General features: G+C 44.4%; 2 protein-coding genes across 3 annotated transcripts in view; one reads left to right on the forward strand and one right to left on the reverse strand.

Moving 5' to 3' along the window:
- The first annotated feature begins 7,814 nt into the window (after positions 1-7,814).
- On the forward strand, positions 7,815-385,693 carry CCDC81 (coiled-coil domain containing 81). Of its 2 annotated transcripts, XM_029602264.1 has the most exons (15): positions 7,815-8,188; positions 26,269-26,330; positions 35,820-35,973; positions 55,049-55,305; positions 99,202-99,284; positions 101,165-101,313; positions 176,132-176,249; positions 195,045-195,168; positions 231,327-231,473; positions 245,472-245,579; positions 274,568-274,737; positions 304,059-304,137; positions 321,169-321,395; positions 357,889-358,014; positions 383,448-385,693. In XM_029602264.1, exons 1-15 carry the CDS (start codon positions 8,110-8,112, stop codon positions 383,584-383,586), a joined length of 2,022 nt encoding a protein of 673 aa, XP_029458124.1. In that variant the 5' UTR covers positions 7,815-8,109; the 3' UTR covers positions 383,587-385,693. The 2 variants fall into 2 exon arrangements, with proteins under 2 accessions (XP_029458124.1, XP_029458125.1); XM_029602265.1 differs by lacking the exons at positions 7,815-8,188; positions 26,269-26,330 and adding an exon at positions 32,592-32,723.
- Positions 385,694-401,564: 15,871 nt separating this feature from the next.
- The window catches only part of ME3 (malic enzyme 3), a 289,196-nt gene continuing 114,044 nt past the window's right edge, over positions 401,565-576,716 (reverse strand). The window contains exons 5-15 of the mRNA XM_029602267.1: positions 540,819-540,894; positions 523,187-523,348; positions 516,938-517,041; positions 477,621-477,730; positions 436,199-436,296; positions 431,147-431,260; positions 426,586-426,691; positions 414,765-414,907; positions 413,144-413,317; positions 410,117-410,215; positions 401,565-403,260 (exon numbers count right to left, since the gene is read on the reverse strand). Of these exons, the coding sequence (XP_029458127.1) occupies positions 403,099-403,260; positions 410,117-410,215; positions 413,144-413,317; positions 414,765-414,907; positions 426,586-426,691; positions 431,147-431,260; positions 436,199-436,296; positions 477,621-477,730; positions 516,938-517,041; positions 523,187-523,348; positions 540,819-540,894 (1,348 nt within the window). The 3' untranslated portion in view covers positions 401,565-403,098. The remainder of the gene's footprint in view (positions 403,261-410,116; positions 410,216-413,143; positions 413,318-414,764; positions 414,908-426,585; positions 426,692-431,146; positions 431,261-436,198; positions 436,297-477,620; positions 477,731-516,937; positions 517,042-523,186; positions 523,349-540,818; positions 540,895-576,716) is intronic.

A 576,716-nucleotide genomic window follows, 5' to 3' on the forward strand; every position in this document is an offset into this window, starting at 1 on the left:
GGTCTTCTTTTCAGAGATCTCAATCAAGCCATCATCCGGAACCACGCCACCCTTCTCAGGATTTCTCTCTGGGAGCACTGCCCCCACCTGCAGAACCACGTCCTACGCCTTCACATCATACATTAGCATCAAAGGCGATGTCACAAATTTCTCTTGCTTTGACTTCCTTCTTCCATGATCTCGAAGAGATACACCCACGGATTCCAGGTCCATCGTCTCCAACCTCTCCTCCACGTCTCCCATTGGTCCCGTCACCAAAGCAGAAAGAGAAATTACTTCCAGTTCCGGATAAACCAGATTCACCACATTCACCATGGTCTTCATCGTCCCCTTCGTCATCTACAGGTTTTCCATCAGATATCCCTGAGGGCCTTCCCGAACTGTATTCTCCCGGAGGATTTATCCTACGCTAAATTAATAGAAAAAGTAGGATCTCTCCTAAACATTGAAACAGGAAAGCTTCCCGACCCTCGGGCTGAGGTTCTAGGAATTCTGAAGATATTTGAAATGCCGCCAGAGCCAACTGCTTTACCACCACATCTAGAACGGATAAATGTTAATCGGTTATTTACTCTTTCGGATAATAGAAGGACTAGGGGGCATGCAATGAAGTTAGTTTGTGGTACATTTTAAAACTAATCATAGGGGGGAAGTGATGTCATCTGACTAAGATGGCTGCTTAAATCTTCTCTCCGTCACTCACCTCAGCAATATTAGCTAAATAATCTGGTTCCAAGGAAGCAAACTCTTTGAACTTTCTCAAAGACAAAAAACTGCTAGCGAGCATGTCTACCAGAAAAAAAGCAATGGATTTACAGCAATTTTCATTCGATGCCTGTGGCTCCCATTTCACGGTCTTGAGAGAAAGCATGGGGGGGGAGAAGGCCCAGATGATGCAGGAAATAAACAGCGGCCAGAGACCCCGGACTTGGAAGGCTGTGAGGAACCCATCCTTAAGCGGGACTTACAACATTGGTTTCGGGACTTGAAAAAAGACATTAAAACAGCGGATGAATTCCAAAAAGCCATCTCTTTCCTCCGCACTGACATAAAAGAACTGGGACATCGGGTAGACGATAGTGAGGTTCAGATTGAGGAACAAGACACGTGGATAAAAACTTTACAGAAAGAAATTGAAACTATCCAACAATTACATGCAGACACGGCACTTAAGCTGGAAAATATCGAGAATCGCACACGCTGAAATAACTTGCACATTCGGGGCTTACCGGAAGTACTGGCATTTGCCAATATAATCGAGGTTGTTCAACTTATATGCAGAGCAATACTGCACGCAACGTCGGCAACGGCAGATGGAGAGGCCAAAGAGGTATCCACCGAGATTGTTGTAGAAAGGGCACACAGGGCACTAGGAGCAGCACCCAGAAATGCTCCACAGGATATTGTGATCTGTCTGCACAACTTCCCAGTCAAAGAGGCTATTGTAAAAGCAGCGAGGAAATTCAAAATGTTTGAAACATACTTTGTAATTTGAATATCCAATGCAATAGTCTTTTATTCCTGTCACCACCTCTTCTATTTGTCCTGAGTTTTTCAACAAAGATACATAGTAACTTATGCCTGCATTTTAAATGAGTTTCTTGTAGGAATACCACCGACACCTGAAGCTGGGACAATTCATTGCATACCTGTTTTTGTTTCATTGGGGAATTCAATCCTTTCACATTAAAGGATAGAAATCTAATTGGAGCCAGACTGCATTATCCTCCTTTCACTGCCAGCACTCTAGATTGTTCCTGGTACCAAGTTTATAAATTATTAACCCAACTTTATACCAAATCAGATATCCCCTTCCCCCTCCCATGTCCCTTCATATGTCTAAAGTCACCCTACTGAGGGTAGACCCCTAATAGAGGAAAGTACATCCAATTCCCCCACCCCCTCTTATCCAAGCATTCAGTCACAGTCTCTCCGGTTCCACGATGAGATTATCAATGGTAAAAACAAACCGCTTAACCTATTAAAGCTAAGCTTGATCCATATGATATTTTATGACAGTACCTTACATTTTCCAGTTCTGCTGAATGTTCCTGTAGTAGAAATAATCAGCACATAGTCCCAACAACCCTTCAGGTGATGGTGAAGATCCTTCTTGCTGGCAGATGCTGCTGATTGCCACAGAGCTCCCGATCCTGATGTTCTCTTCAGGCTTCTGCCCCCTTGCCCAGCTCTTTGCCATTTTGCAGGCTTCACGATCGGCAGCTCATAGTCCTTTCCTGGAGCAGTATATGCAATTTCCATACCCGCCGCTCGTAGAATGTCCAATTCAGATTTGGAATGGTTTCCTTATTTTAAATTTTTCAAAATTCTTTTGACATCAACAGTTTTTGAATATTCAAAGATTTATTATATAATTTTTTCAACATCATAAAAAACCTTTACACATTTATAAAAATTGGTGTATAATCAATCATGGTCATAGACTAAAGTGCAAGTATGTTGCCTCTTTAAGTCTATTATGGTCGCTGAAATATATTTTGTTCGCATCTTTGGGCATATCGAGAATAGGCAGAATGTAAAGTAACACACTGATTTAATTTGGTTAATATCGACAAACCATTGTTTCTATGTAGTTCAGATTATTTAAATCTTGGAGATCTCATTGGTCAAACTGATATATAAATACAAAGCTCATGCGCCAGCGTTCTTTGCTGTTGAAATTGCAGTAGTGGAGCACCGCTGAAGAAAAAGATGAGGATGTTGCAGCCAATCAGTGAGGTAATAAGGAGTTTTTTTACGTTATAAAACTGTACAATAAAATATAACTAATCAGTTCGTTGTTTAATATGCAGTTTGAGCCTTGAGACAGCCACATTGGCGAAACATTAGCTGAGGTCGGCTCCTATTTGGAGGAAGTGATTTCCTGGCTCCAACATGTACAAGCCTATTTGAGACTCTTGATTTGGTTAAAATAACCACTGACAAGAAGAATTGTGAGACACAGACGGTTACATTTGTGCGCAGTTGGTTACATATGTGAAGAAGAGGTTCATAAAATATACCCAGATTCAGATAAGCGACTTAAAAAACAAAACAAAACACAATATTCAAAAGTTATGAAGTTCAAAATTATTCTGGACATAACACGCAAAATCTCTTTATGCGTGGTTCTGTGTATCCCTTGAACGTGGTTAATTAACTAAAAATTTTTTTTATAAAAACAGAAAAAAGAACAAAAATTTTTTTGGATAAAAAGTGTGAGGTGGTTGGTGGTTTTTAAAGACCGATGATTGGAATAACCTTAAAATACCATAAGGGTAGATTTTAAAAAGTGGGCGTGGCCTACATGTGCGCGCGCTACCAGGTGCACGCACATGTACACCCGATTTTATAACTTGTGCGGGCCTCTGCTGTGCCTGGAGTCTCTAACCCCACCCCCACCCCGCCCATGCACCCTTCCTGCCCCTTTAGTAAAGCCCCGGGGCTTTTGAAAATAGGCCCGGCGTGCATAACGCTTTTATACTCCGGCCCATATTGTTCCAGTTAAAACAAGTATTGAGGTTCTGAGTTCTTTTCTACTCCTCATATCGACATCTTTTGTATTTACATCTATAAGATTTGAATAATGATATACATGTGAAGTCTTGCATGCGTGAATATGAGAGGCTTTAACCAAAAAAGAAGCAATATTGATGCCTTGAGCCTCCAGACCTGGTTACGGAGCAGAAATCCGCATTCCAGCTTCCATAACTCTGTCTCCTTCCACAGCTCCCCACTGCAAGTTGATGGAAGCAAGAGTTTGTTCCTCAGGGACTAAGGTTAATCTCTCCGTCGACAGCATAGAGTAAAGCAGTTGAACCACATCCGGGATTGAAGCTCTTCTCATTGCAGGGTTCAAGGAGGGAATCCGAACGCCGTGTGAAAGTGGACGAGTCAGGAGAGAGGGCAAGTGACTCTTTCTCACTCCCCTCCCAGTGACTCAGACTGCGGTGGTTTTGACCCTTGGAGTACGTGTGCGTCCATCGGTCCAGGTAAGTTGGGGGGGGAATGATTCCATTGTCCTCTCCCTGACCCGTTTCTTCTGAGAAGAATACAGCATAACAAGAGGAGAAAAAAACAGCCAAACAATAGTGGAGTGCACAAGCCAAGCGTTAGTCTGCCATCTTGACTTGACTCCTCCCCCCAGCTATATCCTTTTTGAGATACGGTGACCAGAATTGCACACAGTATTCAAGGTGCAATCTCACCATGGAGTGAGACAGAGGCATTATGACATCCTCTGTTTTATTTGCCATTCCCTTCCTAATAATTCCTAACATTGTTTGCTTTTTGATTGCCATAGCACACTGGGCCAACGATTTCAATGTATTATCTACTATGACACCTAGATCTCTTTCCTGGGTGGTAACTCTTAAGATAGAACCTAAAATTGTGTAACTACAGCAAGTGTTATTTTTCCCTATATGCATTACTTTGCAATTGCGCACATTAAATTTCATCTGCCATTTGGAAGTCCAATCTCCAGTCTTGCAAGGTCCTCCTGCAATTCGTCCCAATCCGCTTGAGATTTAACTTCTCTGCATAATTTAGTGTCATCCACAAATTTAATCACCTCACTCGTCGTACCTCTTTCCAGATCATTTATAAACCTATTAAAAAGCATTGGTCCACGTACAGATCCCTGAGGCACTCCACTGTTTACATTTTTCCAGTGTGAAAATTGACCATTTAATCATACGCTCTGTTTCCTGTCTTTTTAACCAACCTGCAAGCCACAAAAGGACATCACCTCCTATCCCATGACTTTTTAGTTTTCTTAGAAGCCTCTCATGAGAGACTTTGTCAAACACTTTCTGAAAATCCAAATATACCATATCTACTGGTTCACCTTTGTCCACATGTCTATTCACCCCCTTCAAAAAAATGTAGGAGATTTGTGAGGCAAGACTTCCCTTGGGTAAATCCATTTTGGCTGTGTTAGACACTATGGCGGAGGGATGGAATTTTTACAGTTATGCCCGCTGATCTTAAATCTTGCCTTCAACGCATTTCGAGGCTCTCTGTTAATATATGCTCCACAGAGAGACACAGTTCAAGTTCCTGTGGCGGGCCTATCTTTCCCCCCCCAACTTCTAGCGAAAATCTCTTCTGCCACCATAGGAGCGTGTCTACGATGTGGTGAGCCCTTGGGTACCCTGTCACATATGTTTTGGGCACGCCATTCTATAAGGAGGTTTTGGGCCCGCATATCCCAATATCTAGCGGCTCTTCTGGGAGTTTCCTTGGCCCTTTCTCCGAAACTGTTCTCTTTTGTTGCATCTCTCTGTCTACATTTAGGGGTTCTGATGCTTGATTGTTTCAGAAAGCTTGTTTAGTAGGTAAACGCATGATTTTCCTTGTCTGGAGAGATACCACGGCACCGACTTTTTGGATGTGGCGTAATGGCTTACATCACCTATTACAGATGCAAAATTTGGCATCGAAGAAATCACCTCAGCACCGGCGGGCATTTCTGCGTATTTGGGATTGTTGTGTGCAAGCCCTACCTCATCATTCCCGGAGCCTCATCCTCAACGATTGACAGCCTTGGATTTCCTTCTCATTCCATGGATTCTTGGTGCCAGTGACTTATCGTCTATGGGTGTGGCACAGAACTCATAGACAATGACCCCTGGGAGGATTAGGGGGGGGGGGGGGGTTTGGGGGGTGCTTCCATGTGAACGGTTAAAACTTTGATGTATAAATTAAGCTGTATTGCCGGCCGGAGTGCATAAGTGTTCCTGCACCTGGACCTGGCTGATTGTTTCATTTTGATGTTTGAAATACAAATTGTTGAAACTAAAAATTGTCATGAGCAAGTCTTGCATAAGAGAAGATTAAGGGGGGAATGGCAGAGGGGGGAAGGGGGGAGTCAAGGGGTGTATGAGAGAGTAAGCACCTAGCAATAGGAGGGGGTGGAGAATTTATGATTAGCAAGTCTTGCACAGAAGAAGGGGGGAGGAAGGGGAATTGGGAGAGAGCACTGAGAGCAAAAGGGAGGTAGGAGAAGGGGTTGGAGAAATTGTCATTAGCAAGTCGTGCATAAGAGAAGAGGAAAGGGGGGAGTCAAGAGATGGATGGGAGAGTGAGCACCAAGAGAAAAGGGAGTAGTAGGAAGGGGGTGAGGTTACTATGGCTCTTCCACCAGGCCTTCCCAGACTAGTCTACCCCCTCTCCCACTCCTTGCCCCCCCCAGTTGTAATCATGTAATTATGTTCATGCCCACAATCAATGTTTGTAAATATGACTTTTGTTTGTAAATATGACTTTTTCAGGCTCTCCCTAGAGCCCTTATTCTCTTACTCATTTTCTCCCGGTTATCCCCTCCCCTGTTCCATGTAATTTCAACCTTTCGTTACAATGTAAACCGATATGATGTGTACTTTAATGTCGGTATAAAAAAGATGTTAAATAAATAAATATTTCTCACATACAGCAGTGATGAGTGAAACAGACCAGGCACTTAAGTGTGAGAGAAGCATTCACACTGGCAAGAGGTGCACTAGCTCATTGTCCATATCTGCGTACAACAGTGACAAATGAAGGTAGGCCAGACAAAAGCAGAGGCAGGAAGGGAGATCTGTCTGAGAAGAGACGAGGCTTGCAGGCATGAGATCTGTCAGCACCAGAAGGAAGCGCAGAAGATATTTGCCCCTCTTCACCTACAGAAAAAGGGTGGAAGAGATAAGAGTACAGAGTGGAAGAGGGGGGAGATGGGAGAGGGAGTAGTGGCCAGGGAGGTAGGGATCCACAGCAGGCTGGTCCCATAATGTGGAGGAGAAAAGGCGGCAGAGGGAGGCATGCTTTTCAGATAAAGAAAAGGATCTGCTTTTTAGGAAGGTATGTGATATCATTACCTACCATGCATTCTTTGGACAAAAGACACCCACAGGTTAAAGTGAAGAATGTGGGAGAGTATAGCCAAAGATGTAAGCAGCTGGGTTTCCCTCTCCTCCTCTGCCTTTCCCATAGCTGTGCTACGCTTGTTACTTTGTGCTGTTGTCCTGGAAGTCGCAGAGGAAGAAGAGAGTTGAACTGAGTCCCAAAGACAGGCAGGCAGAATCTGCCTAGTAAAAAATCAATGCCAGCACCCGAGTGGTCAGCTACGGGGCCAGAAGAGCGCCTATCTCAGCGCCTGAACGTTCGGATTGGTGATTAACTAGGCACCTTTCTGGGCACCCGCTCATCCACATTCGTGGCCAGCTGAGGGCCTATTTTGGTGTCTGAGCAACCAGATTTGTGGCCAGAAGAGCACCAATCTCTGCACCTGAGCATCCAGATTCGTGCCCAGCTAAGCACCTATCACGCTGCCATGTGGTGTGAATTATCACCCATGAAAATATTTGCATATTCCAGGCGTGTACTTTCACAGAATAGGAAGACCCGTTCTTTTATTTGCTTGCTTTTCTGCTCAGATTATAGGCGCGGCTTTTCAGCACGGATGCCGCCGCTTATTACATAGGGCCTTACCACACTTAGATATGAGCATTTCTTCATGTGTGTGTGGATTTCTGCGCTCAAATCATTTGCATAATTTATTTTGTTTACATCCTGTGGAAGTGCCATCTTTAAACCCGCTCTCATAACTAGCACCTGTTTTGCCGCGGGGCTTATTAGATCGGCCCCAGAATAAGGGGTTGTGGATGGGAGTCCAAAACCCGCGTCCAACCTCGTGTTAAATAGTGTGCTCGGCTGCGCGCACTGTATTACATGGGTTCTATTGCTTTTGGCCGGGTTCGGACCTGGCAGGGAAGGGGATAAGCACAGTTCTTAATACTCTCGAACACGAACGATAGAGGGACAGAAAAACCGCGGCAAACAAGTGAGCGCTTACTCATCAGAAACAACGCGGGCTCCCGATTGCCGTCTGTAGCTTGGCCGTGACGTCTCCCATGGCAACAGCCTGAAGTTCTTGGCGCGTCTTGGATACGGGGTGAGCGCCGGTCAGTCAACGCATTCACTTTCAGAGAGCGGCGAGCTCGGTGCGGCCGGAGAGCGGAGCGCAGTGAGTGCCTGTAGCCCCGGGTGCTGAGCAGAGACTTTGGAATCGCCTGTGGCCCGCTTCACGCTCAGAGCTTTGGCGCTTCTGCTCGGCGGGAGAATCGGACGATGCTGGAATCGCTCCCTTCGAGCGCCCTGGGAAGCAGCGGCAAGAGGTTCCCCACGTTGCCCAAGCTTACGGAGGACGGTAAGGTCACTGCCGCCCTTTAGGGCCCAACAAGAGCCACTCGTTCAACTCATGAAAAGGCAGAAGAAGAAGCAGCTCGCGCCGTACAGTGCGCGTTCTCTGCTGTTATTTATTGAATCTTTAGTGGAGTCTGAAAACGTCACGTCGCATCTGAAGAAGTAATATTTGTGGTCTCCAGCGCTTTGTTGGTTTCCTAAAAAAAGCAGTCTTTAAATTTCTAAATCAAATTTGGTTACATCAAATACATGGTCTTTAAAGAGAGCTGTGATGAGGGAGGTTCTGAGAGGGTGTGCAGCTGTGTTTTGCTACCTTTTCCAAATATAACTGAACCCCATAGGCGATTCAGGGTCTTCACTTGGGCTCCAAGCCCCCTTTTGTTTTGTTTTAGGCGGATAAGACGCTTGACCAAGGTTACCCCCACCATCTCCCATCGTTTGGCCGCTGTCTCTCATAAACGCAGTATGATTCATACACATACACTCCCAGACACATAACCTTCTCACATCCCCAAACACAGGGCATGCACAGCCAGCTGGATTCCAACATTTTCTCTCTCTCATACAGTCTTTCTTCCTTGGTTCTTGTCTTTTTTTCTTTCGTCTTTTTCCCCTTCTTCCCCTGGGACCTATTTCTCTGTCTTTTCCTGGCTGCTGCCTTCTGTGCTCCCATTCACTTTCCTTACTCCTGTGACTCCCGTCTTTTATCCTTCCTCCACTGTCACCCTCACTCCTCTATGCCTGCCTCCCCTCCCTCCTCCTCCCCCCCCCCCCCCCCAACTTCTTCTTCTTGTGCCTGCCTCTGTCCCTTTCACTTACCTGCCTGTGGCTCACATCAGCAGATCTTTCGGATCCAGAGGGAATTGGAGCATTGGGGGAACTGTTGCCATATGCCACAATTTTTTATAGCCCAACCATTCACAAACTCTACCCCAAAAGTAGCCCAAATTTTATAGCTCCTAGTACAGGATATAACCGCTATACAGAAACTAAAAAAAGCATAGGGCCAGCATTTCCTTCTGGCCCTATGAGTTTCTAGTTCCATCAGAAAAAACTTCTGTTACACTACAGTGCTAAAAACTTTAATTTCCAACTAGCCAAGGTTTTTCACCCTGTTTTATATCCCTTAGCTCAGTAATTTCAGAGATAGTCCTCAGCTGGAGGCCATGTACCAGAGCTCCTTCTAGAAACCTGTAAATCATAGACCCAGGGATGATAACTTTCAAACCCGTGCGCAGGCACACTTTGGCAAATGTGCATTGCCACACACCCAGGGACGCAGTGATTTTACATTTAATTTTAAGTGGACACATGCACGTGTAAGTCCCATTTCTACCGCATAAGTCAGGGTAATTTAAAATGAGTGGGCAGCCACCCCATAACCAGTTTCACCAGTTTGCCCCGTCAATGAAAGGCTAGTCAATGAAAGGCTAGTTAACAGGCCGATACAGCTCCATCGGAGCGCATTGTTAGCCTGCAATTGGACGCGCGTTTTCCCTTATTCAGTAAGGGGAGGAAAACGCGTGTCTAACCCGCAGCACCTAATAGCACCCTCAACATGCAAATGCATGTTGATGGCCCTATTAGGTATGCGCGCGCAATTCACTAAGTAAAATGGGCAGCCAAGCCGCACATTTTACTTTCAGAAATTAGCGCCGACCCAAAGGTCGGCGCTAATTTCTTCCGGCACCAGGAAAGTGCACAGAAAAGCAGTGAAAACTGCTTTTCTGTGCACCCTCCGACTTAATATCATAGCGATATTAAGTCAGAGGTCCCGAAGTGTAAAAAAAAAAAAAAAATTTGAATTTGGCCGGCGGCTGTCGGGCTGAAAACCGGATGCTCAATTTTGCCAGCGTCCGGTTTCTGAGCCCGTGACTGGCAGCGGGCTCGAGAACCGACGCCGGCAAAATTGAGCGTCAGCTGTCAAACCCACTGACAGTCGCCGCTCCTGTCCAAAAAGAGGCACTAGGGACGCGCTAGTGTCCCAAGCACCTTTTTTTACCGCCGGCCCTAATTTAAATACATTAACTTACTGTATCGCGTGCAGGAGAGTGTCCTGTGCGCTCGCCCGCTCTCCCGCATTTTTTACAGTATCGGCCCGTAAGTTAGCCAGATACTCCTATCTGGCATGCACTACACTTTCCTATTGCAATTATGATTGCAGTAATCTTTCATGCAAACATGAGCATAATGTGCTTCACAATGATAATACCTCAGAAAACATATCCATTGAGCAACAATTGATAGGACACCCTCCAAAGGCAGAGAAGGGAGAAGAATAATATTGTTTTCCCTTTATCATTATTACCTAATTACAATGTGGAGAAGTAAGGCATCAGGTACTAAAGTGACTTGCCCAGGTTTACAGGGAAGGGATCCATTTTCAAATGGAGTATCCCATTTTGTGTCTATGAGAAAATAATTATTTTTAGGCTCCAAAGTCTCCCAGTATATGTGCTTATGCTATCCGATCCTGAGTCTTATAGAAGAGAACAGGCAGGCAATTCAAACTAATTAATTTTGAAGATAGATAGATCTGTAGCCTTTATTTTGTCTAATAGATTTAATCTTGATGTCTTATTTTCTGGAAATAAGGTTGACATAGTTGATCAAATGGTACATATTTTAAGCAGAGAGTCATACAAGCTTTTCTGCTTAGGGCACATTTTTCTAATTGAAAACAGCCCTCTAAAAAATGGGCAATGGAAATAATGCACACATTGATGGATAGGGGGCTTTTGAAAGGCATTTCCATGTAGTGTGAATTCTATGGCAGCTTTAGATTATTGCTCTCTCCCTGGGCTGTGAATTTCAGAGTCAGGCATAAACCCACCCTTCCCCACAAAAACAAAGCAAAGAAAACAATGTACAGGTATTCAACTATGCAGGACAGTATCAGATATGGAAGATATCCTCAACCTGCTCAAGTACATACATCTTTTTTGCAGCATTAAAAAAACGGTGGGCTGAATTTTTCCAGATATGCTCAGGCATTTCTTCATAATTGAGGTCTTATTCACTAAAGTCACAAATACAATATAAGAAAAAAAGCTTCAAAACTGCCTGAAAGTGAAAAAAAAAAGCCACTATGTATTTTGCCAGTCCCAAGGGCAGTGACTGAATGATATATTGCCCAAAAACCAGCACACGCCCTTAAAAGTAGCCCAAAAAATGCAACCTACAAAAGCCACAAAATTCCCATAGCCGATCTCCAAAACTAGTCCAACTGAGCATGAAATCCGCCCAACTGGCAACACTGGATCTGTTGCCTAGAGCTGGACTGCAGTCTCACCTCCTCCCCCCACCCCGTCCACAAGCTTCCAATCCCAGGACAGGAGAGGAGGTGGGGCAGGGTCTGAGACAGAAACACCTCAACACTTTGACACTGATAAGGTGCTGTTTCTGCACTCCCCAGGCCTGGATTTAGGCGTAGTGCCTAGGGAGCCAGATTTTGAAGGCATAAAGCTTCAGTACTGGAGAACAGTCTTAATGATATATAGAAACAGAACATACAGTAACAGCAGATAAGGACTGTAGGACTTAACTAGTATGCCCAGTTTCCTTTCTATTTCAGTACTGTAGACCAGTGTTTCCCAACCCTATTCTGGAGGCATACCTAGCCAGCTGGGTTTTCAGAATTGCTGCAGTGAATATGCATGAGAGAGGCTGTCTCATATTTGCCTGCCAAAAAAAGAAAAATAGTTGCTTTGTGACTTTATAATTTTGAATTGTCTTTTATAACTCACTATTTCTGCCTAGTGATTGAACTGGGGCCTTTTCCTGCCTGTAGTTCAGTTCTTCTTTATTATTGCTGGCTAGCAAGTCTATTTCTATTCCCACAATGGATCTAAAAAAAGAATAGGTGTAATACAGTAGTTTCAGGTAGGATAAGGGCTGTGTCAGAGACCCATCCCCAAACAATATTGCTATATAAATTCTTTACAGCCATCGACAATCATTTGAAGTCCCACAGAGGCATCCAATGCAGATATAGAATTGAAGATGGAGGTCCACTCTAAAAAAGAACTAATATATAGTGTCACAAAACTTCTAGTGGTGGATACTATCATCAGATGAATATATTTGGGACAGGTTTGGAAGAGGTTAAATGTTTGTTAGGATCCTCTGCTAGCCAGAAGACAAAGCATACTCTTAGAACTGATGGAGTAAAAAGAAAGGAAAGTGAGTGTGATGTCATAGTCCACTAGGGGAAAATGATATGGCTAGGAAATAAAATAATGTAGTACAAAAGGAGTTCAAGAAATTAGAGGAGGCATTTTCTGAGGGATTATTAACTCTATTGCAAGATGAAAGATGGGCTTTGTTGCACTAGAAACTTCAATGCATGGCTGAAGAGCTGGTGTAAAGTAGAGGATTTGAGATTTCTGAGAATTAAGACTCTGTTTGAAGGAATATTTTATAGTAGTGATGCCATCCAGGAATTGATTGATCTGGAATGGGATGCCCCAGAGGCAAGTTTTAAAGGGGGTTGGACATTGGAAGGTCTGTACACCCTAGATACGGTTGTGAAGGACGGTCGCTAGTTAACAAGAAACTGGAGGGGAGTAGTTGAAACTCCGTTTATAGAAGAGAATATATGGGAAGAGCTAGGAAAACTGAAAGTGGGCAAAGCCATGGGGCCTGATGAGGTTCATACCAGGATACTAAGGGAGCTCAGAGATGTGCTGGCGGGCCCACTGCATGACCTGTGCAATAGATCCCTAAAAACAGGAGTGGTGCCGAGTGATTGGAGAAGTGCGGCCTGGAAACTACAGGCCAGTTAACCTCACCTCGGTGGTGGGAAAAGTAATGGAGTCGTTGCTAAAAGAAAGAATAGTGAACTATCTACAGTCAAAAGAATTGCTGGGCCAGAGGCAGCATGGATTCACCAGGGGAAGGTACTGTCAGACAAATTTGATTGACTTTTTTGGTTGGATGACTAGGGAATTGAATAGAGGAAGATTGCTCAATGTCATCTACTTGGATTTCAGCAAAGCTTTTGATACGGTCCCGCACAGGAGGCTTGTGAATAAAATGAGAAGCTTAGGAGTGAGTGCCAAGGTGGTGGCCTGGATTGCAAACTGGTTGATGGACAGAAGACAATGTGTGATGGTAAATGGAACTTACTCTGAAGAGAGAACGGTGTTAAGCAGAGTGCCGCAAGGATCGGTGTTGGGACCGGTCCTGTTCAATATCTTTGTGAGAGACATTGCGGATGGGATAAAAGGTAAGGTTTGTCTTTTTGCGGATGATACTAAGATCTGCAACAGAATGGACACGCCAGAAGGAGTGGAAAGAATTAGACTGGATTTAAGGAAGCTGGAAGAGTGGTTGAAGTTATGGCAGCTGAGAATCAATGCCAAGAAGTGCAGTCATGCATATGGGGTGTGGAAATCCGAAAGAACTGTATTTGATGGGAGGTGAAGGGCTGATGTGCACGGAGCAGGAGAGAGACCTTGGGGTGATAGTGTAAAACGATCTGAAGTCGGTGAAACAGTGTGACAAAGCAATAACTAAAGCCAGAAGAATGCTGGGCTGCATAGAGAGAGGAATATCTAGTAAGAGAAAGGAAGTGATGATCCCCTTGTACAGGGCCTTGGTGAGGCCTCACCTGGAGTATTGTGTTCAGTTCTGGAGACCGTATCTCCAAAGGGACAGAGACAGGATGGAGGTAGTCCAGAGAAGGGTGACCAAAAAGGTGGATGGTCTTCATAAAATGATTTATGAGGATAGATTGAAGAACCTAAATATGTATACCCTGGAGGAGAGGATAAGCAGGGGTGATATGATATAGACTTTCAGATACTTGAAAACTTTTAATGATCCATGGTCAACAACAAACCTTTTCTATTGGAAAAAAAATCAGTAGAACTAGGGGTCACGATTTGAAACTCCAGGGAGGAAGACTTAGAACCAATGTCAGGAAGTATTTCTTCACGGAGAGGGTGGTGGATGCCTGGAATGCCTTCCGGAGGAAGTGGTGAAGACTAAACCTGTGAAGGATTTCAAAGGGACATGGGATAAACACTGTGAATCCATAAAGGCTAGAGGATGGGTATGAAGAGAAGTGTCATGGGGGTGGCTTGTTGGAATGGTGGCTACTACCTGGTGATTACTACCCTTACTCAATAAGCCTTCACACAGTTAATGCAATTCCAACATTGCTCTCTGCTTCAATGGCAAGGGGAAATGTGGAAAAGAGGATTTGCATTCAGACAACAACCAACAAGGACTGAACTACACAGTCTGGGTAAACAAATAAGCATGGGGATAGCTTGCTTATTGCGGCGGTTACTACCTTAAACCAGTAAAGCCACTTCACTTTGAATGCATATACAGCGTTGCTCTCTGCTTCAACGGCAAGGGGAAATGTGGAAAAGAGGATTTGCATTCAGACAACATCCAACAAGGCATTGATCTGTGCAGTCTGGGTAAACAAGCATCGGGGTCACTTGCTTGAAGCGGCGGTTACTACCCTTAACCATTAAACCTTATGATTCACCTTTGAAGCAACTCCAACAATACTCTCTGCATCAACAGCAGGGGGTGGCAGGAAATTAGAATCAAACAGTTACCAACAAGGGTCCTGAACTTGATGGTCGGTGAAACAGATATGGGAAAATAAGTGTGGGAGCTTGCTGGGCAGACTGGATGGGCCGTTTGGTCTTTTTCTGCCGTCATTTCTATGTTTCTATGTGAGAGAGCATTTTCATTTTCCCAAAGTGGACACTCTGATACTTGCCGTGTCTAAGTGGATGACTATCCCCTTAGAGGGAGGAGCGGCCTTGCAGGATATACATGATAGAAGGATTGAGGGTATTCTTAAGCAAATCTTTGAGGCAGTGGTAATGAATTTACAGATTGCCTCCTGTTGCACCTAGTGGTGAGATCTTGTCTGCTTCTCTCTCAGGAGGTTGATGAGTCTGGAGGGAATTCCGGAGCAGGTATGGAGCCTGCTGCCACCTTTTTAGCAGATGCAGACTGTGATTTGGTCCGGACCTCGGCCAGAGGAGTGGCTTTGGTGATAGTGGCCAGGCATCAACTCTGGCTGTGAAATTGGTCAGCTGACACAGCTTCCAAAGCCAATCTTACCAAGATGCCCTTCAAAGGCTCGCTCTTGTTTGAGAGCAAGTTGGAGAAACTGGCCAGTAAGTGGGGTGAGTTTTCAGTGCCTCAGTTGTCAGAGGATAAGAAATAATTACAGTACCCCTTTGGTATGAGGGATCGTTTCCAGGATTCCAGGTGTTTTCGTCCCTACAGAGGGACGACCCTTCAGCAGACTTGGCCTTTCAGAAGGTCTCAATCCTTTTGTCCCCAGAAGCCCAAGAGAGTAGTGAGCTCGGGTGGTGGACCTTCTCGAACTTCCCAATGAAGGCTTGCCAATTCACCTTCTGGAATAGGAAATAGCGGTACGTCTCTATTTCTTTTATCAGAGGTAGCTTGAGATCACGTCGTACCAATGGGTCCTGGAGGTGATACACGAAGGGTATGCACTGGAATTTCGCAGTATTCCTCAGGACGTGTTCATGGTGTCCCCTTTCCACTCCCTGCAGAAGAAGCAGGCAGTGGAGTTCACGCTTCAAAGGCTTCTTAGACTGAGGGCTGTGGTTCCGGTGCCTGTGTTTCAAGAAAGTATGGAGCAATATTCCATTTATTTTGTTGTGCCCAAGAAGGAGGGCTCCTTTCATCCCATCTTGGATCTCAAGATGGTCAACTGTCATTTGAAGGTGACACATTTTTGAATGGAAACCTTACGCTCTGTGATAATGGCGGTGCAGTCGGGGGAATTTATGACCTCCTTGGATCTGTCAGAGCCTTACCTTCATATTCTCATCCGATTGGAACACCAACACTTTCTACACTTTGCGGTGTTGGGGCGCCATTATCAATTTCAGGTGCTGCCTTTTGTCTAGCCACCACTTCTAGAACATTTTCCAAGATTCTGGTGATGGTGGTGGCAGCCTTGCCAAAGAAGGAATCTTGGTGCACCCATATTTGGATGATTGGCTGTTCGAGACAAGTCTCAGGAAGAGGGCCGGCTGGTGACACACAAGGTGATCTCCTTATTGCAAGAACTCGGGTGGTGAACCTGACCAAGAGCAATCTTCAACCATCCCAGTCATTGGAGTATCTGGGGGACCAGTTCGACATGGAATAGAACAGAGTTTTCCTACCGGAAGTTCAGATTCTGAGATTGATGTCTCAAGTGCATCAGCTGAGGAACACCATATGCCCAACAGTGTGGTCCTTCCTTCAGGTACTTGACTTGATGGCAGCTACCCTAGAAGTTGTGTCATGGGCAAGGGCGCACATGCGTGCTCTTCAGTATTCTCTGCTATCTCGTTGGAACCCTTAGTCTCAGGGTTATGCGGTTCGGCTCCACTTGCCGATGGAAATCTGCTCCTGCCCCAGTGATAGTTGCTGGAGGATCATCTGAGAAAGGGTGTTCCCTTGTCCTCTCCGGTCTGGTTGGTACTCATGGCAGATATGAGTCTTCATGTTTGGGGGGATCACTAGCTGGAATTAACAGCCCAGGGGTGCTGGAATGTTGAAGAGTCCCACTGGAACATCAAGCGCCTGGAGGCCCAGGCAGTACAGCTAGAATGCTTGCAGTTCAGCCACAGTTCAGCAGTTCACGTGATGTCAGACAACGTGATGACGGTGGCCTATATCAGTCACCAGGGAGGAACCAAGAGCTAGCAAGTGTCGTAGAAAATAGACCAGCTGATGGAATGGGCAGAATGTCATCTGCAGATGATTGGCCTCTCACATTGCAGGAAAAGACAACGTAAGAGCGGACCTTCTCAGCAGGGAGAGTATGGACCCAGGAGAGAGGGTGTTGTTAGCCAAGGCATTTCAGCTGATTGTGGATCGCTGGGGCCTTCCATTCCTAGACCTTCTGGCGACTTCTCTAAATGTGAAAATTCCTCGATTCTACAATCGCAGGAGAGATCCATGGTCCTTGGAAATAGACACTTTCATACAGGTCTGGCCGGAAGACAGATTGCTTTATGCCTTTCCTCCATGGCCCATGCTGGGCAGGATAATTCACAAGTTTGAAGGCCACAGGGGGCTAGTACTCCTGGTGGCAGTGGACTGGCCAGGCATCCATGATATGCGGATTTGCGATGACTCCTGGTTGAAGCCCCCAATCGTCTTCCTCCGCACATGGATCTGCTGCAGTAGGGACCGGTTCTTCACGAGGATCTGACTCGATTCTGTCTTATGGCTGGCCCTTGAGAGGGCTCGCCTGTTAAACCATGGTTATTCCTCTGCATGATTGCCACTTTACTCCATGCTTGCACGTTTTCTACTTCCTTGACATATGTGTGGGTTTGGAGAGTTTTTGAGGCCTGGTGTGAGGAGCCTCATTCAGTTAAGATCCCTCTCATTCTGGATTTTTTGCCAGATGGATTGAATAAAGGCTTGGTCCTTAATTCCTTGAAGGTGCAGGCTTTTGCCTGTTTCAGAGACCTGGTAAATGATGTTTCTTTGTGCCTCATCCTGATGTGACCGGTTCCATTGTGGAGTCTTAATTTGGTGCTGGATGTTTTGGCGGACCCTATGTTCCGACCACTGCATAACCTTTACTTATGGTTGTTGACCTTTAAGACTGTGTTCCTGGTGGCTATATGTTCTGCATGTCAGATTTCTGAGCTGCAGGCCTTGTCTTGCTGGGAGCCATTCCTTCGGGTGACTCCGGGGGCAATACAGCTGCGTACGTTTCCATCCTTCTTGCCCAAGGTAGTCTCGGAATGTCATTTGAATCAGCCAATCTCCTTGCTATCCCTGGACAAGGTCAGGGGTGCGGAGGAGTTTCACCTTTTGCATTCCTTGGATGTTAAGCATCTTGTTGTATGGTATCTAGATGTCTCTGAGTCTTTTTGAAGGACAGATCACCTGTTCTCCATGGTGGGACTAAGCAGGGCATTCTGGCTTTGCGGGCTACCGTAGCTTGTTGGATTAAGGAGGTGGTCACAGCCGCATATGTGGATGCTGGAAAGCTGTTGCCTTGCTCAGGTTAGGGCTTATTCCACTAGGGCCCAGGCTGTGTCATGGGCGGAGGTTAGTCTGTTGCTTCCCATTGATATTTGCTGAGCTATGACATGGTCCTCCTTGCACACTTTTTCCAGGTTTTATCGTCTGGATGTGCAGGCCCGGGAGGATGCAGCCTTTGCATGTGCGGTGTTGACTGGACTGCGGGTAGCCTGCCACCCTGTTGTGGAGTAGCTTTGGTATATCCCACTGGTCCCAAGTCCATCTGTCTACATGCTAGGAAATGAAGAAATTACTTAACTGATAATTTAGTTTTCCTTAGTGTAGACAGATGGACTCAGCTTCTCACCCTTGGCTGCCGCATGAGTGTGTCAGTAGTTCTCCTATGGGGCTCTGGGTACCAAGGGATTATTGGTAAGTGTTTAGCCAGTCTCTAACTTGGGGTACCTAGAATCTTACGTGAGTTCAGTGTTTATGGTTGGTCGAGTACAGTTCTGGTAATCTGTTTTTAATCATGTTTTTTTAATCCAGTTTTTTGCTAGTCTGTCCACAGTTGCTTTTGAAGAGAATACTGGCAGGCTTGGGTCACTGCAGGGCTATATATATACTGTGACATCACTTGCTCCATCTCCATCTGCTGGCAGGGGAGCATAAATCCACTGGTCCTGAGTCCATCTGTCTACACTAAGGAAAACAAAATTATCAGGTAAGTTATTTCCAATAAACAACAGAGCGGATAAGGGGGAAAGTATGAAAATATATAAAAGGAAGATAAAGAAAGGAGAAATAATTGGAAGACTAGAAGCACAAATACTCAGTCTAGTATAAAATCCCAGCTAGACTTGCAAATCCTAATGGCAGAAGCGGATTTCAATACTTTTGCTGTCACAAAGAAATGATATAATGAGACATAGACTGGAATATATTTTATTTATTTATTTATTTAACAGTTTTTTATACCGACCTTCATAGTAAATAACCATATCGGATCGGTTTACATTTAACAAGGGTATAACTGGAGTAACAATTCAAGTAAGCGAAAGATAACAATAGGTAGGAATAGGTCAAAAGTTACAATCAACAGGGAAAGAGAACTTGGAGGCTTGCGACAAGCTGGAAAGAAGATAAGGCAGGAAATAAGTATAAAGTGTTACCATAGAGCGTACGGGTTCAAGCTTAAAGGTGCTTTAACCTGGAAGTGTCAGAGTCCATTGTTCGTGAGTATAAATGTCAGACCGGGTTAAGAGTGACGGACAACTAGTGATTGTCTGGTGGATCGGTGAAGGCTTGGTGAAAGAGCCAGGTTTTAAGTCTTTTTCTGAAAGTTAAAAGACATGGCTCCAATCTGAGATTTGATGGAATGCTATTCCAGATGGAAGGGCCTGCTATCGAAAAAGCTCTGTCTTTGGTTGTAGAGAGGCGTGAGGCTTTGGTGGGGGGATATTTCAGGGTGCCTTTGTGAATATCTCTAGTTGGTCTGTTCGAGGAGTGGAGTTTGAATGGGATTTCCAGGTTGAAGTTGATGGTGGATGGTTTTGTGGATTAAGGTGATTGATTTGTATAGAATTCTGAAATTTACTGGTAACCAATGTAGGTTCCTGAGGATGGGTGAGATGTGTTCGCCGCGGCTAGTACTGGTCAGCAATCTCGCTGCCGCGTTTTGTATCATCTGCAGTGGTTTGGTAGTGGATTTGGGGAGGCCTAGGAAAAGGGCACTGTAGTAGTCTATTTTGGTGAACAGAAGCGCTTGGAGGACTGTCCTGAAGTCATGGAAGAATAAGAGTGGTTTAAGTCGTTTTAGAACCTGTAGTCTGTAGAAGCAGTCCTTGGAGGTTGTATTGACCATTTTCTTTAGGTTTAGTCGATTGTCAAGAATTACCCCAAGGTCTCTAACCTGCTTACAGGTAGTGAGAGAATTGTGTGGTGATGGTGGCGAGATATTGTTTTCATTTGAGGAGATGTGGAGAAGCTCTGTCTTAGAGGCATTGAGTACCAAGTTTAAACTGTTGAGTAGATTAGTGATGGATAAAAGGCAGTTATTCCAATGGGTAAGCGCTTTTGAGATTGATTCAGTTATGGGGATTAGAATCTGCACGTCGTCTGCGTACAGATAATGAATTAGGTTGAGATCTGTTAACAGTTGGCAGAGGGGGAGGAGGTATATGTTAAAGAGGGTTGGAGATAAGGAGGATCCTTGTGGTACACCAAGAGTTGATTTTGTTAAGGGTGACTCTTTATTGTTGATTTTGACTTTAAAAGTCCTATTGCTGAGGAAGGACTTGAACCAGTTGTGGGCAGATCCGGAGATGCCGATATCTGCTAGGCGATCCAGCAGAATGGTATGGTTGACGGTGTCAAATGCCGCCGAGATGTCTAACAGGACTAATAAAAAGGAGTGTCCTTTGTCTAACCCCATAATAATATGGTCTGTAAGTGAAATGAGGAGGGTTTCCGTGTTGCGTGATTTGCGGAAACCATATTGCGAAGGGTATAGGATCTTGTGGTCTTCTAGGTATTCAGAGAGCTGGGTGTTTACCAGTTTCTCCGTTAGTTTGGCAACGAATGGGAGGTTAGAGATGGGTCTGAAATTAGCTAGTACATTAGGGTCTAAGTTGTGTTTCTTGAGGAGGGGCTTGAGTGAGGCGGTTTTTAGACTGTCTGGGTAGCTTCCTTGAGTTAGAAGGCTGTTGATGATGCTGGTCAGAGGTCCTGAGATCGCGTTTGGGATGAGAAGCAGGAGTCTCGATGGGATATTATCAGCCGGATGGCTTGATGGTTTCTGACTTTTTAGAAGGGATTCAATCTCTTTAGTGGAGATTGATTCGAAACTGTCAAATTTGGGTCTAGTAAGAGAATTGGGATTCTCGCCTGACTTGAGAGGTGTTGTATTGGGAGGAAGGAGGGCGAGGGTATTTAAGATCTTCTGTTGAAAGAATGAAGCGAGCTCATTGGCCTTGGAAAGAGCTTGTTCGTCTGGAATAGGTGGGGGGGGGGGGGGGGGGTAGATTTAGTGATTTGTGTTACGTAAGCAAATATACAATACCAGACTACTGTCTGTTCAGAAGGGGTGGGGGAGAAGTTACACTTTATGGAAAAAAAACCAAGGAGATCTTTTTCTTTTTTTTTTTTTTTTTTTAAGAGGGAGCTGACTTCAATGGCAGTTTAATTATGGAATCAGGGTCCTATAGGCACAAATTAATGTCAGGACAGCTTCGCAAATGCTCAGTGGTATCACAGAATGCTCATACTTACCTGAGATTACAACTGAACTTGCCTGGTTTCCATAGAAAACTAAGGTAAAAATAGCAAACAGCAATTCTGAGTGCAGGAGGGTTTAGGTGCACATGAAAAGTGTGAGCTTGGTGTCACAGGGTGCTCTATCTATGAAAGAAAAAATATAAATGAAAATTGTTGAATGCTTTAGAAGTTATTAGGGAGAAAAGGAGAGAAAGACAGAAAAGCACTCAAAGATATGATTTTATAAAGTCAGTTTCTGTATAGGAAACTAGGCTAATAATATTAAAAGGGCTGGAAAAATCCTGGGTATCTAGAATTTGGGGTATGATGCCCGATTCCATCCTCTGCCTGGGACTGCTGCCATCAGCCTGAGCCAGGGAGGAATGGTGCTGCTGGTCTGGGGAGATATGTCACTGTTTCTGCAGCCATGATCCCAAACTAAGCACCATTTCCAGCCTAGACCAGGGAGAGATGCCACTGTAGACCTGGACCTGAGAGCGACATTGTTACTCCTGCGTGGCCAGCCTGGGCTGAGAAGTGATGCTGCTGCCACCAGCTAGGCCGAGGAGAAAAATCACTGCTGCTGCTGTGGCCAGTCTGGAACAGGGAAAATTTAAGGAGGCAGAGGAGAGGGAGGAAGGGTGCAGAGATGAAGGAGAGAGAAGGAAGGGAAAAAGTAAAACAAAAAATAAAAAGGGCAAAATAAGAAAAAATATAAAAATTAAAATAAGCAAAAATGTAAACAAAAAAAGATTAAAAGCAAATAAAAAATTGGAAAATGTATTTATTATGATTTAACCACCTTTTTTTGGAGAGAGTCATTCAAGGCTGTGTACAGCAAGGTAATTAGAAATAGGCAAATTAAATGAAAACAATATAGGAACAAGAGCCATTGGTGAGGATTCATCTAGAATGTGTCCAGTTCTGGAGTAGGTAATCACAAATTAAGAGAGTATGGACCCCCTACTTACTATATCACAACTTACATATATAGGTAACCCTATAAATTCTTTATCAACAATCACATTCACATATTACTGTACTCCTATAACAATTTGTTGTTATCACTATTTCCAATTTATAACAGCTCTTAATACAATACATACAAATCGTTTTTTATCATTTTATTAATTACATCCATTGATATTCATACTAGTCATACAATAATACAAAGACATGTGCAACCTGATATACATCAATAACCAAACTTATTAGCAGCAATCTATTAATATCTAAAAACATACACCTCAATGCAATCACTCATCCACACACACTCCCCACCCATTAAAACCACCCCTCTTTTTCTTTCTTATTTCACCACAATTTATTAACCTAAAGTTTTTTTATATAAACTGTTATTAAACCCTAAAAAATATCATCCACGAGAGCAACGTCCCAACAGGGATCCCCGTTCCGCCGCAGCTTCCTCAAGGGACAATTCACTCCCACTTCATCCAGAGACGACGAGGCCCTCCAGCCTTCCACCCTCCAGAGTATTGCACCTTCACACAAATTAATAACAAACATTAACTTTAGTACCAACGCAATCCCATATCCACCCACCTAATCTCTTCCCCTACCCACTAATATATGTCTACTAAAACTCACTTCTTCCATAAGTTCAATCGCCAGCACCGTTGCACACCCTTCGGACAAAATCACCACCTATTATATAAGAAAAACAACATAATACCGACTCTCAACTCAAGTATCCCACTTAAATATTGCTAAAAATTTACACCACCCACCTTAATACATCTTCAGCAATTACAAATTCACCATATTTTACTCCATTTCTCAAACAAACCGATTTATGTGTGCCTGTAAAAAAGCACACAATATAACCAATCCTTTCAAAATTCCAACGCTCAAGCTAACCCGACCTATTTTACTTCTACCTTACCTCAAATTCAATTTTGCAAGCACCGAGAGAATTTTATCTGATCGTATTTGCACAGCAAAACCGTCATCGCCCGTCTTACAAACCAACATTTCTTCCTCAAAGCACAGTGAACCGCATGGACTGAAACGCCACCTATAAACTCCTATCACTCAGCCACACCCAAAGACCCATTCAAACAACGCTACACACACTCCACCAATCATATCGTACGACACTGAAAGGTGCATGAGAACTCACAAACAACCAATAAAATCCCACATACATACTCACACAACAACACAGCCAATCACCGTCAAACTTATAGATGACGTCCTACTCCACAGTATGTAAACAATCACATTCCCATTGCAATAAACTTTTACATTCAAAAGCATATCCCAAATCTGCACAAACCACAGAATATAGATACACTACTACTCATAGGCTGAGAGCTCTATCATACACCAATTCATACGGTTAACAGCCTATTAGACAATCACATCCACAATACCACAATATATACGCATTCATACATGCATCCACATCCATGCAGAACTATATCCTGCCAAAATCACACATTAACAACCTCTCACATAATTTTCACAAACACATCATAAGACTCTCACCTCAAACCAACATGCACACTGTAAATACATATTACCACACACACCACATACCAACATCCATCATTCAAAAGCAATGAGAAGATCATTTATAGAAAGCCTCCCAATCTATTGCAGTGTTCAGACCAAGCAGTTGCACAGTGCGCCACCAAAATATAAACTTCTGTTCCAATTTCCATAAGATACTGGTCATGTCACCCTGAACATTAGACTTAATCTGCGTAATCACAAAAAAAGCTAATTGATTCACATGATGTTTCATAAGGGTCCAATGTGTCACCAATGGTGCCCCATCTTTTTTAAGTCTCAAATTGCTTTTATGCTCAATGATACGCAATCTAATTTGACGTTTCGTATGACCAATATATAGTAGTTGGCATGGGCATAATATCCCATATATAACCCTTTTGGCAACGCAAGTATATTCCTTGTTAAATATGTTTGGGTCCCGATGTTTATCATATTGATAACTCTCTAATCGTAACCTATTTGGGCATACTGAACACCCTGAACAAACTTCATCTATATCCATTGTCTTCAGTTGCCTATCCACCTTATTGGGGACACAAGCCCTTAAATTCTAGCCCTTTGAAAAAGCGAACACCGGGCATTCCTGGCAACCCGGGATAGAGTTCAACAAATTCCAATGTTTATTAATGATCTTCCGTATACAATCACTTCTTGTAGAATAAGGTAACACACAAACAATCCTATCCACAGACTCTTTCTCAGCCTTCAATAATAAATTGTCTCTATGTGCATATAGACCGCGCTTGAATGCGCGTCTGACTACCTTTTTAGGGTACCCCCGTGCCAAAAATTTATTTGACAACACTTCAGCCTTGGTTTTATATTCACTCACAGATGAACTAATCCTCCTGTATCTGAGAAACTGGCCAACTGGCACACTCTCCCTAAGTCTCCTCGGATGGAAACTTCCAAAATGTAAGATAGAATTCTTATCCGTTTCTTTTACAAATACTGAGGTTTCAATCTTATAATTACACCGTACTTTAACATCAAGGAAGTAGATCTCAGTTTTACTATGATGAAAACTAAATTGAAGGTTACTATCTGCAGAATTCATCTACAATTCAAATTCCATTAAGGACACTACATCTCCTACCCAAATCCAAAAGAGGTCATCAATGAATCTCTTATAACATCTCATATGAGAGAAAAAACGGCTAGAATAAATACACCTTTCCTCGAATCGAGACATATAGAGGCATGCAATTGACAGGGCCACTGGAGAGCCCATAGGGATCCCAGTGACCTGTTTGTAAAACGTACCTTGAAATGTGAAATAAAAATCACATAAGATAATCTCTGCCAACTGTACCATATAAGCCATTCTTACAGAAGAAAGCTCATTATTCTCCACCTTCTCATTCAATACCTGCATCACCACATTAATAGGATCCCTCTGTGGTATATTTGTGTAAAGAGCAGTTACATCTGCAGTGACAAACAGTTGTTCAGACCCCACATCACCTACATCATTCAAACATCCCAAAAATTGGGTCGAATCCTTTATATAGGATTTAATCTTCATAACCCTATCCTGTAGGAAGCTATCCAATATTTTAGCTATAGGTTCAAAAATGGATCCTATGCCTGACACAATGGGACGACCAGGTGGTACAGTTAAGGACTTATGAATTTTTGGAAGGAAATATATATACAGTGCTACCGGATAATCCGGCAGCATGTATATATATTCCTTTTTAGTAATTGCTTTTTGGTGAAATAAGAAAGAAAAAGAGGGGTGGTTTTAATGGGTGGGGAGTGTGTGTGGATGAGTGATTGTATTGGGGTATATTTTTTTAGATATTAATAGATTGCTGCTAATAAGTTTGGTTATTGATGTATATCAGGTTGCACATGTCTTTGTATTATTGTATGACTAGTATGAACATCAATGGATGTAATTAATAAAATGATAAAAAATGACTTGTATGTATTGTATTGAGAGCTGTTATAAATTGGGAATAGTGATAACAACAAATTGTTATAGGAGTACAGTAATATGTGAATGTGATTGTTGATAAAGAATTTATAGGGTTCCCTATATATGTATATTGTGATCCAGTTCTGGAGGCCATAGTTTCTAAGGATATAGTTAAGATTATAGGACGTCCATATGCACCAAAAGCCTTATGAAATGAATCTTAAAGACATAAAATATGTATACCGAGAGCAGAAGAGAGCGCAAGAGAGAGAGAAAGAGCAAGGAGGAACATGATAGAAACTTTCATATATATAATATTTTCTAGTACTGCTGATTTAATAATATGAATTTGTATATAGGGTACACTATTACTTATAATTTTATTTAAATTTCAGATGTGTGTAATATCTGGGCTAATGTTTCGGATTTTATCGAACGGCAAATGAACCTACAAAAGGTGAGGTTTGGATCTTACTTGAATAGTTTCTGATACTAAGGTCCTCATTTACCAAGCATTTTTCCCATAGACACACAATGGGAGAAAAGCCTTAGTAAATCAGGCTGTAAATGCTGTGATGTTTTCAATGAACAATAGTGAAGAGGCATCTTGAGAGGCCTTACATCCAGTTTTACACTTTATAAAATGGGTTATTTTTCACAATTCCTTTTGCTTAGACTTTCAAGTAACATTATTTTGGGGGTTTGCCAACTTGATAATACTGTACTCTAATTCTTATGGGAAAGTCAGTGATAGATTGTACAGTACTATGATTAGCAGGAATCAGTGAGTGACATGCTTTACAATACTGAGATTGATAGAGGAGGTGGTGGCATACTGTGCAGTACTTTTAGAGGAGTCAGCAATAGTACAATAGTGTTAAGTATTGTCAAATTTTTATTTTTTTCAGTATTTACAGTTGTATGCAAAAGTTTAGGTACGCCAGTCAAATTGTATGTTTCGATGAATCTCTAATTAAACTGAAGTTGACACAAACTCTACATGGTAAAATGTTAAACATGACAACTTTCTGCAATTTATAATGCAAAATTATTATTTATTTGCTGACTTTAAACAAATTGAAAATAATAAAAATGTGAATAGGGCAGAAGTTTAGACAACCTTCCAATTAATTAATTACTCCTATTGCATTTTTAAAAAGTTGTTAACAAGGCTCATAATACTGATTATTAGGCTTTCAATTAGTCAGGTGAAGACCATTCCACAGTTGAACAAATACTCTAACCTTTCTAATCTCTTCTGTTGTGATTGTTGTTCTGGACTACATTCAAGTAATCATGGGATCCTCAATATAGCTGTCTGAGCATTTGAAAATGAAGATAATTCACAAAGCAGGGGAAGGCTACAAAACAAACAAAAAAAACTCCAAACACTTCCAGCTAACAATTTTTTTTTATTTTTTTTAATTTATACTTTATTAATTTTTCAACTATTATGACATAACATGTTAAAACAAAATACGGGTAATATTATCTCATTTACACACAAATTTTAAATACTATTGGAACCTATATTCATAAATCCAATATCTTTTTACTTAAGGATATTCCCCTGGAGCCCTTTTTAAATATCGGGGATACATTAACTATTCTCCAGTCTTTAGGTACAATGGATGATTTTAATGATAGGTTACAAATTTTTACTAATAGGTCTGAAATTTCATTTTTTAGTTCCTTCAGAATACTGGGGTGTATATCATCCGGTCCAGGGGTTTTACTACTCTTCAGTTTATCAATCAGGCCAACCACATCTTCTAGGTTCACCGTGATTTGGTTCAGTCCATCTGGAAAACCTTCTCTGGAACGGGTATTTCCCCAACATACTCTTTAGTAAACACCAAAGCAAAGAAATCATTTAATCTTTCCGCGATGGCCTTATCTTCTCTAAGTGCCCCTTTAACCCCTCGATCATCTAACGGTCCAACTGACTCCCTCAGAGGCTTTGTGCTTCGGATATATTTTTAAAAGTTTTTACTGTGAGTTTTTGCCTCCTCGGCCAACTTCTTTTCAAATTCTCTCTTAGCCTGTCTTATCAGTGTCTTACATTTAACTTGCCAATGCTTATGCATTATCCTATTTTCTTCTGTTGGATTCTTCTTCCAATTTTTGAATGAAGATCTTTTGGCTAAAATAGCTTCTTTCACCTCCCCTTTTAACCATGCCGGTAATCGTTTTGCCATTAAAATGTTTCCCTCTCCCAAGAAGCAGTGCACAATTTATTTCAGATGCTTTGAGTGGGCGCTCTGGTCATGACAGTTACTAGAAGAACCACTTTCCATTAAAGGGGTGGTACTTTTGTAAAGACCCTCAAAAAAGGAAGTGGAGTTGCCCTTAAAACATGTGTTTACTTTCTCAGCTCTTTCTGTTCAAATTTCTATTTGCGGCAGTTTGATAGCATGGGCGTTCCTACGATGGATACAGTAGCTTTTGGAAAGTGAAGAGGTAGTGCAGATGGAATCAGCTGCTGCAATTTTAGCTTATGCCCCTTACGATCTTCTCAGAATTTCTTCTAGGTTTATGGCTTCAACCATAACGGCTAGGCGACTTCTCTGGCTTTGCAACTGGGTGAAGGATTTGTGGTTTAAGTCTTGGTGGGGAAAGCTTCCCTTTAAGGGAAAACTATTATTTGGAGAAAATTGGGATCAACTAGTTAATTAATTTTAGCTGTCATCTTTTATTGAACTGATTTATTGTATTATTTCTAATATGTATATTGTAAACCGCTGTGGAGGCTAACGCCAATACGGCGGTATAAAAAACCTAATAAACTATAAACTATTAAGAGTCTTAGAGATCCAATGCCACAGAAGCTCTCAGTCTTGCTATAGAGCTATCAGGAGTAGTGCTCAAGTTTGGACCCCAGATGTTATGGGCTGGAAAGCAGTCGTATTCTTGTTCTTTCAAATCCAAGAGGAAGAACCATCTCTTTCAAGGGCCAAAAAAAAAGCCTAGGCCTGATTCAGCTAACTTTTCACATGAAGCATGGTGGGTTCACTTCTTGGTACCTCCAGTTGGTGGATAATTACAACAGTTTACTAGGAGTGGACCAAAATGCTTTCAGATTAGTGGGTTTATTTACACTCTGGAGCTTGCCATGCCAGTTCTTGATGCCTTCTTAGTGTCCCTGTATGCCTCAGCCATCAGATGTTGTCAGTTCAGGATAACCTCTCAAAGCTCCAACTGTTGCAGGCTGGGTTCTGGTTGCTCATTTAGATCAGAGTGTGGTCGTCATTTCTTTTATTATTTTGTAGTTTCCAAAAAAAAAAAAAAATAGAAAACACAGGACCGACAGGCCTATTCTTGATCTCAAGGCGAGTTTCTTTAGCTCCTGGCTCTTTCAGCAGCTTATTTTTACATTTCTATTGGGACAGAAAGTCAAAGGTTTCTAAATTTCTGAATTCTGCAAGAACATTTTCACTTCAGAGTACTTCTTTATGATCTGACCACGGCTCAACAAACATTTACCAAGGTTGGTAGTTGTGGTAGCCTTTTTGAAGATAGGGAACATTATGGTTCAGCCTTATCCAGGGGTGGTTCTATAATGAGGCAGGATAAGGCCGCCGCTTCAGGTGGCAGAATTTTGAAGCTGCAAAAAATGCCTCTCTCAGAATGTTGCTATGGCATCTGCTTCACACTGCCTGCCCCTGCCGCGGCTGGCAACTGCCTCACACTCAGTTGCCCTCTGTGTTCACAAAGTGGCACACATCTAATATTTAAAAAAAATTAAAAGAAGAAGAAAGGTGCGGTGTCCCACATCATGCAGTGCAGGCTCAGCATTTTCTGCTGTTGTGACACCTGCCTTCAAAATAAAGTTTGTAAAAAAAGAAAAACAGTGGCAATATTCCTGTACCTGTGTCCCCTTTACTGCTGCCTTCTTGGCCACTCGTCTCAGCAGCCCGTGGGAGTACAAGTGGCCAGATGGGGACCGAACCTAGGAACTCTCCAGATTTGACTCAGAGACTCTGGAATTCTAATGGAATTGCCAGGTCTCCCGGCCAACACCTGTAATCTCTGGGTGCCTTGCAGTTGCTGTGCTAGTGAAGCAGCCAGATTAGAAGGTGTCTGATTGGCCTACATGGGCCAATTGAATACCTCCTTTCTTTTCCCTGCCCTGTGACCAGTCAGAGGCCTCCTGATTTCTTCCTGCACCTGTGGACCAATGGTATACCTTCTCCCTTCCTCCTGACAGTGCTGGCAGGAAGAAGGGAGGAGGTCTCTGATTGGCCTGTGGGAACATGAAGAAGGGAGGAGACCAATAGCAGAAGCAGCAGTAGAAGATGCTACTGCTATTGGCTGGAAGAAGGAGTCCTCCTATCATCCCCAAGAGGAGGTTCCTGCTACTGGTGAGTTTAGGGTGGGGAGAGGTAGTCACTAAGGGGGCTATTTGTACATTTGTGTGTATATATATGTAAATAGGTGTGTGCATGGGGGAGGGAGTATATCAAGGGAAGGGGAAAGAGCATGTTTGTGAGAGTGTGTGTTTGTGTAGGAGGAAGAGAAGTGAAAGTATGAATGAGTATGACTGTGAGGGTGAGTGTCTCAAACGTTTAGCCATAATATGCAGAACTTACAAAATAGACGATAGAAATGAGACCTTCATAAATAATTTGGGCCAAACAGAAATTCACTTATTTGTGGTTATAAGAATATTAAATAGACCTTTAAAACCACTTAAGTAAAATGCCCAATACTGTTTTAATCATTGGTCCCTTATATGAAAAAGTAATTTTTTTTAAGTTTATCAACATTTGCAATTTAAAAATTCCAAAAGTGAGCCATAGACAAATCTTTAATATTGTCCAATTTGAATGCTTTTTGAATGGCTTATGCGAATGTTAGAAAGCCTGACACGTGTTTCAGAAAAACTTCCTTCTTCAGGGACTAACAAGGCATTTAATATAACGTTTTTATCTGGAACAAAAAAGCTCAACATTAGTTATTAGATAAAGCACCCACTATAAAAATTCTTTAGAAAACACAAAAGCATACGTGTCTTGGCTCTTTGGAACACATCTCCAATTTTTTATTGGTTTGTTTGGATTACCTTTGAATACATATATCACAAAAGGATTTCATCCAAAATGGTGAATTTAGACATGAGATGCTGATGTCTCCGAATGGCTTCCTCCCCCCCACTTTTGAATTGGTCATTTGGAACACACCCCTGTTTTCTATTGGTTTTCTTTTGATCATGTTATAGGATATAAAAAAGAGTCATCTTAAAATGGTGGATTCAAGCTTAGACGCCAACTTCGCCACTCTTTATTGAAGGAAGATAAATAGAGTTCATAAATGTTTGGACCTAGGCACATATGCTTTTGTGTTTTTTAAAGAATTTTTATAGTGAATGCTTTATCTAATACTAATGTTGAGCTTGTTTGTTCCAGATAAAAACTTTATATTGAATGCCTTGTTAGCCCCTGAAGAAGGAAGTTTTTTCAAAACACGTGTCAGGCTTTCTAACATTGGCACAAGTCATTCAAAAAGCATTCAAATTGGACAATATTAAAGATTTGTCTTTGGCTCACTTTTGGAATTTTTAAATTGCAAATGTTGATAAACTTAAAATAAATTTTTCCTTTTCGTATAAGGGACAATTAATTAAAACATTAGGGGCAGATTTTTAAAAAATACGCGAGCGCGTACTTTTGTTCGCTCACCAGGCGCGAACAAAAGTACGCTGGATTTTATAAGATACGCGCGTATCTTATAAAATCCGGGGTCGGCGCGTGCAAGGGGGTGCACATTTGTGCAACCTGCGCGCGCCGAGCCCAGTGCGAGCTGCTTGTTCCCTCCGAGGCCGCTCCGATTTCGGAGCGGCCTCGGAGGGAACTTTTCTTCGCCCTCCCCCCACCTTCCCCTCCCTTCCCCAACCTAACCCACCCCCCCCGGCCCTATCTAACCCCCCCCCCTTACCTTTGTCGGCAAAGTTACGCCTGCGTAACTTTGCACGCGTTGCCGGCAGCCCCGCTCCGTCCTCAGGTCCTGGGGGCTGGTCCAGAGGCCTCAACCACGCCCCCGGGCCGGCACCACGCCCCCGGGCCCGCCCCTGAAATGCTGGGGCACGCCCCCAAAACGCTGCATCATTTCGGGAACGCCCCCGGACACGCCCCCTCCCTCCCCTTTTCGAAAGCCCCGGGCTTTACGCGCGCCGGCAACCTATGCAAAATAGGCGCGCCAGCACGCGAGGGCCCTGCGCATGTAAATCCGGAAGGATTTACGTGCGCGGGCCTTTTAAAATCCGCCCCTTATTGTGCATTTCACTGAAGTGGTTTTAAAGGTCTATTTAATACTCTTATAACTACGAATAAGTGAATTTCTGTTTGACCCAAATTATTTATGAAGGTCTCATTTCTATTGGCTATTTTGTAAGTTCTGCATTTATGGCTATACTTTTGAGATTTGTATTTGTTGCCGTAAATTTTTTTCATTGTGAGGATGAGTGGGCATGTGTGTGTGGAAGAGGGAGAGAAGTGAGTGAGTGAGCTTGTATGTGAGAGGGGTGTGCATGTGGGAAAATGAGAGGAGTAAAGCTGTAAGTGAGCATGTAAAAATGTGTCAGATAAATAGGAATGAGAGTTAGCATGTAAGAATGAACGTGTGTGTGGAAAGTAATCGTGAACACATGACTTTAGCTGGATAACTTGTCCACTAAATGGCCTCTTGAATATTGGCTTCTCCATTCTCAGGTTTACGAGTACTAGCTCTTTTGCCTGTAGTGGTAATGATGAACTTCTTATGATGGATGGTCCTTTAGAATCGGTGGAGGGATATGCGTCTGAAGCCTCCTTCATGGACACTATTTACATTGGATGTGATTTTGTCAAGTTGGGTGAGCACATTGTCTGGAACAAATAGTTCTAAGGAGAAGGCAGCTGGCTTCATCAACAGGTTGGAGACCAGGTCGATAAGATTGGCCCTTGCCAATTTTTTTCTTTGATATGGGGAAGGCAGTTTTAGTGCTCTCTGACAATGCATCAGCAGTGGCATAGGTGAGCTGACATGGAGGTACCCAAAGCCTAGGGGTGTCGGAAGAGACCAAACTCCTCTTCCCTTGGGCACAGGAAAATCTTCAACTCTTGTCAGTGGCACACATTGTAGACCAGGAATATGTTCAAGCTCAGGAGGACAGTCCTGGGGACTGTCCAGTTCAGTCCCCAGAAACGGAGACTCAATCAAGATGTTTTTCTTCAGGTAGTACTTTGGTAGAGTGGATAAATGGATCTGATAATTCACAAGACTGGCAAGGTTTGCTAGTTTTTCATTAGTTGCAGGAAGTTTGAGGCCAAAGATTAGACTCCCTAGTTCTACTGTGGTCTGGGGGGAAGTTACTTTAGGTCTTCCCAACATGGCCACTGACAGGTGTCACAGTTTTGCCTGCTGTGCAGCCTCACTGTGCCCTGATTTAGTCTGCTGTAACATCTACCCACCAACAGAGGCCTCCAGTGAGCTCTATTCTGAGCTACCCGAGCCACCTGCTCACTGGCCATCTGACTCAGCCTATGGTGCAGCCTCCTCTCCAGTAGGGGTCCTCAGTGAGCTTCATCTCCAGCCTTGCCAAGCTCCACCTTTCTGCTTGCACCACACATAAGCTCAAGTCTCATTTAAACCTATCATGACAGAACCTAGATGCCTTTCATGGTGTCATCCTTGGCTCTCTGACCTGGCCAATCTTACCTTGTTCTATGCATTGTGGCCTCCGGGCCTTCCTGTGTCTTGCTCTTTGCCTTTCAGCCTATCTAGGCCTCACCTTGCCTTGTGGCCTTTGGGTGTTCCTGTAGTTTGCTGTTTGCTTTGCAGCCTATTTAGCCCTTACCTTCCCTTGTGGCCTCCGGGTCTTCTGTCTCTTTAGGCCTTGCTCTGTGGCTTACTCAAGCCTTGCCTTGCTCAGCAACCTACGAGCTTTCTGTGTTCCTGCCTTTGGACCTCAGTGTTCTTTGTTCTGTGTTAACCTTGTCTGACTTGTCTAAGTCCTTCCCTAGTCTGCCTTGTTTAGTCCTGTTCTTGTCTGGTCTTGTTGTGTTCTGTCCAGTTCAGTCCCCAGTATCCCTTCCTTGCTTTGCCTTGCCCTTGTCTGTCCCTATATCCAATCCTCAGCTCCTTGCCTGTTCCAATGACCAATCCTCAGCATGTTCCAGTATCCAGTATCTATATCCGGACCTCAGCTTCCAATCTGTCTCTGCCCACTGCATCCAATCTGTGTCTGCCCTGCCTTGTCCAGCTTATCCAGCCTGTCCAGTTAAGCCCTACTGGCGCCCAGAACCCAAGGCCTCAACCTGCTGGGGAAGGGGGGTGGCTAGACAGAAGACCAGCCCAGCTACTACTATAATATACAGCTGATGTACCCAAGTCCTGCTGGCCCCCAGAACCCAAGGGCTCAGCCTGCTGGGGAGAGAGCTGGCCAGGCAGAAGATAATCCCAGTTCCTGCCCTGCAGTCCTGCCATGCTCCTAAGAGGGTAGTTCCAGATCCAAGCTCTCATGACAACAGGAAGAATCTTACAAAGAATAGAGTCATGTAGTTCTTGTGGCACTAGCTCTGCAGATCTGATGAGATTGTAGACAGCTCCTTTGACTCCCGGATGCCTGAGGCCTTTTAGCACAGGATCTGATAATCATGGAGATCCAATTCCATTTTATCTTGGCTTTTGAAAGAGGAAGAATAGTTGCTCTTCTTCGGTGATTTTCATCCTCCTGAAGGTCCAAAACACCTCCATTTCTCAGTTTATATAGAGTCTTGCATCTCTTTGAATCATCTTGCAAGTAATGGTCAGTTCCTGTGTGGTGTGTGGATATCCCCAGTATTTAAAACTTTCTTCAGCAGGGCTTGGATAAGGGTTTGATTTTAAACATTTTGAAGGTTCAAGTAATTGCTATCTCCTGTTATAGGAGCAGAGTTCAGGGCAGTTCAGTTGCCCCCCATCTGGATCTGTCCTGTTTTTTTTCGAGGGGTGAAGAGAGTCCGACCTCCTTTTTAGACTGTTTCATCAGTGGGATTTCAATTTGGTTCTGAAGGCACTTATCCATCTCCCATCTCTCTTCCTGTCCTTATCCCTTCATTTTTTTCTTCATCTGACTCAGACTCAATTGATCTCATCCCTCTCTATCTGTTCCCATTTCTCTCATCTTTTTTCATTTTTCCATTTTTCTTTCCCCCACCCAAATCGATTCTCACTTCTCTTCCCTCAATTTGCTCCCTCTCCTTTTTCCTGTCCCTAGTTTGAGCCCAGGTTCTGCCTTCTTCCCTCGATTATAGGTCCTTGCTCGCCCCTCTTACTGGCAGTGGTGCATTACCATGGGCATCCTCCTCTAGTTAGCATGCGTTCTAAAGGGCCCTGTGAGGTTCAGTTCAAACTGCAGGTTGCTGATAGAGGCTGTGTGTGATAAAGTGCCACTCTTGCTGGTAGGAGAGTTGGAGGTGGGGTGAAAAATTTGAGATTGGCAGGTGTGGGGTGAGGGGAGAGATGCAAGGAATCAGGATCAGTACGGGGGATAAGGGCAAGAGAGTGAAGGCTGCTGCTGAATTGGAGCCCTTTTGACAACTGCTGGGAAGTATCCACATTGCCAACTGGAGGGCTAAAGTTTGATGAGTAACATTTTCTAGATATTTTAGTCTTTCTTTGGTCTTCTGGACATTACCTCTAAATCCCGTACAGTCCAGAGAAAATGCAGACATTTGGCAATCCTGCTTCCAAGTTTGCAGCCATTTTCTTTTTTTTCTGACAGCTTCCTGTAGTTAAAATAACCTATCTCTAGTTGTCTGAATCTGTTTTAGAACCCTTTTTGAACAGGGGTATTAAATGTGCTTTTCACCAGTCTTGACAATAGGGAAGGTCTAAGTGCACTGTGTGAGGGTAAGAATGATGGAACTCGTATTACTGATTTCTCCTTCATGTCTCACTTATTACAGTTTACTTTTGTGTGTTGCAGGGTGTTCAGATTCCAGGACTTGGGACATTTACCCTTTCAAGGCAAAAACAAGATGTAGGAAACAAATGTATTCTGATTCAAAGGCCTGTCTTTCATCTATCTGAGAAACTTGCACAAACTCATGGACTTAAACATACCAAAATATATGCTACTGGTAAGAATATTCATAAAATTTGTATTTGTCTTTTGATAAAGTAAATGCTGGATATTGTAACAATAAAGCTTAGAGAAACAGAAAAGTGTGCATGGCAAGGCAAAGTTTGTATTGGAAGTTTATGGGAATCATTACATATAGTTTAAACTGTGAGGTTGGCAGCAAATACCACTTCTGACAAAGAGCCAAGTATAAATGGCATCTCCTTTAGCTTTAAGATTTAAGATATAGTGGCATTCTATTCTATTCTGTTTTAAAAATGTAGTGGCATGAAAGATCTGCACCAAGAGTCCTGATAAGCCTGAGACTTTTGAGTCATAATATGAGTATTGCATTGCTATATGATTTCCTGTATGAGCATTAAGAGATGGAGGAGGAAAAACCTTTTATTTTTATTCTTGTGATTATGAAGGACTTTCTATAACAATTGTGATAGGAAAAATACGTTTTGTCTTTATTTTCTATTTTCGGTCTTGTTGTACTATTTAACAATGATATATGAAATACCGCCATATCTTGAAGCTCTTGCAGTCATTTTTTTGAAAACCCTGTGGGTTTTTAAAAGAGGAACACAGGACTCTACCTACTAGACATTCTGGGTGTGGTATAATCAGTTGCACAGTAAGGGGTATTTAAGCCAAGTAGTACGAAAGTCCAGATACACATAAAATTCTAGGACAGCTCACCTGGTTCCAGCACTGTTCCTGGTCTCCTGCTTTAGTTAAATCTAATTGTGCATATTCCCAATATTGTTTACTTTATCTTTGCTGTGTAGAATCTGTTCTTGTGGTGGGCAGGATTATTGTTTCTAATAGACATTACTTCATTCTCCTGTTCTACTTCTATCTTGTATGTGGTTGAATAATATAACAGAAAAAAAAATTCTCCAATCAATAGTAATCCTATTTCTGCAGGTTCTTACTATCTGGTGTTTTGTGGTAATACAATATTTTGCTAGTCATTTTTTTGAAAACCCTGTCTGTTTGTAAAAGAGGAACACAGGACTCTGCCTACTAGACTTTCTGGGTGTGGTATAATCAATTGCACAGTGAATGGTTATTAAGCCAAGCAGTACGAAAGTCCAGTTACACATAAAATTCTAGGTCAGCTCACCTGATTCTAGCATAGCTCCTGTTCTCTTGCTTTGGCTAGGTCTAATTTAATCTAACTTTTCTTATCGCCTATATTCCCAATATTGTTTGCTTTATCTCTGCTGAGTAATCCCGCCCACCCATATAGTGTTTACTTGTTAAATATTTCTTCTAAGGACCTAGGATAATTGATTAATATAGGCCTGAGGTACCAATCTGAAAGCTAGCTTATTAGTCACGATTAGCAAAATGTATTTTATTCAGCACAACAGTTGTGGTGCTTATATTACAAGACCTATCATTTGGAGAATTAAGGGTTGTCTAATTTGCCTTTGGCTGTCTGCCATGAATAACGAGCTAATGCACCTGAAAGAGATATTATACAAGACTCAAATAACCATCCCTTCCTTGCAACATGCAGAACATCTCTCCCAACTCTCACATAGGATTCAGGATGGTTTACAGTGGGCTCCAATAGAACAAGACCTGGGACTCTGAGACACCCAGTTTCCCCACTCCCACAGAAAATTCTGACATTCAGGATTCAAATTCCCAGGAATAATTGAATTACAGTGGGTTCTGGTAGAATAAGGCCTGTGATGAAGAGACACCCACTCTCCCCGCTGTTACTCTTAGATAATGCATTTTCTGCTTTGGAGAATGAAGAAGTCCAAGTAACAGAACATGAAATGAGGTCTGAAAGGGAAGTAGTCATTCAGTGCACCCAAAAACCCTTCAACATGATCAAATGTCATAAAAGAAAACTGCTTCTATTTGGAGATTCAATCATCAGAGGAACCAAATTGGGAACTCATTTTGATAGGGACACAAACAGTTAAATGTCTTCTAGGATCCTTAGCTAACAGAAATGCAAACCAGGTGGTGAATGCAATTTTAAAAGAAAGAATGCTGATATCAATGTTATCTATTTGGAGACCAACGAGCTTGCTAGAAACGGTGTCCATAAAGTAGAGAAAGATTTCCAAAATCTAGGGAAAAAAGATTAGACAAGCAGCAAAGACTATTGCCTTGTCAGAAGTATTACTTATTTATGGAAAGGGAAAGGAAAGTTTATGCCTTATAGAGAATTTCAATGCCTGGCTCAAAACCTGATGTAAAGAAGGTGGATTTGGATACATTGGAGACTGGGGCCATGTATGGAGCAATAAAAGATTATATGGTAAGGATGACATGCATTTGACAATGGCAGGAAAGAGGATGGTAAGTGAAAAATTCAGATCATTCATTATCAGGCATTTAAGCTAGGGAGAGGGGGTGGCCAGTTAATTTGGCATGTCACCCCCAAACAAAACAGGAAGAAGGAAGAGGAAGTAACAAAATCAAGCAATTAAAAAAAAAGCAGAAAAAGTGAATGTGAAGAGCAGCTGGAAAGCTATGACTATAAATGCTCATGGTCTGGGCAATAAAATGCCAGACCTGCAGTCCCTAATGGTGGAGGCAGACTCAGACACTGTTGCTGTTATGGAGACCTGGTGCACTGATTCTCATGATTGGGATACAGCCATTCCGGGCTATAATTGCTAAGAAAGAGGACAGAAAACGGGGAGGAGTAAATCTTTATGTCAAAAACAATATATAAGCAATTGAATTGCAAAGGATGCGAGGTAGAGAAAAAGCATTGTGGACTGTCCTAAAAAAAGAAGATGGTGATTCCATTTTTACTGGTGTGATCTACAGGCCACTGACTCAAACAGAAGAACTGGACAGTGAACTAATTTAAGATATCTAAAAGATGGAAAAGAAGGGTGAAATGTTGCTCATTGGAGATTTTAATCTGCCAGATGTGGATTGGAGTATCCCTTCTGCAGAATCTGTGAGAAGTAGAGAGATAGTGAATGCCCTTCAAGAGGCTCGGCTCAAACAAATGGTAATAGAACCCCTAAGAGAGGGTGTAATACTCGATCTGTGGCTCACTAATAGTGATATAATGTCTCTAATGTTCAGGTAGGGGCTCACCAGAGTACCAATGATCATCAGACAGTGTGGTTCAATTTTGCGAATTGGACACAGAGAAATGACACAAAGACCTGAGTTTTGAATTTAAAAAATATGGACGTACCTGGAAGAAGACCTGGAAGACTGGGAAAAAATGGGTGAGGTGGAACAACAGTGGGCCAAGTTAAAAGGAGCAATTGCAAAGGCAACAAATCTATATGTTAGAAAAGTAAACAAGAGTAAGAGAAAAAAAGAAAACAATCTGGTTCTCTAAGGAGGTGGCTGTAAAAATAAAGGCAAAAAAATTAGCATTCAAGAAATATAAAGTATCCCCCAAAAAAAGAACACAGGGAAGAATATCTGTCAAAACTGAGGGAGACGAAGAAAGAAATAAGAAAAGCAAAAGGTCAAGAGGAAGAAAGGATGGCCAAAGAGGTAAAGCGAGGAAACATTTTTCTGATATATCAGTGAAAGATGGGAGGCCAGAAGTGGTATAGTGAAATTGAAGGGTGACAAGGAGCAATATGTAGAGAGTGACAAAGAAATAGCAGAAATATTAAACAAATACTTCAGTTCGATATTCACTAAAGACGACCCTGAAGAAGGACCATTGCTGGTTAATAAGACCATAGATGGGCATGGAGCAGATGAAACTCCATTTACAGAAGAGAATGTATGGGAGGAGCTAGGCAAACTGAAAGTGGACAAGGCCATGGGGCCAGAATGGATACACCCCAGGATACTGAGAGAGATCAAAAATTGCTGGCGGGTCCGCTGAAGGACCTGTTCAATAGATCCCTGGAAATGGGAGTGGTGCTGCGGGATTTGAGAAGAGTGGGGGTGATCACACTTTACAATGGTGGTAGCAGAGAGGAGGTCGGAAGCTACAGACCAATTAGCCTCACACTTCAGCGATGTGAAAATTAATGGAGACTCTGCTGAAGGAAAGGATAGTGAACTATCTACAATCTGGTGGGTTGATGAACCCAAGGCAGCATGGATTCACCAAGGGAAGGTCCTGTCAGGCAAATCTGATTGTTTTTTTTGTTGGATGACTAGAGAATTGGATCAAGGAAGAGTGCTCAATGTGATCTATTTGGATTTCAGCAAAACTTTTCATACGGTCCCACACAGGAAGTTTGTGAATAAAATGAGAAGCTTAGGAGTGAGTGCCAAGGTGGTGGTGGGTTGACTGATAAGAGACAGAGTATAACGGTAAATGGAACCTACTCTGAAGAGAAAACCGTATTAAGTGGAGTGCCACAGGGTTGGTTTTGGGACCGGTTCTCTTCAATATCTTTGTGAGCGATATTGCTGAAGGGATAGAAGTAAATTTCATCTATTTGCGGATGATACTAAGATCTGCAATAGAGAGGACATGCCTGAAGGAGTAGAGAGAATGAAAATAGATTTAAATAAGCTGGAAGAATTATTGAAGATTTGGCAGCTGGGATTCAGTGCCAAGAAGTGCAGAGTCATGTATCTGGGGTGCGGTAATCAAAAAGAGCTGTATGTGATGGGGGGGCGGGGGGAATTGATGTGCATGGATCAAGAGAGGAATCTTGCAGTTATAGTGTCTAGAGATCTGAAGATGGTGAAGCAATGTGACAAGGCGATAGCTAAAGCCAGAAGAATGCTGGATTGCATAGAAAAAGGAATAATCAGTAAGAAAAAGGAGGTGATAAGGCCCTTGTACAGGTCCTTGAAGAGGCATCACTTCAAATACTGTATTTAATTCTGGAGTCCATATCTCAAGAGGGATAAAGTAAGGGTAGAGGCGGTCCAGAGAAGAGTGAGCTAAATGTGTGGGATCTGCATGAGAAGACCTTTGAGGAGAGGCTGAAGGATCTGAATATGTATACCCTGGAAGAGAGAAGGTGCAGGGGAGATATGATACAAACCTTCCGATACCTGAAAGGTTTTAGTGATGCACATTTGACAGACCTTTTCAGTTGAAAAGAAATCAGTAGAACTAGGGGTCACGAATTGAAACTCCAGGGAGGATGACTCAGAACCAATGTCAGGAAGTATTTCTTCACAGAGAGATGGATGCCTGGAATGCCCTTCCAGAGGAGGTGGTGAAGATGAAAACTGTGAAAGAATTCAAAGGGGGCATGGGATAAACACTGTTTATCCCTAAAGGCTAGAGGATGGAAATGAAGAAAAGAATGCATGGGGGTAACTGGCGGTTACTACCCTTAACCAATAAGCTTTTATTCTCTTGATGCAACTCCATCATGGCTCTCTGCTTCAATGGCGAGGAAAAGGAGAATTGGATTTGAACAGCAACCAACGAGGCCCCTGACCTTTACAGTCTGGGGAAACAAGTATGAGGTAACTTGCTGATGTGGCGGTACTACCATTAACCAATAAGCCTGATACTTTGATGCAACTGCAACATTGCTCTCTGCTTCAACGGCAAGGCATAATGGGGAACTGGATTCAAACAGCAACCATCGAGGGCCCTGACTTTTACAATCTGGGAAACTGATAAGCAACTGATAAGGCATGGCAGATGCTATCGTGGACTTGCTGGGTAGACTGGATGAATCATTTGGTCTTTTTCTGCCATCATTTCTATGTTTATATATATATACAGCAATATAGCACCATAAGGACACCAATTAACAATATACCATATTACACTGCATCAAATTTAACAAGTATATAATTAACTATCTTCACAAATTTAAAATTTTTTTTATATATATAATTTTATTGTACATATAATTATCAGAAATTAACATATTATCACAGAATTTAGTACCGTATTTTTCGCTCCATAAGACACACTTTTTTCCCCCCAAAAGTGGGGGGAAAATGTATGTGCGTCTTATGGAGCGAATATAAAAAAAAAACTAAAAATCTAACAAAACCCCCCCCACCCTCCTGACTCCCCCAAGACCTGCCAACTTAATTTACTACAAGCCCCCACCCTCCTGACCCCCCCAAGACCTGCCAAAAGTCCCTGGTGGTCCAGGGGGGGTCCAGGAACGGTCCGGGAGCGATCTCCTGGGCTTGGGCTGTCGGCCGCCAGTAATCAAAATGGCGCCGATGGCCCTTTGCCCTTACTATGTCACTGGGACCGACCAATGGCAGCGGTAGTCCCTGTGACATAGTAAGGGCAAAGGGCTGACCGCTGCCATTGATCGGCCTCAGTAACATAGTGAGGGCAAAGGGCCATCGGTGCCATTTTGTTTACTGGCAGCCGATGGCCCAAGCCCAGGAGATCGCTCCCGGACCGCTCTTGGACCCCCGCTGGACCACCAGGGACTTTTGGCAGGTCTTGGGGGGGGGGGTCAGGAGGGTGGGGGGTTGTAGTAAATTAATTTGGCAGGTCTTGGAGGTGGGTCAGGAGGGTGGGGGGTTGTTAATTAATTTAAAGGGTTGGGATGGGGGTTTTTTTTGGGGGGGAGGGGTTCCCAGAGAAAGAAAAGTTTTCTGATCTGGGGAGTGGACCGAAATGGCCCTCTCTAGACCTGAAAACAAAATGGGGAGAAAAAAAAAAAAAGCTATGCACTCCCCTAATTTGCTCCATAAGATGCACAGACGCCCTGGAACAGAGCCGGTTTAGCACAAAATTTATTTTTTTTTAAATTTTCCCCCTCTGAATCCTAGGTGCGTCTTATGGTCAGGTGCGTCTTAAGGAGCGAAAATTACAGTAATTTAAACATTGTTTTTGAAGCAGTCTTTTTTAACAAATCTTTTTAAACAACGTGTGGACACCCTACTTAACCCTCAATTTCCCACATAAATACCCCATTATTTAAAATACAACCAAACCATTCATTCATCCACATTCATCCAATTAATTAATTAATTAAAAACCCTCCCAACATATATTGCACCAATTTTTTGCATTATTCCTTAATTCAAACTATAGGTATTATGAGATATATTATTTCTCACAGGACAAGCAGGATGGTTGTCCTCACAAATGGGTGACATCGAGGATGGAGCCCAACCACTGGGCATGCCCAGCACGGCAGTAACCCTGCAGCCAGCAGGGGTCTCCCTTCAGTCTTCTTTTTTCCGCGCAGCAGTAGCCACGCGGTAGAAGAGCTCTTAACCACGTTCCTGACAGGAATTTGGAATTCGTTATTCCGAAGAAAATTTGCCCCTCAGGGGTCTCCCTTCTTCAAATTTTCGGTCCGCGGAACTTCAGTGAGTTTTTGCCGTCGTTTGGTCGACTTACGTCGAGTTTGGCCCTCGAGGCCTGTTGGCAGTCGACAGTCCCGCGGCTAAATTTTTTGGCCCATGGCAATGGTGTCGGGGTTCCGTCGATGTCCGGACTGTACCCGAACTATGTCAATCACAGACCCGCACAGAGTCTGTATTTTGTGTTTAGGAAGTGAGCATGATGTCCTGACTTGCACCAAATGCGCCCTAATGACACCAAAAGGTCACAAAGCCAGGATGGAGAAGATGGGGCTCCTCTTCCATGCTCGCACCCCAACACCATCGATTGCATCAACGTCATCGGAACCGGCACCGTCGAGGTCTCATCATCATCGACAGCCCTCCGGTGACCGTCCGCCATCGATGTCTTCACGGGCATCGACTCCCGTCCCTTTCCCCGATGCTCGAGGGGATCGGAAGGAGAAACATCGCCATCGATGTCATAAGGCTCGGCCAGTCGAGGAATCGACGTCATCGACCTCCGCACCGGCCGAGCCACCGCCAAAAAAGTCTAGAGCAGAAGCGGCACGTCCACTCCTGTCTCGCAGACACTGAGGCAACCCTCACCCCCTCGGGGTTTGGGAGCCACGATTCCACCGGTGACGGTGGTCCCTCCGGCTCAGCCTCAGCCTCCCTCTCCCTTCGAGCCGGGTCTTGTTACCCCAGGTCTCCGGGCAGAACTGGACCGGCTGGTCCAGGAGGCCATCGACAAGGCGATGCTACGGTTCCAGCCTCCTTCGGCACCGACTCCGGCACCGACGGTGGAACCAGTCACCGACCCAATTCCAGCAGCGCTAGCACCGCTGCTCGCCCGGATGGAAGCGCTTGCTAAAGCCCTTCCACCGGTACTACCCGGGTCACCGAGGTCATCGGGTGGAGAAACACAGTATCGAATTCCCCCTTCGGGGGTAGTTCCATCGATGCCTTGTCGTCCCTCGCCAGCGATACATTCCTCGGGGGCGATACGCACATCAGCTCCACCGAGAATACCGATGCCGACACCGATTCCTTCGATGCCGACACCGGCACCGATTCCATCGAGGTTTTCCTCGATACCCCCGGTGATTCCCTCTGGTTTCTCGGAGCCTCAACCGGGGCCTTCAGGTATTCAGCCTCCTCGTGATCCTTATGACACTTGGGGTGATGATACCTCTACTGACACCGATGATTTGCCTTCACCACCCTCTCCAACAGAGAGTAGAAAGCGTTCTCCCCCTGAGGACCTCTCTTTCATAAACTTCGTGAAGGAAATGTCAGAATTAGTCCCTTTTCAACTTCAATCTGAACAAGATGACAGGCACCAGATGATGGAATTGCTCCAATTCCTGGATGCCCCAAAAATCTTAACCTCTATTCCCATTCATCAGGTTTTTCTAGACCTTTTGAAAAAGAATTGGGAATCTCCTGGATCTGTCCCTCCAGTAAACAAGAAAGCTGACTCTACCTATCTTGTACAGTCAGCACCAGGCTTTCAAAAACCACAATTAGATCATCACTCTGTTGTGGTAGAATCAGCCCAAAAGAAAGCTAAACGCTTAAAACCACATTCTTCCATACCTCCTACCAAGGAAAATAAATTCCTCGATAGTATAGGATGGAAAGTGTACCAAGGAGCTATGCTGATTTCTAGAATAGCTTCCTATCAGCTATATATGACTCAATACAATAGGGTCATTCTAAAGCAGATGCAGGAGTACTCAGATGCTTTGCCAGAATAGTTCCAGCCGCAGCTCCAGTCCCTCCTAAATAAGGGATTTGAAGCTGGGAAGCACGAAATAAGAACCGCTTATGACGTCTTTGATGCTTCCACTAGACTTTCTGCTACATCCATCTCCGCCAGACGCTGGGCTTGGCTTAAATCATCTGACCTACGACCAGAGGTTCAAGACAGACTTTCTGACTTACCCTGTCTAGGGGATAATCTGTTTGGTGAGCAGATTCAGCAAATCGTTGCTGAACTAAAGGATCATCATGAGACACTAAAACAGCTCTCATCTATCCCTCCTGACTTGCCTCCTAAACAGCCATCTAGGAAAGACTCTAAAAAGTCTTTCTTCAGGCAACGAAAGTATTATCCCCCATCAGCTAAGGCTAGGCCAGCGAGATCTTATCATAAGACTCAACCTCGCCAGACTCGTAAACCAAAGCCTGCAGCAGCTCCACAACCTGGCCCTGCTGCTGGTTTTTGACTTTTGCCTAGAGAGCACTTGCCAACCCCCTCTTCCAGCCATTCCAGTGGGAGGTCGTCTGTGCCACTTTCTGGAAAGGTGGCATTACATCACCACCGATCAGTGGGTGATAGCAATAATTGCACAGGGTTACCATCTCAACTTCCTGACTCTTCCTTCCGACTCCCCACCTCTACAGGCGTGGAGTCACACAGATCATTCTGTTCTTTTAGAGCAGGAAGTTTCTCTTCTCCTACAGTCAAACGCTATAGAACCCGTTCCTCCCTTACAACAAGGACTGGGGTTCTATTCCAGGTACTTCCTGATCCCAAAAAAGTCAGGGGGACTTCGTCCGATCCTCGACCTCCGGGCCCTCAACAAGTACCTTTGCAAGGAGAAATTCAAGATGGTAACCCTGGGCTCGCTTCTCCCTCTGCTGCAGAGAGGGGATTGGCTATGCTCTCTGGACCTGAAAGACGCATATACCCACATTGCAATCACGCAATCTCATCGCAAATACCTGCGTTTTCTAGTAGGCCGAAATCACTACCAATATCGAGTGCTACCTTTCGGCCTGGCATCCGCACCACAGGTCTTCACCAAATGCCTCGTGGTGGTTGCAGCATTCCTCAGGAAGGAAGGTGTCCACGTCTACCCCTACCTGGACGATTGGTTAGTCAGGACCCCAACCCAGCAGATTGCTCGGTCCTCCCTGACCCTAACCATTCAAACTTTGCTATCTCTAGGGTTTCTTGTCAATTACGAGAAATCCTACTTAGTCCCATCTCAAATCTTATCCTTCATTGGGGCAGACTTGGACACCTTACAGGCAAAAGCCTTCCTTCCTCATCAACGAGCTCAAACCCTTGTGTCCCTAGCTTGCCAGCTGCAGTCTCAACACACAGCAACAGCTCGCCAATTCCTTGTTCTACTGGGACACATGGCTTCCTCAGTTCATGTGACTCCCATGGCTCGTCTGGCCATGAGAGTCACACAATGTACTCTACGATCACAATGGACCCAAGCTGTTCAGCCTCTGTCCTCCATTGTTCACATCACAAACACGCTCCGTCTATCTCTTGCCTGGTGGGCGAATCAGTGCAACCTCCTACAGGGCTTGCCTTTTCTTCCACCAGATCCCCAATTCGTCCTCACCACCGACGCTTCCAACATCGGTTGGGGAGCCCATGTAAACAATCTACAAACTCAAGGACTCTGGTCACTAGAGGAAGCCAAACACCAGATCAATTTCCTGGAGCTGCGAGCCATTCGCTATGCTCTCAGGACTTTTCAAACTTGCCTGTCAAACCATGCAATTTTAATTCAGACAGACAACCAGGTGGCCATGTGGTACATAAACAAGCAGGGAGGCACAGGCTCCTTCCTGTTGTGTCAGGAAGCTGCGCAGATTTGGGCAGAAGCCCTCTCCCACTCCATGTACCTCAGGGCCACCTACCTGCCGGGAGTAGACAATGTATTGGCAGACCACCTAAGCCGTGTCTTCCACCCACACGAGTGGTCACTCAATCCTCTGGTAGCGACCTCTCTGTTTCACAAGTGGGGTTCTCCCCACATAGACCTCTTTGCGTCCCCTCAGAACCACAAAGTGGACAATTATTGCTCTCTCATTCGGAGCCAGTACTCTCGACCGAGAGATGCATTCTCCCTCAAGTGGACAACCGGTCTGCTCTATGCATTCCCTCCACTTCCTCTTGTGTCAAAGACTCTCGTGAAGCTGCGTCAGGACAAGGGAACTATGATCCTGATAGCTCCGCACTGGCCCTGCCAAGTGTGGTTTCCCATACTCCAGGATCTCTCCATCCGCAGGCACATTCCTCTGGGAAAGGACCCGCATCTGCTCACTCAAAACGACGGATGCCTCCTCCATCCCAACCTCCAAGCCTTGTCCCTGACGGCATGGATGTTGAAAGGTTAGTCCTTCAGCCATTTAACCTTTCAGATTCAGTTTCTCGTGTCCTGATAGCTTCACGAAAGCCTTCCACAAGAAAATCGTACTCCTACAAATGGAAAAGGTACACATCATGGTGCACTTCTCAGGCCCTTGATCCCCTTTCCTGTCCAATCTCTAGATTCTTGGACTATTTATGGCATCTATCGGAATCAGGCCTAAAGACCTCTTCCATAAGAATGCATGTCAGTGCGGTAGCCGCCTTCCATAAAGGTATAGGGGGTGTTCCTATTTCAGTACAACCCCTTGTAACACGCTTTCTTAAAGGCTTGCTCCATTTGAAGCCACCTTTACGTCCTCCGGCCCCATCTTGGGACCTTAATCTGGTTCTTGGTCGCCTTCTGAAGCCACCTTTCGAACCTCTCCACTCCTGTGACCTAAAATATCTCACATGGAAAGTGTTATTCCTTTTGGCTATCACTTCCGCTCGCAGGGTTAGTGAATTACAGGCCCTAGTCACCTATCCGCCTTACACTAAACTCCTGCAGGACCGGGCGGTACTCCGCACTCACCCCAAATTTTTACCTAAGGTAGTTTCGGAGTTTCACATCAATCAATCCATCATACTACCTATCTTTTTTCCCAGGCCCCACTCCAACTCCGGGGAACAGACTCTGCATACCCTAGACCAGGGGTCGGGAACCCATGGCTCGCGAGCCAGATATGGCTCTTTTGAGGGCTGCATCTGGCTCGCAGACACGTGTCGCCATACTTCGCGGTTCCCCGCTGACCCAGCTGCTCCCCGGTCCTCCGCCGCCCGGGCTTAAAATGCTGTCAGCCCGGGCGGAACGCGGCAGGACAGCTGGAGTCCGCGGCACCGGCGTGCTCTCTTCTCCCCCCCCCCCCCCCCGCGGCCCGGAAGAGGAAGTGGAGAGCATCGGGTGCCTGCGCGGGAAGAAGAGACCACACTAGCGTGGTCTCTTCTTCCGCGCAGGCACCCGATGCTCACCACTTCCTCTTCCGGGCCGCGGGGGGGAGGAGAAGAGAGCACGCCGACTGGAGTCATCCGGGTGCCTGCGCGGGAGTCATCGGGTGTCAGCCGGGTGCCAGCGCTGGAGTCATCGGGTGCCTGCGCGGGTCTTCCCGCGCAGGCACCCGATGCTCTCCACTTCCTCTTCCGGGCCGCGGGAAGAAGAGAGCACGCCGGTGCTCTCTTCTTCCCGCGGCCCGGAAGAGGAAGTGGAGAGCATCGGGTGCCTGTGCGGGAAGAAGACTGCAGCGCGGCTCGGAGGAAAATGAAAATCTTCAACCGCGGCCGATGGGACTCCGCCTTCGCCTCCGCGAGGGCTGAAAATGAAGGAGGTTAGCGTTGGGAGGTGGCTGCTGCTGCCGCGAGTTCCCGGGGGGGGGGGGGGAGAGAGAGAGTGAATGAGCGAGCAAGCATGTGTGTTTGAGATCCTGTGTGTGTGAGTGAGAGATTGCATGTATGTGAATGATTGAGAGCCTGTATATGTGAAAGAGAGTATGTCTGTGATTGAGATCCTGCCTGTGAGAGAGAGAGCATGAATGTAAGTTTACCATTGGGAACCTGTATGTGTAAGTTTGTAATTGAAAACCTGTTTGTTTGAAAGAGTATGTGTGTATGATTGAGATCCTTTGTGTGTGAGAGAGATCATGTGTATGTATGATTAAGAGCCTGTGTGTATAAGTAAGAGAGAGATCATGTGTGTCTGTGTCTGATTGACAGCTGGTTTAGGTGATGGAGCATGTGAGTATGTGATTGAGAGCCTGTGTTTAAATGAGAGAGAGAGACCATGTGTGTCTGTGTGATTGAGAGCTGATTTAGGTGCGGGAGCATGTGAGTATGTGATTGAGAGCCTGTGTTTAAATGAGAGAGAGAGACCATGTGTGTCTGTGTGTGATTGAGAGCTGATTTAGGTGAGGGAGCATGTGAGTATGTGATTGAGAGCCTGTGTGTAAATGAGAGAAAGAGAGGACATGTTTGTAAGCATGTGAATGAGAGTCTGTGTGTGAGAGAAAAAGACAGCATGTATTTATGTGATTGAAAGCCTGTGTGTGTGTAAGCGTGAAAAGATAGACAGCATGTGTGTAAATGTGTAATTAAGAGCCTATATAAGTGAGAGAGAAAAAACATTTGTATATGTGAGTGACTGAGAGCATGTGTGTATAGGTGTGTCATTGAGAGCCAGTGTGAGAGAGAGCGCTGGTATGTGACTGAGAGAGGAGAAAGTTCCAAGCAAACCACCCCACCTCCTGCTAATTCAGAACAATCTCAGGACACCTGGATATCAAACGTTCCCAGGTATGCAGAGCAAAAAAATTTTTGTATCCTTATTATTTTTCATTACTGGATCTTTGTGTCTGCTATTTTGAAATATTTTGTTGGTATCTGGAAATGTTTTATATGAGTTTTTAATTATTGGATATTCCACTCATCAGCTGTTTCGAAATATGTTCTTTTTGTTAGTACAGTTTTACTGCTGATGATTTTATATTTCTTGATTTGTTTTATAAGGATGTGTGATGTTTCTTTTTTCCTTTGTTACACTGCATACAGAGACTCTGGCTTGTTGCAGTTTCCAATTCAGTTTTTGTCTGCATGCTTCTTGTTATGCGTTTTGGTCTCTTTATTCTATGTTAGGTGAGGGACAGCACGTGATTCAGGTGAGGTTTTCTGCTGGCGTGTAGTTTCTGTGTAGGACTCTATAGCAGCCTGACTTGGTCCGTTTTCCTAATAGGAGATGTATTGGTGTCTTAAGGCCTGGTGTAATATTTTCAGAGACTTATTGTACTTTAAAAGTGTGATCTTACATAAAATGCACACATTTACTTGTATTTAGTTTTAAACATATTGTATGGCTCTCATGGAATTACATTTTAAAATATGTGGCGTTTATGGCTCTCTCAGCCAAAAAGGTTCCTGACCCCTGTCCTAGACTGTAAACGGGCTCTGGCCTTTTACCTAGACCGTACAGTTTCTCACAGGAAGAGCACTCAATTATTCGTCTCTTTCCATCCTAACAAGTTGGGACAACCTGTGGGTAAGCAGGCTCTTTCCTCCTGGTTGGCGGACTGCATTTCCTTTTACTATCAGCAAGCTGGCATTCCTTTCCAAGACCGTGTCAAAGCACACTCTGTGAGGGCCATGGCGACTTCAGTAGCACACCTTCGATCGGTGCCGCTTCCTGACATCTGCAAGGCTGCCACCTGGAGTTCACTCCATACATTTGCAGCCCACTATTGTTTGGACAAAGCCGGAAGACAGGATTCCATCTTCGGCCAATCTGTCTTGCGTAACCTTTTTCCAACATGATGTACCAACACCCTTCCACCTTCCCGGTGGGGTGCGGATGCCCTTCCCCAAATTCCACCCCAGTTGTTGTGCCTGTTGCACGCCACCGGGTGCATTTGGTGCAAGTCAGGACATCCTCAGCTCGGTACTCACCCATTTGTGAGGACAACCATCCTGCTTGTCCTGTGAGAAAGCAAATGTTGCTTACCTGATGTAACAGGTGTTCTTACAGGACAGCAGGATGTTAGTCCTCACGAAACCCGCCCGCCACCCCGCGGTGTTGGGTTCGTTTTTATTTTATTTTTCGGCACTGCCTGTAGCTTTGAAACAAGACTGAAGGGAGACCCCTGCTGGCTGCAGGGTTACTGCCGTGCTGGGCATGCCCAGTAGGGGCCAGTCAAAGTTCCTGAAACTTTGACAGAAGTTTTCCGTGGTTGGGCTCCATCCTCGATGTCACCCATTTGTGAGGACTAACATCTTGCTGTCCTGTGAGAACACCTGTTACATCAGGTAAGCAACATTTGCTATATTAATTCAGAACACGGGTATTCTAAGGATTTTCAACTCAAGTCCACGATCTTCACATACCCAGTTTATCAAATATTAGTAAGTTGTAATTCATTCATCCACATTCATCCAATTAATTGGATCCACAGAAACTTACATCATAACAAAAATAACAATTAAAATGCATAAAAAATACAATAGCTTATATTGAAAGATAAATAACAGCAGATCAATACCGCTCTCTACACTCTCTGCTGTGCCCTTGTGTGGTGGACTAAGAGTTAAGGATGTGCAGAGGGACCGCATACATTGCATTCGGTATTCGTCGGGGGAGGGGGCAGATCCATTGCATTCAGCAAGGGGGGCCCCCGATACGCTCATGCGTTCATTCTTATTCGTTTCCCAGCTAAAACTTAACTACAACCCCCACCCTCCTGACTCCCCCCAAGACTTACCAAAACTCCCACCCCCAAAATGTAGAGATAGGTTGAGAGCTAGAGAAGGATGTTGTTGTGTCCCTAAAGTTCTTTGTAGTAAGAATTTTATATTCTTCAATATCTTGTGTTCGCTCCTATATTAAAATACAAATGCCTTTCTTTTACCTGTAGAAAGTGTATTGAAATATGGATTCTAGAGAGTCTCTAAATGGATGTAATAATTTGTAATTAAGTTTTTCTTTATGTTTCCATAATTCAGTGACTGCCTATGACATTTTTGGTTGTAAAATGCTGAAAAATTAAAAAAAAAAAAAATTTATCACAAATTGCATTACGGCCATTTTGAGCATATCACACAGCTTAACACCAGGAAGAAAAGTATAGTTATTTCCGGTGTTAAAACCATGCAATAGCATGCGTTATGCTATCGCACGGTGTGATATTGCCCTTCATTTTCATAAATCCCACCCAAACTCCTCCCTCATCCCACCCCTTCTAAAAATTTGTATTCATGCCATGCGCTATTGTTATTATCGTATGCGTTATGGCATTAACACGTGTTAATGCGTTTATCGCATGCGTTAACACCATGACGCATTTTGATGAATGACCCTGTTTGCCTGAGACTGAACCCTCCGAGAAACTTATTAACTCTTTCAGCTATGGATTTCACCATAATTCCAGAGATAATGATGCACATGCATCGCACCTTCTGTTTGTAGATGACTTGAAGCTTTATAATTTCTATGATCATCATTTAGCAGAACAGCTCAGAGTAGTGAAGAATTTCTCAGATGATATCAGGATGACATGTGGCCTGGACAAATGTGCTATGTCAACTTTCCATAAAGGAAAATTAAGTAACACTGAAAACATCTCTCTGACAGAGGATTCTAGCATAAATGAATTTGAACAGGAAGGCGTATACAAATATCTAAGGGTGGATGAAGGTGCACTAATTCAGCACAAACTACTGAGAGAAAAGACCAGTAATGAATTCTATATAAGAATGAAATAGATTATGAAAAGTGTTTTAACACCACCAAATAAGATACAAGCTATCCATCAGCTTGAAATTCCTGCACGTTCCTATAGTTTTGGAATAGTAGAAGAGCCTGTTAAAGACCTTAAAACAGTGGGATATAACAATAAGAAAATTTCTTCATGCACATCATGTAATCTGTAAGAATCAGCATGTGCTAATATTGTATATTTCAAGAGCTGAAGTCAGTGTAAGCCTTATAGAAATAGATTATACATATAGAACCGCAGTTATAGGCCTTCAAGCATACCTAACAAATCCTAATATTCAAAAAGTATTGAAGTACAAAAGTAAATGGCTAAAATTAGACTCCATCTGTAAGCTTGGACAATCGTTTTAGCAAGTAAAGGAATGAGTGAGAATTTCCCAGTACTTTTCGGGAAAGAGGCAACAGACTTTGGAAAACAAGAGAAAAAATCTCTTTAAAGAATCTGACCAAGGAAAATCAATTGGCAAAAACACAATATCATGGGAAATAGAGAGTTTCTACAGAAACCCCATGTTGATTAAGATCGAACTCAGAAATGGTTAAGGAGAAGTGAACTTAGACCTGAAGATGAGAAATTTATAATTGCAGCACAGAATAGTGGATTACGGACAAGTTGGTTTATAGCCAGCAAAGAAAACAGTGGTAAAACAGATAAATGCAAATTGTGTAAAACAGAACTAGAAACAATTACACACCTTGTTGCTGGATGTCAAGTATTAATGTCGGAAGGCCTGTATACAAAAAGGCGTAATAAGGTGGCACGCTCTATAACATCACTTTATTAGAGGAGCATTGGAAACATTACTCTGAGAAACCTGTAGAGAATCAAGAAGTTGTGATCACCTGGAATAACCCCTTCCCAACATATAAAAAGCTTAATACAAGTAAACTGGATATAGTGGTAAAGTAGAAAGAAGACCATTGCTGCTAGAAATGTCAGTACCAAGCAACTATTCTGTGGACTGTATGAAGAGAGAGAAAATCTTCAAGTATTAAATGATGTAATCAGAGACCAAGAAAATGTAGCAGAAAAATACAGAAAAAGTCCCAATTTTATGGGATGCCTCTGGCCTGATTAAAAATAATTTCCAGGTGCATCTAAACATGTTGCTTGTGCATATAGGGGCGGATTTTCAGAGCTCTGCTCGCCTAAATCCGCCCAAAACCGGGCGGATTTAGGCGAGCAGGGCCCTGCGCGCCGGTGAGCCTATTTTACATAGGCCTACCGGCGCGCGCAGAGCCCCGGGACTCGCGTAAGTCCCGGGGGTTCTCCGAGGGGGGCGTGTCGGGGGGCGGGCCCGGTCATCGCGGCGTTTAGGGGCGTGTCGGCAGCGTTTTGGGGGCGGGTATGGGGGCGTGGCTACGGCCCGGGGCGGCCCGGGGGCGTGGCCGCGCCCTCCGTACCCACCCCCAGGTCGCGTCCCGGCGCACAACAGGCCCGCTGGCGCGCGGGGATTTACTTCTCCCTCCGGGAGGCGTAAATCCCCAGAGAAAGGTAAGGGGGGGTTTAGACAGGGCCGGGCGGGTGGGTTAGGTAGAGGAAGGGAGGGGAAGGTGAGGGGAGGGCGTTAGAGGATTCCCTCTGAGGCCGCTCCGATTTTGGAGCGGCCTCGGAGGGAATGGGGGTAGGCAGCGCGGCTCGGCACGCGCCGGCTATACAAAATCAATAGCCTTGTGCGCCGATCCAGGTTTTTAGCAGATACGCGCGGCTCCGCGTGTATCTACTAAAATCCAGCTTACTTTTGTTTGCGCCTGATGCGCCAGCAAAAGTAGGCCAATTCGCGCTATTTGAAAATCTACCCCATAACATCTTGTGAACTTGAGAGGGAAGCTCTCTTTGGAACAATGCAAGTATTAAGGACATTAGCAGTGAATTTGAGCGATTGAGATCATAGTCAACATACCCTGGCTTATGAGTGTGGTTCACTCCTGTCAAGGTATGTGCAAAATTAACACATATGGAAAAATTGCCCTAGGGAAGATATAAAGAGATACTCATTATAATGAATGAACAAATGAGTCAAAAGCAAGTTAGGTATATACTTGTATTTCAGGAGGTTGACAATGGTCTCAATGAAGAGAGATATCTGAATATTGTATCCCTTTTCTTAAGGACCTTTCTCAATGGTCTTTCTTGGGAGTACACATGAAATATTGATTTAACTTGCTTTTGACTCTTGGTTATTCATTGTGGATACTCTTCTTTCTTTGGTGTCCTGTCCAGCTTTACAATTGTGTATACAAGTAACATGATTGTGTATTATATTATATGTATTTACTACCTTTCTCAAAGCCTGAAGTGGTTCATAACAATGCAGTAAATATATCAATAAATAATTCATATATAGCATCATAATAAAGTAAATCATTATTTCAGTCCAGTTCTTGCCCTTAAATGTGTTTGTTAGCTTCTACAAGGAATACATTAGTAAGAGGTCAGTAGTCTGTACTGTGCAAATCCACTTTTCTCAATTTTGTTTCTAGGTGATATCCCTATTGTGCAGCTCAATTACGTAGCACTGTCCCTGTGGTGCATGTTTGACAGGGACATAGTGGAAGGATGTGTACGAGAGACCCTTCAAGTTTTATCACAGTCCATTGCTACTAAAAAGTCTGTGGAATTCAATTTCAAGGGAATTGGACTGCTCATTTTCAGAGACTGCAAAGTAAAAATGAAATTTTACAAAGAGTTCCTTAACTCAATGGATGGAAGTGGTAATTTGGTGCAAGCTCTTTCAAATGTAAGTATAAAATTTTACCTCCGTTTTTTCTTGGCTAATGATCAATGGGTCAGGAGAGCTCTAATTTTCTTGTGAGTCTAGGCAAGTCATTGTATCTCTATTTATCAGTTTACACCACTATAATTTGGGTAACAATAATAGTGGTGTTATTTTTCCTTCGCCCCTCTTAAAACTGTCTTATAGATAAGACATAAAAATTTGTATCCAGGTTTCCCATTAGTGGTTTAGGCATCACAATTGTAGATAACTTAGGGCCTGATTCAGTAAAGCTTTTTTCCTATTCTATATCAATGGGAAAAGTATTTAATGAATCAGGGTCTTTATGTGTAATAAATCTAAAACAATAAAAACTGTTCTTATTGTTCAATGGCAGCATGGTATATTTGACATGAGTTCAAGGTGGCTGCTTCTCACTGGAGCCATCAAAGTTCAACCATAGTAGAGGGGATGCACACAGACGAGGGAGGCCAGATGATTGCATAGAGATTGGAAGTTTCCCAGTGGTGCCCAGCTGTTGCTGATGTAGCTTAGAAGATGCCATTGTGAATGCCAGGAAATAATGTGATATGAAAATGGGAGTAAACTAAAAGAAAATAATTTCTGTTAATTCAGAAATAAAGTATTTTTCTTACGGCTAATGAACTGGCAGGTCTGTTTTAATAATCAATAATCAAACAAATGAGGAATATCAAACTTCTCACTTTACTTTAAATTTTCCATTTAGAACCCAGGGAATTAGTATCAGAATATACTGTGCTCAATCCTTTTGGCTGTTGCCCTTACAGTGCTGCAACCATATTCATGGTGGAACAGCACTTTGTTTTTAACCTTATTTACTAGTTCCCATTGGCAAAATCTTTTTATTATTATTTTAAAATTGCATATTACTTTACTAAATCACTTATCTTTAAAATATTCGGTGCAAACTCCGTCACCTTCTCTCGTAACTCCGAGTCCCAATGTGCTTATTGATAATAATTCAATATCTTTGTTTTTTTAGCAATTTTTGTTTTTGTAGCAATTAAAAACTCTTCAACCTCCCAACATTGTAATGTTTCGGCGGCTCATGTCACCTGCTTCAGGGGATTCTTCCTAACAATTGGAAACAAAACACACTTAGTCACACTCTTCCCCTCAACGCATTACAATATATTCAACATTATTAAAAGACAACTTAGCAATGTGAATTAGTGTATATCGGGAAAACTGTGAGGAGTTTAAAGACCCGGTTCATAGAGCATAAAAGTGCTCTGAAATATATGAGGCAAGAAGCCCCGATGGTGCAACATTGTCTGGAGCAGGCCATGTGTTTAGCGATATGAAATGCACAGGGCTGGAAGTTCTACGAGAGAGTGAACAAGGAGGTAATTTAAATTTAAAGTTAATGCAGAGAGAACAGAAATGGATTTTTAAACTACAAATTACATTTCCAGCTGGCCTGAATAAAGAAGTTGACTGGTCAGTCTACATGTAGCGAGGGTTCTGATTGGTTTAGAGGCTAAGCGAGTTATTTGATTGGTGTAAACCTGAGACAGGTGGGTTGGTTAAAAACGGAACATCAGGAAGAAAAATTCTGAATGAAGAGACGCCGTTTTGTTTTTGTGCTGCAGGGTGGAGCCAGGAGTGGCCGATGAAATAAGTGAGTCCCGTTTTTGCTAAGTTGTCATTTAATAATGTTGAATATATTGTAACGCGTTGAGGGGAAGAGTGTGACTAAGTGTGTTTTGTTTCCAATTGTTAGGAAGAATCCCGTGAAGCAGGCGACATGAGCCGCCGAAACATTGCAATGTTGGGAGGTTGAAGAGTTTTTAATTGCTACAAAAACAAAAATTGCTAAAAAACAAAGATATTGAATTAATATCAATAAGCACATTGGGACTCGGAGTTACGAGAGGAGGTGACGGAGTTTGCATGGAATATTTTAAAGATAAGTGATTTAGTAAAGTAATATGCAATTTTAAAATAATAATAAAAAGATTTTGCCAATGGGAACTAGTAAATAAGGTTAAAAACAAAGTGCTGTTCCACCATGAATATGGTTGCAGCCCTGTAAGGGCAAGAGCCAAAAGGATTGAGCACAGTATATTCTGATACTAATTCCCTGGGTTCTAAATGGAAAATTTAAAGTAAAGTGAGAAGTTTGATATTCCTCATTTGTTTGATTATTGAGTATAAATATACATAGTGAGGAAATAATAGCCTGAATAGCAGGATTATTGGTTTTCTAGTACGAAAAGGTCTGTTTTAATGTCATAAATCCTATCATCTCCAAAGCAAATATTTATAAAAGAAAGTAAAGGGGGATCTCAAGAGTGCTTTAGCAGAGAATCTTTTTTTTTAATACATTTTTTTTTTAACAGGGATGGAAAACTATTTTGAAAATGTGGGCACTAGCCAAATTTTCCATCTGTTGTATGTATCAGATACGCTCTCCGTGGATAAATCTGGCTGATGTTTGGTAGGAAAGATTCTTATTTAGATTCCATCTCTCTTACCAAATGTCATCCAGATCTAGGGAATGCCCCTGAATCAGTTATGAACAAATGAAGAAACAGATACAAAAGTTATAAAAAAAAAAAAAAGAATAGCTGGGTGGTGGAACAGATGACATCAAAGTGCTACAGTTTACAATCTACTTACAATAATATGTAAGCAGATTGTTAAGGTCTTCCCTGATAATATTGCAACCCCTAACTGATTCCCATTCCTTATCGCTACAAGTCTGCCCCTGCTGCTGCTCCTAGCTAACACATAGGTTCAACGAGGCTGCATTACTCAGCAATACTCTTGGTTTTAAAGAGTTAAAAGAACTAGTATAGGCATATTGCAAAGGTAGGAACAGTAGCATTTGAAAATTAGGATTGGGCAATTTATGTATTAATGCTGAGTGGAGTGAGAAGAATAGAATAGGTTTTTTAAATATGGTAGCCATAAGAAAGTCATTTTTGTTTGTATAGGGATGTAGCAATTACATATATGGGCAATTTTTGAACTGTCTGCATTGGAACAAAGATCATATGTTCTTTTTATCTGTGGATTCTGCACCAGTTTTCAGTGTAAAAGTACATGCATGGTTACTTGCACACCTGCTTTTTCTACAGTTAGAATTTTCCTTAAAAGTACTCTCAAAGTTATGAAAATTTCATCTACATGCATACTTTTCCTCTCCTAATGTAAACAGCCCCTGGGAAACATCTCATCTGAATGCAGCTAAAAGTCTATGCATGTCAAACAACATTCATACTTGTCATCACATTGTGAATGGCCAATTTTCACACAGCTGATTTATGTTGGTAAAATACTTCATACCCATGTAAATTGTTTTGAAAATTGTCCTCCCCATGTTAACAGTTAAAGAATTGATTAGGAATAATGGTATTACTGTATATACTTGTGTATAAGTCGAAAAATTTTACCTTCAAAACAGTCCTTAAAATTGCGGTACTTATCCACAGTTCAATCTACATAGTGCCGGAATGATGGCACTTGCAGTTGCGCAGGCACAACTTCCTCCCTCCCAAGCCAGGGACTGATTGGCGCACTTAGAACCACGTGATTCAAAGCCCACCACTGGGACCCTACGGGGGAGGAGGGAGGACATTCCTGAACGATCGTAAGTTCATCGACATCCTCATAACAAGGGATCTGGAGGAGTTGGGGAGAAGCTGTCCTTCCGCTACACTGGGAGACAGCGTGGGAGGAGGAAGGACATTGCTGAGCAAGTGCCATCATTGTCCAGATAGCAGCGGTTGAGTTAAGGAATTGGGAGGGGGAAGGATTTAAACAGGAGAGACAACCAAGGGGAGGGAGGAAAGGATTTAAACAGGAGGGATAGTCATGGGGGGAGGGTTTCAGACAGCAGGGACAGCCATTAGAATAATGACATCTTACCCTCAGGAAAATGAGAACTGAGAAGAAAAAGAGAGCATCTTATACCTCATCACTGAAACTGAAGGTTATAGAATGTGCAAAGGAGGCCAATAATTGTGTAGCTACAAGAGAATTTGACATTAGTGAAAAACTTGTCAGAGATTGGCGAAAAAAAAGAAAAAGAAAGCCTTACGTTTCAAAATTGCACCTTTTGAAGAAATAAGACCATAACAACATAAGAAATTGCCCTGCTGGGTCAGACCAAGGGTCCATCAAGCCCAGTATTCTGTTTCCAACAGAGGCCAAACCAGGCCACAAGAACCTGTCAATTTCCCAACACCAAGATGATCCCATGCTACTGATGCAATTAATACCAGTGGCTATTCCCTAAGTAAACTTGATTAATAGTAGTTAATGGACTTCTCCTCCAAGAACTTATCCAAACCTTTTTTGAACCCAGCTACACTAACTGCACTAACCACAGAGCTTTATTGTGCATTGAGTGAAAAAGAACTTTCTCCGGTTAGTCTTAGATGTGCTACTTGCTAACTTCATGGAATGCTCCCCTAATCCTTCTATTATCTGAAAGTTTAAATAACAGATTCACATCTACTCGTTCAAGACCTCTCATGATCTTAAAGACCTCTATCATATCCCCCCTCAGCCGTCTTTTCTCCAAGCTGAACAGGCCTAACCTCTTCAGCCTTTCCTCATAGGGGAGCTGTTTCATCCCCTTTATCATTTTGGTTGCCCTTCTCTGTACCTGTGGAAAAGGATTTGAATGACTGGGTAATGGAATACAGAAAGAATGGCTACATTGTGACTCACTTGAGCATTAGGATTTGTGCCGTTCAAATGGCAAAAGAAAAAAATATTCGGCGACCTAAGGTCTGAAAGAATTCATAGCATCATCTGGTTGGTGTTCATGGTTCATGAACTGATGTGGATTGTGCCTTCATCAGCGCACAAATATTTCACAGAAACTGCCTAAACAGCTTGATGAAAAGATCTGTTCGTTCCACAAATTCATTATTCAGCAGAGAATAAAGAATCATTTTGATAGGAATGACATTAGTAATATGGATGAAACACCTATGATATTTGATATACCTGGCAATCATACTGTAGCTGGTGTTGGTGAGAAGACCATACTTGCAAAAACAACTGGTCATGAAAAGACCCATTTCACGATGGTCCTGTCTTTTCTGGCAGATGGCACAAACTGCGTCTGATGGTAATATTCAAGAGGAAAATTATGCCGAAGAACCTACAAATTCTAGTTGGCATAACTGTTAAGGTTCATCCTAAAGGCTGGATGGATGAGGAGGGAACGAAATGGTGGCTGTGTGATATGTGGGGTAGGTGACCAGGCATGGAGTTAAGAAAATGACCATCACTATTGGTGTGGAATAAGTTCCGTGCACCTATAACAGAGGATGTGAAGGACGATGCAAAGAAATTGGCAATCACATTAGCAGTGATTCCAGGAGGTCTGACATCAATGCTTCAGCTGTTAGATGTCTGTCTCAACAAGCCTATCGAGGACCAATTGCGGCATATGTGGCAACATTAGATGTGTTCTGGTCAAGCAAAGTTAACGAAAGGAGGGAACCTGATGAAACTAGACATTGATTTAGTAGCGAAATGGGTAAAGGATGCCTGGAAATCAATTCCACCAGAAATGGTCAAGAAGTCATTCCTGAAATGTGGCATTAGTAGTGCTATGGATGGATCAGATGATGGCATCTATGAAGACAAAGACAAATTAGCATTGGATGATGATTCAACAGATGGAAACAGCAAAGACAACATTTACGCTGATGGCATCACCAAAGAACAATTCCATGATTTATTCTGACATTCTGACAATGAAGAATCAGACTTGGAACGATTTGAATAAAAGAGAAGGATTCAAACAGCAGGGACAGCCATAGGGAAAGGAGGCAAGGATTCATACAGCAGAGGTAATTCCTTAAGTTGTTAAATTATGTTTCTTATGAGACACTTTATTCTGCTTTTAAAAAATAAATAAAAGCAATTTTCTTAAGTTATCGGTTTGTTTGTTAGTATGATTTCACCATTTCATAAGCCTCCTAGGTTTTACCTTTGACTTATCCATGGATGACAGATAACTCATGATTTTGGGGCCCCAAAAATATCCTCGACTTGTACATAAGATCGATTTATACATGAGTATATACGGTAAATAATATTCTTGTGAACTGAACATTGAGTACAGGACAAACAGAAATAGATGATGTGGAAATATCATTTGATTTTAGAGTTAAAAGAACTAATGCAAGTATGCTGTTAATTTAATAATTTTCTATTTGTTTCCTTGGGGACCTCCCTATCATTTGTTACATACCTTTACTAACAAAAATGACTTTCTTTTGACTATCATATAGAAAAAATATTGTACACCTTTCCCTCCACTCAGCATTAATATTTATTTTGTGTAATCCTAATCTGCATGTATCACACTTCCTTTTCTTGGTGGCCAACAAATTTTAATATGGCATTCCCCATTTCTTAAAATGTTTATCCTATTTCCACTTGATCTTTTTCTGAACATTTTTCTGCTAGGTTTCTGTTTGTGCAGCATAGATTAACACATCTCAGAACTGACTTCTAATCCCTGGCTCAGACCTGCACCTATACATACTAACAGGCCTTGTTGTACTGCTTTGTGGAATACTAAAATTTTTTCTGACTTGATCAGTTTCTTTGACTTGGTGACTGGAGAGTTGGATAAGGGAAAGCACTAGATATAGTTTACTTCGATTTCAGCAAAGCCTTTGTAACAGTTCCCTATAGGTGATATAAGCTGAGCACCTATTGGGAACTGTGTATTGGCTCTAAAATAACTATTTGGGTTAGAAATGTTGTGCTGGAGAAAATCCGGATGTGGATCCTTGAGCCGACCGGCCCGAAGGAACAGTCGGTAGGCAGAACTCCCACTGGGCAAAAGGATCTTCACCTGGAAACCCGAGACTCCTCCAGAGGAGCTGTGGGAGCCCGGGTTGCTAGGACTTAGGAGGCTTCGCCCTGGAAGCCCGAGGTCCCCCCAGGAGAAGCCCGTAGGGACCCGGACCGCTGGGACTTAGGTGAGAACGAAGAAACCCAGGAGTGGAATCCGGACTGGAGTCTGGGCAGACAACGAGCAAGCAGAAGTCGGGATCACGGTCCGAGGTCAAGGCAGGCTGAAGACAAGCAGGTCAAATTACGAACCGGAGTCAAGGCAGGTAGTAGGCAAGCGGAGTCAGGCAATCCGAGGTCAAGGCAGGTAGCAGGCAAGCGGAGTCAGGCAATCAGAGGTCAAGGCAGGTAGCAGGCAAGCGGAGTCAGGCAATCAGAGGTCAAGGCAGGTAGCAGGCAAGCGGAGTCAGGCAATCAGAAGTCAAGGCAGGTAGCAGGCAAGCGGAGTCAGGCAATCAGAGGTCAAGGCAGGTAGCAGGCAAAGCAGGAGTGCAACTTAGAACTACTGGAAGTAGAGAACCTCGTTGCAAGGCAAAGAAAGGAAGAGACTGCAGAGCTTAAATAGCCCTGCAGCGTCTGACGTCAGAGGAGGGAGGAGCCGGGTTTTCCCGCGCTGGTTGCTTTAAAAGCAGAGATCAGTCGCGCGCGAGCGCCTGGGGGCGGGGCTGGCCGCGAGGGCACGCCAGCGGCAGCGTGGGAGCCGGTGCATGGCGCCCGAAGACCCTGCAGGCCCGCGGAGGACCGGAACGGCTGAGGAACGCAGCGACCGGGGTCCTGAGGCCGCGGAACGCGGCAGCTCCCCGAGACCCGGGAAGAAGGTAAGGCCTCGGGCGCCAGCGTGGCGACCGAGACCGCAACAGTACCCCCCCTTTTACGCCCCCTCCGCCGAGGGCCAGGTTTCCCGGGATGGTCCAGATGAAATTGAGTGAGCAAGGATTTGTCCAAGATGTTCTGAGCTGGCTCCCAAGAGTCCTCCTCGGAGCCACACCCCTCCCAAGCCAGTAGGTATTCCCAGCGACGGGCATGGAAGCGAACGTCCAAGACTTCTCGTACCTGATACGTAGGCTCTGTAGATGTAGGGGAGGATAGCGCATCCGTGGAGGGATGATGGTACCGGGACAGTACCACCGGTTTCAGCAAAGAGACGTGGAACACGTTGTGGATGCGAAGTGAAGACGGAAGGCGAAGTCTGTAGGAAACGGTACCAATACGCTCTGCAATCTGAAAAGGCCCACAGTATCGAGGGGCCAACTTACGAGAACGGTTAGGTAGTTGGAGGTTCCGAGTGCTTAACCACACCTTGGTACCTGGCAGGAAAACTGGCGCTGGCCGTCGATGACGATTGGTATACTGCTGGGACCTCTTTGCTGCGGTGGTCAGTTTGAGTTGAATCCTCCTCCAGAGATGATGTACTTGCTGCGCCGTGGTTAAGGCAGCAGGTGATGGAATGGAAATCGGAAGCGGCAAAGGAGGTCTTGGGTGACGTCCATACACAATCTGGAAAGGGGTTTGTCCAGTAGCAGCATGGGTATGGTTGTTGTAGGCGAACTCGGCCCAAGGCAGGAGAGAAGTCCAGTTATTCCCTTTTTTGGAGATAAAACTGCGGAGGAAGGCTTTGAGAGTGCGGTTCGTGCGCTCCGTCTGACCATTAGTCTGGGGGTGAAAGGCCGTGGATAAATTTAATTGGACCCCAAATTTTTTGCAAAGGGCACGCCAAAAACGAGCCGTAAACTGCGGCCCACGATCCGAAACGATACTCTGTGGTAGACCGTGAGCCCGGAAGACGTGTGTAGTAAACAGGAGTGCGAGTTCAGGTGCAGAGGGCAGCTTAGGCAAGGGTACCAGGCGAATCATCTTAGAGAAACGGTCTACCGTTACCCAAATCACCGTATTGCCTTCCGAGGGAGGTAGGTCCACTACAAAGTCCGTGGCTATGTGGGACCATGGTTCCACGGGAATAGGCAGTGGCTGCAGGAGGCCCCAGGGCCGACCACAAGGCAGTTTTTGCCGGGCACATACTGGGCATGAGTCAACATATACTCGGACATTTTGTCGCAGTCGAGGCCACCAATAATAGCGGCTAAGCAGGTCGAGCGTCCTCTCCCTGCTGGCGTGACCTCCTGAAAGCGAGTCATGGGCCCAAGCTAACACCCTTCTGCGATCCTTGTGGGAAACCACCACTCGTCCTAGGGTGGAAACTGTGGTGCTAGCTAACTGGATTTTTGCAGGATCTATAATGTGTTGAGGGAGGTCTTCCTTCTCCTCCTGAAGTTCATAACGGGAGAGTGCGTCAGCCCGTACATTCTTTAATGCGGGTCGGTATTTCAGAATGAAATTAAAGCGGTTAAAGAAAAGGGACCATCGTGCTTGTCGAGGATTAAAACGTTGGGCCTGGTTAAGGAACTCCAGGTTCTTGTGGTCTGTATAAATTATAACCGGATGGAGGGAGCCCTCCAACCACTGTCTCCATTCTTCCAGCGCAAGCTTGACCGCCAGCAGCTCCTTGTCCCCAATACCATAATTGCACTCGGCAGAGGAGAACTTCTTAGAGAAATAGGAGCAGGGTAGGAGATGACCGGAGTTAGAGACTTGTGAGAGGACCGTTCCCACAGCAATGTTGGAGGCATCGACTTCGACAAAGAATGGCCGCGTTGGATCTGGGTGGCGTAAACAGGTATCCTGGAGGAACGCCTCCTTTAACAGTTCGAAAGCCTCACAAGCTCCCTCAGGCCAAAGGCGAGTGTTTGCCCCTTTCCGAGTTAGCGCGGTTAAAGGTGCCACCAAGCGGGAGTACTGAGGAATAAAGTGTCTATAGAAATTGGCAAACCCCAAAAAGCGTTGTAATGCTTTCAACCCCTCTGGTCGGGGCCACTTCTTGATGGCGGATACCTTGCTGGGGTCCATCCGGAAACCTGTAGAAGACACTATAAACCCGAGGAAGGGTAACGACTCTTGTTCAAAGAGACATTTTTCGAACTTAGCGTACAAATGGTGGTCTCGTAGAATCTGGAGTACTTGTCTCACATGTTGCCGATGGGAGGCAAGATCCGGGGAGTGTATGAGAACGTCGTCCAAATAAACGATTACGCAGGAATGCAATAAGTCATGCAGAATCTCATTCATCAAGTGCTGGAAAACAGCGGGAGCGTTGCACAGTCCAAACGGCATTACTAGATATTCATAATGGCCGTCCCGGGTGTTGAACGCCGTCTTCCATTCGTCCCCGGGACGGATTCGAACCAGATTATATGCGCCGCGGAGGTCCAATTTCGTGAAGACTTGGGCTCCTTGGAGTCTGTCCAACAACTCCGGAATGAGGGGAAGCGGGTACCGGTTCTTCTTGGTGATAGCATTGAGACCACGGTAATCAATGCAAGGCCGCAGGCCTCCATCTTTTTTGGCAACAAAAAAGAAACCTGCTCCGGCGGGAGACTTGGAAGGGCGTATGAAGCCCTTAGCCAGATTCTCGGTGATATATGCGGACATGGCCCGAGTCTCTGGCTGAGACAAAGGATAAACTCGTCCCCGGGGGGGAGTAGTACCTGGAAGCAACTCTATTGCACAGTCAAAAGGTCGGTGTTGCGGCAACAATTCCGCTTTTTCCTTGGAAAAAACATCCTGAAAGTCAGCATACGGAGCCGGTAATACCGGTACGGTGTGGGCCAGCGGAATCCGTTGGAATTTTTTCGCTTGGAGGCAGGATTGGAAACACTCCGAACTCCACTGGGTAATCTGAAAATCTTTCCAGCGAATCACAGGAGAGTGTTTCTGAAGCCAGGGTAACCCGAGAACCACCGGATGTACTGCTCTTTCCAACACTAGCAAGGAGATCTCCTCTGTGTGTAACAAGCCTGTCTGCAAAATGAACGGAACGGTCTCGGTGGAGATGCAGCCTGATAAAGGAGTACCCTGAATAGAGGTTATCCGCAAGGCAGGAGTCCTAGGTCGCGTAGGGAGATTCAACTGTTGCACCAATTCCTTGGTAATGAAGTTGCCCCCAGCCCCGGAGTCAACTAGGGCTTGCGTGAGGAAGGAACCACCTGGATATTCCAAAGTTACCGGCATGGTACATTGAGGAGCGGGATTAAGGCAGCCTAGGGGACACTCCTCCTTTACACCTAGGCGCGGGAGTTTTCTGCCCGTTCCTTACACTGGGCAAGATAGTGGCCCTTTCCCCCACAGTACAGACAAAGTCTCAAGTCCCGGCGTCGCTGCCTTTCTTCGGGTGATAGCGACGAACGACCCACTTGCATGGGCTCGTCGGAGGCAGTTGCAGGTGAAGAGGTAGTTCCACGCGACCCCGAACTCGAACTCGAATTTGAGGGCCTGGGAGTCATGGACGTCGAACGCCGGAAAGGACGCCCCTCTTTCGCCCTCTGCTGCAAACGTCGATCAATTCGACCCGCTAAGTCAATGAGGGAACTCAGGGTCTCCGGCAGGTCCCGAGCCGCTAGCTCGTCCTTAATACGACCGGCTAAGCCCTCCAGGAACACGCCCCGGAGAGCCCCATCCTGCCAGCCTACCTCGTGGGCGAGGGTGCGAAAATCCAATGCGTAGTCTGCTAAAGTCCGTGAGCCTTGCCGGAGCTGAAGTAACTCAGAAGTAGCGGAAGCCTGTCGGGCTGGCTCATCAAAGGCCGCTTTGAACTCCTCCACAAAGCGATTCAAGTCCCCCAATGCAGGATCATTATTCTCCCACATGGGGGAAGCCCAATTCAGGGCCCGACCGTCCAGAAGGGCAAAAATGTACGCCACCTTGGTGCCATCAGTAGGAAACTGGTTAGGCAGGAGTGCAAAGCGCACATAACATTGATTTAAAAACCCTCGACATGCCTTGGGATCCCCGGCATAGCGAGAGGGCGCTGGAAGTTGCGTAGGGGTCTGGAGGGTTACCAGTGGTGCAGGAGCCGGTGCCGGTACTGGAACGGGCGCGGGTGGATCGGTATCCATGCGAGACGCCAGCCTCTCTACAGTAGCAGCCAGAGAATCCAGGACTTGCTGTTGCTGCACCAACCGCTGGGCCAACCCCGGGATGGCCTGTAGCCCGGCGAGGTCTGCCGGATCCATGGCCTTGCAAACTGTTGTGCTGGAGAAAATCCGGATGTGGATCCTTGAGCCGACCGGCCCGAAGGAACAGTCGGTAGGCAGAACTCCCACTGGGCAAAAGGATCTTCACCTGGAAACCCGAGACTCCTCCAGAGGAGCTGTGGGAGCCCGGGTTGCTAGGACTTAGGAGGCTTCGCCCTGGAAGCCCGAGGTCCCCCCAGGAGAAGCCCGTAGGGACCCGGACCGCTGGGACTTAGGTGAGAACGAAGAAACCCAGGAGTGGAATCCGGACTGGAGTCTGGGCAGACAACGAGCAAGCAGAAGTCGGGATCACGGTCCGAGGTCAAGGCAGGCTGAAGACAAGCAGGTCAAATTACGAACCGGAGTCAAGGCAGGTAGTAGGCAAGCGGAGTCAGGCAATCCGAGGTCAAGGCAGGTAGCAGGCAAGCGGAGTCAGGCAATCAGAGGTCAAGGCAGGTAGCAGGCAAGCGGAGTCAGGCAATCAGAGGTCAAGGCAGGTAGCAGGCAAAGCAGGAGTGCAACTTAGAACTACTGGAAGTAGAGAACCTCGTTGCAAGGCAAAGAAAGGAAGAGACTGCAGAGCTTAAATAGCCCTGCAGCGTCTGACGTCAGAGGAGGGAGGAGCCGGGTTTTCCCGCGCTGGTTGCTTTAAAAGCAGAGATCAGTCGCGCGCGCGCGCCTGGGGGCAGGGCTGGCCGCGAGGGCACGCCAGCGGCAGCGTGGGAGCCGGTGCATGGCGCCCGAAGACCCTGCAGGCCCGCGGAGGACCGGAACGGCTGAGGAACGCAGCGACCGGGGTCCTGAGGCCGCGGAACGCGGCAGCTCCCCGAGACCCGGGAAGAAGGTAAGGCCTCGGGCGCCAGCGTGGCGACCGAGACCGCAACAAGAAACTGGTTTAGTGGATTTCACTCCAAGGAAAGGTAGGGTTATAAGTGGTATGCCACAGGGATTGGTCCTCTGTCCATTTCTGCTAAACATTTTTATTAACTATAGTGAGGAAGGGCTGTCAGGGAAAGGTTTGCATTTTTACAGATAGTACCAAAATTCTGAAAGGTATGGAAAACATTAGAAGGGATCTAGTGCAGCTTGAGGAATAGTCTAGAGTTTGGCAGCTAAGATTTAATGCTGAAAACTGCAGGGCCATGCATTTGGGTTTCAAAAACCCAGGGAGCAGTACAGTATAGGAAGTGCACAAAATAAGAGCCAACTCATATTTGATGATCTTAAGATAGCCAAACAAACAGATAAGGCAATAGCAAAACCAGAAGGATGCTTAGGTGCATAGGGAGAAGAATAGCCAACCAGAGAAAGATGATATTGCCTCTTTATAAGCCTCTGATAAGATCTCATTTGAAGTACTGTGTACAATTCTGATGACTGCAATTTTAAAAGAATAAAAAACCAAATAGAGTTGGTACAGAGTGCAGCTCGTAAAATGGTCAATAGACTTCATCATAAAGTATATGGGGACAGACAAAGATCTAAATATGTATACCCTTGAGGAAAGAAGAGAAAGGGGAAATATGATAGACATTTAAATACTTCAAAACCTCAAAGAAATAAAGTCACAAGAAGCAGGCCTCTTTCAATAGAAGGGAGAGTCTGGAATGAGGAAGTCATGAGATGAGGAAAAAGGAGGCGGGGGGGAAGATTCATAATCTAAATAAATATTTCTTTACAGAAAGGGTGATGGATGCATGGAGGTGGTAAAGATGGCGGGAGTTTTCAGAATAAAAGAAAATATGGGACAAGCACAGAGGATCTCTGAGGGAGAAGGAGGGACTATAAAGCTAAGGAGAATAAGTGGATGGGCTGGATAGGATTTATCTGTCATTATGTTCTATATTTCTGTCTTTGAGAGAGATTTAAATATATAGGTGAGCAAGTCTCTAATGTATACCAATATCTCTCTTGCATATTTATTATAAATATCCTGGAAACTAGATATCAGGAATTTTTTTTTAATGGTCTGAGATGAATTACAAGTACTATCCAGGAATCACATCAATGGTTATTTAATCTTGATCACAAATTTTGGGAAAAACCATTATTAGCAATGGTGCAAAAATAAAAAATATTCTGGGTATATTTTAAATTGAAAACTACAAAAATTTGTAATATTTACATTCAAAGCTTCTTTAGAAATAGAACAAGAAAGTATTTGAATAATATATTTGAAAACTAATAGGGGTTTTATGTTATTAGGGAAGCTCGCTAAAAGTGTGTAATCTTGCAATGTTTCTTATGAGGCATTAGTTTAAAATATCTCATACTTTGGTAGTATTGCTCATAATTTTGTTCAGAAAAGGTTTTTTTTCAACTAAAAATATAAAAAATGATAGCTCAACTTTTGATTGACAGTATGTGAAAATTAGGATTGAGCAATTTAAGTATTAATGCTGAGTGAAGTAAGAAGAATTGAATAGTTTTTTTTTAAAATATGGTAGCCATAAGGGAATCATTTTTGTTGGTATAGGGATGTAGCAATTACATATATGGGGCAATTTCCAAACTGCATTGGAACAAAGAACACATGTGTGGACTATGCACCAGTTTTCAGTGTGAAAGTGCATGCCTGGTTACTTGCACCTACTTTTTCTACAGTTTGAATTTTGCTTAAAAGTACAGGCAAATTTATGAAAATTCACTATAGAGTAAATAACATAGAAGATCAAATCATATTAAATATAAAAATCCACCAAATATATTAAAATTAATGGTAAGCAATGGAAAAAATCCAAAAATTAGAAAAAATGAACAATATATTTTACAATGGCTTCCGTGGAAATCAGGGTAAACCTAAAGCCCTAAGTCTATCCCATATAGAAACATAGAAATGACGCCAGAAAAAGACCAATCAGCCCATCCAGTCTGCCCAGCAAGCTCCCACACTTATTTTCCCATACTTATCTGTTTCACCAACCACCAAGTTCAGGGCTCTTGTTGATAACTGTTTGATTCACATTTCCTTCCACCCCCTGCCATTGATGCAGAGAGTAATGTTGGTGTTGCATCAAAGGTGAGCATAAGGCTTAATGGTTAAGGGTAGTAACTGCCGCATCAAGCAAGTTACCCTGATGCCTGTTTACCCAGACTGCACAGATCAATGCCTTGTTGGATGTTGTCTGCATGTAAATCCTCTTTTCCACATTTCTCTCTGCTGTTGAAGCAGAGAGCAACGCTGTATATGTATTCAAAGTGAAGTATCAGGCTTAATTGGTTTAGGGTAGTAACTGCCGCAATAAGCAAGCTACCCCCATGCTTATTTGTTTACCCAGACTGTGTAGTTCAGCCCTTGTTGGTTGTTGTCTGAATGCAAATCCTCTTTTCCACATTTCCCCTTGCCATTGAAGCAGAGAGCAATGTTGGAGTTGCATTAACCGTGTGAAGGCTTATTGAGTAAGGGAAGTAATCACCAGGTAGTAGCCACCATTCCAGCAAGCCACCCCCATGGCTCTTTTCTTCATACCCATCCTCTAGTCTTTATGGATCCACAGTGTTTATCCCATGCCCCTTTGAAATCCTTCACAGTTTTAGTCTTCACCACTTCCTCCGGAAGGGCATTCCAGGCATCCACCACCCTCTCCATGAAGAAATACTTCCTGACATTTGTTCTGAGTCTTCCTCCCTGGAGTTTCAAATCGTGACCCCTAGTTCTACTGATTTTATTCCAACGGAAAAGGTTTGTTGTTGACCATGGATTATTAAAACCTTTCAAGTATCTGAAAGTCGGTATCATATCACCCCTGCTCCTCCTTTCCTCCAGGGTATACATATTTAGGTTCTTCAATCTATCCTCATAAGTCATTTTACCCCAATATAGACTGGGTAAATGTATCATCGGTCACGCTAGAGAGATAACGTTCCTGGATGGAATAAATGATAGCTTTATGGAGCAATTGGTTCAGGAACCGACGAGAGAGGGAGCAATTTTAGATCTAATTCTCAGTGGAGCACAGGACTTGGTGAGAGAGGTAACGGTGGTGGGGCCGCTTGGCAATAGTGATCATAATATGATCAAATTTGATTTAATGACTGGAAAAGGAACAGTGTGCAAATCCAAGGCTCTCGTGCTAAACTTTCAAAAGGGAAACTTTGATAAAATGAGAAAAATTGTTAGAAAAAAACTGAAAGGAGCAGCTACAAAAGTAAAAAATGTCCAAGAGGCGTGGTCATTGTTAAAAAATACCATTCTAGAAGCACAGTCCAGATGTATTCCACACATTAAGAAAGGTGGAAAGAAGGCAAAACGATTACCGGCATGGTTAAAAGGGGAGGTGAAAGAAGCTATTTTAGCCAAAAGATCTTCATTCAAAAATTGGAAGAAGGATCCAACAGAAGAAAATAGGACAAAGCATAAACATTGGCAAGTTAAATGTAAGACATTGATAAGACAGGCTAAGAGAGAATTTGAAAAGAAGTTGGCTGTAGAGGCAAAAACTCACAGTAAAAACTTTTTAAAATACATCCGAAGCAGAAAGCCTGTGAGGGAGTCAGTTGGACCGTTAGATGATCGAGGGGTTAAAGGGGCACTTAGAGAAGATAAGGCCATCGCGGAAAGATTAAATGATTTCTTTGCTTCGTTGTTTACTGAAGAGGATGTTGGGGAGGTACCCGTAATGGAGAAGGTTTTCATGGGTAATGATTCAGATGGACTGAATCAAATCACGGTGAACCTAGAAGATGTGGTAGGCCTGATTGCCAAACTGAAGAGTAGTAAATCACCTGGACCGGATGGTATACACCCCAGAGTTCTGAAGGATCTAAAACATGAAATTTCAGACCTATTAGTAAAAATTTGTAACTTATCATTAAAATCATCCATTGTACCTGAAGACTGGAGGATAGCAAATGTAACCCCAATATTTAAAAAGGGCTCCAGGGGCGATCCGGGAAACTACAGACCGGTTAGCCTGACTTCAGTGCCAGGAAAAATAGTGGAAAGTGTTCTAAACATCAAAATCACAGAACATATAGAAAGACATGGTTTAATGGAACAAAGTCAGCATGGCTTTACCCAGGGCAAGTCTTGCCTCACAAATCTGCTTCACTTTTTTGAAGGAGTTAATAAACATGTGGATAAAGGTGAACCGGTAGATATAGTATACTTGGATTTTCAGAAGGCGTTTGACAAAGTTCCTCATGAGAGGCTTCTAGGAAAAGTAAAAAGTCATGGGATAGGTGGCGATGTCCTTTCGTGGATTGCAAACTGGCTAAAAGACAGGAAACAGAGAGTAGGATTAAATGGGCAATTTTGTCAGTGGAAGGGAGTGGACAGTGGAGTGCCTCAGGGATCTGTATTGGGACCCTTACTCTTCAATATATTTATAAATGATCTGGAAAGAAATACGATGAGTGAGATAATCAAATTTGCAGATGACACAAAATTGTTCAGAGTAGTTAAATCACAAGCAGATTGTGATAAATTGCAGGAAGACCTTGTGAGACTGGAAAATTGGGCATCCAAATGGCAGATGAAATTTAATGTGGATAAGTGCAAGGTGATGCATATAGGAAAAAATAACCCATGCTATAATTACACGATGTTGGGTTCCATATTAGGTGCTACAACCCAAGAAAGAGATCTAGGTGTCATAGTGGATAACACATTGAAATCGTCGGTTCAGTGTGCTGCGGCAGTCAAAAAAGCAAACAGAATGTTGGGAATTATTAGAAAAGGAATGATGAATAAAACGGAAAATGTCATAATGCCTCTGTATCGCTCCATGGTGAGACCGCACCTTGAATACTGTGTACAATTCTGGTCGCCGCATCTCAAAAAAGATATAATTGCGATGGAGAAGGTACAGAGAAGGGCTACCAAAATGATAAGGGGAATGGAACAACTCCCCTATGAGGAAAGACTAAAGAGGTTAGGACTTTTCAGCTTGGAGAAGAGACGACTGAGGGGGGATATGATAGAGGTGTTTAAAATCATGAGAGGTCTAGAACGGGCAGATGTGAATCGGTTATTTACTCTTTCGGATAGTAGAAAGACTAGGGGACACTCCATGAAGTTAGCATGGGGCACATTTAAAACTAATCGGAGAAAGTTCTTTTTTACTCAACGCACAATTAAACTCTGGAATTTGTTGCCAGAGAATGTGGCTCATGCAGTTAGTATAGCTGTGTTTAAAAAAGGATTGGATAAGTTCTTGGAGGAGAAGTCCATTACCTGCTATTAAGTTCACTTAGAGAATAGCCACTGCCATTAGCAATGGTTACATGGAATAGACTTAGTTTTTGGGTACTTGCCAGGTTCTTATGGCCTGGATTGGCCACTGTTGGAAACAGGATGCTGGGCTTGATGGACCCTTGGTCTGACCCAGTATGGCATTTTCTTATGTTCTTATGTTTTTCTTATGTTCTTATGAAGACCATCCACCTTTTTGGTCACCCTTCTCTGGACTGCCTCCATCCTGTCTCTGTCCCTTTGGAGATACGGTGTTTAGAACTGAACACAGTACTCCAGGTGAGGCCTCACCAAGGCCCTGTACAAGGGGATCATTACTTCCTTTCTCTTACTAGATTATTCCTCTTTCTCTATGCAGCCTAGCATTCTTCTGACTTTAGGTATCGCCTTGTCACATTGTTCCGCTGACTTCAGATCATTAGACACTATCACCCCAAGGTCTCTCTCCTGCTCCGTGCACATCAGCCCTTCACCCCCCATCAAATACAGTTCTTTCGGATTTCCACACCCCATATGCATGACTCTGCACTTCTTGGCATTTAATCTCAGCTGCCATAACATCGACCACTCTTCCAGCTTTCTTAAATCCAGTCTAATTCTTTCCACTCCTTCCAGGGTGTCCACTCTGTTGCAGATCTTGGTATCATCTGCAAAAAGACAAACCTTACCTTCTATCCCATCCGCAATGTCGCTCACAAAGATATCGAACAGGACAGGTCCCAACACCGATCCTTGCGGCACTCCGCTTAACATTGCTCTCTCTTCAGAGTAAGTTCCATTTACCATCACACATTGTCTTCTGTCCATCAACCAGTTTGCAAGCCAGGCCACCACCTTGGCACTCACTCCTAGGCTTCTCATTTTATTTACAAGCATCCTATGTGGGACCGTATCAAAAGCTTTGCTGAAAACCAAGTAGATGACATTGAGTGTTCTTCCTTGATCCAATTCCCTAGTCACCCAATCAAAAAAGTCAATCAGATTTGTCTGGCAGGACCTTCCCCTGGTGAATCCATGCTGCCTCTGGTCCAGAAATTCTTCTGACTGTAGGTAGTTCATTATTCTTTCTTTCAGCAACGACTCCATTACTTTTCCCACCACCGAGGTGAGGCTAACCAGCCTGTAGTTTCCAGCCTCCTCTCTGCTCCCACTCTTGTGAAGCGGGTCCACCACCGCTCTTCTGCAATCACTTGGAACCACTCCCGTTTCTAGGGATCTATCGAACAGGTCACGCAGCGGACCTGCCAGCAAATCTCTGAGCTCCCTCAGTATCCTGGGATGAACCTCATCGGGCCCCATGGCTTTGTCCACTTTGTTTTCCTAGCTCTTCCCATATATTCTCTTCTGTAAACGGAGTTTCATCTACTGCACTCCCCTCCAGTTTCTTGTTAACTAGCGACTGTTCTTCTCCAGGGTCCTCTTTAGTGAACACCGAACTGAAGTATTCTTTAATATTTCTGCCATTTCTTCGTCTCTCTCCACACATTGATCCTTTTCACCTTTCAATTTCACTATATTTATTTATTTATTTATTTATTTATTTATTTATTTATTTTTGGCTTTTATATACCGGAAGTTCCTGTATAATATACATATCACTCCGGTTTACAAGGAACTGATTAATTATCGCCTGGATGGCGGTTTACATGGAACATATAGAACAATTCAAACCATTAGAAAACAAATTAAAAACAAGCAGTAACAGTTAGTAATAACATTATTGCTGTAAACAGAACAACGGCATGAAGGCACAGCGAGGCGATCGTGCAACTCAAGTGAACAGAAAATATCTAATAAGTTAAATTTCAGTAAATGAATTCTTCAGGAACTTGTATGCAGTGGGGGAGGGGGGCAGAGGGGAGGGGGGGCAGTGGGGAGGGGGTCAGTGGGGAACAGTGATTGGTTTGAGGTTGTCGTTCTTCCTGCTCTTGCTCTTAGCTCTCTGGGAATATCACTTTGGACTTTTCTCCTTTCTCTGATGTACCTAAAAATGTTTTGTCACCTCACTTTACCTATTTGGCAATCCTTTCTTCCGATTGATTTTTGCTGTCTTGATTACTTTCTTCTCTCCCTCAGTTCCACCAGATATTCTTCTTTGTGCTCCTCCCTTTGGGATCCTTTATATTTCTTAAACGCTGTTATTTTATCAGCCACCTCCTTTGAGAACCAGATAGGTTTCATTTTTCTCTTGCTTTTCTTTACTTTTCTAACATATAGATTAGTTGCCTTGGTAATTGCTCCTTTTAGTTTGGTCCACTGTTGTTCCACATCTCTCTTGTTCTCCCAGCCTTCTAGTTCTTCCTCCAGGTACTTCCCTATTTCAACAAAGTCCGTGTTTTTGAACTGCAAATCTCGGGTCTTCGTGAGACTTCTCCATATCCTATTTGTGATATGAAACCATACCGTTTGATGATCACTGGTGCTGAGGTGGGCACCCACCTGGACATTAGAGACATTATCTCCATTAGTGAGCACTAAATTGTGTATAGCTCCCTCCCTCATGGGTTCCATTACCATTTGTTTGAACAAAGCCCCTTGCAGGGCATCCACTTTCTCTCTACTACTGTTAGATTCTGCAGAAGGGATTCTCCAGTCTACATCCAGCAGATTAAAATCTCCAACAATCACCATTTCTCCCTTCTTTCCCATCTTTTGGATGTCTTTAATCAGATCTCTGTCAAGTTCTTCCATTTGATTTGGAGGCCTGTAAACCACTCCAATAAAAATGGATGCCTCCTCATCTTTTTTTAGGTCTGCCCAAAGTGCTTCTTCTTTGCCCCATCTTCCTTGCAGCTCAGATGCTTGGATATTGTTTTTGACATAAAGAGCCACTCCTCCCCCTTTTCTGTCCTCTCTGCCCTTCTTTAACAAGTTATAGCCCGGTATGGCCGTATCCCAATCATGAGATTCTGTGAACCACGTCTCTGTGACAGCAACAATGTCCAGGTCTGCTTCCACCATTAGGGCTTGCAGATCTGGGATTTTATTGCCCAAACTACGAGCATTTGTGCTCAAAGCTTTCCAGCTTTTCTCGTTCAGGTTACTGCTTTTCTTGGACTCCTTTTGTGACTTATTTAGCTGAGTTTTGTTACCTTTTCATTGCATTTGTATTTGGGGGGTGACATTCTAATTTCCTTCTGCCAGCCCCAGCATCTAGTTCAAATGCCTTATGACATAGGATTTGAATTTATCTCTTAGGATCCTTTTTCCTGCCACAGACAGATTTGAGCCATCTTTGACAAAGAGCTTTTTACTGTTCCATACATGGCCCAAGCCCCCAATATATCCAAAACTTTGTTCCTTACACCAGGAACATCCCATTTGCTTTATGTAGTACATCTAAATAAAACATAGTTTCTTAGCATTTGGATAAGTGGATCCACAACCAATGGGTTATGCACTTCTACCAGCAGTGGAGAGGGAGCAAAACTGACATCATGGTGTATATATATACCCCTGCACTGACATCAGCCCGCCAGTATTCTCCGCTTCTAGCAGATGGTGGACATGCATCTCCCTACTGGGGATTGCATTAAAGTTTTTTATAGAAGGAAAAAAGAAGAAAGAAATTTATTTCCCTGCTCTCCTGTGGTGATACCTTATGATCCCTCCTTCAGATGCGTTTCCTGAGGTGATTTCTTTGGCTCCTTCCCTCAGATGAGTGCCTTGGTCCGGCAGCTGGTTTTTGTCAGTGTAGACTTAACTGTAAACCCCCCCCCCCCCAAAAAAAAACAGCTGAAAGGCAAGTAAGTGCAGGAAGCCAAGTGCGGCAGTGAAGGTGTATGCTCTCTTCCCCAACAGCCGGAGATCGACTCTGTACTCGGCCAGGATGGGCTGATCTCAGGTAAAGAGTAATTAAAAAAAAGAAAAAAAAAAGAAAAGGAAGATATAAAGAGGGGGGAGTTGATTTTAAGGAATCCTCTCCCTTCCGGTCTCCATGCACCAAGCCAACATCCGTTCCCGCCTCCGGGGGAGCTTGGGGGATTCGGACAGCTTGGTGGGTCGAGCAACCTTCTGGGCTAGAACCCGCTCTCAGGCTTAGATTGTTCGCTGTGTGGTAGGCCGTGGCGGGTTTCATGCGCTTTTTCTCTGCGCATAAGGCTGCCTTCTTCAGGTACGTCAGTTTGCGCTTATACGCTAAGCTGTGCATCTAGTTGTGTGTCTAGCTGGGTGCTCAGTTGGGCATGGTAGGGATGCCTACCTGGACACTGAATTGTGCACATAAGGGTGCCTAGTTGGATGCACAGTGGTGCGCTTCAGGGCGCCTAGACAGGTGCTAAAGTTGGGCGTCTACCTGAATAGACATTGGGCATTCAAAATTTTTTTTTACACTTTTCATTTAACATGTTTTCCAAAATACACAATAGTAAAAGACAAAATAAACATAGTGCTTCAACAAACCTTATAAAGACAATACAATCATCAATTAGGACCACCTACTTCAAAACAAAAAATTTTTTTTATTAATCTGTCTTGTAGTAAGCATGATATGGTCCCCAGATGTTTTGTTACTTAAAACTTTCATTCCATAAAGCAAATCGAAAACGCTCAATATCTGCTATTTCCCAAACCTGATCCTGCCAATGATGCATCCCAGGACTGGTTTTCCAAAAGGTAGCTAAAGTAAAACTTGTCAGTTAGCAAATGCCTACCCACCAATAACCTATATTTCTGGTGAATTGCCGAACCTACCCATCTACCAAGAAGACCCATTGTAGGAGTAATACCAATAGGGAATCCCAATATATCAGCAATTTCCTGCATGATTTGACCCCAAAAATGACATACACTGACAGTACCACCACATGTGCATATACGTTCCCAATTCATCACAACTCCGCCAGCACAGCACTGCTGCATCCCCATGAATTTTACCATAAAAAAGGGGTGTACTAATTTATCTTACCTCATTGAGGACTTCTGCTCCTGCATTGCTAGGTCTTTTACAGCAGTATGGGGATGTTGCAGGTTATAAGATTAATTGGGACAAATCTGAGGTGTTTTCATGGCATGGGAAGGTTTGTCTTCCAGATTGTTTGAGTGCCTTCTGGGTGGAGACTGAGGGGTTCAAATATTTAGGTATTTATATCCCTAAGGATTGGGCTGGGCTTTAAACCCATAATTTTGTAGGCCTTATTGGTAAGAGTAAGAAAAATGTACTGGATTGGGCAGACCTCCCTGTTTCTTGGGCTGGGTGGATAAATTTACTAAAAATGAATATATTACCCAAGCTCTTATATTTGTTTCAACACCTCCCATAACATTCCTTTGAAAGTATTTGATGACCTTCACAGTTGTATGATGAAATTCATTTGGAATCATAAACAGGTGTGGATCAGTTTTGCTCAGTTAAGTATGCCTAAGAGGCAGGGTGGAATGGCATTGCCGAACTTTAAAGTTTATTACGGGGCAGCTCGATTGGTATGTCTTAAGGCGTGGGCTGGCCATAGGGATACTCCATGGGATGCATTGGAACATGTGCAGTTAGAAGGTAGTTCCCTGGCTATGTTGCCATTTCTCCCTGATGTCTCCCTGGTGCGACATAGGGCTAGAAGGAGCCATCCGATTATATCACACACTCTCAAGGTGTGGTCTCAAGTTATTCATTTTCGTGGGGTGTCTAGTGGGGAGCTGTTGCCAATTGCACCGATTTATGGGAATACCTGTATTTTGGGGTGGACTTTTTCAGCAGAGTTCAAAACCTGGAGAGACTTGGGTTTATTTACGATTATGCACCTCTGGGATGAAGATGGTATCCAATCCTTTGAGGATCTATGTGAGGTGTATGTTTTGCCTGAGTCTACATGGGGCCATTGTTTGAGGTTATGTGAGGCTTTGGCTATTCACTTTGATGTTTCTGCACCGTTGGGGGTCACTGCATAAAATGGAGAGATACTTGAGGGACCCAGATGCCTCTATAAAGGGGATAATGGCCATTTATTGGGGTATACTATTTCGTCAATTTGGTGAGGAAATGTCCCAGAAATTGATTGCGCAATGGAATTTAGACTTGGATACAGCTTATGACTCTAAGATTTGGAAACACATTTGGCTAGTTGTGCACCACAGCTCTATTTGTGTTAAGCGAGTTGAATTAATGATCCACTCAAACAATCTGGAAGACAAACCTTCCCATGCCATGAAAACACCTCAGATTTGTCCCAATTAATCTTATAACCTGCAACATCCCCATACTGCTGTAAAAGACCTAGCAATGCAGGAGCAGAAGTCCTCAATGAGGTAAGATAAATTAGTACATAGTCAGGATAAAGAGAATTTTGTGCTCAGTACCCCCTATCCGCACCCAGTGAATATCAGGTTGAAGACGGATTGCTGAAGCCAGGAGTTCAATAGCCAAGTCAAAAAGCAGGGGGCAAAAGGGGACAACCCTACCTGGTACCATGTGTTATAGAGAAAAAAGGAGAAAGGGAGCCATTGATTAAGAGGGAGCCATTGATTAAGAGCCGAGTTCTAGGGTTAGCATATATAGCGTGAATCCAATTAAGAAACCTATCAGGTAAACCCACATGATGCAAGACTACAAATAAAAATGGCCAAGATATTCTGTCGAAGATCTTTTCCACATCCAAAGACAAAACTACCCCTTAGAGATCCTGACACTTAGCCAAATTTATAATATTATACAATTGTCTAGTGTTAAAAGTCAAGACTCGTCCTTTTACAAAACCAGTTTGGTCCCTATGTACTAGGGAAGGAAGAACCAATTTGAGACAAAGCTGCAAAACTTTGCAAATATTTTCAAATCAGAATTAAGAAGCGAAAGAGGCCTGTAGGACCCACATTCCAAGGGGTCATGCCCAGACTTATAAATAAGGGATATTGTAGAATCAGCTAAATACCCAGGCCAGCATCCGTACCCCCAGCAAAATTATACAGGAGTAGTAAAAAGGGAGCCACCTCCAGCAGATATTTGTTAAAGAAATCAATGGAGTAACCATCAGACCCTGGGCATTTACCACCGGTCAACAGCTTATTCACATTCTGTACCTCGAGCAAGGTAATAGGGGCTGCCAACACCTTCCCCTGAACAGCTAATACCTGAGGAAGCCCAAGAGTCGCCAAAAACCAAGTGATATCTGCAGGGGAGGCAGGAGTAGGATCAGTATACAATTGAGAGAAATACTGCAAGAAGGCTTTGTTATGTTTTAACTTGGTTAGTGAACCCTTGGGTCATGAAGAGAGCTGACTCCACCCACAGGGAGGAGCCTTGTGGGGACTCTCCATGACAGGCGGGGTCTCAGCAGTGATGGACACAGGAGTCAGAGAATATTTATTATACAGCAAGAGAAACCCGAGGAGGAGGTTTGGATAATCAGTTCTGGAATAAAAAGACCTGGGATGGATTCTCCGGTAGTGGTCCGCAGAGCGGGGTAACCTGGGGAATGCTTGCTTCTTGGTAGGCCTTGTGCGTGGTAGCTCTGGTAGTGGTCCGCAGCTCGGGGTAGGCCGGAGATAGATGTTGGAAACTGGCACAAGACAGCGTGGATCCGGTAGTGGTCTGCAGAGCAGGGTAACCTGGAGAGTACTTGCTTCTTAATAGACTTTGTGCGTGGTAGTTCTGGTAGTGGTCCGCAGCGCGGGGTATGCCGGAGACAGATGTTGGCAACTGGCACAAGACAGCACGGATCCGGTAATGGTCCACAAAGCGGGGTAACCCGAGGATCCGCACAGTGAGATGGAAGCAGTACTGAAGAGCAGGTCTTGTACTCACTTAGCAGTAGTAGCAGCAGAGGAGATCTGAAGCAGGAAGTGAAGGGTCGTCTGAGAAAGCTGCTGGAGGAACTCCCTTAGCTGGAGATGGGGAGATAGGCAGAAGAGGCTCTCTGAAGAGTGGATAGCCCTGAGTGCAGCAAGGCCCCCGAGGAGCGGGTACCTGAGTCACTCAGTCTGGAACGCAGGAACAGCAAGGCGAAGCATCTCAGAGGGACGGAATTAAGCAAGATGGAATCCTTGCTAACTCTTAGGTAGGAAAGTCCGGTAGGCTTAAATACACGTAGCAGTGATGTAATGCGGAGGGGACGCCCCTAAAGTTCCCGCCATGACGTGCATAAGAAGGAGGCAGGTGCGCGTGTGCCCTAGGTCACACCAATTCCAAGATGGCGACCGGGATCGCCCTCGCCGTCCCGGGAACTCCAGGGAGGTCGGCGTGCAGAGGCAGAGGCAGCCATCTTGGCCAGAATCGGAGCTACTGGGCAAAATGAGGTGAGCAGGCTTGCTCAGTACCCTTGGAATTAGTCAGTACCTCACCCCACTCCTCCTTAATCTGCAAAATGGTAGACTTCCCTGCCATCTTATGGACTGCCCGTGCTAAAAAAGCACCAGCTTTATTCTCATGTTGATAGAATTTAAGTTTCACGAATTTAAGGGCTCTTTCAACCTTACCCATCTCAAGGGATCTCAACTCTTTCTTACAGGCCTCCAGCTGCTTATAAGTGTGGGCTAAGCAATCTCGCTTGTGTTGATCCTCCAGCTGCTTAAGAACATAAGAACATAAGAAATTGCCATGCTGGGACAGACCAAGGGTCCATCAAGCCCAGCATCCTGTTTCCAACAGAGGCCAAAAACCAGGCCACAAGAACCTGGCAATTACCCAAACACTAAGAAGAACCCATGCTACTGATGCAATTAATAGCAGTGGCTATTCCCTAAGTATAATTGATTAATAGCCATTAATGGACTTCTCCTCCAAGAACTTATCCAAACCTTTTTTGAACCCAGCTACACTAACTGCACTAACTACCTTCTCTGGCAACAAATTCCAGAGCTTTATTGTGCGTTGAGTGAAAAAGAATTTTCTCCGATTAGTCTTAAATGTGTTACTTGCTAACTTCATGGAATGCCCCCTAGTCCTTCTATTATTCGAAAGTGTAAATAACCGAGTCACATCTACTCGTTCAAGACCTCTCATGATCTTAAAGACCTCTATCATATCCCCCCTCAGCCGTCTCTTCTCCAAGCTGAACAGCCCTAACCTCTTCAGCCTTTCCTCATAGGGGAGCTGTTCCATCCCCTTTATCATTTTGGTTGCCCTTCTCTGTACCTTCTCCATCGCAACTATATCTTTTTTTAGATGTGGCGACCAGAATTGTAATCATGGTCAGATTACAAACCTTAGCCAGATGCTCCTTTTTGAGGAAACTTGCAAAACTGATAAATTTACCCTGAAACCAAGCTTTAAAAGTTTACCATCTAAGAACTGGGGAATAATTCTCAACCAGGTTATGCGTATTAAACTCAGAAATTGCATCCTTCAGCAATGCTGTAAATTGGCTATGCCCTAACAATGCTGTATTCAGCCTCCAAAGAGAGATCCTAGGTGTCCCAGCCCTGAGATACAAAGTAATTTCCACTGGAGAATGATCAGAAAACGTATTGACCAAAATATCACTACTTTTATCTTTGGAAACAAAAGAAGGGGAGCATAAGAAGTAATCTAACCTACTATACATGTTGTGTCTCGGGGAGTAAAATGTATTGCCCTGGGCAGTGGGGTAGAGAAATCTCCAGACATCTGTTAGCACAAACGCCTCTGTCAGCTCCCTAATGGCAGGCACCAAAGGGGTCCCAGAAGCAGATTCGGATGTTTTATCCAAAATCAAATCTGGGCATACATTCCAATCACCCCCTAGGCACAGATGATCGAAACCAAACACAGCAAGTGTGTCCGTCAATGCCCGATAAAACACCACCTGATCACTATTGGGGCCATAGACATTCACCAGAGTAAAGGTGCTAGAAAATAGCGCACAGTCCAGAATCACATAGCACCCTTCCAGATCTTTATGCTGACAATGCCGCATAAGAGGTAAATTTTTGTCCACCAATGTTCAGACCCCTTTGAGGCAATGGCAATAAATTTGCAGATAGCTTCTTGTTGCTCCCTGGTGGCTCGCTCTCAGGAAGTCGATGAATCTGGTGTGAATTCCAGGGCAGTGATGGAACTAGCGGCTGCCTTTTTGGCAGATGTGGGCTGCGATTTGGTCCGCACTTCAGCCAGAGGTGTGGCTTTGGTAATAGTGGCCAGATGTGAACTATGGTCATCCGATACAATTTCAAAGTATAATCTTACGAAATTGCCTTTTAAAGGATCACTTTTGTTTGGGACTGAGCTGGAAAAAATGGCAAATAAATTGGGTGAAGCCCAGGTTCCTCAGTTACCAGAGGATAAGAAGCAGACACCATGTTCCTTTGGCTCAAGAGGTCATGCTAGGGGTTTCAGATGTTTCAACCCTACAAAGGAGCAGCTTCCCAGAGGACTCGGCCTTTGGGTAAGTCTCAGTCCTTTACCCAAGCCTGCACCCCTTCTGGGCTTCCTGGGATGAGTGGTGCCCCCAACCCCCCAGAGCCTCTCAATGAAGGTGTCCCAACCCAGCCCCAGGAACGGGGTCGCCTCTCTCTGTTTTATCGAAGGTGGGTCAAGATCACGTCAGACCAGTGGGTTCTGGAAGTGATAAGAGATGGTTGTGCTCTGGAGTTTCTCAGTGTTCCTTGGGATGTCTTCATAGTGTCTCCCTGTAATTCTCTGCAGAAGAGACAAGCAGTGGAGTGTACATTGTCAAGATCCTCAACCTACAGGCCGTAGTTCCAGTGCCCAGGTCTCAATAAAATATAGGCCTATATTCCATTTATTTCGTTGTGCCCAAAAAGGAAGGCTCCTTTCATCCCATCCTAGATCTCAAGGGAATCAACCGTCATTTGTGGGTGACTCAGTTTCACATGGAAACCTTACCCTCTGTGATAATGGCAGTATAGTCGGGGGAGTTTTTGACGTCCCTGGATTTGTCAGAGGTGTACCTTCATGTTCCCATCCACCTGGAGCATCAATGGTTTCTGTGTTTCGCTGTTTTGGGGCGACATTATCAGTTTCAAGTGCGCCTTTTGGGTTGGCCTCTGTGCCCAGAACCTTTCCAAAAGTTATAATAGTGGTTGCGGCAGTGTTGAGAAAGGATGGCATTCTGGTTCACCGTTACTTAGATGATTGGCTGATTCGGGCCAAGAGTCTGGAAGAGAGCCTTTGGGTCTCATGCGAGGAACTGTCAAATGAGGTGCTCCAGCTCATAGTGGACCACTGGGGCCTCCCGTTTCTAGACTTGCTGGTGACATCTCACAATGCAAAGGCATCTCACTTCTTCAGTCACAGGAGAGATCCAAAGTCCTTGAGCATTGATGCCCCCCTGCAAGAGTGGCTGGATGGCAAGCTCCTATGTTTTTCCCCCATGGCCCATGTCAGGAAGAATGATTCGGAGGATCGAGAGTCACCCGGGAATGGTGCTTTTGGTGACTCCAGATTGGCCCAGGAGGCCGTGGTATGCAGATTTGCGAAGGCTCCTGGTGAACCCTCCTATTTGATTACTGACTCACAGGGATCTACTACGGCAGGGGCCTGTTCTTCACGAAGATCCGACTCGATTTTGCCTTACGGAATGGCCCTTGAGAGGGCTGAAGCACGGATATTCCACTGCGGTGATTGCCACCTTATTATGAGCGAGAAAGTTCTCTACTTCCTTAACCTATATGCGGATTTGGCGAGTGTTTGAGGCTTGGTGTGAGGATCAAAGGATTCTCCCTGGTTAGGTTAAGATCGTGCTCATTTTGGAATTTTTGCAGGATGGACTGAGAAAAAAGAGTTGGGTCTTAATTCATTGAAGGTACAGGTGGCAGCTCTTGCCTGTTTCTGAGGTCAGGTGAATGGTGGACTCTTGTCAGTTCATTCAGATGTAGCTCGTTTCTTAAACGGGGAGAAGCATTATCATCCTCGCCTGCGGTTGCCAGTACTCTTGTGGAGTCTTCCTCTGGTTTTGGATTTCCTGGCGGGTCCCACCTTTCAATCGCTGTGCAGCCTTTCCTTGAGGTTACTTATGTTGAAAACATTGTTTCTTGTGGCAACTGCGTGTAGAGTCTCTGAACTGCAGGCATTGTCTTGCTGTGAACTGTTTCTGCGGGTGACTCCAGGGGCAATACAGATGCATACATTTCGTCCTTATTGTCAAAAGTGGTCTCAGATTTTCACTTGAATCAATCAATTTCCCTGCCGACTCTGGACAGGGAGAGAGATGTGGATGAGTATCGCCTGTTATGGTCCTTGGATGTCAAGAGGCATATCTTGAGGTATTTAGAGGTTCTGAACCTCTCAGGAAGACAGACCGGCTGTTTATACTACATGGTGGGAGTAAACAGGGTGAACCGGTGTCATGGGCTACAATAGCCCATTGGATTAAGGAGATAGTCACGGCTGCACATGTGGATGCTGAACGGCTGTTGCCTAGTCAGGTTAGGGCTGATTCCACTAGGGCTCAGGCAGTGTATTGGGCAGAAATTAGATTGCTAACTCCCATTGAGATTGGCAAGCTGCGACATGGTCTTCCTTATATACCTTTTCCAGGCATTACTGCCTGGATGTGGAGGCCTAGGAGAACCTAGCCTTCGCATGTGCAGTATTAATTGGACCGTGGGCAGCATCCTGCCCTGTTCGGGAGTAGCTATGATACATACATCCCACTGGTTGTGGATCCACGTATCTGAATTCTAAGAAAGGAGAAATTACTACTTACCTGATAATTTCCTTTTCTTTAAGAAGGATAGGGGAATCTACCTTCCCGCCCTCGGCTGCTGGATGTGTGCGCTATTGTCCTCCTGCATGGCTGCATGTTCCAGGGGTTACTGGTAAGTGTCCTTCCAATCCCTAGGGATGTGCAGAAGGAAAACATTCATTTCGTTTTTTGTTTCGCTGGGACCCAAATTCATTGCATTAGTTTCATAGGGGGAAAAACCAATTCGTTTATTAGTTTTATTCGTTTTTCGTTTACCATTAAAGTCAATGGGGGAAGTATTTGCAGCCTATTTTTGGCTGCAGAATTGGGGTTTTCTTATCAGATGAAACCTTCTGGGGAGCAATTATCAGAACAAGAAAAGAGCTCCAAGGTACTTAGACTGTGGCAAAGTGGCACCAAAGTGGCATGAATAGTCTAAGGCACTGTAAAGGGGCAAAGGGGTAGCAGGAGTGGCAAGAGTGCTTTAACAGAGTTGCAAAGCAGCAGCAAGAGTGTCAAAAACACACAACAGCTTCAAAGAGAGCACCGATAACAGTTGCATGAACCCTCGAAGGCAGCACGACAGGCAAACTGGCAAGACAAGAGGCATCAACATCCTACAGCACAATGAAGAGGGAACTTAGCAAGCAGAAAGTGTCAGAAAAAACCACAAGGTGCCGATAAAGGGACAAAGCAGCAGAAAGACTATCACCAACACACTGAGGAACCATGATTGTGGGAAGAACACCACAATGAGTAGAGTGAGTCGTCTGGTGTATGGCAGCAAGGCAGAGTGGCAGAAAGTTGATAGGGGCAAGACAGGCTGGCCCCAGGGAGAGTTCCCTTTCCTTTGTGCAGAAAAGGGCTCCCTAGAATGGGTTGGCCCCTAGAGTGGAGCAGGAGCCTTCAAAGTGTGGCGAGTTGACGTGGAGGAGGTTTCCATGTCAACAGCAGTTCTGGTTCAACATGGGTCAGCGGGTACTAAGAGATAGGCTAAGAGATAGGCTACACCCGGGAAGAGTTCCCTTTCCTTTGCACAGGAAAGGGCTCCCTAGAATGGGTTGCCCCCTAGAGTGGAGCACAAGCCTTCAAAATGTGGCGAAGTGGAGGAGGTTTCCATGTGAACAGCAGTTCTGGTTCAATGGGTCAGCGGGTACTAAGAGATAAGCTACACCCAGGGAGAGTTCCCTTTTCTTTGTGCAGGTATGTTGTGGTTTGATCTGTCACTTCCTCCTGAACTGATTCACTGCTAGAAGAAAATGGCATCTTTTTCATTTGTGAAAGATAATTCAACAGAGGATGATTTTAGAGCAATAGACTGCCATTTGTGAAGCAAGAACTGAGCTGGAGATTATTTGTGATTACCCAGAAGCTATTAACTGTACTTCTGCACTTCAGTGGATGACAAAGGAACTTGAAGAGCTCTCAGAAATAAGAAAATTGCAACTCAAGTCCAAATCTACAATATCAACCTCTGTTGACTTTATACCCTACACAGTGCCTCTGTAAACTATGGGAACACAGAGGATGAACTAGAGTGCAACTACTACCAGTTAAAAAGCAGAATGAAAATACAAACAAAAAACAAACTTTGAAATGTTTGTATGCTAATGCCAGAAGTCTAAGAAGTAAGATGGGAGAATTAGAATGTATAGCAGTGAATGAGACATAGACTTAATTGGCATCTCAGAGACATGGTGGAAAGAGGATAACCAGTGGGACAGTGCTATAGTAAATCACCTGGACCGGATGGTATATACCCCAGAGTTCTGAAGGGACTAAAAAATGAAATTTCAGACCTATTAGTAAAAATTTGTAACCTATCATTAAAATCATCCATTGTACCTGAAGACTGGAGGATAGCAAATGTAACTCCAATATTTAAAAAGGGCTCCAGGGGCGATCCGGGAAACTACAGACCGGTTAGCCTGACTTCAGTGCCAGGAAAAATAGTGGAAAGTGTTCTAAACATCAAAATCACAGAACATATAGAAAGACATGGTTTAATGGAATAAAGTCAGCATGGCTTTACCCAAGGCAAGTGTTGCCTCACAAATCTGCTTCACTTTTTTGAAGGCGTTAATAAACATGTGGATAAAGGTGAACCGGTAGATGTAGTATACTTGGATTTTCAGAAGGCGTTTGACAAAGTTCCTCATGAGAGGCTTCTAGGAAAAGTAAAAATTCATGGGATAGGTGGCAATGTCCTTTCGTGGATTGCAAACTGGCTAAAAGACAGGAAACAGAGAGTAGGATTAAATGGACAATTTTCTCAGTGGAAGGAAGTGGACAGTGAAGTGCCTCAGGGATCTGTATTGGGACCCTTACTTTTCAATATATTTATAAATGATCTGGAAAGAAATACGACGAGTGAGATAATCAAATTTGCAGATGACACAAAATTGTTCAGAGTAGTTAAATCACAAGCAGATTGTGATAAATTGCAGGAAGACCTTGTGAGACTGGAAAATTGGGCATCCAAATGGCAGATGAAATTTAATGTGGATAAGTGCAAGGTGATGCATGTAGAGAAAAATAACCCATGCTATATTTACACAATGTTGGGTTCTATATTAGGTGCTACTACCCAAGAAAGAGATCTAGGCGTCATAGTGGATAACACATTGAAATCGTCTGTTCAGTGTGCTGCGGCAGTCAAAAAAGCAAACAGAATGTTGAGAATTATTAGAAAGGGAATGGTGAATAAAACGGAAAATATCATAATGCCTCTGTATCACTCCATGGTAAGACCGCACCTTGAATACTGTGTACAATTCTGTTCACTGCATCTCAAAAAAGATATAATTGCGATGGAGAAGGTGCAGAGAAGGGCTACCAAAATGATAAGGGGAATGGAACAGCTCCCCTATTAGGAAAGACTAAAGAGGTTAGGACATTTCAGCTTGGAGAAGAGACGGCTAAGGGGGGATATGATAGAGATGTTTAAAATCATGAGAGTTCTAGAACGGGTATATGTGAATCGGTTATTTACTCTTTCGGATAACAGAAAGACTAGGGAGCACTCCATGAAGTTAGCATGGAGCACATTTAAAACTAATCGGAGAAAGTTCTTTTTTACTTAGCACACAATTAAACTCTGAAATTTGTTGCCAGAGGATGTGGTTAGTGCAGTTAGTATAGCTGTGTTTAAAAAAGGATTGGATAAGTTCTTGGAGGAGAAGTCCATTACCTGCTATTAAGTTCACTTAGGGGCGGATTTTCAGAGCCCTGCTCGCCTAAATCCGCCCAAAACCGGGCGGATTTAGGCGAGCAGGGCCCTGCGCGCCGGTAAGCCTATTTTACATAGGCCTACCGGCGCGCGCAGAGCCCCGGGACTCGTCTAAGTCCCGGGGTTTTCGGAGGGGGCGTGTCGGGGGGGGGGCGTGTCGGGGGCGGGCCTGAACCGCGCGGCGTTTTCGGGGCGTGTCGGGAGCGTTCCGGGGGCGGGCCCGGGGGCGTGGCTATGGCCCGGGGCGGCCCGGGGGCGTGGCCGCGCCCTCCGGACCCGCCCCCAGGTCGCGTCCCTGCGCGCAGGAGGCCCGCTGACGCGCGGGGATTTACGCCTCCCTCTGGGAGGCGTAAATCCCCCGACAAAGGTAAGGGGGGGGCTTAGACAGGGCCGGGTGGGTGGGTTAGGTAGGGGAAGGGAGGGGAAGGTGAGGGGAGGGCAAAAGGAAGTTCCCTCCGAGGCCGCTCCGATTTCGCAGCGGCCTCGGAGGGAACGGGGGTAGGCTGCGCGGCTCGGCGCACGCTGGCTATACAAAATCGATAGCCTTGCACGCGCCGATCCAGGTTTTTAGCAGATACGCGCGGCTCCGCGCGTATCTACTAAAATCCAGTGTACTTTTGTTTGCGCCTGGAGCGCAAACAAAAGTAGGCCTATTCGCGGAGTATGAAAATCCGCCCTTAGAGAATAGCCACTGCCATTAGCAATGGTAACATGGCATAGACTTAGTTTTTGGGTACTTGCCAGGTTCTTATGGCCTGGATTGGCCACTGTTGGAAACAGGATGCTGGGCTTGATGGACCCTTGGTCTGACCCAGTATGGCATTTTCTTATGTTCTTAAGTTTTCTATAGTACTAGAAACATTAATGTTGGCACCTCAGAAAGATTTAGGGAAAATGGCCCATATTATGAAGGCCATGAAAACTATTCAGCATATGAATTCTGCAAGCTCCAAACATCTTAAGTCAGCTTGTTATGTTTTTACATTCCAAATATTGCAAAACAGGAAAAAGAATATTCTGGAAAGAAGTGATGCACAAATACATGAAACTGAAATTAGAAATACTAGAACTAAACTCAGACAGGCACAGCATTTGAGGTCAGGCCCTTTTAGTGACATAAGGGCTGGACAGACAGGCACAACGTTTGGGGTCAGGCCCTTGTAGTGACGTAAGGGCTGGACAGGAAGGCACAGCATTTGAGGTCAGTCCCTTGTAGTGATGTAAGGGGTGGACAGACAAGCCCAGTGCTTGAGGTCAGGTACATGTGCTGATATTATCTGGAGCATATGAGGCATTGGAAGCTGCTGCAAGGCTTTAAATTGATTGTATTCATCTTGCCATTCACAGGGAAAATTTTGAAACCCAAGCAAAGGCATTGTTGAGATTACTTACGTGATAATCTCCTTTTCCTTAGTGTATGCAGATGGACTCAAAACAAGTGGGTATAGTGTGCTCATGCTAGCAGTTGGAGACGGATCTGACGTCAGCACGGGTACATATACCCCCACAGGAAGTAAAGCAATTCAGTAATCTTCCTTGCAAAGCTGTTATAGCTATATGAGTACTGACCGATCGATTAATTAAACAGGATTACCCTGACCGGTTGATCGTAGCTGGAAACTGCCAGGATTCTCAACCGGAAGGCGTCGACACCCAGCAGGCTGGATGCCCTATGTAATAAAACATGGCTTACCTTGAGCCTGTGAAATCCCATGAATATTGGCAGCCGGGCGGGATGCTGAGTCCATCTGCATACACTAAGGAAAAGGAGATTATCAGGTAAGTAATCTCAACGTTTCCTAGCGTGTAGCAGATGGACTCAAAACAAGTGGGATGTACAAAAGCTACTCCTGGACTGGGCGGGAGGCTGCCCGAGGGCCGTTTAAGATTGCCCTCGCAAATGCTGTGTCCTCCCGGGCCTGGACATCCAGACGGTAGAATCTGGAGAAGGTATGAAGGGAGGACCACGTCGCTGCCTTACAGACCTCAGCAGGCGACAGCATCCGAGTTTCTGCCCAAGAGGCCGCTTGCGCTCTGGTAGAGTGAGCCTTGACCTGTAGAGTCGGTGATTTTCCCGCGTCTACGTAGGCTGCCTTGATAACTTCTTTGACCCAGCGGGCGATAGTTGCCCGTGAGGCCGCTTCCCCTTGCTTCTTCCCGCTGTGTAGAATGAACAGATGGTCTGTCTTTCGTATTGCTTCGGACACTTCCAGGTATCTGGACAGTAGCCTGCCGATGTCGAGATGGTGTAGAAGTCGACCTTCTTCCGACTTCTTCAAACCGTCTGTGGTAGGTAAAGAGATGGTTTGGTTGAGGTGGAAGTGCGAGACTACTTTGGGTAAGAAGGAAGGAACTGTGCGAAGATGGATGGCTTCTGGCGTGATTCTGAGAAACGGATCACGGCAAGACAGTGCTTGTAGCTCTGAGATGCGACGTACAGAGCAAACAGCCAGCAGGAACACCATCTTCAAGGTTAACAAACGGAGGGATAGGCCCCGAAGTGGATGGAAGGCGTGTCCCGCTAGAAAGTCCAAAACTAGGTTGAGGTTCCACAGAGGTATGGGCCACTTCAGTGGCGGACGAATGTGTTTGACTCCTTTCAGGAAGCGTGAAACGTCCGGGTGTGCGGCGATGCTATTGCCGCCACTCCGGGGACCGTAGCAGGAAAGTGCTGCCACTTGGACCTTGATGGAATTGAGGGACAGACCCTTCTGAAGACCATCTTGTAGGAAGTCCAAAATGATAGGAATCATAGCGGCATGCGGATTGGTGCTATGCGCTTCGCACCATGCTTCAAATACTCTCCAGATCCTTATATATGTTAGGGATGTGGAGAACTTGCGTGCTCGGAGGAGGGTATCTATTACCGGTCCAGAATATCCTCGCGTCTTCAGTCTAGCCCTCTCAATGGCCAGACCGTAAGAGAGAATTGAGCCGGATCCTCGTGGAGTATGGGACCTTGTCGCAGCAGGTCCCTGTGCGGAGGCAGGGGTAGTGGAGTCCCTGCCAGCAATCTTCTCATGTCTGCGTACCAGGGTCTTCTTGGCCAGTCCGGGGCCACTAGAAGAACTAGTCCTCTGTGCCGCTGAATCCTCCTGCGTGGCCTGTCTTCGTAGACGAGGTAAAGGAGAGGCGCCCCATTTGTTGGCCAGTTTCTCCAGGTCGCTGCCGAACAGGAGAGATCCCTCGAAGGGCATTCTCGTGAGATGTGTCTTGGAAGAAGAGTCGGCCGACCAGTTACGTAGCCAGAGCTGCCTTCTGGCTGCCACTGAGGATGACACTCCCTTGGCTGCCGTACGGACGAGGTCGGAAGCTGCGTCAGTAAGGAATGAGAAAGCTGATTCCATCCCTTCTCTCGGGGCGTTGTTCTGAGCCTGAGATAAGCAGGAACGCGTCACCACCGTGCAGCAAGTCGCAATTTGTAGGGACATGGCTGCCACCTCAAAGGCCTGCTTCAGGATGGCGTCCATACGCCGATCATGTGTATCCTTGAGGGCTGTCCCTCCTTCCACCAGAATGGTGGTGCGCTTCACAATTGCGCTGACCATGGCGTCTACCTGAGGGCACGCCAACAGGTCCTTAGTTGCCGGGGCTAAGGGGTACATGCCAGCCAAGGCCCGACCCCCCTTGAATGGAGCCTCTGGTGCAGCCCATTCCAGATCGATTAACTGCTGTGCCACTTGTAGGAGGGGAAAGTGGTGAGAAGTTTGGTGCAGGCCCTCTAACAGGGGGTTCACTCTAGGTTCCCCTGGGGTGTCATGGCCCGGAAGGGCCAGTTCCGACAGGCATTGCGAGATCAGGTCTGGAAGATCCGCTCTGGTAAAGAAGCATCTCATGGTCCGATAAGGTTCTACCCCCGAGGGAAGCTCTTCCTCCTCGGGGGGCTCCTCTTCTTCTGCCGGGTAGTCTGAATCCCCATAATTGGGGCTTTCAGGTGGCGAGTGGCCGTGCCTAGGCCGCGAGGGTCCAGGTGCCGGGTCATTCTGGACGTACGGACCCGGTCGGGGAGCTGACTGCATTCTGATAAAGGTATGAATCCCTTTGAATAACTCCACCCAGGAGATCGAAGCCACATCTGGCCGCATGGGAACCAGGCCCCCCTGGTCCACTGGCTGCTCCCCGCTGCTTGCTGGCTCCTGAGTGTTCCCTGAGGAACCGGCAAGAATGCTGGGCTGTGACCGACCCTTGCTCGGAACTCCCAGGGCCTCTTCACATTGGGCACATAGGGAGTCTGCATCCTCATTCTGTGTGGCCCTGAGTTTGCATGCAGAGCAGAGATTGATGCCTGATTCTGGAGGTGCCGGCACTGGCGAAGCCTGGTCACACTTAACTCTCCATGCCGCCGGTGAACTCAATAAGAGTCTGTGTTTATGCGCGAAAGCAGGCGCCTGAGATCAGCGCTCAGCAACGTGCGCCTATAACGTGCGCCTATAACGTGCGCCTATAACGTGTGCGTATAGCATGCGCCTATCAATGTGCGCCTATGAACGGGCGCGTAGCAATAGGCGAGACGCTTTAGGTAAAATATGATGGCGAGCAGGCAAACGAAATGGCGGCCTACTGAACTGGCCACCCCAGAGGCACACTCTGCTTCTCCTCGGATCCTCGGAGACCAACAAGTAAATGTATACGCCTTACCTTGTCTTCAGCGCTTCCTGGCTGTAACCCGGGCGGTCTCCGGCTGCGGGGGGAGAGGGCGAGTACCTTCACCGCCGCGCTCGAGGAGGTGCACCCGCTGCCTCTAGGCCGCGCCCGAACTAGTCTCGCTCGGGGGCCAAGTCCACGCCGGGACCGAGGCTGCCTCTAGGCCACGCCCGAGCCCTTCACGCTCGGGGGCAGGTCCCTGCCGCGAGACGGCCACTGGACCGAGGCGCTTACCTCCGAGGGACCACGGAAGTCACCTCGGGAAACTCCACTGGGGGAGGGACCGACTGGTATCACCGCAGGAGTGCGGGGCTCGTCGTTAGTAGATATCGTCTAAGAATTTAGTCGTTAGAATTTGGAAGAATGCTCAGCGAGCGTGAAGGAGCTCCAAACTGCTTTGGAGACGGAAATTACTGAATTGCTTTACTTCCTGTGGGGGTATATGTACCCGTGCTGACGTCAGATCCGTCTCCAACTGCTAGCACGAGCACACTATACCCACTTGTTTTGAGTCCATCTGCTACATGCTAGGAAAGTTTAGTTTCAAAAACACTAGCATTTCCATCAACTCTGGTGCCAGCCTTGAGCGATGAGGGCTCATGGTATCCACTGTCATTGAAAATAGACGTTCACTGGGCACACTGGTTGGTGGACATGACAGATATCGCTGAGCCACTTTGGCTAGGTGTGGCCAGACAGTGGACTTGTGTGCCAAATATGCCAGCGGATCTGTCTGCATGTCCTCTATGGGCTTTGTGAGATACCGTGTCACTGACATTTGTGCTGGTGTCTCCTTTGCTTGGGTGGGCTGAGAGTCCTTTTTGCCAGCTGCTTTCGCTCTAGCCCGTTCCAGAACAGATGCTTTTTTAGGGGCAACATGGCTTTGATGTACTGAAGTGGAGGAGGAAGTACTAGCTCTCGCTGACAGAGTGCAGCTCCTGCTTGGGCTTGCACTACTCTCTGAAGTGACCACTGTCTGCTTCATGCCTCCTCTGCTTCATGCCTAATCTGTCTCTGCCTATGGCGCTCCTGTTCATGGACTTTTACTAACAGCAGGTCCTTCACAAATGTGAGACAATCGGACTGTAGGGTGCGTTTCCCTTTCATATGGGGATCACAGACTGTGGCAAGTATGTATGTGTGGTCTTTTGTTAAAGGTCTTAATCTCTCTTGCACCTGCTTCTGCAAAATGTCCAGACAATACAGCACCTCTGCTGTCATTCCCTCTTCCTGTTTAAAGCCCTCCAAATTTTCCGCCACAAAAATTACTATTGGGATGATGTCAGCCAAGGTGGCACTTCTGGAACTCAGCTCCTCTGTGGCATCCTTGAAGGGCTGCAGGATTTTTACCAGCTGACTCATGACTAACCAATCATGATGCCCTAGGGCAGTGGTCTCCAATCCTGTCCTGGGGGCCCACCAGCCAGTCAGGTTTTCAGGATATCCACAATGAATATGCATGAGAGAAAATTTGCATGCATTGCCTCCTTAACATGCAAATTTTCTCTCATGCATATTCATTGTGGATATCCTGAAAACCCGACTGGCTGGTGGGCCCCCAGGACAGGGTTGGGGACCACAGCCCTAGGGGACTCTGCACACCTATGTCCATTTCCACAGAAAGTTCATGAAGGGATGTCTGCTGCTCCACTAACCTCTGCAGCATCATATAGGTGAAATTCCACCGGGTGCCAATGTCTTGAATAAGACGCTTGTGAGGCATCTCCAAATCAGTCTGCTTTTGTCGGAGAACCTGCCCCGCCTTCACACTTCTGTGGAAGTGCGCTGCTATGTTCCTGCACTTGTGTATTAACCTATGTAGGTATTCATTCTCTTGGTGATTGGATTCCAACCCCAGAGCTGACTTCACTACCAGGTGCAGAGTGTGTGCAAAACATCGGATGTTCTGAGAGCGCCCATCGCATATTGCCTTTACCATGTTTCACCATTGTCTGTGACAGAGAACCCTGCCTGAAGATTCTGTCTCCCTGGTGTAGCTGCCAGCCCACCAGCATCTCTCTGATGCATGCTAGAATATTGGCTGAGGTATGGGCCTCGTCCTTCAGGTGGATGTGCAGTAAAGCCCACCTCCACCCTGATACTTGTTCACTAATAGAGCTGCTGCCTGCCCCTGTCTCATCCAGGTCCCACCAGTGTGCTGTCAGGGCGAAGTAAGAGTGTGCAGCATTCATGGCGGTCCAGATATCGCAGGTGAAATGCACACTCCCCTCTGCCTTAGCTAGCAGCGCTTGGATGTGACTGTGACACTGGTTGTACAGGCTGGGGATGACCTTTCTGCTAAATGTGGTTCTGGAGGGGACTTTGTAATTTGGACTAAGACCTTCAGCAAATGCTTGAAACCCACATTCTCCACTACCTGCAAGGGCTGGTTATCAAGGGCAATCATTTCTCCAATGCTCCTGGTTACAACTTTTGAGGTTGCCTGCCTCCTTCCCCGGGATAGCGTTACCGAACACCACCCCATTTCCTCCATGGTGGGTTGTCGCTTCTGACACATGGTAGGGGGCTGCTGTCCTGCCACCTGACTGCCAGAAGGGGCTGAGGGCGTGGGGTGACTCTGCTCCTTTTTAACCACTTTACGCTGCCTGGAAAAAGGGGTCTCCTGACTGGTACTGCCACCATCCCCAGATGGCAGTACTGTTGGGTGTTGCTTCTTTATATGATGCATCATGCCAAAATTAGTTAGATGTCCCATTTGCTTGCCTCTGCTAATAGCCCTGGCACAGTAATTACACTGAGCAAAACGCGGGTCCTCCGTCACTTTAAAGTGGCTCCAGATCACAGATTTCTTTTGTGATCCCTTCTCTATAGCCTTCAGGGTGGATGCTGGCATGGGAGTTGAAATAGTGGGTGCACCCTGAGAAGCAATGCCAGGGGCATCAGTCACACTCTGTGCCTGCGCTGACTGATCTTCCTCCTCATCATCAGTTTCATCTCTCCCCTGCAGCACTGAATTGGAGGCTAAGACAGAACTAACTAATCCTCCTAAACCTTCTTCAGCTATTACTTCTTCCATTTCTGATGATGAGAATCCCACACAAGATGATTCTTCATGGAATCAGAAGCAAACAGTGTCTGCACTACATCTTCAGCGCTAACTAGAGTCTGCTGTCACACTGCTGCTTTTGGGTCTCGCCCTTTTGTCTTGCATGACTCAGCCTCCCCTTCCCTCCAAAACTACAGGGTCAGAAACAGGTGGTGGTGGTGCATCATCTTTAAATTTCAGTTTTTTCCAGATGGAATTGCCTGCCCCTCCAGAGATTTTAGATTGGAACAGCTCCCTTTTTAACTTTAATAGGGGACTGGCACTGCCTTTTGAAGTGCCTCTGCCAGTCTCAATCACTCGATTACATCTAGCTTTCCCTGACATCATGGATTTAATGTCACTGCCTACTCGGGATTTCAATTAAAAGAATTATTTCTTTTTTGGTGACTGAACACCTCTGTACCAATATATGTGAGTGTGGAAAACTACACACACACACACACACACACACATACACACACACACACACGCACAGAGAGAGAAAAGACTGGAAGCCTGAGCTAGCCCAATTCCTACAGTGATGCTGCTTGCTCTTTGAAAATACCAACTCCCAGACCGCCACTGCAACTTTCACACTATCTCCCACCCACACCCTGCCTGCAACCTACCCCAGGGGGGTAAGATCAGCAGCAAAATGCCACTGCTGGCAGCTTGTCTCAGTGAGAGAGACAGTCTGAGTTCAATAAAAAAAAAAAGTGCAGTAAAAAAAAGCCTGGCTGGCACAGCAGCAAAAACGAACAAATATCTTTTTCAATGGAAAATTCTATCAAAGTAGCAAGCACAAGCAGCAATAGCAATTGAATACAGATTTGAGACACTCTGAGAGAGCTCAAAAGCAACAAGCTTCTCAGTGAAATGCCAAGAAGAAAGTGTGTGGTGTGCCGCGTGCTTAAGGTATAAATAGTACAGCAGGAACAGCATCACAGAGCACTGAGAGCGGCGATTGGCTGCATTAGAAAAATGCTTAGCTCTGATACGTTGCCATTCTGGTCTTCTTGCCAACCTGTCTGACCCACCCTATGAGAGGGCTGTGAGGTCACTTATGACACCCAGGAAAGGGCTAGTTGTTGCAATGGATACTCCCACATGGCCTTCTCCTATTTCAAACGGCTGCTAAGAAAGCACTGCAAACCAAAAGAATGAAACTAATATGATATGTTTCATTCGTGGGGGATCGCCATGAGTTTCAAGAACCCACAAATAAAACGAACAGGAACTTATGCGTTGCAGATTGCACATTCGTTGAAAACAAATGCACATCCCTACCAATCCCTAGACTAGTGTTATTACACTCCGGGGCAGATTTTCAAAGGATTACGTGCGTAAGATACGTACGTAACCCCCGAAAAGCTGCCCCTGCGTGCGCCGAGCCTATCTTGCATAGGCTCGGCGGCACGTGCAAGCCCCAGGACGCACGTATGTCCTGGGGCTTGCGAAAAGGGGCGGGGCCTGATCCTCCAGGCACAGCGGCCATTTGCCGCTGTGCCTGGGATCACGGGCCGGCCATCAGCCAGCGCGCGTAACTTCTTCAACAAAGGTAAGGGGGGGTTCTAGGTAGGGCTGGGGGGCGGGTTAAGTAGGAGAAGGGAGGGGAAGGTGCGGGGGGGGGAAGAAGGAAAGTTCGAAATCGGAGCAGCCTCGGAGGGAATGGAGGCAGGCTGCGCGGCTCGGCGCGCGCAAGTTGCACAATTGTGCAACCCCTTGTGCTCGCTGAACCTGGATTTTATAACATGCGCGCGGCTGTGCGCGCATGTTATAAAATCAGGCGTAGATTTGTTCGCGCTGGGTTGCGCAAACAAGTCTGCGCCCATGCGCAGGTTTGAAAATCTGCCCCTCCTTGTCTGAGCTCCCTGGTTTCCTGTTACCCAAGTGCTGGACTGGTTGTCTGTTAATAATCAAGGTTTGTTAGTTTGCAGAGAATACTGGTGGGTTGATCTCAGTGCAGGGGTATATATACCATGACATCAGCTTTGCTCCATCTCCATCTGCTTGTAGAGGTGCATAACCAACTGGTTGTGATCCACTTATCCTCCTTAAAGAAAAAGAAATTATCAGGTAAGTAGTCATTTTTCCTTCCTTATTTATTAAAACTATCAAATATTATTGCAATATCTGCGGAGTAGGATTCTTAATAATTATATCACTTACATTTTAATGGACTGATGATTTTAAGTTCACATTGAGGGCTCAAGTGATAGGAACTCTGGCTTCGTTCTGCTTTTAGCTTGTCTTGTTAGATGAACTAAATAAACTCATGCTTGCAGTTCATTTATGTTGTGACTGTTGCTTTTGAACAGAGACCAGGAACGTGTGATTCAGTGATGTCAGGCAGAGAAAGTATATTTCGCCCTCGTTCATGCAACACAATCGAGTTTCCAAGGTTAGTATTATATAGTAGGGCTGTGAATCGTATTTCTGACGATTGAAAATATCGTACGATATTTTCAAAATAGTCAGAAATCGGGGGCTCCCCGAAACCGATAGGAAAACCCCACAAAATTGTTTATGGGGTTCTCTTATCGTTTTGGGAGGAGGGTGGGAAAAATGGCACACTAAAACAACCCCTAAACTCACCCTGACCCTTTAAAACCGCCCCCTTAGCTTCCCCCACCCTCCTGATCCCCCCCAAAGGTTTTAAAATTACCTGGTGGTCCAGTGGTGGTCCCGGGAGCGATCTCCCGCTCTCGGGCCGTCGGCTGCCACTAATAAAAATGGCGCCGATGGCCCTTTGCCCTTACCATGTGACAGGGTATCCATGCCATTGGCCGGCCCCTGTCACATGGTAGGAGCACTGGATGGCCAGCTGGCCGGCCGGGTTTTTTGTTTATCGGCTCGGGTGCAGGCGATTAAAAAAAACCGATGGGACCGAATGAAAAAAAAACCACGATGTGAATCGGAACCGGAATTGGAACCGATTCCGGTTCCGATTCACATCTCTATTATATAGCTTTTCCAGCTCAAACCTTTACTCCTGGGGACTTTCAGTATAGTGTGCTGCTTGAATACACAGCTGTGAAACTGGCAAACCTCATGATTGATTTTTATCTGTGACTTTGTTCTAGTCACTTAGGGGGTAACTTTGACTAAGCTGCCTAGTGACAAGGTACACATGTATTTATGTACCTATGTAGATGTAAGCGGTATTTTAAAAGAGAAGGCACCCAGATAATTTTTCTTTGAATATTTACATATACAAGGGAACAAATGTACACATGAATCTTGTCCCTGCTCTATATTCAGATGGAGGAATGGAGCAAGAAAATGCACATATATTTGAAAATGCAATTTTCCGCACATAGGGGTAGATTTTTTAAAGGGTTACGCGCGTAACCCCAAAAACATACCCCTGCGTGCGCTGAGCCTATTTTGCATAGGCTTGGCAGCGAGCGCAAGCCCCGGGAAGCGCGTATGTCCCGGGGCTTTGAAAAATGGGTGGGGCCGTGGGTGGGGCCATGGTCCTGGGGGGCGAGACAACGATCCAGGGGCGTGGCTGAGCGCCCCGACACAGCAGCCTGTGTCGGGGCCTGGCACACCGGCAGCGAGCCAGCGCACGCATGTTACGCAGCAAGTTACGCAGCGCGCGCATGTTATAAAATTGGGTGTACATTTGTGCGCACCGGGTAGTGCGCACAAATGTACACCGCGTGCGCAAAATTTAAAATCGGCCCCATAGTTTACTTCCTTGACTTAACCACACCCCTAGAATGCCTCTTTTAAAAGTGCATGCATTATAAAAGTAGAGCCAAATTAACCTTACTTGGATGCTAATCCAGGCATTGATGCTTGCAGGGGGTGGGGGTGCAATTAGAGGATCATTTCTTCCCCACTCACCCCCAGAGTTTTAATAGTTTTTGTAATTATTTCTATGGGGCTTTTTTTTGTACATCTCTATTTTGTTTTGTTATATTCTCTTTCTCCCCCTCCCACCAAAGTTTTTCGACAGGTACTCATGAATACACAGGTTTGAGAGTTCTTTGTGTTTTTTCAGATGTGTATCACAGACCCAGCCTTTTACCTTCTGTTCTATTGATGTATTTTTGATGTAGATGAGGATTTAGAACAAGGCGCATGGCATGCAGGCACCATGAAGGCATTCCTACGCAGCTCTATTAACCACATTTTTTTTTATGTATCCAGAGCTATTAAAGCCTCAAGTGTAAGTGGCAACGTGCATGGTGCCAGATTGTGCCAGACACTGCCTTTTTAAATTGCTTATTCTGCCTAAGGCAAACTGAGCTGGTTTATTTGGCTTTTCTCCAGGATTGAATTGAAAGATCTATATGATCAAATGCTATTGGAAAGAATTGACGAAGAGAAGGAAGTGGGAGGCAGACAACAGCAAATAAAATTGTGTGAACAATTAGTAAATGAGGAAAACAATGAAGAAGTCCATAGCAGTGACAAAAGAGGTTTGTTAATAATTATCTAATTTCCAAAAAGATCCTTAGTCTTTAATTATTTTTGAGAACAGCAGCTGCTCTGGCAGCTCTGTAGCCTCAGCAGATTCTTTCCTTTGGAGTAATACTTTAAAGCAGGATTCTCTCTTCTTGTTTCCAACATGTAATTTTGCCATTAGCAGAATAAAAAAAGGAATCACAAGGATAGTTTTGTTAAGATGGTCATCTTATTTAACAATTTATGGACCATATTTATTAGAAAATTACCATGACACCGTTGTCTCTCTTCCTCTTTCACATTTCTTAATGCTCCTGGATCATGCATTGTGTAATTTTGAATTCTGCTTTAATAAACTCTTTTTATACAGCAATGGACACGATTGTTGACTTCCAGTCTACTTATTCTCTGTGGACAAGCACCGAAAACAGCCACATAAGCGGATGATGTCATCCAATGGCTCCGAGTTCTGGTGAAGTTCTCACATAGCTCAGAAGTTTCCAGAATTGTTTCTAAACATGCACAAGACTTCTCACGCTGGCATCAATGCATTTCAGTCTTCAGTCTAATTCATCTGCGATTGTGAATGGTCAGATTGAAGACTCTCTCTCTTTGTCACCATATTGGACGATGTCAGAATCACCAAATGAAAAAGGGAAAGGCAACTTTCCTTTTAAACTGTGCAAAAATGCTATCTCAAAATGATTAGTAAGGATTTACATAAATTGGGCCGGATTTTATAAAGTTGCACGAACGTGTTCTTTTGTTCGCGCACCAGGCGCGAACAAAAGTACGCGGGATTTTAATAGATATGCGCGTAGCCGCGCATATCCATTAAAATCCGGGGTCGGCGCGCGCAAGGCTGCCCAAAATCGGCAGCCTGCGCGCGCCGAGCCGCGCAGCCTGCCTCTGTTCCCTCCGAGGCCGCTCCGAAATAGGAGCGGCCTCGGAGGGAACTTTCCTTCACCCTCCCCCCACCTTCTCCTCCCTTCCCCTACCTAACCCACCCCCCCGGCCCTATCTAAACCCCCCCTACCTTTGTCGGCAAAGTTACGCCTGCTGGAAGCAGGCGTAACTTTGCGCGCGCCGGCTGCTCCGCTCCGAGTTCCGGTCCTGGGGGCTGGTCCGGAGGCCGCGGCCACGCCCGCGGCCCCGCCCCCAAATCGCCGCATCACTCCGAGCGCGCCCCCCGACATGCTCCTCCATGCAAGCCCCAGGACTTACGCGCATCCCGGGGCTTGTGCGCGCCACCGAGCCTATGCAAAATAGGCTTGGTGCGCGCAGGGGGCGTTTGGGGTAGGTTTTCGGGGGGGTACGCGCATATCCTACGCATGTACCCCTTTGAAAATCTACCAGATTATGTCTAAAGTGTCTTGGGTTAGACCATACAAAATAAGCCCAAACGTATTCCAGAACCCTCACACTGTAAACACACATCAAAAACAAAGGGTATCACTGGTCAACTTTCATATACCTTAAAGTAATGAACCACATATATCAGGCCAAAAGGAACTCAATTTGTGGGACCAATAACTCGATGAGTTTGTCTATCATTCAAACTCATACTTGGGTACACGATCCATTTGCTTTATTAGTCAAAAACCATTTTTTTTATTTTATAGGACTCAAAAAGAGTTCATTTTCAATAAAATACCGTATCACTGAAGTGAAGCTGACCCACACACATATGTTAGATATCCTAGTGAATGTTTGTAAATGAGTGATGACTTGAAAATCATAAATCTCCCGTTTAGCTACAAACTTACTGAAACGATAATGCTCGCAAAAATAATGTCACTTCTATCTTCTTATATACATATCAATGATAGACATGATCGTGTTTCGGACCACACTGGGTCCTGCTTCAGGGACAAACAACTCGTCCGGAAAGATTTCTCATTGCCAAAACGCAAAACTTCAGTTCAGCTTCATTCTTTCAAAATGCTCTCGTGGTTGCATCAAACATTCTTCATGGCGGTCTGAATTCAAGACCGCAGTTTTGCAAAAAACATGGCGAACCCTTAGGCTTTATGTACTCACGCCGGAAGTGCTAGTACGGCAGTACAAGTTCTCAACCAGGTCGTCTTTGACAGCAGGCACCAAAAAGATGAAAGCATCAAAATATCAAATATTTGGGAGGGAGGGGGGTCATATGTTCATCAGAAAACCATCAATACGAAGGAAACTCAAAAGTTAAAGAGGGGTCCCAAATGCTCAAAATGATCTCTAAAGAACACACTGTCTGCATCAGGCACAGGAAGAAGTTCCCAACCAAGTCCACAAAGCTCAGCCAGATGCGGGGTGTAGAGAATCCTCTCTACACCCCGCATCAGTAGGAGTCCCTCAGGGCTCATCCCTGTCTCCTACCTTGTTTAACATTTATCTGTTACCCTTATGTAAACTTCTCACTGACCTCAATCTCAAACATTTTCTCTACGCTGACGATATTCAGGTCCTGATCCCCATCGAAGAGTCGCTCGCAAAAACACTGTTGCACTGGGAATCCTGCCTCCAAAATATCAAACAACTTCTTACAAGTCTCAACCTGATACTAAATTCATCAAAAACAGAACTTCTACTCATCACACCAGAAAACAGCTCCATCACATACACCCATCCTACTGTACCAAACACTACACAAGTGAGAGATCTAGGAGTTCAAATTGACAATCACCTAAACCTGAAAGCTAACATCAACAAAACCACCAGAGACTGCTTTTATAAGCTACAAGTGCTGAAAAGAATACGACCTCTCTTCCACACACATGACTTCAGAACGATTCTACAATCAATCATTTTCGCAAAGCTGGACTATTGTAACACCATCATGCTTGGTCTCCCTTCATCACACACCAAACCATTACAAATGGTCCAAAATGCCTCCGCCCGTATACTCACCAACACCAGGAGAAGAGAACACATAACACCTATCTTGATGGACCTCCATTGGCTGCCCATCCACTTCAGAATAATCTACAAGGCCATTCTCACCATTTTCAAAAACATCCATCAATTAGCCCCAATCGACCTCCATATCCCCCTCTGATTACACCATTCCACAAGACCGACAAGAGATGCTTACAAAGGATCACTTCAAGTACCTCCAGCCAAGACTACCAGACACATCACGCTTAGAGATCGGGCATTCTCCACAGCCGGTCCAACATTATGGAACTCCATTCCCCCGGATCTTAGAATGGAACCCAACATCTCAACATTCAAGAAAAGACTCAAAACCTGGCTGTTCACGCAGGCCTTTCCTAACTCCAACTCCATCTAACTCCCTTCATTCAACACGCTCCGCTAGTATTAGCGTTAATAGCCACCTCTTACAATGTTATTTACACACATATATATAACTATCTGATCTTCATTTCCCTTCTCATTCCAAGTTATTGTTTTCCTTGTTATATGTAACTGCTTTTCTGCACTATTGTTTAAATGGTAAAGTTTATTATAATTACACCCCTGTTTCTTGTGAACCAGCATGATGGGACCACCGTCTTGAATGTTGGTATATAAAAAAGTTAAATAAAATAAATAAATAAAATAAATCAAATCAAAGAATACCAATTTATTTTCTCATTGAGCCCCTGTGGATGCACGGAATGCAATTTGTAAATCCAAAAATGTTCACAGCGGTTAAGACGGGCTTGGATATCTCCCCCACGGGTACCCTTTTGGAGCTGTTCTAAAATAGTCCAGCGCAGATCTATAAAAGTATGTCCAGTCTGAAAACAATGTTGGACCAAAGGCGCGGTCAGTTTACCAATTTTGATGCAGCTCCTGTGCTCTATAAGTCTTGTCCTGATTTTCCTCTTTGTGCGCCCTACATAGATCTTATCACAAGGGCATTGGATAGCATTGATGACACAATCGGATTCACAATTGGTCAAAACAGTCTGTTGCACTACCGTACTTGAATTGGGCAAACTCCACTGGGTGCCCGTGATGGCCAGGGCACACATCTCACATTTCCCACAGATTTGATGCCCTCCTGTGGGGAGAGTCATCCTTGTTGATTCAAACGCAGAATGTACTACCAGATCCCGGATATTAGAAGCTCGTGAGAAAGCAAACCTTGGATTAGAGTCAAATACATTATGAAGGGCAAGTACTTGCCAGTGGTCAGCTTCACTTCAGTGATACGATATTTTATTGAAAATGAACTCTTTTTTGAGTCCTATAAAATAAAAAACTAAAAAAATGTTTTTTGACTAATAAAGCAAATGGACCGTATACCCAAGTATGAGTTTGAATGATAGACAAACTCATCGAGTTATAGGTCCCACAAATTGAGTTCCTTTTGGCCTGATATATGTGGTTCATTACTTTAAGGTATATGAAATTTGACCAGTGATCCCCTTGGGTTAGAACATGACATGGCCAGTTGCAGTGCCTGTGGTAGCATGTCACCAAGGGCTAGAATCTACAGAGAGTTAAAATTAAAATATGAGTTATCTACATCAAAATAGAAAAGATTTTGACAAAAAATAAATTTAAAAAATCCATTGTATTTATTACATCTGCACTGAAGAATATAGGTGCTAAAGAAATTGAACAGAGACACTCAGCACTGAATACCAGCAGCACAGAATCAACAAAAGTGGACATTATGCAGACAGGGATGTGGTGCATAAGCATAATGGCACCGATTATTCTGATCAAGAAACAGAAGTTGGAGTTGACGTCATTTCCTCCTATGAATATAAGAAGCTGTGATTGACGCTATGTTTGTTAAAGAATGATGAAAATGTTTTAAGAGATGAAGTAGAAAATTTCTCTGACAGAGCGGATTTGTGGACTAAGGCTTAAGAGAAGGTGCTGTGATGTATAGAGAGGCCCCCTGATGCAGATGGGATATCGAAATGTGGATCTATGTCTGGGTAACGATTGGAACGTTGAGTCTGGACTTTTAATCTGCTCTCTTTGATAAGATAGTTGCCTAGAAGGACTGCTTCATTGGGGACCTTGAGTATGGTGTTTGTTGAGTGATCTGGAGATCCGGCAACAGATTTTTATATAAATAGAAACAAAATGAATAATGAAATAAAATAATGTTTGGATTACTTACCTGGTAATCCCCTTTTCCTTAGTGTAGACAGATGGACTCAGAACGAATGGGTTAGTATCCGCGTGCTAGCAGTTGGAGACGGATCTGACGTCAGCACGGGGTATATAGCCCCACAGGAAGCGCAGCGATTCAGTAATCTTCCTTGCAAAAGCTGTTATGGATGTGTGTACTGACGCTCAGTGAAAAGTGAAAAAGTGAAAACAGGACCCCCCTAACCGATTGACAGTGGCTGGAGACCGCCAGCAGTCCCAACCGGAAGGCGCTGACACCTGGCAGAGTGTATGCCCGTATGTAAGACAAATGTCATGGCTTACCTGGAATCGGTGAAACCCATGTACACAGGCAGCTGGGCGGGATGCTGAGTCCATCTGTCTACACTAAGGAAAAGGGGATTACCAGGTAAGTAATCCAAACATTTCCTGGCGTGTAGCCAGATGGACTCAGAACGAATGGGATGTACAAAAGCTTTACTCCCCGCCGGGGCGGGAGGCTGCCTGAGGACCATGTAGTACCGCCCTTGCAAAAGCCGAGTCCTCCCTGGCCTGGACATCCAGACGGTAGAACCTGGAAAAGGTATGAAGGGAGGACCACGTCGCTGCTTTACAGATTTCTGTCGGCGACAGCATCCCGGATTCAGCCCAAGACGCTGCTTGCGCCCTGGTAGAATGAGCCTTAACCTGTAGAGGTGGAGCCTTCCCAGCCTCCACGTAGGCTGCCCTGACAACTTCTTTAATCCAGCGTGCAATGGTGGACCGAGAGGCTGCGTCACCTTGCTTCTTCCCGCTGTGTAGGACGAACAGGTGGTCCGTCTTTCGCAGGTCTTGTGTCACGTCCAGATACCTGGGCAGCAATCTGCCGATGTCGAGATGGCGTAATAAACGGCCTTCTTCAGATTTCTGCAAACCTACCGTGGTAGGCAAGGAGATAGTTTGGGTAAGATGAAACTGTGAAACCACTTTAGGGAGAAAGGAGGGAACCTTCTGAAGATGGATAGCTTCCGGAGTGATCCGTAGAAAGGGCTCACGGCAGGACAGTGCCTGTAGCTCAGAGATGCGTCGTGCGGAGCACACCGCCAGCAAGAACACCAACTTCAAGGTGAGAGACCGGAGAGATAAGCCCAGAAGGGGTCGGAAGGTGGATCCCGCGAGGAAATCCAAAACAAGATTAAGGTTCCATAAGGGCACAGGCCACTTTAGTGGCAGACGAATATGCTTGACCCCTTGCAGGAAACGAGAAACATCTGGATGCTTGGCGATGGTCTTGCCATCCCTCCTGGGACCATAGCAAGACAGTGCCGCAACCTGAACTTTGATGGAGCTGAGGGAGAGACCCTTCTGAAGCCCATCCTGCAGGAAATCCAACACGATAGGTATGGTGGTGGCATGTGGATTGGTGCCATGAGTGTCGCACCATGCTTCAAATACTCTCCAGATCCGGACGTAGGTGAGGGATGTGGAAAACTTGCGAGCTCGGAGGAGTGTATCAATCACGGGCCCCGAGTAACCTCTCTTCTTCAGTCTAGCCCTCTCAAGGGCCAGACCGTAAGAGAGAATTGAGCCGGATCCGCGTGGAGGATGGGACCTTGACGTAGAAGGTCCCGGAGAGGAGGCAGAGGAAGAGGCTCCCCTGCCAGTAGTCGTCTCATGTCCGCGTACCAGGGTCTTCTTGGCCAGTCTGGTGCCACTAGAAGAACTAGGCCCCGGTGCGTCTGAATCCTGTGGATGATGGCGCCCAGCAGAGGCCACGGAGGAAACGCGTATAGTAGAGTCCCTGGAGGCCACGGCTGGACCAGGGCATCGATTCCGTGTGAGAACGGGTCGCGCCTGCGGCTGAAGTAGCTGGGGACTTGAGCATTGGACTTGTCCGCCAGTAAATCCATGGCCGGAATCCCCCAGTGATCGACAATCATCTGGAAAGCTGCGGGGGACAGCTGCCACTCTCCTGGATTTAGGCGTTCCCTGCTGAGGAAGTCCGCTGTAGTATTGTCCTTCCCGGCAATGTGTACGGCGGAGACGTCCTGCAGATTCGCTTCTGCCCAAACCATCAGTGGGGCGATCTCCAGAGAGACTTGTCGGCTTCTGGTTCCGCCCTGCCGGTTGATGTAGGCCACTGTGGTGGCGTTGTCGGACATCACTCTGACGGCTCTGTGCTGCAGTCTGTGAGCGAATCGCAGGCATGCCAATCGGACCGCCCGGGCCTCCAGGCGATTGATGTTCCACGTGGACTCCTCTCTGTTCCACCGCCCTTGCGCGTTGAGTTCTTCGCAATGTGCTCCCCAGCCGCTCAGGCTGGCATCCGTGGTGAGCAAGGTCCACGTGGGCGAGGACATCTTCGACCCCCTGCTCAGGTGGTTGGACTGCAACCACCACCGCAGCTGGGTCCGAACGCTGGCCGGTAGAGGAAGGCGCGTGGAATAGTCCCGTCGACGGGCGCTCCAGCGATAGAGCAGGGAATGTTGGAGAGGTCTCATATGGGCCCGCGCCCAAGGCACCACTTCCAGGGTGGAGGCCATGAGACCCAGAACCTGCAGATAATCCCAGGCTATGGGCCGACTGGCACCCATCAGATACTGGATATGCTGTCGAAGCTTCAACTGTCTCTTGGGCGTAAGACTGACCTTGTCCGCCCGAGTGTCGAACTGCACTCCCAGATACTCGATTGACCGGGAAGGCTGTAGGCAGCTCTTGCTGAGGTTGATTACCCAGCCCAAGCTTTCCAGAAGGGCGATCACTCTGCCGGTCGTCCGCAGGCTCTCCTCTCGAGATTTCGCCCTGATCAGCCAGTCGTCTAGGTAGGGATTGACCAGAATCCCTTCCCGCCTGAGTGCCGCTGCCACCACTACTACCACTTTGGTGAATGTCCGTGGGGACGTGGCCAACCCGAAGGGTAGAGCCCGAAACTGGAAGTGGCGGCCCAGAACCTTGAAGCGCAGGTAGCGCTGATGATCCGGAAGGATCGGAATATGAAGATATGCTTCTGACAGGTCTAATGCCGTGAGGAACTCTCCGGGCTGGACTGCGGCTTTGACGGAGCGCAGAGTTTCCATGCGAAACCTCGGTACTCGTAAGTAGCGATTGACTGACTTGAGGTCCAGCACAGGCCGAAAAGTGCCCCCTTGCTTGGGAACCATGAAATAAATGGAATAGTGTCCAGAAGTCACTTCCCAGGCAGGTACTGGGAGGATGGCGTTCAAGGACAGGAGCCTCGCCAGGGTAGCTTCTAACGCTGCCGTCTTGTGCCGGGGACATGAAGATTCCACAAACCTGTCCGGAGGAAGATGATGAAAATCCAGAAAATATCCTTCCCGGATAACGGCGAGGACCCACTGGTCCGACGTAATCTCGACCCATCTGGGGTAGAAGAGGGTCAACCTGCCCCCTATGGCTTCGCTCCCCAGATGAATCGGCAAATTCTCATTGCGGGGCGCGACCGGGGCCCGAGCCCGGGCCAGCCCCACGCTTGCGCTGCTTGGTCCGAAAGGACTGATTCCTGGCCGGAGGACGAGTCGCCTGATAGCGCCCCCTATACGGAACAAAGCGCTGGGAACTCCTGCCCCTGTAGGGCCGTGGAAAGGAGCGCTGTCCTCTCCTGGATCGATCTTCCGGAAGTCTAGGCACAGGAGAGGCACCCCAGGTAGTGGCTAGCTTATCAAGGTCACTGCCAAACAGAAACGAGCCCTGAAAGGGTAACCTGGTGAGACGAGACTTCGAAGGCGCATCAGCTGACCATGGCCGGATCCAAAGCTGCCTCCTGGCGGCTACGGAGGATGAAATCCCCTTAGCTGTAGTGCGACCCAAATCCGAGGCGGCATCGGTGAGGAAGGAAAGAGCGGACTCCATAGAAATGAAACATAGAAATGATGGCAGAAGAAGACCAAATGGCCCATCCAGTCTGCCCAGCAAGCTTCACACATTTTTTCTCTCATACTTATCTGTTTCTCTTAGCTCTTTGTTCTATTTCCCTTCCACCCCCACCTTTAATGTAGAGAGCAGTGATGGAGCTGCATCCAAGTGAAATATCTAGTTTGATTAGTTAGGGGTAGTAGCCGCCGCAATAAGCAAGCTACACCCATGCTTATTTGTTTTACCCAGACTATGTTATACAGCCCTTATCGGTTGTTTTTCTTCTCCCCTGCCGTTGAAGCAGGGAGCTATGCTGGATATGCGTGAAGTATCAGTCTTCTCCCATGCTGTTGAAGCAGAGAGCCATGCTGGATATGCATCGAAAGTGACGTATCAGGCACATTTGGTTTGGGGTAGTAACCGCCGTAACAAGCCAGCTACTCCCCGCTTTGTGAGTGCGAACCCTCTTTTCTTCTCCCCTGCCGTTGAAGCAGAGAGCTCTGCTGGATGTGTGAAGTATCAGTTTTTCTTCTCCCCTGCCGTTGAAGCAGAGAACTATGCTGTATATGCATTGAAAGTGAAGTATCAGGCTTATTTGATTTGGGGTAGTAACCTCCGTAACAAGCCAGCTACTCCCCTCTTTGTGAGTGTGAAACCTTTTTTACCACATTTCCTCTTGCTGTTGAAGCTTAGAGCGATGTTGGAGTCACAGTAAGCATGTGTATGTTTATTTAATAAGGGTATTGTCTCCAGGCAGTAGGCATCATTCTGGCGAGTCACCCACTCTTCATTGGCGGCCTCTTGACTTTATGGATCCACAGTGTTTATCCCATGCCCCTTTGAAGTCCTTCACAGTTCTGGTCTTCACCACATCCTCCGGAAGGGCATTCCAGGCATCCACCACCCTTTCCGTGAAGAAATACTTCCTGACATTGGTTCTGAATCTTCCTCCCTGGAGCTTCAAATCGTGACCCCTGGTTCTGCTGATTTTTTTCCTACGGAAAAGGTTTGTTGTTGTCTTTGGATCATTAACACCTTTCAAGTATCTGAAAGTCTGTATCATATCACCTCTGCTCCTCCTTTCCTCCAGGGTGTACATATTTAGATTCTTCAATCTCTCCTCGTACGTCATGCGATGAAGATCCTCCACCTTCCTGGTCGCCCTTCTCTGTACCGCCTCCATCTTGTCTTTGTCCTTTTGAAGATACGGTCTCCAGAACTGAACACAGTACTCCAGGTGAGGCCTCACCAAGGACCTGTACAAGGGAATAATCACTTCCCTTTTCTTACTCGATATTCCTCTCTCAATGCAGCCCAGCATTCTTCTGGCTTTTGCTATTGCCTTGTCGCATTGTTTCGCAGACTTCATATCATTAGACACTATCACCCCAAGGTCCCTCTCCTGCTCCGTGCACATCAGCTTTTCCCCCCCCATCGAATACAGTTCATTCGGATTTCCACTCCCCATATGCATGACTTTGCACTTCTTGGCATTGAATCTGAGCTGCCATATCTTCGACCACACTTCCAGTTTCCTTAGATCCCGTCTCATTCTCTCCACTCCTTCCGGCGTGTCCACTCTTGCTGATCTTCGTGTCATCCGCAAAAAGACAAACCTTACCTTCTATCCCGTCCGCAATGTCGCTCACAAAGATATTGAACAGGACCGGTCCCAACACCGATCCTTGCGGTACACCACTTAAAACCGCTCTCTCTTCAGAGAAGGTTCCGTTTACCATCACACATTGTCTTCTGTCTGTCAGCCAATTTGCAATCCAGGTCACCACCTCGGCCCTCACTCCTAAGCTTCTCGTTTTATTCACCAGTCTCCTGTGCGGAACAGTATCAAAAGCTTTGCTGAAATCCAAGTATATGATATCAAGCGCTCTTCCTCGATCCAATTCCTTGGTTACCCAGTCAAAAAGTGAATCAGATTTGTCTGACAGGATCTTCCCCTGGTGAATCCATGTTGCCTCTGGTCCATCAATTCTCCGGACTGTAGATAGTTCACTATTCTCTCTTTCAGCAGTGACTCCATTACTTTTCCCACCACCGAAGTGAGGCTAACCGGTCTGTAGTTGCCAGCCTCCTCCCTGTTCCCACTCTTGTGAAGCGGGACCACCACCGCTCTTCTCCAATCACTCGGCACCACTCCCGTTTCTAGGGATCTATTGAACAGGTCACACAGCGGAGCTGCCAGAACATCTCTGAGCTCCCTCAATATCCTTGGATGAATCCCATCAGGCCCCATGGCTTTGTCCACTTTCAGGTTCTTTAGCTCTTCCCACACATTTTCTACTGTAAAAGGATTTTCATCCATTCCACTTCCCTCCAGTTTCTTGTTGTGTAGAGATGGTCCTTCTCCAGGGTCTTCTTTAGTGAACACAGAGCTGAAGTATTCGTTTAAAATTTCTGCCATTTCTTCGTCTCTCTCCACACATTGATCATTACCACCTTTCAATTTCACTATACCACTTTGGACCTTTCTCTTTTCGCTGATGTATCTGAAAAATGTTTTGTCACCATTTTTTATCTCCTTGGCAATCCTCTCTTCTGCTTGACTTTTTGCCAACTTGATTAATTTCTTTGTCTCCCTCAGTTGATACAAATATTCTTCTTTGTGCTCCTCCCTTTGGGATCTTTTATATTTCTTGAATGCTGTTCTTTTAGCTTTAATTTTGTCAGCTACCTCCTTTGAGAACCAGATAGGTTTCAATTTTCTTTTGCTTTTCTTTACACTTCTAACATATAGAGCAGTTGCCTTGGTGATTGCTCCTTTTAGATTGGACCACTGTTGATCCACATCTCTCTCGTTCTCCCATCCTTTCAGTTCTTCCTCCAGGTACTTCCCCATTTCCTCAAAGTCCGTGTTTTTGAACTGTAAAAGTCGGGTCTTTGTGGTTCTTTTCCCTATTCTTTTAGTGATATTAAACCATACCGTTTGATGATCACTACTGCTGAGGTGGGCGCCCACCTGGACATCTGAGACATTATCTGCATTAGTGAGCACTAAGTCGAGTATAGCTCCTTCTCTCGTGGGTTCCAACACCATTTGTTTGAACAAAGATACTTGCATGGCATCCACTATCGCTCTACTATTTTTAGTTTCTGCAGATGGGATTTTCCAGTCTACATCTGGCATATTAAAGTCACCCACGATCACCATTTCTCCCTTCTTACCTATCTTATGGATGTCTTCAACCAGATCTCTGTCCAGCTCTTCCTTTTGGTTTGGAGGCTTGTAAACCACTCCAATATAAATGGACGCTCCGTCATCTTTTTTTAGGTCGAGCCATGGAGCTTCTTCCTTACCCCAACTTCCTTGTAGCTCAGATGCTTGGATGTTGTTTCTAACATAAAGAGCCACACCTCCCCCTTTTCTATCCTCTCTGTCCTTCCTTAACAAGTTGTAGCCTGGTATTGTTGTATCCCATTCATGAGATTCTGTGAACCATGTTTCTGTGATGGCAACAATGTCCAATTCTGTTTCAGCCATTAGGGCCTGCAGATCTGGGATTTTATTTCCCAAACTATGAGCATTTGTGGTCATAGCCTTCCAGGTACTCTCTTTAAGATTATAGCTTTTCCTGGACTCTTTATAAGTTATTAGTTGAGATTTGTTATTCACTTCACTCTTTCTTTTTGTAGTTGTGCCACTGTTGACAGAGTTATTCATCTCAATTAGATTTTTCTTTTGGTTATGGATCTTGAAATACTGCATGCATTGTATTTTCTCTCTCTTTGCTGGTAACACTTCAATGTTTTTCTCAAGAACTTCTTCAGTTTTTAATATAGAGAAGGCTTGTTGTTCTTTTTGCATTTGGTACATTGTGTGTCTCCTCATCACAGGTCTAATTCTACCAGAGCCCACTGTAATCCTGGATTGTAAAGAATTTCTAAATGACCTGTTTGAGTGGGGGGGTGTACCTGTTGGCTGGCCATCTGTCAAGAATGGGTTACTGTGGGGCCTACCTGAGCCTCCTTTTCTTGACTCCTGGCTTTTCTGTGATATTGGGGAATTATTTTCTGAGTAATGCAATGTGGGTGTATTACTTTTAATTGAAGCTAATTGATCTTTAATCTCAGTCAGCATCTTTTTCAAGGAAGAGAGTTGTGCACAAATTGGGCAAGCCCTAAGTTTCCAGATGACTTCCCTGACAATAAATGCTCCACAATGGTTACATTGGATAGTCCTCATTTTGATAAATTTATCTGATGGATAACACCTGAGGAACAACTAAATTACCAATTTATCCTGTTGCCAATTGTATTTAGGTAGACTATATTAGAACACCCAACCTAGGGGTGGGTGGGTAGAGGGGTAGGGTGGGAGGGAAGCAGACAGAATAGCAAAATTAAAGCTATGTAAAAAGGCTTAATTTAAAGAAATCTTAGCTTTGCCAAGTAAGTTGGACTGTAGTCTCTCCTCTCTCTTTCAAGCAGACTGACTAGAGCTGGCCTGATCACCTTCTATGATCCACAAGTCACCTGTTAAGTGTCTTGTTAAAAACTCCCTCTTTTTTTTTTTTCTTTTGTTTGGTATATGTTATGATTGCTTTTGTCCATGTCAGCCGCTGGAGCGTTGTTCCTGACCTGAGACAAGCAGGCACGTGTCACCACCGTGCAGCAGGCCGCAATCCGCAAAGAAAGAGCTGCCACCTCAAAAGTTTGTTTCAGAATGGTGTCCATTCGTCTGTCATTGGGCTCCCTGAGGGCCGTCCCCCCTTCCACTGGAATAGTAGTGCGCTTGACCACAGCGCTAATTAAGGCGTCCACCGGAGGACATGCCAGCAGGTCCTGGAGAGCCGGTGCCAATGGGTACATGCCTTTCAGGGCCCGGCCCCCTTTGAAGGAAGCCGCCGGCGCCGCCCATTCCAAATCTATGAGTTGCTGAGCTGCCTGCAAGAAAGGAAAATGGCGAGCTGTAGGACGAAGACCTTCCAGCAGGGGGTTCTGCGCAGAAGGTATCGAAGCACTGGGACCAGTGATATCCAACTCCGCCAGACACTGAGTCACGAGGTCCGAGAGGTCCTCCTTAGGGAAGAACCACCTCATGGTTCTATATGGCTCAATCCCCGGGGGGAGGTCCCCCTCATCCGGGAGGTCTGACTCGTCTGGCGAAACCTCCTGGTCCGATTGATCTGGACTGTCCAGAGGCGGGAGGTCCCGCTCCCGATAAGGCCGTGAGGGTCCAGGCACAGGATCCCTAGGCGCTGCCACCGTAGCGGCGGCCGCAGCAGGCGCCGCAGACGCGGCGACCGCAGGAACCGCAGCAACAGCAGGAACCACCGGAGCAACAGGGACCGTAGGGCCGGGATGGGAAGCCGTCTGCATCTGGACGAAGGCATGAATCCCCTTAAAGAGATCCACCCAGGAAATGGAAGCAGCCTCGAATCGCCGGGGTACAAGCTCCCCCGGGATTCCCGAATGGTCAAGACTGCCCCCCAAATCCGGGGTAGCCCCAGGGGAACTGTCAAGAAACTGCGGCTGAGACTGGTCCTGGCCGGAGGGTCCCCCTGCCGCCTCACATTGGGCACATAGTGAGTCTGGCGCAGTACTGCGCGTGGCCCTAAGGTGGCATGCAGAGCAGAGGCCAAGGGCTGAAATGCCTGAGACAAGCGGCTGCGCCGCTGAGGATGCGGCTGCGTGCTGATCCATACCAAATAGAACAAGCGCGCAATAATATGCGGCAGCAATAGGCGCTTAATATACCAGGCGCACAATAGCAATAATATGCGGCAGCAATAGGCGCTTAATACACCAGGCGCACAATAGCAATAATATGCGGTAGCAATAGGCGCTTAATACCACAGGCGCAAAATAGCAATAATATGCGGCAGCAATAGGCGCTTAATACCACAGGCGCAAAATAGCAAAAATATGCGGCAGCAATAGGCGCTGAATACAACAGGCGCACAATAGTAATAATATGCGGCAGCAATAGGCGCTTAATACAACAGGCACACAAGAAGAAATGCGGCAGCAATAGGCGCTTAATACAGCGAGCGCACAATAATAATATGCGGCAGCAATAGGCGCCGAATACAACAGGCGCACAATAGTAAGAATATGCTTAATGGCATCCAATAGGCAATCAGCACTTAAGCAGTTAGCAATATACGCTTAAAGGTAGGCAATAGGCAATCAGCAGTAAGCCGTTTAGCAATATACGCTCTATGGCATGCAATAGGCTTTCAATAATATGCGGCAAATACTCACGGTGGCAGCCAATATGCGAAAACAATACCATATACGCACAAGGAGGAAGAAAGCCGCGCCTATTACGGGCGCGGAATACCTGAATAGGGCCACAAAATGGCGTCCTCCACGGCTTGCCACACCGCCCATCCTCGAGGCTTCGGAGACCTGGGCGAAGAGACGTACGCCGTACCAGATCTTCGGCGCTCCCGGGCTGGAACTCAGGCGGTCTCCGGCTGCGGGGGAAAGGGCCAGTACCGTTCACCACCGCGACTGAGGAACAGCACCCGCTACCTCGTCCACGCCGGGACCGAGGGCCTCGAAGCTCCACCCGAGTCTCCCCCGGGGGGCTCTGCCCCTGCCGCGGTTCGGCCGGACCGAGGACTTTCACCTCCGGGGGACCACGGTAGTCACCCCGGGAAGCTCAACTGGGGGGAACGGACAGAACGTCCCCTGAGGAGCGCGGGGCGTAAGAGTCGAGGAGACAGGAAAGAAGAAACTAGAACGAAAAGAAAAGAGAAAAAAAATTAAAGTAGTCTTGGAAAGCACGCTGAACATCGTGCAGGCACTCCAAACTGCTTTGGAGACGGAAATTACTGAATCGCTGCGCTTCCTGTGGGGCTATATACCCCGTGCTGACGTCAGATCCGTCTCCAACTGCTAGCACGCGGATACTAACCCATTCGTTCTGAGTCCATCTGGCTACACGCCAGGAAAATTAAAGTTGGACTTACAGGTAAATGCAGTCTGTGAATAATAATACTGTACTCTTGGAGGTCCCACAAAGAAGAAAGAAAAAGGAATATTGTTTATTTGTTATTGAAAATATTAAAAAATGTAACTGGGTGACTGGGTTCTTTGGAGTTTGAGACCAATTATTCTGAGCCAAGAAGTGACGCAAAAATGAGTCTGCATGAAGATGCCTCAGTGCAGAAATCTCTCAGCTCAGAATCATCTGCGTCAAAGCATTATGGCATCAAGACCTCTGTCCGGAGAGCATTGGCACTGAGAGATGGCTATTGACTGAGACATTAGCATGGAAGAACGATGGCACCAGAAAATGATGCAGAAGAGAAAGCACTGTGCATGTAGTTCACCACATAGAAGCAAACATTCTTCAAACCTGGTGTCATGATCTTGCCCCCTCCGCTCAGCACTCTGTGGGGCCTCATCAGGGTTCAGGAATCCCTCTCCGCTCCTATACCACTTCCTGTCCACCCATACGGCTCCTGCACACCGCCGCTATGGACTCCTCCACACCTCCATTCAGAGTGCCCGGCCTAACACCAGCACTCCCAAACAGTACACAGAAAAAGTCTTGGTCAATAAAGAGTTTAATGTGGTTCTGTAGCCTCACCGGCTGCAGCCCATGTAGTAAGGCCTGGTTGTCTTTGCAAGCCCAGACAACAAACGCTTAAGTTCTCCTTAACCAGCCAAGAATTAAACTGCATTTAAAGCAACATTTCCCTTCCCACATTTCTCAAATATCCCTTTTACAAACCCAGTATTTGACCATCCCCCAACCTCCTGGTTATTCCACCTCCATAGAGGAACAGCTGGACCTTTCCTCTCTGACTCTGAGTAGCTGGGCTTTTGTGGCCAACACCACCACGCTGGCACGCCTTCTTCCTTTTGTTCCATGGACTCTGCTGAGTCATAGTCATCAGCCCCTGTTTCCCCCACCTGTTCCTGCTCACTCTCTGGCCAGGGGTCAGGTGCCGGTTCAGGGAACCTGGGAATTGTAGTTCCTGCTGCCCTCCTGTTCGCCCTCTGGTGTCTACCTTTTCTTCTGTGTTCCCTGCGGGATGCAGGGCACAGTTATTTGTCTCATATTTCGGTGGGAGAGTGGGCTGGTGCCCCTCTCCCGGGCATTTTCTGTACGGTCTGAAATAGGCCCTCTGGTGTCTACCTTTTCTTCTGTGTTCCCTGCGGGATGCAGGGCACAGTTATTTGTCTCGTATTTCGGTGGGAGAGTGGGCTGGTGCCCCTCTCCCGGGCATTTTTCTGTACGGTCTGAAATAGGCCCTCTGGTGTCTAGGTTTGGTACTACCTTAGGCTGTTTTCCTATATCCAAGCTGTTTCTGCCCCGGGTCAAGTTGTACTGCATCACACCCATCACACCTGGACAAAACTGAATGGATAAAGAGGAACAGTGAAAATTCAGCAAGTCCATACAGTGGACTTTCTCTTTCTTCATTAAGTCCTATAATGGACATACAGATAGCAATACTAGTTCATCCAGTAATTACAAATTGACTACTTATGTTCTGGAGGCTGAAGGACACACTTCCGTGCATTGTAAATCTGAATCTTCCTCCACTACCATTGCTGGAGTGCCACGCTTTTGTTAAAACAATTTGGTCAAGTTTTGTAAAAAAAAAAAAAAAAAAAAAAAAAAAAAATATATATATATATATATATATATATATATAATATGAGAGAAGTTCATAAGAACATAAGATTTGCCATTTTGGGTGAGATCAAAGGTCCATCAAGCCCAGTATCCTATTTCCAACAGTGGCCAATCCAGATCACAAGTACCTGGCAGGATCCTAAAAGGTGCCGCAGGATTGGAGAAGAGTGGTGGTGGATCCTTCTTCACAAGAGTGGTAGCAGAGAGGAGACTGGAAACTATAGGCTGGTTAGCCTCACATTGGTGATGGGAAAATTAATGGAGACCAGAGCCATAGCCAGGCAATTTGGTACCTATGGCCAAGTAAAAAAGTGTGCCCTTGCCCTGTACATACATGAGCTTGGATACGCTCTCAATTTTTTTTTAACTTAATACATTTATTTATTTATTTTTTAACTTTTCTATACCGATGCTCCTGTACAGGATACATATCGCACCGGTTTACATGGAACTGAAAACTGTCGCCGGAAGGCGTATACAATGAAACATAGGAACAAAGAACGTTCGGGGAAATAAAACAGTGCGGGGAAATGAAACATAGAAACAAAGAACGTGCGGGGAAAAAAAACCAGATATGTGAAAACTTTAGCAATATAAGAGAATACACTATCATATAATGTGGTAGATATAACATAATATTAAAATTAGTAAGTTTAATAATAATAAGAATGGGAAAGAGGCCTAAGCCTCGGGGAAACGAGCCGGTAGGGGGGAAAAGGGAGAGAGTTAAGGGAGAAAACCACAATGAGCAATGGGACGTTTAGCATAGGCAGGATTCATGGGGGAGAGAGATCAAGGGCGAAGGGATATACATAACACTTTTAGTTTATAATCTATAAGTAGGCATAAGTGTGACTCTTAAGTTTGTATGGATGTGACCCTAACCCTTTATCCAGCTGATTATTTATTTATTTATATATTCAATTTGATATACCTCTTGTTATTAAAAAAATCTCTTAAGTAGTGCACAATGATGTTCTAGACTCTGTTGTAATATTTGTAGTTTGACCCTTTCATAGGTAAGGCTGTTGCTGTGTGAGTCCTGAGTGTTAGTGCTGGTATACCAGGTTTACTATAAAGGTACTGAGTAGGGATGTGAATCGTTTTTTGACGATTTAAAACAATCGTCAGATATATTTTAAATCGTCAAAAATCGTTAGAGCCGTGATACAATAACAATTCCCCCGATTTATCGTCAAAAAATCGTAAATCGGGGGAGGGGGAGGGCGGGAAAACCGGCACACTATGATAGTGAGGGCAAAGGTAGCACCCTCCCGAACCCCCCCAAAATGTTATAAATTACCTGGGGTTCAGTGGGGGGGTCCCGGCGCGATCTCCCGCGATCTCCTGCTCTCGGGCCACGGCTGATAGTGAGGGCAAAGGTAGCGCCGGTGCCATTTTGAATATTGGCAATACGGCGCGAGTGCAGGAGGTCGCTCCCGGACCCCCGCTGGACTTTTGGCAAGTCTTGTGGGGGTCAGGAGGCCCCCCCCAAGCTGGCCAAAAGTCCCTGGGGGTCCAGCGGGGGTCCGGGAGCGATCTCCTGCACTCGTGACGTCGGGTGTCAGGAACCAAAATGGTGCCGGCGCTACCTTTGCCCTGTCATATGGTAAGGGCAAAGGGCCACCGGCGCCATTTCTATTAACGCAGCCGTGGCCCGAGAGCAGGAGATCGCGGGAGATCACGCCGGGACCCCCCCACTGGACCCCAGGTGATTTAAAACATTTTTGGGGGGTTCGGGAGGGTGGGGGATTTGTTTTAAAGGGTCGGGGTGGGTTTTAGGGTTGTTTTGGTGTGCCGGTTTTCCCGCCCTCCCCCGATTTACGATTTTTAACGATTTTTAAAAAAAACCAAACATGACGATCAGATTTCCCTCCCCCCCCCCAGCCAAAATCGATCGTTAAGACGATCGATCACACGATTCACATCCCTAGTACTGAGTTCTGTATTTCCTGTTCTCTGTAAGACTCAAGTCAGTCATTTCAATAGTTGTATGTAAACCGAAGTGCTTAGTGATTTTTTCTCTAGAACCTCGGTATATAAAAAATGTTAAATAAATAAATAAATAAAAAAATAAATAAATACTGAGTGCGTCCTTGGCAGGTTTTTGTGGTGCATCACAGTGTGCCTGGTGGTAGAGAGAGTTTGTTTTGTTGTCAATCAAATCTAGAACCCAATTAGTTTAATATAATCAATTCTTATAATTCAAAAGAAGATAAAAAGTCACAACATTATGATTTAAAAGGCACACACTCCTTTTTCAACCCCTACTGCTTAACAAGTCAGAGATAATTTTTTATTAGAATATGTTACGGGTGGGTTGTGGATTTTATATTTATTAATATACCTATAGATCCCTACACAGACATTACATGCTAGCAGAATCCTTCACTGCTGTCACACAAGCAGAACACAGGACAAGTCTTATCTAATACAGAATAAAGAGACCACAAATTAGAAACAGAAACATGCCCAACAAAAACTGAAATGGAAACCTAAGAACATGCCATACTGGGTCAGACCAAGGGTCCATCAAGCCCAGTATCCTGTTTCCAACAGTGGCCAATCCAGAATCTATGAACAGTGCAACAGAGGAGAGAGAAAAAACAGAAATAGAAATGCATTTCCACCTATACTAAGCAAAATACAAAGATATAAGAAAGGCACATTCCCAAAGCTGACATATTCCTCTCTCTAAGAAAATGAAAATAAAGTGGGGGGTTTTCTACTTTTTGTTGTGTGGGCATTTTATTTTGGACTTCTAAGTTCTTTTCAGGATCTCCTTTCCATTTTCTATTTCTTCTTTTTCCTCCTTTTCCTTTCCTATATCTGTTTTCTGACACTGAACTTTCCCTTTATCCTTTTTCTCCATTTCTCTGCCTTTCTATCCACTCTTAGCTAAATTTCACTTCTCTTCATCTCTCTAGTCCTCCAGTCTTTAGTCTCCCTCTTTTTATCTCTATCTACCGGCTTTCATCTCCCATTCTCACTCCATCCCACTGCACTCTGTCTCGCGCCTTCCTCAGCCTACTTGTCCCTGTTTTTCACTCACTCCCTAGTCCCCCATTTCCACCCTCTTTATTTGCACCTTCATCATCCTTCCTTAGCCTCTAATCCCCTTACCAGCCCCAACTCCTTCCTTGTCACTCATTCCCTCCCTGTCCCCTTTCTTCTGTCTCTTACTCCCTACCAAACCGCCTATTACCACTCATCTGCATACAGTATGCTCCCAGCATCCCCCGGGAGAGGAGTCCAGAGGTCACCGCGAGCGATCCAGGGATTGACTTCCACAGCCCAGCTTCCAGAGGCCCCGCAAGGTTTGCAGTAGAGGAGGACCGGAAGGCTCATCTGCATACTGCTCCCAGCATCCCCCGGGAGAGGAGTCCAGAGGTCACCGCGAGCGATCCAGGGATTGACTTCCACAGCCCAGTTTCCAGAGACCCCACAAGGTTTGCAGTAGAGGAGGACCGGAAGGCTCATCTGCATACTGCTCCCAGCATCCCCCGGGAGAGGAGTCCAGAGGTCACCGCGAGCGATCCAGGGATTGACTTCCACAGCCCAGCTTCCAGAGGCCCCGCAAGGTTTGCAGTAATGGAGGACCGGAAGGCTCATCTGCATACTGCTCCCAGTTAGGCGCGCGAATCTCAAATCCCTCTTTTGAATGAGTGAAAATTAATTCAACCGTGGTTTAAGAGGATTGGTAAGTATAGTTTTCAGAAATCTTTGGGTTTATAAAAGTTTGGTGAACGGTGAAATTAAGGGATATATTCTTTAGAGTTTTTGTGTGTCTGAAGTAATAAGCAAGCCAGAGATAGTTAATTCTAGTGTCTGTCTTTCCCACCCACTCAACCCCTGATTTTTAGGCACAAGACACTTTCTCATTAAAAATCAATCAGGGTCTTATCTAAAACATAATATTGTACCAGCCCTTATTGAAAGTTTAATTATCCCCTTGTAGGACACTAGCTGATTAATTACTAAATTCACCTGTAAATTTAAAGTACTCTCATTCCAACTCCCTTATTATCCTAAACTTAACTAGAAACTCAATAATACTAAGATGAAGGCAGCAGTCCAGCAGCAAGAGGGGGGCTTTCCAGTCTTATGCATTGAGTGTCACATGTATGATTTTTTACCCGCCGGTGAGAGATTGTATGTGTGCACTCGGTGCAAAGAGCTCCTGGCTCTCAGGGAACGAGTCCGATCTCTGGAGGCTAGAGTAGCAGACTTGGAAGAGCTGAGGGAGACAGAGAGGTACATTGACGAGACCTTCAGGGACATAGTAGCCAAGTCCCAAATCCATTCTGGCAGCCCCAGTGCTGCCTTGGATCAGAAAGGTCTCCCAGTAGGAGAACATCACCCTGGTGTAGCAGGAAGTGATCCTGTAGCAAGGACCTGCTCTCCAGGTGATGTATTGTCCTCTCGCACTGAGGGCAAATCTCCCAGGGCTACTGCCCAGGAGGGAAGGGTTAGGCCGGCCATCATAGTTGGTGATTCAATTATTAGAAATGTACATAGGGTGGCTGGTGGACGTGAGGACTGCCTGGTAACTTGCCTGCCTGGTGCGAAGGTGGCAGACCTCACGCGTCACCTAGATAGGATTATAGACAGTGCTGGGGAGGAGCCGGCTGTCGTGGTACATGTGGGCACCAACGACATAGGAAAATGTGGGAGAGAGGTTCTGGAAGCCAAATTTAGGATTTTAGGTAGGAAGCTGAAATCCAGAACCTCCAGGGTGGCATTCTCTTAAATGCTTCCTGTTCCACGTGCAGGTCCCCAAAGGCAGGCAGAGCTCCAGAGTTTCAATGTGTGGATGAGACGATGGTGCAGGGAAGAGGGATTCAGCTTTGTAAGGAACTGGGGAAACTTTTGGGGAAAGGGGAGACTTTTCCGAAAGGACGGGCTCCACCTTAACCAGAGTGGAACCAAGCTGCTGGCACTAACTTTCAAAAAGGAGATAGAGCAGCTTTTAAACTAGAACAAGGGGGAAAGCCGACAGTCACTCAGCAGTGCATGGTTCGGAGAAATGTATCCTTGAAGGATACTAATGAAACAGGAGAGTTAGGGCATCCCAACAGAGAGGTTCCATCAAAAGCAAACATAGTTCATATGCCTAAATGTAAAAAATCACCAAAGCTAATGATTACCGAATTATCCCAAACAACTGAAAAGCAGGTTGTTAAAACAAGTAAAAACCACACTTTGAAATGTCTGTATGCCAATGCCAGAAGTCTAAGAAGTAAGATGGGAGAGTTAGAGTGTTTAGCAGCAAATGATGAGATTGACATAATTGGCATCACAGAGACTTGGTGGAAGGAGGATAACCAATGGGACAGTGCTATATCAGGGTACAAATTATATCGCAATGATAGGGAGGATCAACTTGGTGGGGGTGTGGCACTTTATGTCCGGGAGGGTATAGAGTCCAACAGGATAAAGATCATACAAGAGAGTAAATGCTCAGTAGAATCTATATGGGTAGAAATCCCATGTGTGTTGGGTAAGAGTATAGTGATAGGAGTATACTACCGTCCACCTGGACAAAATGGTCAGACAGATGATGAAATGCTAAGAGAAATCAGGGAAGCAAACCAATTTGGCAGTGCAATAATAATGGGAGATTTCAATTACCCAAATATTGACTGGGTAAATGTAACATCAGGACTTGCTAGAGACATAAAGTTCCTGGATGTAATAAATGACTGCTTCATGGAGCAATTGGTTCAGGAACCTACAAGAGAGGGAGCTATTTTAGATTTAATTCTTACCGGAACGCAAGATTTGGTGAAAGAAGTAACGGTGGTGGGGCCACTTGGCAACAGTGATCATAACATGATCAAATTTAAACTAATAACTGGAAGGGGGACAATAAGTAAATCTGCAGCTCTAACACTAAATTTTAAAAAGGGAAACTTTGATAAAATGAGGAAAATAGTTAGAAAAAAACTGAAAGGTGCAGCTGCAAAGGTTAAAAGTGTTCAACAGGCTTGGACATTGTTTAAAAATACAATCCTAGAGGCGCAGTCCATATGTATTCATAGAAACATAGAAACAAAGAAATGACGGCAGAAGAAGACCAAACGGCCCATCCAGTCTACCCAGCAAGCCACGCAGTCTATCCTTTTTTTTTTTTTTTTTATCTTCCCCCCCCTTTTTTCTCCCCCTCCCCTGTCACTATTGGCTTCCAGCACCCTCCGGCCCCAATTCCCCTCCACCCCTCCACCAATGCAGAGAGCAGCGCCGTATCCGCATCCCAATGAACATCCAGCTCAATCAGGGGTAGCAACTGCCGCAACAAACGGCCACACCCCTACCCCATACTCTTACCCACCTCTGTTTTGTTTGTTTGTTTTTTGTTTTTTTGTTTTTGTTGTTTTGTTTTTTTGGAGATGGCAGCCCTCCAACCTTCCGCTCCGTGAAGGTGGAACACAAACCACTGGCATCCCGCTCCGTGAATGCCTCTGTGGCTACTGCCGCTCCGTGCAGTATTTTGCTGCCTGAAGGTGGAACACCAACTACTGGCCACTGGCATCCCGCTCCGTGAATGCCTCTGTGGCTACTGCCGCTCCGTGCAGTGTTTTACCACCTCCTCTATATTTACGCCCACTAGACTTGATGGATCCACAGTGTTTATCCCACGCCCCTTTGAAGTCTTTCACAGTTTTAGACTTCACCACTTCCTCCGGAAGGGCATTCCAGGCATCCACCACCCTTTCCGTGAAGAAATACTTCCTGACATTGGTTCTTAGTCTTCCTCCCTGGAGCCTCAGCTCGTGACCTCTGGTTCTGCTGATTTTTTTCCGTCTGAAAAGGTTTGTCGTTGTCTTTGGATCATTAAAGTTTTTCAAGTATCTGAAAGTCTGAATCATATCACCCCTGCTCCTCCTTTCCTCCAGGGTATACATATTAAGATTCTTCAATCTCTCCTTGTATGTCATCCGATGAAGATCCTCCACCTTCTTGGTTGCCCTTCTCTGTACCGCTTCCATCTTGTCTTTGTCTCTTTGTAGATACGGTTTCCAGAACTGAACACAGTACTCCAGGTGAGGCCTCACCAAGGACCTGTACAAGGGAATAATCACTTCCCTTTTCTTACTCGATATCCCTCTCTCTATGCAGCCCAGCATTCTTCTGGCTTTTGCTATCGCCTTGTCACATTGTTTCGCAGACTTCATATCATTAGACACTATCACTCCAAGGTCCCTCTCCTGCTCCGTGCACATCAGCCTTTCCCCCCCCATCGAATACAGTTCATTCGGATTTCCACTCCCCATATGCATGACTTTGCACTTCTTGGCATTGAATCTCAGCTGCCATATCTTCGACCACTCTTCCAGTTTCCTTAAATCCGTCTCATTCTCTCCACTCCTTCCGGCGTGTCCACTCTGTTGCAGATCTTAGTGTCATCCGCAAAAAGACAAACCTTACCTTCTATCCCGTCCGCAATGTCACTCTACAAAGATATTGAACAGGACCGGTCCCAAAACCGATCCTTGCGGTACACCACTTAAACCGCTCTCTCTTCAGAGAAAGTTCCGTTTACCATCACACATTGTCTTCTGTCCGTCAACCAATTTGCAATCCAGGTCACCACCTCGGCCCTCACTCCTAAGCTTCTCGTTTTATTCACCAGTCTCCTGTGCGGAACCATATCAAAAGCTTTGCTGAAATCCAAGTAGATCACATCGAGCGCTCTTCCTTGATCCAATTCCTTGGTTACCCAGTCAAAAAGTCAATCAGATTTGTTTGACAGGATCTTCCCCTGGTGAATCCATGTTGCCTCTGGTCCATTAAATCTCCTGACTGTAGATAGTTCACTATTCTCTCTTTCAGCAGTGACTCCATTACTTTTCCCACCACCGAAGTGAGGCTAACCGGTCTGTAGTTGCCAGCCTCCTCCCTGTTCCCACTCTTGTGAAGCGGGACCACCACCGCTCTTCTCCAATCTCTTGGTACCACTCCTGTTTCTAGGGATCTATTGAACAGGTCACACAGCGGACCCGCCAGAACATTTCTGAGCTCCCTCAGTATCCTTGGATGAATCCCATCAGGCCCCATGGCTTTGTCCACCTTTCAGATTTTTAGCTCTTCCCATACATTTTCTACTGTAAAAGGATTTTCATCTATTCCACTTCCCTCCAGTTTCTTGTTGTGTAGAGATGGTCCTTCTCCAGGGTCTTCTTTAGTGAACACAGAGCTGAAGTATTCGTTTAATATTTCTGCCATTTCTTCATCTCTCTCCACACAATGATCATTACCACCTTTCAATTTCACTATACCACTTTGGACCTTTCTCTTTTCGCTGATGTATCTGAAAAATGTTTTGTCACCATTTTTTATCTCCTTGGCAATCCTCTCTTCCGCTTGACTTTTTGCCAACTTGATTAATTTCTTCGTCTCCCTCAGTTGTAACAAATATTCTTTTTTGTGCTCCTCCCTTTGGGATCTTTTGTATTTCTTGAATGCTGTTCTTTTAGCTTTAATTTTGTCAGCCACCTCCTTTGAGAACCAGATAGGTTTCAATTTTCTTTTGCTTTTCTTTACATTTCTAACATATAGAGCAGTTGCCTTGGTGATTGCTCCTTTTAGATTGGTCCACTGCTGATCCACATCTCTTTCATTCTCCCATCCTTTTAGTTCTTCCTCCAGGTACTTCCCCATTTCCTCAAAGTCTGTGTTTTTGAACTGTAAAACTCGGGTCTTTGTGGTTCTTTTCCCTATTCTTTAGTGATATTAAACCATACTGTTTGATGATCACTGGTGCTGAGGTGGGCACCCACCTGGACATCAGAGACATTATCTGCATTAGTGAGCACTAAGTCGAGTATAGTTCCTTCTCTCATGGGTTCCAATACCATTTGTTTGAACAAAGATACTTGCATGGCATCCACTATCGCTCTACTATTTTTAGTTTCTGCAGATGGGATTTTCCAGTCTACATCTGGCATATTAAAGTCACCAACGATCACCACTTCTCCCTTCTTACCTATCTTATGGATGTCTTCAACCAGATCTCTGTCCAGCTCTTCCTTTTGGTTTGGAGGCCTGTAAACCACTCCAATATAAATGGACGCTCCGTCATATTTTTTTAGGTCGACCCATAGAGCTTCTTCCTTACCCCAACTTCCTTGCAGCTCAGATGCTTGGATGTTGTTTCTGAAATATAAAGAGCCACACCTCCCCCTTTTCTATCCTCTTTGTCCTTCCTTAACAAGTTATAACCTGGTATTGTTGTATCCCATTCATGAGATTCTGTGAACCATGTTTCTGTGATAGCAACAATGTCCAATTCTGCCTCAGTCATTAGGGCCTGCAGATCTGGGATTTTATTTCCCAAACTATGAGCATTTGTGGTCATAGCCTTCCAGGTACTCTCTTTAAGGTTATTGCTTTTCCTGGACTCCTTATGAGACTTTAGTTGAGATTTGTATTCACTTCACTCTTTCCTTTTGCAGTTGTGCCACTGATGACCAGAGTTATCCATCTCAATTAGATTTTTCTTTTGGTTATGGAACTTGAAATTCTGCATGCATTGTGTTTTTTTTCTCTTTTCTGGTAACACTTCAATGTTTTTCTCAAGAACTTCATTAGATTTTAATATAGAGAAGGCTTTTTGTTCTTTTTGCATTTGGTACATTGTGTGTCTCCTCATCACAGGTCTAATTCTACCAGAGCCCACTGTAATCCTGGATTTTAAAGAATTTCTTAATGACCTGTTTGAGTGGGGGGGTATACCTGTTGGCTGCCCATCTGTCAAGAATGGGTGACTGTGGGTCCTACCTGAGCCTAATGAATCTCCTTTTCTTGACTCTTGGTTTTTCTGTGATATTGGGGAATTATTTTCTGAGTAATGCAATGTGGGTGTAATACTTGTAATTGAAGCTAATTGAGCTTTAACCTCAGTCAGCTCCTTTTTCAAGGAAGAGAGTTTTGCACAAATTGGGCAAGCTCTAAGTTTCCAGATGCTTTCCCTCAGAATACAGGCTCCACAGCAGTTACATTGGATAGTCCTCATCTTGGTAATATTTGATTTGTATTTCCTTGACTTATCAATGTACTAATTTATCTTGCTGCTAATGTTAAGTTAGGCAGTCTTTATTAGAAAACAAGCCCCAGGGGTGGGTGGGAGTCAAACAGTTTAACCTGGGACAAGCTGGGTAAAGCAGGGCACTTCCTGGAGCAATAATAGTCCTCTATCTATTAAATGATCTCTCAGTACTTATGTGCCAATGTTAAACAGATTATAAAGATAGCTCTACAGTAAGAGAAATGCAGGTATACTGAATCTTAAAGCAAACAAATTAGCAAAGAACCAGACCAAAAATATACTCCAGCCTCTTCACTGACCACAATGGCTCTCCTTCTCACTAACTTTACCTCCCCCAAGGTCTGAGACACACCCAATCCAGTTAGATGAGGTCACTTCTGGAAGTGTATCTGTCCTTTTTGATCAATTGCTTTAAAACAGACTTTATGCCCCAATATAAAAATTTGACCAGATTATTTATGCCAGCTAACTTCAAAAGAGAGAGATTTTACAGATTAAAAGCTGGAGTGCTTTTTTGTGGGGGTTTTTTTTCTTAACCTTATGGCAGAGCAACCAAACAGCAAATTAACTTACTAGAATAATATCTTACTAACAAGAAATGAAACACAGACAGGAATTATTCACAGAAGCTTTCCACAAAACTTGAAAGTAATAAGCAGAATACTTAGCCACAATGCAAAATCACAATTCAAATTCCAGTAGCACAAGGAGAAAAAGCTTCCAGCCTCTTCACTGACCACAATGGCTCTCCTTCTCACTAACTTTACCTCCCCCAAGGTCTGAGACACACCCAATCCAGTTAGATGAGGTCACTTCTGGAAGTGTATCTGTCCTTTTTGATCAATTGCTTTTAAAACAGACTTTATGCCCCAATATAAAAATTTGACCAGATTATTTATGCCAGCTAACTTCAAAAAAGAGAGATTTTACAGATTAAAAGCTGGAGTGCTTTTTTGTGGGGGGGTTTTTTCTTAACCTTATGGCAGAGCAACCAAACAGCAAATTAACTTACTAGAATAATATCTTACTAACAAGAAATGAAACACAGACAGGAATTATTCACAGAAGCTTTCCACAAAACTTGAAAGTAATAAGCAGAATACTTAGCCACAATGCAAAATCACAATTCAAATTCCAGTAGCACAAGGAGAAAAACCTTCCAGCCTCTTCACTGACCACAATGGCTCATTAAGAAAGGTGGAAGGAAGGCAAAACGATTACCGTCATTGTTAAAAGGTGAGGTGAAAGAGGCTATTTTAGCCAAAAAAAAATCCTTCAAAAATTGGAAGAAGGATCCATCTGAAGAAAATAGGATAAAACATAAGCATTGTCAAGGTAAGTGTAAAACATTGATAAGACAGGTGAAGAGAGAATTTGAAATGAAGTTGGCCATAGAGGCAAAAACTCATAATAAAAACTTTTTTAAATATATCCAAAGCAAGAAACCTGTGAGGGAGTCGGTTGGACCATTAGATGACAGAGGGGTTAAAGGGGCTCTTAGGGAAGATAAGGCCATTGCAGAAAGACTAAATGAATTCTTTGCCTCCGTGTTTACTAATGAGGATGTTGGGGAGATACCAGTTCCGGAGATGGTTTTCAGGGGTGATGACTCAGACGAACTGAACGAAATCACTGTGAACCTGGAAGATGTAGTAGGCCAGATTAACAAACTAAAGAGTAGCAAATCACCTGGACCGGATGGTATGCATCCTAGGGTTCTGAAGGAACTCAAAAATGAAATTTCTGATCTATTAGTTAAAATTGTAACCTATCATTAAAATCATCCATTGTACCTGGAGGGTGGCCAATGTAACCCCAATATTTAAAAAAAGGCTCCAGGGGCGATCCGGGTAATTATAGACCAGTGAGCCTGACTTCAGTGCCAGGAAAATAGTGGAAACTATTCTCAAGATCAAAATTGTAGAGCATATAGTAAGACATGATTTAATGGGACACAGTCAACATGGATTTACCCAAGGGAAGGTCTTGCCTAACAAATCTTCATTTTTTTGAAGGGGTTAATAAACATGTGGATAAAGGTGAACCGGTAGATGTAGTGTATTTGGATTTTCAGAAGGCGTTTGACAAAGTCCCTCATGAGAGGCTTCTACGAAAACTAAAAAGTCATGGGATAGGAGGCGATGTCCTTTCGTGGATTACAAACTGGTTAAAAGACAGGAAACAGAGAGTAGGATTAAATGGTCAATATTCTCAGTGGAAAAGGGTAAACAGTGGAGTACCTCAGGGATCTGTATTGGGACCGGTGCTTTTCAATATATATATAAATGATCTGGAAAGGAATACGACGAGTGAGGTTATCAAATTTGCGGATGATACAATATTATTCAGAGTAGTTAAATCTCAGGCAGACTGTGATACATTACAGGAGGATCTTGCAAGACTGGAAGATTGGGCATCCAAATGGCAGATGAAATTTAATGTGGACAAGTGCAAGGTGATGCACATAGGGAAAAATAACCCTTGCTGTAGTTACACTATGTTAGGTTCCATGTTTGGAGCTACCACCCAGGAAAAAGATCTAGGCATCATAGTGGATAATACTTTAAAATCGTCGGCTCAGTGTGCTGCAGCAGTCAAAAAAGCAAATAGAATGTTAGGAATTATTAGGAAGGGAATGGTTAATAGAACGGAAAATGTCATAATGCCTCTGTATCGCTCCATGGTGAGACCGCACCTTGAATACTGTGTACAATTCTGGTCGCCGCATCTCAAAAAAGATATAGTTGCGATGGAGAAGGTACAGAGAAGGGCAACAAAATGATTAAAGGGGATGGAACAGCTCCCCTATGAGGAAAGGCTGAAGAGATTAGGGCTGTTCCGCCTTGGAGAAGAGATGGCTGAGGGGAATATGATAGAGGTCTTTAAGATCATGAGAGGTCTTGAACGAGTAGATGTGACTCGGTTATTTACACTTTCGAATAATAGAAGGACTAGGGGGCATTCCATGAAGTTAGCAAGTAACACATTAAGACTAATCGGAGGAAAAGAAAATCTCTTTTTCACTCAACGCACAATAAAGCTCTGGAATTTGTTGCCAGAGAAGGGTAGTTAGTGCAGTTAGTGTAGCTGGGTTCAAAAAAGGTTTGGATAAGTTCTTGGAGGAGAAGTCCATTAATGGCTATTAATCAATTATACTTAGGGAATAGCCACTGCTATTAATTGCATCAGTAGCATGGGTTCTTCTTAGTGTTTGGGTAATTGCCAGGTTCTTGTGGCCTGGTTTTTGGCCTCTGTTGGAAACAGGATGCTGGGCTTGATGGACCCTTGGTCTGTCCCAGCATGGCAATTTCTTATGTTCTTATGTTCTCTTGCACTGCCATCTAAGCCCCATTCCCATTCACTCTCACAGCACCCAGCTCCCTTTCCAGTAAGTACTCCAGGTTATTCACACCAGTGGCGTAGCCACGGGTGGGCCTGGGTGGGCAGCTGCCCACCCAATTTAGACCCAGGCCCACCCAACTGACACCAGAACTGCAAGGCTGTCGCGGGATCCCATCCCCGCGACAGTGAAGAGGAGAACCCATGCTTGGCACGCCATCACGGCACACGTGGGGAAGCGGTCCTACAACCATATGGCCGACCGATCTTCCTGTTTGCGGGGGGAGCGGAAGCGCCGTGCACAGCTTCCACTTCCTCCCCCCAAAGCAGGAAGATCAGCTGGCCTCTCCTGCTAGCTTCGGGCCGTATGGCCGACCGATCTTCCTGTTTGGGGGGGGGGGGGGGAGGAGAGCGGAAGCGCCGCGCACAGTTTCCGCTTCCTCCCCCCAGAGCAGGAAGATCAGCTGCCTCTCCTGCGCCACTGGCTCCTGCGTACAAGCCGACCGATCTTCCTGTTGGGGGGGGGGTGGGGGTGAGAAGAGCGGAAGCGCCTTGCGCACAGCTTCCGCTCCCCCCCCCCCCCCCAGCAGGAAGATCGGTCGGCCGTATGGCTCGAAGATAGCAGGAGCCCAGTGGCAGCAGGAGAGGCCAGCTGATCTTCCTGCTCTGGGGGGACGAAGCGGGGGGCAAACACTGTGCGCGGCGCTTCCGCTCTCCTCCCCCCCCCCCCCAACAGGAAGATCGGTCGGCATACGGCCCGAAGATAGCAGGATGAGGCCAGCTGATCTTCCTGCTCTGGGGGGAGGAAGCGGAGGAAACTGTGCACAGGCTTGAATGTGTATGTGAGGATGAGAATGGGAGCCTTGTGTGTGTGTGTGTGGGTGAAAATCGGACCCTGGGTGTGTTTGGGAGTGAGAATGGAGTCTTGAATGTGTGTGGGTGATATTGGAAGCTTGAACATGTGGGTGAGGATGGAAGCTTGAATATGTGGGTGAGGTTGGAAGCTTGAATGTGTGTATATATGGGTGAGGATGGAAGCTTGAATGTGTGTATATATGGGTGAGAATGGGAGCCTGGGTTTGTGTGTGTGGGTGAGAATGGAAGCTTGAATATGTAGGTGAGGATGGAAGCTTGAATGTGTATATATATGGGTGAGAATGGGATCCTGGGTTTGTGTGTGTGGGTGAGAATGGAAGCTTGAATATGTGGGTAAGAATGGGTGCTTGAAAGTGTGTATGTGTGGGTGAGAATGGGACCTTAAATGTGTGTATGTGTGGGTGAGAATGGGAGAATGGGTTTGTGTGTGTGGGATGAGAATGGGTTGCCTGGATGTGCGTCTGTGTGTGCATAAGAATATAAGCCTGGGGAGGGGTGAGAAAGTGAGAGCTTGTATGTGTGTCTGCAGAGAATGTGAGCTTGGGGGGGAGCATATGAGAGTGAGAGCCTGAGTGTGTGAGGGAGTCTGTGAGAGAAAGCATTTATGTATATATGTGTGTGTGTGTGGAAGGGAAGAAGACAGTAGTAGAAAAGACACTGAAGAGGAATTAGGAAATGAGCGACAAGGGAAAAAATGGGAAAGAGAGACCAGGACCAACTGATTAGAAAAATACAAAGATCAGACAACAAAGGTAAAAAAAAAAAATATATATAGAGAGAGAGAGAGATGTTAGCAATTTAAATATGTCATCTTTGGGAATGTGCATTCTTATATTTTTGTATTTTGCTCTTTCTTAAGTATTCCACTGTTCAGACATTTTAGTTTCTCAGGCTTTCTATTTTGGCTTTATCTACATGTTTCTGTTTCTAATTTATAGTCTCTTATTTCTATATTAGGTAAGGGTCGGTCTCAGTTTTGCCTGTTTGTGACAGAAATGAGTATTTCTAGCATATAGTTTCTCTGTAGTAGTAGTCCAGCCTGTTCTGTTATTCCCGTAGGTGATGTATTAATGTTCTAGGGCCTGGTGTAGTATTTGCATTGCTGCTTTTTCATAAGGTTGCTGTTTGAATCCTGAGAGTCAGTGCTGTGATTGTTTGGCAAGGTTCCAGATGCCTCTTTCTTTGCAAGAGTTTGTTACTTCACAAAATAGCAAGTGGAGGGTTATTTTTTGCTGAGATTACACCAGAATTTGAATTTTTTTTTTCATGTTACTTGTAATGTGATTGCCCTAGCTCTGCGCTGCACCTGTTCTGATGATTAATTATATTTTATTGTATTTATGAAGATTTCTGGGTTTCTGCAAAGATGGTTCATGAAAGAATACATTAATTTTTGTTTTATTATATGATTGGATTTGATTGTTTTCTATACTTGAAATAATTGAAGTAAATTATTTTAAAGTTTCATACATGACACATAATGGCTGTTGCAAACTACTTAGAAAGCCATTCTAGGGTGCAGTATATGGCATTATTTATCAGTAAGAAAACAACCAGTAGACCTGCATGCCTTGTGCCCACCTATGTTAACCTTGTGCCCACCCAAAAAATCAATTCTGGCTACGCCACTGATTCACACCCTCATTTCCCTAGCCCATTTAATACATTCCTACTCACACCCAATTGCAGATTCTGTATTGTCTGCCCGAAGTCCCCGCTCTCTGCATCCCCCACTCTGAGCTCCAGATTCCCTGCCCTTCTGAATACTTATTTATCCCTAATCGCTGGGCACAACTTGCTCCCCCATCAGTCACCAAATTCCTGTTCTTTCCTTGTCTCCCTCAAGACCCCATTGTTTCCTTGCTCTCCCACCCCAGTACCCAAGTCTCCCTGCTCTCCCATACCTCCAAGTGACATCATTCTTCTCCTGCTCTCTCCCTGCCAGTCCCCATTTTCCCCCGCTCTCCCCCTGCCAGTCCATGTTCTTATACTGCTGACCCCATCCTCCATTGTTTCCCTGCTCTTCCCCATCCCCAAGCGATGTGTTCATTCTTCCCCTGCTCTTCCAGTTCCCAAGTGACAGCTTCACTCTTCCTCTGCTCTCTCCATCTTCAAGTGACATCTCCTATCTTGCCCTGCTCTCCCCACACCAGTCCTGTTCTTCCCAGGTTTCATTCTTCCCTTGCTGTCCCCCATCCAAGTAACAGCTCTGTTATTCCCCTGTTGTATCCCCACTAGTCCTCAATCTTCACCTGATCTCCCACTCCAAATCTCTGAGCCCACATTCTTTTCCTGCTCACCCCCAAAATCCTCATGTCCTCTTTATCTTGCTCCCACATTTCCAAGAAACTTCCTGGCTGGCTGCTTCTGCATCCTGCACTGTGCCTCTTTCCTCTTTGAGCCTTGTGACTGAAACTGGATCTCAGCTGTTTGAATCACGGGGCTCTGTTTCTACGGAGCCCCATGTGGTTCAAATAACTCCTGTTTGAACTGCACATCAAATAGCTGATGTTTGAATCTCACAGGGCTCCATAGATCCAGAGCCCTGTGGTTGTAATAGCAGAGCTCAGGTTTCAACCACGGGGCCAGAAGAAAGAGGCATGGCCAGACCAGATTTGAGTGTGAAAGGAGCTCATATTCTCCCAGGACAAGCAGGATGGTAGTCCTCACAGATGAGTGACATCATCAGATGGAGCTCTGTCACGGAACACTTTTGTCACAGTTTCTAGAACTTTGACTGGCACACTGAGCATGCCCAGCATGCCGCTAACCCTGTGGTCACACGGGGTCCCTTTTCAGTCTCTTTTTTTCCACACAGTGCTTGCCTTGCGGTTAATGGAGCTCTGTGAGAGGTTTTTCCTCACATATTCCTCACAGAAAGTTTTGAAGTTATTCTTCCAATTCTTCCCTGCCCCGGAGTCCCCCATCACACACAGACTCCGATGTTCGGTAAGTCCACTTCGCGCTTTTGCGATCGGTTCCTGGTGGTTCACCTCCCGGTGACCGGTGGTCACCGACCACACGCCGCCTCTTTTTATCGTGGCGACCGATTTTCGGAAGTGCCCCGAGTGTCCGTGGACTATGTCCATAACAGACCTGCATGATGTCTGTGTCTTGTGCCTCGGGCCTTCCCATGACATCCGTCGATGTCCAAGTTGTGCCCAGATGACCCCAAAGGCCAGCGTGCCTGCCTGGAGAAGATGGAGCACTTGTTTGGATTCAAGCCATCTGCTCCATCGACCCCAGTGCAGGCTACATCGAGTCTAGGAGGGCCATCTACCTCACTACCCTCCTCATCGAAGCCCTGACAAGAGGACCGAGGAGCGGGAGACCATCCTTCGCCGGCATTGACCCATTCCAAGGCTTCCACATTGTCATCCTTGGCGCCGGAGAAGGACCGGGCCAAGCACCAAGGGAAGCATCGACATTGGCACCGACGTGCATCGACGTCCAGTGCCGGCACTGATACCGGAGTAGCATTGTCCCCATCCGAGCCTCCTCTGAAGAGGCTCTGGGGAGAGGAGCCCCCATCCTCCTCTGGACCCAGGACCTCGAGGTGTTCCCCAACGATATTGGTGATGGGCTCTGAGCCCTCACAGACTCCCGTGGACACACTCCAGTGATGCCTAGCCTGAGTCCTACTCCTCAGTCGGTTTTGTCCGCACCTGCCTTCCGAGAGGAGTTGGACTGCGTAGTCCAACAGGCAGTGCTCAATGCCCTTCAGAGTTTTCAGTCACCACCGACGCTGGCTCCCATACCAGCATCGGAACTGGCGCCTTCCATGTTGCCACCCCTTTTGGAAAAACTGGACATCCTGCTCGGTGCTCTGCCAGCGCAGCCCGTACCAGTGGGGCCCTCAGTGCCCAGCCAACTACTGGTACCTCCTCCGGTCTCGATCCTGATTCTGGGCTCCTTGGAGGAGGAAGATGCAGCTCCTGGCCCATCTCCACAGACGGAACCACCAATGCCAGATCCTGTCCCCAGACCGTCGGGTCTCCCGGTGCCCTGGCATCTCTCCCAGGTCCCGGTGTCCTCGGTGTCACCACCACCACCATTGTCGGTGCCACCTCATTGTCTGTCTGTGCCTGTGCCCCGTACTATGGAATTTAGCCTCTCTCCTCGACCCAGACACCCTGCTGGCGGAGGATCTCTCCTTTGCCAGTTTCGTCAGGAAGATGGCGGAAACCATACCCTTCCAACTTTCAACAGAGGAAGACACCTGCCACAAAATGTTGGACGCTCCAAAAGAGGACATGGCTATCCCAGTACACGAGGTTCTTCTTGACCTCCTGCACCATCTCTGGGAACATCAGGTACTGTGCCTCCGGACAATAAAAAGACAGATGGCATTTACCTAGTGCAACAGGCCCTGGGTTTTCAGAAAAGCCAGTTGCCCCATCAGTTAGTGGTGGTAGAGTCAGCCAGAAAAAGGCCAAGAGGACCTGCCTTTACTCATCCGCCCCTCCAGGAAAGGACCAGAGAGCCTAGACGCCTTAGGTCGACGGGTTTTCCATGGTACTATGCTGATTGCTCGCATGGCGGCATTCCAGCTCTACATGACCCAATATAACAGGAACCTCTGGAAACAAGTCCAGGAGTTCTCGGAAACCCTGCCACAGCAGTTTCAGGAGGGCCTGGACTCCATCTTCCAAAAGGGAACAGAGGCCGGAAAACACAAAGGGCCAGATTTTTAAACCTACGCGCGTGGGGTACATTTTGCTCGCTACCCGGTGCACACAAATGTACACCTGATTTTATAACATGCTTGCGCAGCCACTCATATTATAAAATCCGGGGTCGGCGCGTGCAAGGGGGTGCCCACTAGTGCACCTTGCGCACGCCGAGCCCTAGGAGAGCCCCGATGACTTTCTCCGTTCCCTCCGTTCCCTCCGCCCCCCCCCCCCCCCCCACCTTCCCCTCCCTTTCCTGCCCCCAGCCCTACCTAAAACCCCCCAACCTTTATTTGATAAGTTGCGCCTGCCTTTGGGCAGCGCGCGATCCCCTGGCACAGCTGCTGTGTTGGAGGCCTCGGTCCCGCCCCTGCCCCCACCCGCCCCTTTCACAAAGCCCCGGGACATACACACTTTCTGGGCTTTGCGCACGTCGCTGGGCCTATGCAAAATAGGCTCGGCACGCGTAACCCTTTTAAAATCCGCCTCAAAGTAAGGGTGGCCTATGATGCCTTTGAAACAGCGTCAAGGGTCTCGGCAGCAGGCATTAGTGCCAGACGCTGGGCCTGGCTCAAAGCTTCAGACCTTTGTCCAGAGGTGCAGGACAAATTAGCTGACCTCCCCTGTACAGGAGAGAACCAGTTTGGCGACAAGATCCAGGACACAGTGGCCCAACTCAAGGATCACCATGAGACCTTGTGTCAACTGTCCATTTCCACCTTTGATGCCCCCTCAGCGACCTGTAGAGGTCCACGTAGGGATACCAGGAAACAGATTTACAAACCACGGAGATACTATCTTCCAGCATCCCGTACTCGTGCAGCTCGGTTCTCCCAGAGAGGCCACCCTCGCCAGCAAAGGGCACATACAGCAATGCCAGCTCCCCAGCCTGGTCCTGCAGCTGGTTTTTGACTCGCATCCAGAGAGCAGAAGCCAAACACCCCCCCCCCCCCGCCCGCACCATCCAATCCACCTGTGGGCGGTTGCCTACACCACTTCGCCGTCAATTGGCTCCCAGTCACCACTGACCGATGGATATTGTCCAACATAGCCCATGGTTACCACTGAAATTTCCTCGCTGTTTCCCCAGACTCCCCACCCTCCCCGGCAAGGAGCCTGGTTGATCACACAACGAACCTTGAGTTAGAGCTCTTGGCCCTGCTTGGCCCAGGCTCAGCGGGGCAAGGGGTCTACTCCCGCTATTTTCTCATAGCAAAAAAGACAAGCGGCCTCCATCCTAACCTCGATCTTCGAGCCTTAAACAGGTTCCTCTGCAGAAAGCGGTTCAGAATGGTGTCCTTGGATTTACAAGATGCTTTTGCGCATATTGCGATTTTTCCTCCTCATCGCAAATACTGCGGTTCGTGGGTGGACACCGTCACTTCCAATACAGGGTTCTCCCCTCCAGGCTTGCCTCCGCGCCCCGGGTATTCACAAAGTGCCTGGCAGTCGTGGGAGCAATAGTTGAGCCAAGACAGCGTACATGTGTTCCCGTATCTGGCGATTGGCTCAACAAGAGCTCATCCAAAGAGGGAGCCCTTCACTCCCTCAGCTTGACCTTGCGACTCCTTCAGTCACTGGGTTTCCTCATCAACTTCCCGAAATCCCACTTGACTCCTTCCCAGCAACTGTCCTTCATCGGAGCAGACCTAGACACCAATGTGGCCAAAGCGTTTCTCCCCAACGAATGCATAGCCACCCTGGCCAGCCTGGCCAGCTCCATCCGCCGCTGGCGGACAGCCTCTGCCCAGCTGCTCCTCAAGTTGCTGGGTCACATGGCATCATCTGTCCACATCACCCCAATGGCCCGCCTGGCCATGAGAGTCACGCAATGGACCCCATGTTCTCAGTGGCGCTAAGCGTCTCAGAAACTCTCGGCACTGGTCCGGATAACCACACCACTCCGGCTCTCCCTCGCCTGGTGGATGCAGAAATCCAACATGAGCAAAGGGCTTCCTTTTCAGCCCCTGGCTGCTCAGGTGACTTTGACCACAGATGCCTCAACCCTAGGCTGGGGCACCCATGTCAACAGCCTACACATGCAAGGGATATGGTTGAGAGCCGAGGCAGCCTGTCAGATCAACTTCTTGGAACTCCAGGCGATGCGGTATGCCCTCTACGCATTCCAGGATTGCTTGTCCAACAAGGGCATCCTGATCCAGATGGACAACCAGGTAGCCATGTGGTACCTGAACAAATAGGGGAGCACAGGCTCCTACCTGCTCTGCCAAGAGACAGCACAGATTTGGGCCTAGACCCTGTCGCATTCCATGCTATGAGCCACCTACCTGGCAGGCACAAAGAATGTAGTGGTGGACTGCCTCAGCCGGACATTCCAGCCCCATGAGTGGGCCCTGAACCCCTGGGTAGCGAACAGGATCTTCCGCCGGTGGGGTCAGCCAGACGTTGATCTCTTTGCGTCCTCACAGAACCACAAAGTGGACCGATTCTGTTCCCTACAGAGGGACCAAAGGACAACAACCATGGATGCCTTCGCCCACTCCTGGAGCATGGGCCTACTATATGCGTACCCTCCGATTCTGCTAATAGGCAAGACTCATGTGAAGCTACAGCAGGACCAAAGCTCCATGATCCTCATAGCCCTGCATTGGCTGCGTCAGGTCTGGTTTCCCATTCTCCGCAACCTCTCTGTCCAGGAACCAATTCGTCTGGGCACCTTGCCCGACCTCATCACACAAGATCAGGGCAGGCTACACCACCCGAACCTCTGGTCCTTGTCCCTGGATGTTGAAAGCCTTATACTTCAGTCCCTCAACCTTTCTGCTAATGTCTCGCAGGTTCTAGTAGCTTCGCGAAAGCCTTCCACTCGGAAGTCATATCGGGAGAAGTGGAAAAGGTTCTCCTCGTGGTGCATGCAAGAAGGCCTTGACCCCTTCTCTTGCCCCACATCGAGACTTTTGGACTACCTCTGGTGCCTTTCGGAGTCTGGTCTACAAACAATCTCAATTCGGGTACATCTGAGTGCCATTAGCGCCTACCATCGCGAGGTCGGAAATACCCCAGTCTCGATGCAGCACTTAGTGGGGTGTTACATGAGAAGCTTACTACAACTAAAGCCTCCACTATGTCCTCCTGTTGTGGCCTGGGACCTCAACATAGTGCTGGCATGGCTCATGCGGCCTCCATTTGAGCCCCTGCGCTCCTGCGAGTTCAAGCATCTCACTTGGGAAGTTTTATTCCTCGTGGCGGTTACTTCTGCTCACAGAGTCAGTGAGCTGCAGGCCCTAGTGACCTACCCACCTTACACGAGGTTCTTCCACGACAGGGTGGTAATGCATACTCACCCTAAGTTCCTGCCTAAGGTAGTGACTAACTTCCACTTAAATCAGTCCATTGTGTTGTCCACTTTTTGCCCCGAGGCCACACTCTCATCCAGGTGAGTGGGCTCTGCATACCTTGGACTGCAAGCATGTTCTCACTTTTTATTTAGAGCACACCACTGGCAGTCCACCCAACTCTTTGTCTCCTTTGACAAAATTAGACTGGGAAATGCGGTGTGCAAACAGACCCTCTCCAATTGGTTGGTGGACTGTAATGCCTTCTGCTACCAGCAAGCAAGCCTTCCGCTCGAGGACCAAGTGAAAGCGCACTCAGTAAGAGCCATGGCAGCGTCAGTGATGCACTTCTGGGCAGTCCCTATCACCGAAATCTGCAAGGCCGCGATGTGGAGTTCCCTCCCACTTTTGCAGCCCATTACTGTGTGGATAAGGACGGTTGACAGGATAGTGTCTTGGCCAGTCTATCCTCTGTAATATGTTTCCTGTAAACAACCCATCTCTCCCTACCTAGCACCCGTGTGATGTTCAGGCTGCCCCGTTGTTGCCAACAGCACCCCTATTGTTGTGCTTGTTGCATGTTGTTGGGTGTCTGTTGGCCTCCTCTCTTTTGGGGACAGCCTGCAGCTTGCTATTCACCCATCTGTGAGGACTACCATCCTGCTTATCTTGGGAGGAAGCAGAATTGCTTACCTGTAGCAGGTGTTTTCATGTAGATAAACAGCTGAATTAGCCATGCTGGCTGGGTACGTCCTCCGTGCCACTAGATGGCGGAGCTCTCCAAGTATGGTTAAGTCTTTCAGCTAGGCACTCCATCTTGTATATTGCTCTCTATTTATCTTCACTATACTTAACAAAACAGTTATATTTCTATCTAAAATCCTCTTGACAAAAGGGAAAACGAAAATGAAGACATAAAAAAAACCAAACACACTTCCTTAAGCTGTCCTCATGAGATTGTTCAGCATATCGGGGCACCCCCTCCCTCCCCCCCCCCCCACCACCTCCAAACCTACTCGATGCTTATTTCGTCTCCTCGGTTACCCCTCGGTCTACCCGGGCTGGCACAGAGTAGAGACTGGGGGAGGGGCGCTTTGCAGCTGTTGTTTCTCACTTACCGGCTGCTGAAAGACAGAGCGCAAAGTTTAAAATCGGCTCCGGGATGTTCTGCCCTGCCGCAGCGCTGGCTGCCTCTCGATCTCAGACGCCAAAACTAGTAGCGGTGGCGCTGAAGAATCGGCACGTCAATGTGAGAGCTGGAGAACCAGCACGTCAATGATCCGAGGGCACATCGGCACAGGAGCCGAAAGGCCAGCGCATCAATCAACTGCGCTGAGGAGCCGGCGCTTCAAGCAAGTGCGCCGAGGAGCCAGAGCATCAATGAACTGTGCCAAGGAGCCGGCATATCAACAAAGTGTGCCGGGGAGCGGGCACGTGCACCGTGAAGCAGGCGCATTGGCGCCTGCACCGAGGAGATGGCCCGCCAGCGCCTGCGCTGAGGAGATGGCCCGCCAGCGCCTGTGCCGAGGAGACAGCACCTGCACCGAGGAGCCGGCGCATTGGCACCTGAGCTGAGGAGCCGGCACATCGGCATCTGCGCCTGCGAGCCGGCGCATCGGCGCCTATGCAGAGGAAACGGTGCATCGGCGCCTGACTCGGCGCTTTGGCGCCCGTGCCGAGAACATGGCACAAGGGCATCTGCACCAAGGACAGGGAACATGGGCGCCTGCTCCGAGGAACCGGTGCATTGGTGCCTACACAGAGACAGCGGGCGCATTGACGCATGCACCAAGAGAGCCGGCGCATAGGAGAGTGCACCTTGGAGCCGGCACATTGGACAGTGTGCTGTAGACAGTGCACTAGGGAATGGGCACATTGGCACTGCGCTGTGGACCCAGCGCATCGACACATGCCCTAGCCATCGTTACACTGGCCGGGCGCCAACACATTCAACCACTAGCCTGCGCAGAGCCATCAGCATGCACTGGCTCGCTCTGGTCTTGATGCGGGCTTCGGATGCCCCAGACCATCTGGCACATCATCCAAACAGGCGCAACAGGTGTGGACATAGTCATGCGAGTGCAACGCGCAGGATAGCGGTGCAGGCACGGGATCCGCCAAATGGCAGGATGCACTGAACGCCGGCGGAAACGCCGGATGCGCCAGGACATAGGCGTAGGCGCCGGATGCATGGTAACTTATGCACACCATCCACCTGATGCTATCACAGCGTCCGCCGCCCAGAAAAAAATAAATAAATAAAGGAAAGGCAGTCAGCAATAACGCAAAGGCTCCCATGAGTGCGCCTAGAAGTCCACGCAAAGAGAAGGGTCACCGCAAGACCCACATAACAAACGCGTGCTTCAAGTCTGCTAAAGCCTAATGGTAAAAAAACCCAAAAACATATTCACGGACCGGTATACCCAATCCCGCCCCACCCACCAAGGACACGAATGGTGCCTGCTATGCTGAAGCCTATGACTTCCTCGTGGGTTCACGACAGAAGATACTGGGTAAAAAAAAAAAAAAAATTGACATGGCTTATTCACCCAATGGCCCTACCACAGCATTAAGACCGGGAACTCATAGTTTGGTGCCTTCCATATTACTGTGCACCTTCCCCTTCACTCCCTGCTAGTGGACGGGATGATACAGGCGGCTTCTAAGTTCAGGCTTCCTCTTTTCACCGCCACTATACAATAATAAGTCACCAGATGACTTCCAAAAAAAAAAAAAAGTGGAAAAGAGGAGGAATAGAACTTCGTCAGCCACTTTAACAACTAACCCTAAACCACAAAACCTAGCTGGGTTTTCCAGAATCATATCGCCACCTGCACACATACTTCTGATGAGTAACACAAGGGACCCAACTTCCTTCCAACCTGGAAGTTCATCACTTTGGATCCTTGGGTCTTCTCCGTTATAGAACACCAATTTCCATATTGAGGGTAATCGGTGCTCTTCTCCAGAATCATTGCATTCAGAGAGTACTCTATCAAGAAATCTATCAGAATTTCTATTCTTAATATTTCCTAATTCCTAAGACCCAGGTTTAGGATGAGGCCTACGCCTCATCCTAAACCTCCGTTCACTCAACAAACATCTCTACAAAGAGAAGTGCAAGGGCTTCCCGCAAGTCCTTTCTTCCAATTCTACGACCCAAGGAGGGGATGTGTTCCCTGAATTTGAAAGATGCACATACCAATGCATCCGGATTACTGGTCCTACCTATTTTTCAAGACGGACAACCAGGTACTACCAATATAGGTCCTTCCTTTGGGCCTTTCATCTGCTCCTAGGGTCTTCACAAAATGTCTGGCAGTAGTGCTGGCGCACCTTCGTTGTCATGGGGTGCAAAATTTCCCTATCTAGACGATGTGCTCTTCATAGCACCAAATCAGATTCTCCTACGGGACAATCTACTACGAACTATTTCCCTGCCTAGACAATCTAGGCCTCCTGGTAATTTACGAAACATCACATTTAGAACCAATATAAACTCTGCAATTCATGGGAGCAAATATGTACACCATTCAGAACAAGGCTTTCCTACTGCATCCCAGAGCATTAGCTCTCTCCATGTTGGCATCACTTCTACTTCGCAGTGCAACAGTTCTGGTGCACCAAATCCTAATCATATTAGGCCACAGGGCAGCAGCCATTTGCGTAGCTCCTCATACATGCCTACATATGCATCCTCTCCAATGAGGTCTATACAGCGAATAGGATCAGATCTTCCATCCATTGTCCAACCCTATAACCATAACAACAACATGCAGACAGACCTACAGTGGTGGCTTCTCCCATTAACACTACACACGGGTTCACCTCTACGATCCCTTGGGCATCATGTAAAACTTACTACTGACGCATTCCCCAGAGGATGGGGGGCTAACCTAGCCCACTTACAGATTCAGGGTTTCTGGACCACATAGGAACGCACGTGACCCATAAACCTCCTGGAACTCACGGTGGACAGAAATGCCCTTCCACCCTTCGAAAGCACCTTAACACAGTAGGTAGTAATGATTCCTACAACAATCAAGTTGCAATGTTCTACATAAATACAAGAAGATCAGGTTCTTGGAACCTCTACAGAGTAGCAGTTCAGATACTAGGTTGGACTCATCACTGATCCATAATTTTCCTAGAACACACAATTCCAGGGCAGCCCAACAGAGCAGCATTTTTTTCATTCCCACGAATGGGAACTAGCTCAAAAGATTGCACAACACATATTCTCCATATTAGGACTTCCTTCCATCGACCTCTTTACAACCGAAACCAACAGGAAGCTGGAGAATTTCTGCTAGGTATACCTGAGCCTGCTCAGACTAGCTCCAGACGCATTCCTCATGACTGGTCTCATGACATACTCTATGCATTCCCTCTAATACTTCTCACTCTCCTACAATCCAGAGATGCATCAGAGAGCAGTCGAATCTCATTCTTATCGCGCCAACATGGCCGGGACAACAATAGTACAGTTATCGACTATATCTGTCCATCACAGACCAAATTCCCCTGAGCAGCAATACTAAGCTTCTGACCCAGGACAACGGATCCCTACAGTATCTTCTTCACTCCTCCCTCCACCTCACGATGTGCAGGTTGAATGGATCATTACTGCAATTTTACCTTACATCCTTCCCTCCAGGACACATTACTGTCTTCAAAGAAGCCTTCGACCAGACTCAACTACCAGAGAAAGTGGTCTCGCTACACTCCCTGCTGCTCCACAACGGACATGGACCCTCTGCCTTATCCACCAAAGTACCTTCTTTCTTACCTCTATCTCCTATACAGTGAAAGTCTCGCCACATCTTCATTGCGAGTTCACTTAAGCGCTACAACAGCTTACCATACTTCTCTAAACAGAGAATCTATTTCATATCATTCGCTTGTTTCCAAGTTCATGGAAGGTGAACTACACCTGCGTCCACCAATAAAGTAACCGCAAGTGACATGGAATATTTACATAATCCTGAAACAACAGGTGTGTCCACCCTTTGAACCATTAGAAACTTGTAACCTTCGATACCTCTCATGGTAAGTACTTTCCTGGCGGCCTTCACATCAGCGGGTCGAGTTTGTGACTTTCAAGCCTTAGTTCACTACTCTCCTTATCCGCAATTCCATCATCACAAGGTGACCTTATGAACTCACCCTAAGTTTTCTACCAAAGATAATATCTAGTTTCCATCTCAACCATACTATCACCTTACCCGTTTTTCCTCCAGCGCCTCATGAAAATGACAATGAGTAGACCTTACTTACATTGGACGGTAAGTGTGCACTTCCATATTGTATACAGCGCACCCATTCACCACACAGTCCTTCGCAACTGTTTCTTTCATTCATTTCTAACACCAAAGGATGTCCAGTGACAAAAAGAAAGTTTCCACCTGGATGTCCAACGGTATACAAATTTGTTACCATAAATGATCGCAGTCAGTATCAGCAATTCCAAAGTGCATCAAGTAACAGCCATGGCGACCTCAGTTGCCCACTTTCATGAAACACCTATCATACACATCTGTAAAGAAGCGATATCGTCATCTTTACACACTTTCACATCCCATTGCTGCTTAGATAGGCAAGTTGCGGATGACGCGCTATTGGGACGGACTATCCTACAGAAGAGCACATGTACCTCACATAAACAGCCTTCATTTATTATTTATTTAAGATTTTTATATACCGGCATTCGTGATACAATCACATCATGCCGGTTTACATAAAACAAGGGGTGTACAATGAACAATTGAATAACTTATTGGTGAGGAAGTAATTTCTTCCTTCATAGTAACTGTCCGCCAATACATCCCATATTGAGCACAATAAACAAAGACCAATAACATCAGCTGCTCAATACGTTAGCTGGGGATTCCCAGACAGCATGGCTAATTCAGCTGCTTATCTATGTGAAAAGAGCAAGTTTGCTTACTGTAAACGGTGTTTTCCATAGATAGCAGATGAATTAGCCATGCTGACCCACCTGCCTCCCCGGACAGTTCTGACATGGCATAACACTTGCTTTGATACAGACTGAGGTACCTCAGGCAGAGCGAGCGATATACAAGATGGAGTGCCTAGCTTAAAGACTTAACCATACTTGGAGAGCTCCGCCACCTAGTGGCACGGAGGACGAACCCAGACAGCATGGCTAATTCATCTGCTATCTACGGAAAACACCGTTTACGGTAAGCAAACTTGCTCTTCTCCCAGGACAGCAGGATGTTGGTCCTCACGAAACCCCGCCCGCCACCCCGCAGAGTTGGGTTCGCCTATATATTATTGGGTTTTTTTTTTGCTCGTGCTTTTTGCTATAAAACAAGACTGAAGGGGGACCCCGTGTAGCCACAGGGTTAGTGGCATGCTGGGCATGCTCAGTTTGCCAGTCAAAGTTCTAGAAACTTTGACAAAAGTGATCCGTGACAGGGCTCTATCTAATGATGTCACCCATCTGAGAGGACTAACATCCTGCTGTTCTGGGAGAATACTTGTTACAGGTAAGCAACTCTGCTTTCTTCCTGCTCTGCTGGCCCCCACCATGGATCAGGTATTAATGCTGTGGGCTGGCGGTGCCCTTGAGCAACTGCACCTATGTCCCAGGCCATATTGGCCATAGGCTAGCTACGGCTCTGATGGAGATGCTGCTAAAAGAAAGGATAATGAACTAATCTAGAATTTGGTGGGTTGCTGGACCTGAGGCAGCATGGATTCACTAGGGGAAGGGGCCCTATCAGACAGACCTGATTGATTTTTTTGATTGGGTGACTAGAAGATTGGATCGAGGAAGAGCGCTCAATGTGATCTACTTGGATTTCAGCAAAGCTTTTGATACAGTCCTGCATAGGAGGCTTATGAATAAAATTAGAAGCTTGGGACTGAGTGCCAAGGTGGTGGTGTGGATTACAAACTGGTTGACCAATAGGAGATGGCGTGTAATGGTAAATGGAACCTACTGTGAAGAGAGCCATGTTAAACGGAGATCCACAGGGATCGATTTTGGGACTGGTTCTGTTCAATATCTTTGTGAGCGATATTGCGGAAGGAATAGAAGGTAAGGTATATCTATTTGCAGATGATACTAAGATCTGCAATAGAGTGGAAATGCTTGAAGGAGTAGAGAGAATGAAAAGTGAATTAAGAATGAAAAGTGAATTAAGAAAGCTAGTCCGTCCCGATAGCGCGTCATCCGCAACTTGCCTATCTAAGCAGCAATGGGATGTGAAAGTATGTAAAGATGACGATATCGCTTTTTTACAGATGTGTAGCTGAAGATTTGGCAGCTGGGATTCAGTGCCAGGTAGTGCAGAGTCATGCATCTGGGATGCAGTAATCCAAAAGAGCTGTATGTGATGGGGGTAAAAGACTGATGTGCATGGACCAAGAGAGGGATCTTGGGGTGATAGTGTCTGGTGATCTGAAGATGGTGAAGCAATGTGACAAGGTGATAGCTAAAGCCAAAAGAATGCTGGGCTGCATAGAGAGAGGAATAAGCAGTAAAAAAAAAAAAAAAAGGAGGTGATAATGCCCTCGTACGGGTCCTTGGTGAGGCCTCACCTGGAATATTGTTTTCAGTTCTGGAGTCTGTATCTCAAAAAGTATAGAGACAGGATGGACACTCAAAAAGGATAGAGACAGGATGGAGGCAGTCCAGAGAAGGGCAACGAAAATGGCGTGGGGTCTGTATCAAAAGACCTATGAGGAGAGGCTGAAGGATCTGAATATGTATACACCCTGGAAGAGAGGAGATGCAGGGGAGTTATGATACAGACCTTCAAATACCTAAAAGGTTTCAGTGATGTCTGGTCTTCAAACCTTTTCTGTTGGAAAGAAAACAATAGAACTAGGGGTCAAAAAATGAAACTCCAGAGGTGATGACTCAGAACCAATGTCAGGAAATATTTCTTCACAGGAGAGTGTGGTAGAGGTCTGGAATGCCCTTCTGGAGGAGGTAGTAAAGAAGAAAACAGTCAAATAATTCAAAGGGGCATGGGATAAACATTGTGGATCTCTAAAGGCTAGAGAATGGAAATGAGATAAGTGTGCAGTGGGATAACTTGCTGGTATGGAGGTTACTAATCTTAGCAGAAGGCATGGAAATTACTACCCTTACCCAATGTGTTTTGCTGCTTTTAATGCAACTGCAACATTGTTCTGCACTTAGACAGCAGGGGAAAAAGAGGAATTGGATTCAGATGACAACCAAGGACCCCAACCTCCATGTTCTGGGATACTGATATGTAGACATAAGGGAAAGTGATACGCAGATATAAAGGAAAAAACACAGGACTGCTTCTACAGCCAAGTCCTAAAAGAAACAAAGAAAGTATGCATGGGAATAACTTGCTGGTGCGGCAGTTACTATCTTTAATCAATAAGCCTCGATACTTGTGATGCAACTCCAATATTGCTCTATGCTTCAATGGCAGGGAAAAAGGAGAACTGGATTCAGAAAGCAACCAACGAAGCTCTGGCTTTTATGGTCTGGGGAACTGATAAGCAAGGGGGTAACCTGCACAGAGCAGAAGGCATAGGATTACTACCTTTAACCAATAAGCCTTGATGCTTTTGATGCAACTGCAACATCGCTCTCTGCTTCAAATGAGGCAGTTGGGGGTAGAGGGAAAGAGGAATTTGGATTCGGAGACAACCAAAATAAGCCATGACTTTTTCTTTTTTCTTTTTATTGAATTTTACAAATAATACAAGAATAATCTTGTATCAGCAATAGAGATACATTTTGTAATCAAATGAACTAGTAGCAAGCAATAAAAAGATAAATACAGTGAACGGAACACATGTATATCTTCACAAAATATTTCCAAATATCAAGAAACTTGGGAGATCAAGATCATCACAGAGCAAACAACAAAAAATAAAAATAAAAGAATGGCTTTCCTGAACACCAACCACCTAACTTACTACAAGCTGAACATCCTGCAAGAAGTATCAGGTATGGGAATCCAAGAACATCCGTAAGTGTGAAGGTTCAAAAAGCAAATAATTAGAATTTTGATATTTAAGCAAATATTTACAGAGTTATCTTAAATTTTAGCCCCACATGATATCAACTCTAGTCTCATTGAGAAGAATTTCCTACGTCATTCTTGAGTTGACCTTGTAATGTCAGGATATATCCAGACCTTTTCACCATTAAATAGCTGCTGCCGATTTCAAAGGAAAAATCTCAAAACTGAATTCCTTTCAGAATCAAAAGCAAAAGTAACCAGCAAGGTTCCCCTTTTTTGAATAACCGTCTCTTGAGACAACTCCAATATGTCTGATAGATTTAAAGTGGGGTCTGGCACATGATCTCCTGATGTTGCTTCCTCTGTTAATGGTAAATAGTAAGCTATAAGCAGGAGTAGCTTCTACAGGAAATTTAAGAATTTGAATAAGATAGTTCTTAAACAGATCATTTGGAGGAATCAATTTAATATACGGAAAGTTTAAAACTTTCAAATTCAAAATTCTTAAGGAATTCTCCACATTTTCCAATTTTTTTGAATAGATCATGTCACATTGAACCAGCTTATGCTGCACTGTTTGTACTCTTGAGATCCGTGATTCCAAATCACCCAGCTTTAAAACATATGTAGCAACTTGATCTTTTGTAGGCAAAACTCAGCGGTTAGCATCCAAGGATATAGCAGTTAAAGAAGCAATAGCAGTTTCCAGAGACACCAAAGCATTCCAAACAGAATCTAAAGTTATCACAGGGGATTTTTCAAGAATAGGTTTAAATGTCAGGCGTACCTGGGATTTTCCATCACCTTCACTCGCAGGATTATTATTGCCTTTCTCAGCTCTAAGCATTGTCGAGGCACTGGGAAGGTCTGTGGAATCCTTCTCACATGGATTCTCTGAAGGTGATACTGCCTCAGTATCCCTTCATGGGGTCTCAGCTCTAATCTCTCCTACTTGTACCGCACTTGGAGCACTGACCAAGCTGCAAAAGTATTGGAAAACGCAGCATATGGAGGTAAAGGCACTGTCGGTGTACCGGGGCTGAGTGACACATCTTCAGCCATTGGAGCTGGTGTTTGCTCAGCGTTGGACTCCAAAGTGGCTCTCCCTTCTGGTGCAACTTGCAGGGGAGACGCAAAGAAAGACTCATTAAGAAAGGTGGAAGGAAGGCAAAACAATTACCGGCATGGTTAAAAGGTGAGGTAAAAGATGCTATTTTAGCCAAAAAAAATCCTTCAAAAACTGGAAGAAGGATCCAGCTGAAGAAAATAGGATAAAACATAAGCATTGCCAAGTTAATTGTAAAACATTGATAAAACAGGCAAAGAGAGAATTTGAAATGAAGTTGGCCATCGAGGCAAAAACTCGTAATAAAAACATTTTAAAAAATACCCGAAGCAAGAAACCTGTGAAGGAGTTGGTTGTATCGTTAGATGACCGAGGGGTTAAAGGGGCTATTAGGGAAGATAAGACCATTGCAGAAAGACTAAATTAATTCTTTGTTTCTGTGTTTACTAATGAGGATATTGGGGAGATACCAGTTCCGGAGATGGTTTTCAAGGGTGATGAGTCAGACGAACTGAACCAAAATCACTGTGAACCTGGAAGATGTGGTAGGCCAGATTGACAAACTATAGAGTAGCAAATCACCTGGATCAGATGGTATGAATCCTAGGGTACTGAAGGAACTAAAAAATGAAATTTCTGATCTGTTAGTTAAAATTTTTAACCTATCATTAAAATCATCCATTATACCTGAAGACTGAAGGGTGGCCAATGTAACCCCAATATTAAAAAGGGCTCCAGGGGCAATCCGGGAAAATAAAGACCACTGAGCCTGACTTCAGTGCTGGGAAAAATAGTGGAAACTATTCTAAAGATCAAAATCAACACTGTTTAATGGAATACAGTCAACATGGATTTACCCAAGGGAAGTCTTGCCTAACACATCTGCTTCATTTTTTTGAAGGGGTTAATAATCATGTAGATAAAGGTGAACCGGTAGATGTAGTGTATTTGGATTTTCAGAAGGCGTTTGACAAAGTTCCTCATGAGAGGCTTCTAGGAAAAGTAAAAAGTAATGGAATAGGTGGCAATGTCCTTTCATGGATTGCAAACTGGTTAAAAGACAGGAAACAGAGAGCAGGAGCAAATGGTCAATTTTCTCAGTGGAAAAGGGTAAACAGTGGAGTACCTCAGGGATCTGTACTTGGATTGGTACTTTTCAATATATATATATATATATATATATATATATATATATATATATATAAATTATCTGGAAATGAATACGACGAGCGAGGTTATCAAATTTGCGGATGATACAAAATTATTCAGAGTAGTTAAATCACAAGCGGATTGTGATACATTACAGGAGGACCTTGCAAGACTGGAAGATTGGGCATCCAAATGGTAGATGAAATTTAATGTGGACAAGTGCAAAGTGTTGCATATAGGGAAAAATAACCCTTGCTGTATTTACACAATGTTAGGTTCCATATTAAGAGCTACCACCCAGGAAAAAGATCTAGGCATTATAGTGGATAATACTTTGAAATCGTTGGCTCAGTGTGCTGCAGCAGTCAAAAAAGCAAACAGAATGTTAGGAATTATTAGGAAGGGAATAGTTAATAAAACAGAAAATGTCATAATGCCTCTATATCGCTCCATGGTGAGACCGCACCGTGAATACTGTGTACAATTCTGGTCGGCGCATCTCAAAAAAGATATAGTTGCGATGGAGAAGGTACAGAGAAGGGCAACCAAAATGATAAAGGGGATGGAACAGCTCCACTATGAGGAAAGGCTGAAGAGGTTAGGGCTGTTCAGCTTGGAGAAGAGACGGCTGAGGGGGGATATGACAGAGGTCTTTAAGATCATGAGAGGTCTTGAATGAGTAGATGAGAATCGGTTATTTATACTTTCGGATAATAGAATATCCGGGCAGCTATCAGTGTAGTCAAGAACAGGCAGAGGTCAATATCCGGGCAGCGATCAGCGAAGTCAGAAACAGGCAAAGGTCAGTACCAGAGAGTCAGTCCTATAGGTACTACACCTGGGGAGACGCAGGAACAGAAGGACGCTGGAACATGGCTGGAATAGAAGGACGCAGGAACACGGCTGGAACAGGACGACGCTGGAGCAGGACTGGAACAGAAGGACACTGGAACAGAACTGGAACAGAAGCTGGAACGAGACTAGACAGACTTGGAACGCAGAGGCAAACTAGAAACACGGTGTTGACCCGATTGCCAAGGCGAAGTGCAGGGGGACGAGCTGGGCCTTAAATACGAGGAGGTTATGATGTCATCAGAGAGCGCTGGGATTGCATTTCCCCTCGCTAGTGCTTTAAATATGTGGACGTCGGCCGTGCACGCACCTAGGGGCAGGGCCAAGGAGCAGGAGAACATGGAGCCCCAGCGGGAGCTCTGCTGAGAGGCCGGTGTTAGAGTTGGCGTCTGAGAACGGGGAAGCCAGGGACGACGCGAGCACGCTGAGGCAGCAGAATGGGTGAGCCTGGAGCTGGTGGAAGGTTGAGAGAGGTGAGCAGGCCCGGTTGCGGAGCGGACGCGGCCGGGAAGCGTAACAGTAGCCGCTGCTATTAATTGCATCAGTAGCATGGGATCGTCTTGGTGTTTTGGTACTTGCCAGGTTCTTGTGGCCTGGTTTGGCCTCTGTTGGAAACAGGATGCTGGGCTTGATGGACCCTTGGGCTGACCCTGCATGGCAATTTCTTATATTCTTATGTAAAGACTCAATTCAGGGCTGAATTTGTCCAGGTAAAGGAGAAGAGCTCAAAATCTCCCTTAATCTCACCTTTCTTTTAGTATGAGGCATTTTGATTCAGGAAAATAAAGACTCGAAAGAAATCACAGGAGAGAGCTTCCTTAGCGTGCGGTTCAGGCAGCGGCCAGCAAGCCATGACTTTTTTACAATCTGGAGTCTGATGTACAGATATTAAGGAAAAAACACAGGACTGCTTCTACAACCAAGTCCATAAGAAAAGCACATCAAGCAGCACTGACTGACACATGTGGTTAACCTACACAGCGTGGCAGATACTGCCATAGCTTGCTGGGCAGACTAGTTGAACCATTGGTCTTTTTCTTCCATCATTTCTGTGTTTTTATGTTTCGAAGTCCATCTTAATAATGGTTTATGGACGTTTCCTCCAGGAACTTGTCCTAATCATTTTTAAATCCAGCTACACTAATGCTTTCCTAAAATTCCTTGTTGGAGTCTAGTGTTGCCACCCCATATTCTTCTAAATCCCCCTTCTGGACCCCATTGCCTCCAATGTAAGATTAGTATCCACAGGAGAGGCCTGGGGTGCTCCATAGCCCTGGGCCTGGTTGGCACTTTTCCAAAATGGTGCCAACCTGACAGGCACCGGACCACAGAGGGGAGTCCAGCGGCAGAGGGAAGGATTAAGGTTTCCCCATTCACTAACAAAAGTTTATTTTTTATTAGGGGGGTGGGGGGAACCTGCAAGGAATGGCTTTTCTTAAAAAGGGGGGTTGTGGGAGAATCCACATTTATTATATGTTGGCGGGGTTGGAAGGGCTGTTGTAGCATGACCAGCTGATGATTTTTTTCATACTTTGCATGTCTGAGCCTCTACAAGAGGAGGAGGGTCAAGTTTGACCCTGCATGCTTTTGGTTATTATTTTTGCCATGTTCCCCCCCCGGCGCTTTAAACAAACTTCGAGAAAACGTGAAAGACCTAGATATATGGCTCGACCCTGAGCTAAACTTCAAGAAACACATCGCCTTGAAAGCCAAAGAGGGCTTCTATAAACTCGCAATACTTAAACGACTAAAACCACTTCTAAACCAACCAGAAATTCAGAACAATACTGCAATCCCTAATTTTCTCATGCTTTGACTACTGCAACTCACTACTCTTAGGACTCCCCAAAACAACCGCACATCCTCTCCAAATTCTTCAGAACGCCACAGCCAGAATTCTCACCAGACACAAAAGATCAGAACACATCACTCCATTATTAAAAGATCTGCACTGGTTACCCATGGAAAAATGCATTGAACACAAAATGCTCACAATAATCCACAAAACCATACATAACAATGAACCCAACTGCCTAAATACATTATTCCAAAAACATCATCCCCAACGAAACACAAGATCAGCAAACAAAGCCCTAATAACAATTCCTCCAATCTCCTCAGCAAACCTCACAACAATTAGAGAAAGAGCGACATCAATAGCCAGACCATACCAATGGAACTCACTTCCAGAAAACATAAGGCTTCAAAATGACACAAAACTCTTCAAAAAACTACTCAAAACTTGGCTATTCCGACAAGCCTACAAAGACGGTATTGGATAAGCGGACGGTATTAGATAAGCAGTGATCAACCTTTTGCATTTGTTTTTGTTTATCTCATAGTTATGCTATTTAACTGCGCTCCCACGATTTGTTATTGTCTTTTGCTATTTATATATTTCAGTTGACAATATTTTAGATTTGTAACTATTACTAATGTTTTACCTCTGATATATATTATAGCTGTTATCATTCCTTTACTATATCATTATTGTACTTTCCTCGCTAAATGTTTGTAAACCGTTATGAAGGTTCCCACTAATATGACGGTATAGAAAACCAAATAAACCTTAAACCTTAAACATGGCAACTCTGGGACTTGTGTTAAGATCTTGAGGCTCCCGGGTTAGATTAATGTTTTCTCAAGAGGTGAAGTTAAGTTAATATGGCTGACAGTTTTCTAAATTGACTGCAATAATGTATTTACCTATGCATGAGCTGCTTTGCATGGATTTGCAAAATTCATGCATGCAAATCCCATGTAAACCAGTTCATTGGCATAGGGGTGGTGTGGCACTCGAGTGGTCAAGGACTTGGACACAGCCAGAGGAATCACACTCAGACTCTGCTGTAACTTCAGTGTGTTTATTTATAGTGTCACACTCAACACAGTCAGATTGGCAAACACAGTTGCAAACACAAAGACTACTCTCTAGTCTCAGCTAACAAGGCACTTTTCAGAAGTCTGCCTGTACTCCACTATCAGAAAGTTACACATTAGGCACTTCCCAGAAATCTGCCTACCTTCACAGATCCTAAGACACTTCCCAGAAATCTGCCTACCTTCACAGATCCTAAGACACTTCCCAGTAATCTGCCTACCCTCTCCCAGAGAAGTATCTGGAGCTCCTACTCACAGATAGGACCTGGAGCTCCTACTCCCAGATCCACTGGGCACTTCCTCTCCCTGCTGGCTCATGTGCAGGTCCAGGCTAAGAGCTCGGAGGGTCCCACCCAGGCTCTTAGCCTGGACCTGCACATGCTCACAAGGGGACTCTAGGGGTGCTGCCTCACAGGTGGAAACCTAGGCAAAATATGTAAATTATCATGCAATATCATCGCGATAGGGTTATATCGCATGATATATAGTGTATAATCCTTTGATATATGCTGTTTAATGCACATTATAGCCCTACCGCAGCTTGAATCATCATAGATTGTAAGTCCTCTGGTGATAAATACCTAAAGTACCTGACTGTAATCCATTTTAAAGTGCAAAAAAGTGAAATATAAATAACAAATAAATAGATAAATAAATAAAAGATGGTGTAGTATCTGCAAAATATGCAGATTTCTATGTTTAGAAATATAAGTCATTTCTATGTTTCTATATAATTTGCAACTGATAAAGGAATTTTCCCAAATATATTCCAGATGATGAATTAAACAGTTTCAAAGATGTCATGAACAATACAGAAGATTGTGCAAAGCACATCACTAGATCACTCTGTGATGTTTTTGATACAGCGTAAAGAATATCATTTATAGCCATCACTGCCGGCCATTTAACATGGCTCAGAGCCTCCAGTGTCAGAGAAGATGTCCACAAAAACTGGCTTTTGTACAGATGAAAGCCTATTTGGGAACAAAGTAGAAGAGGCAGTAGAAGCTGTTAAGAAATAGAATATAGTCTTGCAATTGCTCTCAATATCCTCTCATTCATATCACAATATTCAAAGAAGACAAGGACATTTCTTCTACAAAATGCCTTACTATAATTTAATCTACAAAAGATGCTATGCTGCATACAACTATTATAGATGTAATCGTTAATGCAACCGATTCAACTGTCTTAGCAGCAACAAGAGCTTAGATCTAGAAACAGAGATAGAGGCCAGCAAAGGCAAGTTCAAAAGGAGCTGCAAAAGTCTCTATCAAGCTTTTGGGACGATTTCCACATTTACCAGTAAGAGGAAGATGCTAGAATTTCATACACCAATGGAATTTTAATAAGTCAAACAAAACAAAATCTACCCTAGTGTAAAACCTGTGTGCTATAGAAAGTGTGTAGAATTAATATAATGAAAATGCATTGTATTAAGGTGGTGGGAAATCCTATAGGGTTGAATTAATGGAGCTGGGAAGGTTCCAGTCACTAAAGGTCATCTTTTGGTCAAAGGGTGTTACATACACTTTTTGACGGACAGTTTGTTACAGCCCTTATGGGCTTGGGTTTTGGAGAAAGTTATAAATAACCCTGACTACAGGGGCTTCTCCAGATTGACCAGACAAACAGGAGAATGTAGCTGTGATCCTCTCTAAGGGTTACAGGGAGGGAGAAGCAGGAATCAGGCAGAGATACTTTTTTAGTTTCTCAGGAAGCCTGAGGGAAAAAGAAGATCAATGTTTGGTGTTAAAGAGTAAAGAAAGAGTACTGTAATTGTGGTAGGAGCTTGCTTGGCTCAGGAGACAAACTGTGCCAGCAGGAACTTGCTGTGGGACTCAGTTGATTTCTATCTGCAAAAAAGAGGGATTTCTTCCTTGAGCTGGTCAGGACATTGTGAATATCAAAATTTGGGTGTATGGACAATATGAGGGCCCAGGTAGGCTGAAGAGAAAGAATTGTAAAACGGATATGAAGTTTTTGAAATTTATGTTTAGTATTTATGGTTGTTTGAAGAACTCTCTACAATAAACTATTTTACTAGTTTGGAGCAGAACTTTTCAGGGTGGACATGGACTTATTTGATAGTTGAGGTGTGTGTGTGTCCTCGGTCCAGTTTGGCAAGTAGGTTATCCTGCCCCCAAGCCCATGGCCCAAGAGAAACTTTTTTCCCCTCCCTTTGGGTAGATTCACCCTATGCTTTCCAGAGAGGAGAAGGTGGCCCTGATGGACCAGGGTTACACTAGTTTTATATATTACTGTTTAGATATGTACCATCTAATAATGAAAGGACCTTCATACTGATCTACACAGATCAAATCATTTAAGTCTATGACAGAAAGCCCTATATATAATCATAGGTCCACAATTTCTTAGCACATACAGTAATTTTACTTCTTATATCTGTATATGCTGCATTTAAAACAGTACTTATCTAGAGCTGAAATTGTTGTTCAAAAGAGGAGAATGTTCTGCCAATGGTAATCCCATAAATTTAAGCCAGTCCCTCACAAGGGACTGTATTTTGAAATAACTCCTTCGTCCGTCAGGCAGAACAGTCCACAACTCGACTTCTACTTCTCCAATGGCACTATTTTTCACTACCAAGGTCCTTTCATTGTTAGGTGGTACACATTTGAATAATCAAATATAATTCTTGGATAAATTTTGTTTTATTTGGATTCTTTTGAATTGTCCCCCCTTTTTTGGATTTTGGTTGTACTTACATCTAATAACAACTGATAGATGGGTTCTCAAAATCATAGGGAATTGGTACCACCTGAAAATTTTCTGCTTCCAGAAAATCAATCAGTATATCATATCCATGCAGAGAATCAAATGAACATGCTCAAAGAAGAGATAATATCTTTCATCAGAGTGAATACAATAGAACCAGTTCTTCAGTAGCAACAGGGAAAAGGGTTCTATCCAAGACTTTCTGGTTCCAAAAAAAAGAGATTATTGGCCAATACTGTATCTCACATACATAAAAAAGAAAAATTCAAGATGAATTGCATAGGTATAATCCTTCCCCTGTTTCAAAAAGGATATTGGTTTACCTCAATAGACCTAAAAGATGCATACACTCATATTACAATAAACAAAAAACATAAAAAGTTCACATTACAGAAGGAGTATTTCCAGTACAAAGTTCCTCCATTTGGTTTAGTGACAGCGCTGAGGGTGTTTACCAAGGTACTAGCAGTTGTAGCAGCACATCTCAGAAAACACAATCTCTTAGTGTTCCATACTTGGACAACTGGCTTATATTGAGCACGTCTTGCAAAACTCCAGGGACAAGCAGGATGGTAGCCCTCACACATGGGTGATATCATCAGATGGAGCCCTGATGCGTAAGACATGTCAAAGTTTCTAGAACTTTGACTAAGCACATTGAGCATGCCCAGCATGCCCTATACCATGTGTCCACATGGGGGTCCCTCTTTATCTTTTTCCATGGAGCTATAAGCCTCGCGGTGTGAGTGAGCTCACTTTGGCTGTTTTTTGGCCTTGTAGAAAACTTTGGTTTTTCTTGTGTTTTACACAGGTTTTCCTCTTTCTGTCACCAGGTCCCTTTCAATGCCCCAAGGCAAGGAGTGCCAATCCGCCATCAATGCTGGGGGTCTGCGACGGTCTCCACAGGTCCTGATGCCAGTCACGATCCATTTTGAGGGTCTGAAGAGGATCTGGCCACCCCTCCTTCCTCCCAGTTAGTGTTGGTATCAGCAAAGTTTGAGGAGGAGCGGGAGCGCCGAGTCCAGCTAGCAGTGCTCCAAGCATAGTAGGGCTTTGGTCCTGTGGCACTGGACCCGGTGCCACTCATCTTCATACCACTTCTGGAGAAGCTCAACATGCTCATTGGAGTGTTACCGATCCAGCTGGCGTCGCTTCCTGTATCCGCATTGGTGCCCGGCGGGGTACCGAGGACTCCCCCTACAGATAAGGTGGTTGTTGCTGGTTCCTCATGAAGAGGAAGTTCCACTGAGGCCAGTGGAGATGCTGAGGCCTGCTGCCCCCCCATCCAGTTCTACCAGCGGTGGATTCCCGAGGAAGACCGGCCTGGGGATTCGCCGTCCAGGCCGGCCCAGGACGCATCACGTGGTCTGTCGAGCGCGGCTCCATCACGGCTGCGCACGGCAGACCACGTGACTGGAGCGACCGGCCCACCGGAGGATGCCCGATCCCCCGATAGGCCAATCTGCCCCCAAGTTCTACCGAAGCCTACCCTCTGGATATAGGGCGAGCACCTAGGGTCCCATCCCCTGTGGCTTACAGTGAGGTTGAGGGAACCTATGACTCGGAGAATAATGTTTCGGAGTCCTCAGAGGGCTTCCCTTAAGAGGCTTCTCCACCAGAGGACCGAAGGAAGTCTACGCCTGAGGACTTATCCTACGCAGGTTTTTTTAATGTGATGGCGGAAGCCATTCTTTTTCATTGACAGCAGAGGATGCCAGGCACAAGATGCTTGAGATCCTCTAGTTCGTGGAGCTTCCTAAGAAGATCGTGGTGGTCCCGGTACATGAGATCCTTAAGAAGTTGCTGCTGAGGATTTGGGAACACCCCCTCACAGGCCTCCTGTTAATAAGAAGGCAGATGAGTTTACCTCATCCAGAAGGCTGCCAGTTTTGATACGCGTCAGCTGCCCCACCAGTCGGTGATGGTTGAATCCACTCTCAAAAAGGCCAAACACTCAGACTCATTCCTCGGTGCACTCCTGGGGAAAGACCATAGAGCAATGGATGGTCTTGGGAGGAAGATATTTCAAGGTGCCATACTCATTGCCTACATTGCTGCCTATCAGCTCTACATGAGCCAGTACTCGTGGGACATCTGGAAGCAGGTGCAGGAGGTGGCTGAGCAGCTGCCTCAACAGCAGCAGGACACCCTCATGTCACTGATGTATAAGGGCCTGGAGTGCGGAAAACATGAGGTCAATGAGACCTACAATATTTTTGAGATGGCATTGAGAGTCTCTGCAGTGGGAATCGGCACCCACAGAATGGCATGGATGCAGGCCTCAGATCTCCAATTAGAGGAACAGGAATGACTCACTGATGTGTTGTGTATTGGAGAGAATTTCTTCGGAGATAGGGTGAGGGATGCTGTAGCCTAACTTGAAGACCACCATGAAACCCTACAACAACTCTCCACCAGTACTCTGGACCTCCTCATCCAGGAAGCCGGTGAGACCTTTCACCAAAGAAAGTACTATCTTCAGTCTCTTCACCCTGTCAACACCATCAGGGCTCCCACGGCCGTCCCAGGCAGCAGAGAGCCCACAAGCCCCAGCTGGCGCCTCAGTCTACTCTAGGAACAGGGTTTTGACTGGGTTGCAGGGAGCATAGGCCAGTTGCCCTGTGACGGGGTCACTATGCCAGTCTGAGTAGGTAGAATAAAGCCAGGAACAAAAAAACTCCCTGGAACCAAAGTTCTAGAAGGAGGGGGAAGAAAACCCAGGTGACACAGTCAAGGAAATACAATGGTGGCTTCCCCTGTAACCATAGAGACAAACAGACAGGTGTGGGAGGTTAAGGGTGGGACTTCCTCAGAGCCAATCAGCTAGCAGAGGAGGAGGAGTTACGGAGTATAAAAGAGACTCCCTAACCCAGCAGAGTCAGTCTCCAGCTGGGGACTGAAGGAGAAGGACCATGCTACCTGCTATGATGCAAGACTGGAACTTTGGTGCTCCTGCTTAGATGGAAGATGGATGACTTGTGTGACTTCCAGGAAGGTGAGCTGGGAGATACAGGCTGTTTGACTGTCCGGATGTACAGACTTAAAAAGGATATTGTTTGAGAGACTGCCAGTGGGTGGTTGTACATTTGGGGAAGAGTTGATATCCCAGAGATATGGAGGGAGGTGGCAGTTAGGCCCATGGGGCCAGACTTTGGACTTTGAGATGAACTTCTGAAGCCAGCTGTTAGAAAGTGAGTTGCTGGTTCAGTGGGGAGGGCTTCTGCCTTCCATCCAGGCTGGGAGGGTTCAAACCCCACCTGGGGAGTTGTGAGGATAAACTACAAAGAACTTCTATTTGAGTTTTCAAGGGATCAGGAAAGCTCGTTCAGGGATTGGACCCTGGAACTGACACAATTGATGGTGTACGGACCGGTGAAAGCGTCACATGCCCATACCCAAGAGGTTAGACCCTCCGGTCAGGGACAGGCTGTGGTTCTTTGCAAACCAGTGGCCCAGTATTACCTCAGACCAGTGGATTCTGTTCATTATCTGCCAAGGGTACTGATTGATTCTATTGGGTGTCCCTCCAAATTGCCTTACATGTCCATTTTGGGGGCCAGTAGTGCATTAGGAGGTACTACTAACAGAGCTCTCCTCCCTCTTAATGGCCAGAGCAGTCAAGACCGGACCATAAGGGCAAAGAGGGCATGGATTCTACTCCTGGTACTTACTGATTCCAAAGAGAACTCCATCCCATCCTAACCGTAAGGGCCTTGAAGAAGTTTCTAAGAAAAGAAAAGTTCAAGATGGTTTCCCTGGGCACCTTGATCCCCCTTTTGCAAAAAGGGGACTAGCTATTGTTGTGTGTGCTGGCCGCGACAAGGCGATAGCAAAAGCCAGAAGAATGCTGGGCTGCATAGAGAGAGGAATATCGAGTAAGAAAAGGGAAGTGATTATCCCCTTGTACAGGTCCTTGGTGAGGCTTCACCTGGAGTACTGTGTTCAGTTCTGGAGACTGTATCTACAAAGAGACAAGGACAAGATGGAGGCGGTACAGAGAAGGGCGACCAGGAAGGTGGAGGGTCTTCATCGGATGATATACGAGGAGCGATTGAACAATCTAAATATGTACTCCCTGGAGGAAAGGAGGAGCAGGAGTGATATGATTCAGACCTTCAGATACTTGAAGAACTTTAATGATCCAAAGACAACGACAAACCTTTTCCGTCAGAAAAAAATCAGCAGAACCAGAGGTCACGAGCTGAGGCTCCAGGGAGAAAGACTAAGAACCAATGTCAGGAAGTATTTCTTCACGGAAAGGGTGGTGGATGCCTGGAATGCCCTTCCTGAGGAAGTGGTAAAGTCTAAAACTGTGAACGACTTCAAAGGGGCGTGGGATAAACACTGTGGATCCATCAAGTCTAGAGGACGTGAATAAAGAGGAGGCATTCAAACACTGCACGGAGCGGCAGTAGCCACAGAGGCATTCAAACACTGCACGGAGCGGGATGCCAGTGGCCAGTAGTTGGTGTTCCACCTTCACGGAGCGGAAGGATGGAGGGCTGCTATCTCCAAAAAAAAAACAAACAAAAATAAAAACAGGGGTGGGTAAGAGTATGGGGTAAGGGTGTGGCCTGCTTGTTACAGCAGTTGCTACCCCTAATTGAGCTGGACGTTCATTTGGATGCAGATACGGTGCTGCTCTCTAAATTGGTGGTGGGGTGGAGGGGAATTAGGGCTGGAGGGTACTGGAAGCCAATAGTAACAGGTGGGAGAGAAAAAAAGGGGAAAAAAATGGATAAAGTACGTAGCTTGCTGGGCAGACTAGATGGGCCATTTGGTCTTCTTCTGCCGTCATTTCTATGTTTCTATGAAGCAGAGCTTAGTACCAGGAGACAAGCAATAGCTTAGTCAAGTGAAGCAGTGGTCAAAGCCAGGAGGTCAATCAAAGGAACAAGCAAGGTAAAGATGAACACAGGAACGGGTACCAAGGTCAGGAACAGGAACTTGAAGGGTATGCAGGAACAAGAACTCAGGACACGACCAGCATGGAGACTGGTTTCCACGGCAACAAAATGTTGACTGGGCCCGGCCTTATATACCGGGACCCAGTGATGTCATCATCCGGGGCTGCGGGTGAGGTTCCTGCTGTGGTCCCTTTAAAAGGACAGCAGATGCACACGCCTAGGGAGGGGCGAGGTGTGAGACAGCGGCGTCTCCTCGCAGAGCAGGAATGTCTGCTGCAGAGTTGGGAGCAGGAGGATCGGCCCGGGGTCGGAGACAGCGGCCACTGGCCGCGAGAGCAGCAGAGCCAGGTGCTGGAGCGCATTCCCGGACTGGCTTCCAAGGTGCAAGAGCAACAGCGGTTTCTTGAGGCACTGGCCTCCTCCATCGAGCATCTCCACACCCGGCTTGATGCCCAATCAGGTCACTTGGTTCCGGCACCAACTCCAGTCAGACAGTTGCCGCCTCCATTAGCCTTCCAGGCCTTTGTTGACCCTACCAGCTCCGCCTCATTTCAACGGGGACTCTAAACTCTGCAGAGAGTTTATCAACCAGTGCTACATGGAGTTTGCTCTGCAGCCGTCCAACTTCCAAGATGAACTCACAAAGGTTACCTTCATCCTGTCTTGACTGGAGGGTAAGGCGTTGGCGTGGGCTTCGCCTTTGTGGGAGCGTTTGGATTCCCTCTTACAAGAACACTCTCACTTTGTGGCTGCTGTCGTCGGATCTTTGATAATCCTGGACAGCAGGCTGTGGCAAGCACCAGTCTTCATCTACGGCAAGGCCAACGGGCTCTGTACGATTACACCATCGAATTCCGGACGCTGGCTATGGAGTTATCCTGGCAAGAGGATTGCCTCTTACCAGCTCAAAGATGAACTGGCGGCCCGTGAGCTCCCGTTCTCCATGGAGGACCTCATTGATTTGACAGGCTGCATCGACCATTGCCTCCAAGAGTGCCACTGCGAGGCTCGGACACCCAGATGACCCACCTTGGAGCACTCCCGCTCACCACCTACCTCAGGTCCCTTCGTGGGCAGAACCCCATCTTTTGCTAAAGCGGAAGAGCCCATGCAGTTGGGCCGTGGGCACTTGTCTCCGGAGGAGCGCCTCCGGCAGAGGCAGTCAGGCCTATGCCTATACTGTGGAGCTCTTGGGTACCGTCTCCAGATGTGTCCCGTCCGTCTGGGAAACATCCGGGCCTAAGTTCAGTAGGGGTCCTGAACTTGGGCACTACTTCACTGGCCCCCCAATTGTCTCTACCTGTTGTCCTGACCTGGGACTCCTGTTCCTTCCCTGTCCTTGCTCTCATCGATTCCGGAGCAGGGGGAACTCCTGGGTATTTCTACCCACGCCTTAGATACTTCCTTGTGTATTGTCTCCATATACGATGAGCCGTTGCCCAGCTTAGTTGAATCTCTCTGATAACTGAGCCAGTCCGCCTTCTCACCAGTGCCCTCCACGAAGAGGAGGTGGAACTCCTCATCTTAGAAAAATCTATACACCCGGTGCTCTTAGGATTACCCTGGCTCCAACGTCACTCCCTCCAATTTGATTGGGGAACACTCCAGCTTATGGAATGGAGTCCAACTTGCCATCAGACTTATCTGAAAAAGGTGGTACCACCTCCTACAGTCTCTCTTGCGACCACTACTTCTGGCATCCTGGCTTCCTATGCAGATTTTGAGGATGTCTTCTCAAAACAGAAGGCAGATATCCTTCTGCCTCTCCACAGGTTCGATTGCCCAATCGAACTCCTACCTGACATTATGCCTCCTCGAGGCCGGACTTATCCACTGTCACAACCTGAGACCTGTGCCATGTCTGACTACATTCAAGAGAACCTGGCCAAAGGGTTCATTCAACTTTCAACTTCTCCTGCGGGAGCAGGATTTTTCTTCGTCATGAAGAAGGATGGGTCCTTGAGGCTGTGTATTGACTATCACGGCTTGAACGCTATAACTCGCAAAGACAAGTATCCTCTGCCTTTGATCTCCGAATTATTTGATTGCCTTCAAGGGGCTTCCATCGTCACTAAACTAGACTTACGAGGAGCCTATAATCTGGTATGCATATGTCCTGAGGACACCTGGAAAACGGCCTTTACCAGGGATGGGCATTATGAATACCTGGTAATGCCTTTCGGCCTCTGTAATGCCCCAGCTGTATTCCAGTGAATGATCAACGAGATCTTCTGGGACCTCCTCTGTCAAAGTTGTTGCATACCTTGTCGACATCCTTGTCTTTTTGAAGGATTTAGCCACCTACCGTGCGGATGTGCTCATGGTCCTCCAGCATCTTTGTGAGAACCATCTCTTTGCCAAGTTGGACAAATGCCTCTTTGAGCAATCCAGTCTATCTTTCCTAGGATATATTATTTCACAACGAGGGTTTTCTATGGACCCAGAAAAATTGAAAGGAATCCAAAATTGGCCCCAGCCAGTGAGCTTACGAGCTTTACAATGCTTCCTAGGGTTTACAAGTTATTACCGACATTTCATTGCCCACTCGACTCTGGCAGCTCCCCTCACTGCTATGACCCGCAAGGGCCAAGACACTCTGAATTGGTCCCCTGAGGCCCTGACTGCATTTCAACGCCTGAAGAAGGCTTTCCTTGCTGGATCCTGCCTACGACACCCGACCCTTCATTGTGGAAGTAGACGCCTCTGCTATAGGGGCCGGGGCGGTTTTGAGCCAGCACTCAACATCAGGAACCTTGAATCCATGCTCTTTCTTCTCCCGCAAGTTCTCCCCCGCAGAACAGAACTACACTATTGGCGACCAGGAGCTGCTTGCAGTCAAACTTGCCTTAGAAGAGTGGCGCCCTTGGTTAGAGGGCGCTCAGCATAAGTTTACAATTTTCACTGATCATAAAAATCTAGAACATTCAAGTCACGCCCAACGCCTCAATGCCTGCCAGGCCCACTGGGCCCTGTTCTTCTCCAGGTTTAACTTCGAACTCCGGTATCGCCCTGCAGAGAACCACCTCTGCCCTGCCCCGCTCTTTCGAACCCGAGGATGTTCCAGAGGAACCTGGTCACATTATTGATCCCACACGCATCTGTTTACCAGCAACCATTCCAGTACTAGCTGGGAAGACAGTCGTACCTTGCTGGCTGCAGGAAAGAGTACTCCGTTGGGCCCATGATTCTACGTTTGCTGGCCACCCAGGACGAGCATGAACCCTTGCGCTACTTCAGCGCTTCTTCTGGTGGCCCGCCATGGTCTCTGATACCAAAGCCTACGTCAAATCCTGCAATACGTGTGCCCAGCAGAAGCCCCCCATCGGTCGACCCTGGGGCCTTCTCCAACCTCTTCTTGCCCCGGAGGAGCCATGGACACACCTCTCCACGGATTTCGTTGTGTATTTGCCTCCATCAAAAGGAAACACAGTCATTGGGTCGTCATTGAAAGATTCTCTAAAATGGCCCATTTCGTTCCACTGACTGGTCTGCCTTCAGCTCCAGAACTTGCATGACTTTTCTTTCTCCACGTGTTTCGTTTGCATGGCCTACCCAAAGACATAGCTTCGGACAGAGGTCCCCAGTTTGTTGCCCGTTACTGGCACGCCTTGTGCAGCAAGTTCGGCATTAACATCAGCCTCGCCACAGCTTACCTCCCGCAGGCCAACGGCCAAGCCGAGTGCATGAATCGCTCATTGAAAGCCTTCCTTCGCGCCTACATCAATGATTTGGCGGGACAACTGGGCAGAACGTCTCCTGTGGGCGGAGTTTTCCCACATCGCCGCTGCTACTGGGGTATCGCCATTCTCAATTATGTATGGCAGGCAGCCACGACCTCAGTTACCAATCCCATTGATTGTGCCCTCACCAGCCGCTCAGACCACTGCTGACTCCCTCAAAGCCATCTGGAATCAGACTAACCTTCATCTGCATCAGGCAGCTGCTCGGGCTAAGAAGTCCACAGATGCCCATCATCACCCAGCTCCTGAGTTCCTACCTGGGCAGAAGGTCTGGCTAAGTAGTGATACATTCGCCTCCAGGTGCCTTCCCAAAGATTTGCACCAAGATATATTGGTCCCTTTCCGGTCACCCGTCGTATCAGACCTGTAACTTATCAAGTCTGGTTGCCTCTGACCCTCGGCATCCATAACACGTTCCATGTGTCTTTGTTAAAACCGGTGTTCCTCTCCTGGCCTTCCCGTAAGGCACCTGAACCATCACATCTGGTCACTGAGTCCGATACCACTTACAAGGTACATGAAGTCCTAGATGTCTGCCGCAGGGGCCTTCGGTGGGAGTACCTCCTCTCCTGGGAGAGTTACAGCCCCGAAGAAAACTCTTGGAAGCCAGCGCACATCATCTTGGATAAGAACCTCCTTCTACAGTTCCATCATGCCCATCCAGGCAAACCCAGACCTCCAAGAAGGGGGCGTAAGGGGGGGTACTGTTTCATGTGCCAGCTGCGGCAGGCATGCGACCAGGCTCTCTTACCCCCGTTTGCCCGTTCCAGCACCTGGCTCTGCTGCTCTCGCGCCCAGTGGCCACTGTCTCCGACCCCGGGCCGTTCCTCTTGCTCCCAACTCTGCAGCAGATGTTCCTGCTCTGCGGAAAGATGCTGCCTTCTGGAGCCGCACGGTCATGTCAAGGCTTATTCTGTCAGAATCATGGCTGCATTGGTGGCCCACTTGTGAGCAGTTCCCATGGAGGAGATCTGCAAGGCTGTGACGTGGAGTTCTCTCCACACATTCACATCTCATTACTGTCTGGATAGGGATGGCTGACGTAACAAGTTCGGCCAGTCTGTCCTTCGGAACCTGTTTGAGGTGTAGAACCCAACTCTCCCTCCTAGGGCCCATTGTTTGGGTTCAGGCTTTCTCCCCCTGTTACCAACAGCAGCAGTGTTGTTGTGCCTGTTGGCACCTGGTTGGGTGTATGTTGGTCCCCTTTTGTTTTGGGGAGCAACCTGTAGTTAAGGATTCACCCATGTGTGAAGGCTACCATCCTGCTTGTCCTTGGAGAAAGCAGAGTTGCTAACCTGTAACAGGTGTTCTCCAAGGAGAGCAGGATGTTTATCCTCACAAAATTTGCCCGCCATCCTGCAGAGTTGGGTTTTTCTTTCTGTTTTAATAATAATTCTGTGTTACAAGACTGGAGAGAGACCCTGCGTGGATTGTGGTGTAGGTCATGCTGGGCATGCTCAGTGTGCTTAGTCAAAGTTCTAGAAACTTTGACATAAGTTATCTGAATCGGGGCTTCATCTGATGATGTCACCCATGTGTGAGGACCAACATCCTGCTGTCCTCGGAGAGCACCTGTTACACGCAAGCAACTCTGCTATACCCATGAAGTAATACAAAGCATGTAAGTCCTCCGTTTCATTATAAGCTTTGAAAACATCCAACTTGATACCCTCTCAACACCAAGAATTTATAGGAATCAAACAGGATATGATACAAGGAAAAGCATTCCTTCCAGTTCAAAGGGTATTAAATCTGCGAGTGACAACACACTCAATAATAGTAAACAAATGGATTACATATCACCTATTCAAGAAACTGCTAGACACACGGTATTTACAGTTCATGCCACTCCCTTAGCAAGTCTGAAGATGAGAAAAGCACAGTGGGATCTGAAGACTTACTGGAAATCAACATATACAACCTCTAAGTCACAAAATCCCAACAAACAAATTGCTTATCTCTTGTATACATTGGTGGATGTAAAGAATCAACTTACTATGTGAACAAGAAATCCCCCCCCCCCCCCTCATCCATTCAGAAAGTAATCACAACAGATGCTTCCCTTCAGGGATGGGGAGAGCCCACCTTGACAACAGTTGCATGCATGATGTATGGACTTACCAAGACTCCGGCCTTCACATCAACCATCTCAAGCTCAGAGCAATCTTCAACACTCGAAGTTTTTTGAGTCATGGCTTGCAAACAAAATAGTACAAATCCAGACAATCAGGTAGCAATATTCTATATCAGCAATCAAGGAGGCAGTGGATCCTATCACCTCTGTAAAGAGGCTGCTCAGATATGGGACTGGGCCATTGTGAGAAATATATAGATCTTAGTGATTTGCTGGGAAAGAGAATCAGTGGATTCATTGAGCCATCAGCTTCATCCGCATGAGTGAATGGGGAACTCCAGACGTGAATCTATTTATATCACCATTCAATCACAAGCTGCCAAATTACTGCTTAAAGACCTTCTCATTAAGCCGTTGCATTGGATGCATTTGCGATTCCTTGCAGCCAAAACTAGTATATACATTTCCACCAATACTGCTAATTTTGAAGACAGTTCTCAAGCTATGAAGAGAAGATTGTTCAATGATTCTGATAGTTCTAAATTGGCCAAGGCAGCCATAGTTCCCATGGCTCAACAGGCTAGCAAGCCTGTTCACTGAAGTGTCTTCTGCTATTTCCAAGCCTTCTAACACAGTATCATGGAACAATATTTTAACTCAATCTGCAGTTAAGTGTTAACTGTATGGAAATTGACAACCAACTATTAAAAGACTTACAATGATGTGAAAGTGGTGTTATTAGCATTGAGAAAAAATTCTATAAAGTCTTATGGATGCAAATCGAAGAGATTCACCATGTAGTGTACAAAAATAAAGAGGATCCATTCACTGTTCAGTATGCTTCATCTGTAAAATGCTGACCTGACAAGAAATTCAGTCAGAGTGCATTTAAGTACCAATGCCATTTACCACCAACATTCAACAAAAATTTGTTTCAAAACATTCATTAGTAACAAGATTCCTTTAGGACTTAAATAATTTGAAGCTATTGTTACAACCCCCACTGCCACATTGGGATCTAAATGTCATTCTGCAAATGCTGACAAAAGTGCCTGTTAAACTAATGGCGACATCACAATTAAAGTTTCTCACAAGGAAGGTATTTTTTTCTAATTGCCCATACTTGAGTGAGAAAAGTGAGCAAACTTCAGGCTTTGGTTACCTACTCTCTATGCACAAAGTTCTATGATGACAGAGATGTGCTTAGAATTCATCCAAAGGTCTTGCCAAAAGTTATATTGGATTTCCATTTTAACCAGAAAATAGTTCGGCCTTCCTTTTTATCCATAAAACACAGAACTGGAGCTCCATTCCCTAGATTGCAGAAGAGCACTCCTCTTCTATTTATTTTTTTTCCAACTTCTTTTACACTGCACTCTCAGGTGAAACCTGGCTGGTGTGGTATATAACAGTAATATCGCAAAAAAATAATACGTATAACAGCAAAAACATAAAAAAATAAATACAGTCAAAATAGCTAAAAATGATAAAATAATTTGAACAGAACCAATATTTTATGTATCAGAAAGTCTACCCAATTATTTATGTTCTATGATATCAACAAGCTAGGTTTCACAATAGACAAGCATTATCATAATGGCGTTCTCAATGTATTGCTCATTGCTATAATTCCATTAGAATTTCCTTAGCCAAAACACCGAAAGCCCATCAGATTGAAGCAAATTCAACATCAACTGTGAACCAGAATTGTGTGTCCATTCCACAAATTTGCAAAGCTGCAGATTGGTTCATAGTAAGTGCCTTCATCAAATACTATAGCTAGAGAAAGAGACGTTCATGGACAATTTTTTTTTTTTTTTTTTTTTTTCAGCGGCTTACATCTCGGCGGCCACCCGCACCCAACTGCATCCACCTCCCTGCCGAGGCTCGCGCGATCAGCGAGGCCCATCCGGGGCAAGAGCCTGCTCACCAGACGAGATAGAGATGAGCCGTGCAGGAGAGACGGGAGGCAAAGGGAAACAAAAAAATAAAAACGAAACAAAATCAATTTAAGCATCCGTGTGAAGAACCAGGCCCGCAGGACGCAACGTGGTGAGTGAGCCGCGCCCCTAAGCAGGCATCAGTCCTATCAGAGGGCGGCTACTGCCCCCTTTAAACTCCGGCGCATCTCGGCGGCGTCCATTTCGGCGGCTTACATCTCGGCGCCCACCCGCACCCAACTGCATCCACCTCCCTGCCGAGGCTCGCGCGGCCCATCCGGGGCAAGAGCCTGCTCACCAGACGAGATAGAGATGAGCCGTGCAGGAGAGACGGGAGGCAAAGGGAAACAAAAAAATAAAAACGAAACAAAATCAATTTAAGCGTCCGTGTGAAGAACCAGGCCCGCAGGACGCAACGTGGTGAGTGAGCCGCGCCCCTAAGCAGGCATCAGGCCTATCAGAGGGCGGATACTGCCCCCTTTAAACTCCGGCGCATCTCGGCGGCGTCGCGCGCCCGAAGGAGTGCGACCTAAGGGGCCTGCCCCTTAGCGCGCCCCTTGGAGCGTCCCAGAGCCAGGGCCGTTACACACTCCCTATCCCTTCATCCAGCAGCCACTCATCCACCCATCCAACCTCCAGCTGCACCCATCCAAACTCCAGCTGCACACATCCAGCTTACAGCAGCACCCATCCATCCTTCAGCAGCACCCATCCAGCTTACAGCAGCACCCATCCAAACTCCAGCTGCACCCATCCACCCTTCAGCAGCACTCATCCAACATCCAGCAGCTCTCATCCAGCACCAATCCTGCCTCTAGCAACGATGCACTACCGCCCACGCACCTACAAATCTCTCATCCCAATCATGATTTCCCCCACTACACAGTTCCTAGGTCTCTCCCTATTCACCATCATCCTATTTAACGCCCAATCACTCACCAACAAAACTCTTATACTTAACGACTTACTGCAGGACACAACCCCAGACTTCTGCGCCATAACAGAAACATGGCTCAAATCCACCGACATCACCCTCATTAACCAACTACCAACACAGACTTACGATTTCTTCTCCATCCTAAGACAAAAAAAAAGAGGAGGGGGTATCTTCTTAGCTGCAAAAAAATCCCTAAGGTTCACTCACTACCCCATCAACACAGCTACTAAACTAGAACTAGGATTGTTCAAATCAGAACAGCTCCAAATCCTTTTAGTCTATGCCCCCCCAGGCTTGCTAGAGTCAGACGCCTCCCCTATTCTCGAAACCATAACTTTGCATCTTAATCTTGACTCCCCTGCTATAATCCTCGGCGACTTCAACTTACACGTTGACAAAATTCCCCTTTCAACAAACTGTGAAGCTTTCCTCACCGCTTTGTCAGCGATGGGTTTCAGACAACAAATTAACAAACCCACTCACAAAGCAGGCCACACGCTCGATCTCTTCTTTACAAACTCCGGTATTTCTCTAACAAATCAACCAAATTGCAAAAAAGTCCCATGGTCAGACCACTCTCTAATCTCCACCAGCTTTTCTTTACCAAGATCAGAGTCCAATCTCGACTCAAGACCCTCTTACCTATACAGAAAACCTTGCACCTCGGAACACCTCAGCAATCTTCTAACCTCAGATCTACCACTCATTGATGTTTCTACGCCAAACACTGCCCTCTAATCCTGGTCCAAGATAACAAAAACTATAGCAAACACTCTCTGCCCCCTGACAACCAAAATACGAACTTCAAATGCATCCAAAAGACAACCCTGGTTTAATGATGAGCTGCGAAAGCTCAAACAACTACTTCGGCAGAAAGAAAGAAAATGGTGCAAAGCCCCTTCACCGGCCTCACTCTCTGACTACAAACGCTCACTCCATCTTTACAAAAGTATTACGCTGAAAACCAAAAGAGACTTCTATGCCCTCAAGGTTCACCACCTCGTCTTTGATTCAAAAGCTTTATTCGCCTTCGTTTCCAGTCTCACTAAACCCATCATTCCAGATATCCCACCCGAACTAGCTCAGACTAAAGCAGACGAACTGGCTCTTCATTTCAACAATAAAATATCTGACCTCCTCAATCAGCTGAAACCAAACACTACCTCCCTAGATAACACATATCTCCCCCAAAACAAAGACATTCAGCTTAACGCTTTCGAACCCATCACAATCACTGAGATACAATCGGTGCTGAAGAGAATGAAACCGTCATCACACCCATTTGATCAAATCCCTTCCAAAATGCTTCTTCTCATCCCTGATACAATATCAAAAACCCTAACGGAAATCATAAACTGTTCCCTGTCACATGGTATCTACCCAGATGACCTAAAAACTGCCTCAATCAAGCCACTCTTAAAAAAAACCAAATCTAAATGCATGTGATCCCAACAACTTCCGCCCTATTTCCAACCTCCCATTCATAGCTAAAATCATGGAAAAATTGGTAAACACTCAACTATCCAACTACTTAGAGGACCACAGTATTCTGTCTCCAAACCAATATGGTTTTCGCAAAGCCGCAAGCACCAAAACGCTACTACTCTCACTCACGGACTTCCTCCTCTCTGGAATCGATAAAGGCCAAACATATTTACTAATCCTCCTAGATTTCTCGGCGGCCTTTGACACCGTCAACCATGTCCTCCTTCTAAAACAACTGGCAAACATTGGATTGACAGGTGCTACACTAAACTGGTTCAAAACATTTCTAGAAAACAGAGGATATAGAGTCAAAATTCACAATACAGAATCCCAATATCACCCTTCCAACAGAGGAGTGCCACAAGGTTCATCGCTTTCACCTACGCTCTTTAATGTCTACCTGCTACCCCTATGTCAACTACTCACAAAATTAAGCCTGAAACACTTCCTTTTCGCAGACGACGTACAGATCGTGATCCCCATAAAAGAATCAATCTCAAAAACAATGGAATACTGGGATAGTTGCTTATTAGAAATCAAACTTCTCCTCACCAGCCTAAACCTCGTACTCAATGCTTCGAAAACAGAATTCCTGCTCATATCACCGGAAAACAATAACACTCATTCAAAGCCACCAGCACTCCTTCAAACAGCTCACGTAAGAGACCTAGGAGCCATCTTAGATAACCGTCTCAACCTCAAACCATTCATTAACCAAACCACCAAGGATTTCTTCCACAAATTACATATTCTGAAAAGAATTAAACCACTTTTCCACGCTCAGGACTTTAGAACAATCTTGCAAGCAATAATCTTTTCCAAACTAGATTATTGCAACTCACTACTACTAGGCCTCCCAGCTTCTTATACCAAACCTCTACAAATGGTTCAAAATACAGCAGCCAGAGTCCTTACAAACTCCAGGAAAATCGATCACATCTCCCCTATCCTCAAAGACCTTCATTGGTTACCGATCCACTACAGAATCATGTATAAATCCATCAATATCATATACAAGGCTATCAACCAACACACTCAACTCGACCTACAAATACCACTTAAAAAATACACATCCGCCAGACCCATCAGGGAATACTACAAAGAGTCACTCCAAATCCCACATGCCAAAACCTACCAACATAAATCCTTGAGTCTCAGAGCCTTCTCTTCAGCAGGTCCAACTTTATGGAACTCTATCCCACCTGATTTGAGACAAGAACCATGCACTCTAACATTTAGGAAAAGACTAAAAACTTGGCTTTTCAAAAAAGCATTCCCAGGCTTTGAATAAAACCTCCACCCATCAGCACAAACTCGTATTCAAAAATTGGATCAAAATAAGAATCCACCAACTACAAACTTATACTCATCAATACCTGCTGAATTTTATCATATTATTATCATTCAAAACTGTGTCATATCTATTCACTTGGTTATATTTATATACCGTCATATTTACTCACTTAGTCATATTTTCTTAACCGTGCTATACAACTATATTATTTAATGAAACTGGCTGAAATGTAAATATTGCTTTGTTCAATTTCTTCCCTTTTCCAGATCCTAGTTAATTTTCCCTGTTTTATTGTAACTTTCTCACATCCTTTAACTGTTATACTGTATTTAAAGTTTTAATTGGGAATATTGTTTATTACGTTACGCTCTGCTCTTCACACATTGTTAACTGTAAACCGGGTTGATGTGATGCTAGTCATGAAACTCGGTATAACAAAAATAATAAATAAATAATAAATAAATAAATAAATTCTGACAAGCATATATTAAAATCTGTACATCCAAAAAACTACTTTTCCCCAAGATGAATCAGGTTGCAGCAGTGGATATAAGAAAATCAATAGCAACCCACTTGTGTGGCTTTATTGAGGTGTTTGTCCAGGGAGAAAAAGTTGCTTACCTGTAATGGGTGTTCTCTGTAGACAGCAGCACAAACAGCCACACAATCCCTTCCTCCACCCTGGAAAGCTGAGTAGTTCTGAATTAAACTGAGGATTAGAATGTGGTAATGCCAGCATGGGAAGTCCCGTGATACTCAGAAGCAAATCTGGAAACTTCTGAGCTAGTGTGAGAACTTTACCCAATCTTGGCATTATTAGATGGTCACCCACTTATGTAGCTATTTGCATTGCTGTCCACAGAGAACATCCATTACAGGTAAGCAACTTTTCTTTACAAGGCACCATATAAAAACTTGTAAAAAGAATGTTGATAAAGCAGTTATTTATTTTCTTTCATTTTATTTTAACTGACTTGTTATGGATAAGCTTCCCTTCCGACTTCTTTGTTTTCTGTGTGCTTTAACCAACAGTATTTACTTCTGATAGACGACTTCTGAACCGACAGTGTATCGTCCCTGCCAAGGTGACAGGAATTAATTTACTGGAGGACCTCGAGAGGCATTTTAAATCAAAACCTGTACTAGAGAAGTAAGATATTGACACATGAAGATGAAGAGGTTTTCCTTCACGGGCAGTGTTTCCAAATATGTATGTTTTGCATATGCAATGAAAAGAATGAATTTTATTCATAAACCAGAATATGTTGGGAATGATTTCAATCTCTCAAATTTACTGCTAATGCTCTTCTTAATACTTGTAGTGTGCCAAAGAGAGCTTCCTTCTGGAGTTTATAAGGTATAATGAGGTCAATTTTCAAAAAAATATTGAGTCAATATCTTAAAGTTAGCCGCATAAATTATCCTGGATATTCAGCAGGATAACGCCTGAATAAAGTTATCCGACTAACTTTAGCCAGATAACTGTAAACCCAACTGGCTATCTTTGAATATTGCCGGTTAGTTTTAAAGTTATCTGGTTAAAGATAGCTAGATAACTTTAGGATTAACAGGCTATATGCAAATGATTATAGCTGGTTAAATGGTGATATTATGGTGGCCTTATTACCCATCCCCCACCACAATGACTGAAAAATGGTCCTTGTCAGGCCAAGATCCCCCTTGTCTCCCAAACCTTGCCAAACAAATGCAAAATTAGAATTCCCTGTACGTACCCAGATCAGCCCAGACTGCTGGGTTATGCCTTCCTTCCAGCAGATGGAGACAGAGAAACTTGAAGGGCACCCCCTGTAAGTACGGTGCACCACCTGCAGCCCCCTTCAATATTTCGCTATCTCCAGCAGATGAAGAACCTGCGGCCCTGGTAGCTTGATTCTTAAAAAAAAAAAAAAAAAGAAAACCCAAAGGAAAGATAAGTTCAGGAATCATTATTTTATTTGGCTAAATTGAAACTATTGTAGCTTTAAAAAAAAAAAAAAAGGCCTCCCGAGGGGATGGTTAATTTTCTCTTTCCCTCCTCGGTGGTAGGCTTGCCGGGGGCTACTCTTAGCTTCCTACATTCCCAGAGCAGCTGAGCGGTGAGTTACTGGGGGGGATTTACCAGTGGGCCGGTCCCTCCCCCCCCCCCCTGGCCCAGAGACAATCACGAGTTGTACTCTGGTGAGGCCAGCGCTGGTCATTTTGCCAACTTAAAAAAAAAAAAAAGACAGCACCACTTTGCTTTGGCCTCCCGGGCTCCGGACGTCATTTTTAAGGTTTCCCCTCCTCTATACCGCTGGGATGCCTCACACCTCAGCAGGCAGTGCCTGCAGGGAGCCGGCGACTCGGTTCTCCCGCAAGAACCTCTGCTCCCGGTGTCTCCCCGGGGGCAAGGGCCCGTTTGCGCCAGCAGCCGGCGGGAGGGGGAAGCACCCAGCTCAGTCCCGTGGAGCGGGCAACCCAATGCTACCTTGTGGCACTAGGCCTGCTCCGCTCCTGCGGAACGTGGGAACGGCGGTCATTTTAGGTGCTGCGGATGCCGATAGCTCGGCAGGGGGAGGGGATCTCCCTCCTCAGCTGTTCCTGCATGAATAGAGCCCTGGGTCTCCCCACGATTCCTTTCCCGTGGGAGAATTTAAAGGGCCAGCCACCCTTTTCCGGCAGACTTTGTTTTATTGATGCATAAGGCATACTTAGCTAGTCTTATGTTCACGGGAGATCTGGAGCCTGCTCCGGGTCTGCCTGTGGCTGGGCCCTCTCCTCCCATGAAGGTTCCTAGGACAGATCCTCCTGAGGTCTCCTGGATTAGGGTGGTCCAGGGAGGGTCCTGTCCCAGGGACCAGGGAAATACCACACCGGCAGATCCGCTTCAGATGGATGTGGATGAGGATTCTGAGCGTATTGCGCCTGTGGAAGGGGATGATCCTCAGGTCCTTAGGCTCTTTCGTAGGGATGAATTAGAGCCGATGATCCCGCATGTCCTTGCGGAGGTGGGCATATCGGCTGGCAGGAGTCTCAGGATCAGGATATGATGAATCCGGGATTTTCTGGTCTTCGGCCCCCCACTAGAACTTTTCCGTTTCATCTCATGTTACTTCAGCTGATGTTTCGGGAGTGGGATACTCTGGAAGCTAGCCTTCGGGTATGCTGAGTTCCCTGTACGTACCAGGATCATTCCAGACAGTGGGTTATGTTCCCTGTCCAGCAGATGGAGTTAGAACCAAAAATTCCCAGGGGAGGACTTATATAGCCTCGCCTCCTTCGCCTCAATCCTCAGTATAGTTCTAACTCCAGCAGATTGAGCAGGGGACACGGTGGTCCCCAGCACTTTTCTAGTTTTATTTTCTCTATGAGGGATCAATTAAATAATATTAGATAAAGGTTTTCTTCTAAGGGATAGGTTCTGTAGTGTTCTGACAGGACCACTCCATTCAAAGAGAGACTCTGTTTTCCAGTCAGGAACTTGCTGACAGGCTGTGTTTTTTGCCTGTCACTTTATTTTTCTCTTCCTATCTCTTTGTTTTTCCTCTTCCTTGCCCGGCTACAGTGTGGTAAGTGTTGTTTTTATTTTATTTACAGTCGTTGGTAGGAACAGGAATTTGTGAGGGGTGGAAGTTGGTAGTGCCGACCGCTCCCCCCTAGCCCCGGAGTTTTTACTTTTCCCCTCCTCCCCTTTGGGGAGTGATTGGAGTCCCGTTCTGCAGCTCTGCAACGACACATTCCCCAGAGCTGCTTACCGTCGGGACGGCGCTTTCCCTGACGGTCTCTTGGGGACGGTGAGAGGTCCGGAGGCCGGATAGCTCTATTGCTTCGCCGCTTCAGTTGTTGCCGCGCGCCGCAGCCACCCCTCCCTCCCGCCGTGATGCAGAGATCGCCTAACGGCTCCGGAGCTCAGCTAGGGGTTCAGCAGCCCTCGGAGGGATTTTCTTCGGCTTTTCCTGAGGGGGAGTATAGCTTACCTGGTGGGCAGCTTGGAGGAGAGTCGGACCGCGCTGGCAGGAAGCGGCATGCCCCGTTTCCCCTCAGCGCGGGAACGGCGGCCATTTTGTTAGCTGACTCTGAGGCAGCTCTCTCTGAGGAGGACGTCGACGCTCCGCTCCAGGTTTCCTCTCACAGTATGGGGTTTCTGAGCGCAACGGACCAGGGCAGGCAAGGGGACGACACCTCGGGGGGCCCTTCATCAGCACTTCCTGCTTTTTCACCAGAATTCATCGTTTTAATGCACAAGGCATTTTTACAGAGCAGGGATCCGAATCTTGGACATTGGGGTCCCCCTCCTCCCAAACTGACTTGCTTGACCCAGCTTTCAACGGCGGACCCTCCCTTAGGGAAGGCTTCTCTGCCCACAGGGGGTGCGGGGTCCGCTTGGCCCCCTCCCGTGGTCCCTACACCGCTGCAGCAACCGTCCGGGGATTCATGGCAGGACCCAGATGCGGATGACAATAAGTAAATCTGTAGCTCTAACACTAAATTTTAAAAAGGGAAACTTTGATAAAATGAGGAAAATAGTTAGAAAAAAACTGAAAGGTGCAGCTGCAAAGGTTAAAAATGTTCAACAGGCTTGGACATTGTTTAAAAATACAATCCTAGAGGCGCAGTCCATATGTATTCCGCGCATTAAGAAAGGTGGAAGGAAGGCAAAACGATTACCGTCATGGTTAAAAGGTGAGGTGAAAGAGGCTATTTTAGCCAAAAAAAATCCTTCAAAAATTGGAAGAAGGAGCCATCTGAAGAAAATAGGATAAAACATAAGCATTGTCAAGGTAAGTGTAAAACATTGATAAGACAGGCGAAGAGAGAATTTGAAATGAAGTTGGCCATAGAGGCAAAAACTCATAATAAAAACTTTTTTAAATATATCCAAAGCAAGAAACCTGTGAGGGAGTCGGTTGGACCATTAGATGACAGAGGGGTTAAAGGGGCTCTTAGGGAAGATAAGGCCATTGCAGAAAGACTAAATGAATTCTTTGCCTCCGTGTTTACTAATGAGGATGTTGGGGAGATACCAGTTTCGGAGATGGTTTTCAGGGGTGATGACTCAGACGAACTGAACAAAATCACTATGAACCTGGAAGATGTAGTAGGCCAGATTGACAAACATATAAATTTCTCCTTTATATGCCCTGCCTTATCTACCCAACACCCCTTTCTATGCACCATCTCTGATTTCCCCTTATTTCTGCTTCTACTCTCAATACCCTTCTATATAACTGCTCTTAATTGCATTCGAAGTGCTATCTCCCCCCTCTTACCACCTCTAATTTAGAATTCCATTTCCTCCTTACCCTTCCCTAACCTCATACCTAATTTCTTAGAATCCCTATATTCTCCAGTTCTGTTTAACTCAGTTCAGTTAAGTTACACCTAAATGATTGTTCTGTTTTTAATAGCTTCTACTTGTTTTATGTTCAAATACTTATATACTAACCCTTGTTAAATGTATAACGCTCCGGCGTAAGTTCCTGTTCACTGTATACCGACGTGATATCTCTGATGAGCGGCGGTATATTAAAAATTATAAATAAATAAATAAATAAAGAGTAGCAAATCACCTGGACTGGATGGTATGCATCCTAGGGTTCTGAAGGAACTCAAAAATGAAATTTCCTAGCGTGTAGCCAGATGGACTCAGAACGAATGGGTATAGTATGCTCGTGCTAGCAGTTGGAGACAGATCTGATGTCAGCACGGGTATATATACCCCCACAGGAAGCGTAGCAACTCAGTAATTTCTGTCTCCAAAGCAGTTTGGAGAGCCTGCACGCTCGCTGAGCGTGTTTTCCAATACTACTTTCTATTTTTCTACTTTCTTTATTCTACTTACTAAACTTTCTCCAGGAACATAGAGTCCGCACTCCTGCGGTGATACCCTAAGGTCCCTCCCCCAGTTGAGTTTCCCGGGGTGATTTCCGTGATCCCTCGGAGGTCTAGGCCTCGGTCCGGTGGCCGAATCGCGGCAGGGATCTAGCCCCCGAGTGTGAAAGGCTCGGGTCGGGCTGAGAGGCGCCTCGGTCCCGGCATGGACTTAGCCCCGAGTGAGACGAGTTCGGCGGCTCAGAGGCAGCGGGTGAAAATCCTCAAGCGCGGCGGTGAAGGTACTTACCCTCTCCCCTCGCAGCCGGAGACCGCCCGGGTTGCAGCCGGGAAGCGCCGACGATCAGGTAAGGCGTACATCTCTTACTTTTTGGTCTCCGAGGGATGAGGATCGGCGGCGTGGCCTGTAGGCGGCACGCCGTGGAGGGCGCCATTTTGTTGGCCTTGTTCAGGTATTGAACGCCCATGATAGGCGCCTGTCTCTGACTAAGCGCATATTGGATTTCATTGAGCGTATATTGCTGCCGCATATTATTGAGCGCCTGTTGTATTAAGCGCATATGCTGCTGCATATTATTGAGCGCCTGTTGTATTAAGCGCATATTGCTGCCGCATATTATTGAGCGCCTGTTGTAGTAAGCGCATATGCTGCTGCATATTATTGAGCGCCTGTTGTATTAAGCGCATATTGCTGCCGCATATTATTGAGCGCCTGTTGTACTAAGCGCATATTGCTGCCGCATACTATTGAGCGCCTGTTCTATTAGGCGCCATTTTGCTGCCGCGCCTGTTCTATTAAGCGCCATTTTGCTGCCGCATACTATTGAGCGCCTGTTCTATTAAGCGCATATTGCTGCCGCATATTGTTGTGCGCATATTGTATTCGACGTATATTCCTCAGCGCTGCATTCTCAAGCCGCGATGGAACAGAACGCCGCAGCGGCGGCGCCTCCTGATTCCGGCATTAAAGCCCTCGGCCTCTGCTCAGCATGCCAGCTTAGAGCCACGCACAGTGAAGAGCCAGACTCCCTTTGTGCCCAATATGAGGAGGCCGTGGGAGCCTCGGGCCAGGACCAGTCTCAACCGAGGTTTGCTGACAGTTCCCCAGGGGCTACCCCGGATCTAGCAGGCAGTCTCGACCAACCTGGAATCCCGGGGGACCTGGTACCCAGACGATTAGAGACCACTTCCATTTCCTGGGTGGATCTCTTTAAGGGAATTCATGCCTTTGTACAGATGCAATCAGCTTCCCGTCCAGGCCCTGCTGTTACTGCTGCTGCTGCTGCTGCTGCGGTTGCAGCTCCAGCGGATCCTGTCCCTGGACCTTCGCGCCCTTATCGTGGGCAGGACCTCCCGCCTCCAGACAGTCCAGTTCAGACGGACCCTGATGTTCCACCGGACGAGTCCGAACCCCCGGATGAGGGGGAATTTCCATCAGGGATTGAGCCATACAGAACCATGAGGCGGTTCTTCCCTAAGGAGGATCTCTCCGACCTGGTATCTCAGTGCCTGGCGGAGTTGGCTATTACAGGTCCCAGCACTAAGGTGCCCTCTACGCAGAACCCCCTGCTGGAAGGTCTTCATCCTACAGCCCACCATTTTCCTTTCTTGCAAGCAGCACAGCAACTGATAGATTTAGAATGGGCTGCACCAGCGGCCTCATTCAAAGGGGGTCGGGCCCTGACGGGCATGAACCCCCTGAAACCGGCTATCAAGGAGATGCTGGCGTGCCCTCAGGTGGACGCCTTGATTAGCGCTGTGGTCAAGCGCACTACCATTCCAGTTGAGGGGGGGGGGGCGGTCCTCAAGGAGCCTCATGACCGGCGACTGGACGCCATTCTGAAACAGACCTTTGAGGTGGCAGCTCTATCTTTGCGGATCGCAACCTGCTGCACAGTGGTGACACGCTCCTGTTTGTCACAGGTCAGGAACAATGCTCCAGCAACAGACATGGAGTCAGCTCTCTCGTTCCTCACGGATGCAGCATCAGACCTAGTCCGTACAACAGCCAAGGGGGTATCATCCTCCGTGGCCGCCAGGAGGCAGCTCTGGATCCGGAATTGGTCAGCCGATGCTCCTTCGAAGACACGCCTCACCAGACTGCCCTTTAGGGGTTCTTTCCTGTTTGGCAGCAACCTTGATAAACTGGCCAGCACATGGGGCGCCTCTCCAGTACCTCGACTGCCGGAAGATCGGTTCAGAAGGAACCAGCGCGCCTTTCCAAGTCCCTCCAGAGGTAGAAGCTCCCAGCGCTTCACTCCCTATAGGAGTCTCTACCAGGCGCCTCGTCCTCAGGCCAGGAACCAGTCCTTTCGGACCAAGCAGCGCAAGAGGGGAGCCGGCTTGGGTTCAGGGCCCGGCCGCGCCTCACAATGAGAATCAGCCAATCCATCCAGGGGACGGAGTCATAGGGGGCAGGTTAACCCTCTTCTACCCCAGATGGGTCGAGATTACGTTGGACCAGTGGGTCCTCGCCATCATCCGAGAGGGGTATTATCTGGACTTTCATCATATCCCTCCGGACAAGTTTGTGGAATCTTCGTGTCCCATACACAAGAAGGCAGCGTTGGAAGCTACCCTGGCGAGGCTCTTGTCCTTGAAAGCCATCATCCCAGTACCTGCCTGGGAAATGAATTCTGGACACTATTCCATTTATTTCATGGTACCCAAGAAAGAGGGCACTTTCCGGCCCGTATTGGACCTCAAGTCAGTCAATCGATACTTAAGGGTCCCGAGGTTTCACATGGAAACTCTGCGCTCAGTCAAGACCGCAGTACAGCCAGGAGAATTCCTCATGGCCTTAGACTTGTCAGAAGCCTACCTGCATATCCCGATCCATCCGGATCATCAGCGCTACTTACGCTTCAAGGTTCTGGGACGCCACTTCCAATTCCGGGCTCTGCCCTTCGGGTTAGCCACGGCACCGCGGACCTTCACCAAGGTGGTCGTAGTGGTTGCAGCGGCACTGACGGGAAGGAATCCTTGTCCATCCCTACCTAGACGATTGGCTGATCAGGGCGAAATCACGAGAGAGCCATCGGGCAACCGACAGTAATCGCTCTTCTGGAAAGCCTGGGATGGGTAGTCAACCTCAACAAGAGTTGCCTACAGCCTTCCCAATCACTGGAATACCTGGGAGTACAGTTCGACACCCAGGCAGACAAAGTCAGTCTCACTACCAAGCGAAGATTAAAACTTCAGACGCGTCTCCGGTACTTGATGGGAGCCAGCCGGCCCATAGCTTGGGATTATCTGCAGGTTCTTGGCCTTATGGCCTCCACCCTGGAAGTGGTACCTTGGGCAAGGGCCCATATGAGACCTCTACAGCACTCCCTGCTCTCTCGCTGGAGCCCCCGCTTTCGGAACTATTCCACGCACCTACCTCTGCCAGCCAGAGTACGGACCCAGTTACAGTGGTGGTTGCAGTCCAACTACACGAGCAGGGGGTCAAAGATGTCCTCCCCCCACGTGGACTCTGCTCACCACAGATGTCAGCCTGAGCGGCTGGGGAGCACACTGCGAAGAACTCACCGCACAAGGGCGGTGGAACAGAGAAGAGTCATGGTGGAATATCAACCGTCTAGAGGCCCGGGCAGTCCGATTGGCATGCCTACGATTTGCTCACAGACTGAGGAACAGAGCAGTCAGAGTGATGTCAGACAACGCCACCACGGTGGCATACATCAACCGTCAGGGCGGAACCAGGAGCCGACAGGTATCTCTAGAGATAGCCCCGCTGATGGCTTGGGCAGAGGTGAATCTTCAGGACATCTCCGCCATCCACATCGCCGGGAAGGACAACACCACGGCAGACTTCCTCAGCAGAGAGAGCCTAAATCCGGAAGAATGGCAGCTGTCCCCCACAGCCTTCCAGATGATTGTGGATCAGTGGGGGATTCCGGACATGGACCTACTTGCGGACAGGTCCAATGCTCAGGTACCCAGATACTTCAGCCGCAAGCGAGATCCGTTCTCTCACGGGATCAATGCCCTGGCTCAGCCATGGCCTCCAGGGACTCTGCTCTACGCTTTTCCTCCGTGGCCTCTGCTGGGCGCCATCATCCACAAGATTCAGAAGCACCGGGGCCTAGTTCTTCTAGTGGCACCAGACTGGCCAAGAAGACCCTGGTATGCGGACATGAGAAGACTGCTGGTAGGGGAGCCTCTTCCCCTGCCTCCTCTCCGGGACCTTCTACGTCAAGGTCCCATCCTCCACGAGGATCCGGCTCAATTCTCTCTTACGGTCTGGCCATTGAGAGGGCTAGACTGAAGAAAAGAGGTTACTCGGAGCCCATGATAGATATACGCCTCCGAGCTCGCAGGTTTTCCACATCCCTCACTTACGTAAGGATCTGGAGAGTATTTGAAGCCTGGTGCGCACTCATGGCACCAACCCACATGCAACCACAATTCCTATTGTTTTAGATTTCCTGCAGGAGGGGCTTCAGAAGGGTCTCTCCCTCAGCTCCATCAAGGTTCAGGTGGCTGCGCTGTCTTGCTACGGTCCCAGGAGGGACGGCAAGACCATTGCCAAGCACCCAGATGTTTCTCGCTTCCTGAAAGGAGTCAAGCATATTCGTCCGCCACTGAAGTGGCCAGTGCCCCTGTGGAACCTCAACCTTGTTTTGGATTTCCTCGCGGGATCCACCTTCAGACCCCTTCGGGGCTTGTCTCTCCGTTCTCTAACTTTGAAGATGGTGTTCTTGCTGGCGGTGTGTTCAGCACGCCGCATCTCAGAGCTACAAGCACTGTCCTGCCGTGATCCCTTTCTCAGAATCACTCCTGAGGCTATCCATCTTCGCACGGTTCCTTCCTTTCTACCTAAAGTGGTCTCACAATTTCACCTTAACCAAACCATATCCTTGCCTACCACGGCGGGTTTGAAGAAATCTGAAGAAGGGCGTTTACTACGCCATCTCGACATAGGCAGATTGCTGCCCAGATATCTGGAAATGACACAAGAAGTACGAAAGACGGACCATCTGTTCGTCCTGCACAGCGGAAAGAAACAAGGAGAAGCGGCCTCTCGGCCCACCATCGCCCGCTGGATTAAAGAAGTTATCCGAGCAGCTTACGTAGAGGCCGGGAAGTCTCCGCCTCTACAAGTCAAGGCTCATTCTACCAGAGCACAAGCGGCATCTTGGGCAGAATCCAGGATGCTGTCGCCTGCAGAAATATGTAAAGCGGCGACATGGTCCTCCCTCCATACCTTCTCCAGGTTCTACCGCCTGGATGTCCAGGCCAGGGAGGACACAGCATTTGCGAGGGCAGTCTACAAGGTCCTCAGGCAGCCTCCCGCCCAGGCTGGGAGTAAAGCTTTTGTACATTCCATTCGTTCTGAGTCCATCTGGCTACATACTAGGAAATGTTGAGATTACTTACCTAATAATCTCCTTTTCCTTAGTGTAGACAGATGGACTCAGCATCCTGCCCGGCTGCCAGTTTACATGGGTTTCACCGATACAAGGTAGGCCATGTCATTTGTTTACATAAGAGTGTCCCCTTTGCCAGGTGTCGACGCCTTCCGGTTGGGAATGCTGGCGGTCTCCAGCTATTATCAATCGGTCAGGGGAATCCTGTTTCACTATTTCACTGAGCGTCAGTACACACACATCCATAACAGCTTTTGCAAGGAAGATTACTGAGTTGCTACGCTTCCTGTGGGGGTATATATACCCATGCTGACGTCAGATCCATCTCCAACTGCTAGCACGAGCATACTATACCCATTCGTTCTGAGTCCATCTGTCTACACTAAGGAAAAGGAGATTATCAGGTAAGTAATCTCAACATTTCTGATCTATTAGTTAAAATTTGTAACCTATCATTAAAATCATCCTGAAGACTGGAGGGTGGCCAATGTAACCCCAATATTTAAAAAAGGCTCCAGGGGTGATCCGGGTAATTATAGACCAGTGAGCCTGACTTTAGTGCCGGGAAAAATAGTGGAAACTATTCTCAAGATCAAAATTGTAGAGCATATAGAAAGACATGATTTAATGGGACACAGTCAACATGGATTTACCCAAGGGAAGTCTTGCCTAACAAATCTGCTTCATTTTTTTGAAGGGGTTAATAAACATGTGGATAAAGGTGAACCGGTAGATGTAGTGTATTTGGATTTTCAGAAGGCGTTTGACAAAGTCCCTCATGAGAGGCTTCTATGAAAACTAAAAAGTCATGGGATAGGAGGCGATGTCCTTTCGTGGATTACAAACTGGTTAAAAGACAGGAAACAGAGTAGGATTAAATGGTCAATATTCTCAGTGGAAAAGGGTAAACAGTGGAGTACCTCAGGGATCTGTATTGGGACCGGTGCTTTTCAATATATATATAAATGATCTGGAAAGGAATACGACGAGTGAGGTTATCAAATTTGCGGATGATACAAAATTATTCAGAGTAGTTAAATCACAGGCAGACTGTGATACATTACAGGAGGACCTTGCAAGACTGGAAGATTGGGCATCGAAATGGCAGATGAAATTTAATGTGGACAAGTGCAAGGTGTTGCACATAGGGAAAAATAACCCTTGCTGTAGTTACACGATGTTAGGTTCCATATTAGGAGCTACCACCCAGGAAAAAGATCTAGGCATCATAGTGGATAATACTTTGAAATCGTCGGCTCAGTGTGCTGCAGCAGTCAAAAAAGCAAATAGAATGTTAGGAATTATTAGGAAGGGAATGGTTAATAGAACGGAAAATGTCATAATGCCTCTGTATCGCTCCATGGTGAGACCACACCTTGAATACTGTGTACAATTCTGGTCGCCGCATCTCAAAAAAGATATAGTTGCGATGGAGAAGGTACAGAGAAGGGCAACCAAAATGATAAAGGGGATGGAACAACTCCCCTATGAAGAAAGGCTGAAGAGGTTAGGGCTGTTCAGCTTGGAGAAGAGACGGCTGAGGGGGGATATGATAGAGGTCTTTAAGATCATGAGAGGTCTTGAACGAGTAGATGTGGCTCGGTTATTTACACTTTAGAATAATAGAAGGACTAGGGGGCATTCCATGAAGTTAGCAAGTAACACATTTAAGACTAATCGGAGAAAATTCTTTTTCACTCAACACACAATAAAGCTCTGGAATTTGTTGCCAGAGAAGGTAGTTAGTGCAGTTAGTGTAGCTGGGTTCAAAAAAGGTTTGGATAAGTTCTTGGAGGAGAAGTCCATTAATGGCTATTAATCAATTATACTTAGGGAATAGCCACTGCTATTAATTGCATCAGTAGCATGGGTTCTTCTTAGTGTTTGGGTAATTGCCAGGTTCTTGTGGCCTGGTTTTTGGCCTCTGTTGGAAACAGGATGCTGGGCTTGATGGACCCTTGGTCTGTCCCAGCATGGCAATTTCTTATGTTCTTAAGGGAGACATCCTGTTTGGGGACAAGCTTCGGGAAACCGTATCCCAGCTTAAAGAATTGAACATGGCAGTTTTGTCCCTAACTTCCCTGGCAGAACAACAGTCCTCAACCAGGAATAATTACCCGGCCTACAAGAAGTCCTATTTCCAAAGGCATCCCTTCAGGCCGTACACACCCTACCGTCCACCGGCATACCAGCAGCCGCAACAGTTACAGGCCAGGAATAAACCAAGAGCCAACGTCAATAGAGACAACAATAGGGCAACAACTCAAAATCGCAACATGGTTTTGAATGGGACCCAGCCGTAGCTATCATTATCGGGGGGGGGGGGGGGCAGACTATCCAAATTTTATTGCTCTTGGGAAGCAATCACATCAGACCATTGAGTGTTAAGCATCATTCATGAGCGGTACAGGTTAAACTTCAAAACAAATCTATCTCTCTCGCACCTGGTTCCCTCAGGCGATACCACTTGTAAGCGCAACTGTTGCAAAGGGAAGTGGACTCACTACTTCAACAACAGGCAATCCAAGTGGTACTTCCACACTGATGCAACAAGGGGTTCCTATTCCCAATACTTCCTTATTCCGAAGAAAATGGGGGAGGGGGGATTTGCCCAATTTTGGATTTGTGGACTCTCAACAAGTTTATTTGGAGGGAGAAGTTCAGGATGACATCCCTCAAGTCCATTCTGCCTTTCCTGTAACTCAATGATTTGATGTGCTTGCTGCATCTCCCACAAACTAATGCACCGTTCTTCATGGCGCTACCTGTTTCCAGGTCAATATGCGGCATTACCATTACAAAATTCTCCCCTTTTGACTCTTGTCCACCCCGAGAATTTTTACAAAATTTTTAGCGGTAATGATGGCCCACTTGAGAAGGAAGGAAATTCAGCTATTCCTTTATCTGGATGATTGGCTTCTGGTATCATCAGAGGTGACTACTCTTCAGACACACTTGATGGACATGATAAATTGCTTAGAAGGTCTAGGATTAATGATAAACTATGAGAAATCTAGCTTTCAACTAACACAAACTCTTCAGTTCATAGGAGCAAGCATAAATACTATCATCGGAAATATATTCCTCCTAGCATACAGGGCTCAAACCTTTCGCACTCTAGCAACACAGTTTAAAAATTATGCATGCCCCTCGACACATCAAATCTTAACCCTTCTGGGCCACATGGTGGTAGCTATATATCCGGTGCCTTACTCTCGACTGCATATGTGGGATTTCAAAGCCCAATGGACCCAATTTACTCAGCCATTATCCAAAAGAATGATACTGGCCTGAGCAATGAAGGACATTTCATGGTGGCTATTCCCACCAATCCTTTCAGTGGGGGCCCCGTTCCTCAGCTTGGTACACCGACTTGTTCTGACCATGGATACATCAACAAGGGGTTGAGGAGCTCATTTAAGGCACAAGATCTTTGGATGCCATCAGAGAGAGCCCTATAGATAAATCTTCTAGAGTTGAGAGCGGTAAAGAATGTCCACCATATGTTCCACGACCAGCTTCAGGGAAAGAACATGATGATCCATAAGGACAACCAGGTGACCATGTTTTACATAAACAAGAAAGGAGGGTCAGGTTCCTGGATTCTCTGCAAGGAAGAAATTCAGATCCTGGAAAGGACAGAAGCACACTCCATCTCATTACAGGCAACCTATCTCCCAGGGATCATGAATACCGAAGCAGAGAGACTCAGCAGAATATTCCATCCCCACGAATGGGCTCTCAACCAGGTAGTAGCGGACGATCTCATTCCTCCCATGCATGGACCTCTTCGCGACGATATACAACAGGAAAGTTCGAGCATTTTGCTCGATCTATCCAAACTGGGAACAATTTGCCCAAGATGCATTCCTCATTCCTTGAATGGAAGGACTCTACTACACTTATCCCCTGTTATAACTAATATCCCGAACAATCCAGAAATGCATCGCGGACCTGATCCTCATTGTTCCAGCATGGCCATGACTATCTTGGTCCACCCATCTAGTTAGACTATCCATCACTTGTTCGACTATCCATCCATCTTGTTAGGAAACAGCATGGATCCGTTAACTCAGGAAGAGGGTCCACTGTTGCACCCCATGCACTTCTCCCTTCAGCTCACAGCTTGGAGATAGAAAGGGGAGTATTAGACCACCTTTAGTTGCCTGCAGGAATCCAAGACATCTTAGTGTTGGCTAGAAAGGCTTCCACAAGGAAAAACTGTCAAGGCAAATGGCAGTATTATATGACTTGGTGTGGTGATAAGAGAATAGACCCATTCTCCTGCTCACCAGAAACTTTGAGTACTTGCATACACTCTACCAAGCAGGATTGGCAACAGGATCTGTCAGGTCCATGTGAGCACTATAGCAGTGTATCATCGCCCATTCAATGGCCTTTCCATATCAAACCATCCTCTGGTGTCCCATTTCATGAAGGGGATCTTGAAGTTGAGACCGCCTGAAGCAAAACCTCCATTTCTTTGGAATATAAATCTTGTTTTGGAGCAGCTCATGCTCCCACCCTTTGAACCCATGGATAGTAGCCATATGAAATATTTGACTTGGAAGGTAGTGTTCCTTGTTCCAGTAACTTCAGCAAGACAGGTCAGTGAGCTGCAGGCTCTGGTTTACTCCATATTTACAGTTTCACCATGACAAAAGTAATCTCTGCTTTTCATTTAAATCAAGCCATCACATTACCCACTTTTTTTCCCAGAATCACATAAAATGAGAACATAAGAACATAAGAAATTGCCATACTGGGTCAGACCAAGGGTCCATCAAGCCCAGTATCCTGTTTCCAACAGTGGCCAATCCAGGCTACAAGTACCTGGTAAGTACCCAAACACTAAGTAGATGCCATGCTACTGATGCCAGTAATAGCAGTGGCTATTTTCTAAGTCAGCGATTTCCAACTGGTGTGTTGCGATACACCAATGTGTTGCCAAGCACTGGTAGGTGTCTTGCGTACTACCGGTCTCCTGCTGCTCTTCCTTCCTCTTTCTTCACCGAGCGAGAGGCAGACAATCTTCCACAGCCCGGGCGTAAGCAGCAGCAATCAGCACGTTCAAGCCTAGGTGGGAATGGCAGCAGTGTTATTGGAAGCTTGCAACTGTGGCTGGTCTTTTCTTTATCCCGCTTCTGCCCCCATGCCCTAGAACAGGAAGTGATGTGCAGTGGGATACACGGGAAGAAAAAGGAGCCATGCTGCATTGAAAAGTAGTGGCAGTAGCATTAGCCCCGAGCAGTAGCATGGGCCTGGAGCAAAATCAGAAAAAGCCGGCAATCGGCAAAGAAGACAGCAGCATTAATCCCCCATGGCCAATGGGATTCTTCTTTCTTGGCCTGTGGGGGCTGGAGGAGGAGGCTGCTGCAGCTATTTGTGCTCTGCGGAGGGGGGCAGGAAGTAAGGGATAGAGAAAAACAGCCAGCCAGCCTGTGTGTAAGAGAGAGAGAGTGTATGTGTGATTGCGAGCTGTGTGTAAGTGAGAGCATGTATTTGATTGAGAGCATGTGTGTAAGTGTGAGAGAGAGAGCATATGTGTGATTGAGAGAAACTGGTCAGAGATGTGATGTGTGTATATGTGAGAGACAATGAAAGTGAATGGTCAGTGAGATGACTGGTATGTGTGTGTGTGAGAGAGAAACAAAGAATAAAGTACAAAGCACTATGCACCATACATAAACTAATACATAATGAAAAAGCGGACTGGCTAAACACTGCACTATGGGTACACGTACCATACAGGAACCTTTGTTCAGCAAACAAAGTTCTCTTAACCATTCCCTCAGTCAAGACAGCGAGAATAACCCAGGTAAGAGAAAGGGCATTGTCTTTAGCAGGACCCGCACTCTGGAACACAATGCCTTTGGAGACCAGATTACAGAGAGACCCCAAAACATTCCAGAGAAGGCTTTTTAACAAGCCTTTTATAAAGAGACCGGAGAATAGAAAATACACTGGAAGAAACAGAAGAGCACCGGCACACAGCACTATTCTCATAAATGTGCATTACAATATTTTAACAAATTGAGTACACAATGAATGTAATAATATAACACAGTAAATGTGATTATTTTTTTTAACCTGTAAAAGTACCTTCTAGGTACACCTGGCCAGAACCTTCCTCACTAAACATTTGTACGTATTTTTATGATTTAATGTAACCGAAATATAATGGCACCTGTTAGAATGTACTATAGTACGCTTACTCCAAACTTACTTATGTGCCTACTTGTAAACTGTTGCAATGGTATATAACTTAGCGACGGTATAAAAAAGACTTTAAATAAATAAAAATAAATAAGTATGGGAGTGAGAAGCTTGTGTGTGTGTGTGTGTATATGCATGAGAGAGATTGGTTTGGGGAGGTGATTGGTGTATATGTGTGTGTATGAGAGAAAGAAAGTGATTATGGGAATGAGAAGGCTGTGCATGTGGAGAGATCAAGCATAGGAGTGAGAAACCTGGGTGTGTGAGACACAGCATGGGAGTGAGAAGCCTGAATATGTAAAATAGAACATAGAAGTGGGAAGCCTCTGTGTGTGTGACTGTGTGTGTGTGTGTGTGTATGAGAGAGAGAGACTGGTTGGAAAGATGACTGGAGTGTGTGTAAGAGAGACTAGTCGGGAGATGATTGGTGTGTGAGAGACAGAAACTGGTCATGGGGGTGTGACTGGTATATGTGTGTGAGAGTGTCAGGGAGACTGGTCATGGGCCCTAAGGAAGAGGACCATGAGGACAGAGTTTCAGCCACTACTGCTGCTTCTGGTGTGTGCTACTGGCCTGCGTGAAAGAGAAGTAGGAGAGCTGCTGAAGGGAGTAAGTAAAGGTGACTTTTTAAGTTTATTTTTCTTGATTGACTGCCATTTTAGTTATTGAATATTATATGATATGACTGCTGTTTTGAAATATTTTATTGGTGTTTGGAGAACTTTTAATTGTTGGATATTATTCTGTTCATAGCTGTTTTGAAACATTTATTCTGTTTATTAGTAGAATTTTACAATTATTTCTGTGTGGGGATCTATAGCTGCTTGGCTTGTTCTGTTTTCTTAATAGGACATGTATTGGTGTTGAGGGCCTGATTTAATATTTGTGGTGTTGCCTTTTCATAGGTAGGGTTGTTACTGTTTGAGTGCATTCCATAATACAGGTGTAACTGTGTGCAAACTAGTTTATGTGCATTTCTGAAGATCCTGGGAGTATGTTAGATCGGTTCTGTGTGTGAGACCGAGGTGAGGTATTTTACTAGCATGTAAATGTTTGTATCAGTCTTATGTGTTGTGTTTTCTCAAGAGGACATGCATTGGTGGTAAACTCCTGTCTTTTCATAAGTAGGGCTATTGAGCCTGGTGGAAGAAGGAGTTTGTATTGCTGTTACTAAGATGACACCAGAACCAGAATATCTTTTTTGTAGGGTGAGTTTATGGGGAATGTCTTAGTTCTGCTTTACATCCATTATTGTGGATCAGGGAGGGTTCCTGCGGATGCAAACTGTATTTTTACATTTAGACCTATGATGGTCATGTGTTCAGTGTGTCACGCATGTGAGAATCATCTGTCAGGCGTGTCCCGACAGAAAAAAGGTTGAGAACCACTGCTTCATGCAACAACCACTTTAAAAGTGTCAGTGCTTGCCTTTGAAAAATCACTTTTGCATTCCCTATGACCTAGACTAGGGGTAGGTAAACTATGACCCATGGGACCCTTGCCTCCATCCCTTGTGACTCCATGAATCCCGGTCTGCAGCAGTTCCAGTTTTTGTACACCTCCTCCTGCCCACACCTCTCTGTTCTTGCTCTCCTAGCTACTGGCACCTGGTACTTATTTATTCATTCACTGCTAGGTGGGATCAATCCCTGACAGTGCAGTGAATAAATGAATACTAAATGCCGGTAGGCTTTTTCTACTGGCATTAGTATTTAGCCAAGACGGGAGGAGATAAGACTATGTTCCACTCCTGCTTAGCTTGAGGAAGGCTTTCAGGGGTTCAGTGGAGGGGGTGTGGCCACTGGATGGACGTGAGGATTGGGAAATGAGGCAGCTAGGTTTTTTTTTTAAGCAGGGGTGGGGCATTGGGTGGCTGCAAATATTTTTTTAAAGGCATAGAGGAAGGATCAAGATGGAGTGGGGAGTTTGGATCTCTGGAATCTTTTTTATTCATTTTAATACTGGGAGGGGATAGGATCAGAGTGCAGTAGTGAACATAAGAACATAAGAAAATGCCATACTGGGTCAGACCAAGGGTCCATCAAGCCCAGCATCCTGTTTCCAACAGTGGCCAATCCAGGCCATAAGAACCTGGCAAGTACCCCAAAAACTAAGTCTATTCCATGTAACCATTGCTAATGGCAGTGGCTATTCTCTAAGTGAACTTAATAGCAGGTAATGGACTTCTCCTCCAAGAACTATCCCTGGCATCTTTTAGTTTAATACTAGGAGGGGGAGCTTTATGGTTTGTTTACTTAATTGGATAGTACTGATTTTCAAAGTGTGTAAATCTAATCGGTCATTCAGCAGCATTTTTAACTGGATAAGTACCGCAAAAAACATGGATAATGAAGGTACTCAGTTATTTTTAGTCACAGTGGGGCTGTTGAATATTTACCACTATGTTGATAGTCTCCAATGAAATTATGGGAAATTCTATGTATTAACCCTAGGCTTCTGTGTGCATGCAAGATTTTATATTATAGTAAGAACAGTACTGCATAAAGTATTCATATAAATAATAAGTATTATATTTTCATTCATAGGTTAACAACATCATTTTCTCCAAATGGACCAAAAGCTGATGGTGATGGTACTAATAACCACATCTATTTTAAAGCACAAATGCCTCTAGTTGCTCAGTGTCTGGATCACTGTAGGGCAGGGCAGGTACAGTATCTATAATAGGCTCACATTTTATGGTGCTTATTTTAAAGCTGTTTGCATGTGTGTGCAAGTTGTTAGAAAATGCTTTCACAATAACATTCCTCTGCACTCAGGCAGGCCAATCCCCACAAGTAGATTATGCACCTCTACCAGCAGATGGAGATAGAGTAAAAGCTGACAATACAGATAAATAGCCCTGCCCTGACATCAGCCCTCCAGTGTTCTCTGTCTCCAGAAGATGGTGGACATGCTATTCCCTACTGGGGATTTCTTGTAGTAAAAAAGAGGAAGATTTAAGAAGAAAAGGAGAAGTTTATCACACCGCTTGTACTCATGAGGTAACACCAATGGGTCCCTCCCTCAGTTGAGCACCTTTAATCCAGCAGCCTTTTTTAGGCATGGATTTAAAAAAAAAAAAACAAAACCCCCAAAAAACAGGGGAAGCGGTTGATGGTCGAGAGAGGCTCGGTGGTGAAGGCTTTTGCCCTCTCCCTCTGTAGCCAGAGACCCAGTCATATTCTCAGCCAGGACCGGCTGGGCTCAGGTAAAAAAAAAAAATGTAAAAGTAAATGAAGAGCAGAAGGCAGAGAATAGGGAGGTTTTATTCCTTTCTTATTGACTGTTCCTCCCTTGGCATGAATGGTAGGCATCCTTTCCTTCCTCCTTCACACTTCTCTTGGGAGTTTAGTGAGGTGCGGTGGTGGCGCAGGCGAGGCAGATTGAGCCACCTCTTGCTAGACTCTGCTCACAGGCTTGATACTTCGAGCTGCGTGGTAGGCCTCAGCAGCATTTGTGTACTTGTTTGTGCGCATGATTGCCACGTGGCGGTGTGGTGACGTAGACGTGAATATGCATACCTACTGGTGCGTACAAGGGTATGGTATATATTCCCAGCCTATATTTGCAGTACGTCTATTTGAGACTGAGCATCAACTTGAGCATGTATTGAGCGCCTGCCCGAGCACAATGAGTGTCTACCTGAGCATATACTGAGTGCCAACTTGCACATGCACAGCTAAGCGCCTACCTAAGGGCATAAGGAGCTCCGAATTGAGCGAGTATGGCGCACCTACTTGTACATGTACTGAGCGCAGACTTGAGTGCTTTCTGAGCTCTTATCTGAGTGCATGCTGACTTGAGCGCTTGCTGAGCGCCCACTTGAGCAAGTACTGGGCACCTACTTGAGCGGGAGCGTGCTATGACTGTGCTTGAATGCTTCTTTTATTTGGGCGCACAAGGGAAGTGAGGCAGTATGGAGCCAGTGACAAATAAGTCTAGTGATCTGTGCTGCCTGCTATATAACGGCAATATAGCCAAAGAATTCTGCGAGCCTATGCCAGCACTGCCTGGCTACTGGGCCTTTCCCCTGATCAGGGGGGACTAGAGCTGAAAGCAACTCATTACAGGTGTCCCCTTCTTAAGTTGATTCTAGGACGGAAATGTCTTCAGGAGATGTTCAATCCAAGAATGTCAGATTGTGAGGCCTATATTGCCTGATATAGGCCCATCCTCCTTCTCCTGAGTGGAATTTTCCAGGGACTACAGTGATTTCTGCAGGGGCGCCCAGCAGAGATGGTGATACCTTTAAAGTGGTGACATATACCCAGTGGTTGTTACGGCGTGCAGGCACCTCGGTTAAGAAGTCCCCGATGATTTGCAGGAGGATGTGGATACAGACTATTCTAGCAAAGATTTGTGTTTCTCTCCTCTGAGGGGGAAATCCCTTTGGATTTAGAGCCACATAGAGCTTTCATAGTGATGAATTACAGTCTGTTATCTCAGACTCTGAAGTCGCTTGGTATGGCTGGGTTTGACTCTATGGGTGCGCAAAAGATGGATCCCTTTTTGGACACTCTAAGCAAGCTTCTTGTTTCTTTCCCCTCCTGGATGCAATTCAAGAGCTGATTGCCTTTGTATGGGGCACTTAAGAAGCAAACCTTAAAGGGGGACACGCTTTGGCAGGCTGTATCCCTTAGAACCGGTAGTGAGGGAACAATTACTTTTTCCGAAGGTGAAAGTGCTGGTGTGTTCTGAGTCTAAGCAGACCACCCTTCTGGTAGAAGGAGGGGAAGCTCTAAAAGATGCTTAGGATAGGATAATTGAAGCTATCCTTTAGCAGGTCTTGAGACCATGGTATTAAATTTGCAAATTGCCTCTTGCTGCTTTCTGATGGCTCGGGTGAGTCTGTCTCTCTCAGGAGCCTGAGGGAGTGGGGTTGAATAGCAGAGCGTTGTTGCAATTGGGGCAGCTTCCTTTGTTGATGCGGACTGTGATTTAACAGCAGGTAGACATCAGCTGTGGTTGCAAAATTGGTAGGCAGATACAATTTCTAAGTCCAATCTTACAAGGTTACCCTTTAAGGATTCTTTTTTATTTGGAAGTGAGTTGGAGAACATTGTACAAAGATGAGGGGAATCCCAGGTCCCTCATTTGCCAGAAGATAAGAAGTTGGCATTGCGTCTTTTTGGGCAATAGGCCATGTTAGAGGCTGCAGGTGTTGTCATCCCTATAGGGGAGTGACTATACAGAGGTCTCATTCTCTTGGGTAAGTCTCAGTCCATTCAATCCAGGAAGCCTCAGAAGAAGGCAGGATCCAGGAGAGGAGCACATCTTCTGTCTTGCCTTTATCAGAGCTGGGTCCAGATCATGTCGGTCTAACAGGCTCTGGAAGTGTTAAGTACTTAAGAACATAAGAAATTGCCATACTGGGTCAGACTGAGGGTCCATCAGTCCCAAAATCCTGTTTCCAAACATGGCCAATCCAGGTTACAAGTACCCAGGTTAAAGTAGATCCCATATTAATCAACATGGATTCAGAAAGGGACATTCTACAGAAACACTTTTATTATCTTCTTTTGACACTTTTTTCCGCGCTTTCGACTCATATTCAGATTACATTATAGCTTTCTTAGATATTTCATCAGCTTTCGATACAGTGGATCATCAAATTCTCATCTCAAGTTTAAAAACCATAGGCATTACAGGAACAGTTTTGAACTGGTTTTCATCATTTCTCTTGGACCGTCCTCAACAAGTTAACTATAATCAGCATTCTTCCACCCCTTATACCATTAATTCCGGTGTCCCTCAAGGTTCATCACTATCCCCCATTCTGTTTAATATATACCTCCTTCCTTTATGTAACATTCTATCTTCTCTCAATTTACAATTCAAAATCTATGCAGATGATATCCAGTTTTTTGTCCCATATAAAACATCCTGGTCAGCGACACTATCCATGGTTTCTCTCTACTTATCTACCATAAACTCCTGGCTCTCTCATAACCGGCTGAAACTAAACTCTTCAAAAACTGAAATCATACATTTATGCTCTATCTCAGACTCTTCAATAGGTCCACCACCACAACTGTTAATAAATAACACCACTATTCCCATAACACGCCATGCCACAAACCTAGGAATAATCATAAATTCAGATCTCTCCATGAAACAGCATATCTCCTCACTTACTAAAAAATCTTTTTAAAACTACGGCTTCTAAAACACCTTCGACCATTACTTTTCTACCGTGATTACAGAACTATTCTTCAATCTCTAGTCTTTTCTGGACTAGACTATTGCAATGCACTTTACCTAGGACTACCAGATTCCTCACTATATCCCCTTCAATTGATCCAAAATAGTGCAGCCCGAATACTAACTAGGACTCCTCTACACAACCATATCACCCCGATCCTGCAATCATTACACTGGCTCCCCATAAAGTTTAGGATAAAATACAAAATTCTCTCCACCATCCATGGCTTAATTCACAATCCAACTTCTACTTGGCTCTGTTCTTTATTACGGATTTACAAACCTGCATGACATTTAAGATCACTCACTCAAAACCTCCTAGATATTCCCTCACCCAAACAAGCCAGGCTAGATGTTACCAGAAAGAGAGCCTTCTCGGTAGCTGGTCCTATTCTTTGGAATTCACTCCCAAATCCTCTCCGGTCAATTTCAAACTCTTCTCATTTCAAAAAAATCACTCAAAACTCATTTGTTTCAACTCGCATTTAAAACACTTACACAAGATCAAACATAACATTCATCATACTCTATTGACTCATTTATAACCCCTACTCATTCCACTTTCCTTCTTTCACCCCCCTCCCTCCCCCGTTAGCTACGTCGTCAATTTTTCATCTCATGTCCCCCCCCCTCCCCCTCCTTCCCTTCCCACAGCAATAGTAAGTCCCATGGCAACAATTTTTGTTTCATTTATTTTGAAGAAATAATTGATTTATTTTTATTTATTTATTTTTTAATTTTATTTTTATTAAACATTTCATTTTTCAAAAGGATATTACACAGCATTTAGCGAAACGTATTATTATACAAACTTTTAAAGGAAAAAACAAATCATATGCCCATACAGCTGTGATAACCTAGATATTTTTTATCAGAAATATAAGATTCTGGTAAAATGAAAAGAGCAGACTTCTATAGAATTCAACATCAAATATTAATATAAAGAACCATGTACATCCATTCCATCCCTAATTAACTAAGGTATTCTTGAGCTAAGAGTCCAGATATGAGCGCAGTTGTTCCGGCAAATTAAAAACATACCTCATATTTTGAAATAATACAATACAATGACAAAGGAAGCGTAGAATGAATTTGGCACCTCGTTGGGTGACCCTATCCCGCATTGAGAGAAATTCTCTTCTTCTAATCTGAGTGTTATAAGATATATCAGGGAAGATTCTGATGGGATATCCATGGAAATTAACATTCTGATATTTAAAATATAACCTTAGAACTATGTCTCGCTGAGACATATCTATAAATTGCACTATTAAAGTAGCTCTTGCCTTGATCTCCATATCTGATGATTTTTCTAATAATTCTGACAAATTTGTGTCTTCCTTTTGGTCTCCCTGATTTTGATTTTGATCCTGTGTACCTTCAAGGGGCACAGGTTGAGAAATGTAATATATCCTTGATATTATAGGAATAGTTGTTTCTGTGTATTTTAATACCTTAATAAGATAACTCCTAAATAACTCCTTGGGCGATAAGTGAGTTTTAGGAAAATTTAGGATTCTCAAATTGACTCTTCTAATCTGATTCTCTAATTGCTCAATTTTTTCTGCGTGAATCTTCTCAGATTAGATTAAATTCACTTGTACATTTTCTATTTCCTTTGTTTTAACCCCCAAGGCAGTTACCGAGCCCTCTATCTGTTCTATTTTTGTTTGCATTATCTTATTACTACTCAGGCCATCCTGAACAAGTTTAGCCAATTCGTTGATAGATTTTTGCATAGAAAAAATCATGCTTCCAATTTCTTCTAAGGTAAATTTAGTAGGAGTAATCAATACAACATCCTGCTTTACTCCCACCTGGTCTCCCTCTAGCTCCTTCTCCTTAGATGTCATTACGGGGCTAAATTCTTCCCCCCCCCCCCCCCCCCTTCAAAATTCAGGGGAGAAGTCAAATTCAGTCTAGGTACTTCGGAGATAAATTCTCCTTCCCCTTTCCCCGTAGGCGGTTCTGGTGTTATAGGGGCACCAGGGCTCAATGATGTTTCATTGAAACAAAGGGGAAAGCAGACAAGTGCTTAGCAGTGCATGGTTCGGAGGGAGGTATCTTTGAAGGATACTAATGAATCAGAGTTAGAGCATCCCAACAGAGAGGTTTCAATATAAGCAGAAGAAGTTCATTTGTCTATAAGTAAAGAATTGCCTGACCTTAAAATTTCGAATTATCCCTATCAACTGAAAAGCAGGCTGTTAATACAAACAAAAAACACATGTTGAAATGTCTGTATGTCAATGCCAGAAGTCTAAGATGTAAGATGGGAGACTTAGAGTGTATAGCAGTGAATGATGAGATAGGCTTAATTGGCATCTCAGAGACATGGTGGAAGGAGTAACTAATGGGATAATGCCATACCAGGATAAAAATTATATCTCAATGATAGGGAGGAGCAACTTGGTGGGGTGGTGGTGCTTTATGTCCGGGATGGCAGAGAGTCCAACAGAATAAGGATCCTGCAAGAGACTAAATGCACAATAGAATCTTTATGGATAGAAATCCCATGTGTGTGTTGCGCCTGTAGGTCGCAGACGGCTGCGACCTCTGTTGCTCGCTTCAGTGAATCTTGGACACTTAGCGACCTCTGCCTCTTCATGCCGCCCTTCTCGGCGTTCCTGGGATGGTGTGGGCAAACCCGTCCGCCATCTTGAATTGGGGATCACCTAAGACGTGCGCGTGCCAGACTCTATCTTCTACATGTCATGGCCAATGTGTATTTAACCTTGCCAAACTAAGCTACCTACGAGTTAGTAAGGACTTCCTTCCTGCTGATTTCCAACCCTTCTGTGACGCTTCGCTTCGCTAAGTTGAACCTTCCTGACTCAGAGATTCGAACGCCTTAGGTACCCGCTCCTCGGGGGCCTTGTTACGTTCAGGATTTCCGCTCCTTGGAAGGCCTTCCTGCCTAGAGTCTGTCTCCTTCTACTCTGGGTGTGTCTGGTTCAGCCTTGTGAGTTCGCATTCTTATCCTATGCTGTCGAAACCTCCGGTGTACCCCGTGCTTTGGCCACTACCATGATCGTTTCAGCAACCTTCCAGGCATACTTCAGAGTGAGTACCATCCTTCATTCAGCTCTATGGACCTCCTGCACTACTCTCAACCAATCTCCTGTGATTCTCGATGTACCCCGCGCTGCGGGCCACTACCAGGGTTATCATCATAGAGCTACCGTTACTCTGGACTGTGTCTCTCTCTCCCACTTGGTGGGATTCCAAACATTTCCAGTATAATAAAGTCTTTTGCTACTGTGTCCATCTCAGCTGAGGCCACGCCTATCGTGGTGAGTCCGCCATGATCCAGGGTCCACAAACAAAACAGTTCATAACAGAGTGTTAAGGAAGAGTTTAGCAATAGAAGTGTATTACCATCCACTTTGCCAAAATGTTGAGATGGATGATGAAACGCTAAGAGAAATTAGGGAAGTTAACCAAATTGGTAGTGCAGTAATGGACATTTCAATTACTGCGATATTGACTGGATAAATGTAACATCAGGACATGCTAGAGAAATAAAGTTTCTGGATTGGCATAAATGACAGCTTTATGGAGCAATTGGTTCAGGAACTGACAAGAGGGAGCTATTTTAGCTCTAATTCTTAGTGGAGCACAGGATTTGATGAGAGGTAATGGTGATGGGCAGCTTGGCAATAGTGATCATAACATGATCAAATTTGAATTAATGACTGAAAGAGGGACAATAAGTAAATCCACGGCTCTAGCACTAAATTTTCAAAAGGGAAACATTGAGAAAATGAGAAAATAGGAAAAAACTGAAAGGTACAGTTACAAAGGTTAAGAGTATACAACAGGCAAGGACATTATTAAAAAATACCATCTTGGAAGCATATTCCCAATATATTCCAAGCATTAAGAAAGGTGGAAGGAAGCCAAATGACTGCCGGTATGGTTAAAAGATGAGTTTAAAGAGGCTATTTTAGCCAAAAGGTCTTCCTTCAAAAACTAGACTATCGATCCATCTGAAGAAAATAGGAAAAAGTGTAAGCATTGGCAAGTTAAATGTAAAATATGGATAAGACAGGCTAAAAGAGAATTTGAAAAGACGTTGGCCGTAGTTGCAAAAGCTTGTAATGAAAACTTTTAAAAATCTATCTGAAGTAGGAAGCTTGCAAGGGAGTCAGTTGGACTGTTAGATGATTGAGGGGTTAAAGGGGCATTTAGGGAAAATAAAGCATTTGCAGAAAGACTAAACAACTTTTTTGTATCAATATTTACTGAGGAAGATTTTGGGGAGATACTCATTCCAGAGACAGTTTTCAACTGTGACGATTCAGATGAACTGACCCAAATCATGGTGAATCTGGAAGATGTAGTAGGCCAGTTTGTCGCACTGAAGAGTAGCAAATCACCTGGACCAGATGGTATACATACCAGGGTTCTGAAAGAACTCAAAAATGAAATTTCAGACTTATTTGTAACTTATCATTAAAATCATCCATTGTACCTTAAGACTGGAAGGTGGTCAATGTAACCCCAATATATAAAAAGGGCTGCAGAAGTGATCTGGGAAACTATAGACCAGTGAGCACAACTTTATGCCAGGAAAAATCATTGAAACTATTATAAAGAATAAAATAACAGAACATATAGAAACATACAAATGAAACATAGAAATGACGACAGAAGAAGACCGAATGGCCCATCCAGCCTGCCCAGCAAGCTACGTACTTTATCCTTTTTTTTTAAAAAATCTTTTTCTATCACCCACCTGTTACTATTGGCTTCCAGTACCCTCCAGCCCTAATTCCCCTCCACCCCACCACCAATGTAGAGAGCAGCGCCGGATCTGCATCCAAGTGAACATCCAGCTCAATTAGGGGTAGCAACCACTGCAACAAGCAGGCCACACCCCTGTCCCATACTCTTACCCACCCCTTTTTTTTTGGAGATGGCATCCCTCCATCCTTCCGCTCCGTGAAGGTGGAACACCAACCACTGGCATCCCGCTCCGTGAATGCCTCTGTGGCTACTGCCGCTCCGTGCAGCGTTTTGCTGCCTTTTTATTCACGTCCTCTAGACTTGATGGACCCACAGTGTTTATCCCACGCCCCTTTGAAGTCCTTCACAGTTTTAGATTTCACCACTTCCCCCGGAAGGGCATTCCAGGCATCCACCACCCTTTCCGTGAAGAAATACTTCCTGACATTGGTTCTTAGTCTTCCTCCCTGGAGCCTCAGCTCGTGACCTCTGATTCTGCTGATTTTTTTTCTGATGGAAAAGGTTTGTCGTAGTCTTTGGATCATTAAAGTTTTTCAAGTATCTGAAAGTTTGAATCATATCACCCCTGCTCCTCCTTTCCTCCAGGGAGTACATATTTAGATTCTTCAATCTCTCCTCGTATGTCATCCGATGAAGACCCTCCACCTTCCTGGTCGCCCTTCTCTGTACCGCTTCCATCTTGTCCTTGTCTCTTTGTAGATACGGTCTCCAGAACTGAACACAGTACTCCAGGTGAGGCCTCACCAAGGACCTGTACAAGGGGATAATCACTTCCCTTTTCTTACTCTATATTCCTCTCTCTATGCAGCCCAGCATTCTTCTGGCTTTTGCTATCGCCTTGTCGCATTGTTTCACAGACTTCATATCATTAGACACTATCACCCCAAGGTCTCTCTCCTGCTCCGTGCACATCAGCCTTTCCCCCCCCCCCATCGAATACAGTTCATTCGGATTTCCACTCCCCATATGCATGACTTTGCACTTCTTGGCATTGAATCTCAGCTGCCATATCTTCGACCACTCTTCCAGTTTCCTTAAATCCCGTCTCATTCTCTCCACTCCTTCCGGCGTGTCCACTCTGTTGCAGATCTTAGTGTCATCTGCAAAAAGACAAACCTTACCTTCTATCCCATCCGCAATGTCGCTCACAAAGATATTGAACAGGACCGGTCCCAACACCGATCCTTGCGGTACACCACTTAAAACCACTCTCTCTTCAGAGAAAGTTCCATTTACCAGTTTAACCTGGGACAAGCTGGACAAGAAGTGGGATAAGCTGGACAAGAAATGAAAACACAGACAGGAATTATTCACAGAAGCCCTCCACAAAACTTATAAGTAATAAGCAAGAATACTTAGCCACAATGAGAATTCAGTTGCACAAGAGAAATCAGCTCCAGCATGTGCACTGGCAACAATGGTTCTCCTGCTTCTCTAAATTTACCTCTCCCAAGGTCTGAGACACACCCAATCCAGTTGGATCAGGTCACTTCAAGAAGTTTGTCTGTCCTTTTTTGTAAATAGTTTTCAAACAGTCTTTATGCTCCAATATTAAGATCTAAACAGATTATTTGTGCCAGCTAACTCCAAATGAGAAATAGAGTTTCAGATTAAAAGCTGGAGTGGTTTTGGTTTTTTTTTTTGTTTTAAATCTTAACTCTACAGCAGAGTAACCAAACAGTATTCTAGTAAATTAATTTGCTAATATCTTACTATAAAGAAATGAAAACACAGACAGGAATTATTCACAGAAGCCCTCCACAAACTTATAAGTAATAAGCAAGAATACTTAGCCACAATGAGAATTCAGTTGCACAAGAGAAATCAGCTCCAGCATGTGCACTGGCAACAATGGTTCTCCTGCTTCTCTAAGTTTACCTCTCCCAAGGTGAAACATGGTCGTAATAGATAAGCATGATTTAATGGGAAATTGCCAGCATGGATTTATCCAAGGGAAGTCTCGCCTCACAAATTTGCTACATTTTCTTGAAGGGTAGAATAAGCATGTGGACGAAGGGGAACCTGTAGATGTGGTGTATTTGGTTTTTCAGAAGGTGTTTGACAAAGTCCCTCATAAGAGGATTCTATGAAAACTAAAAAGTCATGGGATGGGAGGCGATGTCCTCTAGTGATATGCAAACTGGTTAAAAGATAGGAAATAGAGAGTAGGATTACTTGGTCTGTTTTTCACAGTGGAAAAAGATAAAGGAGTGCCTCATTGATCTGAACTTGGACTGGTGCTTTTTAAAATATTTATAAATAATCTGGAAAGAGGTACAATGAGTGAGATGATCAAATTTGCAGATGATACAAAATTATTCAGAGTAGTTAAATCACAAGAGGATTGTGATAAATTGCAGGAGGACCTTGCAAGACTGGAAGATTGGACGTCCATATGGCAGAAGCAATATAATGTGAACATGTACAAGGTGATACATATAGGGAAAAATAACTCAAGCTGGAGCTACACAATGTTAGGCTCCATTTTAAGAGTTACCACCCAGGGAAAAGATCTGTGTGTCATAAATGATATTATATTGAAATAGTCAGCTCAGTATGCTGTGGTGGTCAAAAAAGCAAACAGAATGTTAGGCATTATTAGGAAGGGAATGGGGAATAAAATGGAGGATGTCATAATGCCTCTGATTCACTCAGTGGTGTCACCACATCTTGAATATTGTGCAATTCTGGTCGCCGCATCTCAAAAAATAAATAGCTGCAGTGGAGAAAATATAGAGAAGTATGAACAAAATGATAAAGGGCATGGAATGGCTCCTCTATGAGGAAAGGCTAAAGAGATTAAGGTTGTTCAGCTTGGAGAAGAGACAGCTGGGGGGGGGGGGATATGATAGAATTCTTCAAAATCATGAAAGGACTTGAACGGATAAATGTGAAGCAGTTATTTACTCTTTTGGATAATACAAGAACTAGGGAGCACTCCATGAAGTTAGCAAGTAGCAAATTTAAAACAAATCGGAGAAAATTATTTTTTACTCAATTAATTATTAAGCTCTGGATTTCGTTGCCAGACAAAGCAGTTAGGGCAGCTAGCATAGCTGGGTTTAAAAAAAAAGGTTTGGACAAGTTCCTGGAGGAGAAGTCCATAAACTGCTATTAGTCAATAGGGAATAGCCACTATTATTAGAAGTAGCATGGGATCTGTTAATGTTTGGGTACTTGCCAGGTACTTGTGACTTGGATTGGCCACTGTTGGAGACAGGATACTGGGCTTGATGGACTCTTGGTCTGACCCAGTATAGCATATTTTGTGTTCTTAGAGGTCATAGATATAAAAAGAATTGGCCTGGTTTCAAATAGTGCTGACAATGTTGAGATTACTTACCTGATAATCTCCTTTTCCTTAGTGTAGACAGATGGACTCAGAACAAGTGGGTATAGTGTGCTTGTGCTAGCAGTTGGAGACGGATTTGACGTCAGCACGGGTACATATACCCCCACAGGAAGTGAAGCAACTCAGTAATCTTCCTTGCAAAAGCTGTTATGGATATATGTGTACTGACGATCAATGAATTAGTGAAACAGGATTCCCCTGACCGATTGATAGTAGCTGGAGACCGCCAGCATTCCCAACCGGAAGGTGTCGACACCTGGCAGAGGGGACGCTCTTATGTAAGAAAATGACATGGCTTACCTTGAATCGGTGAAACCCATGTATACCGGCAGCCGGGCGGGATGCTGAGTCCATCTGTCTACACTAAGGAAAAGGAGATTATCAGGTAAGTAATCTCAACATTTCCTAGCGTGTAGCCAGATGGACTCAGAACAAGTGGGATATACAAAAGCTACTCCCGAACTGGGCCGGAGGCTGCCTGAGAACTGCGTAGGACCGCCCTCGCAAATGCTGTGTCCTCCCTGGCCTGGACGTCCAGACGGTAAAATCTGGAAAAGGTATGGAGGGAGGACCATGTCGCCGCCTTGCATATCTCCGCGGGCGACAGCATCCTAGATTCTGCCCAAGAGGCCGCCTGCGCTCTGGTGGAATGAGCCTTGACCTGCAGAGGTGGTGACTTCCCGGCCTCTATGTAGGCCGCTCTGATAACTTCTTTGATCCAGCTGACGATGGTGGGGCGTGAGGCCGCTTCCCCTTGTTTCTTCCCACTGTGAAGGACGAACAGATGGTCCGTCTTTCGTACTGCTTGTCATTTCCAGGTATCTGGGCAGCAATCTGCCGATGTCGAGATGGCGTAGCAAACGCCCTTCTTCTGATTTCTTCAAACCTGCCGTAGTTGGCAAGGATATGGTTTGGTTTAGGTGAAATTGTGAGACCACTTTAGGTAAAAAGGAGGGAACCGTGCGAAAATGGATAGCCTCTGGAGTGATTCTGAGAAAGGGATCACGGCAGGACAGTGCTTGTAGCTCCAAGATGCGGCGTGCTGAACACACAGCCAGCAAGAACACCATTTTCAAAGTTAGAGAACGGAGAGACAGGCCCTGAAGTGGTCTGAAGGTGACTTCCGCGAGGAAATCCAAAACTATGTTGAGGTTCCACAGGGGCACTGGCCACTTCAGTGGCGGACGAATGTGCTTGACTCCTTTCAGGAAGCGGGAAACATCTGGGTGCGTGGTAATGGTCTTGCCATCCCTCCTGGGACTGTAGCAAGACAGCGCAGCCACCTGAACTTTGATGGAGCTTAGGGAGAGACCCTTCTGAAGCCCATCCTGCAGGAAATCCAAAACAATCGGGATTGTGGTCGCATGTGGATTGGTGCCATGAGTGTCGCACCAGGCTTCAAATACTCTCCAGATCCTTACGTAGGTGAGGGATATGGAAAACTTGCGAGCTCGGAGGAGTGTGTCTATCACCGGCTCCGAGTAACCTCTTTACTTCAGTCTCGCCCTCTCAATGGCCAGACCGTAAGAGAGAATTGAGCTGGATCCTCGTGGAGGATGGGACCCTGACTTAGCAGGTCCCTGAGAGGAGGCAGGGGAAGGGGCTCCCCTGCCAGTAGTCTTCTCATGTCCGCGTACCAGGGTTTTCTTGGCCAGTTTGGTGCCACTAGAAGAACTAGGCCCTTGTGCTTCTGAATCTTGTGTATAAGGGCGCCCAGCAGGGGCCACGGAGGAAAAGCGTATAGCAGGGTCCCTGGAGGCCATGGCTGAACCAGGGCGTCGATCCCGTGAGAGAACGGATCTCGCTTGCGGCTGAAGTATCTGGGTACTTGAGCATTGGACCTGTCCGCTAGTAGGTCCATGTCCGGAATCCCCCACTGATCCACAATCATCTGGAAGGCTGTGGGGGACAGCTGCCATTCTCCCGGATTTAGGCTTTCCCTGCTGAGGAAGTCTGCCGCGGTGTTGTCCCTTCCGGCAATGTGAACAGCGGAGATGTCCTGGAGATTCGCCTCTGCCCAAGCCATCAGCGGGGCTATCTCTAGGGACACCTGTTGGCTTCTGGTTCTGCCCTGTCGGTTGATGTATGCCACCATGGTGGCGTTGTCGGACATCACTCTGACTGCTCTGTTCCGCAGTCTGTGAGCAAATCGCAGGCAGGCTAACCGGACTGCCCGTGTTTCTAGACGGTTGATGTTCCACTCCGAGTCTTCTCTGTTCCACCGCCCTTGGGCGGTGAGTTATTCGCAGTGTGCTCCCCATCTGCTCAGGCTGGCATCTGTGGTGAGCAGAATCCACGTGGGGGAGGACATCTTCGACCCCCTGCTCGTGTGGTTGGCCTGCAACCACCACCGTAGCTGGGTCCGCACTCTGGCTGGTAGAGGTAGTTGCACGGAGTAATTCCGGAAGCGGGGGCTCCATCGAGAGAGGAGGGAGCGTTGTAGAGGTCTCATATGGGCTCTTACCCAGGGTACCACTTCCAGGGTGGATGCCATGAGACCGAGAACCTGCAGATAATCCCAAGCTATGGGCCGACTGGCTCCCATCAAGGACCGTAGACGCATCTGGAGTTTTAACCTTCTCTTGGTGGTGAGGCTGACTTTGTCTGCCTGGGTGTTGAACTGGACTCCCAGGTATTCCAGTGATTGGGAAGGCTGTAGGCAACTCTTGTTTAGGTTGACTACCCATCCCAGGCTTTCCAGAAGAGTGATCACTCTGTCGGTTGCCCGATGGCTCTCCTCTCGTGATTTCGCCCTGATCAGCCAATCGTCTAGGTAGGGATGGACAAGGAATCCCTCCCGTCTGAGCGCCGCTGCTACCACTACTATCACCTTGGTGAAGGTCCCCGGCGCCGTGGCTAACCAGAAGGGCAAAGCCCAGAATTGGAAGTGTTGTCCCAGACCCTTGAAGCGTAGGTAGCGCTGATGATCCCGATGGATCGGGATATGCAGGTAGGCTTCTGACAAGTCTAAGGCCGTGAGGAATTCCCCTGGCTGTACTGCGGTCTTGACTGAGCGCAGAGTTTCCATGCGAAACCTCGGGACCCTTAAGTATTGGTTGACTGACTTGAGGTCCAATACGGGCCGTAAAGTGCCCTCTTTCTTGGGTACCATGAAATAAATGGAATAGTGCCCAGAATCCATTTCCCATGCAGGTACTGGGATTATGGCTTTCAAGGACAGGAGCTTCGCCAGGGTAGCTTTCAATACTGCCTTCTTGTGGATTGGACACGGGGATTCCACAAACCTGTCCGGAGGGATGTGATGGAAGTGCAGATAATACCCCTCTCGGATGATGGCGAGGACCCACTGGTCCGACGTAATCTCGACCCATCTGGGGTAGAAGAGGGTTAACCTGCCCCCTATGGCTCCGTCCCCCGGATGGATCGGCTGATTCTCATTGGGAGGCACGGCCAGGACCTGAACCCGAGCCGGCTCCTCTCTTATGCTGCTTGGTCCGAAAGGACTGGTTCCTGGCCTTAGGACGAGGTGCCTGGTAGCGACTCCTATAGGGAGTGAAGCGTTGGGAACTTCTCCCCCTGGATGGCCTCGGAAAGGCGCGCTGGTTCCTTTTGAACCTGTCTTCCGGCAGTCGAGGTACTGGAGAGGCGCCCCATGTGCTGGCCAGTTTATCAAGGTCGCAGCCGAACAGGAGAGAGCCCTTAAAGGGCATTCTGGTGAGGCGTGTCTTAGAAGGAGCATCGGCTGACCAGTTCCGTATCCAGAGCTGCCTCCTGGCTGCTACTGAGGATGAGACCCCCTTGGCTGTTGTACGGACTAGGTCGGATGCGGCATCCGTGAGGAACGAGAGAGCTGACTCCATGTCCGCTGCCGGAGCATTGTTCCTGACCTGTGAAAAACAGGAACGCGTCACCACTGTGCAGCAGGTTGCGATCCGCAAAGATAGAGCTGCCACCTCAAAGGTCTGTTTCAGGATGGCGTCCAGTCGCCGGTCATGAGGCTCCTTGAGGGCCGCCCCCCCCCCCCCTCAACTGGAATGGTAGTGCGCTTGACCACAGCGCTAACCAAGGCGTCCACCTGAGGGCACGCCAGCATCTCCTTGATTGCCGGGTCCAGGGGGTACATGCCCGTCAGGGCCCGACCCCCTTTGAATGAGGCCTCTGGCGCAGTCCACTCCAAATCTATCAGTTGTTGTGCTGCTTGCAGGAAGGGAAAATGGCGGGCTGTAGGACGAAGACCTTCCAGCACGGGGTTCTGCGTAGCTGCCTCCGTAGTGCTGGGGCCAGGATTAGCCAACTCTGTCAGGCACTGAGAAACCAGGTCGGAGAGATCTTCCTTGGGAAAGAACCGCTGCATAGTTCGATATGGCTCAATCCCCGAGGGAAGTTCCCCCTTCTCGGGGGGTTCGGACTCGTCCTCTGAAACATCAGGGTCCGCATGAGCCGGGCTGCCCTGAGGCGGGTGCCCGCGATAAAGGCGAGAAGGCCCAGGGGCAGGGTCAGCCGGAGCAGCAGCAGGGCCTGGCCGGGAAGCTGACTGCATCTGTACAAAGGCATGGATCCCTTTAAATAAATCCACCCAGGAAATGGAAGCGGTCTCTAGCCGTCTGGGTACCAGGTCCCCCGGGATTCCTGGTTGTTCAAGACTGCCCGCTAAGTCCGGGGTGGCCCCTGGGGAACTGTCGACAAACCTCGGTTGAGACTGGTCCTGGCCCGAGGCTCCCACGGCCTCCTCACATTGGGCAAAGGGAGTCTGGCTCCTCGCTCTGCGTGGCTCTAAGCTGGCATGCTGAGCAGAGGCCGAGAGCTTTCACGCCAGAATCAGGAGGCGCCGCCACAGGAGACGCCGGGGCGTTTAAATGTTCCATCGCGTCTTGCGAATGCAGGGCGCCGGCGCTTATGCTGCCAAAAATATCGCTCAATTACACACAATATGCGCTCAATAATATGCGGTCAGCAATATATGCTCAGTAATATACAATATGCGCTCAATAATATGCGGTCAGCAATATACGCTCAAAAATATACAATATGCGCTCAATAATATGCGTTCAGCAATATGCGCTCAATAATATACAATATGCGCTCATCAACAGGCGCCTATCATGGGCGCTCAATACCTGAACAAGGCAGACAAAATGGCGACCTCCATGGCGTGCCGCATGCAGGCAACGCCGCCGATCCTCGTACCTCGGAGACCAAAAAGTAAGAGATGTATGCCTTACCTGATCCTCGGCGCTTCCCGGCTGGAACCCCGGCGGTCTCCGGCTGCGGGGGGGAGAGGGGAAATACCTTCACCGCCGCGCTTGAGGAAATGCACCCGCTGCCTCTAAGCCGCCGAACTCGTCTCGCTCAGGGCTAAGTCCACGCCGGGACCGAGGCCTAGACCTCCGAGGGATCACGGAAATCACTCCGGGAAACTCAACTGGGGGAGGGACCCGAGGGTATCACCGCAGGAGTGCGGGGCTTGTCGTCTGTAGAAATTTAGTAAGTTAGAATGTAGAAAGTAGTATTGGAAAACACGCTCAGCGAGCGTGCAGGCACTCCAAACTGCTTTGGAGACGGAAATTACTGAGTTGCTTCACTTCCTGTGGGGGCATATGTACCCGTTCTGACGTCAGATCCATCTCCAACTGCTAGCACGAGCACACTATACCCACTTGTTCTGAGTCCATCTGGCTACACGCTAGGAAATGCTCCATTAATACATAGGATAGCTGTTGTTCTATGTATAACTGAATTCGTAATCATAAGAATTGTTTTCCTTTGATAAGCAGGGCTGAATTAGCCCTAATATGTGGGTGATATCATCCAGCGGCACCAAACAAATCTCTCATAGCTAGTAGAGCTTTTTCTTTACTGAGCATGTGTGGGAATTCCCTCTCTGGTGTTGCCTCGTGAGCCCCCTCTTCTCTCTGTTTTTTCTTTTAAAAATTTCAAAACTTTAAAGTTGCCTCACTACTTCAGCAACCCCCAAACAGCACTTTTCAGTGCTCCTTTAAAAAAAAAAAAAAAAAAATTTTTAATGTCTACCAAGTAAAAAGCCATAGTAAGTGGGTTTAAAGTCTGTTTGCAGTGAGAAAATGTCCATTACAAATGAACATGAACTCTGCTACCACTGTCTGGGTTCAGACCATGAGTCAAGCAAATGGTTATAGTTGTGGACAGTTGTCCGCATGAATGCAGTGGTCTAGATCTTGGAAAACGGAGGAACTCCATAAGTCTAATAGAAGCTGCAGTAGTCCTCTTCTTGAAGGACAACCTCATCTGCCTCACTCGGAACAGAGTTGAGCATCAGCTCCTCTAAAATATCTAATCTGGCAGTAAAACCAGCCAAATATGTGGGGGTCAAATAAACCTATCCAGCATGAGTTGAAGAGGAGACGACACCACTCCACAGAACCACTGGAACATCTGGCACTGAAGAAACAGAGGCACGAGTGCATTAGCACTGTCGACAAGTCTTTGACGCATTGAACTTCGATCCTTTACCTATTATAGCATCGATGCATTGTATTGCAAATCTTGCTACACAACTGTATGCTGATCAGGGTGGGCACTTTACTGGAGCTGATGGGGATATGATCCCCCTTCCACCACTGATTATTAGAGCACACTCACCAACAAAATAGCTGTTACTAGGTCTGCATCTAGAAACACCAGATTCTATTTGCTTTCTGGTGCTTCTCATTTCCAATTGGCCTCTAGTACAAATTCTGTAAAGCCCAGATGATATACAACATTCCATTCTAGTATCAGAAGATGATTATCCACCAGGTCAGAGGGCACATTAGCCATTTGACCAATTAGCAAAGTTTGTGAAAAATGTATTTGCCTTATTAGTGGCTAAGAAGGACACTAATCACCCTTTCCAAGATATCATCTTTGCTTTCATGAGAGGGAGTTCCAGAATCTCCAATACACATAGATTCTCCATCGGAACTCCCACAAGTTATTACTAGCCCATGGCATTTGCATGTAGTGGACTCTAGCCACTCCAAGGACATGCACCAGGAGTTCTGTTTGGGAAACTAGTAAACACTGAATGCCAACAGTCAATAAGAGAAACATTTTTAGTCTTTTATTAGAAACAGTATCTTATAATAGGAGCAGTACTTACCAAACAATTTAGAGTAAATGCTCCATCTCTAACTTGCACACCAATGAGTTAGTTTGTTTGCATAACATTTTCCTAATTGGTTGGCATTTTAATTTTATATATGTTAATGAGACTGGATTCTTTTAAGTTAAATGATTTCTTGTAAATTGAGCCCAGAAGGCAGAAATGAAACTCGGTGCTGACTAAGAACATAAGAACATAAGAAAATGCCTTACTGGGTCAGACCAAGGGTCCATCAAGCCCAGCATCCTGTTTCCAACAGTGGCCAATCCAGGCCATAAGAACCTGGCAAGTACCCAAAAACTAAGTCTATTCCATGTAACCATTGCTAATGGCAGTGGCTATTCTCTAAGTGAACTTAATAGCAGGTAATGGATTTCTCCTCCAAGAACTTATCCAATCCTTTTTTAAACACAGCTATACTAACTGCACTAACCACATCCTCTGGCAACAAATTCCAGAGTTTAATTGTGCGTTGAGTAAAAAAGAACTTTCTCCGATTAGTTTTAAATGTGCCCCATGCTAACTTCATGGAGTGCCCCCTAGTCTTTCTACTATCCGAAAGAGTAAATAACCGATTCACATCTACCCGTTCTAGACCTCTCATGATTTTAAACACCTCTATCATATCCCCCCTCAGTCGTCTCTTCTCCAAGCTGAAAAGTCCTAACCTCTTTAGTTTTTCCTCATAGGGGAGTTGTTCCATTCCCCTTATCATTTTGGTAACCCTTCTCTGTACCTTCTCCATCGCAATTATATCTTTTTTGAGATGCGGCGACCAGAATTGTACACAGTATTCAAGGTGCGGTCTCACCATGGAGCGATACAGAGGCATTATGACATTTTCCGTTTTAGTCACCATTCCCTTTCTAATAATTCCCAACATTCTGTTTGCTTTTTTGACTGCCGCAGCACACTGTACCGACGATTTCAATGTGTTATCCACTATGACACCTAGATCTCTTTCTTGGGTTGTAGCACCTAATATGGAACCCAACATTGTGTAATTATAGCATGGGTTATTTTTCCCTATATGTATCACCTTGCACTTATCCACATTAAATTTCATCTGCCATTTTGATGCCCAATTTTCCAGTCTCACAAGGTCTTCCTGCAATTTATCACAATCTGCTTGTGATTTAATTACTCTGAACAATTTTGTGTCATCTGCAAATTTGATTATCTCACTCGTCGTATTTCTTTCCAGATCATTTATAAATATATTGAAAAGTAAGGGTCCCAATAAAGGATCCCTGAGGCACTCCACTGTCCACTCCCTTCCACTGAGAAAATTGCCCATTTAATCCTACTCTCTGTTTCATGTCTTTTAGCCAGTTTGCAATCCATGAAAGGACATCGCCACCTATCCCATGACTTTTTACTTTTTCTAGAAGCCTCTCATGAGGAACTTTGTCAAACGCCTTCTGAAAATCCAAGTATACTATATCTTAACATACTTTTGAGCATTTCAACAGCCTTGGCTATTCCCATAAGCACCCTTACAGTTGGGATGGATTGGCCTATCGGAAGACTGGGCATGCCTCAATGGGTTCGTTTTAGCTGGTCACACGGTCTTGCCCAGCTTCTGCTTGCATTGCGGCTGTGTCCCCACACTGTGTCCCCACGCTGTAGTGGTGACTGGTAAGCAGCTGCACTGCCTGTATAGTGTGTTTATAGAGCTATGGCAAAGCAAATGTTGACCAGATTGCTTCAGTGCTTTTTTATCCTGCACTGCTTACTTTCAAAAGCTGGTGACTGGCCTGGCACCAGGTAAGCCAGCTCCATAACTCATATAATGTTTGTCTCACGCCTCAGTGAAACCATTAAAGACTTTTTCAGCTGTGAGTATGACTAAGTAAAATTGCTGTAGCTTCACCTGGCCTATTCTTTAAAAAACAAAAATAAAAAATAAAGAACAAAAACAAAAAGGTGTTGCTGCTGTAGTCGAAGTACTGCAGTGCAGACTCCACGGTGGTGCGGCTGTGGTGCAGGACCGGCCCACCATCTTCCTGCATTCTTTGATTATCAACCTGCCATGTTTGTTAATGAATCAAGGTGTGGGCCCTGACCAAAAAAGCTGGGAAGATGGTGGGCTGGTCCTGCACTAGAGCTGTGCTACCACAGGGTCTGCACAGCATCTGTCTCCAACTCTCCAATCTTGTTGCAGTCTCACTTGCTAGAGGGAAAGAACACCACAGGGGGAGCCAGGGACACTTTCTGCTGGCATTGGCTTACAATTTTGCACCATGCTCGGCCACTGCCTAATTGTAAAACTGTACCTTTCACATCCCCTTTCAAATTCCCACTCATTCTCCCTTTCTACGCTTTCTTTCATATCTCCTTTTGAACTTCTATCTTACCTTCACTCCCCCTTTCCTCTCTCCAAGCTGAACAGCCCTAATCTCTTTAGCCTTTCCTCATAGGAGAGCTGTTCCATTGCCCAAACAGACAATCAAAATCACCATGTTCTATGTGAATTAACAGGCACGAGGATCTTGGATCCTGTGCCAAGAAGTGAAAAAATTTGAGAATGGGCATGCAGACATAAAGCTGTACTGCAAAGCAATCTACTTTCCTGGAATCTCCACACAACTTCTCAAAACCAACATCAAAAAATATTTCTTCACGGAGAGGGTGGTGGATGCCTGGAATGCCCTTCCAGAGGAGGTGGTGAAAACCAAAACAATTCAAAAGGGCATGGGATAAAAATTGTGGATCCCTAAAGGCTAAAGGATGGAAATGAAGAAAAGAGTGCATGGAGTAACTTGCTGGTGCAGTAGTTACTATTAGGGATGTGAATCGTTTTTTGACGATTTAAAATATCGTCCGATATATTTTAAATCGTCAAAAATCGTTAGGGCCACGATACAATACCAATTCCCCCGATTTATCGTCAAAAAATCATAAATCGGGGGAAGGGGGAGGGCAGGAAAACCGGCACACTAAAACCCCCTAAAACCCACCCCCGACCCTTTAAATTAAATCCCCCACCCCCAAATGCCTTAAATTACCCTGGGGTCCAGCGGCGGTCCATAGCTAAATCGGGGGAAGGGGGAGGGCAGGAAAACCGGCACACTAATCCCCCTAAAACCCACCCCCGACCCTTTAAATTAAATCCCCCCCCCCCCAAATGCCTTAAAGTACCCTGCGGTCCAGCGGCGGTCCGAAACGGGCTCCTGCTGTTGAAGCGTGTTGTCTTCAGCCGGCGCCATTTTGCAAAATGGCCGCCGCAAAATGGCGGCGGCCATAGACCAACACGATTCGACCGCAGGAGGTCGCTTCCGGACCCCCGCTGGACTTTTGGCAAGTCTTGTGGCTGTCAGGAGGCCCCCAAGCTGGCCAAAAGTCTCTGGGGGTCCAGCGGGCGTCCGGGAGCGATCTCCTGCCGCGAATCGTTTTCCGTACGGATAATGGCGCCGGCAGGAGATCGACTGCAGGAGGTCGTTCAGCGGAGGTCCGGAACCCTCGCTGAACGACCTCCTGCAGTCGATCTCCTGCCGGCGCCATTATCCGTACGGAAAACGATTCGCGGCAGGAGATTGCTCCCGGACGCCCGCTGGACCCCCAGAGACTTTGGCCAGCTTGGGGGGGGCCTCCTGACCCCCACAAGACTTGCCAAAAGTCCAGCAGGGGTCCGGAAGCGACCTCCTGCGGTCGAATCGTGTTGGTCTATGGCCGCCGCCATTTTGCGGTGGCCATTTTGCAAAATGGCGCCGGCTGAAGACAACACGCTTCAACAGCAGGAGCCCGTTTCGGACCGCCGCTGGACCCCAGGGTACTTTAAGGCATTTGGGGGGGTTCGGGAGGGGGGGGGGATTTAATTTAAAGGGTCGGGGGTGGGTTTTAGGGGGATTTAGTGTGCCGGTTTTCGGCCCGTTTCGGACCGCCGCTGGACCCCAGGGTACTTTAAGGCATTTGGGGGGGGGGATTTAATTTAAAGGGTCGGGGGGGGGTTTTAGGGGGATTTAGTGTGCCGTTTTCCTGCCCTCCCCTTCCCCCGATTTAGCTATGGACCGCCCCGCTGGATCCCAGGGTAATTTAAGGCATTTGGGGGTGGGGGATTTAATTTAAAGGGTCGGGGGTGGGTTTTAGGGGGTTTTAGTGTGCCGGTTCACGATTTTAAACGATTTTCACGATATTCTAAACACCCAAACGGCAACGATACGATTCCCCCCCCTCCCAGCCGAAATCGATCGTTAAGACGATCGAGGACACGATTCACATCTCTAGTTACTACCCTTAACCCATAAACCTTGATACTGTTGATGCAATTCAAACATTGCTTTCTGCTTCAACGGGAAGGCATAATTGGGAATAGAATTCAAACAGCAATCAACGAGGGCCCTGACTTTCACGGTGTGGAAACTGATAAGCATGGAGTAACCTAAAGGCACCGCAGATCCTACCATAAGCTTACTGGGCAGACTGGATGGACCATTTCATCCTTTTCTGCCATCATTTCTATGTTTCTATGAATGGTCTCTTCAGCAGTCCACAGTGAACCCTGTTCAATCCCTGGGAATTTCCATCAATTGTCCTTATTTGTTTCAGAACAAAACAGAGAACTAGAAAATGTTTGCTCCATTCTTCCAAAGAAACTCAGATCCACTCAGGATGCTTTTTGCTCAACTGGAATGCAGATCTTATGTAGGCTTTTCCATGGATTCCGCTAATAGCCAGAATGGTGCAAAAAGTACTCAAAGACAGGACCCATCTGATCCTCATAACTCCAGCATGGCCCAGACAAGTCTGGTTTGCTTATCTAGTACAGCTCTCTAGTTCTCTTCCAAAACCTCTTGGATCAGATCCATACTTGTTAACTCAAGAAGAGGGACATCTGTTTTATCTGAATCTTCCCTCCCTCAACTTGATAGCTTGGACGTTGAACAGTAAATGATGAGATTTATCCTTGCCTAGAACAGTGGAGGACACATGTGTCTGCCAGAAAAACTTCAACTAGAAGAGCTTATGGTTTCAAACAGAAAAGGTTTTTCACATGGTGTCTACACAAGTTGGATCATTTGCATATGAACTAAAAGAGTTATTTGCTCTCGCTTTCTGAATTAGGCCTTGCCACCTCATCAATAAGAGTACATCTCAGTGCCATAGAACCAAGGGTTGCTAAGAGCCAAGAGAAACAGATAAGTATGAAAGGAAAAGGTGTGAAGCTTGCTTGGCAGACTGGATGGGCCGATTGGTCTTCTTCTGCCATCATTTCTATGTTTCTGTGTTCAAACCGAGGGTAAGCCTGTCGCCAGTCATCCATTAGTGTCAAAATTCATGAAAGGCTTGTGGCATACTAAACTACTAGTTATAAAATCTCCTGTTCTGTGGCTTTCTGGCACAACAGAGGAAGCCACCCTTTGAGCTACTGGAGACAGCCTCACTCAAATTTCTGACATGGAAACTAATATTCCTGGTTGCAGTAACCTCAGCCAGAGTAAGCAAACGTCAGACTTTAGTTCATTATCTGCCATATACGCAATGTTTTAATAATAGATTGGTTCTCTGCACCCACTTGAAATTTCTGCTGAAGATTTTATCAATGTTAAGAACATAAGAAATTGCCATACTGGGTCAGACCAAGGGTCCATCAAGCTCAGCATCCTGAATCCAGCAGTGGCCAATACAGGTTACAAGAACCTGGCAATTGTAGCGGTGGCTATTTTCCAAGTCAAATTGATTAATAGCAGGTAATGGACTTCTCCAAAAACTTATTCAAACCTTTTTTAAACCCAGCTACACTAACTGCACTAACCACATCCCCTGGCAATAAATTCCAGAGCTTAAATGCGCGTTGAGTGAAAAGAATTTCTCTGATTAGTTTTAAATGTGTGACATGTTAACTTCATGGAGTTCCCCCTAATTCCTTCTATTATCCGAAAGAGTAAATAACCGATTCACATTTACCCATTCTAGACCTCTCATGATTTTAAACACCTCTATCATATCCCCTCAGCCGTCTATTCTCCAAGCTGAACAGCCCTAAACCCTTTAGTCTTTTCTCATAGGGGAGCTGTTCCATTCCCTTTATCATTTTGGTTGCCCTTCTCTGTACCTTCTCTATCCCAACTATATCTTTTTTGAGAAGCAGTGACCAGAATTGTACACAGTATTCAAGGTGTGGTTTCACCATGGAGCGATACAGAGGCATTATGACATTTTTCATTTTATTCACCATTCCCTTCCTAATAATTCCTAACATTCTGTTTGCTTTTTTGACTGCAGCAGCACACTGGGCCGACAATTTCAATATATTATCCACTATGATCCAGTAGCATGAGATCTACGTAGTGTATGGGTACTTGCCAGGTTCTTGTAGCCTGGATTGGCCACTGTTGGAAACAGGATGCTGGGCTTGATGGACCCTTGGTCTGACCCAGTATGGCATTTTCTATCATCCACTATGATCCAGCTTCTCTTAGCTTTTCCAGATATTATTTATCTTTCTCTTTCTGCGATCTCTTGTAGTTTATAAATGCTAACATTATTTTCCTTACCTTTTCAGCTATTTATTTAGAAAACAATAGTGGCCTCTTTCCTTTATATACTTTCCAAACTGAAAGGTTAGTCACCCTTAAAATATCTTCTTTTAGTTTTGCTCTTCTATTTCTCTTAGATCAGGGGTGGCAAATTCCAATCCTCAAGTGCCATAAACAGGCCTGGTTTACAGATTATCTTTACTGAATATACATGAGATAGATTTGCATACAGTGAAGGCAGTAAATACAAATTTATTTCATGCATATTCATTGTGGATATCCTAAAAACAAGGCCTGATTGTGGCTCTTGAGGACCAAAGTTGGCCACCCCTTCCCTAAATTTTTCCATCCAGCTAACAGTGCCTTGAGGTATTCTCAACTCTCAAACTTTGTTTTTCTAATAACATAGTCAATTTAACTTTAAGAACTTTCTCAAATTATTTACAATCTGTCATCAGCATGTTAAATGGAGCCAATGTATTATACTATGGGTCAATTTTCTACTGAAACCATTAGGAACATGGTGCAATAGGTCAAATACAACTTTATTTGGCATGTAAGAGTCTTATGTAGTAACATAGTAATGATGCCCAGCAAGCTTCTTATTGTAGTAACTGCTACTCGGTACAGGTTACCCTATGCCTTTCGGGTTACCAGTAAGTCCTGGGACATGTCTTGGTAATACAGTTAGTGAGAGAAATAATTAGGGGAGAATCCATTCATGTGTAGCTCCTCCCTTTGAGGGTGCTGTAATAGATATCCCACTCAGAGGTTTTATAGTAGAGCTCTGCTAAGGGCTCAGGGGGGAGTCTGAATTTACAGTTCAGGAGAAAGGTTGTGGATTTTTGCCTGAGTTATATTTTTGGTCTGCCTGGGGCCTGGGCTCCATCCTGCCTGGGTATCCTTTGGAATCAGATCATGGACTCCACTGCTGTATTCTTCTCACAAGGTGCAGAGTGGGTGATCTTGGGAATATTTTGGCTTTTGGACCTTTACTTGGTAGGAGTCTTGCTGGACACTAGGCCTTTCCTGGATTCAGGGAATGGGGAACCCTGTATTTGGGACACCCAGGGATAGGGAAGACCTGCCCCAGAAGTGGTGGTTGCAAATCTGGTGTTCTTTCCATTTTGGGATCCAGAAAAGTTGCTTTTGAAGTGTTTTCTGTCACCCTTCCTACCCATTTACGGACTTGTGAGCTGTAGTTTCAGCTAGGCTCCCTCCCAATAGAGATCTCAATCAAGAGAAAAGGAAAAAGAACTACTAACTGTGAGTAAGAATCTATTTACAATTTGGAGGACACCCATCTGGAGTCTTCAAGCCTTGGGGAGAGAGAGGATTTGCACTCTGTGCAGAGACAGAATTTTTGGCCAGCATGGAAAGGGTTTTCCCAATCATCTGAGGGTTGCCCTACCCACTGGGACCACTATTCTTCTAATAGGAGTAGCCTAGTGGTTAAAGCAGTGGTCTATGAACCAGGAGACCACGGTTCATCAGGGATCTTAAAAAAATGGCGCGGGCCATCCATTGCTCCTACCATGTGACAGGGGCCGGCCAATGGCACTGATAGCCCCTGTCACATAGTAAGGGCAAAGTGCCATCGGCACCATTTTGATTAGTGGCAACCAATGGCCCGAGAGGGGGACATTGCTCCCGGGCCCCACGCTGGACCATCAGGGACTTTAGGCAAGTTTTTTTTTTTGGGGGGGGGGATTGTAAATAATTAAATCTGAAGGGTTGGGGTGGGTTTGGGGGTTTTTTTCTGTGTGCCCTTTCTCCCCCCCCCCCTCCCAAAAACGATAAGAAAACCACACGAAATTTCTTGGGGTTTTCCTATCATTTTCGGGGACCCCCGATACATGACAAATTAAGAAATATCGTACGATATTTTAATTCGTCAAAAAAACAATGCACATCCCTAGAATGGTTCCCTTGCCTACCTAAAAGATTCCTGCATAGATAGAGAACAAGTATTTGTAAAAAGAGCCAGGAAGACTGTGGTGTTGGAACATATTTATTGTGCCATTTTTCAATCAATCAGTGTTTACAGTAAAGATTTTAAGTTTGGTCATTCATTCAGTGATTCCAGAGTGGTTATTTAGGCACACAGCTCATAGTGAACAGAGATTACCCCTCTCTCAGGAGTACCCAGAAGAAGTTAGTTACCCCTGCACCGGGACCTAAAAGAAACTCATTCTTCCCCTGGCCAAAGGATTCACACCTTGTAGCAAAAGGGCACCAAAATAGCTAGCCAGGGTCCTTGCCCTGAAGAGACTATAAATAAGTTTATGGCCCCACCTGTGCCAGACATGCACATTGAGGTGGGGTTACAGGTAGTAATCTTTACATTCAAAACCAAACAACTATCAACCACATACCAAATAACAAAATTACTGCTAGCATCATTTTTACAGTATGAGCAACCTTCTTGATAATTCAGACAATGCTGCTTGAAAATGTTTTGCTTCATAGAAGCAGTCCTGTGCTTTTTCCTTAATGTCTGTATATAAGTACCTCAGACCAAAAAGTCAGGGCCCAGCGTTGGCTGTCTCTGAATTAAATTCCTTTTTACCCTACCGCTGTCAAAGCAGAAAGTGATTGTTGCCTTCAATTAAGGCTAGTAGTAACTGCTGCTTTGTTCAGGCCATCTAAGCCTATATGTAAAATATATTTTCTTAGTGTCTAGACAGATGAATCCAGAACTAATGGGTTATGCACCTCTACCAGCAGATGGAGATGGAGCAAAGCTGACATCACAGTATATATATATATATATATATATATACTCCTGCAGTGACATCAACCTGCTAGTATTCTTCATCTTTAGCAGAGGGTGGACATGCATCTCCCTACTGGGAATTGCTTCATGTTTTAGAAGGAGAAATAAAAAAAGGAAATTTAATTCACCCTGCTCTCCTGCGTTGATACCAAATGGTCCCTTCCCCAGTTGAGAATTCATGAGGTGATGTCCGTGGTCCGTCAGATGAATGCCTTGGTCCGGTAGCTGGTTTTATCAGCTGGCGTGGACTTAGCTGTTAAAACAGCTGAAAGGCAGAGGGTGTAGGAAACCAAGTGCAGCAGTGACAGTATATGCCCTCTTCACCCGCATCTTGAGACTGTTTCTGTACAGGCTGAGCTCAGGAAAAGTTTTTAAAAAAGAGAAAGAAGGAAGGTTTTTTTCTAGGGCTTCCTCCTTCCTCCGGTCTCCATGCTCGGCGCGCCATTCCAACGTTCGTTCCCACCCCCGAAGGAGGTTAAGGGACATGGGCAGCATGATGGGTTGAGCAGCCCTTTTGGATTAAGCTCCACTATTAGGCTTTTCTCTGTGCGCTGCCATGGTAAGCCATGGCGGCATTTCCCCATGCCTTTTCCTGCACATTAGGCTGTACTCTTCAGGACTTGTCGGTTCGTGCAACTGCGTCTGGCTGTGCATCCAGGTTCTGTGTCCAAATTTTTGGACACTTAATTGGACGCTTGCTTGGGCATCCAGGTGATAGTGGCGTCTGTGTTAGGCACACGCTTTCCTGTACACACAATTTGGGATGAATTGGTTATGCACATGTTTGGGATACCTGGATTTTGGACGCCTAAGTTTGGGACACTTAGCTTTGGGACTCCTAAATTTTGGACGCATATATTTTACAGCGTGAATTTAGCTGGATGCACATCTTTCAATCACCTGTTAAGTGTACTGACAGACTTATGGCACCTATAAGCTAAGAAACCTAAGCGCCTTTCCCTCTGTGCTGCCTGTCATATTCGGGCATCTCATTCTGGTGTGCTCTCTAACCTGTGCCAGCGCTTCTTGGAGGCTCAGGGAAAATTATCTTTTTCTGATTATACTAAGCCTGGTTCTTCTCAGCCTGATGAGGGCCTGGGTAACGACATGTCAGGAGGTACGCCTGACCTTAGAACTCCCTTAACTTGGGCATGCCGTAGCTTCCAGGCATCCCTCCCCCCCACACCCCCACCCTTGTCCCCTGTCCACAAAGAAGCAAAGATGTGAAGTACAGTAAATAATTCTCTTTTATTGAGTGGAAGAAACGGCCACAGCCAATCAACATTAACTTAAACATCAACAACCAGCAATACTTTGCACAAGTTTAACATTCACAAATAAAGTTGGCCTATGCCCCCACTGGTTTTCTCAGCTACATGCTATTATCCACCCCTCCATTTGTTTGAGGCGGCAGCCCTCCAGCCTTCCCTCCAGCCTTCCGCTCCGTGAAAGTGGTACGCCATTGCCATCCTGCTCCGTGAATGCCACTCCAGCCTTCCACTCCGTGCAGGTGGTACACCAACCACTGGTATCCTGCTCTGTGAATGCCACTGTGGCCACTGCCGCTCCGTGCAGTGTGTGCTGCCGCCTCATCCCACCCCTGGCCTTGCGGGCCACACATTTATTTATTTATGCCAGGCCTTCATTGGGCCACCCCCAGACCAGCCATCATCTCGGTCTGCGCCATGCTTTGCATATAGCCATCCCCAAGCTTTCTCCCTATGCAAAATCATTGGTGCTCAGCTCCTCCCCTTCCACCAACACCAAAACATCCCCCTATGTACCGGTGAGGGCCCTGCCATAGTAGGGAACAGTAACACCTTACTTGTTCCCTACCCCCACCTAACCCGCTACCGCTGTTGTGGCCGTTTGCAGGGAGAGTATAATGATCTCCAAGCCCACGAGTGATAGATGCACCCCCCATCTGGCTTGTACATGCCTGCACAGCTAGATGAAATGTCCTCATGTGTGATGACATAACCGCTTATGGCCCTACGGCCCTTTCCAAGATCCTACTTCTTTATTTAAATGACGCCTGCTTTTTTCAATGCCTTTGCAGAATTTCATTCCTTTCCCCGCCTGCTTTTCTGAGAAGGCTTTTTTCCGGCTCTAATACATGTATGAGTGCCCCGATATCCATAGCACTTCCACAACAGTATGAGTGCCCCAATATCCATAGCGCTTTCGCGACCGCAGGTGCAGAGACTATGACAGATAAGAACAGCAAGGTTAGGGTGAGCCGAGTAAGCAAACTTTTGCCTAGGAGGCCCGCTTAACCCACTGCTTGTAGCAAATAATGATGTGCCAATTCTAAAAACCAATTCAATATCCATAGCGCTTTCGCGACTACATAGCACTTTCACGACCGTTTGAGCGCCCCAATATCCATAGCACTTCTGTGACCATATGAGTGTCCCAATGTCCATAGCACTATCGCGACTGCATAGCACTGGCAGGTGAAGAGTCTATGACAGATAAGAACAGGAAGGTTAGGGTGAGCTGGGAAGCAACTATCCGCCAGACTATGTATGTCCTAGGAGGCCCGCTTAACCCCCTGTTGGTAGCAAACACTGCTGTGCCAATTCTAAAAGAATGGGTGTGATATTTGCATGGGTCCTCCCCTATCATTGCTAACCCTCTGCACAAGATAAACTGGTAACGCGACCATGCTGATCCATCTTGATGTTTCAACCAGGGGCTCTTCCCCGGTGGGCGCACTATTAAATATTCCTGCGAGGCCCTAACTGGGCATATGGCCTCTGTAAGAGCAGGATACCATGTAACCCATCTATCTGTTGCCCGTTGGTCATTTTTCGATCATCTGATGAAAGTCTGGACCACCTCCCGACAAACCCGTATATTCTGTATCGCAATGCCTCCCTCGGAGGCTCACTTTTGCCCGTGCGATGAGCTCCCTGCTCCTAAAGGCCCTGAAAAACAATAACAGAAAAGACAAGGGTCCACCGTTTGACCTGGAATGTATTCCAGACCAACCTAGGGAGTTCCTCAACTAGGGCTTGCAGCACCATAGGTGTAATAGGCTATCTAATGTATGCCCTATCCGGCTCTTGCCTTCGCCAGCCTTCCAATAACTTTCTAAGGGAAGTAGAAATAGAATGTGGAAGGGAAATAGAACCAAGAGCTAAGAGAAACAGATAAGTATGAGAGAAAATATGTGTGAAGCTTGCTGGGCAGACTAGATGGGCCATTTGGTCTTCTTCTGCCGTCATTTCTATGTTTCTATGTTTCTAATCAGAAAGGAGCTGCCGATGCAGCCGATGTCCCCCAATTTAGCCCCAAATCGAGTTGCAGTCAAGTGTTGCCTGAACTCTGGAGATGGGTCGCTGTTCTCTCCGTAATTTGCTTCTGATAATTGTGCTTGACTAAAGATTTGGAATAAACTCCATCCCCGTGAATAGGCTCCTCATGTACTCTCCGCCAGTGCCAGTCTTCACATGGAGGCAATCCCGGGCACCCCAATTCCCAAATCCAAGGTGGGACACGTGATGGTTGTACTTCTGTCTCCGGCGCCAGGAATCTGAAGCGAGACCACTGGAAACGCGAAAGTACATCAGCAATGCTGTTATCCGCCACGGGTGCTGAAAACGCGAGAGTACATCAGCAATGCTGTTATCCGGGTACATGCTTAGGCTTAAAGACTGGGTTAATGCGCAGGCTGAGCAATACTAAGTCCCACAATAGCCTCAGGACCTTGGGCGAGTGAGCTGTGAGGGCATCTATGGCCTGCACCACCGCCATATTGTCGGACCATATTCCGGAAACGGGACATCCCCATGTGTATGACCGCCACGCTGGGGAATGACTCGAGAAAGGTGATATCTATGAGACGAAGGCCCCTGTTCTGCACACCATCTCCCAGCTAGGTAGGCCCCAAATCCTATGCTGCCTGCCGTGCCATCTGACCGCCAGGGCCCCAAATCCTATGCTGCCTGCCGCATCGCTGTAGAGCTGTATTTCCCGATTGGTCCCGCCATACTGTCCTCCTGTTATACTCCCCAATAGGTCCCTTTGGATACCCGATGTAGATTGTGACAATCGTCTAACGAATGGGCTACTCCTGGGCATAATTTTAGCAAGCGAACTCAAGATGACAGATGTGTGACTGTAGCCCTTTGTCAAAGTAGAACCCCAAGCTGGTGTGTATTGGGAGGAAACGGAAGGCTGACTTGATGTCCGCTTTGACCAACCATTATCCCTGCCCCCAATGCCTCACTGTATCCAAAGCTCAGTCAAATGATGCATAAGATACAGAGCATGTTTCGGGGTCCAAATAATCGTTAACTGATCCTCCCTCCGGGAAGGACAGATGATGGATCATTCTGAATACACCTGGCGATAACCTCCTTGTCCCATGCTGATTGAACATTATCAGCCTCTGTAGATGTTTATGGACCCTCGTAAGGGATGTGGAAACCCTCCTAGAATCCGTTACCTCGGGCTGCTAATCCTTTAATATGCTCTGTAACCTGTGTAGGTTGATAGGCGTTGGACTCTGCTACCACTAGTGCTGCTACACTTGAACTTGCTACATTAACAAGTAGCAAGCAACTTGATCTAATCTCTTATGTAAGGATTCCCTGAAAATGTGAGGTAATTCAGTGTCTCAAAAGATGACTCGTGGCTACTTGCCTAGTAGGTAAACATAATAATAATCTAGCAGACAGACTGAGTTGGGATTTGTCCAAACCCCTGGATCAAGAAGTAGAAAGCATGATTTTCTTATGGGAAACCCCATGAGGGATCTGTTTGTGTCCATCCTGAACAGGGAGGTACCATTCATCTACTTAAAGCTAATTTTAAGTTGTAAACTTATTATTGTTTGGCTCTTGACACCTTCTCCACAGCAGTGTGGTTTTCACCTGTCTGATGAAGCATTGCCTTGAGTATCCAAATCTTTGTGAGCTTAGTTATCAAACTAGGAAGGTTATGGTTTTGGTGACCGTCACTTAAGCCTGCAGTGTTAATGGTTTATGTTTAGGCAAGATTCCACTAAGATCATCAGATGGTGCATAAGGAAGGCACACCCATGCACCAATTGTACTCTAGAAAGCTATCACAGTGTTCTTGAAAAAGACAAAATTCCTAGTCTGCTTGTAGGTAAATGTATCAATACTAGTTTGTTGGCAAATTGGTTTTCTCCTTGTTATATGTAGCAGCCTTCAACCTGTATTATGGAAGGAAAAGGAACAAGATTTGGCAAATGATATAGGAGAAGTGACTTCAAGGTATCGCGCATAGGGAAGAAGTTTGGATTTTTGGAGCTGAAAAAATATGGAGAGCAATTTTCAGAACACTGTTCCCTGCAGAAATGAGCTTTTTGAAAATTTATTAGCTCTGAGGGTAGGCAAAGTACATGCATTTTTCCAGAATGCACATGCTTTTACCTGCAAACGGTAGAGGCATTCTTAAGAGCAAGGTTAGGTCAGGAGAAGCAAAGGTGAGTGTAGTTTTGGATTTTCAAAACTAAGTGGGAAATTTTCAAAACAGTTTATGCACATAAAAGAAGCATATATCATAGCAGTTTTCAAAAGCCAGTTTATGCACTTAAAGTGCACTTGGGCGTAAAAAAAGCTATTGACCATTAGTAGTGTTCAAAAACCCAATTTTAAGTGCATAAATTGTTTTGAAAATTACCCCAGTGCATGTTATTTTGCCAAGGAAAAAGTACCTGCAAAAAAGCAGGTGCATATCTCTTCAAGTACTTTTCCAGGGGCAATAATCAAAGCAAAACAGCTCATGTAGGCTTGCCTTGATTATTGGTGTACACAAAGAAAAAGTATGCCTGGTATTGTCAGCAATGCAGGTAGTTTGATTGTTCCCTCATCTTTATCAGTTATCTTATACATTACCATATCCATCTAACATGAAACTAGGCTCTTATTTTAATAAATTGTTAAATTTGCATTATACTAATACTGTAGTAGAAAGACCCAAATACTAAGGATTATATATAATCTTTACAAAGTTAACTGTAGCTGCCAGAACAACTCTGTAGGACCTGAGATGTCACTTAGGATTCTGTAGCTTTAACTTATGTAAGAGCCCGACTCCTAAACATGTTTGCTCTTCTAGTTATATTGTAAACACAGATTTAAATTAGGAAGTGTAACCACTAAATATAGAAAAACATAGGACTACCGAGGTGTTTGATCTGGTTAGGTCAGCCCACTTAGGAAACATTATATAATGTCTTTGATGTCTGTTGTATTAAGTGTAGTTAGTTTCTTAGTAGAGACTTGTTAGTCTTGGAGGAAATCTTAACTGATGGAAAGATTCCTTAGGGTCTATTTGGAAGCAGTTTTGTTTTTCTCCCAAGCAGTTAGTTGTTCTGGTATTTTAGGGTTTTTTTGGGGGGGGTGGCGAAACAGCAGGGGGGGGGGCCCTGCCTCCGCACCACCCCAGATTTTTCCCACGTCCGCCGGTACCATAATGGGACACATGGTCAGCAGGGGGGGGGGGCAAGATGGCCAAGATGGCCGCTAAGGATGGCTGAAAGGAGCCGGGCAGCTAAAAGGGGAGGGGGGCGAGCATGTGCCCTGCCTCCGCATCGCCCTTGATTTTCCCGCGTCAGCCGCCAACATAATGGGGCGGGCCCGGGGCACGTGGGCAGAAGGGGGGGGGGGGCAGAGCAAGATGGCTGCTGAGGCAGCAGGATACTTAAAAAAAAAGGGGGGGGGGGGGGGGGAGGCCGCAGAAAGACTGTAAAGAGCCCTGAGACCAAAACATTGGAAGCTACATATAAGAATATTATCTTCACTAATTAATATGACTAATTATATTAATGTGATTTGGTGGCTAAAATCCATTTCTCAGTTAACAGGATTTCAATAGAAACTATTACCACTAATTGACCTCGTAGTTGGTAGACAGGCAGCGCTAGTATTAGAACGGAGGCACAAAGAGATAAAGTGATTCCCCTGAGTCACACACAGTGACAGAGCTGAGCATTAGAACTAAGGCAAATTAAAAGAAAGCAACTCCCCTGAGATCACAAACAAAAGTCAATGACAGAGCCAGGCCATGGTTTAGAGCTAAGGCCCTTTAAACATGAATCTCTCCAGGAATGCTCTAAAATTCAGAATAAAAAGCAGGAATTTTGCTAGTACTGCAGCTCATTTCCCTTCTGTCCTCTTCCTATAACGTCTCTTGCCTCCAAGGAGGGTGGTCAGGAGACCAGCGGGGAAAACAGGCAGAAGAAAGCAGAAACAATTAAATGAGGGGGAGGGGCTGGGTGAAACAGCTAGTAAGGCTAGATATGGCCCCGGGGAAGTGAGGGGAGGGGGGCAGGATGATGAAATGGGGAGAGACAAAAGGGGGAAACCAGCAGGAGCTGCCACTGGGAGGAAACCGGGGGGGGTGAAACATGATGGAAGCTGGTCGCTCGGGGGCATGGGAAGGGGAGGGGAAAGAAGAAGGACAATGAAAAGCACACAAAGTAAAATTTGCCCTTTTTTACAACGGGGGGGATGACCGTGCGTGGCCGGGATGAAAACTGGGGAAAGGGGGAAAGGATGGGGGCCGGGGGCAAAATGGGGAGCAGAAGAAGAGCCAGAAAACAAAGGATAAAGAAACTGGAGCAGGGCAGATCAACTGCAAAAGAGAGAAAAATTTACCTGATGGCTCGGCAAGCAAATTTTGTGTAGCGGCTCAGCAATGAAGAGCTAGGAGCTGCAGTAAGAAAATTCCTCATGCAGCTCTTAGGGCCAAGAAGCATTATGGGAAGGCTAGAGAGAAGGGCTGCAAAACTAAGAAAGGCTGAAGTAGGGGCAGGTAGCCATTTTGCTGGAGCAAACTAGTAAATTCATATCTTGAAATGTCCATTTGGTTCATCCAACCTTTGTTTTTCATCATGTGCTGCCAATATCTTCTTCACTTAATCTAGATGGTCACTTTCTTTGTAGTGGGCACTTAAGCCCACAAAATCAGTGAGTTTATGTAGCATGAGAATGGCAAATGATATTGTCATCTGAAGATTACAAACATATCTTTAACAAATGTTATTCAATTGCATTCTGATTGGGTCACCAGCAGGCAGTTTTGTATTCTTAAATGGCATTTATTTTGCTTAGTATGTCTTGATAACCTGTAGTTTGAAAATGAGTAGAAATTTCAATTAAAAATAAGTTGTAGCTAAAATGAGTTGGTTCTTACATTTTCACACTACAGGAGTTGTGCTACCTATGTATGCAACGTGCCCGGAAGAACATCCCTGTAAGTTTTGCTGAGGAAAGAAAACGGAAGGAACAGGAAGAAGAGAGACAATTACACAAGTATCAGATTATGAAACAGCAAGAAGCTATACAGAAGATGAAGGTATTGTATCAGCACTGGGGCAGTTATAATTTATAAAAGTACCTTGTACATGGGGAGGAAAATTTTCAAAAGTCATTTACTCAGATAAATATCAATATATTGAGGTAAAAGAGCTGTCTAACAATTGCCTTTTGTCTTCATAGGTAAAAGTACACACATTGCTCCACAATGAGATTAATTTGTAAAGGAACATCTGTGGTAAAGTAGTGTTTTAGCTACAGAAATGGCCCTTTAGAAAACTGCTTGACCAGTATGTGCATAAAATTAAATATATACATGCTGTGTTCTAAGGAGTGAAGTCTGGGTATGGTTGGGATTGACACGTAAATGTTTTGATTTAAAAACGTATGCATGGAAATTCTCTCAACAAAATTACATGCACCAAATAGCAGATGTAATTGTGAGCACATCAGTTTGCCAGGATAATTTTCAAAGTGAAATTACACACATAACTTCGCTTTGAAATCAGTGTAACTTTTGGGTGAATAACAGCCTGCACATTTATATAGCCTGTTATAAAATTGGGGTGGGGGGGGGGGCATTCCCAAGGGTGTGAATAGGTTGGGGGAGGAAAATAACTTAAGTAGATTGTATTTTCAAAACTACATGGGTTATTTCTATGGGAAAAGTACCCCAGGAAAAAGCAGATGCAAATGTCTGCAGGTATTTTTATCCCAGGACAATTTTCAAAAGGAAAACATGCATGTACTTTCTCTTCGAGAACGGTGTAAAGCCTGTGGGTAAAAAGTGTTATCCCAGGACAAGCAGGATGCTAGTCCTCACATATGGGTGACATCGGTAATGGAGCCCTATGATGGAAAACTTTCTGTCAAAGTTTCTAAAAGCTTTGACTGACACTGGCACATTGAGTGCACTGAGCATGCTCAGCATGCAATGATCCCTGCGTCCACAGGGGTCTCCCTTCAGTCTTCTTTTTTCCTCTCTGCTGTAAGCATAGCAGTTGGAGTTCTGTGAGAAATTCTAACACTTTTTTCCTCATAAAAGATTTACATTTTTACTTCACAAGCACCTTTCCCTGCACGGGTCTCCCTCCGCGTTGGTTTAATTCGACGTTTGGTGAGTACTATGCCATATTTTTTCGGTCGGTTCCTGTCACCTATCTGGCTGCCAACCGACTGCGGCCTTCCTTCTCCCTATTTTTCAGTTAGTCACACATAGCCTGCAGTGTCCCTCTGTGACACTCTGCTTGGCTATTAGCGCTAGTGGGACAGGGACTTCCATGGTTACTGGTGCCGCCAGGGCCTCTGTAGATTTTTATTTATTTATTTAACACTTTTCTATATTCTGGAGCAGGAAGGACTGGCAAAACTGTGCGGAACAGTGCCGTTGGCAGTGGTGATGTTGCTCGGCCCGAACATCGGCCAGCATCGAGAAGAATAGCCGCAATGCGTTGAATGGTGTCGGTGGCAGACGGTCACCGTGTCAGTGATGATGAATGCCACGGTGCTCGACCTGGTCATTCCCCAGCGCCAAGATGGAAGCCCTCGCCGTCCTGGATGGCGATCGATGATAAATTTTCTATATAATATAGATTCAGGTCCTTTACTTTCCTCAGTACCTTCGCGCAGTAATACCCCATCACTACCATCGGTACCCCCTTCAGGCCATCCTGCGGTTTCAGATGCCACAGGTACCCCTCCCCCTCCGGTACCCTGATGCCATCCTCCCTACATCATTCTGTCAGTGCCATCTATGTTTATACATGGCACTGATTTATTTCCTTAGCTTTTATCAGTACTAGTGTTGCCAGAATGGATGCCATCGACGAACACTTTGTCTCGTCGCTGCCATCCATAATCGGGTCGATGCCACCGCTACCCGGGGCACTTCCATCGCTGTTGGGGGTCATTTCTATCGATGCCAGGCTGTTGTCCATCGATGCCAGGCTGTTTTCCATGCATGGCAGCCATGCCAGGCTGTTTTCCATCGGTGCCAGGCTGTTTTCCATGCATGGCAGCCATGCCAGGCTGTTTTCCATGCAGGGCAGCCATGCCAGTGCCTTTTCCATGCATGGCATCCATGTTAACATGGATTCCATTGGTGCTCATGTCCGTGGCATAAATGCCATGGGCGTCATTGTTGCCCGAGTCGATCCAATCAATACCGTTGATGCCTGTGGTCATACCGCAGATTTTGTCGGCGCCCGCCTCCATACATCAATGATCTTGACACCCACGTCATTCCCATCGGCATCTTCTATGTTTTTATGGATGTGGTTATTGACTCCGTCAATGCCCATATCATTTTTTCCGAAACCAGCGATGTTTTCGATTACCGTCAATGTCGACATAACACTGCCACACAATGCCCTCCCTTGAACACAGAGCTCCATGCTTTGGGTCCTTATTAAAGCCCCATATCAGGAGCAGAGCAGGCATGCTGACAGCCATCATCGATCGCCATCCAGGACGGCGAGGGCTTCCATCTTGGCGCTGGGGAATGACCAGGTCGAGCACCGTGGCATTCATCGTCACTGACACGGTGACCGTCTGCCACCGACACCATTCAACGCATTGCGGCTATTCTTCTCGATGCTGGCCGATGTTCGGGCCGAGCAACATCACCACTGCCAACGGCACTGTTCCGCACAGTTTTGCCAGTCCTTCCTGCTCCAGAAACACCGGATCGATGTCCGCAGAATTCTGCACTGGCGTCAAGAGACATCGAGCCGCTGCGACAATGGTTGGGTTCATGAGTTTGTCAATCGGCTCCCCTGTTCCCAGGCGTACCCCACCGACATCGGTGCAGGGTTCTGGCCCTCCGCTCATTACGGTCTAAGCGCCAGCTACGCCCAGCCTTGTCTCCTCTATACCTGCGCCACCATACCAGGTATCAGAGTTGAGACGGACGTTAATGTCCACAGGCTAGAGGACTCCGGAAATCCACGGAGCCAGCAATCTTCACCGGATCATCCTTCGGCGGTTCACGTTGGATGGTAAGTACCCGCTTCTGCGGCATTCCCATTGAAATGTGTTCTCTAATTCTGGCCACATGCTTAGAAAAGTTCTAGGTCATATACTTTCCAAGAACTGTATTAGTGTCACATATCGCTATGTCAGCCACAATACCAGGAGAACCTCTCTTTCTTTTCTTTGGGTTTGCATCAGGGCTTCCTCCCTTTTTCAGCAACGTGGCTCTGCACTGATTAATGCTCTAGCTTTTGGTTCCTGTTTCAGTACCAAAGTTCCAGGTGCATTTACTGTTCTGCTAAACACGAGATCCAGCACATGCTGCCTCATCTACAAGTCCACCTCGAAGCCTGATATGGGTCTCGATGTCTCCTTGTACAGCACTCAGAAATGCGGGTAAGACTTTACCGCTCTCACTCCCGTGGGAGGATACCTGATATTCACATTACATCAACCCCTCCAGTTGGACACCTCCCGGTTTTCCAACTAGCCGGATATCAGAGCAGGCTCCCGGTACACTCACCTACACGCTTCAAAGCGCAGAGGGGGGAAGAGGGGAGTTGGGGAGTTTTAATTACATTATTCTTTCTTTCAACAGAAAGTAGTTACTCTCCGCCCATCCTGGACCTCAGAAATACCAACTTTCTTCAGAAGGCACAGGTAAAATGATATCTCTCATTACCATGTTTCCAAAACACAGTAAGAACATTATCTCTATTCTTTCTATGTGCCTCATGGTGAGTCAACAATCTTACAATTCCAAGCTCTGCCGGTGGCACCAGCTTCGCAACTGAGGTATTTCATTGACTCAATATCGGTGACTGCTGTTTCTCTATGGAGTCCAACATCATTCACGCTTTCCTTGCAAGGACAGCTGCATAACCTAGTCTATTCCTGCTCATGCTCACATATACTTCAAGTTGAAAGTTTGACCACAAATCTTCTCAACCCAATATGCGTCTATTCCGCTCCAAGCAGTTATGCATAAACTTCCTGGATCTTGTACCATGAGTTATAGCCTTATGCCTTCTAATACTGCCTCTGTAACAATTCTTTGTGCATACAGACAGACAGCATAGGGACAATGTGCTTTCCAACATACAAGCATACACAACATCCTAGCTGCTCTGCAATGAAGATGCACAGCTTTATCCTTAGTCCTTGCTCACTTTATGCATCCTCCGGCCACTGTTCTCAGACACTTACTGAACGCACTAGCAGACCTTCTCCAGATAGGTCCATCCTCTCGAATGGTCTTGGACATGTGTAGCGAGAGAAATCTTCTAGAGCGGAGGTCAACCAAACTTGCCCTCTGCTTCCGAATCGAACCATACGGTGCATAGATTCTACTACCTACACATGGTTTCACTGCATTCACATTTACGCCTTTCTTCCATCAAGGGCCTCCTAAATGTGTCTCTTCCGCTACCTCTCATAACCAACACTCTTATCATGCTGAGCCGGGACGGAGTTCACTGTTCCTCAGGCCCTCCTCCTGCCCGGGACCAGTATGCTTCCCATACTTCATAGCCAAAACTCTCGTGAACCTACAACAGGACAGAGGAACAATAGTCCTCTTAGCCCTATATGGGCTTCGACAAGTATGGTTTCCCACATTCCTCGACCTCTCGATCAGAGACCAATTCTCCTGGGCACAGCGCCCACTCTCATAACTTGGAATCAGGATAAGTTACGTCATCCCAACTTAACAACTCTTGCCCTGACAGCTTGAATGTTGAAATTCTGCAACCACTTAATCTTTCAACACAAGTCTCTAAAGTTCTCGTAGCTTCATGAAAGCCTTCCACACGTAAACCTTACCACTTTTAGTGGACTAGATTTACCAAGTGGTGCACCAAACAGGTTTTCACCTTTTTTCTTGCCCCACTCCTTCTGTACTAGATTACTTATATCACATTCGGACTATGGTCTCCAGACATCCTCTGTAAGAGTACACCTAAATGCCATAGCAGCATATCACAACGAAATAAGGGATATGCCAATAACAGCGTGACCCCTAGTATGTCGGTTTATGAGAGGCTTACTTCACCTTAAGCCCCCCATTCAACCACTGGTCATTAAATGGGACCTAGTGTGATACATTCCTGCGACTAGAAATTTCTTACCTAACAAGTATTTTCTAGTAGCCATTCCATCGGCTACGAGGGTCAGTGAGTTGCAACCTCTCGTCACATAAGGTTCCTGCATGACACAGTAGTCCTTTGCACTCACTCCAAATTCCTACCAAAAGTAGTAACAGATTTTCTCTTAATCAGTCAATAGTCTTGCCTACTTTCTTTTCAAGATCTCTCTCTGTAGCCAGGGAGAGAGAGTCTTATACACCTTAGACTGAAAACGTGCACTAGCTTTTTACCTGAACCGCACAGCAGTCCATAGGACATCCAACCAACTCTTTGTTTCTTTTCACATAAAATGAACCAAGAGTCGTGGTAGTAAGGCAGACTCTCTCCGACTGACTAACAGTCTGTATCGAATTCTGTTATGAAAAAGCAAACGTTCCTCTCCAAGGGCGAGTAACAACACATGTAGTAACGGCCATGTCTACATCAGTAGTACACTATCGTTCAGTGCCCATTATTACCATATATAAAGCTGCAACATGGAGTTCCCTTCACACCTTTGCAGCTCTTTATTGCTAGGGCAAAGAAAAACAACAAGATTCGGCCTTTAGACAATCTGTCTTACAGAACTTGTTTCCAATATATTCCCAACTCCTTCTACATCCAACCTGCTGTGATCTTCGGCTGCCTTATTTTCAACAACAATTCTTCACTGTTGCTTCACTACAGAATGACTCAGCCTCTAGCTTGCTAATCACCCATATGTGAGGACTACATCCTGCTGTCCTGGGATAACACCTATTACAAGGTAAGCAATTTTGCTTTATCCCAGGACAAGCAGGATGTAGTCCTCACAGAACCCACCCGCCACCCCGCGGAGTTGGGTCCAATAAGTTTTATTATTTTCTTTTATATTTTCGCTTACGCATAATGCTACAAACGAGACTGAAGGGAGACCCCTGTGGACGCAGGGATCATAGCATGCTCAGTGCACTCAGTGTGCCAGTGTCAGTCAAAGCTTTTAGAAACTTTGACAGGAAGTTTTCCGTCATAGGGCTCCATTACCAATGTCACCCATATGTGAGGACTACATCCTGCTGTCCTGGGATAACACCTATTACAAGGTAAGCAATTTTGCTAAATCTTTTCACTGTAACTGAGTAATATCCAAGCTCTTTTCCTATAGACACAGAATGGGAGAAAATCCTTAATAATCAGGCCCTATATCTGTAACGATGAGAAGAGCCCGGGCCTCAGTGTGTAGAACCGAAGCTAGCATGGTGCCTGTGCCTTTTTTTCTCCATTTCTCCCTCTTTTCTTGCCCTGAGGTAGCTGGAACTGCACCATGAAAATCCCTCATGCACCTCACAGGGCCAAGAAGCATTATGGGAAGGCTAGAGAGAAGGCCTGCAGAGCTAAGAAGAGGCTGCAGAAGGGCAGGAAGCCATTTTGGTGGACCACACTAGCAAATTCATACCGTGAAATGTCCATCTGCTTCATCCAACCTCTATTTTTCACCCTGTGCTGCCAATATAGTCTTCACTTACATAAAAACATAAGAAGTTGCAAACTGGGTCAGACTGAGGGTCCATCAAGCCCATCATCCTGTTTTCAACAGTGGCCAATCCAGGTTACAAATACCTGGCTAATACCCAAACAATAAATAGATCTAGATGGTCACTTTTTTGGTGGTGGACACTTAAGCCCACAGAATCAGTGAGCTCCAAGCCCTAGTTACTATCCATCTTAAACTAGTTTATTTATTATGATTATTAACTGCCCTTTTGAAGAGATTCATTCAAGGTGACATATAACAAATTAGACTGACCGTCGGTACATAGCAAGCCAGAGAGGTGGACCCTACAGTCTTGCATTAGGATATAAACAGGCACAGCACAAATGAAGTCCTTATCATTGGAAGGCTACAATGGAGAAAGAACAAATATATCAAGTCACATTTGATAAAGTAAAAAATCTAAACAAAAACATAATACATAAGCATATTATAGTGATTATACATAAATAGACACAGAGAGAGAGAACAAGTTATCTTGTCTTCTGTGTGCATAGTGTGGTATAATGGAGTAGGTAACTGGGGTGTGAAGTTGGGCAGGGCAGGGCAGTGCGTATTCACCTTGTCTCTCAGTTGCATTGCCACTTGAATGCTTGGCAGAAGAGGAAGGTTTTCTTCAGTTTTCTGAAATGCAAGTAGTTCTGAATTAGGCATATTTCCTCTTGGGGGTGGTGTTGCAGAGGGTAGGAGCTGCAGCTGTGATGGACCTCTGAGTGTTGGATTACTTGATTTCTTTGACTGATGGCATGTAAGGGAGAATCCTTGGGAAGATCTTAGTGGTATAAAGGTGCTTTAGGGGTTTAGCCTGTACTTCAGTTAACCTTGACTATTTCCTCTTAGGGCCTTGAATATTAGTATAATGGTTTTAAATTTGGCCCTATATAGCACTTGTAACCAGTGAAGCTTGTATAGGGTGGGTGTGATGAGATCTTGCTGTCTGCAGCATTTTACATTAGTTGTAGTTGTTGTATGCTCTTCATTTTCAGACCATTTTATGATATATTATAGTAGTCCAGCTGAAATGTTATCATGGCATGGATTACTGTGACCATGCTTGCTTTCTCTATGAATGAGTGGAGTTTATGTAGTCAGCACAGATGAAAGAAGAACTGTTACTTGGATCTGTAGGTGCATTGTTAGTGTGGAGTCTAGCAGGACGCCAAGGCTCCTGAGTTGAGGTTTCAAGGGGAGTTCATAGTCTCTGAAAGGGATTTTGATATCAGGAATCCAACCTCCTATGTTTTCAACCCATAGCAGTTCTGTTTTATTTGGGTTTAGACAAAGTTTGTTATTTTTAGCCCTTTCTTGAAGACATGTAGCTAGGTTTCTTGTGGTTGAGCCAATTAGGTTCTTTGGGCAAGAGCAACTGTACATTATCAGCATAAATGTAGTATTTTACATCCATTTATTGGATCAGGTGGGCTAGTGGTTTGAAGTAAATATTGAAGAGATTAGGTGATAGTACAGATACCTGTGGTATCCAACAGGCCAGAGACTGGGGGTGGAGGAGGTACCTGCAAAGTATATAGACTGATGACTGTTAGGTAGGATCTGAACCACGTTATTTCTTGAGCCCTCGTGCCATGATAGCATATCAATGTGCTCAACAGTGACAAATGCTGCCAAATATTCCAGCAGCACCAATACAAAAGTGAGACCCTTATCACAGTTTTTCTAGAAATCATCCAATAGGGCGATCAGGACTGTCTCTGTTCCGTATCCGGGTCTTAAACCTGATTGGTACAGATCAAGCCAGTTGTTCTTCCAGCCAGGAATTGAGTTTGGGTGTAGATGGCCTGCTCTGCAGGATTCCCAAGGAAAGGGATGTTTGATACTGGACAGTAGTTTTCCAATTTATCTGGATCTATTTCATCACAATAGAGCAGTAATTCACATACATCCCAGGTTCCTGCCTAAGGTAATGTTGAATTTCTTCCTTAATCAGTTATCATGCCAACATTCTTCCCTAGGCCACATGCCTATAAGAGTGAAGCAGCTCCTCACACTTTGGATTGCAGAGTGGACTCAAGCCCTTTAAAAAGTCACCCAGCTTTTTACGTGTTCTGTATAGTTGGGTAAGAATGCCGTATGCCAGGAAAAGTCCTATGGTACAGACTTCATAAAACATTTTTTAATTACATCAAAAAATAATAGCTTTTCTGTTTATATAGGTTTAAGTAAGAAGTGATACAAAAATAAGTGCGTTCATAGAACACTGACTTTCCAAGATGGAGCAAAAAGAAGGCAGTAAAAAGATTTCTAATCATGACAAACCAGAAAAAACATTTGTGCTAATTACTTGTTATATAACTCTTAAGTTGAATATGTCAATAAAAATACTGAGAAAACTGAAATATGTGTTAAAAAATAAATGAGTGTTCAGTTATATATTAGATTCACTAAAACAATAACAGTGAAAAGCCAAAGCAAAAACGTTCACACGCTTGTACAAACTACTGGTAAAAATCTACATCAAAGGAGTCCAATAATATGTAACATGCCAATCCCAAACTGATGTAAACAAAAGCACTTTGCAGCTCTTCTACACCGGCTGTGTTTCGCCTGAGCGACTTTTTCAAGGAAGTTCAAAACAAGGAGCAGGACTTCCAATTATAGCTTAACTTTTTAAAATTTCTCATCCTAAACCCTGTTCAATTTCTCCAGGTTATCACGCTGAACACCATTCAATATCTAAAATAAATAAAGGTCCTTATGTAAATCGCAAAGCACAAAATATATATTAAAAAATATGAAAATATAAATATCTGGCGATATACTACTGGCATAAGATAGCTTCAGTTTATCAAACCATGGGCATATCTTCACTTAAAGTGCACCAGTCAAAAAATAGGTTATAGGTAGGAGGAAAGAGCAAGACTCTTTTTTAGTTTACAGGTGAACACATTAGATTCCCCCAGATCCTATTGACCCCATGATTGAACATGATAAGTGTTTTCTTCTCTCTCCCCCCCCACCCCCTTTTTTATTTTAATTGAAGACAACCTTTAACTAGGGAGTCACACATGATTGGTGAACCTTTTTGTCTTCAGAGAACGTGAAGTTACTTACCTGTAATAAGTATTTTCTGGAGACATCAGTACACCAATTGTATGAATCGATCCATCTCCTCTTGGGAGTTGCTCTCTTACTTTTCTAAGCTTAGCTAAATGGAAACAGAGAGCAACTGAAGCAAAGTAGTATGTCCCATGCATGAGTAATAAAGATTTTTAGTCATTACCAGAAAGCTCTGGAAAGTTTGTTATGCTCAAATCCATGTGCAATTATGTGATCCAGTTATGTAACTAGCGAATTGATGTCTTCAGAGAATACCTGTTAAAGTTAAGCATCTTCACTTTAGGAACATTTTTTTTAATATTTAGATCTTTCTCTGTGTTTACTTTTTAGCTGATCATACTTTCTCTGTGTTCAAGCTGAACAAAACAGCCATACAGACGGGTGATGTCATCCGACGGCACTTTGTTGGTCAACCTTTCTCCTAGCCTAGAAAGTTTTTTGATTTTCTGAGTCTCTTCTGAGCATGTGCAGGAACTCCCCTGCTACCATTGCCACACAACAGTACCTCAGTCTAATTTTGTCTGCTTCACAAATCATGTTTTTCTTTCCTCACATTAATTGCATCTGTTTCAAAAACAAACAAAAAGTTTTGAAGTAAAGAGGAACAGCTTTCAAAGGTAACATGGCCTTGATTAAATCTTTCATTTTAAGTCCTGCAAATGATGCAGACACAAAATGGCTGCTGCTGATCGGCACAGCCTATGCGGGCGGATTTTAAAAGCCCTGCTTGTGTAAATCCGCCCGGATTTACGCGAGCAGGGCCCTCGCACGCCAGCGCGCCTATTTTGCATAGGCTGCTGGCGCGCGCAGAGCCCCGGGACGCGCGTAAGTCCCGGGGGTTTTTTTAGGGGGCGTGTCGGGCGTGTGTCGGGGCGGGGCCGAATGACCCGGCATTTTGGGGGCGTGGTTTCGGCCCAGGGCGTGGCCGCGCCCTCTGAACCGCCCCCGGGTCAGGTCTCGGCGTGCCAGCAGCCCGCTGGCACGCGTGGATTTACGTCTCCCTCCGGGAGGCGTAAATCCATGGATAAAGGTAGGGGGGGGTTTAGATAGGGCCGGGGGGGGGTGGGTTAGGTAGGGGAAGGGAGGGGAAGGTAAGGTGAGGGGAGGGCGAAAGAAAGTTCCCTCCGAGGGTGCTCCGATTTCGGAGCGGCCTCGGAGGGAACAGAGGCAGGCTGCGCGGCTCGGCGCACGCCGGCTGCCCAAAATCGGCAGCCTTGCGCGCGCCGATTCAGGATTTTATAAGATACGCGCGGCTACGCGCGTATCTTATAAAATCCAGCGTACTTTTGTTTGCGCCTGGTGTGCCAACAAAAGTACACGATCGCGCTTTTTTAAAAAATCTACCCCATGGTGCATAGGTCCCAACCATGTTAGTGTCAACTATGGCCCCCGTGGAATGATGTCCCTGAGGGTGCTAATATATAGGGACATAGAACTGAAATATGAATCAAGAAACTTTTCGAAGCACAAAAGCTCTAAAAGATATCACCATCATAGGAAAATGTCTACATCTCCTTCTTCAGATGCTTCATTCAAGAAAAGATCAAGACAGAAACACAAAATGGAAAAATATAGAGTCAAGGCACTTCCTTGGAAGACTTAGCAGTGGCACTATGCGCAGATACAGTATTGTCCAACAGCGCTGCCATCCACCACAGGAATCACTTTAGTGTTGAGGTGCACAAAATTTCTCCTCTCTCATATACACAAATGTTCATTCCCATGCTCACACAGACATACACAAACACTCTTTCAAAACTCACACAGGCTCACAGTTACACAGGAACATTCCTGCTCTCTCCCTTTCTCTCAGGCACACACACACACAGGCTCACTATCTCTCAGAAAGACAGACAAACACACAGACACACAAGTTGGCTCAAGCACACACACAAACTGCCTTCTTGCTCCTTCTCTCACATGCATACACATGCATGCTCCTTCTTCTCCAGTAGGGATGAGATCCCCTGGGCCTCCTCCACGTCGGCTGCTGAGTCTGTTGTGATTCTTTGGCAACTACGGGGCTGCTTTCACTTTGGCCACCGGGAGAGAGAATCCCTCGGCAGCCGCACAGGATTCTTTTACTTTGGCCGCTGGGCGAGATGGGATCTCCTGGCGACCGTGCAGGCCTCTTTCACTTTGGGCACTGGGTGGGTTGGGATCTCCCAGCAGCTGCGCAGGCCTCCTGCCTCTAGGCAGGATAGGATCTTCTGGCAGCTACGGGTGTCTAAAATGGGTGGTTCATGGCACATACCTTTCTAATGTTGGTGGTGCCTGTGCATCTCTGTGCACAATGGATGCTTTGCTCATGCTCGATTTTCTAGTAAATTTCGGGAAATCCAACCTGACACCAAAACAGCAGCTAGAATTCTTAAATGCAAAACTAGACATGATAAAAGGGAAAGCCTACTACTTTCCAAATCAAAGTGTGTCCAAGATAAAAAAAAAAAAAAAAAGTACATGGAAAACACTTTTTTCTAACAGCCATAACTTATGCCTGTAGTGTAAGTGAACCACAAGCCCCGGTCTCCTTCTCACAGAATACTCAAATATTTACAAATAAAGTAATACTCAGAACCCATCCAAAAGTGGTATCTCAGTTTAATCTAAACCTGTCCAAATTTTACCATTTTTTCTAAAATCCATATCCATCTAAAGAAGAGGAATCCTTGCACAAATTAGACTGCAGAAGGAGATTCGTATTCTATCTGGAAAGGACTAAATCCATTAGAAAATCTACACAACTGTTCATATCTTTTGATAACAGTAAAAAAGGAAAGACAGTAACTAACAAACATTATCTAGAGGGTTTCCCAATGTGTATACATTGTTATGGAATTATAGTTTGCAACTCTCAGCTGGGAACTCCCATCTGCATGTGGCTGTTTAGTTCAGCTTGTCCTCTGAGAAAGTGAAGTTGCTTACCTGTAACCGACCATAGACCTTTTTGCATTGCCATTCAGTCATGAACTACACCTGTAACAGGTGTTTTCTGTGGAAAGAAGAACAGCCACAAAATCCCTACCACCTTTTCAGGAAGTTGAAATAAGCTAGAGGATAGACTTATGCAATGTTGTGCATCGACGGTAGTGTCTGAGTTCACACACATGCCCTGAAGAGACTCAGAAAATAAAACCTATCTAGGCTAGTAGAGACATTGACTGACACAGCACCATCAGATGATGCCACCCATTTGTATCACTGTTCTACTGTCCACAGAGAACAACTTTGCTGTCTTCATATTGAATTGTACCTGTATGATACCTATATGATGATCAGCATAACAGCACCATAATTTACTCTGCTTCATAAAAGCAAGAGTGGCCAAAGAGTGGTTAGAGCTGCAGGCTAAGAACCAGGGAAGCCTGACACTCTTTCTGACCTTAGGCAAGTCATTTCACCTTCTGTTGCCTCAAGTATAAACTTAGGGGCTCATTCACTAAGCTGTGGTATTATACTGCAGGACTCACAAAGCCAGAGTATTTTTTACAGCCTTCCTAGCCCTGCCCCACCCCTTCAACACAAAAGTCTGGCCCCCGGAGACCAGGAACCTAACTCTATCTTGGTACATTTTTCAGACCCCCTCCTTACTCATAATATAAGCCCTGGTGGGTCCAATGGGTGCCCAGAGCACCTCTTAGGCTCTCTGGGCCTTTCCACCTATCACTTTGTAGGGGCAAAGGTCAGGTGGTGCCATTTTGAGAAATGGCTGCTGCCCAGCCCGAAGACTAGAAGGTGCCCCAGGCCTCCACTGGACTACTGGGGCTTACATTTTGAGTAAGAGGGAAGGGGTCCAGAGGGTGGGGTAAGGGTCTCGAGGCTCCAGGGACCAGATTTTTATATTGAAGGGGAGGGGCAGGGCTAGGATCAGCTTTAAAAATGTTTTTAAAATTTACTTTTTTTATATGGCTTCCTCCAGGGGCAGCAGGCAGGGTGGGTCAGGGGTGTGTGGAGACCCCCTAGGTTTTTTGGCAACTTTCAGCCGGAGGGGGACTTACTTGGTGCCATTTGGCCCCTTTAAGCAATGACCTTAGTATGGTAAATGACCTAATGTGGGTTTGTGAATGAGCCCCTTAGATTGTAAACTCTCTGAGGACAGGGAAATATCAACACTACCTGAGTGTAACTAACCTTTGGCTACCAGTATAAGGTGTGAGCTAAATCTAAAATACTTCATTTAATGAATGAAATAAATATCAGGACAAAAAAAGAATGTTAATGATTTTGTTTGAACCGCTAGTTGAATTCTCTGAAAAACTGTTCAGCTAGTAGTACAGCCTTACTACTAGTTTTTTTCATTGAAAACTAATTTACTTACTTTTTTTCTTCATAATATTAGCTCGATTCCTTGGCCAAGAAAGAAAGTAATCAGAAAATTGCTGCTTATAACCTGGGCATTGCTGAAGCTATTAAACACCAGAAGAATGAAAAACCCTTTGAAATTAATGTAAGGTTATTTAGCTTCTTTTTCACTGAAATCACTTTTATAACCTCCATCCTAGATGCATGTTTTTTTTTCTGTGGCTTTTCATGCTTTGGTCACTTTGGGCATTAAGGAGTCAGGACCGGTGCGTCCCCATTAGGTGAACTAGGCAGTTGCCTAGGGTGCCAACCATTAGATGGCAGCGAAGAGCAGCCGTGTGGGGGCCACGAGCGGAGCCTATTCCACTCGCAGCCGAGAGGAGTAGAGACTCGGCGGGCCACAAGTGGCACCCATCCTGCTTGCGTCCCAGTGAAGCACAGAATCAGCTGGCTGCAAGCAGTGCCCATCCTGCTAAAGGCTGAGAAAATCAGAAACTCGGCAGGCCAAGAGCAGCATCACAGTGAATGATGACGGGACTGGGGGTGGGGAGGGAGGGAGGGTGCGGGTGCAAGGCAGAAGTTTCTGTAAGGAGTGTAAATCCATGAGGAATGAGGCCCAGGGTCCTATGTTAAACTTTTTTTTTGTGTACAGATGTAAAGCATGCTTTGATGTTAATTTTCAAAGAGCTACCGAACCTTTAGGAGAATTGTCAGCCAAATCTAACCAGCTGGGTTTTCAGCTGAAATTCCCTAAATCTAGTCAGTCAAAATTTAGCCAGCTACTGTATGTTTACAACAGCTATTTGTGCAACTATGGTTGTCTGCCTAAACCTAGCCAGTTAGCAGACCTGGATTTGTCAATAGGTACACTAGGCCTGTGCCTAGGGCAGCAAAAATCTGGGGATGGGGTAGCAAGCTAGCTGAACAGTTGCTGCCTTCCAATAAAAATAATATAAATTATACTAATAAATATAGTGTAAAACTACTTTAGTTTCATAATGTAATATAAAAGATGGAAATGTTTGACAATTTGCTTCAGAATTTTAAAATTTTTGTCATAGGATCTACCCCAGAGTTGCCACAGGGAACTGTGACTTAGATCTCTTTGGGGGGGGGGGGGGGGGGGAGGAGGAAGAGGGGGATGACTGCACCATCAGTGCCTAGGGGCACCAAAATCCTAAATCTGTCACTGGCAGCTAGTACTAAAAATCAGCATTAATCAGCTAATTAGCCTGTCCTGGGAATGCACCTACAACTGCCCCTTTTATGACTGACTAAATTTGGCCACCTTATGAGGTTAAATTTAACCAGTCAATTGTAACTCCTGCTTGGTGGATGCTTTAGAAGACAGGGACACATACGGATCCCAGGACTACTTTCCAAGTCTGCCTTCCACCATCACACAGTTTATCAGGGCCCCAGGACAGGGCTCATTTCCAGTGGGGGTTTGGGGGGGGGGGGGGGGGGGGGGGGGGAGAGGAATAAATCAAGGCCCAAGGTGGCAGGGGTGCTCTCAGTCCATTGCCCTGGGGTGGCAGCAGTTCACTTTCACCACTAATGGATGTGAATTCCAATAAAATACACCGGAGGCTCAGGTACAGCGTCCAAAATAAATCTTTACTGAATACGTTCTTGAATAACAAAATTGGAATTTTCCACATCTGATTTTGGCATATATGTCTTGAATTTCACAGTTGTCAAATCTTTTCTCAGTTTGTGCAAGGATCTCTCAATAATGGGCCAGGGAAAACTCTTACCTTTAGGGCTTTGGAAAAGTAAGGTGTGGACAGAAAATCTCCTTCTAAAATTACTAGCTGGAAAAATACAAGGTCTCAATCTTTGCACAGCCTCCCAAATGTTCTCTCTTCTCCCAAGATGAATACTCTGATCGGGGTCCTCAGATATGTATCAAAACAGTTCTTCACTTCTGGTGACAAATAGGCTCCTTCTTAAGAAAGATCCAGTCAGCAGGGAACACAGTAGCTCTAATAGATGTCCTCTCTTCAGGGAAGGAAGAGTGGCCAAAAACTTCCTCCCTGGTAATTCAAGGAAAAAGCTTCACAAAAATCAGAAGCACTGGAACTTTTCTGCAGCAAGTCACCTCTTTGTCACGTTGTGGAATGGAGAGCAGTGGAATCTTCCCTACCACCTAATCTAAACTTGCATAGAGAGTCCCCGAATTCCCATGCTCGGGGGTGAGTGCCAGATATCTCTCAGAAAATATCTTAAAAATCAAGAGTCCAAATCCCCTAAAATCCCCTGAAGTCAGCACTGGTAAGCATTTGCCTCCTTCCAATTAGGGCAAGGATCCAGACCAGGAGGCCTAATACTCTAAAAGGGGCACAAAACTGCAACTTTGAATTCCAACTCAAAATCCTACATTTAGCTGTGCTCCAGGCTGCTTTTATAAACCCAGGGAGCTGGCTATTTCAACAGCCTCATCTGTTCCAAGATGGTGCACCATTCACTCTGCTTCCCATCTCTATCCTAGCTCAAAAAGGACTTAGAACTAAGGTCAAACTCATAATCAATCCCAAAGGGTCATTACACACTGATTAGTGGAAGAATGGAACTTTTAAAAACAGAGGTTTAATCAGATAAATCCCAAAGTTAGTTGATTAAACCTTTTGAAAATCCACAACTGTGACAAGTTATAAAGGGGTTCATATTCAGTAGGACGTTTAGTGGACAAGTTATCCGGCTATAGGTAGCCGGATAACTTGTCCCGCATATTCAGTGGAATAAACGTCCCACTGAATATACTTGCTTAAAGTTATCCGACTAACCATAACTGGATAACTTTAAACATAACCAGATATTTTTTTGAATATCACTGGTTATGTATAAAGTTACAAATTATAATAATCTCTCAGACAATTTTTGGTGAGGTAATTGTCGTAGTGTTTATTGGTAATGTGAAAAAGACTCAAGTACCTCTAACAATCCAAAGTCAATATTTGCCAAAAATGTTTTTTTGCATTTAAATGACCTCATACAGGGCTTGGATGTGCAGAATAGCATGGTCGTTTGCCTCTATATGCAGGCTAGTAAAATTAGTTGCCTGCCAATTTTTTAAATCATTGGTCATGAAAATGTTATTTTCATTATGCTTATCGTGACAAACTTTTCTTCTTATATCGTGATAAAATTTCTTATTGTGACATGCTATTTTCTTTCAAAACGGAATCTTCATGCAATTATTTCATAAGTTTGCGATGTAAAATTACAAGCTACTTAGCTCGGTTGAAGAAATGTTTTAGACCCAGTGCATTTTGCTAACACCTCTGAATTCACTGGGTCTATAACATTTCTTCAACCGAGCTAAGTAGCTTGTAATTTTACATCGCAAACTTATGAAACAATTGCATGAAGATTCCGTTTTGAAAGAAAATAGCATGTCACAATAAGAAATTTTATCACGATATAAGAAGAAAATTTTGTCACGATAAGCATAATAAAAATAACATTTTCATGACCAATGATTAAAAATCTTGGCAGAGGCAACTAATTTTGCTCCCCTGCATATAGAGGCAAGTGACTGTGCTATTCTGCACATCCAAGCCCAGTATGAGGTCATTTAAATGCAAAAAAAAATTTTTTGGCAAATATTGACTTTGGATTGTTAGAAGTACTTGAGTCTTTTTCACATTACCTATGTATAAAATTATCCAGCTTCATGGGGCCATATTACTTTGGACTTAACCGGATATATTAAAAGACTCGGCTGCCAGCGCACTCAACTTACTTCGTTGGGCCCTGAAGTAAGTAAGAAAACAAAACAAAACAAAACAAAAAAAGAATAGGTAGGGTTTAGGGAATGGGGAGGAGAGGGAAAGGGGAAGGGGAAGGAAGTGTAGGAAGGGGGGTAGAGAAGGTCCCTCCCAGTCCGCTCCTTAATTGGAACGAACTGGGAGGGAACAGGAGAAGGCTGGAATGCGTCGCCGCCTGGAAATTACATAAGTCCCCCCCCCCTTGCACGCACTGCCCGCACATACGCACACGGATTATAAAATCCGGCATGCATGTGTGCGCGGCCCACAGATTTTCTACCGTGCACACGCCGGGAAGTGCGCGCACATAGATTCACGCGTGCACGGTGGAAAATCTACCCTTTACGTTCAAATTAAAAAATTCCTTAGTTGTCTATTTCAAAAAACTATAAATCCAAAAAAAAGAAGAAATTATATATTGGATTATAAAATATTCAGATACTCAAAAATAATATAATCAAATGGCGACTCCACATACATTCCTGCTTCTTTCATATTCTCCTGTACTCTGTTGGAAACATTGTTACAAGTAGATACTTATATTAAAAATGTCGTGCATAGAACAATGACAGACAACAGCTGTAAAAAATAAATGTTCAAGCATTAGCAGAACAACTTATAAACCACTTGAAAAATCTAGAGGTGCTTGTTTCCACTTACCTCTATTATTCGTTTTTTTTTATATATATAGCAAGCGGTATATTCCCTGCTTTTCCGGAATACTTCTCAATCAAAAAACTATTGTGGAACACACTTTCAACATTTCTACATCAAACAAATTTATATCAATTGAGAGTTTATTAGCAAAAAAATCATCTCACTTTTCCCAAGATTAACATACACAAAACTCATAGCTACCTGCCCTGCAGCTCAAATGTGTTCTTTAAAGGACTCTTTACAATGCTTTATCTGAATGATAATCACAAAAGAAACCCGATGGTTTAAATTGGTGAGATTACTTACCTGATAATCTCGTTTTCCTTAGTGTAGACAGATGGACTCAGAACAAATGGGTATAGTATGCTCGTGCTACCAGTTGGAGACGGATCTGACGTCAGCATGGGTATATATACCCCCACAGGAAGTGAAGCTCTTCAGTAATCTTCCTTGCAAAAGCTGTTATGGATATATGTGTACTGACGCTCAATGAAATAGTGAAAACAGGATTCCCCTGACCGATTGACAGTAGCTGGAGACGCCAGCATTCCCAACCGGAAGGCGTCGACACCCGGTAGAGTGGACGCACTCATGTAAGAAGTGAAAAGGCTTACCTTGAATCAGTGAAACCAATGTATACAGGCAGCTGGGTGGGATGCTGAGTCCATCTGTCTACACTAAGGAAAACGAGATTATCAGGTAAGTAATCTCACCATTTCCTGTTGTGTAGCCAGATGGAGTCAGAACAAATGGGATGTACAAAAGCTTTACTCCCGGACTGGGCGGGAGGCTGCCTGAGGGCCGTGTAAAACTGCCCTTGCGAATGCTGTGTCCTCCTTAGCCTGGACATCCAGACGGTAGAACCTGGAGAAGGTGTGGAGGGAGGACCACGTCGCCGCTTTACATATTTCTGCAGGCGACAGCATCCTAGATTCCGCCCAAGACGCTGCTTGGGTTCTGGTAGAATGAGCCTTGACTTGTAGAGGCGGTGACTTCCCGGCCTCCACGTAGGCCGCTCTGATGACCTCTTTAATCCAGCGGGCGATGGTGGGCCGAGAGGCCGCTTCTCCTTGTCTCTTCCCGCTGTGAAGGACGAACAGATGGTCAGTCTTTCGAACTGTTTCTGTCATTTCCAGATATCTGGGCAGCAATCTGCCAATGTCGAGATGGCGAAGCAAACGCCCTTCTTCCGATTTCTTCAAACCTGCCGTGGTTGGCAAGGATATCGTCTGGTTGAGGTGAAATTGTGAGACAACCTTAGGTAAGAAGGATGGAACCGTGCGAAGATGGATAGCCTCAGGAGTGAGCCGGAGAAAAGGATCCCGGCAAGACAGTGCTTGTAGCTCTGAGACGCGGCATGCTGAACAGACAGCAAGCAATAACACCATCTTCAAAGTGAGAGAATGGAGAGACAGACCCCGGAGGGGACGGAAGGTGGATCCCGCGAGGAAATCCAAAACTAAATTGAGGTTCCACAAAGGCACTTGCCACGTCAGTGGCGGACACATGTGCTTGACTCCTTTCAGGAAGCGAGAAACATCTGGATGCTTGGCAATGGTCTTGCCATCCCTCCTGGGACCATAGCAAGACAGCGCAGCCACCTGAACCTTGATGGAGCTTAGGGAGAGACCCTTCTGAAGCCCATCCTGCAGGAAATCCAGAACCATAGGGATGGTAGCCGCATGCGGATTGGTGCCATGAGAATCGCACCAGTCTTCAAACACTCTCCAAATCCTGACATAGGTGAGGGCTGTGGAGAACTTGCACACTCGGAGGAGTGTATCTATTACTGACTCCGAGTAACCTCTTTTCTTCAGTCTAGCCCACTCAATGGCCAGACCGTAAGAGAGAATTGAGCCGGATCCTCGTGAAGGATGGGACCTTGATGTAACAGGTCCCGAAGCGGAGGCAGAGGAAGAGGCTCCCCTGCCAGTAGTCTTCTCATGTCCGCGTACCATGGTGTTCTTGGCCAGTCTGGCGCCACCAGAAGAACTAGGCCCCGGTATTTCCGAATCTTGTGGATAAGGGCACCCAGCAGGAGCCATGGAGAAAAGGCGTAAAGCAGGGCCCCTGGAGGCCATGGCTGAACCAGGGCATCGATCCCCTGAGAGAACGGATCTCGCCTGAGGCTGAAGTATCTGGGTACTTGAGCATTGGACCTGTCCGCTAGTAGGTCCATGTCCGGAATCCCCCAGTGATCCACAATCATCTGGAAAGGTGTGGGGGACAGCTGCCATTCTCCCGGATTGAGGCTTTCTCTGCTGAGGAAGTCTGCCGTGGTGTTGCCCTTCCGGCAATGTGGACGGCGGAGATGTCCTGAAGATTCGCCTCTGCCCAAGCCATCAGCGGGGCTATCTCGAGGGACACCTGTTGGCTTCTGGTTCCGCCCTGTCGGTTAATATATGCCACCGTGGTGGCATTGTCTGACATTACTCTGACTGCTCTGTTCCTCAGTCTGTGAACCAATTTCAGGCAGGCTAACCGGACTGCCCGTGCCTCTAGTCGGTTGATGTTCCACCCCGACTCTTCTCTGTTCCACCGCCCTTGGGCTGTGAGTTCTTCACAGTGTGCTCCCCATCCGCTCAGGCTGGCATCTGTGGTGAGCAGAGTCCATGTGGGGGAGGACATCTTGGACCCCCTGCTCGTGTGGTTGGACTGCAACCACCACCGAAGCTGAGTCCGCACTCTGGCTGGTAGAGGTAGATGCATAGAGTAATGTCGGAAGCGGGGGCTCCATCGAGAGAGCAGGGAGCGTTGTAGAGGTCTCATATGGGCCCTCGCCCAGGGTACCACTTCCAGGGTGGATGCCATGAGACCGAGAACCTGCAAGTAATCCCAAGCTGTGGGCCGACTGGCTCCCATCAAGGATCGGAGACTCGCCTGAAGTTTCAATCTTCTCTTGGTGGTGAGACTGACTGTGTCTGCCTGGGTGTCAAACTGGACTCCCAGATATTCCAAAGATTGGGAAGGCTGTAGGCAACTCTTGCCGAGGTTGACGACCCATCCCAGGCTTTCCAGAAGGGCGATCACTCTGTTGGTTGCCCGATGGCTCTCCTCTCGCGATTTCGCCCTGATCAGCCAATCGTCTAGGTAGGGATGGACAAGGATTCCTTCCCGTCTGAGCGCCGTCGCTACCACTACAATCACCTTGGTGAAGGTCCGCGGCGATGTGGCCAGCCCGAAGGGAAAAGCCCGAAACTGGAAATGGCGTCCTAGCACCTTGAAGCGTAGGTAGCGCTGATGATCCTGATGAATCGGGATATGCAGGTAGGCTTCTGATAGATCTAAGGCCGTGAGGAATTCTCCTGGCTGTACTGCATTCTTGACTGAGTGCAGAGTTTTTCCATGCGAAAAGTATTGGTTGACAGACTTGAGGTCCAGGACGGGCCGAAAGGTGCCCCCTTTCTTGGGTACCATGAAATAAATGGAATAATGCCCAGAATTCATTTCCCGTGCAGGTACCGGGACTATGGCTTTCAGGGACAGGAGCCTCGCCAGGGTAGCTTCCAATGCTGCCTTCTTGTGGATCAGACACGAGGATTCCACAAACCTGTCCGGAGGGAGATGATGGAAGTCCAGAAAATAACCCTCCCGGATGATGGCGAGGACCCACTGTTCCGACGTAATCTCGACCCATCTGGGGTAGAAGAGGGCTAACCTGCCCCCTATGGCCTCGTCCCCCAGATGGATCGGCTGAATCTCATTGGGAGGCGCGGCCGGGACCTGAGCCCGAGCCGGCTCCTCTCTTCTGCTGCTTGGGCCGAAAGGACTGGTTCCTGGCCTGAGAACGAGGTGCCTGGTAGCGACCCCTATAGGGAGTGAAACGGGGAGAACCTCTGCCTCTGGAGGGCCTTGGAAAGGCACGCTGGTTCCTTTTGAACCTGTCTTCTGGCAGTCGAGGTATGGGAGAAGCACCCCATGTGCTGGCCAGTTTATCAAGGTCGCTGCCAAACAGGAAGGACCCCTTAAAGGGCATTCTGGTGAGGTGTGTCTTCGAAGGAGCATCGGCAGACCAATTCCGTATCCAGAGCTGCCGCCTGGCAGCCACAGAAGATGAGATCCCCTTAGCTGTTGTACGGACTAGGTCAGATGCGGCATCCGTGAGGAACGAGAGAGAGGCCTCCATGTCCGCTGCCGGAGCATTGTTTCTAACCTGTGACAAACAGGAGCGCGTCACCACTGTGCAGCAAGTTGCGATTCGCAAAGACAGAGCTGCCACCTCAAATATCTGTTTCAGGATGGCGTCCAGTCGCCTCCCTGAGGGCCTCCCTGAGGGCCGCCCCCCCTTCAACTGGAATGGTAGTGCGCTTGACCACAGCGCTAACTAAGGCGTCCACCTGAGGGCACGCCAGCATCTCCTTGATAGCCGGATCCAGGGGGTACATGCCTATCAAGTCCCGCCGCCCTTTGAATGAGGCCGCCGGTGCAGCCCATTCCAGATCTATCAGTTGCTGTGCAGCTTGCAAGAAGGGAAAATGGCGGGCTGAAGGACGAAGGCCTTCCAGCAGAGGGTTCTGTGCAGGTGGCACCGCAGAACTGGCACCAGGCACCGCAGAACCCCGCCAGGCACTGAGATATTAGGTCGGAGAGATCCTCCTTGGGAAAGAACCGCCTCATGGTTCGATATGGTTCCATCCCCGAGGGAAGTTCCCCCTCCTCGGAGGGTTCGGAGTCGGTCTTCGAGACATCAGGGTCCGCCTGAACCGGACTGCCCGGAGGCGGTGCACGATAAGGGCGCGAAGGTCCAGGGGCAGGGTCCACTGGAGCAGCAGCAGGAGCAGCAACAGGAGCAGCAGCCCCTGTAACAGCAGGGCCTGAACGGGAAGCTGATTGCATCTGTACAAAGGCATTGATCCCCTTAAAGAGATCCACCCATGAAATGGAGGTGGTCTCAAGTCGCCTGGGTACCAGATCCCCCGGGATTCCCGGCTGTTCGAGACTGCCTGCGAGATCCGGGGTGGCCCCTGGAGAACTGTCCACAAACCTCAGTTGAGATTGGTCCTGGCCCGAGGCTCCCACTGCCTCCTCACATTGGGCACAAAGGGAGTCTGGCTCCTCGCTGTGCGTGGCTCCTCGCTGGCATGCTGAGCAGAGGCCGTGAGCTTTCATGCCAGAATCAGGAGGCGCCGCCGCCTGGGACATCGGGGTATTCGATTGGTCCATTGCGTGCGGCAGCAATATGCGCTTAATACAATATGCGCTCAATACTAAGCGACAGCTATATACGCGTAATACAATATGCGCTCAATACTAAGCGACAGCTATATACTAGGGATGTGCAGAGCAAAATTTTATGTTCATATTTTTTATGTCCGAAAGGGGGTCCCACTTGCGGCCAATATGGACATAAAAAAAATCCAATGAGTTGGGTATATGTACATATGTGCAAAAAAAAAATTTAAACCCCCTCACCCTCCTTAACCCCCCCCCCCCAGACTTACCACAACTCCCTGGTGATCGAGCGAGGAGTGAGGACGTCATTTCTGCAATCCTTGGCGAGAAGCATGTGACGTCGGTGGCACGTCGAGTGACGCGGCGTCACGTGATTCCCGGCTCGTTCGCGCCGGACGGCTCGTTCGGCCCAAAAAGAACTTTTGGCCAGCTTGGGGGGGCCTCCTGACCCCCTCAAGCTGGCCAAAAGTTCTTTTTGGGCCGAACGAGCCGTCCGGCGCGAACGAGCCGGGAATCACGTGGCGCCGCATCACTCAGACGCGACGTCACGTGATTCCCGGCAAGTTCGCGCGGGACGGCTCGTTCGGCCCAAAAAGAACTTTTGGCCAGCTTGGGGGGGCCTCCTGACCCCCCCAAGCTGGCCAAAAGTTCTTTTTGGGCCGAACGAGCCGTCCGGCGCGAACGAGCCGGGAATCACGTGACGCCGGCGTCACTCGACGTGCCGCCGACGTCACATGCTTCTCGCCAAGGATTGCAGAAATGGCGTCCTCACTCCTCGCTCCATCACCAGGGAGTTGTGGTAAGTCGGGGGGGGGGGGATTAAGGAGGGTGAGGGGGTTTATATTTTTATTTTGGCTCAATAATCGCGATTTCCCACATATCGAACATATCTATGTTCGATATGTGGGAAATCCGATCGTTTATGTCGAATCAATTTTTTAAGTAAAAAAAAAATATGAGTTGCGTTTTACTAATGCGGTCAATCCGAATGCACACCCCTACTATATACGCTTAATACAGTATGCGCTCAATAATATGCGGTCAGCAATATACGCTAAACACAATATGCGCTCAATAAAATGCGGTCAGCAATAGACGCTAAACACAATATGCGCTCAGCAATATACGCTAAACACAATATGCGCTCAATAATATGCGGTCAGCAATATGCGCTCAATACAGGCGCCTATCATGGGCGCACAATACCTGAACCGGGCCAACAAAATGGCGACCACCGCGGCGTGCCGCACCCAGGCAACGCCGCCGATCCTCGACTTCGGAGACCAAAAAGTAAAAGTTGTGCGCCTTACCTGATCCTCGGCGCTTCCCGGCTAGAACCCGGGCGGTCTCCGGCTGCGGGGGAGAGGGGACGTACCGTCACCACCGCGTTTGAGGAATGCACCTGCTGCCTCCCAGGTCCACGCCGGGACCGAGGCGCCTCTTAGCCCGCAGGCTTGGTCCTTGCCGCGATTCGGCCACCGGACCGAGGCCTAAACCTCCGAGGGAGCAAGGAACTCACCCCGGGAATCTCAACTGGGGGAGGGACCAGTGATATCACCGCAGGAGCGCGGGGCTCGATGTTCTTGTAAAGGTTTTAGTAATAGAAGAAGAAAGTAGAAAAGTATATTGGAAACACGCTCAGCGAGCGTGCAGGCTCTCCAAACTACTTTGGAGACGGAAATTACTGAAGAGCTTCACTTCCTGTGGGGGTATATATACCCGTGCTGACGTCAGATCCATCTCCAACTGCTAGCACGAGCATACTATACCCATTTGTTCTGAGTCCATCTGGCTACACGACAGGAAACTACAAATGGCGCAAACAAAAAATTTGTAGAAGTATAATCACTCATTTTTAATCCACAATGATAATCAAACCAGAAGATAAGGGTGGTGGAATAGTGATCCAAGAAAAATCTAAATATTTGACTGAAGCATATCGCCAATTGGGAGACAATTTTTATCATCTATTATCCCATGATCCTACTGAAGATCTTAAGAAAACTATATGGGAACTAGTGCAAGAAGCAACACAAGTTAAACTTATCTATAAGAAACTTGCAGATTTCTTGTACGAACCATATCCAGTTATTCCCGCATTATATTTGGTACCTAAAATACACAAATCCAATAGTTCATCTTCGGATCGTCCTATTGAATCTAGCCTTAGGTCACTATTTGAACCAATTTCAAAATATATAGACAATTTTTTACAACCAGCTATATCTAAGATTGATTCATATATTAAAGATACTGCTGATTGTATAAATCAATTGTCAGCTATTGATGGAGTACAATCTGACTGGTGGTTAGTTACTGTATATATAGTGGCATCATACACCAATGTTCCACAAGATGATGCAGAGTTTATTATTAGAGCTGTATTAGAACAATCTGAAATATCATCGCAAAAATGTGACTTTCTGGTTCAGCTAGCTAGCATTGTACTAAAAAAAAAGTTTTTTTCTATTTGAAGATAAACTGTTTATCCCAGGACAAGCAGGATGCTAGTCCTCACATATGGGTGACGTCATGAACGGCGCCTTAATGCGGGAAAACTTTCTGTCAATGTTTCTAGAACTTTTGACTGGCCTCGAGAGGCCACTGAGCATGCCCAACATGCTTTGATATTCTCTGCCACAGGTGTCTCTCTTCAGTCTTCTTTTTTCCGCGCTGCCATTAGCATCGCGGGACAGGAGCCGTTTCGGTTTTTCAAGTGACTATATAGTCATCTAATTAAAGATATATTACTTCAGGTAATATTCTTTCTCACAATCTCTCTCTCAGAATTGTTCCACCGGCTGGTGAGTACTTTTGAAAAGTTTTGAAAACTTTTTTCTCTCACGAATTCCCACTTAGCTCGACGGCTGTCAGCTAAAAATGGCGACCGGGTTCAAAAAATGTACCGTCTGTAATAAAACGATGTCGATTACCGATCCACATTTAGAGTGTGTAGTTTGTCTGGGTAAAAACCATGACATAACTGCCTGTGATAAATGTGCAGAAATGACTGCCAAAACTCGAAGGACTCGGCAAGAAAAAATGGAACACCTATTCCATTTACAATTAATCCCTTCACCGTCAAAATCCTCGAAGTCGTCTCCGGCCGGAACGACTAAACGCCTTCTAGTTAAAAAATCTCGACCGCAAGGCTCTGGTGATCAACCGTCCCCGCCGTCGTCTGTGGCGTCGACAAAATCGGCAGATCATTCCAAAAAGCACAGGCATCGACCTCGACATCCCCAGAGGAATCGAGACCAAAGCAGCCATGTATACAGGATACACCGGCAGCATCACCGCCTGGGCCCACTCCATCGATGCCGCTAGTTCCTTCTCAGGAAATACTACCGCAGCCACCACCACCGCTTACACCTGCCTTACCACCGGCAGCTGTACAGCCAGAGCTATCTGAATTAATCAGACAAGCGGTACTTCAGGCATTGAAGGAACAGAATATTCCGGCGATACCGCCGATGCTACCAGCATCAATGCCGGTAAATATACCGATGCCGGTGGGATCACTGATGCCGATTCCATCAATGGAATCGACGACTTCTCGAGGACCGAGAATCATGACGACATCGACATCGATCTACGCCCAACTACCACCTATTTCATCGATGCCGATCTCGATGACTGGGCCGTCGACGTCCTCGACACCGCGTCCATCGATTCCCTCGATGCTGACGACTGAACCCTCTAACATCGAGGCCTTCTAATCAAGGAAAGGAAAATATTGAAATGTATCGACAACTTTTAGAAAGATACCAAAAAGTTATCGATACTCTTCCACAAAAAACACCTCAAGAAGTTTTTACCATCGATGACTCTCAGCCAGGCCCTTCAGGCCTTCATCATCCTCATCCATCTGTAACATCCCTCTACACACAGGATCCAGATGATTCATGGGACTCTGATTCATCGGAATCTTTTCTCTCAGAGCCATCTCCACCTGATCCCAGGAAAAGATCTCCCCCTGAAGATCTTTCTTTTTCATCTTTCATTCAGGACATGGCAGATTCCATTCCATTTAAGCTTTCCACTGAACAAGACACAAGACAACAGACACTAGAGATATTACAGTTCGTGGACCCACCTAAGCAGGTCTTAGCTGTTCCTATACACGAAGTCCTACTTGAAGTTCAAAATAGGATATGGGAACATCCATCTTCAGTGTCTGCAGTCAAGAAAAGAATTTATTCTACCTGTTTGGTACAACCAGTTCCAGGTTACCAAAAACAGCAATTACCACATCAGTCTGTTGTGGTAGAATCTGCCCAGACAATTTGTTTGGAGACGAGGTCCAGGAAGCAGTCCAGCAGCTAAAGGACCATTCTGAAACCCTTAAACAGTTGTCTCAAACAACATGGGACCCTGTATCTCAACCTCCTCGATGATTCCCTCGAAGGGATACTAGGCGTCCATATTACAGGCCAAGAAGATATTACCTCTAGTCTTCTAGGGGAAGATCTACAAGGCCTCAACCACGCTCACAGGCCAGACAGCCTAGAACAACCAGGCCACAGCCTCCTCCTCAAACAGGACCGGCTACAGGTTTTTGAAACTCAATCCAGAGAACAAGCCAAGTCACCAAATCCTCAACCAAATCTCCCAGTAGGAGGAAGAGTAAAATTTTTTCAGGAAAATTGGCAAACTATAACATCAGATCAGTGGGTACTCTCTGTAATATCTCGAGGGTACAAACTGAACTTCCTATCACTTCCTCCTCAAAATCCTCCAAGATTCTTCAATCAAACAGAATCTCAACTTCTCACTCTACAAATAGAATTATCCACCCTTCTGAAAGAAAGGGCTATATAACTTGTACCTCGCTCTCAGAGGGGCAAAGGATTCTATTCCCGATATTTCCTCATTCCAAAGAAAACCGGTGGCCTTCGTCCAATTCTAGACCCCAGAAATCTCAACAAATTTCTAAGAAAAGAAAAGTTCAGAATGATTTCTCTAGGAACCATACTTCCACTCCTTCAAAGAGGCGACTGGCTATGTTCTCTGGACCTTCAAGATGCTTATGCTCACATTCCAATCTTTCCACCTCACCGCAAATACCTGCGCTTCATGGTAGGCCATCAATATTACCAATACAAGGTTCTACCTTTTGGACTAACTTCTGCTCCAAGAGTGTTCACAAAATGCCTAGCAGTTGTAGCTGCACACTTGCACAAACAACATGTTCATGTTTTTCCATATCTAGACGACTGGCTCATAAGAAGCCAATCTCAGCAAGGTGCTCTAACTTCTCTCAACCAGACAATTGCTCTGCTTCACTCCATGGGATTTCTAATCAATTATCAAATATCCCATCTCACTCCATCTCAAATACTTCAATTCATAGGAGCAGAGTTAAACACCACACTCTCAAGAGCTTTTCTCCCCAAGGATCGAGCAGAGACACTTTCCCTTCTGGCAACTTCCATGCACGTCAAAAAACAAGCAACAGCTCTACAATTTCTGACCTTACTAGGCCACATGGCCTCCACAGTACATGTCACGCCTATGGCAAGGCTTGCCATGCGAATATCCCAATGGACTCTACGATCTCAATGGATCCAAGCCATACAACCATTACATTATCCAATTCAAGTCACCCACCAGATTCGTTCCTCTCTACTATGGTGGGGGAACATGGACAATTTGTGCAAGGGGATACCCTTCCAGCAACCAGTCCCACAAATAACTTTAACTACAGATGCATCCACCTTGGGATGGGGAGCTCACATAGACAACCTCCAAACCCAAGGAACTTGGACAAAACTTGAAGCAACATTTCAAATCAATTTCTTGGAACTTCGAGCTATACGATATGCGCTCTATGCGTTCAAGGACTGCCTCTCACACAAGACTGTTCTAATCCAAACGGACAACACAGTAGCCATGTGGTACATCAACAAACAAGGAGGTACAGGCTTGTACCTCCTTTGTCAAGAAGCTGCACAGATTTGGGGCTGGGCCTTGAACCACTCAATGTTTCTCAAGGCCACATACCTAGCAGGAATTCACAACATAGTAGCGGACAGACTCAGTCGTCAATTCCACCCACACGAATGGTCACTAAATCCTGCAATAGCATCCAGCATTTTCCAATGCTGGGGTCAACCAACAGTAGACCTCTTTGCAACGCATCTGAATCACAAAGTACAGAACTTCTGCTTCATACACCAACAGAAGAACCAACCTGCCAAGGACGCCTTTGCTTGCCCTTGGAATTCAGGCCTGTTATACGCGTACCACTCGTAACCAAAACTCTAGTGAAGCTACAACAGGACAAGGGGTCCATGATACTCATAGCCCCGTATTGGCCTCGACAAGTCTGGTTTCCCACACTCTCAGTCAGGGATCCCATTCGTCTAGGAGTAGCTCCCAATCTCATAACTCAGGATCAGGGTCGGTTGCGCCATCCCAACCTTCAATCCCTATCACTGACAGCCTGGATGTTGAAAGCTTGATCTTACAACCACTCAATCTTTCATCCAATATATCTCAAGTGCTTATAGCTTCACGTAAACCTTCCACAAGAAAGAATTATGCTTCCAAGTGGAAAAGATTCACCCTCTGGTGTAGGCAAAAGAGTATTGATCTTTTCACCTCCCCCACTACTACTCTTCTAGATTATTTATACCATCTTTCAGAATCTGGTCTCCAGACTTCATCTGTAAGAGTTCACCTAAGTGCAATCTCTGCTTAACATAACAGAATAGGAGATGCACCAATCTCTGCACAACCTCTTATCTCTCGGTTCATGAGAGGTTTAACTCAACTTAAACCACCAATTCGGCCTCCATTTACGACATGGGACCTAAACTTGGTTTTAACAAGATTCATGCGTTCTCCCTTTGAACCCATAGATTCTTGTGATCTGAAATTTCTCACATGGAAAACTATCTTCCTCATAGCCATTACATCAGCTAGAAGAGTAAGTGAATTACAAGCACTAGTCACATATGAACCTTACACTAGATTTCTACATGACAGAGTGGTTCTCCGCACTCATCCAAAATTCCTTCCCAAGGTAGTGATGGAATTCCACCTGAATCAATCCATAATTCTACCCACATTCTTTCCAAGGCCTCATTCTCATCAAGGCGAAAGAGCTTTACACACCTTAGACTACAAGCGTGCATTGTCTTTCTATATAAATCGCACAGCAGTCTATAGGAAATCTAAACAACTATTTGTATCTTATGATCCAAACAAACCAGGTAAAGCTATGGGTAAACAAACTTTATCAAACTGGCTAGCAGATTGCATACAGTTTTGTTATAAACAAGCAGGCCTTCCTCTCCAAGGGCGAGTAACGGCACATGCAGTCAGGGCAATGTCAACTTCAGTAGCACACTATCGTTCAGTGCCAATTCTAGACATTTGTAAAGCAGCAACATGGAGTTCTCTTCACACTTTTGCAGCTCATTACTGTTTGGACAAAGAAGGACGACAAGATTCAGCCTATGGACAATCTGTCTTAAAGAACTTGTTTCCAGTATAAACCCAACTCCTACATCCAACCTGCTGTGATTTACAGCTGACTCAGTTCACCAACAATAATTACCTGTTGCTTCTTTACTCACTGACTCAGCCGTTAGCTTGCTAATCACCCATATGTGAGGACTAGCATCCTGCTTGTCCTGGGATAAAGCAAAATTGCTTACCTTGTAATAGGTGTTATCCCAGGACAGCAGGATGTAGTCCTCACAGAACCCACCCGCCACCCCGCGGAGTTGGGCCTTAGACCTTTATTGTTTTATTTTTGCTAACGTTTTTTGCTACATACGAGACTGAAGAGAGACACCTGTGGCAGAGAATATCATAGCATGCTGGGCATGCTCAGTGGCCTCTCGAGGCCAGTCAAAAGTTCTAGAAACTTTGACAGAAAGTTTTCCCGCATTAAGGCTCCGTTCATGACGTCACCCATATGTGAGGACTATATCCTGCTATCCTGGGATAACACCTATTACAAGGTAAGCAATTTTGCTTTCTCCCAGGACATGCAGGATGGTAGTCCTCACAGATGGGTGACATCATCAGATGGAGCCCTGTCACTGAACACTTTTGTCAAAGTTTCTAGAATTTTGACTGCCACATTGAGCATAGCAACATGCCACCAACCCCGTGGCCACACGGGGTCCCCCTTCAGTCTCTTTTTTCCACGTAGCAGTTGCCTCGCAGTTAGAGGAGCTCTGTGAGAATTTTCTTTCCTCACACTATTCCTCATGGAATAATTTGAAGTTTTCTTCAAGTTTTTCCCCACTCCGGGGTCCCCCATTGCACACAGATTCCTCCGGCATCTAGTAAGTTCGTTTTGCGCTTTTTGCAATCGGTTCCCTGCTGTCTACCTCCCAGTGACCGCCGCCTCTTTTTATCATGGCGACCGGTTTTCAGAAGTGCCCAGAGTGTCCGCGGACTATGTCCATAATGCACCTACACGACATCTGCGTCCTGTGTCTCGGGCCTTCCCATGATGTCCGGTGTCCCAGCTGTGCTCAGATGACCCCCAAAGGCCAGTGCGCCCGCCTGGACAAGATGGAGCATTTGTTTGGTTCCAAGCAATCTGCTCCATCGACTCAGGCGCTGGGTGTATCGAGTCGTGGGGATCAAACTGACTTGGGGCCTTCTCCATTGAAGCCCTGCTGAGAAGACCGGGGAGCTGGAGACCACCCCTCACTGGCATCGAGTCAATCGAATACTTCGGCATCGTCATCCTTGGTGCCGGAGAAGGACCGATCCAAGCAACTTGGGAAGCATCGACACCGGCACAGACGGTCATCACTGTCCGGTGCCGGCAAAGACACCATAGGGGCATCGGCCTCAGCTGAACCCCCTCCGAAGACGCACTGGGGAGAGGAGACCCCATCCTCCTCTGGACCCGGGAGCCCAGGACATTCCCCATTGATATCAGTGCTGGGCACCAAGCCTCCGCAGACCCCCATGGATGCTCCGGTGACGCCCAGCCTGCCTTCTACTCCAGGGTCAATTTTCTCCACACCCTTAATGCCCTTTGGGGCTTCCAGCCACCACCAATGCCGGCCCCGATACCGGCATGGGAACCGGCGCCCTCCATGTTGGCGCCTCTACTGGACAGGCTGGACATGCTGCTCAGTGCCTTGCTGATGCAGCCCGTGCCGGCATGCCCCTCAGTGCCCTGCCAACCACCGATGCTTCCTCCCATCTCAATCCCGATTCCGGGCTCTTTGGAGGAGGAAGATGCAGCTCCTCGCTCATCTCCACAGGCAGAACAACTGATGCCGGATCCAGTCCCTGGGCCATTGGGCCTCCTGGTGCCCCGACAACCCTCACAGGTCCCGGTGCCCTTGGAGCCGGCACCACCGCTGTCTGTTCCACTTCACCGACCATCGGTGCCCGCGCCCTGGACTTTAGCCTCCCTCCTCGACCTGGGCACTTTGCTGGTGAGGAAAAGGCCCCCTATGACCTATGGGGGGAAGCTTCATCTGAGCATTCCTCGGAGGTCTCCGAGGACCTTCTGTCAGAGCCTTCCTCCCTAGAAGAGAGACGGTGCTCCCTTCCGGAGGATCTCTCCTTCGCAAGTTTTGTCAGGGAGATGGTGGAAACCATTCCCTTCCAACTTTCAACGGGAGAGGATATCCGCCACAAGATGCTGGAGGTCTTACAGTTTTTGGACGCTCTTAAGGAGGTGAAGGCTGTGCTGGTGCATGAGGTTCTTCTAGACCTCCTTCACCGTCTCTGGGAACATCCAGGTAGTGTGCCTCTGGTCAATAGGAAGACTGATGCCACCTATTTAGTACAACAGGCCCTAGGTTTTCAGAAGAGCCAGTTGCCACACCAGTCGGTGGTAGTTGAATCAGCCCAGAAAAAGGCCAAGAGGACCTGCCCTTACTCCTCCACCCCTCCAGGAAAAGAACAGATAGCCTTAGATGCCCTAAGTCAAAGGGTCTTCTAGGGTTCCATGCTTATCGCTCGCATAGCGGCATACTAGTTATACATGAACCAGTATAATAGGAACCTCTGGAAATAGGTCCAAGAGTTCACAGAGACCCTGCCACAGCAATTTCAGGAGGGCCTAGAATCCATCCTCCAAAAAGGATTGGAGGCTGGAAAACACAAGGTGAGGGCGGCCTATGATGTTTTTGAAACAGCGTCAAGGGTCTCAGCAACAGGTATTAGTGCCAGATGCTGGGCCTGGCTAAAAGCCTCAGACCTTCGTCCAGAGGTCCAAGAAAGACTGGCCGATCTCCCCTGTACAGGAGAAAACATGTTTGGGGACAAGATCTGAGACACAGTGGCCCAATACAAGGATCACCATGAGACCCTGCTTCAGCTATCAACTACCACCTCTGATGCCTCCTCAGCGACCAGTAGAGGTCCACGTAGGGATACCAGGAAGCAGTTTTTCAAATAACGGAGATACTACCCTCTGGCCTCCTGTGTTCGTACAGCTCGGTCCTCCCTAAGAGGCCACCTTCGCCAACAAAGAGCACTTTGAGCTCAGCCAGCTCCCCAGCCTAGTCCTGCAGCTGGTTTTTGACTGGCATCCAGAGAGCAAAAACCAGCCCCCTTTGCCCGCACCGTCCGACCCACCTGTGGGAGGTCATCTCTGCCACTTTGTCAACAATTGGTTCCCAGTTACCACCGACCAATGGGTATTATCCATCGTAGCCTATGGTTACCACCTGATTCTCCTCACTGTTCCTCCAGACTCCCCGCCTTCCCCGGCGTGCAGCCTTGTAGAACATGCAATGACACTCAAGTTAGAACTCTCAGCCCTGCTCCGGTCCAGAGCCATGGAATTGGTTCCCAGGGCTCAGCGGGGACGAAGGTTCTACTCCTGGTATTTTCTTATTCCAAAGAGAACAGGCAGCCTCTGTCCCATCCTCAGTCTTTGAACCTGAAACAGGTTCCTTCACAGAGAACGGTTCAGAATGATATCCCTGGGCACCCTACTTCTGCTTTTGAATCAAGGGGAATGGCTCTGTTCTCTGGATCTACAGGATGCTTACGCACACATTGCGATTTTTCCATCTCATCACAAATATCTGCGCTTCGTCATAGGCCATCGAAACTTCCAGTACAGGGTTCTCCTCTTCGGGCTGGCCTCCACGCCCCGAGTCTTCACAAAGTGCCTGGCAGTGGTGGGAGCACATTTACGACGGAACGGGGTGCATGTGTTCTGGACGATTGGCTCATCAAGAGTTCGTCGAAAGAGGGAGCTCTTCAGTCCCTCAACGTGACGTTAAGCCCCCTCCAGTCACGGTTTCCTTATGAACTACCCAAAAATTCCAGCTGACTCCGTCCCAGCGACTGACCTTCATCGGAGCAGACCTGGACACCATGGTGGCCAAGGCTTTCCTTCCCAGGGAATGCATAGCCACCCTGACTAGGCTGGCCACATTCAACAGTCACCAGTGGATGGCCTCCGCCCACCTGCTCCTGCAGTTGCTGGGCCACATGGCATCATCAGTGCACATCACCCCAATGGCACGCCTAGCCATGAGGGCCATTGGGTCCACCCCAATGGCCATGAGGGCCATTGGGGTGGACCCTATGGTTTCACTGGCACCCAGCCACTCAAACTCTTGGCAATGGTCCAGGTAACCAACCCACTCCAGCTCTCCCTCGCCTGGTGGGCGCAGGAATCCAACTTGAGCAAGGGACTTCCCTTTCGGCCCCCGGCTGCTTAGGTAACCTTGACCACAGTTGCCTCCAACCTAGGATGGGGAGTCCATGTTAACGGCCTACAAACACACGGGCTATGGTCGAGAGCCAAGGCGGCCTGTAAGATAAACTTCCTGGAACTTGGGTAAGTGCCTCACTTTGTGTTTTAGATATAGGCTTTGTCTTTGATGTTTATCAGTTCACTTTTATTTCTATTTATGTCTATTGTTAGTTCAAGGTCCCTCCCGATGGAGTTATTTGAAACACGGTTCCATGTCGGGGACAGTGTTAAATGGGGGGGAGGCAGGAGCAGGGAGCCCACATAGCAGCAGTGAATGGTAGAGAAGAGCCTCTGCTCAAGTCTCTCCCCACCTGCCAACTCCCTACCCCCACTTGCTTCCTGGAGTACAGGGCTCTTCTTTGCTATGTTCTATTTACTTGAAGAGTCACTGTCACAGGCCTTAGATGTCTGTGATGTGGGGAACTAGGGACTCAGATGACAACAGAGCAGGGAGTCATCCAGAGATGCAGCCAGATGAGAATGATTTGTGAAAAGGGAAGTAGGTGAGAGGGTGAATTCTTGGCAGAAGAGGCACAGAATGCTGATTCAGTTTTATGCACTGCTGGGTGGGTGGGGGGGAGGCTTGGATAGGTTTGGAAGGAAAAGCTGGGAATACCAGTGAAGGGAGGGAGCAAGGGGGATTGAAGAAGGGAGGAAAACCAGAAGGGGGCAGAAGAAGGAAGCGAGAGAGAGAGAGACAACTAGGGACTGAGGGAGCAGAAGAAAGGAGAACCCTGGCTATAGGGGCAGGGTGATGGAGTGGGAAAGAGGACCCAGGATAGAGAAAGAGAGAGGACAAGGTATTGGGAAATAGAGAAGGAGAAATGACTCAGGAATAGAGAGGATGAGAAAGGATCATGGATTTGGGATAGGGGAATTCTGGGAGATAATGGAGAAGAAAGAAAATGAGGAATGGAGAGAAAGTAGGAGAAAAGGGGCAAGGAATGAGGAAAGGAAAGCATCAAGGGAAGAGAAAGTATTAAAATATCCACTCAAGGAAAGAGAAAGAATAAGGAAAGAGTACACTAGAGAAAGAGGGGAAAACAGAAAGGAATATAGAGAAGACCTGAGAATGAGATAAAAAAGAGACACAATAAGCCAGAAAAGCAAGACAGAAACACTAGAGTGTGAAAACTTTGATTGCTTGATAGAGAATATTAAAAACATATCAGTATACAATATACTGGGACACAGATCAAAGTCTCTGACCTAGATATGTATCCCTCATAGAATTTTTCTCATAGGACAAGCAGGATGGTACTTCTCACACATGGGTGACATAATCAGATGGAACCCTGATGAGGAAAACTTACATCAAAGTTTCTAGAATTTTTACTAGGCACACTGAGCATGCTCAGCATACTTTATACCATGCGTAAACATGGGGTCCCTCTCCAGTCTCTTTTTCCATGGAGCTGTAAGCCTTGTGGCGTGAGTGAGCTCACTTTGGCTGTTTCATGGCCTTGCTAAAACTTTTCTTTCTTTCTTGCATTTTTCATGGATTTTTTTTCTCATTATTCAGTCACTGGGCTCCTCTCTGTGCCTCCCCGTAGTGTTCCTAGTCAGGATTTTAAGTGATTCTGGTAAGTTTCCTTTTGCGGTCGATTCCCCTGCGGCGGCAGTGCCTCAGTGACCAGTGGCCATCGATGCCTGCCGCCCTCGATTTTCATTTTGCGGCCCTTTTGTTTCATCCCAACATGGCCACATCCAGTTTTTTGCGATGCCCTTGGTGCCCAAGTACCATGTCCATCATTAATCCTCATGAGATATGTGTCCTCTGCCTGGGGGCATTGCATGACATCTGGGGTTGCCACTCATACACCCAAATGACCTTGAAGGGACGTTGGCTTCGACTGGACAAGATGAAACAGCTCTTTCGGTCAAAGAAATACAATCCATTGGCAGCATCAGCATAGATGGACCTGGGAGCCGCACTGATGGATAATATGCCATCAACATCAGCGGCACTGTCAGTTCCGTAGGTGCCATCAGCAGATAGGGGTGCGGAGCCTGACCACAATCGACCTCCTCCAGGCTGTGGACTTTGGGTTCCTCATCATCAGCCTTGGCATTGGAGAAGGACTGGGCCAAGCATCACGCAAAGCTGATGAAGCATTGGCACCGGTCCCTGTCGATGCATGGTGCTGGGAACAGGGATGCACCAGCTCATGTCGTGATGCAGCTGAAGTGAACCCACAGAGTGGAGTGCCAATCCTCCATCGATGCCGGGAGTCCATGATGGTCTCCGCTGGTCCTGATGCCAGTCACAGATCTGCCTTGTGGGTCCAAAGAAGATCTTGTCACCCCTCCTTCCTCCCAGTTGGTGTTGGCATCGGCAAAATTTGAAGAGGAGCTGGAATGCCTAGTCCAGCTGGCAGTGGATCAGGCGGTACAGGGCTTCAGTCCTGTGGCACCAACAGCACTGGAGCCAGTGCCGCCTGACCTTGTACCGCTGCTGTTGAAGCTCAATGTGCTCTTCTGTACAATACCGACTCAGCTGGTGTCGGTTCCCGGAACAGTATTGGTGCCTGGCGGGGCACTGAGACCTCCTGCTACAAATACGTTGGTTGTTGCCGGTTCCTCGGAGCAGGAAGCTTGTGGGCCAGGAGAGGTGTTGAGGCCTGTAGTCCCCTTCCAGTTTTACTGGTGCCTGCCCCTCTGGATGAAGGCCAAGCACCTAGGACCCCATCCCCTACAACGTACAGTGAGGATGAAGACCCATGACCCCCTGGGTGGATGATGCTTCGGAGTCCTCCTCTGAGGGTCTCCTATCAGACACCTCTCTTCCAGAGGAGTGAAGGAAGTCTCTACCTGAGGACTTGACCTTCTTAGGGCATGTGAGGTTGTTAATGAGGAGGATGCTTGAGATCCTCCAGTTTGTGGAGCCTCCTAAGGAGATCATGGTGGTCCCTTTGCACGAGATCCTTAAGGAGCTGCTGCTGCTGCTGAGGATATGGGAACATCTCCTTCCTCATAGTGCTTCCCGTTAATAAGATGGATGGGTCTACCTCAGCCAGAGGGTTGCCAGATTCAATAAGCGTCAACTGCCACACTAGTTGGTTGTGGTCAGTCCACTCTCAAGAGGGCCAAGCATTCCTCTGACTCATTCCTCGGTGCCCCCAGGAAAGGACAACAGAGCACTGGATGCTCTTGAGAGGAAGGGTTTCAAGGCACCATGCTTATTGACCATATTGCGGCCTACCAGCTCTATATAAGCCAGTATTTGTGGGACATCTAGAAGCAGGTGCAGGAGGTGGTCGAGCAGCTGCCTCAACAGCAGCAGCACTCCACATAGGGTGTGGGAAACATGAGGTTTGAGTGACCTACAATGTTTTCGAGATGGCATCGAGAGTCTCTGCAGTGGGAATTGGCGCCTGTAGAATGGCATGGCTGCTTGCCTTGTATCTCAACTGGAGGTACAGGAATGACTCGCCATTGTGATGCACACTGGGGAGAATCTCTTCGGAGATAGGGTGAGAGACATTGTGGCCCAACTTTCTTTCACCAAAGGAAGTACTATCCTCTGCCCCCTCGCTCCTGTCATCATCATCAGGGCTCCTTCGGCCATTCCAAGCAGCAGAGAGCCTCCAAGCCCCAGCCGGCGCCTCACTCAACTCTAGGGATGGGGTTTTGCCTGGGTTGTAGGGACCATAGGACAGTTTCCCATACCTAGGACATTGGACCCTCCGGTCGGGAGCAGGCTGAGATTCTTTGCAAACCATTGGCCCAGTATATCCTCAGACCAGCGAGTTCTTTCCATCATTCGTCAAGGGTACCAGTTGAACCTATTAGGTGTTCCGCCAAATTGCCCTCAGTGTCAGTTTTGGGGGCCAGAAGTGCATCAGGAGCTCTCCTCCCTCTTAATGGCCAGGGCAGTCAAGCCCATACCACCAGGGCAAAGAGGGCATGGATTCTACTCCAAGTATTTTCTGATTCCAAAAAGAACAGGAGGAATCCATCCATCCTAGACTTAAGGGCCTTGAACAAGTTTCTAAAAAAGAAAAGTTCAAGATGGTTTCCCTGGGCACCTCGATCCTCATCTTACAAAAAAGGGGACTGGCTATTCTCCCTCGATCTAACAGGATGCATAAATTCAAATTGAGATCTTCCATGGTCACAGGAAGTATCTCTGATTTGTGGTGGGAAAACAGCACTTCCAGTACCGGGTGTTGCCGTTCAGGCTAGCATCAGCCCCACAAGTCTTCACAAAATGCCTGGCTGTGGTGGCAGTGCATGTTTTCCCTTATCTGGATCATTGGCTGGTCAAGAGCACATCTCAGGCAGCGACCGCCATGTCCTTGCGCTTGACCATCTGGGTGTTGGAGTCACTAGGGCTTGTCATCAATTACCCAAAGTCCCATCTCAGCCCATTACTTCAATTGGACTTCATACGAGCCCTGTTAGACATGGCTCAGGCCAAGTCCTTCCTTCTTCGTCAAAAGGTCGTCACCTTAATGACCATTGCAGCAGAGATTCAGCAGAGCCATGTTACTCTGGCACATGCTGAGGTTGTTGGGCCACATGGCCGCAACCATCCATGTCACTGTATTGGCACATTTAAACATGCACAGAGCCCAATGGACCCTGAGGTCACATTGGCACCAGGCCACTCAGAACCTCCAAGATTGTATTTGAGTCCACCCCCTCTCTCAGACACTCATTGTTCTGGTAGCGGGTACTTTCAGATTTGGAACGGGGGATCTCTTTTCAAAGTCCCCCTACCCAAATTGGCCTAACCATGGATGCATCCACCCTGGGATGGGGAGCTCATGTAGATGGGCTCAGCACTCAGGGTCTCTGGTCCGCTCAGGAACATTCTTGTCAAATCAACTTTCTGAAGCTTCAGGTAATAAGGTACACATTATGGGCTTTTAGAGACTGGCTGTCCAACAAAGTTGTCCTTATCCAAACCAACAACCAGATAGTCAGTCAGGTGGTATGTCAACAAGCAGGGAGGCATGGGATTGTATCTCCTGTGTCAGGAAGTGGTCCAGATCTTGTCCTGGGCCTAGTCCCATGGGATGGTGTTCAGGGCCATGTACCTGGCCGGGACGGAGAACACGGTAGCAGACAGACTGAGTCATGCGTTCAGTGGTCCCTGGAGCAGGAAGTAGCGGATCAGATATTCTGCTTCTGGGGAAATCAGGACGTAGATCTGTTCACATCCCCCTGCAACAGGAAGGTGCCTCGGTTGTGCTCCCTTTACAGGTCAGATGGCAAACCAGCCTCAGACGCCCTTGCCTGTCATAGGGTCAAGGGTCTTCTATACGCATAATCTTCCGACTCGCTTAGTGGCGAAGACTCTCTTGAAGCTTTGCGAGGACAAGGGGACTATGATCCTCATAGCCCCTAATTGGTCAAGACAGGTCTGGTTTCCACTCCTACAGGAGTTGTCCATCCGGAGACTGATCAGTCTGGGGACTTCCCCGGTTTTTATAGCACAAGATCGAGGCAGGTTGCAGCATCCCAACCTCTAGGCCATGGCGCTTACAGCCTGGATGTTGAGAGGTTAATCCTGCAACCACTCAATCTTTCAGAGGATGTGTCTCAAGTCCTGGTGGCTTCTAGAAAGCCTTACACTAGAAGATTCTATGGATCGAAGAAAAGAAGGTTTTCTGTATGGTGTAAGCAGAAGGCCCTAGATTTGTTCTCCTGTGCAAAACAAAAACTGCTTGATTACCTTCTACGCTTATCGGAAGTTGGCTTAAAAACCAATTCCGTTAGAGTTCATCTGAGTGCAATTTGCACATACCACCAGGGTGTAGATGGTACGTTCATCTCTGTATACCCTATAGTTATACGTTTCATGCGGGGGGTTAATTGCCAGGTTCTTGTGGCCTGGTTTGGCCTTTGTTGGAAACAGGATGCTGGGGTTGAAGGACCCTTGGTCTGACCCAGCATAGCAATTTCTTATGTTCTTATGTTGCTTCAGTTGAAGCCTTTCCTAAGTCCTTCCACTGTGTCCTGGGATCACATCGTGGTGGTAGCTCAGCTGATGAAAGCAACTTTTGCACTGCTGCACCCTGTGACCTGAAGTACCCGACCTGGAAGGTCATATTTTTGATGGCGGTCACCTCAGCATGTAGGGTCAGCAAGCTCCAGGCCTTAGTGACTTTATCCAACTTACACTACGTTTTACCCTAATTGGGTGGTCTTGCGTATACACCCTAAGTTCCTGCCTAAGATGGTGACTAACTTCTATCATAACCAGTCCATCGTCCTGCCAACATTCTTTCCCAGGCCCCATTCGCACCAAGGTGAACAAGCACTGCACAGTATGGACTGCAAGTGAGCCTTAGCCTTCTATCTGGAGTGGACGGAAGCCCATAGATGGTCTACCCAACTTTTTATTTCTTTTGATAGGAATAGGTTGGGCATGGGTGTTGCCATTGTCAAAACAGACACTATCCAGCTGGCTAGTATATTGCATCTCCTTCTGTTATGTTCAGGTGGGTCTGTATCTTGGGGGCCATGTCAAGGCTCATTCTGTTAAAGCCATGACAGCGTCAGTGGCCTACTTGCGAGCAGTTCTCAAGGAGGAGATCTGCAAAGTTACAACATGGAGTTCTCTCTCCACATATTCACATCCCACTATTGTCTGGATAGGGATGGCCATTGTGACAGTAGGTTCGGCCAGTCTATCTTTCGGAACCTGTTTGAGGTATAGAACTCAACTCTCTCCACCTAGGGCCCCATTTTAGGGTTCAGGCTGTCTTCCCCTCTGTTACCAACAGCACCATTGTTGTTGTGCCTGTTAGCACCTGGTTGGTTATCTGTTTTTCCCCTTTTGTGATGGGGAGCAGCCTGTAGCTAGGGATTCACCCATGTATGAGGACTACTATCCTACTTGTCCTCAGAGAAAGCAGAGTTGATTACCTGTAACAGGAGTTCCTCCGAGGACAGCAGGATGTTAGTCCTCACTAAACCCGCCTGCCACCCCACAGAGTTGGGTTTCTCTTATTTTTTGTTTTAATTATAATTCTATGTTACAAGACTGGAGAGGGATCGTGCATAGACGCGTGATATAGCTCATGCTGGGCATGCTCAGTTCTAGAAACTTTGATTTAAGTTTTCCGCATCAGGGCTCCATCTGATGATGTCACCCATGCGTGAGGACTAACATGTTGCTGTCCTTGGAGAACACCTGTTACAGGTAAGCAACTCTGCTGTATGTTGGGAAGAATTGAATTTTGTTGTCTAATTTTGACTTTCTGGTATAAAATTAATCCTTTTGTATGTTCGACATAACCCATCATTATGGAGGCTATCATATTGGGCCCAAAAGGTTTAATGGTAACAAAAGTTAAAGAACATGCTTTTAGGTACATTTTGAGAATAGATTTCTAACAATTTTCCATGGGGACAGTCTACCAGACTTTTTCCCTCCCGCCAAAATGAACTGCTTGCTCACTACTAGCATTATGGGGAGCACATATCCCAAATTCACCACCAGAACTCTGTTAATCTTATTCTATCTCCCTCCTTCCCACTGGAAGGAAAGAACAGTGCTTGTTATTGCATGCACCTCTTCTGCTAGCTTCAGTCATGATTGAATGTGTAGGGTCCTGTAATCTCACAGGATCGACAAGTTTTGCACGTTCAGATGTCAGATTGAAGCTGGAAGAATGGAGGCACACACAGATAAAATGTATTATTCTTCTGCCAGTGAGGGGAAAATTGAGAACTATACAAAATTGGGTTTTGTGTCTCACAAGGATTGAGCAATTGTGAAAGTGTGCCACAAAATTAAAAAAAGCTGAAAAGCACTGTTGTAATATATTGTTTCTAGCTCTTTGTTCCATAAGAAATAACATACCTGTTTGCTTGTAGAAATCATACATTTTTAGGAAAAGGCCACCCACACCTTCACCTTGCATTAAACAAGGTCAACATGCACAATGCTTGCTAAATCAACTGGAAAACAAAAAGGAGAAGGAGAAGAGGTCCAGACAAGATAAAGAGCTTCTTGACAGATTAGAACAAGTGCAGCTCGCTGAGGAGTAAGTCACTGTTGCTGAAAATGGAGTATTTTGATGAGGCATGGTAGAACCAGTTGCCATCTGTATCACAAAGATTACTGTCTACTGTAAGAGCATCCCAAAGGCTTCATTTAGTAAACTAAGGCCTGTTTTCCATTGACAAAAGAGGCATAAATTAGCCATTACGCGTGGGTGACATCTTCCAATGGTACTGACAATGACCTAGCTCTCATAGGTCAGTAAAGATTTTACTCAACATGCATGGGAGTCCCTAAGCATGCATACTACCTTCAGTCTTCCTTCTTCCAAGCTATTGCATGGACGTATTCCCAGTCTCTCTCTATATTTTGTTGTCTGGCCTCTTTTATTGGTCTCATTTTTTTTCTGCTTTGTTTTTGCTTTTTCAGCTCCTCAACTTTTCAGTTCTACCAAAAGAAAAACAGAAATGGAGAAATCTGGAGACAAGAAGGTCACAGTCATTGGCTTTGTGGGTGCCAGATGTGGGTGCCAGATGTCCATCACAGATTCACATTTGGTTTCAATCACTGCCTGAGACTAGATTGTGACTGCCAACTGCTACAGTTTTAGTAGGATGTCCATGCAGGCACAACACCACCGCATCTGGAAAATAGAGGTCTGTGAAAGGGCACAGTTCAGTCACTCCTTGTCCTGCAGCTAGGAATTGACAGACTCTCAGTGCAGAAAATCAAAGCAAGACACCTCTTCCTCCCGCAAGTCAGCAACGGCTTCCCTTTTCCTCCACTACGGTGCCAGATCCTGGACCTGTCTCAGATAAAGGATTGAATATGGTGCATAGAAGTGAGGTGCTGGCTGTGGCACAGAGAAGACCACCTAAGAAGCATGTGGGATTCCCTCAGAGCCCTTCTCCCTCAGTGCTAAAGAAGCCTGCACCATTGGTAGAGTCCTCCAGTAGACCAGAGCCAGTCTTGTCCCTGAGGCAGAAAGGACTTCCCCAGCACAGGTACTGCCCTCATTCTTGGTGTGGAAGATTCCCATGAAAACAAGCTACCTCTTCTATCCAGAGTTAGTGCTGTCCTTCTCAGCAGCTTGGAGCTTCTCCATGATGTAGGCTGTTAAGGCTCCTGACCTTGATTATGTTGAATGCCTCAGTGCTGAAGCATAAAAGTCCTGTTACAGCAAAGAGGTAGACATCTCTGGCACTGTCAGAGACGGTGACAATCAATGGGAAGTCTCAGTGCATTTGGTGTGGAGTGCCCCAGAATCCCAGGTTCCCTCTGGGCATTGCCAGGCCTTAGTGAAGAAGAGCCAATCTGGGACTCTGAAGAGGATGTCTCTCTTCCAACTCTCCCACAGCCATTCAGAGCCCAGTTGTTGGAGCTTGTGAACAGTTTCTTTGCTTCTCCAACACACTTCCTGGGCAGGACCAAAAGATATTAGGCATATTTGGGAAGACGGTTCTTCCAAGGATCCATGCTTAGTACCCAGATCACGCCTCATCAGCTGTACATGATACAGTATTTAAATCTATGTATGCAAAAGCTGAAATTGTTAACTGAATCAATCATCATATCCAGAACAGGCAGAATTCCATCGAGCTGTATAGAAAAATGCGAAACATCTGATCCACTTTGTGTACAAAGCTTTTGATACTACTGGAGCTTGTCCACTTCCATCAGAGCTTGGAGGCTTGTGCGATTGATAGTGAGTGGCCTTCATGAAGATGTGCGTGACTGGTGAATATTCCCTGTGTTGGGGACAACTTGCTTGCTGACAAGGTGAAGGAGTTTATGGCTCTGATTAAAGAGCAGTGTGTGGGTGTGGACCCTTGCACAGAGGTGGAGTTGGCATAACCTGCAGGGAGGAGTCCTGAAGGTCCCCACCATTGGCAGTTGGAGCTGACTGAAGCAGAGGCCCAACTGGAGCTTCATCAATACCAGCCCTTATACCCCTTAGGTTGAGTCTTTGGATGCCAGGGCTGGCTGGATTTAGGCGTGGGCCTCTGTGGAGGTGAAGATCCATGGCATAGAAGATGTCGTAGACCAGCACGGAGAAGAAAAGCAGCAGTCAGGGCAGGCAGAGTTCACTCAGTGTCATGGTTCAGGCAGTGGTCAGGACAGGCAGAGTTCAGATGGTAATGGTAAACAGACAGTGGTCAGTGGCAAGAGGAGGTCAAGCAGCATCAGGGTTTAAGCTGAGGTCAAACCAGAAGGCCAACCCAAGGTCAAGCCAAAATTCCGATCAGAGGTCAAATCTAGAAGTCCAATCTGATGAAATGAGGAGCGAGGAGGAGGACAAAGGACCATAGGAGCAAGATGAGACACTGCAGACTGATGAAGGAGAGACTGATCACGAAGACAATTACTCAGAATACAAACTGGACTGCCAAAGATCCAGGAACAGAACACCAGAAAACTCAGGAACAACACACAGAGTCAGGAACCAGGATCGCAGAGGTAATGCACTTCTCCTACAGAGTCAAGCTATTGCCGAGGTTTGGAACAGCAGCAGATGTGGCCTATTCAAGGCCCAGGGCAATGTCCTCATGAAGAGGGGCCGCGGGGTTTTTCCCGCCGCTATCCCTTTAAATTTAGAGTGGGGATGCGCGCACACTCCTAAGGAGGACGCGTCGCCTTGAGCCCCATGGGCGGCATCTCATTTGCAAGTCCTCGTGGCTTGAGGCCGGAGAGAGAGGTGGCATTCCTACCATGGGCATAAGCGGTGTGGTCTCGAGGAAGGCCATTTGTTTGGGCCAAGCTGGATGTGACAGCGATGGTCCGCAGGGATAGTCCGTGGACATCTGATTTTAACAGTACCCTGCCTCTTAAGCCCCCTCCAGAAGCCTTGAGTTTAAAGGGATACCGGGGCGGGAAAAACCCAGCGGCCCCTCTTCATAAGGGCATTGCCCTGGGCCTTGAATAGGCCACACCTGCTGCCGTTCCAAACCTTGGCAATAGCTTGACTCCGTAGGACACTTGTGTTATGTCATCCCAAAGTTATATGTAAACCGAAGTGATTGGTAACATTGTTACCAGAACCTCTGTATATAAAAAATGTTAAATAAATAAATAAATAGGAGAAGTGCATTACCTCTGCGATCCTGGTTCCTGACTCTGTGTGTTGTTCCTGAGTTTTCTGGTGTTCTGTTCCTGGATCTTTGGCAGTCCAGTTTGTATTCTGAGTACTTGTCTTTGTGATCAGTCTCTCCTTTATCAATCTGCAGTGTCTCATCTTGCTCCTATGGTCCTTTGTCCTCCTTCCTCCTCCTCATTTCATCAGATTGGACTTCTAGCTTTGACCTCTGATCGGAATTCTGGCTTGACCTTGGGTTGGACTTCTGGTTTGACCTGAAGAGTCCTTCAGACTCTTATTGATTTCTTGGTTTAGGAGGTAGGTTCTACAACCAAATAATTAGTTTCATCCCCTAGTTCGTGCTATTCTGGGGACTGAACCTGAGCTGCAGGCAAAGGGATGGTCACTTCTGGGATACTTTGTCAGAGAACAGGCCCCAATATTGGGATGAAGCTAACTTTTTCCTTCTCAGCGTCCAGACAGGCAGGATCAAATAAAAATGAAGATTTCTTTTCCCTCTCTTGTTGCAGAAGGGCATACAGGGTTTGTATTTCTTCATCTTTCTCTGTAACTAATAATTCTAATCTTTTCATAGCCCAGTTGTGTTCCTTTTCCAGGTTTTCATATTCTGATCTCTCTTGACTCAACTGGTCTTTCAATTGTGTGAAAACTACCTTAAGAGTATTCTCCCAGAGGCACTGTGGGGCGGTTTGAGTTTCTCTAGACTCCCTGCCAGGGATAAAAAGGTTTGGAAGGGTGTTAGCCACAATCAGTGAGCTGGAGGGTTCTTCAGACCTCAAACAGGATCCTGTGCACCCTGGTCCCCAATGTGTGAGTTTCATTATGGACCAGTCAAATTGTGATTGGTGTCTCCGCAGCTATGGCAGGTCCAGGATAACTGGACTCATGGCTCTTGGAAGAATGTGGAAGGTGATGAGTTCTGTGTATGCGAGTCCTACTCTCAACGTGAGTAGTACAGTGGTATGAGTCACCAAACCAGAAAGGGAGTCTCCATGGATGGAAGAAAGTGGCAAAGGTGGTGTCAAGGGAATCATGGGGATTCAGTACCAGTTGACGAGCTCCTGTTGCACAAAATTCTCATGGTGCTGGAATCCACCAAGGCCTGGGTGGTGAAACCATGGGGGTTTGTTCCAGGGAAAAAAGCAAGAGGAACCAGGGAACCGGGGTAGCCAGACAGAGGGTCACTTGTTCTGGTGCCTCTGGGCATAGGACTGTTCCTCTTCTCTCCGGGCATTGAGCTAATAGGTGACTAGGAGCTCCACAATAAAGGTAGAGGCCAAATTGACGGCATCAAGCCCTCTCTTTGGACATTAGGTGGAACAGAAATAATTGCATAGGCTCATCTGGCAAAGACCCCAGTGGTATGATGAGATCAAGCATAGACAGAGATGGTGTCTTGGTGAGACCTTTTTGTGCTGGCAGTGCTTCGTGGGCTCAACCCCGGAGGTGCCTATCAATTTTCCCCATGAGATTGATGAACTCTTCGACAGAGGTAGGTAGTTCCCACACATAGAGCTCATCCTTTATTTTGGGAGCCATCTTCCAAGAATATAGCATGTAAGCTTTTTTCCTGTCAGTTCAGTTCTGTGTCCAGGGTTCAGAACTAGATGGTATAATCCATCAACGATCAATTTCCTTGGCGGAAGTGCAGGAGGTCAGAGCACATCATGGGCAATCAGCCAGGTTCAAAGACTTGCGTGAAGGCCAAAACAAATTGTTGGAGATTTGGGAGAAGGGGATCCAACCTTTCCCATAGGGGGGAAGCCCAGGCCAGGGTCTTACCATCAAGAAGGGAGAGAATGAATGTTGTCGAAACAGAGTAATTTGGGAAGAATGTCGACCAGAGGGAAAAACGCATGTGGTATTGATTAAGAAATCTCCGGCACTGCTTAGGATTCCCTGCATAGCGAGGCTGAGTTGGTAATGGAATTGTTGGCTGACAGGTTCCTGGAACAGGCGCTGGAACTGCAGCAGGTGGTGGTGGGGAAGTGGCTAGCATCATGGAGTCCAGGCGTGCAGTGAGGCGGTTCATATCTGCGGCCAGGAGTTCTGAAGCTGTCTGGAGGACATATAATTTCTGGGCTAAGCTGAGAATGTCCTTCAATGCAGCTAGATCTACCATGTCCATTTCCTTGATGGGTGTGTACATTTAGACCAAGGTAGCATTGGCACAACCTGCAGAGAGGAGCCCTGAAGGTCCCCAGTGTTGGCAGGTAGAGCTGGCAAAACAGAGGCCCAACTGGTGCTTCACACATACCAACCCTTGTTCTCCCCTTAGGTTGAGCCCTCAGGTGCTGGGGCTGGCTGGACTTAGACGCAGGCCTCTGTGGAGGTGAAGATCCGTGGCACAGAAGATGTTGCAGGCCAACACAGAGAAAACAATGAAGTCAGGACAAGTAGCGGTAAGGGCAGGTGCTGTTCACTCAGTGTCGTGGTTCAGGCAGTGTTCGGGACAGGCAGAGTTCAGGCGGTAACAGTAAACAGGCAGTTGTCAGTGGCAGGCAGAAGTCAAGCAGCGTTGAGGTCCAATCCAAAGTCCATCCAGAAGTCCAATCTGTGGTCCAAGCCAGAAGTCCAATCTGATGAGATGAAGGAGGAGGAAAGAGGACTATGAACCATAGGAGCAAGATGAGACATTGAAGACAGACGAAGGGGAGACTGACCACGAAGACAAGAACTCAGAACACAAACTGGACCGCCAGGAACCAGGAACAGAACAACACAACTCGTAACAACACACAGCAGAGTCAGGAATCATGAACACAGAGGCAATGTACTTCTTCTTACTGCCTCCTAAGGAGGACGTGCCGCCTTGATCCCCATGTGTGGTGTCTTGGCCGCAAGTCCTGGCAGTGCGAGGCTGGAGAGGGAGATGACATTCCTGTTGCGGGCGGCGGCGTGGTCTTGAGAAAGGCCCTCATTGCGCCGGGATGCAGCATATATATTTGGGCCGAGCTGGAGGTGAGAGCGGTGGTCCACAGGGATAGCCTGCAGACCACAGATTGTAACAAGCAGCAATTCACCCTACAGTCGTAATTATAAGGACAAAACATAAGAGCATAAGATATGTCATACTGAGTCATACCAAGGATCCATCAAGCCTAGTATCCTGTTTCCAACTGTGGCAATCCAAGTACCCAAACATTAAATAGATCCCATGTTACCAATGCCAGCAACAAGCAATGGCTATTCCCTTTTGAATAATAGCAGTTAATGGACTTCTCCTCCATGAACTTAGTCAAATCTTTTTGAAACTCAGCTACACTAACTGCTTTAACCATATCCTCTGGCAATAAATTCCAGACCTTAATTGTGTGTTGAGTGAAAATGAATTTTCTCCGATTGTTTTAAATGTGCTATTTGCTAACTTCATGGAGTGCCCCTTAGTCCTTGTATTATTCGAAAGAGTAAATAACTCATTTACCCGTTCAAGTCCTTTCATGAATTTGTAGAACTCTATCATAGCCTCCCTTTGCCATCTCTTCTTCAAATTGTATAGCCCTAACCTCTTTAGCTTTTCCTCATAGGAGAGCCATTCCATCCCCTTTATCATTTTGGTTACCCTTCTCTGTACTCTCTCTGGTGCAACTATATCTTTCTGAAATGTGGCAACCAGAATTGCACACAATATTCAAGGTGTGATCTCACCATGAAGTGATACAGAGGCAATACAACATCCACTGTTTTATTTGTCATTCCCTTTCTAATTATTCCTAACATTGCTTGCTTTTTTGTCCGCCACAGCACACCAAGCCGATTTCATTGTAAAATCAACTATGATGCCCAGATCTTTTTTCTGGGTGGTAACTCCTAATATGGAACATTGTGTAAATACACCATGGGTTATTTTTCCCTATATATATCACCTTGCACTTGTCCACATTATATTTCATCTGCCAAATTGACACCCAATTTTCCAGTCTTGCAAGGTCCTCTTGCATTTTATCACAATCTGCTTGTGATTTAACTACTCAGAATAATTGTGTCAGCTGCAAATTTGATCACTTCACTCATCATACCTCTTTCCAGATCATTTATAAATATATTAAAAAGCACCAGTCTAAGTACAGATCCCTGAGGCATGCCACTGTTTACCTTTTCCCACTGTGAAAGCAAACCATTTAATCCTACTCTGTTTCCTGTCTTTTAACCAGTTTGCAATGTACAAAAGCACATTGCCTCCTGTCCCATGACTTTTTAGTTTTGTTGGAAAGCTTTCAAACGCCTTTATCAAATGCCTTCTGAAAATCCAAATACACACCAGTTCACCTTTATCCTCAAGTTTATTCACCCCATCAAAAAAATGTAGCAGATTTGTGAGGCAAGACTTCCCATGGGTAAATCCATGCTGGCTGTGTCCCATTAAACCATGTCTATCTATATTTATTTATTTAGCATTTTTTTATATACCGAGGTATAGCAGAAATTGCCTTCACTCCGGTTTACATTTACAACAACCTGTTACATTTAAAGCATTTAACAGAATGTTAAATATATGTTCTGTGTATTTATTTTTTATAATAGTTTCCATGATTTTTCCCGGCACTGAAGTCAGTCTCTCTAGTCTATAGCTTCTAGTCTTCAGTGCAATGGATGATTTTAACGAGAGGTTACAAATTAGTTTTAATAGGTTTGAAATTTCATTTTTTAGTTCTTTCATAATCCTGAGGTGTATGCCATTTGGTCCTGGTGATATGCCATTCAGTTTGTCGGTCTGTCCTACTACATCTTCCAGGTTCACTGTGATTTGGTTCAGTTCATGTGAATCGCCATCCTTGAAAATTGCCTCCGGAATGGGTAGCTTCCCAGCATTCTCATCAGTAAACACCAAAGCAAACAATGTAGTCTTTCTGTGATTGAGCGGTAAAAGGGACACTTCTGTGGATCATCTAACAGTCCAACAAACTTTGGGCATGCTTCCTGCTTCAAATATATTTTAAAATTTTTTATTATGAGTTTTTGCCTCTATGGCCAACTTCTTTTCAAATTCTCTTAGTCTGTCTTATCAGTGTTTTACATTTAACTTGCCAATCCCTATGCTTTTTTCTATTTTCTTCAGATGGATCTTTTTTCCAATTTTTTAAGAAAGATCTTTTGGCTAAACTAGATTCTTTCACCTCACCTTTTACCCATGCTAGTAATTGTTTGGCCTTCCTTCCACCTTTCTTAATACATGGAATACATCTGGACTGCACTTCTAAGATGACATTGTTAATTCTTTATTTATTGCTTTCAAAATTAAATACAATAAACAAAATACAATGAAATATCATAAATGTCAGAGTTGAACACATAACTTCAGGTAATAATTTCCTTAATCAATTTCATAATATCTTATCAACTACTGGCATTTGATAATACAAGGAAATAAAGTGAAATCTTCTCATTTTGAACGGAAACAAGGATAAAAACTAAAATCAAGAAAACTATACATTTATCTATGACCTAATTTCCATTTTTCTGCCGGTCATTAATCACGAGGAGATCTTTTAGTCCCTGTGGATCATGAAATACATAGTTTTTTCCTTCCAATTTAATTACACACAAGGATATTTTAGTGTGAAACATCCCCCTTTATCTATTACTGTTTTCCTATATTGTAGGAAATTCCTTCTACGAATCTGAGTATTTTTAATGAGATCAGGAAAAATCCATACTTTTTGGCCATAGAACGTATTTAATCTATTTTGAAAAAAATGACCTCATTATAAGAACATAAGAAAATGCCATACTGGGTCAGACCAAGGGTCCATCAAGCCCAGCATCCTGTTTCCAACAGTGGCCAATCCAGGCCATAAGAACCTGGCAAGAACCCAAAAACTAAGTCTATTCCATGTTACTATCGCTAATGGCAGTGGCTATTCTCTAAGTGAACTTAATAGCAGGTAATGGACTTCTCCTCCAAGAACTTATCCAATCCTTTTTTAAACACAGCTATACTAATTGCACTAACCACATCCTCTGGCAACAAATTCCAGAGTTTAATTGTGCGTTGAGTTAAAAAGAACTTTCTCTGATTAGTTTTAAATGTGCCCCATGCTAAATTCATGGAGTGCCCCCCTAGTCTTTCTACTATCCGAAAGAGTAAATAACCGATTCACATCTACCCTGTCTGTAGCAAATGCAAATTGTATTAATAAAGTTTCCCTTGTTTTTATTTCAATTTCTTCCTGAGATTTCTGTAGAAGATCTGATAAGTCTATGGAATTTCCTCCAATTTCTTTTCCTTTACCATTTTGTATTGAATGTTCTAATTCAGACTCTTTTTTTCTTGCCTACTAACTAGAAGGCTTTTACTATTACTGGCATGCACTTTTCAGGAATTTTTAAAATTTGAATTAAGTAACTCCTGAATAGTTCAATTTGATCCATCTTTTTGATAACCGGAAAGTGTTAATTCTCAAATTTAAAGATCTTACCACATTTTCTAGATTTTCTAATCTTTTATCTATTTCTTCTTCCTTTACAATCTGATGACTCTGAATTTTTTCAATCTGGAGTACCCGTTTATCTATCATACTTACATCTTTCTCTTTGTTTTCCCAATTCAGTGGTATTTTGCACTAATGAATTAGAAGTTCTTATAACTACTTCCGTTAATTTATTTATTGAGACATCTAATTTTTCCATATAATTCCATAAACTTTCCAAAGTTACATTTGCAGGTTTTACTGACATATTATCCATTTTAATTATCACATCTATATTATCCTTTTTACTTCTAACAGAGTCAACATTTCTTGGTGTGCTAGTTTCTTTTGGCATAGAAGTAAAGTTTTCCAATATACCCATTGATATCATTTCTTCTTGTTTTTGTGCAATGGGGATCAAATTTTCAAGAACTTTTTCTACTTCCTCTCGTGAATCCATAGGGTTTAGGATTTCCTCTGATGAAGCACCCGGGTTTCTTGGGGGAAAACCCCCCATCTCTTCCAGGTGGGGATGGAGGAGCTGGCGCCCCAGGGCTCAATGATATTTCAGTAACCAGGGAGGAAGCACTCCGTTCTAGTGCTAATCCATGTGGGGTATTCAAAGGGTCAAGCCATTCCAATACAGTTTTTTGACCCGATTCAGCTGTGGCCACATCACTAGAAGGCTTTAATTTAGCCTTTCGTTTAGTGTGTGGCATTTTAAAGGCAAAAATATCTAGGATCCATGCTCAAAACTTGTATTTTAATGGTTAAATGTATAAGTCTATATGAGGATTTCACTTAGGAGGCCATGAAGAGATGGAACTTAAAACAGTCCTACCTGAGGGTATTGTGTATCAGGAGTCCATATCCCATAATCAGACAAGCCAATGAAGAAAAATTTTCAAAAGGGCAGAGTGGTGAAATCCCGGCAAAGCCCCGCTCAACCATGCGCCCCTTGAGCGCGCGCGGCTTAAGCTGCGCGCCACTAATAGTTCATTTAAATAGTGTCACTTCCGGGTTTGCCCCAATACACGCCCCTCTAGCATCCTTCGGCGTGAGGAAAAAGCAGCTGAAGATGAATAGAGACTCCGTTGGGGCAATTAACGCTTACCCCTGGGTTCAGTCAGCTGCAGCAACAGGTAATAAATAATTCCTTCTCCTCTCGACCTAAAGAAAGGCAGCTGATAGTTCATTTAAATAGTGTCACTTCCGGGTTTGCCCCTAATACACACCCCTCTAGCGTCCTTCGGCGTGAGGAAAAAGCAGCTGAAGATGAATAGAGACTCCGTTGGGGCAATTAACGCTTACCCCTGGGTTCAGTCAGCTGCAGCAACAGGTAATAATTCCTTCTCCTCTCGACCTCCTAAGATGACATTTAAAAAAAAAAAAAAAAAATACCTGCATCTTTCAGGTTTTTTTCTAATTATTTTTCTCATTTTATCAAAGTTTCCCTTTTAAAAACTTAGTGCTAGAACCATGGATTTATTTATTGTCCCCTTCCAGTCATTAATTCAAATTTGATAATGTTAAGAACACTATTGCCAAGTGGCTCCACCACAGTTACCTCTCTCACCAAATCCTGTGCTCCACTAAGAATTAGATCTAAAATAACTCCTTCTCTTGTCAGTTCCTGAACAAATTGTTCCATAAAGTTGTCATTTATTCCATCCAGGAACTTTATCACTATAGCATATCCCAATATTTCATCTACTCAGTCAACCATGGGGGTAACTGAAATCTCCCAACACTGATGCACTACGAACTTGGCCAGCTTCGCCAATTTCTCTCAGCACCCCATCACCTTGGCCAAGTGGACAGCATTACACTCCTGTCGCTACACTCTGCCCCAACACACATGGGATTTCTACCCACAAAGATTCCACTGTGCATTTAGTCTCCTGCAGGATCTCCATCCTGTTGGACTGCATGCCATCCTGGACACAAATCGCTCCCCTCCCTCACCCCCCAAGCTGCTGCTCCTCATCATTGCGATACAATTTGTACCCCGGTATAACACTATCCCATTGTTATCCTCCTGCCACCATGTCTCTGAGATGCCAATGAAGTCTATCTCAACCTTCACTGCTATACATTCTGGGGTAGATATTCAAAAGCCATTTAGATGGATAACTCACAAGTTATCCATCTAAATGGCTTAAAAGCATATTGAACCACTTATCTGGATAAATTATAGCTGGATATGTTGTTATCTGGCTATAATTTAGCCAGATATAAAAGGGTGTTTTGGGGGCGTTTCAGGGAGAGGTCCTGTTATCCAGCTCACTTTGCCAAATATTGAGTATATCCAATTAAGTTAGCCACATAACTTAGCAGTTCTAAATTTATCCGGCCTCGTATGGCTGTATAACCTTGGACTTAACCAGATATATTCAAAAAAGAATATATCCGGTGAAGGTACTTTGCATTAAAAAAAAAAAATTAGTGGATTGTCCCCCACCTTCCTCCCACTCGAGTTGCTAAGGCCCTATGGGGCTGAACTAGCCAACCCCCCCCCCCCCCCCCCGAAAATGGCTCATTTAATTTTAAAAATATTTGTGGCTGGAGTCTCCCCCCCCCCCATGCCTACTTCCTTGTAAAAAAAAAAAAAAAAAATCTGGCTGCCTCCAGAGTTCCTCCCCAACAGTTACCTCAGCCCTTTCCCTTCTCCCCACTTGTACCTTTTGTTCAAGGCTCCCGGCAGAATCCAGTTATGTTTAAAGTTATCTGGCTATGGTTAGTCAGATAATTTCAAGCAAGTGTATTCAGCGGGACATTTATCCCACTGAATATATGGGGCAAGTTATCCGGCTACCTGTGGCCAGATAACTTGTCCACTAAACATCCTGCTTAATATGAACCCCTCTAACTCTCCGATATTACTTCCTAGACCTCTGGCACTGGTATACAGACACCGCAAAGTGTGTTTTTTGTCTGCCTTTCAGTTGATCTGGATAACCTGGAATCTTTCAGATGAGGTGATTCTTTACTTGTAGGCACATGGACTAACCCCATTGGAACCTCTCTGATGGGACGCCCCGACTTCCGCCTCATCAGCTTTCCATGAAGATACGTTCCCCAAACCATGCGCTGCCAAGCGACCACTGGTCCTCCACTCTGCTCTAGTTCCATCTCCCCTTCAAAGGCTAGTGCCAACAGCCCGGTTCTGCCCTGGAGCCTGTCCCCTTAGAAAATAATCCTCCTCCCCAAAAGGCTGCCCAGCTACCCACAAAACTGAATCCCTCCTCCCTGCACCATCGTTTCATCCACAACTGAGACTCCGGAGCTCTGCCTGCTTCCAGGGATCTGTGGGTGGAATAGGGAGCATTTCAGAGAATGCTACCCTGGAGGTTCTGGATTTCAACACTCTACCTAAAAGCCTAAATTTTGGCTTCCAAAACCTCCCTCCCACATTTTCCCATGTCATTGGTGCCCACACACACCAGAGTGGTGGTGGGGAACCAGTCAGCCCCAGTTCAAAGATCATACTTTTCCTACAATCATCCTTTCTTACAAAGATGCCTCTTCTGCTCTTTTCAGTGTCTCCCATTCTTCAACAGCAGCAGCAGTGTCTCCCATTCCTCAACAGGCCAGCAGAGGGAAAGGTGTCAGCTGAAGGCACAGCAGCAGTCGCAGCGTAAGCCCACAACTAGTTTTTGACATCCTTTAGGCATCCTCCCCACCTCCTCCAGTGGGGGAAAGGGTAAATCCAGCTCTTCTTTCCAAAACAGATCAGAATTACCAAGGCTCAGTTGGTCCTTGGTAATTCTGGAGTCTGGTTAGTGTTTGCCTTTTTCTCACTCTTTTCAAACCGAAAGGGCTTCAATCTTCAACTCCAACCCATTTCAAACTATCCAGCTGCAACTGAAGATAAAGACTCTCCTGCAGTTGAAGTCACACAAGCTTTCCCTTTTTGGAAGTGTGGCCAGGGATTCTACTCATGGTATTTTCAGATCCCCAAGAAGTCAGGGAGATTTAGATCTGTTCTGGACTTGCAAGGGCTGAACAAACAGTCGGTTTAGTAGAGGTTCAAGGATGAACTTGCTGCAGACAATTCTCTTCATTTAACAAGGGAAATAGTTGTGCACTTGGGAACTTAAAGACGCTTATGTACACATTTCTATTCACCTATTCTACTGGAAGTTCCTTGGAAGGACGTGCAGTACCAGTACAAGATGCTTCCTTTCAGTCTCTTAGTGGTTCAGAGAGTATTCATAAAATGCCTTGCAACAATGACTGCACATTTGACGGCAGAGAGTCTGTATATTTTGTTACCTGGGTGATTGGTTGGTGGTGTGTCCATCCCTAGTAGAGTTCTTGAGAACCTTGAAGCAACCATTCAACTTCTCCATTCTCTGGCATTCGGAGACAACTTCCCCAAGTCCAATCTGGCCCCATTTCAAAGAATCCAGTTCATAAGAACCTGAATAGACTTAGTTAAGAAGGCTTTTCTTCAATTTGAAAATGATATGCTTGCCAGCCTCTCACTCATCCAATGCACCATTACAGTCGGACCATCCCCGGGCCTTCTGTTAGTGGCGGAGAGTTGCTGCTGTCACTACCACTCTCCTTCTGGCTCCAAGCCACCAGCCCGATGCCACCGAATCCCCTCCTGTGTGGCTGGAACACCACCGACTCCCTCCTGCATCTGGTGTCCTGCTAAGTGCATGCGTCTCTTATTTATTTAAAGGGTCCGTGGCAGGAAAATGTCCAAGGTCCTCCCGGATGAAATCATCACTCAAGGACTATATAAAGCTGGACTCTGCTTCCAGCCTTATTTATTTTATTTATTTATTTATAGATTTTTCTATACCGGCATTCGAGATTAGGAACCCCATCATGCCGGTTTACAAATAACAAGAGGGTGTGCACAAAAAACAGAACATAAACAAGTGCAAAGAAATAAAAAGTTACATTACAACAGGGTCATAAAACTGGGGAGAGAATTAGAGTAAGATAGTTGAGTAGTAAAGATGAATTATTTACATTAATAATTTACATAATATTGTGTAGTGTCTTATAAGATGTTACTGTCTTTCAATATGGATCTGGGAAGGCTTGCTTAAATAGCCATGTCTTAAGCCTTTTTCTGAAAGTAGGAAGGCATGGTTCTTGTCTTAGATCGGGAGGAATAGAGTTCCATAGTGAAGGACCTATTGCCTTTGCCTTGGCAATAGGTCCTCTCTCTTCAAGATGTGCAATGCCTGTTCTTGAGTTCCTTCCATGCCCCTGGGTTGACCTTGGCTTTGAATTCAGACTGGACTTTGACTAGGAGCGACACCGCCTGCCACGGCCTTTGCCTAGATACCGACTATGAGCTACACCACCTGTTCCAGTCTTGGCCTGCACTACTGCTTCTTGCCCCTCTTCTGGACTTCCATCACTGCAGAGGCCCCCAGCTGGCCCTGGCACCTAAAGGCCAACCTAAGAGGAACATGAGCTGGTAGTGGTGAAGCTCCAGTGGGTCTCTGCTCCTTGTTTGCCTCGCCTGCTGACATTGGGGGCCTGTGGGGCTCTTCCCCACAGGCAGCACCAACTCCCCCCTCGGTCCAAGGGTCCACCAGCATAACAGAGAGAGACATATTTCTGAAGGGCCTAGTGAGCTCTTTTTTGCAGAGAGACAGTGCTAGTGAGATCGAGCCTTGTTCTTTTGGGACACATGGCTGCAACAATGTATGTAGTTCCTTTGGCTTGTTTGCACATGCAGGGCCTTCAGTGAGCTGTCCAAAGCCATTGGGATCAGCTCTATCAACTGTTATCATCCCAGATCTTCAAGAACCTTGAGATGAGGGCATTCCTTTGGTGGTGGATGAACCAAAAGGTTCTCAAGGTGGGTGTCCTACTACTTGTCCCAGCTCATTGAATGATCCAGTCTCCTGACACCTCCAACAAGGGGGTTGGGGTGTGACCAGAGGCCATGTGGCCTGAAGGATCATGGTCCACAGTGGAGAGCCATCTGCAGATCAAACTGCTGGAGCTGTGAGCTATCCATTTTGTTCTAGGAGCATTCTCTCACCTGCTGTAGGGCAAGAGAATAGTGATTCAGATGGACAACCAGGAGGCCATGTTCTATGTGAACAAGCAGGAAGGCATGGGCTCATATGCCTTTTGTGAGGGAAGCCTTCCAAATCTGGTAATGGGACAGTCATCACAACACCCATCTCCAGGTGACCTGTCTTCCAGGAATCCAAAACATGTTGGTGGACTGCCTAAACGGAGTGCTGCAACTTCACATATGATCTTTGGATCAAAGGGTTGCAGATAATTGTTCAATCTTTGGATACTGACAGTAATTGATGTTTGCCTCAGAGGACCACAAAATGGGTCAAGTGGTTTTGTTCCGCATTTCTGAGCAGCTAAAGTTCGGCTTTTGATGCTTCAGTTCTAAACTTGAGCCCCGGTCTACTCTATGCATTCCGATTTCCTTTCATTGTCAAGACTGTCAAGGTGGTCTTTCAGGACAAGATAAGACATTCTTAATAGCACCGTCATGGCAATGTCAAGTGTGGTTTGCATATCTCACCCTTTTAGCAGCTCAGCCTCCAATTTCATTAGGGAGCTCTCTCTGATTTTTGCCATTCAGGAGGGCAGCAGGCTTGCCCTCTGAGCCTATCATCACTGGCTTTCATGGCGTGTATGTTGAATGTGCAGTAGTTTCCTTACTCCTTCGTAAAGAGGTGGAGGATATGCTGATTTTGACTAGAAGCCTTTGACCAGAAGATCCTACAGCTTCAAGTGAAAGAAGTTCTCAGTTTGGGGTGGGACCAGCCAGCTGGATCCTTTCTTATGTAGCTCGAGGGACTTGCTTCAATATCTATTCCTCTTTTCATCCTCAGACCTAAGCACCTCTTAAGTTAAAGTTTATCTAAGTGCCATTGCAGCATATCACCAGCAGGTGGAAAGAGTCCGATCTGCCTCCACCCATTAATATCAAAGTTAATATCAGAGGCTCTGGTCAGTAAATTTCCACATAATCCTTGCTCAACTCATAAAATCTCTCTTTGAACTGCTTGAGTCGGAAGGCTTGAAATTTCTCACTTGGATAGCAATGCTTCTTTTAGCCATTACTTCGGCTCGAAGAGTAAGTAAATTACAGGTGTTGGTTTGCTACTCATCATATTTAACAGCAGGGTGATTCTGCATACTTACTCTAAGTTCCTTTCAAAAGTGGATTTCCATTTGACATTAATCAAACTATTGTGCTGCTTAATCTGAGTCCACATGCTCATAGAGGAGAAAATGCTCTGCACTGCTTAGACTCTAAGAGTGTATTACATGAGAATATATAGTGAAACATGGAAGATAGCATTGGTATAGCTAGTGATATTATAGATCCTTTCCTGGTGAAGCTCCATAGCACCTAATCAATGTTGTTTATGATTCAACATAAGGAATGTTATCATCAGACTGTGGGAATAAGGCACTGCCTAGGAGTTACAAAGATATTATGAGAATGAATCTGAGTAGCTAGGCCATTATACCAGGCTGTGCTAGGCAGAATTACGTATACATTTTTTTATTACTGTTGCATACTATAAAATAATGAAGTCTACGCAGCATCTTTGGATTTCTCCCAAGACTAAGCTCTAAGGCTGATGCCAGGGCTTGGAGAGAAGTTCACTGCAAGCACCTTGTGGCATTGATCAGTCTCCATATGACGGGGTGCATGTATTGGTATTGAGCCTTTCATTGATCTGTTAAGCCTTGGTCCAGAAAAAGAGCAGCACCTCCCAAAATTCATCAAAGAAACCAAAACATTGAGATGCAGGGACCCAATAGTCAACAAATTTCATCTATTTCTTATTAAATTAACATCATCCTTAAAAAAGGAAGGGACAATATCAGAGAAACTTTGGTCCACCACATATTGTTGCTTAATACATATAGTTGTTGTTAAGTTAGCCTTTTGGTCCATCACATGTGACTGTTACTAATATGACACATGTGATTGTTATTGAGTGTCAAGCATTGTATCAATCAAGTGCTTTTCTTATCTCACATTATCTTTGTATTTATCTTTTCCCGTCGATAGCAGGGCTGAATTAGCCATGCTGTCTGGGAGCGTCTTGCGACCAGTCAGTAGGCAGAGTTTTCTCAGTTAGTACAGAGTTTTGAACTCTGTACGGCTGCTCGGTGAGGTTCCCGCACAATTGCCTTGTTACCTTAGTCTCTTTTTTTCCATGAGCAGTCTGCATGCAGGGTTTTTCTCCTCCGTCTCTGAAGAGATTTTTTCTCAAATTTTTTTTTCTTCAATTATTCTGGCCAGTGATGGCTCCTAAGCCATCAGGATTTAAGTCCATTACAGATGGACATAATTACTGCTGTATTTGCCTGGGACCTGAACACGACCAAGTCTCATGCCGGGACTGTGGTCTATGTCCCTCAGGGCCCAAAGGAAGAGCGCAGAAAAAATCGCGCATCTAAAGGTATCGTCCACACAGTCTTCGCCGGGACCGTCAAAGAGACCAAAGAAGACTCCATCTAAAAGGTCTGCGTCGCTAGAGGGTGCCTCGGCCAGGTCGGGTGCCTCGGCCAGGTCGGTTAATCCACCAGGGCCAGTGAAGGGAGTTGAGGCTGCAACTCCTCTTTCACAGAAATCTCCTCATGAGCCGTGTGAGTTTCAGTTCACTGAAGCCACTCGATCCAGCTCATTGACGCCGAAGAACTCGGGTCATAAAAAATCAAATCGGCCAAAGCAGGACGGTGCATCAGCGCTGGGATGCGTGCACGGCGCTTCGGCGCATAACTCATTGGCACACAAGTTGGCGCACGATGTATCAACGCACGGCTCCACGCACAAGACATCCGTGCGTGGCTATGCGCACAATTCACCGGTGCACAGATGCACGCACAAAACATCGGCGCACAACTGCACGTACAACGCATCGGCGCACAGCGACGAGTGCACGACGCGCACAATGCATCAGCTCACCGATTGGCGCACAAAGGCGCATCTAAGCATACAGTGTCTATGCCACACGACGCAGTGAAGCATCATTACTCAAAATGTGCGAAATTATCGATTCAACCTCGAATTCTGACGCACATGTCACCAGTCTTGGCGCAGCCTACACTGCTGTCAGGAATGTCTTAAAAAGTCACAAAAAACTAAGCATCTAACATCTTCAAAACCTAGTGAGAGAGATTCTGACCAGCATCTGGAACTAGTCTCTGTCCATGACTCCGACACCTGTAGCAAGGGTTCTGATTCTGATGGGTCTTCGGTTAGTAGACCACAATCCCCTCGTCTTCTCCATAAGTCAGGCCTGCCTCCTCAATGCCTGGAGGCATTGCTGCTCATAGCAGCAATGCCTCCAGGACAAGGTCGATTTCCAGGGCCTGCACAACCTCTCACATCTAAAGTGATGTTACAAATTTCGCAGACATTAAATACTTTTTTCCAGGATCTAAACACGGTACATCCTCAGCCTTCAAGCGCCTTCTCTGTCTGCATCGCCAACTACGCTCCTTCCATCTCAGCCGTCAGCACCATCTCCAATTGCTGATCGACCAGATTCTCCAGACTCGTCATGGATATCGTCCCCTGGTTCATCTTCAGGATTCCCATCTGACCCTCCAGAAGGTCTACCAGAACCTTATTCCCTGCCTGAAGACTTGCCCTACGCAAAGTTCATCGAGAAAGTAGACTCTTTTTTAAATATCGAGACGGGAAAGATCCCTGATCCTAGATCGGAGGTTCTTGGAATACTGAAAATATTCGAAATGCCTCCAGAGCCAACAGCTCTACCACCACATACAATGCTGGATACAGTCCTTCGTAAAATATGGGAGAAACCTTTTACCACCACAGCTACATCAAGGAAAACGGACTTAAAGTACCATATGCGTAATTCAACAATTTAAGATTCCACACAATTGCCACACAACTCAATAGTAGTGGAATCTGTGCTATCAAAGGCATAAAGGTCAAAACTTCATGCCAATTCACCGCCAGGGAAGGACCATAAGTCCATGGATACCATTTGTCCATGCTAGCAACAAAAATTCAACACCATCAGTTTTATGTAATCCAATATTTATTTGAATGTCTTCAGAGATTACTTCCCATATGTTTAGCCTCTGATAACACCCTTCCACAACCATTTACAGACATGGAGGAAGGACTTCGCCATCTACTTCAGTCTGTATATGAGTCGTTTGAGTCTTCTGCAAGGTCTTCGGCTACAGCTATAGCAGCAAGACGAATGGCATGGTTGAGAGCGAGCGCTATTAGAGAGGACGTCCACGATAAGTTAGCAGACATACCATGTCTAGGAGACAATCTTTTTGGTGAGAAGTTTGGGGAAACAGTTACTCTTCTTAAAGAACAGAGTACCGTGGTACTGTCACTCACATCTCCTACGGACCCCCATACCTCGTCCAAAAAATTTTACCCTTCATTCAGGAAGAAATCCTACTGAAGGGCACCCTTTAAACCATACAATACCTATCGAACGCAGAATTATTTCCACCAGAGATACCAATCTCAGACTCATCAATCTTCGTCAACAACGTCCACAAAAGCCAGCACCAGCACCCCCTCAAAAACAGACTTCATCTTTTTGAGCTATCCCGAGCTACCTCCACCACCATACATAGGAGGTCATCTCCAGCAATTTTATGCCAATTGGGAGGCAATTACCTCAGATTGTTGGGTGCTAATCATCATAAGGGAAGGCTACCAGATACATTTTGTAACTCTCCCATGCCTCCTTCATATTCCCTCCCCCCAGAATACATCAACCCACTCACTTTTACCTTCAAGAACAGTTACAAAATCTACAAAGCCAAAAATCCATTCAAAGAACTCCAATGTCACAGGAAAATCAGGGATTCTACTCCCATTATTTTCTCATTCCAAAAATGTCCGGAGGTCTTTGACCCATCTTAGACCTACGGAATCTCAACAAACACATTCAAAAAGAAAAATTCAAGATGACGTCTCTCAAGACTATTCTTTCCCTCTTATTACAGCCCAACGACTGGCTATGTTCCATAGACTTGAAGGATGCGTACTCCTATATACCCATGCACCCTTCTTCTTGGCAATGCCTCTGCTTTCAAGCTCAGAACAGCCACTATTGATACAAAGTTTATCCTTTGGCCTATCTTCGGCCCCAAGAATGTTCACAAAATGTTTAGCGGTGGTGGTGGCTCACCTCAGACAACTGTCGATCCAGATCTTTCCCTATCTGGACAACTGGCTTTTAGTAGCCTCAGATCAGGCTACTCTACGGAATCACACCTTCCAAACAATCAATTGCCTTCAGACATTGGGCTTCATAATAAATTACGAGAAATCCAACCTACAACCTACCCAAACACTACAGTTCATTGGAGCGCTAATTTATACAACACAACAGAGAGCTTACCTTCCGCAGGACAGGGTTTAAACGCTAACCTCACTAGCTCGATGTCTCATGCAACCGATCATATACGTCGGCACATCAAGTCCTCCAGCTACTGGATCATATGGCGGCAGCTATCCATGTAGTTCCCTACATGAGACTACACATGCGCTGCCTACAATGGGGACTAAAGAATCAATGGTCTCAATACTTTCAACCCCACTCAACCAGGATACAAATTATAACTCATATGCGCATCGACATTCGATGGTGGAAAAACACCAACAACCTGACCTCGGGAGCACCTTTTCGGTTACCTCCCCATCAACTTACGCTCACAATGGATGCATCCAGGAGGGCTGGGGAGCCCATCTGAGCAACCTAAAGACTCAAGGTCTCTGGTCTCCTCAGGAGAGCACACAACAGATCAACCTCCTGGAACTTTGAGCCATTTGGAAAGCGCTTCAAACCTTCTCCCCTCAAGTTCGGGGCAAGCATCTCATGGTATACACAGACAACCAAGTCGCCATGTACTACATAAATAAGGAAGGAGGGTCAGGTTCATGGATCCTCTGTCGGGAAACACTTTGAATACTGATGTGCGCAATAGCAAACAAAGTTTCAATGCAAGCCACTTACCTCCCAGGTTTAGACAACGTCACGGCAGATCGCCTCAGCAGAATTTTTCATCCACACGAATGGACTTTGAATCAAGAAGTAGCAACAAGAATCTTTCAGCACTGGGGCAACCCGATAATAGATCTCTTTGCCACAGAGAACAACTGTCAGACACAAACATTTTGCTCCATTTACCCGAGCAAACTTAGTCATGCTCCAGATACCTTTCTCATCCCATAGACGGAGGGCTTGCTCTACGCTTACCCGCCCATTCCGTTAATATCAAGGACAATTCAAAAATGCATCCGAGACACAGCAGATATCATCCTCATAGCTCCAGCATGGCCAAGGCAGCCCTGGTATCCATATCTCATGCGACTCTCCATTCGCCCACCAATTCCACTGGAGAACCATCCACGTCTGTTGACTCAGGAAGGGGGGTCCCTCCTTCATCCAATGCATCGTTCCCTCCACCTGACAGCTTGGAGGTTGAAAGGCATTTATTAAGCCACCTGGGACTGCGATCTCAACTTGAAGACATTCTCATAGCATCCAGGAAACATTCAACCAGACGTAATTATGCAGGAAAGTGGCATCGTTACATGGAATGGTGCAAACCATGACAACTAGACCCTTTCTCATCAACAGCCACGCAACTCCTAGAGTATCTCCATACACTCTACCTTGCTGGTTTAGCGTTGGCTTCCGTTCGTGTGCATGTTAGCACTATTTCAGCTTTCCACCACTCTCATAATGGACTTTCCATTTCAACCATCCGTTGATCTCCAGATTCATGCGGGGCATGCTACGTCTATGGCCACCAGTGTCAAAGCCACCTATACCATGGAATCTCAATATAGTCCTTGAACAACTAATGCTGCCTCCTGTCGAGCCATTAGATTCATGCCACATTAAATACCTAACATGGAAAACAGTATTTCTAGTGGCCGTCACATCAGTACAAAGAGTAAGTGAGCTACAAGCCTTGGTTAACTATTCTCCTTATTTAGAATTTTACCATGATAAGGTCACTCTTCGGCCTCATCCTACTTTTCTTCCTAAAGTAGTATCGGCTTTTCACATAAACCAGTCAATTACATTGCCAATGTTCAAACCTAAACCTCATCATAATGACCGAGATAAGCTTCTGCACTCTTTAGACTATAAAAGAGCATTAGCTTATTATGAACAAAGGACTCAATCTCAAGGAAGACCATCTCAATTGTTCTTCTCCTTTAACCCTAATAATCCAAACTAGCCAATCTTCTAAAGAACCATTGCTAGTTGGTTATCCTAATGCATTGAATTCTGCTACAATAAACATTCTATTGTTTTGAGCAACAAACCAAAAGCACACCAGATACGAGCAACAGCAGCATCTGTTGCGCATTTAAGAAGAGTTCCGCTACTGGACATCTGTAAAGTGGCAACTTGGTCTTCTCTTCATACTTTCACATCTCACTACTGTATCGGACAGCAAGCATCTTCCGATGTAACTATGGGTTCGGCAGTTCTGTCAACCCTAAATACAGAATAAGACTGTCTACCTTTATTGAAGGGTAGTGTCCTTAACTCATAAAAACTTACTATATGGACACAACCCGGGAGCTTGGGCCTCCCAGACAGCATGGCTAATTCAGCCCTGCTATCGACGGGAAAAAGCAAGTTTGCTTACCGTAAACAGTGTTTCCGTAGATAGCAGGATGAATTAGCCATGCGATCCCTTCCCACCTCCCTAGACAGTCTACAGATTCTACCAAAAAATGTTTCCACGTACATCTTGCTTGGCTACAAGAGACTGAGGTAACAAGGCAATTGCGCGGGAAGCTCACCGCGCAGCCGTACAGAGTTCAAAACTCTGCCTACTGACCGGTCGCGAGAAGCTCCCAGACAGCATGGCTAATTCATCCTGCTATCTATGGAAACACTGTTTACGGTAAACAAACTTGCTTTTATCCATATAATTGATACAGTCTTTAATCATTTACATAGTAAAGCTATCTTATATATTCCACATTGGAGTGCTGTCTGATTTTTCCTCTCTTTGTTAATCAGCAAAGCCTGCCTTAAACATTCTGGCACAGGACAAAAGGATATAACCTCATCAGGCTTCTCAGCTGTTTGTTTCCTTTAATCTCAACAGACTTGGTCAGGCAGTTGCCAAGAGAATTCTGTCTAATTGGCTAGTGGATTGTATCATACACTGCTGAGCACTTGTTGGCTAGCAGATTACGGATACTTTTAAGGCTTATTAAGCGAGGACTATGGCAACTTAAGTGGCTCATCTAAGTGCAACATCTCTTAAAGACATATGCAAGGTTGCTACTTGGTCATCAGTTCATACATTCACGTCCCACTACTATCTTGCCATCATGTCTCGAAGGGACAGTAACTTTGGACAAGCAGTTTTCCATTGTCTGTTCTCCCAGTGGTCCATTCTCCATTTTTGGGGTCTGGATTGCTTATTTCAGTAATTGCTTTACCCTTCAACCTCACCTTGGTACTCCCTATGTATAATGGCTAATTTATACCTGCTGGTCAGTAGAGAAAACAATCTCTAAACAGGGTTCTTTGTACACAGCAAGATGAATTAGCCATACTTAATAACTGCCTGCCTCCCTGCAGATTTGACTGCCTCATTAAAACTCAAGGTTTGGAAGAGATAGAGGGGCTCACAAGGCGAGGTGTGCGAGGTGATTCCCAGCATGCTCAGTAAGTCTTTAGTAAGCTCTAAGAGCTGGGTCCATGTTGGTAGCGTCAGATGTCGTCACTCATGCGTAATGGCTAACATCCTGCAGAGAACCCTGTTTATAGGTAAGCAAACTTGCTTCACTAAATTTTATGGTTGCAGCTCATAAATGCATTTAAAAATAATTCAGGAAGAAAAATATTCTTAAACACACTGTTATCCTGTCACCTACAGCAATAGTATTAAAATGTCTCATGAATCTGCAATTATAAAGTAGATGCCTATGGAGCTATTGTCCCAAAAATGATGCAGGATTGACTCATTTCAGAATTTCATGGTCCTTGTGGTAGTTTTTAAACCATGTCAGTGAGACTCGAAAACAGTGCAGGAGAATAAGAATAGTACAAAAATGTGTTTTCAAACTACGTTTTGGATACTTCTTGAGTCCATCTCTGCTTTTTATTTTAGATGTAAAGTGAGGACAAATTTTGATGAAAGAGAAACTTTACATGAAGTGGTATTAGTAGAGCAAAGATTTTGAGCCGGGGTAAACAGGATCATAAAACTGTAACTTTTATCAATTTCTGATTTAGGTTACAAGTGATACTACAGGATCAAAGTGTTGTTTGAAAGTGATTTGGGACAAATGTAAACAAAATAACAGGATAAACAGAAATGTCAGTAAATAAGTTGCAGTACGTCTTTCCAATTTCTCAACTCTAATAGAGCTACATGATGGAGTGGAGTACCTGACTGGAAAGAGCTTCTTCCTAGTTAGTTATTTTATTTTATTTTATTTTTATTCTTTCCATGTATATTTGTTATACTTGTTACCATGTTATAATTGTTATCATGTTATAATGTAAAATAGGGCGGACCTCGCCCTTTTCCTTTCAGTTACCTGTAAACCGATGTGATATCTCGATCGAATGTCGGTATATAAAAGAAAATTAAATAAATAAATAAATAAAATAGTTGTAGATATTTCTCTTGCCACTAGATTCTTTAAAGCAGTGGTTCTCAACAGGTGTGTCGGGACACCCTGGTGTGTTGCGAGGCCCTGGGAGGTGCGTCGCAGGACCAGCAGATAGCTGCCTCCTTATCAGCCCATGTGGGAGTTGGTTAACTTCAGGGGCAGACTGGCCTATTGGGGGATCGGGCATCCCCCGGTGGGCCGGTCGCACTAGTCACATGGTCTGCTGAGCGCGGCCGTGACAGAGCTGCGCTCAGCAGACCATGTGGTATCTCCTGGGCCGGCCTGGGTGGCGAATCCCTGGGCCGGTCTTCATCGGGAATCCACCGCTGGTTAACTTCTCTTACATTGGGCCTGATGGGAGGTAACTCTCACTTCCTTCTCTTCTTTCTGGCCCAGTGGGAGGCTGTTTCCTTCTTCACCCAGGTCAGAGCGAGACATTGCCAGCTCCTGCTGTTCTGGGCCTGATGGGATGCAAACTCTATCGTCCCCTGCTGAGTCTGGGTGTGATGCTACTGATCTCTTCATCCTGTGGAGGGTGGAGGAAAGGAGGTTGGGGATGCCGGAAAGATGAAGGTGGAACAGGGAGGGAGCGTGGGGGCTGATGAGCAGGAAGGGATGGGAAACAGGGGGTCAGGGTAGCTGGGCAGGCAGGGACATGGGATGAAGGAAGTAGGGAGAATCAAGCAGGGGGCAGAGGGAGCACGGGAAGAGGATGTGGGAGGTCAGGAATGTTGGGCAGGAATATGAGTGTGAGCGGATGATTGAAAGGGAATAATTGGGAAAAGTGAAGGATGATGGAGGCATGGAAGGGGAGTGATGGGGTGCGAGAGCCATAATAGGTCAGTTTTGGGAATGTGCATTTCTTCTCTCTTTGTACTTTGTTTAGTGAGGGAGGATATGTATTTCTGTTTCTATCTCTCCAGTTTTGCATTGTTTGCAGTGTGGCTTTTTGAGGTTTCCATTCCAGTTTTTGTCTCCACATTTGTAATTTGTAGTCTTTTATTCTGTATTTGGTGAAGGCTAGATCTGTATGTGTGAATGAAGTGAGGTATTTTACTAGTAGGTAGGGATTTGTATCAATCTTCTGTGCTGCGTTTTCTCATTCTCAGCAGGTCATGCATTGGTGCTGCACTGCTGCCTTTTCATAGGAAGGTCTATTGCTGTTCGAGTTCTTGGAATTAGTGTTGCAATGGTATGGAAGGTTTCCTACACATGTGCTGAGTGGGTTTTTTTTCAGGTTTTATATTTTACCATGTGCCTGCTAGTAAGGGAGTTTGTGTTTCTGTTACTGAGATAGAAAAGATATTCAGATTCTGGTGCTATTTAGCAAGTTGTATTTGAAATATCCTAGTTCTGCTCTGCATCCATGGTTTAGGGATGGGGGGGGCGGGTTCCTGTGGATGCAGAGTATGGGGCAGATTTTACAAATCTGCGCACACGCGTACTTTTGTTCGCGCACCAAGCACGAACAAGAGTACGCGGGATTTCAATAGATACGCGCGTAGCCGCTAAAATCCGAGGTTGGCATGCGCAAGGCTGCCCAAAATCGGCAGCCTGCACGCGCCGAGCCGCACAGCCTGTCTCCGTTCCCTCCCCCCACCTTCCCCTCCCTTCCCCTACCTAATCCACCCCCCCAGCCCTATCTAAACCCCCCCTACCTCTATCACAAAAGTTACACCTGCTTGAAGCAGGCGTAACTTTGCGTGTGCCGGGCCGGCTGCCGCGCTCCATGTTCCAGTCCAGGGTCTGGTCCGGAGGCCGTGGCCACGCCCCCGAAACGCCCCGGGTCAAAACCACGCCCGCGGCGCCGCCCCAGATGACGCGCGGATCGCAACACGCTCCCAAAATGCCGCGCCCCCCCCCCCCCCCCCCCCCCCGGAAAGCTCCGGGACTTATGCGCGTCCCGGGGCTTTGCACGTGCCGCAAGCCTATGCAACATAGGCTCAGCGCACGCAGGGGGTGTTTGGGCCAGGTTTTCGGGGGGTACGCGTACCCCTTTGAAAATCTGGCCCTATGTGTTTACATTTAGCCCCGTGATGGTCACGTGTTCAGTGTATCACACCTATAAGCATTATCTGCCAGGTGTGTCCCAATAGAAAAAAAGATTGAGAACCACTGCTTTAAAGGACAGCTCAGGCCCCTTCTTCCACTTGACTGACTGCAGTTCTAGAGCTGGCATATTTGTATTAGCGGTCTTGCTGAAAGAACTGTAAAGGGTCCCTTTTGAGTCATATTAACAGGCTGGTGGCCACATAAGACCCCAGAAATAGAAGAGGTTTAAATATTCTAAAAACACAATCAGAAGACTATTCCTGGCATTCCACAAACTAAAACTCAACCCCTCCAAATCAGTGCTCCTCTGTCTAAGGATACTCCCTACTATCTCTCCATTCCCTATCAGGTAACTCCCTTACAATCAAAAGATTCAGTACAAAATCTGGGAGTCCAACTCAGCCCCAACTTTACAATGGAGACAGACATCTCAAAGGTGGTAAGGGACCTGCTTTATGCACCTGTGTCAGATTTGTCAACTTTGCAGATTTTTTTAATAAATACAAACTGGCTACTATGATACATGCTTTAATCACCAGCCAACTTGACTATTGCAATTCCCTCTGTGGAAGTTTACAATACAACTTCAAATGCTTTCAGATTCTACAAAGTACAGCTGCCAGAACTGTAGTAGGAGTTGAGTATCTGACCACATACGCCTTATCCTAAAACAATTATACTGGCTTCCATTCGAAAACAGGATTCATTTCAAAATTATCTGCTTCATCTTCAAGTGCATCATCAATATGGCCCAATTTCCTCTTCCAGCTTCTCAGTGACTCTGTCTTCCATGGCATTGGGTCCTGCCCTCCCTATACAATTGCACTAATGAATCTTTCACTTAACTTGACTCACTAATCCATACCATTCCTTCTACTCCCCTAAATGACCTATTTAAATCCCCCCCCCTCCCCATTATTCTAACATCTTTTATTTAATATGTCGTCTTCTTCAATACCAGTGCATACGTGATGCTTGAATATGTGCTCATACTTCTTCTATCCAGCACATGCTATAATAGATTATAGTGGTCGTTTGGAATGTATTTCACATCTCCATATGCTTCATGTGGTCTTCACTCTAGTAATTAAATATGATACAACCAAATGATAATTGTTCTATGATGCTGCTGCTACTGTATTTACCTTGATTATAATCTTCCTTGGGACCATTAGTTGGGAAAAAGAATATAAAATCTCTATAAATAAACTTTAAAAGAGCTTAGGGAATAAATTGGGGCTGATTTATTAAAGGTTTGTATCAGTTTTGTTCTAGTGCAAAACTTGCACCAGATTTATCAGTGATGAAATCCCATTATTTTTAATGGGAAAAGACAGGAGACCCTTGGATGTTTGCCTACCTCTTTGGAAAGAGTATACTTGTTTACCTGTAATTGCTGTTGTCCAAAGATAGTGCTAAAAAAAGATTCACATAGAAAATGTATCTGATCTTTATGGGAATTAATCATATTCCTTATTCATAATTACTATCAAATAGCAAGTGAGACTTGATTATCTCAATGTATTTATTTGTAGCTTTTTTATATACCGACATTCGTTTAGTAACAAATGCCAGTAACTAGTGTTACAAAAACTCTGGGAAACTTCTAGAATTTTGGAGAAGCTCTTAGCAGTACATGGCAGGTTACATGATCCATCATTGTGACTGTATTAGAATACTACCTTTGGAGAACAATACATCATGAGCTGTGATTGACATAGTAACATAGAAGATGATGGCTGAAAAGGAGCAATTGACCCATCCAGTCTGCCCAGTTATTCCTGTCCACACTGCAAGGATATATTCGTGGTACTAGCTGTAGGAGCTGAACTGCTTGTAGGATATCTCTCTTTATCCAAGAGTTTTTGAGTTCTTCCTATTGGTTCTGTGTCGTCCCAAATGTTCATACTTATTTCAACACTAAACCTCCCCACTCCCATGTTCTACCACCAAGCTTTGAAATAATTTAAACAGCTACCAAAACTAATGAGACTGTTGCCCTAATATCTGGTCTTATAGGTTCCTCTGATGTATCTGGCCATCACTAATCTACTGACACCAACTTGGTTAGTTTTTCAGCCACTATAGTTTGCCAGTATTAACTCAACTAGATTATACTTTATTAAATGCAAACATAAAATTATCAACATTTTTGCAACTGATTTTCCTTTCTCCAGACTGGCTGCACAGAAAGCAAACTATAAGAAAGAGAAGACTGAACAAATGCTGGGCTACAAGAATGCCTTGGAGACACAGGTAAATATCAATTAAGGAAGCAAGTGTGCCATGCAAGATTTAGTTTTTTCATTTTTCATAATTAAATATCAAACTTTCAATGGTTATTCTCTTAAGAGAACTGGAATGTTTCTCAGAAGATTGAGAGATGGTAGACAACCAGTGGTTTGTGGGATATTAGGTTATGAAGTGTAGTATAAACCATCCTCTCTCATGCATTATATACAGTGTGGAAACAAGTACTTTCCTCACAGCTGAAAATGTCAGAAGGAGGATGAGAATTTTGTAATATGTTATTTTCACTTTATGCCAAAGAGTTGAATTTAAAATACTTTTTGTTTTAATTTTCAAGGCTTTGAATGATCTTGGCCTCAATATCTTGCATCTCAAATTCAGTTTTACATACATGATTGTGAAGGAGTGGCAGCTCCTGTGCAACTTTATTGTCCTAAGGAAAGTCTGTACCTGAATGCTGTTAGTATCTGTGTTTACTGCTGAAGATAAGCAGTTGTTCTGTAAACTTAATGTGCCCTTAAATAAAATCACTGAATACAAACCTGACTTCTGATTTACAGTGCCACATGTGGTATTAAAAGTAGGATTTCTCTCCAATAAGAACAGAAGAAATTGTCATACTGGGTCAGACCAAGGGTTCTGTTTCCAACAGTGGCCAATCCAGGCTACAAATACCCGGCAAGTACCCAAACACTAGGTAGGATCCCAAGCTACTGATGCCAGAAATAGCAGTGGCTAATTGCTAAATCAACTTGATTAATAGCAGTTAATGGATTTCTCCTCCAAGAACTTATCCAAACCTTTTTTAACCCAGCTACACTAACTACACTAACCATATCCTTTGGCTACAAATTCCAGAGCTTAATTGTGCAATGAGTGAAAAATAATTTTCTCTGATTAGTTTTAAATGTGCTACTTGCCAACTTCATGGAGTGCCCTCTAGTCAAAAGAGTAAATAACTGATTCATATTTACCAGTTTTAGACATCTCCTAATTTTAAAAACTTCTATCATATTCCCCCTCAGCCATCTCTTCTCCAAGCTGAACAGCCCTAAGCTCTTTAGCCTTTCTTTACAGGGGAGCTTTCCATCCCGTTTATCATTTTGTTCGCCCTTATCTGTACTTTCTCCAGTGCAACTATATCGTTTTTTGAGATGCGGCAACCAGAATCGTACACAGTATTCAAGGTGTGGTCTCACCATGGAGCAATACAGAGGCATTATTTTCTGTTTTATTTACCATTCCCTTCCTAATAATTCCTAACATTCTGTTTGCTTTTTTGACTGCTGCAGCACACTGAACTGACGATTTCAATCCACTGTGATGCCTAGATCCTTTTCGTGGGTGGTAGCTCCTAATAAAAAACCTAACATTGTGTAACTACAGTATGGGTTATTTTTCCCTATATGCATCACCTTGTACTTGTCCACATTAAATTTCATCTGCCATTTGGATGCCCAATCTTCCAGTCTCGCAAGGTCTTCCTGCAATTTATCACAATCTGCTGCGATTTAACTACTCTGAATAATTTTTTTTATCACTTGCAAATTTGATTTCCTCTCACTTGTCGTATTCCTTTCCAGATCATTTATAAATATATTGAAAAGCACCGGTCCAAGTACAGATCCCTGAGGCAGTGGACTGTTTACCTTCTTCACTGAGAAAATTATCATTTAATCCTACTCTGTTTCCTGTCTTTTAACCAGTTTGTAATCCACAAAAGGACATCGCCTCCTATCCCATGACTTTTTAGTTTTCTTACTTAGACTACACTGCACACTGCAGGATGCCAATTTATCGGGCCAGTCTGCAACAATGGATGATGTAAGCTGCTCCGAAACTACTGCTGGGGGGAGGGACAACAGCGCCGTTACAATAGTTTTCTGGCTTTCCGCTCACTCTTCTGCAGAAGAGCTTACTTTATTATTTTTTTTCTCATAATTAAGTATTAATTTAAGAGAAGTACAGTATATAACATGTATGGATATTCTATTAATCATATAAATGGAATTTCCAATCCACTTTCCATATAGCTTATATTATTTAAATCATGTAACCAAAAAATGTATTGGCACCTACTAGACAATTTATAAACCAAACCAAACTTATTTACGTGCCTATTTGTAAACCGTTGTGATAGTGCATCACTAAACGACGGTATAGAAATGTTTTAAAATAAAACAAAAAAAAATCCCACCAGTGTTCTTCTATCCCTTTTGGCATGTTCCCTTTACGTACCAGGATCAGTCCAGACGGTGGGTTATGTCCCCCGTCCAGCAGATGGAGTCAGACAAAGCTTCGGAGGGTGCTGCCTCATAAACCAGTGCACCCTCTGTAAGTCCTCAGTATCTTTCTAACTCCAGCAGATAGGAGTAGGGGAACCTTGGCTTCCCCAGTTTTGGAGAGAGTTATTCTTTCTTCCTTTCTACTTTGATTTGATGGATCAGTTATTTAAAAAAAAAAAAAAAAAAGGAGCAAGCAAATTATTCTGTCTTAACTTGCAGACAGTTCTGTTTTTCACTTTGTCTGGTTTCTTCTTTCCTCCTTTGTTTAGGGGTAAGTTTTTGTGATTTTATTACTTTCCTTTAGGTCTCCTCGAACCAGCTCTCCTGGGGGTGCATGTTGGAGGTTTCAACCTCTCCCCCCCTGCCGCGTCCCGACCCACGTCCCCGAGAAGCGCATTCCTCGGGGCTGCTGACCGCAGAGAGGTAACATTCCTCTGCTGGCACTCTTGTTTCCTCGGGGTCGGTGTGTTTAAAAGTGGAGGCGTTTTCCCACTGCCTGCGGCGCTGAGCTTCCTCACGGCTCTCTCCCCTCCCCCTCTTGCCCTCATGCTGAGGGCTCTTAGATGTTCAGCATGCGGAGAGCCGGGATTGAGGCTCTCCTGCAAGGGGATTTGTACGAAGTGCCTCCCTGGTGGGGAGGGCACCTCGCAGCCGGCGGGACATCCTTCTTCGCACGGTCAATTGCACCTTCACAGACAGGGGCCGGCTCCAATGCCGTTTCGCGCGGGAACGATGGCCATTTTGGTCCCAGAGCCAGCCATACCATTGCCTTCGGAAGAGGATTCAGAGGATTTTTCTGATCTGCAACCACCGGTTTTAACACCGGTTCCGCCTCTGGGACTCTATTTACAGCCTGGGAATCCTTCTGCCTTGCCTCCCCCGGGCCCGCCTCCTTTTACCACAGACTTTGTTCTATTTATGCACAACGCTTATTTGGCAAGAATGACACAGCCTCCGGATTCCGCAACAGGGTCCCCGCCTCCCAAGGTTCCCAGGACAGCTGATACTCCTCCCGAGGGATCCCAGGACCCAGTGGGGGGCACTGGGGGCCCCTTAGGGGACCTCCCGGGTGCATCTCGCGCTTCCCCCTGCGGGGGGGGGGGGGGGGGAAGGGGTTTGACTCGGCCCTAGATCCTGGACTGGATGATCCCCTGCTCGCTGCCCAGATGGAAGGGGATGACCCAAGGGTGCTACGGATCTTTCAGAGGGATGAGTTGGACGCTCTCATTCCACATATCCTTCAAGAGCTGGACATCGAGGCTCTCCTGGATCGGCCGGGACCCACTACCTCGGGGAAGAAGGGGGACCCAGTGCTGGCGGGTCTCCATCCTCCGTCCAGGGCCTTTCCTACCCATCCTACCTTCTTGCAACTGTTGGCTAGAGAATGGGATGCTCCCGTAGTCTCTCTGAAGGTAAGCAGGGCGATGGATAAACTAGTCCTTCTTCTTGAGGACTTCTTAGATCTTCTTAAGGTTCCGAAGGTCAACTCCGCAGTCTCGGCTGTCACAAAGCGTATGACTATTCCGGTCACGGGAGGCATGGCCCTGAGCGACCTGCAGGACAGAAAGCTGGAAGTCTACCTCAAAAGGGTATTTGAGGTTTCCGCATTGGGAGTCCAAGCGGCCATCTGTAGCTCGCTTGCGCAAAGAGCGGGGCTTTGCTGGGTACAGCAACTCCTTACCTCTTAGGATCTACCGCCAGAGGAAGCAAGTCAGGCAGACGGTCTAGAGGCGGTCATAACCTATGGAGCGGATGCCCTGTATGACCTACTCTGAGTTCTTGCAAGGTCAATGGTCTCAGCAGTCTCAGCGCGACGTCTCCTCTGGCTCCGCAACTGGTCGGCAGATTCCTCATCCAAGTCACAGCTGGGATCTCTTCCTTTCAAGGGGAAATTTCTCTTCAGGGATGATTTGGACCGGATCATCAAGTCACTCGGTGAGAATGCGGTACATCGCCTCCCAACCAACCGCCAAAAAAACAAAAAAAGCAAGGTAAGAGCCCTTTAAATCTGGGCTCTCCCTTCCGGCGATCCTTTTCTGCTGCGCCTCACCTGCCCGACAGCCAGCTTAGTCGGCTCTGCCCCGTCCTGGTACCAAAGCCCCGCCCCTTCGTACAGCCTCGCCGGGCAGCAATAAATCCCTAAGCTCTCCTACCAAGCCATCACCAATCTAGAGCAAAAAGAACTAGCCTTCGACCCTTCACAAGCAGGAAATCGCTCAAAAACCAAGCAACCTCATCAGAACTTTCCTCTCTTCTCCCTATAAGGACAACATCCCAGAGACAGAAGATCCTGCCTGGAATCATACACCCACAAAAACCCGGCAGGGCAAGGCCATCACTCCCTTCACCTCCACGAGGTGCGTTCTACCATCCTCCACTGCCCTCTGCTCGGTCTCTACAATAAGCTCTCACATAATCAACAATGTTCAACCGCTCACGCACCTACAAATCCCTCATCCCAATCATGATTTCCCCACCACACAGTTTTTAGGACTCACTCTATTCACCATTATCCTGTTCAACTCCCAATCGCTCATCAACAAAACATTAATACTCAACGACCTTCTGCAGGACACAACCCCAGACTTTTGCGCCATAACATAAACATGGCTCAAATCTTCGGACATCGCCCTCATTAACCAATTACCAACACAGACCTACGATTTCTTCTCTATCCCAAGACAAAAAAAAAGAGGAGGGGGTATATTCCTAGCTGCCAAAAAGTCCCTGAGATTTACACACTACCCAATCCATTCAGCTACCAAACTAGAAATAGGATTGTTCAAATCAGAACATCTCCAAATCCTCCTAGTCTATGCCCCTCCAGGCCTGCTAGAGTCTGATGCCTCCCCCATTCTCGAAATTATAGCTTCTCACCTAAACCTAGACTCTCCTGCTATAATCTTAGGAGACTTTAACTTACATGTAGATAAAGTCCCCCTCTCAACAAACTGCGAAGCTTTCCTCACCGCAATATCAGCAATGGGTTTCAAACAGCAAATCATCAAACCTACTCACAAAGTGGGTCATACGCTGGATCTTTTCTTTACAAACTCCGGCATTTCACAAACCAAACAACCAGTGTGTGAACAAGTCCCATGGTCAGATCACTCATTAATCTCCACTACCTTCTCTCTGTTACAACCGGGCTCTAATCATTACTCCAGACCATCATTCCTCTACAGGAAACCTTGCGCCTCGGAGCACCTCAGCAAGCTCCTAGCCCCGGATCTCTCACACATTGACGTCTCCATACCCAACTCAGCTCTCCAATCCTGGTCCAAAATAACAGAATCAGTAGCAAATACACTATGTCCTCTGACAACTAAAAAGCTCAAACAAAATGCGTCCAAAACTCAACCCTGGTTTAATGACGAACTGCGAAAACTCAAACATCTACTTCGCCAGAAAGAAAGAAAATGGCGTAAAGCCCCCTCACCTTCCTCACTATTTGATTACAAATGCTCCCTCCACTTATACAAGAGCAATACATTGAAAACCAAAAGAGACTACTATGCCCTTAAGATCCACCACCTCATCTTTGACTCTAAAGCTCTTTTCACCTTCGTTTCCAGTCTCACAAAAGCTATCACTCCAGATATCCCAACCGACTTCTCCCAGACTAAAGCAGACGAACTGGCTCTTTACTTCAGTAAAAAAATCTCCGACCTCCTCAATCAGCTGACCCCAAACACTTGCACATCCGATAGCACATATCTTCTCCCAAACAAAGACATTCAGCTCAACTCCTTCGAACCCATCACCATCTCAGAGATACAATCGGTTCTGAAGAAAATTAAACCATCATCACACCCTTTTGATCAAATCCCTTCCAAAATGCTTCTTCTAATCCCAGATATTATATCGAAAACCCTAGCCGACATCATAAATTGCTCCCTGTCCCAGGGTATCTACCCAGACGACCTTTAAACAGCCTCAATCAAACCACTCCTAAAAAACCCGAACCTAAATGCCAGCGATCCTAACAATTTCCGCCCTATTTCCTATCTTCCATTTATAGCTAAAGTTATGGAAAAATTAGTAAACACTCAATTATCTAATTACATAGAGGATCACAATATTCTGTCCCCAAACCAATATGGTTTTCGCAAAGTTTCAAGCACTGAAACGCTACTTCTCTCCCTCACGGACTTCCTCCTCTCCGTCATCAATAAAGGTCAAGCTTTCTTATTAATCCTCCTTGACCTTTCGGCTGCCTTCGATACAGTCAACCATCACCTCCTTCTAAAACAGCTGGCAAACATAGGAGTGACAGGCTCAGCACTGACTTGGTTCAAAACTTTCCTGGAGAACAGAGGATACAAGGTCAAAATCCATAATAAAGAATCCCATTACTTTCCATCCTCTCTAGGGGTTCCGCAGGGTTCCTCTCTTTCACCCATGCTCTTTAATATTTACCTGCTCCCACTCTGCCAACTGCTCACGAAACTAAACCTGAAACACTTCCTTTTTGCAGACGATGTTCAGATCGTGATCCCTGTAAAAGAATCCATTACGAAAACATTAGAATACTGCGATAGTTGCCTAATAGAAATCAAACACCTCCTCACCAGCCTAAACCTAATACTCAATGCTTCGAAAACGGAATACCTGCTTATATCCCCGGAAAACTACAATACATCCTCAAAGCCACCAGCCCTCCTTCAAACCTCTCACGTAAGAGACCTAGGAGCCATCATGGACAACAGTCTCAACCTTAAATCATTCATCAACCAAACTACCAAAGATTGCTTTCACAAATTACATATCCTCAAAAGAATAAAGCCGCTCTTCCACGCTCAGGATTTCAGAACAATTCTGCAAGCAATAATCTTCTCCAAGCTAGATTATTGTAACTCACTACTACTGGGCCTCCCAGCTTCGCATACCAAACCTCTACAAATGGTGCAGAATACAGCAGCCAGAATCCTTACGAACTCCAGGAGAATCGACCACATCTCCCCAATCCTCAAAGACCTTCACTGGTTACCGATCCACTACAGAATCATTTACAAATCTATCACCACCATCTACAAGGTCATCCATCAACATGCACAGCTTAACTTACAAATTCCCTTCAAAAAACACACGTCCATTATATTCCCCAACAGTACCACCCCCTCCCTCCCCAACCCCCCACCCCCTGAGGGGTGGTACTGTTGGGGAATATAATGGAACCAGTTGATGTTTTTTTAGACCTGCTGTTAGCTGTGGTCTGACTCACATTCCATAGAAACATATAGAAACATAGAAATGACGGCAGAAGAAGACCAAATGGCCCATCCAGTCTGCCCAGCAAGCTTCCCCCACCCCTTCTCCCATACTCATCTGTTTCTCTTAGCTCTTGGTTCTAATTCCCTTCCACCCCCGCCATTAATGTAGAGAGCGGTGATGGAGCTGCATCCAAGTGAAATATCTAGCTTGATTAGTTAGAGGTAGTAGGGGTAGTAACCGCCGCAATAAGCAAGCTACACCCATGCTTATTTGTTTTTACCCAGATTATGTTATACAGCCCTTATTGGTTGTTTATCTTCTCCCCTGCCATTGAAGCAGGGAGCTATGCTGGATATGTGTGAGGTATCAGTTTTTTTCTTCTCCCCTGCCGTTGAAGCAGAGAGCTATGCTGGATATGCATCGAAAGTGAAGTATCAGGCACATTTGGTTTGGGGTAGTAACCGCCGTAACAAGCCAGCTACTCCCCGCTTTGTGAGTGTGAATCCTTTTTTCTTCTCCCCTGCCATTGAAGTTATGCTGGATATGCGTGAAGTATCAGTTTTTCTTTTCCCCTGCCGTTGAAGCTTTTGTATGATATGTCTTATGCTTGTTATTTGTCCTACTTTTTATGGTTCCCAATAAAAACCGTTTAAATATTTAAAAAAAAAAAAAAACACACGTCCGCCAGACCCATCAGGGAATCTTACAAAGAATCGCTTCAGGTACCACACGCCAAAACCTACCAACACAAATCTCTCAGTGTCAGAGCGCTCTCAACAGCAGGTCCACCTTTATGGAACTCCATCCCAGCTGACCTGAGACAGGAACCCTGCCTACTAACGTTCAGGAAAAGGCTGAAAACTTGGCTTTTTAAAAAAGCCTTTCCAGTCCTTGATTGAGACCTTCACCCAACACCTCAAACACTTTATCAAAAAATGGATTTAAATAAGAAACCATTCACTTCTCCGTCATCTCCATCACCGTGTTTTTTAATATCAATTGCTATACAAATGTATTATATTGGAATCGATTTTGCTACTCTGTAAATATTTTGCTGTAAGTTATCTTCCCCCCCCCCTCTCTTTCTAGATCCCAGTTATTTACTTCCCTGTTTTATTGTAACTGTGTCACTCTCCTAACCATGCTCTCCTAATCATGCTCTTGTTCTCACAGGACAAGCAGGATGGTTGTCCTCACAAATGGGTGACATCGAGGATGGAGCCCACCACGGAAAACTTCTGTCAAAGTTTAAACAGAACTTTGACTGGCCCCTACTGGGCATGCCCAGCAAGGCACTGACCCTGCAGCCAGCAGGGGTCTCCCTTCAGTCTTCTTTTTTCCGCGCAGCAGTTGCCACGCGGTGAAAGGAGCTCTCTTACCACGTTCCTGACAGGAATTCGGTATTTTTCTTTCCGAAGAAAATTTGCCCCTCAGGGGTCTCCCTTCGACAAATTTTTATCACCTTCGCGGAAACCGGTAAGTTTTTTGCCTTTTTTTCTTCGACTACCGTCGAATTTGGCCCTTGAGGCCTGTTGGCACTTACCAAGCCCGCGACTAAATTTGGCCTTAAGCCATGGCGACGGGGTTCCGTCGATGTCCGGATTGTACCCGGACTATGTCAATCACAGACCCCCATAGGGTTTGTGTTTTGTGTTTGGGTAGTGAGCATGATGTCCTGACTTGCACCAAGTGTGCCCTAATGACACCTAAGGGTCGCAAGGCCAGGATGGAGAAGATGGGGCTCCTCTTCCATGCACCCACCCCAACGCCATCGATAGCATCGACGTCATCGGAACCGGCACCGTCGAAGTTGCACCACCATCGTCAACCCTCCGGTGACCGTCCACCATCGATGACTTCTCGGCCGTCGACTCCTGTCCCCTCCCCGGATGGGCGAGGAGACCGGAAGGACAAGCATCGCCATCGACGGCACAAGTCTCGGCCTGTCGAGGATCCACAGTCATCGACCTCTGAACAAGCCGAGCCACCGACTAAGAGGCCTCGATCAGACTTGGCACCGTCCACGTCTCGTTCGCAGGCATCGAGGAAACCCTCACCCTCTCGGGGTGTGGGAGCCGTGATCCCACCGGTTACGGTGGTCCCTCCGGCTCTGCCTCAGCCTCCCTCTCCCGTCGAGCCGGGTATTGTTACCCCTGGTCTCCGGGCAGAACTGGACCGGCTGGTCCAGGAGGCCATCGAGAAAGCGATGCAAAGATTCCAACCTCCATTGGCACCGTCTCCGGCACCGATTCCGGCACCGCCACCGGCATCGACCCTGGCACCGACTCCGCCACCGAGGAAGGAACCGACCACCGAACCTTTGGTGGAAGCGCTGGCACCGCTACTACAACGTATGGAGGCACTTGTACATGCCCTTCCATCGATGATTCCAGTAGCACCGACAGCGCCATCGTCTCCGACTGGATTTTCATCGGCGGGAGAAACACCGTTCCTGATTCCCCCTTCCGGGGTGGTCCCATCGGTGCCTTCTCGTATATCTCCACCGATTTATCCTTTGGCTCCATCGGTTCCAAGACCGGCACCGACTCCATCGGCAGCACCGAAACCCTCGATGCCGTTCCCAGTACCGATTGTACCACCGGTTCCTCCAAGGTTTCCTTCGATGCCTTCGGATCCTCAACCAGGTCCATCGGGGCTTCAACCCCCAAGTGATCCCTATGATACCTGGGGTGATGATACATCTTCTGACACAGATTTACCATCACCGCCTTCTCCTACAGAGAGTAGAAAAAGATCTCCTCCAGAGGATCTCTCCTTTATTAATTTTGTAAAGGAGATGTCCGAAATTGTACCTTTTCAGCTGCAATTTGAGACCGATGACAGACACCAGATGATGGAACTGCTTCAATTTTTGGACGCTCCAAAAATCATCGCTTCCATCCCCATTCACCAGGTGTTTCTCGATCTCTTAAAGAAAAACTGGGAATCTCCTTCATCTGTATCACCAGTTAACAAGAAGGCTGACTCCACATACCTCGTCCAGTCAGCACCAGGCTTTCAAAAGCCTCAACTGGATCATCGCTCTGTTGTGGTTGAGTCCGCACAAAGAAAGGCCAAGCGTCTCAAGCCACACTCCTCCACTCCGCCGGTCAAGGACAATAAATTCCTGGACAGTGTGGGACGGAAAGTGTACCATGGAGCTATGCTGATTTCTCGCATAGCCTCATATCAACTCTACATGACGCAATATAACAGAACCATCCTTAAACAGATGCAAGATGTTGCTGACACATTACCTGACCAATACCAGCCACAGCTTCAGGCCCTTCTTAACAAAGGGTTTGAAGCGGGGAAGCACGAGATCAGAACGGCTTATGACATCTTCGATGCCTCCACAACGGTTTCAGCTACTGCCATCTCGGCCAGACGTTGGGCTTGGTTAAAGTCCTCCAACCTTCGCCCAGAGGTCCAGGATCGTTTAGCGGATTTACCCTGCTTAGGGGACAATTTGTTTGGAGAACAAATTCAGCAAATTGTAGCTGAATTGAAAGATCACCACGAGACGTTAAAACAACTTTCTTCTGTTCCGTCTGAGGTTTCCTCCAAACAACCACTTAAGAAGGACTCTAAGAAGTCGTTCTTTCAGCCACGCTGTTACTACCCTCCATCGGCCAGGCCTCGTCCAGCTCGATCCTCTACTAGGCCTCAGCCGCGTCAGCCTAGGAAACAAAGGCCTACTGTAGCCCCTCCTCCTGGGCCTGCGGCTGGCCTTTGACTCCCCTGTAGGGAACACATGCCAAACCCCTCTTCCAGACATTCCTGTAGGAGGTCGACTGTACCATTTTCTACAACCTTGGTTGCAGATCACCTCAGATCAGTGGGTGCTAACAATTATCGCACAGGGTTACCACCTCAACTTCATAACTCTTCCGGCAGACTCCCCGCCTCTTCAAGCGTGGAGTCTATCCACCCATTTGGCTCAATTACAACAGGAAGTATCTCTTCTTCTGCAATCAAATGCTATAGAACCCGTCCCTCCCTCTCAACGAGGGAAGGGATTCTATTCCAGATACTTCCTAATACCAAAGAAATCAGGGGGACTACGTCCCATTTTAGACCTTCGAGCCCTCAACAAATACCTTCAAAAAGAGAAGTTCAAAATGGTAACCCTAGGCGCGCTGCTCCCTCTGCTACAAAGAGGGGATTGGCTGTGCTCTCTCGACCTCAAGGACGCTTATACCCACATTGCGATCACACAATCCCATCGCAAATATCTGCGGTTTCTAGTAGGCCACGACCATTATCAATACCGTGTCCTACCTTTCGGTCTGGCTTCTGCCCCACGAGTCTTTACCAAATGTCTCGTAGTGGTAGCAGCATTCCTAAGGAAGGAAGGTGTCCACGTCTACCCCTACCTGGACGATTGGCTAATCAGGGCCTCCACCCAACAGATAGCTCAATCCTCCCTAAAATTGACAATTCAAACACTCCTTTCCTTAGGGTTTCTTGTCAATTACGAGAAATCTTGCTTAGTCCCGTCTCAAACCTTATCCTTCATTGGGGCAGACTTGGACACCTTACAGGCAAAGGCTTACCTTCCTCTTCAGAGGGTCCACACCCTAATATCCCTGGCTCGCCAGCTACAGTCTCAGAACACTGCCACGGCTCGCCAGTTCCTCATTCTCCTAGGACACATGGCATCCTCGGTTCAAGTCACTCCCATGACCCGACTAGCCATGAGAGTAACACAATGGACTCTACGACACCAATGGATTCAAGCTTTTCAGCCTCTGTCCTCCATAGTCACAGTCACACAAGCGCTGCGCTTATCCTTAACCTGGTGGACGACTCAGGTCAACCTCCTTCAGGGCTTACCTTTTCTTCCACCGGATCCGCAAGTAATCCTAACCACCGACGCTTCTCACATCGGTTGGGGAACCCATGTGGACGACTTCCAAACCCAAGGGTTATGGTCCAAGGAGGAAGCCGAACACCAGATCAATTTCCTATGCGCTCCGAACTTTCAAAGATCATCTATTTCATCAGATAATCTTAATCCAGACGGACAACCAGGTGGCCATGTGGTACATAAACAAGCAGGGAGGCACAGGCTCCTTCCTTCTGTGTCAGGAAGCTGCGCAGATCTGGGCGGAAGCTCTCTCCCACTCCATGTACCTCAGGGCCACTTACCTGCCGGGAGTAGACAATGTATTGGCAGACCAGCTGAGCCGTGTCTTCCAACCACACGAGTGGTCACTCGATCCTCTGGTAGCGACCTCTCTGTTTCACAAGTGGGGTTCTCCCCGCATAGACCTCTTTGCGTCCCCTCAGAACCACAAAGTGGACGATTACTGCTCTCTCATTCGGAGCCAGCACTCTCGGCCGAGAGATGCATTCTCCCTCAAGTGGACAACCGGTCTGCTCTATGCATTCCCTCCACTCCCTCTTGTGTCAAAGACTCTCGTGAAGCTACGCCTGGACGGAGGAACCATGATCCTGATTGCACCTTACTGGCCACGCCAAGTATGGTTTCCAATACTCCAGGATCTCTCCATCCGCAGGCACATTCCTCTGGGACAGGACCCGCATCTGCTCACTCAAAACGACGGATGCCTCCTCCATCCCAACCTCCAGGCCTTGTCCCTGACGGCATGGATGTTGAAAGATTAGTCCTTCAACCATTTAACCTTTCAGATTCCGTTTCTCGTGTCCTGATAGCTTCACGAAAGCCTTCCACAAGAAAGTCTTACTCATACAAATGGAAAAGGTACACATCATGGTGCACTTCTCAGTCCCTTGATCCCCTTTCCTGTCCAATCTCCAAATTCTTGGACTATTTATGGCATCTCTCTGAATCAGGTCTTAAAACCTCTTCTATCAGAATGCATGTCAGTGCGGTAGCCGCCTTCCATAAGGGTATTGGGGGTAATCCTATTTCAGTACAACCCCTAGTCACACGCTTTCTTAAGGGCTTGCTCCATCTGAAGCCACCCTTGCGTCCTCCGGCCCCATCCTGGGACCTTAACCTGGTTCTTGGTCGTCTAATGAAACCTCCTTTCGAACCTCTGCACTCCTGTGACTTGAAATATCTCACTTGGAAAGTGTTATTCCTTTTGGCTGTTACTTCAGCTCGCAGGGTTAGTGAATTACAGGCCCTAGTTACCTATCCGCCTTACACTAAGCTCCTGCAGGACCGGGCGGTACTCCGCACTCACCCTAAATTTTTACCTAAGGTAGTTTCTGAGTTTCATATCAATCAATCCATAATACTACCTATCTTTTTTCCCAGGCCCCACTCCAACTCTGGAGAGCAGACCCTGCATACCCTAGACTGTAAACGGGCTCTAGCTTTTTACCTAGACCGTACAGTTGCTCACATGAAGAGCACTCAATTATTCGTCTCTTTCCATCCTAACAAGTTAGGACAACCTGTGGGTAAGCAGGCTCTTTCCTCCTGGTTGGCGGACTGCATCTCTTTCTGCTATCAGCAAGCTGGCATTCCTTTTCAAGACCGTGTTAAAGCACACTCTGTGAGGGCCATGGCGACGTCAGTGGCACACCTTCGATCGGTGCCGCTTCCTGACATCTGTAAAGCTGCAACCTGGAGTTCCCTCCACACCTTTGCAGCCCACTATTGTTTGGACAAGGCTGGAAGACAGGACTCCATCTTCGGCCAATCTGTCTTGCGTAACCTTTTTCCAACCTGATGTACCAACACCCTTCCACCTACCCGGTAGGGTGCGGATGCCCTTTCCCAAATTTTCTCCTCAGTTGTTGTGCCTGCTGCACACCGTTGGGTACATTTGGTGCAAGTCGGGACATCCTCAGCTCGGTACTCACCCATTTGTGAGGACAACCATCCTGCTTGTCCTGTGAGAAAGCAAATGTTGCTTACCTGATGTAACAGGTGTTCTCACAGGACAGCAGGATGTTAGTCCTCACGAAACCCGCCCGCCTCCCCGCGGTGTTGGGTTCGTTTTATTTTTACTTTCTAGGCACTGCCTGTAGCTTGAATATCAGACTGAAGGGAGACCCCTGCTGGCTGCAGGGTCAGTGCCTTGCTGGGCATGCCCAGTAGGGGCCAGTCAAAGTTCTGTTTAAACTTTGACAGAAGTTTTCCGTGGTGGGCTCCATCCTCGATGTCACCCATTTGTGAGGACTAACATCCTGCTGTCCTGTGAGAACACCTGTTACATCAGGTAAGCAACATTTGCTTTACTGTTGGTTTAAGTTCTCTCTACCTTACACACTTTGTTAAATGTAAACCGGTTTGATGTGATTCCTGTCATGAAAGCCGGTATAGCAAAAATAATAAATAAATAAATAAACAAATAAGACCAAATGGCCCATCCAGTCTGCCCAGCAAGCTTTCAGACTTAATTGTTTTCATACTTATCTGTTACTCTGACCACCGAAGTCAGGGCCCTTACTGGTAACGTTTTGGTTCCAATTCCCTTCCACCCCCACCACTGATGTAGGGAGCAGGGCTGGAGCTGCATCTAGGTGAAGTATCTAGGTAATTGGTTTGGGGTAGTAACCACCGTAATAAGCAAGCTACTCCTACGCTTGTTTACCCTGCCTGTGCAATTCAGTCCTTGTTGGTTGTCTGAATATAAATCCTCTTTACTTCATTCCCCCCTGCTGTTGAAGCAGTGAACTGTGCTGGATATGTATTCCAAGTGATGTATCAGGCTTAATTGATTCTGGGTAGTAACCGCCGTAATAAGCAAGCTACACCCTTGCTTATTTGTTTACCCAGACTATGTATTTCATTCCTTGTTGGTTGTTGCTGAATATAAATTGTCTTTTCTTCATTCTCCATTCTCCCTTCTGTTGAAGCAGAGAGCTATGCTGGATATGCATTGAAAGTGAAGTATCAGGCTTATTTGGTTTGGGGTAGTAACCGCCGTAACAAGCAAGCTACTCCCCTGCATTTTTGAGGATGCAAATCCTTTTTTCCACATTTCCTCTTGCCATTGAAGCATAGAGCAATGTTGGAGTCGCATTAACTGTGTGTATGTTTATTGAATAAGGATATTAATCTCCCGGTAGTAGCTGTCATTCCCGCAAGCAAGCCACCCACGAGCCTCTTCTCTTCATTCACATCCTCTAGATTTTATAGATCCACAGTGTTTATCCCACACCCCTTTGTACTTGTGTACTTGTTAGTCTGTTCTTATTTGATTGTAATCCGCTTTGAAGCCATTTTGGAAATAAATAAACAAATATTGAGGTTATATATGATCTTGTATAGCACCTGGATTCCACGCCGGAAAAAATTGATTGAATGATGCTATTAAACAATTTTAATGGTAGTTTTAGTGAGTGGTTGAATCTGGCTGGGGATATCTATGTTGCATGAAAGATCCTTCTGTCTAGAGATGTCAGTGAGATGCACTCCTAGCATCTCCTGCTTTACAGGTGGAGCTATTGTATCTCCACAGTTCCCAGCTAGAGCTTGATAGATAAGCAGCTAGGGCACAGGGAACAATAGGATCCCCTTTCCCTCTCACACTCCATGCATGACTTCCCTCTGATGAGAGCTGCATGGGAAAATAGGATAGAAATTATTTTGGGGTAATTTTCAAACAACCTGCCTAAATTAGGTGGCAAAAATGGGTATAAGTTACACCAGTTTTCAAAATAGCCATACATATATAACTCTGCTATGAAATGTATCCTACAAAATTTAACTGTACACAATTACACCTGCTATTATGTGCATGGAAAATTGGGGGAAAGTTTAGGTGTATGCTTTTAAAAATGGATAAGTATGCACCTAAGTGCAAATCCCTCCTTAGCCTCCATTCAGTCTGGGTAAACCTGAACATGAACAGGGTATATGCACACACATAAGGCTTTATTTTCAAAACAATTTACACACTTTAAACTGGGTTTTACGTGTGTAAATGCACACGTGTAAATGGACTGGGTTTTACATGTGTAAATGCACACGTGTAAATGGACTTTTGAAAATTGCTACAATATAGGCCATTGAATTGTCCATAGGATTTACCCACATAAGTGCACTTTACGTGCATAAATGGCTTTTAAAAATAGCTACAATACTATGGTACATTTACTCGCCTAACTCCTTTGAAAATTCACCTGATATTGGGTAGACAATTTTGTAAAAGGCCACTTCTGTGGGTACAATCCTTTACCTATAGAAATGCCTTTGAAAATTACTCTCTTAAAGTGTACTATGTAAAAGTATGATGTCCGGTTATGTGTTTTTGTAGGATCATTCTCAGTAGAGTTTGCTGATAGGGATTGTGGAGTTATCAAAACCTTGGGTGTGGGGAAGGGGGATGAGGTTTAAAGGCCCAAGCACAGATCTTTTAAATACCTAGCAATGCCTTTGCCTGAGCCTGGCTAGTAGGTATTACTGTTGTGTAATGACTAGGCTCCCAAGTGAAGGCAGTGATCAGTGCCTCCACAATGATTTCTGCCCTTCCCAGCCAGAGAAGCAAGAGCCAAGTGAGGGAATTGAACCCAAGATCTTCCCACATGTCAGTATGCAGTGCTGTTATCAAGCTGGCCCTTTTGGTAAAATCTTGATATAAATTCTATGCAGCTAAAGATGAAGCCATTGTACTTGCCAGTCTTTGAGCCTGACACAAGTGCAACACTGTTTGGAAAGAATGATGCGACACATGAAAAGATTGTTGAAAAAAAGCAGAGAGCTTGTGATACCTATAAACAGCAGCTGCAGGCTGTAGCAGAAAGAAAAACCATGGCCGTTCTAAATGAACTAATCCAGCAGAGGAAAGAAGCAGAAATTCTGGAAAGGTCAAAACAAGAGTAAGTTATCTCATCTTTACTATAATTTATTTTTACAGCTTTATCTAAGAGTGTGGCGAAAAGGAGCAACTACACTACGCCATTCACTTGGGGGGGGGGGGGGGGTGTCACCCTGCCATTGTAGCTGCATACCCAGTTAAGCAGTTTCAGGGTGAAGATTTTAAGTCTGTCCTGGTTTTCCAACAACACTATCCTGATACATTATTGGGTGGAAGTAGGGACTATAACTACGGTACCACACTGCATTTTGATGTAAGTTCAGAACTAGGATGGACAAAATCTCCATCCTGCAGCTGGGTAACTTGGCAGCTCTGATCCATGTAGAGGGAAGTAAGATTTACAGGAAAGAATAAAATAGAGGGGGAAGATCCATTTAGGAGCAAAGAAGCATGTCCTGAGCTTGCAGTGACATCTGGTGGTTCCTACCTTCCAAACATGATTTTAACTATCATTCACAATTAACACAAAAGAATGCAAGCTGTCACTGATGCAAAAGGGGACAATACTCGATATTAAGAACTAAAGGAATGCAAACTTTTGAACACGACCATTTTATTTCCTTTATTGCTATGGTTTGTTTAATAATTGTGCTATTCTGTGATGCATACTAGTTTAATTTGAAATACATTAAAAATAACAGATGTGATGCACTAGACTGAGCAGCAGCATATTGTGAAGACTCCCACCAGCCAATTCCATTTATCACTATTTTTACATATTTCTTGCTGTCAAGTATGGTGACATCTCTCAAAAATACTCCTTAGTGCTCTATTCCAAAGATGTGGGAAGATAAACTTACTAAGACGCCTAAGTTGGATGATACTTTAATCTCAGAGGCCTCCAGGGAAGGCCTGCTGGATGATTCACATTCGGAGGGGGAAAGAGGATTTTCTACTGAATCTCTGGAAACTTTATGACAGTTTAAAACTCTGCTACTTTGTCAAATACCATCGATTCTAAACTTAAAATTGTGGTAGACAAGGTGGCGCAGCTTGTCTCCGGTGAAAGAACAGGAGGAGCAGTTTGATATTGTGAAGCTTCAGGTAAGTGATATGGAGGATGGATTTACCAATTATGGTCACCAGATTGACATGATGGAAAAGCTCTCTCTGCTGGACAATCGTCAAGATGACTTGGAAAATAGAGGGCGAAGAAATAACCTGCACATAAGTGGCCTTCCTGAATGGGTCAAAGACTCTGATGCAGCAACATTTGTCTCAACATGGCTGCCCTCTCTTCTGGACCTTACCACCAAACAAGAGCAAATTAAAGTGGATCAAGCACATTGTGCTTTGGAACCAGCACCGGGTCTGGGTGGGAGACCTAGAGCTATGATTGTTCACCTGCATAATTTTGGAGACAAATGTAGAATTTTGGATACTGCCTGGAAAAAGCATGCCCTCATGTATGGAGACGCAGAGGTATTTCTTATTCAAGATTTCTCGCAGGCTGTGGAGAAAAAGAAAGTTTTCGCAGAAGGAAAGCAATTGCTGTGAGAGAGAGGGGTGCAAAATGCCGTGTTGTATCCTGAAAGAATAAAGATCACTCAAAATGGGACATCTCTCTTTTTTGATTCTCTTGTTGACGTGCTAAAATTTTTGCAGGAAGATATTCCCGCAGCTGAAAATCAGAATATCTGATGCAGTATGGTTCCAGAAATGTAGGGGGAACAGAAGCGTTATTTCATTTGCATGATTTCCTTTAATTGGTGGCTGGTGGGGCCCTATGTTTGGTGGCTTATTTTTTGGCTCCTGTGGAACTTGCAGTGAATTGTAGTGATGTGTTTGGCCCTTCCACAGATTTTTTTCTTAAATTATTTTTTCGATTGATGTGGACTTCTTTAATTTTCCTGGTGCTTTTTTGTTTCGCTTTTGAGTATCAATCACAGTGTTTTGGGCTTTGTGAATCTACTACTTGACTGGTGTGTTTTGTTGCACTATTAAATTGTTTGGATGGATGTTCACCTCTTTTTTTCTCTCTTTGATACCCTTATCTGTGGCAGCAAGTCTTATAAATCCCCGTACGTAGTTAGCAATCTGTTGTATATCTGCTAAGGAGGTTAGCAAACTGTTGTGGATCTGCTCCTCCAGAGGGGTGGAGCTAGCAACCTGATGGAGATCTGTTCCTCCAAAGAGGAGGAGTAGCAGTCTGTAATGGAATCTGCTCCCCCGAGGAGTCATCAGTCCGATGTACTCCGTAGATGGAGTTAGTAATCTGTGGGTTGACTCCCCACAGAATGGCAATCTGTTATGATACCGCTCTAGTAGTGTAAGGAATGAACACAATGTAAATTGGTGAATCCTTGGGCCGATGGCAGATGACAGTGCCCCCAAGAGGATATCCTGAGAGGGACCACCGGCTAGGATGGAGTATGGAGACAAACACAGATAGTTCTTTATTAGACAGGAAGTAGAACCACCAGAGGTGGCAGTAGTGAGCTGATGTGCAGGGCAGGGCTGAAGTCGTTCAGATACTGGAATTGTGATCTCTGGATTGCTGAGCTGTAGAGGGAGACTATAGGTAGTGAGTAGACAGGGTATGCAGGATACATAAGCAGTAGTAGATGATACACTCACAATTGTAGATATTTGTAATGGCTTCTATGCAACAGAGAGTCTTCAGTATATTCAGGAACAGGAGCAGTAGGTGAGTACTGGTTCCTGTATGAAGTCTGGAATAAGAACTCACATTCTCACAGGACAGCAGGATGTTAGTCCTCACAAATGGGTGACATCGAGGATGGAGCCCTGTACGGAAAACTTTTCTGTCAAAGTTTCAACAAGCTTTGACTGACACTGGCACACTGGGTGCACTGAGCATGCCCAGCCTGCAATTATCCCTGTGAGCCACAGGTGTCTCCCTCAGTCTTCTTTTTTCCGCTCTGCAGTCAGCATAGCGGTTGGAGCTCTGTGAGGATTTTTTAACTAATTACCTCATGGAAACACTTAACTTTTCACTTCAAAAAACACTTTTCCCTGCACAGGTCTCCCTCCGCGTACGTTTTTACGACGCTCGGTGAGTACTAATTCTTATTTTTCGGTCGGTTCCTGTCACTATCTTAAGGCTGTTAACTGACTGAAGCCTTCCCTTCCCCCATTTTTCAGTTAGCTTTAAACAGCTTGCGAGTATCTCCTGTGACACTCTGCTTGCTTATGCTAGTGGGGTAGGGATTTTTTTCCTTAACTTTAGGACCTCTGTAGCTTCAAGTCCTTCGTTCCCTGGTACCCTCACGCAGTCGATACCCTATCGCTACACCGGGACCCTCCTAAACCGCCCTGGGCTTTTATATGTCATCAGCGCCCCTCCCCCCACGGTGCCCTGATGCCTTTATCCATGTTTTTTGCTTTTCAGTGCTACCAGGCTTTTTCCTCCTACGCACTGTTTTTTTTCCTTGGGCTTCCTCGGTGCCGTCCCTACCCGGATGCATGCCATTGACGCACACGCTGTTAGTCACTGCCATGCATACTCGGGTCGCCGCCACCGCTGCCCGAGACACTTTTTAACGATCCCAGGGTCACTTCATCGATGCCACCCCCCCTTTTGGGGATGCCATCGATGCCCCATCCTCCCCACCGATGTCCAGCCCTTTTCCATCGGTGGGCATCGGTGCCACATCGATTCGTCGGTGGGCATCGATGCCGGATGGTCCCCATCGGTGGACATCGGTGCCGGATGGTCCCCATCGATGGACATCGGTGCCGGATGGCTTGTCCGTCGATGGCATTGGTGCCGGATGGCCGTCCGTCGATGGCATCGGTGCCAGGTCCTTTTGCATCGATGGACACCGATGCCCAGGTGTTTCATCCATGGGCATCTATGTTAGAATGCATCCATCGAGGGCAGTCGATGCCAGGCTGCTCCCATCGGTGAAATTCGATGCCCAGGTGGGTCCCATCGGTGGGTATCCATGCTGGCTCGATTCCGTGGATGGGCGTTGATGCCAATGCCAGCCTTATGGCTGGCATCGATGCCCATGCCGATTCCGGGACTGGCGTTGATGCCGGGATGGAATTCATCGACTGGGAGATCCATGCCATCGATTCCATACGTGTCCATATCGATGCCACCGACACACGTGTCTGGGGGCACCGATGCCATGTACACTTGGAAATCTGAGTCTGTCCAAATCGATACCGTCAACGTCTGTGGCCCTATAGTTGATGCCCGTGGCCATGCCACAAACGGCATAAATGCCCGCCTCCATGCATCGATGCCCTCGACACCTCCGTTTTCCTTCGGTGTCCTTGACGCCCTATTGATTCGACTTCGACTCAGTCGATGCCGGTATCTTTTTCAATAACGGCAATGTTTTTCGATTATTCGATTCCACATCGTTTCAAAGATACCTATGCCACTGCTGTCAGTGCCCGTCACTGTCATCATTCTCCTGGCCAGTCATCGACGATTTTTCATACCCATTTTGATGATATCCTCAAAGCCCCTTAGGTTGCCTTCAATATCGTCAATACCGACATAGCACCGCCACATAATACCCTCGCCTCCTCACATTGCTCCACGCTTTGGGTTCTTTTTTAAGCCCCGTATTAGCTTAAGACACTCCATTGTGTCAGGAGCAGAGCAGGCGTGCTGACAGTTTGTCATCGATCGCCTTCCAGGACGACGAGGGCTTCCATCTCGGCGCTGGGGAAAGACCGGGCTGAGCACCGTGGCACCCATCATCGCCGACATCGTGATCGTCCGCCGCTGACGCCATCCAGCACATCGGTGCCATCCTTCTCCAGGCTGGACAACGCTCGGGCAGAGCGACATCACCACTGCCATCAGCACTGTTCCTACAGTTTTGGCAGTCCTTGGTGATCCAGAACTTCCGGATCCAGGTCCGACAGCTTCTGCATTGGCGTCACGACACATCGAGCCGCTGTGACGAGGGAAGGGAACATGAGTTCCGTTAGGGCTCCTCTGTTCCTGGCGTGCCCCACCGTCAAGTGGTGTGGGACTATGGCCATCTGTTACACTTAGCAGTCTAAACGCCACTCATGCCTGGCCTGTCTCCTCTGTACCTGTGCCACCATACCGGGTTTCAGAGCGAGATGGACGTTTACGTCCCCGGCCTTACCCTCGAGGACTCCGGAGACCGTCGGAGTCAACAATCTTCACCGGCTCGTCTTGCGGCGATCCACGTCGGATGGTAAGTACTCGCTTCGGCGGCATTCCCATAGAGTTGTGTTCTCCCATTCGGACCGTGGTTCGAAAAGTTCTGGGTCATGTGCCTTTTAGAACGGTATTAGTGTCACATATCGCTATGTTAGCTATGTTAGCCACAATATCAGGAGAACCCCTCTATCTTCTTGGGATTGCAGCAGGGCTTCTTCTCTTGTCAGTAACAAGTCCCTGTGCCGACCAATGCTCTGACTCTTGGTTCCCTCCCAACCAAGGTCCAGCTGCATTGGCTGATCTGCTAAACATGAGATTCAGCAACCATTGCCCCATGTACAAGTCCACCTTGAGGCCTGGCCACAGGTCTCAGTGTCTCCTTGTACAGCATACAGAAATACGGGTACCACTTACCGCTCACACACCTGCAGGAGCCTACATGATATCCTCCATTGGGACACCTCCTGGTCTCCCATCTGGTCAGATATCAGAGCGGCCACCCCACCTTGTACCAAAGTCCCGGTACACTCCCCCAGGTGCTACGAAGTGCAGAGGGGAGAAGGGAGGGGGGTTGGGGAGTTTTAATTGCACTATTCTTTCTTTTAACAGAAAATAGTTACTCTCCGCACATCCTGGACCTAAGAAAATCCAACTTTCTTTAGACGTCACAGGTACAATGGTATCTTTGGTTACCATCACTCCATACTGCAGTAAGTACATTATTTTAATGTTTCTATGTGCTTTATGGTGAGTCAACATTACAACCCCAAGCTCTGCCGCTGGCACCAGCTTCGGTAAGTGAACTGTCTCTTGCATCACTGTTGGTGAATGCTGTTTTCTCTGCGGAGTGTAACATCATTCACTTTCCTTGCATAGACTACTGCTAACCACTTTCAGTACATGCAAGGAGCTCTCACTTTTTTCAGGACTCACTATACATTTACTAACTGGGATTACTGTCACTGCCATAAATCCCTTCTGTAACACTTCTGGACACCACAGTCTTAAGACCCTCTTGTCCAGCATGCGCACAGACATTCTGATACATTGTTATATGTCCCTGCGCATATTTTCCATAACCTCAGCCTTTCAACTTTTCATGGTTGGGCTATGGGGTTTCTTCCCACTATGCATTTTTCTCATAATTCAAAACTGCTATGGGTTATATTCAGTGACATTCTATACTCAATGGACCTAAGTGGTTTCATTGCTTTCGTCCCTGATTCTTATCCCAGTTCGAACTAGGTCCTAGTCTCCTTCGACTCATGCTCGCAATTCCTTAGGGTTATAAAGTTTCTCCTGAAAGCTGTCAACCCATTATGCATCTATTGCACTCCAGCATAGATTCTCATAAACTTCCTGGACGATGCACCCATGAGTTATGCCCTTATGCCTTCCAATACTGCTTTTGCAACAATTCTTTGTGCATACAGACAGACAGCATAGGGACAATGTGCTTTCCAACTCATAAGCACGCATTACCTCTTAGCTGCTCTGCTAGACAGCTGCGCAGCTCTACCCTTGGCCCTTGTTCACTTCATGCGTCCTTGGGCCACATATCTAAGAGATTTAATGAACGCTCTATCAGACCTTCTCCACGTAGGTTCTATCCTCTCGAATGGTCTCAATTACATGTGTACAGGGCAAATCTTTTAACGCTGAGTTTAACTAAACTTTCCTCGGCGTCTGCATCATTCCATACGATGCACAGGTTCTGCTCCCTGCACATGTTTCCTATGCGTTCCCTTAGATGCCTTTTCTTCCATCAAAGGCCTCTTCAATATATCTCTTCTGCTGCCTCTCGTAGCCAGCATTCTTCTAATGTTGAACTGGGATGGGGTTCAGTATTCTTTTCCCCACTCCCTGACTGAGATCAGTATGCTTTCCCATACTTCTCAATCCATCATATCAGTAACCTTTTATTCTCTCACCAGTCAGTCCCAAATCATAGACTTACTGATGTTCTTAGGTTCTGGTAGCGTCACAAAACCTTCTAAACATAAATCTTGTCGTTTAATATGGCAGGCTTTACCTCCTGACGCTAAAAAAAAAAAAAAAAAAGAGGTATTACCCCTTTTACTTTTCCACCATTTTTTCTTACTCCCTCGGATTCTGTTCTCCAGACATCCTCCACATAGATACACCTTTCTCTTAGGAGGTGTATCGTTTTGGGAGTTGGGTTCCCGTTTTCGGTAATCCTCTCTGAGTCGGCTTACCATGGATTATCCACTGATCAAGCCGCCTCTATTTCTCTAATCACGGAATGAACATATATATTCTCCTTATAAGTCTCATACATTCTACGTTTGAGCCTTTCCATTCCTCTCTTCCACAGTTTGGCAAGGGAACTTCTTTCCCTCTTAATGTCATTCCTGCCAGCAGGGTCCGTGAATTATGCACTCTTTCCATACTCACCTGACTCCGTTCCTCTGCCACTGAGTAGTTCTACGCATTCAGCTTTCTATCCTTTTCAGGTAGATGTTGTATCTCCTTTCCTCAGGAAATACTCTATTAATTTTTCCTAACCTCTCTCTCTCGCCCTAGGGAGAGACTGGGTTTTCCACATTCCTGGACAGTAATGCTGCGCTTACATTCTATCTACATTGCACTGCATTCCATGTGAATTCCACTTGACTCTTTCCTTCATGCAAGGGTCAAGCTGCTACTTCCAGTGGCCACACAGACCTAATCCTTCTGATTAAGTGGTCTATATTTCCTTTCCTACCAACAAGCAGACATTTCACTACAACACTGTGGGTATCCACATACTGTTGTGTCCGTCTTAGCCTTAACAGCTTCCCTTTGGTTACTGCTGCTTGTACTTTTTTATCAGGTTGCAGCCTGGAGTCCTCTCCATACCTTCGCAGCCTATTATTGCTTACATTTGACTAGCCGGCATGCTCCATGTTTGGCCAGTCCGCCTACTCTTACTTTTTTCAATTCACTACCCAACATCCTTCCACGAACCCATTATGGTGTTGCGGATGCCCTCCGTTCCCATTTCCACCTCAGTCGTTACGCCTTTGCGCATCTGCGGTGTATCTGGTGCATTCCCGGGCATCCTCAGCTCGGTACTCACCCATTTGTGAGGACTACCATCCTGCTTGTCCTGTGAGAAAGCAAATGTTGCTTACCTGATGTAACAGGTGTTCTCACAGGACAGCAGGATGTTAGTCCTCACGAAACCCGCCCGCCACCCCGCGGAGTTGGGTCTGTATACTTTTATTTTAGTTTCGCTTGCGCTTTTTAGCTATAAGACGAGACTGAGGGAGACACCTGTGGCTCACAGGGATAATTGCAGGCTGGGCATGCTCAGTGCACCCAGTGTGCCAGTGTCAGTCAAAGCTTGTTGAAACTTTGACAGAAAAGTTTTCCATACAGGGCTCCATCCTCGATGTCACCCATTTGTGAGGACTAACATCCTGCTGTCCTGTGAGAACACCTGTTACATCAGGTAAGCAACATTTGCTATATCTGTGTATGAGATGGCTTCTGGAATAGAAGAGAGTCTTTGGAAGGTTTTAGGAACATGGGTCCTCGTGGAGCGAGTACCGGTTCCTATCTGCAATATGAAATAGTAATGCACCAGATATAGGTATGCGATAGCTTCTGAGATAGAAGAGAGTGTTTGAAGGGTTTTAGGAACATAGGCCCTCATGGAGCGAGTACCAGTTCCTATCTGCAGTCTGCAAATATAACTCACGATCTCCGTACCTGAAATAACGTCTTAGACAGAAGAGAGTCTTCAGAGATTAGGAACATAGGAACCGGTACTCGCTCCATGAGGGCCTATGTTCCTAATCTCTGAAGACTCTCTTCTGTCTAAGACGTTATCACAGGTTCGGAGATCGTGAGTTATATTTGCAGACTGCAGATAGGCCCTCGTGGAGCGAGTACCGGTTCCTATCTGTAATAGAACTCACAGTATTCACGTCTGCGATCGCTTCCAGGCAGTAAGGAGTCTTCTGAGCATTCAGGGACGTAGGCCCTCGAGGAGCGAATACAGGATCCCGTCTTAGCAATCTGAAATCAAGAAGAGAGAGCGGGGCCCCCGAGGAGCGGGTACCCCTAGGTAAGTTTGTGGAGGCAGAGCAGCAGAGAGAGATGTTCTTCTTCCCATTCCCTTGCTAACTCGATTCGTAGTTGCAAGCAAAGACCTTTTAGGTTGGAAGCGGATGACGTCACTATGGGGGGACGCCTCAGAGGTTTGCGCCCTTGCTGGTACAAAGTCTGGAGCTCGCACGCCCTTACGTCATCAGAAACATGGCGGATCAGCAGTGTCAGGCCAGCCCAGGGATTCCAGGGAGAAGCAGCAAGGAGAAGCTGTGGCAGCATCTGTCCGTCAGACCCGAAGGGAGTCACCACCAAGGTAGAGAGGGTGGAGAGAGGACGAGAACAGGCACGAACGCAACATCAAGACACAGTCTCTGCCGTGCACTTAGCTGGGACTTGTGCAAGAACTCTGGCTTGTTATTTGGATCGTTCTTTTTTTTATTTTTGCTTTCCTTGCTCTTTGAGATACCTTCTATGAGTTGATTTTATATTACCAGGACTTTATTTTCACTTCTGTTTTATTTGCTCTATATATTTGAATTTTTTCCTTCAATAATTTTCTGTGCAAATCTAGAGCCTCTTGGGGTAGTTAGCTCAGTCTGGCACAATTTGGAAGTTGGGAGGGATGTGGTAGTTGAGAAGGTGTGGGTACAGTTTATTTTTATGTTGGATTGGAAGAGATATTTAATCATTATCCAGGGACATTTTATAATGATGTTTCTGACTGAGAGGGTGGTTTTTCCAGCTGATTTGGGTGGTTTTTGGAAGGGGAACGGGTAAAGTGGGGTTTGGGTGTTGAGTGCTATGGTAGGTTTGGTTATAAAACAAAAGTTTGAAACACACGGGGCAGTCTTTGCTATATTTGGGTTCTCCTCTGATACTATGGTGAGAGTTTTCTCAGTATATTGGAAATTTGCCCTGTGACCAAAGAAGCATATTTATTTATTTTATTTATTTAAAAACATTTGTATACCGCCTATACAAATAAGAGATATAAGCGGTTTACAATGCGTAACATACATAAACAAACTAAGGGGGTCATTTATCAAACTGCTATATGGCGTTTTCGCATGCAAAAAATGCATGCGAAAACACCATAATGCATAATTTAACGCATATTTTAACTACACCTTTTTCATTTGCGATAAAGCCCTATCGCACTTTGCGATGTTTTCACACATGTTGTTATTAGTATTTATGTATTTGTTTTTATATACCTGTGTTCGATTTGCATATCACATCGGTTTACATATAACTTAATGGTGCAGAAAGTCAAGCATTTCCTTTTGTTTGGTACAGGGAACGACTAGAAACAGTAACGTGAGGAATAACAGTAACATGATTAAAAACAATAATAATAATAATAAACAATAAATAACATTTGATATAGGGTGTATCTGTACCAGTAACATGGGAAGTATGTTAGTAGTTTTAAGCTCCTGGAGAACCAGCCTAGCTATCAGGGCCCTCCTACAATATGAGAGAGAGAGAGAGAGAGACTAGCCATAAAGCCCTCATACTAGGTAGGTATTTATACCTCTATATGAGGCCCACCTAGTCACTTGAGGTGAGGTTTAGGTAGTAGTGTAGGGGTTAGGTGCCACTTTGATATTCAAAGTGAGACATATGAACAGAACAGTGCTCTCTTGTGAAGATTTGATGACATTCGGAGTGAGGAAACTCACCCAAAGATGAGATTTGTGCAATGTTCTCTCAACCTAGCTTGATGTTACCCAGGTAGAGAGTCCATCAAGCTAGGTTGAGAGAACATTGCACAAATCTCATCTTTGGGTGAGTTTCCTTACTCCAAAGGTCATTAAATCTTCACAAGAAAGCACTGTTCTGTTCGTACGTCTCACTTTGAATGTCAAAGTGGCCCCTAACCCATACACTAATACCTACCTAGCATGAGGGCATTATGGCTAGGCTCGCTCTCTCTCTTGTAGGAGGGCCCTGATAGCTAGGCCTGCTCTCCAGCAGCTTAAAATGCTAAAAATGGTCCCCCCGTGGTTGTATGTAGGAAATACAACAATTCTGGCACTTATCGCAAAGTGCGAAAAAATTATCGCAATTTGCGCTAATACCTATGCGAAGTGCTAAGATAGGCAGTTTATCGCAAAGTGCACTATTACCATAAAACTTGCCCCTTTTCCTATCACATGCGATATTTAGTGCATTTTGATAAATCCAGGCCTAAGAAACATATGTCGTCAAGGTATAACAACATATACTCATTAAAAGAAAAATAAAATAAGTAAAATGGGAAAATAAAACAAAACATCAGCTTATACTTTTGTGTTGAAGGTGACGGAGTACAGATGAGTTTTCAATTTTTTCTTAAATTCATTAGAATTAGTTAATAGTCTAAGAGCTTTTGGAAGCGAGTTCCATAAAATAGGACCAGCCACTGAGAATGCACGCTTTCTTGTCATTTCTAATCTTGTCATTTCTAATCTGACGATTTTTATCGTTGGGACTTGAAGGAGATAGTGAGTAGCATAACGTAGGTAACGCTGGGGTTGATACAGATGTAATGTGGTACATAACCAGATAGCGGAGGGATTATGAATTAAGTTGTGAATTAGCGTTAAAATTTTGTAGTGAATACGCTGTCAAATTGGGAGCCAGTGAAGTTTGGAAAGAGTAGGAATAATATATTCTCTGATTTAGTTTTTGAAGATAAAACAAGCAGCAGAGTTCTGAATGAATTGTAATGGTCATAATGTTGTGTCTGGTAGACCAATATACAGTGAGTTACAGTAATCTAGTCTGGAAAGGATGATTGCTTGTAATATTGTTCTAAAATCTGTTGGAAATAAGGGTTTTAATTGTTTGAGAAGATTTAATTTATAGGAGGATGTTACTATTTTTGATATATGATTTGACATGGATAGTTTAGAGTCAATGATGACTCCTAAGTGGCAGGCATGACTAGTAATGGGATTATTATGGTTATCAAAGTTGAAACGTGATGGGGGATGACAGGGAGAATTGGGTATGGTTGATAAGTGGATTATTTCAGTTTTTGCTGCATTTAGTTTTAATCGGTTGAGAGCAAGCCATGTTTTTATAGTATTTAGGTAAAGGGTAATTAAGGAAAAGATATGAGACCAAGAGGATGTGTAAGGTACAAGAAGTTGTATGTCGTCAGCATAGATTTTGAAATCTATGCCTAGACCAGTCAAAATATAAGGAGAGGAAGTATGTAAATTTTAAATAACATGGCTGATAATGAAGAACCTTGTGGTACTCCAGATGAAATTGTGTACCAGTCTGAATGATAACTACCTAAGTTGATTTGCTGAGGACGATTGGAAATAAAAGTGTTAAACCACTGAAGGACAGTATCTTTGATACCGATATATATTGCAAATTAGCTGAGTATTTTGTGATTTAAAGTGTCAAAAGCTGCTGTGAGATCAAGGGGTATGATAATGTAGTCTATATTGGCATCAAAGCCTTGAATAATTAAATCAAATGAAGACAGAAACAGGATTTTTGTGCAGTGTCCTTCACTAAAACCATGTTGATTTAAAAAAGAGAATATTATTGTCAGAAATGTATTTGGTAAGTTGATTAAGAACAATAGATTCAGTGATTTTGGCGAGAGTAATCAGAGAGGTTATTGGATGGAGGTTAGTGATATCAACAAGAGCTGAAGTTTTTTTCTTAGGAATGGGTAAAATTGAGGTTTGTTTTAACATAGTAAGAAACGCTCCAGATGTAAGTGAAGGATTAACTAATTGTATTATAAGTGGAGAAATATATTCTCGACTGTCCTTAAACAATTGACCCAAGCAAAGGTTATAAGGTGAGTTAGAAATTTTTTGATTTGTAAGCAAACATGATATTGTTAATGAGTTGATTTCAGTAAAAGTAGACCAGGAACATATTAAAGAAGGTAGATTTATTTTTGGAATGGGCAAATGTGAGAATTCTAAAGAAATTTAGTTTAGTTTATTTTGAAAATGACTGGCAATATCATTCAAAAGGTATTTGATATGTTATAGTATGCTAATGTTTTTTGAGAAGTCAAAGATGTTACACTATTGAATAAAGTATTGGGGTTACCAATGGCCATTTGTATTTTTTGTGCATAAATTGATAATTCTTTCTTATGGGCCGGATTTTCAAAAGGTTACACATGCCGGGCCTATTTTCAAAAGGCCCGGCGACGCACATAAAGCCCTGGGACGTGTGTAAGTCCCGGGGCTTTACAAAAGGGGCATGGCGTGGCCAGAGGCTGAAGTAAGTTTGGTGACAAAGAAAACAAAAAGGAAAAGGTAGGAGGAAAGGGTGGGGGAGGTAGGGAACGGGGGAAGGCAGCGTGGCTGGAAGGGGGCTCGGTGCGCGCAAGGTGTACAATTGTGCACCCCCTTGCGCGCGCCGATCCCAGATTATATAAATTGTTATAAAATCAGGCGGGTAGCATGCGCACATGTAGGCCACGCACACTTCTTTTAAAATCTACCCCTATATTATTTTAGCATCATAAAATAGGCGCTTTTAAAATCTGATGTTGGATTTTTTGCACCAATGTCATTCAAGACATCATAATGCTGTTTTCATTGTACACAAAGTAGATGTAAACCAGGCAACTTTGGCTTGTGAGGAGATGAAGCACAGTTTTTTAGGTGCTACAGTATCTATAACTTAAAATAGATGAGTTCCAGTTATCAACTGATAAACCTATGTTTGACTCATTTATAATTGGTGAATTTAATTGCAAAGAATTTATAAAAGATTCAGAATTAGTTTTCCTTCTTTTGTAAATTTAGTTTTCCTTCTTTTGTAAATTTGTTTCAAACCAGATGAATTGCTGGATGGTGTATTCTTGAGATTACCAGTTACTTGTAATCAAGCTAGATATTTCAATGGTGGGGGAGGAAGGTAAATAGAACCAAGAGCTAAGAGAAACAGATAAGTATGAGAGAAAAATGTGTGAAGCTTGCTGGGCAGACTGGATGGGCCGTTTGGTCTTCTTCTGCCGTCATTTCTATGTTTCTATGTATAAAATGATTAGACCAAGGAACTTGTACAGTTGAGGTAGTTAGATTTACATGGTCAGGGTTATAAAATACCAAATCTAGTGTATGTCCCATCTTGTGTGGGCTCATCTATTAGTTGTTCCCAGCCTAATCCTGACAGATTCAAGTAATATGGTGGCAGCAGTTTGAAGAGACTTTGAGTCAAGATGAAGATTGAAGTCTCCAGTAATTATGGTGCTAGCTAAGTTGACAGGTAAATTCGTCAAGGATTCTAGTAGTGGTGATAAATCATTGAAAAGAAATCCAGGGGGACAATATACAAAACAGAAATTTGCAATATTAGAAGAAACAAGCATTAACACATAAGGATGTTTGAACATCAAGGTTTTCCTTCATGGCTGTAGGGAAGTCTTGATGATAATGAGTAAGCCTCCTCCTTTTCGATTAGATCATGGCTCTGAAAAAGGAATGTAAGCTTCAGGGCATATGATGTGCTCCATGTTTTAACAATGAATGTCTGTGTCAAGGAAAAATATCTTTAACACACAGACTTCTGGCTTGGGCGGAAGAAAATCTCCAGGACATCTCCGCCGTCCACATCGCCGGGAAGGACAACACCACGGCAGACTTCCTCAGCAGAGAAAGCCTAAACCCGGGGAAATGGCAGCTGTCGTTCACGGCCTTCCAGATGATCACGGATCAGTGAGGGACGCCGGGCATGGACCTACTAGCGGACAGGTCCAACGCTCAAGTACCCAGATATTTCAGTCGCAGGCGAGATCCTCTATCCCAGGGGATCGACGCCCTGGTACAGCCATGGCCTCAGGAGATCCTGCTATATGCCTTTCCCCCAGGGCCCCTGCTGGGTGCCATTATACACAAGATTCAGCGGCACAGAGGCCTAGTTCTTCTGGTGGCCCCGGACTGGCCAAGAAGACCCTGGTACGCAGACATGAGAAGACTACTGGCAGGGAATCCTTTACACCTGCCTCCTCACAGGGACCTGCTGCGACAAGGTCCCATCCTCCACGAGAATCCAGCTCAATTCTCTTTTACGGTCTGGCCATTGAGAGGGCTAGACTGAAGAAAAGGGGATACTCGGGGCCGGTAATAGATACACTGCTCCGTGCACGCAAGTTCTCCACATCACTAACCTATATAAGGATCTGGAGAGTATTTGAAGCCTGGTGCGAAACTCGCAGCACCAATCCACATGCCGCTAAAATCCCCATCATTTTGGATTTCCTGCAAGACGGGCTCCAGAAGGGTCTGTCCCTCAATGCAATCAAGGTTCAGGTGGCAGCGCTATCCTGCTACGGCCCTAGGAATGACGGCAACAGCATTGCCACACACCCAGACGTTTCACGTTTCCTGAAAGGAGTCAAACACATTCGCCCGCCACTGAAGTGGCCAGTGTCCCTGTGGAACCTCAACCTAGTTTTGGAATTCCTAGCGGGACCTGCCTTCAGACCCCTCCGAGGCCTGTCCCTCCGCTTGTTAACCTTGAAGATGGTGTTCTTGCTGGCTGTGTGTTCAGCACGCTGCATCTCAGAGCTACAAGCACTGTCCTGCCGCAATCCGTTTCTCAGGATCACCTCAGGGGCTATCCATCTTTGCATGGTTCCTTCCTTCTTACCCAAAGTAGTCTCGCACTTCCACCTCAACCAAACCATATCCTTGCCAACCACAGAAGGTTTGAAGAAGTCGGAAGGAGGTCGAATACTGCATCACCTCGACATTGGCAGGCTGCTGTCCAGATACCTGGAGATGTCGGAAGCAGTACGAAAGACGGACCACCTGTTCGTCCTTCACAGCGGGAAGAGGCAAGGAGAAGCAGCCTCACGGGCGACTATTGCTCGCTGGATCAAAGAAGTTATCAAGGCGGCCTACGTAGAAGCGGGAAAACCACCACCTCTACGGGTCAAGGCTCACTCTACCAGAGCGCAAGCGGCCTCCTGGGCAGAAACTAGGATGCTGTCGCCTGCAGAGATATGCAGAGCGGCAACGTGGTCCTCCCTCCATACCTTCTCCAGATTTTACCGTCTGGACGTCCAGGCCAGGGAGGACACAGCATTACTTACCTGATAATCTCGTTTTCCTTAGTGTAGGCAGATGGACTCAGCATCCCGCCCGGCTGCAGATAGATATAGGGATTCACCGTTTCAAGGTGAGCTATGTTTCCTTACATCGGGCATCCACCCTGCCGGGTGTCGACGCTTTCCGGTTGAAAACACTGGCGGTCTCCAGCTACTGTCAATTGGTCAGGTTAATCATGTTCAGTTATTGATCGGTCAGTCACACATATATTCATAAAGCTTTTGCAAGGAAGATTACTGAGTGCCTGCACTTCCTGCAGGGGTATATGTACCACGTGCTGACGTCAGATCCGTCTCCAACTGCTAGCACGAGCACACTATACCCATTTGTAATGAGTCCATCTGCCTACAGTAAGGAAAACGGGATTATCAGGTAAGTAATCTCTCCATTTTTGAAGGTGGGTGATGTGTAGACCGGTTGGTCACTTTTTTAAGTGTCACAACGACAGGCTTGCTGACACCTTTTAGGCTATAATATGTATCTATCTTGGTTTCCACAAATCTTTTGCTGATTATAGTTGCGTGGTATACCATTGACTCTTTTCTTGACTAAGGAAATTGAAATCTCCCATTATTACTGCACTACCAGTTTGGTTAGCTTCCCTAATTTCTCTTAGCATTTCTGTGTCCATCTCACCATTTTGCCCAGATGGACGGTTGTATACTCCTATCACTATATGCCTTCCTAACACATATGGGATTTCTACCCATAAAGATTCGATTGTACGTTTAGTCTTATGCAAGATCTTTATCCTGTTGAACTCTCTCCATCCTGTACATAAAGTGCCACTCCACCACCAAGATGCTCCTGTCATTTCGTTATATTTGTACCCCAGTATAGCATTATCCCATTGGTTGTCCTCTTTCCAACATGTCTCTGATATGCCAGTTAAGTCTATGTCACCATACACTGCTATACATAATTCTCCCATCTTACTTCTTAGACTTCTGGCATTAGCATACAAACATTTCAAAGTGTGTTTTTTGTTTGTATTTACATTCTGCTTTTCAGTTGTCAGGGATAAATTGGAATCTTTTAACTCAGGTGAGTTTTTAATTACAGGCATCTGGACTACTTTTGTTATTAGTGGAACCTCTCTGTTGGGATCCCCTAACTCTCCTGCTTCATTAGTATCATTTGAAGATACCTCCCTCCGAACCGTGCACTTCTGAGTGACTGTCGGCTTTCCCCTTTCTTCTAGTTTAAAAGCTGCTCTCTCTCCTTTTTAAAGGTTAGCGCCAGCAGCCGGGTTCCACCCTGGTTAAGGTGGAGCTCATCCCTTTGGAAAGGACTCCTCCTTTCCAAAAAGTTCCCCAGTTCCTTACAAAACTGAATCCCTCTTCCATGCACCATTGTCTCATCCACGCATTAAAACTGCAGAGCTCAGCCTGCCTCTGGGGACCTGCGCGTGGAACAGGGAGCATTTCAGAGAATGCTACCCTGGAGGTTCTGGATTTCAGCTTTCTACCTAAGATCCTAAATTTGGCTTCCAGAACCTCCCTCCCACATTTTCCTATGTTGTTGGTGCCCATATGTACCATGACAGCCGGTTCCTCCCCAGCACGGTCTAAAATCCTATCTAGGTGATGCGTGAGGTCCGCCACCTTCGCACCAGGTAGGCACGTTACCAGGTGACCCTCACGCCCACCAACCTCCCAGCTGTCTACATTCCTAATAATCGAATCACCAACTATGACAGCTAACCTGACCCTTCCCCTCCTTGGAGAAAGCCCTGGGAGACACATGCTCAGTGCGAGAGGACAATGCATCACCTGGAGAGCAGATCTTTGTTACAGGATCCTTTCCTGCTGCACCAGGTTGATGCTCTCCGATCAAGAGACCTTTTTCTTCCAAGGCAGCACCAGGGCTGCCAGACTGGAGTTGGGACTTGGCTACTATGTCCCTGAAGGTCTCATCTATATACCTCTGTCTGCCTCAGCTCCTCCAGGTCTGCCACTCTAACCTCCAGAGATCGGACTTGTTCTCTGAGAGACAGGAGCTCTTTGCATCGCATGGACACGTACAACTTCTCATCGGTGGGTAAAAACAATCATACATGTGACACTTGATGCAAAAGACTGGGAGTCCCCCCTGTTGCTGCTGGACTGCTAAATTTGTTCAGTTCCTAGATAAGTTTTAGGTTGCTGTGGGTATAGGATTGCATACAATTAGGGTCCTTTCAATGTATTAGTGCAGTGGTTCTCAACCTTTTTCCCACGCTCAAATGTGTGACACACTGCTCATTACAATCCACGGCGGAAATAAAAAGTAAAGGTCCGGTAAATATTTTTATTGTTTAAAATGACACAAGGAAAAGATATGTATTCTGTCTGAACAGAAATTGCATAAATAGTAAACATCCCACACCAAAACAGCACCAATTTCCAGCACTTAAACAGTAACCACCTTACCTAAGAAAAGGCAAAACTGAAAATATTACACCAGGCCTTAAGACACCAATACATCTCTTATTAGGAAAACAGGAAAAGTCAGGCTGCTATAGAGCCCTACACTGAAACTACACGCCAGCAGAAAACCGCACCTAAATCACATGTGCTGACCCTCACCTAACAAAGAATAAAGAGACCAAAACGCATAACTAGAAGCATGCAGAAAAAACTGAATTGGAAACTGCAACAAGCCAGAGTCTCTGTATGCAGTGTAATAAAGGAAAAAAGAATCCAATAATTAAAAACTCATATAAAAATTTTCTAGATACCAATAAAGTATTTCAAAATAGCAGCCACAAAGACCCAGTAATGAAAAATAAGGATACAAACATTTTTTTGCTCTGCATACCTGGGAGCATTTGATATCCAGGTGTCTTGAGATTGTTTTGAATTAGCAGGAGGAGAGGTAGTTTGCTTGAAACTTTCTCCTCTCTGTCACATACCAGCGCTCTCTCATACTGGCACTCAATTATACACACATGCTCTCAGTCACTCACATATACACATGCTTTTTCTCTCACTTATATAGGCTCTTAATTACACATTTACACACATGCTGTCTATCTTTTCACGCTTACACACACAGGCTTTCAATCACACACATACATGCTGTCTTTTTCTCTCACACACAGACTCTCATTCACATGCTTACAAACATGCTCTCTCTTTCTCTCATTTACACACAGGCTCTCAATCACATACTCCCTCACCTAAACCAGCTCTCAATCACACACAGACACACATGCTCTCTCTCTTACTTATACACAGGCTCTTAATCATACATACACATGATCTCTCTCACACACAAAGGATCTCAATCATACACACATACTCTTTCACAAAAACAGGTTTTCAATCACAAACTTACACATACAGGTTTCCAATCGTAAACTTGCATTCATGCTTGCTCTCAGGCAGGCTCTCAATCACAGACATACTCTCTTTCACATATACAGGCTCTCAATCATTCACAAACATGCTATCTCACTCACACACAGGATGTCAAACACACATGCTTGTCTCAAACACACATGCTTGCTTGCTTGCTCATTCACTCTCCCTCCCTCCCCGGAACTAGCTGCAGCAGCAGCCTCCTCCCAACCCTAACCTCCTTCATTTTCAGCCCTCGCGCAGAGAAAGGAGTCCCATCAGCTGCGGGGGTTGACGTTCTTCTTCATTTTTCTCTGAGCCGCGCTGCTCATTCCTCCAGCCGCGTCTCTCTTCTGTTCTTCGGGCCGACGCTGACCACACTAGCATGGTCTCTTCTTCCTGCGCACGCACCCGCTGCTCACTACTTCCTCTTCCGGGCCGCGGGGGGGGGGGGGGGGGGGCTAGAAGAAGAGACCATGCCGGTGCCGCTGACTCCAGCTGTTCTGCCGCGTTCCGCCTGGGCTGACAGCATTTTAAGCCTGGGCGGAGGAGGACCGGGGAGCAGCTGGGTCAGCGGGGGACCTGGAAGTATGGCGACACACCTGCGTGTTCTTGGCGACACACTGGTTGAGAACCACTGTATTATTTTTATTTATTTATTTAGAATATTTATATACCGATGAATGTTGGGAACATCTCATCGGTTTACATTAAAACAAAATTATAGCTAACCGAGCTTTACATAGAAATTGGAACCAATTGTAACAAGGAACAGAACAGATAATAACAAGACAGCATTAGAACTTAACTTATGAAGGGGAATAAGTAAAAATGGATCAAACACATATATAATAGGGAAAGGAAGGGAGGATCTATTTACAGGAAACTGGGGGGTATAGTAATAAAAATATAATAATAATAATATTAAGGAATTCAATTACAAGTAGTAAAGTGCCAGGGTAGGATGTTAAGCGAAAGCTTGCTTGAAGAGGCAAGTTTTTAGGTTATGTTTAAATTTTTTTGGGCAGGGTTCCTGCCGCAGGAAGGGAGGGAGTTTGTTCCAAAGGACGGGCCCAGCTAATGAAAGTGCTCGTGCTTTGGTGGAAGCAAGCTTGGATTGCTTCGGTGATGGTATGACAAGAGTAGCCCTGTGCTGTTGCCTATAGAGATGTGAATCGTGTCCTCGATCGTCTTAACGATCGATTTCGGCTGGGAGGGGGAGGGAATCGTATTGTTGCCGTTTGGGGGGGTAAAATATAGTGAAAAATCGTAAAAAATCGAAAAAACGTAAAATCGCAAAACCGGCACATTAAAACCCCCTAAAACCCACCCCCGACCCTTTAAATTAAATCCCCCACCCTCCCGAACCCCCCCCAAATGACTTAAATAACCTGCGGGTCCAGCGGCGGTCTGGAACGGCAGCGGTCCGGAACGGGCTCCTGCTACTGAATCTTGTTGTCTTCGGCCGGCGCCATTTTCCAAAATGGCGCCGAAAAATGGCGGCGGCCATAGACGAACACGATTGGACGGCAGGAGGTCCTTCCGGACCCCCGCTGGACTTTTGGCAAGTCTTGTGGGGGTCAGGAGGCCCCCCCCAAGCTGGCCAAAAGTTCCTGGAGGTCCAGCGGGGGTCAGGGAGCGATTTCCCGCCGCGAATCGTTTTCGTACGGAAAATGGCGCCGGCAGGAGATCGACTGCAGGAGGTCGTTCAGCGAGGCGCCGGAACCCTCGCTGAACGACCTCCTGCAGTCGATCTCCTGCCGGCGCCATTTTCCGTACGGAAAAATGGCGCCGGCCATACGCGTATGGCCGGCGCCATTTTCCGTACGAAAACGATTCGCGGCGGGAAATCGCTCCCTGACCCCCGCTGGACCTCCAGGAACTTTTGGCCAGCTTGGGGGGGGCCTCCTGACCCCCACAAGACTTGCCAAAAGTCCAGCGGGGGTCCGGAAGGACCTCCTGCCGTCCAATCGTGTTCGTCTATGGCCGCCGCCATTTTTCGGCGCCATTTTGGAAAATGGCGCCGGCCGAAGACAACAAGATTCAGTAGCAGGAGCCCGTTCCGGACCGCTGCCGTTCCGGACCGCCGCTGGACCCGCAGGTTATTTAAGTCATTTGGGGGGGGGGGTTCGGGGGGGGGGGGGATTTAATTTAAAGGGTCGGGGGTGGGTTTTAGGGGGTTTTAGTGTGCCGGCTCACGATTCTAACGATTTATAACGATAAATCGTTAGAATCTCTATTGTATTGTGTTCCATAACGGTTTAAGACGATATTAAAATTATCGGACAATAATTTTAATCGTCCTAAAACGATTCACATCCCTAGTTGCCTAATTGGTCTGTTTGATTTGTGAAAGATGAAGTGGTCAGATAACCAATGCATTTCTTGGTTGTGTAGGGCTTTATGGATCAGTGTGAGGGTTTTATAAGATATTCTTTCGGCAACAGGTAACCAATGTAAGTTTTTAAGAATAGGGGTGATATGGTCGCTTTTATGTGTGCTAGTGAGAATGCGTGCAGCAGCATTTTGTAGAAGCTGTAGCGGCAGCAACGTACTTTTGGGTAAACCTAGCAGTATAGCGTTGCAATAATCTATTTTGGAAAGAATGAAAGCTTGTAGTATGATGCGAAAAATCATTGAGGTGCAGAAGGGGTTTGATTTTTTTGAGGGCGTGTAGTTTGAAGTAACCGGATTTGAGAGTGTTGTTGATGTGTTTTTTAAATGAGAGGTGGCCGTCAATAGTGATGCCAAGACTGCGAACCTGTTGGCTGAAAGCAATGGTGGAGTTGGGGGTTTGCTCCTGGTAGTAGAGGAGGGAGAATGCTTTGCGGAGAAATGTATAGTAGCTCAATTTTGGCCGTGTTGAATGCCAAGAAGTTGTTTGTCAGGAGTGCATTGATAGTAGCTAAAGTGGAGTTAAGGGTTTCAATGGCTTTTTGAAGAGAGTCTTTAACAGGTATGAGAAGTTGCACATCATCAGCGTAGATGAAGTGCGGGAGACCAAGCTTGGTTAAAAGCTTGCAAAGTTTAGTGTATTTACTATATATCTTTTACTATATATCTTTTACTATATATAGTAAATATATTTACTATATTAGTGTATTTACTATATATCTGGTAATAACCTACAAGGGAATGATCAAATTTTGAATAAGGTATGGGGAATTTTAGAGTTTAAGTTAAAATAAAATTTAAAAATCAGCCTTTTAAGTGTAAAAGTGACACCTGCCTTTAAATTAAAGGATGAGCTAGGAGTAGGTGGGAAAGGAGTGGGAGGGTTAGAAAATACAAACATACAAAGTTCTGTTTGCCTGACTTTCTGATTAACTATTTAAAGCAAAACACACAAACACACTAAATAATGTACCCCAAAGTTTTAGTTCTCCCCAATACTTTTAAGTTTTAAACATTTCTCCAAGCAGTACTTACTGATTCTTTCCATCCACCAGCAAGGTAATCCTCTCCTCTCAGTGCTCCCACTTTATTGTTGCTTTCTATTTTCTTCGTCCTGTCTCTGCAACCCATCAAGTAGATTTTTCAGTGACACTGTCACCTGCATCAGGGTGGGGGGGGGGGGGGCACACAATGGGGAGGCATAGACCTAAGTATTGTGGTCCCCAGTGGAGAGTCATGTACAAATCAACCACTGGAGTTGCAAGCCATCCACTAACAGTTTTCCCCTCATCTTCTTTTGAGAAAGAGAATCTTGATCCAGATGAGCAACTAAGTGGCCATGTTCTATCTAAATAAGAAAGGCAGTACAGGATCTTCTGCTAGGAGGCTCTCCAAATCTGGTTGTGAGCAGATCATCATAATGTCCATATTCAAATGACCTATGTTTCAGAAATCCAGAACATGTTGGTGGATTACCTCAGCAGTACATGAGTGGTCCCTGAATCAAGGGATCATGGACTTATTTAGTCAAGGGAGAAATCTATTGATTAATCTGTTTACCTCAGAAGGCAACAGAAAGATCGAGAAGTTCTGCTCCGGGAATCTAAACAGCTTCAGATCAGCTCCTGATGCTTTTGTGCTAGACTGGAGCACTGGTCTACTCTGCATGTACCCACCGATTCTTCTCATAGCCAGATCATCCAAAAAGGTCCTTCTGAACAAGGTGAGGATTAGCCTCATAGCACCATGACAAGCATGGTAATCATATCTTGTCCTTCTTTCAATTTAATCTCTGTTTCAGTGTCTGAGTTTCATCACAAAGGAGTAAATCAGGCTTTGCCATCTGAATCTGCTAGCGCTCACGGTGTAGATGTTCAACACACAGTAGTCTCTTCTTTGCTCCTTCCCAAAGAGAAAGAGTATGTTCTTTCTGCCAGAAAATCTTCAACCAAAAGATCCTATGGCTTCAAATCAAAGAGGCTTTCAATTTGATGTAGTGCAAACCAGCTGTACCCCTTCTCATATGACCTGAGAGACTTGTTTCAGTGTTTTTTTCTCTTTCTCTTGTCCTCAGATCTTAGCACCTATTCGTCTCAGTGCCAATAATGTTAATGTTATTCTTTCAGGAGTTAAATGGTCTGGTTTCTTCTAATATTAATGCTGCTTTAAAGCTTTATTGTATAGTACAGTGGTTCTCAACCCTGTCCTGGGGACCCCCCAGCCAGTCGGGTTTTCATGATATCCACAATGAATATGCATGAGAGAAAATTTGCATGTTATGGAGGCAGTGTATGCAAATTTTCTCTCATGCATATTCATTGTGGATATCATGAAAACCCGACTGGCTGGGGGGGTCCCCAGGACAGGGTTGAGAACCACTGGTATAGTAGGAACCCTGAGATCAGTCAGAATCTTTTGAATGTTCCATCATTCAAAGTCATCCATCTGGATGAAACCCGTGAAAGGCTCTTTTATGCCCAGGGCCCTGAATTATGGAATGCCCTACCCTGAAGTTTAAAGGAATAATCTTCCCTTTTGAAATTCAGGAAACTGTAAAAGACTTTTCTGTTTTCCTGGGCCTGAGTAGTACATGATCGAATAATAAAAAGAAAACTAGTTTCCACCAAAATGGCATTTGTGGCTGAGAAGCCTCATGATTTAAGATCACTTTCTATATAAGTTTTGGTATTGTGAAAGTCTAGCATGATATAAGTAGATAATTATATTACATAAGATGGAAAGCATTTTGTTGGTCTGTGTGGTTTGTTTTGTTATATGTATAATGGATATTGTGAATGTTTTTCTGTTAACCGCTTAGGATTTATGATCTGTAGTATCTACATTTTAAATAAATAAATAATTGTTTCTCACAGGACAAGCAGGATGTAAGTCCTCACATATGGGTGACATCATAGGATGGAGCCCAATCACGGAACACTTTTGTCAAAGTTGCTAGAACTTTGACTGGCACCTACTGGGCATGCCCAGCATGGCACTAAACCTGCAGCCAGCAGGGGTCCCCCTTCAGTCTTCTTTTTTCTGCGCAGCAGTTGCCACGCGGGTTAAGGAGCTCCACAGAGATTCCTGACAGGAATTTTCCTCAGGGAATTACTAAAAACTTTCATACCCCACAGGGGTCCCCTTCCTTCAAATTTTTGACTCCGCGGTACTCAGGTAAGTTTTTACCCATTTTCGGTTGATTCCCATCGAGTTTGGCCCTTGCATCCTACTGGCCGTCGACCGTACCGTGGCTAAATTTTTCAAAGGCCATGGTGTCGGGGGTCCGTCGGTGCCCGGACTGTACTATGCGGTGTCCATAACAGACCCACATAAAGTCTGTGTAATGTGTCTCGGGTGCGAGCATGATGTCCTGACTTGCACCAAATGTGCCTTAATGACACCAAAAGGTCGCAAGGCCAGAATGGAGAACATGGAACTTCTCTTCCGTTCTCAAACTCAGACACCGTCTATTGCATTGACATCGTTTGAACCGGCACCGTCCACTTCGCGCCAGTATTGGCCACCGGCTGGTGACCATCCAGCATCGATGACTTCTCGGCCTTTGACTACCTCTACTCCCCCTCAGGACCGAGGGGATCATAGAGAAAAACATCGGCATTGACACCGCAAGTCTTGGACCATCGAGGAAGGAAAATCTTTGACCTCGCCATCGTTTGAGCCGCCATCGAAGAAACCCTGTCCAGAAAAGGCACAGACACTTTCTGCGACCGGGTCACCGAGGCAACCCTCACCCGGACGGGTATCGGGAGCCGTGAATCCGCCTTTAACAGTGGTCCCTCCAGCTATGCCTCTGCCTCCTTCTTCCCTTATGGAGCTGGGGCTACTTGCTCCAGGTCTCCGTGAAGAACTGGACCAGATGGTTCAGGAGGCCATCGATAAGGCGATGTACAGACTTCAATATCCCCCTGGCGCCAAAATCGGTGCCGGTCATGGAACCAACCATCGATCCCATTCCGGCAGCATTGGCACCGCTGCTCTCGAAGATGGAAGCGCTCATAGCCGCTTTTCCACCGATGGATCCTGGGTCACCGATGGCCTTCCGCATTCCTCCATCGGGAGCCCTTCCGCATTCCTCCATCGGGAGCCTTCCGCATTCCTCCATCGGGAGCCTTCCGCATTCCTCCATCGGGAGCCTTCCGCATTCCTCCATCGGGAGCCCTTCCGATGCCGCGCCCATCGGCACCTCCGATCCATCCATCGATGCCCTCGATGCCTGCACCAGTGCCCTCTATGCCCTCAGATCCTAGACCAGGACCATCGTCACGTCCTTCTCAGGTTCCTACAGGAACAGGTACTGATCCCTATGACACCTGGACTGACGATTCATCTCAAGACACCGATGATTTACCATCGCCACCTTCTCCTACTGAAAGTAGGAAGCGTTCTCCTCCAGAGGACTTGTCCTTCATAAATTTTGTGAAGGAAATGTCTGAATTGGTTCCCTTCCAATTACAGACTGAGCAAGATGATAGGCACCAAATGATGGAGCTGTTACAATTCCTGGATGCTCCCAAGGAAATAACCTCCATCCCTATTCACCAGGTTCTTTTGGATCTCCTCAAAAAGAACTGGGAACACCCTGGTTCTGTTCCAGTCAACAGAAAAGCTGATACCACTTATTTGGTCCAGTCAGCCCCAGGATTCCAGAAACCTCAGCTGGATCACCAATCTGTGGTTGTAGAATCTGCTCAAAAGAGGGCAAAAAGATCAAAACCCCACTCTTCCTTTTCCCCAGGTAAGGAACAGAAATTCCTGGATGCCATTGGCCGGCGTGTCTTCCAGGGATCAATGTTTATCTCTCGGATCGCCTCCTACCAGCTGTATATGACCCAGTACAACAGGGTCTTATTCAAGCAGATACAGGACTTTGCAGAGTCCCTGCCTCAGCAATTCCAGGAACAGCTTCAAACCCTGGTACACAAGGGTTTCGAGGCAGGGAAGCATGAAATAAGTTCCTCTTACGATATCTTCGACACTGCTTCCAGGGTATCTGCAACTGCTATTTCGGCAAGAAGATGGGCCTGGCTCAAGTCTTCGGGCTTGTGCCCTGAAGTACAAGACAGATTGTCTCATCTGCCCTGCATAGGAGACAATCTGTTTGGCGAACAGATTCAGCGGATGGTGACGGATCTCAAGGACCATCATGAGACCCTTCACCAGCTCTCTCTGATGCCCTCTGAGTATTCCTCCAAACAGCCTTTCAGGAAGGATACTAAAACGTCATTCTTCCATCCAAAGAAGTCCTATACATCACCTTCTAGAACTCGTTCCAGGAGACCTTTCCAAAAGGCCCAGTCTCATCAACCTCGGAAACAAAAGCCGCAAGCAGCTCCTCAGCTGAGCCCTGCTTCCGGTTTTTGACTCCTGCATAGAGAGCAGCATTCAGCCCCCACTGCCTCAGATACCAGTGGGAGATCGATTGTGCCATTTCCACAACAGGTGGCAAACAATCACCTCAGACCAGTGGGTCCTTGCCATAATCTCTCAGGGTTATCACCTGAACTTTCTCTCCATCCCACCAGACTCCCCACCTCTGCTGATATGGGGAACATCCGACCACTCACCACTCCTGGAACAGGAGGTCTCTCTCCTATTCTGGACCTACATGTCCTCAACTAGTACCTCCTTGGAGAAAAATTCAAGATGGTAACCTTGGGTTCCCTCCTTCCTCTTCTGCAAAAAGGAGACTGGCTCTGCTCTCTTGATCTCCAAGACTCGTACACACACATTGCGATAACTCCATTTCTTCGCAGGATCCTGAGATTTCTGTTAGGCCCCAAGCACTATCAGTACCGAGTGCTATCATTCGGCCTGGCATATGCACCATGAGTCTTCACCAAGTGCCTCGTAATAGTCGCAGCCTTCCTCAGGACTCAAGGTGTTCATGTCTACCCCTATCTAGACGATTGGTTGATCAGGGCTCCCACTCAGCAAGCTGCTCTGTCATCCCTTCGTCTTACTTTACACACTCTGATTTCGCTAGGATTTCTCGTCAACTACGCAAAATCCTGCTTAGTCCCATTGGACACCTTGCGGGCAAAGGCATTTCTGCCTAGAAAGTGAGCTCTCACTCATTTCTCTCGCACACCAGCTACAATCTCAACACCGCACGACTGCACGCCACTTCCTCATCCTCCTGGGACACATGGCGTCCTCAGTGCAGGTTATCCCAATGGCCCGCTTGGCCATGAGAGTCATGCAGTGGAATCTAAGGTCACAATGGACTCAGTCCATCCAACCTCTATCGACCACTGTCCACATCACTGACTCACTTGGTCAGTCTCTAGCCTGGTGGAAAAATCAAATCAATCTCCTCCAAGGCCTACCCTTCCAGGCTCCAGACCCTTAAATAATTCTCACCACGATGCTTCCAACCTCAGCTGGGGAGCCCATGTCGCCGATTTGCAGACACAAGGAACTTGGTCTCCAGAGGAAGCCAAACACCAAATCAATTTTCTGAAAGACCCTGAGAGCAATCAGATATGCTCTCAGGGTCTTTCAGGATTGCCTTTCCAATAAGGTCATCCTGATTCAGATGGACAACCAGGTGGCCATGTGGTACATCAACAAACAGGGAGGAACGGGCTCCTACGTACTGTGTCAAGAAGCTGCACAGATATGGATGGAGGCCCTCTCCCATTCGATGTACCTCAGGGCCACCTACTTGCCGGGAGTGGACAATGTGTTGGCGGACAACCTAAGTCGCGCTTTCCATCCGCACGAGTGGTCCCTCAACCCCACAGTAGTGGACTCACTATTCCAATGTTGGGGTTATCCTCGCATAGACCTCTTTGCGTCACCTCAAAACCGCAAGGTAGAGAACTTTTGCTCTCTCACTCGCAGCTAACGCTCTCAACCAAGAGATGCGTTCTCCCTCTCATGGGTAACACGTCTCCTGTATACATTCCCTCCACTTCCACTTCTCTCGAAGACTCTCGTGAAGTTACATCAGGACAAGGGATGCATGATCCTGATAACACCTCACTGGCCTCGCCAAGTATGGTTTCCAATACTTCAGGAGCTCTCCATTCGCAGGCACATTCCCTTGGGAACGGACCCGCTTCTGATCACTCAGAACGACGGGTGCCTGCACCACCCCAATCTTAAAGCTTTGTCCCTGACAGACTGGATGTTGAAAGGTTGATTCTTCAGCCACTTAACCTTTTGGAGCCAGTTTCCCATGTCCTGATTGCTTCACGGAAGCCTTCCACGAGAAAGTCATACCTCTACAAATGGAACAGGTTTAAGTCATGGTGTTCTTCTCAATTCCCTCAATTCCTTGATCCCTTTACCTGCTCCACCACGAAGTTTCTAGATTATCTCTGGCACTTGTCAGAATCAGGTCTAAAAACTTCCTCCATCAGAATGCATGTCAGTGTGGTGGCTGCCTTCCATAAATGTGTTGGGGACGTTCCTATTTCGGTACAACCCCTCGTAACATGTTTTCTGAAAGGCTTGCTTCACCTCAAGACTCCACTGCATCCTCCGGCCCCTTCTTGGGACCTCAATCTGGTTTTGGGTCGGCTCATGAAACCACCATTCGAGCCTCTCCAGTCCTGTGATCTTCGCTATCTCACATGGAAAGTGATTTTTCTTTTGGCGATCACATCCGCTCGCAGAGTTAGTGAGTTACAGGCCCTAGTTACCTATCCGCCTTACACTAAACTTCTGCAGGACCGGGCAGTACTCCACACTCACCCTAAGTTCTTACCTAAGGTAGTATCGGTGTTTCACATTAATGAATTCATTATACTACCTATCTTCTTTCCCAGGCCCCACTCCAATCCAGGAGAACAGGCTCTGCATAACCTTGATTGTAAATGGGCTCTAGCATTCTATCTAGACTGTACAGCTGCCCACAGGAAAAGCACTCAATTGTTTGTCTCTTTCCATTCCATCAAATTGGGACAGCCTGTGGGTAAGCAGACTCTCTCCTCCTGGTTAGCGGACTGCATATGCTTTTGCTATCAGCAAGCAGGCATTCCGTCTCAAGACCATGTTAAAGCACACTCTGTCAGGGCCATGGTGACTTCAGTAGTACACCTACGCTCTGTGCCGCTTCCTGACATCTGCAGGGCTGCTACCTGGAGTTCTCTCCATTATTCAGCCCATTATTGTTTAGACAAGGCCGGAAAACAAGATTCCATCTTCGGCCAATCTGTCTTGCGCAACCTTTTTACAACTAGACGTACCAACACCCTTCCGCCTGCCCGTTAGACTGGGTAAATGTATCATCGGGTCACGCTAGAGAGATAACGTTCCTGGATGGAATAAATGATAGCTTTATGGAGCAATTGGTTCAGGAACCGACGCGAGAGGGAGCAATTTTAGATCTAATTCTCAGTGGAGCACAGGACTTGGTGAGAGAGGTAAAGGTGGTGGGGCCGCTTGGCAATAGTGATCATAATATGATCAAATTTGATTTAATGACTGGAAAAGGAACAGTGTGCAAATCCAAGGCTCTCGTGCTAAACTTTCAAAGGGAAACTTTGATAAAATGAGAAAAATTGTTAGAAAAAAACTGAAAGGAGCAGCTACAAAAGTAAAACATGTCCAAGAGGCGTGGTCATTGTTAAAAAATACCATTCTAGAAGCACAGTCCAGATGTATTCCACACATTAAGAAAGGTGGAAAGAAGGCAAAACGATTACCGGCATGGTTAAAAGGGGAGGTGAAAGAAGCTATTTTAGCCAAAAGATCTTCATTCAAAAATTGGAAGAAGGATCCAACAGAAGAAAATAGGATAAAGCATAAACATTGGCAAGTTAAATGTAAGACATTGATAAGACAGGCTAAGAGAGAATTGGAAAAGAAGTTGGCTGTAGAGGCAAAAACTCACAGTAAAAACTTTTTAAAATATATCCGAAGCAGAAAGCCTGTGAGGGTGTCAGTTGGACCGTTAGATGATCAAGGGGTTAAAGGGGCACTTAGAGAAGATAAGGCCATCGTGGAAAGATTAAATTATTTCTTTGCTTCGGTGTTTACTGAAGAGGATGTTGGGGAGGTACCCGTAATGGAGAAGGTTTTCATGGGTAATGATTCAGATGGACTGAATCAAATCACGGTAAACCTAGAAGATGTGGTAGGCCTGCTTGACAAACTGAAGAGTAGTAAATCACCTGGACCGGATGGTATACACCCCAGAATTCTGAAGGAACTAAAAACTGAAATTTCAGACCTATTAGTAAAAATTTGTAACTTATCATTAAAATCATCCATTGTACCTGAAGACTGGAGGATAGCAAATGTAACCCCAATATTTAAAAAGGGCTCCAGGGGTGATCCGGGAAACTACAGACTGGTTAGCCTGACTTCAGTGCCAGGAAAAATAGTGGAAAGTGTTCTAAACATCAAAATCACAGAACATATAGAAAGACATGGTTTAATGGAACAAAGTCAGCATGGCTTTACCCAGGGCAAGTCTTGCCTCACAAATCTGCTTCACTTTTTTGAAGGAGTTAATAAACATGTGGATAAAGGTGAACCGGTAGATATAGTATACTTGGATTTTCAGAAGGCGTTTGACAAAGTTCCTCATGAGAGGCTTCTAGGAAAAGTAAAAAGTCATGGGATAGGTGGCGATGTCCTTTCGTGGATTGCAAACTGGCTAAAAGACAGGAAACAGAGAGTAGGATTAAATGGGCAATTTTGTCAGTGGAAGGGAGTGGACAGTGGAGTGCCTCAGGGATCTGTATTGGAACCCTTACTTTTCAATATATTTATAAATGATCTGGAAAGAAATATGACGAGTGAGATAATCAAATTTGCAGATGACACAAAATTGTTCAGAGTAGTTAAATCACAAGCAGATTGTGATAAATTGCAGGAAGACCTTGTGAGACTGGAAAATTGGGCATCCAAATGGCAGATGAAATTTAATGTGGATAAGTGCAAGGTGATGCATATAGGGAAAAATAACCCATGCTATAATTACACAATGTTGGGTTCCATATTAGGTGCTACAACCCAAGAAAGAGATCTAGGTGTCATAGTGGATAACACATTGAAATCGTCGGTACAGTGTGCTGCGGCAGTCAAAAAAGCAAACAGAATGTTGGGAATTATTAGAAAAGGAATGGTGAATAAAACGGAAAATGTCATAATGCCTCTGTATCGCTCCATGGTGAGACTGCACCTTGAATACTGTGTACAATTCTGGTCGCCGCATCTCAAAAAAGATATAATTGCGATGGAGAAGGTACAGAGAAGGGCTACCAAAATGATAAGGGGAATGGAACAACTCCCCTATGAGGAAAGACTAAAGAGGTTAGGACTTTTCAGCTTGGAGAAGAGACAACTGAGGGGGGATATGATAGAGGTGTTTAAAATCATGAGAGGACTAGAACGGGTAGATGTGAATCGGTTATTTACTCTTTCGGATAGTAGAAAGACTAGGGGGCACTCCATGAAGTTAGCATGGGGCACATTTAAAACTAATCGGAGAAAGTTCTTTTTTACTCAACGCACAATTAAACTCTGGAATTTGTTGCCAGAGGATGTGGTTAGTGCAGTTAGTATAGCTGTGTTTAAAAAAGGATTGGATAAGTTCTTGGAGGAGAAGTCCATTACCTGCTATTAAGTTCACTTAGAGAATAGCCACTGCCATTAGCAATGGTTACATGGAATAGACTTAGTTTTTGGGTACTTGCCAGGTTCTTATGGCCTGGATTGGCCACTGTTGGAAACAGGATGCTGGGCTTGATGGATCCTTGGTCTGACCCAGTATGGCATTTTCCTATGTTCAGGATGCCCTGTACCAAATTCCACCCTAGTCCTTGTGCCTATTGCACATCTTGGGTACATTTGGTGCATTTCTCGGACATCCTCAGCTCGGTACTCACCCATATGTAAGGACTACCATCCTGCTTGTCCTATGAGAAAGCAATGTTGCTTACCTGTAACAGGTGTTCTCACAGGACATCAAGATGGTAGTCCTCACGAAACCCGCCCGCCACCCCGCGGTATTGGGTTCGTTTTCTTGTTTTATTTTGGCACTTCCTGTAGCTTTAAACAAGACTGAAGGGGGTCCCCTGCTGGCTGCAGGTTTAGTGCCATGCTGGGCATGCCCAGTAGGTGCCAGTCAAAGTTCTAGTTCCATGATTGGGCTCCATCCTATGATGTCACCCATATGTAGGACTTACATCCTGCTGTCCTGTGAGAACACCTGTTACAGGTAAGCAACATTTGCTTTATCATCAGCAGGTGGAAAGGACTCTGATTTACCTTCGCACCCAGATATCAAGTCTCATGAAAGGTCTGTGGCATTCCAAGCTTCCAGTGCCTTGGGACCTTAGTCTAGTCCTAGATTAGCTCATGAAACCTCCTTTTACATCTGTGAACTTGAAGTTTCTTACTTAGAAAATTTTGTTTCTTGTAGCTGTCATTTCTGCATGAAGAGTAAGTGAATTATAGGCTGTTTCATATTCATCATACTTGCAATTTTTTTCACAATAGAATGGCTTTACAAACTCAGCCCAAGTTTCTTTTGAAAGTGGAATCTGTATTTCACATTAACCAAGCCACTGTGCTACCTACATTCTTTCTAAGACCATATGCACACTAAGGAGAATGGGTTCTTCACTTTTTGGACTGTAAGAAAGTCCTGGCATATTACATAAAGAAGACAACTTTTCCATCAAGCTTCTCAACTGTTCATGACCTTGGATCCCAATAGATTGGGAAGAGAGGTTGCCAAATGAACTCTATTTAATTGGCTGGTGGACTGTATTGCACACAGTTATGTGCTAGCTAGCTTACAGTTTACACACTATCAAGGCTCATCAAGTGAGAGCCATGGCAACCTTCAGTGGCTCATCTCAGGGCCCCTTCCCAAGCAGCTGCTTGGCTGTCAGTACCCTCCTTCACGTTCCGCTATTGTCTGGACAGCATAAGAATTGCCATACTGGATCAGACTGATTGTCCACCAAGCCCAGTTTCTTTTTATTACAGTGGCCAATCCAGGTCACAAATACCTGGCATCCCTTGATCGTCAACAAGGGAGGATCCTTCTTCAAGGTGATCTGTGAGCAGGCAAATAAGAGAAAGAGAGTGTGTGATGCAGTACCCCTATTTTCCCCCTTAAACCTGTGCGGGACCAGGCTAGATGCCTGGTCCACCTTAACTTCCCTTGAGAGAGAGAGAGAGCTCTGTGGGCAGGGCCCAGCAGGGGAGCAATAAGAACTGGGACCCAAGTGGGGATAGTTAGACCAGGCCCAAGTCTCCAGGATGAAGGCAGCTCCTGCAGAATAATGCGGTCCAAACATTGAGCTATAATAAAGCTATGAATACTTAGGGAAGCAGTACTAAACTGAATGAGAGTACACTTTTTTTTAATCTAAGACAGCCTACTAATGTTTGTTTGCTGTGATTACCTAAATAAAGATAGAAATGCTTTCAACAGACTTGAGTCAGACTAAGTTTGTGCCTCCAGGCCTGAGGGATCACCACTCAATCCCACAGGATGTTATTGTAAATGTATTCCTTACTCAACAAGGATTTAAAAGAGAAGTCAGCAGACATTAAAGCTTTGGTGTTAGATTTAGGCATTGATTTCTCAGATTCTGAATGAGAATTATCTTTTTTGGAATATTAGCAAGTGTGATTTCATCCACTCTTATGGAAAACAGCTATAACCTCCTCGCACATTGGTACTTAACACCTGTCAGATTACATAAGATGTCCCCACAGATAGCAAATCTGTGTTGGAGAGTTTGTGAGGACAGAGGGACATTTATCCACATGTGGTGAGAGTGTCTGCCTTATTGGGCTTCAATGACTCAGTTAACTTTGACCCTGCAGAGTTTGTTACAATTGTGTCTCACAGCTTGATGTGAAATGGCATTGAACTGGAAGCAATCAGAACCCCGTGACTTGAGAGGGTCATACAAAGACTGAGCAAAGTATATTACTTGAATTGGTTAACTGCCATGGGGAAAGGAACATTTGGTACATTTGAGAAAGTTTGGCATTCCTTTAAAACTTGGAGCATAACACAGAACATGTTAGCAGTTTCTGGCATTGCTCAAGTTGTCTGGTCAATAACAGGCTCTGCGTGCCTCTGCTTATGTGGATGAATGCATGCAACCAGGGCTTTACAGACAGAGCATATTGTCTTTGCACTGTGCACCTTCCATTGTTTCAGGTGCCACTTGGTGGCCACAGACATGACAATGTAACCAGCTGAGGCCTTGAAGGCCTAAGAAACTAAAACCTTTTAAATACCTAGATCCCGATAATGGGCTAGCTTTAAAGACAGCTCCACTAAATGTTGGAATTTAAAGTCCAGAGTCAACTGGTAGAATTGGTGGAGCTGTCTGTGAAGCTAGCCTGTTATCTTTAATAACCAATCTTTTTTTTTACCTTTGTTAGGCAGTGCCATATGAGAGCTTGACAGTGTCAGCACATGAGCTGCTTTGCTAGTCTTTAGGTTAAAACCTTTTTTGGGGTAATGTATGCAGCTTTTACCAAATGTTGTAATCTAATATTTTGAAGCTTGCCAAATACAGCAACGTCTGCTATCATTTGGAATATGTTTTGTGAATTGTGTGTCTATGTGCACTAGGGATGCACATTTGTTTGTGAAGAAATAGGAAATATAGACGTTACTTCCTATTTCGTCGCAGTTCGGGAGGTCGACGAAACGATAGGAAAACCCACAAAATTTCGTGTGGTTTTCATATTGTTTTTTGGGGGGGTGAGAAAGGGCACATTAAAAAAACAAAACAAAACACCCCACCCCAACCCTTCAAATTTGATTAATTGCAACCCCCCACCCTTCCGACTCCCCAAGACTTACTGAAAGTCCCTGGTGGTCCAGCAGGGGCCTGGGAGCGATCTCCCCCTCTCGGGCCATCGGCTGCCACTAATCAAAATGGCACTGATGGCCCTTTGCCCTTACCATGTGACAGGGGCTATTGGTGCCATTGATCGGCCCCTGTCACATGGTAGGAGCAAGGAATGACCAGTGCCAATTTTTAAGATGGCGCCGGCCGCCCATTGCTCCTACCATGTGACAAGAGGCTGGCCAATGGCACCGATAGCCCCTGTCACATGGTAAGGGCAAAGGGCCACTGGCAGCATTTTGTATATAAAAATGCAATTTGTATATAAAAATGCAATTTGCGAAGCCAGCCCACTTGGAGAGAAATCCTGCCCCAAACTCCTCCCCCTTTTGCAGAAAAGGATCATTTGATCTACCTATTCTGTCCATTTGTACCTGCCTGTCTTATTTGATCTGTGGTCTTTTCCCTCCCTTCACCACTAAGGTCCCTTTGAGTATATTCCATGTCTGCTTGAATTCTGCTGTTTTGGCTCCTACAGTCTCTGCTGCAAGTGAAGAAATATTTTCTTGCATTCCTTTTGAGGTTCTTGCCCTTCAGCTTCATATCATGACTCTGAAGGGAGAAAAGCTCAAAAGGAATATAAGAAAATATTAAATAGTATGTTAATATTATGAGTAAAGTATTTCTTTGAGTATAACATCTACCCTGTGAATTGAATTTCCAGGATGCTTGCTGACAAAATAGCTCAGTTTGACAAAATGCACAGTTTGCAAGAATCACTGAAGAAGGACTGGATGAAGAACATAGAACTGAAACGGCAGAGGGACTGTGAAGAAAGGCAATTCCTAAAGTAAGAGCTGGTCTTATGCCTACAAAATAAAGGCTGGATTTTCTAATGCCGCAAGGCATAGTGAATTCGGCGGTAATGGGGGGCAGTCCTGCGATAGCCGGCAGCGACCTCTGCGGTGCGATCGCTGCCAGCGTCGCTCCAAATAACTACACCATAAAAGGTGTAGTTATTCAGCGCGAAACTGGCAGCAAAAAAGAAGTGTACACCTTTCGCTGTCGGCGAAGTCTTTGCGGCGTCAGTCCCGGTGCCGCTCCGACTCCTCTTCCAGGGCTGACGCCGCCCCGATCTTGGTATTGCATGCGATCCGCATAAAAAATGACCCCCTAAGAGCAGAAGAGTGGTACTGCAGGAGTTTGGAAAACCAGTCCCTTATTTCCTTAAAAGATTCCTGGCTTCAGAATAAAACTGATCTTCAGGTCCCAATTTGTCTAAGAGCAAACTCTTAAATTAGCAGAGTGCCACTAACCAAGAAAATCTGACATTAAACCAAAACTTCCTCTTTTTTGTAGTTAATTGTAAAAAGTACTATTCTAACAGAAAGATCTCTGAAAACAGTTTGCTCTCCGTATCCTAAACAGGCAACTTGTTATATACTTTACATTTTCATTACCCACATACACAGCCAATCAATACATTAACAACCCATTTCCTTGCATCATATTCTCATGATATCATCACTTCATAGAGCCAGTCAGACAGGAGATTTATTCTTTCATATAAAAATATACTGATAGTACGTCCTTTTTCTCCATCTTAGATCTTATCCTCTATTTTAGATCCAAAGACAGGCTGCCCTTTTACCCTCCATCTTAGATGGAGCATCATGTGATTTTTTTCACATTTTCAACAGAAAAACATGTTTATTTCTTATAAAAAATGGGAAACAGAGTTTCATATATAATACTCCAGGTGCAGGCTTAAAATAATTCTTGTTTTCAGACAGTTATAACAATCTTTCATTTCTTAATCAGACCATAAGCATATACAAAAACAAATTGGTTAGCTCAGCTATCTGTTCCACAGCAATGCTCTTAGCAAAACTGGCCTAATAATGAAGACTCTTAAGACACTAAGAGGGTCTTTTCTGATGTAATTCTGCAGTACCAGTGCCATGTGCTTGGCAATTAAGTGTTCTGTGACATACTGTAAAGGATGATATTTCATATATCTATATGGAAGTGCTTACCACTAATGTTCTTAGGCAAAATCTGCATCTTGGACTCACATTTACCTATCTATACTTAATAAAAATATGTATGTAGTTGATAATGTTTAGGTTTACACAGTTTGTAGTAAATCAGACCTTAGCTCACTAGTTTAGATCCAGCTGAGTTTAGTAAAGATTTAGAAAGATGACCTATGTGAACGCGCCGAGCCGTGCAGCCTGCCTGCGTTCCCTCCAAGGCTGCTCCGAAATCGAAAACCGGAATCGCCTCGGAGGGAACTTTCCTTCCACCCCCACCCCCCCACACCTTCCCTCCCTTCCCCTACCTAACCCACCCCCCCAGCCCTATCTAAACACCCCCCCCCCAGGAAATCCCCGAGATTTACGCGCGTCCCGGGACTTTGTGCGTGCCGGCAGCCTATGCAAGATAGGCTCGGCACACGCGGGGGGGGGGGGTGTTTGGAGTAGGTTTTCGGGGGTTACACACGTAACCCTTTGAAAATCTACCCCAGTATGTGTATATTTGTGCATGTGTGGCTGGTGGCAGGGGATAAATGTCATCTCAAATAATCACCAATATACTTCTGCTTAGCCTATTAAGGGGTAGATTTTCAAAAAATGCACGCGCAACCCGGCGAGCACACATGGACACACAATTTTATAACAAGGGGGATGGTCGAAATCATCAACTTTCGTGCGGCGACACATCGGGGCCTTCCCCAGTTCCCTACCTCCCTTCCCCTATCCTACCCTCCCCCCATGTTTTTTAACTCATGTTTTGCTCCTGCAAAGAAGTAGGAGCAAGTTGTGTGCGCTGGCTCCCTGCTGGTGCGCGATCCCCCTGGCACAGCGGCAAATGGCCTGGCCCGTTTGAAAACACTGGGCAACAAATTTTCACAAAAGTCATGTTACGGAAATGAAATTAGTCAATTCTTATAAATTTCCATGTGCTAAACATGAATGTGTCTGTGAAAATGCAAAATTGGCTCTAGTTGTTTTGTAATATGCAATATTATAATTACATCTTGAATTGTATGCCAATACTAGGAGGCCTACGGTTAATACCGTTTGAAAAATGAAGTCATAGACTACGTCTTAGATTTCTTTGCTTGTCTCTTGTACACCTGTTCGGGAGCATCTCTGCGGAGTGTCCAGCAGTAGTCAGCCAGCATGAATATTTCAAATGCTCACCCTTTCTGACTGGGCTTCATATAGTACACTCTGACGTCAGCTTACTCAGCAGCAGCATGGCAGTAGAACTGCATTGCATCAGAAAATGATGTAATAAACTCGGGATGATGTGTGCATGATGGTATTATGCAATATGATGCAATATTACATCATTCTAGGCTTATTTACAGTCCCCTACTGGATAAATTTACATGACTAAACATAGAAAGTGGACTATATTAAATATATTCAAAACGAGAGCCAATAAAAACTTTTCATGGTCATATTCGTGTTCAACACATCAAGATACTACAGAGTAGGACCTTTTTAGGTCAGTAACACTTTCATCGTTGCCCAGTGAAATTGGCCCGGCGCATGTAAACCCCGGGAATTACGTGTGCCGGGGTTTTAAAATCCGGCCTTAAGGGAAGAATACTTTTATTTTATAACCCAGATTGCATATTAGTTTTATAAATTCTACTAAAGCAGAACAATCCCAATCTTAAATCATATCTACTTTTTAATATTAAAATACCAATTGAGCAGTATTAGTATCATTTATCATGCCAATTTTGAAAGTGGTTTATATGTGTATATTGGCTGTCTGAATATGGTTCTCCCTTATTGCAGCTAAAAGTCCACGCAATGTCTCACAACATACGCAATTTTAGCTGCACTGAGAGGAGGTGTTCCTGGGAGCAGTTTAAGTCAGGAGAGGAAAAATACGAGCACAAATTTGTTTTCATTAGGACCCCATACATCTTAACCACGTTCAACAATTGGGAAAATTCCATTTCCAAAATGTTTAGAAATAATGTTGCTGCTTTCTTTCTAAATTAACTTCTAAATCTTATGACACAGGTGTTTTTGTTTATCCTGAGATTAAGCTGCAGTGTAATGAGATGAACAGAATTGACTTTTGTAAACTTGTACTTGGAAACTGATTGTTGAACCTTTTCAGAAGAAATCACATGGTTATTTACAGGCATGGTGTGACCAGGTGTGCAAACCATGCGATTGTGCATGGCAGCACACCCAGGGGGGGGTACGTCGGGAGCAAGGAGAGGCCCATGCTGCTGCCGATGGACCCAATCCCACAGGCAGTGGAAGAATCAGAAAGCCTGTGTGGCCACCAGTGGCTCCATTCCACTGGCGTTGGAAGAAGCCCATCCTGCAGCTTCTCAAGTGCAGGTCTCATGGTAATTCAACACTTGGGGTGCATCACGAGATGAGAATACAGGAAGTGCTAGCACCGCAAGTGTTGAATTTCCATGGTGCCAGCATGCAGGAGGAGGTGCAAAATGATTGCTCTCCCCAGTGAAGAAGCTTCAGGCTGGTGGCATTAGCAACGGAGAAGGAATGACACGTGGATCCTGCCTACCTGGTCTGCATGTGTGTGCGTGAGAATGGGAGCCTGCCTGGAATGGGTGTGTGTGAGAATGGGAGCCTGCCTGGCATTTGAGAGGATGTGAATGGGAGCTTGTCTGGGATGTGTGTGTGAGAAAGAATGGGAGTTGCCTAGGTTTTGAGAGAGAGAGAGAGAGAGAGAGAGAGAGAGAAAATGGGAGCTGCCTGGGTTATGTGTGTGTGTATGAGAGAGTGAGAATGGGGGCATCAGGTGGATCTCAACCTGCCAGCAGCTGAAATGACAATGAGGACCTGGCACTGCTGGTAGATTCCAACCAAAGAAGAGCTGGAAATGCTTGTGGGTTTGTCTGAGAGGGAGCGTATGTGTGTATGAGCTTGTGTTTGCGTGTGTAAATATAAGAGGAGAAAGTTTATACATCCCACTTCCATTAATCCATGACAATCTCAGGGTGACTGGAAATCAAATGTTCCCAGGTATGGAGAGAATGAATTCTTAAAATCATTTAATTGTATTTTTCAGGTGTTATTTGATGTGTCTGCTGTTTTGAAATATTTTATTGGTGTTTGGGACATTTAAAAAAATTGTATGTGAGTTTTTAATTATTTGATCGTTTATTTGCCATCTGTTTTGGGATTATTATTAGCATGTCTTTACTATTATGATTATGTATTTATTTTATTTCTTGATTTTATTGTTTGATGTTTGAGGAATTGTGATGGTATGGTTTTTATTGTTCCACTGCATAGAGAGTCTGACTTCTTGTAGTTTCCAGTCCAGGTTTTGTCATGTTTATATTTCTACTTTATGGTTACTCTATTCTATATTTGTTGAGGGTCTATTTCTGTTCTGCATGTGTGAATGAGGTGAGGTATTTTCCCATTAGGAAGTATATTAGAGTTTTAGGGCGTTTGGAGGGTCAAGCTCACCTACAACACATGTTACAATAGGCCTAATACCATATGGGATCACAGCAGCGCATATAAATATAATGTGATTGATATTTTCACCTCAGAATATGGTACTTTGATATTTTTCATGTAAAATGTTCTTATAAATGCATAACTCTTAACTGTGTGTGTGGGGCTGGCCAAGGAGGGAGGTTGAGGGGGCATTGTGGAAGGCTATAAGGTTCGCCTAGGGCACCTAATACCCAAGAGGTCAGATGGATTCAGTTAGTTATCAAAGTTTGTATCACTGAAGGACTCAGGACAATGAATGAACTGGAGGTGGAGGGGGGGGGGAGAGGGTAGCATAGTAATTTTTTGCACAGGGCAGCAAAAAAAGCTAGAACCAGCCCTGGTTATCTAAGAGCTTTCTGCCAATCTCTTCTAAATATTTAGTCAAAAGGGATTTCCTAGAACTATAGCCAAGCAATTTAGCATTTGCTAAAGACACAATTTTTTTTTCTTATTTAAAAAGATAATACTTTTGTGTTTCCCCCTCTCCCCCCTCAGGCCACTACCAATATCCTCCTCTTTTTCTCTTCTAGGAAACAATAAACATTGTCTTTTCTGTTCTTCCCCTCCCACCTGTGATGCGATCCCATGGTTTGATGCCAGTCTCTCTCTTCTGGAAGCACACCTAATGGGTTCCACATCCCTCTTTGTAACCCCAGATAATTTTAGTCCGGGGCAAGTCTCAAGTGTTCTCTCTCCACCTGGTCTCCACTGTCAGCCCCTTATCCGTGGAACCACCAGAAGCCCAAGGCTTAACACAGTCTTACCACCCGGTTATCTCACCGGGTAGCACATTTATAAGTCTTTTAGTCTTGGTCCACAACTTCAGCAAATCAAAACAGACAAGGGGAGAACAAAATCCCAAAGGAAAATAAATGTCAGCAAACCTTGCTCTTTTCTGTAGAGGGTCGAGATTCCTGGTCCGGCCAGTCTTCACTGTGTCACGAGCTCCCTCCACGGGGAGGCCCCGTGGCCCTCCCCTCCTGAGGGAGAGTGAAGTAGCTCTCCCGAGGTTCCCTTTTTAATAGGGATGGACCCAAAAAACAACAAGGTAGGTGATCCAGTAGAACCGTAGGACAACAACAAGAAGGGATGCCACAAAGAGCCTTTTTCAATTCTTTATTGGTGGAGACGTGGTGGTGCCCATGGGCAGTTTTTTTTAATAGGCCCTAGGCCCCTCCCCTGAACTATTCTGATTGGCCCAGTCGTCCTGCCTGCCCCTTTCGCACAGCTGGAACTGCTTTCTGGCTTTCTTGGTGGAAGAAACAAAAGGGTTGTTCTCTTCATCCTCCTTCTTGAGTTTTTCCCCCATTGGGTCTCTGGTTCTCAGTGTGGAGACATACACTTTTGTTGAGGAACCTCGTGGTCCTCCATCGAGGTTCCAGCCCTCTCTGGGGGAAATGCATAAAAACGCTTTATATGCAATGGCCTCATCTATTCTCCACCTGTTTAACCTGATTCTTCTATAGCCTGCCATAGATTTCAGTTCTGTCCTTTCAAATGTCCCCCCCACTCTGGCCCTTTCTATTGCAGCCAGAGTTCCCAGGTTTTGTGATCTCAGTAGTTGTATTTTCCTTATTTGATAACACAGCCTTAAGCTGAAAGCCCCAGTAATCTTTGGCATTCCTTCTCGTATGTCCCATCTCTACCCTGGGGTTTTCCTAATCTCTCTCTTATGGGCCACTGTTCTATGCCCCATCAGTGGTATTGACAGTTCTTGCAAATCTATCTTTAATGTGAAACAGCCTCAGCTATTTCCCCAACCTTCTCCTCCATCTTTGTCAACTCTACCCCTATTTCCTGGAGGTTTCTCATAAGCTGCACTATTTTCTCTCTGCATTCAACCTGTGAATCTTCTCCCTGATGTGCATACACTATTTCTTCCACCTTTTCAGATCCCATCTGAACTTGCATGCAGCTGCCAGTAGGGAAATCTGTATGTTGTGCACCTTCTACCAATTCCTCAACCTGCCCAACATATCCGATTGACATCCCTTGCTCCTCTAATGGGGTCTCTAATTCTTGGGCTGAGGGTTGGTGTCCCTTTGCCTTTTCTATTTCTAAATTCTGCTGAAGAATTTTAATTTGGGCCTGTAAACTCTGTCCTAATTGCCCGACCTTCTCTTTTTGCCTCAATGCCTCTTCTTTTTCCCACACTAGCCTATGTATCTTTTCTTCCCTCTTGGCTAGTTGAAGGTTACTGTCCCCAATTTGGGTTTCCATTACTTCCTGTTTTCCCATAAATTTGGAATTTTGATCCCCCAAAGATAAAATCTTCGCTTCCAATTCCTGTATGTAGCCTGCCTGCACCTCTTCTTTCTGGCATAATTCTAGGTTTACCTGCTTTCTTTTTGTTCTGCCGCCTCTCAGAGAGTCTTATGCATAGCTACAAGGCCTGAGTTCTTGGTGGGCTTTTCCTTGCTCCTGTAGGTCGCTTACCCTCGTTGCCTCAGCCTCACATCTGACCCTGTGAGCTTCCTCTGACTCCCTATGGAGGCGCTCCACCTCTTCCTGGGTTGCTGTATGAAGGTTAAGAAAATCTGTGATTATCAGATTCAAAGTGTGCCTCTGCTTCCCACTTTACCAATTGCAGGGCTTCCTCCAGTTCCAGTTCTGCTTTTACTTTCTGCTGGACTACTTTGGCTAACTGTTGGACTAGGGTCTTCTCCTCTTCCACGGAGCTATCCCCTATCCTATCTGGACACTTTACCTTACATTTCCATTTAATATTCTTAATATCGAGGCCTCCCCATATTCTGAGAGCTCCTTCTGCCCTCTCTACCTTCCCTTGGCCTACCGCCTCTTGTTCACAGTCATTAAAATTGGAATAGGGTTTGCTACAAGTATTCCCCTCTTCTGGTTCCCTGGTAGTCTGACCTTTCCCTTGTGGGGTCACTCCTGCCGCCCAATCTAGGAAACCCTCCTGAGGGACCTCCAACTCTTGGTTCCCTTCCTTGGGTCCTTGCGGTTCTGGGTAGGGTTCTACTTCCCTTGGGTACTTACTACCTGATAGAGGCCTGTCATGTGACTTAGTTTCTCAGGGAGGTAACTACCTGGGAGGAATCCTTTCATCTCCCTTAGTATTCCATGTTCCCTAAAATCATCCTTCAGACTGGGCTCTACTATCTTGTGGGACCATGTGGGATACTCCTTCCATGGCATACACTTTAGTTATTCCCTTTTCTTAGAAAAAAGTTTTCTACCTTATCTTGTCTCAGCATTTCCCGGTTTCGATCCGGGCGGTGTATGGCTGCGGGGGAGAGAGGGAAGTACCTTCACCGCCGCGCTCGGTATTGCACCCGTTGCCTCTGTGCCGCTCCAGTTGCTGGGGGCTAAATCCACATCGGGAACCGGCTACCGGACCAAGGCCTACCTCTGAGGGATCTTGGAAATCACCTCAGGAAATCTCGACAAGGGGAGGGACCCTTAGATATCACCGCAGGAGAGCTGGACTCGACTGGAGAGGTAAGATTTCTTCTTTTTGGAACTTTCTTTCTTCTTTAGTTTAAATACTCTAATGCTGAGCAAGCATGTATAGAGTTCCGAACTGCTATGGAGATGGAAAACACTTAAGAGCAGAGCTTCCTGCATGGGTATATGTACTGGTGCTGACGTCAGATTGAAATCTGACTCCATCTCCAACTGCTATCAGGCTCACACTATACCCATTGGTCCTGAATCCATCTGCTACACGCTAGGAAAATGTCAGCAAACCTTGCTGTTTTCTGTAGAGGGTCGAGATTCCTTGTCCGGCCAGTCTTCACTGCTTCATGAGCTCCCTTCCACGGGGAGGCCCCATTGCCCTCGCCTCCCAAGGGAGACTGAAGTAGCTCTCCCGAGGTTCCCCTTTTTGTATGCCCGAGGCCCCTCCCCTGAACTATCCCAATTGGCCCAGGCATATTGCCTGCCCCCTTCACGCAGCTGGAACTGCTTTCTGGACTCTCTTGGTGGAAGAAACAAAAGGGTGGTTCTCTTCACCCTCCTTCTTTGAGTTTTTCCCCCATTGATTCTCTGGTTCTCAGTGTGGAGACATATACTCCATAACACCACCCCAATACCATCTTACTCTGACCTTCTACCCCTGCCACAATGTCCCTCTTCCTGTTCCCTCATCCCTCCACAGCCAGCACCCCCCTTCCCCTTTCCCTTCTCTCTCCAGATAGGCAGCAGTATCCCTCACTGGCCACCACCACTATCCTCTTTCTGTCCTTCTTCCTGGCTGAGTTTAATTGTTCTTTCCTGTTGGAGTTGGATAAGAACATAAGAAATTTTATTTTATTTATTTATTTAACACTTTTTTATACCGGCATTCGTAGGACACATCATGTCGGTTTACAAGTAACTGAGAAAGGAAATTATAATGAACAAGGGAGGGGCTAACTGGGTAATATGCAAAATACAAAGGAAGAGAGTCAACAGCAGAATTACAACTTTTTGCATTCAAGTTAGGGTTAAATATGCAAAAGAACTTATAAACAAATTAAACGAGGCATGTACACTTGAGAAATTAGCATATGAGGGCTTATTTACAGTATGAGGAGGCAAGTGCACATATGTATAGTTAAAAGCTAGTGGGGGGGGAGAAAGGAGGGAGGGAGCAGGGGGAGAGGGGCGGGTGGGGTAGAGTGAAAAGGGGTACATTAAGGCACGGGTACTTTGAGGGAGGGGTTGCTAGGGGGTGAGAGGGAGGGGTATTGGGGGGCTAGGAGTGCAAGGGAAGGAAGCAGGAAGGGGTGGTGGGAAGGAGAGGGGGAGGACAGGGAGGTGGTATAAAGGCTGAGCGTGAGCTGAGGTGGTTCGTAGGACAAAATTAGGATTGAGAGGAGTTGGGGTATGCCTGTCTAAAGAGCCATGTTTTGATTCCTTTTTTGAAGTGGCTCAGGGATGGTTCTAGGCGGAGTTTGACGGGGAGGGAATTCCAAAGGGTGGGGCCCGCAATAGAGAAGGCTCTATCCCTGGTAGTGGTAAGGTGCCCAATTTTAAGTGAGGGGATTTGGAGAGTGCCAGCAAGGGAGTTTCTCGTGGGGCGATTAGCTTGACGGAATTGTGGCATATTTTCAAGCCAGGGTGAATTGTTATTGTATAGAGTGTTATGGAGGATGGTGAGTGTTTTGTACTGGGAACGGAAGGCGATGGGGAGCCAATGGAGGTCCTGGAGTATGGGAGTGATATGGTCTGTTTTTCTGGTGTTTGTTAAGATTCTTGCCATGGTGTTTTGGAGGATTTGGAGGGGTTTAATGGTAGATGCTGGTAGGCCTAAGAGGAGGGAGTTGCAATAGTCGAGTTTGGATAGTATAGTGGTTTGCATCACAGTACGGAAGTCGTGGGCGTGGAGGAGGGGCTTCAGTTTTTTGAGGATTTGAAGTTTATAGAAGCCCCCTTTTAGTAGTGAATTAATGTGGGATTAGTAGCTTAGTTGATTGTCTAGGGAGACTCCTAGATCTCTGACACTGGGAGGTAGTGTGTGAGCTTGTGAGGCGTTTTGAATCATTTGATGGATTGAATCGATTGGTTGATTTGCTAGGATAAGGATTTCAGTTTTAGAGGCGTTGAGTGCTAGGTGTAGATTGGAGAGGAGGGAATTGATGGATGTCAGACAAGATTCCCAGTACTGAAGGGTTTCATTGATGGATTTCTGGATGGGAATGAGTATTTGAACGTCGTCTGCATATAAGAAGAATTTTAGTCCAAGTTTAGAGAGGAGGTGGCATAGTAGGAGTAAGTATATATTGAAAAGGGTGGACGATAGAGAGGAGCCTTGGGGTACGCCTTGTGTAAGGGGAATGTGAGCGGATTCAATATTATCAAGCTTGACTAAGTACTTTCGGTGGTCGAGGTATGAGGAGAACCAGGCTAGGGCTGTGTTTGAGATTCCTATCTCTGCTAAGCGTGATATTAGGATTTGATGGTTCACTGTATCAAAGGCGGCTGAAATATCAAGAAGGGCAAGTATGTATGATTGGCTGTGGTCCATGCCTTTGAGGATGGTATCCGTTATAGCAAGTAGGAGTTTTTCGGTACTTCGATCTTTACGAAATCCATATTGTGCGGGATGAAGAATATTGTTTTCTTCTAAGAAATCGGTGAGTTGTGTGTTAACCACTTTCTCCATGATTTTAGATAAGAAAGGCAGATTGGATATGGGCCTGTAGTTTGCAGGGTCATTGTGGTCGAGGGTGGGTTTTTTTAGTAGAGGCTTCACGATGGCAAGTTTAACTGGGTCGGGGACTTTCCCAGAGGTGATGGAGCAGTTGATGATTTCTGCTATTGGTTTCGCAATGGCGGAGGGAATAGTGAGGAGGATTTTTGATGGGATGATGTCTGCGATATGAGTGGCTGGTCGCATCTTTTTTAGTATGGATTCAACTTCCTTCACGGAGGTGGTGTCAAGGGAGTCTAGATTAATTTTGTTGTCGATGGGTAGTGGGTCGGTGGGGGCGGGGTTGGAGGGGAGTCGGGTAAGAATTTTGGATATTTTACTTTTAAAGTAATCGGCTAGTTTTTCACATTTCTCTATACTATTTACTTCTTGGGAGGATGGAGTGGGGGACTTTGTGAGTTCTGCAACGAAGGAGAATAAGGCATTTGGATTGAATTTATAGCTATGGATTTTTGCTGCGTAGAAATCACGTTTGGCGTGGAGGCTTGCTTGTCGGTATGTATGCAATGTATGTTTGTAGGCCATTTTGTGTGTGGGTGTCGGTTGTTTGCGCCAGGTACGTTCCTTGGTTCGTAGGTCTTGTTTCAGTTTTCTTAGTTCAATAGTGTACCATGGCTTTTTCTCGGTACGTGTAGGTGTTATAGTTTTGTGGATGGTGGGGCAAAAGTCATTGGCTATATTGGAGATAGACTTATCCCATGATAGTAGAGCGGTGTCTGGGTTTGTTAGGTCGAGGTTTTCGTTTACTTTGCTGAAGGCTAGGGAGAGTTCCTCCGAAGGGCATGTTTTACGGAAGGAGATGGGTTTTTTGTGTGAACTTGCACTCGGTGTGTCGGTATTGAAGGTGAGGTGGGCATTGATGAGAAAATGGTCGGACCAGGGGATGGGGGTGGTGACGGGTGCTTGAGGTACTGTGATGCCATGTGGTACATCAACAAGCAGGGAGGCACAGGCTCCTTCCTTCTGTGTCAGGAAGCTGCGCAGATTTGGGCGGGAGCGCTCTCCCGCTCGATGTACCTCAGGGCCACCTACTTGCTGGGAGTACACAATGTCTTGGCAGACAAACTGAGTCGTGTCTTCCAAGCACACGAGTGGTCGCTCAACCCCTTGGTAGCGACCTCTCTCTTCCAACAATGGGGTTATCCCCAAATAGACCTCTTTGCGTCCCCTCAGAACCACAAAGTGGATAATTACTGCTCCCTCATTCGGAGCGAGCGCTCTCAGCCCAGAGATGCATTTTCCCTCTCGTGGGCAAACGGTCTGCTCTATGCATTCCCTCCACTTCCTCCTCTCGAAGACTCTCGTGAAGCTCCGTCAGGACAAGAGAACCATGATTCTGATAGCACCTCACTGGCCACGCCAAGTGTGGTTTCCCATACTCCAGGATCTCACCATCCACAGGCGCATTCCCTTGGGAACGCACCCGCTTCTGATCACTCAGAACGACGGATGTCTACGCCATCCCAATTTTCAGGCCTTGTCCCTCGCAGCATGGATGTTGAAAGGTTAATCCTTCAACCACTTAACCTTTCAGATTCAGTTTCTCATGTCCTGATCGCTTCACGGAAGCCTTCCACAAGAAAGTCTTATTCCTATAAATGGAAAAGGTATACATCATGGTGTTCTTCGCAATCCCTTGATCCCTTTTCCTGTCCAATCCCAAGATTTTTGGACTATCTCTGGCATTTATCGGAATCAGGTCTAAACACCTCTTCCATCAGAATGCATGTCAGTGCGGTAGCCGCCTTCCATAAAGGTGTCGGGGATGTCCCTATATCAGTACAACCCCTCGTAACATGTTTTCTGAAAGGCTTGCTCCATATCAAGCCACCTTTACGTCCTCCGGCCCCTTCTTGGGACCTTAATCTGGTTCTCGGATGGCTCATGAAACCACCCTTCGAACCTCTTCACTTCTATGACCTAAAATATCTCACATGGAAAGTGATTTTCCTTTTAGCTATCACTTCAGCCTGCAGGGTTAGTGAGTTACAGGCTCTAGTTACCTATCCGCCTTACACTAAACTCCTGCAGGACCGGGCGGTACTCCGCACTCACCCTAAATTTTTGCCTAGGGTAGTATCGGAGTTTCACATTAATCAATCCATCATACTACCTATCTTCTTTCCCAGGCCCCACTCCAACCCAGGGGAACAGGCTCTGCATACCCTTGACTGTAAATGGGCTCTAGCGTTCTACCTAGACCGTACAGTTGCCCACAGGAAGAGTACTCAGTTATTCGTCTCTTTCCATCCCAACAAACTAGGGCAACCTGTGGGTAAGCAGACTCTCTCCTCCTGGTTGGCAGACTGCATATCTTTTTGCTATCAGCAAGCAGGCATTCCTTTCCAAGACCGTGTTAAAGCACACTCTGGGAGGGCCATGGTGACTTCAGTAGCATACCTATGATCGGTGCCGGTTCCTGACATTTGTAGGGCTGTCACCTGGAGTTCTCTCCACACCTTCGCAGCCCACTATTGCCTAGACAAAGCCGGAAGACAAGATTCCATCTTCGGCCAATCTGTCCTGCGTAACCTATTTCCAACGTGACGTACCAACACCCTTCTGCCTGCCCGGTGGGGTTCAGGATGTCCTCTACCAAATTTCACCCCAGTTGTTGTGCCTCTTGCACGCCATTGGGTACATTTGGTGCATGTTCAGACATCCTCAGCTCGGTACTCACCCATATGTGAGGACTACCATCCTGCTTGTCCTGTGAGAAAGCAAATGTTGCTTTCCTGTAACAGGTGTTCTCACAGGACAGCAGGATGTTAGTCCTCACGAAACCCGACCGCCGCCCCGCGGTGTTGGGTTCGTAATGTTTTGTTGCTTTATTTTTTCGGCACTGCCTGTAGCTATTAAATAAGACTGAAGGGGGACCCCTGCTGGCTGCAGGGTTAGTGCCGTGCTGGGTATGCCCAGTAGGGGCCAGTCAAAGTTCTGGAAACTTTGACAGCAGTTTTCCGTGATTGGGCTCCATTGTGATGATGTCACCCATATGTAAGGACTAACATCCTGCTGTCCTGTGAGAACACCTGTTACAGGGTAAGCAACATTTGCTTTCCTTAATATGTGGGAGGACAGTGCTGGAGGACACAGCTCAGATGGCACTGGAGGCAATCTTTTTGGCAGATGCCTCATTTGACTTGGTCAGGACTTTGGCTAGGAGTGTGGCTTTCACTGTAGCTGCCTGTTTGCTGTGGCTATGTAACTGGTCAGCAGTTCCCATTCCCAAGGCAAAGTGAACCAAACACTTCTTTCTAGGGACTTTTTTTTTTTTTGGAGAAGATTTAGGAAAGCTGGGGCGTGGGGTGGGGGATTCAAAAGTCCCCAAAGACAAAGATTGCCCAAAGACAAGCCTAAAAGGACATTGCAACCAGCTGCAGCTTGGAGCTACTTTAGGTATTCCAGGTATGTGAAGCTGATGTGGTTGCCCTTTTGTAACTCCAAGAAGGGAGGTAAAGCTGGAGTTTTGGGGGTGCTCCAGAAGTTCATTGACTTTACAATGAAGGTGTGAGAGGCTACTCTCCGCTACAAAGGCTAGGTGGGCTGTTGTCAGCCTTTTACCGGAAGTGGGTCCACATTACTTCAAATTAGTGGATCTTAAGTGTCAGAGATTGGCTATGCTCTGGAGTTTTCCCATTCTTTTTTCTAGATGCTTTAGTTTCCTCTTATCGATCCATTCATAAGAGGAATCTGTACAGATGATATTTTTGCGGTTGCTGCATATCAAGGTGGTGGCTCTGGTCCTCGTCCCATACTCTTAATGGGGTCAGAGTTGATACTCAATTTACTTTGTAGTACCAAAAAAGGGAGGTAACCTTTTGCGCTACTCTTGACCTGAAGCAGTTCAACAAGGCTCTGAAAGTGTTCCACTTCATGCTGGAGCCTCTGAAGTTTGTTATAGTAGCAGCTAGACAAGGAGAATTTTTAAGTCATTAGATCTGATGGAGGCATTTTTGCATATTCCGATTTTAAAAGAGGCATTAGAAATATCTTCATCTTGCAGTGATGTTTGGGGTGACAGCAAGGAGGAGTGATAACCATGTCAGGCTTTCCCTTTTGTATTGGCCACAGCGCCAAGATATTTTTCCAAAAGTGATGGTTGTGGGGGCGGCCCTGCACAGAGAATGTATTTTGGTATATTAATATTTGGATCCCTGAAGGTTTGGTTCAACACCAGGGAAGGCTGGGTTCAGTTCATAGACAAAGATCCAGAAGTTGCAGAACCAAGTGCAATTTTGTTGAAAATTCAGAGATTCACGGTGTGGATTTATCTTCAGTTATTGGGTTCCAAGGCAGGCTGCCTTGGATTAAGTGCCTGGGGCAAGGGTACACATGAAATCCTTGAAGGGATTTGTTCTCAAAGTGGTCTCCTCAGTCTCAGGTGTATTTCATGAGACTCCCTCTGATGACATGAGCCAGAGTTTTACTTTTTAGCTAGTACATAAGAACCTGACAGTGGGAGTGGATCTTGTTGTTACAACTGTCGCTGCCCGACGTCTCCACTCCGCCCTCCTTACCTCTCTGGCGACTCCTCCTGCGATTGACGGACGTTTGGCAGCTGCGGCGTCTGCCTGCCATCCTCTCCGGCATCCCCGGTCCGGCTTGGGCGCTGCCTCCCGCCATGCTGTCCAGCTGCCTTAGGGGGCACGCGCGGCCCTGCTTCAAATACTTTCTTTGGCGCGAACCTCAGGGGCGTCCCCTTGTGATGACGTCACACATCCCAGATACAAAAAGCCTACACTACTGCTAGCTAATCGAGTTAGCAGCAGGTATTCATACTGGTGAACTCTTTATGGATGGGATTCACTCTCCATACCTAGCTACTCTGCCTCTCCATTATTGGACTTACTCTATTTGGGGTACCTGCTCCTCGGGGGCCTCGCTTTTCTCTTTCAGGTCGCTGTCTGGAACCGGTACTCGCTCCTCGAGGGCCCATATTCTCGGACTCGCTGCCTGGACTTCACTTCTGCCTGGAAGATACCGCTACCTACACCATCAGTGAGTTACTATCTACCTCTCTCTCAGAGCTGTTCCCTGGAACCAGGTACTCGCTCCTTGAGGGCCTGCCTCTACTCCAGCTCCTGTGATTACTACTGACAGAAACCGCTGTGTGACTACTCAACCTACGAGGCTCTATTCCAGAACCCTGCATATACTTCATTGTACTCACTATCTCAGTTTCTCTCCACTACAGCACAGCCATTGTGGGATCGCTGTTCCAGAGCCCCGAGGGACTACAAGCCCAGCCGTGCTTCATCTCTGCTCACTACTGCCACCTCTGGTGGCTCCTCAATACTGTTAATAAATGATCTATCTGTGTTGTGTGTCCTAAAGCTGAGCCTGACCTGTGGCCCCTCACGGGACTTCCCTCCGTGGGCGTGGTCAGCAGCCACAGTGTCCAAGGGTCCACCCAAAACCTTACAAACAATAACAGATCTTGAACCTACTATTTGGATAATGGTGATCCTTACAACTATGCCAGTCTCTGAGACTGGGATGCTCACTGTATAGTGGCTCAAGGAACTTGGAATCCAGAAGCCACCAAGTGGTCCATCAATCAGTTGGAAACCAGAGCGATAGGGAAGCACTACTTTTAATTTATCTCCATTTTTCACAGTAAGATGGTCAGGATCTTGTTAGGCAATGCTACAGTGGTGGCGCATGTGATTGCCAGTGGTGTTGGGCATTTGGCAGAAGAGGTAGATTTGCAGTTAGTCTGGACAGATAAGCATATAATAGGGCTTTTATATCGGGAGTAGAAAATGTCCAAGCAGAATTCCTCAATTGTAACAGGTTGGATCTCTGAGGATAGAATTTGCCTCAGGAAGCATTCCATTAGATTGTGTCCAAATGAGGAGAACCATGGGGATGTGTTGGCGGTCAAAAATGCATAGGACTGAAGATTTTTCAGCTGAAGAAGGGTAAGAGACTCAGTTTGATGGATTTCCTGATTCAAGACATAGAAACATAGAAATGACAGCAGAAGAAGACCAAACGGCCCATCCAGTCTGCCCAGCAAGCTTCACACATTTTTTCTCTCATACTTATCTGTTTCTCTTAGCTCTTTGGTTCTATTTCCCTTCCACCCCCACCATTAATGTAGAGAACAGTGATGGAGCTGCAACCAAGTGAAATATCAAGCTTGATTAGTTACGGGTAGTAGGGGAAGTAACCGCCGCAATAAGCAAGCTACACCCATGCTTATTTGTTTTACCCAGACTGTGTTATTCAGCCCTTATTGGTTGTTTTTCTTCTCCCCTGCTGTTGAAGCAGGGAGCTATGCTGGATATGCGTGTAGTATCAGTTTTTCTTCTCCCCTGCCGTTGAAGCAGAGAGCTATGCTGGATATGCGTGAAGTATCAGTTTTTCTTCTCCCCTGCCGTTGAAGCAGGATATGCATTGAAAGTGAAGTATCAGGCTTATTTGGTTTGGGGTAGTAACCGCCGTAACAAGCCAGCTACTCCCCGCTTTGTGAGTGCGAATCCTTTTTTCTTCTCCCCTGCCGTTGAAGCAGAGAGCTATGCTGGATATGCGTGAAGTATCAGTTTTTCTTCTCCCCTGCCGTTGAAGCAGAGAGCTATGCTGGATATGCATTGAAAGTGAAGTATCAGGCTTATTTGGTTTGGGGTAGTAACCGCCGTAACAAGCCAGCTACTCCCCACTTTGTGAGTGCGAATCCTTTTTTCCACATTTCCTCTTGCTGTTGTAGCTTAGAGCGATGTTGGAGTCACAGTAACCATGTGTATGTTTATTGAATAAGGGTATTATCTCCAGGCAGTAGCCGTCATTCTGGCGAGCCACCCACTCTTTATTGACAGCCTCTTGATTTTATGGATCCACAGTGTTTATCCCACGCCCCTTTGAAGTCCTTCACAGTTCTGGTCTTCACCACTTCCTTCGGAAGGGTATTCCAGGCATCCACCACCCTCTCCGTGAAGAAATAAGACTTCCTTTGTGGTCTTTGGTGGGTAGAGTCTTGCAGATGATTTCCAGGTATCAGGGGCTAGTGATATTGATAGCTTCCAATTGGCAAAGGCATCCTTAGTATGCAGATCTAGTGAGAATGCTGGCGGGGATACGCTATTATTACCTCAGAACAGGGGCCTAATGTTCGGGGTCCATTGGTCCACGAGGAGGTGTCTTGGTTTTGTCTTTCAGCTTGGCTCTTGAGAGGGCTTATTTGTCAGAGAAGGGATATTCTCAGAAGGTTGTAAATATCCTGTTTGTTGTCCAAGAAGTTTTCACATCCTTGGCATATGTGAGAGTCTGGAAGTTGTTTGAGGACTGGTGCTCAAATAGAAAGATCTCGGTTAGAGGAACTTCAGTGCTGGTTATCATAGAATTACTGCAGGGGAGTTTAGATAAGGATTGGCCCTTAACTCCCTAAGGTGCAGTTAGCAGCTATTGCCTATTACAGAGACTAGTTGATAGGTATCTCATCTGGATGCATTTCATTTCCTTCAGGAAGTGAAGCATGTTTGGCCTTTTGTAAGAGAATTAGTACCTTCCTAGAATTGGCATTTGGTGGTGCCATACTTGGTTGGTCATCCATTTTAGCCTCTAAGAGCAACATCACTTAAACTGCTTGTTCTTAAGGAGGTGTTTTATGATGACTCTTGGAGGCTGTATTATGTAGAGATCCCTTTTTGGGTTCTTCAGGCAAGGCGGTGTAGATTTCCATGGTTCCTTTAGTCTTTCCTAAGATGGTTTTGCATTTTTTCATATTAACCAGATGGTATCTCTTCCCTCCTTTCAAAGAGACTCAGGTGGAGAAGAATATGCTCAGTTTCACCATTTAGATGTTAGGAAATTTCTTCTGCTAGAATTAAAGGTCACTAATAGTTTCATAACCTTGGAGTATTTATTTATTTATATTTATTTAGAGTTTTTCTATACCGGCATTCGTGATTAGAAACCACATCATGCCGGTTTACATATAACAAGGGGGTGGGAACAAAAAACGGAACATAAACAAGTGCGAAGTATCATTTGTTCAGTTTAATGGTTCCTGAAAGGTTGGACCAGCTTCAAAGGCATCAATAGCTTGTTGGAATAAGGAAGTGATAGGGGAAGCTTACATATTCAAGGGATTGCCAGTTCTACCAGGGTGCAGGCCTTCTCATGGGTAAAACTTTGCCTGGTGTCAACGTTGGAGATTTGCAGAATAGTGACATGGTCTTCCTTGTATACTTATTCAAAGCACTATTGTCTTGCCCTTTGAGTCAGAAAAGAGGCTTCTTTTGGTTCGGAAGTCTTAAGAGTGGGCTTGGCAGTGTCTCACCCAGTAGTGTTTGGGAACATCCCAAGCACCTGGACTGGTCTGACTGGATAAAGAGAAATTAGCTCTTACTTGATAATTTCATTTCCCTGAGTCCAACCAGAGCACTCCAGGACCATCCTTGTTTTGCCAAGTATATTATTCTCCTGTTTTCATTTTCAAAATAACTGCTTGTGTGCACTAGTAGATGCTCTGGATAAGGTAAAAGAAAATTATTCCTTACCTGCTAATTTTCATTCCTGTAGTACCATGGATCAGTCCAGACAGTGGGTTATATCCCCCGTCCAGCAGATGGAGTCAGAACAGAGTTTGAGAGCGTCAGCATATAGAGTAGTGCACCCTCTGCTGGAGCTCAGTATTACGCATAGCAAAGCCCAAAAGCAAAACACAACATTTTGGATCCAGATCCGTCCCCAAAAAGGAACAGAGAAAGATATAAGTAAACAAACGGTCAACGGGACCACCAACAGTCAACTTGTGAGGAGCTGTGAACAGTAACAATAATCAGAGACAAACAGAATGAAAGTTACCTGGAAGAATCCGAGCAGGACCTAATGAAACCCCTAGTGGCGGGCGTCTGGACTGATCCATGGTACTACAGGAACGAAAATTAGCAGGTAAGGAATAATTTTCTTTTCCCTGTATGTACCTGGATCAGTCCAGACAGTGGAATGTACCCAAGCTTCCCTAAACCGGGTGGGGTCCTGAGAGACCTGCTCGGAGAACTTGATCGCCAAAAGAACCCGTGTACTGAGACGCCAGGTGTAGTCTGTAATGTCTGGAAAAAGTGTGCAACGACTTTCCACGTCGCCGCATGGCAGATTTCCTGGGAGGAAACTGAGTGAGATTCCGCCCAGGACGCCGCTTGGGATCGCGTGGAATGAGCCGACACGCTGCGAGGTGGCACCCGCCCCGCCGCAATGTAAGCCGATGAGATGGCGTCCTTTATCTAGCGCGCAATAGTCGCCTTGGATGCTTGAGAACCTCTCCTAGGTCCTGACCAGAGGACAAACAAATGATCGGATACCCGGAAGTCATTGGTAACCTCCAGGTAACGGAGCAGCACACGCTTGACGTCCAGGAGCCGGAGAGACCGGGGTTCCTCTGGAGCGAACGCTGGAAGCTCCACCGTTTGATTGACGTGGAAGGCCGAGACCACCTTCGGTAGGAAGGATGGCACCGTACGAAGGGAAACCCCGGAGTCGGAGAAACGCAGATAAGGGAACCGGCAGGACAAGGCTTGGAGCTCTGAGATCCGGCGAGCAGAAGAGATGGCTACCAGGAAAACCGTCTTGAGGGTCAGGTCCTTGAGGGAGGACCCCCTCAGGGGTTCAAAAGGAGGGCCCGACATCGTTCGCAGCACCAAGTTGAGGCTCCAAGAAGGGAAAGGATCCCTGACCGGTGGCCGTAGGTGTTTGGCACCCTTCAGAAAACGTGCGATATTCGGCTGAAGGGGTAGAGAGCAGTCCTTCTGTACCAAGACATTCAAGGCCGCCACCTGAACCCGGAGCGAATTATAGGCAAGACCCTTATCCAGACCATCCTGTAGGAAATGAAGGATCAGCGGGACAGTCGCCTCCATGGTTTGGACCCCGCGGTCAGAGCACCAGGCTTCGAAGACCTTCCAAACTCGAACGTAAGCGACGGAGGTCGAAGGCTTGCGGGAACGAAGCATCGTTGAGATCACTGTCTCCGGGTAGCCTCTGTGGCAGAGACGGCGCCGTTCAAAAGCCAGGCCGCAAGTCAGAAGAGTTCTGCCTGCTCGAAAAATACCGGCCCCTGATGCAGAAGATGAGGAAGATGGGACAGGCGAAGTGGGCCGTCCACCGACATCTGAAGTAGATCTGCGAACCATGGCCGACGGGGCCATTCCGGGGCGACGAGAATTACAGTCCCTCGATGATGTTCCAACCTGCGGAGAACCTTGCCGACCAGAGGCCAAGGAGGAAACACATAGAGCAGTTGATCCGACGGTCACGGAAGGGCGAGGGCATCCACCCCCTCTGCGCCGCGCTCTCTTCTGCGGCTGAAGAAGCGTGGAGCCTTGGCGTTGAGAAAGGTCGCCATTAGATCAAGGCGTGGAGTCCCCCAACGACGGACGATGAGATGCATTGCCTCGTCGGAGAGAGCCCACTCGCCGGGGTCTAGCTGTTGACGACTCAGGAAGTCCGCCTGAACGTTGTCCACCCCGGCGATGTGAGAGGCCGCTATCCGGACGAGATTGCTCTCCGCCCACTCCATCAGGGGAGTTGACTCGAGGGAGACATGCTTGCTTCTTGTCCCCCCTTGACGACTGATGTAGGCCACGGTGGTGGCGTTGTCCGAGAGGATCCTCACCTCTCTGTGTCACACCAGGGGAAGAAAACGCTGGAGAGCAAAATGCACGGCTCTCGTTTCCAGGCGATTGATCGGCCACTTTGCCTCCTCTGGCGTCCAAGTCCCCTGCGTGGCGCTTCTTTCGCAGACGGCGCCCCATCCCACGAGGTTGGCATCGGTGGTCACCACCACCCAATTGGGAACCTTGAGCGAGACCCCCCGAGCCAGATGCGAGGGGACAAGCCACCAATCCAGGCTTTTCCTGGCTAATGGTGGAAGCGGCAGGATCACCTGATACTCCTGGGAGACTGGTTTCCAACGGGATAGCAGGGACGCCTGCAGTGGATGCTGGTGTGCAAACGCCCAGGGTACCATGTCGATGGTGGAGGCCATTACTCCCAGGAGCTGCAGATAATTCCAGGCGGTTGGTTCTTCCAAAGCCGAAAACCGAGACATGTGCTCCCTCAGGGCTTGCGCCTTGTCCTGGCGCGGGAACACCATACCCCGCCGGGTATCGAAGCTCGCTCCTAAGAAATCCAGGTGTTGCGAGGGCACAAGGGAACTCTTTGGAAGGTTCACCACCCAGCCCAGGGAGCGTAGGAATTGTACTACTCTGGCCACTGAGGTCTAACCATGTGAGAAGGACTTCGCTCGAATCAGCCAGTCGTCTAGGTACGGATGTACTAGGATACCCTCCTTGCGAAGGGCTGCCGCCACCACTACCATGATCTTTGTGAAGGTCCGAGGTGCGGTAGCCAAACCGAAGGGAAGCGCCTTGAACTGAAAGTGTTGACCAAGAATCTTGAAGCGAAGATACCGCCGGTGAGCCGGCAGGATGGGAATGTGCAAGTATGCTTCCGAGAGATCCAGTGAAGCGAGGAATTCTCCCTTGTGCACTGCGGCAATCACTGATTGAAGAGTCTCCATGCGGAACCGGCTGACCCTGAGGGCCTTGTTTACCTCCTTCAAGTCCAGGATGGGCCGAAAGGAACCGTCCTTTTTGGGAACGATGAAGTAAATGGAATAGTGGCCCAAGCCCACCTCGAAGGGGACGGGAACGATGGCCCCTATTTTCTGCAGTTGGTCTAGTGTTTGTTGAACCGCTATCCTCTTGAGATCCGAACCGCAGGGGGAGAAGATGAACCGGTCCCTCGGGGGGCGGACAAACTCCAAGGCATAACAGTCTCTTATGGTGTCCAGCACCCACTGGTCCGTGGAGATAACTGCCCACTCCTCGTAGAAGTCCATGAGGCGGCCTCTGATCCGGGGAGGTGAGAAGTGGGCTCCTTTGGCATCATTGGGAGGACTTTGTGGGCGGATTTCCCTGCCCTGGACCCTCTCTCACGGGCCTCCACCCACGAAAGGAACGAGACCAAGGCTGGGATCTTGTCGGCTGTGTCCGGGAGCTGGACTGCCGGTAAGACCTATAACGTCGCTGTGCCCTGGCCTGGTTCTACCGGAAGAAAATGACCTGAAGGAACGCTGTCTATCCTCCGGCAGCCGATGCACCGAATTTTCCCCCAGTGACTTGATGATCTGATCCAGGTCCTCTCCAAATAAAAACTTCCCCCGAAAGGGGAGGGAGCCAAGGCTCGACTTGGAGGAAGCATCCGCTGCCCAGTTGCGAAGCCACTAGAGCCGTCGGGCTGCTACAACCGAAACCATGGACCGCGCCATTACGCGAAAGAGATCATACAAGGCGTCCGCCCCGTATGCTATGGCAGATTCCAGACGGTCCGCCTGGGCGGCCTCTTCGGGGGGCAACTCCTGAGAGGTGAGAAGCTGCTGTACCCAGAGTAAGCTGGCCCTTTGCGCGAGCGAACTGCACATCACGGCCCGCATACCTAGGGCGGAGACTTCGAAGACCCTCTTGAGGAAGGTTTCTAGTTTACGGTCCTGCGTATCCCGCAGGGCCGTTCCACCCGTGACCGGGATGGTCGTCCTCTTGGTCACTGCCGACACCGCTGAATCCACCTTGGGCACCTTGATAAGATCCAAAAAATCCTCAGGGAGCGGGTATAGCTTTTCCATGGCGCGTGTGACTTTCAAGAACGCCTCAGGAGTGTCCCACTCCCTGGTGAGAAGCTGTAGGAAGGACTCATGGATAGGGAAAGCCCTTGCCCTAGGACGGAGGGCAGCAAGTACTGGATCCCCTTTGCGAGAAGAGGTGGCGACGGCAGGAGCCACAGGGATCGGCGGGTCTGGAGGTGGGTCGAGGACCAGCTCCTGAATAATGTGGTGGATGAGTTCATCCAGCTCTTCTTTTTGAAAAATCCGTAGGGCTCGAGGGTCTTCCCCCTCCGTATGTCCATCAGGATGCGCCTCCGGGGGTTCCGGGGAGTCATCTCTCACCGGCGAAGCCGCCCCCGTGGTACGCCAGGGTGGCACGGGAGAGGGACCCGGCAGGGATCCAGGCGTAACGGGCGAGGCGGTGAGACCAACAGCAAGTTTAGGAACCTTGGGGGGAGGGGCCCCCAGGGGATTCGGCGCCTGCGCTCCCATACCCTGCAAATAAGCCATGTGCATTGCCAGAATAAAGTCAGGTGAGAAAAACGGAGAGCTGATTGGAATCCCTGGGGGGGACCGTCCTGGGAGCCCCGGTCGGGCAAACCCCCCGCCGGGGGCAAAGCCTGTTGAGAGCCAGTGCAAGCAATCCTGTCTGCATCTGGGAGCGAGTCCGTCTCACGCTGTCCCCCTAAAATGGCCGCCGTTCCCGCCAAAGGCGGCGTCGTGGCCGGCCCGCGCCGCCCGCGCCGAGGAGGAGGCAGGTCCGAAATTGCACCGTAGGACTGCAGGGTGCCTTCCCCGTCGGGGAAGCACCGCTCACAAAGCCCCTCCCTCAGAAATTGATTCCCCGGTTCGCCGCAGGCCTCACACCTCGAGGACCGCAGCATGTCAGCACCGGGAAAAAAGCCTCGGGTGGGGGGCCAAAAACGAGCTAGTGCCGCGGGGGGGCCTGGAATGGCCCTAACAACCCGCCGAAGGGGTCCAGGAACTGCGGGGGAAAACCCCCGTTTCAGTTGAGCACAAACCCGCGGGCGGAGCTTGCGAACCGCGGGATCCACAAACGACGCGTGGAGCGGCCGGAACCACCGGTATCCACGGGGCACAACCAAAAAGAAGCAAACCTGTGGAGAAAGAAACTCAAAAAACTTCCACTTACCCCAACGGAAGAGAAAAGGAGTACAGAATAGAGAAGGCAGAGCCACAGACACACGCCTCCTCAAAAATTGAAAACTCTTTTTTTTTTTTTTTTTAATTTTAAGGATCCAAAATGAAGAGAAACATAAGACAGGGAAATACTGTGGAGAAAAAGAAAGAAATAACCAAAAATGAGGAAACCCTGTCAATCGGGGGGAGCTAGTGGATCCCCCACTCACATCTGCTGGAGTCAGAAGAATACTGAGCTCCAGCAGAGGGTGCACTACTCTATATGCTGACGCTCTCAAACTCTGTTCTGACTCCATCTGCTGGTCGGGGGATATAACCCACTGTCTGGACTGATCCAGGTACGTACAGGGAATAAACCTTTAGTGTTTTAAAGATGTTTATCTTAGTTTGTTACACATACTACTGGCAGGCTGAGGTCATCACAGAAGCCTGTGAGTCATATTAGTAAACCTGTTTCTCCTAGGACAAGCATTTGTCCTAGAAGAACTACCATCCTGCTTTTCCTAGGAGAATCACAAAGATACATACACAATTGTTAAGGAAAAATAAAGGAAAACCAGTGGAATCTAAATATCACGTTAGATGTTAGCAGAATACCAAAATCAGCAATCTGTTCTATTCCTCCTACAGGATGATCTGAGTTATCAGGAAGCTGGGGACCAGAAGACATGGGGCCAGATATACAAAACAAACAAGATCAAATGTAACCAAAATAAAAATGAAAAGGGCAGATTGCTCTTGCAACATCAATTTTTAGTTGGTGTATTATAAGACATGATGAAGAATTATTACATAGTTACCTATCTCTAATACTGAAGAAAATGCTCTGTTTTTTTTTCCCTTAGGGCTGACAGCAAACTTCTGATTGATCAATTTGAAACATATCAGCGCTGCCGTCAATGTAAAAGACGTACAACCAACTGTGGGGAAAGCAATTTGTGGTGCCACTCAAAATATTTACCTGGTTCACGTTTAATAATTTAAATCTATTTGTGACTCACTCAGTTTTATAGAAAGGTTTTCCCTCTGTGACTATGATAATGATCTCATATTGGTGAAACATTTTAAAATAATGTATATTGCTATACAGCTGTTTTGATATATAGTTATGTGAGCATATGTACATACAAAAATTAGGTATGAGGATTATGATGGATTTTAAAAAGTTATAAAGCTCCATATACGTTTTCATTGCTTTAGTATCAAACATTTTGGTAATAAGAATGAAAACACCGAATGTTAAATCATTCCTTTATAGGGATTACAACCACATTGGAAAAATGTAAAAGCAGTTCCAAAAAAATCTAGATATTTTTCTGGAAATTTTTGTGTACATGAATAGAGTAATTATCAGTTTGTGACATACACGTTGCTGTTTCTTTTCTGTTTGAATCATTTATTAAAAACTTACCTTTGAGTATCAACAGAATGCTTCTATTACGACAAACTGTCTTAAATTAACTGCATGTTTATCCATGGATATGGGCTTACTGAAGAAAAATCAAAACTCAACTAATGGTGGTCTTTAGACCATGCAGAGTTAAGAGATTATTTGATCAAAGTCTAATCATTTTAGAGAAAGAAAATTGTTAAAGAAAAAAAAAAAATCAAGATGGTTGATACTCAAAGATACAAGCACATTATCTTAGGTAACATCTGCTTGCATAGAAAACATATTGACCTTAAAAACAGTATAATCCCCAAGTAATTTTCTTTATTAAATCTATTTGCAACATATTTGAAACTAGTTCAAAACTGAAAAATCAACTATCCTGTTCTCAGAATTAATTTCAAGCTGGTCAGAAATGGATTTCACATGCATTTGTTGGAAAATGTAAATGAGGACAGTACAGTGGTTATCACATAACTGCCATTTTATCATTTACAGTATTCCAAGAACCTCCCCAGCCCCACCCATATTGCCAGGTTTGTGAAACTCTCATTCCTTAAGATGGCCTACATGAAAATCCAAGTCTTCCTGAAGTGCCTCCATTTCCTTCCTGAGAGGCCCATCTTCCCTGAAAACACATATGGGGAGGTGGGAATAGTACAGCTCACGCTGTATGCCTAAGGCATGGATTATGACCTGAATATAAAAGGACTAACCATGTGTGTGCACAGTACAGAATATGACCTGGATTTGATTACAACCTCTGGATAGAATGAGGGCTGCTTACACTTTTTCAATCCTTAGAGACATCCTAAGAAACAGGCAAGTCTCCCCTGTATCCAAACGCCACCCCCGTACCTGCATGTGGGAGGCCACCTACACCTTATGGGCACATTTTCACTTTGAACATGGTGTCTGGATTTTCCCCCGTTTATATGACCTGGTTATTTGCACAGACATAAGCCTCAGCAGCTGAAGATCTGGGAGAGATAGTGGGTGCTGGTGCTGCTCTGGCTCCTAGGTACCTGCTGATAGAGCTAATCCCTGCCAGAAGCAGAAACAGTGTAGGGGTGCATCAGAGGAAGCAGGTCAGTGTTGGTGCCACAAGTCTTGGGTCCTAAAGGCCATATCAGAAAACAACAGGGGTGGAAACTCAGTCTTTGGCCTCCATAGGTCACATCAAAAGACAGCAGTATCTTCAGCCCCCATGGGCAGCATTGGAAAAAAAAGCAAAGGTGGTGACCTCTGCAGGATGCAGTGGGAGGTAGCAGCAATGGCTGTCAGTCTCCATGGCCTTCATTGGAGGTAGCAGTGGCTTAGTGTGCTACCCCCAGATTTGTAATACCCTAAGCAAAGGCTTAATGTGCCTGAAAACATGGTGACTTGCAGTATTTCCTTAGTAAATGCTACCATAATTCCAAGTTTGGAGGAAATTCTATTTATAAAATGTTGCAGGATAACTTTATGGTAAATTTTGATTTAATTTATATTGATTTGCATGGATTATGTACAAAATAGTTACAAAATAAAAATTATCACATTCAAATTTAAACAGAGTTTATATGCTCAAAAATATAATTAAAAGAAACAGATCTGGTGATAAACAAAGAGAGCATGTCTCTTACCAACAATTATTTTGGTGTGACATCAAAATGAGAAAGGGAACTAACCCAGGGGCAGTGCTATGCATTGCCTCGCAGAGGGCCTTGATCAATTGATCACAGCCCTGGGGGGGGGGGGGGGGGGAGTTATAGTCAGTGAACAATGGCAACACCTATTGACCAGACTTCACACCCATTATTGCAGGATTCCAGAAACAGCCATGATGCACAGCTCCTGATCAAGGACTGTTGCTCCAATAACTAATTTAAATTTAATCCACAGATAGTTGCAAATGAAGGCTCCTGGCTCCAGAGCCCTCCAACTGAGATAAAAGCCCAAAGGAGCAGGAGGAAACTGCCACCACAACCCTCTAAAAATAATAATTTTGAAGAAGGGGCAATAATGATCCAAGATTAAAAATTAGGATGGACAAAGAAGGATTGAACTATTAGTCATGGAAACTAGGAAGATATTTTAAGACAAGTATCACAACTCCTATATAGGTTCAGGAAAAGTTCCTATTGTTAATTTTATTTATATATATATGTAAAAGGGTTGGGGAACACTAATGGGTTAATACATCCAAGTAAAATAAATAAAAGCGCCCATAAAGTTAAAGACAAACTTCAAAAGCCAAATGCACAAGTATGGTAACAGATTTGTCTCATGTCCATTTTGTCTATGTTAGATATCATCTCTGGAAAATTGATCACTGAAAGAGATGGGGACATAGTTTGATATTTTTAAAAATTCTTATTATGCCAAATCTGATGTGCTGTACCTATAATTGTCTTTATTCTTTCTCCTCACTGAAAATCTCTAGAATGGACTGATTTTACTCTGATAAGGACTGAAGATGTTTACTTTGTTTGCACTGTTGAATAAAAACTATCTTATATATTATAGGAGTGCAGCATATTTTACTTGGCTTTGACCTAGGACAAAATAGTAAGATAAAGTTATGAGAGCACCTTTTCAGTGTTAAGGAGTAATTGGGAGGTCAATATTCCAAGTCATTTAGCTGGGTAACGTGCAAGTTATCCGGCTAAACACCAACTTTTGAATATCCCCAGCAAATATTCATCTAAATTTTAGCCGGCTATGTCATTAACTGGTTCAAATTTAGTTAGATAAATTAGGGGTGTTTTGGAGGGTTGTTCTGGGCAGAGCTAATAGCTGAATCAATTATTCAGCTAACTCTGATATTTAGAGTTGTCAAATAAGTTATTCAGTTATGTCAAAATATGAGTGAGAGACTTAGTTATCCAAGAACTACTCTTTCTTGCAGCTGGTGTACGTGAAGCTCCAGTGTGTACCACTGCAGGGTGCATCTGCCTGCTGTCGATGTGTATTAGCAGGCTCGCCCACTAGGTGGCACTAACCATGTCACAGCACTAAGGGCCCACTGATACCGAGCTCATTACAGGACGGAAAAGGAGGAAACAGAATGGGATTGAGGAAGGATGGTGAGATGAGCCAGAAGGAAAGTGAGGAGTGGAGGGCAACTTGTACACTGAATGCAGTCATACACACACACTCCCCACTCAGCCACACATGCACTCAGAGGAGACGCAACTAGAGCCGAGAAGGGGATCCCCTCCTCACCCACTCCTGCTCCTCAACTGGCCCTCACTGCGAGCAAGAGCCACTAATGTGGCCCATAGCAAAAAAAAATTTCACTATAGCAGGGGTGCGCAATCAGCACTATAGGGTAGATTTTAAGACCTGCGCACGGGCGTACATGTGCACACACTACCCGGCGTGCACACGTACACCCAATTTTATAACTTGCACATGCAGGCAAGTTATAAAATCGGGGGTCGGAGCGAGCAAGGTGGTGCATACTAGTGCACCTTGCACGTGCCGACGCCTGCAGGCTTCCCCCGTTCCCCTAACCTTTCCCCCCCAGCCCTACTCTAACACCCCCCCCCCAAATTTTTATCAAACCTTTTACGCCTGCCCAAGCACAGGTTGCGCGCACCGGCAGCCTGCCGGCACGCGATCCTCCAACACAGTGGCAAATGGCCGCTGTGTCGGAGGCCTCTGGCCCCGCCCCCAGAGCGCCCCTTTTTGCAAGCCCCGGGACGTAGACGCGTCCCGGGGCTTTACAAAATAGGCCCGGTGCGCGTAAGGCAATTTACGCGTGTACAGCTTTTAAAATCCGGCCCTATATGTATGAAGTATGTCATCTCTGAAGAGATCATTGATACCAGCTCTAATGCAAAGCCTGACTGTACTACCAAACATAATGCTACCTTCTGGATGCAAGCCTATTCTACAGATATGACATTAAATAAGAGTAAGAGATGAGGCTGTGGAATATCAGTGGGTTGAGTTAACGTTGAAAGTCTGTTGGGTATGAATGTGGTGTGAATGAGCATTGTGACTGGAGTGCTATTACCAGGGGAGAGAGATTCAGAAAGAGGGAAAACAAAAGGAATAGAATTGCTTAGAATTTTGTTATTGTTATATCAAAATGTAATATGGTAGATTTCATTCTGGTTTCTGCCTGAAATTAACATTCCTCCTATTTTTGTTAATGAGGCTCAGATACCAGTACAAACTGTTGTAAAAAAATGTGGGGATTCTTTTAGGTCCAAATTTGACCCTTTACCCCACTTGCGAGCAATTCTTAAATCAGATTTTTTCAAGCTATGGATGATGTGCCATGTCAGATACATTTTGGATAAAAATAACTTGCACATTTTAATACAGTCATTTGCACTTTCGACAATTGATTACTGCAATAAAATTTTTAATCGGCCTTCCAACCTCACGCATACAAGCCTTGCATGTGTTACAGAACGCAGCAACTCGCTTAATTATGGGCATCTAACCTTGGGATCACAGCCCAATCTTACGGGAATTGCATTGGCTCCCTCCTAATCAATGTATCCAGTTTAAACTACTGTTACTCGTTTTTAAGGCAATAAAAATGGATGGTCCCTCTCCTTACACTCCCATAAGGGCTTTATGTTCACAAAAAAAAAAAAGGGACTTCTAGAAGTCCCATCTATTAAAGTATTACGTTTGAAAGAATCTAGAACTCCGTCTTTCTCTGTCATTGGCCCTATAATGTGGAATGTGCTACCCACATCAATTGAAGCTATTAGTGACAAAGATTTTCAGAAAACAGGTGAAGACCTTACTTTTTAAAGAAGCTTTTGGAGACATTGATATTGAGAATAGGCAAGAAGACTAGTTCAAGCAGCCTCTAGCCAGAGCTTTTTTTTTTTTTATTTAACAGGCAATAATGGGAAAAGTTTTAATGTTTAATGCTATTTTATACATGCTTTATATATTTTTATATATGTTGTAACCCACTTAGCTTGGTAGATTTGTTATAGGCAGGCCATAAAATTGTTTTTTAATAAATAAATGTTGCTACTTTTGTATTCCATTGTTTAAAAAAACAAACAAACAAACAAACAAAAACCGAGAGCAAGAGAAGTAGCAAAACTGGTCCAAAATGGAAGGGTTAAGTTTTGGGTTCATTTTTGCTACTGCAAATAAATTAGGATTTGAAATGGTTTCTACTGTGTGAAAGCAAGACATGGCCAGCCAACTTCTTCATTGCACCTGATAGCCCTGACTCAATCATGATTATCACCAACTGTAAAGCCCTTGGGCTCTAATGGACCTGCATTCAACAGAATTTTGTGACTGAATTGTCTCCTTGGAAAATTTTGCAGACTGAGTCCCTAAATTTAGACAGACAAGAAGTGGCCAGCCATAGGTAATGGTACGGGGTGTGACAGGGAATGTAGGCACCTAGCACTGATTTTCAGTGCTAGGTACCTAACTTGGCCAGCTATATGTAAGTGCTGCAATAGCAGGCCTAACTCTGCCCAGTCCAGTGGTCCTAGCAGCTTGATCTCCCTCTCCTTATCCATGAAGCCCCAAAGTTTTAAAAAAGTCCCCTCTCCAATTAAGAACATAAGAATATAAGAACATAAGATATGCCATACTAGGTCAGACCAAGGGTCCATCAAGCCCAGTACCCTGTTTCCAACAGTGACCAATCCAAGTCACAAGTACCTGGCAAGAACCAAAACATTAGATAAGTCACGAGCTACTATTGCTTATTAATTACCATAATAGTTTATGGATTTTTCCTCTAGGAACTTATCCAAACCTTTTTAAAACCCAGAACTACATCCTCTGGCAATGAATTCCAGGAGCTTAACTATGCATTGAGTGAAAAAGAATTTTGATTTGTTTTAAATGAGCTACTTGCTAACTTCATGGAGTGCCCCATAGTCCTTCTATTATCTGAGAGAGTAAAAGATTTACATTAACTTGTTCAAGTCTTTTCATGATTTTGTAGACTATCATGTAGTTATTAATGCAAATAATGAATTAAACATGAAGACGCATATCACGACGAAAGTCAATGAAGGGTTTGCCAAACTAAGAATGTTGAGACAATTGAAACCATTGATTTCCTGGAAAAATTTTAGATATATACTTCAGGTCATGGTTTTTACAGGAATTGACTACTGTAACTCCATCCTTTTAGGTCTACCAAAATCCACTATCCAACCATTACAGGTACTTCAGAACGCCGCAGCACACCTTCTGACAAATACCAAAAAGAAGAGAGAACATATTACACCAGTTTTGCAAAGCCTTCATTGGCTCCCGGTCGAATTTCGAATTAAACAAACTGTTATGTATCATTCATAAAATTTTATATGGTGAGAAAACTGACTGGTTGAATTCCACGATTAGGCTTCATGTGCCCCAAAGAGAATTGCGATCTGCGAATAATGGTCTTCTTACAGTCCCCACAGTAAAATCTGCTCATTTAAGTGAGGTGAGAGACCGAGCCATATCAATCGCAGGTCCCAAACTCTGGAATACTCTACTACAAAATTTAAGATTACAACCTGACTTGAAAAAATTCAGGAAGGAATTAAAAACATGGTGTTTCCAGCAGGCATTTAAGGTTAATCTACAAGGCAAAGACTAAGAGGTTGTTGATTCACTATTTTCTCTGTTTTAGTTTCTTACTGATCTTAAGTAATGAGCGTAATTTTATTTTAGTCCTATTTATTTTTATTATGTTTTATGTAATTTTATTCTACTGTTACTTTTATGTTTTTATTTGGTTTTTAGTTATTATGTACACCATAGTGATAGAAACATGTTTCTGTACAACAGTATAGGAGAATTGTACAAATAAATAAATAAAGGAAGGAAATGGCTATTCATATCCCTCCTCACTCGTCCCTTCTCCAAACTGAATAGCCCTAACTTCTTTAGCCTTTCCTCATAGGGCAGCCGTTCCATGCCCCTTATCATTTTGGTTGCCCTTCCCTGCACTTTCTCCAGTGCAGGAATATCCCTTTTGAGATGTGGTGACCATAATTGCACAGTATTCGAGGTGCGGTCTCACCAAGGAGCGATACAGAGGCATTATGACATCCTTCGTTTTATTTGCCATTCCTTTCCTAATAATTCCTAACATTATTTACTTTTTTGATCACCATGCACTCCGTGCCGACAATTTCAATGTATTACCCACTAAGATGCCTACATCTCTTTCCTGGGTGGTAACTCCTAAGATAGAAATTAACATTGGGTAACTACAGCAAGGCTTATTTTTCTTTATATGCATCACTTTGCACTTGTCCATATTAAATTTCATTTGCCATTTGGAAGCCCAATCTTCCAGTCTCACAAGCTCCTCCTGAAATTCATCACAATCCTCTTGAGATTTAACTACTTTGCATAATTTTGTGACATCCGCAAAGTGATCACCTCACTTATCGTACCCCTTTCCAGAAATATATTAAAAAGTACCAGTCCAAGTACGGATCCCTGAGGCACTTCACTGTTTACATTTTTCCACTGTGAAAACTATTTAATCCTACTCTCTGTTTCCTGTCTTTTAACCAGCTTGCAATCCACAAAAGGTCATTGCCTCCTATCCCATGACTTTTTAGTTTTCTTAGGAACCTCTCATGCGGCACTTCATCAAACACCTTCTGAAAATTCAAATACACCACATCTACCGGTTCACCTTTGTCCACGTTTATTCACCCCCTCCAAAAAATGTAGGAAAATTGTGAGACAAGATTTCCCTTGGGTAAATCCATGTTGGCCGTGTCCCATCAAACCGCCTATCTAAATATTTTGTGATTTTATTCTTTATAACATTTTCCACGATTTTTCCCGGCACTTAAGTCATTCTTACCGGTCTGTAGTTTCCCACATCACCTGCATATAGTCTCATGTAGGATCTTTATCCTGTTGGACTCTGCGCCATCCCGGACATAAAGTGCCTCCCTGCCACCATGATGCTCCTATGTCATTGGTGCCCACATGTACATGACAGCCGGCTCCTCCCTAGCACTGGCTAAAATCCTATCTAGGTGACAGGTGAGATCCACCACTATCACACCAGGTAGGCAGGTTACCAGGTGATCCTCATGCCCACCAGCCACCCAGCTGTCTACATTCCTAATAATCGAATCACCAACTATGATGGCCAACCTAACCCTTCCCTCCTGGGCAGTAGCCCGGGGAGACACATCCTTGGTGTGAAGACAATGCACCATCTGGAGAGCAGATCCTTGCTACAGGATCATTTCCTGCTGCACCAGGTTGATCTCTCCAATCATGAGACCTTCCTCCTCCAAGGCAGCACCAGGGCTGCCAGACTAGAGTTGGGACTTGGCTACTATGTCCCTGAAGGTCTCATCTATATACCTCTCTGTCTGACTTAGCTCCTCCAGGTCTGCCACTCTAGCCTCCAGAGATCAGATTCATTGCATCGGATGCACACGCACTTCTCACCAGCGGGTAAAAAAAATCATACATATGACACCCGATGCAAAAGACTGGAAGCCCCTCTTGCTACTGGACTGCCGCCTTCATCTTAAATTTGTTCAGTTCCTAGTTAAGTTTTAGATTGGTATGGGAGTAGGAATGAGTATAATTAGGATTTTTAAAAATCTATTAGTGTATTCACTATGGGCTGGATTTTAAAAGCTTTATGCGCGTAGGGGGGGTTACGCGCACCGGGCCTATTTTAAAAAGGCCCGGTGATGAGCGTAAAGCCCCAGGACGCGTGTAAGTCCCGGGGCTTGCAAAAAGGGGCGGTCCAGGGGCAGGGCGTGGTGGTTCGGGGCAGGGATAGAGGCCGCATGCCGGCAGGCACAACCTGCGTCTGCCTCCAGGCAGGCGCAAAAGTTTAGATAAAAATTTGGGGGTGGGGGGCAAAGTTAGGTTAGGGGAAAGGGAATTCCCTTCCAGGCCTCTCTGATTTCAAAGCGGCCAGGGAGGGAACGGGGAAAGCTCGCGGGTGTCGATGTGCACCCCCTTGCAGGCGCAAGTTATAAAATCGGGCATAGATGTGTGCGGGCCAGGTCGCACGCGCACATGTATGCCCACACACTTCTATTAAAATCTACTCCTATATATCTGGTAGTGACCTGCAAGGGAATGATCAAACTTTAGAAAGGGTGTGAAGAATTTCTGAGTTTATGTTAAAGAGCTTATAAGCTCTTTAGGGAAGTGTCACTTTCACCTGCCTATAAATTAAAGGATGAGCCGGGGGTGGATGAGAGAGAGGTCGTAAATACAAACACACAAACTTGTTTGTTGCCTGCCTAACTACCTATTTCAACAAAACACACAAACACACTAAATAATATACCCCAATAGTTTACTTCTCCCCAATACTTTAAATTTTTAAAAATTTCTCTAAGCAGTACTTACTGATTCTTTCCAGCCATCAGCAAGGTGATCCTTTCAGTGCTCCAAATGGATTCACTGTTAGAACTGAGGTCCGGTCTTCTTGCTTCTCTGATGTGGGAGGGGGGTGGCGCAGCTCGAGTCGGCGCAGCACTCGCTCCATGGAGGGTGCGCCGGCGAGTGTCTGCTGCGTCTTGGGTCGGCGGGCGGCTGCGGCAGATCGGGCTTGCAGTGTTCTCCCCGCGGGTGAGACGGTTGATTTTGCTGGCAAGTTTTCTTCTCTTGGGGCGCATGCACGCCTCAGGGACATGGAATGTTGTTGGAGCGAGCAGGCCGAATGATGTCATCGCTGAATTCTGTGTGGGGCCATTGAGTCTCTCATTGCTTTGGCAACAAGACAGTGCAAAGGGAAGCACTGCAGAAGGTTAGCACCTAGTTATTTTTTGTTTTTCCTGCTTGTTTCTGTTGTATCTTTCTCAGTTCTCTGCCTGTGGATACTATTATCTTGAATATCTCTGGACTGTATATGCTAGTAGGGATTTAAATTAAAGTGTTTCTTCAATGGTATTTCATCCAGAGTCATAATTTGCCTCATTGGCTATGCTTGAGACATCTACCTGGATCTTCAGACTATTCTTGTTCCCTAATTGTCATCAACTTGACTCAGATCTTTGCTGGACTCTTTCTCTGCTAAAAGACTTTCTGGTAAGTCCTGCTAGCTCAGATACCCAAGGGCCCAACCTGCAGGGAACGTGGACTAGTAAGGTGAAGTTATTGCCTGATCTATAAGTATTGTCCGCCTCCCGGTTGAGGGTAATTCTAAGGGTCAATCCCTTAGTAGCTCCATAGATTCCTCAACTGGATCAAGGGTTCACATTCATAACATTCACCCACAAGCCCTTTCCCACAACGTACACCACCTATCTGGAGGTAGGAAGAGATATACCTACTCTTTTGTATACTGCCGAAGTGCTAGAGCAGGGAGGTGGAAAGCCTACCTCTTCTAGCCTCTGGGTTGGAGATTGGGTGATGAGCACAAAGGAAGATGGGCTAAAGGTTTGGAGGGTTTCAGGGGGAGGCAGAAGTCTGGGTTGGGGGGACTTTTTAAAACCTTGGAGGATGGTATTGATGGGAAGGAGATCCAGCTGCTGGAGGATTGTTTAAGTTCAGGGCTGGGAAGGAGATTGGGCTGCTGAGGAACTATTTTTAAAATTATTGCATTGGGAGGCAGAAGGGGAGGGGAGATCATAGTAGGAGTGGTGTGTTCCATAGGAGCACTTAGGCCTGGATTTTTCAAAATGCACTAAATATCGCATGCGATAGAAAAAGGGGCGTGTTTTATAGTAATAGGCAGTTTAGCGCAACTTGTACCTAGCTTGATGTTACCCAGGTAGAGTCCATCAAGCTAGGTTGAGAGAACATTGCACAAATATCATCTCTGAGTGAGTTTCCTCACTCCGAGGGTCATCAAATCTTCACAAGAGAGCACTGTTCTGTTCGTACGTCTCACTTTGAATGTCAAGGTGGCCCCTAACCCCTACACAAATACCTAAACCTCACCTCGAGTTACTAGATAGGTATTTATATCTCTATGGGAGGCCCATCTAGTGTTATGGCATTCTCACAGGACAAGCAGGATGGTAGTCCTCACATATGGGTGACAGCACAGGATGGAGCCCAATCACGGAAAACTTCTGTCAGTTTCCAGAACTTTGACTGGCCCCTACTGGGCATGCCCAGCATGGCACTAACCCTGCAGCCAGCAGGGTACCCCTTCAGTCTTCTTTTTTCCCTGCAGCAGTAGCCTCGCTGTAAAAGAGCTCTGCAGAGATTCTGGACAGGAATTTTCCTCATGCAATTACTAAAAGTTAATTTGTCCCACAGGGGTCCCTCTTAACTTGTTTCAGACTGCGGTACTCCAGTAAGTTTTTACCCGTTTTCCGTCGATTATCGTCGAGTTTGGCCCTCGCGGCCTACTGGCCGTCGACCGTACCGCAGCTTGATTTTTTTCCATGGCCATGGCGTCAGGGTTCTGTCAGTGCCCGGACTGTACTCGCACCATGTCCCATCACAGACCCCCCATAAAGTCTGTGTTATGTGTCTAGGACACAAGCACGAAGTCTTGACCTGCACCAAATGTGCCCTAATGACACCAAAAGGTCGCAAGGCCAGAATGGAGAAGATGGAACTTCTCTTCCTTGCTCAAACCCCGACTCCGTCCATTGCATCAACGTCGTCAGAGCCGGCACAGTCAACTTCGAGCCAGCATCAACCACCGGCCGGTGACCGCCCAGCCTCGACAACTTCTCGGCCTTCGACACCCGCTACTCCCCCTCAGGACCGAGGGGATCGTAGAGACAAACATCGCCATCGACATTGTAAGTCTCGGACCATTGAGGGAGCAAAATCATCGACTTCGCCATTGTCCGAGCCGCCGAAGAAACCCCGTCCAGAAAAGGCACCGACCATTTCTGCGACCGGGTCACCGAGGCAACCCTCACCCGACAGGGAATTGGGAGTCGCGACTCCGCCTTTAACGGTGGTCCCTCCGGCTATGCCTCTGCCTCCTTCTTCTGTTCTGGAGCCGGGGCTGCTTGCTCCAGGTCTCTGAGAAGAACTGGACCGGATGGTTCAGGAGGCCATCCACAAGGTGATGCAATGACTCCAGGTTCCTCCGGCACAGACATCGGTACCGATTGTGGAATCGTCCACCGACCCGATTCCGGAGTGTTGGCACCGCTGCTCTCCAGGATGAAAGCGCTCATTGCCGCTCTTCCACTGATGGATCTGGGGTCTCCGATGGCACCGGTGCCCTCCCCGCTTACATTGTCATCGGGAGGAGAAACACTGTTCCACATTCCTCCATCGGGAGTTCTGCCTCAGCCATCGATGCCGATACGCCCCTCACCACCGATCTAACCATCGGAGCCGATACGTCTGTCAGCACCACTGAGCCATCTATCGATGCCCTCGATGCCTGCACCAGTGCTTTCGATATTTCCTCCGATTCCTATGGAGCCTACACCAGGACCTTCAGGTATTCCACCACCCTGTCCCCCTCTAGTTCCTAGAGGGACAGGTGCTGATCCCTACGACACCTGGACTGATGATTCCCCTTCACCACCTTCACTGAAAGTAGGAAGCTTTCTCCTCCAGAGGACCTCTCCTTTATAAATTTTGTGAAGGAAATGTCTGAATTGGTTCCCTTACCATTGCAGACTGAACAGGATGATAGGCACCAGATGATGGAGTTGCTTCAATTCCTGTATGCCCCCAAGGTAATAACCTCCATTCCTATCAACCAGGTTCTTCTGGATCTCCTGAAGAAGAACTGGGAATATCCTGGCTCCATTCCTCCAGTCCACAGGAAAGCTGACACTACCTATTTGGTGCAGTCAGCTCCAGGCTTTCAGAAATCACAATTGGATCATCACGCTGTAGTGGTGGAGTCTGCACAGAAGAGAGCAAAGAGGTCAAAGCCTCACTCTTCTGTTCCCCCTGGCAAAGAACAGAAGTTCCTAGATGCCATAGGTCGCCGATTCTTTCAAGGGTCAATGCTCATCTCCTGGATTGCCACCTATCAGCTTTATATGACCCAATATAACTGGGTCATTTTTAAGTAGATACAAGACTTGGACTCCCTGCCTCAGCAATTTCAAGAACAGCTACAAACCCTAGTAAACAAGGGTTTTGAGGCAAGCAAGCATGAGATTAGAACATCTTATGACATCTTTGATACTTCTACTAGAGTATCTGCAGCTGCTATTTTGGCGAGAAGGTGGGCCTGGCTCACGTCTTCTGACCTTCGCCCTGAGGTACAAGACAGATTATCCGACCTGCCTTGTGTCGGAGATAATCTGGCGAACAGATTCAACGGACGGTGGCGGAACTTAAGGACCATTATGAGACCTTAAGACAGCTCTCTCTGATGTCTTCTGACTATTCATCTAAGCAGCCCTTCAGGAAGGACTCTAAAAAGTCATTCTTCCGCCCGAAGTCCTATCCGCCACCAGCCAGATCCCGTGCCACGAGACCTTTTCAAAAAGCACAGTCTCGTCAAACACGTAAACAAAAACCACAAGCAGCTCCTCAACCAGGGCCTGCTTCAGGTTTTTGACTTCCACCTAGAGAGCAGCAGCCAGATTCCACCTGCCTTACATACCAGTGAGGCAGTGGAATCTGGCTGCTGTTCTCCCCCTTTACCGATGTGGAGAACTTCCGATCACTCCATCCTTCTCGATCAAGAGGTCTCCCTCCTTCTCCAGTCCAAGGCAATAGAACCTATACCCTACTCTCAGGACGGCCTAGGGTTCTATTCCTGGTGCTTTCTAATCCCCCAAAAATCGGGAGACATTCATCCTATTCTGCACCTACGGGCCCTCAACAAGTACCTACAGCGAGAGAAGTTTAAGATGGTAACCTTGGGCTCGCTTCTCCCTCTTCTACAAAGAGGAGACTGGATCTGCTCTCTAGACTTCCAGGACGCATACACTCATATTGCAATAACTCCATCTCATCGCAAATACCTGAGGTTTCTAGTAGTCCCCAAGCACTATCAATACCGAGTGCTTCCATTCAGCCTAGCGTCTGCGCCACGAGTCTTCACAAAATGCCTTGTAGTAGTTGCAGCCTTCCTCAGAACCCAAAGTGTTCACATCTACCCCTACCTAGATGACTGGTTAGTCAGGGCTCCCACTCAGCAAGCTGCTCTGTTGTCCCTCAATCTAACCTAATTTCATTAGGATTTCTCGCCAACTACAACAAATCCTATTTAGTCCCATCTCAAACCTTGTCGTTCATTGGGGCAGACTTGGACACCTTGCAGGCAAAGGCTTCCCTGCCTCGACAGCAAGCACTAACTCTCATGTCTCTTGCTCACCAGCTGCAGTCTCAGCACTCTGCGACTGCACGCCAATTTCTCATTCTCCTGGGACACATGGCGTCCTCAGTCAACGTCACACCAATGGCCCGCTTGGCCATGAGACTCATGCACTGGACTCTAAGGTCACAATGGACTCAGCCCCTGTTGACCGTTGTCCATGTCACAGACTCACTCCGTCTGTCTCTCACCTGGTGGAAAAATCAGATCTATCTCCTCCAGGGCTTTCCCTTCCAGGCTCCAGGCCCTCAAATCTCGCTCACCACCGACGCTTCCAACCTCGGTTGGGGAGCCCATGTGGCCAATCTGCAGACACAAGGCTCTTGGTCTCCAGAGGAAGCCAAACACCAAATACATTTCCTGGCATTTCAGTATCGCCTCTCAAATCAAGTTATCCTGATTCAGACGGACAACCAGGTGGCCATGTGGTTCATCAACAAACAAGGAGGCACGGGCTCCTTCCTTCTGTGTCAGAAAGCAAAACAGATATGGGCGGAAGCTCTCTCCCATTCGATGGACCTCAGGGCCACCTACTTGCTGGGAGTGGACAATGTGTTGGCAGACATGCTGAGTCACATCTTTCAACCGCACGAGTGGTCTCTCAACCCCTCGGTGGCGAACTCAGTCTTCCAACAATGGGGATATCCTCAGACGGACCTCTTTGCGTCTCCTCAAAACCGCAAAGTAGAGAACTTCTGCTATCTTATTCGCAGCAAACACTCTCAGCCCAGAGACACATTCTCCCTCTCATGGCCAACCGGTCTGCTCTATGCATTCCCTACACTTCCTCTTCTCTCGAAAACTCTCATGAAGTTACGTCAGGACAAGGGAACCATGATCCTCATAGCACCTCACTGGCCACGCCAAGTGTGGTTTTCCAATACTGCAGGATCTCTCCATTCGCAGGCGCATTCCCTTAGGGACAGACCCGCTTCTGATCACTCAAAACGACAAGTGCCTCCGCCTTCCCAATCTTCACACCTTGTCCCTGACAGCATGGATGTTGAAAGGTTAATCCTTCAGCCACTTAACCTTTCTGAACCAGTTTCCCATGTCTTGATTGCTTCACGGAAGCCTTCCACGAGAAAAGCTTACTCTTACAAATGGAAAAGGTTCACGTCATGGTGCTCTTCTCAGTCCCTTGACCCCTTTTCCTGTCCAATCACGAAGTTTTTGGACTATCTCTGGCATTTATCAGAATCAGGTCTAAAGACCTCTTCCATCAGAATGCATGTCAGTGCGGTAGCCACTTTCCATAAAGGTTTCGGGGATGTTCCTATATCAGTACAACCCCTTGTAACATTTTTTGAAGGGCTTGCTTCACCTCAAGCCTCCACTGCATCCTCCGGCCCCTTCTTGGGACCTTAATCTGGTTTTGGGTCAGCTCATGAAACCACCATTCGAGCCTCTTCACTCTTGTAAACTTCGATATCTCACATGGAAAGTGATTTTCCTTTTGGCAATCACTTTAGCTCGCAGAGTTAGTGAATTACAGGCCCTAGTTACCTATCCGCCTTACACTAAACATCTGCAGGACCGGGCAGTACTCCACACTCACCCTAAATTCTTACACCTAAGGTAGTTTCGGATTTTCACCTCAATCAATCCATCATACTACCTACCTTTTTTCCCAGGCCCCATTCCAATCCAGGAGAACAGGATCTGCATATCCTTGACTGTAAATGGGCTCTAGCATTTTATCTAGACCGTACAGTTGCCCATGGGAAGAGCACTCATCTATTCGTCTCTTTCCACCTTAACAATTTAGGGCAACCTGTGGGTAAGCAGACTCTCTCCTGGTTGGCAGACTGCATATGCTTTTGCTATCAGCAAGCGGGCATTCCATTTCAAGACTGTGTGAAAGCAAACTTTGTGAGGGCCATGGCGACTTCAGTAGCACACCTGTGATCGGTGCCACTTCCTGACATTTGCAGGGCTGCCACCTGGAGCTCTCTCCATACCTTCGCAGCCCACTATTGCTTGGACAAAGCCAGAAGACAAGATTCCATCTTCGGCCAGTCTGCCCTTTGTAACCTGTTTACAACGTGACATACAAACACCCTTCCGCCTGTCCGGTGGGGTTCAGGATGCCCTCTACCAAATTCCACCCCAGTTGTGCCTTTTGCACGCCATTGGGTACATTTGGTGCATGTTCGGACTTCCTCAGCTCGGTACTCACCCATATGTGAGGACTACCATCCTGCTTGTCCTGTGAGAAAGCAAATGTTGCTTACCTGTTACAGGTGTTCTCACAGGACAGCAGGCTGTTAGTCCTCACGAAACCCGCCCGCCGCCCCGCAGTGTTGGGTTCGTAACGTTTTATTATTTTATTTTTCGGCACTGCCTGTTGCTTTTAAATAAGACTGAAGGGGGACCCCTGCTGGCTGCAGGGTTAGTGCCATGCTGAGCATGCCCAGTAGGGGCCAGTCAAAGTTCTGGAAACTTTGACAGAAGTTTTCCATGATTGGGCTCCATCTTGTGATGTCACCCATATGTGAGGACTAACATCCTGCTGTCCTGTGAGAACACCTGTTACAGGTAAGCAACATTTGCTTTATGCGCATGCGTTAAGGGGTTTCGCATGCGTTAAAGGTGCTTAACACATGCATAAAAGCCTTACCGCATGTGAAAACACCTTATAGCATTTTGATAAATGACCATATTAGTTGGCTAATGGCAATTTTTAATGCTAGTTGGGTAACTTTACATGCTTAAGTCTAACCTTCCTAAATTTGGAATGCCATATTTTGGCCATCTAGATTTAGACAGTTTCATCCAAATTTAGGCACATAAAGGATAACAAGTGCTACAGTAAGTTGTGTTGATGATTCAGTCTGGTCAAGTCTGAAATAAAATTGGGTTCACAGTGCACAGCTTTAGTAATCCAGATGACAAATAGTAATACCTTGAATCCATTAGGTATTGTATCTTTCCATCGTTATAACTGAAAATTCTTTTATTTTCCTGCAATGCTGGACCTGTGAGGAGCAACAGTTTAAAATAATGTTGCAAATGATTCTGCAAGAATTGTGTCTGATGGTTTCATGGCCATTCAGATTCAGTGTGCCAAGTAGTTTGACTCTTATTTATTTTACAATATCTCTAGTCCAGTGATCCTAATTTCTACCCGCAGATTACAAATAAAAAGTAGAAAATTTAAACAATCAAATACATAATAAAAATAAAATAGTATGGCTTTTTGCATGGAAGTAATGAAATATGCAAAAATAATGGCTTAGAAGTAACATTTTAAATTTATGCAAGTTGAGTATTGCCATCCCTAGTTACCCTTTATTGATGGGTCATTCTTTCTTTGTTCCAAAAGTTAAAGCCTTGGTTCATGAATTTAAAACTTTTGCAGGAGAAGTAGGTATTGTAGAGCTGAGTAGCTGGGATGGATGGACAGAGTAGCTAGGCAGTATGGGCTTTTTTCACTGTCACATTTCTATATTTCTTTTTTTTTTTCCTTTTGTGCTATTTGAACACATTTTCTTCTTAATGGTGAGGGATTGAGATGTGTAAATTAGATTGAACTAGTAATGAGACTTGCTGGGTTTTTTTTCAAGTTTTATGTAATAGTTATCACTGAGGTTTAATAAAACATTTAAAGAAAAAAAAAAAAGAAGTGGTACTATATTAAAGGCCTCTTAATACAGGTCTTGGGTAGTCACCAGTAAAATCAGTAATAAGTCTTGTGTGACATGTATCTTTGGGTCTAACCTGAAGCATGCTATATAACTTTCCATTCAATAATCATTTTCTTCTCAGAACACCATATTTTAGACTCTGGCTCTCTCTGCATGGGAGTGGATTGCTTTGGCATTAACATTACCATTGCACCATAATAAAGTAGTGGTTACAGTGAACAAAAGCATCATAGGAGCATACAACATGATTTAATACTGGGTTAACTCTCAATCAGCTTTGAAAACATACAGAGGTGTTTGGCATCAGAACCACATCTTAAGGACTCAATTTAATTGGGTTTTTCATCCAATCTATTCCTCTGGAAATAAACCAGACTCAAAAGCCTTTTTGGTGCATAAAACTCTTACAGAATACACAAAATATCAAGGCAGGCAGCATGAATAAAAACTGTACTAATATCTATACATATATCTATTATGTTTTTGTTTTTTTTTACAGCACACCAAAGTTTACTGTAAATGGCAAAGGAAATTATGTACAGTAATATTTTAATTGCACTTATCTGTGGCATTGTTCTTTCCCTGTGATTTTTTATTTTAATGAAACTTTAGAAATGAAAGAGAAGCTCATGATTGGCAGGGTGGGTAGGGGCATTTAATGACCTGGTCATGAGGCATACAATTATCCCACAACCTGTCAGGAAATGCCCTGTGTCAAAGGTCAGTACTGCTATCATGATAAAATCTGCTCCTGTCCCAACTTCATGAACAATTGATAAGGCTGGGTTTCTCAAACAGGGCATTTCCGGAGAGCTGATGCTTGATGTGCCAGCCAGCAGATTGCTCATGAAGAAATTAAACATTAACATTAATTCATTGTTTCAAATACTGCACTCCTTTTCCACCAATGATGGCACTCATTTTAAAGCTTACTGTCTGAAACTAATGGTGTGGATCTGACTTCTGAGACATTTTTTATTCTTGCCTTAAGGTCCTACCCTCGGCTCTCTGCTTTTCTACAAGAATGCACTTAGAGCCCAGTTCAATCTATTTACACAGCAGTGTACTGAAACTTTGGACCTTGATAAAAGCCTGAATCAGTCTATCCAAGCTGGGCCTTTCCATTGAGCAAAATCCTGATGGGCTGCCAAAATATCTTGAATAGTGCTGGAGTAGGTGCTGGTATGCTGTGGAGTGCTGGCAGCCTGAGACTGCAGGGTGCTATTAATCTTAGCTCTAAGAACAATGAGGATGAAAAAGAGAAAGATTTTTTTTTTTTATACATCTTGAATCACCATGGTTTCCTCTGGCCATCCGTAGTTATCTATAGTAAAGGAGTCATAGTCAGGGCTGTAGATAAGAGACCTGACAAAGCTCTCCTTGTCTTCTGGTTCAGGATACCACGAAGCCAGGTCATTTCTGTAAGCATAGTCAACAATCTGAAATCAAAGCACAAACTGCCTTTTAGGAAATAAACACACAAAAACTGATACAGTATTGATTGCATACTCCCCGGCCCTAAGCAGGCTGATTGATATGTAGCAGAATCTCTCTTAGTCACTTTAAGACTGTAGCCCTCTATTAGACATGCACACCTTATTGCCCGACCCCCCAAAACTAATTGATATGTAACAAAACTGCTCTCAGTCATTTTAATTACTTCATCCCTGCATTGCACCTTTTTGTGTGCCTTATTCAAACCTGGTTATACTACCTAATGCATCTGCTCTGTAGACTCAAACTTAGAACATGCTTTGTGCTCTTTAATGGGAAAAGTAGACAATAAATGGTGATGATGATGATGATTATGATGGTGATACATCTGTAATGCAGGTGAACACTGGACTGTCCAACCCTTTCTTTCCCTTCTTGAAGACATGATCTCCAACTTATGTCACTCCGCTTTATAAACTTCAATGTCTTGGTTCTCATGGATATAAAAAATAGTTCATTACATTCAGTGATCATCCTAATTCTGTATGAATCACCATAAAATTGCCCTTGGAATTAAATAAATGGCTATGTGAAGAGACTTCCTCTCTTTAAGGGTTCCAGAATATTAAACAAACAAATATTTTGAGGTCCATATTCAGACACAGAGTGGATAGCAAAATTAATTGGATAAACCTATCCCCAGCTAACTTTGGAGATATGTATGTAATAGTGCAGCTGCACTATTGAATATAGCCGGCTAACTTTAGGACAGGTCTTTGATCCAACCAAACTCAACGCCTCCCTGTTAAGGCCCGACAGCTAAATTCTAGCCAGTTATCTTATTAGCCAGCTAGAATTTAGCTGGATAAGTGACCAAACTTTTGAATATGGAACTCTTAATGTCATCTTCTTTTCATTGTAAGGTCAATTCCCTTTCTTTTGCTTCTCTGGTTGGGAAACTGGACAAGAAGGCACCCAGTCTTCTCTGGTCTCCCATTTTCATTCTGTCAACATGGTTGTGGCAGACAACAAGAATCTCTGCAAGGCAGGGGCTGGATAGGAAGCCTTCTATCAGGTTGAGCCTCATGTCCTAGCATTTGTCAGCAGGGGGTGCCCAGAGGGCATATACTGGTCAGTTTCTCCTCCAAAGGACCTGAATGTATCCATAACATTGCAAATCCCACTTGATAAGACCCTCTCTTGCTGCTTGAATAGCATTGCCCTATTATTTTTAATATTTACTTGCAGCCACTTGCCATTCAGAGTTTTTAAATTGAATGCCACATTTTTGCAGACGGCATTCAACTCTGTGTAAGGATAGGGAGCATCAATATACCTGGGAGCTCCCTGGACTTGGCCCAGAGACTCCTGAATTTTAAACAAATTGCTGGGTCTCTGGATTAACACCCAAAAACTCTGGGTGCCCTGCTGCTGAAGGCTGTCCAGAAGAAAAAGTGGCTGGAGCAGCACAGACCCTGCACAGCAAGAAGACAACAAGAAGGCATGGCAGCTCCCACAGCAGGAGAGGGCGAGGAAAAGCATCTACCCCCATGCTGTGGTAGGAAGAAATGAGCAGTATCAGCTCTTCTGAGCAGATGCCGGCAAAGAGCAGCAGCATCTGGAAAATGAAACAGACAGGAAGGCCTGATATTGCAGGAGGAGGAAGAGGAGGAGCATTGGACCCACAAGCCTGGGGAAAGAGGCGGCGGCTGTGGCTGATTGAGATTAAGGTGAGAAAAAAAGAATGCAAGTGTGTATGTGAGAAGAGGGAGAGGAGTGAGTGGATTAATGGGCAGCATGACCTGATGTTGCAGAAGGAGGAAGAGGAGGACCATTGGTCCTGCAACCCATAAGGACATTGAAAACATAAGAATTGCCATACTGAGTCAGACCAAGGGTCCATCAAGCCCAGTATCCTGTTTCCAATAGTGGCCAATCCAAGTCACAAGTAATTGGCAAGTACCCAAACATTAAATAAATCTCAAGCTACTATTGCTTAACAATTAATAGTACTTTATGGATTTTTCCTTTAGGAACTTATAAAAACCTTTTTTAAACCCAGCTACACTAACTGCTATAACCACATCCTCTGGCAATGAATTCCAGAGCTTAACTATGTGCTGAGTGAAAACATTTTATCCCAGGACAAGCAGGATGCTAGTCCTCACATATGGGTGACATCGGTAATGGAGCCCTATCACGGAAAACTTTCTGTCAAAGTTTCTAAAAAGCTTTCACTGACACTGGCACACTGAGTGCACTGAGCATGCTCAGCATGCTATGATCCCTGCGTCCACAGGGGTCTCCCCTTCAGTCTTCTTTTTTCCGCTCTGCTGTAAGCATAGCGATTAGGAGCTCTGTGAGAAATTCTAACACTTTTTTCCTCATGGAAAGATTTACATTTTTACTTCACAAACACTTTTCCCTGCACGGGTCTCCCTCCGCATTGGTTTAATCGACGTTCGGTGAGTACTATGCCATATTTTTTCGGTCGGTTCCTGTCACCTTTCTGGCTGCCAACTGACTGCGGCCTTCCCTCTCCCTATTTTTTCAGATAGTCACACACAGCCTGCAAGTGTCCCTCTGTGACCCTCTGCTTGGCTATTAGCGCTAGTGGGACAGGGACTTCCACAGTTACTGGTGCCGCCACTGCCCCGGTAGATTCAGGTCCTTTATTTTCCTCAGTACCTTCGCGCAGTAGATACCCCATCGCTACTGTCAGTACCCCCCCTTCAGACCACCCTGCGTTTTTAGATGCCACAGGCACCCCTGCTCATGCGGTACCCTGATGCCATCCTCCCTTCATAGTTTCTATCAGTGCCATCTATGTTTTATCCATGGCACTGATTTATTTCCTTAACTTTTATCGGTGCTATCGTTGCCCAGATGGATGCCATCGGTGGATGCCTTGTCTCGTCGCTGACATCCATACTCGGGTCGATGCCACCGCTACCCGGGGCACTTCCATCGCTGTTGGGGTCATTTCCATCAATGCCATCCTTTTATTATGGATGCCATCGATGCCCAGGACCTTTTCATCTATTCCATCGATGGGCATCCATCCCAATGCCATTTCCATCGATGGGCATCCATCCCAATGCCAATTCCATGCATGGCATCGATCCCAATGCCAATTCCATCGATGAAATCCATGTCAACATTGATTCCATCGGGGCCCATGTCCGTGGCATAACTGCCATGATCATCATTGTTGCCAGAGTTGATCCAATCGATACCGTCTATGCCCGTGGCCGTACCGCAGATATTGTCAGCGCCGGCCTCCATACATCGATGATCTCGACACCCACGTCGTTCCCATCGGCATCTTCTACATTTTTATGGATGCGGTCATTGACTCTGTCAATGCCCATATCATTTTTCCGAAACCAGCGATGTTTTCGATTACCGTCAATGCCGACATAACACCGCCACATAATGCCCTTGCCTTATTAAAGCCCCATATCAGGAGCAGAGCAGGCATGCTGACAGCCATTATCGATCGCCATCCAGGACAGTGAGGGGTTTCTACCCATAAAGATTCAATTATGCATTTAGTCTCATGCAGGATCTTTATCCTTGTCCATTCTGGACATAAATCACCACCCCGCCACTACGATGCTCCTCAGTGATTGCGATATAATTTGTACCCCAGTATAGCACTATCCCATTGGTTATCCTCTTTCCACCATGTCTTTGAGATGACAATTAAGTCTATGTCATCATTCACTGCTATATACTCTAATTCTCCCATCTTACTTCTTAGGCTTCTGGCATTAGCATACAAACATTTCAAAGTGTGGGGGGTTTTTTGTATTTACATTCTGCTTTTCAGTTGACAGGGATAAATTGGAATCTTTTAGCTCAGGTGAGTTTTTAATTATAGGCACTTTCTTATTATTGGAACCTCTCTGTTGGGATGCCCTAACGTTAATGCTTCATTAGTATCCTTTGAAGATACCTCCCTCTGAACAATGCACTGCTGAGTGACTGTCGGCTTTCCCCTTTGATTTAGTTTAAAAGCTTGCCGGGTTCTTATGGCCTGGATTGGCCACTGTTGGAAACAGGATGCTGGGCTTGATGGACCCTTGGTCTGACCCAGTATGGCATGTTCTTATCTCCTTTTTGATATCATCTCATATTTCCTCACAAAGTCTCTTATCAGTCAGCAATGAATTGTTCAGCCTCCAGAATCTCTGGCCTATCATTCTTCAATAACCAAAAATTCCCATAAATGGAGGCATGGTCCGACCATGAAATCAGACCTTTACCACTCAAAGTAAACCCTTGGACCCAGAATTTATCTGCAAGTAGCATATTTATTCTTGAATAAGAACTATGTACCCTGGAGTAGAAGGTATACTCTCTCCCCGTGGGATCCAAAATCCGCCAAATATCTTGGAGGTCCCACGATTCTTGGAAAAACCTCAATCTAGTTCTCTGTGCTTTTAGACCATCCCCATGTATAGGTGAATTATCAATATTAGGGTTAGATGAGAGATTAAAGTCCCCACCCACCAATACGTGACCCTGAATAAAATCATTCAAATCTCACAAAAAATGCCCTTTGGATGGCATTGGGGGCATAAACATTTATTAAAGTGACTAGGGTAGAATATATCTTAACCAATAGCGTTTTGTACCTTCCCTCCCTATCTTTCCTACTATCCAAGACTTCAAATTTAAATCTTTAGAAAACATTATACCTCCCCCCCCCCCCCCTTTTTTTCCTTTTGCTAAGTACTGGTGACTAGGATGATGTATGGAAAAGTTCTTTTCCTCAGTAATCGTTCATCTTTTTTTTTTTTTTTTTTAATAAAATGTGTCTTTGAAGAAGAAGCACTTTATGCCTGGCCTCCTCAAATAATAATTGCCTCTTTTGAGGAATATTAAGCCCTTTCACATTTATCAATACAATTGTAATATTAGCCATATTTTGCCAGAAAAAAACCCCATAAAGAAAACATTGTCAGCCAACTCACCTGTCAAGGTAAATTGAATCTGGGACACTCAAAGCTCACTTGGCCCTTCCCCCCAACCCAGAAAAACCCCATTCAACAAGCAAAAACACATGTGATAGCAAATGTATCACACACACAAAACAAGAAAAATGATGCCTCCTGTTTTGGCATAATCATCACTAACTTATACTGTGGCTATAAGAATACAGTAACCATACAAAAATCAGCATATCCAACACTGGCTTGTAGGAATTATGCAATGAATAACTAGAACCAAGAACATGCTGGTAACATGTTCATGTTCGTCAGCTTGATGAGGGAGATCCCCGCTAGAGTCTCTCCGCAAGCGTTTGTTCCCCCCCCCCCCCTTGCCGATATGCTGACATCGGGTCATTTCCTTACGAGGGCCAGGGCGAAGATCCACACTAACCTTCTTGATATTAATACCCTTCTGATGTAAAAAGCCTTCTGCAGCCTCCAGTGTGTGGGCAGTAAATGATTGTCCACTAATAGTAAAAGAAATGCCAAATGGATACAACCACTTATATCTGATGTTACCAGAGCGCAGAGAGCCTGTAATATACTTCATGTGCTGTCGTCATTGCAAGGTAATAGCAGAAATATTGAAAATCTGTAGCTTAATTCCTTGCCATGAAATCATTCCCATATTTCTTGCTTTTTGCATTCTGTCTTTTACCGGGAAATCATGCAGGCAGGCTATATCCCTAGGTCTGTTAGGCGCTCTCCCCAGGGATCTAACAGCCCTCTAAATCTTAACTTCTACTACATCAGGATCAGAGGATTCAAAATTCAGAATAACTTTGCAGATATCTTGACCCAGTTTACTGTAATCAGTCATCTTCTTGCTAGTGGTCACGTTGGCGCACAGGGTCAGTGAGTTGCACGCCTTACTTATCCACCCCTATATGAGGTTCTACCATGACAGGGCGGTTCTGCACACACACCCTATGTTCCTGCCAAAGGTGGTTACAGACTTCCATCTTAACCAGTCTGTTGTCCTACCTACCTTCTTTCTCCAGCCTCATACCAGTCCGGGACAGAGGGTGCTGCACACACTGGATTGTAAGAGAGCCCTGGCCTTCTACCTGGACCGTACAGCAGGCCACAGGCTGTACACCCAGCTGTTTATCTCGTTTGACCTCAACTGGCTGGGCAAGGCTGTTACTAAGCAGACTTTTCACCTGGCTAGCAGACTGTATCTCTTTCTGCTATGACCAGGTGGGGCTGCACCTAGAGGGCCACACTACGGCACACTCTGTAAGGGCCATGGTGGCATATGTGGCCACCTGCGTGCAGTTCCTTTGGGAGAGATCTGCAGGGCTGCAATGTGGAGTTCTCTCCATGCTTTCGCTGCGCACTATTGTCTGGACAGGGATGGCCAGCGGGATAGTAGATTCGGCCAATCTGTCCTGAGAAACCTTTCAGCTGTGAAACCAACTCTTGCACTGTAGGCCCCTGGTTTTTAATTCAGGCTGTCCCCGCTATTACCAACAGCACCTCTGTTGTTGTGTCTGTTGGCACCTGGTTTAGTGCTGTTGGTCCCACCGGTTCTGGTCCACCCTGTAGTTAGGGATTCATCCATGTTTGAGGACTACCGTCCTGCTTGTCCTAGGAGAAAGCACAGTTGCTTACCTGTAACAGGTGTTTTCCTGGGACAGTCTTCACGAAACCCGCCCGCCACCCCGCAGAGTTGGGTTCTCCTGATTGGTTTGTTCTTTTATTGTATTTATTTACACGACTGAAGAGAGATAGTGGCATGCTGGGCATGCTCAGTGTGCCAGCCACACCTTTGTGTGAAATAAAATCATTTCCTTTATTAATACACTACAGAAAATTTGGTCTGAATCCTAAAGAAGAAAACCAAAGCATGAAATACCCTTACTTTAACAGCAATTTTCAAGGACAAATCCCTAATGGTGCTCAGTGGAGGGTAGAGTCGTCCTTCTGCCAGATGCTCAGGTGTCACTTCCTCAGCAATTGCCTAATGGGAAGAAGAGGAAAATCAAAGGTTTAATTCCATGAATGTGTCAATGGGAATGTAGAAGTCATAAAACACAGTTTTTTCATTTTAGCTGGTTTGTTAATTTTAGATCAAAATCTGCTTTTATTTTGGTAAATGCGAGGAAGCGTGGTTTGGCTGCTATAGAGCCTGGGAGATGCAGTTCATGGACACTGTGGACACTCCACTATCACTTTGTACCTCAGTTTACCCAACTATAGTCTTAATAACCATTCTGAGAATAGTGGACCTGCAGAAAAATGGCTTCTCCAGGGACAAGCAGGATGTGAGAGTTCTCAAATGTGGCTCATCAGACCGAACCCTGGTCAGAAGCAATGACTTCACAGCTTCTAGAGCTTTGCAGGACTGTTTCGCATCATGGACTTTGTGCAGAGACTCTCATTTTTGTTTCACTCTTAAAATAAAAGTTAAGTTACTGCTAAACACATTTTCCAACATTTTTTCCAAATGGGCCCCCCCCCCCCCGGGTGACACGTGTTGCGCTCCATCTGATGATGTCTCCCACATGTGAGGACTACCATCCTGCTTGTCCTAGGTGAATGCAACAGTCTCTAAGAATCCAATTCACAGCCTCCAGTACAACTCAGGTGACCCACGAAGATAAGGCTTATTTATTTATTTTTATTTATTTAAGTGTTTCTTACCCACCCCTCCAGACAAGTGTGGGGCAGGCTACAAGTAAACATACATAACAATTAACAATAAAATGACTTCTCCCATCCTGTGGTATCAGCAATTTTAAAGGAGTTGAACCAGAGAATCCAGGAAGTGTTGGAGCACAACTTGCTTGTTTTACTGCAGTGGCATTTACAGCATCGACATCAATGCAGACTTCCATCCAGTCCATTCTGGAAACTCAGTGCACTCACAGTAATGGCCTTAATATCGACAACCAGAAGGGAAATGTTATTGATGCTACCCATACCGTTGTCTACCTTCAGTAAAACAGGAGAAGAAACTTTGGGATATACTGGAGTCTATCGCCCCCTCCTCTAGCTCAGGTCTTTTCACAGGTCCTAGTAGAAAGACAAGTGCCTGCTCCGGCCACATCACTGATCCAGCCACTGGATTCAGAGTTCGAGCATGCCTGGAGATATGATTATGGTTCTGAGGATTTCTCTTTACAAGAAGAGTCCAAAGTTCTCTCCCTCTGACCCCTTGTCTCCACAGGCAAGGAAAAGGTGTCCATCTGCAGGCCTCTCTTTCTCAGATTTTATGATGGAAATGTTCAAGGACATTCAATTTCATCTGGCAGAGGCAGCAGATCAAGGATGAAATGTTGGATATCCTCCAATTTCTCAATTTCCCTTAGCAGTGTCTTCCATGATATTCTTAAAGGTACAGACGAGAATGTGGGAGACCCTCCCCCTATCTATGGATCCACTTAAGAAGAGTCATGCAATATATCATGTCTAGAAAACTCCTGGATCCAAATAGCTTCCACACCATTCTATAGTAGTCAAATCAGCTCTCAAGAAAACCAAGAGGTCCAAGACACACTTCTCACTGCCCCAGGAGAGAGACTTGTACCCTTGACACTCTTGGCAAAAAGTTGTTACCAGAATACCATCCTATCAGCTTTTCATGAGTCAGGGAGAAGGTCGGGGTTTTCTTGTATTGTCTTCTCAGATAGTCAAAAGGCATCTGATGACTAAATAACACTAATGGAAAAGGTTAGAAGTGTGGAAATATGGATCCATTCAACCTATGATGTTTTTCAGACAGCATTGAATGCTTATAGAATTGAGGTTCATAGACTCTCATAGCTACAAGGACTGCCAATATGGCCTGAAAGAAAAATAACCTCTTCGGAGATAATGTTGAGGAAGCAGTAGATCAAATAAAAAAAAACGTCTCCATGCTTCACACTCTACAGTCAGTATTGACCAGCCCTCCACGTCATCCAGGAGGTACACAAGTGGAATGCCCAGGAGATGCTTCTGCCCTCTATAGAGGTATTATCCTTTGCCCCTTGTTCCTGTCAACAACAGACTCCTCACTCTTGACCCAGGCAGCAGAGGAGCCAAAAACCATGAACTGCAGTATATCTTGTGTTGTATTATGTGGTTGTTTAATATGCCTGTTTTTAACTGTAACTGTAACTGTAAATAATTAAATAACTGTAAATAATTATTGTTGCAACAGGCAGAATATACATTTTTAAATAAAGTTACCTGTAGAAAGCATTTTCTGAGCAGGATATAAATCTTCAGATAGCCCACCCATCTTCCTAAGAAGCTGACTTCATTTAGTCTAATTATAGTACTGACAGGGTCCCTGCACAACATCAATGACACAGGACAGTCCTGAATATCCTTAGTAGAGCTCTGAAGCTGGGAAATCAATGCTTCTGAACAGGTCTCTGTGTGGCACCAAGTATCATTTGCAGCTACCTGGGGATTTTTTTTTTTGTGTTCTAGAAGGGATTTAAGTAGGAAGATATCCCCCAGCTTCCATACAGTGAAGAGTCCTATGGTGTCCTCATCTAAGACCCGTTCTCCTCTTCATCTTAAAGTAGGCATGCAGAGATGAGATGGATCACAATAAAAGCCAGTAAGGGAGGGGAGGGTGGTCCTGAGGAGCAGGGTGAAGGAAGAGAAAGTAAAAGCAGAGATACCAATATAGCCATTATTAATACATCACAAATCAGGTTGTATTAAAAACAAAGCCTTATTTTTCCATTTTAAAATAAAATCTTATTTCAATTGAAATGAAAAGATGCTAACTTTTATTAACTGCAGCACAGAGTCTGCTCCAGTACTTTACTATACTCAATTTTTATAGTGCGAGCTCTGATAGGTAGACGCTCATTTATAACATCTAGGAAGAAACAGAATTTTTGCACAGAAGCAGAATATTTCAAAAATCAATTCTATAATAATACAAGACCTCAGCTGTAGTGAGGAAGATGTCTTCAGAGATATGTCGAACTCCACAGGCGATTATTCCAAGGGCCACCCCAGGAAACACATAGGCATTATTTCCTTGGCCAGGGAAGAAGGTCTGCCCATTTGACAGGGTCACCTTAGGAAATGGACTCCCACTTGCAAATATACCTCGACCCTACCAACAAAAAAACAAAAAAAAAATACTGTTTAAGAGAGCCTTGGATCTTACTCAATGAATTGGTAGCTTAGGGTGAGCATAGCAAACCATGACCGAGGCTAACATCCAAATGGAACTTAGATAAGTAATTTATCCTGCTAAATTTTTAGCTAGAGAAGTTGTGAGCAGGCACTGGGCGTAACGGGGTGGCACTACTTAGCCACGTAAGTTATCTGGCTAAGTAGCAATATTGAGACTTAGCCGGATAAGTTATCCTTCTAGGTTAGAATTGAGCAGGTCTAACTTAGACAAATAAGACTTATCCAGCTAAGTAGAGATTTATCTGGGAATATTCAGCTACTTAGACAGGATATTCAGCTACATGGCTAGGTTAGCCAGATAAGTCTATCCAGCTAACTTAGATAAACGGCTATGGTTTGAATATCTACCCCAACAATGTGTGCCTGATACTGATAATAGAATTTAGCTCCTTAAACCAAGTGAGATTATGGAAGTGCTGTAGCTTCTTGGGGTGAGTGGCTACAGCAGTGAAAGTACTCAATCTTGAAGGGCATTCAGATTAAATGAGGCTAAGGCACATTATGGATCTCTGTGGGGATTATGGAGAATGGCTGAGATATCCACTGAAATCTTGCCTACCACTTCAGACCACCAGCTAATATTTTATGAAGTCAATAATTTAGGAAGACATCCTTGTCCATGTTCAAGGCTTACACTGGTTAGAGTAGCCAGTGGGAGAGATGAATGACTGCAAACCACATGTTCTAACTTAATAATCAGCACATAAGCTACACAGCTTCACATACAAAATTGGGATATCCTCTCTCAAATAGAAGAGTTCAGGTTTCATGCATAAACTGAATTAATTAGCTTTGCTGCTTTCCTATGAAAGCGTAGGAGCATTATGTCAGAAGATAAAGAAAGAGTGACAATACTTGCTATTCTGAAGCAGATGACTATGATTGTCAAGTTATCAATGCATAAAGCCATTGCTAAAGGATGTGCACTCTAATCCTAGGAAATGTACATTTCCAGAGTCCTACTTTACTAACACTCATCAAAAATTAATTGTTGATATCAGAAAGACAACAAGTTACTGACACTCTTTACAATAGTTTCCCTAGATGTTATCCTCGGGAATAACCCAATCCTTTCCCCACCCATTGCAAAAAAAATATAAATAGCAACTAAAACTGTAAAACAAAAGATCTCAATATTTGATTTGGGGAATAATTTTTTTCCCTTACTACAAAATTGGCTTCTCCTTACTACAAAATTTTGCCTTCTCCTAGATTAACAAGTAGTTTGGCAAACAGAAGAAGGCTGGTCTTCTTTCAAACTAACCAACTACATCTACTTTGTTATGCACTGTTAATGTTTTGGGCCTCCTCTTCCATGCCGCGGTAGAAGGGCAATGCAGAGTCTCGTACATACTGCATGTTACCTCTGTCAGCTGATAGCACTGTTCAGCCGTGCATTCTGCTTTGCTTGTGGGGTTACTCAGGGCAAAGACAATTGGCCGGTCATTGAAAGAAGCCATGTCTTTCAGAATCTGCTCTGTAAAGGCTCCGCCAATGGCTGCCACACCTGAAAAGAGAAAAAGAAACTTGTCTTTACCCTTAATTTATGTCGTACAGAGCACATCACCAATCAGGCAACACTGAATCTTGGAACCCATTACTTTGAAGGGGAATTTTGTAGAATGTGACACACACAACTCTTCAATTGGTAATGACGTGCGGCTGAAGGCTGATTAAAGGCATTGCAGATCTTTAGTAATGTATTCAGATTATTATTCAGTGATTTGCACTGTGTTAGCACATTAATGGTTTTACTGCATAAACCACTCACTTTCTGCCTCTGTACTGGAAGTACTCTAGTGGTTACAGCACTTTGAAGGGGGTCTGGCCCAATGGCAAGTGCTGTGCACCTCCATGAGGAAAATCCCCAGTTTGACTCCAGGATTGGGTCTTCCACACCCTGGGTCAGCAGGGGGAAGTAGAGTCATGGTCAGCAGTAAGGGTGACACTTGGTGGTTGGCTTTAGAGCCCATGATACAAGGTTCCAGAAAGAACCTTGATGCATGGGCTCTCAATCCCAGGACCTTTGCTACAGTGACCAGACTAGGAACAGTGGGAGGATAGGTCTATTAAAATAGGGAAAAAATCCTTTGGTAGTTGCAAATGGAGGCTGAAGATGCCAGGATCTCAGCACTGGTTCTGACTTAGCTGGAAAGAAAAGGAGGAACTATCGCTGCTTTAAAAAATGTAATTAATTTTAAAAAATCTTTGAATGTGTGGATAAAGGCAAGATAGCCGATATAGTGTATCTGAATTTTCAGAAAGCATTTGACAATTCAGGAAATTAAAAAATCATGGGACAGGAAACAAGATCCTATTCTGGACTGGTAACTGGTTAAAGGATAGGACTAAATGGTCAATGTTCTCAACAGAAAGAGGTAAATAATGGAGAGCTCCAGTTTTACCACATTCATTAATGGTCTGGAAAAGGGAGCAGTGAGTGAGGTGATCAAATCTACACATGACACAGAATTATTCACAGTAATGAAAACAAAAGCAGACTGAGCAATTACAGGAGAATCTTGCAAGACTGGAGGAGTGGACAAGTGTCAAGTGACACACACAGGGAAAATAATTTCATTTAATTTATTTATGTACCACAACTATCAGACTTACAAAAGCTGCCCAAGACGGTTTATAGCAAGAGTAAAAATAACATATATTAACATTTTTAAAAATACATTTTCTACCCAATCCCACCCCATCTCTCCCTATTACAAAAAGAAAAAGGAAAAAAGAATATGGAAAAGAGAGGAATAAAAAATAAAAAGATAGACCAAAATTGACAATTTTTCTCCATCCCATCCTCCTCCATATTCTCCTTTCTCCTAACATTTTTGCAGAAACTCTTGATCTGCTTAATAGTTCTCCAACCCAACTCACTATTACAATTTACCATTTAGAAAAAAAGCCAAGTTTTTGCTTTCTTTCTGAAAGTTATGTAATTCAATTTGAGTCGAATCTCCCATTGCTGAATTCCAAAGCTCTATACCAATCATCGAGAAAGTTCTCCTACATACAGTTATCTTAAAAAGTCTTCCTTTCTAGATGAAGCCAATAAAAGACCATCATTCAATGACCTCAAGTTTCTCTCAGGGGCAAAGCTATTCAACAATTACTACAAATATCCAGCAATCATGCCTCTCAAAGCCTTGAACACTAAAACCATCAATTTAAATTGGATCCAGAATCTTAATGGAAGCCAATGTAATTAGTTCAGGAGCAGGCTCACACTTATCCTTCTAGGGCAGCCAAATACTAATCTCGCTGCTATATTCTGAACAACTTGTAAACGACGTAATGATTTATCTGGCAGGCCAATAAGTAGAGCATTACAATATCTAAAAGAGGAAAAGTAGGCTTGGATCACTGTTTGAAAGCAAGACATGTTTAACAATGGTCACAGTCTACATAACTGATGCAACTTCATAAAAGCCCTCTCTGTATTATCCCAGTGATATGTAAACTAAATCAAATCTATAGTCCAATATAACTCCCAAATCTTGCACCTTTTTTGCAGCCTTAACTTCCCTGTTATTAACTTTTACAGACAGGGAACAGCATACATCCCCCATCCTATTTATCAACAACTTCTCTGTTTTGACTGCATTCAACAGTAGATGATTAGCCAACATGCATTCTGAGATCTTCTGCAAATCCTCATGCACAACTTTTAAAGTTGGATGCCATTGGCCTACAAAAATTCTTTGAATACTAATGATCGAATCAAAGTACCTAACAGGTACATAAACAAATTAAACAGAGGGGATAACGCAAAAAGCCTTGTGGAACTCTGCAATTCACTTCAAACGTCTCAGATAGTTTATTCCTTACTGAAACCGCCAAAACTCTGCCTTTCAAAGAAGAAGAGATCCACTGAAGCACTTTACTACCTATACCAACCTGCTTACAATGTTCCAAAAGATAAGATGCACAAGATCAAAAGTCTTGGATAAGTCTAATAAGATAAACACTGATCCCCTTTTATCCTTACAACGCATACCCCTCTTCATTTACTGCAAACAAGATTGTTTCGGTGCTATATCCCTTCCTGAATCCTGACTGACAATCATCCAACCCTTTCACATCTTCCAAATAAGAAGATAGCTGTTGTACCACCACTTTCTCTATTACTTAGATAAAAATGAAATCCTAACAGGAAAGGTAATTTTAAAATAACCCGCATAAATTATGCATTTCAACAATGCCTAAAGCAAGCCAATTTTCAAAACAAACTTAAGTGTAAGTTTACTTGAAAATTATCTGAAATAACTCGCATTTTCAATTTAATTTTAAATTTATGTTGTTTTCCTCCAAAAAGGACCCACCGCAGCTCACATCAGCAAAACACATCAATACAGTAACATATAAAAATATAATAGCATACAAATACAATAACAAATACATTTCCCCCCCTACATGTAAATCCCAACTCCACCCTGGAACACCTAGTTTTTGGTATGCATAAAAGTAGGTTGCACACATATTTTGATGGGCACAAGCACCAGGCAATTTTATAACAAGCCATTTATGTGCATAAATTCGTATTTTACAAGATGAATTTTCAAAAGTTGCATGTGTAAAAACTAGCACTCATGCATGTAAAATAGTATATATTTATTTATTTAGATTTTTTATGCAAATACATGCTATTTTAGAAGCCTCAGCCTACACGCATAAAGCAGAGTTGCTTATCTGTAACAGGTGTTCTCCAAAGACAGAAGGATGTTAGTCCTCACACATGGGTGACATCAGACGGAGCCCCAATGCAGAGAACTTATGTCAAAGTTTCTAGAACTTTGACTAGGCACACTGAGCATACCCAGCATGCCCTATACCATGTGTCCATGCGGGGTCTCTCTTCAGTTTCCTAACATAGAATTATGATTTAAAAAAAAAAAAAAAGGAGAAACCCAACTCCGTAGGATGGCGGGCGGGTTTCGTCAGGACTAACATCCTGCTGTCCTCGGAGAATACCTATTACAGGTAAGCAACTCTGCTTTCTCTGAGGACAAGCAGGATGGTAGTCCTCACACAGCTACAGGCTGCTCCCCAACACAAAAAGGAACCAAGAGACACCTAACCAGGTGCCAACCAGCACAACAATACCGGTGCTTTTGGTAACAGAAGGGAAGACAGCCTGAACCCAGACAACGGGCCCTAAGTTGGGAGAGTTGGGGTCTACATCACAAACAGGTTCCAATTGACAGACGACAAACCTATTGTCTCATCGGCCATCCCTATCCAAACAGCAATGTGATGTGAATGTGTGAGAAGAACTCCACATCGCAGCCTTGCAAATCTCCTCCACAGGAACTGCTCACAAGTGGGCCACAGATGCTGCCATGGCTCTGACAGAATGACCCTTGACATGACCCCCAAGATGCAGTCCCTCCTGGGCATAACAGAAGGAGATGCATTCGCTAGCTAATTTGATATTGTCCAACCTATTCTTATCAAAAGAAACAAAAAGTTGGGTGGACCATCTATAGGCTTCTGTCTACTCCAGGCTCACTTGTAATTTAAACTCTGCAATGCTCATTTGCCTTGAGCGAATGAGGCCTGGGAAAGAATATTGCAGGACAATTGACTGGTAAAGATGGAAATCTGTCACCATCTTAGGCAGGGACTTAGGGTGCATATACAAGACCACCATGTTGTGATAAAATTTAGTATAAGGCGGATAAGTCACTAAGGCCTGGAGTTCGCTGACCCTGCACCATAAAATGACTGCCACCAAAAATATGACCTTACAAGTCAGGTACTTCAAGTAACAGGTGCACAGTGGCTCAAAAGGAGCTTTCATCAGCGAAATTAACACCATTTTGAGGTCCCAAGTCAGCAGGAAGCCTAAGGGGAGGCTTCAACTTAAGCAGGCCCCATATGAAATGTACAACTATAGGCTGTACACAGATGGGCATACCATCTACACCATGGTGGTATGCACCAATTGCACTCAGATAAAGTCTGAGTTGATTTTCAAGCCAGCCGCTGATAGGCATAGACTGTAATCAAGCAGTTTTTGTGTGGGGCAGAACGGATCTAGGGCCTTCTGCTCACATCACATGGAAAACCTCCTCCAATTCAGTCCGAAGGACTTTCTTTGGAAGGATTTCTAGAAGCCACCAGGACCCAAGTCATATCTTCTAAAAGATCAATTGGTTACAGAATCAGTCTCTCAACATCCAGGCTGTGAGCAACAGGGCATGGAGGTTGAGATGCCACATCCTGCCCTGATCTTGTCGTCTGACCTGTACAGGGAGCAGAACCAAGACACCTTCCTGTTGCAGGGGGACACGAAAAGATCTACAACTGGGCTCCCCCAGAGGCGGAATATGTGATTCACTACACCCTGGTCCAGGGACCACTTGTGGGGTCTGAAGGCTTGACTTAGCCTATCCACAACCACATTCTCTGTCCCAGCCAGGTACATGGCCCTGAATACCATCCCATGGGGCAGGGCCCACAACCAAATCCTGGACTGCTTCCTGACACAGGAGGTAGGATCCTGTGCCTCCTTGCTTGTTCATATATAATACATTTAGAAGCTCACTCTGCAATGTCCACACAAATACATTTATTGTAGCATCACCATCATACTAGGCATCATTGCATTTGCTTGCGCTTTTTAAGACTCAGCCTTACTCTTAATCATAGGTCATTTAAATGGAAAATCCAACAAAAGTCCCTTTTTTTTTGAGAAATTTTTATGCTCTTAAAACTTCAAATAATGAAATGCTTAGCTAATGCTGTATCAGTCTTTCAAATGAATTCATGACGGTCCATCATCTCCCAACGAAAACTGGTAACCGGACACGGGGCCGTGTTTCGGACTGCTAGTTCGTGTTTTGGACTGCTAGTTCGGACTGCTAATTCAACGGAGGCATTTAAACCAGCAGGTGACACGGTTAAATCCATTGATGCTTCTGAAAGAGCAGCAATGGATTTTTAAATTGAGAACCCTGTCACCTGCTGGTTTAAATGCCTCCGTTGAATGGTATTCCCTTATTTAGGAGGGGAGGAGCTTTGTGACATCATTTTAATAGTATTTAAGCCAGTTCCGGAGGTTCCCGGAAATAAGAACAAAGATTTGAATTGAAACGCCGGACCGCCATTTTTGAAACATCCATGTGAGTACCCTGGAAGTGCTGTCGATCTGGGAATAATGAATTGGTTGTTGCGATATGAAATGAATGATGTTACCTATAAGTTTTTTTGACGCAGGAATACTACCCTTGAAAAAAGAACTAGCAAAAAGAACTAGCAGTCTGAAACACGGCCCCGTGTCGGGTTACCAGTTTTCATTGGGAGATGATGGACCGTCATGAATTCATTTGAAAGACTGATACAGCATTAGCTAAGCTAAGTATTTCATTATTTGAAGTTTTAAGAGCATAAAAAAATTCTCAAAAAAAAAAAAGGACTTTTGTTGGATTTTCCATTTAAATGACCTATGATTAAGAGTAAGGTTGAGTCTTAAAAAGCGCAAGCTAATACGATGATGCCTAGTATGATGGTCATGCTACGATAAATGTATTTGTGAGGATATTGCAGAGTGAGCGTCTAAATTTATTATATATGGATGAGCGTTGGTGTAGTCATACAATTCGTTCATGTTGACCAACAGATCCAACCATATAATATTTGATTTCACCATCTGATTTCATTAGTAGTTAGCTTCCTTGCTTGTTGACATATCGCATTACTACCTGGTTCTTGGTTTGGATCAGGACAACTTTGTTGGACAACCGATCTCTGAAAGCCCACTGCACGTACCTGATTGCCTGAAGCTCCAGGAAGTTGATTTGACAAGAACATTCCTGAGTGGACCAAAGACCCTGGGTACCGAGCCCATCTAGATAAGCTCCCCACCCCAGGGAAGATGCATCCATGTTTAGGGCAATTTGAGTGGGGAGACTCCAAAACGAGATCCTCTGTTCCAGACTGTAAAGTACCCGCCACCAAGACAATGAGTCCCAGAGAGACAGGGTGACTCGGATGCAATCCTGGAGGCTCTGAGTGGCCTGGCACCACTGTGATCTCAGAGTCTATTGGATTCTGCCCATGTGTAAACGTGCCAAGGGAGTAACATGGACGGTTACAGAAATAAGGACCAGCCGCCTCAACATGTGCTAGGCTGACAGTTGCTGGCTCTGTTGAATTTCTGCCGCAATGGTCGCCTAGGCAGCAGCCCTCTGGCAGAACAGAAAGAGGTAAAAGAGAGGAGACAAACATTTTCACATATAATATATATATAATAGAGAAAGAAGGGAGGCCCGAAGTGGTATAGTAAAATTGAAAGGTGACAAGGAGCACTGTGTGCAGAGAGATGAAGAAATAGTGAAAATAAATAATTCAGTTCGATGTTCACTAAAGAAGACCCTGGAGAAGGACCATTGCTGGTTGACAAGACCGCAGATGGAGATAGGGTAGATGAAACGCCGTTTATAGAAGAGAATGTATGGGAACAGCTAGGAAAACTGAAAGTGGACAAGGCCATGGGGCAGGATGAGGTTCATCCTAGGATAATGAGGGAGCTCAGAGATGTACTGGCAGGTCTTCTGCATGACCTGTTCAACAGATCCGAGTGATTGGAGAAGAGCAGTGGTGGCCCTGCTTCACAAGAATGCTAGCAGAAAGGAAGCTAAAATCTACAGGCTGGTTAGCCTCACCTCAGTGGTGGGAAAAATAATGGAGACTCTGCTGAAGGAAAGGACAGTGAACTATCTATAATCAGGAGACATGCTGGACCCGAGGCAGCATGGATTCAACCAGACAAATCTGATTTTTTTTTTGATTAGGTGACTAAAGAATTGGATTGAGGAAGAACACTCAACATGATCTATTTGGATTTCAGCAAAGCTTTTGATAGAGTCCCGCATAGGACACTTGTGAATAAAATGAGAAGCTTGGGAGTGAGTACCAAGGTGGTGGCGTAGATTACAAACTGGTTGATGGACAGAAGACAGCATGTAATGGTAAATCAAACCTAATCTGAAGAGAGAACAGTGTTAACTGGAGGCCACAAGGATGGTGTTAGGACTGGTTCTGTTCAATATCTTTGTGAGTGACATTGTGGAAGGGATAGACAATAAAGTTTATCTATTTGCAGATGATACCAAGATCTGCAACACAATGGAAACACTGAAAGGAATAGAGAGAATGAGACGTGATTTAAGGAACCTTGAACATATGGCAGCTGGGATTTAATGTCAAGAAGTGCAGAGTCATGCATCTGGGGTGTAGTAATCCAAAAGAGCTGTCTGTGATGGGGGGTGAAGGACTGTTGTGCACGGCACAAGAGAGGGACCTTGGGATGATAGTGTCTAGCGATCTGAAGACGGCGAAGCAATGTGACAAGGTAATAGCTAAAGCCAGAATTATGCTGGGCTGCTGCATAGAGAGAGGAATAACCAGTAAGAAAAAGGAGGTGATAATCCCCTTGTACAGGTCCTTGGTGAGGCCTCACCTGGAGTACTGTGTTCACTTCTGGAGACTGTATCTCACAAGGGACAGAGACAGGTTGGAGGTGGTCCAGAGAAGGGCGACAAAAATGGTGGGAAGTCTCCATCAAATGACTTATGAGAGGTTAAAGGACCTAACTATGTACATTCTGGAGGAGAGAAGGTGCAGGGGAAGTATGATACAGACCTTCAGATACCTGAAAGGTTTTAATGATGCACGATCAACAAACCTTTTCCACTGGAAAGAAATCAGTAGAACTAGGGGTCACAAAAAAAACCTTCAGGGAGCATTTCAGGAAAATGTCCTTCTGGAGGAAGTGGTGAAGACAAAAACAGCGAAAGATTTCAAAGGGGCATGGGAAAAACACTGTGGATCTTTAAAGGCTAGAGGATGGAAATGAAGTAAAGAGTGATGGGGTAACTTGTTTCATACTTTTGATGCAACTCCCAACATTACTCTCCGCTTCAACAGCAAGAGGTAACAGGGAATTGGAGTCAAATAAGGGCCCTGACTTTAATGGTGTGGGAAACTGATAAGTATGGGAATGACTTGTATGGCATGGCAGATACTGCCATAAGCTTGCTGGGCAGACTAGATGGACCGTTTGGTCCTTTACTACCATCATTATGTTTCTATGTAAAGGCCGTGGCCTGAGCCATGTCTAGCAGGGCTCCAATGAAATCCAATAGAGGTGATGGGATGAGATGGGACTTTGGGTAGTTGCGAATGAACCCTAGTGACTCCAACACCTGAATGGTCAAGCACATGGACCTGATGCCCCCTGTCTGAGACGAGCTCTTGACCAGCCAATCATCCAAATATAGGAAAATATGCACTTCCAGTCTGCAGAGGGTCGCTGCCACCATGGCTAGGCATTTTGTGAAGACCCGTGGGGCGAACACGAGGCCAAACAGCAACACTCGGTACTGGAAGTCCTGGTTCCCACCACAAATCTGAAATAATTCCCATGGCCTGCGAAGATCTCAATATGAGTGTATGTGTTCTTTAGGTCGAGAAAGCATAGCCAGTCCTCTTTTTACAAAAAGGGGATCAGAGAAACCATCTTGAACTTTTCTCTTTTTAGAAACTTGTTCAAGGCCCTTAGGTCTAAGATGGAATGAGGTCCTCCTTTTCTCTTTGGAATCAGGAAGTTCATGTAGTACAATCCCCACCCTCTTTGTCCTGGTGGTATGGGCTAGACCGCTCTGACCATTAAGAGGGAGGAGAGCTCTGCTTTTAGCACCTCCTGATGTGCTAACTGCCTCCAATGTGGGTATAGAAGGCAATTTGGTGGAACACCCAATAGATTCAATTGGTATCCTTGGCAGATTATGGACAGAACTCACTGGTCTGAGGTTACACTGGGCCACTGGTTCGCAAAGAACCGCAGCCTGCCCCTGATGGAGGGTACATTGTCCTAGATACAGGTAACTGGCTTATACTCCCTACAGCTTGGTCAAAACCCTGTCCCCAGAGTTGACTGAGGAGCTGGCTGGGATGGCCACAGGAGTCCTAATGGTGTTGACAGGAGCGAGGTGGCGGAAGATAGTACTTCCTCTGGTGAAAGAATTCCTAGGCCCGTGTCTTGACAGTATCATGAATGAGGACGGGTCTGGAGTACTGGTAGAGAATTATTGGAGGGTCTCATGATGGTCCAAAAGTTGGGTCACAGCATCCCTCACCCGATCTCTGAAGATATCCTCTCCAGTACTCACCATGTCAGCAAGTCATTCCTGTCCCTCCCAGGCAGAGATCTGAGGCCCGAAGCCATGCCATTCTGCTGGCGCCAATTCCAACTGCAGAGACTCTCAATGCCATTTCGAAAACAACATATGTCGCATGAACCTCGTGTTTTCTGCACCAGTGACATGAGGGTGTATTGCTGCTGTTGAGGCAGCTGCTCAACCACTTCCTGCACCTGCTTCCAGATGTCTCACAAGTACTAGCTCACAAAGCTGGTAGGCAGCAATGCAGGCAATAAGCATGGTGCTTGGAACACCTTCCGCCCAAGAGCGCCCATCACTCTGTGGTCCTTCCCCGGGGGCACCGAAGAATGAGTCAGAGAGCGCTTGGCCCTCTTGAGAGCAGATTTGACCTCCATGGACTGGTGAGGCAGCTGACGCTAATCGAATCCAGTCACCTTCTGGATGAGGTAGACTCCATCCACCTTCTTGTTAATGGGAGGCACTGTGAGGAGCTGTTCTCATATCCTCAGCAGCAACTCCTTAAGGATCTTGTGTAACGGGGGACTGCCACAATCTCCTTAGGAGGCTCCACAAACTGGAGGATCAAGCATTTTGTGCCTGGCATCTCCTCTGTCAAAAGTTGAAATGGGATGGCCTTCGCCATCACTCTCACAACCCCTGTGAAGGTCAAGTCTTCAGGCGGGGACTTCTTTCGTTCATCTGGAGGAGAAGAGTCTGATGGGAGACCATCAGAGTCCTCTGAGGAGGACTCTATTGAATCATCCCCCCAGGGATCATAGGGACCCTCATCCTCACAGTATGCTACAGGGGATGGAACCCTAGGTGCTCAGCCTTTGTCCAGAGGTGCAGGCACCGGTAGAACTGGATTGGGGGGGGGGGGGCTACAGGCTTTGGCATTTTACACAACTGGATAAGTCTGAAAAGCATTACTTGAACAGAAAAATAGTGCTTTCCAGATATATCCAGCTGAGTAGTGGCTTTGCCAGATAAACTGGAACTTATCTGGATGCTGCAGTTCATTGTTTTTACATATGCGGGCATGTTTGCGCGCATATGCACTCATTTTAGAACCTGTGCATACTTGCGCGCATGTTATAAAATACTGTTGCAAATTTGAGCAGTTTTGAAAGTTATCTTCCCTGTGTCTCAATAGGTTTGAAACTTACCCACTATATGCACACAATGCTGGGTTCATTATTACAACTTACCATTCAGGAAAAAGACCTTGGAGTCCTTATGGACAATACACTGAAATCCTCAACTCAGTGTGCAGCAGTGGTCAAAAAAAGCAATAGAATGCTAGGAATTCTCCTAGGACAGCAGGATGGTAGTCCTCACACATGGGTGACATCATCGGATGAAGCCCAACACATGTCAGCCATGTGTGAGGACTAACATCCTGCTGTCCTAGGAGAACACCTGTTACAGTTAAGCAATTCTGCTTTATACTGAAAACGCTACACTATGAATACCATAATGCCATTATATAAAGCCACTGTGCAACCACACCCTGAGTATTATGTGCAGCTTTGGTCACCCCAACCCATAAAAAGATACAGAAGAACAAGAAAAGATAGAGAGAAGGGTAACAAGAATGATAATGGGGATAGGGTGGCTCCCCTAAAGGCTATACTGGTTCGGACTCCTCAGTTTGGAGAAAAGATGACAGAGGGGATATGAAACAGGTTAATAAAATCATGAGTAGTGTGGAACCAGTTAATAGGGTACAGGGGAGACTTGGGGATCATTGCTAGGAGTGATCAGCAGCGAATGCATCTCCTCACTAGGATTTGCTGCCTAGTTCCAAGTGAGCAGGACTGGCCACCGTCAGAGACAGGATGCTGGGCTCAGTGGCCCACTGATCTGATCCAGCATGGCATTTCTTAATTTGACTTTCCCAGGCGACAAATTATAAAAAGCTGATTCTTCTGCTTTTCCTGCCTATGGAAGAAGGCACATCACATAAAATACTCAATTTACAAGAGTGTGAGGTCTGTACAGAGCTGTACTGTACCTATGATAGCTGAGGGTTTCAGGGTGTGCACCACCTCCTCCAGAGTTTTCAGGTGTGGATGGTCCTGTGCAAACATCTGCTTTTCATGGTTTAGATTACCCCGTCCCTGCAAAAGCACCGGGTGACATATCAGCATTCCGAGGCAGCTCTAAGCACCCCAGTTCATATGCTCCTTATTACCTGCATCTTAAAAATACTGAGCACTCGAAACCTGGGCAGACATTACCTCACCTGCAGAATTTTGAAGCAGAGCAAGTTCTTCCTAAAGCATACGTTAGACATAAGAGAAAACCATACAAAACAAATATGAAAAAGGCATGGTGGTATTTCTGCCGAATCCTTAAACCTGGTCCTAACAATTCTACTGAATGTTCTTTATAATGTGAAAACCCCTAATGCAACACAAAGCATCTTAAATGGTGGGATTTCTGACTGAAGCACAGAAGGAATTTGAAAAAGGCAAAGAAATAAGGGATGAGAGCCATGTAAGGCTACCTTCTGCAACTACTGAATGCACTGTTTTAAGTAATGATACAGTCAAAAAAGCTATGGCAGAAGCACCCGAGGAGTAGCCTAGTGGTTAGAGCAGCAGGCGGCGAACCAGGGAAGCCAGGATTCAAATCCTACTGCCACTCCTTGTGGTCTTGCACAATTTTTTCGCCCCCCATTGCCTCAGGTACAAACTAAGACCACATAAGAGCCTTAAAGCAGCAAAAACATGCGCTGTTTCACCCCCCCGGTATTGCAGCTACAGTAATGAGCTGCTTTGCATGCAAAACAACTCATTACCGTTTTAAAACACGTAAATCAAACAACATGACTTGCCTCAAAAATCACAAACCACATTATTTGATACAAAGTTAGGTACAACTTTCCCGAGGAGCACTGGGACTCTGTGTGCCCTGACGCTCCCAGGGTCAAGCTTTAAAGTAATCCCCCCCCCCCCCAGTAGGGGTCAGACACCCTTATTGCATCCCGCCACCCTCCTTCTGTCGCCAGCCCTTGAGGTGGCCCCTGTGATTGAAAATGGGAATATAAATCAGAATTAGTCTCTGGGCAGGCTTGGCCCCTTCCTCCCAAATTCTGCCCCTCCCTTTTAAAAAAAGAAATTTCCCTCCCCATAGGCCTTCAGATCTCCCCAGGGCAGTGACTCCTGTCAATCTCTGGTGGCCTAGTAGGGCCTGGAGAACCCCCCTAGGTTCCGGGTCCTGTGCTGTCACTGAAATGATTGCACTGGCTGGATGGTTTTGTACATATGCCCCTGTTATGTGATAGGAGGAATACTGCAGATTGGGGTAAGAGTGAACTTTTCAAGGAGAAATAGCTTGTTAGCCAATACTTTATTTATTTATTTGTAGTTTGTATATACCGACATTTGTTTAGTAACCACATCGGTTGACAATCAACAATACTTCGCAACAGAGGTAAAATAAACATAGCATTTAGCGCCCGTGCTTTACAAATAATATAAAGTGATTCCTTTCTACTGGACTGACTAAATACCTTTCTTGACTAGCTTTCACGAGTTAACTAGGGATGTGAATCGGGTGCCCAATCGTTTGCGCTTTTGGGTTCGTCTGACCGTGAGAAAATCTCATTTTCTTGCAAATTGTTTTGTTTTTTTTTGTGAAAAATGATTTTCACATAAATTTGGGGGGAAAAATGTTTGTTTCGCTTTTTTACTGATATATAACTAATTAAGAAATATCGTACGATATTTCAATTCTTTATAAAACCGATTCACATCCCTAGAGTTAACACACCCGTCCTCCTGTCCAAACAGGTCAAGGTAAAAGATATTAGCCAGAAAATACGAGTGACTCACAGATTACATTACAATGGAATTGGGAAGGGAAAGATCGGTGGGGTGACCTTTATTTCCATGGAGAAATAAGAAATAATGACCTGAGGTCTAGAGGAATTCTCCTAGCAGCTATTTTGTGAAGTCACTAAGAATGAACCACATACATGAACAGGGGAGCAATATGAATGGTCTGAACTGAAATTAATGCACTAATTCACTTTTGGAGCGCGCAGTGTGATACACAAGTCTGTTTCATTCTGCATGGCATCAACAGGTTAGACAGTACCAAAGAAGGAATAATGGCACATGAGTCAGAAACCTTTTCTCAGGTTTAAGTAAAGCAGAGCATTCTGACAAGTAGCCAGGTGGATGAATATGCATGTACATGTATTAGATACACGGAGCCGTGTTTGTGCTTGTGGTCAATTTTCCCATCAAATTACAAAGGCACAGTATAACCAACATCAAACCACATGGAATGGCACTATAAAGCCTGCAACCTTTTTCCACAAAGCAAAACTAGCTAAACCTGGAATATTTGCTATAATTCATTCTGTTAAAAAAAAAAAAAGAAAAGGTTTGAACATGCTCATGGCTTGATTGTAATTGTAGGTGACAACAAAATCTGAGCATATTTTCCACGCTTCCTAGTTTTATGTAATTACTGGAAGTTGGTCTTAGAAAGCTTTTCTCCTGCTCTCCAGACCTTCTCAAGTAAAATGAAAGATCAGCTCTGTTTGGCTGGTGGGGGATCCCTCCAGGGATGGGAGAACAGACTGCCCTCGTTCACACAACCCAAGTGAGTGTTTGGTTTTGGGAGTGGGGGGAAGGGCACTCACTGGGTTGTGTGAATGAGGGCACTTGTATCATGTTGACCTGGGAAACCAAAAGCATTTTCAACCCTTTATTTCAAACCACTCCCACTCTCTTGAGATCTCCCCTCCATCACTATGCATTTAGTTAAGAGCATATTAAATGTACACCGCGTTTACACATGGTCACATTTGCAATTCCTGCCATCTCAGCTCGGCTGCAGGTGTTTGCGCCAACAGCCAGACACAGAACATTAAGACTGCATCTCTGGCTGAAGACTGTCGACACTGAACAATATCAACACACCGTATATTGATGAGGTAGAGGGATGACGAGATTGGAGGTGAATTGGTGGGATAGGCTGGGGTAGAAGGAAATTGAGAGAGTTACTGTAAGTGATAATTGCAATTTGTCTGTGATACAAATCTCCCTTTTTGGTGACTATATCCATTGTAACTCACTCTGGGCTGAAAGGACGGACACGCAATCAACTGTAATTAAACTAAAGTCTTCTCTTTCTTTCCATGCATGTTTGCTTTCTGTGACTGCAGTTCCTTCAGGAAAACTGGACCATTAAAAAAAAAAAAAAAGACAAAAAAGCAAAAGTAGAAAGACGAGATGAGCAGGTACAAGAAATATACAAAGCTGCATGCTACATTGGTCCCCGAAGACTTGCTAGGTGTTTAACTCCTACAGACTTTCAGCAGGAGTTGGCAGGAAAACGTGTCCTCCCTCTCCCGTCCTGGCCCAGCTCACCTGCATGAATCTGGTGAATGCTGCCACTGACAAAGGTACACGTAAGAAGCTGCAATACTCCTCCAGTATCGCTTTGCTATTTTACCTCTCTTTTTGGACTGCTTGTACGTCATGAGATCTTTTATTGGACCAACACAATATCCTTAGCTAATTCATACATACGCTCTGTTATGCACAACCTGCACAGAATCCAGCTTTCATCAGGGCCAGAACATTTGTACGCTGGTCAATTTTTTTAAATCTTTAAAGGTGTGCCACCAAAACTTCCCTGCATGCTTGAGAGAAACCATGTTAACAGAAAGTAAAAAAAAAAGGATCTAACTGCCTGTCCTGTCTCTCTCTCACTGGATCTGACTCATTGTGGCCGAGAGGTTACAGAAAACATCACACAAACCAATCCGATTCCTTTCCGTGCAAGTAACCTGTCAGCATTCTGGACCTGTCTGCTCATAAGGACTCAGAGGAATTACAGGGGGAAGACTTTAAAGCAATTCAAAAAAGGATACCTTAAGATAAAACATATAATTACTACATGGTATTAGCACAGAGAGAGTATAGCGTTCTTTTAATAAGCACTGTTGCCCATTTATATTAAATTACAGCCATTTTTCAAGCATCAGCTTGTTAGTCACTTGCCCATGGTATGACCATTAAGGACACTGAAGAAACAAACTCTTATTTCTGTAGGGTCATATAATAGAGCCTGTACTTTACTTAACTCCATATTCTTTTGAACAGAGGCAGCACAACTTTAAAACCCCTATTCGAGGCTGGCCCAGAGACTGCTGTACACACCGTATGGAAGTGAAAGACCTGGGTTTGATTCCTGAGTGAGGTGTTTCGCTCTCTGGATCAGCTAGGGCTGAGGTTGCTGCTGAGGCAATATTCACAGCCCCTGGAGGGTCGTCGTGGTTATTGTGCAGTGGCGACAACCTAGTCACGGGATTTAGGGCCTGGGATTGCAGGGCTCAGGAAGGAGCCTTGGTGCGTGGCACTAGGCCGAGGCCCTTCTCGCTGAAGTGACTGGACTAGAGTAAGTAGGGAACGAATATAAAATGGGGGGAAAATGAATGTTTATGCCACCAGATCCCAGTCCTGCTTCCAAATGAGCTGGAAGTCCTAAAGAGGAGGAAGAAGCTATGACATCAAAACCAAATGCATGCAATAAAAGCCAAGAGCCAGAATTACCTTGACAATCAGTCCCTTTGAATCCACCATCCAGATTTTCTGGATTGCTTCTTTCCTGGGAACACCTTCTTTTTCCATGGCCATGATGATTAGATGAGCTATTCCCATGGCTGCCTGAAAACAGAGCAAAACAACAATTGCACATACAAATTACATACATACACACACACACACACACACACACACACACACACGGGTACATATCTACCTCTATAAATTTGTGCAATGAGGGCTGAATGAAAATATCTGAAAAGAGCGCCTAACAGAACAGTAGTGCTGCCATTTTATTCTTTTATATATTATTATACACCCACAGAGGGACTTTGTTTCCTTTGAGAGCCTTCAGATATGCTAAGCAGCATTTCCCATATTTGTGCCAGAAGGTAGAACAGTCTATCTCTCGCCAAATCCCCTTTAAAACATGCGTGGCCACATCAAGCTAATTCCTATGCTCCGCAAGGAAGCGCTGTAATATAACCGAAGCACAAGCAAACAGTAAAATAAACAGGAACTCACTCTCTTGTTCTCTGAAAAGAGAGTTACAAATGTCTGAGGTTTCATTTCATGTAGCATAATTGCAGTGTAGTTGGTACTTATAGGCTTAACCACACTTTTTTTGTTCTATTGTCCATTCCTACCGGTTTGTTTACAATCTAATATAACCACCACCTTCAGTTGGTTTATTTCATCAAAGTGTAGGACAAGGCAGATGGAGTTCTGTACATTTCCCACATCAACATTTGCAGATCAGCCACAATAGGATGTATAAAAAAAATTATATATATATGTATATATAAGCAGTAGAATAAAATCATGTCCAAAGTGAAAAATAATATATAAGCTAGCAGGGTAAGGAAGAGAAATAAAAGCATTGCCTCTGTTGAAAAGTTAAAATAAACTGTAGCTCGCTTTGAGTTTCTCGGGTGTCAGTTTTGGAAATGATGAGCTCCAAGGCAGTTTTACCTATTAAATCTGAGATCGCTGGAGAGTGTGAAACCCAGGAAAAATTTCAACAAGAATGAACAGAATTACAGAATTAACTCTCAAATAAAGATACGGATAACGTTTCTGAAGCTCAATGCGTTCTTTCTCTCCTGCTGCTAACATTGATTGGGAACGAGCGGAGGCCCACAAAATATGTGGTGACAATATTTTTACTGCAACAATATTTCTGTACATCAAGGGTTTCTAGTTATTTTTTCATTGAAGGCTGCTCCAGTACTATCCCCACCTCAAATCTTCCACCACCTCAACCCTGATACCTTCTGAAACACCACTCCCTCCTCCAGCACCAATCTCCTCTCAGTAAGAACCTAAGACTTGACATGCTGGGCCAAAACCTCTTTTAAACTCTGCTATGTGCCCCGATCACCACCTCTAGCATCAGACTTCACAACTTGATGGTGCGTGGAGTGGAAAAGTACTTTCTAGATTGATCATCTGCTGGCTCTTAGTTTAATGGAGGGTCCCCCTTGTTTTAGTATTATTTGAAAGGGATAATAACTGTTCTTTATTTACCTGCTACACTCCACTCATGATTTTATAAACTTCTAACATGTCCCCTCTGAGCTGCCTCTTTTCCAGCCAAAGAGCTCAAGCCTCATCATAGGAGAGATGGCGGGAGGAGGGGTATTGGATTTTGAGCACAGCCAATGCTGAGCCCCAACTTTTACATTCTGGGGTACTGATACACTGACATTAGGGATAAAGCACAAGACTGTTTCTAGGACCAATAATTTGTTGCCAGAGGATGTGGTTAGTGCAGCTAGTGTTAGAGATGTGCATTCGTTTTTTCCGAATTGGACAATTTCAACGAAATTGTCCAATTCAGCATGTTTTGGGGACCCCAAAAAATGATTGAGATTTTCCCGTTTTTTCACAAAAATTCGTTTTTTGGATTAGTGCGCTAACTCCCGTTAGTGCGCACTAACAAAAAATAACAAAATCTAACGTTTTTTGATAGCGCGCACTAACTCAAAAAATGATTTTTCGCGAAAAAAACCCCCGAACCGCAAAAAAAACGACAGCAGCGGACGAAAAACAAAGAACGACACGAACACAAAAAACGATTCACGGCTCCAGTTAGTGTAGCTGGATTTAAAAAAGGTTGGATAGGTTCTTGGAGGAAAATTCCATTAACTGCTATTAATCAAGTTGACTTAGAAAATAGCCACTGCTTATTGCTAGCATTAGTAGCCTAGGATCTATTTAATGTTTGGGTACTTGCCAGGTATTTGTAGCCTGGATTGTCCAATGTTGGAAACAGGATACTGGGCTTGATGGACCCTTGGTCTGACCCAGTATGGAAATTTCTTATGTTCCTCCAAAAACTACTAGCTAGGCCTCAGCTCCATCTATTGCCTAGTCGTTAATGAAATTAAGTAATCTCTTTGAATCCTCTGACCCATGGTGAAATAAAGCACCCATGCAGTTTAACTTTGGAATTGATCTCAGGCTCCCCATTGATGCGGATTGGATTATTTAACTGTTCAGTGCTTTGGCTTTCTTTGAGATGGTTCTCTTTCCTTTCTCACTATTATGCAACAGCTGCATGATTTTGGATAATTTTTTTTCACTTGATGTAAATTATATAAATTAATAAAGATTTAATTTAAAAAAAAAAAAGAAAATGATCTCAAAGAAACTACCCGGTCATATTTAAACCTGCTATTTTGTGTGGCTAGTTTTTTGAATATTTGCGCACTTTTGAAAATGTTGTGGGGCAGAATTTAAAACCTACACGTGTGGCCTACATTTGTGTGCGCTACCCGTCGCGCACAAATTTACGCCCAATTTTATAACATAGGCTAAACTTCACAACCCCATCATCTACAACACCCGTGCAAGATGAAATCACTAAGAGCTCCTATGCTCCCCCCCCCCTGCCACTCTTCCCCCCTTCTCCATTCCCGCCGTCCTTTCTTCTTTTCCCCTCCCCTCCCTATCCCACCCCCTTCTCTCTCCCCCCACCCCCCACCTTAACCTCTTGCTTACCTCTTTGCCATTTTGTCTGGTTATTACTAACTCGTTTATGAGTTCCTTTACTACTGTTAAAGTTTTAAATTAAACTTGACGCGACCTGGTTCAAGCGTTTAAGATTAGTTCTAGGACAGTCTCCTAACAGTCTGATGTAACCTATTTTTTTGATTTTTATTTATTTAGATTTTTCTATACCGGCATTCGTGAAAATGTCACATCAAGCCGGTTTACAATAAACAATGGGGTGATAACCGTAACAGAGAACGAGATAATATGTACTAAACATACTATAGATGCAGTTACAATAAAACAAGGAGTTGTACAACTAGGAGCAAGAAGAAGAAAAGATAGTAACTTTAACATAGTATATTAACCCGTAAAATGGTAGACTTTCCAAAAAGGGAAGTGTGTGATTTACAATGAATTGATCAATTCAAATAAATGTAGTTTTTAACAATAAAGAAGAGATCAGAAATAATGAAAATTCTGGATGTTTATAATGCTTAGGGTAGGTTGCCAGGATGGTTGTAAAAAGAAAGTTGTTGCTTGGAGGTTGAATGTCGGAGAGAATTGGGTTTAATCTGAGTCTTCCATGTGCTGTTCTATGTAACAAGTTGTTCTACTGTAAACCGGGGTGAAGGCTAGTTGCTAAACCTCGGTATACAAAAGCCCTGAAATAAATAAATAAATAAACATGCGCGCGCAGCCACGCGCATGTTATAAAATCCGGGGTCAGCGCACGCAAGGGGGTGCACACTTATGCACCTTGCGCGCGCCGAGCCCTAGGAGAGCCCCGATGGCTTTCCCCACTCCCTCTGAGGCCGCTCCGAAATCGGAGCAGCATCAGAGGGAATTTTCCTTTGGCCCCCCCCCCCCCCATCTTCCCCTCCCTTCCCCTATCTAACCCGTCCCCAGCCCTACCTAAATCCCCCCCACCCTTTATTTTGTAAGTTAAGTCTACAAATGGCTGCTGTGCCAGAGGCCTCTGTCCCACCCCGCACCCCCAGACCGCCCACGCCCCTTTTATCAATCCCTGGGACGTACGCACGCCTCCAGGCCTTTTGAAAATAGACCCTACGCGCATAGGGCTTTGAAAACCTGCCCCTGTGTGTAAGTGCAAGCCCCGTCCCAGGAATCCTTTGCCTCACAGTGGGTAAAGTTACGTGCATAGCGGCACTGCGCACATAGGGGCGGATTTTCAGAGCCCTGCTCGCGTAAATCCGCCCAAAACCGGGCGGATTTACGCGAGCAGAACCCCGGGACTCGCGTAAGTCCCGGGGTTTTCGGAGTGGGCGTGTCGGGAGGCGTGTCGGGGGGCGGGGCCGGAGCGCGCGGCGTTGCGGGGGCGTGTCGGCAGCGTTTTGGGGGCGGGTACGGGGCGTGGCTACGGCCCGGGGGCGTGGCCGCGCCCTCCATACCCGCCCCCAGGTCGCGGCCCGGCGCGCAGGAGGCCCACTGGCGCGCGGGGATTTACGCCTCCCTCCGGGAGGCGTAAATCCCCCGACAAAGGTAGGATGGGGGTTTAGACAGGGCCGGGCGGGTGGGTTAGGTAGGGGAAGGGAGGGGAAGGTGAGGGGAGGGCAAAGGAAAGTTCCCTTCTAGGCCGCTCCGATTTCGGAGCGGCCTAGGAGGGAACGGGGGTAGGCTGCGCGGCTCGGCGCGCGCAGGCTATACGAAATCGATAGCCTTGCGCGCGCCGATCCAGGATTTTAGCCGATACGCGCGTATCTACTAAAATCCAGCGTACTTTTGTTTGCGCCTGGAGCGCAAACAAAAGTAGGCTGTTCGCGCTCGTCTGAAAATCTACCCCATAACTTTACCCACACACAAAGCCCATTTCCGCAGGCAAAACACTTTTACCAGTGGAAATGGCTTTCAAAATGACACTCATTGTTTAGACAGCCCCAGCACCGTATCTTGCTGTGTAATGGGCCTTAAGCTTTGGTCAAGGATTCATTAAGTTGAAAAAACACACAGTGCTATCACACTTAGAAAGGAAAACGCCCTGAACCCCAGCGATTTCTAAGGATGGCAGATCAGTGAAATAGTGTTTGGCCAAGACCCGAATCCTACCTCTCCAGCTCCTTGGAAAACAAACTTGTGGTCCGAAAGCTTATTATTCGTGATTCTCAGTGCAGCTAAGATGCCAGCAACTGCAACAGATGCGGTACCTACAGCAATGGAAAAAGGTAGCATCAACAGCAAATCGGAATTATTTCTTTTATTCACTTTGGGATTTCTATGGTATCCAAGATCAGTTTTTCGTGTAAGGCATCATATTCTTTCATTATTTTGTCAAATGTTTGCCCCACATTACACACAGAGTTCTGATGATAAAATACTATTACATTGTTTTTTTCCATGATTTTTTTTCTACAAGAAATATGTTAAATATATTAAAAAATGACAAGGAGGTCCATCACAGGCAAAAAAACACAGTGTACACATAGCAGAGAGCTGTGCACTAAAAAAATTAATTTACCATGCTAAGATGAAGGCTGGCAGTTGGATTTGTTGCTCAGGGCAGTGTGAATGCTATGAGCTCATGAAAACAAGCCACTGGCGAAGATACACAGAGCCCTTCAAAAGAACCAAATCTGCCATTATCTGCAGCGCCAAAAGCTCAAGCCATAGTTGAGATCTACGCAGAAACACAACAGAAGAAATATTTCTCTGCCTATCCCAATCCTTTATTCAGGACAGGACTCACGTATGACATTAGTAACAGTAGGGTGCTGCTGTGTACAGCTTGCTTCTATATGCTGTTGTGTCTTATTTCCTGAAGCTCTCTTACATCCCTTGCATTTGAAAAGAACAAGACTCCTCTTACAATAAACAAAATTCCAAGATGGAGGACATTATTTTAATGAACGCATCACTTTAAAAGTTTTCTCTCCTGCTTCACAGTCTAGCAAAAAAAAAAAAAAAAAAAGGAATCATCATTTGCAAATGCACCACAACATCCAAGCATGAAGGATTGCCCTGAACCCTGGTTCTTTATGCACAGGAAGTGGCCATTCTGACGGACCTCACACACTGAGTCAAAGTTTATTATGTGAAACAATGGACTGCAATAACATATCTCATCATTAAGCTTCTAATAAAATGCTCTTGCTTTAGTTTAAAGGTGCTCCATGCTCTTGCCAGTGAACATCAGGTTCTGAGAAAGACTTCGTTTAAAAAAAAAAAAAAAAAAGTTTAATACAACTTCTTAGAAGAAGCAGCAACAGCACATAACCCCGCAGGAGTGAGAAGGGAAACTAATTTATAACTGAAATGGCAAAAAGGGAACAGCCAGAGCAAAGTGTATGTGAAGGCCAGAACTTCAATAAATACAAAAGATGCATGAACGGACAAGTAGCCAGGACTGAAGCCTTGACGAATAGTGCCGCTGCTCACAAGTTTTATCCTTCGGCAAACTCAGCCCCCTTTTTTGCAATTCTTACAATGTGTCTCATGAACGGGCACATAGTTTCTGAAATTGTCTGGTCACCGTGATCTGGCCACATCTTCTGAAGAATGGCTCGTGATCTGGAACTATTCTTTCCTTCTGGTGATTCACTTGCCATTTTCTGTTTTACTCCTGGGGCAAAAAAAGCAGTATAAAGAGCAACTGGCTAGCAGAGAGACAATGGCTTGGCTTGCCCAGTGGGCATGGGTATTACAGGGCTTGGCTAGGGAATGAAGCGGCAAGGAGAAACAAGGATGAAGAAAGGGAAAATATGGGAGAGGAGGAGGAAGAGAAGGAACACGTCTTCCCCGGCAGAAGACGAGAACGCGGTAGCAGAAAGATTGTGAACTAAGCAATTAGGAACTGAGCTGTTATCTGTTTGTATCTCATCTCTGCTGCAACTGTGCTAAGCTTTAGGCCACCTCAATGCACTGCGAATCCAAGCTTTATTTTCTGAAGAGACCAAGTGCACTTAGTGTATTTCTTTATCTTATTGGGCCATACAATGAGCTGAGTGCTGCCTTAATATTATACACAAACGCAGACGAGCTGCAGTAATGTTTCAGACGTGTTTGATGTTATTTCTGTACCACATCCAGAGTCCTGCACCCCAACAATGATGCAGAGCTCCAATAACCATCCTACTTATCTGACTGCTTAGATTAACAGTGTTACAGTCACACCAAACATGAAGGGAACCTTTCTAGTACAATGTATGACTGGAGAAGGGAGCGGTCATTTAACTTAGCTACCATCTGCCTTACCTCCCCAGCCAGAGAATTAATTTAATCTGGACAGGGAAGAGGTGAGGGAGGGCTAGCAAGCTATAAAGATTCCAGCTGGGGATGGAAGATTGTAAAATTAGATTTGGGGGGGAATAAGAAGCAGAAGCTGAGGAAGGGAGAACATAAACAGATGGCAATGCCCAGCTAGCCTGCCCATTTTCACTACTTACTGCAATACCACAGATCAGTACCAGGATGTAGGGGGGAAGGAGTATGGGGGACAGCTGCCCCTGACATCATGCTCAAGAGGGTGTAGTCAGCAGGGCTTTTACCTGTGGGCACAGCAGGATGTCCACTGCATGAGCATACAGAGCTCTGCCCCAATGTCTCTGCTAGCCAGTGCCCCAAATCTCTGACATCAGAACAGCTCTCTGCTTCCCTACGCTGGTCCCTCCCTTCCTAGACTGCATGCAAAGAACAAGAGTGTGCCTGTGTGGTGATGGTGATGAGTCTGGAGCAGACAGAGCACAGTGCAAAGCAAAGAGCCCTCTGCTCCCTAACCCAGTACATACCTCGCCTCCTGTCTACAGGAAACAGTAAGGGAGGGCAATGAAGCTAGAGTGGATAGCAAAACAAAGAATTATTCAGTTTTTTGTCTTCATATTTCCATTTCTAATTTGTGATACATTACTTTGTATTTGGTGAGGTTCAGTATGTGTGACCAAGGTGAGGTATTCTGCTAGCATGTAGGTTCTGCGTAAGGATCTGTAGAAGTCCAGCTTGTTTGGTTTTCTCAATAGGTGGTATACTGGTGCTTTAGGGCACAGTGGAATATTTGCAGTGTTCTCTTTTCAGTTTGAATTCTGCGAGTTAGTGCCATTTCGGTGTGGCAGGTTTGCTACATAGATTCTGAATGACTTTCCTTGCAGGGCTTTAATTTAATTTAATTTTAGTATTTTTATTTTCCTGGTCACTTGAAGTTCATTGCATGCTGGTTGCTCAGGTCTGATTTAAAAGCAATTTCCAAACCTTAGGTCTCCAAAAAAAAGAAACTGCTATCTCTTCCTTTGAATGGCCTTGGATATGTCAGGAAACTTTCTAATCCAACAATACATAAAGGCAAAAGCTCTTACTTAAAAAAAAAAAAAAAAAAAAAAAAAATATATATATATATATATATATATATATAATTTATTTTTTTTTTTGAGGAATCAACCTCTATCCAGATCCAAAGCCAGGGCACTTATCTATCAGTGTGGATGGTTCAGCCAAATGTGAGTCACACCGATCCAGTATGCCTGTAATACAGACTATCAAAAGAAAGCTCCAAATTCTGCATTTGCTCCTCCATGTCTTTCTTTCCAAAGGGTGACAGGCACCTCAATCATACATCTTTTAAACATATCAATTGTGGACAGACGTGACCTGAGCAAAGTGCAAATCAGGCAAAGATTAGGCCTTCTTGCCACATTTCCTAAATTGTCTTCTTTGTTATGCAGAACGGTATTTTAATTCCCTGTTCCTGCGACTGTTTGTTAGAAGGAGAGTAACAGGGAGCTATAGAGTCAGCCCACAGCATTCTTGGGATCACCCCAGAATATACTGCAGGGGTCAGCTCTGTTTCCATAGTCACTTTCTGGGGGGTTTGGAAACCTGCTGGGGGAGATGCAGTCAATAAGCACAGGGAACTGAAGAAGATGCTTCTGCAACATCACCGGTGATGTGCTGCAGCTATGCGCACGAGTTATACCACCTTTCAAAGCAAACTTATGCACACAGATTCACTTTGAAAATTATGCAAAAGCGCATGCACAAGGTTACACCTGCTCCTTGCCACATGCATGAATTTGTGCGCATACCTTTTAAAATCGGGAGCATGTGCAAGCGTAAAGGTAACCACTCCAACTCCGCCCCAAATGCCTTTTCTCTTGTGCATGTACAAGTGTGTGCAAAATCAGGCCTCACACTTCAGTTTATGTACGTATTCCAGCCATTTATGTGCACAAATGGCTTGGGAAATTCACCCCTGGTGGACTATCTGCTCCCCCCCCCAAAAAAAAAAATATATTTCTGAAGTTCTCAGTTCCTGGAGTCCCTTCGTCTTTGCTTTAAAAGCACTGGAAGCCCAAAATAAAGAAAGCAGGCCCTGCATTTGAAACAAATAAAGCAATTTAAAAGACAAATGTTAATCTGTGGCTTGTGCTGCTCTTCTTAAAGGGCATTTCTCCCAGTCGTAGTACAAGCTGCGATAGTTTCAACTGCATAATAAGACTGTCTGTAAACCCAGTGCTAAAATTCAAACAGTTCTGGTGCCAGTAACAAGAGAGTAAATGAAATGCATTTTTAGGAGAGAGAGAGAGGACCCTAAGAAGTTTGCAAGCTCCATGCTGGCCTTTTAACAAAGCTTGCAGCCCAGCACTGCATGGGCATCCACCAGCTTCTTGGCTACGATCAAATATAAGGTTTGAACCAAGAGCTAAGGACAGTCCTTTCCTGGCCATCTGGTCAAGACTGAGAACCTCTACAATATAGAAAATTAACATCCTACTCTTACTAGGGCCCCTGACCAAATGGGAAGATGAAACCTCCCACGTCAAAAGACAATAAAAATCAGTTTTGCTCAGAACAACCAGACCCAGTCTTCCCTTGAAGTTCTCATGGTGGAAAAGCCAGAAGATTCCTGGAAAAGATACAGTATCTAATTTTAACTGGTCATCTAAACACACTCTTTTTATGCTTCCTTTCGGAAATCCTAAGAGGCATTAATGATGTTTACGAGAACATCTGCACAGTACCCAGCTTCAGTCATGTCCAGGCTGGAGCAAGGAAAAATGCTAAGGCCAAGATATAAAAGGAAGGAATTTCTCACTGTACTGTTCACTTAAAACAGCATGTGCATGAATATCTTGGCATTTCTAACATTCCTATACACCGATACCACTAGATGTCACCCCCCGTATTCCAAGTTTAGAATATCTTGCAACAGAGCAAGGAGCATCAAAAAGTAGTAGTAAGAATTACTGCTCGCTCTTTGGTCTTCTTTAAAGTCTTCCTTTACTGGCTAGTTGGAGGGTTTTGGGTTTTTTTTGCTATAGAATGAAAAAGCTTGAGACGAGGACAAAAAACACCCAGAAGAGCATGGTTTTCATTTCTACATACCTTTAGTACGTGATAGCAGTGGGTCTGCTGGGGCTTTATTTACATTCTCTCATTTTCGTCTTGCTCTTAAATTCCTACCTATAGTGAGGAAAAGAAAAGGGAGGCCCTAGGATCTTCCCCTGCAGTCCCTGTGTCTTCTCCAGCAGCAGGTCCAACAGATTCCTTTGTTCTGCTCCTCCCAGAAGTCACTGGGGAGAGGTGGCTGGGAAGTTTGGGAGGAGGAGGAGGAGTTGTGCCCTTATGTCCTCTCAGACCTGAGTGTTTTGCTCAGCCCTGAGCAGAGAGAGCCCTCGTGGAATCCAGCAGCGGATGGAGCCGCTTGCGTCCCAGCTGTGCAGGCGCTGGATGATGACATCACTGGACCCTTCTTGCACGCAGGGCGAGCCATAGAAGTGGAAAGCTGGTTGCGACAGCAGTTACTAGGGGACTCCGATACATCGGGCGATCAAGAGAGGATTTGACAGCAGGAACATCAAGTGGACGGTTTACCTCAGGAGAGACCAGCTACCTCCACGCAGTTTTGGAATATAACAGGGGCAGTAGAAGAGCTTCCAGAAGAGATATGGAAGGGAATTTCGGGACTAGGCAACAACCTACTTGCTCAGAATTCCTCGATAACTGATAAGACGCTGGCTTGGGAGAATAAGATGAATATATAAGAAAGTCAATTGGAGAAATCTAAGAAGTAAATGGAAGAGGCAGAAAATAAGACTGAGAAATATGTGGGAGTACAGCAGGCTGTAATTAAACATAATACCGTGTGCATTTTCAAGTACATTTTAAAACCCCGACACACGCCAATACTGGGAGATACACGCGTGGCTGGGCAATGCGAATTTTCAAAGTGCCTCGGCCACATGCACATCTCCCAGTATTGCACGACCGAACCAGGTCTCAAAAAAGGGGAAGGGCTGGGGGCGGGGGCCAGCCAGGACAGTGCCATCAGGAGAGCAGGTAAGTATAAAAACAAAGAAAAAAACGGCTAGGTAGAGGGATTTTAGGGGTGGGGGCAGAGAGGGGAAAAGGGAGGCAGGGTAGGTAGGGGGTTAAGGAAGTTCTCTCCCAGTCCGCTCCTTTATTGGAGCGGACTGGGAGGGAACCGGGGAAGGCCCGATCGCATCGCCACTCGCTTTTAACAAAATTCTCCCCCCACCCCTTGTGCTTGCGAGTCAGCCTTCACGTGCACGCCGATATAAAAATCAGGTGCGCATGTGTGTGCAGGTAGCCAATTTCATAACGTGCGCATGATGGTGCGCGCGTTATAAAATCGTCACGTCCATGCGGGCGCACAAGGAACCATGTGGACATGGAACGCCTGTGTGCGGCTTTTAAAATTTACCTGTTAACGTTCAAAAATGGAGAACCTAAATTTTTGGAAAGATGCCACAACCTGTGATTCATAAATACTCTTAGGATTCAAGCTGCCCAGACATCTTTTCTGGGGCTACTGCTTTTTTTTTTTTTTTTTAATTGGATGATCCGTCAGAGAGTGATCCTCTTTCACGTGACATGACTCATCACAGCTCAGATAAGTCCTGATGCAGTTTCATACGAAATGCCAGCTGACGTTGGGGTTTGAATCTCTGACTTAGTATATATATCTGCATATTAGTTATAGTGATTTTTGCGGTACTGTGTTTAAACACAATTTTATGTGCATGTTGAAAAAAACAAAACCTGAACTTTTTTTTTTTTTTTTGTACCTATTAGGGTCTTTTTGGGTGAATGACTGAGAGGTCCTGGATACTCCTCTCATACTAGAGAGGTTTTGCACTTACGTCCGGCTAGCTTGACGCCCATTTGAAATAATTCTAAATATAAGTCACAAATGAATAATCTCTACAGAATTTGTTTCGCTACAATAGTAGCAATTGTTTCTGTTGAGCGTTATCGATTGTGTTAGAGCTGAGAGTTTGGCGCATTTCTTCAGTCTGTTTATATTTTACTCATCTCTTGTACATCCCTTCATGCATCTGATGAAGTGCACTCTGTCCTCGAAAGCTCATGCTTTAATAAATTAGTCTGTAGGGGGCCACTCGACTCCTTTCTTTTTTTCTGCACCAGACTAACACAGCTATCCCTCTGAAGATTTTTTTAATCAAGAATTTCTTGAAGATTAATTGAAATGTATTACAAATAATATTTTATTTTATAATTCTGCCTTTCAAACACTCCAAAGCTTATTAAATTCAGGTACTATAAGAATTTCCCTGTCCCCAGAGGGATCACAATCTAAGTTTGTACCTGAGCCAATGGAGGGCGAAGTGACTTGTCCAAGGTCACAAGCACTGGTAGTGGCATTTGAACCTTTGCTTCCCTGGTTTGCAGCTCACTGCTCTAACAATTAGGCTGCTACTCTACTCCAAAACGTTTTAAAACATGAAATTAACAATAGAACAGCTTTTAAACTAAATCAAAGGGGAAAACAGACAGTCGCTCAGCAGCAAGGGATCTGCAAAGGATACTAATGAAGCATTAGAGTTAGGGGATCCCAACAGAGAGGTTGCAATAATAAGAAAAGCAGTCCAAGTGCCAATAATTAAAGACTCACCTGAGCTAAAAGATTCCAATTTATCCCTGTCAACTGAAAAGCAGAATGTAAATACAAACAAATAACACACTTTGAAATGTTTGTATGCTAATGCCAGAAGTCTAAGAAGTATAATAGAGTGTATATCAGTGAATGATGACAGACTTAATTGGCAACTCAGAGACATGGTAGAAAGAGAATAACCAATGGGACAGTGCTATACCAGGGTACAAATTATATTGCAATGACAGAGAGGAGCATCTGGGAGGTGGTGTGGTGCTTTATGTCTGGGATGGCATAGAGTCCAACAGGATAAAGATCCTGCAAGAGACTAAATACACAACTGAATCTTTGGGGGTAGAAATCCCTTGTGTATTGGGGGAAGAGTATAACAATAGGAGTTTACTACTTCCCACCTGGCCAAAATGAGATGGAAAGTGAAATGCTAAGAGAAATTAGGGAAGCTAATCAAATTGGTAGTGCAGTAATAATGGGAGATTTCAATTACCAAAAGTCAGCAGAAGCAAACCTTGCACATAAGCAAGTATTCAGATAAACAGATTTCAATTACCCCAATATTGACTTGGGTAAGTGAAACATCAGGATATGCTAGAGAGATGAAGTTCCTGGATGGAATAAATGATAGTATTATGGAGCAACTGGTTCAGGAACAGATGAGAGAGGGAGCAATTTTAGATCTAATATTCTGTGAAATGAAGGATATGGTGAGAGGTAATGATGGTGGGGCTGCTTGGCAACAGTGATTATAATATGATCAAATTTGAATTAATGACTGGAAGGGGGACAATAAGTAAATCCATGGCTCTAGCACTAAACTTTCAAAATGGAAACTTTGTAAAATGAGAAAAATTGTTAAAAAAAACCCCCACAAACAAAACAAAAAAACAAAACAAAACTGAAAGGTGCAGATATAAAGGTTAAGAGTGTGCAACAGGCGTGTACATTGTTAAAAAAAATACTATTTTAGAAGCGTAGTCCAGATGTATTCCACGCATTAAGAAAGGTGGAAGAAAGGTCAAACGATTACCAGCATGGCTAAAAAATGCGGTGAAAGAGGCTATTTTAGCCAAAAGATCTTCATTCAAAAATTGGAAGAAGGATCCATCAAAAGAAAATATGATAAAGCATAAGCATTGGCAAGTTAAATGTAAGACATTAATAAGACAGGCTAACAGAGAATTTGAAAAGAAGTTGGCTATAGAGGCAAAAACTAATAAAAACTTTAAAAAATATATTTAAAGCAGCAAGCCTGCGAGGGAGTCGGTTGGACACTTAGATGATTGAGGGGTTAATGGGGCACTTAGGGAAGATAAGGCCATTGCAGAAAGACTAAATTAATTCATTGCTTCAGTGTTTTCTGAAGAGGATGTTGGGGAGATACGCCTTCCGGAAATGTTTTTCAAGGATGACGATTCAGATGAACTGATCCAAATCATGGTGAACCTGGAAGATGTGGTAGGCCAGATTGGCAAACTGAAGAGTAGTAAATCACTTGGACTGGATGGTATACACCCCAAGGTTCTAAAAACTAAAAAAAAAAATAAATGAAATTTCAGACCTATTTCAATTAATTTGTAACCTCTCATTAAAATCATTCATGGTACCTGAAGTCTGGAAGGTGGCCAATGTAGCACTGATTTTTAAAAAGGGTTCCAGGAAACTACAGACAGGTGAACCTGACTTCAGTGCTGGGAAAAATCATGGAAACTGTTAAAGAATAAAATCACAAAACATTTAGATACACATGTGTTAATGGTACACAGCCAGCATGGATTTACCCAAGGGAAGTCTTGCCTCACAAATCTATTTTTTTTAAGGGGTGATAAACACATGGACGAAGGTGAACCAGTAGTTGTGGTGTATTTGGAATTTCAGAAGGCATTCGACAAAGTCCCTAATGAAAGGCTTCTAACAAAACTAAATGTCATGGGATAGGAGGCGATGTCCTTTTGTGGATTGCAAACTGGTTAAAAGACAGGAAACAGAGCAGGATTAAATGGTCTGTTTTCACAGTGGAAAAAGGTAAACAGTCAAGTGCCTCGGGGATCTGTACTTGGACTGGTGCTTTTTAATATATTTATAAATGATCTGGAAAGGGGTACAACAAGTAGGTGATCAAATCTGCAGATGACACAAAATTATTCAGATTAGTTAAATCTCAAGTAGATTGTGATAAATTGCAGGAGGACCTTGTGAAACTGGAAGATTGGGCTTCCAAATGCAGATGAAATTTAATGTGGACAAGTGCAAAGTGATGCATATAGGGAAAAAATAACCCATGCTGTAGTTACACAATATTAGGTTCTATCTTAGGAGTTACCACCCAAGAAAGAAATCTAGGCATCATAGTGGATAATACATTGAAATCGGCTCAGTGTGCTGTGGCAGGCAAAAAAGCAAACAATGTTAGGAATTATTAGGAAGGGAATGGCAAAACTGTGCATGTCAAAATGCCTCTATAATCGCTCCATGGTGAGACCGCACCTTGAATACTGTGTGCAATTTTGGTTGCCACATCTCAAAAAAGATATAGTTGCAATGAAAGTGCAGAGAAGGGCGACCAAAATGATAAGAGGCATGGAATGGCTCCCCTGTAAGGAAAGGCTAAAGAAGTTAGGTCTGTTCAGTTTGGAGAAGAGATGACTAAGGGGGGGGATATGATAGAGGTCTATAAAATCATGAAAGGACTTGAACAGGTTATTTTCTCAGATAATAGAAGGACTAGGGGGCACTCCATGAAGTTAGAAGTAGCTCACTTAAAATAAATTGAAGAAAATTATTTTTCACTCAGTGCATAGTTAAGCTCTGGAATTCATTGCCAGAGGATGTGGTTACAGCAGTTAGTATAACCGGGTTTAAAAAAGATTTGGATAATTTCCTAGAGGAAAAATCCATAAACTGCTATTAATTAATAAGCAACAGTAGCTTGAGATCTATTTAATGTTTGGGTACTTGCCAGGTACTTGTGACTTGGATTGCCCACTGTTGGAAACAGGATGCTGAGCTTGCTGGACCCTTGCTCTGATCCAGTATGGCATATCTTATGTTCTTATGTAAAATAAATATTTTAAACATGTACCTTCTCTAGTACATTTACCACTCTCTCTCTCTGCCCACCTTCCCCCTCCCCCAACCCCACACAACAAACTTTTCCTTTTCAAGGCAAAGGGAAGCAGGGCATAAAGACATTTCAATATGTTTCATACAAGACCGCTAAGCTTCCATTAACAAAAATTAACATACCAGTAGTAGATAAGTCTCCTAATACTAACTTAGCTAAGGCTAACTGAGTTATCTGCTGTAAAGCTTGACATCCTTTCCTATTATAGCTGTAGCCATCACCATTGTTCACTCTTTCAACTTTTTCCCCTGCTCTGACTTTGCTAAGGATATCTCCCAACTGTCATCTATACAAGTTTGACTGCCTGCAGGATATCATTCCTTCTTTCAAGCAGGGAAGTGTAGCCAAGTCATCCAACAGGCTATGTGCTAGGAAATTTACCACTTCTCCTGATCATATCTAAGAATGTAGCAAGGGCTTGCAGCTGTTCCATGCTGGTTCTCTTGCTTACTTAAGATGTTGATGTAACATGCTGCCACTTGGTACAAGTTGGCTTTGTCTCCTCTCCTTTTTGATCCACTACTCTTCCGTGGGATTGAGTGTAAAACATTTTCACAACCCCGCTCCTTTCTTTTACCTACCACTCTCTCACCTGTCTCTACCACTGCCCTAATGAATTTGTCCCACGTATGTTTACATGCTGCCATGGTTTTGCTTGGTAATACCTCCGATGGGAGACTATCCCAGCCATCCAGCACTTCCTCCTTCAAACTTCATATCCTGTGCTATGCGCAATCAGAACTAAGGGCCATAAATACAGACCTGTAAAGGTAAACATTGCCACCTTTATGAATAAGCAATTTTAATACTACCTATTCAATGATTAAAAAGAACAATCAAAGGATTACTAGAAGGAAAAAGAAAAAACCATGATTGATCTTGGAACATGTGAAATTATTTCACATCCAACAAATCTCAGAGGCCTGTGTGACCTCATTCTTGTTCTGGAACTGATCAGTGATACATATTAAACTCATTCCATGCATATGATCTTTTTTTCTGGAAAGTATTATGAGACAAGGATAGTTTTAATTTAGAATAAAGAGCATCGTGACTCAAGATTATTCTGTGATGTGCTTTTAGCAGCCAACATGTGCCGCTGGGAGAGGGCGTACCATTACTCAGACCCCTAAAGTGTAATTACATTACTCTACGACTACATGGTGGCTTGAAATTGATAACTCATTTTCTCCCCAGCATTCTCTCCTTTGTTCAAACTAAATTTATTTTTTCCCTACCATTTTTCCCTATGCCTTTGATAAAAAAAAAAAAAAAAATGGAAATCAGTATTAACGTTTTTACAGTCATCAAGTCATCTGTATATCTTTAATGGTACAAAAATGATAAGTTCATTTATATATTATCATTATACTTGTAAAAAGGTGTTCAATGGGCTAAATGTAGCAACGAGTTAAGGGTCTATAAGGTGTTAACATCTGTATTATGTGCTGCTCTTGTCCAAACAGACAGTATGAACTGGTGACAATTTACTCAAGCAACAACATCAATGTGTAGATTAAAAGATTATAACACCCTCACATAACACACTGTTGGGTGTCTTAGCCACAAGGTGCACTAAAATACTTTTGTATTACTGCAGAGGTGGCCAACTCTGGTCCTTGAGAACCATAAATAGGCCAAGTTTTCAGGATATCCACAATGAATATGCATGAGATAGATCTACATACAATGGAGGCAATGTATGCAAATCTATCTCAAGCATATTCATTGTGGATATCCTGAAAACGTGGCCTTTTTTGTGGCTCTCGAGGCCCAGAGTTGACTACCCTTATATTACTGCATAAAATGGTTGAGAAAAATCAAAGCAATAAACTGAAGCAACACAACTTTAACAAAGCCTGATGGGAACACTAATTTCAACCTTGCCAGACAAACATCCAGAGAAAAAAAAACCAACCCACGCACATTGATTATTAAATATAAAGATTTACTTCCCAAACTATGAACTCTCTTTGCTCTAGAATATTTTATAAATCCAAAATCCCAGTTCAACATGTGCATTAACATGATTTTGACATGGGCCTACCCTGTGGGTCAGGAGATTTGTATTCAAGTCTCCTGTCTAACAGGGCCAGCAGGACTTGGGCAGGAAAAGAGGAAAAGATGGTTGCTGCTATGAGGACCCCGGCTGTCCATAGCAAGTCAGTCAGGAAAAGCTGTGTGAGTACTAGGGCCATCTCAGATTGCAGGGGAGCGATATAAAGAGAAAAACAAGGGGGGCGACTGACCTTTCATTGCTGCTGAAAGCTCTTGGCCTTTAACCTTGTGAATCATACTGCACCAAGGTGCATGTTAACATTTTTTGATTTACACCGTGTTATTGCTTTCACTCTTGGTCAACCGACTTTCATTGCTTTATGTATAATCATTGGTCCTGAATTTTCAATTATTTATGATTTTTTGTGCAAATAAAATCAGAAAACTTAGCTTGTAATCACTGTTACTCACATAGTAATCTAAATCTCCATACATGACTTGTTAGATCCGAATTCCATAGTACTACATAACCTCAATATATTAAACACATGATCCCTAGAGGATTAAGAAGGCAAAAAGAGCCCAAGCTCTTTATAGATGATGCTGATTTTAATGCCAAATGGGTTCCTATTTTTAAATAAATCTTCACTAGGCCGGATGATATTGTTTATTGAAAAAAAAAACTAAAAAAGTTTCAAAAGAACTCCGGATAAATTGAGCTTGCAAACTACTATAATTATAGAAGATTTTGATCACTGTTTACGAGAACACACAATTAATTGAGCAATTTAGATCGTTAAGATCTGAAAAGATACGCAAAATTAGATGAGATGAATCAAATTATAAATCGGGTGTCATCTATTCATGGCAAAGAGATAAAAAAATTGTCTCATGTAATCAAGCATGCCACTTTTGCTAATTCTTCGGACTATTCAGGTTCTGATGATGAGGTGGCCCCGACCCAACACCCAACAGAAATTTCATCAAAATCCAGATCAGCTGTTGGGACTATCTGGTAAGATCTTATCTCATGCTCAACTATCAGTGTTGGATAAAGGACCATCCTTTGTTCCTATCTATATCCATCAGTGTTGGACAAAAGATTATCCTTTGTGCCTACCTATACTTCTAACTCCTTCCGATGTTATATTGATTTATATCGATTTTTTAGACTTTCATAGACAAAGCTTTTCTTTTTTTCAACATCCAACTGAAAAGATTGATGCATCTATAGTATAACTTAAGTCAATGTGGCTTCCATCAGGCCCAACTGATCCTTTTATCAAGACTTTTATGGAACTGGTATTAAACTTAAGGAAGTTATATTTGAGATTTCTTTCTCTCTATCACAACATTTCTAGAGTCAAATAAAAATGCAATTAAACAATTAAGAGGTGAGACAGATACTGTGATAAAACCTGAGGACTACAAAACTAAGATCTTGCTACAGCTATCAAATTCTGATTTTTATGAAGAACTGCCAACAGATCCTTCTCCCCGCCACATACTAACCACTGCACCCCCTTCATAGATATATGCTAGATACTAGGAAAGGAATGGAGAATAAAATGATGACTGTCATAATGTTTCTGTATTGCTCCATGGTGAGGAAGCACTTACAGTACTATGCACAGTTCTGGTTGCCATATCTAAAAAGATATAGCTGCATTGGAAAAGGTACAGAGAAGGGCGACCAAAATGATAAAGGGGATGGAACGGCTCCCCTACAAGGAAAGGCTAAAGAGGTTGGGTCTCTTCAGCTTGGAGAATAAATGGCTGAGGAGGGTTATGATAGAGATCTATAAAATCATGAGAGGAATAGAACGCATAAATGTAAATCTGTTTTGGTTTTTTTTTACTATAAAAAAATACAAAAACTAGGGAGCACGACGAAGTTAGTAAGTAGCACATTCAAAACAAATTGGAGAAAATTCTTTCATTCAATGTATAATTAATCTCTGAAATTAATTATCAGAGAATATGATTAAGGCAGTTAGCATAGTTGGGTTTAAAGAAAGGTCTAGACAGGTTCCTGGAGGAGAAGTCAAACTGTTAACAACAATACAGACTTAAGAAATAGCCATTACTTATCAATGTGCAACAGCTGCATATGATCTATTTACTGATTATGATCTTGCCAAGTACTTGTGACCTGGTTTGGCGACTGCTGGAAACTGGGCTTGATGGACCTTCAGTCTGACCCTGTGTGGCAAGTTCTTATATATCCCATCTAGGCAGAACATATCTAAGAAGGGCATCAACTGGCAGTCGCACTGCCAGCCAGTGGCTCAAAGCCTTCCTTTAGTTTCTCTTCAAGTCGCTAAAAGGAGGAAGAATAGACACAAGTATAGAGCAGCAAACAGCCCACATACAGATTGAAACAGATACATCATATTCAGACACAGGTACTCTACACCGAGAAAGGAACAGACATATCTCACCTAGAAAGGAAAAACAGACATATCGGAGATAGCATACATATCACACCCAATGAGAGAAGCAGACGCATCACTCAGACAAACCACACTACACACAGAAATACAGACTACACACACCAATAACAGCAAACCAGACAAATAGAGAGACGCACACTCCACACCCAGACAGGCCACACACCACAATGGTAAAGGTTGCAAAATATTTTAAAGAACTGAGTCAGCCAAAATGTTTTTAGAAGCTGAGAAAAACTCTGTCCCATCCTGCCAACATTTTTTTTGCTCTTTTATTTTTGTATTTTTCTTAATTTGCTCGTCTTTTTTCTTTAATTTCCCATGTTTGATTTAACCATTCCCTTCTTCCCGGGCGAGCGACAGCTGTCATCTCTCTTCTTGGGTAGGGACCAGGTGGCAGCAGCAGGAAGTCCTTCCGGGCTGAGGCCTGAGGATAGGAGCTCTTCCTAGGTTATGGATCACCGCAGTGGCCCCCCCTCCCATGTCCATTTATGCCCTCCATAACCGGCTGCTCCTCTCCAGGCCACTGAAAGAGATGCATGGCTAAAGCCATGGCATATTTACAATGTCGTCACTACACTCATGCAGCTCCCTCTTTCTTATGCTTGCAGTGCCTCTACGGCACAAACTTGACGACATGACAATTTTTTTCTTTCCCGATTGGAAACCCAGCACAAATTCTACTGGACAATCCATGAAACAGCCTTTGCTATAGCTGGTGTCTTTAGACGACAGTCTCATATCCCAGCCTTGGCTAAGCCATTTCCCAGTGTAAATGTCCTACAGATGTGCCGAGGACAGGGTGTGCAAAAAGAAATCTATGGCATATCAGCTGCATGATGGTTGCATGAAGAACAAAGTAATCTGCTCTTTGTGAGGCATACACAGTATTATTTAACTTATCATAACCTTCTCCTCAAATGTTGCAAACAGACTGCTTAGACAATTTATCTGATGAACATGCAGCTTGTTTTGTTTAAAAATACGGATGTCTAACATTTTTCCCCATTTCATTTACTCTCTTTTCCAATTTTCTGTCATAATGACCAATACCACACTCAAACGAAGCAGCTAAAACAACATTAGAAGCTTTTTTTTTTTTTTTTTTAAATACTGCAAATTTATTGAATATTTTGCCAAAAATGATTCCTGTTACAGATTAGCAACTATAAATGCTAACGTGTCTTTTTGGCATACGCAGCAAGACTTGCGTGTGTTAGGCTGTATTTGTTTTTGCTGAAATCTATGGTTTTGAAAAGCAAGAACATCTTCAAATTTAACACAGCTTGCTGCTCTGGTTTATGTCACAGAGTGTTTACTTAGAAAAGCTAAAGCAGGATAATAAACTGCTAGTACTTACAGGGCTGATGTACCAAAGCATGCTAAAAAAAAATGTGCCTTAAAATCTTTCCTCCCTGATATAAACAAACATTCTCCCTTGCCACATTTGAGGAAGTAAATCTTCAGTCAGGTCATTTTACCTGGGTAAATGCCCTACTGATCCATGCAAACAGCTTTGAAAACTGCCCTTAGAAGTTTAAAAACATAGCGCAAATCATTTTACTGATGCGTGAAATAGCTGCCCTTCCCTGTTAGTTGATGATAATGCCTTTCCTATATTACATGAGGTTAGGGGTATCAGGATTAGCCCGGACTCGTTTAACTATGAAGCCTTATGTTCAGCAAGTTGCAAGAATATCATTCCATAAATTAAAGTGATTAAAGCCTTTACATTTCTTTCAAAAGATACACAGTCTTGGGTCACCTGGATTACTGTAACAGTCTGTGAGTGGGCCTTCCCTAACCATTTGATTCATGTTCTACCCTTAGTGCGGCTTGCACCCGCAAGACTAAGTGGGGTGGGTTTAAGTGACCACACACCCCCTGTATTACTAGAGTTGCACTGGCTGCCAGTTAGGTGGAGAGCTCACTTTAAATGATTAAGTTTTACACCCATAAGCTGCTACATTCAGAGCATGCATGCTCTGTGGCATGTGCCTGTACATTCATTGCATCCTGCTGGGATCCAACTGCTGATAATGCCAGGAATCAGCAAACCAGGCTGAGAGCCCTCTCTTAATTCTGCTCCATCTCTTTGGAATTGCTTGCCAATTGCAAATTCAGGAACAAAGGGTTTTAAAACATTTGAGGAAAAGTGTTGAAACTGTTTTTAAGAAGGCTTTTAACTATGATGATGGTAGGTCTTCTGTTATACTTTTGATGTTATGTTATTGTTTCATGTAAATCACTTAACTAATTCACTTAAGTCACTTAACTAAATTCACTTAACTAAATCACTTAAGAATCCTAGTAAGGATTCTTACCAACACCAGCAGAAGTGAACACATAACACCCATACTAAAACACTTACACTGGCTCCCCATCAGATCCAGAATCATTTTCAAAGTGCTAACTATAACACACAAGAACATCCATTCACAAACGTCGCTAGATCTAAGCCTTCCACTTCACCTACACGAGTCTTCAAGACCAATCAGAAACAGATACTTAGGTACCTTACACGTACCTTCAGCCAAGTCCTCACTCAAGAAACGTGCATTCTCGACTGCCAGCCCCCTTCATTGGAATGCCCTCCCCACGGACATTCGCCTCGAAACGTGTACTCGAACATTCAAAAGAAACTCAAGACCTGGCTCTTTACAAAAGCCTACACTTAAAGGTCTAGCTCAGAACCACGTCCCAGAACTTGAATCATTCTCGCTTTTATAATCATATCAAACAACTCCTACTTTTACCCTTGGTCTCACAATTCCAAATCATTAAATATTTGAGCATGCTACACCAATACCTCTTAAGCCAGATGTAACCTCAGTTTTTGAAGTCTTCACTCCTAAAGAAATAACCGCCAGTTCTTATATACTTAACCCTATTCTGAAGACGTAAACTTTTCATGAAGACTGTAATCTGTAAGCATCTGTATTTATTATAAGAATTTGTATTTACTATTTAATTTTATTATTTAGCTATTAACATTGTTCTGTTACCACTTGGTACTATTTCTCTCCTTTACCTCAAACTCTAAGTTCCTACTAAGTTAGCCATGTTATTTATACCCAATCGTTGGATGTAATTGTTTATTTGTTTAATTGTTCAATCTGTTTGATGTAATTTTCTGATCCTTGTTCTGTGTAAACCGAAGTGGTATGTACTAGTGCATGAACTCCGGTATATAAAAGCCTTTAAATAAATAAATAAATAAATAAATAAATAAATAAACAAACTAAAAAGGAGCCTTCAATTGAATGAAGAATAATGTTCAATGTGAAACAGTATCCAAACCTTTTTAAATTTTTATCATTGGTTTCTCAGATAACATTAATTCAAAATAGTCATTGAAAGAGGCCCTTCATAACATCCATGCCCTGGGCACCCAGGTTGTTAGGACCTTCCTAGCAGCCAGGTTAGGTTGCCTTGCTTCAGGTACAAATTAAGAGGTCTATTTACTAAGCTGCATTAGGAGTTTATCACATGGTCAATAGCCTAATGCAGCAATAATGTGAGATATTTCAAATACCATTGGCAGAGTGATGCTAATGTGAGATATTTCAAATACCTAATATGGAACCTAACATTGTGTAGCTACAGCACGAGTTATTTTTCCCAATATGCACTTATCCATATTAAATTTCATCTGCCATTTGGATTCCAGTCTTGCAAGGTCACAATCCGCATGTGATTTAACTATTCTGAATAATTTTGTATCATCTGCAAATTTGATTACCTAACTCATCGTATCCCGTTTCAGATCCTTTATAAATGTATTTAAAAGAACCGGTCCAAGAACAGATCCCTGAGGCATTATCTTTTTCCACTGAGAAAAATGACCACTTAATCCTACTCTCTATTTCCTGTCTTTTAACCAGTTTGTAATCCATGAAAGGCATTGCCTCCTATCCCATGACTTTTTAGTTTTCTTAGAAATTCTCATAAGGGACTTTGCCAAACACCTTCTAAAAATCCAAGTACACTTCATCTACTGGTTCACCTTTATCCACGTTTATTAACTCCTTCAAAAAAAATGAAGCAGATTTGTGAGGCAAGACTTCCCTTGGATAAATCCATGCTGGCTGTGTTCCATTAAATCATGTCTTTCTATATGCTCTGTGATTTGATCTTCAGAATTGTTTCCACTATTTTTCCCAGCACTGAAGTCAGGCTCATCAGTCTCTAGTTTATAGTTTATTACTTTTTATATACCGACGTATCGGAAATCCATCACATCGGTTTACAATAAATAAGCATAAAACAATAAAAGCACATTCAATAAACACTGTAAAACAATTAAATAAATGACACATAATTCTAAGATAATGCTAAAATTATCAAAACAATATAAATAGGTGCTAAGATCAATTTCATACATTAATATACGCTAAAATCAGTACAAAATTGGTCTTAACCAACTATCTTAACATATGGCGTACTAGATTACAACAGACTACATCCCTGATCATCTCTGGAGCCCTTTGTAAATTTTGGGGTTACACTGGCCACCCTCCAGTCTTCAGGTATAATGGATGATTTTAATGAATGATTACAAATTTTAACTAATAGATCTAAAATTTCATTTTTTAGTTCCTTCAGAACCCTGGGGTGCATAACATCTGGTCCAGGTGATTTGCTACTCTTTAGTTTATCAATCTGGCCTATTATATTTTCAAGGTTGACTGTGATTTGTTTTAGTTCATCTGACTCATCACCCTTGAAAGTCTTCTCTGGAACCGGCGTCTCCGCAACATCCTCGTTAGTAAACACAGAAGAAAAGAATTAATTTAGTCTTTCTACAATAGCCTTATCTTCCCTAAGAGCCCCTTTAACCCCTCAGTCATCTAACGATCCAATCGACTCCCTCGCAGGTTTCCTGCTTTGGATATAATTTAAAAAGTTTTTATAATGAGTTTTTGCCTCTACAGCCAATTTCATTTCAAATTGTTTCTTAGCCTGTCTTATCAATGTTTTAAACTTAACTTGACCATGCTTACGCTTTTTCCTATTTTCTTCCGATCCTTCTTCCAATTTTTGAAGGATGTTGTTATGGCCAAAATGACCTCCTTCACCTTACCTTTTAACCATGCTGGTAATCACTTGGCCTTCCTTCCACCTTTCTTAATGCATGGAATACATCTGAATTGCACTTCAAAGATGGTATTTTTAAACCATGTCCATGCCTGTTATACACTTTTAACCTGTGCAGCTGCATCTTTCAGTTTTTTTCTATTTTCCTCATTTTATCAAAGTTTCCCTTTTGAAAATTTAGTATTAGAGCTTAAGATTTACATATTTCCCTGTTCCAGTCATTAGCTCAAATTTGATCATGTTATGATCACTATAGTACTTTTCCTTGAAGAACCTTGTACAATCCGCTGCTACTTCCCCACCGTGCAAATACTTCGATTTGCTGCTTATTCCACCGTACTCTCCCCCCTCCTGTTAACACCCCTTTTTGAAACCTATTTTTTACCACCCTAATGTTTTTCTTCATACATCCCGTAACTTTCCATTGTCTACCCTGCTCTCTACTCAGTTTATTGACTATATGCCACTGTACCTTGGAAATTGTAAATTGCCGTTGTAAATTGCCATCAAACCTGTAAATTGTTACTCCATTTCTGTATTAGTTGTAAGTTCTTGTATACATAGTTATTGTTCCCTGTAAAGGCATTAATGGTGGGGGTGAAAGGGAAATAGAACCTAAGGTTACTAAGAGCCAAGAGAAATAGATAAGTATGAGAAAAAAGAAGTGTGAAGCTTGCTGGGCAGACTGGATGGACCGATTGGTCTTCTGCCGTCATTTCTATGTCTCTATTGCTGGAAAGTTTTAAGTTACTTGTAAACCGATACGATGTGCAAACGGTTGTCGGTATATAAAAAATTCCTAAACAAATAAATAAATAAATAAAACATAAGAACATAAGAAATTGCCATGCTGGGTCAGACCAAGGGTCCATCAAGCCCAGTATCCTGTTTCCAACAGAGGCCAAACCAGGCCACAAGAACCTGGCAATTACCCAAAAACCAAGAAGATCCCATGCTACTGATGCAATTAATAGCAGTGGCTATAGCCTAAGTAATTAATAGCAATTAATGGACTTCTCCTCCAAGAACTTATCTAAACATTTTTTGAACCCAGCTACACTAACTGCACTAACCACATCCTCTGGCAACAAATTCCAGAGCTTAATTGTGTGTTAGGTGAAAAAGAATTTTCTCCAATTAGTCTTAAATGTGCTACTTGCTAACTTCATGGAATGCACCCTAATACTTCTATTAATCGAAAGTGTAAATAACCTATTCACATCTACTTGGTCAAGACCTCTCATGATCTTAAAGACCTCTATCATATCCCCCCCCCTCAGTCGTCTCTTCTCCAAGCTGAACAGCCCTAACCTCTTCAGCCTTTCCTCATAGGGGAGCTGTTCCATCACCTTTATCATTTTGGTTGCCCTTCTCTATTGCCATGTGGCCCCACCACCGTTACCTCTCTCACCAAATCCTGTATTCCACTAAGAATTAGTTCTAAAATAGCTCCCTTGCTAGTCAGTTCCTGAACTAATTGCTCCATGAAGCAGTCGTTTATTCCATCCAGGAGCTTTACACCTCTAGCATGTCCTGATGTTACATTTACCCAGTCAATATTGGGGTAATTGAAATCTCTCATTATTACTGCACAGCCAAATTAGTTAGCTTTCCTGATTTTTCTTAGCATTTCATCGTCCATCTCATCATTTTGGTCAGTGGACGGTAGTATATTCCTATCATTATACTCTTACCCAACTCACATGGAATTTCTACCCATATAGATTGTACTGTGCATTTAGTCTATGATTCTTTATGCTGTTGGACTCTATGTCCTCCAGGACATAAAGCACCACACCCCCAACCAAGTTGATCCTCCCTATCATTGTGATATACTTCGTTCCGATATAGCACTGTCTCATTGGTTCTCCTCCTTCCACCAGTCATCCTTCATTGCTATACACTCTAACTTTCCCAACTTACTTCTTAGACTTCTGGCCTTGCCATACAGTCATTTCTTATTGGTTTTTTTCTTTGTATTGACAACCTGCTTTTCAATTAATAGGATAATTTGGAATCCTTTTTAACTCAAATGATTCTTTACTTATAGGCACAATGATTATGTTTGCTTTTATTGGAACCTCTCTGTTGGTATGCTCTTTTTATCTATTTTTTTTAGTAACATTTAATCATAAACAGAAGACTATGAATAAATCCACATCAGATGGATTATAAAAGAAATATTTGAATTTACACAAAGAAAATTTTGATTTTATAATACATGTCAAGTCCTATCTAAAGGGGAGAAAAGAAAAAAAAAAAGGAAAACAGAAAAACTTGGCTACCATTCAAGCAGAGTACATGTATAATGGGGCGGATTTTCAGCGCCCTGCTCGCCTAAATCCGCCCAAAACCGGGCGGATTTAGGCGAGCAGGGCCCTGCGCGCCGGTAAGCCTATTTTACATAGGCCTACCGGCGCGCGCAGACCCCGGGACTCGCGTACGTCCCGGGGTTTTCGGAGGGGGCGTGTCGGGGGCGTGTCGGGGGCGTGTCGGGGGGCGGGCCCGGTCGACGCGGCGTTTCGGCCGCGTTTTGGGGGCGGGTACGGGGCGTGGCTACGGCCCGGGGGCGTGGCCGCGCCCTCCGTACCCGCCCCCAGGTCGCGGCCCGGCGCGCAGCAGGCCCGCTGGCGCGCGGGGATTTACGTCTCCCTCCGGGAGGCGTAAATCCCCCGACAACGGTAAGGGGGGGGTGTAGACAGGGCCGGGTGGGTGGGTTAGGTAGGGGAAGGGAGGGTAAGGTGAGGGGAGGGCAAAGGAAAGTTCCCTCCGAGGCCGCTCCGATTTCGGAGCGGCCTTGGAGGGAACGGGGGGAGGCAGCGCGGCTCGGCGCGCGCAGGCTATACAAAATCGATAGCCTTGCGCGCGCCGATCCAGGATTTTAGTGGATACGCGCGGCTCCGCGCGTATCTACTAAAATCCAGCGTACTTTTGCTTGAGTCTGATGCGCAAGCAAAAGTAGGCTGTTCGCGCGCCTCTTAAAATCTACCCCAATATGTATAAGCCCTAATACCTCAATAAGCAATCACACAGCTTTATCATTTAGGAAAGCTTTCAGATGTATAGGGTCCGAAAAGATATAAAAAATTTCATCACAGTTCCAGCAGAAAACTCACACGATTGCGAAACTACGTACACTACGCAGGTCTCCGTTCTTGTGACAACCTTCCAAATGTCTCTGCATGATGTCAACATGTTCCAAAATATACTCAACTACACTCAACACACCCAGATTGTGTGGAGGAGGCACTACTACTAGGACCAATGTTCTGACAACAGTAGAACCATCACCACTAGCAGATGGAGACAATATTCTCGCTTGATGTTGTCTCAACAGGAGAGGAACTCAAGGCTAGTAGCTCTCCTGGATTGCCTTTTAATAGGTCCAAGCTCGATTTCCTGGGGCTAGTTTCAAGTGAGGAGTTCCTCTCAATAATCACATAGGGTAGAGGTAATACTAGAGCATTGTGGTCTACCAGGCTAAGAGAGACTTCCGATGCTTCCCCACTAAGATTACTCACCACAGGGGTACTCAAACATTGGAGATGAAGGTCCATAGATCCTCCAACTGGTTGCAGTGTGTTAAAGGAAAGAACCACTTTCCCTTTCCTCCCATGGATGCAGCGAATGCCAATTCTGCACAAAGGGGTGCACTGGCAGTGCATGCCACAAAGTGTTCACTTTAGCCCCTGGCTTTAGTGTGACATCAGCTCTCCTCCCACCAATCAAACTCTTCCAGCTGAAAAAAGGTGCAGGGCCTCGGGACCTCCGGGAAGTGCGAATGATGCATAGTTCTTTAGGAACTCCTCAAGGTACCTTACATGGCACTTGCTTTAGTCCCTGGTGCTAGTGTGACATCATCCCTCCTGCTGCCAATTGAACTATTCTAGCTGAAAGATGCTGCAGGGTCTTGGGACCTCTGGGAAGCAAAAACAGTGTAAAGTTCTGTAGGAACCCCCCAGAATTGTTCTTTTTAGAAAGTAGTAGTTTCTTCTTAACTATATTCACATGAACACCATTCTCATTCATTTTGGTTGACACAGTGAGAGGCCTCCAGATCTTTAGACATTAATATGGGATTCTTTGTGATTTCATGGATCATTTTCCAGTTTTCTCTTGGAATGATCTTGGCAGATGACCACTACTTAATAGGGTTACTGTAGACTTCAACATTTTGTAGACTATGTGTCTGAAAGTGGATGGATGGAGCCCCAAATGTTTAGAAATTTTCTTGTAACCCCATCCATAGAAATACAGAAACATAGAAATGACAGCAGAAAATGACCAAATGATCCATCCAGTCTGCCCAGCAAGCTTATGCTAGTATCTGTCACACTGTGCAGGTTACCACCATGCTTATCAGTTTCCCAGACCATAAAAGTCAGGGTCCTCGTTGGTTGCTGTCCAAATCCAATTTCTCTTTATCCTTGCTGTGGAAGCAAAAAGCAATGCTGGATCAGCAAGTTACCCCTATGCATATTTGTTCCCAAACTGTAAAAGTCGGGGGCCTCGTTGGTTACTCTCCGAATTCAATTCCCCTTTTCCCCACTGCCATTGAAGCAGAAAACAAGGATGGTGTTGCATCAACAGGATCAAGACTTATTTGTTAAGGGTAGTAATCGCCACACCAGCAAGTTAACCCCCATGCACTCTTTTCTTCATTTCCATCCTCTAGCTTTTAGGGATCCATATTGTTTATCCCTTGCCCCCTTTGAATTCCTTCACAATTTCATCTTCACCACCTCCTCCGGAAAGGCATTCTAGGCATTGACCACCCTCTCCATGAAGAAATATTTCCTGATATTGGTTCGGAGCTGTCCTCCCTGGCGTTTCATTTCGTGACCTCTAGTTCTATTAATTTATTTCCAATGGAAAAGGTTTGATGATTGTGCATCATTAAAGCCTTTCAGGTATCTGAAGGTCTGTATCATATCTCCCCTGCACCTCTGCTCTTCCAGGATATCCATATTCAGATCCTTCAGCCTTTCCTCATAAGTCTTCTGATGCTGACCCCTCACCATTTTGGTCGATCTTCTTTGGATCGCCTCTATCCTTTTTGAGACACAGACACCAATACTGAATGCAGTACTCCAGGGGAGGTTTCACCAAGGACCTGTATAAAGGCATCACCATCTCCTTTTCCTTACTGATTATTCCTCTCTCTATGCAGCCCAGCATTCTTCTAGCCTTAGCTATCGATTTCACATTGGTTCGTTACCTTCAGATCACCAGATATTATCACACCAAGGTCCCTCTCCCAGTCCGTGCACATTAGTCTTTCACCACCCATCACATGCAGTTCTTTTGGATTACCACACCCTAGATGCAGGACTCTGCACTTCTTGGCATTGAATACCAGCTGCCAAATCCTCGACAAGTCTTCAAGCTTTTTTAAACCACTTTCATTTTCTCTAATTATTCTGTTGCAGATCTTAGTATCATTCACAAATAAACCAACTTTACCTTCTATCCCTTCCGCAATGTTGCTCACAAAGATATTGAATAGAACCTGTCCCAAAACCGATCCCTGTGGCACTCCACTTAACACCGTTCTTTCTTCAGAGTAGGTTCCGTTTACCATTACACACTGTCTCCTGTCAGTCAACCAATTTGCAACCCACACTACTACCTTGGCACCCACTCCGAAGCTTCTCATTTTGTTTACAGGCCTCCTATGCAGGAGCGTATTAAAAAGCTTTACTAAAATCCAAGTAAATCACATTGAGCTCTCTTCCCTGATCCAATTCTCTAGTCACCCAATCAAAAAAAAAAATCAATCAGATTTGTCTGACAGGATCTTCCCCTGGTGAATCCATGCAGTCTCAGGTTGAGCAACCCACCAGTTTGTAGATAGTTTTCCTTCAACAGAGTCTACATTAATTTTCCCACCACAGAGGTGAAGCTAACTGGCCTGTAGTTTCCAGCTTCTTCTCTGCTCCCACTCTTGTGAAGCGGGACCACCACCGTTCTCCTCCAAACTTGCGGCACCACTCCCTTTTACAGAGATCTATTGAACAGGTCTTTCAGCAGACCTGCCAGCATATCTATGAGCTCCCTCAGTTTCCTGAGATGTACCACATCCAGCCCCCATGGCCTTGTCCATTTTCAGTTCTCCTAGCTTTTCCCATACATTCTCTTCTGTAAACAGAGTTCCGTTTACTCTACTCCCATCCACATCTTGTCAATAGCAATGGTCCTCCTCCAGGATCTTCTTTAGTGAACACTGAACTGAAGAATTTGTTTAATATTTTGGCCATTTCTTCAGCTCTCTCCAAACATTGATCTTTATCACCTTTCAATTTCACTATACCACTTCAGACCTTTCTCTGATATATCTGAAAAAATGTTTTGTCACCTCATGTTACCTCTTTAGCAATCCTTTCTTCCACCTGACTTTTTGCTTTCTTTCTTCATCTCCCTCAGTTTCACCAGATATTCTTCCCTGTGTTCCTCTTTTTGAAATCCTTTATATTTCTTGAACGTTGTTCTTTTTGCCTTTATTTTTTCAGCCATTTCCTTTGAGAATCAGATTGGTTTCTTATTCCTCTTACATTAGTTTACTTTCCTAACATATAGATTTGTGGCCTTTGTAATTGCTCCTTTTGGTTTGGCCCACTGTTGATCCACCTTTCTCATTTTCTCCCAGTCTTCTAGTTCTACCTCCAGGTATATCCCAATTTCTACAAAGTCCATATTTTTGAAATACAAAATTTGTGTCTTCATGTGACTTCTCTGTATCCTATTTGCGATATCAAACCATACCATTTGATGATCATTTGTGCTCCGGTGGACACCCACCCAGACATTAGAGGCATTATCCCCGTTAGTGAGCACTTGGTTGAGTATAGCTCCCTCCCTTGTGGGTTCAATTACCATTAGTTTGAAACACAGCCCATTGCAGGGCATCCACTTTCTCTCTACTTCTGGTAGATTCTGCAGAAGGGATTCTCCAGCCTACAACCAGCAGTTTAAAATCTCCATTAAGCAACACTCCCTTCTTTCCCACCTTTTGGATCCCTTCAACCAGATATCTGTCTAGTTCTTCCACTTGAGTAGGAGGCTTGTAGACCACTCCAGTAAAAATGGATGTGATATAATCTTTTTTTTAGGATGGCCCATAATGCTTCCTACCCCATGTCTCTTGCAGTTCAGTTGCTTGGATAGTGTTTCTGACATAAAGAGCTACTCCTCCCCTTTTTCTGACCTCTCTGTCCTCCCTTAAAATGTTATAGTCCGGTATGACCGTATCCCAATCATGAGAATCTGTGAACCATTTCTCTGTAACAGCAACAATGTCCATGTCCACCTTCAGCATTAGAGCCTGCAGGTCTGGGATTTTATTGCCCAAACTATAAGCATTTGTGGTCATAGCTTTCTAATTTTTCTCCCTTGATTTGCTGCACTTTCTAGTCACCTTTTTTTGCTTTTTTTTTTTTTTTTTTTTAGTTGCTTGATTTTATTTTCTCCTCTCACGTCCTGTATTGCTTGGGGATGACATGCCAATTTCATTGGCCTCCTCCTGCCATCCACATTCTTTAGTTTAAATGTCTGATAACATATGAGCTGAGTTTCTCACTTAGCATTCTCCTTCCTGCTACAGCAAATGTAGGCCATCCTATCCATAAAGCATTTTACTCCTCCAGACACAACCCCAGCCTCCAATGTATCCAAAACCACTTTCTGCATACCAGGGTTTGAGCCAGGAATTGAAATTATCTATGTAACATAGCCTCTCTTTTCCCTTTCAATGAAAAGGTAATACTTCTGAAAAGGCAGTCTTTGCTATGTCTTATCTTCTTTCCTAGATTTTGGAAATCTTTCTGTATTTTTGGATACCATTTCTATTGAGGTCATTGGTCCGCAGATGAATGATAACATTGATATTAAAGTTCCTACTTTCTTCTTCAATGACTTGGACTATCTGGTTTGCATTCTATTACCCGAGGATCCTGGAAGACATTTAATTGTTGCGTCACCATCAAAATGCATTCCCAAACTGGTGATGATCGAATCTCCCAGCAGTTTCAGCTTTCTTTTATGACATTTGATCCCATTTAAGGGTTTCTGGGTGCAATGGGTGACTTCTCTTTCAAACATCACTTCAAACTTTATTGCTGAGGCTTCTTCAGCTAAACAACTGAGATTACTTGCAGGGAAAAAAAAAAACAAAATTTCATTTAGCTTGTAGCTGTCTCTCACAGGAAGACCTGCAGACAGTAGCTAATTTCTGCTACAGGTGAGCATCAACTACTCTTTTCTTGTAGGTCTTCTGAAATTTTTTTTGTCTGTGGGATAATGAGTTCCACTAATTTTCATGGTGAAGACTGAACTTAAACACATGTACAATAATCAGTTCACTATGTTAAGTGGTTCATTGTACAAATATATTATGCTTAATAAAAAACTTTAAATAAAAAAAAAACCATTTTGGGCCTTTATATAGGAAAGGATACCTAAACTCAGTCATGCAGATTTACTCTACAGTGTAGTGTAATTTTTACCCAATTATTTAAGCAACTGATTCTAATTATCCAGTTTATTATGCTAAGGAAACTGGAGGTTCACTTACTATTTCACATACTGTTTCTGAAATAGTCTTACTGCTCCTATTTTTTATATTATTGTGCCTCAAGAAGTGTGGAATTGCTTAATTTATACTCATTTTATTACATAAGAAAAGACTGGTTTCAATTATACAAGAGTATCATGGTAATACCTTATTCTCATTACACTTGGAGTTCAAACCTTTTTCTTATCACTGAGTTCTTGCAGCTTTGTCCAATTAGATAAAGTGGATCTTGTCCTCAATTGCATCCCGCTTATTAACTCACCTTTAATACTTTAAACCTTATCTCTTGTTTCTAGTGGATTTTTAGAGTTGCAGAAACTGCAATAAGCTAGCTTGAAATGCTGATCGATCTGGGTATCAAAAGTATAGTATTACTGGCTAGATGAGAGCCCAAGATGGCGGCATGAGAAGCTGCTAGGGAAGCTGCTCCTCAGATTCTTACTACGATACAAATGCCTGCGAAAAGAAAAGGAAAAATGCAGGTTTATCCTCCCGAATCCGCATTATCTGAAAGCCAAAAGAGGATCACAGCATATGCAGCCCAGATAACGGAGAAAAAGGGATAGATTTTCCCTACTACGGTAGATGGAGAGGGAGCTTCATCACCGCCTGGGGAAACCACTTTTAGTCCCCCAGACTGCGGGCCTGCCTCCAGGAAGCGGCGCGGAATGATGAGGTCATCTACCCGACGGGAAGGGGACGCCGAGAAGGTGAAACCATGCTAGCACCACGACTTTCCTCCAGCCTGTTGGGATCAACAGGGCACAGGGAATTGGAAGATTTGGATCCACTCTTGTCTCCAGTGAACCCGATTGAGGAAAACCGAAGGATCCTGGAGGTCCAAACAGCGGAGGTAACAGGGACAGGGGGGCTACCAAGGAAGGGGGCTCATTTTTTCAATTACCCCCTAAGCCATCGGTAGTCATCCTGGAAAATTTATGGGACCTTGTGGCTAGTCTTGCACAGCTAGTCCAAAATTGTGAAAATAAATATTTGAAGATGGAATTGAAAATACAAACCTTAAATCAAAATCTGGGAGGGCAAATTAAAGAACTAGGAAATAAAACAATGGAAATGGAGCAGAAAACAACGCAAGTGCAAATCATGAATATACATTTGATTAAGGATATAGGCTTACATTTAAAGAGGTTGGAAGCACTTGAGAACTAAACGAGACATCTCAATTTAAGATTTCTTAATTTCCCTAGGGCTTTGGGAGAGGACACTCAAAACACTTAAAAAAAAGTTTCTTGTCAAATGTCTGAAATTTGATGAATTGCAGATGCCATTAATAAACAAGGCCTATTTTCTGAAGAAAACCTTTAAGAAAACCGGAACAACTCAAGTATAGGTTATGGAAAATTTAACTCAATTCATAGAAAGTTCTGCTATTGAAATTCTGAACAGAGTGACATTATTAGTATCCTTTGTGAGCAAGAGAGATGTATCTAAAGTGATGAAAATTTACTTTCAGAATAAAGATGCAGAATTCTATGAGCAAAGTTTTTCCGGATCTATCTAGACCCACCCAGATTAGGAGAAAAGAATTTATAGTTTTAAGATCACAAGTATTAGCTTTAGGGTTTACATTTGTATTAAAATACCCGTGTAATTGCTGGGTGCGTCATAAAGTTGAGAATTTTGTCTTCACTATGGTAGAACAGTTAAAATCTTTTTTGTATGCCAGGAGTGTTAACTAACCTGGGCAAGGTCACATATTGCAATCATGAAAATAATGCTTTGGGGGGGGGGGGGGGGGCAAGATGGCTGCCAGATAGGAAGTGTTAGAAGCAAGCTCGAGGCGTTGTATTTTTTCTTCTTTAAAATATACCTATAACAAGATGCCCCATACTAAAAAAAGGGGAAAATCCGGGGAGCAATGACAAGCTCACCTGTGGTTGACCCTTTCCAGCGACGAATCGAGGGCTTCTTCGCGGGAGCAACCGGAATGTCAGAAGGACTGGTCGCTGGGGGGATGCCGGTGGAGTGAACGCTGTCCCCCCTGACCCTCAATGTCACTCTGCGTCCTGGCGAGCCATCCAGGTCGATGCATCCAGCTCAGAGTGAATCTACCCAAGCTACTTTTGGAACCCAGAGCGGATTACATCAGGAGCTGCTGGAGGATAGCCGAGTGAGTCCCAGGACGCAAGTGGATGCTGAATCCACAATACGAAGTGGAGGATTCTGAGATGAACTGGTATCGGGCGCTTTAGAGGAAGAAATCAAGCCCAGACTGCGAGAATAACCGCAGGTAACATGCTGCAGGCGGCAACTGTAAGGGAGAACAGAGAGTCCCGGTCACAACCTTCAGCTGTGAGTATCAATCTCGGGCAACCCGAGGAAATAACACCGCGGAATGTGTGGTACGCCTTAAAGGCTATTGAAGAAACCCTGAAATCACCGGCTCAGACCACAATTGAGGTTAAGAACCAAACAATGACAAATAATAATCTTATTGGAACTTTTAACTCAAAAATGCAAAATCACAAGGAAAGAATTTCCAAGATGGAGTCTTTACAATAAAATTTAGTAAGAACTGACTTGGTAATTGAAAAAAGGCTGGAAAAGGTCGAAAATAACTTAAGAATATTGAACTTGAGGATAATAAATTTTCCTGTGGTTAGAGTGATTTCACAGATCAAACTTTTTAAAATATATATGAAAGAGATCCTAAAAATTCCTGAAGTGGCGTTACCTGTATGTACTAAGGCCTACTACCTACCCTGTCCGGGAACAGAGGTTGAAGGGGAGAGAAATATTCCATCTATGAACATTTCTGAATTATTAGAACTATCGATAGAATCAGAAATAAAAGAGAGAAAGGCAATGTTGATAACATTTGCATTTATTTCAGATCAAAATTATATTCTAAAAATGTTTTTAAGGAATAGATCAATCCCATTTTATGGTGCTCAAATTTGGATATACCCAGATGTGGTAAAAGTAACTCAGCAACGCAGAAAATAATTTCTTGAAATGAGAGAAAGGGTTCTGAGTTTAGGGGCCCGATTTGTGTTAAAATACCCTAGCAAATGCTGTGTTAGGTTTCAAAATAGTAATTATGTTTTTTTTGAGCCCGAGCAATTGAAGGTTTTTCTGATGGGACACTCTCAGGACCCCAGAGATGGATTGACTCATTAGAAACAGGGAAGCTCTCGTATCTTATTCTTGTTTGAATTAAGGTTTTTTTTTTCACTCATAATTCTATTGCCCCCCCCCCCCCCATATTCCTATATTTAGGTGCATACCTTAGTTAAATATGTTTATTGCTTATGGAATGTATTCTATATAAGGACTGATATTGATGTGAAGGTATATGTACCGTTTTCTAGTTTAGAAATATATTTCATGTAAATTTTGTGAAATTGTTTAAAAGAAAAAATTAAAAAAAGAAAAAAAAAAGAAAATAATGCCTTGTCATATGTGTTAAGCCTGTTTTGCTGTTAATTAATATTTTGTTTCTTTGTTAGTACTCCCTAAAATTCCGGGCTCTCTTTCCCTTAAAATATTCCTTGTTGAAAGCATGTAGTTAACAAATATGAATATAAAGTGTTAATTTTAGTGTTTATTGAAAGTATATATACATGTTTTTCTTTTTCCTGTCAAAGTATGATGTATAAATAATGTTAAAAATCAATAAAATATGAACTGAAAAACAAGCAATGGTTACATGGAATGGACTGAGTTTTTGGGTACTTGCCAGGTTCTTATGGCCTGGATTGGCCACTGTTGGAAACAGGATGCTGGGCTTGATGGACCCTTGGTCTGACCCAGTATGGCATTTTCTTATGTTCTTATTACTAAAACAAACTTAGAATGACATTTATCCATACCACTACCAAATTTTTCTTATAGACACTCTTAAAAGGCATCCTACCTTGCAGCCTTACTCAAATATGGGTGCTCCTTTCTCAATCTCAGTTATAACCCACCTGGTTTAGTTTTTCCCATGGATTGCCTCCCTTTATTTTAAACTCCAAAGAGCATTAACTATGTGTCTCTGAAGTGCTGCCTGGCAGCGTGATACAAATGACAATAATAATAGAATTTGCAAAGATAAAAAATGTACGTATTATAGTATAGTGCCAAAGGAAGCTAAGTGCCAAAGGAAGCAAATACTAGACTTTTACTTAAGAAAGACGTTGTTGGCCTTATCTACAAACTTGTATATTTCAGTGTAGGGGCATCCAGAGATCCCAGGAACATGAGTGAGTAAAAACAGCCATCACATGTCAACTCCCACAATACTTCCAAGTGAGAATGAGAGGTTTACTCTTCCCTGGATGCTCTGTTTTTGGTTTTCTAAGCAGAATCATTGGATCTTTTTTTTCAATTTGTTGTTTTGCACCAAATTTGCTGAATTAGTTTTCTGAGTGCAGTTAGCAAATCTGCACCTGATTTGAAAAACATCAAACAGTACGGATAACTGTACACTTGCAGTGTAATATAATATAAGTGAGCCACACCTATGATATATTAAAAACTAAATTTTTTAAAACTTGTCTAAATGGGGAAAATTTCAGCACTAAGACTGGATGCCAAATGAACTATGAAAATTCATTCCACTCTTTATAAGAGTAACAGAGTCACAACTGCATAAATCTGAAAATTTAGCTTTAAATGGGAAATGGGTCTTAAAAATGGAATACATATCTTTACTGCAAAAGCAATTGGGGGAAGGGAACAATTTTAGAACAAAATGATCCAGGACCTGTGGCAATCCCTGTTGTATATTAACAGAGCAGCTGTGACCGGGGTGTTGGCTACAATTGTTTGATTTGTCTGCAGTGCTATGGGATATGACATGCTCTGTGAAATTTATCTTATGCCAGCAAACTTTTGGGATCATATTCATAAGATAGTTTTATTTTGTAATCCACATCTGGCATCTCCAGTTCACTTGTAAAGTCATTCCTACATGCAAAGGCCGTCTCATAAACCATTTAAAGTAATGACATTATCTTCCTAGACTCATTCTGTGGTTATACAAGTAATTATCAAGAATTAGTTTCCTCATACACCAAAAAGGAACACCAGATGTTTATTATAATCTATGAAGGATAAAAGAGGTTGAAAGATAATTTGTATAACCATATGGGATTTATGCATTCGCTGGTCAGGCTAAATCCAAGTTTTCATTGGACTATCTTCTACTTCGTTAATTGCTTACATCCAAAATGTTTGTATCCTTGCTTTGAATTCCTTTTTCTCATCTCCATTTACCCATGCATCCACCCACAGGATCTATATATTTAAACAATCAGGATACCACACAATGGGGCCATTGCAATAAATTTGCATCGAAAGCAGGTGCTGAACAGTCAGCGCCCGCTCTCTTAATGCGCCCCAGGCACCACCAAGGGGGGCACCATGCAATATTTAAATTAGGGGGGTCTCGTCAGCAAGGAGGCTTGCGCGACCCTAGCCCCTCCTTGCTAACGAGAACCCAATCGGTTTTCGTGATTCGGCCGTCCGCTGGCAAAGAAAAACCAATGCCGATAGACCCGGCGTCATTCTTCCTTACCAGTGGATGGCAGTCCCAAAAATTGACGCCAGGTTTATCAGTGTCTGTTTTCGTGACTCGGCTGTCCGCCAGTAAGGAAAACCGATGCAAGTGTTCACGAAGCGAATGCTTGTCAGTTGCGTGTCTGTTTCCTGAACCCAACTGTATTTTTATTTTTTTTAAACTTTTTTTGTTTTTTATTTTTCATCCTACTTAATATCACAACGATATTAAGTAGGAGGCAGTACAGAAAAGCAGTTTTTTCTGCTTTTCTGTGCTTGTTTTTGAAGCACACAGCTATTAACGCCTGCTCCAGGCAGGCGTTAATAGATGACAGTTAAATGTACGTCCAAGACACATTTTTTTTTCATCGGGAGTGAATGCCGAATAGCTTCATTTACATGCATTTGCATGTGATGAGCGCTATTAGATTCATGACGCGAGTTGAATATGCACTAATTCCCTTATTGCATTATGGGATTGATTAGCGCTTATTCTACACGCGTCTGACTGCAGGTTAACAGTGCGCTCGGCAGAGCACACTGTATTGCATCGGCCCCAATGGATCAGATTGACAAACTAAAAATGACATCCAGATAGCATCCAGCTCAGAGTTCTAAGAGAGTTAAAACATGAAATCGCTAACCTGTTACTAGTAATCTATTATTTAAAATAGCCACAATTCCTGAAAACTGGAAGGTGGCCAATGTGATGCTGACTTTTCAAAAAGGGATTCATGGGTTATCCGAGAAACTATAGACTGGTGAGCTGGACGTCAGCACTGGGCAAAATGGTAGAAGCCATTCTTAAAAATAAAATCAATGGCCACATAGATGGACATGGCTTAATGGAGGAACGTCAACATGCTTTTAGCAAGGGGAAGTCTTGTCTTACTAATCTTTTAGAATTTTTGGAAGGTGAAGATAAGTGAGCCAGTTGATATAGTATTTTTGAATTGTCAGGAGGCAGTTGGCAAAGTCCCACTTGAGAGACGACTCAGAAAATAACAGTCATGGGATAGGAGGCAGTATTGTATTGTGGCTTGGTAACTGATTAAAAGGCTGGAAACAGTGGGTGGGACTACATGGCCAGTTTTCCCAATGGAGAAAGGAGTACCATAGGGGTCAGTATTTGGACCTGTGGATTCATAAATGATCTGGAAAAGGGAAAGATGAGTGAGGTGATCACCTCTGCAGGTAAGACAAAATTATTCAGTGTTTTTTAAAAAGCAGCAGATTGCAGTGAACTGTAAAATTAGTAGCTCCATCCCAGTAGATGGTGTGCAGGTGGACTGCTCTAAATCCCCAGAGCGCCAGGGCGCCCCCATCCGGAGAAGAAAGAAGGTAAAAAACCAAAAGAAAAACCATGGAAGCGCCACAGCCCGCAACCAACCAAGTCCGAACAGCAGACTCCAAGGGTATGGACATGTGACACTCAGTGCAAAAGATTGGAAGGCCACTATCTCTCTGCTAGACTGCAGCTTAGTTTTGTTGAATTATTAGTTAATTAAGTTGCTAAGGGAATAGGGATGTATAATCTAATGCAAGTCCTTGAAATTTATTTGGTGTATTTAATGTTATTTTGGTAATGACCCACAAGGGGACAACCATTAATCTATTGATAAGGGCTGGGTTATTCCCTTATCAAATTCCCTGACTGATTCTTGTTGTGAAAAATGTTACTCTTGCCCACTTAATGGGTCTATAAATAAAAAAAATGTGCGTGGGGGTATGTGAAATTTGGGATGGGCATGAGGGAAAGATGATACAAATTTACCTAGCTTACTCTTAAAATCATCACACAATATCTATTCTACCCTAAGCTTAAAATCACAAAGCTTTCCAGCAAAGCAATATGTACAAATCATCTTCAATCAATGGCAAAATCACCTTCTGCTCTCATTTCTCCCTCAGGATTGCTGCAATTGATATGTTTTGCTTAGCTCACTAGGTTAATGCTTTTACACCGTTTTCAGTTGCAAGTTATTACTTTAATGAGAATTTGCTATGTCTAGCTCCTAATTCTGTAACCATTTATAATCTGTGTCTGGCAATGTGTGCCCTATACCAGTGGTTGGCATCTGGCTGTTTGAGGGGGAAACTAAGAGCTCAGCACACCGGTTCATAAAATAACACATCCTGTGATGGAATGCCCGATACGACGGTATATTTATTTATTTATTTTTTATTTAGAACTTTTCTATACCGACTTTCCAATAACAGAATTACTGATCAATTCGGTTTACATTTTGAACAATAACAGTGACAAGAAAATGTCTTACAAAAAACAGGTAGAAATAACTTGGAGATAAATATATGGGGTTAAATAACAAAGAAATACAATATACAAAGCCTAATATAGGCTGAGGCAGATAACATCGGTGTGGGGTTGTGTAAAGAGTTTAGGACTGACAATAGGTAGGGAATTACATGTTGGACTTTTGAACTGCCAAGGAGTTGGAGTTGGAAATTTTTTTTTTTTTTTTATTGGGGAGTTCCTTGAGTTATTCTATGGGGTATTCAATGGGAATTCAAAGAATTTTTTAAAGTTGAACTTGTCTAGATCTTGTATAGTTCTCTTGTAGGTTGTTGAAATTAACTGAAGTTCTTATATAGTTCTCTTATAGTTTGATTGAAAGTGACCTAAAGGGGAGCTTGGCAGAGATTATTGTGCAGTCTGATGTTATGGAAAAGCTTGGTGGAAGAGCCAAGTTTTAAGTCTTTTTTTGAAGATAATGGGGCATTGCACTGATTTGAGTTCTGGCGGGAGCGTATTCCAGAGTTTGGGACCAGCTGTGGAGAATGCTCTTTTGCTTAACGCTGATTTCATTGGTGGTATCTGGAGATTGTTTCGGTAGGCTTGTCTCACTGGTCTAGTCGAGGTGTGGAGTTGGAGAGGGAATTTGAGCTTGAGTGGGGCCAGGTTGTGTAATGCTTTGTGTATTGATGAAAGCACTTTGAAGAGTATTCTGAAATTGACTGGTAGCCAGTGTAGGCTTTTTAAAATGGGTGAGATGTGGTCTCTTTTGTTAGTCTTGGTTAGGATCCTTGCCGAAGCGTATATAAAACTTAATAAACTAAAACTAAACTAAAACACTCCTAAGGATCTGTTTCTCATGTCAAGGCAGCAGCAGACTCATGTGTAGGTGCGCTGGTGTGATCGCGCCACCAAAAACAGAGAGACTAAAGACTCAAAAAGGTAACACAGAAGTATGATGGAGGGGGAGGACTGAGGAGGGAGAAGAGAAAGGGGTGGTGTTGATGGGGGAGGGGAGAAGGCAGCCAATGGCGTGAATAGTGCAGGTCAACCGACTGTGACCAGGCATGTATAGACCACCCTTTCCATTTCAGAACATTCCAGTGTTCAGGAGGATGACTGGATTTCTCCTTGGGGCTAATCTTTTTGTATACTTGAAAATCTTGTAATACAGTGAATAAATAAATGGTAAGAAATGAGTATGCTGGGGGAAAGCAGTTAATACCAAACAGTACATTCAAAGGCAAGTTTAGCAAGCTTTTCTGTACATGGACTGGCAGTTGGTCAGTGCCTCTTATATAATGCTGCTTTTGCTAACCTTTTCTTCCAAACTACACAATGCAATGTGAAGAGTTTCTCTATCTACGATAAAACAGATGTTCTCTGAAATTGAAATATGAACTTAAAAGCAGGGCAGGCATAATAAGAGCTGACTGAAGAAATAAACATATGTTTAAGTCCTATGGATTTCTTCGCCGTGGCCTATGCAAAAATAAAATTTGTACCTTATATCATAATTGTTTACAAAAACTCATTGAAAAATACAACATATATACAATATATATTCAATCTGAAACCGTATTCTTTTGAAATTAGAATTTTGTGTTAGAGCTGTTAATAGGGAGCTATTAACAGTATAACAATTTGCAATGGAATCAGGAAGCATACAGAGAATTTAATAGTTCTCCTATGTGGGGACGTAATTTGCTAAATAAGATTTATATAGTATTATACAATGATAGGCAAAGGTTAGGTGGATTATAAGACAATGAGACTAAGCTCCATACTTCTTTGCCTTCACCCTGTGCACATCATCGGAGCTCTGTGATGCTGGCATGGAAAAAGCAGAACCTCTCCTTTCTTCAGGTCAGAGGAGATCCACGATAGGCACGATGTGCTCGCATACAGTGCACGCATTTAAGCTGCTGGCCTTCTAAAGGCACTGAGTGAAAAATCAATGAGGTAAAAAGCAAACTACTGGACAAAACCCTGACTGATAATGGAAGGCTTGGGCGTAACCTGCCCGGAGCGGCAGTCACTACCACAAGAAACCTCCTGGACAGACTGGAGGGACCGTTTGGTCTGTTTCTGCGGTCATTACTATGCTACTGTGATGCCACCTCGATGGACAGATACCAGGGAACCACATGGCCAATGAAAAGCAAGGAAACTTAGAAAAATGGATGAAAAACTTACCTAAAGAAGGATGAATTGCGACACAGGGGTCCCTGCCAGAAGCAGTTCCAGTCAAATCTGAGAACTCGCACACTGGGGCAGATTTTCAAAGGGTTACGCGCATAAGATACGCGCGTACCTGCCCCAAGTTCCCTCTGCGCGCGCCGAGCCTATGTTGAATAGGCTCGGCGGCGTGCGCAAGCCCCCGGACGTGCGTAAGTCCCAGGGCTTTCCTGGGGGGGGCATGTCGCGGCGGTGCATCATCCGGGGGCGGGGCCGCAGGTGTGGTTCCGGTCCAGGGGCGTTTCAGGGGCGTGGCCGAGGCCTTCGAAACCACTCCCGGGCCAGGGAATCGTGCAGCCGGTGCAGGCGTAACTCTTCAAACAAAGGGGTGGAAGGGAACGGAGGCAGGCTGCACGGCTCGGCACGCGCAGGCTGCCGATTTTGCACAGCCTTGCGTGCGCCAACCCCGGATTTTAAAGGATACGCGCGTCTCTATTAAAATCCGGTGTACTCTTGTTCGCGCCTGGTGCGCGAACAAAAGTACGTGCGGGCGTACTTTATTAAGATCTACCCTATAGCTATTGAGGGAGAAACCCACATACACACACAAACAAACACACCGCGACCAGCAGGCTCTATGGAAAAGATGAAACTGTGGGGCCCCATATGGAGATGCAGTGACATCGGGTGAGCAGCACACCCCCAGCGGGGCAGTTCCAAAGCTTCCAGAAGTTCTGAAGTAAAACGTCCATCCTGGGCTCCATCCGATGATGTCACCCACACGTGGGGACTGCTATCCTGCTTGTCCTTGGAGAAATGTACGCCACACATACATCTAAAGTATTTGTGGATGTTTATGTGAATTTCACTGTGCAATTTAAAGACAGAAATGGGTTGGTTGTTTTACAAGAGATTTTAATAAAGCTGTAAAAACATATGTAGAAGATTTTATTGGAACCAAAAAAACATGACCTTAGTGAACACATACAATTAAAACTAAGGATTCTTTTCAGTCTTTTTCCTACTTTAATCATCTTCCCAGGTTTACCCCCGTTTTTGTTTTTTTTTATGGTGGAGTACAGTTCACTAAAAGGAGATGATGAATTTGACCAATAAGTCTGCAAATATAGAAAAGCATGAATTGTGTAACAATACCGACTGCTAAGGCAGCCCCCTGCCAGCAAGGGTCCTCACTGAGCCATGTTTGGACCCGCTGTAGTCTCCACCTCGAAGGCAGCATGGCACAGCAAGGTCAGCTCTAATAAACCCTCTCTCCATTGTTCCCCTTGTGCTGTTTTTCTTCGGTGCTTTGTCTGGTCCCTTGTTTGGTGTCTGGATCTACTCTGCCTTTTGCTTATTTGTCAGTCTCTGTCTTGTCGGTGCTCACCCCTGTTTGTATTCAGTGTGGCCAGGGTTCCTTTTCCTGTCCCCTTGCTTCCAGTAGGTGACCAGTCCCTTACCCTGTGCACTGCCATCCATAAGACCTGCCAGCCACCAGCACCAGAGGGCCTAAACCAAAGGGAAGATGGCTGGTCAGGCAGAAGACCTCACGTCTGTCCTGCCTGCTCCTGACCCCTGCAGACACTGCCCAAGGGGTACTTTTAAATTGGCCAGCACAGCCGTGAGAAATTGGCTGTAGCTGGACATGTTTTGTAATTTATTTAGCTTTTTTCTTCTCACTTTTTATACCACCACCTTTGACTGCGCTGCTAACCTCTTCCACAGACTGCATGTTCAGGCAGCTGGGAACCATTGCTGGTCCAAGATCTACCTCCTCTGAGGCACACCAGCTTCACTCGCTGGGTGACAGGAGCCACCACAGCAGTGGCAGCTTTCCTCGTGTTCTCCTTGGTCTGAATGCACCAACTCCCAAGGCAAATCCAGGCCAAACCTTCATCTCTTGCACCATGAGTCCACAATCTTAGCCCCAGGGCTGGCCTGACACCTACTGCATTCATTTTACTATAGATAGAGCATATTTATTTTTTATGGCTTATATTCTGCTTTTTGGCACTTTCAAAGTGGATTACATTCAGGTAAAGTAGGTTTTTCCCCATCCCCATAATGAAGTTTGTGTCAATATTCAAATAATAAATATCTGATACTCTACAAATAATTGCCCCCAATCACCTGTACAAGAGATGTAAGAGGAGCCTACATTTTTATTTTTGGGGGTAGGGGGGACCCTCTTGGAGGCTAGTCATCCGTGCACTGTGGAACACAGCACAAATGGCTTCTATTACAAACTGCAACATCTGGTTTCTATTCTCATCATACTGCTATTACTTATGAGACGGTTTTTCCATGAGGCTTGTATGAGCAAATGTACAAAGCTTTCAAAGATCATTCATATTAGACAATTATTTCCCATAGCAATGACTAAGTTTAAACCATCCCACCCTGGTTTAAAGAAGCCAAATAATCATTTTTTTCTTACCTTGAATGTCATCATTGAAGGTGCAATACTTGTTGCGATACTTGTTAAGAAGTCTAAAAGCATTGGAATTGGCAAAATCCTCAAACTGAATAAGGCAATTCATCCCATACCTGCAAGGATGGAGAGATAAACAAACTTTTCCTTAAATATTCCATCAAATACAGCAAAATTTCTACTTCTCCACTGAATGCAGCCATTGCCGCTGTGTCGAAGGATCGCGTGCCAGCAAGCTGCAGGCGCAAAAGGTATGATAAAACTATGGGGGGGGGGGGGGGGAGGTCAGGCTAGGGGGAAGGGAACGGGGGAAGGCAGCGCAGCTTGGCGCGCGCAAGGTGCACAATTGTGCACCCCCTTGCGCGCACAGACCCCTGATTTTATAACTTGCGCATGCAAGTTATAAAATCGGGTGTACATGTGCGCGCCCTGGGTGGCACGCGCACCCTTTTAAAATCTGCCCCTTTGTATTTTAAAAAATATATCTATATCTCATTATGGTTACACCCCTTATTTATTTTCTCTTTACAAATCTTTCTCTGAGCCCTCACTTCAGGGACTGTAGACTAAGTATGTTTCCCATAGACACAAGAGAAAAAAAAACCTCTTTAACACATCAGGCCTGAACGTCTGTACTATACAGATGCTTCACAGGTAATCAGTCCGATGCTGTAATGGGGTTCTTACAAGAGTCGGGACTTTAAGACCCTAGCTTACCTAGATTCAAAATGGTGTGAGAGATTAAGCAGGAAGAGCTTTCAAGAATTGTAGTGGAAATAAAGGACCATGTTAGCCCACAAGAAATAAAATTCATTAAGAGAAAACCAGCGAAGTAGCTGGGTAGAAAAGATAAGAACATAAGAACATAAGAAAATGCCATACTGGGTCAGACCAAGGGTCCATCAAGCCCAGCATCCTGTTTCCAACAGTGGCCAATCCAGGCCATAAGAACCTGGCAAGTACCCAAAAACTAAGTCTATTCCATGTTACCATTGCTAATGGCAGTGGCTATTCCCTAGGTGAACTTAATAGCAGGTAATGGACTTCTCCTCCAAGAACTTATCCAATCCTTTTTTAAACACAGCTATACTAACTGCACTAACCACATCCTCTGGCAACAAATTCCAGAGTTTAATTGTGCATTGAGTAAAAAAGAACTTCCTCCGATTAGTTTTAAATGTGCCCCATGCTAACTTCATGGAGTGCCCCCTAGTCTTTCTACTATCCGAAAGAGTAAATAACCGATTCACATCTACCTGTTCTAGACCTCTCATGATTTTAAACACCTCTATCATATCCCCCCTCAGTCATCTCTTCTCCAATACAGATATCTTTATGTACCCTGTTTCCCCGAAAATAAGACAGTGTCTTATATTAATTTTTGCTACCAAAGATGTACTAGGCCTTATTTTCAGGGGATGTCTTATTTTTCCATGAAGAAGAATTCACATATATTGTTGAACAAAAAAATGAACATTTATCATATTCTGAATAGTTGTCTGGTTATGCTGGTTTGTGATGACAACTAACTGTGAATCCTGCAGGGTAAAAAAATCACAGCTGCATGCTCTGGTGTGCGACGGGCATGCTCCCAAAAAAAAACTTTGCTAGGTCTTACTTTCGGGGGAGGTCTTATATTTAGCAATTCAGCAAAACCTCTACTAGGTTTTATTTTCGGGGGATGTCTTATTTTCAGGGAAACAGGGTAGTTAATGGATATGTAAAGATGCAAGCTTTTGCAGCTCCTAACATGTCTGGGGTCCAGCCCAGTAGCTCAGTTGGTAAGTGCTGCACACTACTATGCCCTGGGAATGTTGCTAAAGCAGCTTTCACAGCTCCCCAGAGGGAGGGGGGGGGGTCATGGTCACTGCTTAAGGATGACATCTAATGGCACAGGATTGCTGGATTTCGGATGCAGACCTGATGCATGGCCCCCAGCCCAGGACCATCATCGCAATGACTAGACTAAATGCCAGTTGGGAGGGGATAATCATCAGTAAGCCGCAAAAGGAGGCTCGTGACACAAGATCTCAGGCCTGGTTCCAACACAGCTAGAAGTACAAAGGAGGAGCAGGAAAGCATCTGGGGAACACACTACAATCAAAGCTGATGTGACTCGATAAAGGGACCTCGGTCACCACAAAGCTTGCATTTTTCAACAAATTTTAAAACCGTAATCTCTCATCAGGAATACAATACAGATCAAAGTAAAAAAAGAAATTTGATTTGTTCTAACTACAAAGTTATCAACAACAATTTTGCTTGAATTACTGCGTTAAGGTATTTAACAGTTAGATCTGTAAGATAGAAAAAAGCTATTTATTTGCAAACCTGTTCTTAGATACTGAGGGAGATGTGAAGGTAAAGAGGGACTAATTGTTAAACAAAAATTGTTATTTGAGTTTGCTGTTCAAGGAGAATCCAAAAACTGCAGTTTTAGCGATTTATTTACAAAGGGATTTTTAGATCACAGGCCTTTGTCTGTTCCTGTGATCCAATTACAAACATTCCTTTAGTTTTTGGCCAAAATATTTTTTATTAGATTTTTTAATTGTTTTATTGGAACAAACAAACAATCAACAGTTTCACAAGGGTCATGACTTTTCTTGTTGAAAGCCTTCTCCCACGAGGGTTACTCTTCAGTCACTTATAATATGGTACCAGCATAGGTTTCTAGTGATGAACAGTATATACGCCAAAGGATAACAAAGCTACAATGGAGAAGAACATAAGAACATAAGAAAATGCCATACTGGGTCAGACCAAGGGTCCATCAAGCCCAGCATCCTGTTTCCAACAGTGGCCAATCCAGGCCATAAGAACCTGGCAAGTACCCAAAAACTAAGTCTATTCCATGTTACCATTGCTAATGGCAGTGGCTATTCTCTAAGTGAACTTAATAGCAGGTAATGGACTTCTCCTCCAAGAACTTATCCAATCCTTTTTTAAACACAGCTATACTAACTGCACGAACCACATTCTCTGGCAACAAATTCCAGAGTTTAATTGTGCGTTGAGTAAAAAAGAACTTTCTCCGATTAGTTTTAAATGTGCCCCTTGCTAACTTCATGGAGTGCCCCCTAGTCTTTCTACTATCCGAAAGAGTAAATAACCGATTCACATCTACCCGTTCTAGACCTCTCATGATTTTAAACACCTCTATCATATCCCCCCTCAGTCGTCTCTTCTCCAGTTCTGAGATTTTTTTGCGGGAGAGCTGCTAATCTGGCTGGAGACCCCTATATGTAAGAGGATGGACCCTTGAGTGCTGAACATTCCTTAAACTCCAGAAATAGTAGAGAAGGCAGAAAATGAAGCAGTGGAGAGAATTCAGGAAAATTCAGGAAATTTGCAGGCTAACACACACATCAACAACTATATTCATTTAGATGCCTAATTATGAGAGAGGACAAGAATGGAAAAGCTCACAAAAATTCCAAACAATTCTTTATAATAAGAAAAAAAATAGCAAGGAAAAGGGGAATCACATTAATTATCTGTGTCAATTGCTGGCCGAATTAGCTTCATAGAGATCTGCTGACTGCTGCTCTAACCCACTAGACTCCACTCCACAGGTAACACAATTTGCACTTGGTCCTGATTTTACTGGAAAATTCTTTACTGAACTGACAAACACAAGAGAAAAAGGCATTTCAGACTGGAAGTAATGCTGTTGGCTCTCCAAAAACACGTTTCATTCCCTGTATGTACCAGGATCAGTCCAGACTGCTGGGTTATGCCTTCCCTCCAGCAGATGGAGTCAGAGAGAAAACTGAAAGCACCCCCTAGATATACTGGTGTGCCACCTGCCATCCTTCAGTATTTCCTCTGACTCCAGCAGATTGAGAGGCATAACCTGCGGATGTGCTCCAAAAATCTGCACCAGACACAGACCAGGTATACACAATTTTTAAAATATTGTTATGAGCCTTTTTTGTTCTACAACTATTTGATATGATTATAAAAGATATCCTTAACATAGACATTTCTTCAAACTTATTGCGTGCCATTAAAAACATAGACACTTGACAACTCCAACTGACAGGTCAATACAGTAAAGTGTGCTCCGTCGGAGCGCACTGTCAGCCTGCTCTGGACGCGTGTTTTCCCTTACCCCTTATTCAGTAAGGGGAGGAAAACACGCGGCCTACCCGCGACACCTAATAGCGCCCTCAACATGCAAATGCATGTTGATGGCCCTATTAGGTATGCGCACGGGATCCAGTAAGTAAAATGTGCAGCCAAGCCGCACATTTTACTCTAAGAAATTAGCGCCGACCCAAAGGTCGGCGCTAATTTCTTCCGGCGCCAGGAAAGTGCACAGAAAAGCAGTAAAAACTGCTTTTCTGTGCACCCTCCGACTTAATATCATAGCGATATTAAGTCGGAGGTCCCCAAAAGTAAAATAAATAAATAAATAAATTTGAATTCGGCCCGCGGCTGTCGGGCCGAAAACCGGACTCTCAATTTTGCCGGCGTCCGGTTTCCGAGCCCGTGGCTGTCAGCGGGCTCGAGAACCGACGCCGGCAAAATTGAGCGGCGGCTGTCAAACCCACTGACAGCCGCCGCTCCAGGCCAAAAGGAGGCACTAGGGACGCGCTAGTGTCCCTAGCGCCTCCTTTCCCTCGTTTGCACCGCGTCACCTAATTTGCATGCTGGAGCATACTGGATAGCTCGCACCAGCGAAGGGCCAGTGCGTGCGCCGGGAGAGCGGGCGTTCGTCCGCTCTCCCGCGGTTTTACAGTATCGGGCTGTGAATGTTGCAGTTTCATTCATATATCAAATCTGGTCTAGCCCTCGAGTGGATCTGCAAGTGAAAAAATGTTAAAAGAATCTCTTTTGCCCTGCCCTCCAAATAATTCTCTATAAAGTGCTCAAGTTACACAGTGTAACAGTTGCATGCCATAAATTCCCCTGACGAAGCAGTGGGCTCGGTTGGGGTATCCTGTTGAATACATTATATCAAGATAGTGCAAGTACAATTTGCAATTGGACTCTCTGACAGTCACATAGTCTTGATTTTATTGTATAAGTATTTGTAGGTATGAAAGACATGTGTGATTTAGAGATATGTTTGGTTTTTACATGTCGGCTTGGGCTTTGGCTCAGGCGACCTGTGGAAAACTTTGCTTTCCAACGGGTCATTTTATTTTTTTCGGTGATTTTTCACTAAAAAAAACAAACCAAAAAACCCACCCCAACCCTTAAAATTTAGTTTTATTACAACCTCCACACCCCCCCCCCCCAAAACTTGCCTAAAATCCGTGGTGGTCCAGCGGGGGTCCCGGGAGCGATCTCCCGCTCTCAGGCCGTCGGCTGCCAGTAAACAAAATGGCGCTGGTGGCCCTTTGCCCTTACCATGCGACAGGGGCTACCAATGCCATTGGTCAGCCCCTGTCACATGGAAGGAGCAATGGATGGCCCGCAAAAACAAATGCACATCTCTAGTGATTTATGATTTTTAATGTATATATTTGCAGTGTATACTATGTTTGGGCAGGATGATCTTGAACATGTACTATAATTAAGCTTAAACATTTCAAGCATATTATATTTAATAAAGCATTTTTCATAGTATTAGTGATTCCTTTTCACATTTTTGGGAATTGTTTGTATCTTCATTAGTCTGGTGCATTAAGCATATCATCATAACTCCCTTCCATAGACACACTCCAATCCAAAGTGGTTCACAAAACAAAATTAATACAATAGAATACATCAGAAAGTAATCATCAGAAATACAGTAATCAGCAATACACATAATAAAATACATCACAAATTCAAATACATCAAAATACAATAAGCCTTAATAGCTAGGAGAAAGTCTTTTGCAACTATGCTGTGTACAGCTTTCCTCCCAAGATGTCTGCCTTCATTTTCTCTTATTATTTTCCCCCAGTTTGTTTTTGAAGATGCTATGTTTGTAAGAGATTTACAAAAGCAAATTTTGCCATCTAATGATTAAAAGGTCAAGAAATATACTGTGTTGCAGTATGGCGTATTCAGTCAACATGACTCCTCAGCAGAGCTTTGCCACTGTAGTTTTAGTGGGAAGGAAGATAAAGTGGTTAATGACAGTTGGTCCTTGCACAAATCTTCAACGTCACGTTAAGTGAAGAAGCAGTGTGTGCATATCACGCTGCAAGGGAACAGTGAAAGGCACAGATAGATAGGCCAAAGTGTCTAAATCTCAAACTCTGCCCATTATCAGGGTGCAGACAACAGGACAGAGTTCTCTCTCTCGCAATCCAAAAAACTCATCTGAGAAAACCAAGCAGAATATTACAAAACTTTTGATATGACCTCAATATTCGGTACAATTCTCTGCAATTTTCTTGGGTAATTTTTTCTCTGTTCGAAGCATTACAGTAGTAAAGAAAATCCTGCCTGATTGGCTATGCATGGACAATGAATAGAGTTTTAGATTGCTAACATGAATCGAAGTATTTTCACCCACCTCTGATGCAAAGTGCATCCTCCTTATACACAAAAGTGGAGTTATGTGTATTTGAAGAATCTAAAATATTGCCTATTTTGTTTTGTTCATTGTTATCCTGTCAGTTTCTTACTAAAAATGTAAAAATGTGAAGATAACTGTAATGGCACAAAAATAATCTCCAGAAAATATATACAAAAAGGAAATAAGTATTCCTGTATTTGTGGTGACCCCTTTGGCATCTCCATTAGATGGCCCTAGCCTAGGCATGGAGTTAGGAGCAAGTTTGGTTGGAATGGTCAGTTCCTAGCTGCTCAAAAGCAGGGAGAGTGGGAGTTCAGTGTGGTATTTTTAATTGGTCTTAGGAGAAGCATTGTAGCTTTCTTTGGTCCACTAAGTCTGGTAGATCAGGCCTCATGACCTGGTGCTTCTAGGACAGAAAGGAGGCATTATACCTTCTCAATCCAAAATCAGACTGGAGAGGTTGCCTCAGTTTCTCTGTAGTTTGCTAGAGACGTTCTGGAATTTACTTCCCTGGATCCCCCAGTCTTGTTATCCTAAAGGAACGAAAATCTCCCCGTCTTTCGGCAGGAGTGGGATGAGAGAAGATCTGCTGTTCCCTCTCGCACCCAGTGGATGGAAAGTAGCAATTCTGGTTTGAGTGGCTGAGTATCTTTGTGGAGAGTTTTGTCTTTTTGTTTTGGGAGGAAGTTTGCTGTCACTCTTTCTGCCCAAGAGTGGGGGAAAAAAAGAAGAGCTATTTTTCTCTGCTAATGCTTCAATCTGAAAGATCCCCCATTTACCATCTGAAGAGAAGAGAGTAAGAGTCGTTGCTCATCTGGAGACCCCCGCCAGAGTCTTCATCTCAGGAAAAAGAGGGAAGAACTGGAGTTTGGAGAATCTGAAATACATTTAGACTTCAGGTATTAGGAACAAGAATCCCAAAGCGATAGGAGACCCCTGGCACAACTGAAATGCTTCCTTAGAGGGTGAGACCAACTCAGAATCCCAATATTGAAGGACACATTCACAGAAACCGAGAGAGACAATTGAGAATAGGTTTGGGATATGGAAGTAACCAGAAATAAGTGTGTATGGTACCAGTTAATTACCTTGGAAGATCTGCAGTAAAATCTTTTAGGAACACCCAGCCAAAATGTCCTCTATTTGGCACTTATACCCATCTACAGCTTACACCTAGTGAAATAGCACCCAAATTAAGAATCACTTCCTGCTCCTTGGGTCCTGGAGGTCTATCCTCCAACTCCCCCCCCCCCCCCTTCATGGAAAATCTATGCTCTAGGGCTGTTGAACTTTGTGAGACTTAGCCCCGGGAGTGAGTGGGACCCCAACCTTCTTGGACAGTTCTCTCTCAACAATAGTCCCCTAGTGGTTGAATGCAGGAAATACAACAGGTATGGCACTTATCGCAATGTATGAAAATGTTAGCGCAAAAGGGTGCAATGAAAAAAAACAATGTTGTTCTTACTGCTAAATTACAGTTCGGTAAGCTGAGCTGTAAGAAAACAAAAATCCTACAAAGTCTACTAAATTCTTAATAGCAAAGCAAAGATTATAACCCAAGAAATGCAGACTCCTAGCGCTTAACGCTAACCACCAAACCACATCTTGCTTATTAGATCACTCTCCAATGTGAAGACTAAGGGGACTACTTACAAATACAGGGTACATTACCAATATAAACCTAAAACCTCTGCCAAAATCTTCATAGCAGCATTCAGTCAACATTGAATTGTTAAGACTGCTGGCTGCTCTTTGTATTACAAGATCATTTCCCTTACAACCATTTAACTGTACAACATTTCTGCATAAAACTGTTTCCCAAAGAGTTTGTATATAGAAGAGTGTTTACTGCTTTGCGGGCTGTTTGATCAGTAACACAATATTCCCACATACTCCTACTTCCATCTGCTATAGCTCAATAATGTGCTTCTACATAGAAGGATACTGGGCTAAGTATTAAAACACGGAAAGGTCAGACTAGAAGTCAGCATGAAAAATATCACTTTTCAATGGCTTCATTGTTGCTCATGATATTATACAGCTTCATTTAAAAGAAATATCCTATTTCTTATTACTTTTCAGTTCACAGGAGGAAAAATAGGAGATCATTCCTGATGGCTCCATTGTCATATCATCACACACCTATATATGGTATATGACAGAGCAGTGATTTTCTGTAACCTAGACGGAAAGCTACCCCCTCACATGTTCATATCTGATCTGTGACTTGGTTTTAGCTACAGTACATGGTTGCATCACCTTTCAGGAGACAGTAGACACTATCGCCCAACAAGCAAAAGGTTGTACATGGATGATGCTTCCTAACTAGCAATGATTCTTTGCTACCAAGAAAATCATTATTGTAATCTACAAATCAGATGATTCTTTACCTAAGTATTTATACAGTAATTTCAACAACATAAAAACCTAATCAGTCAAAATAATATTGATAACCAGTCTGTTACTTGAAGCAAGCATGTTGTTAATCATGCCCTGTGGTAGATGCCAGTGTCAATACCCACTGCGGAGCACACTATGTGTCACTGGTTCACATCCCTGTCCTGAAAGCATAATTAATCAGCCTGATTTTCCAGAATCTGTGATGAAGATCCACTGCATGAACATCCAGTGTATGCAAACTCTCTCATGCATCTTCATTGTGGCTATGCAGAAAACCAGACAGAATAGGTGTGCCTCCAGGACTGGGTAAAGCTTTATGGGTGGCTCAGTGCTATGCCACAATGCAGAAGACTAAATCAGACAGATTAGTTCAGGTATGGCTATATTTACCAACATTTAACTTATGTTTTATTAGCCATTATATATCCCCAGTTACATTCTCTTGCAGTGCCAACTCAATAGCCATTCAAAATTTGAAGAACAAAATCATTTTTGAAATTAGCTTAACTGTTGGAAATATAGAATATGATGGCAGCTGAGCCTCATAAGGTCTACCTAGTTTACCCAGTTTCTTCCTGGCACCAGTCATGAAGCTTTTTGAGTTAACTAAAAGAAGAACCTGTCAAAAATAGAGGGGTAAAATGGAGTGCAGACTACTCTCATGCCCTCTCCTAAGGCTTCCTCCATCTCCTGCACATCCCTATCTTGTTCTGCAGCAGCTTCTGCTCTGCCTTTCCAGGAAACTGCGCCACACCATTCCCTGTCGTTGCCTCTGCTCCCAGGCCGCTGCAGTGTGCACGTTCCTCCATGCCACAGCGTGTTCGGCTAATGGGGCCTGACCTTTCCACTGGCATTGCCTCCTTTGCAGCAAGCAGCTCTACAGTACTCACTGCTCCTCATGCTGTGTCCTAGCATTGTGGACTGCACAGATGTAGTTCACCACACCACAGACAAAACCCCATGCATGCATACAACTGATTTTTACAATGGTGGAATAAGGCTTTTGCAATTACATAATACCTTAGTATTAACATACAATTGAGAGTAAAAGTTTGGGCAACCCTGATAAAACTGCATGTTTCAATGAATTTCTGTGTGAGCAGAAGCTGACACTTTCTACATGGTACAAAGTTAAACATCACATTCTTCTGCAAATTTAACACATAATTACTATTTGTAATATATTTTTTTTTTATTTATTAACTTCTTTATCATTTTCATTTCAAATTTACAAAGAAATTATTAATCAAACACATGTTAAAAAGAATACCATGCATATACAGAAAACAAAATAGTAATATGAAAATAACAATTTGAAAAATAATTACAAAAATTATTTGAAATCTTCAATTTGTTTCCATATATGCAAAATCCAATAAAACAATAAGGTTATAAAGAAAAATACTCATAATTGCAATAAACATAAGAGAAAAATTGGAGGCTGAGTTAAGGAACTAGAAATTAAAGGAGATATATTATTGATAATTACACACCTTTAAATTCACAACCAACTGTTTCTATTTCTATGCCCGTCATAGCTACTCACTTGCCTATATAACACTTGTAGGAGATGATTCTGCTATAGGCGCTTCTATTGCGCCTATACTAGATTGCTGTGCCTCCACAAATTTTTGTAATTGATCAATTTGATAGAATACATATATTTTCTCCTTTCTTTAACTCACATCTACATGGGAAACGTAACAAAAAAACAAATCCCAAAGAGACAATCTGTTGACATAGGGCTAAGAATTCCCTACGTCTTGTTCTGGTAATTGGTGCTAAATCAGGGTAAAACTTGACCACCTGGCCATGAAAACTAGTTGGAAATTTTTTAAAGTATGTTTTCATAACACTGCTCACATCTTGAGTAGTAACAAAAGATACAATTAGTGTACTTCTATGTACGACATCTAATGTAGAGTCTTCCAAGAAATTAGTCAAATTTGCAGGAACTTGGGATTTTTGTGTGAGAAAATAACATGTGTTAATTGGGGGAATTGCTTCCTCCGCATAAGATAATTTCTCTCTAAAAAATCTTTTTAGAGATATATAAGGTATTTCACCTAGTACCTGCGGGAAATTTGTTATTCTTAGGTGCCGTAACCTATTCTCCATATGTAATATAGTGTAATATATGTATAAGCTGTATTAATGCTTTTAAAGTTTGTTATAAATAAAATCTGAGGATATCATACAGGTATTTTGTTGATATTTATAAGATAAGATATGCCATACTGGGTCAGACTGAGGGTCCATCAAGCCCAGCATCCTGTTTTCAACAGTGGCCAATCCAAGTCACAAGTACCTGGCAATTACCCAAACATTAAAAGGATCCCATGCTACTAATGCTGGCAACAAGCAGTGGCTATTCCCTATTGATTAATGGAAGTTTCTTATGCTTGGTTGTACACCTTCTGTTATTGCAAAGAGAACACAGAAGGCAAAGCTCAGGTTGTTTCCTGTCCTTGGACAGTCGGTGGCCATTCTGTAAAGGCATCAGCCAGTAGCCACGCTGCTTTCAATAAACTGCTCATGAACCGATTAGAAATGCAAGAAGAAAAAAAAAGTTATTTATTTACCTTATTTCCATCCACTGAATTGGGCTGGTGGTAACCACACTACTTTATTACTGACGAGAAATTCAGAGAGAGTCCATCTTTGATGCCCAATCAGAAGACAAGTTATCCCGCTCCTCAAATTCCTGAAGAAGGTTTTACCATCTCCCTGGGTGTCTGCTGGCTCAATATGGCAGAACCCCCTAGTGATGAACTTGTATTTCTGACTTTAAAAATAAATTGCTATGTAACTATCAGGCGTGGAAAGATTCCATGGAAGATCCTGCAGCAGGAGCTGTTACTTCTATTGTGGTTGCAATTGCTACAGGAGGCGACATTTATTTATTTATTTTAATATACAGCAATATCTTTTTTTATTGGCCTAACTTCAACATTTCCTGACACTCCTTCATGACTGTAGGACAGTCCTTTAATCTGCGGTCTGTGTCACCTTCTCGCTCTGCTAACACATCAGCAGCTCGCCCCACCACCTTCACACCACCGCTGTAATATAAAGCTGTCACTCGCTCACATGTTCAGTTAACATCACCTTTGACTTTCACCTTCTTTTTCTTTTAACCGATTTAGATTCTTTCCAAACGCAAACTCAAAGTGAGTTGCAAACTCAGGTACAGTTGGCGGGTCCCTTCCCCGGAGGACTTTACAATCTAAGGGCCCTGTTTGCCAAGCACTTTCCCTGTAGGCACCAAATGGGATGAAGCCTTAGTAAATAGGCCCCTAAGTTTGTCCCTTAGGCAATAGAGGGATTAAGCCTGGTAGCAAGCTCAAAAACCCAAGTCAATGTTAAATCCCTTTATGTTAATTGTGAAGTATAAGATCACTTTTATCATAAACCTCTTCAATAATGAAATAAAATGCCCTAGCATCAGCCTTTGCTAGTATTAAGTCTTTTAAACGTGATGGAAACTAGAAACCAAGCCAACCTTTGCCTGAAGACAGAAGTGTGCTCCAGAGCAGAACGCTGGTAAGCTCTCGGCAAGACAAGAAGGTCAATCATTCACAAGCCATGCTCCGCGTCTGCCAACTACAGCGCGTCCACCACGTTCAGGATATGCTACTAGGAACAAGCCTGCAAGAATCCAGAGATCCAAGTGCAGATCCCTCCCCCTGTGACCCCCGAGCAAGTCACTGAACCTTCCAAGTCAGACTGTTGGCTCTCTGGGAGGGGGACGGACGGTGTAATTAGTACAGAGTAGTGTACACTGAGAGTAAACAAGAAGCACTATCACAACCGGCTTTTCAACAGATCCCTAGTAAAAAGATAATAAACCCAAATTCTTCATCCATGCAGAGCTAGCCTATGGGATTACTTGGGCCGGGCTGCATCTCTGAGACACCCATCATCCCCTGGTTTGCTACTAAACTGTTGACGGTACCTGCGGCCAGGTCCTAGTGAAGCAGTACCATAGAAACAGGGAGCCTGATGTCAGATAAGAACCATATGGCTCATCCCTCGCCTGCCCAATTTCCTGCCTGTTGCAATGCCAGGTCCGCTTTCCCTTTCACCCAACTGTATTGGGGGGGCTCCCTCTGTGCTGATCTCAGGCTGTCTTGAATTCTGTCCTTATACAAGTATAGTATTAAAAATATATTTATTTAAAAATAAGAGTGGGGGAAGAGATTGATTTTTGCAACAGATGCTGCTCCTGAAAATCAAAGCCTCCTAAAGTATGTGAAAAAACGGTATTTTTTTTTTTTTTTTAAACAAGTCACATTCTGAAAAGCACACGTCAACTGAGAATTACATTGCTCCCCCCCCCCCCCCCCCCGGCCAGTGCAAGAGTATTTGGTGCCCTAAGCAAAACTCTTCCCCAAGTTTACTTATCAGTGGCAGCTCCATCACATCATCCCTCTGGGCCTCGTGCCGGTGCAATTTTGCCTCCCCCCTAAATACTGGCGCTCTAGGCGTCCGCCTAATGGAAGCACTGGTTGTGCCTCTTCCACCCTCCCCTCCCCCCTAAAACACTTGTCCATCATTCACCCCTGTTAAAGAGCTACCTAGACCCCAGCTAGACAAATCAGTCACAAGCCAGGACAAAATCCAGAGCAATAGAACTGAACTTATTTATAAATATTCTCTAGGCAAGCTCGCCATTTTCAGAACACTGAGGTGCAATAATATATTGGATATCTCTAGAAAAACTGTTAGAATGTAGTAATAATCCTGACCATTAATTGAGAATATATCCACACACACAGAGTATATAAACACCATAATTCTGCAAATGTGTCAACTTCTAGAAAAGCCTAAATGTGGTTGGAACTGAAATGGTTCTATAATCCTCCTAAGCCCTTCCTAAAAATCTTGTATGTTATATGAGTTACATATTGAAGGGGCTGACCATTTATAGGTCCCACAGTACACTTTAAACTTTTCACTTCCTAGATTTTGGCAGTTTGGCTGGAAACGCATAATACATACATTCCAAAAATACTGAATACATGCTAATTGTAATAAAAATGAAAAGCCTCCAAGAAGTTTTGACTAGAAATTTTGCCTCCAATCCACAGAGCTTAGCGCACAGGGGGATAATCTCAGCCATCGATGGCTAGCACTGCAAACGCCTGGAAAAATGTCAGGGTACAGAATGAGGTTTTTTACTCGCTTGCCAATTCAAAACTTTGCCTTGGCAGAAAAAAAAAAGTGTCCCTTACAGCAAACATTTCTTTTCATATCCTTCGGAAGGGAGTAATGCAGAAGAGCTTCACTGCAATGTGTGTAATGTGCAACGTGTTCATCTTGGTGCAATATATTTGAAAGTAGCATTAAGATGGCTGTAGTTATTGCCATTAAACCTTCTAGGAAATCACAAAAAAACAAAAAAAGGTTAATTTTAAAGGACTTGGTTTAAAAAAAAAAAAAAGAAAATGTGCAAACTGTCTGCATGCACATTTCTGAATGTCGTGCAGAAGGGAACAAATTCCACAGGAAAAAAAACAGGGAAGCAGAAATTTATGCAAAAAGCAATTTGGGACTTTTGCAGGAAAGAGATAAAAATTTAAGGATCTGGCAAAAGTCTTACAGGGCTTTTAAAACTGTGCAGATGCTAAGACGTTTTTGCAGTTTTTTCTTCTTTTAATCCTTTGGCCAAATACTTCATTGTTAGGATGCTTTGTTTTCAGTTTTTATTTTTTCCTGGACTTCATCAGTGTTTATTATAACGAACAAAAATGGGAGACAGATCGGTGAAGACAGACTCCCCCATCCTCCCCCGCCCCCATTTTTGATTGAAATAGCAAATACGGATAAATTCCAGGAAAAGCTAAAATAAAAACTAAAAATGAAGGTCCCTGTTTATTGTCCCCTTCTATTCAACCCCGAGGATGACTTTAGCAATTTGCACACACGCACACACCCCTTTTGAACAGAAGACCACATTTTTCTCTAAGACCAGAAACTTTCATAATATCAACAAGCATAAAAAAAAAAATGTTGGGAGTCACAGTAATAGAATCTCACATAGGGGCCAGCCTAGTGGCTCCTTCAAAGGGCCCTAGGTTTGATTCCCAGACCAGGTCCTCTGCTCCCTGGGCTGTCCTGGGTGAGGGAAGTCCCAGACATTACCACTGCCACCTAGAAGCCAAACACAAGGTGGCGCCTGACTGAGGACTATCGCTCCAAAGTCTTTGGGAGGAAATATAAAAATAAAGGGGAACAAGTTGGGATAGTGCTCTGCCCAAAGGAGCCCAAAAAAAATATAAATCTCATAAAAGCAACTGAGCAGCTTTGAATATTGTAATTACTTGGATATCAAATCCAGGGTAATTTCTTTGGTATGAATGCACCATGCTGCCTCTCGCACTCCTGGCCAAAATACCTGGGAAGCCAAAGAGATTCCCTTCCCATTGCATTCAGCAAAGGTAATCGATTCTTTTTTTGTTTTAAATTAAACCCCCATCTTTTTTTTTTTTTTAACTGGTTACACTAACAAAGCTTGGGAAATGCAACTTTCACTGCTGGCTGTGAAGAACAGAGAATGAATCCCCCATTAGGATCCATTGGATACTTCCTCCATGCGACCCATAATTCATCACTGTGCTGGGTTCAATGGAACAGCATTTCTTACGACACGGAGAATAAGATATGTTTTTCAGATTTAAACTCATGTAAATTAGGGAAAAAAGTGGAGATAAAGGAATCCAGAGCCACAGGGGTCAAATTAAGGGAGAATTCTGTTTCCGTTCTTAAGAAAAAGAAGATTGTGTGCTAAGGAGATGGAAGATGAAGCCTCTGGTGGCTCGGCTCCAGCAATGTTTTTGAGATACAGAAAGAGCTGCACTGAAGAGCTGGGATGGTGGCCAGAAGAACCGGAGGAGTGCTTCACTTTATGAAATGTACTCAGTAATGTAGTGTTAGGGAAGGCATGTTTTAAACTGTTGCAAGTCACTTAGGGAGATCCTTATGGATTGATTAGGCGAGGCGGAAATGTAAGAGAGTAAACGGTCCACAATATGCCTCTCCCCCAACCTCCCATCCCTGCATTACCAGAGCCAGAATGCCAGTCCGTATTGGTGCCTCCTTTCAGAAGCCGGCTGCAAATTGCTTTGCTCCTGGTACCCAAAGCAGGAAGCTGGGGGGGGGGGGGGGGGGAGGAAAGCCTGAAAGAGAGAGGAAAGAAGAAGAGCAGAGATACTGCTGGGGAGAGGAGAGAAACACTGGGGAAGGAGCAGAGAGAGAAGAGCAGAGACATGCAGGGAAAGATACTAAGGAGGAGGGAAGAAAGAAGACAAGAGAGGGGAAAGAGAAGAGGAACTGTGGCCCTAGTGGGCTAGAGGGACCGGCTGAGAACCAGGGAAGTGGGGGAACGCAATGAATGTGAGGCTACCAAAGCAATGCTCGCAGTTCCTGCAGCGACTCTTCCTAGCCCCAGTGTCTTTCACTTTAAACAGGAAGCCATCAAATAAAGGGAACGAACCCTCTCAGCCCATTTTATGAAATCTACTGAATACAGAGTGGAGAGATGATGAAGACTACTTAAGTTTTTGGAAAAGAATGAAAGCAAAGGTGTATAAAGTATAAAGTTTGTACATTTATATTGTTATTTTTGACTATTCAGGATTCTTTATTGAATTGTATTTTATTAGAACTGCAGAAGAGAAGATTGGTAAATAAGTGAGACAGAGGTAATGGAGGCTGGGGGGTGGGTAACAAATAGGGGAGAGACAGAAGAGCAAATTGAGGGCTTGAAGGAGGCAGAATTCAAGAGATAAGGAGGTAGAGAGTGGGCAAAGGGGGACAATGGAGGCATTGGGGAAGGAAACACAGGAAAAGCTTGAAAGGAGAAAAGGTAAGAGGTGTGAAGCATGGAATAGAGAAAACTGAAGAGTGAGAAATGGAGACATGAGAAAAACAGGAGAGGGAGAGATGGAGAAAAGAGAAAAAACACACAGAAGGACAGATAAAACAGAAAGGAGAACCATCAAAAGAATGCAGAAGATAGACGAGAGGAAAGCAGAAGAGAGCCAACACAGTACAAAATAAGGGGGTAATCGCCAAAAGGATTTACATGCCTAAAACTGGGTTTTAGGCATGTAAATGCACTTTCCCCATTTAAGCAGGCTTTTGAAAATTGCTACAATATGCGCCATTGAATTGTCCAATTTAAGTGTGAAAAATGGGCTTTTGAACATTGCCACGATAGTATGCTACGCTTATACGTGGAACTCCATTGAAAATTACCTCTTAAGAAAACAGAGGGGGAGAAACCAGCTTGGAAGAGGGGAGAGAGAGAAGGAGAGAGCAGCATAAGCAGTGAGGGACCAGGAAGGGGGGAGATGAAGAGTTGAATTAGTGGGAATGTGGAAGGGTGAGAAATGGAGAACTGCAAAATGGAAGGAGGAGGAGAAGTTAGAAAGGTGAGAGAAAAAGCAGAAAGAAGGGAAGTAAAAAAGGTGGGCAACACAAGAGAGAGGCGCAGCCTGTCTGTCCTGAGGCAGAGGCTAGAGAAATGAGAAGGGAAGGGAGTTGCAAACACTTCTTGACCCAAGCATGAGGTAAGGGAAGGTAAGATTTACTTTTATTTTTTATATTTGCGGTATTTGAAAATTTCCCACTCTTCCACCAAATTTTCATCACCGAGAATACTGTATGTACAAATGTAAATATATCTTTTCATCTTTTTGTTTTTTATCTGGCAGTGTCCTCTTGCTCCTGCGTAGATGGAAACCAGGGATGGGATCTAGTGCAGTGAACCTTTATTTGCAACTACCCAGGGATTGTTCTCCCCTCTCAACTCAGTCCAGTCAATGCAGCAACAGTCCTTGGCTGGAGCCCTGCAACCATGGGACCTAAATCCAGCCACTAGGTGTCAACCCTTATGCAATGCCTATGGCTTCCTCCCCAGCCTTGGCTGACCCTGTGGAGCAGAATATGTGAGCTGGAAATGGAACCCAGGTCTCTCTGCATGGTAGAGAGTCCATCAAGCTAGGTTGATATTACCCAGGTAGAGAGTCCATCAAGCTAGGTTGAGAGAACATTGCACAAATCTCATCTTTGACTGAGTTTCCTCACTCCGAAGGTCATCAAATCTTTACAAGAGACCACTGTTCTGTTCGAACTTCTCACTTTGAATGAGAAAGTGGCCCCAACCCCTACACTAATACCTAAACCTCATCTCGAGTTACTAGGTGGGCCCTCCCATAGAGATATAAATACCTATCTAATGAGGGCATTATGGCTAGTCTGTCTCTCTCTCTCCCCAGTGGTGGTAGGAGGGCCCTGGCAGCTAGACTGAGCCCTATCGCACGGCTTTACGCAAATGAAAAAGGTGTAGTTAAAATTTGCATTAAAGCCGTGCGATGTGGCTTCGCAAAACTGTGAGCCCAGTCCACTTGGCCAAAACTCCTGCCCCAATATCCTCGCCTTTTTCTCATTTGCATCGCACCATGCGTTATGGTGCTTTCGCACGCATTGATGGCTTTTGCATGCGTTAAAGGTGTTTTTTGCATGCAAAAATGCCTTAACACATGCGAAAATGCCATATAGCACTTTGATAAATGACCCCCTTAGATTGTAAGCCCTCTGGGGATAGGAAAATACCTACAGTACCTGAATGTAATTCACTTTGAAGCACTGAAAAGTGCAAGAAGCGGAATCTAAATCTAAATAAATAAATAAATTATATATATATATTTTTTTTTTTTTTTCGTTTGGTCACAAATCTCCAGCCAAAGTTATCTTAAGAAAAAAACGTGATGCATTTCTGCTACCTTCAAAACCTCACTGTAAAAAACAAAAAAAAACCCCACCATACTAGATCGGTGGTTTTTTTTAAGTTTTAAGACAGCAGACAAAATATCATGGTTTTGTGTACTACCGTTTTTTAAAATTTTCTATTTTATTGCAAAGTGTAACAAACATACAGAAGATTTCAGGTTCTGATGTGCAAGTGGGATGAGTTTATGCAATAACAAATCTATTATTCCATTTCTATTCATCCAGCTGGTTCAAGAGAATGCACAATTATATACATTTCAAACTCCAGGGAAGTTTGAATCTTGTTTCAATCAAGATCAAAGTTGATCTAGATTTTTCCTAAGGAGTATCCAAATTCAAAAAGAGTGCTTTGTTCCATCTTTTGCATTTCTAGGACTGTGCTCAGCCACATCTCATGAACTAAAGGGTCTGGCTTTCACTATTTCAATACAACACTTTTCTTGATTTCTACAGTAAAACTTTTACACAATTATTTTGCCCCTCTGGCATAAAGCTACATTAATTTGTTTACTAATACATCTCTTCCACTAGCATTAATAAAGTGGACAAGACAGAGGTACATTTTCCAGAAGTCTGCCCAGTTTTAACATGGTCTACATTTTCGTAGGTATTTTAAAGTGCTTCCACATAATATTCAATTTTTCCTCTGTAATATGCAGTGGCAAATGTTTCATTTGTAGCATTTTAAGAAGTTTTCGGTCAGCAGCTAAAATTCTTCCTTCATTTACTTGAAGGATTTTATAAATTATCTTTGAACCCTTTTGATCAGTATATTTTTATTTTGTTCCCATCACTGCAATATCTTTCTTTGCAAGATTGTTGTTCATTTTATGATGCAGAGGATAAGAAAATTAAATGCAAGATTTTTTTTTTTTTTACACCATCACCAAACTTTACTCTAGACTAGCATGGCTGCTTTATTGATCTTTAATGGGGGAGTTGATAAGGCACTTGGATTTGAAATCCAGCGGGATCTCCCCACATAGGTTTGAATCCTTATTAATAGGTACCTTCTTGGTCTAGGGGTTTGATTCTCATTTTGGGTAGAGAGGTCTTGGCTTTAAACTCTGGTTGTATCTATGCTTTCTAACAAAATCATGTCTCTGCTTCATGGTGATGACTTTTTCCAGGTGGTACTACCTGCCCATGTGGTTACATAATCCCACTGCAAATCAGTGACATTTATAGTATTTATTTCCTTAGAACATAAGAAATTGCCATGCTGGGTCAGACCAAGGGTCCATCAAGCCCAGCATCCTGTTTCCAACACAGGCCAAACCAGGCCACAAGAACCTGGCAATTACCCAAACACCAAGAAAATCCCATGCTACTGATGCCAGTAATAGAGGCCAGTCCCTAAGTCAACTTGATTAATAGCAGGTTATGGACTTCTCCTCCAAGAACTTTCTTCAAGTATACATGCATGACTGCATTCATTGTTTGACTTTGCATGATTATGGTCTTTCTAGTGGTTCAACAAAATCGAAAAACTTTCGATATACCCTGTGCCAAATGCTGAACTGGCCCTAAATGTGCTAGAAATGTGTGCTAAAATTAAGATAAAGCTAATCAAGAAACTCCAAGACAAGTGCCTATGAAAAAGGAGTGGCCTGCTATATCTCATTTAAATGTACCACCAGGGGCCAAGATAGCAACATGAAGAGAGATGCTTTCTGTGAGCTCTGTAGTTAGTTTGCATTTTTTCCTTTTTGCAATTCCATGAGAAAGCAGAAGAGCTTGACCAAGAAGAAATCCTCGACTCCTCTTATGACAATGCAGTTGCAATTAACTTCTATATCTGATCTTATGGCAATGTTACCAATTGTTTCATCAGAGGCGACCATTGCTGGTATAGAGTTTGAAGCATCTGATTGGCTGGATTTGGTATCATCTTTATTAAGCCCTAACAAGCAAACTGTACCACACCCTCCAGCTCATGTACGTGAGCTGTCTGCACCCCTGCTGGTTGGAATATCCGAACCTGCGACAAGGATGCACTGACTCCAAATTTTGCGAGAAGAAGCGATTTCCACTGAAACAACTGCCATGCTTGGAGTCGAAAAGTTTGGAGGGGATGACTCAATCGGTTGTTGCAGCTCTGGGAATGGTGAATGTAGCTAAACTAACATGGGGGGAAAAACTTTTACACGTTACCAAAAATACACAAGAATTTACAGTACCCGCCTGGTCGCCCAATAGTTTCCAGCTGTGGATCCCCATTAGAACCTTTGTCACGATTTATTGATCGTTTTTTGGCACCCTTTATTCCACAGATGTCTTCTTTCATTAGAGACTCTTCAGATATGGTTAATGTTTTAGAACAACTGAAGATCAATACTACTGATTTGAAATTGGTCACCTTGGACATGGAGGCACTTTATACTTCTATTCCCCAGGATGAGACCATTGAAATTGTAAACATGTATTTTGAAAGAAGACCCCGGCCTCATCGTATCCCTAGTGACTTTCTATTACAACTACTACAGATTGCGCTGAAAAAACTTTTTTGCATTCAATCAAAAATTCTTTCAACAGATACAAGGCACTGCCATGGGGTCCACCATGGCCCCCGATCTGGCAAATCTGTACATGAACATCTTTGAGGAACAATGGCTGTCTCATCATCCATTTCAAAATCAATTAATGGTGTGGCAATGCCACATTGACGATATTTTCGTCGTGTGGAGAGGCACTGAAGAAAGTTTTGAGATATTTCTTGTTTGGCTAAATACATGCAATCTTAATTTAACATTTACAGCAGAGATTCAATGCACATCGATATCCTTTTTGGACATTCAAATCACCATGACTGATGTGGGATTCATCACCTACATTTTTTGGAAATCTGTATGTTCAAATACATACTTACACTTTGAGAGTGCCCATCCTCGGACCTTCAAGGCCAACCTTCTTGTATGCCAGTTCATTCACTTAAGACGTCTATGTACCTCACTTGCTGATTTCGAGATTCAATCTAAGATTCTTTCTGAACGCTTTCTACATCGTGGATATCCACGCTCATGTGTCTGCAAAGCGTATCTATGAGCAAAATTTGTCCATCGTGAATGGCTGTTTCTTCCTCATTCCACCGAAAATTCATCACATTACACATGTATCCTTCCATATTCATCTGAAGCCTATACAATCCGTCTATCCATTCTTAAGAATTGGCATGTCTTACAGATTCAAGAGGTTTTTCAGACTCCTCCAGAGATCACTTTTTCTAGGGCTTCCAATTTAAGAAATGCCTTGGTTCACTCAGATTTTTCCAGTTCTTCAGATCAAGACGTCCGTGTCAGTGGGTCTCACCAACCTTGTAATAACTGTTCTGTATGCAACGCCTCTGTCAGTTCAAGACAAGATAGTATAGCCTGTTTGGAGAACAATTTTTTTGAAATATATAACCTCAATGGTCATCTATCTGATTCACTGCCCTTGTGATCTTTTATATATTGGAAAGACCAAGCGTCTTTTGAAGACTCGGATGATTGAGCATCGATCCAACATCAAGCACTCTCGGGCAGACGAACCTCTGGTATCACATTGTGTTTCATTGGGACATTGTTTTGAAGACCTTGCATTCTGTGCCATTGACCATATCCCTGAACACTGGTGCGGTGGCGATTGGGAACTACTGCTGTTAAAATCTGAACAACGATGGATATACAGATTGGGTACTGTTATTCCTAAAGGTCTCAATACAGCGCTGAATTTACATATGTTTCTAGGATGAAGTTCTTTCTTATGTGAAAGGTTTCCTTTCTGTTTGTTGTTTTCATCAAGTATGTTTGCTTGAGTTGCAATGCGCTCACATACAATTTGCATTCTAGTGACATCACAGTGACATCACACCACTTTGGGTATTTAATGAGACGTTTATGCTGGCCTCGTTTCTTCTGCTCCTGAGAAGAAGACGACAGTAGAGACGCTGAGTCCATTTTGAGATGATAGCCTTGGTGTCAAGATAAGTACTTTTTACTTTCATTATCTAGAACATCCAACTGAAGGTTTGATTTTGAAATTATCTCTAGGCAAAGACTCTTGCTGTATTATTTTTATATGCCCCTGATGAAGCATCATCGCGAAACACTGGCCTTGTAGGGCTATGTAACAATGTTAAAGAGACTGCTGCCTAAATATTCTTGATGGATCAGAGTTAAAGATGAATGATTATATTTTTATTAAAAATACTAAAATGATAAAAAAAAAACATGTTTTCATAGTTTTTTTGACTAATAAAATTAATATTTTTGATAGTGAAGGTGAATGATTAAAAGACCGGTTGGGTTCTTCTTGGAATACACAATGTCAGGCTTGCTGACACCTTCACTTAGGCTATTTTGAATATATGTGTGTGTGATTTCCCTATTTGCTTATAATATGGGAAGATTAGTACCCCATCCAAGATAAATGTGGTGAGTTCTGGATTGACATTATCATCTTTAGTGAAATCTGATATTATTACATTAGAAACTGTATGGAATATCCTTGCTTTTGTTGAGCAGACTATAGCCTCCTTGGCAACACTTACTTCAGACATGCATTCTAGAATTAAGTCTCGGGGGACATGTACAAGCTCCTAGGTGGAAAGGATTGTGAAGCTCGAACAACTGAAAAATGTTACACAATGAAGGCTTGAAAATCTGGAAATTTGTATTACATTTTTAAACCTTAGACTGTAGATTTTTCCTAAATCGCCTCCTCTGTCTCCACAAGAATTGTTTGTTAAATATTTGAAAGAAGTTTTAAATATTCCTGATGGAGGTATTCCACCCATGAGTAAACTTTGCTTCTTACCTTCTTTAAAGGAAATGGGAGGAGATACTGGATTAGGATGAGAGAAAGACAGTACTGTAAATCTTCCAGCAGATTGGCTAGACTAGACTAGTTTTCTTGAAAAATCAAAGGAGAACCAAGTAAATAGAGCCGCACTCTTAGCCACGTTTGCATTTCCTCAGGGTTGGGATACTATACTGGAACACCATTTCCGGAATAGTCAGGCATTGTTTATGGGCCCAAAGATATGGATTTTCTCAGATTTATGTCGTGAGACACAGGAAAGAAGGAAAAAAAGATTCTGGCTATGCGTCAGGAGTTTTGGCTTTAGGCACAACTTTTATAATTAGATTTCCTTGTAAACTTATTCTTTTATGTTATGGTATTAGATGCATATTTTTTTTGAGTCCTCTCAATTGAGACTTTCTTGGATAATAAGAAGCAGGATAAGCTTAGGTGATTATTTTTTCTTTTTACTGTTATAAGAAGTTATGGGTACATTATCCTGTGAGTATAGTTTTCTTTTTCTCATTTTCCTGATTAATACCTGGGTTTTTCATGGCCCCCCCGCCTTTCTTAAGTCTGTGGATCTTTTTTAAAGCTGGTGGTGTTTTTTCTCATTACATGTTGTTAAATTGCTATCACTGTGCTTTTTTTTTTTTTTTTTTTTACTTATCAAGATGTACTTGATTTATAACTGAAACACAAATAAAAATAAACACTCCCTCCTTACCACAGCATTGTTCTCAATTCTGAATTTCCAGATTTTTCTGGATGCATCTAAGATTTGCAGCATTTGTTTAGTTAAAGATTTGTTAATTCACCATATAGGTCTACCTGACCATTTACTGAGGGGAAGAGGCAGATTCTTTCTTTAAAAATATATTTCTACTGTGGCCGGGCTCAACGGCAGTGGTGTCCACCGCCATGCAAAAGACCCAGGTTTAATCCCCAGGGTTCCGCTCCTTGGACCAGCTGGGGCAGAGGATGCTACGGAAGCAGCATTTATAGCCCCCTACTGGGTAGGGGGGAGCCTCAGCCATCGTTAAACAGTGACAACTACCGGCTGGACTTAAGATGCCTGTGAACTGGGCTCCATAGGGAACCAAGGCCTGTGGCCCCCCCGCTCAAGAACTATCAATGCATTGGATGGCCTATGTGGGGAGGGGGCAAATAAAAAAAGGAAAAATCCCAGGTTGCTGTGTAGGAAATCCCATGGTGCCCAGCAGAGGCCGGCTGATTGAGCTGAAAGCACAAAGGAACAAGAGGAAACCGCCGGGCCACAAAACTGTATACTTGGCCTGTGAGACGGTGATACTGAACCTCAGGCTTGAGAGACAGAGGAACTTCGGCATGGCTCGTTCACAAAACAGAATTTTAAACATGATAGGGAACCAGAAAGAACTAGAGAGTAACATTTTAAATGCAAAATAAAAACACATATGTACATGCTCGTTGGATCTTATTTCCGTAGCAAAGTAGATAATCAAGCAAAGACAACCAAGGTCTAGTGCATGAAGAGGGGGGGTTGTGTGTTTTGTTTTTTTTAGGGGGGCCTGGGAAGGAATGAAATGCATCCCAAAAAAAAAAAAAAGAGCTGTTTACGATGAAGTTACTTAAGTGCCTCTATTAAGCTATTTATATGAATTCCCTAAACGGTGGGGTGACACAGCACATCCTTCTAACGTCTAGCATGTGCTTTTAATTTATTTTTTTGCAGTTTCAGGACGAATCACACAGGAAAAAGCAGGGCTGGGGGGATTCCCAGGTCCGGGGGCTGCTTGACACAGCTGAGGAAACTGCCACCGGCAGGAAGTGTGACCCATTTCCCCTGCTGCGGGAACATTTAGGGACATGAGGAGGATGCTGAAGCTCATCAGTAAGACGACCTCCATTAGCACTGAAGGGGGGAATCCTGATCTTCTCTTAAAGAGGGACTTTGTTGTAACTGGGGACAACTATTAAAGATGATTATTATATACTTGGTCAAAAAATGTGTTGAAAACAGAGGTATTTAAACAAGTGTTTCTTATCTCTTTCAAGCAGGGGTCTGAGCACAGTTATAAACCTTAAGAATCTGAGTTCACATTTCACCGTCGTGACTCACTGGGTGGCCTTTGACATACTTAGCATTTTTGTACTCATATTCTGCACAAATACTAGACCAGGGATATATCTGATTTCCCCATTTTTTTAGCCTACTTTCCTATAGGGAAACTGACCTACCATCATGGTGTCTCTCTAGGACTCCTAGTAATCCCAGCTGCCTCCCCCCTATAAAACTTTTGAACCACCCAATTTCAATAAAATATCTGACATGGTGCCCAGATTCTAACACAAAGGACAAGATAAAAACAGCCCCAGAGAAAAGTATTAGAACTGGGCAAGAGCCAATTCAAGCTCTGACTGAGTAGCTGAGAGTGGAATCAGCTGGGAAAGGTGGAAAAGCCCAGCCTGCACGCTACATGAGAAAGTGGGTCTGGGTATAAGAAGCAGGAGAACATTTTCGCGGCTCCGTTTCTAGGAGGCCAAGGGAATGGGGTCCAGATGTGGAGGACATGGACGGCCGATGAGCCTGGAGTCACTGGCAAGGCGTTACAGCACCAAGTACCCTGCTGATGGTTGTGATATAAACAGCTGGGGAAAACGGGAGCTGTGCTTACATGAAAACCAAGTCCTGAAGCATAGGCCACATATGTTGGGACTCTTCACGGCCTGCACCTGAAGTGAGAGTAAATGCTCCCAGCAGGAAAGAAACCAAGATGACTGGAAACCCGTTGTCTGTTCAGACTGCTCAAACCTGCTGTTTAGCACCTATGAACTGAACTTGGCTGGCCAGCCTCCCCATCTCCCTCTCATTCTGAGGAATGAACTGTGACACCGCCGCAGTCAGCCGAAAACCCAGTGACCTCCAGGCCCACTTTTCATGTGCCCTCGACACCTCGAGTCCCTGTTTCTTATGTGGAAACTGATCAGTTCAGCTGAAATCTCAGGAAGAACAGAGCACATGGCGATGCCGCTGAGCATTTTTAAAGCTGCCTTATGGTCCCCGGCTAACTCTATGTCTTGCCTGGTATTCTATAGAGGAAAAGAAAACTAGTATTTAATAGTTACTTATTATATGGAAATTCACAAAATAAACACTGTCTTAACCTTTTAGATCCTGCTCATTGAAGGAATTTCCTGATGCCCCATTTTACAAATCTTAAGTTAACTAGACCCAAATATGGTATAAATAGGATATAAAAAAAAAAAGTGCAAGTAATTAAAATAAAAGTACATGAAAAAATGTTCCACTTGTGGAACGTTGGTACCTAAATGGTTAAGCATGTACCACACTGTGTACCAAAGAAGGAAAATAGGCATCATGACATATTCACATCTTCTTGCTTTCTTTTCGCCTCATTTACATCCTCCCACTCCAAACAGCATGTCTGGGTAAAACGAATACATTCACCAGTGCCTAATGCTGGAAAGAAATCTCATCCAAGACTTACTGTTGGCAGCATGCTGCAAATGGCTGAGGTCACCATGGGAGCAGCAGCTGCCTTACCTCCTCCTTCCTTGGCTTAAGAGTATTATTGCCTTCACAGGGGCCGAGGCATTACGGTGCGCTCAGCCGAGTGTTTAACCTGTGGGTGGACGCGGGTTTTGGATGCGCATCCACAACCCCTTATTCTATAAGGGGATTAACGCGACCAAAACGCGTGTCCCAACCCCCGCGAAACTAATAGCGCTCATCACATGCAAATCCATGTTGTTAAGGCTATTACCTATTCTCCCCAGATCGAAGAAAAAAATGTCTGCCCAACCCGTACATTTTTATGCTCAGAAATTAATGCCTGCCCAGCCCAAAAATGTGAACAGAAAAGCAGAAAATACTGCTTTTCTGTACATCTTCTAACTTAATATCATGGTGATATTAATTTGGAGGAGACAAAAGGATCAAAATATTAAAAAAAAAAAAAATTGTGCCGGCAGTCAGGTTAGGAAAAGGGACGCTCAATTATCTAGCGTCCATTTTCCTAATCCGTGGCTGTGCACAGGTTAGGAAAACGGACACTTGTAAAACTGAGCGTCCATTTTCCTAAGTGGCTGATAGCAAACTCTCCTGGGCACCCACTTGTCCCTAGTGCCTCCTTGGCAGGCAACCCCTCATTTATTTATTTATTTAAAATTTTTATATACCGACATTCATCCAGGATATCACATCGGTTCACAGTGTAACGCAAACAGACGCCAGGCAGGGCGCTTTACATTGAACAAATAAAACAAGTTAACAAGGGATTAAAGAGGGTGTGAGATAACATGGGAAAAATTTGCATTGAATTATAAACAAGATTTGCAATTATATACATATGTACAATAAATGAAGTCACTATGAGATATGAATTTTAGGCAAGCTAGGAGGAGAGAAGGGGGGAATGGAGAGGGGAGAGCGAAGGAGGGGGGAGAAAGAGGTAGGAGGAGAAAGAGGAAGGAGAGGGGAAAGAGGGGAAGAGAGAGAGGGGCAGTGGAGGGTGACAATGGAGAAACGAAGGGGAAATTAGGTGTAAGCTTTAGCAAAGAGCCAGGTCTTGAGCTTCCGCTTGAAGGATTTAAGGCATTCCTCTTGTCGTATTTCAACTGGCATTGTATTCCAAAGGGTGGGCCCAGCGATCGATAATGCGTGGGCTCTCGTGGAAGTTAGTTTGTAGAGTTTAGGAGAAGGGATAGGCATGGTTGCGAGATGTGCGTGTCTGGTGGGCTTATTAGACTGGTTTAAGCGGAAGGATTCATTAAACCAGTTCATTTCAGGATTGTATAGGGCCTTGTGGATGAGAGAGAGAGCCTTATAATGTATGCGGGATGCTATTGGGAGCCAGTGTAGATCTTTTAGAACAGGTGTGATATGGTCATGTCTGCGTAGGTTGGTCAAGATCCGGGCTGTTGTATTTTGCAAAATTTGAATGGGATGGATGGCGTTGTTAGGTAGGCCGAGGAGTAAGGAATTGCAGTAGTCAGTTTTGGCGAAGATAGTAGTTTGAAGCACAGTACGGAAATCAGGGGGATGTAGTAAGGGTTTAAGTTTCTTTAATGTATGAAGTTTAAAGAAGCCATCTTTTAGTATGTTGTTGATAAATTTCTTCAGTGTGAAGTGACCATCGAGGATGATTCCCAGATCACGGACATGTTGGGCAAATTGGGACTGCGAGGGAGGGGGGAGGATCAGATGGTTTTGGGGTGAGATGAGCATGATTTTGGTTTTAGTAGTATTAAGAGCTAAGTGGATGGAAGACAGGAGATTGTTTATGGATTGGAGGGTATCATTCCAGAAATCCATGGTTTCCGATAGAGAGTTGGTGATGGGAATAAGCAGCTGAACATCGTCAGCGTATATGTAATGAGGGAGATTTAGACTGGAAAGGAAGTAACAGAGGGGTAGGATGTAAATATTGAAGAGGGTTGAAGAGAGGGATGAACCCTGAGGGACACCTTGGTTGAGGGGGATGGCCTTGGATACGTGATTACCTAGCTGAATTTTGTAGTCTCTGTTACTGAGGTATGAATTGAACCAGTTGTGGGCAACACCTGTAATGCCAATTTCAGTCAACCGCTGTAGGAGAATGGGATGGCTGACGGTGTCAAATGCGGAGGAGATGTCAAGGAAGGCAAGAATGTATGATTGCCCTTTCTCAAATCCTTTAATAATATGGTCTGTCAGGGAAAGTAAGAGAGTCTCAGTGCTATGAGATTTCCGAAAACCGTATTGTGCGGGGGCAAGGATGTGATTATCTTCAAGGTATTCTGTAAGTTGCTTGTTGACGGTTTTTTCAAGGAGTTTAGAGATGAATGGGAGGTTGGAAATGGGGCGATAGTTAGCTAGTTCAGAGGGGTCTAGTTTGGGTTTCTTTAAGATCGGTTTGACGATAGCCTGTTTCAAGGAGAGAGGCACCTGTCCAGAGTTAATGGACAAGTTGATGATATTTGTTAAAGGTTTAGCAATAATGTTGGGTATTGTGAGTAGATGTTTAGTGGGTATAGTGTCAGATGGGTGAGTGGAAGGTTTGGCTTTCTTGATAAAGGTTTCTATTTCTAATGTTGAGGTGCAGTCTATTGAAGGGTGGGCCCAGGAGAGGTGGGCTAGGCGGTGATAGGAAAGTGGGCGCTCAACACTGATTGCCCATTTTTCACACAGATTTACTGCATCAGCCCCATAGTCAGATCAAATCCTGCTGAGACGTGAACACTAGGCTTCCTTATCCAGGCCACAGGACTGGCCTGTGTGATTTAGTTTCATAATATCATAGGTAAAAAATAAAAGTACTTGGGCTTGATATGCAGTGAAGTCATGATGAATTTACAGCCTCATAGTCCTCAGATTTTATTCTCTCTTTCATTTTTTTGGCCCAGTGGTTTCCTCCTGCTCTTTTGTACTTCCAGTTCAATTAAACAGGGCTGGGATCTGGCACCACAAGCTTTCATTCTACCCAGGGAAGTTTCTCCCTGTTTTATACCCCCACTCCCCATAACGTACCTAATCTGATCCTTGCAGTGACCATGCTGGTCCAGGGGCCATGCCTCCTTAAGGAGTCCTGCAATCATGGACCCTGCTTTCAGATGTCACCCCTTAAGCAATGACCATGACTCCCCACCCTCAATGGGCTGTGAACACTGCCTCTGCAGCATCCCTGGCCAATCTGAAGAGTGGAAGACAGCACTGCTACCGTGAAACCAGGCCAGCCACATTTATTTACATTTTCTTTATAGCTGATCAGTACTGGGCTGCTGGCTCTGACATTTTTTTCCACCCCCCCCCCCTGCAAGCCTCCTGGCTGTCACAGCAATGTTTAACAGGCACAGACTGTGGCATCTTTCAGAGCCTCGTACAAGTGCACTCATTACCGGAAAGTAGGCGAAACAGTTACAGAAAGGCTTCTCAACCTGGTTCTTGAGCAGCCTCTAGTCTGTCCAGTTTTCAAGAAATATTCGGTGAATAGGTATGAGAGAGATTTGCATACAATGGAAGCAGCACATGCTGCTGTGGATTTCCTGAAAGCCACGCTGGCTAGTGCAGTGGGTGTATTCACTTCTAGTCCTTGAGGGCTGCAAGGGGTCAAGTTTTCAGGATATCCCTAATGAATATGCACAAGGTCTGCATGCACACTGCCATCAACTGTATGCAAATCTCTCTCATGTCCTGAACACCTGCCTGGTCTGCAGCCCATGGAGACTGGACGTGACCACCACTGGTCTGCGGGTTCTCAAGGATGCTCTAACATTTCCAGCCCCAGCCAGCCTGAGCAGCAGGAGCCATTGTCTGGAGCCGAGTCCGGGTTTCCTCCCGGCACTGCCTGGTGCCGCCACTGGGCTGCTCCACAATCACACTAACTCCATCATAATCAGGAGACTATAGCAACTCGACTAGCAAAAGTGCAGCACATTTTCCATCAAACAGAGCCAGAGCACGTATCCATCACATACAGTCAAGTTGACTGAACTGCTTCAGATGAACTTAAATGCTTTGTGTATAAAACAGTAACGACACCCATGTAAGAACAACAATTACATTTTTTCTGAACCCGTTCAATTAAAAGAATTTTTGACATCTCATCTCCTTTTAACAGTTACATCAGACTAGGAGTAAAAAAAATATATATATATATGTTCCTAGCACTAATCAGCACAGTTAGATTATAGTACTTCATGTTAAAGTGAATTTAATGCTTCAGTAGACGTTCCTTACCCATCTCCTTATTATCTTATATTTTTTTGATGTCTTAATATGATAAATATTGTATTAAATATATTTTGTAATTCCGCATGATATTATATCTGTTTAAGACATTTAATTTTCTGTACAAGAGTTGTATTTCTTGGGTAATTGTTTCAAAAAATTGAAAATAAAGAATTAAAAAAAACAAAACAAAAAAAAAAAAACAGTAACGACATGCTGATCTAACAGAGGAAAGAAAAGTGCCATTGTTTCACTTGGGAGGCCACTAGTATGCAGTGAATAATACAACAGGGAAATACCCATTTCGTCACCACAAAACATTCCAACTGCAAATAGCACAACTGTTGGGGGACTCCCAAATAAGGAGCTAATCACAGCTTTTTTACCAGGCAGTCTATGTGGTCTCCTTCCCGCAGTCTGCCCAGTCTCCGGTTGTTAACCAACTAATTGCTTCTGGCATCCTGAATGCATCAGGTGGGGAAGGGGTCTATAGCTGATCTGTGATAGGTTCAGAAACATTTCATGGCATAATACTTTGGCAACACATGTACAGGTTAATACACGGAGGTGAAAACGTAATAGAAGAGGAGAGATGTAAAAATAAAATTGCAAAGTACAGAAAGGACAATAAGGAGGGCCAATTTCTGGGTTCTGGTGCTGGTCAGTATTGTCCCTGGCCTGGAAGAAGGATACCACATATTTTGCAGGAATTGCTGCTGCTTCTCCTGTTTCTTTCCCCAGGATTATATGGAGTTTTTCCTGTTTATGGAAGGTCTGATTTTGTCTATCAGTTTTGGGAATGTGCATCTCTAGTTTCTTACACTACAGGAAGAAATGCATTCCTGTTTCTCTAGTGTTGCAGTGCATGCAGAGTTTGGCTTCTTGGGGTTTCCAGATCAGGTTTTGTCTGCATATTTCTAATTTCTGGTCACTTATTCTGTATTTAGTAACATACAGTAACATAGTCCAGGCCTCCATTTTACCACTTATAGATTATGGTAACAATATCTTGGCCTACTTGAGGCCACTTTAGCTACTGTTAAACTCTGCGGCCCGTGTCACCTCCGGAACACACCAATATGAGCAAACATCAGTAATCATGGATCTACACTGGCTTCCACTGCCACATCGGGTCGAATACAAAATTGGGGCAATTGTTTTCAAGATAATTTAGATTCATGCCCCTGGTCAAAAGCTCTTTTAAAATTCTATCAGCCAACATCATGTTTGCCGGACATTCCCTCTGTGTAACAACCCCCCCCCCCCCCCAAAAAAAAAAATCTGGCATCTCTTGGAGACCATGTATTGTGCCTTTTCTGTGGAGGCTCCAGACCTGTGGAATTCTTTTTCAGCAGAGCTGCGCTTATGTGGATGTTTAGAAACTTTTAAAGCCTTACTTAAAACTTTCTTTACAGGCGAGCTTATCTGTAGAAGCAGCTTAAAGCTTAACTCAAACTGACTTTGTTTTAGAATTTCAGTTCTGGTCAGACCTGGACATCTTTGTACCTGTATGGATTGACATCGGGTTTTCATGTTTTTATGAAATATGTATGTTTTACCGTGTACATCACTTAGAGGTGCTCCATCTTGTCGAGTCAAAGACTACATCCTTTCAGAGTCATCTGGGTGCATTTGCGGCAACCCTGGACATCATGCAATGCCCCCAGGAAGAGGACACATTCATCATGAGGATCAGTGATGGATATGATCCTCGGGCACAGAGGGTATCGCTCAAACCCGGATGCGGCCATGACGAGATGAAATAAACGGGAGGTAAGATCAATTGCCAGAAGCACCACGATCATGGGGAATCAACCGCGAAAGGAAGCTTACCAATAAACACTGAAAACCCTTAACAAGGAATGCTATGGGAGGAGGACCGAGAGGAACCCGGCAAACAAGGGCAGTTACTGTAAAGAAAATTGCGTTAAGCGAAAAGTTTTCCAGAAAAAGCCAAAAAGGCCAAAAAAAGAGCTCAAAACCGCAATGCTGCAGCCCCGCAGAAAGAGAGAGACTGAAGAGGGACCCCGCGTGAATGTGCGGTATAAGGAATGCTCAGTGTGGCTAGCCAAAGTTCTAGAAACTTTGACATAAGCTTTCTGTGTCAGGGCTCCATCTGATGATGTCACCCATGTGTGAGGACTACCATCCTGCTTGTCCTTGGAAACATAGAAATGACAGCAGAAAAAGACCAATTGGCCCATCCAGTGATTTTATTTTATTTTTACTTTAGTGCTACATCTACTGGTGGTGGGGGTAGGGTGAGAGCTACTCAGACCCCAGGGAGGATTTCTGCACATTAGGAAGAGGGTTATTTTTGGGTTGCATGTCCCTTTTAGAAGCAGGCCAGGAGCACTGGGATGTGTATTAATGCCCTAATGCTCCCAAGAAAGTTAGCTACAACTCCTCAGCTGTAGCTCTCTTTCTGGGAAACAATTCGGCTTTGGCCAGCTGCATTATTTTATCTGCACAGGATTACCTATGCAATAGCTACTTTGCATGCATGCAAATAAATGTAAAGCAGCCAATTTCAATAGGGGGTGGTTTTTAGGTCAAAATATCAAGCAATTTTGTGAATATTATATCATTGTGATATGTAATTATCACATAATAAACACTGTTTTTGTGTGTTAATCACATCACGGCCTATTAAATTAACCTTTTAGATTGTAAACCTTCTGGGGATAGAAAAATACCTACAGTACTTGAATGCAATCCATTTTGAATTGTATGAAAGGCAGAATATAAATCAAAATTATTATTTACCCAATAGTGGAGGAGGAAGAACCACCAGAGGATACAGTAAAAATACAGTGCATCAAGGAGTAGACTGATTAATGGTGTGATAAGCAATAGATAGGTAAAAAAGGATAAGCCTTTGGCCATGAAGAGGTCCACTGGATACTTTGAAAAGAGCAGTATCTGTGGAAAGTAGAGGGTAAAAGCCAGACTGGAGCAGATCCGGAATGGCTTGCGATGAAGGAAAGTCAAGACAGCAAAGTTGAACAACATGTTCAAGCAGTTTGAATGTGAAAGAGAAGATTAAGATAGGATAATTGTTAGGCAGGCAGGGTCCAGTGAGGGGTTGTGTGAAGGAAGATGGGACAGCTGCAGTGGCAAGTGATTGAGGATGTGACAGATGGAGGAGATGATTGCAGAGGAGATAGAACTGAGGAACCAGGTGGGAATGGGATCAAGAAACCAGTAGTATAGTTTGGAGGAGAAAAACAAATAGATGGGCAGTTGCTTCATCCATGATTAAAAAAAAAAAGAAAAGAAAAGAAAAGGGTGATGAGGCAAAAACAAAAGGTGAATGAAGTTGGGGCAGAGGTGAACTGGTGCAGAATTCATGATTAATCTTGTGAGCCTTTTCATGGAAGAAGTCAGCCATAGTCTGGGCAGAGGATGAAGGGAGAATGGGAGGCAAGAGCAGTCAAGAGACAGTGGGGGGATGGAGGCAAGAGTTTTTCAGATGGACCCAATCTTTGGCAAATGTAATAGCAGGTCAGAAGAAGAGAAGCATTCATCTGAAATATATGTAGTTAGCATGGGACCCGGACTTCAGAAAGAAACACTCAGCAGAGGTTTGGCATTTTTTACAGGACAGGGAAGGGGATGGGGCAAGTATGTTCACAGCAGAGGAGAGTATAGTATTATTTTAAAAAAGTGCCTCATTGACAGAATCAGACAAGGATGCAGAGGAGAGGAGAGAGGAGACAGTACCAGAGAGGACACAGGGGCCAATAGCCTGGATATTCCTAAAGGGCGTTGGTGGTGACTGGACGAGACTGTAAGGGTGGAGGGTTAAGTTTGAAAGTTAGCAGGTGATGGTCACAGAGAAAATGAACTGAGGAGTGCCGTTAGAAGAAAGGACTAGGTCAAGACAGTGACCGTGCTGGTAACTGGGAGCATGATTAAGGCCATCAACATGGATGTTAACGTTCCCAAGAATAAGGGAAGCAGAAGATGACTCCAGCAAGAAGGGAAGCCAGGAATCAAAGTCAACAAGAAAAGAGGGGGACTTATTAGGATGAGGACTTATTACAGCTACCCAGAGTGAAAGAGAGGTGAAAGACAGATGGAATGAAGAAAGAAGGGGTTGAAGCCTGCAGGAAAAGGATGGCAGCAGCCCCCCTTAACCCCCCAGCTCAATATGACCCACCACAGCCCAATCTGGCCCTTTGCTAATCCACTGGTCCTACCACCTCTCTCCCTCCTGCACAGTTCACAGTCTCAATTAAACTGTTTAAATCAGGAGTTGCTCTGTAGAAAATCAAACAGTTACCCTGACTGAAGGGAAAGGGAGAGAGAAAGGTGACAGGAACAGCAGGTTAGAAAAGCATTGGGCCCTCCAAGTAGGCCATAGGTGTTTTGTAAAATAAATTTAGTGGACGCCCCGAGTGTTCGAAAATAGAACCCAAAATCCTGCTGCTCAACAAAGAGTTTTCATTACATTAAAGGAGAAGTCCATTACCTGCTATTAATTAAGATTGACTTAGAAAATAGCCACTGCTATTGATTGCAACGGTAACATGGAATAGACTTAGTTTTTGGGTACTTGCCAGGTTCTTGTGGCCTGGATTGGCCACTGTTGGAGACAGGATGCTGGGCTTGATGGACCCTTGGTCTGACCCAGTATGGCATGTTGTTATGCATGAATACTGTTTTCAATTCTTAGCAAAGATTAAGAAAATAATGAACACTATCTTCTTGCAAATGTGTCACACAAACAGCAATGACCATGTGTGAGGCACAAGGGAAGTGAGGTAAAACCTGTGTTCTAAAACACCCAGGAGTGACGTATTGCACTTATAGAATTGCCATTTGGCAATAAACAGTTTTAATATGGGTCAAAGAACCCAGATCAACATGTGGGAAGTAGAATTTATAGCACAATTGTGATCTCATCTGGCCAATCACAGCATTGCATTTCTATCATAAGCACCAATGCTAGAGTTTGCTCTCTGTATTATTATGCACTTATTAAACTGCTTCCAATTTCTGAAAGTAAACAAAACCTCCCAAAAAGTCAGCTGACAATTTATCAAGTTCTGTATCTTAGTCACAGAAAACCAATTTTGCAAAAATAAAAAACATGGAATCTATACTATCATGTCAGAAAAACTATGCAATACAATCAAACTGAAAAATTCTACAAATAGTTCTTTTGATGTTGCTGCCATCTAAAACAATGAAAGAGTATAGCCTATGTCTTTCTTAAAAGTCTCTGGATTAAAAGGAAAACAAAAAATAAATCCCAAATATGGGATAAAGCCAAAAAAAAAATCTTTATTTAAAAAAATAATGGAAAAATAATGAAAAAACAAACTAAAGAATACGGCATCAGAAGTAAACGGTGTTACACGGTGTAGATCCATTGCCTCTTGCTACACAATGGGTCACTAGCAGTATCAGTTACAACGCCTGAATTTTCAGTCATCTGCCGGTCCCAATATCAGATTCCTTTATAAAATAAACTAATTTCTAACAAGTAACAAAATGCCACATATTTCACCCACCACTCGCCAATGAACCTGAACTACTCCAAAAACACAAAATACAAAAAAATAACTTATCTTGTGTACTCAAAGATAAAACCGAAGAATGTCTTTTTTAGTTGGCTCTATAGATGCTCAGAATGCCCAACATGAGACCATGTTTTGCTGGATCAAACCGCCTGCTTCAGGGGCAAACAACACATTAGAAATTTTAATTTTATAAAGGAATAGGATATTGGAACTGGCAGAAGACTGAAAATTCAGGTGTAACTGATACTGCTTGTGGCCCATTGCAGCCCGAGAGGCAGTGGATCTACACCGTGTAACACAGTTTACTTCTGATGCCGTATTCTTTAGTTTGGTTTTTCATTATTTTCCCATTTTTTTAAAAGATATTTTTGATTGTATCCCGTGTTTGGTATTTATTTATTTATTAACCCCTTTCAGGACGAGAAAACACAATACAATAGGCTCACTGACGAATAAATTCGGGGTGGATCGGAAAGGGGTTAATTTGAGGGATAGTTTGCTTTTTTGCTTACATTTGTATTTCTGGATTAAAAGGACCATTTCATTTTATGATCTTTCCATCTTTTTCAGCCCATTCTTTTGGAGAGTTCAGGAGTTCCAGCTACTGTCCTTGAGGGTCACAAAGATGTCTGATTTTCAGGATACCCACAATTAATATTTATAGGATATAACTGTATACATTTTATCAAACAAGGCTAATTTGTATTGCTTGATTACACCAAAAAGCCTTCCTGTTTGCAGCCCTTGAGGACTAGAGTTGGGGCCCCCTGGACTAGAGTGACTGACTTCTATAAACAGTCACATCTCCCAAGTCCATTATCCAGCCTCTGTGCAAGTAACCTTTCCATATAATTAATAAAGAGAACAAACAGATCAGATGTCCAGAGATACTACAGTCCTGTAACAGAAAAATGCAGGGGGTTCCCACGGTCCTCCAATAAGTCACTAGCAGGTTTTCCCAAAACAATTTTGTTGATCCAAAATGCAAAAGCATTAACCATGGAAGGATCTTTCCCCCTCCCCATGGATATATTATTCTGTGACTATTATTAAACCAATAGTTATCTCTGGATAAACATTTATTCTGCATTAGTTAGGAGACCAAACCATGGCTCTTTATAAAGGTCTCTTCCTTTTATGTTGACACATTCCTTTCCGATGAAACATAGTAGTTATCTCATGGGTGTGCAGGTGCAGCTTTGAGACCAACAACAACTCGTGTCCATGAGAAATTAACCTTTTCAACTAAAAAGGCTTCATTTGAGGATCCTAGGGAAATTATTCTTGTAAAAACGTTATCAGATGAATCACACATGGACAAAAGCTTATAGGCTTTCAAAACTTCCCAGGCAAAAAAAACAGCAAAAAAAAAAAAAAAAAACTAGTCTCCAGAGAGTACGACAATTTAGCTTTGACTAATGATGAATCATAGAATGACCCTAGGCAAGGTTTAATAAAGCACCAGCGATGCATATCTACAGCCTAATGGATCATGCCCCTTCAAAGTAAACTTGCTCTTTTTTTTTTTTTTTTTTAAAGTATTGCTGTGCCGAACACTACATTTTTCTGCAAATAGGACCCAACTGGTCTTCTCACAAATATTGCACTGTACTGCAGCACACAGGAAGTGATCTGTATGGTTTTCACAGTCCATTTGTTTACCAATGTCTTTTAGCAGGAGGCAAATAGGGTTGTGTTTAGAATTGGATTTCCAACCCACAAGAGAAATGAAATACTGTAAAACATCTTTGCTATGCTATAGGGTACAATGGATTCAAGTGCAAAGGACAAGCCATGCCACACCACCCTTGCCTCCCACTTAAAACTGGAAAAAAATCAGGAACACGAAAACCTTAAAGCATGAGTATCATCTACAAGTTAGAAGTCAACACTAAGATTCACTAGAGAGCAGTGGTTCTCAACCCAGTCCTTGAGGGACTATCTGGCCACTCGGGTTTTCAGCACATCCAAAATGAATATATCTGCATATAAAGGAAGCCCTGCATGCTAATATATCTCAAGCATTTTCATTATTAATATCCTGGAAACCAGTGGCCAGATGGTCCATCAAAACTTGGCTTTTCCGCCAAGCCTTCTCAGATCCCCCTGATACACACTAGACGACTGAACAACCTTCATGAACAATGGATCTCTGTACTACCTTTAAGTACTTAATAAGAGCTACCCCTGATTCATCAATTGTTTATACTCTTTGTTTACTGCCTTCTTAGGCCTTTCTTTCCAGCTATCTATGCTTCCAAGTTTACTATCCTTGTTGAATGTAACTTTGCTCTTCCTGTTCAAACGTTTGTTTTTTTGTTACAGTTCCCCAATTCGATGTAAACCGATCTGATATGGTCATTTAACCATGAAGGTCGGTATAGAAAAGTGTTAAATAAATAAATAAATAACTAGGTTGAGAACCATTGCTACAGAGCACATACAACTGATTCTGAAGTGTAGCTCTCAACATTGAACCCTCTCACAGATCATCAAGCAAATAAATACAGCAGTACCAAGCATGACAGATCAAACCTTCTTTGTCAGAATTTCAAAGTTTGTGGGTTTTTTTTTTAATATGTGCTTGCTCAGCTTTTAATCACCTCTTACATGAGAAAATTTCTATGAGAGCAATTTCAAATCTTACTTGTTGGTTACTGCTTGCATAAACTCATCAAGAAGATCATCATATTTTTTGCCACGAACTCGTTTATGCTTCAGTCCAATGTAGAGTGGATCGTTAAGGAGATTCTGGAACAGAAATAATCATTACAATTTGGATTTATATGGACCCTTTCAAACAGGATCTCAACATGCTCTACAAGGTAACATTTCAGAAATATGCATGAATCAAAGACGTGTCAAAAGTTTGCATAAATTTGTTTATTCCTGGTTTTGAAACAAAATGGTAGAAGGGGATGAAACAGCTCCCTTATAAGGAAGGGCTCAACAGGTTAGGGCTCTTCAATCTGAAGAAGAGACAATTAAAGGGGATACGATTGAAGTTTATAAAATCATGAGTACCTGGTTAATAGGGAAAAGTTATTTAGTCTATCAAACAATGCTAGGAGCATAGGACATTCCAAGAAAGAAACTACTAGTAGATTTAAATCAATTTTTAAAAAGTATTATTTTTTGGACAAAAGATTAAGCTATGAAATTTGTTGCCAGAGTATACAGTCAAGGCTAGTAATAGAGCCAAGTTTAAAAAAAGATTTGGACAAGATTTTGGAAGACAAGTCCTCTAACCATTATTTAGCCAGAAAGCCTTAGAGGTCTCCACCTCCCTCTTATGGGAGCGAGCAATATGGAACTGGCTTTCCTAGTAGGCTTTGCTGGGTTCTTCCAAGTGACCCACACTGGCCACTGTCTTCTGGGCTCGATGGACCACTGATCTGTCTCAGCACAGCACCTCTTATGCTCTTACAAACAAAATCTGCATGCTAAACCTTCCTACAGGTTAACTAAAGTAATAGGAATTGCGTACACAGCATGCACACGCTGACTGCATGAATTTTCATGCCCTTCTTTATGAAGAAATCTAGATGTCGAAGGAACCAATCCACCCACCACTCAAGCTGCTAGATCTTTCAATACCCATCTACTGTGATCGGTTTTGATGGAATTGGAGGCTGCTTGATAGCCCAACATTGTTCCAAAGCTTCCATGCTACCCAAAAGATTTCCCTCCCCCACCCCAACACATACACGGATATGATCATATACGATGGCAATGTTCTTTCAGAAAAATAAATAAATAAATAAATAAATAAAAAGGATACCAGGTCGGGGCAAGTGGCAGCCTCTACCTTCCCCGCCAGCTGAAAAGGGGAAAAGGAAACAAGTTCAAAAAGGTTTCAGGTCAGTGACCTGGCAGAAAATCACCACTGCACACACTCACACACGCACATGTGGAACTTTCAATACAACACACAATTCTGGTTTCACTGCAATTTATGATTATTTCATGGGACATCCCCTCGGTAAGTAACCCGGCAGCACATCACTGAGTCCATCGCAATCTTAAGTGGCGATTTCTCCTAGCATGACGCTACATTTCATCTGACTTGTCCAAAAGAAAAGAAAGGCTTCCCCTGTTGCTGACCGCACCCAAAACGTGCAGAAGGCTGCACGCGCACTCGGCACCGACTTGTCCCCCGCGTAACGGAACGGAGGAGGAACGAGCGGATGTTGATGGTTTACGACTGCTTCGACTAAGTATCAAGGTGGTCCGCTTTCAGGCAAAGGTTTTCTAAATCGCGTAACTTACTGGTCTGTCAATGCGTCAGCCTATGGAGTCGCCTGGCTTTAGCAGAAGCATTGAACAGTACTGTAGGCAATCCCGCAGCCTCCGAGTCCATCATAGGAGATCACAGTAAATGGCTGCTGAAAGATCAACTGGAAACTTGGGGGGGGGGGGGGGGGGTAGTTTGGTTCAAATAATAAAATCGGCATCATTAAAGATTAGTTCTGCAGCATGTTCCCAGGCATGGAAAAGCTACAGCTGCAGCCCTATATTTGGCGATAGTAGCAGGGGAGTTTACTTGAATTCAATGGACATTTTGACCGACTTTCATAAACTAAGCTCTCTAAAATACAGCAAAGGTAGCTTGCTTCCCTTTCCTGGGTCAAATGATTGCTCTTTTCCTGTCTGTGGTTAATTAGAAACATCCAGGGATTTGCCCTCTACGTTTGTGTGAAAGGACACAGGGAGGATTAAGATCCTGAAATATTTTACTATCCTTAGAAATGTTCCGTTAAGAAGGTTCCATCTAGAAGATAAGTTAAGTGAACAGCTCATGAAGCAATCACTTCAGCTTCTGCTCAAATTCTATTACACAAATAAAAGAGTCAGGATTTTTACTGCATACATGGACAGACGTGCAATAATTCTCAGCAAACTAACACAATAATTCTTTCCACTGTTGCTTGATTAGAATACATTTACATTTATGTCAGTATTTCTCCAATCTACTGAAAAATGCTCAGGGCTGGTTGCAATATAACACTCATAATAAAACCAAGCGCCAACTCCCCCCTGTCCTCACCATCACACATTGCTCCTGCCACTATGATTTAGGGAACAAATAAATCTTTATATCCTTTCAGAAATGCCTTAATTCCTCTGCCTGTGGCAACTCAGCTGACAAGTTATTCCACAAGTGTGGCACTGCTGAGAAAAAAAACCCCCACAGAGCATGGGCCCTGGCATGCCACATCGATTGCAAAGATGGATTTATCAAACCACTATCCCACTGGGAACGGAAAAGGTGATCTGGATGGTATAAACATAGCTTTCAGGCCAAACAGGCCGGATCCACGTCAAGCTGAACTTTAAAAGCCAAAACCAAAGCTTCAAAATAGACTCACCGAACAATAGATAACCAGTGTAATTTCTGAAGGAAATTCCTTGCATTAGGAACAGGGACAAACTAAAAAGAAAAACTTCTGAACTTATTGATACTTATTCCTCACCCTTCCATCCAATGCTCTTGAACGATTTACAACAAACTAAAACACATTAAAACATATCATATGTTATTAAGAAAAATATCATCCCAGTTGCCTGTTTTGGCATCACTGATGAGCAATTTCATCCTTAAAAATCAGTTAAACCAGATAAATGATACTAGGAGCCATCTTCACTCACTATTCTTTTGAGTAGTCTGATAAAACCTGGGCTTAGCCACACCTCAATGACCCATGCAATGTGCGCTATGCTCCTTGCTATTATCACAGGAAAAGAACACCGAGATGGTTTAACGTGTCAGAATCACTGAACGGGAAAGCAGACTCATCCCTTGACTCCAGCTTGCAAAGACCCTGTAATAAGTGCGAGTGCTCTTTGCCTTTACTAGAGCTGCAGAGGACAGAGTATTCTGGACAGAATCAGCTTTATTATTTACAGGTAGAAAGGACTGCTTACCTTATCAGTTCTACATCATAAGTGACAGCGATAAATAGTCTTATCAGAGGAGCTGCCTTCTCCTCGTCCCCAGGGCCTCCCTGCACTCTTATTCCCTACTTAGGGAAATGCCCCGGGACCCAAATTCCCTTCTAGGCTATGTCTTAAGTTGGACCAGGCTAAATGCCTGGTCTTGGTCTTTTCCATGACTCCTGATGTATACTCCTTTACAGATCCTGAATTTTTCCTAGGTATTAAATCACTGGGGATATGGGAACAGAACAGGCAGATAAGGAGAAACTAAAATAGTTGACTGACCAATAATCCCTATTGGGAGGGTAATTTTGGAAAATGGAAAGGTCTGCAGGAGGGTTTTTTTTTTTAACCTGCAGACTTCCCACAAATTTTGGAAATGAAAGAACACATATACCTTTGCTTTGAAAATTCTCAAAAAGTATGCGCATAAAGTCCCCCACTGCATAACTTGTGTTTATGTATGGATTTACATGTATATATTTTAAAATTGAAAGTGTGTGTGTAAATCTGAAGTCTGCCCAAAGTCCAGTCCCTGGAACAGCAATTTTTATGCATGAAGAAAAGTTTGTGCAAAATAGACTTCTGCACATACATTTTGCATGCAAAGTCTGGCAAATTTTCTAACAAGCGCTCTGATGGAAATGCTTTCACCTTTTTGACAGGTCATGTGTAATCATCGGTCCACATGACCTGTCGGTACATAAGCATTTCCGCCAGAGCAGGTGTTATGAAAGTCCCTTCCAAATCTCTATTTTGAATGCCATTGGTATTTCTCTATAAGAAATTTTTATTGCACTTTGAATCCTCGACTTTTGTGGTTTACTTGTATGCATTTTGCAATTTGACTCTTATATTTTGGGTCATTTGCAAATTTTCTAACAAGCCATTCATGCGTATAAAGTATGTATATAAATAATTTGAAAAAAAATCAGGCCTAAGGAAGGCAATTTTCAAAGCCATTTCTGCAGGCAAACAGTGATTTATCTGGGTAAACTGGCAATTTAAAAACTGGCCTTCCTCAAAAGAGCTAAAACAAGGTGTGAACTTTTAGCTGCAATGGGAAAAGATGTTCTGAGGGCATATTTTGGGTGGGATCAGAATATGATGCACTGGGGGAGAATTTTTCAAAAGGATTTATTTGTGTAAAAGTAGCATATGTTGTAGCAATTTTCAAAAAACACTTATGAGCTTAAAGTGCATTTACGTGCGTAAAACTCGATTTTAATCATGTAAGTCTTTTTGAAAATTACCCCCACAGGCTGCATTTTCAAATCTAAATACATTATTTTTCATATAAATTCTAACTGCACAAAAATCAGGCACAAATGTCCCACAACAATTTTCAAAAGGAAAATACATACAGACATTTCCTTTCAAATTTGGTGCAAAGGCAACAGGTAAAAAGTACCCCCAGACTTTGCATCAAAGTGAACAGTCTGAAAATTGCCTCCATAATGGATAAGAGACAAGTATGGGACTTATTATTATTATAAATATGGGGTCATTTTTGTTTGTTCAAATAATTATTTGCCAAATTATAAACTGTGCCCCCTCCCCCAAACAAAAGTAATGCCTGCACTATAAGGTGGATTTTAAAACCCGCTCGCAGTTCCCGGTGCGCGCACATGGACGCTCCGATTTTATAACATGCACGCGTCGCTGTGTGCACATTATAAAATGTGATACCAGCGCACACGTGTGGGCGGGTCTCAACTCGCGCACGCAATGGAGTGATTTTTTTAAAAATATGCGCGGCGACACAATCAGCCTGTTCCCAGTTCCCTCCCAGTCCACTCCTTAATTGGAGGGAATTTTCCTATGCCCTCTACCTACTCTGCCTCCCTTTTCCCCTCTCCTCCCTGACCCCTAAAATCCCTCTTTTACCCTTTTTTTTTGTTTTCGAACTTACTTCATCTGAAGAAATGAGTTAAGTTCCGCATGCCAGCCAGCTGCCGGCGCACGCTGCCCAGGTCAGCACCCGCCCCCGCCCAGACCCCACCCCTTTTCTAAACCCCGACTCTTCCGCACGTATCGGTAGACACGCGCGTGGCCAGATCATTTAGAAAATGTGCTCGGTGCGAGCTCGGCCGGGCCACGCGCGTATCTGCCGGGATTTGTGTGGGCCGGTGTTTGAAAATTCAGCACTTAGGTACTAAAGACTAATTTCAGAGATAAACTTTGTTTCATTAAATGAGAAGACGGCAAACTCCTGTTATTAGCAGTATCTACGCCTGCAGCATGCATGCTGGCATGTGGCACGCAGACATTTCCAGCAGCATGCGCCTGCCGCTCAGCTCAAACCTTATTCCCAACTGCCAGCATGAGTATTTTCAAAATTCGCAAGCTGGCAATTCACGAATATGCTGTTTCGTAATGTGCGAGATCAGCTGAGTCAGGAACTGCCAGTCCACGAGTTTCTAAAAATGCTTCACAGCAGCCCAAGCCTTTTTACTGTGGCCTGACTTGAAGAGACCAGATGTGAATGTGTGGAGACAGGACATGAGCATGGAGGATCACATCCCATTCCTACTTTCCTTCCTACCACACAGACATTCTGGGTCTTAAGAACATAAGAACATGCCATACTGGGTCAGACCAAAGGTCCATCAAGCCCAGCATCCTGTTTCCAACAGTGGCCAATCCAGGCCATAAGAACCTGGCAAGTACCCAAAAACTAAATCTATTCCATGTTACCGTTGCTAGTAATAGCAGTGGCTATTTTCTAAGTCATCTTAATTAATAGCAGGTAATGGACTTCTCCTCCTCGCTGACAGCAATGCTGCTGTATTTTTGGTACTTGGCCAAAAAACTTTCAACACCTGCTCTAGCTCTTGTGGTAAATACTATAGTTTCCTCTGAAATATCCTTCTCCCATATGCCAAGTTGTGATGTTCTTGTGTCCTTAAGTGCAAGAGCCCGGCTCCAAAGACCGGTCAGATCAAGCAAGTGAGGTTACCTCGTTGTCTGTGCCAACATCCAGGAGGACCGGGAGACAGTGCTGTGGTTTAACGCCCCCACATGCTGTGTACAGGGCAAGCTTTCCAACCGGTATCCCCATGCCATAACTTCCTAGATCACCAAGGCCAAGAATGCGCTCTCCATCAGTCACTACTATTGCCTAGAAGTAAAGAAATAATGAGTCTGTAATGTGGCAAGATAATACAATTTTACTACTTTTTTTTTTTTACAAGTTTATTTACATCCACAATCAGAAAACTTAGCTGCAAAATAGCTAGCACACAATTCACTTTTCATTACATAATAGTCAGGGACCTTCATTTTTAGTTTATTTTTCCTGGGAATTTCAATGCTAAAACAAAAAACAACCAGTGGAAAAATGACTTATTATACATAGGAGAAAAATCAGGGGAAAATGCAGTTTTCCACTGATTTTTTTTTTTTTTTTTTTTGTTATAACATTGAAATTCCCAGGAAAAAGAAAAACAGTGGCCCTGATAATAGTACAACATATAAAAAGGTACAAATCTAATAAACCAGCCAAGTAATTAAGCGGCGCTCAAGAGACAGTTAAAGAGAAGATATTCAGGAACACTTGGGAAGCACACAGTACATGCAAATCCTTGCCACTGAGGAACTAAGGCTGGAAATCAAATGCTTAAGATTGGAGCTCAGGAATGTTTATGTTGATCTTCACCACCCCCTAAGGTGCAGAATGTGAGGAGGAGTGAAAATGGGCATGGTGAGTGGCTGTGTCCCGGTACAAGGGGGAGGGAGGGGAAAGAAAACGTTAAGTTTTGATGAACCGAGCATTGCTACTAATATGGTGTGTGTGTGTGTGTTATTCCATGCAAATTACAAACATCACCTCTCATTCACACCATCCAGTACCTTCCCGTTATTATTCTGGCACTTATCCAGCCCCCTAAAAGAAAGAGCGCTTTACAGATTGCCGTCTGGTGTGACGAGTTCCTGCCCCAGGCAGCTTATATTCCATAAGTGGGCTCCTGAGGCCACAAGGAATGTCAGTGGCAGAAGAAGTATTTGAACCCGCGCCTCTGGTCCCCAGTTCATTTATCTAAACCCCAGACCCTCTTAACATGCTGCGTTGGATGGGAGGCCGGTGTTGAAAGTTATACATGACGACGACTTTTGAATGGCGTGCGCTGAGAGGGAAGACAGGCGTTCGGCGTTGCGTATAAATTCTCACCGTTAAACTGTGCCTGGAGGGGGAGGGTCAGGCGGCGTTAGGTGTCATGTGTAATGGTCGCTGGTAGACCGTGAGTTAGTGGGTGGAAGGTAGGGACCAAAGAAATGGTGAACACTGAAGAAATACCACCAAGGAGCGAGAAGAATAAATCTCTCACATTAGCCAGGGCAATGAAAAAAAGGAAGGAAGGCACTGGGAATACACTTTACCGTATCCGAAATTGATTGTGTATGTGTGCACTTGCTTTTATGCTCGTATCACTGTAACCCGCCTCGAACTTTGGAGGGCGAGGGCTAAAAATAATTTTAAAATAAATAGTTTCTGTATCTGATTTTATTTTCACCTTTCAAGCATTTCAAAGCATGTGCTATAGGTATTTGTTTTAGTAACAGCGCAAACTATCCTCCATGACATGGAATTGTTTCATTTAGGTTTCTTGGTAAAATAAGAGTCCGGTTCTGGGAACTCGATGCCGTGCATCTGCCAAGTCTTCCATCAAATGGGCCCTGGTATAAGGTATTGCAGGCAATGCTCACTGTTTAAAGGTGTATTGGAAGGATAAAAGTACAGCTCCTCCAGGGTTGCTACTTCAAAAAAAAAAAAAAAAAAAATACTTTTACATCCTTATTCCTGCATCCCGTCACATCTGGATAAACCAGGCATGGATTTTAACTTCCCGTTTTTAAGTTTATGATAAAATTACCAGTCGGCAGCAGCAATCGCTACTGTGCCAGCTCCAAAAACACCGGGCCTGCTTCCCTCACAGTGGGAACAAATCCAGATCAAACAGAAAGAGGCAAGACAGGGAGCACAGACTCCAACGTTACAAAGATGAAATCGGTTCCAGCACTCCCAAACAATCTTTCAAGGTCTTCTGAGCACGTGATCTCCGATATCTCTGCTAGGAGTCCAAGCTGGAACCAGACATGTTTCTGGTATTTCTGCTGAGTAATAAAATAAAGAGCATTCACTCAATCTCCCAACTACAAAAATGTAAGAAGGGGACATTTTGATAAGAATTTCCAAGCGCGGGTGCAGGTTTGCTGCATTTGGGTTAGGTTTGCAGATCACTGCCCGACGATTCTGTTACTGCTGCTGCTGTATGGTAGCTGTGATGTCAGCACACCTCCCAGGCAGCAGTGACGTTTTATTTCACAAAACTCAGGAACCCTGCTCTGTTTTACTCAATATCTTTTTTTTTTTTTAAGTCATGCTGTACAATAATGTATGTTTTATTAAAAAATGATAAGACACCCCCCCCCCCACCAAAAAAAACAAACCAAAAACAAACTCCACTGACTTTGCAGAGCACTTTTAAAGGGAGGGTAGATTTCTTGCACCACCAAGCTCATTTTGCTTTGATCGGACAAAAGGAACACAGCTCTTGAAAGCAAGTCACAAACAGGGCAATTTTCAAAAGCACCCATATATAGTTCTACTGTTCAATGCACCCCTTGTTTCTATGTAAACCGGCATGATGTCACCTGTTCATGAATGCAGGTATATAAAAAAATCTAAATAAATAAATAAAATAAATATATGTATGAAGTCCACAGGGACTTGTTATCCATGAGGTTTGCACCAGTTTTCAAAGGGAAAGTACACGCATAGTTTTCCTTTGAAGATTGCCTAGGGAAAAAAATACCCGCAGAGATTTGCCTCTACTTCTTCTGCGGGTTATTTTTTCCCTGCAGAACACCTTGCATAGATTTTAAAATGAAAACTCTGCATGTTATTGCCCCCCTAGATGAAGAATTTAAAAATTGCCCCACTATATGACAAAGTTGCATTCATGCATTCAAATTCAGATCATGTGGATTATTCCAGTGAGGGAATAGAAAGTCACAAGCTAGCTTTAGTATCAAAGTAGCAATTTATGGGCTAAGTTGTTAATTTTATGGATGCCAAAATAAAGTTAATACTTGACAGAATGTCTATCTATTCCCTAAATATATATGCAATATATGAGACATTCTGGTCCAAGGATAATAGAGAATGATTTGTTTGCTGCCAAGCTAAAATACATTTAGTCTCAAAACAATTTATTTATTTATTTTTAACATTGACCCCCAATTCACCTGGGGAAAGGGAGGTTGTCACATTCAGAGGCTGCTGACCACTAGCCAACTCATTACAGCCTCTGGAAAAATGAACAGATTCATTATGGGGAGCAGGATTCGCCTGCGGGGCCAAAGGAATCACAAATAATCCACACAAAATTTGTGTTTCAAAATAAGAAAAAAGCATGTATTTAAAGTCCAGAAAAGGCGGAAAATCAACAAACAGCAGCTTCTTCGACAATTCACAAAATCTCCAAAGTTATCACTCACTTGGTTAGGAGCCTGAGAGGGAGAAGTTTCTGTTGAACACAGTCCAACAGAAACTCCTCCCTCTCAGGCTCCTAACCAAGGCCCTTTTATTCATTCAGGCCCCAGTGAAACACAGGAAACCTCTTTTAACCACACCTCTGGCTTCAAGCTTCCACAGGTAGATGGTCCCTAGTCTTCCAAGGTGACCTGTTGCCCTTACAAGAGAGATGGCACTACTCCCTCCAGCGGATCAGTACATCTAAACATGCTGTAACCCAGAACTCCTCAAAGACTAACTCCAGAACGTAACCATCATGGAACCATCTTTCATAACATCTCCAAATACATCCCCTTTGTGGGAAAGGACCCTCCTATTAATCACTCCTTAACTCACACCTTCCTGGAACTCCCCTTGCTGGAAGATTCTCTGTTAGTAAGAGCTAGAACCCCTTACATTTAAAAAAATATATATTTCCAGCACACTTCAGATGATTATTTGATACTGCAGGACCATTTCTCATTGTGCCACTTTGCTTTGGCTTTCAATACACCATTGTACTTAGAACATTCAGAGAAACCTACAAAGTCCTTACATGAATCAACAAGACTTTGGGAAGTCTTTTTCTAGATTTGTTAGAGACAAGGGTTGCTACCTCCATCTGCACTTGCACAATTATACTAATGTGCATAATATAAAAATCGTTATAGTCAAATTACAGGGTTAAATAGTTTGTTTGCTTTAATACCACTGCTAATGTACACAGCAAGATAAGTTACTCTTTTAAGAAAGCCCCTTCCCAAAATAATTTAACTCACATTTGAGCTCAAGAAGGTTACAGAATTTGCTCAAGGGCAAACAGGGTGGTGGAATTGAATTCTAATGTTTTTGCATCTATGGCAAAAAGCTTTTACATCAAGGTGCAGGGAGGACAATTTTTCAAAATCATTTACCCAGGTAAAGTTTTGCTTACCGTAAACAGCGTTTTCTGTAGATAGAAGGATGAATTAGCCATTACATGTGGGCCGACGTCATCCACAGCACCAAATGGACTTGGCAATCCAAGATAGTAGAACTTTGAGCTCAACTGAGCACATGTGGGAATTCCTGTGCAGTATTGCCTCGTGAGCTTTCTCAATCTGTATCAGAACTAAATCTAGCTATGGAACCAAGGCTCCAGGAAGGTAGGCAGGTATTCTATTGCTAATTCATCCTATCTATGCTGAACTAGCCATTACATGTCAAAACTCTCAAGCTTAGGGTTGCAGCAGAGCATTAACTTTGCAAGCAACCTGGACTCCACCGTAGAAAGTGGACTAAAATGAGAACAGATTATGCAAAATTCCTTGTCTAAATCTGTCAGTCTTTGAGCATTACCATATTTTAATGGGACTTGAAGATATAAACAGAAGACCACACTGCAGCTTTGCAGATATCTTCAATGGACACTTCGCGAAGGTGAGTGACTGAAGAGGCCACAGCTCTCATTTAAATGAGCTTCAACTGAGTCTGAGTAGTAATCCTGCTAAGATATAGCAGTGATGAATGCACTCAGCTGTCAATTAAACAGAATAAGCTTGACAACTGCGAATCCCAGTCTATTAGGGTTGAGGTATTCAAAAAGCTGCTTGGTTTGATGACGTGGCTGAGTTTGTTTCTTGAAATATGCCAAGGCCCGTTTACAATCCAAGGTATGGAGGACATTTTTGCCTTCATGAGCATGTGGTCTTGGAAAGAATGTAGGCAGTATGATGGATTGATTGATATGGAAGTTTGAGACAACCTCCAGTAGAAACTTGGAGTATGTTCATAGCGCTACACTGTTCTAAAAAAAATTGCACATTCCTCTTTTTACAACCATTCTGTGATACAGGACTTTATTAAGTTGAGATACCTTATTACGGAAGAAAATTCAGGTATCACACTTTGTGCTGGTATAGCTGAGACCCATCTATCAGGTGAGGCCATTTCCAATCTAGGAGCAATTGATGGATTTTTAAAAGTACATGTACTCTTGATGTTAAGTTTATTATGTGTATTTTTTTTTTTATGTATGTTAAACTGTAATCTACCTCAAACAGTTTGAGTAGAAAATAAATCTTTTAAAATAAATAAATACATAAGATAGTGGATGGGAACCTGGAGTTTGCCAAGTCTTCTAGTAGAGGTAACAGCAAGGAGAAAAATCACCTTCCATGTCAAAAACTTTAGAGAAGCAGATTCCAAAGGCTCAATGGGAGTCTTCATTATTTGAGGTAAAACTACCTTTAGATCCCATGGCACCAGAGGCTTTTGGACTAGGGGGTTTATATGCCATAAAAGCCTTTCAAAAAACAAGAGATTAAGGGCTGAGTGGAGATCAATTTGCTGTCCAGAGGAGTATGGTGGCAGCTATGCCACTGAGGTGTATTTGTATGGAAGATCTTAGTTTGATAGGTGAAGCAGGTACTGCAGTAGATGCTGAGACTCAAAGGAAAAAGGATCAAAACCATTCTATTAACATCATTTGGAATAATTCTTCCACTTGGAAGCATAGCTTTATTTTATATTCTACCTTTCGACACTTCAAAGCAGATTACATTCAGGTAATGTATGTATTTGACTTTCCCCAGAGATCTCTTTTCAGTCAACAGTTTTCCGGACTAAATTAATGTGAGTACAATTAATGGAGATCAGCCATTACCGAGCATTCAACATCCAAGGCTATTAGGTTGGGGCCGAGAGGTTCGAATGATAAAAAGTGTACCGTGTTCCTGAGATAACAGAGCAGGGCCTGCTCCCAGATGTATGGGAGGACTGGCTTTGGCTGGGCTGGTTGAGTGGTCTTTGGCCAACATCATTCTTTTTGTCTAGGCTTGGTGAAGACAGACTGTTGATGATGGTTCAGGAGATGTTACGGATGGTATTGCTGAGAAGACCGGTTGGGATGACAGCGAAAATAAGGTAGTTTATCAGGACAGAAGTGTTGTCTCAGATGGTTGTTCAAGGCATGTCAAAAAGGGATTGAGCTGCCACATTTTAGTCCTTTTATCTGCTCAACCATCTCCTGAAGCTTTTCTTCAAAGTGGTTATCTCTGAAACAGATGAGGTTTGCTAGCTTTTCATGAATGTCCTCCTGTATGCTGCTGGCTCAAAGTCATGTTATGTAATGTGCTCCAGTCGACGATGCAGACATTTATGAAACGGAATAAAAAACCTCAGTCTGAATGGAGGTGGTGGTGAAGCCCTCTTCTGTGCTCAAAAAACAGTTGAGGATAGCTTGAAGATCTTTCTTCAGGTTGGAGGAAAGGCTTCAGTTTTGGAGTCAGTCATGGATATACTGTTCCATATAGAATTGGTGAATTATAATGCGTGTAGTCAGCATATAAGCTTGAAATTTTTTCTTGCCAAAGTGATCTAGAAACTAGTGGTTTTTTCCTGGTGGTTAATTCGAATGAATCTGCATCTTCTTCACCTTTTCATAGCGGATTTGACTACCATTGAATGGTGCTATAACTGAACACCACCAAATCCTGGAGATTGTTGAACTCTGTACTTGCATGCCAGAAATGGGTGCTTCTCACATTTTCATCTGCAGAGCATTAAGAATGGCATGGACAAATAATGTCACTAGTTCAGATGGCTATTGAGAATTTGTAGAAGACACAGTAGTTAAAAATGGGTGTCTTTGTTGTTATGAACATGAACACCCAGGGCTATTCCCATCTTCTCGATGAACTTTGAGTATAAGAGGTCTTCCAGAGATAATGTACGGTCTTGTCAGCTCTAGCAGTAGGTCCGAGGGTATGCCAGTCGAATCATCATTCAAACACACCGGCACAGGATCATTCACCCAGAGGTGCAACAAAGATAAGGGCAAATCAGGCAATTCCTCTGTCAGGGGCAGAGGAGTTGTCCAGAGGTCCATTACCTCTAACCCTCTAGACTCCGCTGCAATGAATTGGGATGAAGAGGCAGCCTGAAGAATTGGTTCTGAGGAAGTGTTTAGCCATATGGGCAAAATCAGAACTCTACTAGATGGACTTGCTGACACTAGGTTCTGAAGAACAAGCTGAAGAGGATCCTCCGACTGCTTGAAAAGGGCGGCTATTTGATCCAGAGATTGATATGGCTTCTGGCCTGCAGGAGGTGATGGTACATCCTCTTCCATTACCAGGATTGGTTCCTGCATTTGGGACTGTGGTTGGCCAGAAGTAAGCAGAAGTATGGAACTAGAACTTCTTGCATTTGTGGCATATAAATGTAGATAAATAATATATAAATAAAATATAGGTCTTTGTGTTTCAAGTTGAAACCTTTCCATCATTAACAGAGGTGGAAGGAGTTACCCAGTCAACCTAGAATGGGGGCCCAAGGTTGTGTTGGTAGAGCAGTTTGTAGAATCAGCAGCTTTGATGAAGTAGACTGTTTTGATGATTTTTAAGACTTAGACTTGATTTGCTTCTATGAATAAAGTTCACATTAAGAAATCTGGTCAATGCTGTAATGATGGATGTGTCAAGTGCAGTACTGCTTCCTTCTCAGAATCAAAGTGCAGGGTTCTGGGCGCATCACAGAGTTGGAATACTAAAGATTCAGAATGCATCAACAGGGTGTGGTGTTTCATCTTCAGAACATCATACATCAAGTATGCAGATGCTGTGTGCACTTTGTTGCAGTCTGTGTTAAATATCCAGGTGACATCAAAGACCTTGATGCATCATGGTCCGATTGCTTCAATGCACTGTGCTTTGAATGCTTTGATGCATCGTGTGTCGATACATTGTGCACTGAGCATGGCGATGTGCCATGTGTCACGTGCTTCATAGCTTTGTGCATTGAAGGATCTTGTGTAGAGTGTCTTGACGCAGACTGTGCCACGTATGTTGATGCAGGTTGTGCCAAGGGCACCAACTTAGGTCGCACTGATGCTCCGTGATTAGAATGCTTATTTTTTTTCAATGTGGGCTCCAGAGGCTCCAGTGACTGGTTGAGCTTTTACATTGATGCAAGGCAGCCAACCAAACTCAATCCCCCCCTGAATCCAGCCCACACCGATGGGGAATCTTAGAAGAGACTCAGATCTTTTCCCACCGAGGCATGACGCTGCACTGGAGGAGGAGGATCTTCCATACGGTGCTCTCTAAAGCATTGAGAACACAGGGAAATTCACTCATATGCATAATAGATCTGTTGATTTATGCTCTGGGCCCAAACAGATGTAATAGCTTGTGGATGTCAAAGATATTGCCTTTTCATAGATACACCTTTTAAAATTGCTTACTGTCAGCTTTTTCTTTTGCGACACCTTGAGGAGGAAGGCCTCTAAGATAGGTAAAAAGTTATTTCCTCTTTCCTTTGTTTTATTTTTTGTTTTGGTAGTTCTGAAAAGTGCTTTTGTGAGGGCTGCTGAGGCAGCAAGGGAAAAAAACAAGTTTAGAAGAAAAAAATTGAATTTTGAGAAAACATTATGAGGAAATAGTGTATAAGTTCATGCAAGCGCTCGGACAAAAAATGACTGAGGAGGCTCATGTGGAAACACCTACATAGGAATTCCTGCACATGCTCAGTAGAGTTCAAAGCTCTATTTTCTTGGAGACACAAATCTATCACCCCACATGTAATGGCTAATTCAGCCTGCTTATTGATGGAAAAAAGTGGCTTGGCTGAAAACTGCTCTCTTCTGGCTGGCTAAAAGTATGGGTAGGCTTCCACAGCATATGGACTTTTAGCCACAAGAAAAAAAAAATATTCCTGTGGGCATGTTTAGGTCAAAAGATGAAAACAGCATGTGCACATTTGATTTTCAAAGGTACGTGCACTATTTTGCCCCGCTCATTTGTCCACAAAAATAACAGGCTGCTCAGTCCATTTATGGTTAACTAACAACTGTACATTATACTGCTCCCTCTGATAAATCTGTTTAATTAGTTGCATTTTTGGAAATATCCTACATATTTGTCTTTCCTAAAATTACCACAAAGTACGTACTGCAGCTAACAAAGCCTCATTTCAGTTGTCTCCTACCAGAGGCATGCACACAGGACTGGCATACAATGGTAATGGGAATATAAAAAAATAGGAGTCCACACTTTTGATCTTGATTTGTACAGTAAGATGCAAAATTCCCTTGTGCAGACATGAAAGATGCAGAAACAAGACATGCAGGCGCTTCTTATTAAAATCACATTAGTAGGCAAATGGTGTTTCTAATTTCAAATTTGACTTTTCAATACAGCTTTTTATCATAGTCTCTAAGCTTCCTTTTTCCATTATTATGATTGTTCAGCAGGGATTTCAGAACAATTTAAAATACCACAGTAGAACACAACTCGAGTCTGAAGCATAATAATGGAGAATATTTTTAATGTAACTGATTTAGACAATGAATCATTCATAATTGATTATTCCTGGATTAACGGTTGCTGTTAAAAACTGAGTTTTGATTAGCACAAAGGAAAAGGATGATTTCCATTTGCTTAAAATTCTGTTTGTGGAAAGCTATGCAACACCTTAGGAAGAAATCAGTTCTAAGAGTACTGTTCTTTACCTATAAGTCAAAAATCATCTAATGTTGTTGATGAAAAACTACATGGCGTTTTGGAAGGCTACAAATACAGCAAAAAACGTCTTAGTCCCTGAGGAAGACGGGATGGTTGAAACACTGCCAGTGTCGGGCTGACAGCTCCAATTTCGCTATCATGAATGGCTTGCATAAGAGAAGATAACTTTAATTAAATATAGTTAAATACAAAATAACAGTAAGGAAGGTGATAGATGGTGACCGTACAAGAGAGTGCTATTTGATAAAGACCAGTATCACTTTTTAAAGAACACCTTCGATGGGGGGATATTATTAAAAGACATTAAAAAACTGCATTAAAATATGAAATAACACAAAGAAAAATTAAAAATCAAAAACAGTATTTATATCAATAAGGCTAGCACCAATCTATGGTGTAGTCTAATGAACAATACTGGATATCTGTGTACATTAAAGAATATAGTGTCCTCTGTTTGTTGATATTTTGATAATTTAAGAGAGGACCTCTTTTGGGCTTTGTAATTTTTGGTGTGATCCTTATAATAAACTAGACAGAGGTTTGGGCTGGTAATGATATAACAACTTAATCTGACATAAGAACATAAGAAATTGCCATGCTGGGTCAGACCAAGAGTCCATCAAGCCCAGCATCCTGTTTCCAACAGAGGCCAAACCAGGCCACAAGAACCTGGGCAAGTACCCAAAAACCAAGAAGATCCCATGCTACTGATGCCAGTAATAGCAGAGGCTACATGGATTTACCCAAGGGAAGTCTTGCCTAACAAATCTGCTTCATTTTTTGAAGGGGTTAATAAACATGTGGATAAAGGTGAACCGGTAGATGTAGAGTGAATTTTTAGAAGGCGTTTGACAAAGTCTCTCATGAGAGGCTTCTAAGAAAACTAAAAAATCATGGGATAGGAAGCGATGTCCTTTCGTGGATTACAAACTGGTTAAAAGACAGGAAACAGAGTAGGATTAAATGGTCAGTTTTCTCAGTGGAAAAGGGTAAACAGTGGAGTGCCTCAGGATACTTAGACCGGTGCTTTTCAATATATATATATATATAAATGATCTGGAAAGGAATACAGTGAGTGAGGTTATCAAATTTGCGGATGATACAAAATTATTCAGAGTAGTTAAATCACAAGCAGATTGTGATACATTACAGGAGGACCTTGCAAGACTGGAAGATTGAGCATCCAAATGGCAGATAAATTTAATGTGGACAAGTGCAAGGCGTTGCATATAGGGAAAAATAACCCTTGCTGTAGTTACACGATGTTAGGTTCCATATTAGGAGCTACCACCCAGGAAAAAGATCTAGGCATCATAGTGGATAATACTTTAAAATCGTCGGATCAGTGTGCTGCAGCAGTCAAAAAAGCAAACAGAATGTTAGGAATTATTAGGAAGGGAATGGTTAATAAAACGGAAAATGTTATAATGCCCTCTATAATCATTCCATGGTGAGACCGCACCTTGAATACTGTGTACAATTCTGGTCGCCTCATCTCAAAAAAGATATAGTTGCGATGGAGAAGGTACAGAGAAGGGCAACCAAAATGATAAAGGGGATGGAACAGCTCTCCTATGAGGAAAGGCTGAAGAGGTTAGGGCTGTTCAGCTTGGAGAAGAGACGGCTGAGGGGGGATATGATAGAGGTCTTGAACGAGTAGATGTGAATTGGTTATTTACATTTTCGAATAATAGAAGGACTAGGGGGCATTGCATGAAGTTAGCAAGTAGCACATTTAAGACTAATTGGAGAAAATTCTTTCACTCAACGCACAATAAAGCTCTGGAATTTGTTGCCAGAGGATGTGGTTAGTGCAGTTAGTGTAGCTTGGTTCAAAAAAGGTTTGGATAAGTTCTTGGAGAAGTCCATTAATGGCTATTAATCAATTTTACTTAGGGAATAGCCACTGCTGTTAATTGCATCAGTAGCATGGGATCTTCTCAGTGTTTGGGTAATTGCCAGGTTCTTGTGGCCTGGTTTGGCCTCTGTTGGAAACAGGATGCTGGGCTTGATGGACCCTTGGTCTGACCCAGCATGGCAATTTCTTATGTTCTTATGTTCTCTTAATTAATAGCAGTTAGTGGACTTCTCCAAGAACTTACCCAAACCTTTTTTGAACCCAGCTACACTAACTGCACTAACCACATCTTCTGGCAACAAATTCCAGCCTTGCACTTTTTCCAATTCCATGGCCCACAAAAGTTAGGGCCCAGCATTGGCTGTCATCTGAATCCAATTCCCCTTTTTTGGCCCCCCCCCCCTCCGCCATCAAAGCAAAGAGTGATGTTGCAGTTGCATCAAAATCATGAAAGCTAATTGGTTAAGGGTAGTAATCCCCATGCCTTCTGTTAAGGGTAGTAGCTGCCACTCTATGCAGATTACCCCCATGCATCCTTTTCTTCATTTCCACCTCTAGACTTCAGGGATCCACAGAGTATATATCATGCAATTTGAATTTGTCTATTGTTTTTGTCCTCGCCACCTCTTCCAGACAGGTATTCCAAACATCCACTACTATCTCCATGAAGAAATATTGCCAGATGTTGGATCTGAGTCATCTCCCCTGAAGTTTCATTTCGTGACCCCTAATTCTACGGTTTGCTTTCCAACAGAAAAGATTTGAAGATCATGCATCAATAAAATCTTTAATGTATCTGAAAGTCTACCATTATCTCCCCTGCACCTCCTCTCTTCCAGGGTATACATATTTAGATCCTACAGCCTCTCCTCATAAGTTTTCTGATACAAACCCTGCACCTTTTTGGTTGCCCTTCCCTGGGCCACTTCCATCCTGACTATCTTTTTTGAGATACGGTCTCCAAAATTAAGAGGCCTTGGTGAGGCCTCACCAAGGACCTGTAAATGGGCATTATCACCATATTTTTGTTACTGGTTATTCCTTTCTCTACATTGCCCAACATTCTTCTGGCTAGCTACTGCCTTGTCACATTGCTTCATCACCTTCAGATAGCAAGACACTATTACCCCCAAGGTCCCTCTCTCAGTCTGTGCACATTAGTCTTTCACCCCCTATACTATACAGCTGTTTTGGATTACCGCACCAAAGATCCATGACTCTTCACTTCTTGGTATTGAATCCCAGCTGCCAAGTTTTCGACCACTCTTCAAAGTTTCTTAAATCTCTTTACATTCTACTCCTTTAGGCATGTCCACCCTGTTGCGGATCTTATCATCCACAAATAGACAAACTTTACCTTCTATCCCTTCCACAATGCTGCTCACAAAGATATTGAACAGAACTGGTCCCAAAACTGATCCTTGTGGCACTCCACTTAATCCTGTCTCCTGTTAGTCAACCAATTTGTAATCAACACCACTACCTTGTTGCCCACTGTGAAGCTTCTCATTTTATTCTTTAGCCTCTTATGCAAGACTGTGTGAAAAACTTTGCTGAAATCCAAGTATATCATATCAAGCACTCTTCCTTGATCCAATTCTCGTCACCCAGTTAAAAAAAAGTCTATAAGATTTGTCTGACAGGACCTTCCCCTGGTGAATCAATGCTGCCGTGAGTTCAGTAGCTCACAAGATTGTAGACAGTTCACGATCCTTTTCCTTCAGCAGTCTCTCAATTTTCCCACCACCGAGGTGAGGCTAACCGGCCTGTAGTTTCTAGCCTCTTCTCTGCTACCTCTCTGGTGAAGCAGGACTACCACCACTCTTCTCTAATCATGTGGCACCACTCCTGTTTCCAGGGATCTATTGAATAGATCCTTCGGCAGACTCATCAGCACATCTCTGAGCTCCCTTAGTATCCTGGGATGTACCTCATCTGGCCTCACGGCCATGTCCACTTACAGTTTTCCTAGCTCTTCTTATACATTCTCTTTTGTAAATGGAGTTTCGTCTACCCCACTCCCATCTACAGTCTTGTCAACCAGTAAGGATCCTTTTCCAGAATCTTCTCTTGTGAACAACAAACTGAAGTACTTGTTTAATATTTCGGCTATTTCTTTATCTTTCTCCACACATTACTCTTTGTCACCTTTCAAATTCATAATACTTCAGGCCTTTCTTCTTTCTCTGATATATCTGAAAAATGTTTTTTCTCCTTGTTTTACCTCTTTGGCAATCCTTTCTTCTGCTTGAATTTTTATTTTCCTGACTTTTTTTTGTCTCCCACAGTTTCACCAGGTATTCTTCATCCATTCTTCCTTTTGGGATCCTTTATACTTCCTAAATGCTGTTCTTTTTGCCTTTATTTTTTCAGCCACTTCCTTTGAGAACCAGATCGGTTTCTTTTTCCTCTTACTTTTGTTTACTTTTCTAGCATATCGATTTGTTGCCTTTATAATAGCTCCTTTTAATTTGGCCCACTGTTGTCCATCTCACCCATTTTCTTCGTCAGGGCCGGTGCAAGAATATTAGGCGCCCAAGGCGAACCTTCTGCCTTGCACCCAACCCCCACCCCAGACTTGGCCCCGACTCCTACCTCATTCGTGCCCGCTGGGTATATGCTTCTCTGGGGCGCAAGCAGGATGGGCATTGCTTGGGGCCAGCCGATTCTTTACTCCTCTTTGCCACGAGCAGGATAGGCTGTCGCAGCCCCACATGACTGCTAGTCAGCGCCTGAGGCGACCCCCTAGTTCGCCTAATGGGACGCGCTGGCCCTGTTTCTAGTTCTTTCTCCAGCAACATACCAATTTTGACAAAGTCCATATTTCTGAAATTCAAAACTCGAATCTTCAGGTGACTTCTCTGTATCTTATTTGTAATATCAAACCATACTATCTGGTTATCCTGGTGCTCAAGTGGGCATCCATGCAGATATTAGACACATTATCCCCATTTGTGAGCACTAGGTCAAGTGTCCCACTCTGCCTCGTGAGTTCCATTTCCATTTGTTGGAACAGAGTCCCTTAAAGGGCATCCACTATCTCACTACTTCTTGTAGATTTCTGCAGAAGGGACACTCTAATCCATATCAGGCAAATTAAAATCACCAATGAACAAGTCTCCTTTCTTTCTCACCTTTTGGATGTCTTTGACCAGATGTCTGTCCAGCTCTTCTGCCTGAATTGGAGATCTCTAGACCACACCTAAGTAAATGGAAGCACCATCATCTTTTTATTTAGGATAGCCCATAATACTTCTTCCCTTCCCCACATCCCTTGCATTTCAGTTGCTTGGATATTGTTTCTGACAAAGTTATTCTTCCCCCTTTCCTGTCCTCTGTCCTTTCTTAAAAAGTTATAACCCGGGATGGCCATATCCCATAATCATGAGACTCCATGAACTATGTCTCTGTAACAGCAACGATGTCCAAGTCCACCTTCACCATTAGGGCCTACAGGTCTGGGATTTTATTGCCCAGACTATGAACATTTGTGGTCATAGCTTTCAAACTTTTTCCCTTTGGTTTGATGCTTTTCCTAGTCATCTTCTCTGTTTTCTTGATTTTTTTTTAATTTTCTCCTCACACTTCCTGCATTGCTTGAGGATGACATGCCAATTTCATTAGCCACCTCCTGCCACTCCTACCCTCTAGTTTAAATGCCTGAATGTATGATCTGAATTTCTCGCTTAGCCTCGATTTCCTGCCAAGGACAAATGTAGATCATCCTTACAATATAACATTTTACTGTTCCATACATGGCTCCAGCTTCCAATATATCCAAAACCACTTTCTTTACACCACGTTTTGAGCCAAAAATTGAAGTTATATATATGGCAGAATCTTTTTTCCTCTTTCCTTTTCTGGTAATACTTCCGAAAAATAATTCTTTGCCATGTGTCTGATGGAAGCAGGCTAGTTTCCACCTCTAGAATTTCTGATGGGAGTTCAAGGCATGGAAGTAGCAGGAACTTCCACTTGAGGGAACAAATCTGACATTCTGGATAAGAGAGGCTAAAGGGTGCCCTCCTTGTCACTGGCTGCAAATGAGATAAAGAAAGTCTCCACCAATTCAGCTATATGTTCCATGGATTGTTGTGCTCTCTGATTTGAAGTCGGAGAAGAAACAACTCCTAGGAAACTAGGATAGGGTCATCCTCCGGAGAAGCATGTACTGGACTCCAGGAGGTGGTTTCCCCTGGACTATCTGCACTGATGGATGTATGGAGACCAAAAGTTCAATGCAGAAGACTGGATCCAGAATCTCCAACCATTGTGCCCTGGAAGACTTGGAATTCAAAAAGAAAAAGTAAGATGGAGTTAAGAGCACCAACACAGAAGATAGCAGCTGCCAAACATCTCATCAGGGGCCCCCAGGTGCCTGAGCCATAACCTGCATTAGAAATGACTGGGCTCCCTGCTCCTGTGCAAGAGTATGTCGACAGCGCAGACTGCTTCAGTGGCACGGACGGAACATGGACCATTGGCTCTGAATAAGCGATATGGCTCTTTCTTCAGCACTCATGAGGCCTGTTTAGAGGGGGAAGTGGCCCAGGAGTGCACAGAGAAGGTGCCGGTTTCTGCATATAATGCTTCCATGTCTTGCTTGACCCTGGACTCTGGCAGACCTGGAAACTAGTGCCATACTTGGGGAGAGCTCTACCCCCATTAGCTACTGCTTGACTTGGCATGGAGGGAGCCTAAGGAGGCCCTGATCCGGAAGAACAAGTCTATATTTTTACTGACTTCTTGAGCTCCATCTTCCAGGCCTGGTTTTGCTGGGATCTAGGAGACATCCAACATTCATGAAAGTTAAGTCATGATTGGGTCTCAGGCATGTATAGCAAATATTGTTGCCATCAGTGATGGACATCTTGCAGCCATAAACACAGTCCTTGAAGCCACTGGGTGTGGCCTTCTTGTAGTGGACAACTCAATATTCTGTGTTTGGTGGGGGGGGGGGGGGGTTTATAGTCCTAAAAAGTGCTGTTGAGGGGCTGCTGAGGCAGTGAAGCAACTTGAAAAAATGAGTAGAAGTTGTAAAATTTTCAAAACAGAAGATTAAAAATATTAAGGAGAGAGAGAGAGAGAGAAAGAAAGAAAGAAAATGTATTGACATATTTGTGACCGAATCACAGGCAAATATTAGTACCAAACAGTATAAAATAAAACAAATATTTTTCATAATTTTGTATATTTAGACTGTCTTTTCAATTTTAGCACAAAGCAATTTATAACATTTTCAGGAACAATAATTATCTGCCCAAAAGAGTTTATAATCTAACAAGTGAATTTTCAAAGGAGTTACTCGTGAAAATAAAATATACTATCACAGCAATTTTCAAATCCCATTTACCTGCGTTAAGTGCACTTAATGTGGGTAAAACCTATTGACAATTCAATGGCATACATTATAGCAATTTTAGAAGCTCACTTACAGAGGTAAAGTGCACTTACACATGTAAAACACAATTTTAAGAACGTAAATGCTTTAGAAAACCAAGCCCTAAGTGAGATAAGTGTCTCGCCCAAGGTCAGAAGGAATGTTAATGGGAGACACAGAATTTGAACCCTATTTCCTTGGCTCACAACCCATTGCTCTAAACACTAGGCCAATTCCTGCCCCCTTTTTATTGCGATCCCTCTCTAGGACTGAGATTATTTCTAGTGGTTAAGAAGTCAATCCTAAATTTTAATTCGTGAAGCATGAACAAACCTTTATATCTTCTTCTGGCCAGGAGTTCAGCATTGTAGCGATATGACCTTGGTCATGAATGGTGATGAACAGTCCTCTAAAAGAAAAGAAGTATTGTGTAAAATTAAAATTTCTTTGCATTTATTTTTCTTCAAGAAACTCATACATAGATAAGAGACAGCGATCAGATGGAGATGGTCCAGAGGGTGGCTCCCTGTCAGCAGCCTTCATTGTAAAAAAAAAAAAAAAAAATATGTGGACAAAGGTCTAAACATGCATACCCTAGACTAGAGGAAAGGCAGGCTAGGGGAGATATAAGTGCGACAGTTAAATACCTCTAAAGTATTAATGCACAGGAAGCAGGCCCCCCCCTTTCAACAGAAAGGGGACTCTAGAATGAGAGGTCATGGGATGAGGATGAAAGGGGGTAGACTCAGGTGTAATCTAAAGAAATAGCAAGTTTACTGTAAACAGTGTTTTCTGTAGCTATAGCATTTGGGTGACATCATCCAGTGGCAGTGAAAGGAATTCCCTCTCATAGCTAGTAGAACCTTTGCTCTACTGAGCATGTGGTGAATTCCCACTCAAGGGTTGCCTTGTGTGCACCTGCAGTTGATTTTAGAGCTAATTCTAACTAGGAAATTAACTCTCCACAGGGAGGGAGGTGGGTATTTAGTATGGCTAATTCAACCTGCAATCTATAGAAAACACCATTTACAGAAAGTAAACTTGCTTTTGCCATTAAAAAGTAGGACTGAAATAGCTATAACAATCAGGGAGAACCAAGCTGAGGACTGCAGTGGAGCATTTATTGAATAAGCAACCTGATCCACACCATGGAGCACAGACTACTAAGACAACAGGCTATGCAAAAATGCTTTTCAAATTTACTATCATTCTTTAAGAAATTGTCCAGACAGTAATGGGACATAAAGGTAATGTGAACAGATGACCACATTGCAGCTTGACAGATGTTTTTGAGAGGCATGGCTCAAAGATGAGCTACTGATGAAGCCATGGCTCTAACCTGATGAGCCTTCATTCATTCAAGAAAATGTATTTCATTTTCTGGGAGAGTCAATTTCTCAAAATTCACAAGGAAGCTAGGATATATTCTTAGCAATGTTGACCAAAATAAAAATGGGCAGATAGACCAATTACCCAATTCAATCTACCACTAAAAACCTGTGTGTGTAAAGGAATGGCCCTAAAATCTCTCCTTAACTTGTGCGGAACCAGGCATCTAGCCTGGTCCACCTTAAATGCCAGAGTAGACTGAGCTCTGTAGGTGGGATCCTACTGTGCAGGGATAAGAATATGGGCCCAGCTGGGAATAGAGTCCCTGTGTTTCCAGGAGAAGGCAGCTCCTGACATCTCTGTCCTAAAGTGAAGCTGTGAGTTATTCTGCTGGAGATAAGCATTTGTGAAGTGCTGTGTTATAATAAAGTGGAATCTTTAAGAAAGAAGGCTGGAGTCAGTGTGGTCCATGTCTCTAGCCTAAGAAGGTTGTGACTGCACAGGCAGAAACCCAAGTCTCCAAGGGAGGAAAAGACGGCAGAAGAAAAAGAAAAAGGTTGTGTGTGTTCCCTGCCCAAAGAAGCTGTTTGGGACAGAAGCAGTGCTGCTGGTTATACAAGAGCACTGGGAAACTTAAGACTGTGGCACAGAAGCCTGTGGCACAGAAGCCAAACCACTTAAAAATTGTTTAATTCAGAGAGTTGTGCCCTGGGACCTGAAGAAAAAAAAATAGATTTAAGTATTATTGCAGGAAAGGAGAGAAGCTACACCTGCCCAGTCAGGGTCTATAAAGTTTGGATTAATTATGTTCAATGTAAACCGCTAAATGAAGCGATAGTTACTGTTCCTTGTAAACCGGGGTGATATGTATATTATACAGGAACTTCCGGTATATAAATCCTTTAAATAAATAAATAAATAAATAAATAAATAAAGTGAGTTATTGCTCGACAAGCAGGATTTTTTCCCCTTTTCCTCAGTAAAAACAAGGAACCATTTGTTACTGTGTGTGTTTGAACAAGACATGACCCTTGAAAAAGAGTGGACCTGCCAGAGTGCTTCAAAGAAGTGAGAGGCCATGTACTTTTCTGTGGTAGCAGTTCCCTTTTCACAAGAGCAGGAATGGAAGGAGAACCCAGAGGCTGCCCAAAATAAGTGAAGAGGTAATGCAGCTGAATAGCCAGCCAATGTAGTGGAGTTGAAGAACCCACTTCCAAGAATCCAGACCGGCAGAGAAGTGAATAGCTACAGCTGGTGGCTGAAATACATGCGACTGCAGCAGAGATGGACTAAGATGGAGAAGGAACAGAGAAAATCGCTAGAGAAACCTATAGGCAGCGTTACAGAAAAATCTGGTGTGGTGCCAGTGAAAACACCACTGGAATAAGTGGCGGAAGAGCCAGAGTGAACTGAAGGAGGAAATACTGAATGGCCTGATGGAAACCGGGATAGACTGGCCTAAGGAAGGCAGCACGGAGGAGCCAGGAGAAAGTGCTGCAGATGGAGATGGCGCAGAGGAATCGGAAGACACTGTGGTAAAAATTGGGAAAGAAACGAAGTATGTTATAGAGCAAGTGTAAGAGAAACCACAACAGCAGCATCCAAGAGGAGTCAAGAGAGAGAGTCCTGCCACAGGAGGACTGGAACTCAGAGCTGCAAATGGATTCATAAATGACTCTGGCCAAAGGGTGCAGTGGATGGTTGCGGTCATTGGCTCAGGGTAACCCTAGTAAGAGGAGAAGAGAAGGACCCTGTTAACCCCTACCTGAAGTATAACTGGCAAAAGGCAAGAAGAAGTATATTGGGAAGAAAATTTACTTCTCTGGATGGGAGCTGTGGGGGAGGGTATGTAAAGGAATAGCCCTAAAACCCCTCCTTAACTCGTGCAGGACCAGGCATCTAGCCTGGTCCACCTTAAATGAGAGAGAGAGAGAGAGACAGAGCAAGCGAGAGCTCTGTTGGTGGGACCCTGCTCTGCAGGGATAAGAATGTAAGCCCACCTTAGAACAGGGAAGCCTCACGTTGCCAGGAGAAGGCAGCTCCTGACATCTCTATCCTAAAATAAAGCTGTGAGTTATGCTGCTGGAGGTAAGCAGATGGCATTGTGAAGTGCTGTGTTATACTAAACTGGAATCTTTAAGAAAAAGCTGGAGCTAGTGTGGTCCATGCCTCTAGCCTAAGAAGTTTGCTTGGCTATCCCTCAGAGAAAAAAAAAAAAAAGTGTTAATGTATCAAAACACAATCTTAGGCACTTTAACATACAAAATTGTTTTTGAATGTTTAAAAAGGAAAAATTCCATTTCTGACCTGGAATGCAAAAATAGAATGTCATGGAATAAGCAACAGCAAGTGGAGAGATCGCCAAGGTAATGAGCCTTTAATTAGAGCAACATAAATCTTGCCACAAGGTTAATCTACTTTTCTGGCAAGAGAAAATAATTTTCTATGGGCTACTCCCATGGAAAACTTGGTTAAATGTTCATCATTTTTAATGGGGGTGGTAGTGAAATAATGCCATTATAACTACTGATCATGTTCCCATAATATTCCATGATAAAAAGAACAAAACGCAAAAAGAGAACAGAAATCCAGATAAAAATTCATTTATAACCAAGAGCTTTCAGGTCTTAAACGTTCCCAGTAGCCCATAAGATCACACAGATCTACTTTCTAGACAAGTCCAAATGTCTAGAGAAAGCACCAATAGATATTAGCTTTCACAAAAAATCTTGCTAGAGTTATATAGATCAGGTATGGGGTGGCCCACACTGGTCCTCAGTCACAAAAAGGCCAGGTTTTCAGTATAACCACAATAAATATGCATGAGATTGATTTGCATATAATGGAAGTAGTGCATGCAAATCTTTCTCATGCATATTCATTGTGGATATCCTATAAAACTGACTGATAGGTATGCCCCAAGGACTGGGTTGAGAAGCACTGATTTAGTGCTATTGGCATTAATCCCTGTGCAGAAGTAGAGGCACAGCACTATGAAGCAGGGGCTTTTTTTTCCCCTTAAGAATCAACGTGTCCAGAAATCAAGATGTATTCTCAGTGGGGCTACATTTCTCTCACGTTCTCCGACTCATTAAGTTCTGGTGGAATCCTGAGCAGAGGATGAGAGCCACAATGATTCAGCAGAACTTCACCAATAGGCTAGCAAATGCTATAAATGAAAGAGGAGAGAGAGTCTATGAGCCTTGGGCAAGTGAGAGCAATCCTGAAGCCTCCCCCATCCCCATCCCTTTTTTTCCCCTCCTCATTGTACCTGTCTCTCTGCCCTCCCTACAAATACAGGGGGCCCTTCGAGGGTCCTCTTGATATGCTGGTGGAAGTTTTTCTCCACACATGGACATCATCTACTGCCTTTTAGTTAAGCTACAGGAACTTTTCTTTTGGTCACTCCAGTAGGGGTATCTTATTGCTAATTGATGTGCATAACATGGATATTTTCTCACTTTTCCCCTTTAAAACATCAAGAGGGTGGGCTGCCTTTGATGGCCATGCCATCCTAGGAATATGGCTTAAATAGGACAAGAAGGAGGAGATATGAAGACAGGTAGCGCAGACAGCTCACCAAGCCCAGGCATGGAGGAAGACATGGACAAAGGAGATGAAGAAACTGACTGGGCAGCTCAGCACTAAAGTTAAGTGTAATGCTAGAGTATTTAGAGATTGTTTCCTTGTTCTAATTGTGGGGACTGTTAAGAGACTAACTTTAAGACAAAAAAAAGTTACCTATGCACAAGTCCGCTAACAAGACAACTGAGAAACAGCAGAATTAAGCTGGGTTTAAATAACACAGTGGGAGTTAAAAAGGCCGACATGCTTTTTCCCTAGTGGGATTGGTATTTTTGCTAGGCAGAAGTTTAAAATGGCAAGTGAGAAAACTAGTATGCAAGCTACTTTTAGAAGCATTGTAGCAGCAAGCCTCTGTTTTAATAGAAACATAGAAATGATGGCAGAAAAGGACCAAATGGTCCATCCAGTCTGCCCAGCAAGCTTATGATAGTATCTGCTCCGCAGTGTAGGTTACCCCCATGCTTATCAGTTTCCCAGACCGTAAACATTAGGGTCCTTGTTGGTTGCTGTTTGAATCCAATTCCCTGTTATGCTTTACCATTGAAGCAGAGAGCAATGTTGGAGTTACATCAAACATCAGGCTTAACCTCTGCATCAGCAAGTTACCCCCATACTTGTTCGTTTCCCCAGACCATAAAGGCTGGGTCCCTCATTGGTTGCTGTTCAAATCCAATTCCCCTTTTCCCCCTGACACTGAAGCAGAGAGCCATGATGGAGTTGCATCAAGAGTATGAAAGCTTATTGGTTAAGGGTAGAAACCACCACACCAACAAGTTACTCCCATGGATTATTTTCTTCATTTCCATCCTCTAGCCCAGTGGTCCCCAAACCTGTCCTGGAGGGCCACCAGCCAGTCGGGTTTTTGGGATATCCTCAATGAATATGCATGAGAGAAAATTTGCATGCACTGCCTCCATAACATGCATATTCATTGTGGAGATCCCAAAAACCCGACTGGCTGGTGGCCCTCCAGGACAGGTTTGGGGACCACTACTCTAGCCTTTAGGGATCCATAGTGTTGATCCCATGCCCCTTTGAATTCTTTCATAGTTTTTGTCTTCACCACCTCCTCCAGAAGGGCATTCCAGGAATCCACCACCCTCTCCATGAAGAAATATTTCCTGATGTTGGTTCTGAGTCGTCCTCCCTGGAATTTCATTTCATGACGCCTAGTTCTACTGATTTTTTTCTAATGTAAAAGGTTTGTCGAATGTGCATCACTAAAACTTTTCAGGTATCTGAAGGTCTGCATATATTCTCCCCTGTCCCTCCTCTCTTCCAGAGTATATATATTCAGATCCTTCAGCCCCTCCTCATAGGTCTTCTCATGCAGACCCCACACCATTTTGGTCACTCTTCTCTTGACTGCCTCCATCCTTTCTTTGTCCCTCTTGAGATATGGACTCCAGAATTGAACACAGTACTCCAAATGAGGCTTTACCAAGTATCTGTATAAGGGCATTTTCACCTCCTTTTTCTATGCAGCCCAGCATTCTTCTGTCTTCAGCTAATGCCTTGTCACATTGCTTTGCCATCTTCAGATCCCCATACATTACCCCAAGATCCCTCTCTTGATCCATGCGCAATCCCCCCCCCCCCCCCCATCACATACAAGCTTTTGGATTACCATACCCGAGATGCATGACTTTGCACTTCTTAGCACTGAATTCCAGCTGCCAAATCTTCGACCACTGTTCCAGCTTTCTTAAATCCCTTTTCATTCTCTCTACTCCTTCAGGCATGTCCAATCTACTGCAGATCTTAGTATCATCCGCAAACAGACAAACTTTACCTTCTATCCCTTCCGAAATATCACTCACAAAGATACTGAACAGAACCGGTCCCCAAAACCAAACCCTGTGGCACTCCGCTTAATACAGGTTTTCTCTTCAGAGTAGGTTCCATTTACCATTACACTGTCTCCTATCAGTCAACCAATTTGTAATCCTTGGCACTTACTCCCATGCTTCTCATTTTATTGAAAAGCCTCTTGTGGTACCATATCAAAAGCTTTGCTGAAATCCAAGTAGATCAGATCGAGTGCTCTTCCTCGATCAAATTCTCTAAATCACTCAAAAAATAAAAATCAGATTTGTCTACCAGGACCTTTCCCTGGTGAATCCATACTGCCTCAGGTCCAGCAATCCAGATTGTAGATAGTTCTCTATTCTTTCCTTCAGCAGAGTCTCCATTAATTTTCCCACCACCAAGGTGAAGCTAACCGGTTTGTAGTTTCCGGCCTCCTCTCTACTACCACTCTTGTGAAGCGGGACCACTATCGAATCTTCTCCAATCCTGCAGCACCACTCCCATTTCCAGGGATCTACTGAACAGATTCTTCAGTGGACCCACAGTACATCTCTAAGCTCTCTCAGTAACCTGGGATGTAGCGCATCTGGCCCCGTGACTCTGTCCACTTTCAGTTTGCCTAGCTCCTCCCATACATTCTCTTCTGAAAATGGAGTTTTGTCTACTCCATGCCCCATCTATGGTCTTATTGACCAGTAATGGTCCGTCTCCATACTGAAGTATTTAATATTTCTGCTATTTCTTTGATACTCTCTACACATTTAAAGTAAAGAGGAAAGGAATTCAAGTCTCTAGACTTCTAGCCAGTGTTCTAGAACAGCGATTCTCAACTGGTATGTCACGGTGTCTCGTGGTGTGTCGTGTCTCCCAGTGTCCCACTGCCCTAGTTGTGCTTTCCCGGCGGGCCAATGGCAAGCCTCCTCCATTCTTCCTGCCCCACGCAGGCCAATCGGAAGCCTCCTCCCTTCTACCTGCCAGTGGGAGTAGGAAGAAGGGAGGAAGCTTCTGATTGGCCGGTGAGGCAGGAAGAAAGGACATAGCATAGGTCGGGGTGGGGGTTGGGAGGAGTGGCAGTGTCGAAGTGAGGCTACCACGGGAGCTCATCCCAGTGGCAGTAAAGAAGCCCGACCCGATGAAGCAAGACCACCACAGCATCCCATTCCCGTGGCGGTGAAGAGGAAGCCTGACCCTGGCCAAGCAGGACCACCATAGGAGCCCAACCCCGTGGGGGCGAACAAGAAGTCCCGCTGGAGTAAAGCCGCGGCGGAACTGGAACCCATCCCTGCAGCGAAGGAAGAAGAGGTTTGGCGATGGGGCCCAGTGCATGCATGTGTGAATGGGAGCCTGGGTGAGTGCTGGTGTGTGTGGGTATGAGTGGGTGTGAGAGCATGTGTGTGTGATTTTGAGCTTGTACATAAGAGAGCATGTGTGCGATTGAGAGACTGGTCAGGGAGGTGATGTGTTTCTGGGTGAGAGACAGACTGTTTAGGAAGATGACTGGTGTGTGCATGAGAGACCAAGACTGGACACGGGGTCTAATTTGAGGTATGTGTGTGTGTGTGTGTGTGTGTGTGTGTGTGTGTGTGTGTGTGTGTGTGTGTGAGTGACTGGTTGTGGGCCCTAAGAAGAGGATCGTAAGGACAGAGCTTCAGAAGCCGCTGCTGCTTCTGGTGTGTGCTTTTGGCCTGCAAGAGAAAGGAGCAGGAAAGTTGCTGGAGATGGTAAGTAAAAGGTATCTTTTTAAGTTTATTTTCTTGATTGACTGCCATTTTAATTATTGGGTATTATATAATCTGTCTGTTTTGAAATATATAATTGGTATTTGGACAATTTTTAAATAATTTTTATGAGTTTTTAACTGTTGGATGTTATTCTGTTCATCAGCTGTTTTGAAACATTTATTAGTATAGTTTTACAATTATTTCTGCCTGGGGTTCTATAGCAGCTTGGCTTATTCTGTTTTCCTAATAGGAAGTATATTGGTGTTTAGGGTCTGGTTTAACATTTGTAGTGTTCCCTTTTCCTAGATAGGGTTATTACTGTTGGAGTGCAGGCCATAATGCAGGTGTAACTTTGTGCAGATTAGTTTGTGTGCATTATTGCAGATCCTGGGCCTGTGTTAGGTGCTATATTTCTCTTTCCATTTCTCCAGGTTCGCACTGCATGCAGAATGGCTTTTTTTGTTTTCCATTTCAGTTTCTGTCTCCATATTTATAATTTGTGGTTTTTCTGTCTTTAGTGAAGGTCGGCTTTGTGTGTGACTGAAGTGAGGTATTTTACTAGCATGTAGGCATTTGTATCAATCTTATTTGTTGCGTTTTCTCAATATGACATGCATTAGCTGTTCTTCAGTTGCCATTAGGTTAAATCCCTTCATGTAAAGATATCAAGTCTCTGATGTACTAGAAGTACGCTATACCTCCTTATAGCTGTTAAACAACCTTTTAAACTTTATAGGAATTTTTCTGGAGGTATCAAAGCTTTCCTTCTTAACACTTAAGGAAGAGAACAGCAGTATAAGTGATTCAAGTTTTTAGTACAGTGATTCATTAAACCATTACTCTTTTCATAAGGAGGGGTACTGTACCTAGCAGTAAAGGGAGTTTGTTTTGCTTTTACTGAAATGTCACCAGAACCAAAATATCTTTTTTATTTGGTGAGTTGCATGGGTAATGACCGAATTCTTCTCTGCACCCATTGTTGGGTTGTCTAGAGGGTTCCTATGGAATGCAGAGTGCACGTTTACATTTAGCCTCGTGATGGTCACATGTTCAGTGTGTCACGCATGTGAGAGCCATCTGTCAGGTGTGTCTCGACCGAAAAAAGGTTGAGAATCACTGTTCTAGAGATTGGATCCCATCTAATTACTGACACTGCCCTTTTGTCTTGAATGGTAGTAAGGAAAGTTTCTGGATTGTGCAAACTTAATGCAGCTTGGCCATTTTTGCTGAGAGAGCTGAACTTGTGGCAGATCAAATTAACTAAGGTTAAGAGCTGGAGTTACTGGCACTGTGAAGTTTTTCTTTTCCTGTCCTAGGGAGTGTCCGGATTAATGAAAAATTTTTTTTGTTTTGTTTTTTTTCTGAGCTGAACCAAAAGTGGTTTAATGAATCAGACTACTAAACACTTGAATCACTTACACTGCTGTTCTCTTCCTTAATAAGTGTTAAGAAGGAAAGCTTTGATACCTCCAGAAAGATTCCTATAAAGTTTAAAGGGTTGTTTAACAGCTATAAGGAGGTTTAGTGTACTTTTAGTACCATCAGAGACTTGATATCTTTACATGAAAGGGATTTAACCTAATGGCAACTGAAGAACAGCTGCCTTTTCTTTGTGAACGCAGAACTCTGTAATTAAACCTAAAGTAGCAAGTTAGATTAATGCGGGCTTAAACCAGCGTACCTTTTTAATGCTGCTGTGATTAAATAAAAATAAACCAAAAGAAGCTAAATTAAGATGTTTAAATTAGATTGCCTGCTGCTACTGGGGTGATTAAGCTAAGAGAATCTGCCCTAGGGAGTCTTAAATGCTGGTACTGATTAGTGTCACTGTCTCATACTCTTGGAAATGTGCAACCTTACTCTAAGACCAACTAAACGCTATAATATCTTTTTCTTAAGTTTAGCATTTATTTGAAGATTGAGTTAAAAGCTGGATAAGTTCTATGTCCCCTTGTTTGTTCAATGAAAGAAGAAATTAATGAATAACATATTTATGACTGTAGGGTGACAAGTCTAATGATTTAAGCCTTACAAATGGGAAGCTTTGATTGCCAGGACTTGAGGTTTTGGGGTTGTTTTTTTTACTTTATATTTATTGAAATTTTTGAAAAATACAAGTATATAACTTGTGGAAATGAACGTAAGAAGCTGAGGTTATTGGAGAAAGAAGGAGCATCCTTATCATTCACCCAGAACTTAAAATGGGGAGGTAACATACCTTTATGACTGACTAGTTTCCCCCTTCCAGTGGCCATACCCATTACCACACTAGCTATTCACTGTAAGTCTCCCACACAGAACTAAAGCTGGTTACAGCGATCCCCTGATGGACCAGAGATCCAGATGCCACTACACTGCCCTGTCATTCCTCACATTTCTGCTTAGTATTCTAATTAAAAACTTTTTTATACATTTGTATACTGCATAATAAATGGAATATGATACTCATATGTCCTTTCCAAAGCTATTATTAAACAGGATAGACCAACAATATCAGCTAATTGCGTGATTATGTCAGTAAAACGAAACAAAAATACGCTTTGCTTTCTGTTTTCTCTGGAATGACTGGAATTTTTCTTTATTTTCTTTATTTATTTATTTAGAGTTTTTCTATACCGGCATTCGCGATTGGAATCACATCGCAATAATTTTATTTTTTTTTACCAGTAAAGTCTGCAGATATCAAGAGCAAACCAGGATGTCAGTTTTACTTTGCACAGTGGCTTTTAATTTAAAAAAAAAAAAAAAAAAAAAAGCAGCACATAAAAGAAAAACAAAATTTTGGCAACAGTACACTGGACTTGGCATTGACCACTCTCTAATCTTTTCATTTCCCTTTCTCGTTTCCTCCAGGTGCAGACAGTGAAGCAAAAAAACCCCACTCCGGAAATACACCAGGTGCCATCCGGACCAGTTCTGTTCATAGGCAGGAGTTTATCTGAGTGATCTGATCAAAATATGAAGACAAGAGAACAGACAAGTCCATCTATGCCTGGCAATTTTATTTTTATAAATATTTCAAAAGTTCATCATAGATTGTACATCTCAAATGACAAAGACTAATCTGAATATAAAAACATTAATTTCCAATGAAAACAAAAACGATTTATACTTAGACTTATATAGGAGTAGAGATTGGAAAGGGAGAGGTGCCAAAAGAAAAAGTAGCACAATCAGTGGTCTCAAGTTTCAGACAAACTGGATCCACTAGGCATAATTGACAAAAATAAAATTATTCCAGCTTTCTTTTAGCTAAAGACAACTATTCTAGTTCAAAAAATGTATGAAATACTTTTAGTTTTAATGAAGTACTTACATAGAAGTGTTAAAAAAACCAAACAAACAGTCTCCCTGACATTAAAATACCCTGCCTTGACATTGCAAACTTCAGTCTCCTGCTCTTGTTGCTGTAAATAAAGTGCAGGTAGACTCTAATCTTATGATCAAGATAAAGGCGGTCACTTACTATGGCAATAACTTTAAGACCCAGTTCCACTTCGGCTCTAACACAAATACACAACCAAAAGTATGGCTTTTCCTAGAACATGATCTCCAGCTGCTTCACCTAAGTTAGGTACAAGATCCACGGCCATAATTTGGGTATAATCTGTTCAGGATGAATAAGGATGGAAGAAAAGAGGAAAACTAGAATCAAAGCAACTGAAATGGAGGGGAAAAGGCACTGAGGGTTATCTTGCAACGGGGCATGGCACTTCCATCTACATCAGCGTGATCTACAACCTCTACCACAGACATACGATCTGGATAGCGATTCAAAGACAGCCAAAGCACGGGGAATGAAGGGAGAGGTGAGGCTGGTGGGAGAATTTTAACCTGTTGGAAGAAGAAGGGCGTATTCCATCTACCGAATCTGTCAGAAAACAGGGAGCGCAATACTCAAACCATTTCCAGGCTCAAAAAGCATTTTCCTGCAGAAATGGTGGCTTTGAACAATGCCCAACCTGTCTGAGGACAAAAGTATGTGCATTGCTGAACTCCATGCCTATTTTTATTTGTGGACTCCTGAGACGTTCCCAGGGCAAAGAGAAGAACACATTTTTGTACCAAACATTTACCTGCAGAAAAAGCAGGAGCAAATCTCTGTGGGTAATTTTTTGGTGGCCAATAGCCAAAAGCAAAAATACACAGAGCAAACCGGTAAAAAGTACCGCTGAGTTTGAACATAGATGTCCAGTTTTGATTATTCATCCCAGAGTGATCCTGGATGCCCCTTGAGTAAATAGTAATGGAACCCACAAGAGAAGAAGCAATACGAGACCTGGTCCAGGCACAGAAAATGTAAGTTAATGCATTTTATATACCATCATTCAAAATATATCATCATAGCACTTTACAAATAAAATCATTTTGATTGTCCAGGTTGGTGGTCACCCAAAATTCAGTGATCAACAAGTTATCTTAAACTGCCAAGAGGGACGAGTGATACAAAAATTAAAATCCTAGGCTTCAAAAATAGCAACTTTGGTAAAATGGGGAAGCATCTTAAGCAGGCATTGGCAATGTGAGAAGATGTAAGAAAGTGGAATGACAGAAGGCTAAACTAAAAAGCCACAGAAAGAATACATCTTGGTTAACACCAAAAATTAAAAGGAGAGAGACCAATACTGTTTTCAAATGAAGTAGCTGAAATAGTAAAGGTAAAAAAATTAGCTTTCAAAATATACAAGGGAGCTCAAAAAGGAGCACAGGAGAGCTGGGTGGGGGAAGTAATTCAGATGGTAAAGGCATGACTCTGCATTTGTCAGTACTGAAGCAGGCAAACACTCATTGACTTTTCTTAGATCGTTTCTCATTCCGTCTACTCCGTTGTAGACCTTAGCATCATCCACAAAAGAGAAACTTATCTTCCTAACCTCTCCTGCCAATCATAAATGTAGGAGTTTCTTTCAATCACCTGCAGATGTCCGGCGGCATGCACTCCTTCAATAAAAAAGGAGAAACCTCCACTTCAGGTGTCTCCATGGCCCAACCTACAGTCACGGGTTCTATAAATGCTAATTGTTATAAGACTGGTAGTGGCATCTCAAAGAAATCCATAGGTCCTTGGAGGGGGGGCTAAACAATAGTTTCTGTGGGGTAAGAATAGGCCTTCCCTTTATCTCCATACACTACATTTAAAATGAACAAAAGGAAATAAATACAGCACCACAAAGTACGTAGCACTAGAAAAGCACAAACTCAGCATCCACTCATGTCTCAGTCCTCAGCCTGAGCAGGGTCAAAAATGTTAATAGATTAAAGCAAATCTCAAACTTCTAAAAATGTATACTGGGAAATGCAGTCAATTATTCATTCACAGCAATCATTTTAATATTGAACATGCACTCTCACTGTGAACATTTGCACCTGAAATGAAAACAATGATGTCAGAGATCCCACAAAGAGTTCTGTGCTGTCAGTATAGAAATAGAAAGGTGCCCCTCAACGAAGGGAAATTAATGGGTACTTAATCTAGCTTTGCAAAGCTAGGTTAAAATTCTCCCACCAGCCTCACCTCTCCCTTCATTCCCCGTGCTTTGGCTGTCTTTGAACACGCCCCTATGCCTACTTGTTCTTATATGTATGTTCTTGTTTAACTTGAGCTCTGTTACGACCACACGTGAATAATAGAGATGTTTTGATGCCATTTCTTTAGCTGGCCACTAGGAGTCATCATAAGAGAAGTACTTTGTGCTTGTGTTTCATAGGAGATAGTCCAGGCCACAATAACCTGGCAAGTACCCAATTACCAAGAAGATCTCATGCTATTGATGCCAGTAATAGAGGCCATTCCCTAAGTCAACTTGATTAATAGCAGTTAATAGACTTCTCCTCAAAGAACTTATCCAAACCTTTTTTTAAACCCAGCTACACTAACTGCACTAACCACATCCTCTGGCAACAAATTCCAGAGCTTAATTGTGCGTTGAGTGAAAAAGAATTTTGTCCGATTAGTCTTAAATGTGCTACTTGCTAACTTCATGGAGAGCATTTCTTCACATATTGTGGTACTACACCAAGATTTGCTATTTTCTAGGTACTGACAAGGTGCACTGACAGTAGTGAAGTACTGTGGCACAGCTCTTGCTTTTCATAAAAACAATGGAAGATCATTTCCTTTGATGTCAAACTGGAAAGCCCCAGCCCACGTGGCAAAGTAAAATTGATTTCTGATGTATTCTTCAATGCTCAAAAGCGACTCTGATGTTGGATACATAATCAATTGAATGGGCTCCAATTTCTGAGATTCTTAAATATCTTACATTAGACACTTTTTGGCAGAACTTGAGTCAACATAATCAAAATAAGCAATAAAGCTTTATTTTTTTTCAACAAAATCTAAACAAAGGTTTTTGTATTTGTCTTTAATAAAAAGAATATTTAATTTTAATTACTTTTTGTGTACGGATTACAATTTCTGAATCAAATAGCAGCAGATCTATTTGTGAACATAATCTGAATCAGTAAAAAGATCTACCAGGGACATACTGAAGTCCATCTTTTTTTAAACAACATTTTAAGCAATTAGGACACAAAAAAGTGTGTTGGTATTCATTAAGAACACTATTTTGCAGTACAATTAAATATTTTATTAATCTTACAGGCAACAAACTATGAAGGCAAAGGGCCAGTGAAGCATATTTGGAGCCCTAAGCAAACCTTTAACCATTCACCCCCCAACTTAACTACAGGTAGCAATGGATCCAACTCTGCACTCCCTTCTTTGACGGGATTGGCTCTAATACAGAACCCCTCTAGACTTCACACTGGCAGGATTTTGCACTCAAGGCATCTGCCTAGTTTACCTAATGGAAGCACCGGTTCTGTGACGGCGTTTGAGATGAAGATGACTGATAAATTCCAGAGGTCTTAAAGTGTAGGCTGAAGGAAATTATCTAAGCATTAAAGCTCAATATAAAACATCTTGAAAACATCTCATCAAATTAGACTACTATTCTGCTGAAGTGCAGAAGTGGTAGATTATTTCAAATTTTAAACATGTAAAACAAATCATGAAGTCTTCACTTTAAAGCACGCCATCACAGACACAGAATGGGAGAACATCTTTTCAAAGTAGGACCTAGAGATAATTTAGTTAAATTCTACTTCTGAATAAAATTGAAGATGCATCATGTGCCCCAAATCTCTCATCTTAAAACATCAGTACTATGCTTCTTCAATAAGAACTATTTAGAGCGATTTATCATGTCAACTATGGTGGTTCCTAATTTAGCCTGTAGATCTGTTATGAATTTGGTGCATTAAAAGGAATTTATTTATTTTAAAAGTGCTTATTGCCCGCCCTTCCTATGTTCAGAGTGGGGTATAATATAAACATACAGACAATTGAGAAGGAGGGAAAAGGACAATGCAAAATCTTAGGGGGGAGGAGAAAACAGACAAGCATCTAGGGAGTGAGTTAATTTGTGCTAGGGGGAAAGACTAAAGGGGAGTAGAGGACTAGATAGCATCATCTGAAGGGGGACAAGGTGAGGGTAGTCCATTGTCATCTAGATTGGGGAATGCTTTCTTGAAAAGGAAAGATTTTAGAGCTTTTTTGAAGAAGGTTCTTTCTAAAAGACATCTTATTACCTTAGGTAGGCTGTTCCATAGGAGAGGTTCTACAGAGAAGTATGCACATTCTCTGGTTTCCTCTAGATGGGTGAGCTTTGTTGTTAGAGTATCTAGTAGCATTTGGTTGGATGATCTGAGTTGTCAAGAGGGAGCATAGATTTTTAATGTTGAGGAGAGCCATGGGGAGTTTAAGTTATGGGTTGAGGAGTGAATGATCATAGCAAGTTTATATTGTATTCGTTAGGAGATAGGGAGCCAGTGAAGAGATTTGAGTAAAAGAGAGATGTGATCGCTCATGGGAGTGCTGGGAAGAGCTCTTCCTGCCAACGTTTGCATGATCTGTAGTGGGCATAGTTTATAGGAGGAGGAGGAGGTGGTGGTGATATTTCTTACATGATTATGCATGGAGAAGGAGAGAAGTCGATAGTGACTCCCAAGTTCCGTACACTTTGGAAGATGGAGATGGGATGGGAATCAAAAGTGATATGGTTAGGAGTGTTAGCAACTGGATGGCGTGATAAATTTCCATTTTAGATGTGTTGAGAGCTAATTTATTACTATGCAGTCATTTTTGGATTGTTGTAAGACAGTTGTTGAGGAAAGATTCAGTCAGGGCCCATGTTTCCTTGGGAGGAAAAAAGAATTGGATATTGTCAGCATAAATTTTATAATGAACTACAAGGTCAGTGAGAGTGTGGCATAAGAGTTAAGAAAAAGTTAATTCGTGCAGCAGAGAGCGCAGACCCTTGGGGCACTCCAGAACTCAGAGGCATCAAGGAGGAGGTAAATGAGTCAATTTGGACTTGTGGTGTCCTATTAAGGTATGAAGAGAACCAGACCAGCACTAAACCAGTTATCCCAAAGGAGGTCAGCCTTGAGAGTAGGATGAAGTGATTGACCATGTCAAACGCAGCGGAGAAGTCGAGTAGACATTGGAGTAACAAGGAGCCATGGTCAAATCCTTGTCTCACTGTAGCAAAGTTGCATAGTAGTAGCAATTCGATACTATGGTGCTTCCTGAACATGAACTGGTATTGGTTGAGGATACTGTTTGAATCAACGAAGTTGCAGAAATGGTGGAGAACTTCAGTTTCTAGTCCTTTGGTGGATATCAGGTGGTAGTTGGAGGTGATGGTTGGATCCGCTTTCGGTTTTTTGATTATGGGTCGGACTGAGACTTGCTTTAAGATGTCAGGGATGACGTCATGTTTTAGTGATGAGTTTACGAATTTAGACCTGGATTTTCCATTCTCACAGAGAATGGTGAATCCCAGCGGTAACGGGGGGGCATGCCTGCGAAAGCCAGCAGCGATCGCACCACTGCGGTGTTATCGCTGCCGGCTTTCGCATCCAATAGCGCCACCGTGAAAAGTGGTGCTATTGGGCGCACTACTAGCGACAATAACATAACTTACCTTATCGCCACCAGTGAAGATAATGCCGCGTCCACCTCCTCGCCGCCCTGACTCCGCCCCCCGTTTGTTATCACGTGCGATACAGTTAGAAAATGACCCCCTTAGTGACAAATGGAGCAATATTCAGTTTGATCAATTTCAGTAAAGATGTATGGCATGGATTAAGGGGGTTTGACAAAGGTTTCAGGTTGTCAATGATCTTAGAGGTGTCAGATGTTGTGTCATCAATGCATTCCTAGGTTGGGCCTTGAGTTTCCGGATCATTGTCAGCTTCATCAGAAGCAGATTTATTGAACGTGCTAATGATAACTGCTGTCTTGTTGGTAAAGTGAGTGGTGAGTGACTCAGCAATGTTCATCCCCGGGATGGTGGGAGGAAGAGTGGGGGGAGGGGGGGGGTCGAGCTTGGGTTAATTATATTCTTTACAGAGGTATATAGTTCTCTGGTATTGTTTCATGGGGCTGACAGTTTCTTATAGATGTAGCATTTCTTTGCAGTACTGATGGCCTCTGATTTTAATGCAAATGAAGAATCAGTTTCATTAGATAAAGAGTAGCAAATCCTGTAAATCAGGCCCATGGAAAGCAGGATAAAATATTGGTTAAGCTGGAGAGAAGTGGAGACACGTGGACAGAATCTTAAGAACAACTCTAACAATAACAGCTTACACCAGTTTAAATATTCCTACCTAGGAATTATGCTCTGCACAAGACTTTTTGCTTTGTATGCCCATGATGAAGGAGGCTCACTTTTAAAGGATTAGGGGAGAGTTTCTCGACAATAGCTCCCCTCTTTTGGAATAAACTCCCTAGACTAGAATATTGTTTCCAGTAAGACTATTTGCACTTTAGGAAGATTATCACGACATGGCTTGGCATTTCAGGCATGAACTGTTGTATAAATTGGGTGGATGCTGGTGAGGGGGGGGGGGGGGTGTTCTAGATGGGTTTTAGGGGGAAGAGGGATGGGGGATGTTTTGAAGAGCAGGGGTTTGTGTGGGAATGTTGATCGACCATGATGAATTAAGATCAATGCTCTGTATTTTAGAATATATTTTGTGACTGTTATGTAAGAATTTTCTGTGCATTTCTTTGAGATGATCTATGGGAGGAATTAATAAATATAAATAAAGATAGTAAAATATCATTGATAATGGGAAGAGGCAATTACATGGATCATAAACATCCAAACTGCACCAATTTGGTTTTAAAGTTAGGAGAGGAAGGGAATCTGAAAATCAATGAGGCACTAACAATTATAATACAGGTCACTGCATCACTGTCTTTTGCACAGTTTTGGATTGGCTGCTACTCTCATCCCTATGAATAAGTAAAGACATTAGTGATCCCTTAATACGTTTTTCTAAGGTTAGGGATGTCAGTTCCCAATATACTGGGTACTTCCTCAGGAAAAACTGAATGAAGGAGGAAAAAAAAAGGCTCCTAAGGTTTCCACCTTAAAAGTTAGAAGAGAGCATTAGGGCACCTGCAGGAACCCAGTAAGAAGAGTCACTGGAAACTGAGGCCTCGACAACGGTCTGATGTTTTTGAGTCCTGAAGCATGCAAGTTTTACAGATACTGGCATTTTAAGAAGTTTACAAAATGAATAAGCCCAGGCAACTGGTTGACCGTGCAAATTCACCTTCAGAAACCTGGCTGCAATTTTTGCAGTCAAGGTTAATTGCTTGTTTGATGTGGGGACTTGCCACCACTACTGGCATCTTCTTCCTGCCAGAATTCTGCTTGCTTGTGGATATTGTAAGATCTTTAACTACATATTCCTTGGCACTCCTTCTTCCCTTTAACCTCCTTTAAGCACTTATTTTGTAAGACGGTAAACCCTGGCACAGTCGTTTAACTGAGACACACTCAATGCTGAATAATTTAATATTGTGCAATTCTCTCTCCAGTGTCAAAACAAAATGTTGGGGTGGGGAGTGGGGAAGGGGAAGTTTCATAGTAGTTAACTACTGAGTAGATTCCTCTGTTTTTCCCTTCACTTCCGCAGTGCACAAGTACAGAAGATTTTTACATAGGACTCACTGTTTGTATTCACCTTTCTTCTGCTCTACCTCTAAGCTTTTGCATGGAAGGAAGCTTGAAACAAGACATCAAACTTTATACTAACACAAGCCTTACATAACATGCTGCGCTCCCACATACGAATATCTAATACAAAAGCACAGACGTGTGTCTATTTTTTTTGACTGGTAGCCTCTCTAATTTGTTTACCAGTCAGAAAAACAATCCAGCCCTTGCACACTACCATATAGCTCATGGCATCTGAATCTCATGGCCTATCTGTATCCTGGCGCACAGATCTTTGCCAGCGAAGCCGATGCATGCACTTATCTGCTTCCTGCGTTTCACCTGTCACATAGCTTCAACAAAGCTTCTTCCTCGGAGGCGACACAGCTGCGATTAGTGCCTCGCTGCTGTTTATCGCCCCAGTGTGTCACGGCTGTCAAAGAACCCCTGAATGCCATCTCCCTGCTCTCACTAATGAATGGTACTAAGCTGCCCCTTCCCCCCCCCAATTATTGAAAGAGTCGTGTAGGTCCTAGAACACAGATCCCGAGTGCTCCTTCCTGCCTTCATCCCTCTTTCTGTATGAACAGCATAGCAGTAAGCAGCATTTGCTGTTATTCATCTCAGATGGATACATGAGCACAACACAACCACCACCATGTAAGGTCATAAATAGGGTCCTTCTTTTTCAGTTTAAACTGACTTTTACCCATACATTCCTGGATTTTTCCAAAGGTGACAACAGGTTTAAACAGATATTCACCCTGATTTCAGGCTAATTAAAAAGCTATGCCAGAGCTGCAGATGCAGCATTTCAAGACCTCCAGCCACTGCTGGAAGCCAGAGTGGGCAAGAGCACATGCTGTGTTTCCAGTCCCATCCTCCACCAGTAAAAGCGCTCACCCTCCAGTGCTGCCCATGCTGCGTTTCAAGTCCCGTCTCCTCACCCCCCAAGCAGCAAAAGTACCTGCTGTCTGGTGGCGTGAATGCATTTGATCATTAAATATTATCTGAAACACCCATCTATTCAAACAGGTGTTGTTGTCCAACTCAAACTTATTCTTTCAAGATGGCACCGGCCAGCCAGTGCTCCTACCATGTGACAGGGGCCAGCCAATGGCACGGATACCCTGTCACATGGTAAGGGCAAAGGGCCATCGGCGCCATCTTTATGATTGGCAGCCGACGGCCCGAGAACGGAGATCGCTCCCGGGACTACCACTAGACCACCAGGTAATTTTAAAATGTTTTGGGGGGGGGATCGGGAGGGTGAGAGAAGCTAAGGGGTCATCTTTAAAGGGTCGGGTGGGGGTTTTTTTTTTAATTGGGCCATCGGCGCCATTTTTGAGTGGCAGCCAAAATGGCGCCGATGGCCCGAGAGCGGGAGATCGGTCTCCGCGCCCCTACTGGACCACCAGGTACTCGTAAAATGTTTTGGGGGGGTTCGGGGGGGGGGGGGAGGTAAGGGATTAGTTTTATAGGGTCGGGGTGGGTTTAAGGGTTGTTTTGGTGTGCTGGTTTTCCCGCCCTCCCCCCAAATAACTCCAGTTAGTGGACACTAACGGGAGTAACGATTTTTCACGATAAATCGTGAAAATTTCTATTGTATCACGCACTTATCGATTTTTGACGATTTAAAAAATATCGGACGATTTTTTTAAATCGTCAAAAAATGATTCACATCCCTAATAGATAAGTATGAGAAAAATAACTGTGAAAGCTGCTGGGCAGACTGGATGGGCCGTTTGGTCTTCTTCCGCCCTCATTTCTATGTTTCTATGTCAAGAGAATCCAATGTATATTAAAATAAATGCAGATTTTAAATTTTCCTGACAGCCACCATAGCTGAGGGCTGGATAAGCCTTTGCTTCCCAGGGAAAGCTGACACTAGCTTAGGTAGGAAAGATGTTGTCAGACCTTGAGAAATTCCACGATAAGGATCTCTGCGGAACTGAGCCTGTCCTCTGAGATGCATCTTGGCCATGCTAAGACAGATATATACTCTGTTGTTATTTCTAGCACCCTGTACCTATAACTTATCTCCCCTGAAATGTTGTAATTTCTCCTCAAAATGTTATAATGTAACTTTCTAATTTCCTATTCTCATTCCCTAGCTTCGTTAAGGTATCTGTTTCACTGTAAACTGATGTGATGTGCAAATGAATGTCGGTATATAAAAAGACAAATAAATAAATAAATAAATGAATGAATGAATGAATGAATGAATGAATGAATGGCCCGAGGCATCACTTGCCCAAAGCCTTTAGCATTTGCATGATATCCCACTTTATTCCTAACCCAACCTGTCAAAGGAGGAGGGGTATTATTCTAGAGTCATGATGGTTCCCTGAGCTGCCTTAGCATTTATAAGCCAGATGCCTAGTATGAGCATGGCCTAGTGCCCTGCGTATACTGGAATGCTTGCATCGGCACCACCATAACCTTGGTGAAGGTTCTGGGGGCTGTTGCTATGTTAAAAGTCAACCTTGGGACCAGGCATATTTGCCACATTACATAGAGCCTTGCTGGGCTCTGGCAATAGTGTCAGTTGGGAATATAGTAGTGAGGTTCCGCCAAGTCCAAGGAGACCGGGAACTCTCCTGGCCTCACTGATATCCCCAACCGTAGCATCCAGCAGTGGGACTCAAGCAGGTAATTGTTGAACCCCTTCCTTTCCTCATGTGGCAGAGGCTAGCTTTGCCCACTTCTCATCCTTCTTTTTTTGTTCAGTGAGTACACTGCTCATGGGAAACATCCTTGGTGGATTCTCAGAATCCTTGAGGGAAGGAAACCCTTCCACTGGGGGGGGGGGGGGGGGGGGAAGAGTTTTTTGGCAAGAGCAAGAGATTGTTCAAGCAGCCACCATCCTGGAAATGAGGGCTGCCAGTTCCCTTTTTCTGGGATTGGGCTGGGGTTTGAGAGTCCCTTGAAAGGGGGGGGGGGGGACAGGATTTTCTTTCAGCCCCTTGGCAGCTACCGTGGGGGGAGGGGGCGCAAATGTTAAAACTTAGGGACCAGAGACACTAGGATGCTTAGGTCCCCTGCATGCTTTGTGCATAAACTCTGGGGCAAGGGATCCCCTCCTTGGCCTTTTTGGGGAGGGGAGGGGGGGGGGTCTTCCCCCAAATATTGTCCTGGGACTAGTCCCTAGCATAGCCCCAAATAGAAAGGGAGATTTCCCTCCCCTGATGGTCCTGCGCTCTTCCGAACCTGCCGTGTCTACCCTGGAAGAGACAAACAGCCCTGCTCTCCATTGCTTTTACCCAAATGAAAGGCTTTCATCTTGGAGATACTCTGCTAGGCTTTCCTTGAGGCATAAGGCATCTGCAGGGCTGGGCACCTGCTTGACGTCACGAAATACCCACAGTACCTGTCTGTAATCTGCTTTGAAGTGCTGAAAAAAAAAGCAGAATATAAAAATCTAAATAAAAATCTAAATAAAAAAAAAATCTAAATAGAAGCTTTGATCAAGGCCATACACCTTCATCTGAAGATTCTTCAGAAGATATATCAAGAGAGATTTTTTTGCGGATGGCATGACGAGCTGGAGATTGCCATAGGTACACACAACCATTCACAATCATTTTCATCTTGTTTAAATGTATTTAGTTTCAATAATTTCAATTCATGGCATAAATTCTCAATGGCTGGATTCGAATCAGTGTGTTTCTGATCAAAAAGATCAGATGACAAAGTGCTTTTCAAGAGTGACCTGGCACCCATTATCCTTATGGATTTCACTCATCATAGCCTGTGTGTAGTCTCCACTATTAAGATTATCAAGTCACTGCACACATTTAAAATAGCATTCCATCTAGAAAAAGAAACTGTCAGAAAACAAATGACCTTTATATACATGTAAACCACGAGGAATGCAGTCCACACAGATACTCGATCAAACTGGCAGAATGGAGTTCCATTCTGTAACGGCTGCAAATCAGTCCATTGGACTTCCTTACCCTCACTGACCTGCGAACCAAATAAGGGCACACATTGCAATAAGGATTCTAGTACACTGTCAGGTTAACTGAAAACATTCCCCCCAAAATGGACATCTTTCCAAAAATCTATCTACAAACCCAAGCAGATGAACAAACTAGCTAAATTTATACTGACTCAACTACATGTAATACAATAAAAAAACCTCAGGGAAATTACATGAATTTGTGATTGGGGTAAGTTGTTTGTTTTGGCTAGATGCTGGTTTTTATGCTCAGGATTATGTGGTTATATGTGATTTTCTTTGTTTAGTCCCCTGATGTAGCCTCTTGATTGAGACAAAACATGAGCTCTTGTCGGAAGGTTTGAAGGGAGTTTTGAATGAATGACCTTGAGGAGATCTTCAGAAGCTCATCATAAGTGGCGCAGATACTATACACAACTGTGCTCTCTGATAACGCTCTGGTTTGTTGTAGAAACCTGCTTTAGGAGAAGAAATGCATGGTTCCTTAAGGTGTTCTTTCATCTGAGCAATTTGTTTCTGTAAGGGTATCTGGGATGGAACAAAATTTAATGATTTGCTTCTGTGGGTTGGGGGGGTTTGTGTTTCTTTTTGTATTGTTTTGTTGTGTTTATACAATATTGTATTTTTACTGGGGGGGTTGTATAATTGTATTAATTGTTTGTATATGTCATTGTATATGGGGGTGGGGTATAAGTGTGGTTGGTTGTAAAAATTGTATTGGATTTGATTATATTTAATGTATTTTTATTTTTTTTTAATTTTTTGAACAGTGTTTAAGAATTTTGTTTTCTGGATTTTATTTTAAATTTTTCTTTGATGAAAGTTGATTTTTGGATTTATATGCATATTTATTTTCTTATTGTCACTTTCCCTGAGTTGTTTTTTTTTATTGCATTACATGCAGTTGGGTCAGTGTAAATTTAGCCAATTGTTTGTTTACTTAATTTCCTTAACATGTTACCCCTGCTTAGTAAGCAAGTGCTTTCTCCAAAGTAGTCACCACCAGTATTAGCAGAGGATGTAGTCAGGCAGCTTGCCTAGGGCATTCCTCTCAGTCTTGTCCTGTGGCTGGAGTTAATTAGGTTTGTTAACTATTGATGCCTTCGTATTTATCTCAGGTAAGTTCTGATCACCTTTAAAGATTTGATACAGAATTTTCTTAATATTTTAGCCCATTAAGCTACAACTTTGCTGAAGGGCATTGCAACTGAACAATGAACCACTCTGCATCAGGTAATAACTTTAGCAGGACTATTGCCAATTAAGGACTTATCGGCTCTAAAATAGCTGAGCCTGCAATCCTGACTTACTATGCTAGGTACCAATTAAGTCATGTGCCTGCAGATTTTCGTATCTCCACTGAACACAATATTTTTACAAGTCTTACCCAGCTTGCTTGGTGAACTCATAGGTGTCACATGTATGTTGCACTTAATGCTATAGAAATAGCCAGGACAATAGTTTAACAGCAGGGAGTTATACCTGCTCCGCTGCTGCCATCTCTTCAGCATATGCATATCCACAAAGAAACTGGCTCAGCCACTACTTACCACCTCCAGGCAACTAAACCTACTTCTACTTATTTCTGCTGATCCTTCACCTGTGAGAGAGGGCAGGGGTAGAGGGAGAAAGGGAGAAAGAGAGAGAGCCTTGCAAGCCTCCTGAGAATTCAAGAACCACACTCTGAAGGTAAGCAAAGGCAGCTGAGAGGTCAAATCAGCTGAGAGGTCTCAGCTGAGAGGCAGCTGAGACCTCTCAGCTGCCTTTTGATCCTCCTGGACCTCTCAGCTGCCTTTGATACGGTTAACCATTCCACCCTACTAATTCAATTAGCAAACATCGGAATAACAGGAACAGCACTATCGTGGTTCAAATCGTTCTTAGGGAACAGAAAATACAAAGTCAAAATACACAACAAAGAATCTCAGCACTACTCTTCCTCTACGGGAGTTCCGCAGGGCTCCTCCCTTTCACCAACGCTCTTTAATATCTACCTGCTCCCTCTTTGCCAACTGCTAACCAATTTAAACCTTAAACACTTTCTATATGCAGATGACGTCCAGATAGTCATCCCCATCAAAGAATCCTACACCAAAACTCTAGAATTCTGGGAAACTTGTCTTCAAAAAATTGACAGACTCCTCTCCAACCTAAATCTAATACTAAACTCTTCAAAAAGCGAACTCCTCATAATTTCATCTGAAAACAGTAACAGCGACACAAATCCTCCACCCAATTTACAAACTCCACAAGTAAGAAACCTGGGAGCTATCATTGATAACAGGTTAAACCTAAAATCATTCATAAATCAAACCACTAAGGACTGCTTCTATAAACTCCAAGTCTTAAAAAGAATAAAACCACTTTTCCACTTTCATGACTACAGAACTATTCTGCAATCAATAATATTTGCTAAACTAGATTACTGCAACTCTTTGCTATTAGGTCTTCCTTCATCTCACACCAAACCCCTTCAGATGGTTCAAAACACGGCTGCGAGAATATTAACAAACACACGGAGAAGAGACCACATATCACCAATCCTCAAAGACCTGCACTGGCTGCCAATTCACTACAGAATCATATATAAGTCCATAACCACTATTTACAAAGCCATACATCAACACTCTCAGCTCAACCTTCAAATTCCTCTCAAAAAATGTACTTCCAACAGACCAATCAGAGAGTCCTACAGAGAATCCCTACAAGTACCACACTCCAAAACCATGCGGCACATATCCGCCAGAGACAGGGCTTTCTCCACTGCAGGACCAACACTGTGGAACTCCATCCCACCAGATTTGCGACAGGAACCCTGCCTTCCCACATTTAGGAAAAGACTCAAAACGTGGCTATTCATGAAAGCCTTTCCAGACCTAAACTGAACCCAATTCCATTATTAACTAGTCGCTTAGACTTTGGCTTAACATGGTAATTAATAACTCCACCTCATCAGGGCAATTCATTAATGCTACAATTACATTGACTGGCATATATGTTCTCTCTATTAAAACCCCAGCTTCTTTTCTCTGTTCCAAGTTGTATTACTCCCTTGTTTTATTGTAACTGCAATCCTTAGCTTTCACTTGTTTAATGTTTACTACTATTATTACTATTATTATTATTATTATTAGGATCAATGTTATTTATTACCTTTTTTGTTCCCTATCCACTTGTTAATTGTAAACCGACATGATGCGATATTCATCGTGAATGCCGGTATAGAAAAACGTAAAATAAATAAATAAGCAATTACCGCTGTTCTCTGGAGACAATACAGCCCCTGAAGGGTACTGGGCCAGGCACGTTCACAGGCCCAAAGGGAACTGGAAGGGACCTCCAGGAGCTTGACCAGTGCAGAGACTGCTCCCACTGGGAGAAGTAACCTCTAAGGGTAGTTGTCCCAGGAGCAACAAGGACTCAACCAGGCCATGTGTCTGCTGTTGCCAGAGACAGAGTCTACTGGCATGGGCCAGAAACCACAACTTTATAGCCCTGAGTGAGGACATGAAAAAGATATATCCTCTGTTTCCAACTGTCAAGGAGAAAAAAACCCAAAGAAAGATTGGTCTAGCAGGATGACCAGGAAAATTATATCATCATCTCTTTATATAACATTATTCTTTATTATAGAATTCTGTGCTTCTTAGATCTCAAACAAAATGGCAGGTTAACAAATAATTTCCATCTCTCTAAGTAGTACATTAGTTCTTTTCAAGGGTCTACATGTGATCAATATTAAAACCTATTTTCCTAAGGCAGGGCTTCCCAAACCTTTAGCCAGTGTGACCCCATTTTAACACTTGAAAATTTAGATGTTAACATATGGTCCTCATTTATAGAAATATCAGAACAAGAAGTTGAATCAATGATAAAAAATATAAATCCTGCTCCACACAAAATCGATACAATACCAACAACTGAGATAAAAAAAGAATACCAATGTAGTAACCCCAACACTAACTAATATCATAAACCTATCCCTAACTGAAGGATTAATGCCAGATACAGTAAAAGGGGCAATTATTAAACAAATCATCAAAAAGAAAAACAGTGACCCACTAATCCTCATTAACTACCGCCCAGTCTCAAACCTCCCATTATTAGCTAAATTAATAGAGAAAACAGTACAGAAACAGCTCGCTGAACACCTAGATAATAATAACATACTGTACCTTTCACAACACGGCTTCCGAAAACACTACAGCACTGAGACATTACTTCTCTCACTAACAGACAACATACTAAGAGGTTTTGATAACAGTAAACATTACATCCTTATAATGTTCGACTTATCTGCAGCCTTTATTACAGTAAACCACAAAATACTACTAAAAAGACTTGAAGAAATTGGATTATGTGACAAAACAATAAACTGGTTCAGATCCTACCTAAACAACAGGTTCTTTCAAGTCCAGATAAAAAACACATTATCTGAAAAATTTAAACTTAAAACAGGAGTACCTCAGGGTTCAGCACTGTCTGCTACCCTCTTTAACATATATATGCACCCTTATGTCATCTGCTGGCAGGCCTAGGGAAAATATATTACATTTACGCAGACGACATTCAATTAATTCTACCAATAGACAACACAATTGAAAAAACATTAAGTCTAGCTAACATGTACCTAGACATAATTAAACATCTACTAAACCAAATGGAACTGGTTATCAAGATTGACAAAACTGAATTCCTTCACCTTGAGAGAAAACATACTGAAATCATTCAAACACCGATAACCCTAAGAAATAACCAAAAAATTGAGCTAGCCGAAAAAGTAAGGAATCTGGGAGCAATAATGGACCCAGAAATCAACCTGAAGCAACACATATCTATAAAAGTAAGAGAAGGCTACGCAAAACTTATGGTCCTCAGAAGATTGAAACCATTACTCACACCCGCCCACTTCAGAACAGTATTGCAAACACTTATCTTTTCCAGCACTGACTACTGCAATGCACTCTTACTAGGACTCCCAAGCACATCGATAAGACCATATAACCGGAACTCTAGCAGACTTACATTGGTTACCCATCGAATACAGGATAAAATACAAGGCCTTATGCACCATACACAAACTAATATATGATAAAGAAGCAGACTGGCTAAACACAGCCTTACGAGTACACGTTCCACAAAAAAACCTCCGCTCAGCAAACAAAGCACTACTAACAATGCCTTCAGTAAAGTCAGCAAAATTAACCCACGTGAGAGAAAGGGCTTTATCATTGGCTGGGCCCATACTATGATCTCAGATTACAGAATAATCTCAAAACTTTTAAGAAAAATTTAAAAACATGGCTCTTTAAAAAAGCCTTCACTAAAGAGTGTGGAGGGTAGAGAATGAAAGTACAGGATAATGCAGATGAGAATGAATTTACTCAATCCTACATTTAAGAAGTAATATTTCAAAGCGATAGTAACTCAATAATATACCTGGACTTGACCAACATTACTCAAATAATGATTTTATTTATGAAATTGTAACCGAACTTTATTGGCACCTGTTAGAATGTACGATATCCTACATTTACTTACCTTAGTCTATGTGCCTATTTGTAAACCGTTGCGATGGTATATAAAACTTAGCAACGGTATAGAAAAGTTTTTAAAGAAATATATATATAAATAAATGATCCCCAGAAGATGACCAAAACAAATTAGCAAGGTTGCTATCCACCTCTAACAAGTACTTCACTCTCGTCCTCCCTATACTCCAGCTGATTCCTTCTCTCAGCCTACATGTTCTCCAGTTAATCTTTTTTCTCAACCTTTACCCACTCCTGCATAGCCTACACCCCTTCAGCTGATACTCTTATATCCCTAGCTCCTCTCACCCCCAAGTACTTCTTATAACACCAACTGAACTTTTGTCATTCTTTCCCCTCTCATGCCAGCCCCATTCTCACCCCATTCCCTCTCACGTCCTCCCCTCCACCCTTTTCTCACAACCCCCCTCCCCCGCTGATCCCCCTCACCTCCAACAGTTTTCTTGCATTCAGCCATCTGTAATTCACCCCAACACCTGCACAGACAACCTCTTGTTAGCTGATCCAACCTTCAAACTTCTCTTGCATCTGATCCCTCCCTTCAAACAGCCCGTCTCCAAACATCCTCCTAAGCCAGGGCTAGAGGCAACATTTTTCTTTTGGGCCCGAAGCCAAAGGTGTATGACAACTGGTGAGAAGAGAGAGAGCAGGCTGATGACAGGAGCAACATCTTTTCTTTTGTAGGTTCAGTGGTGAGTGAAAAGAGGAGCAGTGCAATTTTAGCCCTCCTCTCTGCTCATGGTTGGTCCCAAGCCTGACGGTGATCTGCAAATGGCAACAGCATTAGTAATGAAAGTCAGTACGGCCATGATCCCTCCCCTCTCACAGGCCTTCTTTTACCACAAACTCATGCAAAAGCAGTGTCACTGCCGGATCTGCTAGAGCATGCTGGCACACAGGTCCTATGCCAACTTCTAATACTAATGCTGTTGCTGCTGGCACCCTAAGAATGCAGTCATTTAAGGAACTTATGACCCCAGCTGAAGGCTTTGTGACCCCAGTTTGGGAAGCCTTGTCCTAAGGCATTTTCAATGGGCTTAGTAACCATTAGACACTAACTGACCCTAAATGCTAGCAGCTAAATTAGACTATGTAAAGGGAAATGAGGCAAGACATCCACAAAGTATGCAGCCTGCACGCCAAGATGGCAACCATGGGAAATGTGCATGTGACACACACCTTACTTCACCACTGGTATCATCGGTGGTCTGAGCAGAACACAAGGCCAGCACTGCTGCCAATCTTCTGTAACTGCTACAGCAGTGTCAACCTTCCCCCCCACCCCCAGAATGCTGTGAAGCAACATTTGGTTTGAAACTACTGGTCCCAATTACAATAAACGCCCCAAAGTTGCAGTGTACACAAGTCATTGTTGCTGGGGAACATAACAAAAATCAAAGCACAATGCTCAGACCACACCCACTTCCCTAAGCAGCTAAGGTATTTTAATGGAAGAATAATCTGCAAAACTATTCCTTTCATCTGTTTCATAGTTTAATATGCATACAAAATAACCATATAATGAGCATAACTTACTGCTTCTTTCGTAATACAGTAACACAGAAACTAGGCAGATACTTGTAATGCTGCAATTCCAGGAGGCACATTTCTAACAGCGTTTCCTTCTGTTCTTCACACTGGATATCTACAGGGGCAATGTTATTCCCTTGCTACAATTCTTTTCATTAAAGGCCCAAGTCTGTAGTTCTAGGGTTTCGCTGTAAGTTCATTTTTCCTTTCCCAGTTATCACAGCTTTCATGACACAGCAGCCTGTAAACTCTCTATAAAGACTCAGGGGATCATCAGATTCCATCATGCACATTGCTTTAGACTCAACTTTAGCAAATTTTCACAAGCCTCTACTGTATGCAAGCATCACTTGAGGCCGTTTCTAATAACTTGTGCTTCCCACACACAAAAAGTTCTTTGGGTTTCAGCATAGAAGGAAAATGATCAGGCTCATTTTATTTCATCTTTTTGGACCTGGCAGTTTCCTCCTGCTCCTTTGGGATTCCAGCCGAGTCAGAACCAGGGCTGAGATCCTGGTGCCGCAATCCTTCATTCTCACCCCCATACACACACGCATACTTTATATCCCCTCACAATCACTGCAGCGACGATCCTCAGCTGCAGGCCATGCATAAGGGCTACTTCTGGAAACCTGCAATTATAGACCTTCAATCGGGTCACTAGGAAGTGGAGGTACTAACTTGCAGGATTTCCCATGGATTAGCAGCCTTAATGTTGAGCATGTTCTCTAATCATGCAAAGAAACTGGGTAGAAACTTGTGTACAAACCTGAGCTTCCAGATGAGCCAGAAAACCAGCATGCTAAAATTGACTAATTTCTGATTTACATTCTGACTTTTGTGTCTGGTCATTCACTTCAAAGCAGATTATGTTCGGGTACTGTCGGTATTTCCCTGTCCCCAGAGATCTTACAATCTAAACTGGGTCATTTACAAAGCTGTGTTGGGCATTTACCGTGCAGTAAATGCCTTAGTTCGGCACTAACATGTTTATTTATTTATTTGGGCTTTCATATACCGTCATTCCAAGTGAGAATCATTAGATCACAACGGTGTATAAAGTTAAATATAATGAACAGCGGAAGAGTTAAACAGGAAGACAATCAAAGGACATATTATGGATTGAAGAGAAAAACGTATTTACTGAGATAGCGAGAAGACATTGTTGAAGAGCCAGGATTTCAGATCTTGTTTAAATTTCTTGGTGTTGGTAGATATTCGAAGGTTTTCTGGTAAGGAGTTCCAGTGCATAGGGCCTGCAATTGATATAGCTCTGTCTCTTGTTTGTTTTAGGTGGTAGGTTGGTTTTTTTTTTTATAGTTGGGATTTCAAGTAAGCCTTTGTTATGAGATCTTACTGATCATGTAGGAATATGAGGATTAAATTTTATTTCTAGCAATTCGTTGTTGGGATTCAAGTTATGGTGAATTATTGTTAGAACTTTGTAGATAATTCTGGATTGCACAGGGAGCCAATGTAGAGCAGCCAGAGTCGAGAAGATGTGATCAAATTTTCTTTTACCAGTCAGAAGTCTGGCCGCTGCATTTTGAAGAAGCTGGAGAGGTTTAAGGTGACTGGCTGGAATTCCTAGGAAAAGCAAGTTGCAATAGTCCAGTTTAGAGAATATAAGTGATTGTAAGATGGTTCTGAAATCTAATAATGTCAGTAGGGGCTTTAGACGGTTTAGTATTAGTAGTTTAAAGAAACCGGATTTGATCAGTTTGTTTGTATGAGGTTTCTTGGTTAGGTTTTCATCAATTTGGAAGCTGAGATCCCGTACTTGTGTTGCAGGAGTTAGAATATAGTTTCCTAGATCAATGTTGGGGGAGGGGGGGTGGAATAGTTATAGGCAGATTTTTGCTAAGCCAGATTAGTTCATTTTTTGGGGGGGGTTCATTGAGAGTTTCAATTGTGCAAGATTTTCTTTAATGGTGTTCATATACTCAGATATAAGAGAAGCTGTTTCTCAAATGAGTTTGTAAAAGGGATATATAATTGCAGATCATCTGCATAAAGAAAGAAATTTAAACCAAGGTCAGTTAAAAGTTTGCATAGAGCAGCATGTAGATATTAAATAAAGTTGCTGAAAATGAAGATCCTTGTGGGATGCCAGTAGTACATTGGAAAGTGTCAGAAAGATGATTATTAAGTTTTACTTGGAAGGATCTGTCGGTAAGGAATGAGGATATCATTTTAGGACATTGCCTTTAATTCCTATGTTTTTTAGTTGGAGGCATAGAACATTATGGTCTACGGTGTCAAAGGTGATGTTAGGTCAATCAGTGCAAGGCAGTATGATTTGTTGGAGTCGAAGCCACGCAGTACAAGGTCAATTATTGATGTGCGGTATTTTAAACACTGTAATAGGGGCAAAGACTGGACCTCAGATGAATGGCAACACTTTGAAAAATCAATATTCAAAGAATATTTTCTCAAAAGCCTCATGAGCGGATATCATAAATAGCAACTGAAATAACCCGCCTCATGTGAAAATTGTAGTATACCTATAAATGAGATCATCATGGATCTCATTGATCATCATCATCATTGATGTTACTTACGTGCCCCGGTATATAAAAAATCCGTAAATAAATAAATAAATCAATCATACTAGGCATCATTGAAATGAATGTAATGAAACATTTCTTCGATATTTTGTCTTATATATAATCATTGGTCTGTTTTAATATCACAAAAATAATTTTTTTTATACTTTTGTTGCACATAAATATTTGTTTTTTTAATCATCTCTAAGCATTCAATAAAATTCAAAAATGCAAAAAACTTATTTTGTGTCACGCTGCAGTAAAACACCAAATAGCCACCACTCAATGATGCTTGAAAAATGCCAGCACTGGGCTGGAGCCATAGGGGACACTCCAGGCCCCACTAGACTATCAGGGATTCAGCAATAAGGAGCAGGGGGATGGGCTAGGGTGGGGGTGAGCTCCAGGAGGAAAGGAATTTGAGTCATTCACTGCCCCTTTATTTATATCATTTGGCCACCTCCAGGGACAGCTTGGGAGGGGATCATGTCAGACTGATCGGGTCCTTTAAGAAGATAGTGATCTCAGGCTGTGGGGCCCACCACCATGATATCTGACCTCAGGGGACCTAAGCCATGGTATTTTACCACATGGGAAAATATCACAGAGTTTAAATTGCAGGACCAAGTACTGCAGCTTGGTTAATTCTATTGTATTTTCCCCTCTGACGGAAATACCACAACTTACTACATAAGCCCTTAAGTCTATACCTGAGGCAATGAAAAATGAAGCAACTTGCCCAAGGTCACAAGGCATTTCAGCAATATTTAAACCCTGGCTTCCCTGGTTTGCAGCCTATTACTCTCACCACTAGGCTACTCCTCCATTCCTACTTTGTGTGCCAGTTTTCACTTATTCCTGAGTTGAGCTGCTTTGCATGATAGTGCACTGAAGGAGTTAATTAACTTCAGAATTTTAGCAAATTTTCATGTGCAGATGCACATGCAAAAGTCTATTACTTGTGAAGGAGCAATTTTGTGAATTATTTTTTTTCACAAACCATAGTAAACCAAAATCACATTTTGCAAAACCATTTTGCGTTTTAGTACATAGTCCTTTAGGTGTTGCTACTGCATGATGACCATGTCTCTCTTTTCCTCCCCCAGAAACTGCAAAAACTAACACTGCTTCCACAAGCATATGCAGTCCTGGTCGATATAGGGAGCAAAAGATCTGAACCAGAAATCAAACCTAAGTCTCTCCACTAAACCAACAGATCAGCCCCAATTCGGCAGAATGAATAATTACAAAACAAGTCACTTGTTTCTCCTATTGTTTAAATTTACTTCAAGAAAACTGATTAGAGAACAAGCAATTGGGCAATGAAGGCTTGGCTTATTTGCCATTTAATCACAATTATATAATTAAAAAGAAGTCCCCAGACATTGCTCACAGCATTCAGAAAACGGATTCAGCACAATGCACACTTGCTATTTCAGCTCTGACCTGCAAGGTCTCATTGTTGACTATTAACCATCTGCCATTCCATGCATACTTTACTGCAATGCTGTGTAAGTCTGAACAGGTAGAAATGCGAGTGGTTTACATATTGAGCTCAGCAAGCACATAAGAAGGTAGACATTACCACGGGGGGAAAAAAAAAAAGACAGAGTAAAAATTAACTGCACTCAAACTCAAAGCCCGTAAATGTCAAACTATTGTTTCCAGGTTAACAACATCAATAGGCACTCAGGGATGGAAACTGTAAGGCCTTTATGTCCACAATTTCTGTTCTGTATAAAATATAGATAAAACAGGACTAAGGACCAGACTGAAGGGAACATTATCATGAAGGTGATAACACCACCTTGAAACTAGTACCAAGTCTATCATTTGTTACTGAACCCTGAATGAACAAGACAAAAAATATATTTATTGTGCTAACTGAATGGTCTACACAGTGATAAAGGTTGCAATGATAACTAGAAATATAGTTCAGGTATGAATATGAATCCGTCAGCTCCTAGACTTCATACCCTAATATTCAAGTCTGGTTTTGCTCCCCAATGTTTTCACAACAGGAAGCTTTGTGTTCACATTTTCTAGTGGTAAAGGTTTGCAACCTAATTTAGCGCATGTAACACAAACCTCTTGGACAAGTTAAACAAATTGCAGTATCTGAAATGCTCTACCAAAGCGCAGTCTTTCCTAAGGATACAGGATACAGGATTATCGTTATTCTGAGGAAGCACGATTTTTAAAATAAATGTGGGGGTTTCACTTTAACAGGTGGTGTAATAAAAGAAATTAAAAAAAGATTTAAGGGTCTTATGATTATATGACTCTGGGCAAACTAAGAAATGATTACAATGCTCCATTACCAACTTATGATGCTCCATTAGAAAAGAATGTGGTTTCAAAGAGCATTTCAGTTACTGGGGTTGGTTTAATCTGTCCGATATTTAGTGGTTTGGTTGCCACCCTTTGGCTGCTAGCTTTTGCTGTGCATGGTATACCTTTTGGTTTCCCTGTCTCTCTTGCTTGTGTTTATATATAATAGTGGGGTTGATCCAAAATCACATTCATATATATATTTCATAATTATAGGTTACGCCCAAAAATAACCAACATGGGAAGCAAATACTTAACCTTCCATGGATGGGGGTTAAGTATTTTTAACCTACTTTCTAAAAGGAAGGAGGTGAACATAAGAATTGCCATGCTGGGTCAGACCAAGGTTCATCGTGCACAGAATCCTATGACAGTGATCAATCCAGGTCGCAAGTAACTGGCAGATCCCATAAAGTAGATCTAATTCCTGTTGCTCCAAGGTATAGCAATATCTTTCTTTAATCTACCCGACTAATAATGTGTTATGAAGTTTTCCTCCAGGAACTTGTCAAACCTCTTTTAAAACGACACTAAGGCAATTATTTTGATCTCATCCTCTAGCAACAGTTCCCATAGCTTGAATAGTCCCATTCAGTGTCCTAACACCACCAAATTTTCAGGACACATCAGGGGGACCAAGAAGAGTCAGATACAGGTAATTTTTTTTTCCAAATTCATGTTGTCCATGAAGACACATGCACAACTGTTGTTTAATAGCTTTCTTGTTTTGTATATGATCCACATGTCATGGGAAACACAGGGATTACACTAAGGGGTAGATCTTTAAAAAATACGCGATCGCGTACTTTTGTTTGCGCACCAGGCGCGAATAAAAGTACACTGGAT

The sequence above is a fragment of the Rhinatrema bivittatum genome, chromosome 5 (genome assembly GCF_901001135.1).
Source record: "Rhinatrema bivittatum chromosome 5, aRhiBiv1.1, whole genome shotgun sequence".
Lineage (NCBI taxonomy): Eukaryota > Metazoa > Chordata > Amphibia > Gymnophiona > Rhinatrematidae > Rhinatrema > Rhinatrema bivittatum.

What these genes read in the sequence shown, in the direction of transcription:
- CCDC81 (XM_029602264.1), top strand. Translation starts at nt 8,110, where the DNA reads ATGCTGGAATCGCTCCCTTCGAGCGCCCTGGGAAGCAGCGGCAAGAGG. An exon ending in AACACAATCGAGTTTCCAAG is followed by an intron (nt 99,285 to 101,164) that starts GTTAGTATTATA and finishes GCTTTTCTCCAG; the next exon opens with GATTGAATTGAAAGATCTAT. An exon ending in GAAGAAAGGCAATTCCTAAA is followed by an intron (nt 358,015 to 383,447) that starts GTAAGAGCTGGT and finishes TTTTTCCCTTAG; the next exon opens with GGCTGACAGCAAACTTCTGA.